The following is a 576,716-nucleotide window of genomic DNA, read 5'->3' as shown; positions in this document are numbered from 1 at the left end:
CACAAGAAAATAGCTGTCTGTCAAACTTTGTAAATGTTATATCTTTGTCTGAAATGTTCCACAGTAGGGCATTAAATGTATTTATCTTGCATTTAATAAATGATAGGATTTTATTGCTAAAATAACATGAAAAGCATTCATTATTCATGTGACCGGGCTTGTCTGTCCACAGATCTGACATGTAGCTTGGCTTGGTGCCATCTCCTGCCTGCCTCCATGGTGATAGATAAGATTAATGTCATACAATGGAACATTCCAGGCCAAAAAATATAGTCTCAGTGATAACATGTGTACTCCTCAGTTCAACTGAACACAGAAGACACTGAACTTTGTGCCATTGTGTTTCATGTGGATATTTCCAAAATAGTTTTGTACTAAACAAGCAGCTTCTTCAGGGCGTAAACTGTTGAATCCGTTTTCCTTCTCAAAGTTATAAGGTGGTCTCTGCCAAACTCTGACTCAAATATATATTTAGCAGTGGTGTAAGAAGTACTTTATTTTATTACCTAATTAAAAGTACAGATACCAGGGCAAAAAATACTCAAGTAAATTTATTACGTAAAAGTATTAAAGTACCCTTTTAAAAATGTATTTAAAGAGTAAAAAAAATTCTCAGATTTTGAGATTGGACTGAACTGAATTGATCTTATTTTTTATTTTTTTTTAGCTGTTTTTAGTATATTTTTCTTTGCTTTTTCTTTCTTTTATGAACATAAAAATAAACCCTTCAGACTCAGCAGGTTTAAAAAGATAAGTATTAAGTCTTGTTAAAAAAAAAAAATATTGGAGTAAAAAGAACAGATACCCTCAGATATAGTGAAGTAAAAGTAAAAAGCATCCACATTAATATCTCAAGCTCAAACTCAAGTAAAGTATAGATACGTATCATTTACAGTACTTTACTACTTGTACTTCATTACAGTCCACCGCTTATATTTAGATACAGTCTACTTTGATATAGTTCTCTTCTGGATTTCTTATTAACTAAATAATACATTTCATTTTTACTCACACTGTCTTCTTGGTTTCACTGAGATGAAAAATTTGCAAGGTTGCCATGGTGACTAACAATTCAAAAATAAAATATTAAGGTGAAATGTTCTCGCCTTTAAACAGGAACCAGAGAGCCGTGAGCAGAAGTGGTGCTGAAAGGAGCTGTCCACAGTCTGGTGCTGAAACAGGACGGTAGCTTTGCCCTTGTTGTGAGCGTCCCGGAGCGTGTGGGGCTTTTACCTGACTCAGGTGATCATTACTAAGTGAGTTATCTGCACGGCCAAGGGCATAAGTGGGATAAATACCTGTGTGCTGAATGCAGATCCACTTATGGAATGGGCCCGGCTGCTTATTGATTTTGGAGGTGACTCGTGAAGCTTTCATCACGGCTCTGCTCTACATTACACTGATGAGTTTTCGATGGGCCTGTTTACATGAGGCTGTCATCAGGTAGATCCATGCACGCTTCACTCTTTGGCTCTTCTGAACCTTGAAAACAAAACATGTATCTTTTTTCTCTTCCGCAAACACTAAATAATAAGCGTATTATTTATTGATTTGTGTGTTTGTTTACTTTTCATTTATTTGGTTATTTAATTTGAAGATGTGAAGACGTTACTCATCTGGTGTGAACGGTTTTGCATTGCCTCAAATGTTTCACTGTGTGGCATCACCTGCTTGTCTCCATGACGACATGCAAATTTAGTACCACACTATAGAACATTCAAACCATTCAAAACAGTCTGCGAATAGAGCAAATTTAATTTACATCTGCTGTGTTTATTTGTTGTTTGGCTCATTCTTAGCTACTTTATTACTGACTGTTTTTGATCATTCGGCCAATTTTATTGACTTAACATGTTGAAGGTCGTCAATATGTGGTCGTTCAGTTTTTTAATCTAATTCAGTATCATCATAAGAAGCATGAGGCTAAGCACATCACTCTGGGGGTGTTCTACATGCATACACCTCTAGTGGTGGGATGTTCAGTGGTTAGTAGCAAATGCAGATAAAAAATTAAAAAAAAAAGATTACTACACTATAGAGGCACAGAAGAGCTCATTCGCCAACAGGCTCCTACAGCTCCGCTCAAACAGTGAGAGATACAGGACTACATTCATACTATAATACTCCCTACAACTGTACAACAACGCACTCTTATGTATCGGATATTATTCCCTACAACTGTACAACAACTCACCTTTATGTGACAGTTAATACTCCCTACAGCTGTATAACAACTCACCCTTATGTAACATATAATACTCCCTACAACTCTACAACAACAACTCACCTTTATGCAACAGATAATACTCCCTACAACTCTACAACAACAACTCACCTTTATGCAACAGATAATACTCCCTACACCTGTACAACAACTCACCCTTATGTTACAGATAATACTCCCTATAACTGTACAACAACTCACTCTTATGTTACAGATAATACTCCCTACTCTTGTACTACAACTCACCCTTATGTAACAGATAATACTCCCTACAACTGTACAACAACCCACCTTTATGTAACAGATAATACTCCCTACCACTGTACAACAACTTACCCTTATGTTACAGATAATACTCCCTACAACTGTACAACAACTCACTCTTATGTTACAGATAATACTCCCTACAACTGTACAACAACTCACTCTAATGTTACAGATAATACTCCCTACAACTGTACAACAACTCAACCTTATGGAACATATAATACTCCCTACAACCTGTGACCTCTTGTATAAAGCTGTGATTTTTATATTTTATTTCTTATCTTTCTAGTTTATTTTTTTTTTATATATTTTTTTTAAATACATTTACATTTATATAATTATGTCTTATTTGATACATGCTATCTTTTTTTGCTACTTATTTTGAATTTATTTTACTTATTTTTGCTCTTTGTTATTATATTATTGTGACGTGTGAGCTACTGTGTCCAAATAATTTCCCTTGTGGATCAATAAAGTTTGTCTAAGTTAAAGATTATCTGAAAACTCAAGAAAGAATACAAAATGGACCTAAACAATTTATTTTCAGGATCAATACGAGTTTGTGACTGTAATTTTATGCGCGAGAGAGACTTGTTTAAGCTCACCTGTTTTGTTTTCATGATCAGATTGTGCTCAAATAAAACTCATATTAAATCTAACTTGAGTAACTTGAGATTTAAGACGGAGTAGTGCTTTCGGTTAGCTTCACGTAGCCCCCATGACATCTGCTGCAAAGTATCGATACAAAAACAAAAAGGTTAAGAAGCTGACAGTAAACAAAAAAAAAAAAAATCACCACTCAACAGCCACCGCCTATACGTATGTGATGTAACTCTATCTTTCAAAACAAATGAACGTACATGTAATTTTCAGACTTGAACGCCTCCTGTGTTATTGATTTGCGACTCTACATTTCACCCACCTGCATCCCCTGCTCCATCACAGCGCCTGCTTTTCCATCTGGCACCTGTTTACCTGAACGCATCATCAATTACAGCCGCGCTCATTTCGGATGTTGTGCTATTTCTCTTAGCGTGCCGACTGTCCACATTCAAATCACCCCAGTTTTGTGCATTTGTAACGAAAATAAACGCCGATGTTGATTCCCTTTCATTTTTCCTGCGCTGTCACCTCCATTATAACGTTGTTATGTTAACTAAACTGCCGCTTCATGACATCACAAGGTGGAGCTGAGCATTTTGAGCTTTGGAGATGTAGACAGACTAATGTGTGTGAATGAAACAAAACACAACTCCGGGTATGTTTTTGATGAGATAACAACATTTTAACATTGCTTAAAGATCACAAGAGTTGATTTCACATAATATAGACTTTAAACTAGCCAAATGCATTTGTACTGCACATAGGTTTTATAATTAACGCTGCTTTCTGATCTATGTTATAATGTTTCCTCATCACAAACATACCTGGAGTTGTGTTTTGTTTCATTCCCACACGTTTAACACATAAATCTTGCATATGTAATTCAGACTGCAGCCTGAAGTGACCCAAATCCAATTTTTTCACCCCCATGCGAACCTGTATCTGGTCTTTTAATGACAGTCCGAACGACACAGAGACGATTTTTTCAAATGCGACCCAGGCCACTTGGATATGTGCTCCTAAAATCGATACATATCCGATTTTTTGACATGTGACTTCAGTCTGAACAGCCAGGTCACTTTCCTCCGACCGGCTATTGTGCAATAACAAGCACCTGTTGCGAGCCAGTACAGCCCAACAATGAGGCGTTCGCTCTCTGAAATAGACCACCAAAGACGTGCTTCCTCCTGTGAGAGGGGTACAAGTAGGTGCTCACAAATGTACACAAACGTTCTTCTCATCATACGAAAATTGTGTATGAACTCTGTGTCACTGAAGCAGTGAAGCACATTGCAATAACACCACTCTTGGCTGCGACTCCGCAACCACACAGCCCTAAACTTTCTACAGACGTTGCGGCTTCTGCCCCACAAAATGCTATAGCCAAAAACCTTGTCCTTCTCCTTCTCAACCTCCTCCTTAAAACAAATAAGCTGTATATGTTCTGCCTCTGGTACGACAGCAACTTTAAAATCTCCAGGTGTTCAATGTTTGCGTCCATGTTTAGGCGACTTCCATAAACACTGAGCACGCTCGATGAGTGTGATGTTGTCGTGTCCTCCTATGCGCATGCAAGACACTTTTGGGGTGTTTAAAGTTCACACTGGAGGTCATATACGAGCCGCATTTAAGTGGAAATGTGAAAGAATTTCAGATTTCACAATAAAATCCAAATTAAGCATTAAACTCTGCAGTCTGAACGTAGCCATAGAGTTCATCTCTCAAACACAAAACACTCTACACTCTACTAAATAAAAGGTAAAAGGCAGTTGTAAACTTGAAAAATACCACTTCGTGACATCACAAGGTGGAAGAGAGCATTTTGAGCTTTGGAGACTAATTATAAAGGATTGCTCAAACATGGGTGAATAAAACTCCAGCATCCAGCTCATTCAGTGCTTTTTTCTATTTGTTTACTACTTTCTACATTTGATAGACATACAGAAAACATCAAATATTTGAAGTAAGATGTATGGAATTATGTAGCAAAGAAAAAAAGGTAAATAGCAAAAAAATAACCAAATGCTCAAATTACCCACCTTTTTTAAACAATTACTTCATTTTTTCCTTTACAAAATAACTCAATGTATCTTCCTTCATATATTGTATGTCTTCGGCATGTATCTAAAATGAAAGAAAATGAAAGAAAGTAGTAAGAAAAAAATAAACCATCCATCCATTTTCTTCCGCTTATGTGGGGCCGGGTCGCGGGGGCAGTAGTCTAAGCAGGGACTCCCAGACTTTCTTCACACCAGACACGTCCTCCAGCTCCTCCAGTTTCTGCCCTTCCCACCCCCAACCAACAATACATATTATACATCCATATATATGTATACATACAAAAAAAGTATTATTATTATTATTATTATTATTATTATTATTATTATTATTATTATTATTGAACTGAACAAAACTTTTGACTGGTAGTGTATAACGAAACTACTATGTTGATTTCCTTTCATTTTTCCTCACCGCCCGCATGCTAATCACCATTATAATCAGAAATGTCATAATTAGCTGCGCCGTATGGAACAATCACTTCTATTGTGTTGATGGAGAGGCGGGGCGGCGGGCTGGTTGGCTGGGGCCGGTTGCTTGGTTGGTTGGTTAGGTTGTGGGTGCGGCGGCAGATGGAGCGTGTTAGGGGCGCATGTCTGAAGTGTAGCCCAGGCGAGTGCAGCAGCTGTGGGCATAGGCTCTTCAATAATTCACCCTTTCCAGATGTCTCTTCTGGAGGTCTAGAGACAGGAGCACAAACATAGGCTCTGGCCCCGGTCACTGGAGCTGGGAAGGACAACAGTGAGAGAGATTGGACGGACTTGTAAAGGAACACTTGGCCATTTGAAGGTGGTTGTTTATTTATCTATGCAAACAGAGTAACTTTTAAAGGGCCCATACCGTGCTGTTTGCTGATTTATGTTATAATGTTGAAACATTACAAAACATTTACAGTTACATTATCTTACTGGTTTTGCAGTGACATTTAGCAGCCACTGCACATTTACCGGCTGTTATGAAATATGATCACACTCGTCGAGTCTCAGACCTCAAGACCGACACAAGACCGAGACAAGACCGAGACCAAATGTACTCCAGTCTGAGACTGGAGACCAAGACCATAAAAAAGTGGTCTCAAGGCCGGTTTCGAGACAAAGACCAGTCTTGAATACACTATTAAACCACGACAATTAACTAAACATGTTTTTCTTTAACATTTTCTTTAACATTACCTTTTATTTTGATACAATCACAAATGATACATTTTGTGCCTTCTTTGTCATTATTATTAGTTTGTATGACTATCAACGAAAAAAAAAATCCCCCAACCCTGGGGTCTTGTTCACGAGTGGAGGATGGAGCATGAGATTGAGAGGTGGATCGGTGGAGCGTCTGCAGTGATGCCGTCGCTGTATCGGACCGTTGTGGTGAAGAGGGAGCTGAACCGAAAGGCAAAGCTTTCGATTTACCAGTCAGTTTTCACTCCTCCCCTCATCTATGGTCATGAGCTTCGGGTAATAATAGAAAGGACAAGATCGCGGACACAAGCGGTCGAAATGAGTTTCCTCCCCAGGGTGGCTGGGCGCTCTCTTAGAGATAGGGTGAGGAGCTCAGTCACACGGGAGGAGCTCAGACTAGAGCCAGTGCTCCTCCACACTGAGAGGAGCTAGTTGAGGTGGCTCGGACATCTGTTCCAGATGCCTCCTGTTCTGGGCATGTCCCACCGGAAGGAGCAACCGGGGAAGACCCAGGACACACTGGAGGGACTAAGTCTCTCGACTGGCCTGGGAGCGCCTCCGGGTTCCCCTGGAGGAGCTGGAGGACGTGTCTGAGGTGAAGGAAGTCTGGGAGTACCTGCTTAGACTGCTGCCCCCATGACCCGGCCCCAGATAAGAGGAAGAAAATGAAGGGATGAAAAAAAAAAATCCTTAAATTTTTCTCTTTTCTCTCTCATTTTGCTTATTCTGATACGATTATAAATGATAATCTTCTTGATTTTTTAAACTAAGTCATCAACTGGTGGATGCATGTACATTTTTTATTCTTCCCAATCCTTTTCGAGAAATGTGTTTTTCTGATGTTTACAATGTATATGTAGTATGATTATTGTTTCTCTCTTGGCTCAAACTCGAAATAAAAAATTAATCAATCAAAAAAGTCATTACAGCGAATATTTAGGATCCTCAAAATGCATAAGATAAGTGAGAGAGAGTGCGAACCATGTAAAATGAACTAGTTGTGTTTTTCACATGCTTTAAGAAATCAGGTCCAGTGGCTTTAATTAATACCATAAATCCTAATTCTAATCCAATGAAATCTGACGGTGTGCATGCTCGCCTCTCCACAGATCTGACCTAACTTTGCTTTTTTTCGGGCTGATTGAAGTTTAATACCACACAGTAGAACATTCCAGGCAGAGCAACATTATCTCCTTCATGAAAAGCAGGCGGAAATCTTTCTCCATCAGAAAGGTTACATAGTGCAGCTTTAAAGGCCTTGTACGTGCTTTTGAACCACTTTTCTCAATTCTGAAGACGGGAAATGGTGGAAAAACAACTGTCTGGGATGGAAAAATATGAGGCGTCACACCTGGCTGTCGCGTTATAGTTCTCATCCAATTAAGTGCTTATAGGAAAATGCATAGGCGACATATATTCTCTCCCTCTTTTCTCTTTTTTTTTTTCACAAATAGCTAGGTGCTTGTGTGACTCACTGCATGTTGCAACGGCTGTTTATCTGAACAAGAAAAAATAATAGGCAGGAGGTACCAGCTCTGTTCACCAAATAATCAATTATCAGATAATTGTTTCTGAAAATACAAGAAATTAAGGTAACAATTCACTTGTTATTAAAGCTTCATCAACTCACTGAACCTGGAAATGCACTTCTGAAGAGAGACTTTTAAACTTTTACGTCACACCAAAGGGGATGTCAATAGTGTAACAAAAAATCTAAGGGTGCGTAATATGGGAATGCAACACAATGGGAAACAACATTGCAAAATACTACAACTTCTGTTCTCCAACCACTCAACGTTATCTACAACAGTCTGTGCAGATTCATTCTCCGCTGTCCCTTCAGAAGTCAGAACTGTCCTGGTTTACTCCCGACTTCAACTTCACTGGTTATTATTTATCTTTAAATGTATTAATCTCAGTTCTCCTGAATATCTCAAACAGTATTTAATTCCATGCAGATCCTCTTACAGTTTACGTCACGCTGATCAGATATTTTTTGTTGTCCCAAGAGTCAAAAAACAAATAGGAAAACACTCATTTAAATATGATTAAATACAATCTTCCCTCATCGATTTGTGCTTTAACTTCTGTCCCTTCATTTAAAAATGCTCTGGTTCAATATTTACAGAACCCATGTAATTGTTTTTGATTATTTTGTTGAATTTTGTTGTTCATCTTGTTGTATTCTGTGATTATCTTTGAACTCTGTTTTATTTGTATTTATTATTATTATTATTATTATTATTATTATTATTATTATTATTATTATTATTATTATTATTATTATTATTATTATATTATTACTATTATTATTATTATTATTATTATTATTATTATTATTATTATTATTATTATTATCAAATTTGTTTTATTATGTGTCAAACAGTCAAGCATGAGTGAGTGTGTGACTGTGTGTGTTTGTTTTGATTTTGTTGTTTTGATGCTTATGTGAATTTATGTATTCTACTGTCTGCCCTACTGTATCTATCTTTTGTCGTTGTATTTATGAGGACCCCCTCGAAAACGAGATGGTGAGACATCGCAAGGGGCTTATCCTCCAAACAAACAAATAAATTCAAATTCAGAACAAAAGTGCACTAAAATTTCTAAATGTGTAAGACATAAAATTATGAAGCTCAAATTATTACATCGAGTTTATATAACAGAAATGAATTATGAATTATCTAAAGTTTGTTGGCATGGTTGTGGGGCAGAGGGCACACTCATATACACGCCGTGGCATTGCCCTCAAGTGAAACTATTTTGGAAAGTTGTAACTGATAGTTTGATGTGCAGATCTTTCTATGCCCATTGCTGTGCCTGCTTGGAATAAGAAAGCAAAACTGGACCATATATTATCAAAATATCTAAATATCAGTATCGTTTAATGTGATGATACAGTATCAGTATTGTAGGCTGCTGTATCAATATATCGCCAAGAGTATTCTTTGGTGTATTTCACTGAATTATGTTGTTATAGCTACAGTTTTGTTGCTTGTTTAGGGGAAGGAAACAACACATTTGACATTTTCACTGTTTTAATGAGTAAAATGGGTGTTTCATATGAATTTTGCAGAAGAATTTTAGTATCACAGCCATGATTTAGCCTTTATTTTTTATTGAACCGTATCAAATCGATTTGAAATATAGCATATCGAATCAAAAGTGCACTGTATCGAGAAATGTATCATATCTGCAACTTCTTAATGATACCCAGCCCTAATTATCACGGGGTTTTTTTTATCAGCTAAACATATTATTATGATGAATTGGAAGGAACATAAACAGAATTGGAAAGAACATAAAAGTGCTTTGACAAAGACTTTTTGGATTTAATTTCTATGGAGCAGGCTGCTCAGCTGTTGAACACAAAAAATAAACACAGTCGGCCCATGAACTGTGGCAAAACTCCATTTGGACAAAGCACAGTAAAGCAGAATATACTGTTGGAAAATGTCAGAATGTACGTGTATGTTTATGCTTTTATAATGTACCTTATGTGTTAGCACGTTTTGGGGTTGCTAAACAAAACCAAAAAAATCAATAAATAGATTAATAAAGGGAAAGAAAATATGTAAATTCAAATTAGATTTAACAGCCCTAAAATGTAAATACACACATGCAAACACTGCATTAAGAAACTCTATACGACACACAACCCTCACCCCCTCTTTTTATTAACATATTGCTCTTTTGTTGTTGTTGCATGTATGTATGTATGTATGTATGTATGTTTGATTTTTATTTATTTTTGTAGTATGTGTTATAATCTTATATTTTATATTTCTTTAGTCTTATAATTTGTTATGTCTATGTTGTAATTAATGTGCTGATAATCCATTCCCTCAAAATGACAAAATAATATATATTTAAAAAAAAAAAAAAAAAAGAAACCAATACTATAACATACAAAGATGTAATTGGAGTTGTATTTATCTTATTTCACAGGTCTCTAAAAAGTCCTTGAAAGAGGAGGTTTTGAAATGTCTCAGGATTGTTGCGTCATAATTAAAAGCCCTGTGCAGTCTTTAAGCCAATAAATCATTGCCAAATCATTGCTGTCATCAAATCGGGTTCAGTGCTACTCCATTCTTACGCCAACATGTCAGGGCATGTTCATTATTAAGTAAGATCAGTTTTATTGTTTCCCCTTGGTAATTTCCTCTGTTACCTGTTTCTAATATGCTTCAGAGCTTCCAAAATCACACCTGGTTCAATATGGTCATTATTTTAAGTTGTATACCAAATAATGCATGTATTCTTTATTTTCTGATCTGTTATAATGTTGTTTCCTTATCACAAATAAACCCTTTGTTTCATTCACACTACATTGTTAAACTCTGTACACCTTCACTAGAATTATTTGGATAATTTCTACCCTTAAATTACTAATCTCCACTGAAGAAAAGGTAAAAGGTCACTTGAAAACTACCATTATATGAGATAGAACAGAGCATTGTGAGCTTTGGAGATGTAGATGTGTGTGTGAAAGAAACAAAACACAACTCCAGGAAGCTCATAAGAGTCAATTTTGCGTAATATAGGACCTTTAAACCTCCTCATATTTAACGCTTTTTCTATAGGCTTACAAAACTCATAACGCAGTAACACACAAATGCTTCTTATGCTAATTATAGTCTTCATCACTTTATGCAGATTAGCTCCTGTTTTAGCATAATTTAATCAATGCCTGTACATAAACCAAACTTCTTTATTAATAAATTATACATACGACGCAAGATGCTGTGATTTGAGAATATAGACTGAGTTCTGCTATTTAGGTCACCTCACAACCTACTTACTATACAGAGTGCATCACCTAATGTAACCCTAGTGTTGTAGCCAAGTCCGCATGAATCGAGACCAGACCAGTCCAAGACCACAGGGTCCTGAGACTAGGACAAGACCAACACCTCTGACAGTCGAGGCCTAGATAAGACCAAGACTTTTATAGGTCGAGATCGAGACAAGGCCCAGACCGAACACCTTTTAAGACCGAGGCAAGACCGAGACCAAGCACCTTCAAGACCGAAGCAGGTCCGAGACCAAGTGCCATCAAGATCAAGACAAGACAGAGTCAGAGCACCTTTAAGACCGAGACCAAGCTACATCAAGACCGAGACAAGACTGAGTCCAAGCGCTATCAAGATTGAGACAAGACAGAGACCAAGCGCCTTTAAGACCAAGACAAGATCGAGACCAATCGCCATCAAGACCGAGTCCGAGCACCTTCAAGACCGAGACAAGATCGAGACCAAGCACCTTCACGACCAAGACAGGACTGAGTCCAAGCGCCTTCAAGACCGAGACAAGACCGAGACCAAGCACCATCAAGACCAAGACAAGATCGAGACGAAGTGCCTTCAAGACCGAGACAAGACCGAGTCCAAGCGCCTTCAATATTGAGACAAGACCGAGACCAAGCGCCTTTAAGACCAAGACAAGACCAAGACCAAATGACATCAAGACTGAGACAAGACCGAGACCAAGCACCTTCACGACCATGACAAGACCGAGACCAAGTGCCATCAAGACTGAGAAAAGACCGAGACCAAGTACCTTCAAGACCAAGACAAGACCGAGATCAAGAGTCTTCAAGACTGAGACAAGGCCGAGACCAAGCGACATCAAGACTGAGACAAGACCGAGACCAAGCACCATCAAGACCAATACAAGACCAAGTCTAAGCGCCTTCAAGATCGAAGATAAGACATAAGACCAAGTGCCTTCAAGACCAAGACAAGAGTCCAAGTACCTTAAAGTAATTCAAAGTGCTTCTTTAAAATCACAATGAAAGGAATTAAAATTAAAAAATTAAACCATAACAACAAATTTAAGCAAAGAGACTTATAATGGGATATATGTTGTATTATTGTGAGACTTTTGACAATACAATTTCAATATTTCGATTATTGTTACATCCCTACACTTAAGCTTTTATTTCACACAATTTTTTTGTAAACATTTAAATTTCGCGAAAATGATAACAATTGGAAAAGCTAGATCCTTTGTAAAATCTTAAATATAATGATGTTAACTATGTTTTTGTGAAATTAAGAGTCTGACCTTTTTTTGTTTTTGTAAAATTTGAAATATAATGATTAGAAAAGCCTAACCTACATCTAACCTATGCACTTTAACCTTTATTTCACACAAGTCTGCTATAATCACACCCACTTACTGTCTCTTATTAGCCCCGTCTTTTGCCCTGCTAAAGGACTTTCTCTCTAACAAAAGATATCTTTAATTATTGACTGGTGCCCGGGAGGAGAGCAGTTAAAGACCCCACGCCGAATGTATTCTTCCTTCTATAGGCTTCCTGGAGGAGAATGGATCTATGGCCGCGGCATCCTGGTGAGATGAAAGTCTAATTATCGTTGAGGAAAACGAGTGGAGGGGCTTTTTAATTAGGAGCCGGGCGAATCTGCGCGTTGAGAATTTGTGCATTGTGATGGATGGTGTGCGCGTCTCCTTAGTGATTGCAGAACAGACCATAATAATCTGATGGAGTGTAGAGAGGGGGTAGGTTCAAGGGGAGTGGGACAGTTGGGTTTTTTTAAGATTGGTGGAGGTGTAAAAATTGGTATTCTTGTTTGAGACGTTTGTGCGTTTAATAGTACGGCTGATTCCATGTCTTGGTCTGAATCATAGATTGTAAACATAATTGGACATAACTAACCCTTAAGTCATTGCATTTCAAATAGGAAGTGACCATGGCAGCCTTTCCCGATTTCATGGACTCTGGCTCCAGTTTACTCTCTCTGTTACTGCTACAGTGAGCCTCGCAGACTCCTGCAGTGGGTCGGGTACTCGCAGGTACTCAATGGGTACCCACAGATAGTTGCTGAAACGGGCGGGTTTTAACATTCTGGAATTTTAAGGGCAAGTAGTGATTACATACGAGCGGGTCAGGTGAATCAAATGAACAACAAAACAATGAGAAAAAATACTTGACACGTGTCCAGTACGTCCATTGCCCTGGAAACAAGTGCCATTTTCCAGTCTTTTTCTGGAATGATGGCAGACCAGGCGGAGAGAGGCTTTAGTGTATTTATTACACTTTACATGATCCTGACATTTTTACTTTGCTTTTTGTCCATAAATAAATTATTTCTAATATGGAACTCAGCTCCACATTCGAGCTCCAACTCCAGACTCTGGAAACACTTTGGAAACACTTCGCTCACTTCCTATTTGGAACACAATTGCATGTATGTCCATTTGTCTATCGGTCTACGGTTTTAATGTCTCTTTATTCTTATATAAAGAATATTATTCTTAAGAATATTATTCTTATCTCTTTATTCTATATTCTTGGGTTTGGCAAATGTTAAACGCATTCACAGAAATACATAGAAGCCGAGCTATTGTTTTGTTTGATAGAATTGCCGCTCTATTGACTCTATTCACGCTTACATCACAAACTAGGAAGACGTTTGGAAAGATGTGATGACAACTTCCGGTGGGCTCTGTTCGCGGTAGTAAGTCTAACAAAATCTCGATAAAATGAGAAATGTTTATTTCATCTACATGTCATTGTAGTGTCCCATTATGTTCAGCTAATCAACAATTACAACCATACCTCAGTTTTCATCATTTCCCCACTGACCCCCCAACATTAAAGAGATGAGGCACCAAATTCAAGATGATTCCAAGGAGCACATACGTATACAGTCTTCATTTTACTGCTAATCACATTTACTTCAATGGGTTTGATCACAGTCGGTTGGCGAGCCCAGTGTCGGGAACCACACCAGAAGTTGTAAGGGCATCTTTCCCAACATCTTCTTGGTTTGTCACGTGAACAGAACCTATTGGGACAGGACACTTGAGCACTCTACTATAAGAAATTATAAATTAAAAAATTCATCAAAAGTCATGTTTCACAGATTTTTCTACATATTTTAGAGTTTGGACCAAATACAGAAAGCTAAATCTCTGGTTTTGTGTCCGTCTGAAGCCATCTTGGAACGACATCCGTTGCTGTTGCTCAAGTCACATTTATCCAGCCTTTATGCAGCTTCTATGATATTTATGAACTACATTATCCACTGGAAATATAATATCAGAGCCAGTGTCTTGGATGGATAAACAGGGAACAGATGTTGCTAACATGTGCTGGTGTGTGTCAGCTCAACATTTAAAGAGAGGGGATTTTACTGTAGTATTAATTGCAACACATACCATATTTTGATTACCACGTTACCTTTTATTGTTTTGAAAATGCTAAAAGAAAGTATTAACATGCCTTATAAGTTTCACTTTCGTTTCACGTCAGGTTTGTAAAGCTGAACTGTATTATTTTGTATCATGTGTGATGGAAATTTATATTGTGGAAAGATTTTTCTCAGTCTGTGTAAATAAATGTGATTTCTAACTTAGATTAGACCCATCATGTGTAAGGACTCAGCAGACACAACTCTCCCCAACCCACAAGAAATTGAGTATGCTTGATTACCATATTTTTCGGACTATAAGTCACACTTTTTTTCATGGTTTGGGTGGTCCTGTGACTTTAACTTCAGTGTGACTTATATATTAAAATTTTCACACTGACAGCCGTGAGAGGCTCTAGGCTTGTGTGTCAGTATCTGCCACTCCTCTTACTCCTGTGCCACTGTCACTCCACGCTCTACTGTGCATGTGTCCTGCAGAAAGAGCAGCTGTCCTGTCTGGGATCAGGTCAGTAAATCCACCATTAGTTCTGTACCCATTTAAACAAACTTATTATTACGACGAATGAGAAGACTGAACACAAATGCCTCCAAGAAGAAAATCATAGTTTGCAGATTTCAAGCTGCAAGTAGCGAAATATGCAGCCGAAAATGATAATCAAGCAACAGAAAGAAAGTTTGGAGTGAGCGAGAGACTTGTGACAACCGGGAGGGTACCCATACAACTTTCCTGGAAGTCACTGGATGAATCAATAAAGCCTGGACTTCAGTGACACCGAAACCATCCTGTCGGGAGTCAGAAAGGCCGAAATAAATCTAACTGGAACTGATGCTGAATCTGACGACATCTACACAGAAGAGGAAGCAGCACTACGTTTACCTCAGGAGGTCTTGGAGTTGCGCAGAAGTGACACAGAGGATGGAGAATTCAGTTTAGTGATTTGGAGTGAAATGGAGAGTTTGGTAAACTTGTTATGTAATGTTGTTTATGCTATATTTGAATATGGATGTAAATCAGATCAAACACATCTGCCCACACCTCAGAAGGAGTCATCACCTTCTCACTTTGAAATGTGTGTGTCCTCCGGTCATCTCCGTGGATAAAAAACTGCTTTGTAAAACGTGCTTTGTAACATTTGGGGGTAAAGGTGGTATAGGGACATACTGCTGGTTAAGAGAGGCTGTAACAAGAATAAACCTTTGTCTGTATTCCAAAAACTCATCTGGCTTCGCAAATGGATAAATATTTTTTTCTTCAAGAACTATTCATTTTTTCCACAACACATGCAATTATATATTTATGGAGAATTCCTGCGTGGATGACTTAGGCTTGTGGGCTGAGCTTTGGACGGAATCTTACAGAGACTAACCCAAATTGAAACCAGTGCAACTTCAATGAAGAACCATCGAAGAATGAAAAATGCCGTTTCTCAAGACATTCCACAGTAAATTAACCTTCGCTAGCAGCTTCAAATGAACTATCCACCAAGGTCACATCTGCACAGTACCTCCAGTTTGAATCGATGCTATATAGCCTCTTCGTTAGCTGACTATCTTCCATTTTTGTACGCATTGCTTGACATTTTCTCTGAAGCGCTTAAACAAAGGAGGCTGGAGTTGTGGTTAGGCAAAGATGGCAATGAAAGAAAAAAAAAAGGAAAATTCTAACCAAAAGACAAGAAAAAAACCTGCCTGGATTGTTCGGGCTGCTGTGATTGGTCATGCTCCCTGCCAGCTCGCGTCTGATTGGTCGGCTCTTTCCTTCTCATCTCAGCAGGGGGTCCCGCGGTCGCCAACCCCCTTAATACGCCCCATCCAGTAAACGCTATGTGACCGGCATGTACAACGCATAATAAGTCATAAGAAATGTGTAGGAGAGGTAATGCGGATTTGAGATTATAGCACTATTTTTGATGTAATATTTTTATTTTCAGATAATTCAATAGAGTGAAATTTTCTGTATAAGGTGTGTGGACTTAAATTATAAAATCTCATAAACGCCCCGGTTAAAAGGGAGCACTGTGAAACGCGATTATGAGGTTTCAAAGTCAATTAGGAAAGCTTTGACATAAAGTCTCAAATGTTGCAGCATGTTGGGAAAAACACTGTGTACTCAGAACACTGGGCAGAAGTAACAAAACAGAAGTACTCTCACTTTTCTTACACATATATTGCAAACAATGTAATACATGTTTTTTTTTATTTATTTTTTTTTTTATTACATTTTACAATCTATGTGAAATATTCAAATTATGTTTTTGATAGAACTTCTGTATTCACATTTATTTATTTATTTATTTATTTATTTATTTATTTATTTATTTACTTCCTTATTTATTAATTTTATTTTCCACATATATAACATAAAAATAAAATAAAAAAATAAATAAAAATTTTAAAAAAGTAGGAGCTGGAAGAGGCAAAAAACTCAAAAGAGCTCATATTAAAGCCTCCACCTTCTGAATATAATAAAAATCAGACATTATCGCTGTGCATAAAAAAAATAATTCAAAGAATACATTTACACACCTTGGATTAAATTAATTCGATTCAAACATGGATTAAAATACAATGAAACATCCACAAATGAATGATTATTAAACATTGTTATGAAATATCAAACATTTCCTCAAACTCTTTTTAAACAACATTTTTGGTCTGCCATCACTAACCAGATGTAAAAATATTTAAGAAAAATATTTAAGAAAATATATTATAATATGGGAAATGGAACACAAAATGTAAATAATTGTACCACAAAAGATCTAAAACAGGGGTGTCAGACTCAAATTCAAAATTAAAAACTGTGACTAAGTCGTGAGCCAAACTAAATATTTATTGAAAAATTCCAACAACTTCTGCGTGTTTTCTCTTCTTGTAATATGGAATATGATATGTAATGTTAAACCTTTTCTTATTAAAATAAATAGTTTAGCTAAAACATTGGATCCAGAACAAGTATAATGTAAAATAATAACAAAATGTTAAATAATGTCTCTATAGCCTATCTGTAGCTGGTGGGTTAGCCCTAATATATATTTGATATGATCTCGCGGGAGAAATATAATTATATCGTGGGCCAAATTTGGTTCCCAGGCCTGAGTTTGACATGTCTGATCTAAAATGTCCCCCGTCTGTATTGACCACTAGCCAGGCTGGCGCTGCCTATTGCCTCCGCTCAATAGCTGAGTTTCATGTGACGTCACAGGGCTAAGTTTGTCAGCACGCAAAATCAGATGGAGGGCAGGAAGTGAACTGACTGGAGGAAAATGCCTGTGTGTTGTGTAGTTTACAGCTGTGCCAATTGTTCTAACCGAGAGAAGGAAAAGCGATTTTTTTAGAGTACCGAATATAGTCGTCCACAAAGGTCAGAAATGGGAAAAGCTGACAGAACAAAGCCATAAAAAGTGGATTACAAACCTGTATGCGGTCAGGAGGAGCAGAATCCACAAATGCTCATGTCTGCAGTGACCACTTCAACAAAGGTTTGTTACAAAGCTAAATTGTTTTTTGTGGTTTACCTAAACATAAACGAATCATTAACGACTAACGATGTTTGTTGACATTAAATAGTTGGGATAGATCGGTTACCGATACACTGCAGTTTTTCCATAACAGTCTATACACGTAAAATAAGAGAAACACACACCCTGGCCAAGACCAAACGATAATCATCATTTAGGCGTTTTGCACCAAGATCGAGGAACCATCCACTCACAAAAAAGTTACATGCCTCCAAACTTTTCTACGCCTTCATCTGTTGTCTGGTGTAGAACGATGTCTGGAGAACTAGATAGTTCGTGATATCCACTGTCTCAATTGTCGGCAAATCTTTTACTTCAGTCGAAAATTCTCTCATTTTCAATAAGATGGGGTCACGTCCAATATATCTGTAAACTAACTTCTTGTACTTTTGCCTTGCTACTGGCTCTAAATCCTTACAATAAGAACTCTTCTCCATATCTGTGTTCTCCAGAGCCGTGTTTGTCGTGTTTGTCTTCACTTCCTGCCCTCCACCTGAAATTCACGCGTCATCGTGATCACGTGACTGAAACCCTCCTACACTAGAAGGTTCGCAAAAACCCCAAAAGTGCGAGTTTGCATACCTGCCCTTAAAATTCCAGAACAATAAAACCCGCCCGTTTCAGCTTCTATTTGCGAGTACAGGACTCTGATCTGTGGACAAAGCAAAGACAACTCCATGGAAACAGGCAGGTGGCAGCTCCTCCACCCGAAAAGTTACATAGTGCACCTTTAAGAAATGCATTACTTTGACCACCTCTGAACAGCAGGTCAGCGAGAGACCAAAATAAACTTCCCTATAGCCTCTCCTTAATTATCCACCCATTTGGGCTGAGTATAAAGTCCTCCAAAGGCCCCACCTGATCTGTTATGGCTGAGTGATAATTGACCAAAAGAGCGTGGATCCATGGCCCATCATTTAGCGGGCACGGATCAGGCGGATAAGCTAACACCTGGGTTAGCTCACGTGGATACAGCTGCGGCGGTAATGAAAAGGCCAAGACATGTCCGCACAAATGCCAGGATCAACAAGACGCTAAATTACAATGTGCAAATGAGAATATGAGGGAGGAAGAGAAAACATAACGGCTGTTGATACTCTGCAGCTGATGCCGTCAACATTCCCGGGGGGTGTGAGGCCAACTAGAAGCACTGCTCTGTCTGAAGCTCTGTTAACACAATCTGAACAAAAAGAAATGACTTAGTTGGATTTACAGATGAGCTGATTACTGAACAGGTCTCTCTCTCAAATAAAGTTGCAGTCGCTCTCACTCTCTTTTTGTCGAAAATCAAACATCTAAACAGCGTCGATCAAAGACTCCTGAAAATGTGTAGTTTAAATAAATTTTGCCTTTTATTTCTCGAGTTTTCAGATTATCTTAAAACTTTTTGGGTGATGTTTGCTAATGTGTGCATTGTGTCTCCATGGTAACATCTTTTTTTTTTTTTTAAGCCATTTCTTTTCATAATTTTCAGAAAACCAAACAAAATGTAACAAAACTTAGAAAACAAAACAAAACAACAAAAAGTAGTAGTATATAAAAGAAAAAAGATATATATAATAATAATAATGAATAATACATATATACATAGGTTATATACACACATACACATATATACGCATAAATACATATATACACCGTAAAAAACAATATCTAGGTAAGTTAAAATGACTTAAATTAAGAAATTTTTTCTTTATTTGAGTAGATTCAACTTGACACATAAAATGATCTACCAGTGGAGTGTGTTTTTCTTAACTCAAGCAACATTTGATTTTGTTTCTTATTTTAAGTGCAAAAAGTAGTTGTTTTTCTTATTTTAAGTGTAGCAAGATGCATTTTCATATTTTACAGGGTTCATTTCATGCAAAATCAACTTTTCAGAGCTTTCTACCTTCTAAAAGTGATGTATGGGCCTTGTATTTGTCGCTGAAGTGGTTTTTAGATTGAGTCAGCGTTTTTTTTAACAAATTGCAGCGCATTTCTGCCACCCTCCCACGAGACAACGAACTAAAGCTGCTACAGTGATGACGCAGCCAGCTACACCTATGACGCATTTGATGCAGCAGAAGCACGTAGCACCGCCTCCACCCCGCATCAGCTGACAATTCCCACATGAACACCTAAACAAAAACGACAGCATAAGCTCATTGTTAAACACTGCAGTGTACACGATATAATAAGTTTATCTACTAGCGTTTATTAGATGATAGAGATGACCAATAGCCTTTCATAGTTCCTGGTCTGTAACTGCCTCCAAGAAATTAGTAAGATTTCATAAATATTGTAATGTGTAGTGGATGTTCCAAAACCCAAATTGTGCTTGTATATGTGCAGAAGATACAAAGTGAAAAGAGTTATTTTGTATGAGATGGGCCCTTTAAAATACAAAAAGTCTTATTCCACTGGCAGATAATTTTACTTGTCAAGTGAAATTTACTCAAATCATGATAAAACTTTCTTAATTCAAGTCATTTTAACTTGACAAGATTTAGTTTTTTGCAGTGCACATACACACACATATATATAAATGTGTACATCTATATGTCTGTCGATCTCTACATCTATATCTACGTCTATATCTATCTACCTATCTATACAGTAGATAGATAGATAGATAAGTATATTGCATGCATGTATGTGTGCACATATACAGTTTATAAATTATATATTGCTTTTTTTTTTGGTTTGTTTGTTTCCTTTCCATGAAAGAGAGCATCACATGGAACATTTAGTCTACATGATAAAAAAAAAAAAAAAAACCAACAACTTTATATTTCTTTTCAGTTCATACCGTTTATGGTCTGCCATTCAGAGCCAAGAAAGTCTTAAAAGGTCTTAAAAGATTAAAGGTAGCCAGTCCTAACAAAATAGTCCAAGGTTCCTTCCAATACATGATACAGTCTCTCACAAGGCAAAATTTATAATATTATTTCACACCAGAGTAACATCTAAACATTACGCCATAAACGTACATGTAGAACACCCCCCCCCAATTCTACATCTGCAATAGATTTTTTTTAAATCTATTGCAGATGTAGAATAAAGTTTATAGAATAAAATGTAATCACTAATACACATTATACTTTGATTAGTTACTTTGATGTCCAATTAGACAAGAGTATCAATTACTGAAGTTTTGTGTGGTTACAAAAATTCTGCTACTACAAGCTACGAGAAAAAATGAAAGTAGTTATTTTCTAGTTGTACAAATGATGATAAACCAAAGAACTGTCCTACCTTAGTAATTATAGTCATTATCATAATCATATTTAGTTCTGTTCTTTCTATTAGTTCTTCTATTATTTCTATGTTATTGTATTACAAATTTAAAAAAAAACTTGATCGAAATGAGCGTTTAAGATAATTAGCATGGAAGCTCTATTGTACAAAACTGAACAATTACAATTAGCATCTGCAAATTATTATCACAGAGAATTGGCCGGATATAATTTAGTGTAAGTTTGGAGCTGTGGAAGACTGTTTCTGTGACTAAAAACTTTTCAGAATTACCTTTTCAGTTTCAGTTTTTGAGCTCTCCTCCTCCTCATCTCAGCAGCAGAATGACGACCACCTCAGCCTCTCTCTTACTCATAGAAAATCATTTAAAAATCTTGAGACAAATGTGCAAATATTATAGTCATTTTGAATCAAACTCTGATAATATTGTGTATTATCTTGGCTAGGTCTCACCAATGCTTTTATTAGTGGGATGCTCGCTGATTGTGTTGTGATGCCTCTCTGAAGGGGCAGTGACTTAGCATGGAGAGAAAATGCAAACATGATGATCTAAATATGTTAAAATACCCCACAGAAGTAAAATACCCCTCTTTAAGTGATTTATGCTTTCATTTTCCTGTGTTGTCTTGCATTTGATACCTACACTGCTCTGTTCTTTGATTTTGATCTGTTTGATTATTATTATTTACAAAAATGGTGATACCGTGAAGTTATTTTGGCATAAAAAATTCACTGTTCTATAGCATGAACTGCCTGTTACGTTACCTTTGCTACGGGAGAAGGGAAGCAACAATAAAAAAAAAATGTAGTGGTGAAATAAATTTAAACAAAAGGAATTACCAAACTATAAAGCCCTAAACTAAGTACAACAAAAAAAGAACCTAACTACCGTATTTTCTGGACTATAAGTTGCTCCGGAGTATCAGTCGCACCAGCCAAAAAATGCACAATGAAGAAGAAAAAAACATATATAAGTCACACGGGACTATAAGTTGCACTTTTTGGGGAAATGTATTTTGTAAAATCAGAGACCCGACATTTCATTTTGAAAGTCAAGTTGTAGTAATAATGTTAACGTAACATATGAACAGTTATTCAGATAATTATAGCATAAACAACAGAACATAAGTTTACCAAACTCACGATCTCACTCCAAATCACTAAATGCATTAAATTCTTCGTCCTCGGTGTCACTTCTGCGCGACCTCCGGAGATAAACTATAGATCCATGAGGTTAATTGAGCGCTGCTTCCTCTTCTGTGCAGCTGTTGTCAGACTCAGCATCAGTTCCAGTTAGAATTATTCTTTCTGAATCCCGACAGGATGGTTTCGGTGTCACTGAAGTCCAGGCTTTGTCGCTTCATCCAGTGACTTCCAGGAAAGTTGCATGGTGCACCCTCCCGGTTGCCATGAAGCTGTGTTCTCCATCCCCGCTTTCCGCCAGTCCCTCCCAAATTTCTCACTCACTCCAAGCTTTCTTTCTGCTGCTCGATTACCATTTTTGGTTGAATATTTCACTATTTGCAGTGAGATAGCGGCTTTTTCTACAGGAGGCATGCGTAGTGACAGTGGTACAGGGGTAACAGGAGTAGCAGATACTGACACACAAGCATAGAGCGCCCTCTCGTAGCTGTCAGTCTGAAAATTTTAATATACAAGTTGCACCAGAATATAAGTCGCAGGTCCACCCAAACCATGAAAAAAAGTGCAACTTATAGTCTGAAAAATATGGTAAACTTGTACTACGCGTAACCAAAGTGTCAGTCTCAAATTAAATAACAAAAGGCACCAGCCGGCATAATCGACGAAAAATGAGATACAACAGAATTAAACAACTAAAAAAAATGGCGAGCCTTAACAAACGGAAGTCCCTTTTGTAGTCCGCTCCCCTACAGGTGGCCTCTGTGGATCGGTGGGAGTGGAAGGGTGCCTGGCCAATGCGACGGTCTCAGCTCTTGCGAATCTGAGTCCAGAGCTCGCGGACCAGATTTGCATAAACACACAAAAAAACAAAAGAAGCAACAAGAGCACGGATTATCAATTCCCAAAAGGGCTGTAACACTGCTGTTGTCCATAGTAAAGCCATCAGCTTCATCCAGCAGTGTGGCACAGTTGTGATAATGTTAACTATTTGGAGAGGCAGGTGGAATTTAGCTTCAGTAGACCGTTTTCTAATAGGCTGTTTTAGATCAAGAATGCAATTTAAAACGAACAAAAAGAAAAAATGTAATATGGTAAGTGAGGTTAGAGCAGCGTATGTGTGAAGTGTGTTCTGTCTCAAAGGGAGCAGCGGTGTGACTGATCCTCTGGTCTCACACGAGCCTCAGCGTTCTCATGCATCTCAAAGTACAGAGGATGTACTATGGAAGGAACAATATAATACAAGAATAAGGATGTGCTGATGTTCACAACTGGGCTGGTCAGGCAAAAATGACTATCTAAATGATCTAAAATGACTTAAAATGACTAGGTGGAAATCAAATCTAGTGCTACAACCTGGAAAAATGCATCTCTCCTGTTAAAGTTAATGTATATTGTGGACTGTCCCTGTCTCATAAATAAACTAACTTATTATTTTATTTATTTATTTAGGAAAATCTCTGATCAGTTAGTACATTTTGTTATCTCTTTTTTCAAATGCTATCTCCACAGGCAGACCAGTTTGATTATAAAACTGTATCATAGTTCTTTCTGCCATACAGACTATTATGTTGTTATTTCTTGTTTGTTTGTTTTTTTTCACCCTATTTTCGAAGCATTTTTTTTCCCTTTTGATTGCAATTTTCATTGCACCTGGTCCACCTGTTGATTTTATTTAGCGAAATTAAAACGCGCAAAAGTGACTTCTCAAACAAAATGTAGGCATTTTGATTGTTTTTTACCAATGAAAAAGAAAAAAAAAAAGATAAAAAATGTGTTATGAGATGCAGCAAAATAACACATTGGAAAACAAATATATACTGAACTCTTCACTCTTTAACAAATATTACCGCACAAATATCTTCGACATCACCAGAATTCTTTGTCAGATTTGGCTGTCTTCATTTAATTACTTGATGGAGAATGCCTCTGGCTCGATAGCGTTCATTAGCGGAGAATAAAAATCTACAGAACGCGGTGATAAAGTATAGCTGATTAGATTACAGCAGATTTCATGTTCCATTAACTGTGCGTGCCCCTGGAGGAGACCGTCGCCCGCAGTTCTCCTGCAGGGATCTGGTGGTACTACACACTGCAGAGGATCTTTGAAATACTGCTTTGATCGCTGGGACTCACTGCCTTGGTGAGCCAACACAGTCAGAACATTCAGCTTCTACAGAAAGTACTACAAAGTCTTATTGACCAAAAGAGCAGAGTGTTACGGGAAGGTTCGATTACCTTCAACAACCTCGCTCCTGATTGACTCTTTGGTTCTGCATTACTGTTTCCAAATATGGTCTCTGGTGTAACTGCTTCCCTCGACTGAATTCATTTGGCTGCAACCAAATCCTACAGGCGACATCACACGCGCTCAAGTCTTATATACATTCTTTAGTAGGGATGTAACAGTAACCAAAATATCATGATATTGTATCATAAAATGTCTCACAATAATATCATGGGCTGTCACAATATATCTAATTACAAGTTCCTTTGCTTAAATGCATGGTTTTACAGTAGAAACGGTTTCTAAACATCAAGAACTACATATCCCATGATTCATTTCAGTGCAGACAACATGAAGAGATATGTTTATTTACTTGAATTCTTGGGATTATGACAGAAATAATTCACACCAAAATCTTGTCAAGTTATTTTCAAAGCAAAAAAGTATCCTATCTACAATTATATTAGGCTCTTTAAAATACCTCAATAAATATCGTACTATGAGATGCATATCGTGATAATATTGTACCGTGAGATTTGGATTACATCGTTTAGTCTTTAGGATAAACCCAAAAATAAGTGATTATGAGAACCTGCACATCTTTGGAATCATGAAGGACCACACTGAACTCAGTTTGACCTACTCAGTATAAAAACATGAATGCATGTGTTTTTTTGTTTTTTTGTTTTTTCTTTTTGCTTATGGGGAAATGTTGCCTATTGCAGTTAAGTTAAAATTAATTCAAAGTGCTTTACAGAATAAGAAATACATTAAAATCACAATACAAACTAATGAAAACATAAATAATCTTCATAAAATTAAAAAGAGAGAGAGAGACATTAAATTAGAAAGAAGAGTGCAGAATGAAAAATGAAAACCTTTCAGTCATATGTAAAGCTGAACTGTTTTGAGCCTGGATTTAAACAGCGTCAAAGTACAGTCCTGTCTCACATCACAACACTGGTCCCCATGTCGTCCATCACGCCTCCAGCCTGACCAAATGTGATCATGCAATCAGATTAGTTTACTTCAGTGAAGCATGTGAAATGAAGGAGCTCATTGGTCACCCATCAACATGAACAAAATCAAATTTTCAGATTAAGCGAGTTTAGTGCTTCATTAATTGATTATGTAGAAATCTGCAATTTTTTTCAGTCCTGTGTCATATTTTTATAATTTATTTTTTTTTTTTAAGCAGCCATATTTGTTTTAAACAGACATATCATGGTTTTCCCTGACTGGCTAATCCACCTGTCAATCACATCCATCTGAACTTGGAAATTCAACAGTGATCAGAGTCATTATTTATTGTATTGGATTTTGAAGAAAAGTGGATCTCAGACACACGTACACTTGATAGAAACATTGAGGCATCATCAAGTTGTATATCTTCTTTTTTTTTTTTTTAACCTTTAAAAATACAAAGAACCCATCAAGCTCTAATTCTTTTTTGTTTTTTCCACAAATATTTGTATTGAAATTTTACATTTAACAAAGATATAGAACCAACCAAGCAGTATTTCTGACTATTCTCTCATGTGTCAGATTAAGTTTTTTCCACAACATCTTCACTTTGCTGTGAATTTGGGACTCCCTAAAATGTTGCCGAGCATGCACAACTTTTGAGACTCTCGATTGAAATAGTAACCAATGGCCAAGTGAATTGCGCCCGCACTGACCAATCAAATGGTTGAGTGGCGTTCAACAGTGGAGCTCCGTAAACGTGTGGTCAGGGAGATGTTTTCATTCAGGTCCTCCCGCAGATTTTGGGAGCACTTTCTCTTATCTGTACGACACATTCCCCCGGAAGGCTATTCCGCGTTTGGACAGCCGCTGGATTAAGCCTTTGTCCGACAAAGTTTGCCCCAAGAGTGGAGAGGGACAGGCGGGTCGAGAGGGACGGGAGGGTGGAGAGGTTGATGCTGGAAGTATAACACACGAGTTAGTTGAGACGTTTTTTATTATATCCATAATATTATTTTATATCTTATTTATTTATTTTTTAACACATATTGTGCTTGAGCCTGCTATATAGTTATAATCAACGACACCCTTGGATCATTATGTTATTATTTGCGTATTTTGAATAGCAATAGTCATGTAAAACAGCTTAATAAAACTCTGCAACTCAGATCGTACTAGTGAGTAGCAGATTCTTTTTCATTTGTATCAAAATGACTATGTAACTCTGCACAATCCTATGTTTATCCACAATTATGAAAATAAAATTGGACAAAAAAGTACAGAGCAGTAGGCGTACGCTGGTGGCGGGGAAAACAAGGATTGATCAACAATATGGTATCTTGCAAATAAGCAATTACAGATTGCTCCAACATGCACAAATCACTCCAAACACAACTCCGGGTGACTAAATGAGAAGGGGAAACTGTAAAATGGTTAAAAGTTCTGAATAGTCAGTTTTGCATAATAGGTCTGCTTTAACAGATCAAATTTCAAAACCCAAAGTGTCAAAAGCCTTATTTATTTAACTAAAAGGACTGTGCACAGCTTTAACTCTGAGTGTACTGTTATTCTTTGTATTAAAGGAACATGATGTAACTTTCTGGAGGTGGCACAGAACGTTAAAAACACACCTCAGAACATTCTCATAACTTCTGGAAAAGACACTAATGAGCCAAAGGGTTTGTGTTGTGTTGATTATGTTAAGAAAAAGCTATAAACTAACATGCCAGGTTACACTGTGTACAGATAAAAGTCCTATGTTCTACTCATAGGCTACGTTCAGACTGCAGGGCTTAATGCTCTATTTTATTTTATTTTATTTTTTTTTGCGAGCTCCTTCACATTTTCAATGAAATGTGACTTGTATATGATATCCAGTGTGAACTTAAAACGCTTCAAAAGTGTCTCGTATGCTCATTGGAGGACATGATGCCGTCACACTCATCGATCATGCTCATTGTTTATGGAAGTCGCCTAAACATGGACGCCGGCACTGAACACCTGGAGATTTTAAAGTTGCTGTCGTACCAGAGCCAGAACATGTACAGCTTATTTGTTTTAAGGAGGAGATTGAGAAGGAGAAGGACAAGATTTTTGGCCATGGCATTTTGTGGGGCAGTGGCAGCAACGTCCATAGAAAGTGTAGGAACATGTGGGTGCAGAGTTGCAGCCAAGAGTGGTGCGATTGGTATGTGCTTCACTGCTTCACTGACACAGAGTTCATACACAATTTTCGTATGACGAGAAGAATGTTTGTGTACATTTTTGAGCGCCTACTTGCACCACTCTCACGGGAGGAAACACATCTTTGGTGGTCTATTTCAGTGAGCAAACGCATGTAGGTGGGATGAATGTGACCTGGCCGTTCAGACTGAAATCACATGTCAAAAGATCGGATATGTATCAGTTTTAGGACCACATATCCAAGTGGGCTGGGTCACATTTGAAAAAAAATCGTATCTGTGTTGTTCAGACTGTCATTGAAAGATCAGGTCGCATAGGGGTGAAAAAATCTGATTTGGGTCACTTCAGGCTGCAGTATGAAGGTAGCTAAATATTCTACTCATGTAAGAAACAGAAGTGGTGCAAAGTACTTCTAGGCGGCACATGGACACAGCGAGGAATACTTCACCTACTGGCTGACTAACTCAAACACTGATGGTTCAGACCTCTCCCAGACCCGTGCATGACGAGTGGTTCGTTGCGACGTTGGCTTCAGTCAGACATTCCCAAAGGTGAGGAGACACATGCAATTACATACACACAAAATAAGTAACTAGAATAATAGCCATAGTCTCTTGAGTGTGATTGGAAGTAATAAAAGGGAAAATATATTGGATACTGCTATATTTATGAACCATATGGGCACATAAATCAATGTTCCAAAAAGCACTGAGTACTTTTTGTTCTGCCTGAATCCACTTTTCCACTACTCCCTCTCCGCGTGCTTTTCTTTGAGGTCCTCCGCTGACAGACGCCTCGCTCAAATCAGGTATGCGCCCCATCATATATAGCTTCTATGTACGGCACATGTGGTCGCCATGGAAACTAAATGAAAGGTAAAAGCTGAATTTAAAAATAGGCAAAAGAAAGCAGGTGCAGAACAGAAGGCAGAGGAGCGAGTTTACACCTGCTAATATCATCATTACTGGGGCGACGCAACTGTTCATTTCTGTGTAATTGTGGTGCAAAGTTGAGCTCACTTAAGTCAGACTTAAGGTAATGGTTTTAATGAACGGAGTAAATGGTCCTGTTTGACACTATTAGCTGCTGTGGCATTATGGATTAAGGTGATTAGCGCGGATGCTAATGACGCTTATCCGGACGCCCCTACCTACAGAGCTCAGACCTGATCAGCCACTGTGACAGAGATGGAGAGCTGGCGGTGATCATTCTGTTCACATAAAGCAAAGTAGTGGTTCAGCTTCATTTGGTCTTTGAAAAGCATATGGCAGGTTCTATATTACACAAAATTTACTCTAATGAACTTGTTGAACTTGCCATGTTATAATTCTTTTACCTCATCAAAACGATACCTTCATTATTAGGCTGTCAGCATTTCCAAACTAAGTAAGTTTTTATTTATATAGCACTTTCCACAGATATATGTCACAAAGATGCTTTACAGATCATTATTCATTCACTCCATACCCAGTGGTGGTAAGATACTATTCTAGCCACAGCCGCGCTGGAGCAGACTGACGGAAGTTAGGCAGTCAAACTGTGCCATCGGCCCCTCCAACCACCACCATCACTCACACTAATTTCATACTAGGCAATGTGGGTGAAGTGCCTTGCCTAAGGACATAACAACTGGCGCCCCCTGTGGTACCTGATTTTTCCAATGGTCTCCCATCCAAGTATTAACCAGGCCCAGCCTTGCTTAACTTGTCGGGATCAGGTTTTGACAGTCTGGTTTGGCCACTTATGGCAAAGCTCAAAATGCTCTCTTTCAACTTGTGTTTTTAACTTAAAGGGACAGTCTGGAATTTTGGACATAGGACCTCATTTCTTACTGAGCCAGAGTGTTGGAGACGTGTGGAGACACTTTTTTAAATATTCCATCCATCCTTGTATTTGCAGAGGTCACTGGTGCTAGGCTAGTGCATGTCAATGGCCATAGTTAGGCTGACACTAAAAACAGTCTTACCCACTCCACAAAACACCTGAAGAAAATCTATTATTACACCAGACTGTCAATATAAATGTCTGTGTCAATAAATCCTTTTAGAATTAAAACCAAAATTGCATTTGAAGGATTTATGTCTGAGCAGCAGCAGCGAGTTGTACTTCCTGATAGAAAGCTTGGCAGCGGCGGACTGATATCACCTAGCACCTATCTTACCAGCAAAGTAAAATTCCGCTGCTGCTGAGAAAATAGTCCCTCAACATGCGACGAATTCATGTGATGCAAGTTTAGTTTTATTAACATTATTCTGTCAGCACAAACATTTACATCGACAGTCTGGTTTAAAAATAGATTTGCTTCAGGTGCTTTGTGGAGTGGGTAAGACTGTTTTTCGTGAGACAATTTGATTGTTGACTGAGTGATCGTGTCTCTCTGAACAATTAGTATTGCTCAAGTTTTAAACAATGAAAAACAGTAATTTAACCAGTAATAAAAGGATCCATAAGTCGCCTATTTGGACATTTTAATGTAGCCCATTTCTTTTTCTTTTCAACATTCAATTGAACCAGCAATATTGGAACAAAATAGTCAATAAAATAATTACTAAAAGATTAAAAATTATAGAAAACATGTCTTAACATTTCAACATGTCTCAGAACTGTATATTGCAGATCGTGACAAGGCAACCCAAAAAAAACCTCTCTTGTGATCCACCTGAGGGTCACGACCCAGTCTTTGAGAAGCAATGTTGTAGATGACCCCACTCACAGTAAAGGCTCATTTACTACATTTACTTTCAAACTTTTCTATAACATTTTATTTTCTCTTCAACAACCATCAGGGGGCGCACAGAGTCAGCAGATCAAAAGGAAGGAAGAAAAAGTGCAACAACAAAACAAACATGGAGGCGCCTACAGCAGTTTTTAGATCACATTTGTTAGAAAAGAGCAAGAAATATGAGGTGAAAGAAGCATGTATTTGTTTTGCAGTTTGTAACTTTTTTTTTTTTTTTTTAAGTTTAGCCTCCACTGCTGCTCTGTGTTCACTGTTGTCACCGGTGGTCAGCACACGTACAGCTCAGTTGGACCTAATGACAGACAGACAAACAAACAAGACTGACTGAAGCCTCCGTGTGCATCCCTGTGCATCTCAAATGTACAGCATAAAGGAGCCTTAAAGGTGCACTGTGTAACATTTCTGGTAGGAGGGTCTGCCATCTGCTTGTCTCCATGGAGATGTTGTTGCTTTGTCAGGAATGTCCCAGTATGGCAATAAACATAGCCATCTTGCATTTACTCTTCTTACTGTGTGTGGGCTCGCCTCACCACAGATCTGACTTATAACCTGGCTCTGTGGCATCACCTATTGTCTCCTTAGAGATAAATGAGTGTAACACCATATTGTGGAACATTCCAGGCAACATCTTCATGGAGAAAAGCTGGCGATGAACCCTCCATGTAGAGCATTTGCCCACTGATCTGAAGGTTGGTGGTTTGATTCCAGCTCTCGACATAAAACATCACAGGTTGAGCGGTCAGATCCACTGACCCACAGGTTGGCTGGTGTGATTCCAGCTCCCACAGATGAATGTTGTCGTTGTGTCCTTGTGCAAGACACTTAACCCACCTTGCCCACAATGTCTGTGTACACTGTTGTATGAATGTGTGTGTGAATGGGTGAGTGGTTCCTTGATGTAAAGCGCTTTGAGTGCCTTGAAGGTGGAAAAGCGCTATAGAAAAATGTGACCATTTACCATTTACCATGAATGTCTGCCTATCATACATCATTTGTGCTGGATATTTTATTAGGCATTAATCAAAACATTTTAAGCAGCCCAAACTTGTGGATGTGGTCTAATCTCGCGCACATTTTAGACAATTCCTTTCCGCTTCTCCGTGTTTGATAGATCTTATGAAAGTGAACGTCCTCATCTTCCGGGATTAGCAGGCAGGAGTGGGACTGAAAATTACAATTCTTTGCGGGAGTAGGAGGGACCGGGACTGAAAATTCTGTCCCACGCAGACCTCTAGTCAGCTTCCACTGGGCGCTGCAGTTTTCTAACGCACAAATCAGCACATGTGTTTATTTAATCAAGTCGTTTTAGATGAATATTGCAATTTAAAATGTGCAAATTATAACATAATGATCAATGGGTGTCATAGATTATAACTATATTGCAGACACAAGCACTGTAGGCTTACATTTTGGGATTATTAATTTCTTTGTGTCCAGTGTTGTTCGTAACTATTATTTCTGAATATACTCTGTGTGTTGCATCTGTAGCAGCATCTATCTTAGATTCGTATAAGTCTAATCAGTATGCTAATCACTCAGTGCCAGTGGATAAGCAATGTGGATATTATTATTACATGCATTAATATTTCATTCACTCATTGTCTTCCAATTACTCCCCCGAGAGTCACCGGTGGCATAAGGGGCACTAGCAGACTACTATTCACTCTCGTGTATTCACTCTGAGGAAAGAACATTGACTGCGATCTGGTTACACAGAGGGGACCTGAGAAGTGCTGTGGGAGCTCAACGTAATTCTCTTCTTATCATGCGCTATTTAAAACTGCACTACATTACTTTTCTGTTGGAGGGTGCCAGATCTGTGGAGAGGAGGTACACGCCAGCGAATAATGGATTTTCTTTTTTTTCTTTTATAACAAAATGACTGCACAACACTAAGAACAATTGATCAGAGCAATGATGTTTTGAATACGGGAATATAAAGTCAAACATGAATCATTCTAATTGCAACTTCGAGAGGGGAAATGAGAAGGGGAAGCAACAATAACATGGTTAAAAGCTCTGAAAAGTGGATTTTGCTTGAGGTCCAGTATTATATTTTTGGCTTTATACTTTTAAATACACAGTAGTTTATATTTTATAACTTCTTAATACATGGAACAGCAGTAAAAATTGTTAATTTGATTGATTTCTGGACAAACAAAATATAGTGAGGCATGAAATGTATGTGAAAGGTGTGAAAAAGATATTAAAAAACACTAGATGCATTGGAACATGTGCTTTAAAATTATTAGCAACATATTGTGGCCAACTTGAGCCCTGAATAGATTGAGTCCAGTGAACATTGGGAAAAACTTATGCAAAATAAATGAATATGTTGTTATCAAAACCAGAGAACACAGATATTTAAATTATGCACAAAAGGCTCTGTCTCATTCAAGGATTCTATGCTTTATTAGAAACCCACAAAACATCATAGTTGAATTTGTAAGATACAACTTAGGCAGGAATATCTTAAATGTGAACTGTGTTACTTTTCTGTTGAAGAGTAGTTCAGTGACTTGTCTCCATGGAGATGTTACGGCCAGTCAGAACCACACACTTTGACAAAACTACACCAGCAATATCATACACACGTCCAACAGATGATATTGAGCTACACATCGCTCAAATTAGTTTGGAGTTAAAATTACAGAACGTAGACGGGACTCATTATTTTACCTTATTTTTCGGACAATATGTTGCTCCAGAGTATAAGTCGCACCAGCCAAAAAATGCATAATGAAGAAGAAAAAACATATAAGTCGCACCAGACTATAAGTCACACTTGTTGGGGGAAATTTATTTTATAAAATCAGAGACCAGGAACCAGCATTTCATCTTGAAAGGCAAGTTATAGTAATAACAATAGAACAGAGAACAACAGACTGTTAACGTCACATATGAACAGTTCTTCAGACAACTATAACATAAACAACAGAACAGAACTCTCGATCTCACTCCAAATCATAAAATTAAATTCTTCATTTTCCGTGTCATGTATGAGCAACTATGAGCCAAGTGACAGTGGTACAGGAGTAATAGGAGCAGATTCTGACTCACAAGCCTAGAATTTTAATATATAAGTTGCACTGGAGCATAAGTCGCAGGAAACACCCAAACCATGAAAAAAAATGTGACTTATAGTCCGAAAAATACGCTTATACATGTAACTCCATGGAGACAAGCAAGTGATTCCAGTTCATCACTTCACATCTGTATAGAGGGAGGCCTGCTCTTTTAATGCCATACTGTGGGACTTTCCTGGCAAAGCAATTCCATGAGCTTGGAGGCTAGCAGGTTAGCCTTTAAAAAAATATTTTTGCCATGTAAATGTGACCGGTGAACTTCTGCGCTGTGTTGTTTTGTGAAGCTTGTGGGGCATTAAGAGTTTGCATCTCCTCACAAATCTTGACATGAATAAATTAAAACTACAGAACAACATCGGATCTCAATATGAATTTAAAAGTCCTGTATTAACCAAAATGGATTCATGTTTTCATTGTGTTTCATTCACATGTTTGAGTAACCCTGCATCATTAGTTTGTCTACGTCTCCAAAGCTCCAGATGCTCTTTTCCGTCTCGTAATGTCACAAAGCAGTAGTTTTCAAGTTAACCGCTACCATTTATCATTAGCTCAGTAGAAATTGGCAATTCCAGGGCTGAAATAATCCAAATGTAAAGGTGTATGGAGTTTAAAAACACAGTGGAGCAGAGTCTTTCCTGTTGCTGTGAAAGAAGAACTCAGCCTAAATATACAGGATCTGTGTGTTAAACATGTGTGAATGAAACAAAACGCAACTCAAGGTCTGTTTGTGATGAACATTGTAACACAGATCAGAAAATAGTGTAATATGGGTCCTTTAAATAAAACAAAATATAATTACGGATGTGAATAATGTAAAAATATTAACAAAATGAAGCATAAATCATGAGATTATAATAGATGACTAACCTCTTTCCAGCAATGGATTTACAAAGAAAAGAGGCAGCAGTTAAACCGTGGATTTACACCAGAGGCAAAGCAGAAGTCACACAAAGAAGAAACAAAAACACAAAAGAAGAGGCTGGAGGACCAAGGCTGTACAGTAAATCAAAGGCCAGTTATAAACAAAACTAATACATTTTTGTGTTACGTCACTTCTGAGCAACTCCACAACCTTCGGAGATAAAGGGAGCGCCACTTCATCTTCTGTGTAGCTGTCGTCAGATTCAGCATCAGTTCCAGTTAGAATTATTCCGGCCTTTCTGAATCCCAACAGGATGGTTTTGGTGTCACTGAAGTCCAGGCTTTGTTGATCCATACAGTGACTTCCAGGAAAGTTGCAGGTGTCACAAGTTTCTCGCTCACTCCAAACTTTCTTTCTGCAGCTCGATTATAATTTTCGGCTGCATATTTCACTACCTGCAGATTGTAATCTGCAAAATATGATTTTCTTTTTGGGGGCATTTGTGTTCAGTCTTCTCAATTGTCTTTATAAGTTTCTTTACATTTTAAATTCCCAGTGGTACAATAGTAATGGGGCGATCGGGTCCTTGTATGGGTCCTTTAAATAAAACTAAATATAATTACGGATGTGAATAACGTCAAAATATTAACAAAATGAAGCATAAATCATGAGATTATAATAGATGACTAACCTCTTTCCAGCAGTTAAACCGTGAATTTATACCAGAGGCAACACAGGACAGTAAGTCAAAGGCCAGGTATGAACAAAATTAAGACATTTTTGCGTTATTATATAGTTATTATATAGTTATTATATGAACCGGTTACCAGGCCTGTCACGATGACTTTATTGACTTATCTTAGTGGAGAGATTTGGGGTATTTTTTGTTGTATGCAATAAGATTTTAGCTGTAGACAGTTTAATAATTAACTTATATGGCTAATTATTGGTTCTTTGAGCAATTTTTTTGTTGCAGCCCATGCCTTTTAATGATACTGTCTCTTTAAAAATGATTTACTGGGATTATTTTTGCATTATTGTTTTTGTATCAGTGGCATAAAGTTCTTTTATATATTATTGTATATTGAATATCTCAACATAAAAGAGGACAAGGGCAATGTGGTATAAAAAGTTACACATCTTTATTTAATATTCAAGACATTTAAAAGTGATTTCGTTTACTTTTAGGTACACAATTAACTACTAACAACTCAACTCTTGTAAATGCAGGATTCAACCCACCCGTAACTAAACACAACAAATCAAAGTTAGTCATTTCAAACCTTAATGAAAAACAAAACAAACTAATTAAACTCTACATTTACAATAAGTTAACGTGCTAGTGCTGTGTAAACTTGAAATGCTGTGCTAATTGGTACGTAGTGTGTGTGCAAAGGTGTTTGAGGTAGGCTTTGTTAAGTTAAAGTGGATTGTGCTGATGGGGCCTATCTGGGCTAAAGCCACTTGTGTGACCCACAGGCCTGACCTTCCATTGCACTTCGAACCCAGTCAGATATTGTACTCCCCTCAAAGACCTCAGCTACTGTCCCACAACATTCATCACATAAAGAAACAACACTAAGAATAAAACTAAAGAGCAAGAATCAAGCAGCAGTGTCAATTTGTTACACAGTGAACGATGGATTAATTTCAATTAGGCCATTAACGATCACCACCCCAGGTACACAACAGAAAAAGGCATTTATCTAGAATTTAGACAGGGGAAGGGGGGCACTCTACACGGGGCTCGGAGTGCGTTAGGAGTGACAGCCTTCACCACCAACTCCAGCACCTTGAATCCAGATTCCACAAACAACACATTAGGGCAGGGTTTTAACAGCGGACATTCTCAGGAAAAACAGCTTCACTACTTGCATGTGCCACATACAGCAAGGAGCCGAAAGCCCCGACAACCACACTGAGGCGTGCACACCTATTTATAGTCACTAATCAGTGATGCCGGGAATTACGCACGGCAACGCATTGGCGGATGGATTCACAGATGCCTTACGGTGGGAAAAAATCTAGTCCCTATGACCACCTGGTTACACCGTATTTTTCAGACTATAAGTCACACTTTTTTTCATGATTTGGGTGGTCCTATGACTTACACTCCTGTGCGACTTATATATTAAATTTCTCAGATTGACAGCCACAAGAGGGCACTCTAGGCGTGTGTGTCAGTTTTCTACACATGTCTTATGCAGAAAAAGCCACTGTCCTGCTGCAAGTAGTGAAATATGCAGCCAAAAACGGTAATCGAGCAGCAGAAAGACAGTTTGGCGTGAGCGAGAAACTTGTGAGGGACCTGGCGGAAAGTGGGGTTGGACAACACAGCTTCATGGCAACCAGGAGGGTGCACCATGCCTGGACTTCAGTGACAACCGAAGTTGGGCAGTTGCTCAGAAGTGACACCGAGGATAAAGGATTCAATGGATTCAATGGATTTAGTGATTTGGAGTGAAATGGAGAGTTTGGTAAACTTATGTTATGCTGTTTATGCTATACTAACGCCTTTTCAGCCTGTTATTCTCTATTCTGTTGTTATTATTATAACTTGCCTTTCAAGGTAAAATATCGGTTCCTGGTCCCTGATTTTATTTAAAAAATTTCCCCCAAAAAGTGCGACTTATAGTCCGGTGTGACTTATATATGTTTTTTCTTGTTCATTATGCATTTTTTGGCTGGTGCGACTTATACACTGGAGCAACTTATAGTCCGAAAAATATGGTACATACATTACATACATTTATATGGTTCAGATTTACCCCATGTAAGATTTATTTAGTCTTCAACCCTCTATGTAATCATGTGCACCTTCGTAATCAATAGGTCTTTAGCAAGTGCCAGGACCTGTCAGTAGCAATTTGTCTTATCCGGTGAAAACCACTGCTGTCCTCGTTCAAAAGAAAAGAAGAAAAAAAAAAAAAAACTGAAAATGCCAATTAAAATTCTCATCAAAGTCTTCACACACACTGAGCCAATCCTGCTTCATGTGTGCGCAAATATTCCCCCAATTCAAAAACAGATCCCACCAAAACACATTTATTTTGCATAATGGACTCGTTTATTGGTGGCTCTTTCATAATTAGAGTGTGTACTGTACTGTACAGTGGGAGCCATAATGGAGTTTTAATTGGAATATGTAAAAAAAAAATAAAAAGGTCTGATTTATTTGTATTTACAGACTGGTTGAGAATCTGAAATATGGCTGTTATTTAGACTGGGTAAACAGTGCAATTAAAGTCCAAGAATTAAGTGTTTGTAAACGACATAAGCTGCAGCATTTTGATTTTAAGCCCAATACAATATTTTTTTTTTAGAGATGGATTAGCAGTAGCTACCCAGAAGTGAAAATAACTGCATAAATAACAAGATTTTAGCAATGGAGTAACAATGGACTACACATGTAATATTATGATGTGGGCCCAAAAACAGTTATTTAATATTTTTTCTGTTTCTATAGTAACATTCATTGTGAAAATGTCAACTTTTGTGCATGATTCAATACATAATTTGGACCACAGTAGTACTGATGAATATGCAAGTTATATATTATCTCCACTCACTCATGCACCACATTCATCCAGAAGCAAGGCGGGTGAAGTGTTTTGCCCAGAGGCACAACTACAGTGGGCATTTATTTATTTAAAATGGGTGAAAACACTTTGGGCTGGTGGACAAATGCTGAGGTGCACTGTAAAAATTTTCTGGTGGAGGTTACGCCATCTGCTTGTCTTCACAGCGATGTTATTTCTTTACCTGGAATGTTCCACAGTACGCCATTACATGTACCGTATTTTTCGGACTATAAGGTGCACCAGATTATAAGGTGCAATATCAATAATGTTGAATTTGCTCGTCTATTTTCATACATAAGGTGCACTGGATTATAAGGCGCATTAAGCAAAACAAACCGATGACACTTGAGACTGATCCTTTAGCTCGGGCATCTTGGTGAATATGTATTATGAATGTGAATGTGAGTGGATAATTTAAGTTTAGATTTTTATTTCGTACAAGAAGGACTCAAATATACATTGAGTAATAATGAGTTTAATGCAGCTTTGCGTACATTTCTTTATGTTTTAAAGAAACAAAACTTAAATCCACATGGCTAATTTGCATAAACTATAAGCTAAAAACGGCTTATGTCGGGGTAAAGGACACAACTCAGTGGAATATGTGTGTTCTTTCTGCGACAAGGCGACGGCAGCAGTGTGTGTTGAGTTGACACAGAACTATATTTTGCCCTTTACTTTGCGAGGCTCCTGACTACAGTAGCTGTAATGCTCCTTAAAGCGGTGCAGCTTTGTAGCTTACCAAAGTTGTACTGAAACAGCGCCGTGTACCACATAAAATTGATTTGAAGTCAGTAAGAACAACTAGATTTAATACATAAGGTGGATTATAAGGTGCACTGTCGATGATAAGTTTGAGAAAATTAAAAGATTTTAAGAGTACCTGATAGTCTGAAAAATAGGGTATGTATCACATTCAAAATTTGTTTTTGTATTCTTTCCTTGGACAATTTACTTACCATTTTGTATCTATTTTCGAATACAAAACATCAAAAACACAGAGTCAGCATTGTCTAATGTCCCACACGAACCCAGTTTTTGGGTTGAAGTTTAAAATAATCTCCCACCAACACGAGGATTCAGTCTCAGCTCTGATCACTTTAGGATGCTGTTGTACCCTTGTGCAAAAGGCTTTACCCACCTTGCCTGAGTATGAGTGTTTTTTTAGTGACTGATTGTTAGTGGTCATAGTGGATGAACTGACTGTATTGGCAGTCATGGTTTCTCCAGTCTACCCCAGGGCAGTGGTGACTATAAAATAACTTACCACCATTGTGCAAGGGATGAGTACCATTAAAGAGGAGGTATTTAGCAAAATCTAATTTTTGGAGCTTTTTACCATGTTACAACGTTGTTTTCCTCATCAAAAACAACTGAAGAGATTTTAGATCCATGTATGTTTGGGTAATTTAGCGATCTTTCCTGTTTACAGTTAGCATTATGATTCTGTCCAAAACTCCTTTGTCACCCATGCTCCTACACAGCAATTTTTCATAAATATATACAAGCAAGATACAAAACAAAACACTACAACTTCACAAATCTTGTGTAATGTGCAGTAGTTTCATTAGCAAAATTGAGGGAGAACTCAGAGCATCAAAAGCAAAAATTAAACTTATCAAACATGTTGAGTCCGTGTATCATTGTTCTTCTGAATTTCAATTAAGAACGAAAAACAATAAAATTGGAAAACAGTTTTTATTTCATTATTCCATTTTAGTGTCAAACAAAAAGAAAAAAGAAAAAAAACAGAGTTCGAACTCTATTTCCAATATTTAATTTGAAGTTTATTTCAAATAACACGAATCAAAAAATAGTTTCGGTGCCAATTTTAATTTTAATATTTTATTCTCTCTGGTTTATTTGCTCCAGGCGTTCTGCTGCAGTGTCAACCATGGATCTATAATAAAAACTATCTTATTATAGTTCTGTTGTGTGACGGAGTGATGGAGCGCCCCTGTTGCCCCGTCATCACCTGACCGGCGCGTCTTCCTCTGGATAGGTTAATTTGGCCAAATAATTTAAACTAAATAACTTAAACGCTTTTTTAAGTTTAAGTTTAAGTTATTTAGTTGAATTTCAGATAACCATATAAGGGGTTCTTTAAGTCATTTTTATTATGGTTATTTCCAAGTTGATTTGTGTTCATCAGTACAGTTTTGCTTATGTTAATTCCTTAAAACCCCATTTTTTGTTAATTGGTTAGCCCAAGGGGAGGGGCTAAGGGGTATATAAGGAGGGAACGCAAGTCATTTGGTCTGTCTGTTTTTGTCCTGACCATGTGGGCACTGGCTACTGTAAGTGCTATTATGATAAATATTGTTGTAAATACTTCTTCCTTTTTTGGACTCTACCACATCATTTCCACTGTAAATATTCCACTCTGCACATTGAGACTGTGGTGTGAATAAAAACGCACTTAAGTGAAGTTTTTTTTTGACTGAGCCATCATCATTCTTCACATTTATTTCGGACGAACCCGTGACGTGTGGTGTGTGTTTACTGAACAAAGGAGAGTTTATCACTGCTTCCTGTTTGTCAAGGAGTTCAGCAAAGACTTTCTGAAGTCACTGTAAAAGAAGACGACATGTTTGTCCACAAAACTGCAACGATTTTTCAGTTAAGTCCTTCTAGCAGCAGAACTTCCAGGGCAAATAAACCAGACAGATTAAAATATCCAAATTGAAATAGGCACCGAGACTGTTTTTTCACTGGTGTTACTTGAAATAAACAAATTAAATATAGGAAATAGAGGTCGAAATCAGATTTTTTTTGTCACTAAAACAGAATAATGAAATAACAAACAGTTTCTTCCATTTGATTGTTTTTCGTTCTTAATTGAAATTGAAAAGAACAAATGGTACACGGACCTTGTTGAATATAGCAGTTTCAAGCCAGTAAAAGGTAACACAGTGATCTAAATATATTACGTGATATAAATAAATACCCCAAAAGTAATACCCCCTCTTTCAAGTGCAGTACAAACATAAGGACAAGATAGCCATTCTCACAGCAATAGCAGCTCTGGCTTTTTTCCATGAACAAAGACAGGACAAACACGTAGCTGACATCAATCTTGTCTTCAGGTGAAAGTAGTTTATGATGGACTTGAACTGTCAATGAGGCAAGTGGGGCGTAGCGTGCACTTGTGTCCAAAAAAGCCAGACATTTCACGGCCTATTTCCCTCCCCTCTACGCACCGCTAGCATCCCACTCTGTTATGGAGCCTGCTGTGTTTGGGTCTCCTGACACAACAACCCACACCCTCCATCAATTCACGTTCGATTATTTGGAGAAAAAAAAAAAAGTACTAAAGAAACAGTACTGGTATAATACACGTTTTTAAGAGAGGAACCATCTTCAAAGTTGATCTACAATCTGAAAAACCCAAATTGTGAACCTGATCATTTGTAAAGAAGTAATAAATTGTTTTTCCTTTTTCTGCTGACAGAGAATTTATATCAATTCTTGTAATAATGTGAGTGAAAGCCTTGAAATTGCACTTCTACAATCTCATCAAGCCTCTCTAAAAATCTGTGGCAATGGCCTAAGGATATAAAGATAGTATGCGCAGTTAAAGCTGGGACCGCCAAACTGGATATAAGACAAGTCGTTTCTGTGGAATGGTTCAGGAATTACTGGCCTATTCATCATAAATCAAGTTCAAAGATGTGCATTTTGACAGGTTAGCAGCACATACAGAACTAATACAGTCTCAGTTGTCCTCCATCTCTATTTTAAACTATAACTCAGTATATGGTGCACTATGTCTATGGCAAGAATCAAGTTATAATACTCCCTACAAGTGAAGCATAGCTAGGCTTGAATGCACAGCACATTGTACGTCCAAGCCTTCACATAATCACTACTGATGACAAGGCAACCACTGGAGAATACTAGGAACCTGAGCTGTAACATTTTCGTCCATTTCCTGTACTCTGCTTTCATTTTGTATACACAAACACAACGAAGGCGATCCTAGCCTCCTATCGTTGTGGCGGTGAATTACTTTGCGACACATAGATCTCGATGCAGATACACGAATCAAAAACGACGAGGGCGTAGGTCTGCAAAGGGACGGTGGGGACATGTCACAACCAATATTTGGGAAAGACAAAATAGTCCAAAAAAAAAAAAAAAAAAAAAAAAAAAAAAAAAAAAATAAAAAAAAAAAAAAAAAAAAAAAAAAAAAAAAAAAAAACCAATATTTTTAATAAAACAAAAATATAAAAATATAAATTTACTCTGATATTTCTCCAAACTCAATAGTATTAATTTAACACATTTTAGTTTACATTACTCCTGCTGCTATTTCATTGGCTGCAACAGAGTGATGTCATTAGTGGAGCCGGGAGCCTAAACTGGGGAAGCGGCAGGACAGAGCCAGCACCTGAAGATGGCGGCTTGAGCAGGCGTGAGTGAAGACGTTGCGCACCAAACTTTGAAAATCTTTTCAAAAGGAACTTACTCGGCTTCATCTTCAGTTAAACTTGCCTTATAATGAGTCGCCGCGGACAAAGAGCGACTATCCCCATAAGTGCACCTCCCAAACGGAACCCTCTCGTGCGTCGTGAGCAGCCCGACTCTACTGACAATATTCCATGGAAAAATGTTTGGACATGACCTCACAAATATCTCATCACCAACAAGCAAAGAGAAATCTACTACAAACTTCTACATCACTGTTATCTGCTAAAGAATCATCTTAGAAGGGCAATGGACACAAACTGTACATTTTGCAAACTGAGAATTGAAACCACCTCTGCCTAGACTCTGTGTGTTTTTGGAAAGAATTCATAAAACATATAGCCAACTTCTTATCCCATTTTACAGTTTCTTTTAAAGATGTGCTGTTTGGCTTTTGCAGTGTGCATCATATAAAAAGTAAACAATATTATGTAATGAATCTGTTAATCAAGTAACCTCTCAGACGAAACCTACGCCCTTGAAAAACTGCGACGACAAGGCGACAGCAGCAGTGTGCGCTGAGTCGAAGCAGAACTATAATTCGCCCTTTAGACCATCAGCGCAGGACTAGAATGCTCAACACATTGTCATATTGTCTATTTAAGTCTGACTATGCTTCTGGTGTTGTTCAGTTTTATAACCTTTGATGGGGGCCAGAAACAAGAACTGAGCTGGTAATGTCCTTGGCACAGCACTGTAATTTCTCGATCACAGGTCAGATCTGGAGAGAGGCAACCCCAAGCTCTGTGTAAGAATGCATATTTTTCAATGTATTTATTGAAATACAAACACCTGTATGCAAGACAAACCCGCTTTAAGGCCCTGTACCCAATTTTTCCCATGAACAAAATGCGTCTTGCCCCAGTGAAGTTAATTATAAAGTGTTTTATTGTCCAATAATCAGGACTGCATGGTTAGTATAGAAGTGTAGTTAGCTTTACCGTAGCTGCAAACCTCCACTGTGATCCCTAAAAGTTATAAAAAGTGCTTACATGAATAATTAGGATCCTTGAAATACATAAGGTAAGTGAGAAATAATTTTGGACCACTGCAAACTGTTTACAACAAACTAGTTCTGTTTTTCTTGTTTTAAAGGCATTCTTGGAAATACATTAACATCTTCAATGGAGACAAGCAGGTGGCGAACACCTTCAAAACATCCGTAGGCATTTTCTTCTCTGTAGCATTTTACTGCACGCTGCTCTATCCTTCCATCAAAGTGTAAACACCATACATAATTCTGCAGCCTAATTGCGCTGTTTCCTGGTGTAGCGTCCTGCTCCATCTGCTCGTGCTCTTGTTTGCATACGGTGCGTTGAGGAAAAGTTGAAGCACAGCTGGAGAATGACTTGTTGCCCTCCTCCACGGATAGTTTCTCCAAATCGCTATATTTTTCTTATTTTATGCATAAATATCAACAGTGAATGAACTTAGATTCCCCATTCAGCTATAGTTCTCAGTTTGAACTTGTGCAACCTGTGTTTTGTGGTGCATCTGCCAGGCCCATAGGCAGTGTCTGTGCGGGTTAGCTCAGTGCATGCCTTCAAATCTGTTTTCTTGGGTTTACAGGGTCCAGCTGAGATGAGATTTTTCTTTCTTGTTCCTGGCCAAATATCTGTTTTACATCGCACAGTCGGAGTTACAGTTACCTTGCAAATACTTTCCTTTTTATGTTTTTTGTAACATATTTCAGTGATTATCTAACTTTTCCAGAGCCACTTCAGAAAATGTTTTGCAATTACATTCATAAAGGTGGACTAAAGAAGAGTTAATTTACAGTGTGCACAGATCATGAACTCAGCACAGATCTCCTTGTGTCAGCCTATACTGCGTCCACCATTTAGCCCACTCAGTGAAGAAAACATGACATGAAAACTCTCGATCCTCTGCTGGGACAGTGTGGAGTTAGTTTGGATCAGAAACTATTGGAGTTTATTTCTGTCTTGTTTGTTTTTCTCATCGCTGTGTAATGGGTCAGGGCACTGGATGCAAACATGTTGTTGTGCTGAGTGAAAGACATGGACGGACAACACGGAGCAGTAGGGTCTTTGCTATCTAATACTTTATGTCTTTCTGTCTATACTATTACTATCTTGGACACACGGGTGAAGAGAGGGGCAGGGCTGTCGACTGATCAGTATCTGGTGGTGAGTTGGATCCGCTGGCAGGGGAGGAAGACGGAAAGACCCGACACACCCAAGCGTATTATGAGGGTCTGTTTGGAACATCTGGCGAAGCTCTCTGTCAGGGAAACCTTCAACTCAAACTTTCTAGGAAAGCCTCGGGACAATGAGTCAGAGTGGATCATGTTCTCAGCCTTTATTGCCATATCTTGAGCCTCTGGATGTTGTGTGGGGGTTAGGAACAGTACTTTTGGATTGGTAGACGGTGGGGGTGTCTCTCTCTCTGTTCTCACTACAGAGGAATCACAGTTGGGTCCAGTCAAGTGGTAACGGAGGGAAACAGGGGCAGATTTTTTACATTCAAATAGCTCTTATTCAGAAACTAGAGGGACTATTGAAATAAGTAAGATATTAGAATGTAGGAAAGAGTTCACTCCAACAGGGTAAAGTTAAACCTGTGATATTCATTCAAGTTGTTGACAAAAAATTTAAAAACTCATGTCGGTAACGGAGGGAATGAAATATGCAGCATTTTTTGGGCAACAAATACAAACAGTGATAACCAGCAGTTCTCACTTACATATCCTTAACAAACTGGTTTGAATATTTGCTTCATACAGTTTTCTACCATATGGTACAAGATTAGGTTGAAAAACCTCCTACTTTTTGAGTCATGAGATTTTTTATTAAGAAAGGTCATGGTAACGGAGGGAAAAGTAACGGAGGGAAAATTGTGCAAGCAAGTAGAAGGTGCATGATTTTGTATAATTTGTCAGCTTTTTTCTTCTGAATACTTTAATATTACTTCAAAATGAAAGGAAACTATTTCTATAAAATATGTCAGTCCTTCCAAGCTAATTTTCATAATTTTAAATAAAATTTTTTGGAAAAAATCATGTACCTTCATCAACAGTTCAAAGATCAAATAACACAAGATATGATGAAATACATCAGTTTATTTACATGATTTGCAGGTCTTTGAAATCTGGGAAATAATTTTTGTTCCATGTTTCATACATGGTCTGTTTAAAACTTATGTAACTTTAGAACCAAAAATGGTACAGAAAAAAGGTAAACAGTTTCATAAACTAGAGTACATTTGCTGTCTGTTCAATACATTTTTATATCAGATGTATTAACTTGAATTTTTGGCCTTGCTGTTTACTTCTGCTTGACCGGGCCCAGTTGCACTTGCAGTACAATTTGTGCGCACTGTGCATTCATGTCATTTTTGATAAATCCCACAATAAATGTCAAACAATAAATATACGCACCAATTCTGACGTACAGCAATTTCATGAATGAACATCACTGTGAAGAGTTTAATCAGACAGGAAAAGCTCAGAGTAGAGTCGCTGGAGGGACTATTTCTCTCAGGTGGCCTGGGAACACCTTTTGGTCCCACCGGAAGAGGAAGAAAATGAATCGATGAAACGTTCAGCTAATACCAGTATGACTCTTTGCTCGTCTTCTTCTTCTTTTTTCTTGATTACTGTATTTATTAGCACCATTTTATGTTTTGGAAAAAAGATTCAGAACCTTTCTTGACACTTACTTGTGAGACCTACAGGGCAAACCAAGAGGCGACTAGACGATAAAATCAGCAGCAGCATTTATAATAACCACTTTAATTAGCCTTAAAACCATCTATAAATCTTGTTTTGATTTTTGTTATCAGTCGATGGCAGATGTTAAACCTGTTCCCCCTCCCCTCCTCTCACCTGGCCTTTGTTCAGACTCACCTTTACTCTTTGCTCTTCTTCTGTGCTTCTAGTGGTGAAGTGTGAGAATATCTAATCAAACCATGAACCATTATGATTTAACTTCATAATGAACAAATAGTTTATTAAGAACCATTCACGCATAGTAAATACTTAATTAAGGCGTTAGGAGTTAGGAATAGAATATTAATTATGTAATAAGTCTTTATTAAGGCTAATGTAAAGGGTAGTGTTACTAGTTGACATGGACGGACTGTAGACCTGATCCAAATAGTAAAAAGTACTTTTGTGGTAATAAAACTGCATTTATAAAGCAGCGATTACACGTGTGTTTTAAGACTTCTAATCAAAGGACTGCAACCATGTTAGGTTCCTCCTTATCACTTGCACAAATAGACCCTGCTCCACTCATAATGGGCTCATTAATACTACCCCTGTCTCCTACAAAGGCTGATAAAAGCTTAAACCCAGATTAAACTTCACAATGCATTCCCTCGTATACGGCTCTTGGATAAACCTCCTTACATTGACAGGAATAGCAGGCAGGGTTGGAGGCACTTCTGTCAGAATCATTCTGTGTACGCACCGCGACACAGGGGCTTATGCGGCGTGCGTTTGCCGTCTGAACCTACGCTACGCTGCTACACAAAGCAGTGGCAGCAAAGATCATAGCTTTATTTAGCCGGATCATCTCCTGTGGATGCCTCCCCGGTGTGCTCATATCCCTCATGAATGCCTCCAAAAGTGATAGAATTTGTTCCCAGATAAAATATACAAAATAAAGAAAATATATTTGTTTTGCGGTATTTTCAACTAACAGTACTACTATTTCAAAATAATAAAGCAGATGTACCAAGTATTGGTCCAAGAAGTGACTGAAGTAAGAGTAACTGAGTTTATTGTTTTAAGAAAGTGGAAAATCGGATTAGTTATTTTGCAGCTGTCCAGTTGTTCTTCTTTTCTAATGCATTCAAAGCTTTGTAATTATTCACTATGATGCGTTTGTTTGCATGTTTCACAACTTTGCCGCCACTGCTAGTAATAACTTGCATTTTAACCACATACTTTCTGGTTCACAGAGGATAAAAACACACATTATGACCCTTAGAGTTGCTTTTACAATGTCTGCACTGGGGCAAAACAATTAATAAATGAAAATTACGTACAAACCCTTCTCAAAGTTTTCTGAGTAAATGTAACAGATCAATTTCACCCTGTGTTTATAAAACTTTTAAAACATTGGTAATAATTGAAAAAAGGGAGCACAATGGTTATAATTATGAAATTATTGTACATTTTGTTTTAGAACTACACAATAAAATCCATTCTGTTGTCCTTGTACAATAAAACAGATGAATAAAAGTACATATCTCAAAGATGAAATGAGGACATTTACTGAACATTGATAAAAGAACTGTACTAAAACAAACATTTAAGTGTCTGGGATATTTCCCACTGCTCAAACTGGTAATCAGCACTTGGACTGGGGTGAGGTAAACACTGTAAATATATGTACAAATATTATACAATCATTTAGGCTAGGTCACAAAAAAGCAGTTTTCAAATCTGCTTTTTAGGAGTTGGTATCTGAACTGTGTCAGACTTGGACCTCAAAGTCTCTGAATGAAAGTGTGATTCAGATGTTTTCAGGTTTTCACTGCAGAAGTCTTGCACATTGGGTTTTTAGTGCTTTTGTGTCTTTCTGTAGAATTTCTTCCTATTGTGATTCCTGTGTGTTCAGTTTTGTACTTTGTGTCTTTGGACTTTGTTAAGAGTGTGCAGTGTTTACAGTAGGTGCACACACTAGAGCACGTGCAGAGACAGAATGCTGCATTTGCTTTTACATTTGTTTTAATAGTTGATTGTTATGTTTTAGGTTCTATAAAAAGTGTTTGGTAGTTTGGATATTAGAGTTAAAGCTGAGAATGGATATAAGGTTGTACCAACATGAACTGAGCGGCAAGTTTTGGAATTACTGTCGAAATTTAAATGAACTTTCAGATGTTAACGTCAGGATTGGGCCTTACATCATACTGAAGATATGTGGGGTTGTTGTGCTCTTCAGTGCTCTGCTCCTCATTGAGTGGTGAGACTCTTTTCCATCTTTGTTAAAGCATTTCTTCAGGTGACACGTGATAATGATAAAGTTAATATTATTTATGTTACAGTTTGGCAAAGGAAAGAGTGACCCAGAGCCAACAGATAATTCTGAAATATAACCAGTGTTGAGGAGTAACAGATTACATGTACCGGAGTTACGTAATCAGAGTACAAATTATGAGTAACTGTATTCAGTTACAGTTACTGTTTAAATGAGTAGTAATTGGATTACAGTTACTTTGTTGAAATAAATGAATGATTACGCGGCGGTATTTTCCTGTTTTCACATTTTGGGCTACATTCCTTTTTTTTTTTTTTTTTTTTTTGGTAATTCCACTCATTGCCGGACACTAAACCAGGTCCAAAGCAGGTCTAAAACAGGTCTAAGACAGGATTTAACAGGACTAAATAAGGACTAAAACCAGGTCTAAACCAGGACTAAACCAGGACTAAACCAGGACTAAAACCAGGTCTAAACCAGGACTAAAACAGGTCTAAAACCAGGTCTAAACCAGGTCTAAACCAGGTAAAACCAGGACTAAAACCAGGACTAAAACCAGGTCTAAACCAGGTCTAAACCAGGACTAAAACCAGGACTAAACCAGGACTAAAACAGGTCTAAAACCAGGTCTAAACCAGGTCTAAACCAGGACTAAAACCAGGACTAAACCAGGTCTAAAACCAGGTCTAAACCAGGTCTAAACCAGGACTAAAACCAGGACTAAACCAGGACTAAAACCAGGTCTAAAACCAGGTCTAAACCAGATCTAAACCAGGACTAAAACCAGGTCTCAAACCAGGTCTAAACCAGGTCTAAACTAGGTGTAATCCAGGACTAAAACCAGGTCTAAACTAGGTCTAAACCAGGTCTAAACTAGATGTAAATCAGGACTAAACCAGATCTAAACCAGGACTAAAACAGGATGTAACTAAACCATGCTGCGTGGACCATGTCTCCTCCTCTTCCATCAATGATATTTTTTAATAAAGACTTTTTTTATTTTCTTTTAGCAGACAAAACATCTTATGTGAAGATTTCCTTGTCTTTGCTTCTCTACAGCAAATCAAGTAATCCAAAGTATTCAGATTACTTTACTCACTTTAAGTAATTTAATGGATTATGTTACAAACTACATTTTGCAGTATGTAATCCGTAATCTGTAGGGAATACATTTTAAAAGTCACCTTCCCAACACTGAATAGAACTTCATCATTTATATTGTTTGTCAGGATCATTTCTATCACTGCACACCAACATCTGCTGTCTCATGTGCTGTCTCAGTTTATTATTGCAGGGTGTATACATGTTTTCAATACTTCAATACTTCAATACATCACAAATAATTAGAATTTCATGAAAATGTTGTGATTCTTTTTAATGAAAGGAAATAATATGGCATAGTCAAAATTAGTGTTTGTGAATTTATTTACAGAAGTGCGCAAAAACAGTGAAAAATTGGAAAAATGTATATATTTATAGGTTGTAGTAGTCTTTGAATAGCTTCTGCGCTGGTCCTTGCGTTGCACACAACTCTCACACTGCCTCTGTGCAGATGGGAGTCATGTTTTATAGTATGAGACTCCTCCCCCAAATCAATGAACAAACAAAAACGGCTAAATAGACTCTCCTTTTAATACTAAAAAATCAAGAACATTACCAGAAACAAAAATATCCTAGCAATAAACTTTAAGCACAGATAGGAGAAAAAATATATATTATTCAAGTACAAAAAACGGAAAGTCACCTGACGTTCTTCGTGACGTCAAACGTGCGCGCCCTACGTAAAATAACGCAGAAGCTAATGAAGCTCACGTTGGCCGACGGACACACACGCTGACATGGAGGAAAGTTTGAAAGTGCAAAAGGGCTATGGAGAAATGAATGTTTGTGCAGCAATCAAGTGTGCACCCATGACTGTTGCAATGGAGATGTGTGGAAACCTCGGGGATAGCGGTAAACGGCCAGGGAAGTGAAACATCGGTGAGTGTGTATGTATATCGACAGGTCTACTCCGTCACAAAAAAGTTTAATATTTTTTGTTACTCATTTCAGAACATCAGCCCCATATATTGTACAGACTCATGACACATAGAGTGAAATATTTTAATAGTTTATTTCTTGATTTTTTTATGATTTAGGCTTACAGATAATGAAATTCTGTGTCTCAGGGTTTTGGACCATGTGCGGTTCTGAGGTGGTGAAGATCCCATCAGAGTTTTTGACCATTCTGTGTAGAGAACAAGGACAGGGAGCAGAGCAGGTTATAGTCACAAACATGTAATAGTTACACTTAGTTCTTTACTCAATCACACACGTACACACACACAAAAATACACACACAGACCCCCATGCTTTGACTTACATACACTGACTTATACATATTACAGATAATTTGTAAAAGAGCTCTTGGGGAGAAATAAGTATAGCACATCATATCACCAACAAAGATGACATTTGAACAAGGTTGCATGTGTTTAATAGCAAATAAAACAAGTAAAAAAAAAAAAAAAACATCCTAAAATACCGCAGTAGCACAAAAAAAAATCTATGCGTTTTCATCCAGCTCTCACTTTTTAAAATGACAAACAGAAAGATGAGACTTAAGGCTATGTCATGTTTCCTTGAAAACAAAGATTATTTTAATCGTTGAGCTTCCTCTTCAAGTGGGAGTAAGTGCTGAGGTCATCTTCCAGCATGTTTAATTTTCAGAGATGGTATGAGATCTTTTTCACAGTAATGGAAAGGGAATGTACGTATGAATCTTTACTAATAAGGACAGAGACCCACTGCTCTGTATTTACATGGGATCATTTAAACATTTCAGACTCTGGGTTATACATGTAAAATGAAAATGTGCTGACTGACACAAAATGTGCTGACTGACACCACAATGAAGAGGCGGGGCTTCTCAGTTCTGCAGTTTTGAACAAGAAGTCAGTAGATATGTTTCTATTCTTATAATATTAATACTGTGATTTAGAATGGGGAAAAATTGAAAAACAATGTATGTTATAGTGATACAAAAATAAGTCTTTTTTAAAATTAACTTTCCTCCATACGGTTCACATAGTCTTCCTCTGGCGTCTGTGAAAAAGACAAAATCTCACATACAGGTACTCTAAGTATGTACCATATTTTCCAGACTATAAGTCGCTCCGGACTATAAATCGCACCAGCCAAAAAATGTGCAAGGAAGAAGAAAGAAAACATATATAAGACTATAAGTCGCACTTTTTGGGTAAATGTATTTTATAAAATCAGAGACCAGGAACCGACATTTCATCTTGAAAGGCAAGTTATAGTAATAAGAATAGTACAGAGAACAACAGACTGAATAGGTGTTAATATGTTAGCGTAACATATTAACAGTTATTCAGATAATTATAGTATAAACAACAGAACATAAGTTTACCAAACTCACAATCTCACTCCAAATCACTAAATCCATTGAATTCTTCCTCGGTGTCACTTCTGCACGACCTCCAGAGATAAACCATAGATCCATGACGTAAACGGAGCGCCGCTTCCTCTTCTGTGTCACTGTCGTCAGACTCAGCATCAGTTCCAGTTAGAATTATTCCGGCCTTTCTGAATCCAGACAGGATGGTTTCAGTTGTTATTGTAGTCCAGGCTTTGTCGATTCATCCAGTGACTTCCAGGAAAGTTACATGGTGCACCCTCCCGTTAGGAGTGAAGCTGTGTTCTCCATCCCTGTTTTCTGCCAGTCCCTCACAAGTTTTTCGCTCACTCCAAACTTTCTTTCTGCTGCTCACTTACTTGCTTTTCAGATGAATATTTCACTATTTGCAGCGAGACAGCATCTTTTTCTACAGGAGACATGCGCAGTAGAGTGTGAAGTGACAGTGGTACAGGAGTAATAGTAGTACTAGATACTGACACACAAGCCTAGAGCGCCCCGTCACAGCTGTCAGTCTGAAAATTTGAATATATAAGTCACACCAGAGTATAAGTCGCAGGACCACCCAAACCATGAAAAAAAGTGCGACTTATAGTCTGAAAAATAAAATATTTACTGTAAAGAGCAAACACGTTTACATCCTGCAATAATAAACTGAGACAGCACATGAGACAGCAGATGTTGGTGTGCAGTGATAGAAATGATCCTGACAAACAATATAAATGATGAAGTTCTATTTCAGAATTACCTGTTGGCTCTGGGTCACTCTTTTCTTTGCCAAACTGTAACATAAATAATATTAACTTTATCATTATCACGTGTCACCTGAAGAAATGCTTTAACAAAGATGGAAAAGAGTCTCACCACTCAATGAGGAGCAGAGCACTGAAGAGCACAACAATCCCACATATCTTCAGTATGGTGTAAGGCCCAATCCTGACGTTAACATCTGAAAGTTCAAATGCAGTTGTTTAAAAGCAAGACATTTGACACAGCTGAGCCTCCTCACCCTGGACACAGACTTTCTGAGTCTCTCTGCTCAAGCAGGGTAACTTGAAAATCTTTTTTTTTTTTTTTTATCCCAACTATAAATTTGCTTTCTGATACTTCTGAGTACAGGTACGCTAAGAATTTTTTGAGTTACTTTGCGAACTTTACTAAATTAGCAGCATCATTACAGAGGATATACAATACACAATACAACATAATTATACTATATTATACTATATTAAGTGCATTGTACTGTCTTATGTAACACATTATTTAAATCACTATGTTACCATTTATTGTTTTGCTGAATTAAAATATTAAAATGCTGAGTAAGTTTCATCTTTGTTTTTGACGCTCTGAGTACCCCCTCTTTTTGCTCCCTGTTCTAAGTCACTCCCCCTTCAGACCACTATCACAACACAATCAGCAAGCTCATGAAACTACTGCACATCACATCAATTTTGTGAAGTTGTAGTGTATTGTGTTCTGAATCATGCTTTTGTATATTTATAGACAATTGTCGTCCAGGAGCATGTGTGGCGTAGGCTTGTGGATTAGATTTTCAACAGTATAAATAATCTGAAATGACATGGCGTACCTTCACTCTGCAGGTTGATGGTTGGAGAGTTTTGTTCCCCGACTTGATTCTTGGCTTGACAGAAGTATTCTCCTTGGGTTGTATGGTTGAAGATGAGGCTGTAGACGTTTCCTTCATGAACTCTTTGTGGACCCTGTGAGGTGACCCTGAACCAGCTGAAGCTCTGGACTGGAGGCCAGGCTCTGCTGGAGCAGCTCAGATTCACAGACCCTCCCACAGATAGAGGAAAAGTGTTCGTGCTGAGCCACACAGACGTGTTTTTAGGAGAATCTGAGGAGACACACATGATAGATGTTTGTGGATGACTTGTGCTGGAACTATTATAGTGATTTTCAGTATCACTACAGGCAAACACTCTTAATAGTGACATGATTTGATTATAATAAACTATAACAAAGCTTATACACAGAGCATTGTTCAACATCAGGGGTCTCCAGGCTGTAGCTCTAGAGCTACCAGTAGCTCTCCCCCTTCTTCTAAGTAACTCACCAGGAGCTTTATGTATAAGTATTGGCTGAATAATATTTAAAATGTTATTTAATCAAACGTATCAGTTTGCTGTCTGACTTTGCACACAAATAAATGGATAATGGTTTATATTTTATAGACATTCAACTGTGTCTCTTATATTTACTCAATTTCTTTTAAACGTTAACATTAGTAGTTTTCTGGTATTTTCATTTTTCTAAAGGTTGGAAACTCCTGTTTTACATTTTGTTCTGTGTAAACCTTAACACTGATCTAAAACAACTATTAAAGAAACAGGACCTTTGGCTTCCTGTTCAAAACTACATAACTAATATGGCCTGTTTTTCATAGTGCAATTTCCTTATTTTTAATCCCTATATATAATATATAATATATAATTGTCTTAAAATTGTTGACACGAAACATCATGTACAAACTGGACATTATCACAGACATTTCCAAAACTCAGTGAGGCTGAACACTTACACTCCACACTCAGAGAGATGGTCTTGTCTGCACTCTTCTGTCCTCCCTTCACAGGATACACAGCAGAACAGCGCACCTTCAGTCCTTGGTGCTGCTCAGATAATCTCATCTGGAGTTGTACTGAAGTGGAGAAGGTCCCATCAGAGTTTTGGACCATGTGTTGTTCTGAGGTGGTGAAGGTCCCATCAGAGTTTTGGAGCATGCTGTGTGGAGGCTCTGGTTGGAGGCTCCATGTGAGTTTAGGAGGAGCTTCAGGACAGGGAGAGGGAGCAGAGCAGGTTATAGTCACTGTCTCCTGCTTCCTCTGTGACACGTGAACTGACGGGGTCCATGGAGACTCTGCACAACAATACAAACATTTAATAGTTACACTTAATACTCTTAATATTCTACTGGACCACCAACACACACGCATGCACACGCAAAAATCAAACAGGAAAGAATTTCACCACATAAATAATTTTGATCAAATACTGCAAAATCTATTTTTCAATTGTTTGTCAAATCAATTGAAAAAACGACAAGATTTATACATCATTTCTAATAAATACATAGTGCAAGTCAGTTCTTCACTACTTCACTATTATTATTTATTTTATGTAATAACCTACTTTAGTGGTCATTGTAGTATTACTTTTTGGAAATACATCTTCAGATTTTTTGACTTTTTTTTTTCTTTTGTTTTTTGTAAATTCTGAGGGAAGTTATCTCACATTTACATAATCTTGTGGTATGTTGTTCTTGTGAGATCTTCTGGCACTATATCTTGTCCCATCCCCAGTCCACAGATGTGATGAAAACCTATCCACTGGTCAATATTTATTAGACAAATCTTGCAGAAGCTTCTCTTTTTATACAAATGTCTTACAACAAAACTATATAAAAGAATTAGTTTGTCTACATAAATACATGCCTTATTCATCTATGAAATACATAAAATAAAAGAATACATCTTACCTTGGACCGTTATACGAAGTGGGTCACAAGCTGCTGTTCCCATAAAGTAGTTGTTCTCTATTCTGAAGTAATACTGGTCAGAATGAATTGTGTTTATATCAGAGAACAAAGTGGTGCAGTTTTTCTGATGCAGGTCTCCAATAATTTTCATAAGAGATGTGAGGCCGGTTGTAGCTCTGTGAAAAAGTACTGAATCTATACGTTTGCCTAAGTTGGGGTGTGTCTTACTCCAAATGGCTAACACAGGGTTAGTCAGGTCTAATTTATATTTAATGGGAAAATTGAATGTGCAGGGGATCAGCAAACAGGTGCCACTCAGAGCCTCCAGGTTTGGTACAGAGATGTTCAAATTCCGAGGATATTTACATCCTAAAGCCCCTGAAACATACCATACAATAAAGAAGACATCTGAACAATCCATTTAATAGCATTTAAAACATTTTTTTAAAAATCAAAACTCACCAGAACACAGCAGTAACACAAGGAACCCATGCGTTTCCATTTTTATACCTCCTCCTCTCACTGACAGTTTTAAAATCACAAACTTTTAATGTGGTTGCGTTTCCTCTTTAAGGTGAAGTAAGTGTTGAAATCAACTTCTGTTTTTCTAATCAAGATGTCCGGTTTGATTTTGAGAGATATGACGTCAAAGGGAGATTACTCGTGCACCTTTACTACAGTTTTTATTTTTATTATTATTCATTTAGCACATTTTTTATAAAGATCTTTTAATAAATTTTGCACACATTCACACAAAACACAAAATGATCCAGAACATTTGTGAACAAAACATAACACACTCTTATAAAAACGGACATTCTGTGGTTTAAATACACAGTCATCAGATTTATAAACTGATGTAATCATCATCCAGACACTGTCCCACACTTTTAGACGTGTAGTGTGAGGAGTTAGAGATATGTAGGACCTGTGTCACGCTGTTTCTGAGGTAAATGCTCTAAATATGCATACAATATTACACAATCATTTACGTTCACAAAAAAGCTCTTTTTTTTCTAAAATCTATGTTTTTAGCTCAGTTGGCATCTTAACTGTGTCAGATTTGGACCTCAAAGTCTCACACAGGTTTTCACTACAGAAGTCTTGTATGTTGTGTTTCTAGTGTCTCTGTGTCTGTCTATAGAGTCTCTTCATATTGTGTGATTCCTGAGTGTTCAGTTTTGTCTTTGTTCTACAGTGTGTGCAGTTTTTAGGTACGCAGATTACAGCATGTGCAGAGAGAGAGAGAGTTATAATAGCAATCTGAGTTTAAAAACACTACTCAAAAACATTAACACATCAGATCTCAATGTGAAAAAAAAATGTGTTGGATATCTATACAAATATGAACAAGTCAATGTCTTAGGAACAAAAGGTGCCACCTCTTTCTCTTTTAGGTGTGCTAAAGTACTGGCAACGATGGGACAACTCCTCTAAAACAGGACTGCTTTTACATGTTGTCAGAATAATTTTATTATCCCATATTTGCTAAATACTTGTGTGATATTCTAGGCCTATGAGTTAACCATTTATGTACTACAATTCTTTGATTTATAATGTACCAATCACTTGTCACTTGTTGAATAACCTCTCTGTGTTTGACAACTGTGTGCAGTGTCCTATCCTATCGCTCTTGTGTGAACCTCGAGATGATTCCTCACATGAAGCCAACTCCCACTGTCACACATGCAAGAGTTATGATGGAGTCTGACCATACCTAAGGCACCTCCTGATTGTTAATCATGTTTTATGTGTTTATACTATGCTTAGCTGCATCAGTTTCTTATTATGTCTTTGCTGGTTTCCCCTTCCCCTTGAGAATTATCATTCTGTAACTAGGGCCTCCTAATGAAATAAAAAGAGGAGAGCGGCCTTGAGTCATCAGAACGTGTGGAGACTGTTGGTTTTGATGCCCACTCTCTGCCCGTTCTCCTCATGAGTAAAACTGAATTAATCTCTTGTCTTTCTTCTTGTTTTTAATGTTTAGATAAACCTAACACATGTGGAGGTCATTTCAAGTTTCTCCCTCATGGTCTTTTTTGGCTTGTTTTCCACTAGTGCTGCTTTGGTTAGAGTGATTATAATTACTGGGAGTATGAGGCCATTCTTTAACCCTTCAGAAGTTGCACAGATTGTCCAACTTTTCCAAGATGGCGCATCCCTCAGCAAGGAGGTATGGGTCCCTTAGCAGGATCAGGTTGGAAGAGGCTGAACACTGCTCGTGCTCTACAGAATGACCTCCAGCAGGCCACTGGTGTGAAATGTGGTACAGTGTTTTTGTCTGTTTGAGAGAAAAAACATATGAAATATAGGATTAATGTGGTAAACGTGTGAATGAATCAAGACACAACCACAGGTATGTTTGTGATGAGGAAACAACATTATAACATAGATAGAAACAGAAAATAGCTTGAAACGGCTACACTGATGGCAAAAGTCTGTTCTGGTCTTTGAAAGTTATCAAACACACATATTATTGGTTTCTGCTTCCTGTTATATTTTTGAGAAGACATTTTAAATGATGTTCCTAATTTATGTTCCTCGGAGCTATGTTGAGGTTGGGAGCATCATCTCTATTGCTGAAGCAGTCACTCATAGCTGTGGTCCTAACCCCTAAACCCAGTGATGGACTGTGGAAGTACAGGAGGGTGCCAGGCTTAAGAAGGAGTCCTATCGAGCCTTGTTGGCTTGTGGGACTCCTGAGGCAGCTGACCGGTACTGACAGTCAAAGAGTGTCTCAGCTCATGCTCATGCTGTGACAGAGGCAAAAACTCTCTTGGGAGGAGTTCGGGGAGGCCATGGAAGAAGACTATCAGTTGGCCTCAAAGAAATCCTGGCAAATGGTCCAAGGCCTCATGAGGGGGAAACAGTACTTAACCAACACTGTTACTGTCTATAATGCAAATCACGGTGAAGTTACTGTTTATTTTACAGTAATTTGCAGTAATTTATTTCTTTTTATCTTAGTTTAAAAAAACACATTTGCCATGTTTTTTCTCTTTATTGAATACAGAAGATCAAACTCAGGTGATACAATACAATTAAACATGGATCCATCTCAAATGTGGTCCACAGCTCATACAAACATATTCATCATATGTACATCATTTATACAGTAAATTGCCAGGTACAAAATGCCTGAACACTCAGAAGTGACCTGCATTCACTTCCGGATCTACACTGTTCACACATACCCTGCATTTGTCTCTCTGCACCTTCTCACAGAGCAACTGCTGACTGTTACAATGAAATGTCATTTAGATTTTTTTGCAGTTTTGAACAGGAAGTCAATAAACCTGTTTCTATTATTACAAATTTATATCAATATTAATATTGTGGTTTTCAATGGGAAAAATGGAAAAGCAATGAGCAATGTATGCTACAGTGATACAAGAAAAGAGGCAATAACGTCTTTAAAATGAACTTTCCTCCACACAGTTCACATAGTCTTCCTCTGGCCTCTGTGAAAAAGACAAAAACACACATACAAATACTCTGAGTATGTATTTACTGTAAAGAGTAAACACGTTTACATCCTGCAATAATAAACTGAGACAGCACATGAGACAGCAGATGTTGGTGTGCAGTGATAGAAATGATCCTGACAAACAATATAAATGATGAAGTTCTATTTCAGAATTACCTGTTGGCTCTGGGTCACTCTTTTCTTTGCCAAACTGTAACATAAATAATATTAACTTTATCATTATCACGTGTCACCTGAAGAAATGCTTTAACAAAGATGGAAAAGAGTCTCACCACTCAATGAGGAGCAGAGCACTGAAGAGCACAACAACCCCACATATCTTCAGTATGATGTAAGGCCCAATCCTGACGTTAACATCTGAAAGTTCAAATGCAGTTGTTTAAAAGCAAGACATTTGACACAGCTGAGCCTCCTCACCCTGGACACAGACTTTCTGAGTCTCTCTGCTCGAGCAGGGTTTCTTGAAATGTTTTTTTTTTTTTTCAATCCAAACTATAAATTTGCTTTCTGATACTTCTGAGTACAGGTACTTTTTGAGTTACTTTGCAACTTTACTAAATTAGCACCGTCATTACAGAGGATATGCAATAGACAACACAACATAATTATAATGTGTTATACTATATTAAGTACATTGTACTGTCTTATGTAACACATTATTTAAATCGCTATGTTACCATTTATTGTTTTGCTGAAAATAGGATATTAAAATGATGAATAAGTTTCATATTTGTTTTTGATGCTCTGAGTACCCCTCCCTTTGCTCCCTGTTCTAAGTCACTCCCCCTTCAGTCCGCTATCACAACACAATCATTAAGCTCATGAAACTACATGCTTTTGTATATTTATAGACAATTGTCGTCCAGGAGCATGTGTGGCGTAGGCTTGTGGATTAGATTTTCAGCAGTATAAATAATCTGAAATGACATGGCGTACCTTCACTCTGCAGGTTGATGGTTGGAGAGTTTTGTTCCCCGACTTGATTCTTGGCTTGACAGAAGTATTCTCCTTGGGTTGTATGGTTGAAGATGAGGCTGTAGACGTTTCCTTCATGAACTCTTTGTGGACCCTGTGAGGTGAGCCTGAACCAGCTGAAGCTCTGGACTGGAGGCCAGGCTCTGCTGGAGCAGCTCAGATTCACAGACCCTCCCACAGATAGAGGAAAAGTGTTCGTGCTGAGCCACACAGACGTGTTTTTAGGAGAATCTGAGGAGACACACATGATAGATGTTTGTGGATGACTTGTGCTGGAACTATTATAGTGATTTTCAGTATCACTACAGGCAAACACTCTTAATAGTGACATGATTTGATTATAATAAACTATAACAAAGCTTATACACAGAGCATTGTTCAACATCAGGGGTCTCCAGGCTGTAGCTCTAGAGCTACCAGTAGCTCTCCCCCTTCTTCTAAGTAACTCACCAGGAGATTTATGTATAAGTATTGGCTGAATAATATTTAAAATGTTATTTAATCAAACATATCAGTTTGCTGTCTGACTTTGCACACAAATAAATGGATAATGGTTTATATTTTATAGACATTCAACTGTGTCTTTTATATTTACTAAATTTCTTGTAAACGTTAACATTAGTAGTTTTCTGGTATTTTCATTTTTCTAAAGGTTGGAAACTCCTGTTTTACATTTTGTTCTTTGTAAACCTTAACACTGACCTAAAACAACTATTAAAGAAACAGGACCTTTGGCTTCCTGTTCAAAACTACATAACTAATATGGCCTGTTTTTCATAGTGCAATTTCCCAATATATAATCCCTATATATAATATATAATATATAATTGTCTTAAAATTGTTGACACGAAACATCATGTACAAACTGGACATTATCAGAGACATTTCCAAAACTCAGTGAGGCTGAACACTTACACTCCACACTCAGAGAGATGGTCTCGTCTGCACTCTTCTGTCCTCTCTTCACAGGATACACAGCAGAACAGTGCACCTTCAGTCCTTGGTGCTGCTCAGATAATCTCATCTGGAGTTGTACTGAAGTGGTGAAGGTCCCATCAGAGTTTTGGACCATGTGTTGTTCTGAGGTGGTGAAGGTGCCATTAGAGTTTTGGAGTGTGTGTGGAGGCTCTGGTTGGAGGCTCCATGTGAGTTTAGGAGGAGCTTCAGGACAGGGAGAGGGAGCAGAGCAGGTTATAGTCACTGTCTCCTGCTCCCTCTGTGACCATGACACCTGCACTGACGGGGTCCATGGAGACTCTGCACAACAATACAAACATTTAATAGTTACACTTGATACTCTACTGGACCACACGCACACATGCACACACAAAAAAAATAAATCAAACTTTGTGAGGAAAAATCAAACGGGAAAGAATTTCACCGCATAAATATTTTATATCAAATACTACAATCTACTTTTCAATTGTTTGTCAAATCAATTGAAAAAACAGACAAGATTTTTACATCATTTATAATAAATAAATAGTGCGATTCAGTTCACAACTGTGGCTTCACTATTATGATTCATTTTATGTAATAGTCTACTTTAGTGGTCATTGTAGTATTAATTTATGGAACTACAGCTTCTGACTTTTTTTTTTTTTCTTTTTTTGTAAATTCTGAGGGAAGTTATTGCACATTTATACAATCTTGTGGCATATTTGTCTTGCGAGATCTTGTAGCACCAGATCTGGTCCTATCTCCGGTCCACACATGTCAAACCCACAATGTGATAAAAACCTATCCACTGGTCAATAATGAGACAAATCCTGCAGAAGCTTCTGTTTTATACAAATGTCAAACAACAATACTATATAAAAGGAGATTATAGTCATTGTTTTGTCTACATAGGTACAAACCTTGTTCATCTATGAAATACATGAAATAAAAGAATATATCTTACCTTGGACCGTTATATTAAGTGGATCACAAAGTGCAGTCGTTATAAACTTGTGGTTTTGTATTCTGAGGTAATACTTGTCAGAATGACTTGTGTTTATATCAGAGAACAGAGTGGTGCAGTTTTTCTGATGCAGGTCTCCAATCATTGCCATAGGAGATGAGAGGGTGGGCCTATCACTGTGAAAAAATATTGGATCTCCAGGTTTGCCTAAGTTGGGATGTGTCTTGCTCCAAATGGCTACAACAGGTTTAGTCAGGTCTACTTTGTCTTTATGTTGAACAGCAATACTGAATGTGCAGGGGGTCAGCAAACAGGATCCACTCAGAGCCTCCAGGTTTGGTACAGAGATGTTCAAATTTCTAGGATATTTACATCCTAAAGCCCCTGAAACATACCACCAATAAAGAAGACATTTGAACAATCCTTTTAATAGCGTTTAAAACATTTTTAAATCAAAACTTACCAGAACACAGCAGTAGCACAAGGAACCCATGTGTTTCCATTTTCACACATCCACTTCTCACTGAAAAAACTTTTAAAACGCCAAGTAGAAAAATTAGAGTGAGGTTGACTCAGGTTCACATGTATATAAAGACTATTTTAATGTGGGTGAGCTTCTGCTTTAAGTAAGTGTTAAAAAACAACTTCTCTTTTTCTAACCAAGATGTTCGGTTTGATATGAAGTCAAAGGGAGAGTACTTGTGACTGTAAACCCGAATAAGTTCAGTAAACTTAAAACTTACTATGTAATCAGTTTCCACAAAGCTAATAAGTTAAGTTACTGAAATGTTATAACATATCTCAACTTATATTGTGTGATTAAATGAAGAGAACTGAATTAGTGTAATGAACTTAGATCGTATTAGTCTTCTTGTCTTATCTTAGTTACTTAACATAAAACATATTTATTTACACTGACAGTTATATTTTCTGTATTATATTTTCTGAAAAGTCTGAAAACTACATTTAGTAGTACATGTTTGTTAAAGATGTAGTGTTTTTATTGTTTTTAAAAAGTGAATAAACAAAATAGGCTGGAATTTTGATGAATCTGTACAATTTATTTTAATAGCACACTAACCACACACTTCTGGTTTGCAGAAAAATTATAAATGATAAAAATGCAAAAGAACAGTCATTTTGACCCTTGCAGCTGCTTTTACAATATCTGCACTCGGGGAAAACAATTAATAGATGACAAATATCAGGTACAGCTTTTTTTCAAAGTTTCCTGAGTAAATGTAACAGATTATTACCAACCTCAATCATTAGTGTTTATAAAACATTTGAAGAATACCAAAATATTGATGTAATAATTGAAAAAAGAGAACACAATATGATTATACATTTTATTTTAAAACAAAACATTTAAAAATTAGAAATATACACTGCATGAGAGCAGAAGAAATTACAATGGGACTGCCTTGCATTCGAGGCTCAAGTGCTCAGAAAATTCCCCGTCTCCACCCACTGCTCTGTATTTTGGATCATTCAAACATTTCAGACTCTGTGTCATACACATAAAATGGAAATGTGCTGACTGATGCAATGAAAGGCCACAATGATGAGGCGGGGCTTATCAGCTCTGAAGTTTTGAACAAGTCAACAGACGTGTTTCTGTCAGTAAGCCATTTTAGACTCATGCTAATATTGAGGTTTAGAATGGGAAAAATGGAATAACAATGATCGATGTATGCCATAGTAATACTTTTCCTCCACACACACTCTTCCTCTGGTCTCTGTGAATTGTTAACAGTAAAATCTAGATCAGAGTAGGACATTTCTTACTCAGATCTAGAGACAACAGTGAGACAACAGCACACAGACCTTTAATTTCATTGCACAAGATTGTACATTTCTTGTCCACAGCTAAAAGCAGAAGTGCACACTTTTAATCACTGTTCTGAGATCAGTTGAAACAAACAAAAACAAAAAGTTCTTCACAATAACATCCCTTAGTGTTTTTGACATTTGTACATTTAGTTTTAAAGGAGCTGTAACACTCTTGACCGCAAAAGTCTGTTCCGGTCTCTGAAAGTTGTGAAAAGCATCTATTCGTTGGTTTCAGCTTCCTGTTATTTGCAACACTCCTTCTATTTTAAGAGATGTTTTCAAGCAAGGCAAGGCAAGTTTATTTATACAGCACAATTCATACCCAAAGTAATTCAAAGTGTTTTACAGAATAAGAAATACATTAAAGTCACAATACAAACAAATCAAAACATAAATAATCATAATAAAATTAAAAAGAAAGAGAGATTAAATGAGAGACAAGACTGCAGAATGAAAACCTTTCAGTCATATGCAGCTAAACAGAACCGTTTTGAGCCTGGATGCACCTGCATGAACCTGAAACGCTGACTCCCTATGTTTAGTCCTGACTCTGGACACCAGCAGGAGGCCGGCCCCTGAGGTCCTTATAGTGCGAGATGGCACTTAAACCAGCAACTTTTCTAGATTTTCATCATTCTGAAACCCATTGATAAACTTTGCTTATAATTACAAAAAAAACAAAAAAAACAATAGATCATTGCAACAATTGAACTACATTTTTTTTCTTTTTCACAGTTTTACAACAGTAAAAACCTGGTACAGCATCTTTAACTGTATGTATGTTAATCTCATAAAGCAGGAGTGTCAAATTCAAATTCACAGAGGGCCAAAATTAAAAACTTGGACTAAGTCGTGGGCCAAACTAAATATTTATTGAAAATTTCAACAATATCTGCATGTTTTCTCTTTTTTTGAGATATATAATGTTAAAACTTTTCTTATTAAAATGAATGTTTAATAATAGTTTGCTTAAATATTTGAACATTTTAAATAAATAATGTTTCTATAGCCGGCAGGCAACTCTAATACATATTTGATATGATCTCGCGAGCCAAATATGGCCCCCGGGCCTGAGTTTGACGTCATAAAGAAAATGAGATAAACATGTTCAAATCAAATTTAGCTTTTAATAATAACAACTGTAATGTTGATTTATTTATAATTACAGAAACACTAGATATGATGGCCAAGTTGTTAATGTTAGAATTTGTAGTTTTTTTATCCAGTCAGAAAGTACAATGAGCCTCACATGAGTCTTTCATTTGGGTTGCCAGTTTCAGTGCTGAAATCCAGTTATTTTAAACCTAAAAGAACTTTGTCTGATCTGAGTTCTTGTTACAAACCGTTCCGAGGGATGAGAGGAAGTAAACAACTCAGGTCGCCACAGGTAATTATTAGGTGGCACTTTTATTTAATAGGCAAACAGAGAACATAGTGTAATACAAGAGTTAAAGTAAAATATACAATAAACTCAAAAGTAAACTAAAGGCTGAATCAGACTCAATTACAAATGGCAAGTCAGTTACAATCCTTATTACCTGAAATCCCAGAACTTGTAGTCAATCATTAATCAATGTGTGTGCTGATGTCCATATGCTGAGAATGAGAAAAACGTCTATATATTATTTATCTGCAGGTTTAGACACTGGCAACCCAGGTTCAGTTGTGATAAGAGTACAGTTTTTTAAAGCGGTAAGAGCCCAGGCTATATACAGTTCCTTTAAGTTTTAAATATTCCAGTAACATGTTTTTGACTGATGCTCACACCGCCCCTTTAAGTGATTTCTGATTGCCCCTGTTGGCCTCCTGACCGCAGCAGACCATCTCTAAAGCCCAGGTCTGCTTTGTGTCTGCCAGATAAAAAACATCTTGTTATCCCTTAAGGCAAGAATAATGTCTTCTATCAAAAAGTGGATGGTAGGCCACCTAATAGACGGGGCCTTCTTTGAGGGCAGGGAACAAGAGGGATCCGACGAGCCAATCAGAGCACGGCGTTAGATTGAACAGAGTATCATTGCCATGGGAGACCAATTCCAGCGCAATTATACCCACTCCCCGCTGCTCTGCCCTCTGCACACGGCACCAAGGTCTCCTCATCAACAAAGTTCGACCGCGGAGATCACATGCTCTCACTTCATTTCTGTGTAAGCTTGCTGCTGTTTTTCATAACCCTGTATAGATCTAAGCATGCAGGAATGGCCTCAGATTAGAATGTTATGGAGACTTGTCTAAAGGTCAGTTGTACTTGTTTTAGCTTCGTACTCACACTAATGAACTGTAATAATACTCAAATAGACCACTGAGCCGCTAATGTTGTTGTGTTGTGCTCATCATTAAAAACCCTGTACATGATTTTTCCAGTGTATTTGAGCCTTGGACTGAAGTGAAAGTGCGATGTCTAGGGCTGGGAATCATTCAGAAATTGCAGATGCAATACATACATCGATACAATATGTTTTTCAGTGCACTTTTGATTCAATGCGTTTCAATATGATATACCATATTTTTCGGACTATATGTCACACTTTTTTCATGGTTTGGGTGGTCCTGGGACTTATACTCCAGTGCGACTTATTTATTAAAATTTTCAGACTGACAGCCGCGAGACGGCGCTCTAGGCTTGTGTGTCAGTATCTAGTACTACTATTACTCCTGTATCACTGTCACTTCGCATTCTACTGTACATGTCTTCTGTAGAAATAGCCGCTATCCTGCTGCAAATAGTGAAATATTCAGCTGAAAATGGTAATCGAGCAGCAGAAACAAAGTTTGGAGTGAGCGAGAAACTTGTGAGGGACTGGCGGAAAACCAGGATGGAGAACACAGCTTCATGGGAACTGGGAGGGTGCACCTGGAAGTCACTGGATGAATCCACAAAGCCTGAACTTCAATGACAACCAAAACCATCCTGTCGGGATTCAGAACGGTTGGATCTATAGTTTATCGCTGGAGGTTGCGCACAGAGGATGAAGAACTCAATAGATTTAGTGATTTGGAGTGAATTCGTGAGTTTGGTAAACTTATCTTTTGTGGTTTATGCTATAATTATCTGAATAACTGTTAATATGTTACGTTAACATATTAACGCCTATTCAGTCTGTTGTTCTCTGTTCTGTTATTATTACTATAACTTGCCTTTCAAAATGAAATGTCAGTTCCTGGTCTCTGATTTTACAAAATACATTTCCCCAAAAAGTGTGACTTATAGTCTGGTGCAGCTTATATATGTTTTTTCTTCTTCATTGCGCATTTTTTGGCTGGTGCAATTTATACTCCGGAACGACTTATAGTCCAAAAAATACGGTACTGTATTTTAAATCGATTCAATACGGTTCAGTGAAAAATCATAGCTGCAATACTAAGTCCTCTAAGTGTGTGCAAAGTTAATATGACAAACACCCACTTCACTCATCAAAATTGTGAAAATGTCAACACAATTGTAGCTATTACACAAAATAATTTAGCAAAATATACCAAAACTGACTCTTGGCGATATATCGATACAGCAGCCCGTGATATCGATACTGGGCCCGGTCAAGCAGAAGTATACAGCAAGGCCAAAAATTCAAGTTAATGCATCTGATACAAAAATGTATTCAACAGATAGCATATGTACTCTAGTTTATGAAACTGCTTACCTTTTTTCTGTACCATTTTTGGTTCTAAAGTTACATACGTTTTAAACAGACCATGTATGAAACATGGAACAAAAATTATTTCCCAAATTTCAAAGACCTGCAAATCATGTAAATAAATTGATGTATTTCATCATATCTTGTGTTATTCAATCTTTGAACTGTTGATGAAGGAACATGATTTTTTTTTTTTTCAAAAAAAAAATTTTTTAAATGATAAAAATTTGCTTGGAAGGACTGACATATTTTATAGAAATAGTTAACTTTCATTTTGAAGTAATATTAAAGTATTCAGAAAAAAAAAGCTGACAAATTATGCAAAATCATGCACCTTCTACTTGCTTGTACAATTTCCATCCGTTACTTTTCCCTCCGTTACCATGACCTTTCTTAATAAAAAATCTCATTACTCAAAAAGTAAGAGGTTTTTCAACCTAATCTTGTACCATATGGTAGAAAACTGTATGAAGCAAATATTCAAACCAGTTTGTTAAGGATATGTAAGTGAGAACCACTAGTTATCACTGTTTGTATTTATTACCCAAAAAGTGCTGCATATTTCATTCCCTCTGTTACTGACATGAGTTTATTTATGTTTTTGTCAACAACTTGAAAGAATATCACAGGTTTAACTTTACCCTGTTGGAGTGTTAACTCTTTCCTACATTCTAATATCTTACTTATTTCAATAGTCCCTCTAGTTTCTGAATAAGAGCTATTTGAATGTAAAAAATCTGCCCCCGTTTCCCTCCGTTACCGCTTGATCGGACCCCTCTGTATCATCACATTAAAAAGCCATATCAGTTTGTCAAAGCCTGATCTCATAAGCTAAGCAAGAGTCTGGTTAGTACTTGGATGGGAGAGCGCTGGGAAAGTCAGGTGCCACAGTGGGGCGCCAGTCGCAAAAACTGTCATTGCGTCCTTAGGAAAGGCACTTCACCCACATTGCCTTGTATAAAAGTGGAGTGTGCGTGAGTGATGGTGGTGGTCGGAGGGGCTGATGGCGCAGTTTGGCCAGTAGTAGTTTACCACCTCCGGAGTGTATGGAGTGAATGAATAATGCTCTGTAAAGAGTCTTTGAGTGTCCAGAAAAACGCTGTATAAAACTAATGCGTTATTATTATTATTATTATTAAATTAAAAGACGTGATATATCGATATTCAATATTTTTGCGCACCCTTAGCAATGTCACCCATAGTGTTCGGCTCCAGTCAAATGAAGCTCATCAAGAGTGGCAGTTATGGGGTAAATTTGGAGCCAAGTTCCATATTTGAAATTCTGACCTTGAGTATCATAGCAACCAAAGAGCCAATCCAGAGGGAGGCTGTTGAAGGTAACGCATCTTCCCAACGCTTAGTAAAGCTGTCAATCAAACCTGTTGCTAACGCTAGTGGGAGCGACCTCGGGGAAAGAAGGCATCTCACTTATCTGTTATTAATGTTTATATCTTGATTCATGGACAAAACACTAAAATAAAATCCCCAGGATCATGTAGAGCAGTTTAATACAAACATTTTAACAACTAAGTTTAATGATTTATATATAAGGGAAGACCCTTGAGATGTAGCAACTCGTTTGCAAGGGGGTCCTAAAAACATTAAGAAAAATACCATTTACAGAAAAGAAAGAAAAAAATCAAAACAGGACAAAAGATAAACACAACACAAAACTAAAACATTCACCCAACACACAAACAGCATTCATACTGTACAATACAGGATCCTAAGATACACATCTCTCTGATTTTATCATCACCACACCTATATTTGTAAATTAATGAAGAAAAAAGCACCTCTATGTACAACAGAAAGTTTGCAAGTATCTGAAGACTGACGCCTTAAAAAGGTGGATCGATGTGATTGATCAGATTGAGGAGGGTAAGTTGTTTGATTCATTTGGAGCTTTGAGGTTAAATGCTCTGTGGCCAATTTCTTTTTTTTATCATAGGAAAATTAAAAAATAGTTGTTCAGTGTGACGTAAATTATATGCTGATCTAAATGGAATCAAAAACTCTTTTAAGTAAAAGGAAACATTGAGTAATAACATTTAAACACAAATTGTAAAAAGTGTAACTGTCTTGTGGATGTAAGAGGGAGCCAGGTGAGTGATGAATACATTTGCATACATACAGTGGTGTGTTCTACAGGGACATCTTAATACAAACTTACATATACTATTATGAATGACATCAAACAATCGAAGGTTAGACGCTGAGGTGTTCTGGTAAATCGTGTCTGCGTAGTAAAGTATTGGTAGAAATAATTGTGAGGCAATTCTTTTTCTGACAGATAAAGTGAAACGGTTAAAGTTTCAGTATAGTATCCTCAGCTGTTTGCAAAAATGATGACGCAGTTACCAAGGGAGGGGTTAGCTAGAATCAGGAAGTGTGTGGTTAGCATGCTAGTTGCGCTCTATGCTCGTTATGCATAAGGTAACTGAGGACTAACGTTTGACCATTGCACTGTTTTTGCATGAACTACTTTTGTTGTTGTTGTTTTTTTCAACTTGTATGACAGTAAAAATCAGGTAGAGCTCCATGAAGCAGCTCTGGAGTGCATTAGTGAGTGTATTATGCTGTAGTCCCAGCCTGTCACTGCACAGACATGTGTATTGACAGTTTGTCTTGGGATTTGGACAGAGCCATCAATACTGTCACTCAAGTGTGGAGTCCAGAGAGCATCAGCCGAGCGCACAAACCAGCCTTTTTCAATAGGTTGGGTTCACGTGACATCGCAACTTTCAGGATTCCCTATAGTTTAAACTGAGCTGGTCCCAATTATTAACAACGTTTGACTGTAAGATTGCAGAATTGTTGTCCTGGTTTATGGTTACAGGCACTGAACCTTATTATTACAGTGTTAAAAACGTAGTTCATTATAAACAGCTTGTAGTGGTTCTGAGCATCCTAATTACTCGCCGCAATGAGTTTATAAGGGCTTCTCACAACTTTCAGAGGGCAGAGCAGAGTTTACCATGGCAGTAAAGTGACCAAAAATTTGCATGCTAGCAGTACACTTACTGTTTATCGAACAATAAAACAGTTTATTATAATTACATGTAATCAGAACACAGTGGGCTTATTTAGACCTCAAGAGCTGCTTATAGAATATATCGGTATTTGAGCAAGACACATTTTGCTCAGATACATGCAAACAAATCGGGTACAGGTTCTTTTAAAGGGCCCATCTCATGCAAAATCAACTTTTCAGAGCTTTCTACCTTCTAAGAGTGATGTGTGGGCCTTGTATATGTCGCCAAAGTGTTTTTTAGATTGATTCGGCTTTTTTTTTTAAACAAATTGCAGCAGATTTCTGCCACCCTCAAACTAAGGTCTGCTACAACGATGACGTGGCAGCTACACCTAAGCGGCATTTGACGTAGCAGACAGCAATTCGCACCCGCCCCCCTTCCCCGCTCCACCATCTACACCCCGCATTGGCAGACAATTCCCACATGAATACCTAAACAAAAGCGACAGCATAAGTTAATTGTTATACACTGCTGTGTACACGATATAATAAGTTTGTCTACTAGCGTTTATTAATACTTTACCAATCAGTAATGTTCAGCTGATGTCGACGCGGTGCTTGCGCTTCGTGCACCTCAAAGTCCTCCTCCGATTCCGGATCCAACACATAAGACTGAACGCGATGTATCGCCATGATGAATAAAAATTTATTCCTACCGCTATCAGGGTGCACACCCCTCTACCCCTCCCTCCCTGAAATGGGCGGAGGAAGGGCGGCTCACTCAGAGCCTATGTCACGTTTGGAGGACGTAGTCTGTGCTTTCTCAGGACAGGTGGGGGGGATGAGCAATAGCCGGCCTTTCATAGTTCCTGGTCTGTGACTGTCTCCAAGAAATCAGTAAGATTTCATAACTATTGTGTAATGAATGTTCCAAAACCCAAATTGTGCTTGTTTATGTGCAGAAGATACAATGTGAAAAGAGTTATTTTGCATGAGACAGGCCCTTTAATATCTCTGTAATTACAGGCAGTATCCTTGTGAAACAAAAACTGGCACAAAGTTCAACGTTTTTTTCTGTCAGTATAAATAAACAAAAGTGAAATGATATTGTCACAGTAGCTTCAGAAAGTGGTGCTATTACTTAACTCCAAAAGCATGTGTCAGTTTAAAGGACATTAGGCCATGATGCTGGTTCAGATCACGGCGTCAGGGGACTTTGGGTTCACAGGCAAGTCTATAGGGGACACATGTCTAGGCTGGTCCAACGTTTCCAGGCTGCGTTGCAATCGTTCACACAGCGCCTCTTGAGCGTTCACAGGGGCATTTGAGTGTCAGCGCTACAGACATCAAACGCCAGAGTTGAAAAATATGAACTTTCAGTGAGATTTGCCTAGGAGTGCTTTAGTGACTTTATCAAAAACTGGGACGCTCTCGGTTTGTCGTGGTTGGTAATAATAAAATTGTGAAACGAGTGCGTAATTAAACAAAATTGTTATGCACTCGGCCCATTCATGACTAACATGTGAGTGAGCATAGCCACATTTTCTTTGTGTTTTGGTGATTTTTAAGCATATAATGCATATAAATCTTGTATAAATCTGGGTTTTGTATAAATCTGCTGGGACAGGGGACACAGGGCTCAAAACTGGGACTGTGCCAGGTAAATAAGAACGCCTCATCACCCTAGATTTGCCACGTATCAAAGAGTTTCAAGGGTCTGCCTCCTAATCTAAAGGCTTTCAACTTGAGGCGTTTGGTGCGATTTTGATGCTGATGTTAATATTGCAGGTTTGTGCAGTCAATCCCCAACAAACAATGATACGTCTCAATATTTTTCGAAAACAGTGAGTCTCCCAGAGTTATATTGGCCCCTGCCCTTCATCTGAAATTATGATTATCATCAAATTCTACAGCATGAATGCAACTTAGTGACCTCATTTAAAGTGCCCATGACAGATTTTCATGTTTTTATAATTATGGTGGACATGGTTTGGCGAGATAGTAGGTCTACATGTGGTAAATATTTGTCATAGTTTTACATCAATTAAGTGCCAGTTTGTGGGGAAAAAATACTGTAATTTTTGTATGAGTGTTAGTCTGATCATAACTATTGTGTAATTTAGACAAGCTTTGACCTGTGTTAATATCATGGTTGCTGGTAACAGTTATGGAATTACCTCTATGTATGTCACATCTGCTGTCCGTGTCCAACCAGGAAGAGAAATAAGAAACATTACTTTAAAAACTGAAAGAACTAGCCAACATTTTTAGTTAAATCTTGAATATGACTTTGTTTTCTATATTTTAGTGAAATGAGCAGTCTAACCTGTTATATGCTCTTTAACTGTATTCTGTATTGAGGAAAAAATTATATTACGGACATTTTAAATACAGTTCAGTCTGCTATCCTCGAGCAACCATTCATACCTCTCGCCTCCTCTGCCTCCCCATCTCCCCCTCCACTCTGTTCAATAGGGTAAAGATATTAGTTTTGATCAAATTATTCTCTCCGGGTTTACTGTATTTTTTGGACTATAAGGCACACTTAAAATCCTTTATAATCCAGTGCGCCTTGTGTATTAATTGTGATTGTGCTTACTGGGTGGCAGTAGTTCAGTTGGTAGAGCATTCGCCCACTGATCTGAAGGCTGGCGGTTCAAATCCCGCTCTCAACATAAACATCACAGGTTGAGCGGTCAGATCCACTGACCCACAGGTTGGCTGGTGTGATTCCAGCTCCCACAGATGAATGCTGCCGTTGTGTCCTTGGGCAAGACACTTAACCCACCTTGCCCACAGTGTCTGTGTACACTGGTGTGTGAATGGGTGAGTGGTTCCTTGTTGTAAAGCACTTTGAGTGCCTTGAAGGTGGAAAAGCGCTATAGAAAAATGTGACCATTTACCATTTTACTGACCTTCACTGAGTCGTGTCCTTTAGTCTGACAGAAGCTGACCGCATGGTGTGGCCATACCAGCTTATCAAAGCAGATCCCGTCAGATCTTAGAAGCTAAGCAAGGCTGGGCCTGGTTAGTACATGGATGAGAGACCACTGGAAAAATCAGGTGCCACAGGGGGACACCAGTCACAAAACTGTCGTTGTGTCCTCAAGCAAGGCATTTCACCCTCATTGCCTAGTATGAAAGTGGAGTGTGTGTGAGGGTTGGTGGTGATCGGAGGGGACCAATGGCGCAGATTTGCAGCCTTGCTGCTGTCAGTCAGCCCCAGGGCAGCTGTGGCTACAATAGTAGTTTACCACCACTGGGTATGAAGTGAATGAATAATGCTCTGTAAAGCCTGTCTGAGTGTCCAAAAAAGAGCTATATAAAACTGATGCATTATTAGTATTATTTATTATCAGCGCACAAGGAGCAAGCTGTTTTTTCAGCGCTTATAGTTTACGCAAATGAGCTATATGGCTTTAAGTTTTGTTTTTGTAAAACATAAACAAATGTGCGCAAAGCTGCATTAAACACATTATTACTCAATGTATATATGAGTCATCCTCATGGGAAATTAAAAAAAACAAACTTATAATAAACCTTATAATCCTGTGCACCTTATAGTCTGAAAAATACGGTAGTTTATTAATTCTGAACGATTCCTTTTAGAAGCCTAATGCAACCACAGCATCTGCGTCTTTAATGTTCTGTAGTTTAGTTCATCTGGTGGCCGAATGGAGACCTTTTCAAAGCGCTGACCTTTGTGAAATAATGATGAATATGATAGCATAATGTACTCTGTCCTTACTGTCCTGTCCTCTGCTCTTATTATGATGAATTGGACTTGTTGCTATGGATACCGTGAACACGCACATAAATGCTTTCAAATGACTACCTAGGCTTCTCAAAATACTGTCGCCTATAAATTTATCTTTGACTTAAAAGACTGAGAGTTTCGGTTTTGTTTCTGTTTTTTTTGTTCTGTTTTGTTTTGTGTTGATTGATTCACTGACCACTTAAACCTGTGTGTGTTAATGGTGATGACATAACGTCGATTGGCTTATGGCTTATAATTTTAAATCGGGGGCAGGTAAAATTACTATTTATTTGCTAATATGTGTTATATAGCGAGTTAAATTGCTACAAATTGCCAGATTCAAGCAGAGATGTATAATTTGTAGACGGAATGTTTGAAAAATAGTAAAGTGCTGCTACTCCAACAATTTTTTTTTTTAAGTCAAAGTAGTGGCACGCTTGAAAAATGTTTTTGCTGCTACCGTCAATTAGACATCCATACCTAAATGCCGGAATAGCAGCAAGTAACCCTTTAATTTTTTAACTTGTGTGCATCTGGTGAACATCTAGTGACACTAAACCTCCTCTTTTACATATCACTGTAAGGAGATCAGACACAGGACAGAAATATGAAATAAACATGCAAAGGAACATTCAATTTGACATAACTCCAGGTAGCATCGCGCCAAGAAAAGATGCAGAGTGGTCTCTCGAGCTGAATCACTGAGCCTCAAGGAACACATTTCATTCTGTCATGTGTTTCTCTTGTATGTTTGAATAACAAATAAAGAACCTTGAACCTTGAAGTGATTTATGACTATCTATGGATTCAGCATTTTTGGATTTTCTTAAACAACTAAATAAAGTCTTGGGAATACTGGCTCTTGACCCCATCTGAAAGAGTGAGGTGTTTGATTATGAATTTGATTAGCTTTGCATGTAAAGTTGACATAAGATGCCTTACAGCCTGCTCCACTTTAGCCTGATTCATCAACCAATTTCACTTTGTGGAAACCGTCTGACCTTGCAGCATTACGATTTGTTAGCTGGACAGTAGGTGGGTACTTTTTTAATTTAACCAATCACTGCTGTTTGGTTGGGACGTATGTAATGCACCAAATCTAGTAGGAAGAAGGGCAATAATGTCTTTCCCCTTGATAAAATTCACCAAACAGGCTCTTTGTTGTGGCTTTAAATCCTCGATTTCAGGAATCATTGCCAGCACAGAATGTATGTCTTCGCCTACATCCATTTCGGCCGCTTTGTTTACTGTTGTGCTGTACCACAAAAGGGACCTGTCAATGGCCTCACAGCTCTTCACTGATTGGCCGGTGCGCAGTCTACAACTTCTAGGGTTCTTGCAAACCGTCTAATGTATTTTGATTCTTGACCTAGTCGCTGGAGAGAAATGAAAGTGAGCGGAGGCACTAGGTGGCGCCAGCCTGACTAACTTACGTTTAGGACTTTCATAATAGTGCTTTACTTGTGTAACTTGCTTTACAGGCTTCTCAGAGCTTCAGTAGCACTAAACTTTTATTCATTCACTCCACTCACTGGTGGTGGTAAGATACTTCTGTAGTCACAGTTGCCCTGGGGCTGACCGAACAAAGGCAAGACTAGCAATCTACACCATTGGTCGCTTGATCACTAAACACAAGGGATGTAACAATATCCAACTCTCTCGGTACGATATTATCACAATATCATCTCACTGTGTGATATTTACTGCAATATTTTGGAGACGCTAATATAATTGTAGATGGGACAGTTTTTTCCTTTTAAAATACCTTGACAATCTTTTGGTGTGAATTATTTCCGTCATAATCCCAAGAATTCAAGTAAAAAGCATTTCTCTTCATGTTGTCTGCACTGAAATGAATCATGGGATATGTAGTTTCCGATGTTCTTCAGTTGTTGCTACTAAAAAAACATGCATTTAAGCAAAGAAACTTGTAATTCAAGACTTTTGACAATACGATATATCAATTTATTGGTTACTGTTACATCCCTACTAAACACTCTCTCAGTCTCATACACACAAAATCAACAATGCATTCTAAAATGAAATCAAATCAGTTTACAATTCCTTACCTTATTTGTGTTATTGAACATCAATTCTTAAAAATGTCTTTCTTATTCATTTCAGTTTTAAATATGACAGCCTGTATTTTTTCTCCAGTTCGGTCTCTTTAATTGAATACAAACCTTTTAAACATTAGGACTTGCACACATATCAAACATTCAGTGTAGTCAATGCCATATCTCCCTTCTGCCGCGCGTATAATTGAATCACAGCGGTCCATTCAAAGTGCCATCATTTGCCAATAATGACGAATAATTGTGACTGGGGGAAAAGTGCGCGCGTGATGAGAGGAGGGAGCCAGAATGGAGCTCGTACTGATGACCCTCGATGTGTCGCGCACAACAGAACAGAGCCGTAATGGCCGCCACCGCTGAATCAGATTGCCTGCATTGTTATTTTTGGTCAAATAACACATTGCTCTTCCAGTGGTCTCGCGAGCGGCTGGTGCGTAATCAATCTTGCCGCGTGTGCAAGTCAGTGGGGGGGCCGCGCAAAATGGAATAAATGCGACATTAGGGACGCGCCTATCATTACCTTGATGAATTACGGAAGGTATAACCATTATGGAAATTGTCATCGACCGATCGTTTGTCTCAATTTATCGCCGCTCAGTGCCACAGAGGCCATGCGCGCTCACAATGTTATCATGTCAATAGTAGAATCTTATCAGCACGGGGGGGGAGGGAGGGCATGTGGTGTAAATGTGGGGTTGGAGTGTAGGTTTGAGAGTTCAGAGGGGGAATATCATAGGGCTAATTGAAAGAACGACTGGGCGGAGAGCAGGAGCGGTCGAGCGAGAGGGCGTGCACGGCTATCGGTGAATGGGGCGGTATCGATTTCATATGGGAAGCTACAGGATCCATCTAGAAAGTACTATGTCAGTCAGGTCGCTGTTTACAAGTGAGGAACTACAGTGAACATGAGTCGCAAAACAAGAGCAAGTTTTATTTTAAAGGTCCTGTATTACGCAAAATTTTATCTTGTGAGTTTTAAGCCGGGTTAGAATGTTGTTACCTCTTCAGAAATTCAGGATTTGTGTTTTATTCCATTCACACATCATCATCATAATAATAATAATACATCTTTATTTGTAAAGCACTTTAAAAACAAGGTTTACAAAGTGCTGTACAAGCAGCAATGAACAATACAAAAAGCATGAAAACAGCGTACAAAAAAGCATACAAAAACAGACAATGATGCAACAATCCAACTAATTATAATAAATACATAAAAAATAAGGCATTCATATTTTTTTTTAAAGGAATAAAATCAGGCTAAAACCTGTTAAAGGAAGGCCAGCTGATAAAAATTTGTCTTAAGAGGTGATTTAAAAGATGTTACTGATGGTGCGAGCCTTATCTCCTCAGGCAGGTCGTTCCAAAGCCGAGGTGCCTGAAGTGAAAAGGCTCCATCATCTTCGTCCGGAGCCTGGACTTTGGAACAGCCACAGGGACCTGCCTGGGGATCTAAGGCTGCAGGAGGCACGTATGGGGTTAAAGTTTTGAAACGTAACTTGGTGCAAGGCTTAAACGAGCTTTAAAAGTGATCAGTAAAACCTCTAAAATCGATTCTAAAACACACAGGCAGCCAGTGAAGTAAAACAGGCTGCTGCTGCTACATGTTTGTCTGAGTAATCCTTTATTATTAGTCTGTCTACATTTCTAAAGCTCAAAATGCTCTGTTCCACCTTGTGATGTCATGAAGCAGCAGTAGCTACCTTTTGCCTTAAGCACCTTTAGCTTATATGGTGGTTTTCAGATTCTTGAATGTGATGATGGGGCAAAAGACAGATTTCCTTATTGACGATATTGTACTTTATCATGAAATATTTTAAGTGTAAACCCACAAATGTTGAACCTGATCATTTCTATTAGTGACTAGACCCAAGAACGAACTGTATAACAACACAAATCAACAACACAAGCTTTTCAACCACATCCATTTTAGCTGCACCCATCTGTACTAAAAAGTATTAGCCTAAAGAACCCAGCACTTCACTTTCTTACTTTAAATTCTGCAAAAAAAATAAATCCAGTATAGTCCAATGAGGTTTATTTGGTCTTCCGATAACTTGTTATTAGGTTATTTTTTTCAGATCAAGACTTTGTTTTCATACACAGCAGCATCACGTGACCACTCTGAAGAACACCGCTAGTGGAAGTTGAAACTGTCAGGTATGAAAACAAAGTCTTGGTCTGAAAAAAGAACCTAATAAAACAAATCAGATATATTAACAAAGTAAAACAAATCTCAAGCTTTTAGTGGACTTCCTAGCTCTTAATACCCTTCTTCTTCTTCCTCTCCTTCTTTCTTACTACTTCAGATGAAAGTTATTACCTGCGGACTATCAAGATCAAATTAATTAAAAGTATTGCTGACTTCTCTGCTGGCGTTCTCACAATGGTTGCTAAGTATCGTTAGCAGCACTTTGAGTCTGTTGGCACACTCATCACCAGGTGTTTCTCCACTACAGCAACACATGAGTCGCTGTTTGTTGTTAAGCTTAAAGGTTGTATAGAGGATTTTCCAAGGAACGAGAAATCCAGCGACTGTTTGTCATTTTTCAAATGTTGCGCATGCGTGAAACCACCCCCCCTCCCCTACAGCTCCCTACGTAGAAACGCCTCCTCCCGCCTCCTCCTTACGCCAGAAACACGTTTGTTTCTAGAAAACAAGTACTCATCGCTGCACATGACTTGTAAACAACTAACTACACTGTTGGTTAAGCAAGGTGGAGAAGTGAGGAGCGGGGGGAGGGGGTGCGCGGACATTTCGTGCGCGGAAAAGAAGTGAGGAGCAGAGGGAAGAGCGGAGCGGGAAGCGAGGAGAGGAGAGAGGAGAGGGGAGCGGTGCGCGGAGAAGTGATGAGCAGGGAGAGGAGAAAAATGGGGAGCGGGGAGAGGAGCAGTAAGGGGTGCAGAGAAGGGTGCGTGGAGATTCAGTGCGAATGAAGCTACTACTACAACACGCAGCAGCAAGCGGACTCTTTCTTTGCATTGAAAATTACGTTTTCAGACATAGGATATCACATTCGTGTCTTGAAAAACGTTTGTCTAGCTCTTGGAAATAAAGTACGTTTTCATAATAAGCAGAAGTTTCCTGTCCAGAAGTAATTTGGCAACCAATGTGTCAGTCTTTATTTAGACTCTTCGTCTGCTTCAGTCGCGCTATTGCTGGAATGAATCTCCAAGAATCACCTTAGTTTGGCTTTGCTGCTTTTCCCCTTTTCTTCTTCTTTCAGCGACCTCAAAAATGGACTTTCTTTTGGGGCTAACTGCTCCATTGCAACAAACTTTGTGCTAACTGCGAGGAAGATATAGGTCAAAAAAGCCGCTAAGAACTGTTGCGTTGGTGGAGTAAACAGCGTCTGTGTGGCTTGCGTCTGTGGACTGCGTGACAGGCGTACGTAAACCACGTAACGGCAGCGCGCAGGCAAGTCAGTTACGCTAGAAACGTAGGGAGTTTGATTGACAGCCTGTCAGCTCACAGATAACGAGGCAGTGTCGTTATCTATTGGCAAATGTTTAGCTGGCGCTACCACGATCAGAGTTGATGAATTTTTATTCTCTTTTTTTTGGTCATCATAATTACAAGGCTACTGCATCTCTATAATGCTATCATTGACAATTTGAAACAAAAAAAATCCATACAACCTTTAAGCTAGCAACACAATTACCATTAAAAAAAACAACCAAAAAACAAAACAATGCATCATATTGTAGCATCTTACGGTAATGAAGGGACGAATATTTCACAAAATGTCGCTTTATTGCCAGAACTGAATCCATTACTGTCGTCCGTAACCACGCCAATACAATTATTACAATAAACCCCTCTTCTTAACACAAGCCCAGCACCCTCCCAACTTTCATCCAGTCACTTAGGCCATGAACTTAACACATAAATAACATTATATAACATAATAACATTCACATTAACATAAAGACAGGAACGTGTTTTTCACAACTGTATTATTGTGTAATGTAATTAGGTAGTGTATACAATCTCTCAGTCATCCAGGTAGAATCCTAGCCAGGCTGGCACCACCTAGTGCCTCTGCTCAGTTTCATGTCTCTTTGGTGACTAAGACAAGAACTGGAACGCACTACAAGGTTCGCAAAAATCTCAGAAGTGCAAGTTCGGACACCAGCCAATCAGTGAAGAGCCATACATTCTGTGTTGGCAACGATTCACGAGATCAAGGATTTAAAGCCGGAACAAAGAGAATGTTTGGTGAATTTTATCAAGGAGAAAGATGTTCTTGTGCTTCTTCCTACGGGATTTGGGAAAAGCTTAATATACCAGTTAGCCTCGTTAACATTATATACGTCATGCCAAATAAAATAAAATAAATAATAAAAAAAGCATCCACCTACCATCAAGCAAACGAATCCTAAGACGGTTTCCAGGAAGTGAAACCAGCTGATGAATCAGGCTAGTAGAATCCATGGCAAAAAAAGAAATTGTTAGTTTCAGTAGTTTCAGTGTAGTTAGCTCCTCCCTTCAGGCAGATATAAGGCAGTGTCCACCAGCATCTGACCAGAACTGAAAAAGCAGCTTGGATGAGCTGAGAAACGCATTCAGCCAAATACATTTTTGTCCAGTTGACAAATTTAATTTGTTCTTTTGCAGTATTTTTAGGTATTTGAGCAATTGTGGTTTTGAAGATACTTTTCGATGATGTGATTCTGTTCACTGGTGAAGCTCCCGTTTTCTAATGCTCGTGATTGACAGGTGGATTAGCCAATCAGGGACATGCGTGGTCTGCCTGTATCAAAACAAATATGGATACTGACAAGGAAAAAAGGAAGACATCACAAATTTCTGCACAATCAGTGAGCGAAGCACTAAACTCTGACAAATGAGCTCCTTTGTTTTTGATTGGAAAATCCAGAATGACATCTCTCTCTCTCTTATTTTATACAGATATCAGTCTGGTCTGTTGCGCTTCAAGCCCTGTCAAACATGATCATGCAAACAGATTCTTTTTTTTTTTCAATGATGCATATGAAACAGAGGAACTCATTGGTCACATATCATTTACAAATAAAATCCAATTTCTCTCACCTCAGATTGACAGAGTTCAGCACCTCACTCACTGATTCTGCAGAAACCAGGGAGGTTTTTCAGTGTCCTGTGATCATTTTATCTTAATTTTTTACTTTTTTGACACAGATGGATCATGTAATTTGATTGGCTAATTCACCTGTCAATCACACACATCTGAAAATGGGGAGATTCACCAGTGACCAGACTTAACATCTTCGTAAAGTATTGAAAAAGTCTGGATCCCACGCAACCTTTGTTTCACGTGTCACTGTAAAAAACGATTTTGACTGATTGAAATGTATACTGCTATATTTTTCATGTAATAATTATGTTATTTGTTGTCTTATATTTCCAATTCATTATTTTTTGTTGATACATAGCCTACAAAAAATTAAATATGAAAGAATCTGACAGAGAAGAGGAGACTATGGATTATTATAACAGGAAACTCAAGTCTTTACAACACGCTGTTTATTATTAACTGCAACGTCATTATATTTCACCTGAAGCCAAGTGAGTTATTAAACAACATGTACAAAGAATATTTCCGTGTACACTTACTCAGTCCTCCCAGACTAGCCACTACACGAGGGAAATTTAAAAATAATGGACCTAATATCCGTGTCAATAGCAGAGTTCAAATGATGTGCGCCTTCTGAATGATATTGTTATGATAATGATGTGTTTAAATGGGGGGATATTGCGGCCGCTGCTGCCCCGTGTAGCCCTCGCCTGGGAGACCCCCTCTTATTGCTGTGTGCTTCTCGACAGTACCATCACAGCACCTGGGGGAGCTTGTTAGCGCAGCATGGATCGTGGATTACCATAACACACCTACAATCAACCCCAATACGGCATTCAGACCACTCCGTCACGTGACAATGCGTAAAGCATTGTCTGCTCATCTTACACTGGAAAAAAATCTAAAAATAATGAGAATATTTTTGATTAATGCCTTCACACTCTAAAAATGTATAAATAAATGAAATGTTGACTTTAAAAGGTCAGATATTACCATATTTTTTGGAATATAAATCGCTCTGGAGTATAAGTCGCACCAGCCAAAAATGCATAATGAAGAAGAAAAAACATATATAAGTCGTGCCAGACTAAGCCACACTTTATGGGGGAAATTTATTTTATAAAATCAGAGACCATCTTGAAAAGCAAGTTATAGTAATAACAACAGAACAGAGAACAGGCTGTTAATGTCACATATGAACAGTTATTCAGATAACTATAGCATAAACAACAGAATAGCATAAGTTTACCAAACTCTCCATCTCACTCTAAATCAATAAATCCACTGAATTCTTCATCCTCGGTGTCACTTCTGAGCAACTCTGCGACCTCTGGACGTAAAAGGAGCGTCACTTCCGCTTCTGCGTAGCTGTCGTCAGACTCAGCATCAGTTCCAGTGAGAATTATTCTGGCCTTTCTGAATCCTTTCTGATGGTTTCAGTTGTCACTGAAGTCCAGGCATTGTAGATCCATCCAAATACTTCCAGGAAAGTTGTATGGCATGCCCTCCTGGTTAACATGAAGCTGTGTTCTCCATCCCCACTTTTTGCCAGTCCCTCACAAGTTTCTCGCTCACTCCAGACTTTCTTTTTGCTGCTTAATTACCGTTTTCGGCTGCATATTTTGCTGCTTGCAGCAGGACAGCAGCTCTTTCTGCAGAAGACATGCACAGTAGAGCCATGTGACAGTGGTACAGGAATAATAGGAGTAGATTCTGACACACAAGCATATGTACACAGACACACACAAGCATCTATATATATATATATATATCTATATATATATATATATATATATATATATATATATATATATATATATATATATATATAGGCACTATATAAGACACAACAGAATATAAGTCACAGGACTACCCAAATGAGGAAATATTACAACATACATCAGAGAATAGTGTAATATGGGCCTTTTAAATAACTTTTAAAGGGCATTTCTTTTAACTTTTTTCTATTCAATTAATTTATTTACAAAGCAAATATTGGGATTTTAGAATTGAATAAATATCAAAATTACACTCAAATTTTTGAAAGCAATATGCAGGATTACAATTTGAATGCTCAAAGTAAAATCTGCCCCATCAAAAAAAAAAAAAAAGAAAAAGAAACAAAAAAATATGAATTTAAGGATAAGAAAAAAATGTCTTAAGTATACTGAACACAATTATATTCTTACTTCATGCATTCATTGATCTGCTTAACATACATAAATAAATGAAAAAAAAAATTAATTAAGAAATAATTATAATAAACAAAATACCTATTCCACAGTCAGATTTTATATAAAAAATAATAATAATGAAATCATAAAACCTGTGGAATGATTAATGGCTTATTTTATTTCATTTATTATTATTATTATTTATATTTTTTGCAGTGTAAGAATCTGATTAAACCCATGACGTCCATAATTCTCCCACGCACCGGTGAAATTGGTAAGCCTCGCGGACGATAAATCACCACCGTGTCACGCTCGCTCATTAGACTGGAATTTATGAAAAGCGCGGCGGGATACGAAGATTTGCGATGAGGTCTTCAGTTAGTTTTCCTCCTTCACCGTTGCCCGGCCCCTCGGAGACTTTTCTAATCGCTTCGGCGCGAGGATGGCCCCATAATGGCCGACATATCTCTTCATTAGCCTCCCAGTCGCACTACAGTAGCAGCCCATGATAAACGCACTGCTGCTTTGTTGCCTCTGGACCAAAAAAAAAAAGTAGTTCCTTACGTTTAAGCGAGTGGGAGTGCAGAGAATGGGATTGCTTATTGCAGAGGCAGCCTGGGAGGACATAATGGCATACTTAGGCTACATTAGATTCTCAAACTTTACATGCAGCGCACAGGGCAGTCACCAGTGCAGCGTGAAGTGCGTTTAAGTGCGTTTGTGTGGGGTGATTGTGCATTTGATTAAAGTGGGGACTGTACGACTGCTGATCGATCCGTGTGTGTGTGTTATGACTCAGGGAAACAGAGAATAACGCTGGAATTTCAGGTTAAAGGATTGTTTACATTACGCAATTGACTTTCTGTTGGTTGGTGTGTGTGATATGGCTCTATAGGTAACCCGAGGAACGGCGTAGACTGGACAGTAGAGTGCAGCTTCCGAGAGCTCCTTTGAAAAGCAAGTTTTCTTCTTTAACCCTTCCAGACCTAAGGGCAATTTTAGTACATTTGTCCTCGCCTGGATTTTTTTCTTAATTTTGCGTTTAAAACTCCCCCTTTTACCCCTAATGAAGTGTTATACATCCTTTTTATTTTCAGTACAACCTGTTATTTCACAGTCTGCATGCTGTAGTTGTGTCATATGGCTGTAATAAAAGCTATAGGACCAGAAATACAAATTTAAAAAAACAGAAATTAAAATGTATTCTTTCATACAACACACAGCAAACATGTATAGACAACTTTTTGGACATAAAAAATGCTTAATTTTGGACCTTAACTACAAAAGTGTAAAACATCAAGTCTGTAAGTAAACTCAAAATATCCTTATTGCCTGAAAACAAAACAAAAAAAAGTGCAATGGCCCCATGACTTTCCTGGTGCCAGTCATGGAAACAGCTCGTGTCAGGTCCAGGGCACAGAGCCACATCACTTCTTGCATTTCCATGGTGTTTATTACATTTGGATTTGTACATTTTGACTCAAATAAACCTTTCAAATAAAAAATAGCATGGGATGCGCAGACCAAGATGCGTAAGTTACATTTATTTGAGAAATAACTGCAGTTAGAGCGGCTTTTTCAATTGTTATGAACACAGACGCTCAGAACAGTCAACCATTTTGATTCGCCACACTCTTTGGCAAAGTTTGGGCCAATCAAAATGGATGGAGCGCATGAGTTTGGCGGAAAACAAGTTCCTATTAGACACTAATTTTCCCTACATCATCACATGTATGACGTAGGAAACGGCCCCAACTCTTAGCTTTTCAAGGGGAAAAAAGTAAGTTTCTGTTTTTTATGGTTGTGAAGTTATGCACGGTTATATAAAACATATTCCCAGGTATCGTATATGATACCATCGGTCTGAAAGGAGCTGTACTGATTCTTGTGACCGGCACAGTGGGATGGTTTAGTTGTGTTTTTTTCCAGTTGCATGTTTTGACTGTTGTGTTTTATTGGTGGACCTTACTTTTAGTTCAACTTTCCTGCCTGTAGCTGTGGAACGGATCACATGACCATCTTCTCCTGTTGGGCAGCTAATTAACACACTTATGTCAAGGAGAGCGTGTGGTATAAAAGGCACGCTGATTTCTGTCTATAGCCTCATTTCCACTGGCACAGTTCGCTTGGGGCCACCTTGGTGTGGGTCAGTCAGGAGGGGCTGCCCCACCTGGGAGTGTTTCCATTACAATGGGCCCAGGCCACTTTGGGCATGACACAGGTCTATAAGGCTTATGCAGGGCTTAATGCTCAATCACGTTTTTTTTGTGAAATCCGATGTTTTTGTGAGGTTGTTCACATTTCCAATTAAATGCGACTTGTATGCGATCCGCTGTGTGAAAGTTAAACGGCCCGAAAGTGTCCCGCATGTGCACTGGAGGACACGATGATGTCAACCGCAGCGAGCGTGCTCTGTGTTTACTGAAGTTGTCCAAACATGGATGCAAGCATTGAGCACCGGGAGATTTTGAAGTTCCTCTCGTACCGGAGCCAGAACATGAACAACTTACTTGTTTTAAGGTGGCGATTGAGAAGGAGAAGGACAAGGTTTTTGGCCATGGCGTTTTGTGGGACAGCGGCAGCGACGTCCATTGAAAGGAACATATGGATGCGGAGATACGTTTGTGGCTTGTTGATAATGTGTAGGTCGGATGAATGCGCTTTGGCTGTTCAGACTGAAGCTGCATGTCAAAAGATCGGATATGTATCGGTTTCAGGACCACATATCCAAGTGGCCTGGGTCGCATTTGAAAAAATCGGACTGTCATTAAAAGATCGGATACAGGTCACATCGAAGCCAAAAAATCAGATTTGGGTCACTTCAGGCTTCAGTCTGAACGCAGCCTAAGACACACCCAGTAGCGTGACATAGGCCTACACCACTGACAGCTCTCAAAAGGCAGCTCGTGGACTGACAGTTGCTTATGTTTCACTTTTATTTGCTCCCTAAATGGCACTTTTTTTTAGCTGCGGTACACATGCTCTTCGTTTTGATAAATAACTTTACTTTCAGATACCTGGCTGGAAGAGGATTATACTTGTTTACGTGGACTTTATGTGGACTCGTTTGGCTGCATCTTCACTCACACACGCTCCACATTGGATATAAATGTATATAAATATATACAGTATATTTACTACACCACATTTGCGAATTACACTTTTATCGGAACCAAGGAAGAGGAGGATTTTGGTGGAGTTTGGCTCATGTTTGGCTGTATCTTTATGCCGACACAGGCTCCACACTGGATATTTACTACATCACATTTATTTGAATTATGCTTTTACTGGGACTGAGGAGGAGGAGGATTTTGCAGACTGTGAGTAGATGTGATTTATTATCAGGCACAACACATTGACTTTGAGACACTGTAAAGGCCGCTCTGTACCGCCCCCAAAGGCTCCAGGGTCGTGGGTGGTGCTGGCCTCTTGTGTTTTGTGCTGGATGGCTCGGTGGCATGTGACTGGTGGCTATTTCTACTGTCTTTTTTTTTTTTAAGTAATTTTGAACTTTTATCATAGTTTTATTCTCTCTGTGCTTTCTTGTTTTAATGGAATTGATTGTAATACATTTATATATTTTATAGTTCTTTGTTTTTATTGGTCACACAAACACTTCACCTCAATTTTTTATCAGGTTTTATTCTAATTCAGCCATGACATTGTAAATCTCTACTTACCCAAAATAAATACATAAATAAAAATAAAATAATAATAATTCATCCCTAATAACCCACAACCCTGTGACTTTTTTTTACTGTCTTAAAAATATGAAAAACACATTTTCTCACTTACCTTGTGCATTCTGATCATCCTAATTATTCACATTAATGAGTTTATAAATGTTTTTTACAACTCTTAGAGACCAATGCTGAATTTTGCTGTGATGGTAACGCTAACAACAGCCACCACGTTAAAAAGCTTTTCCATATTATTGGACAATACAACGTTTTCTCATTTTATGCAGCTGACTTATTTTGACCTCAAGAGCTGCTTATCTGTATTGAGGCAAGACATATTTTTGCTCAAGTACAAGAGATTGGGTACAGGACCGTTAAAGGTGCACTATGTAACTTTTCTGTTGGGGGCTTGTCTCCATGGAGATGTTATTTCCTTGACTGGAATGTCCCACAGTATTCAACTTGTAGTTTCATGGAGACAAATAGATGGTGCCATCAGGCCAAGTTACAAATCAGAGCTCTCAAAAATGTACATACATAACTTTTTAGGTTACGTTAAAAACATTTTTTACACAAAAATAAGCGGAGCAGTCCAAAAGCTCAGAACTATATGTGCGCTGGGACTTTTGGAGATGAAGCAGAATCTGCACTCTCAGAGATAAGAGATGAGCAAGTCTGTGGACGTTTGTGTTTTGTCCATATTCATTTTTAGAAAGAATTCTACATAAAGTTTTCAAAATGGGACCCCAGATCTGTGGAGAGGAGAACTTGCAAGTAACAATGTGTGTTTTTGCAACAATATCTAAATAAAAACAAATGTATAATTGCACTGGTCATTCTGGTTTTTTATTTTATTGACCAAAGATGGCTTTGTTGATCTGTTTGTTTCTGTTTGTTAAATCAACAGTTTTCTGAAGCCCTGCAAGGTGACTGCCCTTGTGATTTTGGAATAAACAAAAATAAATTGAATTGAATGCTTATTACTTTTCTCTTTTTTGCCAACCCTGTGACTAATTGAAATGATAATAAGCAAATCTTTCAACAAAGAAAGTCCTGACCATGAACCTAGCTCAAGATTTGGAGATGGATCTCAAGTTTGAAATGAGTTTTTTTGAGCTTTTTTATTTAATAAGAACACTTATTACTTTATTAAAGCTTCTTCATTGGCTGAAATGTTGCAGAGTGAGGCTTTAACAACATGATATCAGTAGATTTTAGAAACAGGTCCATTAATGGATTTTTATTATTAAAGAGGGGGTATATTACTTGTATGAGGTAATAACTGCTTAGAGTTTATGCGTATCATGCTTCTGTTCATGAACATGCTCCAACAGAAGACACTCCTCTCTGTCATTGAGCGCCAGACAAAGTGACAACTACAAAGACACGAGCAAATGAACAGAATGTTCCTGCAGAGCATCGATATACAGACAATGCATAGACTGTATATATAAATGGACAAAGTCAGCCTTCAAGCTGCTGTGATATAAATAGGAAGTTCACATGCAGTTCTTGCAGCTCTTCTGACCCTGGCTCCCGTTGACTTACACTAGAATATCATCATCTCGCTCTGTAACTGCTGCTGTGACCCTTGTCACTTTGCTATTCAAATGTTCATATTAACCAGCTCTACATGATCCTGATGTTTCTTTCTGTTATTTTGTACACAAAAAAATCCTATTCATAATATAGAGCCTGGCTTCAAATTTGCCCCTGTAACAGTTAGCATCACAAGTTTCATTTGAGTGGAGCCAAATTCTGTGGGTCATACTCACTTAATCCACTTCATTATACAGCCTAGAAGACACTTTCGCTGCTGTTACTGGAGAAATGTAGCAGCCCGAGAGCTTGGTGTACACCGTACGTGATGGTGGGATGTGACAATCCCGATCATGTGACATCCCAAGCCAATGCCCCTTGGAAGATAGTACCTGGGAAACAAGGCTTTACAGTTAAACAGGGGGAGGACTCAAATAGGGCCCGGGAGAGATTGCTAGATTACTCAAACATGAATGGATGACATCTAAAACCTCTTCATGCATGTTTTTTTTTTTATTTCACTTTTAGCATTCACTTTATTCCAGAAGTTGCTGTGGGCCCTGCCAGTATCATTCGGGTTGTTTTATTTTGTATGAAGCTGCCAATCTTTTTTTTTTTTTTTTTCTAATTAAAGCAAAATAATAAGTTGTCTTTGTCCTCATGCATGTTTTTGATGAGGAAACATTATAACATGGTAGAAAGCTAAAAATGTTTATATTTTAAACCATTTTAGATTCATAAAAAAAAAATTAAATAAAAATAAATTATAAAATAATAAAAGTATGATCTGTGTTATACAGTTTAATAAGAGATTGACATTTTCTGGTCTGTTAAGTGATTGAAACAAATGAATACCCCGCTTATTTGGTATTTTACAATATGTATACTACTCTACTAACACACTGGTCCCTGGTACTAAATGTGGATGAAGATCGTGATTTTCGTGGGCTCCTAAAACTCAGCTGAAGAGAGAGGAGAGAGAGTTTCGGCACAAGAAGGGCCTGCTACAGAGGAACAGGCTGGCCACTGCTCCATGCGTTCTGAGGGGGGCACTTCAGAACATCATGGAGGTACGGGTTCATACTGAAGATCGGCTTTTACTCGTAAAGGACAGTTCCACAGGTGTCGCCTACTTCGGTGTGCAGAGCTCTTTTTGTAACATAAATACCTCTATATGATTGGGTAATTGGGATGGTAATTCATCGTAACTACTCGATGAATCTACAGAAGCCCGGTAGGATCAATCGCAGAGTTAAGAGCGTTCTCCCAAGTGCTCAGGCCCTCCCACTCTGTTTCAAAGTGTGTGCTGAGATTTGGGGCCCGCACACCCATCCATCTCTGTCCTCCTCTCCCTCTGCCACAGCTCCAAAAGAATCCGCCCTGTGAATAACTAGTGCTCTTATAGCGTCTTCAACATTTCTAAACCGGCTCAAACTTTTATGATTGCACCACACACGGCCTCTGTGGCACACTTCCTACAGAGCTGTGAGTGAGAACGAGTTTAAAGGTGCATTGTGTAACTTTTTCTAGGAGAGGAATCCGTGTATCATTCGTTTTTCAATGTAAAACCAAAACTAAGAAAACGAAACAACAATTTTCTTCATTATTTGTCCCCAAAACCAAAATTAAAAAACAGATAATGATTATTTTTTTCAGCTTCTGATTTTGTGTTTAAATGAATAATGAGAAAAACGGAAAACAATAATTTCCTGTTTTGGTGATTTAAACTGCGATGTCGGACTTTTGCGTTGTGTAAGGACTGACCCAGGACTAAACCAAGAGTAAACCAGGACTAAAACAGGTCTAAACCAGCTCTAAAGCAGAACTAAACCAGGTCTCAGTCCTGGTCTCAGTCCCAATCTGGTCATGATCTCAGTCCTAGTCTGGTCCTGGTCTGAGTCCCGGTCTCAATCTCAGTCCCCGGTCTGGTCCCAGTTTCCTGATCACCCGACAGTCTGCACCTCCGGGCCGGTCCCGACACTCCTGTTTCAGTCCTGGTTTAGTCCTGGTTCAGTTCTGGTTTAGTCCTGGTTTAGTTCTGGTTCAGTCCTGGCTCAGTTCTGGTTTAGTCCTGGTTCAGTCTGTATGTGGCACAAAAGTCCAACATCACACGGAAAAGGGAAACAGCCATTATCCTTCCCCCCCCCCCTCCTTATTAATTAAAACACAAAATCGAAAAGTGAAAAAAAAAAAAAAAAATCATTATCAGTTTTTTCATTTTGGTTTTGGAAACAAATAATGAAAAATATTATAATATTTTTTTTTCATTTTCTTATTTTTTGTTTTATATTCAAAAACAAATGAACAAATGATTCACAGATTGAGAGGGTCCATCTAAAGCTTTTCTCCCTTTCGATGTTAATTGCTTCGACCAGAATGTTTCACAGTATGGCATTAAACCTTTGTATTTTCATGGAGACCAAATCAGACCAAGTTACAGGTCAGATCTGTGGAGAGCGCCTGTTTTTCTAGATAGTTTTTGAGCTACAACACAACCTGTAATTGAATAAATGTAAGGTAGATCTGTTTAATGTCACACTGTGGAACATTCCAGGCAGAAAAATGACATCTATAGACACAGAAAGTGACAGACCCTCTACCAAAAAGTTACACAGTGCACCTTTTAAAGTTATATATTATACTAAATTGACTTCAGTGAGCATTAAGTGATGTTATAATGTTTCCTCATCAAAAACAGAGTTGTTCAGATAAGTTATGTGTGCAACATATCGCTAAACAAATTGATATCTTCCTCGGAGCAAATTTGACCCCTGGTGTAAATTACAGTACAATTTGGGAAAGTTTACAGGCATTCTTCCGGAGCCATATTAGATCAGATTATTTCTATAACAAAAAGCAGAAACAAAACCGTATTCCTGAACTGACAAGCTTAATATCTCAGCTGGATAATCAACATTCAATAGCCCCTACTTGTATAGACAGCGATTGGTCTTGCAAACTGAATTCAATTTGATTTCAAGCTGAGCGAATGATTTACAAATCTAAAAACAGAGTTGTGTTTTGTTTCAGTCACACATGTTTGAGTAACTCTGCATTACATTATTAGTCTGTCTACATTAGGGGTGTGCAGAAATATTGAAATATCGATATATCATATCATTTAATGTGATGATACAGTATCGATGTCGTGGGCTGCTGTATCAATATATTGCATATTTTTTGGGATAATTTACAAAAGAATGAGAACTTCGCACATCATTTACTTGAGGTGCGTTGGAGGAGAGGAAGCAGCCCAAGAACATACAGAAAAATCCCGCACACCGCCATCTACTTACATTAATTGCAAAATGTGAGATTTAAGTAAGACGGTGTGTTTAAATATTTTACAATAATTTTGTTACAGAGCTTAATTTTTTTTTGCTTGTTTAGTGGAACACATTTGACATATTCAGTGTTTTGATGATTAAAATTTGCATGTTTCATACAAATTTTGCACAAGAAGTGGTTTAACAAAGACTTTTAGTATCACAGCCATGATTTAGCCGTTATTTTCACTGAACTGTATCGAATCGATTTGAAACATATTTTATTGTATTGAACCGAAACGGCTATGTATCGATGTATGTATTATATCGTGGCCTATGTATCGAGGTATGTATCGTATCGGCAACTTCTTAATGATACCCAGCCCTAGTCTACATCACCAAAACTCTAAATGCTCTGCTCCACTGTGATGTTATGAAGTGGTAGTTTTCAAGTTAAGTAGTAGTTTCCTTTTACCTTCAGTAGAAATTGGAAATTCCAAAGCTAAAATTATTCAAATGATTCTAGTGAAGGTGTATGGAGTTTAAAAACACAGTAGAGCACTTTCTGTATTACCACCTGACATCACAAGCGGGAACAGAGCGTTTTCTGTTTGAGACCAGAACTCCCTCTTCTCTCCAATTTATGTCTCTCTTTTTTTTTATTTTAATCTTCATGATTATTTATGTTTTGATTTGTTTTTATTATGATTTTAATGTATTTCTTATTCTGTAAAGCACTTTGAATTACTTGGTGTACGAATTGTGCTATACAAATAAACTTGCCTTGCCTTGCCTTGCCTTGCCTTGCCTTACGGCTAAATATGCAGGATTTGTGTGTTGAACAATTGAATGAAACAAAACACAACTCCAAGTCTGTTTGTGATGAGGAAACAACGTTATAACAGATCAGAAAATAGCATGGGCCCTTTAAAGTGCAGCACGTAGGACACTGAAGGAGGCAGTAGACGTAATGTGTTTATTAGCGTGGTTATTTGTGCATGAAAATGAACTGACTCCGTAACTTGCTTTTGATTTTCATAGTGTTCACCCCATTCCTGTTATTCTATTCTACTTTTTGACAACGTGACAATATGATGGACCTTATTCTTTGCTTGCTCTCTCTCTCTCTGTCAGTTTTTGGATAGAACTGATTATGTTCCCTCATTATTTGTTTATACTCAAAGTTGTATTTTGATTGATTCATGTTTGAGTAAAACAGCCCCAGTCCTTCATTTGAGGCTTAAGCTCCCAGAAAAGGTCAGTGGACTTTTCTTTTATTGTGCAATTTTTGATCAGTATTCTGTTTTATGATTAACAAATTGTGAAATATTAATCATAATCTTGTGTTTTAATATTAAATACCAGAAAAAAGCATGTCTTCTTTAAATAAGCATGCACGCTTGCTGTGATCTAACTTTATTTTATCTGGCTGCATTAAAATGTGCTATGTTTATTAATCATTATACCTATTCTGATTTTCAAAATAACATTGTTTATTACATTATTCTATGGCATATAATTTGTTTCATCTAATTCTGAATTTTAAATACAGTTACAAGATCCAAGATGCCAAGGCACGACCAATCGATCATGTGTGACTGCGGAGGACAGAGGCGGCTGTTTCCCATTGGCCTTTCTCTTCTGTGAGCGGAGTTTATAGTTAAGGAAGGTTTTTAATAGGCTGATTCTGACCAATCAGACTGATTCCCTGCAGCTTCTCCTGGTTCTTACTAAGTTCGATAGACTCACTCAGGATCGATTTCTTATGCCTTGGCATTTGGATCTGTGCAGCGAAATTTTTAACTGTGGATTTTACACTGAATTTTAAAGGTGATTTTTTTTTTTTATTGAATTTTTTAAACACACTGAAAATGTATACTTCAAATTTCATCAACTGAATTTCAGAATTAAATAAAGTCAAACATGTTTTTTTTTTTTTTTTTTCCCAGGATAAAAAAATTTAAAGTGAGAAATTCAACGGCATTTAAAAACATTCTAAATCTGAAGAGACAAATTATCTCCCGTATTATTCAAGATCATTTTATCTCATAAATGAAGGCAAGAAATAAAAATAAAAAAGTTTAATTTATTTCAACGTTACTAGTTAAGACTAACATAATGTTCAAAACAAACTGTGCATATGAGGCTCCTCCAGTGTCTCGATCAGGATCGCGGCTCAGATCTGCGAAGGCCCCAGGGTGCTGCACTGCACTTGTAAATGACAAATCCCCACTATATGAACACAATAAATATCTTACTTACATTGTGACTCATGTATTACAAAAATATAACTTCAGAAGAAACTGTACTAAATAGTTGTAATTTTTAGTACTGGTATTTTTTTTGTTTGTTTAAGTAATAGTACTCAAGAGAAGGTTTTGGTTCTTCCTCATCTAAAAATGACAAAATGTAATGTTGCCTGTGATAAATTATATGTGCATTTGTGTTTCTTGTAATAATTCAGTTTTTCAGATATTTCTGGTATAGGCACTATTTCAAGTTCTGACTGAATTACACTGAGACTTAAAAGAGATGTTGTGTCCAGCCAGTTACTCTATACTCAGACTGTCTGTACGTGTAATTGTGCGAGAACAAAGCACTCACTCCATTCCCGGGCAGTCATCGTTGCCATTGGTTGCGTTATGTTGATACGTTTTTGAAGATCAAAAACAAGAACTGGAAGCCTGAAACGGCCCATAATGATGTGCGCTAGTAAACAAGAGCAGTTTCGCTCTAAAACTCCTCCCTTTGGGGCTGAACTGAACTCAGAGTGTCCCAAGTCGGTACCATTTATTTAAAACAGAGTCCAGATGAGCACCACACTGACCCTGCATTGACATTACACCATTACCTCATATGTCTTGGATTTAGGTCACTACTTTTCACTTCTACTTGAGTAATAATATTTTTAAGTAACTCAGTTCTTAGTCCAAAATTTGGCTCCTCTTCCATAGATATTATAAATGGACATACAGTATAACCTGCTAGCCACGTCCCAAATAGGAAGTGAGCATGGGTACTAAGTGGGTCCTTCGAGCTCTGGTTCCAGTTTAGTTCTAGCCCTATTAAAATGGTGGCCCCTCTCTCTCTCTGACTGCTGCTGTCAGGCTTGTCATTTTGAGCTTGAGAGGCATTTATGTGCATAACCTCGCAAAACCACAGCCATGTGACAATGCGATCCCAGCCATACCAGCATCTCCAGCAGGATATATGTGTGCGGCCCTGGCTCCTGGGAATTATGGTCAAACTTGAACAGGAGTGTTTAGCCACTTGTATCCAGTCTACAGTGAAACTAACCAGCTGAATAGGCTTGTATTTGTATTTACAGTCTGTACAGGCTGACCGTGGCAAACGCGAGGATTTCAAAAATAAATTTCAAAGCAAAAATTTACAGTCTCTCTGAACCTGGGCTCCTTCAAACGACACAGAACTGCCCCAGGAACACGTTATGGCAATAATAAATGCACAAAATCAGCAGTAGATGCATGCTCTCTGTATATTCTGACGGGGAAACGCACCCCACGCTCGTGTCAAGCATCAAAAAATAGGTAGGATTCTATTTTCTGAAATCTAAGCACGCAGGATGTACTGCCACATACACCCGCTTAGCACAGGCAGTGTGGCCCTTCACATTCACTTTTAATGAATTCTAAAAAAACACGTCCAAATGGTGCTGTTTTTATGCTTGTGTATGGTGAAATACGCGTGCAGTGTGTCCCTGGCCTTACGCCTCGCTCACACTGCACCCCGTCCCGCTGTGACTCCAGTGTCTAGTTGTGGTGTGGTGCTCAGAGCGGCGCTCTGCTGGGCTGTTCTGTCTCCGCCTTTGAAGCTGCATGTGTGAAACCAAGTGTTCACAGCGTAACTAACTATTTGTTAAGGGAAAAGGCTGTGGTCGGCTCTGGTGCCCAGCAAAAATACACTTCCAAATATTCCATGTATTTTTATTTCACAGAATACTCGCGGCTACCGGACCGGAGCAGCACTGCACGCAGTCTGAGCCCAGGGTTAAAATGTTTAACTGGCTTTACGTCATTCTGGTGTTTTTATTAATCTCTTAAACATAAATAACAGATCAATCAGGTGCTCTTTCCCAAAGGTTTCTCCCGTTAGTGTTAGCAACATGTTTGATTGACAGCATTGCTATGTGCACTCCACCTGCCAAAACAATGGTCGGTACATGAAAAGGCGAGTACTTTCACCAATCTTGCTTGGATCTTTGGATTATATGATACACACACTCAGATTTCATATATGGGCCCTGGTTGCAGCTTGTCTCTATAACTGTACGCCCATGGATCTAATAAAATAACTGTAAAGCATATTGTTGGCATAGAACTGTCTGGAGTTGGCTTAGTGGTCACAGATTGGTACTACGGTGAAAAAATCCCACCTGATCAGAAAAGATTTTTTTATTATTGAGTTCATGTAATCACAAACTGCTCATGTTCGGCTGACAGAGACCTACAGCTTTCAAAAAGGTCAACGTTTGTGGTGATTTTTATATATTTTCAGAGTCTAAACATTTTCTCAGCTCAAATTCCTTCAGTTGTTTTTGCTTTTTAATCGTGAGCTTCAGCTATGCTCTGGAGCCGCTCCAGCTCCTCTCGTCGTGATTGGTCAGAGTGCTGGCGGTACAGAAGAGCACGCTCCTTGTTCTGTGCTCGTGCTCAAGCATTGGCGTGTGCCTGCATGGGAGAGGAACAGTGTACTGCGCATGGCCGGTAGGCGGGTCAGCCTCTAGACATACCTAAAGACTATAGTCGAGTGCCATTGAACTCAGCCGACTGACCTGAAATGGGCGGCCATTTTTCCTCCCCGGTGCTTGTGCTAGTCTCAACGGGCTTCATTTGGGTGGTGCTAAACGCCAAGGGTGAAGTCACACTCCTTCAAGCTTATATACAATCTACACTACCATGCATGTTGAACAAAACAGACTTTAATTTCTTTGCCAGCACATATTAACTATTCTGTGCAAACCTGTAACCAGTGACATAACTCTTACATGAGATCTGAATGTTTGGGATCTGGTCAGTTCAAAAAAGCTGCTGAAAATAATCACTTTTTAAAATTTTATTTATATGACATAATCCAGTGTGAGAACTAATTTATGTGCAAACTAATCACATGGAAAATTAACAAAGGCTCAGATTTGATTCACTTGTTCAAACTAAATATGGAAGTGTCTAAAAAAACATTGAACTGTAATAATATTTTTTTTTTGTAAGTGTAAAAGATATGGCTCTATTTTAGTCTATTTTCTGTCTTAAAAGTTACATATTGTGGCAATTTAAGGAGCCTTTAAAAACAGACAACTTGATCACATCACAAAAAAATATTTGTTTGTTTTCCTTCATTTTTTTTTTTGTTTTTTTTTTTTCTTCACAGAAACCTACGCCCTCTCAACCTCCAGACTGTGTAACGCGCTCTGAAGGCTGTTTTTGTCCCGTTTGGAAGCCATTCATTTCCACATGAAAAGACAAGTTGGGTCCAATCCCTTTCTACACGTCCGTTCAGTTTGGGGAGCACAATGGTGGAGGAACAAAAGGCAGTGGCCCTTACAGTGTACCCATAATGCCGTGCACATAGCCACAGTGCAGCGCTATTGTTCGTTCACTCGGTCCCAGACACAGGACAAGACGCACTTCCCCAAACCCAGTCTCCGTTTGACCCGGGACACCCGCCTCCTCCGTGCAGGCTCAGCTCGCTCCGGGATTCGAGGCTGTCTGCTCATTTTGGTAGCACCTAGAATTGCATCGGTAACTTGGGACTTATAGGGACTTTCGGATGCCAAAACGGAGCTGATGTAATATTTCCAGCATGGTCCCCAATATTGTAGGTCGGCAGGAGCTGGATTTTTGACAGTGCATTGAGACAAATTTTTTTTTTTTTTTTTTTTCCCAAAACAAATTCATTTATTTTAAGGAGACTGTGCAAAAATACTGTTTTAGTTTATTGCTATTAGTGTTGTAATGACAAATTTGAATTATAAAGCACTTTATATTTCACATTTTTTGCTTTTCACCCATTTTTTAAAAATTTTTTCTTTACGTTGTGAGTTGATCCAAAAAATATTACAGATACAATTCAAAGCTACTCAAATCCATTCTAAAACTGCAGTACGGGCCCCAAACTCCTCTTAGACATATTCCTTTTCATTTCCAGTTCTGTAGAGCCAATTGTATTCACATATTTGGTTAAATTTTTGGTTTGGTTATTTGTTTTTTTGGTTATTTTGGTTTGTTTGGATGCAGAAAGTCTTATTCTACACTTGGTTTAGATCTAGTGCTACTTGAAAGACCAAATATTCTTGAGTGATTTTTGGACTAGAAACTACACTAGAACTTCGCAGTGTCCTGTTTTGACTGACTCAAATTAAATAAGAATAGAAATCAGCTGTAATTGCTTTCACTTTTTTCCCTTCTGAATTCAAAACAGTGCTATTATTTGAGTTACAAAGACTTTCCAAAATAACTTTATTATTATGATTATTATTATTTTTTTCAATAACAATACAAGAATAATAATGAGATTATAGTTTTTTGGAACTTTAAAACTTTATTGTTTATTATTCCTGGAAGCCAATATGAATACACAGTAGGATATCTGTCCTGTCTGTAATGAATGCAAGTGATTGAGCTGCAGGGCTGGTTTATAAAATACCGAGTTAACACTATAGGATAAGTACTAATTCACTACTGCAGTATATTTTATGGCGCGATAAATAAGAAAGTACATATAAAACATGATCTAAGTACAAGTTCTTAATGACATGTGTCCTTCTCTGACCTTACTTGGGCTGCTTCTGTTCCTTCCAGTCTATTTTTTATGTTTGCTTCGAAAAACAAATTATTTTAGCTTCCTATTTTCGGCATCCCGCGTTTTCAATTCTGCAGTTACAATATTTTGTTGAGCACAGATCCTTTTTTGTTTTGGAGAGAGCGTAATAAGTGATAATACGGTGATAAAAAGGGCTACAGTAATGGTTGCGTGCATGGTGTTCTGTTTTCAAATCATCTCTTCGATTGTGATAAAAACATACTTCTCGAGGAAAAAAAAGATAATAATAATGAAATGCCATATTATTTTACATGTAAAAATATGGTTTTAATAAAATAAAGCCATGGTATACAGAAAGCTGATAATAATGAGGTAGTAAAATGTCCTGTTTAGTTTTAGGGGCTATTACTACACTGGCACTAACCGCTGTGTTTTTATGGCCCATTAAACCAAAATGCAAATGGGCTGATACAATGTAATTTACAAACATTATTAGTGTCTTTATTAACACACATAAACCTATGCAGCTTTTAAGTTTATTTTCTTGGTGTAATTTTATTTATTTTTAGGCATTAGAGGGTTTTTAATGTTTTTTTTTGTTTTTTGGTCCATCAAATTTTTACACTGCAAAAAACAACATTAAGAATTTTTTTTTCAAAGTTTTTTTCATAATCCCAGCTCAAGAAGTCTGAAGACGTCTTTGCAAAATAAATAAATAAATAGCAAAAATAAATAAAATATCTACACTGGAAAAGAAGAATATCTAGGTAAGTTAAAATGACTTAAATTAAAAATATCTTCAAAATATCTTCAACTCTACCAATGGAATAAGACTTTTTGTACTTAAAATATGAAAATACATCTTGCTACACTTAAAAAAAAGAAAAACAACAACTTTTTGCACTTAAAAGAAAAGAAACAAAATCAAATGTTGCTTGAATTAAGAAAAACACATTTTACTTGTCAAGTTGAATCGACTCAAATAAAGTAAAATGTTCTTAATTTAAATCGTTTTAACTTACCTAGATATTGTTTTTTTCCAGTGTATATATTTAATTAATTTATTTGTTTTTGTTATTTATTTAATTTGCAAAGACGTCTTTAGATATTTTAACTGTTCTTGAGTTACCGAAAACGTGAGGCTTTTTTCTCAACTAAACAATTTTTAGCCCCGCCTTCCGCATCACTTTAATTCATAATTTTAAATTTAAAAAAAGAAAAAAAAAAAAAAGCAAGTGCAAAAAAATAAATAAATACAAATAAATAAATACATAAATAAATGAAAAGAAAAAACACACAAACAAAAACGGAAAATAAAAAAGAAATTCCAAAACTAAAAACGTTCCCATATATATTGTGTGCTCTCTTAGCTCCATACAGGGCTGCGTGCGCGAGCTTGTCCCACTTTGGCGTTGTGACCCGACAGTTGCGATGCACAGCACGACTCTTTTGATGATGCCATACTTCGCTTTTATGTTAGCTTCAGTTAACGCTGAGATCTGGAACGTTATATATCTGTGCCGTGTTATGGTAGCCTAAATGGAACAAAAATAGGTTCTCACACTTGAAAAGTTTTCGTTAAAAATAATATAAACTTTTTTTTTCTTTCTTTTCTCTCTGTTTTTTTGTTTTTTATTTTCTGAATTACGATTATTTTTTTTTTAGTTTAAGTTGAATTACTTTTTATCTATTTTATTATCTCTTAAGAAATTTTATATACACTTTTTTTGTTTTTATCTCTATGTCCATTAGAGGTAAATGTAACTAAAATGTATTTGCAATTGTTATGTTAATTTATCCACATTTTATTCATATCTGACAAGATATATTTTGCGTTTTCGATTCTTAAAACCACAGTAAGCGACATTTTAGCCAGAACATAGATCAACATTAAATTGACTTTTTTCTTTCTTTTCTTTCTTTTGGTTTTTGTTTTGCACGGTTAAAACATGCATCCTTATTCTTCAGTTATTCACAAACCTGACTCTTTTGTGGCTCGAAGGAGGGCCTCTTTGATTGATTGATTGATTAATTTATTTTGGTCACAGGTTTATTCTGACATTGTTCCACAGACAGTCACGAAAAGGTGTCGGCTGAAGCTTTAGTTTTATTCCGCCTTTACCCTTTATTCCTTTATCAGAGCGTCGTCTTGACACCAGTTCATCTTCGTAAATACAGCAAGAGGAAACAAACAAATCAGTAACAGTACCACAAAGTACTACAGCACAAACTAAGTATCATAATTCATGTATCGGTGCAGAGTTTAACATTTAACCTAAATATAAAAAATTAAATAGAAGTTTAAATGCCGGAAATGCTGATCACAAGTTCCTCAATATGGAATAAAACTCACCTATGTTCGTGGAAAATGTCTCAAAGTATGGTTTGAACTTTCTATTTCATGGAGTCATACAACTGCAAAGAAGAAAGTTGCATGTTGTACCTTTAAACTTACTATTCTGTCAGAAAGGATATGAGCTGTTTATCTTTGGGTTGCCAGATCACTGGGTTAAAACAACTAAACAGGTAGCAGCATTTTCATTCTTTATTAGTAGGAGCATATATGCGTCAAACTATTCATTCTGATCAATAATTATGTTCATATAACACTCCTTCTGTCTTCTAACCTAACGAGGTCTGCTTTTACAGGAACTTCCATTCGCTTCCTCCCCGTAATGACTCACCCGCCTGCGCACATTCATGTTTTATTTGAACCAAAATAAAATAAATAAATCAAATGTTGTTTTTTTTTTTTCTAAATTCCCCTTTTCTTTCTCCTCTCGGTTTTCCTCGCACAGCGTCTTCCAAAGCTGAGGCGTGCTCCGTGTGTACAGGCCTGGCACACGCAGTTCAAAGTGACTGATCTCCAATAGAGGGCACAGTTGGCTGCGTGCGCACACAGACAGACACGAGCTGAAACCACTGTCGCCAAACACCACCTCGCCGCCGCACACCCCGAGCCTCCCTCCTCCAATCGAACCGCCGAATATGTTGCTAAGTAACTAACTTTCACGTCCCACCGAGTGCATTAGAGAAGAGGACAGATTAGTAGAGCTATAATAAAAATATTGCATCGCTACCGAAAAATATTAAAGGGCTCATATTGTGATGTTATGTTATAATGTTGTTTTCCTCATTAAAAACAGATCTGGAGTTGTGATTTGTTTCATTCACACATGTTTAACACGCAAATCCTGCACGGGCTGAGTCATAAAACACTCTCTTCCACCTTGTGATGTCACGTGGTAATACGGGAAGTGCTCCAGTGTGTTTTTAAACCCCACGCGCCCTCACTAGAATCATTTGGATGATTTCAGACCTGGAATTGCCGATTTCTTCTAAACAAAAAGTAAAAGGTAACTCTTAAATTCAAATCTACCACTACATGACATCACAAGTTGGAACAGAGCATTTTGAGCTTTGGAGACACACTGGGGGAAAAAAAAAATCTAGGTAAGTTAAAATGACTTAAATTGAGATGATTTTACTTTATTTGAGAAGATTCACCTTGGCAAGTAAAATTATAAATAAGTGTGTTTTTCTCAATTCAAGCAACATTCAATTTTCTTATTTCTATTTCTATTCCTTATTTTAAGTGCAAAAAGTTGTTGTTTTTCTTATTTTAAGTGTAGCAAGATGTATTTTCATATTTTGTCTTGTTCCACTGGCAGATCATTTTACTTGTCAAGTGAAATTTACTCAAATCATGATAAAACTTTCTTAAGTCAGGTCATCTTAACTTGACGAGCTTTTGTTTTTTGCAGTGTGTAGACAGACTAATAATAAAGTCTTACTCATACACGTGTAAATAAAACAAAACACAACTTTAGTCATGTTTTTGATTAAGTAACAACAATCTAACATGGCTTAAAGCTCTCAAGAGTCAATTTTGCATAAAGTAGGACCTTTGATTACGAAGACGAGTACAATACTGCTGAATTATTTTAGAATTATTTTGATTGTACTTAAATTTTCTTTTTAAATTTATTATTAAAACCCCTGACCATGGGAGATGATTTACTTAATACGCTTAATTAGAATGACTCCCAATTCAAAGTGAATCTGTTTCTGAACACTCTGCAGCACAAAAAAAAGTCTGGACGACTCTTTGTGGAGCTGAGGAACTTGCTTTCAAACACTGCCTAGATTGTTTTTGAGAAATATGAGGAAAGGTATGGTCATGGTGTTTGGAGGGATGATGTGATAGGACAGCAGACCGAGCATTCGTTGGGACTTGACAATTCCCATATCGAGGTCAAACATGGAATACAGTGCCTGCTCATTTCAGCAACGGCAGCATTTTCTAAAGCTTTAAAACAGTGGTTGTTTAATCGTCAAATATGTCACCATGTTTAACCAAATTACATTTTTTTTAACTATATTGAGATGTTGCTGGTTTAACTCTTTAACTTTTGACTTCGAATTTCAAATGAACTGTTTGAAATTAATTGTATGTACAGTGAGTGTGCTGGTGTTATGTACTTTTGTGTGATTGTTGCTGTACTTTTCTGTCCTGTAGATGATTTCACAGCAACCTGCCAATGGACTGAGGCTATGTTTAGTTTATATGAAGACGGTCTGAACAGAAGATGCAAAAGTGGCATCGCGCCGTCCGTTTTTAGATGAGCGTTTTCAGGAGGAAATCTGTGTGCATACGGTGACGCAAAAGGGTGTGGAATTCGATTGGGTATACAAGCCCGGTTTCTGTGAACTGTATGTATGTGACGTAAACGCGTACGCGATATGAGCAGATCTGACCAGAGTTTTGCATCTTGGGCAGTGTAGACGGAAACGCTACCGCGAAGCGCGTTCAGCTTTTCCACTCTGGAGGGTGGTTTCAGATTTTTGCTTTTTGAAGCCCCAAAAAACGCCGTCACCATCTAAACAAAAAGCACTTCTGATCAAATATTTTGTGGTTTTCATGTAAACAGGCACTGACGATGGAAATTCGCCACGCTGGCTATAATCTTTACATATTTATATTTTAAGAATAAGAAGAAATCAAATCGGAAGCTCAAACCACTAGAGTCCAGGCGGAATTTCTTAAAAAAAAAAGTCCTATTGTGAATTTTAGGCTTATCTTTGTTATTTGTGGGTATGGAGTTTAAACAGATCCTGACTTACTCCGCGTTGGTCGATTTGCCTGAAAACAAGTGGGTCACAGCTTTTTCTTTTACGAGTCTTATGTTTTACTTTGAAGAGATACAATTCTGTATAGAGCACATTTTAAAGACGTGCAGCCAATAATCATTTGAGACAAGACTGAATTATACAACTGCAAAAATCATAAAGGATTCATTCATTTCAGAACATGTTTGTAGAAGTCTAAACTACAGGGTTACGCTCAGGTTATGGAATACAATTGTGTTTTTTATTAATTATTTTACAAAGAAAACTGGCAGCCTTTGCAATTTGCTGATTGAGACATTTAGATTTGAACGTGATTAATCTCGCATCCCTAAGTATTATTGATGAAATGCTTTGAAACGAGTAGCAATGTCTGATGTATTTTAGCGACATAGAGAAACTCAAGAAATTAAAAACAAGCAAATTAAATATACTGACAATAGAAGATAGAAGAAAAATAATAAAAATAGAAAAAAAAAGAAAAATACCCTCCACAATAAATAAATAAATACATAAATAGTGGAATTGTTCCACAGACAAAGTAGGCCTATGTATAAAATATCACATATAGGTTTTTAATAATGGATGTATAGGGGAAATAAATCTTCATATAGTATCGTTCAATAACACAAGCCCTTGGGAACTAAATGCATAGACGTGGGCTGAACACCATCTACAAGATAATATATACTTTTTTTAAATATGGAAAATAAGAATATGATGTTGTCTGTAATGAGAAAACGCTAAAAGGCACTGATGAAAAATAAAACTTAAACATTTTAAATTGAAATTGTGATTTATCTGTTATTTTCAGTACTTTTTTTGTGCATCAACCAAGACATTTATGTTACGTTCCAGATTGTAGAATTAACATGATTATAATTTATGCCCAAGTTAAAAAAGAGGGAGATTCTTTAAAGCAAACCTATTATGCAAAATCAACCTTTCAGAGCTTTTAACCATTTTAAAGTTGTTTCCCCTCACCATTTACTCACCTGAATTTGTATTTGATTCGTGCTCAATCTTTAGTCGCTTATTTTTAAGAAGCCATATTGCTAATCAACCTCCGTATTTATCGCCTGCTCTGTACTTTTACAATTAAATTTTCTTTATCAGCGATATTCGTAGGATTCGTGTAGTCTTTTTTGCTACAAATGAAAAAAAAAATCCACTCCTTACCGGTGTGATGTGCAGCTATCCATCGAAGGTGCCGACAGCTGCGAGGCTCTTTGTTGTTATGGCGTTTACAGCGACGTCAGTTCCCATCGGGCAGTTGTTTCTTCTGTTTTAGATGAATATTGCAATTTAAAAAGTCCAAATTACAGCATTATAATCCACAGGTGTCATAGATTATAACTATGCAGCAAACACAAGCATAATATGTCTTCTTTAAGTCAATATCACCGTTCTTACTCTAAGGACAAATGGACACATAATTTGATGCTTACCTCAATAAAACGCAAACTTCTCATCAGAAAGTACCGCACAAAAGTATTGCTAAATGTCACAGTGATTTTCTCCGTTCTAAGATAGATTCTCCCTATTTTTTCCCTTCTCTCCTCTCTTCGCTGCGTCCTTGACTGAAGATTGGACTTGCGCATTGGAGTTAGATTGTGGAGCATTTGCCTTTCATGCAGATAATACCGTTTGATGGAGGCGTGTTTTTGATGTGCGGGGCTGTGGTAGAAGAATCTGAGAATTCCAAGGCCGCGTGCAGCTGGCTGATGGGAGAAAGGCTTGTCCTCACTGATAACTTCATCCCCGCATGTGGTCGGACTGGGGGGATTTTTGAAAAGTGCCCAGTCAGAGGTTCAACGTGCGTGGGGCCCCCCGCGGAGAGCTGGGGCCAATCCTCGGAGCTCTGTGATCTGGAACCACTATTGTTGGATTCGTCTGTTCCTCTGCCTGCAAAACCAAGAAGAAAGGACAAAATAAATAAATGTGCGAGCTTAGAGGGATAACAGAGCGGGGTAGTTTTGGAATTGGAAGTTTGCATTTTGGTTTCATGAGAATTGTGCAATTTAGAACATTGCATAGAGGTTTCTAATGTAATATTTTTTAATACAATTGAGGCATGCGTGACGAGGGGGCGATTTGAGAAAAATATCTAATTGCGATTTTTCTGATAAGTTGTGAGTGCGATCAGGTTTGTGATTTATGTTTTAGTAAAAGAAATCTGTTCAAAGCTTACACGTTCAGAAGAAAATAAAAAGAAACTAATACAAGAATCTACATTTCAGTCATGTTTTTGCAGATCTAAACTGCAGGGTTAACAGTTTTTTATGCAAAATAATGCTACGTTTATATGACGATGGTCTGAACAGAAAATGCTTTTTATTCCGTGTTTAGACAAGTGTTTTTGGGAGAAAATCTGCATGCATATGGTGACGCAAAAGTGTGTGGAATAAGATTGAATATACATGCCATCCCACATGTTTGTTTGTGTGTGTATGTGACGTAAAGGCGTACACGACGTGAGCAGATCTGACCAGAGTTCTGCGTCTTGGGCAGTGTAGACGGAAACGCTACAGCGGAGCGTACTCAACTTTTCCACTCTGGAGAATAGTTTCAGATTTTCCGTCCGTGTACCCAAGGCAGCTGTGGCAAGAAGAGCAGCTTACTAAGTGTGTAATTCAATGTGAAGTGTTTTTTGAGTGTCCAAAAAAAACACAATATAAATCAAATGTATCTAAGTGTACAACAAGTTAAACAATTACTTGAGAGCAGATTAAAGGTCCCATTTTACGTTGATGTTAAATTCTGATCTGTTAAAATGTTGTTTCCTCACCAAAAACAGACCTGGAGTTGTGTTATGTTTCATTCACACATGTTTAACACACAGATCTTGCATATTTAGGCTGAGTTCTCAGTCAATTTTGCATAATATAGGACCTTTAATCAATTAAACAGAGAACAGATTTATAGCTTTTCTAAAACAAACAAGAACATTTAAAATTTCTTTTATCTGAAATATTTTCAAAGTTATTACTATTCTAACATGACTATATAACAATATTCAACAGTTTGTATAGCCCATTAATTCCAATTTCCAGGACATATTTTTCTGTAATTATCTTTTGGACATGGATAGCTCTCTAAATCTGTTTTCAGAAAATAATTTATTGTGATTCCTCATCAAAAACATACTTGGAATTGTGTTTTGTTTCATTCACACATGTTTAACACATAGATATTTAGGCTGAGTTCGTCTCTCAAACAGAAAACATCTTCACGTGGTGTTACGGCCCCAGGTCTCCAGTTTTGACTTGTTTTGTGTTTTAATTGATTTTGCTGGCATGCCTTGATTCCTGCTGTGGGAGCCCTTGTCTGTGATTGGTGGAGTACTTTTACACCTGGCCAATCCTGTCTCACCTCCAGCCTCCTCCCCCTATTTAAGGAGATTGCTAGACATGTTCGAGGCTGCTGGCCTGGTCTGCCATTTTGTGTCTCTTTCGTGTCAGTCACTTGTTTTTGTAATAGTACGTGTCTGACTTTGTGTTTTGTTAAGATATTTGTTTAGTTCTGTTTTGTGCCTTTTTAAATTTGTCATTTGATTGTGGGTTTATGTGGTTTACTTTGGGGCACTTGTGTTTAGTTTTGTGTTTGTCTCTTAGTTTAATCACTTGTTTCTGTGTAAGCCTGCGTGACCAGTTTTGTGGCACAAAACTCGTTGTATCTTAATTCTGTTGTTTTGTTTCTTAGTTTAGGTTATTTTCTGTATATATTTTAGTCTGTTTTGTTAATTTACCTTATACATCCCTGTTGATTAAATGTTATTTAATTTATTCCATTATCCATCTTGGTTATTTTGTTACTTCCCTGACCCCAACGAGCTGGGTCTTAACACATGGTAATACTGGAAGTGCTCCACTGTGTTTATAAACCTAAAATCATTTGGATGATGTCAGCTCTGGAAGTGCCAATTTCTATTGAACTAAAGGTAAAATCAAACTGTTTAACTATCGTTTCCTGACATCACAAGGTGGAACAGAGCATTTTGAGCTTTGGAGATGTACACAGATGAATAATAAAGGATTACTCAAACATGTGGGAATAAAACAAAACACAACTCCTGGTATGTTTTTGAGGAGGTAACAGTATTTTAACACAACTTAAAGCTCACAAGAGTCAGTTTTGCATAATATAAGACCTTAAATCAATTAACAAAATAATGATTAGTTGCAGCCCTAAGTGCATATTAAAGGGAAATGGATGACTGATTTATAGTTAGGCTCTTCTAAAACAAACAAGAACATTTCGAATTCTTTTTTTGGATATATTTTCAAAGGTATTACTATTCTAACATGACTATATAACAACATTCAGGGTTTTGTATAGCCCATTAATTCCAATTTCCAGGACATATTTTTCTGTAATTATCTTTTGGACGTGGATAGCTCTCTAAATACGTTTTCAGAAAATAATTTATTGTGAAGGCGGGCACTGTTTGCAAATACAAGGCACTGCAGCGTATAGAATTCCATATTATTCCGTTGAAGTCTTCTGTATGTATGTATGTATTTCATGCCCCCAATCCACAAGCTCTCATACAATTGGCAGCATTTTCCGTTCCTGTTAGTTTCTCACCTTCGCTCTGACAAAAGGATGAGAATAGCAGATGCAGCCTAAATAAATGTGTGATTTCTTGAAGAAGAATCACCATTAGGTTATTGGAGCTGTTAATAACCTTAGGGGCGGCAGTAGCTCAGTTGGTAGAGCATTCGCCCACTGATCTGAAGGTTGGCGGTTCGAATCCAGCTCTCGACATAAAACATCACAGGTTGAGCGGTCAGATCCACTGACCCACAGGTTGGCTGGTGTGATTCCAGCTCCCACAGATGAATGCTGCTGTTGTGTCCTTGGGCAAGACACTTAACCCACCTTGCCCACAGTGTCTGCGTACACTGGTGTATGAATGTGTGTGTGAATGGGTGAATGGTTCCTTGTTGTAAAGCGCTTTGAGTGCCTTGAAGGTGGAAAAGCGCTATAGAAAAATGTGACCATTTACCATTTACCATTTAATTAAACTGTTAGAAAAACAATAGGAGGCATGGAGAGATGTTTAGGCCTATTCAAAATATCACTTACATCTTTGGTGACATCTTTGTATTTGTAGAATAAAAAGATAAGACAATGTGTAGTGTTATTTACGTTACTGGCCAATAATATTTAAAGGTGGATCATTTTTCTCGCGGAAGGGTCCGACAGTATGACATGAAATAGCTTTGCATTACATTGATTACATTTTGTAGATTTTTTTTAGCTCAAAAATACACAGAAAAACAGTACAGATGTAACAATAACCAAAATATCCTGAAATTGTATCATCAAAAGTTTCACAATAATATCGTGGGCTGTCACAATATATCGAATCACAAGTTTCTTTGCTTAAATACATGGTTTTATAGAAGTAACAGTTTATAAATATAGGCAACTACATATCCCATGATTCATTTCAGCACAGACAACACGAAGAGATATGTTTTTAATTGAATTCTTGGGTCAAGGTATTTTAAAAGCAAAAAAAGTGTCCTATCTATCATTTAAAATATAACAATAAATATCGTACCGTGAGATTTGGATATCGTTACATCCCTAAAAAACAGGTATTCTGACTGTGAGTGGGGTTGCCTCTCCTCACATTTAACCTATAACTTGGTCTGTTTTGGTCTCCATGAAGATAAACACACTGTGAAACTTTCCAGACAAAGCAAAAAGAAGAGAGAAAGAAGAGAAATGGATTTGACGGAACCTCCAACAGAAAGGTTATGCAGCTTTAACACAGATGTGGGCAGCTAAAAATAATATTGTTAAAATGTTTATTGTAATACAGTGAGTTTAAAGGTCTAGCCCCTGACAGAAATGATCAGGTTCCACATTTGTGTATTCGCCTTTTGGATATTACACGGTAAAATACAGTGCAATCAATAGTTAAATCTATCTCCTGCCCCCATTTGGGAGTATGATATCATCACATTATAGCATCTGAAAAAAAAAACAGTTGGTGATGTAAGACCCATTTTTGTCTATTTAACATTCATTTGCCTGACCAGCCGGCCAGTCCCTCCTAAATTCTATTTAAAACTCGAAATTGGATCATGAAGAAAGTCAAACAACCATCTTAACTTGGAACAAAATCAATCAAAGCCGCTAATTTGTAGTACGCAAATCTCTCAAATATGTTACCTTGGAAAATTCTCTTATCATTCATCATCCAAAATATTTAGCTTCTTTTACTGGAGACACACAAGAGTTTTTGCTTTGATAGCTGATTCTGCAGAAATCCATTCTATGCTCTATCATTTTAGTTATTTTATTATTTATTTTTATTTTTTACTTGTAAGCCAGCATGTTTCTTTTGCCACAAATGGACCGTGTGTTTCTCTGATTGGTTTATCCGCCTGTCAGTCATGCCCACTGGAAACTGGCAGTGGTGGAAAGTAACAAAGTAAAAGTAGTAAAGTACTGCACTTAGGTTAAAAAAAAAAAGTAGGTATCTGTGCTTTACTTTTACAGTAGATACTTTTACTTGACTACATTTTAGAGCAGGTATCTGTACTTTCTATTCCAGTACATTTTTAACTGGACTGAAAAGTAAAAGTATTCCTTATGATAATTTATTTTGAACACATTTGTAATTTGAGCAAACACAAATATACAAATCAAAACAGTTACAAGAAAACAACACCTTAGCATTCAATCCTTTCTGTTTAACACAATTCAGCACAAATCTTTATCAAAATCTCTATATATGAAATTTGATCAGATCTCCAACTCTGTGCAAAATACTTTTACTTTTTACTATTTAAGTACATTTTAAAACTAGAACGTTAATAGTTTTACTTAAGTAGATTTGTTCATGTGATACTTTTACTCTTACTTGAGTATTTTTTTTGCTCTGCTAGATGTACTTTTACCTTAAGTATCAAACTTGAGTACTTCTTCCACCACTGGAAATTGGGAAAACAGGATTGTCAAAATGTGTGGTTTTGGCTGTCCCGGCAAGGTATTCACAAGAAATATCTGAAATGTAAATTAGCAGAAGTTAAACCTGATCATTTCATATTGCAACTAAATTACAGCTGCTATATAACAACAGAAACCTAGCCTACATTTTAACATTTAACATCAAATCAAGTCTGTCTGTCCCTGTATGTATCATAAATTATTAGGCTGGAGAATGTTGTCGTGTCATCTGAAACCTATAAAACACGCAAGCAGATAATTAGAGCTACAACTAAAGATTACTCCGCTAATAGATTAATCTTGTTATTATTCTTTTGATTAATCAAACTTGTTTCAGCCCTGCACATTATCATATTGTTCCATGGTGTGAGTTATCCAGCTGTCCTTGGCTGGCCTTTCATAACTTAATTAGCCTAATACAAGTCCGTCTGAGGCGTTAAGTGTGAAAACTTGATTAGGCTCTATAAGTACATTTTCCTCCGGGTCATTTTCTGCCTGTCTCAAACGAAGCCACAATTACTTTGAGAGCATTAGGCCCGTCTGGTAAAACTCAACCTGCAGCCGTCTTATCCCACCCAGAGAAATCAACAACACATACTGTACATACATTACACTAAATAAATGTACAGAAAATCGTTAATTATCTTCCTAAAATAGGCATATAGGCTACACAGAAAAACAAATAATGTTTTTGGTGTTGGGTAAACATGGTAAGTTGACACGAAGAGTAATGGATTGTCCCTGCCCTCGGAAGTCTAGAGGCCTTGAACCCTATTTTTCTATTAGAGGGGGCCTGTGAGCATCAATGCCCCAGGCCCAACATGTGGATGGAGCTGCTTGCAAATAAATGCTCATACATATTCAATAACTTATTTTCCTTCCTGTTACTTTGATGCAGGAGGCTCAGAGACTGGCCTGGGACCTAGAAAACACACTTCTCCCATGAGTCTGGTCACCGTTGAATATCCCTGCGTTCAGATGGGTGTGATTGACGGGTGGATCTGCGACACACATGGTCTGTCTGTATATAAACAAATATGGCTGCTTAGGGACTTACAAGGGACTGAAAAACACTGTGGATTTCTGTAGAATCAATGAGAAAAGCACTGAACACTAAACTTTTTGCAAAATAAACTTTTTGCAGAATAATAGATGACCACATTTCACATGAGTCACTGGAAAAAAAAAATAAATAAATAAATAATAAAATAAATTGCAGTGCTGTGTTTGAGGGACTAGGAGCAGGGGTCAGACTAATATCCCCCTATATAAAAAATACATAGATATATAATTCTGGACTATCTATGGATCTATAATTAGCCTACAGCATTACATTTAGGACCACATAATTTTTGACTAATAATTTCTGTTAAAAATGTTAGGCCAATTTTTTTTTCCCTGGGAGTCACTGTGATATTTTGGTCTAAAAGTATGTGAAAGACCAGTCACATGCTTAGCCAGATAAGGCCCACTGGGGTGCGGGTGTCCTGACCCGGGGTGTCCACTAGGTTCACTGGCATCTTATAATCAGTCTTGTTATTACTGGGTGACCAGATTTTCAGAATCAAAAACTGGGACACATCCAGTTTGGAGTGGTCAGTAATATATAAAATTGTGAAACGAGGTAATTAAGGAAAATTGTTCTTCACTCGGTACATTCATGACTAACGTGTGAGTCAGTATAGTGACGTTTTCTTTGTGCTTTGGTGATTTTAAGCAGCTTTTTTTTCCTGTATTTTACCTGAACAAGTGACAATTTATGTCTCTCTTTACTGTTGGCAGGCATCAAATTGATCAAAAATAGGGACACCTTGTATAAAACTGGGACTAATCAGTGGTTTTGTATAAATCTACATCTTACTCGATAATACTCCCTACAACTACACAACACAAACTGATGTACCAAAGCTGTGATTCATATTTTATTACTATTTCAGTTTTATTTTGACTTCTACATTTACATTTATAATAATAAAACTTATTTCACAATTGTCTCTTGCTATCTTTTTAGCTACTTACTTAGAATTTTTTACCATTTATATTTTCACTCTTTGTTATTATATTATATTGTGATGTGTGAGCTACTGTGTCATAATGAATTTCGCTTGCGGATCAATAAAGTTTGTCAAAGTCGAAGTCAAAGTCTAAATTTGTTGGGACAGGGGACACAGGGGACAAAACTGGGACTGTCCCGGGTAAATAGGGGCCATGTCACCCTAAGTAATTACTTTGCCTAATATAAATTCAGTTAGTTTATGCCCCACAGTGAAGACAAAGAACTTCATAGACTTCTTACCTGGTCTCCACCTCCATTTGCGCAGAAAGATCTTGAAAATCCTAGCTCCCAACATCACCTGAACGCGCCTGTGAAATGCATGAACACACCGGCGCTCGCGCTGCCTCGTGCTCCGCTTTTTAGGGGAGCTGAAGGATAAAGAACGAACTACAGACTGGTTGGACGTGGTAGACTTATACTTTAATGTCTGTGCTTTCTGTGGAGAGGCAATCATTCGCCTTTAGCTTTATAAATTCAACATAATACAGCAGGAGCCAGAGGTTTCCAGATGTGCGCCATTAGCCTTAAATCTATATATTAGCCTGTCTAGCCACGTGCCATTAAGTGCTCGACCTGATGTAGCTAGGCTTGTTGGGCTGGTGGTCATACTGTTCAACATGTAAGCTAAATATCTAAATTGTCCATAGGTTTAATTGAATGTGAGAAGTACTTTTTTCCACCAAAACACAGCCTTAGTTTAGATAGATACGCACGAGCACCAAGTGAAATGCTAAAACACTTTTGCTCCATATTCGCTCTTGGTTTGAGTAAGGGACTGAACCAATTATAGATGTGGATTCTAACTTGTTTCGTTTTTTTTGCATAGTTGTGCCCCCAGACTTAAAAAAAATGATTCAACTAAAAACTTGGAGAGGGAGTCGAGCACGTTTTGTTCAGCTGGGTTCTAGTTAATTATGTCCTTACGCAGTGGTGGCGGTGACATGTTGCTCACCGGCGCTAGGTCGTATCCATTCATGCCTCTCTTCTTTTTGGCCTAGACCACGGAGGCTGACAGAGCTGATAGGCAGAGAGAGACCAGGAGAAACGCCGAGCGAAGCCACGGGATCCATGCGCAGTATCTCCCCTCACCAGCGCAGCGCGGACACGAGAGGAGCAGCAGAGGCAGAGCGGCTGTGGAGCTGCTGCTGGTACATCTTTCCACGCACACTTTGAAGCGCACATCCAGCCGACAGCATCTCCGTTTTACCTCCACAAAAGGACCACTGACTGCAGCGGCGGTGGATGTATTCGCGCCGGAGCTCTCTGGGTAGGTTTGGAGCGTGACGCGGAGCAGGCAGCTGGAGAAGGCATCCGTGCACGTTTACAACAGTGAATGCTCGGGATTGTGGGTCTTTCTTTGGATATTTTCGTAAAACTCTCCGGACTAATTGCGCCGAATTGAGTAACGCCACGGTGATTGTACTCGTGAGCTTTCCAAGTTTGGATACGCGCACTGCTGGAAGTTTATGCACGCTGCCTCGGACAAGACCGCGACAGCTACTAGCAGGTCAGTATTTTGATTAAATAATCTTTACTCACACTATGTATCCATCTGTTTTACTTCATATGCTGAGGATATGGCGTTGGAGTTTAATGTGGTGCACATCGTTGTTCCATACACATCCAGTGTCATTTTGTGAAAGCGTATTGGGTTATCATTAAACGACAGATATTGAGAACTGCATTACAGTTAAATTTACTTTTCCTTGCCCATGCCACGCTTTCTTCTTATATTTCAATGCGTAAGGAAAATCGTGATTTATTATCATAAGGACTAGGCTATCTATAGGTTTGAGGCGATGCGAGATTTGAGTAACACATTATAACGTGTAGTTGGGTTGTTTTACGTACAAATAGTGTCACTATTGTAGTTTGTATACAAAGCATACTTGTTGTAATCCACATAATGTTATTGCAGGTAAATTACCAGTCAGCTCACCATTGCATGCTGGTAATATTTACCTCCAGTGAGTGTGGGAACTTAACCTTTCTCAGCGTGTATCACCTCTCACCTCATCAGGACATTATCCCTCAAAGGTAGTGTCATGGCCATTGTCCACATTGTGAAAGTAACTCATACAATGCTTTATGTCCATCCTTTTTATTTACTGTTAGAATCGCCTACCAGCTAAGTGTACGCTTCTATGTGGTGCTGTACAGCTCCACTGAGCCTCCGTGGGACATGTGCCCTCACATCTTTAAGGCTGTATTTATGACATCAGTATGAAGTCCCAGTATGACAACTGCAAGATAGATGTGTACTCTGCAATTTTGTAAAATCAGATTTAGTCTTTTTTCTATACTACTGAAAACCCCTGATTGAAAAATTAGCTTTGACTCATCTCCTTTATATTAATTATATCATAACCCACTCATGCGACTTGTGTCAGTGACTTAACTCAAAGACGAGAGCGATAGGATTTCAGTGTCGCATCACCCAGGCTACACACAATCTGCAAATACACACACTGCACGTCCATATGATAGCCCAGAAGGACAAGTCTATCTGTCGGCATAAATTGATTCATGCATTTGGTGCTGAGTGCTTTGAGGAACTGGAGAAGTTGAGTCCATTGTCTCTTTCTTACTCTGTGTCTGCCCCCTTGTATCTCAATGTTTAATCTAAAGGAAATTCTTCTGCTTGTGACATGAAGGATGTAGTTTAAATAGTTATAATGTATAAGTTGTTAATGTATCACTATTATTGATCCTGAGAATCTTTCTGAGGAACAGTCTTATCCCACTTTCATTTAAACTGTCCATTCAACTAGTCAACAACAGATGTTCAAGCAAACTCAGAAATGTGTTATTTTTTTGTTATTTTGTGTTCCAGGCTTCGTGTTTGGGGGTTGCACTATATACAGAGAATTTTGTGTAATTTGGTGATAATGTTGCATAGCTTTGACTATGCTGTGCTTCATTAGTAATGCCAAATTACTGATCACTACCAGTGAAATCAGGAGCTAATGAGCTGAAAATATAAAAGTGCATACAATTAACTATAAGGGTAAATGAAACAACAAAAACAAAAGCTCCAGAAGGTCGATGTGCAAATGTCCTTTTATAGTATTTATATTTCTGTTGCTGGAGAGGAATTCATTGCAAATTCTGTTATTATGCTCCTCTACTATGGGGGCTAATAGGAAGGGCATCGGACTCAGTAAAAGGCTACCGGGTCAGTATGGGACTGGCTTCCGGGGTGACACCTGACGACAAAGAGTAGCAGGCAAATGTGATTCTATGAAACATGCATGTATACCACAAAGACTCACGTAGCTGTTCGAGGAAAGCTCTGAGTGACTACACCACAATCTTTGATAAATGCCGCGTGTTTTTAGTGGAAAAAGCTCTATGATAACAGTGCTCTGGTGAATAATAGCCTGTCCACACATTTGCACAGTGGTATCCTGAAAAGGTGTACTTAAGTATTCACTCTGTAACTCTGTGACTTTTTTTCTTATCTTGTTTCTTAAACTAGACTGCTCAATTTTTGCGATGATAATGTTTTGAATGCTTTGTTATATGTTGCTGACTTTATTTTTCTTGAAATAATTTAATTGAATCTGAATGTTAATAAACTTTGTACCCAACAACGTAATCCCATGATTTATACACTTTAATCTTTTCCCTTTTTACTATTCCAGTGGTGATTTTAATAACGACATGTTTCCTTTAGGGATCAATCTTGCCTTAAACACTTGTACATATTGTAATCATAATGACTCCTCTTCTTATATCAAAACGACTTGTTCTGAAGCACTGGGAGATGCACTAAAATATACTCGCTTATTACTGTCCCACTGTGGCTGCCGGTGACCTTATAAATTATAACATTTGATATGGATATCAGAGCGGTCCAGGCAAACACGTGAAGGTTAATGCAGCCCGACAAACTCTGCACAGTTCCCACGGCTCGGCGGATGGCTCGCGTGTCATATTTGCTTTACATAATTGCTGCCCTCTAATCTGTTACTATTAGCACGTACACACACAAGCCTGCATAGCTATTGTCGACACACTCCCTTGTCTGTGACCTGTGCTACATTTTCCTTCAGCTCCCTTGCGTACTGGCAGACATCATGATAAATAGTCTGTGTGGAAACCTAAGCCTCGCCGTGGCCCGTGAAGCTTTGAAGGTCTTTAAAATGCAAAAGAACAACGGCTGGAACTCCAATCGCCAAATGTCCGTTTGTTCAGCCATGAGTACGTGATAATAAAGAAGTGATATGATACATAGATAGCAGAAATTCAGCACCATGCCAAATTATTGTTGAAAGTCACCCTAAGGTTTTAGGAGGAGGAGAATGCGTGCTCTTGAAATGTGCTTAGAGAAGGGATATTTAGTGACAGCATGTGATGCATTACCGCTGGGGTCCTTAACTACATTGTATGCGGCACCAAAAGGAGAAAAAAAAAAAAGAAGTAAAATGCCATAAAGAAGGAGAAATGGAAGTATAGCGGCTATGTACAGTTATTTTTTTACATGACGCTTCGAACTGAATGTAGTACTTCTGTGATTTTAAATGAGAAGAATAATGGATTAATGATTGCAATCTTTTTTAGAGCAACTAACATGAGAGAGGTAATTTTATTAAGCACTTTTATCCTTTTATCCTTCACAGGCAGACAATAAAGGTTTGCATTAAAGGAAGTCAAGGCAATAAGTACTTATAATCAACTTCATATATTTAATGTGTTATCAGCGATTTGAATTGGCTTGATAAAATAATATTAATTAAAACCTCACTTGTTTTTTGTTGTTTGTTATGGAGTTCTGGCTTCCCTACTCCACTAAAGACATAACCACAAGAGCACCAAATCTTGAGTAAAGGACCCTTAAAGCCATAATTATCTGATTAAGAAAAATTTGCAAAATTGGGCTACCTTGACTTGACTGAAAATGTCAGTATTTTGTTATTTAGCATTATTTTTTAAACATATTTTTATTGTTAATGACTTTAAACGTCACTACATACAGGATGTTTGACCCACTTTTGTGCAGAATACATTTGATCTCTATAGGCTGCTGTGCTTTCCAAATTCTCCTATGAAAATACAGTCTGTGATAATACAGGTGATGTTGATGATAGACTCTCCTCCACCATCTGTGGGTGAATTTGGATTGAACTTAGAGATGGAAATTAGAGAAGAAGTGTTCTCAGTAGAGCGTCAATATAGCACACCTTATGGCTGCTACTCTGCATGACCTAATGTGTTGTGTAGAACATAAGGAGATTTCTGTACCTCATTGCATTTGCCCTGTGTTGATATGTTGTTTGTAATATCATGTTTGCGTCTTCACAAGACTAAAAGTAACCCAAACCAGTACTGAACCAGTAGCTAGTAGTTTTTGGTGCAATTTTGACTGCTGTAGTTAAAGCGTGTTGAGATGAAAGCCGGCTGCCATTCTCCACAGCATTCTGTCCTGCTGGTTCGGCTAGGCCAGGGAACCGCAACACTCCGCTCCGTTGTAACCCACAGATTAACATTTATGACCCTACATGCTCCACTGGACTTTGTGGGTCATGACCAAGTGGCAAGAGTGAGGTGTGGGCACTGGGCAACACTCTGGAGCTATTCAAGGTTTTTCTGCTAGCTTTGCCTGTTGGTGGAAAGTCAAAAAGACATATGTTGAGCTGTGTCGTAATAAGAACAGAATAAAAATATTCCTGCAATATTTTTAAAGGTGACATATTGTAAAAATCATTTTTATGAGCTTTAAATCTATGTTCCCCCATTATTATCATAGTTAAGTTGTATTTCTGATTGATATATGCATGTTTAGAAAAATTCTGCTTTCACATAACCCCTATTCCTGTCCAGTTTCTGGTGCTTACTTGTGACTCTGAGTTATACATGTAGGGCTTGAATATACCACGTAACCCTTTGTTAATAATAAAAACACAATGCCATTCTGAAGAGGCGGGACCTCTCAGTTCTGTAGAAGTTATTAGACCTTTTACAATTAACTTACTGTAAAATTATGGTTATTTCTTCTCATAGCATGTTAAGATAGGAATAATTGATTCTAGGCTACATGCCATTTAAACAGTTACTTTAGTGTATTTAATTTTTGTAAGGCAAATTAGAATATATTAGGTACTTTCAGATCATTTGGCAACCTTACTGCACTTATACAATATTGTGTAATTGTGTAATGCATTTACAAAATGATAAAACCACAGCAAAAAGAGAATAATATGAAAATGCTTTGCAAACATTTTTGAACACAAAATTTGTGTCTGTCGTGCTGTCTTGTTAAAAGCTCACAAAAGCAATATTAGAGCCTGATGGATTGGGAGAATGGCTTGGACCTGCCATGTGCCTCAGGTCAGCTCTTTTGTGGCCTGTAGACAGCCCAGTGGGGAGCAGGGCGTCAGCTATGCTTGTCGATGGACTTGGTTGACGGCCTCAATAATTCAGTTGACGCAACCTCTGATACCCAGCGCCACAGGGTTGCAGCGAAGAGGCCAGTGCTCCGGTTCGTGTGGGAAGCTAGTCAGCAACACTTCTCCTCGCAGTTATTGTCAGATGGGAAAAATATTGAATACCGGGACAGGCTGGAGAATGTAAAACCTTCGCATTCCAAATCAATGCGCTGGTAGGTCAGCAGTTGACTCGGCGGTGCTCTGACAAATTGGTCACAACTAAAAGCTATAGAACGCTCACTCCACTTCGATTCCGTCAGGAGAGGGAGCTGTGTGGTGTTGGTGAATTTGGGATTGATGTTTCTTTAATAAGGCCCGCAGTCTCTCAGTATTCAGTTAGTGTGCCATCATGACCTACATACATTTAGATACTTTAAAACGCTGACAACTGGAGAATAAAACCAACTATTTTCTCTATACATGATTGCTATGTGCCTAAAGACAAACTTATGTTGATATATTATTCTATATAATGTGCACATGCTTATATATGCATGCAGTTTCAGTTTGTGGGTCTATTTCTAATCCCTTTATTGTTTGACTCACATTACATTAATATTAAAATTGGTGTAGATAATACTGCATCAAATAGCAGTTTTATTCTCATATGTGTTTGTAGATTTTTCTTGACACCAGTGAAGTATCCCATTGTAGTATCAGGCCTCTCCATATACCAGTACTGCTATTATGATTGTTGTGTTTATGACATCTCTGCATGCACAGAAAATAGGGGAGGGTTAGTTTGCCGAACAGTATACTGTGAAATACGTTTGAATGACACTCAATATCAGCATTTTAGAACCATTCCCTGTGTTAGAATTTTTATCTGGTTGTATGCTCCCTGCATTTCAAATGTAGTAATGATTTTCAGCAGCCTTTCTGTTTGCTTTGTTGACAGACTCTCTACACTAGTGCAACAATAAAGTGAGCAGATTACAACGTCAGCAGCACTTACGTCTGAACCCGCGCTTGTAATTAAAAGCTGCTCTTTTGAACTTAAATCGTGTCATTTTAACAATATAATTCAGCCAACATTTTATGAAAATGTGGAATCCCATTCCCATTCACCTGCAGTGTGCTGTGATTGCTCTGTATCTTCATTACAATGCAGCAGTGCCTTTGCTACAATTTAATTCATTTCCGTAACAATGGGTCGATCATGGATTTGTGTGTGAATTGCCAAAGGTCTGCGCAGGTTGATTTTATTTTTCGCTCAGCATGGAGTGTATTCATTATGAGTAAGCGGCACTGGGTGACAGTTGTTGATTCTGTATTGCAGAATTTGTATTCTCAATTAACAGACTATACATAAAGAACAAAGATTATTACATCCTCGGACACCCCAGTGTAAAATAACACAGTTGCGATTCCAATTTGAGCAAACGGCTTCCACTGAGTTAAGACTGCCTTGTGTAATTGGGAGTTTTATGGGAGGGAGCGCTTGTTCTGATAGTACTGCTAGTCTTGGATACAGATGAAGGCTGCAACCATATGAAGGCTGTTATTAACCTTCTATTGCTGTTTCAGATTGTGGTAGAAAGATTACGGAATCTTTTAGTTGCATACTACCTTAGTATGGCCACATCTTGAAATGACACAGGCTTCAACTGCCACACCAAACTCTGATTACTATCTGATTTCTGGACTTTTTAGATTATTTAAATGACCAGCAAATAGAAAAATATGGTGTAAGTAATCTCAGGGGCCATGATCAGAAAGAAATCAGGTTACATGTATCAGATTTAGCAATTTACTTGCCCTTTTAACAATCTTATAACTCCAAAAATCTGGTAATAATCCGATTTTGAGTGTGCCTCAAACTACTGCCACTGTTAGACCATTTGAGTTATTTGTAAACTTCCCTGTTCAGCCTATTATGTTGTACTCAGGAGCGAAAGTCATTTTGTTATTGTTACATGTGCAATAAAAGAGAAAATAGTACAAGACATTGCTTTTGCACAAGAACACATGACAGCTTGGCAGTAAAACAGATGTGGGCTTCCCGACGTTTGGTTATGTGCGCACACTGACTTTGTTTGACTAAATGTGCTGTGACGATGAGGGATGGAGATTGGAGCGCCATGTGCAGAGGATAATCTGAAGTGGCTCTATCACAGATTTGCATCACTTAGCCCACTTGTGCATATTCTGAGGCGAACGTCAGGACCAGACACTTAGCAAGGAGAGGGGTTTCATCATCTGAGGGCTGCAACTTTCTCTCTGCCAAATATATACGTACGCAGGTGCTATTAAAGTGGAGCATCAGGTAGAAATGAATGGACCGTAAAATTAACCACAAAAGGGCAGGCACATCACTTTATACACTTTAAACTCGTTTGGAAGATTACACTAGACGTTTCAGTTTTTTTTGCTTGCTTTTTTTTTTGCTGTCATTTTTAATACTCTATAGATTATACTCCAGTATTCTGATTTTGCATAAATAGAATAATAAGTGTAATATTATACATTTTTGATATATCTCCTACGTCTCAAGCAGCTTTTGAGGTCAAAACAAGTTTACATCGTGCTGTTTGCATCTAATTTGAAAGTGTTTTATTATCAAGAAGTGCATCTCGGCATACTAGCTTGAACATGGCAAAATTCGGAGGGGTTATAAAAAGAGCTAAAAGAGCTAAACTCATGGTGAATAATTAGGATGCTCGAAATGTATGAACAAGTAAGAAACTACTGCAAACTCTTTAAATTGAACTTGACAGTAGAAATTAGATACAACACCTTTAAATCCACATTATAAGGATTTGCCATAGCTTTTTTTTACTCTATTACAAAACTGTTTTTATTAAGATTTACTTGTGAATCATTAGTTTAATCTTAATTTTTAATGTTTTCCCATGTAAACCTTTATAATTTAAATTGACTAAGATACCATAAACCAATCAGCCCTAAACAGAAGTTTGACATTTAAACAATTTGAGCCAAAACGTGTACAGGTATAAATTCTTACTTACCTGATTACTTAATAACAATCAAAAAGAATATTTAAAAAACATGATAGTTCATTATTCCTTTGTAGGATGTTGTGTATTTTTAGCTAATGGTTTTGCGCTCGCTTGTTGCAGCCTGGAGATTTGAGTCATGAGCCCAGGATAAAGAAGGGACACAATCTGGTTCAGATGGCATCCAGGACTGTGAGTCTGGGCACCATGCTGTAGACAAACACTGGTGTGTCTGTGGAATCACTGGTGACAGGGAGAAAACAGGCAGTATCTGATGGAACTCAGCCCTGTCTCTCCCTTCCTCTCTGTTCTTCCAACTGCCGCTGGAGGGAACTGAAAGAGGAGAGGAAGATTTTCTCAAATTCTATTGTGAAACCAGACCTATTCATTTTATCTGCAAAATGATGTGCTTTTCAAATTTCTATCCATCAAATTTGGTCTTAATTGAATGGAAGTATGCAGGGATTTATCTAGGCTTTGTTTTCCAAATGGTTAGTTCAGAGATATTTTGTCTGGTCAATATTTATCCATTTGCCTTGTAAGTAAATTGCTATTCCTTCATAAGTATCTTTTGTTTTTCAGTCTTCTGTGATATTTTTCTTTTTACTTCCTTCACGGACCGGGCATGTCCCTGATTGGCAGCTGCCCATCTGAACTTGGAGAGCTACAGTCGGTGGCCAGACTCACATCTTTATAAAGTATTGGAGAAGAATGTATTCAGGATCCTGGGCAATTACAACAGGGGAACAAAATGTCATATGAAATGCAGGTTACCATGCTGTTAAAACAAATCACACTGCAATAATTGATATATGTAAAGATTGCTAGTTTGATTCCGAAGTAAGAGGAGCGGCAGTGAGGAGAGGGAGAGAGCGGGCAGAATGAATTATGCAAAGCTGTCAGAGGAGGGGGGGGGGCTATTGTTGGCGGTGCCGGCTGTGTTAAAGGGAGCAGCAGCGGATCTCCACCAGCTCCATCCACCACTCTCACCGCTCCCTTTGGCTGAGAGACGCCTGATCCCTGCTCCGGCAAATAGCCAACAACAAGAAGACGAGACGAAGGGGGAACCCAGTGGAGGCGGGGGTACTTAAAGGAGACATACTATGCAAATGGGTCTTTATGAGCTTCAACCCATGTTTTGATTTGTTTTCCCAGGCAAAAGCAGAGTTTATTTTACTCATGTCTAAAGAAAGTTTTTCAAAGTTGACTTTTTGGAGCTTTCTAACATGTTATAATCTTATTCCCTTATCAAAAATATGCCTGAAGAGGTTTTATGTCATCCATTCATCTCTTCCGGGCCCTGTTCATACCCTTCTCCTTACAGTTAGCAGTGCGATTCTGAGAGCGACGGCCCCATATGGATTTTTTTGGTTAGTCGACTAACTTGTATTTGCAGAAATGACCAAATTTATATTGACGAGGTATTATGAAAAATTTACTCTTTGTAGCTTTCTACCATGTTACGTTCTCTCATCTAAAACATGCCAGAAGACGTTTGATGTGTGATCCAAGCATCCAGCGAACTCTCCTGGGTCCTACTTGAACCTTCCTTATGGTTAGCAGTGCAATTCTGTCCAATACTTACAGAGCAAACTATAAAAGGTAACGTGGTGATCAAAATGTATGTAATATGTTGGCCATTAATACCCCATAGAAGTTTGATAGCCTCTCTTTTAATAATCCTCGTCTCCTTCTTGAAAACTAGTCTATTGCCCCAGCCTACCTGAGCTCCAGACCCCCTACACCTTCACCCGAGGACCCAGCACGGACAGTCACTGCCTCCGTTCACCCGAAACCAGGCTCCGCACCATGGGAGACCGGGCTTTCTCTGCGGCAGCCCCCTGGCTCTGGAACCCCCTCCCTGAACACCTTAGGGCTCCACTGAGAGTGTACTCCTAAAAAACAGTTTAAGACATTTTTATTCAATCAGCCTTGTGGCTGAATAGCTGACTATTTTATCCATCTGTTTTAACTCTGCTTTTAGGAATGGTTCACTATTCACTCTGAGATTTGCAAGGATAATGTTACGTGCATTATGAATAAAATTAATTATTATTACCTTAACATTTTCAAACTTGATATCAATACTATGAAAAAGACATGATACTACAGTGAAGATAAAATAGAATGTCATTTTCAAGAGAAAATCACTTTTTATGTGGTTGTGGAAAAGAATAGGGTTTTCTGTCTATTCACCTTTGTTTATATATTTGTTGGAACTTTTATTTATGTAATTTTTGTGTTAAATTAGACCTAATAAAATGAAGTGACATTGGCAATAAATACATAAATATATATTATGATAAAGACTGCATTTTAAAACATTTTAGGACAGGCCCAAGTTTGTCCCATTTTGTTGTTTCAACTGAGTATATAGTTTCAATTTTTGTTTTATAGATTAGTATCAGCACGAGGCATAGAACTCAGAAGTTCTCCTGCCCATTTCTAAAGCATCTGCAGCCTCTCTGGTCTCACTGTAATAATTTCTGTACTTATAATTTCTTCCTTTTTTAAAAACATTTTAATATTATTTTATCTTATACACCTATAGCAGACTTTATATTCATTTCATCTACAATTGCTTACACAAGAAAACATAGTGTGTTAGGGGAGACTATGGTGAATAAAAACAAATTATACCTAATGCTTGTTGTATTGTCATAAATATACAAAAATAACCATGTTTAATATTGAATCAATCCCTTTTATCAGCAGAGTCAGTAAGTGACATTTTACTTCAAAGATCATATTAAATAAAATGATTCAAATATGGATTGCCTATGCCATCACTCTCTGTATAATCCATATTGTTATGCTGCATCTGTTGTTAAAATTACTTCCTTTCTTGTTTATTTTCTCCAACAAGTTATATTTGCAGTATCTGTTATTTTAAGATTAACTGAGAAATGCGTGAGACTTCTATGTCCAAAAGTATTATGAAAAATACAAAATAAAACATAATTCCTCCTCTACAGCAAAGGGTGGCTACCATTCGTGACAGGTGGGAATGTCTTGGAGGGACACAAGTGCGCTCTTTATTACTTTTATTTACAGAGGTCACTGACAGAGAGATCCGAGCCGGTATTTACAAAAGCCCCATGGAAATATAATTACTCGACAAAGACTTAGAGGAGAGTTGCCATTTCAGCATTCTGGTCTGCAGTGGCTACCTCTGTTGCTGCAGAAATGCTTTGTGGGCTTTGTGTAAGCCACCCTGTGCCAGATTTGTTAGGCTCCTGTTTTTCTGTTGTGAAGGCCAGTGTCATTATCAATTACAATTATTCCGAGTAGCTTTCAGGAAGTAATTTGAATTTGCCTGAGAAAAAGTTCTTAAATGTTGATTATATAAGTGTTTAAGTATTTTTAAATCAAATCAAAATTAATTCATAATACATGGCTGAGAATGTAGCCTCAACTTTTGACTATATGTTCTTATTATGTCCTGTACAGTTTTTCTTTTGTATCAGTTGAGTTCTGATAAATCTTGTTCACCAAACAGCCTAAAATAAGCTATACAAAATAATGAAACCCCAGGCAAGAACAGACTCCAAGCCATTTCTTCTCGAAGTTTTATTGCTCTGCTGTGTACAGATTCTGTGTCCCAATTATTGCTATTGCTGTACAAATATATACTGGCATCTATAAAACCCTATGTCCATTTGCTGAACTACTGAGCAATCAAAAGAGCTCATTTAGTTTTGGTGCATTCAAGTATCATCTGAACATATTTGATCATAAACAAATGCAATGCTGTTTGCTTGTTTAATTAGCTCTGAAAAATAAAAGACTTGTCAAGACATCTTGAAAGGATGCTCATCTTTTTGGTCATAACCTCCAGTGCTTGAAACTCATGTCTTTCATCTCAGATGAAAAAACAGTGACAAGCGCATGTCTGACATGAAAGTAAAGTAAATCTCATTTCCCTGAAACCCATGCATCTGCACTGAAGGGACTGTTGACTTGGACACATTCCGTGTGCACTGTATTAGACAGATGGTTTATGTGTTTTTGGCTGAGAGATGTGCAGAGGTGTAGGACAGTGTGTATCTGGGGGACTATGGAGGTGCAGACTGGGAATCGTTGGAATGAGTGTGAAGCCTCGCGGCGTAGATCATGAACTGTCTGTTACACTGGCTGAGTGGCTCGCCAGAGGACCTTTGGGTGACACTCAGTTTGCAGAGTCAACTGTTCTTCTCACTGGTCATGGGTGACTGACTGTCACAAATCAGTCTAGCAATCAAAGGTAAAAAGAGAACATTGAAGCAAATGATGCCAGAAAACAGTACATGGAACAAACACCCCTCTAAATCATCCACGGTCTCTCCCCTCCCATTTTTAAACATCATTACTTGGCCTGTCTTGTGTCTGTGTCACTTTGTAGACACTAGGCTGCTCTCAGTGGAGTAACTAAAGGGAGACTGAGCCTAATCAAGGCATGACAGGCTGGCTGTTCTCACAGCTCCAAACACTTTTGTTTGTGCAGTACTTAAACCTTTTGAAACTTAAAACCTTGCCTACCCACATGAGAATATGCCCCAAGAGCCCGGCTGACCTTTTGTGCATAATTTAAAGTAGCATGCTCATATGCTACTGCTGGTGTCGCCTTGTGCTACTACTGTGCTCCAGCAAAAGGCTTTGATGAGCTACCAAAAAGACGACATCTCGGTCCGTAGAGTAAACTTTATGGGGACATGCCTGGCCACTGGAGGGATCACAGTCGACACAAATCTAATTCCTCTTATAGCAGGGGGTTACAGCGTGGTTGAGGAGATGACGTGTAGTGTTAGCTTAGTTTTGGATAGTTGATCATTTTACAATAGTGCTGCGCGGTTTTGGATTACAATTGAATTGCAATAGTGATTAAATTTGCGATGAATGTCGAAAAAGTAAGATTTTGTTCACAGTGCACATTGTAAACAACTCCAGGAGCATTAACATTTGAAAGAAGACTGACATGAACTGATAAACCAGTTCAAGAATATCATGAATTTCATGAATGGATTTGTTTCTAGAGGTTTAAACTCTGATTTACAAATACAGGATATTTTGTTTTTTTGGACATTCTATTATCTCACATTTCTAAGTAAATGCAGCCTTTATGATTTGAAAATAGCAGCAACTCAAATTGCTCTATAGATTGCGGTATGTTGTGCAGCACTATTTTACAAGTCAATAAAGGAACAGAATTGTAATCAAGGAGGTTCCAGAGTCTGACGTCCGCACTAATCCTGTACATATATCTGCCAATTGTAACAAATGTGTACAATTTCTGGAGAGGGACGAGATGCGACTAAGATGTCCTATGGCATTGTAAACAAGTGCGAGGAGTTACAGGAGTCTTCTGCGCTGATTGCATCTCAACCCATTGGGGAAACAAAATAGTATCCAGCCACTCACAGGGAACAGGGCCAAATAAGTTGAAGAGGCCTAGAACAGTTTTTACAATTTTCATTATCTCTGCATCCTACCAGCTCCAGCGCCATTTTTTGGGGGGAAGTTTCCCTCGGGCCAGTGCTATCTTGCTGTGCGACATCCTGGATTCATTGGAAGGTTTTGATGCTAGACGTGAAACCAAGTAGATATCATTTGGGGGAGAGAAAGATTCTGATACTCTAGTCTTAGAGCTGAGCCAAGAGACTAATCAAAGTGTACTGGCTGTCTATGGAGCTAGCGGAAAATAGGTTGTAATAAACACTGACACACCAGGGCCCCTATCCATACTCCACCAAATATATATGTTATGTGGATTACTCATTTTACTCATATGGTCCATACTTAGAACGTTGTTTGAAGTATCTAAATGCTAAGGATTAAGGATGATGAGTGCAGAACAAATTTAGCCCTGGGATTTTTTGGTCTGTCTTAATTGGTCTTAATTTACGGAATTATTGTGATAGCTAGTTATACAATGACAGCCAAGAAGCAGCTAATTCTTGTAAGTGAAGTTACAGTTGATGATACGTTGAACTGCAATGCGTGAGACTGAACGTGCGATACAATACTTCAAGATAGGGACGCGTGATGTAGATAAAAATGATTATGTCAATTTTTTTTTTTTATTATCTTCATAATATTTAGACTATATTTTCACAACGCATGAGGAATGTGTTGAAACAAGTCTGCAAATGTTTTAAGTCTAGCACAAAACATGAATAGACCATCAAATTAACCAGAATAGGACAGAAATATCACTTGATGGCATTGTTTGGAAGATTACCCTAGACGTTTCGTTCATTTTATTTGTAATTTTTATTGTTTTAATTATGCAAGATTATGTCTATCATCTATATCAGCAAAACTGCAATTGCGATATTATCCATTGTTTAGTATACTTCCCACCTCTATTTTAGAACAATTACAGTTTTGTGAGAACCATATCACTGCATTTGCATAATGTTTTGTGTTTCTTCACTACCACTTTGAAACTAGCCTTTTTATCTAACACCCCTTTACTGCTATGATTGCTATGTAGTATTTTCTGAAAATAGACTAATAACAGCATCAATATATGTTAATTTTATGTCTTCATACCACCTATATATATATTTTTTATAATATACACATTTTTAATTCAGTGAAATAATGCTATAGTATATTTATTTTATTTATTTAGTATTTTTTACATGCCCAAATACTTTTCGTCAGCCTAAAACTTATAACAGGTGAAAGTCTCTCTACTTTTGTCAGCTGTTTAACATTGAAACTTTTAACACCACTCACTCGGTTGAACTCGATTGTGAATAGCACCCGAGCCTGAATGGGGACGTGCCTATCTTTAACTATCTTTAAAGAGAGGAAGTCATGTGTGGCGGGAGTTCACGGGTGATGTTTCAGGGCGGGGGAGGCGGGGAAGGCGGGGGACGGAGGTGAGTCTTTGAGAAAGGGATAAGTGTGTGCTTTTGAAGATGAAGCCTGTGGATTAGTGTTATCTGACCTGCTTCTTTTGCCTTTCCCCTGTCTCTATGCGTCTAGGTAGAGCGCGTGGAGAGGCAGCCGGCCCCGAAACACACCCATAAGCTCAGATTCACGCGAGAACCAACGCAAATCCATCCGGAGGGAGAGAGCGGAGCGTCGGTTACCCAGCATGCACGCAGTATGGAACGGGTGAGGGAGCAGCGGCCTTTCTGCTCGCTGTCAAAGAACCAGAGAGAGGAGAGGGAGAGAGCCGGTGAGAGGGAGCAGGAGAGGGAGAGGCGCTACACCACCTCCTCGGCCGACCGGGGGGAGGCTTCAGAGGGGCCTTGTCGCGTCCCCACCCAGAAGTCCTACAGCTCCAGCGAGACCCTCCAGGCCTTCGACCATGACCCCACGCGTATGCTATTTGGAGGCAGAGCCAAAGAGATGGTCCACAAGGAGAACGCGGAATACAGCCGACCAGGTGAGCAGGAGCAAATATTCACTCTGTAGGAGATGTAAGTGAGGGTACAACTGCTGTAAATATCTGAATAAATGTAATATAATAAAATATAATCAAGCATTCCATTATCTGTCTAGCCTGCTCAACTGCTGCTGGGTTTAATTTTACAATACAATATTCAATCTCTTGGAATTATTACTTTTTTTTTTTTCCTTTTTCACCTCCTAGAATACCCTGCAGACAGAAAAAAACTGCTTCAAAAATGCCCTAAGGACAGTATTTCAAGTGACATTTTGTGGTATTTTAAAACAAAATTAAGTGTATAATATTTTTTGAAAGCTCATTTTAAAATCATTGCTGCCAATTAATAATAATATTGCTTTTAAAATTATAATTAGAATTATAATAAGTTATTAGCAAGTCATGAGCCGGGTCTCTTATTTACATAGCTCTCAAAATAATTTACTTTTTATATTATTTTACTGAAGCATACGTATGATTATGGCACTTGATTAAACAAAAAATAATAATAATACAAATATAGAAAGTTATATATACTGTATCCGTAATAATTCGATTAAAATGCATCTATAATTGTAGCTTTGTTTCATGGTTACATCGAAATGACTAAAATTGTCTACTGTCTGCCTACTGTTGTTGATTTTGACAGCCCAGTTTCATTTGGAATTAAATCCCCCCCACCCCCTCATAGCCATGTTTGTTTCCTGAAAAATACCACTCTCGTACATCCCCAAGTCAATAAACATGAAAGCCAGGATTTTCTTGCTGGTGTTCACTAAATGTTAGCATTTCCCACTTTTAGCCTTTCCCTATTTACACATGAAATATCTGCAGTCAGAGCACAGATTTGATTATTTTTTACAAATTGACTAAACAGGCAAGTTATATTCATACAGCATAACTAGACTCTTACAAAAATTGATAAATTATATATTTTGTTCAGTTTAATGATAGTCGAGTGGCACGCAATTAAACAAATCTGCGCTCCTTAATGTGCTCTTAAACCTAATTGGGGTCTCTTTACTATGAATGTAGCATTGTGGTGAAGTCAGAAATATTTAATTTATTTTAAATTCTGCATGCTATAGTGTACAGATAATCTATGTAATTATGATATTTTTGTGGCTCAGTGAGTTGAAGTGCATATGCATAGAATCTCAAGGAAGCACCTTTCTTTTTAAAATTGTTGACAAGAATGCTCATCGAACCATAATAATGTTAATATTTTAATTTAACATTGTATTAACAAATGTATTCTCTTATGTTTTATTTTTGTTTTGCACTGTCAACTTTCACACAAGCTTAACTTTTTGTATCCAAGCTGAGATGTTAAGAAATTAGATAAAAGATACTCATCAAATAGTTCCCCATATTTAGTTAGTCTATTTTAATTTCTCTTTGAACATGGTCCCTGACAAATAAAGAATAAACTAAACTAAATGAATAGAGAAACGTAAATATGTGTTTTAGGGACCCTTTTTTGATGTTTGCTTATAAAATATAGGTTTAATTTGTAACATCTTAAGTTTACATTGAGGTTCGTCACTTGGAATCCATCAGGCTCTCAGTGTCACCTGGACCAGCTGGCTGACAGTAATATGTGCCTCCATGTTTTTGAATGACACGTCGGAGGAAAAGGAGCCCAATATTTTGTTGTTGTTTGGTGTGCTACTTAATGTGACAGACAGGGCTTACTTTTGTTGGCCAACTGCCCGAGTGTGTTTACTCTGCTATGATACCATCGTGTGAAGCCTGGCGCACTATTCTTATTCCATTTCCATAGAGAAATCCTAAAAGGCAGGAGACTTTTGATTTTTCTTTTGTGTATAAACAGTTGAACAAACTGAAAGTACATGGATTGTATTACATGATATTTAGTTAATGTGATGCCCAGTGGAAAATGTGTTCTCATTTATCTTGAATTTTAAGCTCTTGGTTAATGGTCAGTCGACAGTTTTATCTCTTAGTGCTGCAACAAACTATATTTTCAGTAGTCAAGTCAATAATTACTAGAGAAGTCAAGAATTATTTCTATTGTACATTTAAACCTATTAAATTTGGAAATCTACTGACTAAAAGCTTCTACAAATATTACATTTCAAGAGTATTATCAAAATAGTTTATTCTATTTTTGAACATTTTATGCCAGTTTAATAATGACACCATCTTTGTTATAGTTTTTTTCTTTCGGCGTGTGTTTTAGAGTCTGTGTAGATGACGACTAATCACAACCATTCTGATAAATTGGCACAGCCCTACTATCTCACTTGTGTTTAGGAATAGCTGTAGATGTAATTTACCTCTTATCTATCCGATATTTCTCTTTCTTGTTGTGTTCCCTTAGAAACAAACCTAATTTGACTTTAATGGTGGTGGTTTTTAGCATCTTGATCAGTTGTGTGGCGCTAAGTAGATTGGGAGGATGCTGTTAAGACTCCCCAATTACCCCCTCCCTCCCTCTGCTGCTCTTAGGTTAAGTGTTTTTTGAAGTGCCCCCCGCTCTCCACCATTAAGCACGCTGTTGCTCGCTTTGTTAACTTTACAACTGGTGTCATTGACAGGGCAGACCTTCTCTCTGAGGCAGCTTGGGTTCTGCGAGCGCTCGGCCGCAGCTCGGAGGGGCCTGGCTCTATGCCCCGAGACCGGATTGTCCCACCCCCTCGGCAACTACAGGGAGAACCATGAGCCCGTGTCCCCTGAACGCACCATGGCTCTGTGGGGATCGGGGCCAAAGTCCGGTCAGAACTCGTCATGCCTGTCCAGCCGCTCCAACTCGGCGCTCACGCTCACCGATACCGAAATGGACAATAAATCGGACAATGAAATGGGTGAGTGCTGCATGCTCTTTTCTTTATTTTTTGAGGATTTAAAAGACTTATGTGAGCAAGTTCTTTTGCAAAAACAAATAAGTGACATTTTAAAAAGTCATTTGGGGCTTGCAGTTTACGCTCGGGGTGGGCGCACACTTACACAATCACCAGATCATTATTGGGACTAAACTGGGATTAAACCAGAAACTAGACTTGCACTAAACAAGGATTAGAAACTGACCAAATTAGGGATGGGCATGATTAGTCGACTAAATGATAACTGATCTTTCAGAATTTCGTTGATCATGTTAATTTTTAATCAATAAACCGAATGTAGGTTGCTGTGCGTAGCGTAAGGAGACGAGGCTGTGTCTGACAGGCGCAAACACTGGAGTTGCTTCCTCACAGTCCCACGTTTCGGCTCTGGAACCGCCTTGGAGATCACTGTACCACTCAATGAGTGTGTTTACATGCACATCAGTATCCTGGTTATGATCGGGTTTTTTGAGTATCCCGGTTTCGTCATGGTGCATGTATACGCAGTACTTCCGATGCACATTCATCCAAAAGACAAACATGTTTTAGTCTTTTCATCACAACAGTAGCCAAAATAAATAAAGTGACCAAAATAAATAAAGTGAGTGAAATGATGTTAAATAAAGAGCTGCGCTAAACCAGCACATGTCTGATCTCTGGAAACATGAACCATCTCCAATTCAACATACGCACAGAACAGACTCACCATCTTCATCATCAACATTCCTCTGTCACAGAAAGAACACTCATATTCCATTGAGTTGTGTCCTTTAGTCTGACAGAAGCTGACCGCATCAGTGCACAAGGAAAGAGCTGTTTTTTTTTCAGCACTTAGTTTTAGTTTCTGTAAAACATAAACTAATGTGCGCAAAGCTGCATTAAACACATTATAATCTGAAACGGGCTGATGTGGCTCTATAGTGGTTTTTGTTTATATGTTGTTAAAGTTTAGTTTATTTATGCAGATTAGTAATAGTAATAATAAAACGTTAACGATTAATCAAAATGAATCATTAAGTCTCCCAACGATGGATTATCAAAATTTAATCGATTGCCCATCCCTAAGTCAACTCTACATCTACTCAGACTGGGTCCCAACCATTACCATACCAGGACAAAAGTAGTAATATTCTCAAAAAGCATATATATTTTACTGTAATCAAAATGTCATTCCATCCTTCCTTGATAAAATCACTAGATGTTATTTTCATGGGTCATATCTGTAGAACATGGTAACAAACAAAAAAATCTAAATGGAAATGCATATCTGTTTTTGCAAATGAACTCTCCATGTATGAAGAGTACAATAGCATAATTTGTAATAATAAATTATGCTAACCATTTATGTTACTGATAGGCAAACGGCTTACTGTAAAACCATTTTAGTGTTTTGACCTTTGAGAAAATAGAATTCTAAGTACGGACGTTTTTTGCCTCTCCTGTAAAATGACTGGACCGTCTTGAAGATTCTTAGCGCTTGTGCCATTTTTCTTTCTTGAAAAACCTCCCCTGCTTGGATTTCCCCAGCAGCAGTTTGGATCATGCCAAGCGTTGGAAACAAGAATGTGATTGGGTGACAGGAGTGGCAGCACGTTTGGTATACCCAGAGAAGCGCTTGCATCTGGATCAAAGACATGCTTTCTTGACTGCAATGAAATTTGGCCTTGCGATGGAATAGTCAGTCCCTTCTTCTCTCTGGCCGTTCCGTAGGTAGTGAGAGCAGTTTGATAAAGTTTCCCCATGGGCCGGCGTATAATCAAAGATAGCTTTGTGCGCTTCATGGTGAGATTTGGCTCAGAGTGTCTGCAGTGGTTGACTGGGCATGCACAATAGCTGATTAAAAGGATACAATGTTTTGAAGTGCAAATTTGATCATGCTGGAACCTGAGATGGAGGATTGAGGTTCTCTGTTTGAAGAGGGAAAAAGGCTTTGTTGTGTCAAATGGAGGCAGTACATACAAGATGGTTGCATGTCAGGTTTTCTTGTGTTATTTTAAAGACGACATGCTTTTTCAAGGTACTTAGCGTTATGATAAGAATAAGTAGTAAACTGAACTATAACAAAAATATATATCAACATTTTAATATTTTTTCATTGTAAACAGTAAATTTATCTAAAGTTGCTTAATAGAAGCAGATGCGGGTATCCTCCTCCTCTTATATTATATATTAATGTGTGATTTTAGAACCCTACATGTAAGACTCATAATTCTAAATAATACAGAAAAAAAATACAGAAATGTTGCATGGCACTCAAGGCTTAAATGCCAGAGAACATAAAATTACTCTACTTACATGCATGAGTCAACCAATTATAACTCTTAGTAAGTGAACAAGGACAGAACAGTGCTATAACATGGTTCAAACTCATCAAAATTGATTTTTCGTATCCTTTAAGATGTAGTGGTGTGTATTGGAGCTAAACAGTTGTGTGAAAAAATATAATTGAATTCAGTTTAACATTGACATTTTGAACATGCCTTGGAGCATCTCATGAAAAAATGACATTTTTTTTATTGCAAGCCTGATGTAACACGAGAATTACATGCAATTGAGATTTCAAAAAGTCTTGATACAGCTGATACAAATTAAAATTGGAACAAATTTCCAGTCTTCAAAATGCACTTTTGTTAACAATTTAATAGTCACAATTGTCTGATACTTAAACCTGAACTAATGCATTTAAAGACACATATTGACACATTTTGGATTGCCAAAACATCTGATTATTGTTTTTGGGATACAGCTGACCCTGAACCAAATCACTTCATACACACACTAGATCTTAAAATAACTAGTGGTACACAAAAGAGAATTTTCAGAATTTAAATATAGAAGAAATGCAATAAACATGCAAAAGCATACTTACTGATAATTCATTTCTGTTGAAATATGTGGATTTTTAGTTTGATGGGCTAATCAAAACTTTTCTTGACATGCTGATACGATATCTATTTAAACTATTTTCAGACTTGTATAATTTGATTCTTGGTAGAAGTTGCTGACAGTCCGGATAAACTAAGTGAACCATGTCCATAACACATTCAGTGTAAATGATTTTAAGAAAAGTGATGATGGGAGAGAGTGACAGGCAGTTAAAATAATGAGGCTTGATTACACTTTCCCGGCAAGAACATTAAAGCCAGTAAAAAGGGAAATGTCTTGTGTTCATGTGCTATCAGTTCATATTCCAACAACATTGGCTCTAGCCTGACATTTGAGACAAGTCATTTTCTTAATGGCAGTATTCATCATATGAGCTTGTCTCCGCCGGGCAAGAGCTGAGTAAGTCTTTTACCTTTTCAAATGCGTTACTTTTCAAACATGTGTGTTAAAATATTTTTGTGGCAAAAAACAACTAAAATGCTACAAAAAACAAACAAAAAAAACAAAATTTGATACTAAAACTAAAAGATACAATTTTGACCAGCAACATTTACCATTACTAAATGAACAAATGAGAATGAATTCAACGTGTTGGCATTTTATTTCTTTTAATACTATGAACTTTTTGGGTGTCTCCGTTTTTTTTTTTTTTTTTTTTACTTTTTTTAAAATCTGAAACTGATCCCTGCACTGAAAAGCACCATAAGTATATATATGTATACATTCAAGTAGCATTCCTACCTGCTAAAATTCTAAAAGTTAATTATATTCAATAATCAATTGTCAACCCAGAATTAAAATATATGCTATTTCAAACTGCAGCATAAGTATGTATGCATATATGCATGTGTGTATGTGTATGTATATATAGTGGTCATTGTCATATAGTACACTTCTGTTGAAACCTCATAATGTTGATGTTGAAGTGAAAATCCTTACTAAAGAGATGTATTGATACTTAGCAGTAATGTGATACAAAAAAGGAAGAGTACATCTTGTGAGCATGTGGAGCCTGCACTGTTGTATCCCTGTATTGAGCTGTGATTTTACCTGGCCTCTTGAGTCAGCTGTGTGTGTGTGTGTATTTACAAACACATGTCCGGGCGGTAAGCGAGCCCTCCGACTTCGGCCCTCTGGACTCTCTCTGCTCCACATCTCACCGAGCCACTGCTGCTGATTGGTTCTTGTTAGTGCAGCACCCCACCGAGACTTTATCCATGCTCACGATTGTCTCAATTAGTCTCAGTACAACCGGATAAACAACACCTGCTGGACCCTTAGACCAAATGTGATGTTTTACAGATAATAATAAAAGGCTCCCATTTCCAAATATCAGCTCGGATGGCTCTGAGTGTTTATGGCATTTTAATATACTGGACGCTTCCCCAGAGTGTTGAATGTTAAGTCATTTGAAATGTTGAGTCTAGAAAACCCCAAAGTAATCACGTTTGTACATTAGTTACTAAATCTATGTGACAAGCAGTTTAGCAGGGGGTGACACGGTGGGATACTGCAGCCACTGCTGCAGACGGTTGCAGGTTCGATTCTCGGACTGCGTATTGTCTTTTCATGTAGAGTCTGCATGTTTCCTCCCAACCACTGAAACATTTGCAATACATTTCTGGAACCAGTACATCTACTGAAATGAGCTTTCGGTTGTATTTACAGGTAGATTACATTATTAAAATGAATGTGTGGTTTATGTAATATTGCCCTCAAAATGGAAAGAATTATAACACATCTGTTGTATCCTAAGCTATTTAAAAATGTATTACAGTCCGTAAACACATTTTCTGTAACTAAAACATTTTCTTCTAGACATTGAGCAAAGAAAATCTGTGTCATTGTTCCGTCTTTATAGATCCTGGCCCGTATGTCAGGAAGCTCTGCACTTTTGACTTTCACTATTTAATGAAGCAGCTAAGAGAAATGACCCATCCCGAGGTTTCCATCAACTGAATATGCATGCAGGAGCTGCGACAAGGGGCCGTTCAGCCCCACTTATTCATAAATGAACTCAATATTTCATTCTAATTTGCTCTCTTCTACAGAGTGTTCGACAAAGGCTCGCTACATTCACCGAGCAAAGCATCTGCAAATGTTAACCTCCATGAGTCACAAGAAAGATGTCTACCTTTAAAGATGAAAGCTACATTTTGTAAAAGGTCCAGTGAGCAGGCAAGAGGTGTTTTTACTGTAATGCAAAACAACATTAACTCAACAACCTCTTCTCCTCACTCATGGGGATTTGCAATATTACCATTTCTTATCCAAACCACTTCACCCATATGCTCTGTTAGAAAGTATGAGCATAGCATTAGCATCTGAATTTCCAAAGGCATTTAAGTCTTTTGGCTCCCTGTGACATGTTGTGCACACGCTAATGAAATATGTAAAAACAAATGGCGCACTCTGGGTCTTTGTCTTCACCAAGGAAGTGCTAATCTCTGAACTTGACAGTAATAGCTTGTCATACACAAACAGTCTCCCACACACACATGCTCACTTAGCGTCTCATGTTGCATTAGGAGCGTGACATGTAGCAGCTGTACACGGGTGAAACTTCATGTCTGTGGGGTTTTTAGCACCATAAGTGGCTTCCTTTATAGAAGTGAGACAAAAGAGCACAAAAGTGTAAGATTCTGCACCCTCCACCTCTTTCACAAGAGGTTTCACTCTTAGGAATGAGAGAAAAACATGATCACATGTACCTCTATTGACTTTCCAAGACAACCATTCTATAAGAAAACATTATTGCATTGAAGGCTACATGCATGCAAAGGCCAATACCTGGCAACCCCTCCTAATTTTGAAAATCTTCTGTTCATTTCAATGTCACTTTCATTAGGTTAGGGTGCAAGATGAATCTGAATCTAATCAAAATGGCAGTTTGAATGGACACAATTGGCAAATCGCATAGGCTGCAATTTGTACCATAATTTCTTCAACATTCAACTAAATATCCTGTCTTATGCATAAACAGCTGCTGAACCTGTACTTTAGATCTATACAAACATGTTTTGAAATGTGATTGTTTTGAAATGTGATTTTTGTATTATTTTGTCAGTTTATATTTTCTTTTTTCTCAATTTTTCTGAAAGCGATAAAATTTATACTTTGAACAAAATCCTATCCTAAAATATGGAAAGCAAATCTAATCACAGTATTTGTCAGAACAATCACAATTAGATATTTTTTCTCATATTGTTCAGCCCTAATGTCAGTTTCTATTAACATTTACTATAAAAAACTGAATCCTTGTGTATTTCAATGGGAGAGCTACACAATGCAATGAAACCAGTGTTGTGTCGTGCATTAACTTAGCTGGGGTCTGTCGTTGAACATGACGTGGTGGTGGGCAAGGATGAAGAATTCACTGCAGTTGTGTTGTAATTCACCTCAGTCAATTTGTAGTGTTACTATAATTGTGAGAAACAATGAAACGTGTAAGATTGTCCTAAATATAGCCACAAAATGACTAAAATGTCAATCATACTTTTCTGGAGGAAGGTCCGCCTGCCTGTCCACAGGCTCTATGAAAAATAAATTATTTACATCATGATTATTTGTTTTGTGTATTACATGAAATACTGATTGTAAAATTCTTACAATTCTCATTTAATTGCAACTAAACCCAGTTAACATAAACATATATATAGTGTCTTGAAGTTCTGCATCTAAAGGGCCAGCCTCACAGTACGCTGGCTATGTTTGAAAGAACATGTCTCCCTGAGTTCTGAAATGAATTTTCGGAACCACAAGAAGGGTCAGGAGATCTGAGATATACTGGGGCACAGTAGCACTAAAAAAAGTTCAAATAAATTCTGGACTTTACAGGTAGCCAGTGCAGTGATGATAAAACTGCGGTGAGCGGGCGGTTCAGGAGGTCCCTGTTGAATCTTGGCAGCAGTATTTTAAACAACCATCTGTATTCACTTCAGAGATGACTTATGGCAGTAGACCAATTGTTTTTTTTCATAAGAAATGAATTTATTTATAAAATAAACCCACTGTATACCTATTTAAGTCAACAATAAATATTTATAATACAATATATTCTCATAATGTCATGTTCACTCCTTTTTCTAAACAAATCCAATCTGTTAGTCCTTACTTGCCATTATATGCAATGACTCATACCTGATTTATTTATAATACTTTTAACATTTCATTGTTTAGGATTGTGTGACATAAATATTCATCCCAGCTTGACTTTAAGATCAAGCTTCAGTTGCTGCAAAGTCGTGCATTCACACCTGACGCGTCCTTCCTCTCCTTTAGCCTGATGTTGACTGACCCAGCTTCCAAATCAATATTATATCTCTCATAAAACATTAAATGAGCTTGCGGAACAGAAACGTGAAACATAGCATGGCCCAGTTGAGTTGTATTCCTAATAGGGTGTGAAAATGCTGGGTTGTGAGGTCATGCCGCACCTGGTGACAGCTCTCGGCGGCGTATTAGGAGCATCACCAGGGCTTGTTATGTGAGGAAGTGCCCTGGTGCCCCCTGACCCTGGGTACGGCCCTGTCAGTGACAATTACCTGGACTGACCTGTGAATCTTTTGTGGCGATAGAGAACAGTGTCTGTAGGTTTACTGGGATTGCACTATATAGTAATACTTTTTCAGAAACGTTTTAACTGAGACGAGAGAGAACATGACGAGAGACATGAGATTAGATACACAAAAATGAGACAGTTTGGCCCATACGTTTTTTGATTTATTTTACTGAATACTTTTGCTGTCATTATAGTGCTTCTTTTTGGAACTACTACTCAAAATGTTAAGTGAGAAGCGTTCAACCATTTTTCAAGGCAAATGTAAAACACAGAGGGAAAAAATCTCATGAGATAATTTTTCTCATGCGTGCACAATCTTGTGGCACTAAATCTTGTCCCCTCCCTACAGGGCAATAAAAACAAACTAACACTAACACACACAGACCCTCCCTTTTCCCAAAACTCAGTGTTCACTCACTTAGCATATTAGTTTAAATTCTTTACAAGTGTTAAAATTCTTTACAAGGTGCAAAAAGGGCAGTCAAGATGCTGGTCATTAGTTTAATCCACTCTTTTACTTTGGGTTTCTTGGTTTCTTTCCAGTTCAAAACAGCAACACATTTGGCCTGTAATAAACAAAAATTTACAAGTTTCTTAGAAGATATGCAATATAGAGAGTTTGCAATCCATTGATATCTCACTGTAACACACAGTTAATATTAGGGATGGGCATTTGATTCAATTTTCTTCATCGATCGTCGGGAGAATTAACAATCGGTTTTCGATTAATCATTAACGTTTTTATATTAAAATGATCATCATTATTTTTACTATTACTAATCTGCATAAATAAACTCAACTTTACAACAAATAAATTATAACCACTATAGAGCCACATCAGCCCATTTGAGATTATAATGTGTTTAATGCAGCTTTGCGCACATTTGTTTACGTCTTCCAGAAACGAACCGCATGGCTCATTTGCATAAACTAATAGCGCTGCTCTTAGCTCGTTGCAAAGCTCTTTTTCTAAGTAATTTCACTCACTTTGTTTATTTTGGTTACGGTTGTGATGAAAAGACTGAAAAGTGTTTGTCTTTTGGACGCATGCGCACTCAGCTTTATGCTGCATAACCGGGATACTGTGTATACATGCACCATGTACCACATCAGTGACCCGGGTATGATTGAGTTTTTTGAGTATCTCGGTTTCTGGGATACTCAAAAAACCCGATTATACCCGGGACACTGATGTGCATGTAAACACACTCAGTGATCTCCAAGGAGTTGCCAGAGCCGAACTATGGGACTGTGAGGCCGCACTGTCAGCTGCAGCCTCGTCTCCTTACGTTACGCACAGCAACTGTTCGGTTTGTCGATTAAAAATGAACGTGATCAACGAAATTCTTAACGATCAGTTATCGATTAGTCGATTAATCATGCCCATCCCTACTTAATATCATTGCAATATCAGCTAACTTATATAAATCCATATTGCAAAAAGAAAGATTGACAACAAGAAACAAAGATTGCAATACCAATAATCAGTTGGGTTCATGTGACATCACAACACTGAGCGATAGGGCCGGTCTGAATTCTCTGGTGGGATTTACCGTTTAACTGTCAAAATGCAGATTAGGTGTCCTGGTTTATGGTAATAATCAATAACCACTGGGCATGGCCAATCCATTTGAAACAGAAAATAGCATAAAGACAAATTATCTGTCTGTGCTAATGAACATGCATTGAACAACAGTAAATTGTCCATAGTGTTCCATAAGCCCTGCCCTCTGAAATGATCAAAGTATAGAATATTGTGAATGAAATCTCTCTCGTAAAGTTTTCTTTAAAAATGAGCTATATTTTCCTTGATGATTTACAGAACTGACTTGTAAATGTGGACGTCTAAGATTTGTTGACTCAAGTACACTAAAGCAGTAATATGCATCAACATCATTGCTTATAACAGTTTAAAGCCCATATTATTAATGTTCCTTCATCAAAAACATACCTGGAGTTGTTTTTTGTTGTTTTTGTTGCATCAAACATGTTTAACACACCTGAGTATTTAGGCGGAGTTCTTCTCTCAAATGTAAGACACTCTGTTCTACCGTGTGATGTCAGGTGGTAATACAAAAAAACAAACAAAACAAAAAAAACCTGAGCACCTTCACTAGATTCATTTGGATAATTTCAGCCCTGGATTTGCCTATACTAAACAAAAGGTAAAAGGTAGCTGTTAACATGAAAAATAACCCTTCATGACATCACAAGGTGGAGCAGAGTGTTTTGAGCTTTGGAGATGTAGACAGACTGATAATAAAGGGTTACTGAATCATGTGTGAATGAAACAAAACACAACTTCAGGTCTGTTCTGTAGGCTGTTAACATTCTTACATGGCTAAAAGCTCACAAGTGTAACTTTTGCGTAATGTAGGACCTTTAAAGACTTATTTTTTTTTTTTAAGAGATATGTGAGTAGGTTGTTGAAACCCATAGCACTTTTTATTAAAGCTGTGCAATTAATCAAATTTTAATCAAGATGGTGATTCAGTCATTTGTAATGGGCAATGATCAGCCTGGGTCTTTTTAATCAAGAGGTCTCTCTGTTAGTAAAAGCATGTGGTTTGGAGCAGAGTTCAGACACTGAAGGAAGAAATTGAACTATTTTTTCATTTTAAATGACAATTGTGTCTTGTTTAAGTTCGTGAAATTATTATTAAAACCCCCCCTTTTTTTTTAATAAGTCAAAAATAAAGAGGATAAAAATTGAGGAACAAAAGGGTAATTATTTTGTCACATCACCCAGTCCTAGTTTATATGCACATCAGAGAGTAACACACAGAAAAGGCTATAAGCATATAATCAGGGCTATAATGATTATTTTGATAACAAAACAATTGTATTTTCATTCAAAACACACATTCTTATGTCTTTTTGGGGTGGTTATGGCCCATAAAAGCTTCTCTCAGCACATGGCATGTTTCTAAGTCTATGTATTATTACAAAACATACTTTAGTTCAATAATCAATTAGTTACAATTAACGGAATGTTCAAAATATTCCTCACCTACATTTGCAGGGTGTGAATTTGACTTATTTTGTAAAAAAAAAACACCTTTAGAAGGTTAATGAAGCAGTAGTGCATTGTAGCACGTTGAGCTCCGAAGGCTTTTGGGTGGGAGTATGAAAGCCTCCGACACCTCTCAGTGTGCGGACGTGTGCGCATGTGCCAGTGTTCCCTTCTGTTCTCCGCACACATGCTCCACACAGTTGCATCTCTCACCATGTTTTTCACACTCTATCGCTCTAAGATTAGACAAACCCCGCACAAGTACAGACATTTTCTCCCGTGCACAGAGGCGCGTGCACGTGAGACGAAGGTGACACGCCATCTGTCAAACCGCTCTCTCAGATCTGCACTTCGTATTGTGACAGTGGGATTGGCCTATTGATCGTCCTCCCTCGCCACTTTCATAATTCAATATGGCACGCGACGACCACAAAAAGAATAAATAACATCATACAAGTTTTTTTTGTTGTTGTCAAAAGGCCCAGCTGTCTGTGTTGTGTGTTGTAGATTCCAGAATAGACAGGAAAGCAGTTTGATCATTTGTCAATAAGAGTGCTAAAGGTATCCGGGCTTTATCTTACATCTCGAATGAGCAGGTGTTGTTACCACTTGCTACTTGCTATCTCTGACTTTACTCGGGGCTCACACTGTCACTGGTGGAGGTGGTGAGATGGTGGTGTTGTGGATGGTGTGATGGTTGTTAGTTCAGAGTTTAGCAGTCAACTGTGCAGTGCTACTGTTGTTTACTCGAAGTTAGTGGTTATTTTCTTGAAGACTCACTATGTAACTTTTTGGTCGAGGACATGCATCTGCTTATCTCGAAGGATGTTATTGCTTGGATTGTTCCACAGTATGGATGTTGTTCTGTCCATCCTGTACATTTTGTAAAATGTCAAAGTAAAAAAATTATTTATTTTATTTGAATACATTTAATGCTGTTATTTTCATTTTGTCACAGTTTACATTATTATTATTATTATTATTATTATTTGTTTAATGTTGCACCGTACTGCTGAAGCAAGTTCATATTTTCTGAATTAACCAAAACACAATGAAGACAGAACTCTCAAGAGGAGAAGACAGCTCATACATGCAATAAACATGTAATGAGAAAATCTAAATCATGATCTTGCTTTAAGAAAATCATATTATTTTCCATGGAGACAAGCAGATAAAGGACCCTCAACCAAAAAGTTACATAGATCATTGTTTCACAAAGACTGGGTCACAAGAGATTTTTTTGGGGGTCGCCTTGTCACGATCTGCATGTAGGTTGAAATGTTAAGACATGTTTTGTATAATTTCTAATCTTTTTGTAATTATTTTCTTGAATGTTTGTTCCAATATTGCTGGTTCAATTGAATGTTGAAAGAAAAAAATTATGAGCTACATTTCATGTCCAAATAGGCGACTTATGGAGACTTTTTATTGCTGGTTCATTTACTGTTTTTCATCGTTTAAAACTTGAGTAATGATAATTGTTCAGAGAGATGTGATCGCTTAGTCAACAATAAAATATCCTGATTAATGTTCAATAATGGTCAGATCCATCTTTATTTTCTGATTTACAAATAATATCTGTTGACTTGGGTTGCGAAGGTTGGTAAGTTTTAAAATATGGGTCCCCAGAAAAAAAGTTTGTGAAACACTGACATAGACAATCTTTATCATAAATATTTGCCTTGGCTTAGTTTTTCTTCTTGCTTCTTTCTGAAAAATGAACACTAAAATTTGAAATCTAGATCATATTGGACAAATGAATTCTGCCACATTACCTCAACAGCAACTAATGGTGAAAAACTTTGCGCTCACACCACTGCTACCCCCTGCAGAGTGGATGATGTGATTAGATTTTGGATTGCCTTGCTGCATAAATTTACATATTAATCTGGTAACACATTTTTAAGGCGTCTTCCGTGCCACTGCGGTTTTGTCCATGTGTGGATGTAATGGAAATCGACTGCATCAATTGTGTTTATTATAAAATGTTGTCTCTATTGTATTGTATTGTATTTCATAGGTGTTTAGATTATATCTAGCTTTACTCAAATATCATATCAGTTCAGATTTAGGGAAGGCTCAGGGAAGGTGACGATGTAAAATCTAAATGTGAAATGATCCTGTGACTTACTGTTTCTGTCCAAATGCTGTGTTTTGGGGAATCTACACAGCTTTAAAAGAGGTTTTCAGACTGCACAATGAATCCAAGATGGACCACCCAAGCGCAGCCAATCAGAACGCTGCTTTTACTGCTTTTTGTTGATGAGAAATAAAAATACTGAGTTATCAGCTGCAGACAGTGTGCAGCAGTCTTATTTTGTCATAAAGTGCTGCTTTTTACAGAATTGACACATTTACCTAAAGAGTAATAGCAATATTAACCTACTAAACATACATGAATTGTGATAAAATTGTGAAACTAGACCAGCACAGGGCCAGTGTTTTTGTCTTACTCCTCTCATCTTCTTTAATCCTTTGCTTAGCTTTTGTTTTCTCCTTGTAATGCAATTTCATCTACCATTTGAAGTTGGTAGCAGTTATTGCAAAACTGATTTATCCACCCAGGGACAGAAACCGTTCAAGGTAAAAAGTTGAATTAAATAATTTTGTGTTTACTGCAAGATCACAAACCCCACACACAATTTGAGGTAATTTAAATGTCTATAGTATTGACAAGCTTTTGAGCTCCAAGGACAAAAGGACCAAGTCATAAAATATAATTTAAAAGCTAACTGACTTTGCAGGGATGGTAATTATCCACGGCATCTATTTTGTGTCACTTCGAACCAGCTAACATGAGGCGCTGCAGTCCAGAGTAACATGGTATGTCAATGAAAACGCTGTCTTACCCATACTCAGCTTGTAGCACTCACTCACGGTGCCAGACTGGTGGACAGGCTTGCTACTTTATTTCAAATTACACTGCAGTTGTCAATTACCAGGGCCACTATTTACCATCCTCAAGAGAAAACGACTCATTTCATTTCATCACACAGTCTAATTGAGCGATTGTGTTACCACGCCACACGGAAATAGCCAGGATACAATTTTATACCCTATGAATATCAATGAAAGGCTCCGCGGATTAGCATGGAGGTCCGGTTCTGTTGTTCATAATTACATGTGTGTCTCCCCAATCAAATAGCAACATGTTTCTCGAGATTCTTGTGAGGAGCGACAGGCGTATATAGGAAAACAGTATTAACACTTGTGCAGCGATGTATTGGCCTGATATCTTTACTGATTGCGCTCAAGATGACTTTGCATGTCATAAAACAACGTCAAGTGTAAACATTATTTTTCGAGGAAACGCAGATATATAAAAAAAGGTAAGCTGAAGGGTAGTGTTGGCTATTTTCGTTAAAAATGGATGCCCTCTCCTCTCCTTGAGTGTAGTTACTGTTTTGTGCTCCCCAGACAAAGCAGTAAGCCACCCATTGATTCAGGCTCATGTCGTCTTTCTTTTACACTGCCGTTCCTCTCTCTATCGTGGGACTCGGGGATATTTGTTTTATCTGTTGTCATGGTGCTGTGCCGCTGACCTTTGTGATCCTCAACTTTGGAACCGGCAATCAAAAAGTTAGGAGTCTCCTTGGAATATAAATCATGCTTACCTGTTTAACTTATTTTCACACAGACTCAATACAGGAACGGAATTATTTCTTTGGTATATTACATGTTATTAAAATACTCACCTGATTTTTATATTATAGAAAAGGTAGATTTTTTAAAATGCCTATTTCAATTCCACAATGCTGATAAAAGCATTCTTTGTTAGAGAATAGAATGTAAATTTCAACACAAATGAAATGATTTTGTTTTTTTCTATTACCCTGTGGTCTTTTTCTAGTTCTGATATAAATCAAGATAATTCTAAAACGATTCAGGAAAGATCTAATTTTGTCTTATTTATGTGATTTGTTACAGATGATACTTAAGTTTTAGTTAGTTTTAGTATCTGGATTTTAAAACTTGACCACCCTATTTCAGTGTAATGTACATTTACGTTAATCAACAAAGTCACTGACATCTGAAATATCAACTTATTTTACCTACTTGTAGTATGGACGGCTCATTCTGCAGGTTGTATCTAAATGTACTGTGCAGACATGATTGTCATTATCATCATGGACGATTTTCCTCACCCATAAAACACACATAATGTAATTTCTGTAATTGTTGGGTATAATAATCATACCTGAAATTGAAAATAGATTACCTGCACATCCCCATGACAGTAACTACATTTCCCTGACTATCTAATCCTTTCATTCTCGTCATTCTCGAGCATTATTCAGCCTTGTTTTGAAACCTTTTTACTCATTGTATAGTCAGTAGCATGTCACTCCTGCACCAGCCTCGAAAGCCATTTGAACATGCGAGAGGCAGCCCACTTTGTTTTTCTCCTTAAAAAGCAGATCTTCACACAAAGCAGAACAGTCTAATTACGAGAACGAACCTAATTGTGATATTGTTAAATGCTAAAACGTGTTGTTAATTGTGTTGTGCTGGCCTAATTTTCCTTTTTGACATGTGCAATTAAAAGAACATTGGAGTTCCAAATTAGACCAGTGTATCTTTGTGCCAGCAACGGGAACGTGCATGTCTTTAATATACGCCAATAAATGTTTCATTCACGGCCTTGATGTCAGTTAGAATTTCACTTAGTTTTCGTCATGTGAATCTTTCATCTCGTCCTAACAATGCTGTAAATAAAAGACGTTCTTTTTCACAGCTTCAGATAGTCTCTTTTGGAAGCTGCAGTTAATAAGATGAACATGTGAACTTGTGCAAACATTCGTATGTATGTCAGTACTGTCTTTATTCTTATGCAACCAAATAAAAGTTTGTCCCTCTGGCAGAACACTATTTGCTGCCCTATAGATTTACTTTCTCATTACAGTCTTATTACACACCTTTGACTTGCCAGTGTTGGAAGCATCATTATTATGAATACATTGAAAACATCTATAACAGGTTATGCCTATTTGTTTCCTGCAGAGGACATTATAGTAAATAGTAAAGTATAGTACATTTACTGATTGGAAAATACACTACCAGTCTAATTCAAAGATTTGATTGATTTATTTATTTTTTACTGCTTTTTATATACACACAAAAGGCATCAAATATATGAAGACAGATATATGGAATTATGTAGCAAAGAAAAAAGTAAATAACTATAAAATATTTTTATTCAAATCCTCAAAGTTGCCACCTGTAGAATTATGTAATTTTTTTTTTTTTTACTACTTAATTTCATATATCTGGCTTCATATATTTGATGTTTTCATATGTATATAAAATGTAAAAAGTAGTAAACATATGATGTTATGTTGCTGATGTCATGGTGAATATACCTGGTTCTCTTTGTGATCTGATTTCAAGTGTACATTGGGGTATTGCTGTGCCAAAAATCTAAAGATCAATAGATCACGATCTCTTCTTTGGTCGATGATGAGGCATGCACATATTAATCGACAGGTCCACAGCCATGTCATGTCTCAGTAAGAGTACGTGGTGCTGACGAGGATTTATGCTCATGTTTAGAAAAAAGCAGCCTGCGCGACAGCACGTCTCTTTATGTCTCCTCATATGTATGAGTTTGAACTTAAATCTATGTGTGGAGCCGTCTGCCTCCTCTCACCCTCCCTCTCTCTGATCCAGCCACAGCTCCTCACTTTTTCTCCTTTTTCTCTCCTCTGGTGCTTCTCATCTTTATAATCCAAGTTAAGAAAAGTAAACGACTATTTTCTCACCGTTTGAGTGAAACTTAAGACCTAGTTTAATGCAAGGACATTGTACGTGTTTCTATTGATAGCAATATCTCTCGTATGCATTAGGTTTAAAATATTGTACAAACGCATTCCAAACTTTAAATGTGAATTTCTCCAGAATTATTAGTCCTACCAACATGAAATAAAAACTGTAGTGATCTTGACCCTGATGACCCTGATTTTTCCCCATATTGCCCAGCCCTACAATGGTGTCTTTCCCCTAAAGGACACTACGATGGCTTTGTGCAGTCAGCTGACGGGCTGATTGGAATGAAGCTAATGGCCACATGAAACCTGGAGGAGCGCACACACCCACACACCTTTGCCTTTCCTTAAGGGAGAAAGGTCAGAATCCAGAGGAGGAAATGGTGAGCCATTGTTATGATTGATCACACAGCAAGGTCCAGAGAGGACACAGTGTCACTTTCATTGTCAAACTCATTATACCAGTGAAGAAGCCTCCCCTCTGCCGCCTTGCCTGTCCTCTTCCTCTCCGCAGAAGCATGTGCCCCTGTATGCACTGAGTGGGTTGAGCACATTGAAGTAGAGGAGCCAAGGAAATATGCTGAACACACAATATAGTTCCAGTCACTTCACTATATGCTATAGAGGGAAATGCATAATTCGGCAATAAAGAAAGAGCTGCTAAAATATAGAGAGTGAAAACGTATAATATTCAGTGAGCAGTGAAGTGCTACAATGATTAGAAATTATTCAATTATAAACACAGCTTTGTAGTTGACAAACTAAACTGCACTGTCGCAAGCAAAATGTTTGTAAGGGCATAGAAGCTGATAGTTCTTTATGAGAAGAAGATTGAAGTAATATGCTTTATAGCGCTGTGATGAAACATGGAACACCCATACTGTATTGTTTTCCAGCTTGTTTATGGCTTGTGTCAACATGAAGTGCATACATACAACGTCCCACACACTTCCACATTAATATTTTGTTCAGTTTTGGAGATACACTGTATGTGAAATGTAAGCATATGTATGTTGTGTTTGCAAAGAAATCTGTGCTATTGACAGTGAGGACAGTGACATAAAACATAATAAAATATATCTGTATAGTAGGAAGCCAAGCCTTGAGGATATTCTGGTCCTGATTAAAAATGAATGGTATCAGAATACATAAAGCTTTCTGGCCAAGTGCCCAGAGCCAAACATCCTGAAACTGTGGTCACTTCAGAGGCAGGGGGAAAGCATTAGGTATCCGCGCCATGCAGGGATGCTCAAGTAACACACTCTTCTCAGTTCAATTCATCTAATCACCAATGCAAACCTAAGCACTTTGCAGATATAGATTTGAGGCCAACGATTGATATAGTATCCCATGTAAACTGATTCAAAGACAGACGGCATATCTCCTAGCATCCAATTCCTGCCTTGTCCCCAACCCAGTCAGTCCTTTTATCTCCGCTGAACACAGCCCAACACCAACAAGCACAACATGAAACAGAATCCTTAATTTGGTCCACAAAATCTCATTCCCACATAAAAAACACAAAAAAAAAACCTGTTTTCCATATAACTACTCCCTCCTTGGATAGCTTTCCTTGTGGTTTGCATAATAAAGTTAGCCATGACTTCGTTGATCTTACACGTTCTCTTTTTCCTGTTGCCTTATATTTCATTAGTCGCATGTGATATGAGACTTTGTGATTGCATTAAGACTGATTTCAGGTCCCAGTTGCTATGTAAATATTTGAGGTAATAAAAAACCCTTCAATCAGGAATCCCATAATGGATGTTGTTTTAAGCTACCCTCACCGGATTAGTGTATAAATTAAAATTACAAAAAAACGCCTTGTTATAATATCTCATCTTCTGTTGCAAATTACCATGAAACAAGAAAACTTCCAAACAGGATCAAACGCTCTAACTAGGAGAGTCCCCAACCGCATAGTCTCTACAGGGTTGGTGTATCGTGAATTTAATAGCGTGTTCACAGGGGACGGTTTGAGCCCTAACACAGCCATTTATTTGTGTTATTGATGTTGCAGTGTTGTACATGGAAACGTGTGTCCGCTGAACTCTATAAATACATGTCATAAATACCTGCAGTACTTAGCATGCCTTCCAACATCAATTATTAAAAAGGTTTGTCCCGATGCAACCACAATATTGCAGCCCTTTTAACTCTGCAGTTCAGGCGTTTGTCTAAAGTCAGATCAATAAAGAAGCATACACATTTCCTTTTATCATCCAGGAAAACATTTTTTTTTTTTTTAGATTTAGTTCAAGAAATTTAGTTTCTGAGTTAATTTTAACTTAAAAGGGAAAAAAAAGTATAATACCTTGTGAAAGTGAAAATGCATCATTCTGTCCTTGCTAATTTTAGCTTTACAGGTTGTGAAAAAAACCTTACAAAATGAGTCTTTTGTCATGGTTAAACTTGTACATCCTTGTAAGTGCTGTGAAGTGTTAGCTATTGTGCAGCTCCAGTCCTGTTCTTAAAGCATAAAAACTGAAAATGTGTAGTTGTTTGGGTAGTCCTTTGAAGATAAAATCTTTTTTTTTTTTTATTTCTTGTCAATCTGACACAAAAGTAACAGTAGGGCTGGGTATCATTAAGAACTTGTCGATACGATACATACTTAATACATAGACCATGATACGATAGGTTTTTCGATACAGCACACTTTCGATTAAATACGATTTGATACGATATATTTCAAATCGATGTGATACAGTTCAGTGAAAAACAATGGCTAAATCATGGCTGTGATCCTAAAAGTGTACCAAGTTTGTGCAAAGTTAATATGGCAAATGCTTATTTTACACATCAAAACAGTTAAAATGTCAATACTGTTGTAGACGTTGCACAAAATAATTTTGTAAAATACACCTAAAAATACTCTTGGTGAAATATCGATACAGCAGCCCACGATATCGATACTGTATCATCAAATTAAACAATACGATATATTAATATTTCAATATTTTTAACAGTCCAGATTAATCTGAACATGTCCTAGGCCAAACTACAGCCGGGTGGTTAAGAAGCCTACGCCAGACTAATAAAGAACACACCCTACCTAACCTTAAGTCATAGATTGCCTAATGTCCAAGGAAATGTTGCCTTGCTGCTTGCTTACACGGTGTCTTTAAAACTGGACATTTGAAACATGTCTCATTTTCAAACATACACTTGGGGCACAGAGCTAATCCACAGTGTAAGTGTCACTTCTTATCACGTTTGTTAAAAGACACCAGAAACACTCCGACTATACATCACTTTGCAGGAGCGGTTTTAGACCTTTGGGGAGAGATGAAATTTGTATTAGTGTATAAGATCCTAGACATATGTGTTGAATTAAGACACGGATGCTGGTTTTTTGGCTTGTTGTGCTTCTTCACTATCGATCCTGCCTGAAGGGTTTTCCAGCTGAGATGAGGGCCGTCCAAGCCAGGAGTAGAGGTCACTCAGATAAATTGGCCAGGTTGGCTTTTAGCAGCTCCAGGGTCAAAGCCCATTCATCTTATTAGGCCCACGGATCCTTTTAGAGGCCTCAGCAGTCGGATTAGACAATAGAGCAGCGGCGGGGCATTAGATGACAGACCATTTGGCAAATAGGTTAGAGCAGTTTCCACCTATTGTCTTTTTCAATATGGCCCGCAGGAGCTGTCCGACCGCATGGCAGCTCCAAAGGTTGTCAGGAGCTGAAGGAGAGATTTGCTACGAATAGAAAAAGGGGTTTTGATTGTCAGTACATCGACTTTACCATTCAACGGCAGCAAAGAAACATTATACCATACTGTGTGCTATCTATCGTATCTATTGTCTAAGTCCACTCAGCATCCTTTGTTTGTTCTTTGTTCGATATTAAAGATGCATTCTACCTGCAGCTACAAATCAATTGGGAAAGTAAAAGCATTCTGCCAGCTCAACTTGTGCTTTAAGATGAGGCCCATATCTGAGTGAAATCCCATTATTAGAACGTGCATGTTTCATGTTTTTCTAGTTGCTATTTGGCACAGGGTTTTCTACAATACAGCAATTAGTCAGTCATCTTCTCTGTGTAGTCTGACAGTTTCAGAAAACAAATGATGGGTGTTGGCAATTGCTATTCTGTCATTGTTGAAAATTCACTACAAAAATGTTCTCCCAGTGAACTTGTTTTTCTCTCATCTACTAAATATTCTTTTTTTGTGCTGTGTAAAGTTTATGTTAATCAACTTTTTGAGCTTTTAGCCTTGTAATGATGCAGATTGTTTCTTATTTTGTCCTGCAGAGGGCATCAGACGCCCTATTCAAGTGTTGTAAGTGAAAATGATAAACTGTTATCAAATATGTTTCTAACTGGGCTGGGCACGTAATGCGTAAATTTTGTATTAACTAATGAATTCATTATCACTGACAATTATTTTTTTCCCCTTAATGCAGTTTTTATTATATATATTTTTTTATTGTTAACGTCCATAGCTTTTATTTTGAAATCCATCGTGAGCCAGCCTAGAATGTTGCTTACTGCTGCGGCACTCACAGTAAAGGAAAAGGAAAAAGAGAAAGAAAGCGGGATAAACAAACATGGAGAAGGGTAAGGAACTTGTACGTGGCCATTTTCATTTTAAAGTTCTTCCAGTGAGGCTTCGGCCGACCACGTGAGATTACACATTACGCACAGCACATAGGGCACCAAGTGCTTGCTGGGGCACTACCGTGCGGTCAATCGCACTTCATCAAAACCCCCCACCCCCGGTCTCACTTTTCTTCTGCGAAAAGCTGATGCCAACGACCGAGGAACTGCTTTCTGGTGAGATTTTCATTTTTATATCAAATAGGAAACATTAATGCCCTGGTAGTGGCAATACATTTCAGTTTTATATTTGATTAGATTAGTTTTTTTCAGTTGAGATTTACACTGAATACTTTATTTTACTGCTGCTGATCACATGCACTTTACTTTTGAATTCATTTCAATAAGTCAAATTCTAGGAGTTAACAAATTGCACTGAAAGTGGTTCTTTTTTGAGTGAGATTCTCCAAAGGAAAAAGTATAAACACTAGAAAAGCACTCAGAGCGCAGACCTTCGCCAAGGACTACCCCCATTTTTTATATAAATTGCGATAAAATCAGTCTTCTGGATCAGATCCGGATCAGCCTTTGGAATATGAAAGCGGATCCCATTGTCCATCCCTGAGTCAAATTTCATGGGGTTTGGTCAATAATTAACCGAGATATTGAGAAACAACATTTTTGGCCCCATTTACCACAATGTTAACTAAAATTTCAAAGTGATCCAGAATCCAGGATTTCTTCCGGATCACCCCCAAAATGAAATCAGTTCTTCTTTTTCACATTTCCAACAAATCCTGAAAATTTCATCAAAATCGGTCCATAACTTTTTGAGTTATGTTGCTAACAGACAAACAAACAAACAAACAGACAGACAAACGCCGGCAAAAACATAACCTCCTTGGCGGAGGTAATGAACTTTACAAACTAGTTCCCTGCTACTGTATAAAGAAATGCTGTTTGCACAACATATGTATGGTACTTTCATTTCCAATAAAAGTGTCCTAAATGCTACTTTTTAATTCATTATTGGGTTTTGTGTATAACATGCGATTAATCATGATTAATCACAGGAACTTATGCAATTAATGTGATTTGAGATTTTTTTTTTTTTTTTGCCCAGCCCTAGTTTTTAATGTTATTGTTTAAAGTTGCATTGCGCAACTTTTGTAGTTGTGGGTCAGTCATCTGCTTGTCTTCATGGAGTTGTTATTGCTTTGTCTTGAATGTCCCACAGTAGAGATTAAACATATCACAATGGAGACAACTATAGGTTACATTACAGGTTAGATCTGTGGAGAGGCAACCCTGTTCAGAGAGAATTTGTATTTTTGAGCAACAGAAACTCCTCTAATGGATACATGTGTTTAATGTCATATCATGGAACATTCTGGGCAAGGCAATGACATCTCCATGGAGACAAGTGACGGACCGCCTACCAGGAAAGTTGCATGTTTAAGTTTTCTAATGTGAAATATACATAGGTGTCCAAAAACTTAATAAGTCACAATTGGGGGTGAATTGTGGTGTCACTGTGGCAGAGTGGTTAATATTTGCTTCATAATAACTCTGGTAGACTTACTTATTTTAGTGGAGTCTCAACAAAACTGTCTAATCTAATCTAAGGCCTCTAATCTCGTCGTCATAGTTCATGGAATGCCTCTTTCGGTTGTGTGGATGCACTGAACATAATCATTTCCCATTATGCTGCATCACAACTTTCGTCGCTATCTTGCTGATGCTAATGTGAATGGCTTTGATGAGCACATACTTCTTGATGACATTGCCGCTTCACAGAAACACTCAGACCAAATATAAGTGTTTCTCAATGTGAATTTCATCAGTTTTTACATTCAACAGAGGGCATCCCAAAAGCTTTCAAAAATCGCCTCCACATTCGACATTTACCACATTTAACACACTAGGGCTGCACAGTATATCGCAATCTCATCAAATTATCAACTCAATTATCAAATAGAATGCCCAGTTCATCAGTTCATATTCCAGTCTTTGCTCAAATGATAAAGCACTTTGGCCTGTTTGATATTAACATTATGAATGAAAGCCAATGATGTTCATTTTGTCTTCTTATATACTTTAGCTTCTTAGGTTCTTTTTAAAGACAATGCAGTAAAGTGTATTTACCTTGTTGACATATTTCGGCTGCTAGCTGCAAATTCTGAGGATGGCTTGCAGCTAGCAGCCGAAACATGTCAACAAGGTAAATACACTTTACTGCATTGTCTTTAAAATGAACCTAAGAAGTTATATTATGAATGAAAGTTATACTTACTTATATATACAGTATTTTTCAGACTATAAGGCACACTTAAAATCCTTTAATTTTCTCAAAAATCGACAGTGCGCCTTATAATCCGGTGCGCCTTATATATTAATTCTGGTTGTGCTTACTGACCTTGAACTGATTTTATGTGGTACACAGAGCTAAAAAATCTGTCAAAATGTTTTAGTACGACTTTGGTAAGCTATGAAGCCACACCGCTTGATAGATTGTTGGAGCATTACGGCCACCATAGTGGATCTTATAATTTATGCAAATTAGCCATGTGGTTTTAAGTTTCGTTTCTCTAAAATGTAAACAAATGTGCGCAAAGCTGCTTTAAACACATTATTACTCAATGTATATTTAAGTCCCCCTTGTTGGAAATAAAAAACAAAATAAACTTAAATTATCCACCTACATTCACATTCATAATATACATTCACCAAGACAGGGAGGCAACCCAGGCGGATCGTGGATGCCTGGGCTAAGAGGCCAGTGTCTCAAGAGCAAGAGGTCTCAAGTGTCGTCCGTTTGTTTTACAAAATGCGCCTTATAATCCAGAGCGCCTTATGTATGAATATAGATGAGAGAATTCAACATTATTCATAGTGCGCCTTACAATTCGGTGCGCCTTATAGTCCGACAAATATGGTAATTTGCAGATTTAACCTTTACATGACACTAGCAACTGAGGAACTGAAGGTAATTCTTTTGACTTTGAATTTCTTGGTGCTGTGAAGCCTGTAATTCTCTCATCAATAAAATAAATTGATGTACTAACGGGAATGTCAGGAACAATTTGTCCCTATGTTTTTATGTTCATATCATAGTGTTGTTGATACTAAAGAAAATGCAAATGTTTTAGTATTGATTAGTATGTGGGTGTCATATTTCTAAAACTGTCTAACTGTCTAAACTTCATAAATCTATTTGTCTGTAAGCAAAATCATTGATCCATCCAAGCTTGAAATGTTACAGTTTGTAAATTTTTGTAGTTGCCCCCTAAAGTAGAAAAGTAGCAGCGTTTGACAGGTAGTTGTGGACATAAAGACAGTGGACTAACTTGTCAAATATGTGTTCTCTAATAACAATTACTGCACACCATCCAAATCTTTCACTCTTCTCTACGCCGCTTCTTTTACCTCAGCCAAAGTTAATACAACGTTGAAGAAAACCAAACATTGCTTCAAAATGACACACTCCCAGAACTTCAGTAATTGGCTGCCCACCCTCCCCCTCTGCTCCTTAGACTATTGTTGAAAGAAAAGTGGCTCAGCTCTAATTTAAACCCAGCCTTTGACGCTCTCACTGCACTTACCAAAATCACTGAATTACATTGACATTTTTCACTATAATGGTTATATAGTCATTTTTCTTCCATCCCGCCTTCTTGTGTCGCTGTATAGGTAATTGCAAATGAATTATAATGTCTGCGATTTAAGTCAATTTGGTTAACTGTTCCCCACCTTTATCAGTCTTCCTACACAATAGACTTTTTCTTTTGTAGCCAATCAGAACTCATCCAGTCTTTATCAAATATTTTCTGTCACATAGATGGACTTTAATGATCCCAACTACCTGCCCATTTACGGCCCGCAGCTGACCCTCTCCCAGTAGTCCTTTGTTTTCGTTCTTCTGAAGCTGCTTGTTTTCCAATCACTCCAATCCGCACTAAGGGACAGTCGGCGTCTCCGGGACTTTTTCGCGGAGTTCTGCCATCGAAAGAAGTATGAGGATGACATTTGGGACTTCATTAAAACAGCTTGAGAGAGAATTTTTCTTCCACCCTCCGCTGCATGACACAATATATTTACTAGCGCAAAAGAATATTACTCACAAATAATCCACCGCCTCGCGCAAGAGCCATTTTGCATCTTGGATAAAGTGCTCTCTACGTGACTGATGATTTGCCATACTACATATTAAATCATCTTGTCATGCTGTCCGGGTATATCGCCTTCCCCTAGCACATGCCATTCATTGTCATTTATGTTGGCGTGTCGTGTATTAAGCCATGTAGCATGCTTGGATTACATGGAAATCGCTGGGATGACGGCTATATGGAATATGATAAGGTTATCTGTGGTCAGGATGAAAATGTAAAGGGATACGGAATCAAGACAATTTGTTCTCCTTTTTTGGGCACGTCTTCCTCTTTAATGTTTCATCAAACTCATTTATTTTGGATGACGAGACGGTCCCTTTGCTAGCGCAGCATTTAGTCGCAACACTTGTGCTTCGAGATAAAAGAAGTTCAGTGTGCACCTTAGCCAAGTGAAGTGGAAACTGCCTTTGTGCATTTCACACTCACCCCCATTGTTGTGCTTCTGGTCTCATTTCTCAAAAGTTTGCAAATTGAAATAGAGCAGCTACTTACCAGGAGTCATTAAATATGCTGATAAGTGGAGTGGAAGAGGTGGGCAACTTTCTTTGGTCGGACTATAAAAGTCAATGAATGTTAGCGCAGGCAAGATAAAGTAACACATGAGGTAACTAAACTGTATGCCTTGTCTATCTGCATTCTCAGTTGGTGAATTGTTGCACCATAATCTGGGTCTTTCTCTTCAGGTGTTGCTTGTTCTTAAAGGGCCAGTGAACTTGCAATTCACTGAAAACAAATCATCTCATGTTCACGTACCAGCGTTAAAGGGACAGACTGGAATTTTGGACATAGGACCTCATTTCCTAGAGTGTTGCAGATGTGTGGAGTAGGGATGGACATGATTAATCGATTAATCGATAATTGATCATTAAGAATTTCATCGATTACCTTCATTTTAATCGACAAACCGAATGTAGGTTGCTGTGCGTAGCGTGACCAAACAGGGGTCCGTACATGTAGCTCTCTGCCCTCAGAAGGAGCGAGCAAACACAAACGGTCAGTCTGCAACGCAAATGCGTATTTAATGATGATTTGTACAAGAAATTCCATGCTTTCCGTTGCGTTCGGGACAAGTGTGAGTCCATGTGCACAGTGTACAAAGCAGCACATATGTTTCGGTGTCCAGTGGGAAAAAGTTTTGCCAGGTGAGAGTCGCGCAATGTCGATTGACGAGTCCCCACCTTCCACCTCCCGAACGGTGTCCTGGTTTTGACAAACGCAAATATGGTCACACTAACCTGTATTCCACTGAGTCATGTCTTTTAATCCAACAGAAGTTGACCGCATCAGCGACACAAGAGCTGTATTTTTATCTTCGCTTAGTTTCTGCAAATTAGCGATGCGGTTTTAAGTTTCGTTTCTGTGAGAGTTGCACAAAACTGAATTAAACACATTATAATCTCAAACGGATTGATGTGGCTCTGGAGTTGTTACGGTTTATATGTCGTAAAGTTGAATTTATTTATGCAGATTAGGAGTGCAGATAGTAATAATAATGATGATCATTTTTAATATAAACACGTTAATGATTAATCGATAATCGATCGTTAATTCTTCCGACGATCGATTAAGAAAATTTCATCGAATGCCCATCCCTAGTGTGGAGGCACTTTTTAAAAAAATATTCCATCCAGTCCTTGTATTTGCAGAGGTCGCTGGTGCAAGGCTAAAGCATGTCAATGGCCACAGTTAGCCTGCCACTAAAAACAGTCTTACCTACTCCACAAAGCACCCAAAACAAATCTATTATTATGCCCGACTGTCAATGTAAATGTCATTGTTTATAGAATAATTTTTGAAATAAAATAAAAATAAATTGCAGGTAAGATAGGTGTTCTATCAGAAAGTACAACTCGCTGCTGCTGCTCAGACATAAATCCTTCAAATGCAATGTTGGTTTTACTTCTAAAATTATTCTATTCGACAGTCTGGCATAATAATAGATTTGCTTTGGGTGCTTTGTGGAGTGGGAAAGACTGTTTTTAATGGCAGGGTAACTATGGCCACTGCCATGCACTAGCCTAGCACCAGCGACCTCTGCAAATACAAGGACTGGATGGAATATTTAAAACAGTGTTTCCACATGTCTCCAACACTCTGGCTCACTAGGAAATGAGGTCCTATGTTAAAAATTTTAGAGTCCATGTCCCGTACAGTTAAAGGGACAGTCTATGCAGGACAATTTGAGCTTGTAATTGTAATTTGAGCATCTTTGATTTACATATTACATTTCTTTTTATACAATTTACTGCTTGAAATTTATTGAGAGAAGACTTTACATTTAGGCACAATATACCACAAGGAGTAACCGGTTCAGTATGGTAACCACTCAGCCAATCATATCCCTTCATCTGCACTGGCACATGGTTAGTGCAATGTCACATTGATGCGGACGTGGGGTCAAGGTGCCTTATTCAAAACAATCAACAAGTCATTCAGGACTAACACGGTCTTCACTGCTGCTCTAATACAAATGAGCAGGTAAATATTAGGTCAGATTGTTTGCCCTCGCATATCACAGAACCAAGAATAATAACTCAACCTAGTATTTCCGTACTGAGGTCACATCTGTCTGCCTTATTGGTTTACTTCATTCCTGTTCACTCTGCCGGAGAACAAATTCAATTGATACAAAGTGCTAGCGATAGCGAGCAGTCTGGCAGTTCAGGCTACTACTGACGCATGGGCTATATTTACTTGTTTATTGGAAGCTCTACCAAAGCTTCCAATAAACCCTTGACTTGAGTAGGTTGTGTCTCATTTTATCATCTACTCTCTTCTCTCCCACATATGTGTGGACCTACAGGGAGGTCTGTATACATTTGGTTTGTAGATGTTAGCGTTACATGCACCAGGTGGTGGCTGACACCTAAATGAGTAATGTGTGTGGTGGAGGGAAACTCAGTCAGGGGAGAGCCGTTCCCTGGACTCTCCATTAATATCACAGTCCAGTCTTTCAGGGGATGCTGCTGACATTTTGCTCTCTGTGTAATAGAGACCTAACCTTTAAGCACTGCAATGGAGAAGTCATTTTTCATAATCCGTTGTCCATTTTGGGCCTATTTCCCAACTAGTGCTCTTCTTTGCATTTGTCCTCATTTCCCTTTTTTTGGGTGACTGTCGATCGATGTGCAGTAATCAGGTTAGCTACTGAGAACAAAACTCCATGTGCAGGAAATAAAAAATATCACCTCAAAATGTTCATATAAAGTTCATATAAACAATTTGGTGTCATAAATTGTGAAATTAAGCTCTGTAATTCAGGATTTGCTTATTTTTATTATTTCACTATAAAAATCCTCTCTAGTAAAGTCATGTTTATCCATATTTTTGTTTTAATATCAGCCTGGTATTTACATCTGTTTTGCATGTTTGCAAAATTGCTAGTCAATAGAAGGATTTAGCATAATGATGACTGAACCATATCTTGTAACTGTTGTCAAAGGAAAAATGGATTGATGTTGTTGGAAATATTTTTGATTTGCTTGTATCAAGGTATTGCTTCAGTATTTTAAATATCTATCCCAGTGAATCTAACATGATTAGTTAGCCAATGATGAGACATTGGGGTCCACTACATAGTACAGAACCTGGATTTTATTGGGAATTAAAAGGCATTTAAAATAGTCTAGTTGTTAAATGCAACCACCACTGCGTTGGAATTAGAATGCTGCTTGTTCCTATGTTGTGTCCTCTACATTTGACCCATCCTTCAATACCAGCAGCTGATCAGTAGGTGTGACAGTGCAGCACCCAGGGGTTCATCTCCAGACCTTGAGCTATCTTAGGTAAGTGATTTTATCTATTGTGCATATTTTGGGTTTCATGTTGTTGAATGTAGTAGAATCATGCAGCAGTGAGGATACAAAATCCAGAAGAGATTTGAGTATTGGTGCACCAGAGCTCCTTATGCATTGGAGTGCCACAAGGTTGTTTGCAGACACACCCTGGCACGCGCCGCATGGTTAAATCCATTTCAAAACAATTCAAAACCAAAGTTACACATTCTCCAGTCCACCCAAGTGCCCCCCAAATTGAATACGCGCTCAGATGTGGGTGCATGCCAGGCCAGGGCTGATGACTTGGATGGACGATCAGAGTGCACATTTTGTTGTGTCCAAGTCCGGCCTTAATTCCTCAAATCCTGACTCAAGTCTTAAGCCGCCATAAGAAAAGAAGCAGATCCCCGGTGGCCCCCTTGAAGCAGAGCAGGCTGAAGGAAAGTCATTGTTTCAGCAGCCGGTAATGATGATTAGCCACAATCTGGGGGATCGAGCGTCCATCGGTCAAACGCGCCGACACCCTCAAAGGCGAGAGATGGCCCACTGTCCCGGTCGCGCATACTGAGCAGATTGATTGTTTTTTCTAAAGAGACTTAGCCTGGATCTTTGAAGTGTGCGCAGTAATAATGTGGACATGCAATTGAATGCAAGCCACTCCAAAGTTCAAAAGCAACAACTTGTACATATTTGATTAAAAATGACGTAAAGTCAGTTTATTGTTTGATGTAGTCCAGTGCTATGTAAATTATCTTTCTAATCTTATTAGCAGCTTCTTTGATACTGTGTTTCAATGTGTTTAAAGTACTTATTGGGATAAAACATAATTGATATATTTTCGATTGATTGACAGTAGATAGATAGGACAATATTTAGTTTTGAAGAACCTTAGACTTATACGAATAGGTGATCTCACTAAAATCATCTAGCAACTAGAAAGAGGTAGACTTATCTAGTTCAGTGTTGACCTTTTGTTCTTTCTTTTTTTTTGGTGGCAATATCTGTTCACCAGAGATAAGTAAAATTGCCATCAGCACAATATTTATAGTTTTTTTAGTGTGTATTTTTCCTGTCGCTGTTGTCAAAATTTCTGGCTATAGGACTGTATAATGATAAGCCTCTGATATGATAAACACTACTGACAGAAAAAAAAAGAATATTCTATCATTCCTAAAAAAAAACTGTGCAGTTAACTTTTTAAAAAGCTGTGGCTGAAGTATTCCCATTTTACCAGAGGCTATGTATGATCATAATGTTATAATTGGATAGCTCATTTATTTCACTTATGTCTAACTGGAGGTCTCCACGCTCAAAATGAATTTTGCATGCAAAGCTACCTTTCGCGTGACTGATGATTCTCACGGAGCTCTCAGGTTGCTGTGTCTCCACGCTTTGACCATCGGCTACAGAAAAGTCCTATTTGAGACAGACAATATTACATTAGATTTGTGTAATTAAAGCCAAATCTAAATGATTCGAATGCGAGGGGGACCTACTGGCACCACACTATGAGAGCATTCCACTCATTTGCACCGACTTTACTGGAAATAGCATTTATTATAGAAACAATGATAGAATCCAGTAAATCAGGGAAAAGTATAGGGTGTAGTGTTGCCATCAATAATAGATTGGAAACAAGTCGGCACTGATGGAACCTGAGGCCCTTGCTTTGTGGAGGTCTTAGTGCCGTAGCGGTGCGTGTGAATAATGCATGGTCCCAGATAGACCGCGGCTCCCTCTCCGGCCCTGCTCGGCTGGCAGGGCAGTGATTGGCTGTGCCTGGAGGGCAGTGCAGGAGATGGGAAATCACCTGCCCCATTTAGCCATGCTGTGCTAGCTGCTCCAACGCCCCACTGCGCAGACCTTTGTGTCTGCTCTGCCACTTCACATTAGGACCCCCCCTAACTTTAGCTTAGGATGCGGCGGCACACGGCTGTCATTTGGACATGTATTATCACCCCAGACCTGCTCCAGAGGTAGAGCCGCTGCACAGCTGCACCCCGTACAATTGTGATTTTTATACTTTTTATGGAGAACAATTTTGGAGTTAACACAACATGAGGCAAGTATGAGTGAGAGAAAATGGTCCTGTAAATTTAATGTTGGTTTCACCTGATGGCACACAAATCAACCTGTTACTTTCATACAGTCTATGCAAAATATTTAATCTCTGAAATATTTACATAATACATTTTTGCCCCTCACTGTATTACTATAGTTCTAACTCAAAAAAGATTACTTTAAAAATTATACAAGTATCAGTATCCAAAAGATTACATCTAGGTGTAGACTGCTTACCTTGCACAGCCAGATGAATTCCTGTGATATTTATGAGTTTACAAACTCACTAGAATCCATCTTATAGTCAACCGCTCCTGCTGTTGTATTTTACACCAAAATTGGACCAATCACAGTGAAGCATTGTGGTTTGGGCAGAAGCCAAAGGCAAAGCTACCTACATTGGCCTTTTTTAGTAGAACAACAGACTATATTGTTTCTGAAAAACGCTTTTATTATTAGATGTGATTTTATCTCAAATGGATTTAGCAAAAATTTGATTTCATGACAAAATGAAATATTTTCTCAGCCCTGTGGATCACACAGCAGTGTTTCCAAAATGTCGGAATGCGGTTGCATGTCCAATTGAACTGAACAAGTGTGTCTTCATGCTTCTCACCATTCTCTCTTCAGCAGCGGGCATTGTGATTGGCAGTCATGTGCTTTTGCATATCTGCCACCAATCTGCTTGCTGTTCCTTCCTCGATGTTCCCCACCTCCCCTCTCCGAGCCACCACCTCCGCCTTTTCTCTGCCTTTGAAATATTGTTTTCTTCTCCTTGCTATTTTTCATTCGCACCCTACCGTATGCCGCTGATGTGGCAAGTGTCCGCCACATTGTGAATGAAGCAACCCTGAGAACCGACAGTGCTCTCAGCGTCCTCTCACCCAGGGGTCTCGGTGGGGAGTCCATGGAAAGCTAGGCACCCAGTCCGGCCCCCCTGTGGAGCAAGAGCCTGGATGCACCACTGCATAATCCATATTCTAAAGGCCAGCTGGACTGAGACCATGGAGCACAAGGCAAAAGACCTGCTGCCCCCGCCCACCTCCGATTCTCAAGTACTCCAGACAGCTCTGGCATGTCACAACTCAAAGCACGCTCAATAACCGTCATTAAGCAACAGCTCTTTACTTGAAATAGGAGTCCATTTTCCTGTTAGGCTGAAGAATTAACTATATTATGTGGAGAAGATCTTGGCCCGCTTCCCATATTGTTTACTGGAGTGAAATTTACTACAGCGCTTTTGCCAGTGTGGAAGCCATTTTCCCTCTGCCTTGCCTCCCGCCTTCTTTGTTTGTTCGAGTGGAAATGAGCTACTTGGCTCTAGGTGGCTTTTGGGGTAATCCTTCTTCCTTCTTTGACAGTGGATGGATAAACATAGACGGGTGACTGTCAAAAGGCAGGTATTCAGATGGATATTTGTTCCCCAAGCCAAACCTAACCCATCTATTCATTTTCTACGGCTTTCACTGGTCCAATTCATTTGCATTTCTAACCAGCACATTCGGTATTGCATATTGTCCTGCTTTTTAGACAAATACACTGTTTTGAGCTCGCAAAGTAGTATTTATTGTTGTAATTTTACTAGCTAACGAGCAAGTAATATCTTTTAAAAGTGTTATAGAGCACCCTAATTATAAATGACCTAAAAAGAAAGCATTTGCTTACGTACTAACTGTTGTGTACCATGGAAAAATAAGAAGTCTTGTGAATAATATGATATGGTTTCTACTGTCACTATTTAATGTTTATTGCACTGCATTTATTGACGAAAGTTCCTTAATTATTACTGACATTTGTACCAGTTAACCCATACTTGACTATTGATTACAGTATTTATCAAAACGTGCATTTCAATATCATGTTTGAGGTTCACGTATTGCATATAATGTGATTGGACTTTAGTGATTGGATTTTATTATTATTTGGACTGAAAGATTACACTACAATTTTATTTTATTTTTAGCATTGTATTTTAGACAATACACATCTCCAAAACAACAATTACAAATACAATTTTTTGTCCATGTGTCACCTCTTATCCTTTTTGAGTTTTGAAGCAATTTATTCACAAAATTTGATGGTAAACTCTCTTGTGTAGGCTCAGCTCTAGTTTTATTTCTATCACCTGACTGTGGAGTACCCCAGGGAACTGTAATGAGGCCGTTTGCTGTTCCCCAAAGAAAAGGAATGGGCATCTCCAAGAGTGCTCTAAACTAGCTAATGTAGATATGCTTCTATGTGAAAATAGCATATTATAAGTGGCTGTTTCTTGAAGATGGATGATGAATGTAATAATATGGGCCACTCCATTTAGTTTTCAGTCAAAGCCCCATGCAGATTGCATAGAACTGGGGCATTCTTGGATTACAGACACTGTCCAAACTTGTAACATATTCCCGCACTTGAACCTTCGGCGTGACCAAGCTCTTTGAGTCAATGCGAGTTTGAACGGGGAAAATGTCAGAGAAGCGCTGCCTTGTTCTCAGCCCCAAAGGCAGCACGTTTGATGTCCACCTTCAAAGAATCCTTATCAGTGCTTTGCTGTTTTACTTGTTGGTCATTAATAAAAGCAGCGTGCTACGGACAACTGGCCTCTGAAGATAATTTACAAGAATTAACAGTTTTGTTTTATAAAAGGTGCAGTATAATATTATGCATTTATAGTTATGGTGCAAAATGTATGATATCTAATAATTTTCCACGGATGACCGATGTTTTAGACATTTATTAAGATAAAAATGCAGCATAGCATTGAGCGCCCTAAAAATGTTTGGCACATCGCTAGAATTAATACGCATTAATTAGAACGGCTTCTTCAGACGGAGAGGTGAAGACAGGGGTGGACCACAACAGTCCCAGTGACACTTATAGCTTATTTCCATTTGTTTGCGATCAATGAAATGCTTAATTATTAGTTGCAGTGACAGTGCTCAATGGTCTTATGTTGTCAGAAAGTGCTCGTACCCATTTAGCGGAGAGTTGGGTACCTCGCCTATATTACTATAACTATATATTCAAAAATATGTACATGTTTAGTGACAGAACTGTTCTAGTAAATGTATATCTTTGAATAATCACATTGAACACACTGCTGTGGATGTTCACTAAAAAACATAACATTTGAATGCATGTTGTAATTAATTCAAGGTTTCTAAACACAAATAATGCACATGAAAATAATATGATTCACTTTCATTTTTTGTTTTTATAATGATATTTGAACAATCATACATTATCTTTATTTATATTGGAAGTATCTCAATTTTGATCATGTGAAAACCGCAGACTTTTGGTGCTTGGGTATCCAGGAAGTTGGATTCCAGTTAGCATTTATTTTTTTTTTTACCAAAATGGTTGTGCACTGCAGGTTATTGATTGGAGTGGTTTTGTTTTACATTTGCAATGTCTGGACCACAAGGAAAGTGTGGAATTGGACAAAATGTAAAATATGCTCAGTTTTAAGTGGTGAAAATGCTATTGAGTTTCAAATCAACAATTGACCCTGGGCATGTGATCCATAGTCTTGCCTGGAAGCTACATTGACTTAATATTTTTGTCAGAGCCACATATAGAAAGATATGGAGGATGGCTTACATAAACACAACCTACACTGTAAGAAAGGCTTCTGGTTATTTATATAAGAAAATATCACTCATCAGAAGCTATGTCCCAGTAGCAGTGGGCTTTGTTATCATATAAAAATGAACATCTTGCTATTCCTTATCATCCCGATGGCAATATTCAGAAGATGTTCTGGTAATCCATCAGAAATATAAATATAATATAAATGGCTTGAGGTTATCGCACAAAGTGAAATGACTGCAAAATTAATCACAAATGTACAGAAATGCCATTGTTAGTAAGACTGCTCTGCTATTGCCTTTAAAAATAATGTTCATCAGCTCCTTTTCAGCCTTTTCAGATTGTTTTTTTTTATTTTTTTTTGGAGGACGGCGTGCTCATTTATCAAATTTTGCATATTTCCAAAACAACAACTGTGATATAATCATTTTTAAAAATCTTGCTTACCTCTATATACAAGTTGTACCTTTTTGTTTTGTTATTGATTTAATCCAACTCATAAATCACCTTATGTTATCACGCTTGTTTTAAAGTGCTGTCAAAAGCGAACAAGCAAGTGCGAAGAAGACAGAGTCCAAACCCAGACTGCAGCTGTGGTTTTAACTCATCTGATCTGTGACAGCGGCGGTGGGAAAGTGTGCCATTATGAATTATTTTTGGTGTCCTCATTGTTTTGATGCTCAGATGAAGCTTTCATCCAAATATACTGTGGATAATGAAATTTTCAAATGATAGACAGCTTTCATTTTGTACCAACCAGTTGAGCAACATGATGTGAAATTCAAGTATATTATTTATATATTGATTAGAATTTGCACTGACATTTATTTAACAATTTACAATAGGGCTTCACAATTTTGGAAAATCATTGGATATTGTTCTGACAAGCAATACTAATCAGAGTCACAATTTATATTTTCAAATCTGGAATGAGTTCATAGTGTACATCTTAAAAACACCCAGAAGAGTCAACATTTGCGAGAATAAAATATAAACTGCTAAATTAATACAAGGATCACATGCATTCCAGTGTTTGTGGAAATGTTTTGTTTGCAGATAAAATTCCATTAAAATTTGATCATTGTGACCGCACAAATTGTGATTTTAATTTTGATGAATTCCACGTCTCTATTTAAACTATGAAATTATGCTTTGTGTGTCTTTGTATGAATCAATTTAAAAAAAAAAAACAAATGATAATGAAGGATTGTTTCTGTGTTTACATATTGTGGTTCTGTATTGAATGAATTTTAGATTTTTTTTGTTGTTCTTGATTTAAAAATATATATTTAATAGATAACAAATGGATAGTGCAGCTTTAAATTTAATAAGAGGACAGATTTTTTATTTTTTTTATTTTTGTTTCATAATTGGCCATGAGTGGAGCCTCTTTGTGCTGTGCTGCATGTCTGTAAAGCTAAGATCAATGACTGAATATGAATCCATCCATTTAAGCGAAGTCATTTCTCTAATGCCATCTTGACTGAACTGGTCCTAAATAATTTTGGTCAGCATTCCAGATTGCACCGCCGCGACGGTAGTACACCCCCCCTCCCTCTTCCTCCCTCCCTTCTTTTTCCCCTCTTGTCTTCTCTCGACCGCTACTTCTTTTTGAGGGGTAAACACACAGGCACGCAAGCGCTCCTCAGCCTATCATCTGTGACCGCCGCTACCAGCCAGACAGCGTAACACGATCCATGATAGAGTGGTGCAAATCGCCTCGCGCGCTTGTCTACCATCTACCATCTCGGCACGCGGAGGGGGGATAAGGAAACCCGCCAGATAGGTTGACTTAAAAAAAAAAAAAAAGGAAGAGAAAAAAAAAGAAGTCAAGAAGAGGAGGTCGAGAGGAGGTAGTGCTGGTGAGGTGCGGAGTGCGGCAGCGTCCAACTCGAAACAGCGCTCCGTGTGACTTCTCGGTCCACTAGGTTTTAACCCTTTTGACATCGCCGTAGCTCCATGTGCCACTAGCGGTAGTCTGCTAGGGTAGCGGCAAAGAGCCAGCCGGTGAAGAGAAGCAAGAGAAGAGAAGGAGGAGGAGGAGGAGGGATCCCGGGTACCAGTACAAAGCATCGTCTCTGCCTTCACACAAGTGGACCCTGAGATAGTGGAGAATCTTTATTCAAGGTAACTTCTTCTCACAATGCGCATTTCTTTTCTATCTCGTCGCCAAGTGTTCCGAATGCTTGTGCCGGACGTGCGTGCTGCTGACAGATGCGGAGTTGGAGATGTACCGCACATGTCAACAATTGTGGAAATAAAGTCTTACATAATGCATTAGGTTAGCTGGCTATATACCGGCAATGGTCTGTTAGCCATATTGTTACTGCAGAAAGCTTTACTCTATTGTACTCCCCACATGGGTCTCTTTTTTCTTTTTTTTTTTTTCTTTTTTTTTACGAGTGGGCGGCGTGTGTGCTCAATATGAGACCCAACACGTGTAAATTAACATACCCCTGCTGCATGGTTTTACCCCGTAACTAGTCTGTAAGGTTGAGAACAGTTGTGATGATAAGCTTAATTCACTGCTGGTAAGTTGGTGATTGGCGGTTTTTAGATGCATTTTAATGAAGTCATATGTCAAGTAATGCAGGTATAGAATATGGTCGCTTATATGCACTAATGAGACTTAAATAATGCATGAACTGAATATTAAAATCGCAGTATAGCGCGTTCCGTACCAACATAACTAGATGTTCCGTTCTTTACACATAGGTTGACATTGTACAGCTAATGCATGCAAACTGGATACCCAAGGTGTTGCTGCTTGGGGTGTTGACTTCCCTTTGATTAATCATTCGGACTTGACGTCACAGTTCCCCGGGACAGAGATGGATTGAAGTGCTTAGCAGACCAATAGCCACACAGACAAGGAGTAATCGGTGGCTAGCGACTGGTGGCCAATGTAAGCACAGCGAATGCATCAGCTGCGGAATAAGTCGAAGCGCAGGGAAGGGTCACACGTTGGCGGCACCCACATATTTTTCGCAGGTGACAGGTAAATGCTAGGGAGGTACTAGGTGTAAGTGGCCTCTCCTGCATGTGCAACCTTATGAGGCATCGCCGAGAAATAGTCCCTGGGTTATGAGGTGAGTGGTGAGGTGCGGCGGGTGTATTTTTAGTTGGAAATGATTAATTGCTTTGTAAACGTATTCGTTCGCTTAAAACATCCATCAGCGGAGTAATGTTGGCGTGCTTTATTTTTGACGGGCGCAGGGGGTGTTTGGCCGTGTCAGAGGCCTGTAGAGCAGTGTGCAGTGGAGGGGGTAATGGAGGAGGAGTGGCACGGCGCTGAGAAGGTGGGTATATTGTGATCCAGCCATCTTTATATGTGTCAGGGGTAATTACATTGACAGAGTGGGTCAAGTCCCAAGAGAAGCTGGGAAATGCACGCTCCATTCAGAGAGAACTTTTGATTGGGTTGTGAGGTAGCCCTGAGGTCATACTTTATTAAAAAATATTAAACGGAAGCAAATTAGGAGATGATATAGCCTTAAATCTCACTGCCCTATTTTCACGTGTCATATCAGGACAGAAAAAAATCAAGTGAAATATTCTTAGAAAAATCATAAAATATGTTTAATCTAGTTTGAAACATTATAAATTAATTAAAAACTTCTCTAATTTATTTAAAAAAATATTCTAAAATCAGCCTTTTTTGTTGTCCATAGTTCGCTTTTGATTTTAGTTGACATTTTTACCTCCAAAGATTAAATATGAAAATGATTGATGAACTACAATTTTAATATCGTTGATGTCTCCTCATTGGCTTCTGTTCATTTGTTCCAATTTGGGATCCCATGGGTGCTCATATGAGGGGTGTGACTCTCACTGCTGCTATTAGCTTAACCCATAATGGCTGATGCTGTGCGGGGGCTTTCTTACCTGTTTGCCGCATATCCTGTTCTTGATTTGCATGAACTGCCAAGTCTGTGCCATATTTGTTTTAGTTTCTTATCGCGTGCTTACAGAGTTCCCCCTACACCGCACGTTGCTGGCAGGGGCATGTCACAACTCCTTGGCCCAACAAAGCCTTTTGTGCATCATGAGGTGATTTCTGGATGAACTGTTCCATTATTTATGCAATGAAAGCATGACCTGCTGTTTAATTTATGAAATGCCTGAATGAGAGCTGTTAGTGTTTTTATAGGGCTGCTGGGAGAAATATGGGAATATGCATCTTGTTCGACGCAGCGATCAGCTTAGTCGACAGCTTTAGCCAGTGCAGCACAGGTGGCGTGGGTTTTCCTCCTCGTAATTCGCCATGTTTGGGCTGTCGACCTTTGTGCTGTAGTTCCAGACATCCACAGAAGGGGCGGGACTTAAACATGGAGGATCTTGTCTGCCTCATGGTCTCATAAAGAAAAGCTCTAAAACTAACTGTTTTTATTTCTCCTGTGCTCTTTGGCACTTCAGACAGGAGAGGATCAATTGTATTTGACAATGCATAAATTAACTTTAAAAAGTCTATACAAGTATACATACGTTGCTTACTTATATATACTTGTATATATAAGTATACAGTTTTTGTTCTTGAATGTGTAGTTTTATCAATTTTTCATACTAACTCAAGATATATGACTTTGAAACAGTGCTTGATTGCTTGCAAGCAATATATCTTAAGTGCATTTCCTATTATGTTTAGCTTTTTTTCTTTCTCTATGCAAACAAACTGAAATAGTCACTTTAACCTTTTATTTTGGTTGCCAGTATTTGAAGTAACAAGAAATTAATAACTTGGCGTATGGCATATATGCCAGACCTAAACCTTTCACTGATCTACCTATACATACTTAATTATTTCAAAGATGGATAACTGAACAAAAAAATGACACAACATTATTTATATTTCTGTTTACATGCAGCAGTCTCTCCCTTTGATTATCCTGAAGCTGAGATTGTGTATCATATTCATATATTCTTTTCATCATGACCCAATTTAAAATTACTTACAGAATATGCATCTTGTGATATTACTGCATACAGCGCTAATATATTTTCACCATTTTATAGCACTGAATAGTAAACACTGTTTTTGGACAGTCTGTCAATTACTTCCATGAAGATGTTATTGCTTTGCCAAAAATGTTTCATCTTACACTATTAAATGAATCTCTAACAGGTGCTTGTGTTAGTCAGAATATACCGTGAAAAACATGCATGCGTCTCCACAGATCTGACCTGTTACTTGACCTGGTGGTTTGTCTTCATCAAGATGGGTTAGTTTAATATCATACTGTGAAATAGTAGGTAAAGCAGGTAAAGCAATGAAATCTCCATGGTGACCAGCAGGTGGCATACCCTACACCAGAAAGGTTACATAGTGCCTCTTTAAGACTTTAAACCAGCAACTAACTGACTGATTGCGACAGACTATTTTGACTTCCTTAGGAAAAAAAAGAGTTATATCTCCAGCCCCAAATCGGATATAATCTTAATAAGGTTTTTGGGGAAGCATGTGAGTGTGAAATTGTCCACGCAGTGATGTCACCTGGGAGACAACCAACTCTTGTTTTTTAATTAAAACTCAGCCAAATAATGTGGATAAGAAAAGACACACCTGAAAGCTTCAGCAAGAGTCTCGTGGGAATTGTTAATTGAATTGTGAAATATAATTACAATTCAAAAATTATTCATGATAATTATTTAAAATCAGCAAGTATAATATTTAACTGTTGCACCTTTAATAAAACACAACACATATTTTTTTTTTATGTGGACATTTAGTTTAATACTGTCAAGCCTCCAGTTTAAATCAGTTGGTTAATCCTCCAGTCAGGTACTTCTGATTGGGCTCAATTAACAGTGTTGGTGTTAGTCATAATACTGTATACCTTGTTGTTACTTTTTACATTGCCCCTTACAGTTTGCTGTAGTGACATTGCAGGCTGGGTCAAATGCAGAGACCCATATGAGGTTCACACCAAAAATATTTGAACTTATGAAGTCCATTTCGTCAACAGATTTCATCAAAAACTGAAAAAGTTAAAGTTTTTCACTATGGTTATACATCTTACAAAATTTCTGGCAGATTTACTTGAACTTAAAGGGGACATATTATGCAAAAGTAACCTTTATTTTCGTGCTATCAAGACAGTATTGCTCCAAAATTTCCAGTTTTCACCAATCCCCATACACTGCTCTGTAATTACTTTATGCTCCAGTATTTTTCCTCAATCGGGGATATGGTTTTACAACAATAATATGAATTAAAATGTCCATGGGGGTCACAGATTATTATTTCAAAGTAGTTTTCTTTGACCATTAAATTAATTAAATCATCAACAGCCTCTACACAGCAACATCTGTAAATTTACTGTAAGGCACTGAGAACCACAGCTAACAAATAACAGACAGAACTACATGCTCACTCCCACCCACACAAAACATGTGGAGCCATAAATTTTGTTAGATCAGATATAAAAAGAAAATGTTATTATCAGTGAAAATGATGTCAAGCCCAAGTTTGCAGACCACATTTGCTTTTCCATCTTCACAAATCATTACAGCTATCTGGCATAAATGGCTTCTAAACGTATTTTAAAACCCATATTTCTTGCACTATTATATTGTAGCATATGATATGAGATTATTAGATATTTGGGCTTGGCGGACACATTATTGAAAAGTCTCATTATAGGTGCAGAATTTAGCCGGGCTAGCTGCACTAATGACAGCTGTGGACACCCCGTGCTGATGTAGCCTCCATTTGTGAGATGGAATAGATTAGATCAGTGCGTCTGCTCCGCTGACCAGACTTGTTGAGGTAATAATCTTATGTACAGTAATAGTGACTGGGGCCCTGTTCCTCAGCTGTTTACGCCGCACATTTACGGGTATCATTATCCAAACAGAGATACCGGTGGGTGGCTGGCGGAGCTGGAGGTGAAATAACCCATTTAAGCTCTTTATGATAGCAATCCCCCGTCCTCACTGTGTTTTTTTCCACATTCAGGGTCAAAGCTTAGGAGCAATCTAATCTCCCTTAGTCTTCCAGCTTTCATTAGCCGGGCACTTGATCAATCACCAGAGCTGCCAGTGCCAAACTTTGACACACATTTAGATCAAATACATAACCACACACCTGCTTAGATGTTCATTACTGCTGCAGATCCCATTTGGAAATTATGTAATTGACATTTGACTTGTAGTTTGATAATTCGCTGCAGTGCTCACGGTCTCTGTGATTGCAATATCAGTTTGCAAACACATTTTATGAACATAGATTTCCCAATGCAGTCTTTTTTTTTTTTTTTTTTTTTTTTTAAGCAGAACATCTAATAATATTGGGTGCATAATTGTGGACTTGAAATGAGGTTGGTTTCAAGACTTGCTTAACCATCACAGAGTAATAATGGAAGATCTGATTTTCTTAGAGTAGGGTAACATATGGCCAGGGATTACTGGTCTTTTTTGCTAACGCTAGCATATTTTCCACTTATTAATTACACTGTTGTTGAAAAATATGCTGCTCAAGCCAAATATTATGTGAGGTAACAAATGCAGTTATGCCTATGGAATTTTAAATGCATAAACCACCACTCTAAAATGCAAATATAAAATGTCTTCACAAATTCAGATTTCTGTAATTCCAAATATTTACATTGTTTTGTTTTTTGTTTTTTTGCTGCATTATCTGTAGGCCTGGGTATCATTAAGAATTGCTGATACAATACATAACACGATACATAGGCCACAATATGATACGTATCTCGATACAGTGCACTTTCGGTTTGATACAATGTATTTCAAATCAATTTGATATATTTCAATAAAAAATAAAGGCTAAATCATGGCTGTGATGCTAAAAGTCTTTGTTAAACCACTTCTTGGACAAAGTTAATATGAAACACACATATTTTAATTCTCAAAACACTGAATAGGTCAAATGAGTTGAATAAATGAGTTTCCTTCCTCTGAACAAGCAACAAAACTGTAGCTCTGTAACACAATAATGGAGTAAAATATACCAAAAAATACTCAATATTGATATTTTGATATTTTTGCACACCCCTAATTATGTACTGTTCCTAGTCATTTTGAAAATTTTAATGCAAACTAGGTCAATTTGCAGCTATTTGAATTGAAGTGTGTGCTGCCTTCAGTGGCCACTTCGATTTCAAGTAGTTGGTGACATCACTTAAGACTGTCCTGATTACAACATTATTATAAAAAGACATGCAACATCCCACTAAATTCAGAGTTTCAGCTGCTTCCCTCTGGTCAGAGACTTTTGGTCCCAAGATCTAGAACGAACCGTTTTAAAAAGAGCGTCATTCCAGCTGCTATCGTACTTATGAATAAATTATAATCTATTTATCCATCAATTTTAATACGTTTGTCTTGGAAAAATTGTGTGTTTTTTGTATATATATTAAATATTTATTGTGATTTTAGTCAAGCGTAATGAATGAATTTAACTAATTGTTGATGGAACAAACCATTCTGCACTGGAGCACTGTAAACATTTTATTTTGGAACTGTGTTTTATACGTGTGTATTGACGATGATGTGGATGAGTGAAATGTGAAATGTGGGACCTGCCTCTTCAAATCTGCGAAACAAATTTACCTACGGGTACAAATAAAGCATCCTAACATAACCTAACCAGATGTTTCTGATACAAACACTTGGCTGCAGGGGCGGAGTTTAAAATGTGGATACTTGTTCGACCAATCACACTGTTTGTTATAAGTCCAAACCCCGCCCCTCCTCCCCCTGCAGGGTTCTGGTTGGTTTTGGGTGGAGTTTGTTTTTAGTCTCACTTTAAATACTGCTTTCTTCTTTCAGTTTCACAGAAAATCAGGTATCCCAGCTTTATTTCAAAATGCAATATGACTGCACAGCAATTTTACAAAATACATACACAATAATCTTATGTTTTATTGTACACCTGACCCTTTTTGCTAGTCTTGACTTCTATATAATATACATAAAAGTATTTTGAAGGATTCTGGTGGTGTTCTATTTCACCTTTATAATTGGCCCGGGCGTCTCAGAGCATTTCATGGGTTTGCCAAATGCCAGGCGTCTCATCACACCACTGTTACAATAGGACACATCCAAAATACCCTGTCTCCGCCATAATCAGGGGACAGTGGCTGGGGAGGGCAGTAAAGAGCAGCGTTTTTATCCCTCAATAAAAGGCCACTTAGGCAGATAATTCTCCCCAGACTCGTCGGATTTGGCAACGCATGAAGGCAACCGTGCAAGAGGGCAAACAGTCCGTCTAATTAAAACTAAACCTTTTCATTTATTCTCTCCTCATTCTTAGAGAATTTTGAATGATTATGTACCTGTACCAACCTCACATTCTGATTTATTCAGATACATCAGAGCAAGACTAAAGTTGCCCTCTGTGGTTTCAGTAAATTCTCTGACAATGTCATATTAGAATTTCTGTATAAAGAGTGAAGCACTGTTGAACATTACAGTAACACAGGGTGATGTCATTTGGACTAGATTGTTTCAGATAATGAAATGTGAAACTGTGCCACAATAAAAAACAACAATTAAATGTACATGTTGCTGTATGGACATTGCATTAGCAGAGTTTGATCAAATCAGATCATTATTTTTTTTTTGTTTTAGCCATGGTGAGGCAATTTTATTTGCACAGCACCATTTTTTTTAAGACGTGTCTAACCTATACTGCCAGCACACAAAATGGGCTCAAAATTATTGTAATTGTGTATTGTAAATATAATAATGAAATTAAAACATTCAATTAGAATATTCAATTAGATTTTCCGTTTTCATGCTTATAGATAAATGAACACCAGTAACAATCATGTACCTCATCTGAAAAGGATAATTTAGATATTAAGTGTGATGTGTGTGATGTTGAAGAGCCTTGTTTAATTGTTGAATTGAAACACGTAACTATGAGATTCTAGACACGTGATTGGCCTCATTCTGCCTTCTCTCCACCTATCTTGACTTTCTTATCAAACATCATAGTAGGCTTGATGCCCTCTGCGGAGACTGTACCTTTTAGGTCAGCTCTCAATGCCTTTCGAAATCTGCGGCTTACACCACACTTTGATGTTGCCTTCAAATAGAGCCTTAGCAAAACTTTGAAGTTGACTTGTGGCCCAGAATACGAAATAACGACCAGCTAATGTCAGTAAACTAATAAGTCACAGGACATAATTAGTAAACTGCATAATAGGAATAGCAGTGAATTTGAATGGCTTTCCCCGAATCAGCGTTATTTGTTTTGGAAGTGAGTTGGAGAGAGAAGGAATGCTCCGACTGACTTTGTTCTATTTCTGGGCTTGGCTGCTGGAGGATTACTGCAAGTGGCAGAGTATTCATTATTTAGATGGCAGTGGCGGAGTAGAGGGAACGGCTGGTTTCATAAAACACTTGACTGTGACATGTGTGCTGCTACTAGACAGACCAAAAAAAAGTTTCTCAAAATCTTCCTCCTATGCAAGGTGGTGCACTTGTCGCAGCTCTTCGCTACAGACTGCAGATAGTCTGCACTAACTGAAACTGATGGAGCGCACTCGGATTGATGGAGCTAATGGATAAAATGGTGGCAGTTCTCCGGGATAGCTCTACGCAGAGGCAGTCAAAGTCATGATGTGTTCTCTCCTGTTTCATGGTGCATAGCAGATGTGGTATTATAATTCTGAAAAGAGCATTTGTGCTGCTTGTTATGGCTGTGTACACCTAATGACTGAGCTCAGAGTCTGTAGCACAGTCCCTGTTGAGCATGGTTGATTATAAAATAATACAAGTTTGGTGTTTGAAACAATGCTTAAAGACAGTCAGGGACATTTAGGGGTGGTTTTAAAAATGCCTACAGGCATGTGTAAACTATTCTTCAGAACATTCTCCATGGAGAAAGATAAGCTTTATGCTATACTGTGGAAGATTATAGTCAAAGGAACAAAGTGTCCATGGAGACACAAGCAGAGGGAGGCCAACCTCCAGGTCAAATAAGAATCAGGTTTGTGGAGATGCAAGCCCACATAGTACGGATGCATGTTTTTCCTAAAGTTTTCACTGCAATAAAAAGAACCAAAATGGAAAAAAAAACATGCTATTATTTTATTCAATTTTGTGTTTAAACATTGCATACTATGGTTTTAATCAACCAGAAACCTCTCTTGATGTCAATTAATTCATATACTTGGGAACTTACAATACACTAAAATATTACTATCACATAAATATTATTTATTTTAATTGCCCAGACTTTCATGGAGAGTTTTCATTTTGAGTAAGCCCTTCATTTGCATCAAAACAACAGTTGTTTTTTCAGTCTCAAATAAGACTCTCTTAACACACCAGTTTTATATTATTCTGTCTTTAATAAAACTTTAATTCTTAATATGCACTTTGTATTCTCCAACTGGTTTCAGTTCCAGCATTCTATGTACTGTACATTTTGCATTCTTACATTAACCTTTGGTCATGTGTCATAATATCAGCAATATTGTATTTATGAATTAAAATGTCAGGCGTTAATAGTTTAGTGGTTGAAAGATTAAGGGAAGTTCATTTTTGGAGGGGATTAGGTTACTAATTAGGAAAGCCTCTATATTTATTTTAAACTATTTCTAGAGTGTTATTTCAAATGCGTTTGCTTCACGGAAATGTGATGTTAGCATTTCCATTTTGGTCAGGACTTTACTCAGACAGTGTTAGCCCAGAGACACAGAAATGGCGGTTTATTGTGATTGATGCTCGACTGGGCTGCTGTGCTGGAGGATGTCTCTCCACAACCTCCTTCCCCTTTTCCACTTCTCCCGCCTGATCTTTCTCTAATGTGATTGGACAATGGAGAGATTGATAGGGATCATTATACTGCTATAGAAGAGTAATGTTTCTCCGCGGCATGATCCAGCCCGCTCCTAATTCAGGCAGTGCTGGTGGAGCATATCTCTACTGTACATGCAATAGCTTTTGGATGTTTTACTGACAAATTTCTTTCATTACATATGGTGTCTAGTAATTTAAAGGGGAATGTTATGCAAATAAAGACTGTAATTAGTTTTTAACCATGTTATAATAGTGTTCCCTCATCATTATCTTGCTCAGAGTTGTATTTTGATTGATTCATGCCTGTTTGCGTAATCTTGTATTCTGCATTTGAGGCTTGAGTGGGCGGAAATTCACCTTTTTCACCTCCCACCTATCCCCGCCCACTACTTCGTATTTCCTCATCTTATACATATTGTGTTCAGAAACGTCATGACATTTTTCAATAATGTGGTTTACAATGAACAAAATGATGATCTACATAATTAGGTGTGTGCAAAAATATCGAAATATCAATATGTCATATAGTTTAATGTGATGATACAGTATCAATATCATGGGCTGCTGTATCGATATATATCACCAAGGTACTTTTTGGTATATTTTACAAAATTATTTTGTTACAGTGCTACAGTTTTGATGTTTATTTAGTGGAAGGAAATTCATTTATGCGACACATTTGACATTTTCACTGTTTTGAGGATTAAAATGGGTGTGTTTTATATGAACTTTGCACAAGAAATGGTTTAACAAAGACTTTTAGTATCACAGCCATGATTTAGTCTTTTTTATTGAACTGTATCAAGTCGATTTGAAATATATCGTATCAAATAGAAAGCTCACTGTATCAAGATATGTATCGTACCATGGCCTATGTATCAAGGTATGTATTGTATCGGCATCTTCTTAATGATACACAGCCCTATACGTACTATGTTTAATATTAAATAACTAAGCGATAACATGTTTTCTTTAAGGATGTCAGTCAATAGCCTTAGGATGCTACTTAGAAAACAGATAAGAAGTTATAAGAAGCAGCCTCTCACCTCGCCATTGAGCAATGTCTCCTTTCCCCTTACAGAAGAAGGGTGAGGGTCACTTGCTGTTTTTTTCTTGTTTTTAACTTTCCTTACAGCTCACTTGTTTGTTTATCTGTACGTGTTTAGCCCCTGGCCCCAATCTTCTGAAGCTAGAAAAAAGGTTTAGCATTTAAATTGGTTGATCCAGCGCACGTTTGCTAAAGCTGTTTTTAAAGCATTACATTGATGAAAAGTAGACGCTAATCCCTGAGGGTGTGCGACCTTATCTGCCTAAACACCTGACAATGAGATCCTATTGGCACTCGGGGAGCACAAAGACCCTGTAAACGCGCCTCCGTGTAGTTACTGACCTCTGCTGAGAGCTGTTGTCGGAGCTTAGCACAATACAATATCACTTACAAGCCCTTACAACTAAAGCCGCTATATTTTTTACAGCGCAGTCGACAGGTAACTTAAGTCAAGGTTAGCCGCCACACATCAGTTACCCCAAACGCTTGGACATGGCACGCTTTACAAGGGCAGCAACTGATACGTCCCGTGTTTCCATCGCAGGTGATGTAGCCTGTGAGTTTGAGTCAGGCTTATAAAGAAGTGACATGACAAACATCAACTTGAACAACTTTATTTTAGCTGTCCATATATTTTTATTCACTGCAGTGCATTGGGTTTCAGGATTTGGCCAAAGTAGGTCGACCTGAGTAGGATCTGGACAATAATAGGCATTTAAATATACGGTATTGAAATGGGACCTGTAAATACTATGAGAGTGGGCTTCCTGAGTATTGACTGAGCTCATGTATTTCACGGGATCTGAGGAGAAAGCAGCATTTTTTACAGCCTTGACTTCATGAATTTTTGTGCATCTATCACACCACAAATAAGGTGAATTTCATTTTTTATACCATCCCATTCCCTTACCAGACGCAGACAGAACGTGTAATCTCTACACAGAAAGGCCACACACATAAATCAAACCCATCTTTTAATCTGATTCTTTATCTTTTAATAGTGACCAATAAAGGTAATGTTTATGTAATGTGCTAGAATACGGCATACTAAGTTATGTGTAACTTAGCAGTGTAACAAATTACTCTGAAAATACTTAATACTTAATTACATTACAGTTACTAACATAATACTTCAGGTCAGGTCACCACCTCAGAGTAGAGAGAAGTAGCTTGTAGCAGCATTGTGGAGATGTTACACATTTCTATAGTTGCTGTTATGCCATTTAAGCCAGTTTAAACATTCAGTGTGTTGTTTACCTCTATTTAAATGTTCATTCATTTACAAACTATTGCAAAAAAGTAACGCCAAAGTAATCTAACTAGGTTTTTGAAGCACTGTAATATATTAGACAAGTCATAAGTGCCATAGCAACAACTTTATTTCTGTTCATTTTGGTTTCAAACTGACTCAGTGACTCTTAAAGCGATGCAACATTGCATTAGTATCCAACACTGAGTCAGGAATTTATCTTGTGTTAGTGCGCCATCCGCTAGACATAATCCTCCATTCTCCTGTATGCATTTCCCTCCTGCTTATAGCGCGCAGAATGATCCTCTAGTCCTCACTTTCCTTTGCATACTTATCCAGACAAGACGTTTAGTCAATATCTTTACTTATGAATATGTACAAGCCCAAGTGGCCTTCACCTGAAAGTGGCAGGTGTGATTTCAAACTAAATCATGGGGATTACATTATCGACAGTGTCTTGAACAAACATTAGGATGAGGTCAAAATTCATTTTCCTTCCTTATTAACCCAGGCTGAATAATTATTTGATGGCTTATCTTAATTCAGAGGATCTTGATGGAATTTGAGAGTGGACAGGAGATGTTTGGCGTTTGGTTTATGAATATGTAAATATAGTTAGGTTAACAGAATTTGATATCACTTTCATTTTGTGGGCAGGGATGCTTGAGGCTCATATTTTAAAGAACTAACTAAAATGCTGAACTTGATTATTTTTTGTTATTGTTAGTTCCACAGACTTCTCTACTTAAATGATTAATATCCCCAGTTTTATTCACTTTAGTTTCTTCTTAAAATTGTGTATGCAAAGGTTTACTAAATAAGAGTGTTTTATTCACGTAGATTTGCCCTAATTGTATGTAACACACATTAACTGTAAACCAGGTTCAACATTTAAGCATTTAAGTAGGCTACATGAACAGCTATCTGCGCCATAACTTTGACCTGCCATCCAGTTTCACAATATGGACCTTTCAAATCGTTAACCCAAGTCATTAGGTCCAAGGAGCCCTGTCCACTTTGTACTCTCACTGAAAGATGATACAGACACCGTGTGTGACAAGAGACTACACGGCCAACTGTGGCTCTCTGCTGTATCAATGCACTTTGTATGGTTTAATCAGGTAAGGACTCTTCCCTGTGGTCATTAAATATTAAAAAGAAACAGCAGCTCTATAGGAACTTCAACTTTTTAATTTATATTTATATGTGGAAGTCTTTATGACCTCGAGTACCAGTTATCAGTAATAGAGATGGGAAAATTTGTACTCAGTGTAGTACCAGTTAGGGGTCTGCAAAAATATTGAAATATTGATATATCGTATAGTTTAATGTGATGATACAGTATCGATATTGTGGGCTGCTGTATCGATTTGTATTTTTTGGTAGATTTTACTAATTATTTTGTTACAGCGCTACAGTTTTGTTATTTGTTCAGAGGAAGGAAACTCATTTATGCAACACATTTGACATATCCTCAGTTTTGAAGAGTAAAGTGGGTGTGTTTTATATTCATTTTGCACAAGAATTGTTTTTATCAAAGACTTTTAATATCACAGCCATGATTTAGCCATTACTTTTTTAATTGAACTGTATCGAATCGATTTGAAATATATCATCTCAAATTGAAAGGGCACTGTATTGAGATATGCATCGCCTATGTATCGAGGCATGTATCGTATCGGCAACTTCTTAATGATACCCAGCCCTAGTAGCAGTAACACTTGTTAATGATGTTCTTTTGTGTCTAATTAAATTTCCAATATTCATTCATTGCTAAAGGTGCACTGTGTAATTCAGTAAAGGTGGAGGGTTTTTTTCACCTGCTTGTTTGTTATTACTTTAAAATTTACTTCTGATATTCCAGAGTATGACATTGAATTAACCAATCCATGGAGACACACTGGTGAGGCCAAGGTACAGGTCAGAGTTGTGGAGAGATCAGGTTTATTTCAGTAAACAATGGGAAACGACCAAGCTCATTGGTTTGCCTCATTTAGTACAAAATCAAACTTCTATCACCTCGGAGGAACAGAGTTTAGTGCTTTGCTCATTGATTCTAAGAGAGGTTGTCATAGTAGCAAGTGTCTGCTCAAATGTTTGGCCCTATTATTCTCCTTCTTATGGTTTCAGTGCAGCCATATGTGCCTCCTCTCACATTTCCCTTCTCAGCTTCCATTGTCAGCCTGGTCTTGAACTTAATTGTGATGGATGTATTCCAGCGTGAAATGACTGGGCTATGTGTGAACACGGAGCGCACTCGGCCACCTACGGCTGCCATTTGGTGAGGACAGCAAGGAGAAGTGTTGACGACGCACCTCCCTTTATCTAATTGGAGCAGTGCAAACATGATTAGGCCCAATTTGAAGGACGATCTCGTGTGTACCACGAGGAGGAGTGTCGCAGTCACCTCGACGTCTGCTCAGAGGCGGAACGGACAGGTTTGATGGGACCGTCAAAACGCTGGTTCAACAAAACTCCGCGCATGATTCAAATTGAGATGTGTCCTTTGAGTTTATTATCAAAGAATACTAATTATGATTTTGTACAGGTTGCGTTCATGTGACAACCCAATAGAGACAGTCACCATCCGAGGGAACACCCACTAACAGAAGGTTAAATCCCTTCCGTAGGGTAAACAAGCAATTCATTTTAATGTAGAAAAGCTCCTCTATGCCCCACCAATGACCCACATTTGAATAAATATCAACCATGGGAGCTGTGTGCTACATGCTACTGCAATACTAGTGCCGCCTGCTGTATTTTAACATCAGTGTTTTTATTTTTCTACAGACACGACGTCCACAATATCTGCTAAGAGTCCATTACTACTCAGTCTGAATTAGCTGTGCTTAAAATACACATAGTCCACCAGTTTTATTGACTGTTTGACTCCAAAGCCAGACCGTGCCCCCCACTATTACATGCAGACTGTATCTATAAACTTATTTAAAAATGTGATCGAGCTGTTGTCCTATAACAAAAACTACTCTGCTTTGTATTAATTGACTAACAACTAAAAAAAGGAAAGCAATTACTGTATTTTTTGGACTATAAGGCACACTTAAAATCCTGTAATTTTCTCAAAAATTGACAGTGCGCCTTGTGTATTCATTCTGGTTGTGCTTACGGACCTCGATCTGATTTTGTGGTACATGGTGCTCAAAAATCTGTCAAAATGCTTTAGTACGACACAGAAAGAAGACATATTCCACTGAGTTGTGTCCTTTAGTCCGACAAACTGACCGCATCAGCGCACAAGGAAAGTGTTTTTTCAGCGCTTATAGTTTATGCAAATTAGCCATGTGGTTTTAAGATTTGTTTCTGTAAAATGTAAACAAATGTGCGCAAAGCTGCATTAAACACATTATAATCCTTGTAATCTGATGCACTAGTTTGTCCTCTTGAAAAAAACGTTGCTGTATTTGCTTATGCTCTGTTGTGTTCACATATGTTATAACAATATATAAATTAAAAATACTAACACTGAATTGGATGACAGGACAGAATTCTGTGGTCTTTAAATGTTTGATTGGTTTATTTAATTTGATTTTACGTAATAGCTTTGTCTTCTTTCTAGGTTACATCAAACAAAAAAGAAAAGACGCACAAAGTTCAATGTCTTCCCTGTCTGCACAAATGAACAAAGATTCTAAAAAGTGGTGGCATTAGTCAAACATAGTCATGGCACTTTTTTTTTTTTTAACACTTGCTCTGAATGCCTGTTATTAAATAGCTTAAAACTGCACACCTACCCACTAAGTTCTAATATAGAGGTTGAAGAAACAGCTTGTGTGAATTTTCATCTACACCGTTCATGATTTTTAAAAACTTTTAGCTACCGACCACTAAACCAGAAGGTGCATAACTCTAATACGTTGACCTTTGGACATCATCTCCATCTGTTATTCATGAAGAAAAATGTGTTCCTACGTCTATTTATTCCATTGCTATACAAATATAAAAATACTATCCTCTCTGTGGTGTTGGATAATGAAAAAATCTAGGTTCCAAATACCTTTTCCTACTTTTCTCTGCACTGCAACATTTGCCGATAATCCAGTTCGAGCGATGAATACCATGTTTTATCTGTAATCACTACACACAATATCAGATCTTCATTTTCCGTTTACAAAAGCCCAAGGTGAGCCACAAGCGAACTCTACAGTCAAACATTCTGCTGCTTTCACTCGCGTCATGACAAATTCGCTTCGTGTTCAGCTCAGAAGACCAAATTTGATGCAGTTCAGAAGTAGAGGCGTGAGAGAAGTGCTAATTGATGCCTGCTGCGGCGTAAAAGGCAAATTGCATAGTTTACAAGTATAGGAAGCAGACTTGCAAGGCCCTGTGGAGTTGTATGAAGAGGCTAAATGGAAAGAAGCGTGATGAATGATGTCGAGGCACTCTCAGCTTTAGCAGGTTAGCACCATCTGCCCACTTACTCTTTAAAATGTCACTTGCCCGGCCACACACATCCATCCAAACATCCATTTTAGGAAGAGACCTTCATCATATTGAAAAGCTGACATCACAGATAGATGCTCCAGAGATGGATTTCGGAAGTTTCCTCATCAAGGGCTTTAGTACATTATACATATACTCATCAAAGCCATTAAACAGCAATGATTGCCTGTGCAACCATTAGCCCTAATGACATTTTTGTTATGCTATTAGCTGCTGTAAAAGATATACATATTATGCATTTAGTTGATGGGACGCTGTGTAGGATGTTGTAATGATCAAGTGTTTTTGACATGAAGGTAATGTGGTGAGTGAACTTGTGACCTTTTCTTGGTCAGTATTGGCGGTACATTTGAATCTGGTAATCGTTTGAGGAAATTTGACTTTTTAGAGGAGTTTTCTGATATGCTTTTTCTTGCTTGATATATTTTTTTGAAGTAACAGCACGCTTACTTGAATAAAAGAGCTGCTTCTCCCACTGTGAATAAGTCTACAAGTGACAACATTGTCTGTAATAAGTTGTAATTATTGTGTCTATTTTTTAGGAACATCAGAATCTGTGTGTTATTTAATGTCTTGGTTGTCTGATTACATTAATTCTGAAATCAGATTTGAACTCACTCAAGTAGTAGTTTTTCCAATTACTTTTTTGCTTTGGATCACGTCTGTTTGAGTAAGATAATATATGTTGATGATAGTGACTGAGATATTGTAGTAACATTAATCTTTGTTGAGAACACATTTTGGCTTCTCTACGATCCAAAACTGCAAGGGCATACTGTTTTGTGGAGAAAGTTTGATCTGTAATCAGGTGGAGAAATTGTTTGATTAAAAAAACACTAATCCAAGCTGAAATTGATGGGGAACTATTTGAAGGATGCAAGGATTGATGTCAAAGAGTTTCGTTTAAATAAAGAGCACTCCAGACTTTCTGTTTAATTGTTGGGCCTGAAGTGTTTTCTAAGTGGGTAGTTCTAATAGTCATTGCTTTATGGTTTAGCAACTGCTTCAAGTGTCATAATCACAACTGTCAGTCTTGAATTGTTGTAATAGAATACCGCACAAATCCAGGTATGTTAATGAGAAAAAAAGGAAAGGAGAGATAGAGAGTCCAAAAAGTTGACTTCACTTAATTTAGGCTGTGATCAATTGCTTTAACCTATATCCTCATTAAGTTATTCCTAGGTAGTCCAAGGAATATGTGAAAACGACTGGAACGCAGGGCCGCAGAGGTGACAAAAAAATCTGTAGTGTTTTTTGGATTTTGTTGAAATCAGGAGAAAATTGACACTAAGTTAAAATATATAATCCTAAATATATAAGCCCAATACATAAATGTATGTATGTTTTCCAAGCTAGATTTAACCAGACTTCCTTTTAACTTTAGTTTAGTACATTATGCACCAATAGAATAATTCAGCCCCTCATAAATATTATTAATGGAATCTGTTTGTGCACCTCCCATAATAAGTTGTTGTTGGTCAAGATGTAAGCTTCAAATCAGGGCAGTCCATTTGAACTGGATTCAAGCCTGCACTTTCATAACCATACAAAGTTGTCGGGGTCTTTTTATCTTGTTGATGAAAGTGTCATGCAAATGTAGTGCATTCTAATTAGCACTCCTGCTGACATTTTTATAGAGTGCAGTTGTTCCCTTCAAGGCTATCTCCAAGATAATTTCTCTTTTGATTTCAAATAACTCTTAAACAAGATATAGTGTTGCTCTTTTAGGCGAGCTATTTGTTACTTCATTTGACACTTTATGAATATAAAGTGTTGCTCAACTGCACTGCGAGTGTGTGTGTTCAGGGAGGGAGGAGAGCAGAGGGCCGTGCTGAGACAAACTTTGATAAATTGTTGTTATTTGACTTGCTCTGGTGGAAAACAGCCTTAACATATGTTTGGGGGATTGGATGGATCTTGTGAAGCAGCAGTGAGGTATGTGGTGTCCCAGTAGCATTTGACTGAGAGCACTAGTGCGGACACGGCTCTCAGTACTGCAGTCAGCTCTGATGTCTCACCTCATTGACACCAGAATTCATCATCCTAGCACCTATTAGTCACTTAGAATACATTATCTGTTTATAGATGCTCAGTAATATGATCATATACAGGGAATTTGTTATTTTTGCTGCACTTTCCAGAGACTCTCCAGGGGGTCTGATTTGGCCTGTGAGCGGGAGCTGAGAAGAAGTGCAAGTGATGAAAGATGAAAGAAAGCCCATAGCAGTCTATATCCTGAAAAAGCACAATATTTTGAGACAATTTAATCATGAATATGTTTGCAAAAAACTTTTTACATGGAAAACATTAATAGTCCTGGCTCTCGGCACTCTAGTACATGGCCCGCCAAGGAAAAAAAAATTCAGTGCCCCTAATTTACGGTATAAGACTTTTAAAAATAATGTAAGGTCCAATGAATCCAGTAGGATTGAATGTTCTGGGTTTAGTCTTGTTGTTAGGGAACATCAAGTATTACTGTTTTTCCAGAGGTATATTGATTTCTTTATATTATTATGTTTTCACCACTTTTTTCTAACAACTGTTTGTTTGTTTCTTGGCAACTAAGGGATACCGATATTGTATTTTTGTTTCTACAGAAACTGAAAGTTATCTAAAAAGTTCACTCTTGCATGTATTAAAAAAACCTTTCCTGCCTCCATGCATTTTGTGAGTCTAAATCAGAAAACCTGTTCTATTACTGCACAAACCACCAATACACGACATGAATAGGCAGCTTTTATACTGCGCTGCTTTTCGCCCACGCGTTCCATCCTTCGTCGGTGTCCGCATTCAGCCGCTTTGGCAAGAATTTAGGCGACCTCACCGCCCATTCATCTGCGCGCTTGGCTTTGTGTACGTGCGCCTCTGATTCCCTTTTTAAAACAGCCTTGGTGGTATGCGCGAGCCGGATGCCTCCTTGACAACACCTTGGAGGTAAAAAATCAATGTCTGCCAAACAAAGTGAAATGTTAGGCCGGAGCCGATACATGACAGATGAGGCTTACACTGGTACATTTTATTTTATTTTTTTTTCTCCGAGGCGTGAATGAGGAGCTGTTTGTGTTGTCAGGTGCAAAGGCATTAGAAGCTTTCTGAAGGACACTGCTTGTGAATACTTTTATTATTCACATCAGGCAGGGTACAGTAAAGTGAAAGCGGTTTAAAAATTAAGAAGGATGGCACGGCACCGGCCAAGTAAAAAGCGGGTCGGCTAATACGTAGTGATGTAGGAGCACTCCGGAGACTTGGCTATACAGTCGGGGTTAAGCAGAGGTGCACTGCAACATTAGGGCTGATTGGACGCTAAATACAAGCATTTGTCTTTAGAAACAAGCATCGGAATTTAGATTTACTGACGGGACATCAACTATTTCCAAGAGTTAAAAGGAAAGCATGGAAAGAATACAACTGACAGATTTTTATAATGTAATAAAGTTAAATTAGTTTTGCTCCAGATAAATTGTAAAAGCAGCTCCGAGGGTCAAAATGAGACTGTTGAGTGTTGTCAGCATCTAATTATAACCGTTTTCAGCATCCGCAGACCAGTTAGCATGTTGGTTGTTATTTGCATTACTGTGACTCTGCCCTAGCCTCAAATAAACTCATTATGGAGAGTAATTAGTTTGGAAAGTGAAAAATTACTCTGAACTGCTGCAGACTGTTTAAAATTAAGTAGCTCTGTTTTGCATGTTTTTAGACAATAAAAAAAACTTGCAGCATCCTTACTAATTTATTATGGCTTCATATTAGTTCACTTGATAGAGAAGTTCACCCATTAACCTAAAAATTGGTGGTTTAATCTCCACTCGTGTACTACATCATGCTGTTCTGTTTTTAGTTTTAAAAAAAGACATCTAGTATACATCTTGTATTTATGTCTAGGAAAGTGTCAGTGTTTGATGTGGTTAGGGGGGCTTTTTTATTACTATTCTTATGTAGATGTCACTCATCCAGGTTAGGTACAATGGCATGTCAATATTCGTGTTGAATATATACTTAGTTTTGACTCTTTTGGCATAATAAAAATGAGATATGTGACTTGATGACTGCCTCTTGATAGACAGCTGACAGACATTTGGGATACATTAGTATACAGTGTTAGCTAAATAGTCATTTTATTTTGGCAATACTAAAACCCTGTTGTTGACTGCTGTTCTTTGAAATGCCACTCAAGTTGACACACATTGATACGGGCTGTCGAACTGTCTGACATGTAGTAATCTCACATGGTTTTAATAAAAATCCACCCGTGTGACAAGGACTTGGGACTTTCTATGTGGAAATTGATTTTAGAATATTTCTGTTAAAATACTGGGTAGAATAAAAAGAAAAAAAAAAATACATATAATCTTTTAACGAAGTGAGAAGAGTAACCAATCCTTTACTCAAGTAAGATGCACTTGTTCTCATTAAGTACAAGTAAAAGTATGACATAGGGCTGCTCAATTATGGAAAAAATCATTATCACGATTATTTTGGTCAATATTGAATGATTATTTTTTAGTTTCATGATGCATTTATTCAGTAAAAACACTTTGTTATTGATAATTTACTCAAAACTTGAAAATAAATATAGGCTACAAATATGTACCTTAGAGCAGTTTTGCGATGAATAAAACATAAAATCAATAAAATGTACTTGAACATGAAATAAGGCATAGATAAACATAAATGTATCCAAAATAAACTGTATATCCAGCTGTTCTAGAATGTCTATATTTAAAAAAAAATAAAATAAACATAGTATATGAGTTTGGAGATTGTTTGACGCACAAATCAAAATCGTGATCGAAATTTAATTAATTTGCACAGCCTTAGTGCGGTGCCTTAAAACTATTTGTAAAGTACAATTTTATTAATATGTTAACTAAATGTACTTGAGTAAATGTAACAACTTCTACCAAACTCTGAGTAAGATTCATCCGAATTTTCTTACTGCGTATCAACAAAGAAGAAACCCAAATGTAATAGATCTTGACTTCTATTATACATACTGTTGGCACTGCAAACTTCAACTATTCTCAAATTTTGACCACACACTGGAAGCACGAGCAGAATCCAACAAACAATTTTATTCAAATGTAGTTATTAAAATTCCGTCCAGTAGCCCGAAAATTCAACTCCGGATAAAGTATGAAATTTTGGTAGTGGAAATCATGTCGTTTCCGTTTGGATGCGCAGAACACAGGTCAGACGGATGGGCCCATTTCCTCGCGGTGGTGCTGGGGATGTTGGCTGTCCGATTGTAGCATGATGGCTAGCTTTGCACCACAGTTGAATCACGGGGAAAACACTGTTGCTAGCCCATGCGTGATCGCCGTGTAGGAGTCTCCGGCTGTGACCTCAGCTCTGCGCCGTGGGCCATATCATGTTGCCGACTGAGCATTCACCTAGCCTGGAAGGATATACGCAGGTTGCACATCTCACTCCCTGCTTGCTTCCCAGACAAAATCAGAGGGAGTCCGCACGGAAAATTCCCCCAACATCAGTTGCGCCAGAAGGCTTTTTAAGGCGAGACACTACAGGCAAAACAACTTTTTTTTTTTTTTCAAATTTTCAAGTTTTTGGGTGAGTTAGCTCTCAGCATATAAGCTTTCACCTGCGAACAGTTAAGATATGATAAGAGGACCTTTATTTGGCCCACCATGGGGAAATTCCAGTGTTGCAATCTACAGATCAAGAAGAGCAAGTAAATAGAAATAGGCACTCAAAAATCAAGAATAAATATTAGACAAAAAAGAAATATTAGAAACCATGATGAACTATAAGTAAACACTTCTTAAAGGGGCACCTACATACACCAAACTTTTCAATCTTCAATACATCGGCTGACCAGATGAGACTGTCTGAAATTCGGGATGGTGTGTTTTCTTGTTTTGTTTTTTTTGGGAATTGCTGATGATACATTGACAATAATAAAATATGAATTTTCAAACTTGTCACAAACATATTTTTGTTTAAAGATCAAGTCCTTCATTAATATTTCTGCCACAAGAAAACAACATCAAAATCATGAACTCAAAATGTCATTGTGCAATCCACGGGTACTTCCCCGCCCACTCGTCCCCTCCTGGTACCTGCATTGCCACTTTTGCTTTTTGGCGTGTTGGGGTTTTGGTACACCATTCATGTTGAATTAATGAAAATTTGTTTACTGTCAGTGCATATTCGTGTCTAATTGTAGAAAGTCAAAAAATAAACAAAATGGCTCCATTGTAGCCAGGGCTGCACGAAGCCACTTAGAAGGGGCTACATGCAGCCTATCAGCGGCAGTCAGGGCTACATGCAGTCGACTCAACCTCTCTATGAACAGTTTTGAATGTTTATCAGAAAATAACTACTCAGTATTCTGTTTGAGTATAATTTTTGGGACATTTAGGGCTGGATTCAGGACAACAGCTTAGATTTCAGTCCCGTCCCGAGTTTTTCGGGACATCTGGTCACCCTATCAAGACTAGATGATGGATTTGATGGATTGTATGGAAGGATTTGTTGATCTCAGTTTCTAAGCCTGGTTTATCACAAATTCATCTACAAAACTGAGGGTTTTTATTTATATTACATTTTTTGTAACATCTAATTTTCTCAAATATTGAAAGATATAAGATCAGAAGTCTCTTCTGTAAATGTTTTGGCATCCAATATGTCAACAAAATGAAAGGCCCTGTACTTATATTGTCTATATATTTGAGCTAAATTGGTACAGATATATTGTATAAGCATCTCTTGAGATCAAAACAAGTCAGCTGTGTAGTGTCTGCACCTAATCATGAAGCGTTGTATTGTCTGATAATCAGAAAGTGCACGTTAGCATGCTAGTTGCTTACTGTGACTGCAGAACTCCACATTGGTCTCTGAACGTTGTGAAAAGGACATATAAATGTGACATGGTGAATAATCAGGATGCTGTGTTTTACATTTTCAAGACAGTAAAAAAGGTCTCTATCAATTTTTCAGATTTATATTTCGCAAATATGTACAATTTTGACCATTTAAAAAACATTAAATATAAAACATTACATGACAAAAAAGCACCTTGCCTTAAACCTCACAAGCGTGCGTCTGTGGTTATCCATGCTTCGTCTGCTTGAACATACTGTAGGCTTGTTGATTCCTATTGAGAATATTGACCAGCCCTGGCAACACACATAAACAAGAAGGTGGATAATGCAGTGGTTTGTGATCACTGTAAGTATAAGCCAACGATTTCTTCCTATTATTATTCCGGGCCCATGCTCTGCTCTGTGGCCAGGAGTAATGCAACAGTGGGGTATCAATTCATAGCCGTGGCCTCAGGAAAGCTCTTTGGAAAGCCCAGGGATTTTGAACCTGTGTGCAGCCACGGCTAGACACCTACAGCTACAGTGCCATTGGAGTCACTATGTGGGAACACTGCATTGAATATGTGGCCCTAGAACTCCATCTTATAAAGGAGGCTTTTTATGACAATGCCCCTATAAATCATGTATGTGCAACTATTACCCACGGTAGATGGGGCTTTTTATTTGCTTGAGGGGGCAGTGGTTAGTGAGTGTAATATATAGCTCTTGATGGAATGACCCAAAGCTTTCCATAAGATTCATTTTTTATGGTACTTCATATGTATACTTCATGCGTGATTTTAGGTTGGACAGTACTTGATGTTCAAGGAATTCTTTGTTGCTAATTTTTCTCTGTATCCTCTGAATTTATTAACATTTCAAGCAGATTTTAAGCAGATTTTAATCAAAATTTCTGTAGGGATGGGTGATACACCAAAAAAATATGATTGTCTTGGAGTCAGAGCATGATTTAGATTTTATCATGATTCATGCAAACTTATTATCTTTATATTGCCTTGAAGTGGTAACTAAAGTCACCTGCTTCTTCTGGAAGTTCACATTTCATTGCAATTGATACAAACTCCTTGTCACATGACTGGGGCTGTCCAATAGGAGGAGTGGGTGGGAAAAATAATCTTTGTTTGGGCATAGAGCTGCTTTCAAAAAAAAAAAAAAGGGAATTTGACGATTTACCTAAAAAAAAAAAAAAAAAAACCTATAGCCAATCCGGACTAGACTTAAGAGGATTTTTTTTATTTAATTACTTGATGGAAAGCCTATTTGTTTTTAATAAGACAAAAAAAATTAGTATTGAAAAACACAAGATTTTTTTTCTACATATTATATTTTTGTCTTGTATTAAGAAAGCTGCACTATACTGATTTGTTTCCATGATCTAAAATTAGATCTGCTTTGATGATCCTCTGATGGTTCATATGACACAGATCATTAGAACAACAAAACAGTGTGTACTCACATACTCTTAACCCTCACATCGATTGTATGAGCTAGATACTGTATGCAGGTTATATTACATACACACATATTATATACACACATATTCTACACTTTATGAATTGTTGACTGAACCTGTAACACAATACAGTGTTTCTAGCAGCCACAGAGCATGATTATATGTATAGGTCACATATGTTATCCATTTGGAAGATACTGGGTTCCTAATACAAATGCTCATTTCATTTAAAAACAATTTGTATTACATAATATTTATAGCTTTTCTACTGTTGTTGCAAAATATGTTATTGTTCTAAAGATATGCCATTTCTTTACAATTAGTTTCATATATCAAACACTGCTGATATGAAAGACCGTAGCACAAAATCATCTGAGTGTCTTGTATCTGGCTCTCTGATCAGCTCATTCTGCTGTAGTCTGCTGCCAACGCTTTAGGAAGCTTTTATCTGCTAATATGCAATCAGTCTCTATCTGTCTACAATCTATATCATCAATTATACAGTGCTCATTGTTGCTCCAATTTGGCAAGTGATATATAAAGTTTATAAATCCCCTGTTTCCCCATTGTCCTCACATCTGAGGTGAGCATTAGTCATCTGTTCTAGTGGAGTGGATCCATTTGAGTGCAATATGCCAACAATTCATCAGGAATAGATAGACTTTCGCATCTTTTCTATGAATACCAAATCCTTTGTCTAGCGGATGCCTCACAAATGAAGCATTTTTGCTCAGGAAATGCAATTATAGCAGCCGCTGCAAAAGACTCTGCCACTACAGCCATGGAGTGGTTGTTTTTTTTCCTGCCACCATTTTCTCAAGTGATTGGGGAAGCAAGCTGTAAATGAATGGGAAGGCACATGAATACTGTTCCACATGTCACATCGGCTGAACTCCAGGGTGATGTAGGCATCACTTACTTGGAATTACTCATCTAAATCTATATGATTTAGTCAGGCAAAGGACTTGTTTACCCATACTTTTTTATTTAGATTTTTTTCATGACCCAAAAGCTCACCAGTACAATATGCTGAGGTTTCTTAATCCAAAGGGTTTAGTTAGTTCAGACACATTGTCTTCTCTTTCTCTGTACTGTATAAGTGATCTGATCAATATGTTCCGGTACTTTTATTAGTGCTGTACAAAATGCAAGCAGAGAGTGCTAAGACTGCATCTGCTAGTGCATTATAAAGTAGTAATAGACTATAGTCAAAAATGCTAACCTGCAGTGGAAGCACTGGCATGATCACAACAGGTCTGGTGAAGGTGTATGAACTGTAAAAGCATAGAGGAACTTCAGGAATGCAGACACATACCAGAGAATTGTTGGTACATTTTGATCAGAATACAACACAAAGCTAGAAAAAGCATAGCCCCCAATGATGAAGTTAGGATTTCATCTCAAGGTGTTATTTTTACAGGTTTTCCAACTTACTGTCTGGAATCTCAAAAGGTCTTTCTGTCCCTGTAAAAAACGCCAGACCATACGCCCTCAACTAACACTATCACTGCTGTGTGTTGAAGTCTCCAGCCACTCACCTCCTCCTCAGTGGCGAATCACAACAATCAAGGCCAGTGTAAATATCGTTTCAAACTGTCAGCTCCCTTTGTGAGAGAATACGTTTTGGAAGTCAAGTTGCTAAGCACAGACACTTTCTCCACTAATTTGTTTACCAGATACAGTTTGAAATGGGTTCTTCCACTAAGGGGCTTGTTGCATGTGGTTATTGCGAGGATAACCACAAATCAAACATTCAAACAAGCTGGCAAATGAAAAATCTGTGAAAGCTGCCTAGTGCAGGGAGGAGTGCAGAGTAGGAGTGCTTTTGCAGCCTCTCCCATATTATATGTTAATGTGCAAATGTTCTGCTAAAGCATACTAAAACAGTTCAGCTAAACAGTGTCCATTGTATTAGGTTTTTTTTTTTCATTAGTCATCCTTCTACAAAACACAACTCCGCAGTAATGTGAAAGCAGTTCTTTGGAAATGTTAATACAAAAAAGCTTGATTTGTTGTATAATCCCTGACATCTAGTGACTGGGATGCTTATTGTTAGTAATTGTGCCACACACATTATACAAAAAATAATTTGTGGTAAACACTGCAGCCATTTTCTTTTTGCCTGTTCGATCGTACTGCCTAATGGACCCTCTTAAGATTCAGAGAGCTCATTTAAACCTTCTATACCCACTTCCTTCTTCTGGACTAATTAAAATCTAATTCTGATTATTAATATCCAATTTCTGCAAATGTTTTTCCATAAACCCCACACAGGGCACCTTAAATCAATTTCTCGTTGGGTGGAGAAAATGAACTGATGATGGCTGTGTGATTAACTTAATGGCTGTGTAAACACAAATCAAACACAAAGAGTATAGTTTGTGGAGGGCTCTGGCAGCGTGCCTGGTGAAGTGTTCCAGGACTGCTGCAACTTTGACAAATGATCTGCTCTCAGGCTGTGCACGGCTCAAAGTGCATGCGTCTAGTCAGGTATGAGCTGGATCATTCAGGATGGAAAAGGTGTCCGCACATAAATAAGCCCCGCTAAGTGTTTTGTCAGCAGGCTAATTGTCAAAGCAGCATCGGAGAAGCAACATAATTGCCATGTAATCGGAGAGCTGTCAGAAAGAAGTGCTAAGGACTCATCATCTGTATGATGATCTGCCATCTGTAGACATGTCTGGAGAGAAAGGGAGTGAGAGGGCTGGCAGGGACACAGAGGAGAGAGAGGCACAGAGTGGAGTGGATCAGTCTACATGCACAGTAACTGCAGCTAGTGGTTGCACACACCTCCTGATGGTTACCCTTAGGGGCTCTGATGGGCGGGTCAAATGCAGAGGAAAACTGTCTCTATAGGGACAATAAAACTTACATTAACCTCACATTTCAGCTCTGTAGAATAGCTCTTTAGAATAGAAACTCCTCATCTGCCCTGTTTCCACTGCAGAAATACTTGCATCATACAAGCCTTAGGTACATGCTCTATATCTTTGTAGCAGACTTTCAAAGTGGGGGAGGCTGCTTTTAGGTGAGTCTTTTTATGGATTTCATACATCATGCAAATCCAGGGCAAAATTATATATATTTTAGTTTGTATTACTTGTATTTTACCAACATTTTCCACCTCAAAGTTACTATAGCTTAAAACAGCACGTTCCTGTTTAGGTTGAGATTGAGATATTCTGTTTTCAGAGAGGTGATGTAAGAGTAAGAGCCAATGTGGACCTTTTGTCGTTTGCATCATTGGGCGATGTGTATTGAAAGGCCAAATCCATGCAGTGCTGTGATTTTGTTCTGACTCACAACTGGCTGTAACTTCTTAAATTCTTATGTCTTCTTTATATTGATGTTGGTAACCATGTCATAATTAACAATAACCAACATGGAGCTGCTAAACTCTGCAGTACGTAGAGCACTGAAGGGGAGAGCGAGTAGAAAGGAGGGCGTTGTCTGGAGGTATCGATAACAGTGTGATTGATTTAACAAGTATTGACATTTCAAACTCTGCCCATTCAACCAGTTGGTAATCAGAAACACCTGGCTGTAATCACATGAGTCTTGTAGTACTTGAAACTGCAGTCGCCACCCGAAGAAAACAGCACATAGTTTTTGAACACAAAGCCACAAATTTATAGCTTGATTCATCAGCCAGTTTCACTTCTGACCGTCTGACCTCGCAGCATAAGATTTTGTTCGCTCGACGGTAGACGGGTACTTTTTTCTTTAACCAATCACTGCTATTTGGTCGTGAAGTATGTAATGCGCTGCTATTGGGGCTAACTAGTATATTAAGCCTTTCCCAAATCCCATAGGAAGAAGGGCAATAACGACTTTCCCTTTGATAATATTCACCAAACATTCTTTTTGTTCTGGCTTTAAATCCTCAACACAGAATGTATGGCTCTTCGCTGATTGACTGGTGCACAAACTCGTACTATCGGAGTTCTTCGTCTAGTGTATCCAATTCCTGACCTGGTCGCTGAAGAGAAATGAAATGAGCAGAGGCACAGGTTAAACAAATTTAACCAAAAAAGACAAAAATCTGATTCTTTAAACAACCTACACTTTCTTTAGCTCAACCTTTTTGTTCCAACACCCCAAACACTGATGCTGCCTTCGAAACACAACAGTACTAGCCAGTTTTTCATGAATATCCCTAGTGAATCTTACCTAAAGTACTTTACCTTCCTTTCATGTCAGACATTTCATCTCTCTTCTACCTGAAAGGACCACACATCTCCAAAGCTACTCCTATATAATCCAGTTTCCATTATGCTATAGGTAAATAGAGTGATGTCTTCCTCTATATCGCAATCATTATGTAATCCCTGAAAATATTGGTTACATCCTGTTTCTCTGGGAGAGAAACGTCTTAAAAGAAAATGCACTCTTTGATCAGATCAGAAAAAGTGAGAAGGGAAAATGGGCACGTCGGCACTGAGGGAAGGTACTCTGGCAGCCAATATGATGGAATTCTCACAGCTTCTCCTACAGACCTCAAGCCGCTGAAAATTGCCAACTCTCTTTGCTGAGTAAATCCCCCAAACTCACCTAGGGCAAGGTTGTTCTAATGGTGCTTCATTCCAGCAGTGCAGCCCTCCCCACACGCCTCCCCCACAACAGCAGTCTACCCTCAGGGGCCCCGGACTGGTCTCAACACTGCCGTCTTAATGGTATCTGAGTGGAATACAAATCTGCCCATTGATAACAACAGGCCACATGTCAATACCATTTATCATTGTGAGTGGACCGGCAACACTCATGCACATGCGGATTTGCGGATTGAGGGTTAGAGGTGAACGATTTGGGAAAAATATCTAATTGAGATTTTTCGGACAAGCGCTGCGATTTATGTTTTAGTAAGAGGATTCTGTTCCAAGTGTAAAAACATTCAGCAGAATTGGAAAAAAGACGAAAATACAAACGGAAACTAAAATGTAATATACTAAGAATCAGAATATGGTTACACAGATGTAAACTACATGTTAAGCAGTTTATGTGCAGAAAAAGGAAATAATAGTACTTAAAAAAATGTGTTAGTTGTGATTTCTATTCAGTTGTGATGCTGATTACTACTACTACTAATTAGAGATGGGCATTCAATTAAATTTTCAGGAGAATTAACGATTGATTTTCAATTAATCATTAACGTTTTTATATTTAAATTACCATCATTATTATTACTATTACTAATCTTCATAAATAAACTCAACATTACAACATATAAACCATAACCACTATAGAGCCACGTCAGCCTGTTTTAGATTATAATGTGTTTAATGCAGCTTTGTCACATTTGTTTATGTTTTACAGAAACAAAACTTAAAACTGCATGGCTCATTTGCATAAACTAAAAAAACAGCTCTTTCCTTGTGCACTGATGCAGTTCAGCTTCTGTCAGACTAAAGGACACGAATCTATGGAATATGTAGTGTTATATGTTGATGATGCAGGTCTAGCGCAGCTCTTTATTTAAACGTCGTTTCACTCACTTTATTTATGTTTGTCACTTTATTTATTTTGGCTACTGTTGTGATAAAAAGACTGAAAAGTGTTTGTTTTTTGGATGCATGCACACTCAACTTTATGTTACAGTAACCAGTGTATACTGTGTATACATGCACCATGACGAAACCGGGACACTCAAAAAACCTGATCATACCCCGGACACTGATGTGCATGTAAACACACTCTGAGTGATACAGTGATCTCCAAGAAGGTGCCAGAGCCGAAACGTGGCACTGTTAGGCCACAGACGCAGGCTCATCTCCTTACGTTACGCTACGCAACTTACATTCGGTTTGTTGATTAAAAATTAACGTGATTGATGAAATTCTTAACAATTAGTTATAGAGTAGTCGACTAATCATGCCCATCCATACTACTAATACTCGTTAAGATTTTGCATGAATGATTAAGGATGTGTGATATATTTGTTTCAGTATCAGCCAATATCAACGGATTTTTCTGTTATCGGTATCATCCAATATTGTTATTTAATGCTGATATGTTTTCACCGTTGCCCCAGTCGCTGTGTGTTTATTTTATTTGCAGTTCGTGCTCAGTGCATCAGAGTTGTCTTTTTGAGCACAGAACAAACTAATTAGTACAAATGGAAATAGAAGACCAATTAGACTAAAAATGAGGCTGCATGTTTACACAAACATGTAACAAATTATGTTATATCCCAGATAAATACATTTTATTATTTTAACAAAAGTGAAAAATTCATTTGTGATCTTTACTTGAGATACGTTTGTGGGCCCTGCTATGGGTTTTAAAAGCTAAATATCGGTATCTGCAAATATTGGCATCGGCTCATCCCTAAATGTTAATCTGTTATGTTGAGTCTTTTTTGAGATTTAGTGGTGTCATAGGGCTTTGCAATTAATCACACTTGAAGATGATGATCATTAATAATCTTGAATGATCTGCTTGGGACTGAGATCTACAGCCAAAGCATGTCTTTTGGAGCTGAGTTCAGATTTTGGAAGGCCAAATATGACTTTATTTGTTTAATGGCAATAATTTAAAATCTGTAAGTTCAGGAAATTTACTTTTTTTTTTTTTTTTTTTTTGACTGAAACAAGATAAAATTTAATAAAAAATCATGCTCAATCAAAAAAAGAAAGAAAAAAAAAAGCGTTTTCATTTCACCCAGTCCTGCCTTAGAAAGAAAGATTTGGTGTTCCTTTCTCTTAACTACCAAAAGGAAAGGAATGAAGAATTCTGAAAACCCTTTTTCCCCAACACAATTCTGCCAAATAACAGCCACTTAGGCTTGGTGCAATTCTAGAAAATTCTTACGTTGAACAATTGCTTATTTCACAAATGGGTTAAAGTTAGAGGAGTTAGAGGTTAAGGTTTGGTTTAGGAAAAAACGGTTTGGTTATGGGGCTTTGGGTTAAGTTTGAAAACAGTCTTAGCACACTTTTTTCCCAGTTACTTAGTTCTGGTAACAAAAATATGAAGCTAACAGATGGTTGCTTTGTAGTGAAGGCAGTATAAGGGTTAAATGAGGAACGGTGGTGTTAGGACTTGGACGAGAACTCTGGTATAGAGAGTTTTAACTTTTCATCGCTCAAGGAGGATGTGACCTCAACGTAGAGGATTACACAAGTGTGCGTTTGTCAGTAAAATACTCAAACAACACAACTGAGCTCTTAGAATGTGTTTGTCCCTTTCAATTTCTTCTTAACGTCACAACACTGTAAAGCAATTCATGTTGCTGTCTAGTTTTATACTGTAAGTTGTAATAGAGTCACTGCAGTATTTATTTTTATGCAATAGTTAAAATGCACCCAAACTGCAATTTTCCTATTGGTGAAGGGCGAGCCAGTCAATGCAAATGCCCTTTCAATTCCATTAGCAGTTGCATCACTCTCTTAATGGAGAGTAAAATGGCACAGGACCTTTAGCAGTACTTACACAATGAATATGAAAAGGCTTTCATGGGGCTTGCCAAGCTTAGCGAGCGCAAAATGCCTTTTAATTGTGTCCAAGCTCAATATTGGAACATTATGTGCAGTATTCAAGGCTTGTCGCTGCTTTCATCAAAAAAGGATATTTTCAGAGAGTCAGGATCATAGAAACTAATGGCCCGGTGTCACATAGAGGCGTTGAGTGTTTGGGGGAAAGTGCTGAAATGTGAACAGGGTTGTAGACAGTGATAGCCTGTGACACACTTATTCAAAATGGATCGCCTCAGTCCAAACCATTTTAGATATCATTCATGAGGTCCAAATGTGCATGGAGCTCAACAGTCAAGCAAAAGCTTGTGCCCGACGTTGCATTGCACATGTTAAATGTTATAACCAACACATAATTGTAGAACTTAAAGTAAGGCTGCATTGGACTTTGAAATGTAGTGATGGGTTGATTGATAACAAATATCTATATATCAGTGCTGTAGAGTAAGGCTGCAACAAGTTTTAATCTCAACTAATGGATTATTGAAATGGTTATCAGCTATTTCAATAATCGAGTAATCATTAACTGGCTTATACATAGGCTCCAAAAAATTTCATGAGCTAAGAAAAGAGGTTTTATGGCTTAGGCACATTTTAAATTTTGTGTTTTTGATGAAAAACTATTTTCTCTGTAAATATGTTCAGTCAGGATTTCTTCAGGCAGCTTCACTTCAGCTTTATCTGGGTACAGTTTAGTAAAAATCTCATATTCAGTTACAGCTAATTGATTAACCAAAAGAATAATCGCTAGATTAACTGATTACCAAAATAATTGTTAGTTGCAGTCCTAGTAGAGAGTAAGGTTTTTGAGAACAGTTTTTAAAATACATTGTTTATATATTCTTTTAGATCCGTTCGAACTTCGGTGGTACAAAGATTTGGCTCCTTTCAGTGCATTTTAATACAGAATGCACTGGTATCAGTATCTGATCAACATTGCCATAGTATTAGTTTGTATTAAAAAAATTACAATTTTTCCAAAATTGAGCAGCCCTACTCTAAACAGTTTTTCAAATAATGTAAGAATACCTGTAAATATATTGTATGCAATAAATTTTGCTCAATATAATTTTAGAATTTGTGTTAGTGTTATGCCTTATTTGTAAATTTCTACAATGCAGAATAAACTGACCGATAATTTCGTTCCAAAGGGAAAAGAAAATGTAGTCTGTAATCAATACTAAAGTATTGATATTCTTCTAGATCAAATTCACTTTCACCAGTAACCCTAAATGATCATTAAGTCAGGAGTGGAATTTATTATTTCATTGGTCAAATCAATTCTGACACATTTACTTGGCTGAATATGAAGTTACAAAACGACGTGAATATTATTTGATAAAATTTATTGGCATAATAATCTACTTGCGTTGTCATGGAAAACTCCACGAGGCAGGGCTTATAACTGCTGTTATACAATCAAACTGTTCTAGATAAAAAATGGCTCATGTTGCAAAACTGACTTATACAGTATTAAATAAATATTACACACTTTCTATTCTTCTCTTCGCCCAAGACTTTCAGAAGTGACTAAACAATAAGGCTGCTCACGGAAAGCAGAAAAACAAAAAATAAATAATAAATCATCATAACACATACATTTAATAAGATACATGTACAATAACTCTACAATAAGGTTTTTATTGAAAAGCCTTGAGCACCTGTGACGTAAATGTAGAAGGTCATTCCTATTTACATTGCTACAATGATACAAATGAAAATAATTAATTCATATTTTATGTTGTTCATTAGTCATACCTGATCATCTTATGCAGTTATACTGTATATTTTACTGTCATCACCTTCAACTTGGTTGTATTATTGAACTGATCTTATGTATGTAATTCACAACTTGTAATTCACAATTGACTGAAACAATTGATATTTGGTCTTACAGGTTAATCTTGTGCTGCAAGCTGGATTGTTGAGGTTTCAATCTTCAAACTCATGAGAATCCATCTTGTCTTGCTCCTGCTGATCTGTTCATCTCCACAAAACTTTTAGTGCAGTGCAAAAGGCCCAATAAAACCATTTTGTTAATAATTGCTAACAGTCATTCGTTTAACCAAAAACAATTTAGTTTCATTATTGTAGAACATCAGCTGGGTGCTATTATTGGCTAAAACTCCACTGAAAGTCCTTCCTAAGAGCTTCTCTGCCTAATAATACGTTTTCTACCATTTTGGCAAAAATTGTCAACACACAAGTCCTTATTTCCGTATACCCTCGTCTGCACAAACTTTAACCTCTCCAGCAGTGTTTTTTCCCTCTCAAATGGCGGGGCTTCATAAAACACATTTGATATATGGCGCGGGCGTGGTTAAGAGGGGAATGAGTCTGTCGTTGGAGCGTCTGCATGCAATATTCATCACAGAAGTCCTTTTAAAGCGAGCCGCTGATGGGGCTGATGACAAGCCGACGGTGAGGAATTATGTAAAGGAGCATGGCGGGTTTGATCTGGTTTCAAAGCATGGCAGCTGTTTCATGTGCCTTCACAGTGACTCAGGCTAGGTCCCCCCGCGTCCCCACGGAAGACAATGCCAAGACTTCTTAAAGCGGGACTCCTGGTTCAACATCCGGCCCTGCATATGCCAAGGTAGTGCAACAGCGAGAAATGCACACTTTTCCACAAAACCTCTCTAAGTGATGTCAGACTTTGAACTTTGTCAACCCACACCAAACCTATATCAAGAATTATGGAAACAGAAAAGGCAAAATGTAAAATTATTGCCTTGTGATATCAGTGACATGAATAAAATGTAGAAGAGAAAAGTGCTAACACAAATCAAATAACGTGAAGGGAGCAAAAATTACATTTGTCAAAATTGCTGAATAATATACACAGATCAATATGGTTTTAACAAAGGTTTATAACTAGATAGATATACAGTAGGCGTGTTGCAATGTTTTGAAGTTTGCATGTGATTTGTATGCAAGTTTATTTCCATGAAAAAAAAAATGTTTCATGAAGAGCTGATATGGACTAAAAGTACAAATCAAGGCAAATTACAACTTTTCTACCATGTTGCGTTTTGAGCATAATTAATAATTCCACAGGGAGCAGTCTTTGACTTGGATACATAAAAGGGAATAACATGCTTTCATATGGCTGTATCTCAAAGGAAGTTTTCTGTTCATCTGGTGTTTCCACAGTGATTAGACAGAGTTTTACAGTGGATTCATGTCTTGTTACAGCCATCCACTTTACTGTATGTAAGGGCAGTATTTTGTGGTTTCCCCATCAACACCCAAAGCAGGCAAAGCTCATCCTCCAGCTAAGCTCATACTCAAAGCTCACCCACTGCTCCAACAATGCACAAATGTAGACAAGAAATTACCCTTCTGTATCCACAGAAGCCTTTTCTTACAGGTGCACTTTTTTTTCTTTTCTGATGTGGTGTTCATGACTTGCTTGTTTCCTTGTTTCCTTTGTTATATTCCACTGTATAGCAGTAAACATTTATCTAGTATTTATTCAATTATGAGTGTTGTATTTGCTTGCCATATTGTGAGATGCGCATCTTTCTTCTCCATACATGTTGGTTATTTTATGATGATATTTTATGTGTAATACACTTTATTATACAAAACTAAATGAAAATGCATTTTAGATATACCAAAGCAATGTAAAACAGGTTTTTAAAACAGTGACAGATCCTACAATGAACTTTCACTGTCTGCATGAAGGCTGGGCTGAAGAGGATCGTTTGGACATATAGAGGGATGTATTGACTGCATTTGAGTAAAACATACACGCTCCGCACACGCACATTAGCGCATAGGGCTTGTGGGGGCACCACCAAAAAAATCAGGCTCGTGAATTCTTGCAAAACTATCCATCCAAAGTGCGTGGAGAGAGGCGAGAAGCCAGTGTCAGCTCGAACAGAATCCTCCGAAATCTCTTTCCCTGTCTCTCTTCCTCCCTTATTTTCTCTCTCCCTCTATCTCTCTCTCCCTCGGTGTCCGGACCTCCGCCCATGCCAGCGGAGAGAGTCTGAGAAATTTTCACATTCAAATTCATATTTAAAGTTCCTTGATTGAGTAAATTCTATTCTAAATTGTTCAGTTAAATATTCACTCTGACTTTCATGTTGGTGTGTATATATATATATATATATATATATATATATATATATATATATATATATATATATCCTAAACATATTAGACAGTAGTTTACCAATGGGTGTATTTTAAATATGCAGTGCCAAGAAGTTAAAAAGTCCATATTATTCGTGAGTGGAAGATGATGTCAAGGGAAATGTGCTTGGGTAAATCTTAATGTCAATACTATAATACATTAGAAAGCTTTTTCAGTCTTGAGAATCTGCGAGGGTCGGTGATACCATGTATTGAACGTACCTTCTACCATTTGCAGTTTTAGTCAAAAGTATGATGTCTTTTTGTTGGCAGCAGGCATGCACTGTTCTCTCTTTTGTGTTCCATTCAAACACAGAAACACTCTTGCCTCACCACCTCATGCTTTTACTGCTTGTGAAAACACCACATTTCTAATATGGAACTTATTCATACCCCACTGCAAGGAGGGAGAGGGCTTTTTTGCATACAGTAGCTTTCTCTCACTTCATGAAGTCTAATGTTTCTGAATTGTGGGATTATGCAGTCAGATTTGCAGTTCCCTACTCCTTTGAAGATTTTGGATTTCGCTCACAATATTTCAAAAGACAGAGCGTCTCCACCTTCATTTCACATTTTATCTTGAAATATCTGAAGTTTGATTCTGCGGCAAACTAATTCAGCAATGTCCAAAAAGTTATTCTAATCGTGAAAGTATTGTTCCCGGAAAAACTCATTTCTGTGCCTCCAGGCTTGGCGCCTTTCCCACCAAAAGCAATGCCCTGCCTCATACATATATTCGGCATATATTGGAGATTTCTGTAAGGTTAGTATATTGTATTTTTTAGATTGAAGATACACAGAGCAGAGCAAAGGCCAGGGTAACCAGCAAGGACAACGAAGATGACATGTTGTACTGGTGGTCGATCGATGCGTAGATATGGGGGCAGATGGATAGGGACACAAACCACATCTGTCTCCATTTATTATGTGTAACTGGATAGCAGCTTATGTGCACAGGGAAGTTTAACAAGGCTAACCCATAGGACATTCAAGAGACGCTTCGTAACACTTGTTTTCCTTGCATATTTATCATATTTTGACATTAGTCGATTGGCATGTTTTTAGGTTTCATTATAGCAGATTGGGTTGAAAAGTGGAGTCAGATAATCAGATACTACGTGATGCTCAAACTGCATTTGAGCCAGTATTGATACAAAACTAAAAGTCACATAGGACCAAACTTGATCTTTCTTCAACATGTTGAGATTCATCAGAACTAGTAAGACCACACACTAACATAAGGAAAGTATTATTATTATTTAGTGTTGTCCATTCTATTATCTATTGCCTAAAAAGAGAGGTGTGATTGTGGTATCGAAATTGGCATTGAGAGTATAGAAATTGAGTTTAAAATGTTAGTACTGAGATAGCACTAATAGCAGGTAGTAAATATATACAGATTGTAACAAAGGGCTGGACAATACTGATCATTGTAAAGTTTTGATTTGATGTTTAAAATAATAATAAGGCTATAGCTTTGGCTTTTAAAGTCAATGTACCATAGTTTTTGGACACCCTTAATTTTCTCAAAAATCGACAGTGCATCTTATAATCCGATGCGCCTTATGTATTAATTCTGGTTGTGCTTACTGACCTCGAACCAATTTTATGTGTTACACGGCGCTCAAAAATCTGTCAAAAATGTTTTAGTACAACTTTGGTAAGCCACAAAGCTGCACAGTTTTAAGGATTGTCGGTGCATTAGGGCTACTGTAGTTAGGAGCCTTGCGGACTTGTGTCCTTTAGTCTGACAGAAGCTGATCAATAGCGCAAGGAGCGAGCTGTTTTTTAGAGCGTTGATATCTTAGGCAAATTATCCATGTGGCTTTTGTTTCTGTAAAACATAAACAAATGTGTGCAAAGCTGCATTAAACACATTATTACTCAATGTATATTTGAGTCCTCATGTAGGAAATAAAAAAACAAACTTAAAATTATCCACCCACATTCACATTCATAGTACACATTCACCAAGACGAGAGAATTACACCACGATTTGCCAATGGATCGTGGATGTCTGGGCTAAGGGATCAGTCATCGTCTGTTTATTTTGCACCTTATAATCCGGTGCACCTTATGTATGAAAATAGACGAGAGAATTCAGCATTATTGATATTGTGCCTTAAAATCCGGTGCGCCTTATAGTCCGAAAAATGCGGTACATTAAATTAGATGTTACATACTTTTTGTCAGTGCCACATAACATATAAATAAATATGAATTCTCAGCCCCGTTACGAACAATATGATTTTAACTAGATTTCAGTTTCCATGGATCACACAGCCCTACTTACAGCCTTTAATGTTTCTTTATAAATGTACCTAACATGCTTCCAAAACACTTCACATTACATTATGAACAAAGCATGGCTGTGTCTCAGTGGTAGAGCTTCTAACTAGGTTATTTTTTTACATGATCTAAAATATCTTTCAAAGTATTGAAGAAAATGTAATAAAATACAAGAAAAACAGTTTTTTGAAAATACATACACCGAATTTGCAAGACTAACCTTTCTTCCAACATGTAGAGCGTGTCTTGGGTTGCTGCATTCACTGAGCTGTCTTCACACCACTTGGATTTTAAAAGCACAGACGAAATGTATGTTGAACGCTTGTATGGTAATTTGAAATTCTGTAACTGCTCATTGTGATTATATGTGATTGTTGAATATGAATATGAGCCCTCGCAATCACAGAAGATTATTCCGGAAGATGAGCTGTGATGGGCTATAACAACCTGCAAATCTAAAATAGTGGAATGCAAAATAATAACTACAGAACTACAGAAAATTGGTCTTTGCTTATATTTTCAACATGACAAATAAAATACTAAAATCTCATTAGTTGTATTTTGTACTGAAAACCTGCCTGTGGACCAAAACATCACTCTAACCTTGTATAATCCCAAGTGTACACAAACCATCATGCTAATTTTCTTATTTGAAAGATTACTGACCTGAAATTAGATATGGGGCATCCATTTTCTTACTGAATTTTCTAGCGTCTGGTGTGGCTATTTACTATGCATTGTGGCATTTAGATATTTCTCTTACGATTATTTAAGCATGGTTGCAGAGGCGCTCCATTTTATTTTCTCCTGGAGCCCTGGCTTAAGTGACATTTAAACCACACACTTGCATGTATTTTCTAAAGCTAGCACCAGTTGCTCTTAGCCGCATGTCAATACATCAAACTAGCACATAAAATTGGTAAAAATGGGCTGGTTATCATTAACAGGTTGCTGATACGATACATACCTCGATACATAGGCCACAATACAATACGCATCTCAATCCAGTGAGCTTTCAGTTCGATACGGTTCAATAAAAAATGTCATGGCTGTGATTCTAAAAGTCTTTGTTAAATCACTTCTTGTGCAAAGTTAACATGAAACATCCATTTTAATCATCAAAACAGTAAAAATGTCAAATGTGTTGCATAAACAAGTTTTCTTCCACTTAACAAGCAACAAAACTGTAGCGCTGTAACAAAACAATTCAGTAAAATATACTAAAAAAATACTCTTGGTGAAATATCGAAACAGCAGCCCGCGATGTTGATACTGTATCATCACATTAAACGATACGATATATCAATATTTCTATATTTTTGCACACCCCTACCTAGAATGCTACTGTAAAGGCTGAAAAAATCTCATCTGACCATAGAATTTCTAGCTTTTTCAGTTTGCACTTTGCTAAACCGTAGCACTAAGAGCAATTAGCATGAGGCCAAAGGGTGAAGTGTTGGTAAATAATCCACACTTCTAATGGTCTACTAATAGTCTAGCCTGGGAAATTAATGTGCTTTATTCTGTTCATTATCGTACATACAAAAGTATAATACCAATATTGCAATTGATCATAGTGTAAACTGTACAGCATGGGACAGAATTGGCTACATATTTACGGAAAATATTATTGTATATGTATAGCCTACTGCCATTGTTCAAGTTAAGTGAATTAAAATAAATCATCAATAATAAAGTTTGAGATCATCCATAGCATTCGGCTCCAGTCAAATGAAGCTTGTCGAGGCCTACCTGTCTCTATGGGGATAGGTAGGTTTAATGCCAGACTGTGGAACATTCCAGACAAAGCACTAACTTCCCTGCAGAGACAAATATTACATATACTGCACATTTAATTATTGAGAGACAAGCAATGATTGTTTTAAAACACTATCAGATTTTTTTTTTATTTACACTATTGACTTGAGCAGTGGTTCAACTGCTCAAGCATTTGCCCATAAGGTGCCCAGAGTTTCAAAATCTGGGACATCCATAGTTTGGGGCAGTTGGTAATAATAAAATTGTGAAATTGGTGAGTGTATATGTATAGCCTACTGCCATTGTTCAAGTTAAGTGAATTAAAATAAATCATCAATAATAAAGACACTGTATAAACAAGTTTGAGATTACCCATAGCATTCGGCTCCAGTCAAATGAAGCTTGTCAAGGCCAGCAGTTTGGATTTGGAGTCCAATTCCATATTTGGAATTCCAACCACAAGTTTAGTAGTAAGGCTACTAAGTGGTGCTGTCAATCATACCCTTTGCTAATGCTAGTGGGGGTGACCTTGGCGAAAGAAGACGCCTGATTTGTCTGTTATTAATGTCTGTATCTTGATTGACGGACAACATTGTAAAATAAAAACATCAGAATCACGTAGAGCCGGTTAATACAAACATTTTAAGACCAAAATGATGAGAGAGGGGCATCGGTTTTTTAACTTCTGTTATGAAGTCGGGTCAGTGGAGCCTGAAGTACGCCCATGCTCACTTCCTATTTGGAACACAGTTGCTAGCTCATGGATCTATTAAAATAACTGGATAGGGTATTGTTAGCTTGTAGCTGCCTCCAGTTGATGTAGTGGCCACTCATTGGTACTTCAGCGGAAAAAATCTCCTGGGCCGAGAGAGGATTTCTCTCATAGAAAGCAATGTAATCACAAATGTCTCGTACTCGACTGACAGTCCTCGTCACCTACAACTTTCAAGAATGCTGGATTTTGTGGCGATTTTTACCTATTTTTATATCATAAACTTTTTCTCAGCTCAAAATCCTTCTGTCTTAAAAAGCACTTTACGGCTTCGCTTTGCTCCGCTCTAGCTCCTCTCGCTCTGATTGGTCAAAGCGATCACGTGATACACAAGACCATGCTCCGTGCTTGCGCTAGCGTGCATTCACTTGTGCCCGCATGAGAAAAGAGCGCTACTGCACATGCTCAATTGGCCCACAGCCACCGGAAGTACCTCGCTGGGCTAAAGGCTAATCTGGAGTCATGCACCATTGAGCTCGGCCCATTGACTTGAATGGGCGGCCATTTTAAAACCCCAGAGCTTGAGCTAGCGAGTTACCTAAGTTCATTATACAGTTTATGGTTACACCACATTATGGGTGGGGCAAAGCATCTGTGTATAGAGCTACTTTAAACAGAGAAGCAATTAATTATAGTAATTTTACCAAATTGCATAGCATTGTCACAGGGATCAGATCACAATCCCATTAGTATAAAGAAGTGTTCATTCTTAGTAAATAATTGTTTTTGGCACAGTATGTTTATTATGTTGAACAGTTGGTTTACTGTGGTGGAGCCTCTTACCACTTAAGCAGAGCATCATTTGCAGTTTGCTCTACTTTCATCACCTTCATTTACAGTAAAAGGTCCCAGCAGTGCCATATGGATGAGCACGTTACACACAACACAGCACCGACTTTGCAGTTTGGGAAAAGGCTTGTAGTCTAAAATGTCACAAAGAATAAATTAAAGAACAGTGCAACTAATGTTTTACAATTCCCAAAAAACTACGAATCCCGGAATGGGACAATATTTGAAGAATTTACAATATCACAAGCAAATGTATACATTATAAAAGAAGGAAAAAATCCACTTTAAATGTGCATGTGTAGTGGATGTAAAGTAAATACTTGGGTATAAAGAGGGCTACAAGAAGACAAAAATGGAGATTCTTGGATGTAGTGAATTCGAATTTTGGTACAGAAGATATAGGCTTACATGGAGGCTGATGATCATTACCAGTATAAACTACCTGCTCAAGACATACTGTAATTCACTATAATTTAACTGAATAAAATATGTTTTCGTACAAGTCCTGTCGGCTTCAAATTCACATTGATTTACAACCTTGTTAGCTGATGCAATCATGCAACATTTCCTGGTGATTGTTAGGCTCGCTTTTATACCGTGTAAGCAAGAATTTATTGACAATTTTCTTGAACTTTAGCACACTCACGGTACAAATAACACACTGCATAATTAAGTATTACTAGAATAGAAAACTTGGAATGGAAAATATTGTGTCGTTGTTCTGTTTTTTCAATTCTTCCAGTTTATCAGAAACGTCCACAAGGGTAATCCACAAATGTTGAAACTAATCATGTATTTTACTAAACAAAAAGCAAAAAAACAAAGAAACTATACAATAATAGTAGCAATAATCTCCAAGAAATATATATTCTATAGAATTTTATATCATCTGAAACCCAGCCGGTGTAGTTCTCTGTTGATTGAATTGACTTTGAAAACCCGGGTCACATAAGGAGCAGATCAATCCGTCAAATGCAACTTTCATCTGGGGTTATTTTTTCTCTCTGGGATTTACGGTTACATGCTGCCGCTGTGTTACACCACTCATGAATTCATTAACATTATACTTTCCAGGCCAAAACCAAAGCATAACTTATTTTTATTTGACTGTCAGGTGAACCAGATGTCTCTTGTAACCGCAATCAATCTACGTCTCTCTTCTGGTCGAACTTTATGGCAAATGTCGTTGTAAGTTACAACTAGTTCTTCTTGCATTACCCTGGCTGTGGTATTTCCCAGTAGTAGCATCATGTAGGGCCATTATAGTTATCTTGCCCTGAATAGCGTACATTTGCGTTAAGCACCGTGAAAGCAATGCAAGGCTCATTTGTCTGCAGCTTGTGTTACGCAAAGAAGGACACAGAGAACAGGGAAAAGCTTATAAGCAAGGGCAAAACGGAACAGCCATTAGAGTCTGCAAAAACAATGACTACAGTCCTTTTAAATGAACTTCTAAAAGACATATACTTAATGTATTTGGTAATAAAATATCAAATACACTTCCAGTCAGAGGTTTGGACACACTTTCAATTAGAGTTCTTCTTCATTTTCGTCACTATTTACATTGTATTCTCACTGAGTGCATCAAAACTATGAATTGAGACATGGAATATATTAAACAAACAAACAAAAACTCAATATGACTCAAAACTTGCATTGCAAATTTTGCATTGTTAATAGGGGTGTAACAATAGGCAAGGCAAGGCAAGGCAAGTTTATTTGTATAGCACAATTCGTACACAAAGTAATTCAAAGTGCTTTACAGAGAAATACATTAAAATCATAATAAAAACAAATCAAAACATAAATAATCATGAAGATTACAATTAAAAAAGAGAGACATAAATTGGAGAGAAGAGTGCGGAATGAAAACCTTTCAGTTATATGCACAATTAAACAGAAATGTTTTGAGCCTGGATTTAAACAGCGTCACAGAAGAGTCTGTCTCACATGTTCAGGAAGACTGTTCCAGGTTTTAGCTGCATGAACCTGAAACGCTGACTCTCCTTGTTTAGTCCTGACTCTGGGCACCAGCAGGAGGCCGGTCCCTGAGGTCCTCAGAGTGCGAGATGGTTCCAATATCCAAGTCTTGTCACGGTATGAACCTCACAGTATGATATTTATTGCGATATCGTGGGAAAGCTCACGATATGGTGGGGAGGCTCACAATTAGGGATCCAAATCTCTAGGTACAATATTTTCACGATAAGGTATTTACTGCGATATTATGTGGAGGGCAACAAAACTGTCAGTACACTACTTTTTCCTCTTTAAAATGCCTTGACAAGACTTAATCCAAAGAACTAAGACTTAAAAGTGCTTAGAACTGTTATTTCTTCTTGTAGTCTACACTAACATGGAACAAAGGATCATGGTCTATGCAGTTCTCTTTCTCTTTTTAGCTATCGATGCACCATAACTCTTAGTTTAAGCAAAAAGACTTGTAATTTGATATATTGTGATGGTTCACGATATTATTGTGAGAACTTTGACGATACGATATCACAATATTTTGGTTATTGCTCCATCCGTAATTGTTCATAATAGACTCCCTTTGCTTTTAACTCTGATTTTGGCATTTCTTGACCCTGAAAACCATTTCAAGAGACTTCATCAGAAAGCTTATTTAGAGAAGACCAAACATTTGCAGCACTGTCCACAAAGCAAACGGTGGCTACTTTGAGCATTTGAATATAAAATACAAAAAAATTTTATGTAATTTAATTTTTATTTATATACATACAGAAGACATCAAATATATGTAGCAAAGTGTAAAATGTCGTAAACATAAAGGAAAAGCCACAATGAATGAATGAGAAGGTGTGTCCAAACTACTAGTAGTATATAGATAATTATTTTGCATTATGTATATTGCAATGTTGATCTTAAATAATGTAATAATAGGTATAGAATTCCTGTTCAGAACACATCCTCTGTTGCTGGCCCAGACTCTTCCTAATGGTATTTCACTGCAGCAGACAGTGGATTTTCATTTAGTGTTGTTATTTTTGAAAAAATGGCTAAACCACATTTTGTATCCTTATGTGTATAGCCCGGAGTCTAAATTTTTTAAAGAATTACAAGTAAGTACAGAGCCGTGGGTGGACGGAATTTTTTTGGAACACTCAGGCCTCAGATTCAAGACAATACAGTTACTCAAACGTGGATGAATCACACAAAATGGAAGTCTGAGTAAGATAATGAGGGGACATCATTAAAACATGGTTCAAAGCTTTTAAAAGTCGATTTTGCATAATACGTTTCCTTTAAAGCTACAATACAGGAACTGCAGTTGAAGCCAATATCCTCAAGGTCCTCATGCATAAGGTAAAGGTTAAGTCATGCATCAGAACTGACCTCTTCTTGCTATGTGTAAATTTGCTTTATAAAAATTCATGCTGGAACAACACCCATACTTGGAAGTCCATTTTTTCCCCTTGCAAGATCCATTCAGAGCTCATTGGAGCAAATCAAAATTGTCAGCGCTGTGGGTTTTTACCTTTTAAACAGGGAAGATGGATAGATAATCACCACATGCCATTCCGGGGGCCAATTACACAGCTTTGTGCGGAATTAGAAAACCTGTTCGCTCGCGGCTCTAATGGATGTTCTGGTCATTAGTTATTTGAGAGCCTTGTGCGGCTGTAATCAAACGTGAAACGCAGGCCGTAAAAGAACAGCTGTCTCTCTAAGTGACCTTCTGCTTAAGAGAAGCCCACTGTCACAATTATTATGAAAGTGGACCGTAAAAAAAGTGCTTATATCTGTGCTTTCTGTGGGGCTAGCATGTGGAAATATATCGTATTTACTTTACCTCAGGGCTGGTGAGTTTTTTGTTTTGTTATTTCTTACCTTTTCACTTTCTTCCTTGTTTTTATCCATATTCTGCTTTGGGGTTGGTTAAATTTGGTTTGTTTGGTGGAGATGTTGTTTTAAAGATGCAACTTTTCTGTTGGAGAGTCCAACACCTGTAAGGCTTAACCTTAACCCTAACCCTGTCTCCTGGGTGATATTGGCTTGCCAGAAATGTTCCACAGTATGATGTTCAGCTTATTTATCTTCATTCAATTTCAGGTTTATTATACCTTAAAAATTTTACTTTTTTTTTTTACTGTGATCTGACCTAAAACTTGGCCATAACATGGACCCTTACTAAACTGAACGCCTTTCGTTATTGCTTTAGGTGACCATCTGTCCAGTCCACAAGGTCCACCCCCTCTGCCTCCAGCCCCGCCCCCGCACAAGCAGCACCCGTCCATCACGTCCCTGAGTCGCAGCTCACTGGCCAATCAGAGGAGCCCGAGCCCGCCGCCCTCAGCCGGCCTGGCCCACCTGCAGAGCACGGCGGAATGTGTCCAGCTGCAGGACAGCTGGGTCCTGGGCAGCAATGTGGCCCTGGAGAGCAGGTAAGCAGCTACAGTATGTCCCATTAAATGTACTCTGCACCTGGAGAGAAGCCAGGTAACCACAGCACCTTTGCATGCACGACATTTATTTAGGGGATTTGAATATACAAAAATGAATGTCTTTTTTTTTTTTCTCCATTATTTCTATTGCCTCTAAATGTATCTGTTGAAGATCAAGTACCACACTAAAAGTGAATGGACCATGAAATTAACCACAAAAGTACAGAAATATCACCTTATAGCCTAGTTTTGGGAAATTACACTAGATGTTTTTGTTCATTTTATTCTTAATTGTCTCTTTGTGCTGTAATTTTAACACATTTTAACCATGGACGATATATTTGATGTTCAAATTATGCACACTCCATAACTCCAGAACAACATTTGCAATATTATCAGTTTGTCAAAATATCTGTCGTCCATATACTACATATCCATTACACTGATGTCTTGGAGATTGGTTGACCGCCTCAAATGTAGTTAAAGTCAAAAAGTTGCGAGTTGCTGGAGAAAGGGCAAATGTTTTAATATTTATGTCTGTCTGGACTGAGATCGAGATAACAATAGCTCACAATATGTTCCCAACCACTTAGTACCATGAAATTGTTCAAGTCCATATCTGGTCATCAAAGCAGGTAAGCAACAACAACTCTTCTTTACAGGTTTATTCCCACACTATAATTCTCCAAGGTTGGCAGTTCAATCACAGCTCACATCACTGCATACTGCCATTGTGTCCCAGGGCAGGACGCTTAACCTGCCGTGCCTCCGGTCTAAGTGTGACACTGATGTATGAATGTGTGGTTGACAGGCTGACTGGTTACTTGATGTAAAATGTAAAAAAGTGTTGTTAATGAAAATTGAGATTATAATTAGGACAGCGTGATATATCACATTATAAAAGAGAACACTTGTGATAATGGTAAAAATCTCTATTTCCTCCCGCATAAAGGTGGCTTTTAGAATATTTGTACTTTGTTCTGACTAGGTTCTGCTTCCAATTTTTGCATCATCTCTTTCATTCTCTCTGTCTGCCCCCCTGTGCAACGTAGAGGAAAATCATCTGCAGTGCACGTACGACTGTATTGTAATATTCCAAATTCATATAATCCCCATATATGACTATTTATGACTTCTTTTCTTTCACTATAACAGAATCTTGTTAAAATGTACCAATTTATTTTATGCCTCTTCCTGTAGTTTTTTGAAAAGAGTCTTTAAAGGGTCCATATTAGGCTATTTTCTGCGCTGTTACAATGTTATTTCCACATCAAAAATATACCAGGAGTTGTGTTTTGTTTCATTCCCATATGTTTAACACACGAATCCTACATATTTAGGGTGAGTTTGTTTCTCAAGCAGAAAACACTCCACCTTGTGATGTCATGCAGTAATACAGGAAGTGCTCAATTGTGTTTTTAAACCCCATACACCTTCACTAGAATCATTTGGATCATTTTATCCCTAGAATTTAAAATCTCTACTCAACTAAAGGTGAAAGGTAGCTGTTAACTTGAAAACTACCACTACATGACACAAATCCAGGTATGTTTTTGAGGAGGTAACAGTAATTTTACTTGGCGTAAACCTCATTTTGTCCATTTTGCTTAATATAGGACTTTTAATCAGAAGTGCTCAAATAGCATTGTGTGCTCTATAATACCTCCCTGCTGCGATAAAAAGTAAGTTCAAAGCATTTTCAATTAAAGTTAAAATCAACCTTGTGATTACAGGCGCTTGTTAGACTGAATTCCAGCCGCCTTACCTCCACACTTAAGTTTGTGTTAGAATAAAAAGCATCGCACATGAACATGAACTACTCTGTCACCAAGGCCCAGTGCCAAGTGTTCCTCCTGAAAACATCACTTCCATTTTTCTAATCAGCGAGCCTAAAATACCCCGCTTAATGAAGTGTACCACAGCGCGCAGTCACTCGCAAATGGCCCCAAGTAGATAATTGCAATCCACTCTGATATTTCCTTTGCTAAGTCTCCCCTTAGCAGGCAAACACATGTTCATATATATTTAGGTTTTGGGTAACTTGACTTTCTTAACATGTACTCACAATAATTTCACAGAATCACTTATCGTCGCACCATTTATTTGCTTTTACTTAACTATAATTTGAAAGTTTTAATTTAAAGGTTTGTTATCTTATCTATACAGTCTTTCTCCCCCTGTGACTTGACCTAGTGGCGTCGCCTGCTTTTCTGCATGGAGATAGGCAAGTTTAAGGCCGTACTGTGGAACTTTCTAGACCAGGGGTTTTCAAATTGGGTGAATGTGAGACTCCCCTTAGAGGGCATGGTTTAGTCCTGGTTCAATCCTTGTTTTGACCTGGTTTAGACCTGGTTTTAGTCCAGATTTTAGACCTGGTTTAGTCGTGATTGAGACCTGGTTTAGACCTGTTTTTAGTCCTGGTTTTAGATCTGGTTTAGAACTGGTTCAATCCTGGTTTTGACCTGGTTTTAGTCCTGATTTTAGACCTGCTTTAGACCTGCTTTAGACCTGGTTTAGACCTGGTTTAGACCTGGTTTAGTACTGGTTTAGTCCTGGTTAAATCCTGGATTTACCTGGTTTGGATCTGGTTTAGTCCTAGTTTTATTCCTGGTTTTAGTCCTCTTTGGGTGTAGTCTTGGTTATAGTTCTGGTTTAGATGCGCAGTCCACGCAGCGTACGCAAGAAGACACGGCATATGGGAGGAGACGGTCCATGCCTCATATAAGGCAAAAAAGGTTACATTCCAAACTATGAAAAGGCTGTCAAAATGGCGAAAAAAACACAAACAATTACCAGTATCAATATTGCTGCAGATGTGTACAGATGTGGACCATTATTTTTCCTTTGCGTGTGTGTCACGCCTCCCCATTGACTCTTTGGCGTCCCCCAGGGCAGGTGGACCTCACGTATTGAAAACCACTGTTCTAGACAAACCAATAACATTTCCATGGAAATGATAATTGGTAGTTACATATTGCACCTTTAATTAGTTTTTTTAACACACTATAGTTTATTTCATTGGCTCTAGCTATTGTTTGGAGTCATTGTATGTTGCATTGTATGTCTTTGTAATGTACATTTTTGCACTTGGTTTCCATTCAGTTATTTTTATTATATGCACCAATGCCATTATAAGTATTTAAAGTTTTAAATAATCTTCAGAAAAATGTTGTAATTATAATTATTTGTCCAGTTTAACCAAGCAGCTGCCTTTAAGCCTCAATGTGCAGGGGCAGACTTCCTGACAGTTTTGCTTTCTTTGGGCAGACGCGGTGATGGAATACTAACCGTGCGGTGACCTTGAGCCGTCGCAGCTGTATCGACAAAACAATATGTGCACACCTATCATCAGCAGAGGCATAAATCAGCCACTCTGAATCAAGTGCTCGGCCGTGGGTGGGAGCGCACGGGCGGCTCGCGGAACCAGCGGGGCCAAAGGGAGAGCCCGGTTCAGCCGATAATTGCACATGTCAAGAAAAGCACCAGGTTGGGAAATGTAAACAGAAGCTCCACTGTGTATTTATTAGGCTGCCTCCGGGGAGGTTAGGGCCACTGAGCATGGCGGAAGTGTCTTATTCTACAGTCAAGGAGGATACATTTCCATACATTTACATACGGGTTGGTTCCAAATACGTGGACGATTTTTGTTATTAGGCTGATTAATAATATAATAATTATATAATAAATCAGACAATAATTATTGCATTATATTTAAATGAATATCAATGAGAAATCTATTTGCATTGTAATCAGTTTGTAGTGACTATTTAGAAAACATGTATTACACTGTTGACCTAATTGCTACTTCCAACCTGGAGCTGTGTTTAGTATTATTAATTTATATATTTTGATTGACATGGCAAATATGCACTCCTTAACTTGATCTAGATAAAAAGTTAATAAAGTTGCTATTTTGTATTAGGCTATATGTTTCATATCTTGCTTAAAACTGAACATGTATCTGCACAGATGTATTTTTTTCATATTAAATGTGTTTGCCCTTTGAGTTCGCTGGGCCGAAGCAACCTCCATGGAGTTCTATGGGAGAGCCTGAAGTTTGGAGAAAATTTGACATAAAATCTGGTACTTCTGCCCATTAATTTACATTGCAGCCCTTAAGTACGTTTTGGGGGTGCAGGGTGGGGGTGAACTCGGATCAGTGATTCGTCCTCATACACATTATCACACATCTGACCTCTTGTGATTTAGCATACTCTGTCTTTTCCGCTCAGCCCCAACTCTCCATTGGTGCCATGTTACTGCTATAGGCTCATGAAAGGGTAACAACAGTGCTATGTGCTATATGAGTTATTGTGGCAAGTTCAACTTCAATTCAAAGTGTGTTTGAGGAACAGTTTTTAGGGAGTAATATGTCTTCTCTTCAGTGGAACCCATCTGCCAAGCAAGAAAAGAAGTATTAAGCTGGAATGAGTGCATCTGGATGCTTTGTGTATCCTAAAACTCTTATTTTGATTCACACATTGGCTAGTGGCACTAGTTACTTTTGCCTTCACACAGCAGAAGCTGGGCGACTCGGTGCCACCACCAGGTTCGCCATTACCCGGTGCACTCGCTAACTTCGCCAGGACATGTGGCAATCACTCGTTGCTCTATCAGCCTCTTCCTGCTTGTTTTTAGGCAGAAAGGTTTCACCTGGGTGTAGCACGCAGAGGGCGTAAGTCTGTGCACCAGTTGTAATATGGACTTTCAGGAATAAGTGGGATGTAGGATTAAGACTAATTTTACGACCAACAGGTCTGGACCTAGACTTGGACCATTTTTATCTCCTCATATTGGACAATACATTTTTGGAGACAGAGCCAACAGGACAGCGGATAGAGGCTTCAGTCCGCTGGAGAAGGTAGGATGCTTGTTTTCGTTAGTTTGGGGCAAATCTGAGGACAGACCCTCATAGGTAAATAGTGTTTAAATTAACTTGTGTGTGCGACAGAGCTGCTCCGGTGTTCTGCTGTGTGCTGTAGGAGCGGCACTGATACCATGTGTCCATGCTGTGACGGTAGCGTCTCATTGCAGTTTTGATGATGTTGTTGTGGCTGGTTGCGAGTGGTGGATCAGGTTGTGCTGCTGCGTAAACTTTGTGTTTGTCTGTGCTTTGTGCTCTGATTGTGATAACCGAACACAGTGCAGGTGTAGGACAGGGGACTGATGAAATATAAGACAAATGATTTATTTTTTCAAGATATAGCTCAACTATTCCAAACCATTCCTCAGTTTCCTTAATGCATTCCAAGCTTTGTTTATAAGATTTTAAAGGTGCTCTTCACAACTTTCAGTGACCTGAGCAGAGTTTTGCCATCAAAGTAATGGGAACAGCAACTAGCATGCTAACAGTGTTCTTCCTGGTTCTCAGATGATAAAAAAAAAAAAACACTGCTGACGGCACACAGTGATCCTTGACCCAAAGAGCTGATTTTAAAATGTATACCGTATATATTGGGCCAATGCAATTTCTGCTTTATAACATGAAAAAATACTCATTAAACATTTAAAAAAAGAATACAGTATAATACAATCCTTTTTAACATCTCTCCTATTGAAATAGTAAAATAGACTGTAAATTTCTCATTAATTCAGATCCCAGTTTATTAAGCAACTATTAATCACCATGTTAGAATCTTTCTCAATATATTCCAAGTGACAGCAGCACAGTCCTCCTCTGACAGCACCAGCTACTTTTGCAGCAATTACCACTCATGAATTATGTGTGTGTAACCTTGCAGAAAAACGTTGGCTCTTCCCACTGCTAATTTGACTCAGTACCAACTAGCCTTCTCTGCCAATGGTGCGCTCCCGTTCCTATTATATTGTGAGGAGGGGTGTCATTGACCACAATTCATAAAGCTGACGCTGTCTCATTCAAAGACATATTTCTGTATTCTATTGCTGCATTACTCATATCCCTAGTGTTATCAATTGAAAAGAACTTTAACATGAATATATTGAAATAGAAAATAAACATAGCGTGCCCATTCTTTAACATTGAGGTGCATGGCAAATCAGAACTCTATTATATAATTTGCTTATAATATACTGTACTTCCTGTTAGCACTTTTCTACCTTCAAGGCGCTCAAAGGACTTTACATCAAGGAACCACTCACCCACACCTTTAAGTTGTCCTACCCAAGGACACAATGACTGTATTCACCTGTGGATCAGTGGCCCTGACCACACTATCAATGATGTTTATGTCTAGAGTGGGATTTGAACTGCTAACCTTCAGATCAGTGGATGAACACTGAGCTACAGCCGCCCAGTCTGTTATTTAATCCCTGGGTATATAATGCATCAGTATGTTCTATTACAGTGTTTCCCAAAGTCTGCCTCAGGTGGGTCACAAGAGATTTTTTTTTGGGTCGCCTTGTCACGATCTGCATGTAGGTCTGTAATATACAGGGCTACATTTAATGTCCAAATAGGCTATACATGGAAACCTTTTTTTGCTGGTCCACTTACTGTTTTTCATTGTTTAAAACTTGAGTAATAGACAGACACAATCACTCGGTCAACAATAAAATATCCTCATGGATCTTCAATAATGGTCAAATCCACCTTTATTTTGTGATTTGTGAATAATGTCTGTTGACTTGGCTTAAAAAGGTTTGTGACTTTTAAAATATGGGTCCCCAGAAACAAGTTTGTGAAACACTGTTCTGTTATGTAGGAGCAGCTCATAGTGGTGTTATGCTAGACTTACTCCATGTTCTTCCTGTGTATTTATTAGTATTAAATTATGATAGATTATCATTTTACATCGTTCAGTCTAAGATGTAATATTAATCTAAAATTGCTTAGTAATAGAAACATGTCCATTGACTTGATAACCTGTTTGAAACTGCAGAACTGATGGATACCACCTTTTTATAGTGGCATTTGACTGTAGCAAGCAGCAAATGATCAATTACATGTTTTTATTGTTGCAAATATGTGAGTGGCCTTTTTTTAACCCCGCATGTATGACCAGTAATGTGAACTTTTTTGTATAATCTGTGGGCAGGGGTTAGCCTAATTCATCAGCCAGTTTCACTTTGTGGAAACCGTCTGACCTCGCAGCATGATGATTCGTTCGCTTGATAGTAGGCGGGGGTTTTTTATTTAATAATCGCTGCTATTTGGTTGTGACATATGTAATGTGCCGCTGTTGGGGCTAACTGGTTTATTAAGCTTATCCCAAATCCTTAACTTTCCTTTAACTTTCCCCTTGATAAAATTCACCAAACATTCTCTTTGTTCCGGCTTTAAATCCTTGATCTGGGGAGTTGTTGCCAACACAGAATGTATGGCTCTTTGCTGATTGACTGGTGTCCGAACTCACACTTCCGGGGTTTTTGCAAACTGTTTATTGTATTCCGATTCTTGACCTAGTTGCTGGAGAGAAATGAAATTGAGCGGAGGCACTAGGTGGCACCAGCCTGGCTAGGCAAGAAGAGCAGGGTAGGTAAAAACTTACATTTTCTGAGCACTTAAGCCTCAAATGCAGGATTATTGAAACACGCATGAATCAAGTGAAACATAACTGAGTAAGATATAATTTTGTTAAAAGCTTGTCAAAGTCAATGTTATACAATCTGACCACGCACTTTACAACTTATTATAGCCTCATCTTTTTTTGGTCAAGCCTTATCTTTGCTGGAAACAAGATATTGTTTTAAAAGAGCCATAATAGAGAGCAACTGAAACGAGCAATACATCCATTTGAAACCAAGCAATTTAGAAAGTTGCCAACCTCAATAAGAGAACAGCAAATTCAGCCCAAGGTCAGACTAACACGCTCCACATCAGAGCTCAAGCAACACCGTAGCAATCACAAAAGAACTGTTGTGCTGTTGATTATAGTAATTAGGGAACCATTAAAAACACTGTTGCCATGGTTATGAATCAAAAATGAAAGAAAATGACAAGTAAATTTCAAGTGCACAAATGTTTCTTGTATGCACATGTGTTACACACGGCACATTTAGGATGGAGGCATGAGCATTGCTTCTTCCAAGTGAATAAATCATACTCAAGGCTAATAAAAGTACTTATGAAGTTAGTCTCATTAAAAACTTGAACAAAATATTCATCATTTAAAGTCATTCAAATGCTAGTCAAAGGTCATGATTTAAAAATGTTAAATATGGCCAGATCCAAGGTGAACCAAATCAATAATTTATCTACATTATGCTAACTTCATTTGCATATCAGTGAGAAATGAGTGATGTGAGGCAAATACTGCAGTGCTTTTCATTTCGTAAAGGCCCCATGAATATGAGAGATGTACTAAATTTGAACCAGTTGGAATTCTTTTTAGATTAAACTACCAAGTCACACTTTTTTCAATGGTTTTGGTTCTCCTGCAACTTATACTCCAGTGTGACTTATATATTAAAATTTTCACACTGACAGCCATGAGAGGGCGTTCTAAACTTGTGTATCAGTATCTGCTGACACACAAGCCTGTACCAATCACTTCGCTCCTTACTGCACATGTCACCTGCAGAAAAAGCTGCTGTCCTGCTACAAGTAGTGAAATATGCAGCCGAAAACGGTAACCGACCAGCAGAAAGAAAGTGTGGAGTGAGTGAGAAACTTCAGAGGGATTGGCGAAAAGCGGGGATGGCGAACACATCTTCACGGGAACCGGGAGGGTGCACCATGCAACTTTCCTGAAAGTCACTGGATGGATCGACAAAGCCTGGACTTCAGTGACAACTGAAACCATCCTGTTGGGATTCAGAAAGGCTGGAATAATTCTAACTGGACCTGATGCTGAGTTTGACGACAGCTATGCAGAAGAGGAAGCAGCGCTCCGTTTACTTCTGGAGATCACGGAGTTACTCAGAAGTGACACCGAGGATGAAGAATTCAACGGATTTAGTGATTTGCAGTGTGATCCAGGGTTTTTTTGTTTATGCTATAATTATCTGAATAACTATTGTGTTACGTGGCGTTCACAGCCTGTTGTTCTCTGTTCTATTGTTATTAACTTGTCTTTCAAGATGAAATGTCGGTTCATGGTTTCTGATTTTATAAAATAAATTTCCCCCAAATAGAGCGACTTATAGTCCGGTGCAACTTATATGTTTTTTTTCTTCTTCATTATGCACTTTTTGGCTGGAGCGACTTACAGTTCGAAAAACAGAAAAAAAAATTTCATCAAATATTACAATTTCATATGTCATTTTGATGTAATTTCTGCTTATCTGAATCTGTTCTCTAGGACACTGGATCTTCTGTCATTTGTCTATAGCCCTGATTAAGGATGTCAAAATTATTCAGTTAATCAATAATGGTAATTTTTCAGGTTACAATAAAACTGTAAAAAAGTAGTATTATGTGCTAATTTTTGAAGTTATTTTCATTCCTAACTATACCCTTAACCCTAAAACTTGATATTGCAACATCTCAACATCAGATAACAGTTATTTGATTAGTTAATAAAAGAATACGCATGGAAAACCAAAGAAGACATTTTATTCACTTGTTGTACAATGTTAAATCCAAGTTTGAAAGGAACGCGCAACAAGATAACACAAAGACAGTATGAATAAACTTGATGTGAATTTTCTGCTCCAAAAAGAGAATAGCCAAACTAAAGCGACAGATGCAGGCTCAGAACATTGCTGTGTTCTGTGTGTAAAAATAAACAACCAACATTTGAACAATTGGCCATTATGCAATCTGTTAAAGTGCAGAAAATTCCCACTTCGTTCCCTTATTTACTTTTCTATCCTTTGCCGTGTTTACAGCCTCAACAAATTATCAGATATCTTCAGACTCCAACAAGCATGACTAGATATTTGTTTACACACCTCCAGCTGAGTGACAGTGATGTTTCTCTTTTTGCAGCTCGATCTGACAAATTATTCAAATCCTCATCTTACGGACAGCGTTTGTGTGATCTCTCCACCTCTCCACTTATCTATTATTTACTTTGGTAGTGTCCCCTGCGATTTGGATCTACCTGCACGGCTGAGTCTGTTTACTGCAGCTCTTGGCTCGTGTAATAAATGTTAAAGGAGCTCCTGACTGGTATGAAGTGTGAGGAGGACAAATCCCGAATGTAGTTATAGGGAATAGGACAGTGTGTCTCTAGCAGGCGCCGCTTGTGGGTAATGCAGTTCTGCTGGATTTTAAATGGCGTAACGTCAGTCTGTACACAGGTTATTGGGGGCCAGTCCTGGGTTGGTTGGTGTAGTTATGTTCCAAACAATGTAAGAAATCCTGTTTCATACTGAGCTTTTGTGGTCTGATTGAATACTCAAAACATGCACAAAAGGGAATGTCCTCCAGCTATGTGGTTCTGATCAGAAATGCGAAAAATAAAATTCCCTATGGAGACAATATGGTGTACCTTAACCTTAACTTATAGCAGGACAATAAACCTTGTAATAGTCTGGATTTTTCTATTATACAGTAGAATAGATACAATAGAATAAATAATTAAAATACTGTCCCACTTTCACTGTATGCTTTTAACTGTATGTTTTAATATTATTTAACATGTTTATGTTGTTGTAAGGTGACCTTGAGTGTCCACAAAACCATCTAATAAATAAAATGTTGTATTATCATCATTTCTATTATTATTATTATTTACTATTTCTGAAAATACAATGCACAATGCAACAAGTTCTCATTAAACCAGCTTATCTGAGAGTCAGACAGCACCATTTGGAATCTAAAACAACACGTAGTACTTGTCAGATTGTCCTACTCAAACAACTGTCAAACAAACTTTCATAAAAAAAAACAAACAACATTTTTGGTTGTATATTCTATTATGTAAGTTTGATAATGACTAGGCTTGTATGTAACCATGAGAGTGAATGAGAGGTTTGGATTTGAGGGTCATGATTTTCATTCAAGTCACACATCACAATCACATCACAGAGTCCTGCACCAGGTCGGGTACCCACAAACAGTTGCTGAAATGGGTGGGTTTTAATGGGTTTTTTTACGGGCGGGTGGGGATGACACATTGACAGATGAATCAAATGAACGAACAATGGGAGAAAAATACTTGACACCCGTCCAGAAAGTCCATTGCCCTGGAAACAAGTGCCATTTCCCGGTCTTTTCCTGGAACGATGGACCAGACAGAGAGAGTGACTTTAGTGTATTTATTACATAAAACCATCATTGGAGGAAGCTCAGCAGCTGCGCTCCTGGTTTAGTCCTGGTTTAGACCTGGTTAAGTCCTGGTTTAGTCTTGGTGATCGGCTCGGCAGTTGCAGCGTGTATATATTTATGCTAATAACACTGGTTCTGCGGTTGATGTGTGTATATATTTGTAATCAGCCAATGACACCGCGTAGGTTCACTCCTGATTTAGTCCTGGTTTAGTCCTGGACTATTGGGCTGTCGGACTATGGCTTGACCCTGATTTAGCACAGGCACAGGCGGGTAATGGGTGAAATGAGTCCGGGTGGGTGCGGATTTAACTTTGATATAATCACGGGTTAACGGGCGGGTGTGGTGCTGTACTGTGCGAGTGCGGGTGGGTGCGGGTCTCCAAAAATGGACCCGTGCAGGACTCTGTCACATCCTGACACTCTTTCTGAAACTTATTTATGTTGTTACGCCCAGAGAAGTCAAGTTCTGCGTACCATACTGTTTATTTCTCTACATCTATCTGCTTGTATTACTGCATGTCCTCACTTAGACACACTTTGTGAAAAAGGTATGGATAGCTTGTCAACGTACCATTTAGAACTTTAAATCTGACAAACCAACGCATAGCCCGCATACAGAAATAGTGTTCCTGTCAAAAGTTTGAACATTATTGTAAATTGTTTGGGAAGGCATGTCTACATTTTTACTGTAGGAGCTATGATACAAGTGACAACGTAAATAAGAAAAAATGACAATTGAACTGAACTGAACCATGCTTCACTACTAGAAACTTTTCTCCTCACTTTCCCCACTTCTCTTCCCTTACATGTCACGTTGTGCAGTATCCCCTGTCCTGAATGCTAATAGTATTGTAAGTACTTTGGCGCTGAAGTGCTGAGAAGACATTCAGATGTTTCAAATGTGTGCCGCTCTTTTCATAAAACCACCAGATTTCCCTTATAAACCGCCGCTCAGAAATAGACTTTCTCCAGCTGGGTGCGAGCGCAGATGAAATTTTCAATTAACCACATAGAAAGGATCTATTGAAATCCTGCGTAAAATGGAGTGTCTTTCGAATCCATTGCACCTTGATAATTATTCCCTAGTGCTGCGAAATAGCATCTGAGGAGGACAGCTTTGTTTAAATTCTACTTAGAGCCACGCATTATATGGCATTAGCTATAGGGTCTGTGCGTGCTCCAGTGGGTAGGATACAGGTAGTTGTCTGCACTTAAACGACGCATATGCCAATGCTCCGGAGCCCACTTCTGTCCGATTGAGCGCGAACAGCCATTATGACATTTCCCAAAGAGTCTTTTGAAGTCCGGCCCTGGCGCGCATCGCACTTCTAAATGTGCTGCCAATCCTCATCGCAGCCACGTGTCAGGAGAGTCCTTTGGTGAAATGAAATTATGTCTCGACAGTCTCGCACACGCTACATTTCCCAGATGGAGAAAGTGGAAGAAATGTACTTGGAAGGTGGGAAAGAATAGTGGAGGCAGACTCAGGTAGAATTCACACTATAGTTGGGTGGCTGTGTGAATGTAAATGAGTGCGAAAGTCATGCTACACTGGACTGTCCTGGAGCTTGTCACAGCTACATAACCAGAGCAGCTCTCAGTATATTTCCATGAAGAGCTGAGTCAGGCTTTGCTTTAACTGGATTTCGGTGACAGTGAGAGGGAGCTATTGAGTATGCAACACTGCTCCCCACACTGTTTAGCTTTTTAGCATTTAACTGGCTAATCCCCTTTTGACATTTATTGTGGATTTTGTAAATCATACTGCACGATTATATTCTGTTTGTATTGTAATTTGACATGTAGTTGGCTAGCTTAAAGGCAAACGGCATCTCGGTCAAACTGTCAAAAGGGGGCAGTAGGACCTGGTCATTTTTTAATACTACTACTTTTTTTTTTTAAGGTTACCATATTTTTCAGACTATAATGTACAATAATGTTGAATTCTCTCATCTATTTTCATACATAAAGCGCACTGGATTCTAAAGCGCATTAAGCGAAACAAATGGACGACACTTGAGACTGATCCCTTAGCCCAGGCGTCCACGATTCATTGGCAGATTGTGGTGTATTTCACCTGGCGTTGCCTCCCTGTCTTGGTGAATGTGTATTGTGAATGTGGAAAATTTTTTATTTATTTTTTTCCTACAAGGAGGACTCAAATATACATTGAGTAATAATGTGTTTAATGCAGCTTTGCGCACATTTGTTTACAATTTACAGAAATGAAACTTATAACCACATGGCTAATTTGCATAAACTATAAGCGCTTAAAAAAAACAGCTCGCTCCTTGTGCGCTGAGGCGGACCTGACTACGGTAGCTGTAATGCTCTGGTAATCCATCAAGCTGTGCTGCTTTGTAGTTTACCAAAGTCGTACTAAAACAAACTATCCACAGATCTGAGCTCTTACGTGGCCTTGTGATACCTGCTTTTCTGCGTGGAGGAAATATGTTAAATGCTATATTGTGGAACATTTCAGACAATGTCCGTAGAGGCAAGCTGGTGATCCACAGGTGATACTTAACCTTGAATGTCACACAGTGCACATTTAATGAAGATGATTAAAAGCAGGGATGTAGTGGGCGTGGTACATCGTCCACCCACTTCTTCCGACATGAGGTATAAAAAAAATAACAAATGTAAAATAGCTACAACTTAAATGTCAAACCGGAGCTATAGGCAATGGTGAAATCAACCTGCATAGGCTCATGATATCTGCAATACTGTCCTATAGAGATCTGAGACATGAGGGACCAGGACTGAACCAGGACTGAACCAGGACTGAACCACGACTGAACCACGACTGAACCAGGCCTAAAACTAAACCAGGACTAAACCAGGACTAAACCAGGTCTAATCCAGGACTAAACCAGGACTGAGTGTCGGGTCAGTAGACCGTCGGGTGACCGCAGGTGAAAGAATCAGCGCCGAGCTCTGCACGCTAGACACCCTGCTCCACGGGCTCGGAGTTCTCCCTCTTGCTCTCAAGTCCTGGTTTAGTCCTGGTTTAGTCCTGGTTTAGTCCTGGTTTAGTCCTGATTTAGACCTAGTTTAGTCCTGGTTTGGTCTTGGTACCGTCTTGGTTCTGGTTCAGTCCTGGTTCAGTTCTGGTTTAGTCCTGTTTTAGTCCTGTTTTAGTCCTGGTTTAGTTCTGGTTTAGTACTGGATAAGTCCTGGTTTAGTACTGGTTCAGTCCTGGTTTAGTCCTGGTTCATGTGTTGTAGCCTATGATTTCTGTTCTGTAGGTGATTATCAACGGTTAATAACATTAATAACATGATTCCGCATCATTTTGAGTAAAAAAAAAAAAATCAAATATACAGATTTTTATGGGGTTGGCACCTTTAAGTTTGTACTGAAAGTGTTTTTTTTATTTTTTTTTTTTTTAAATAAACTAACATTCTATATGCCACCTGTGTGTATTTTGGCATGTCAAGTTGAGTGTATGGTTCAACTTGAACAAAGAAAACAAACCGCTCCAGATATATTATAGACTTGGATTCAATCTAACATTTTTCAATTTTACATAACATGGATCTTTAAATGAATAACTGTGTCATACTTCACATCCACTAAGACTGGACTTCCCCAAACAACATTACATCAGCAACACATCACCACACATTAGTCACTGTAGCCCTCGGCCAACTGGCCCCTCATAATGGATCTGCAATGGAGCTTGGTCACCTGCCAATATGGACGGGACTGTAGAAAAAGTGGTAATCCTCCATATGATTATTTTTAGCTTATTTTGCCAGCAGCTTCAGTTCCAAAGCCGTCCTCTGAAATACTTCCAGCATTCTGATATTACAAGATATTTCAAGAATAGTACAGTGCTGTTCCATTTACAGTACGACCAACATAAACATTTGAATCAATATCCGTAGCTCCATAAACAGCAGCTATCTCTTTATAAATGCACCGCTTGAAACTGATAATAGCCAGAGAGTTGTCTGCCAGAAGCAAATGACCCCGCATGTTTGAGGGAGATAGAGATAAGGATGATAAAACGTGCACTATGCAACTTGTCTTTTTTGTCTCCATCGAGTCGTGCATTGCCAGGAATGTTCCACTGTATAGCATTCAACATATCTAACTGAGCATTTATACTAATACAGTTGTTTTCATGCAATAACATAACTTGAAAAACATGGATTCCACAGATCTGACCTGTAATTTCTTATTTATCAATCTCTATGTGTGTAAACTAGGGATGGGCATGATTAGTCGATTAATCAATAATTCGACATCAATAAAAAAACGAATGTAGGTTGCTGTGTGTAGCGCAGGGTGACCAAACGTCTGTTTTCCACGTCTTGTTTTGGCCGTTTTTTATAAAGTGATGGAAATGTTTGGGTTTTCATTACCTTTCATTGGGCAATTAAACTGAGTGTCTCTCGTAGCTCTCTGTACACTCAGAAGGAGCGAGCAGACACAAACAGTCGGTCAGCCTGCAACACGCCGAAGCACAAATGTGCATTTAACGATGACTTATATAAGAAATTCCCCACTTTCTGTCCCGGTTGAGACAAGTGGGAGGCCATGTGCACAGTGTACAAAGCAGCACATGTGTTTCGATGGCCAGTGGGGGTGCCAGGGACCTCAAAACTCACTAAGACACAGAAAAACATTAAAAAGCTTTGCCAGGTGAGAGTAGCTCACCCCCTCGTATGATGTCCTGGCAAATATGGTCACCCTAGCCTATATTCCACTGAGTCGTGTCCTTTAGTCTGACAGAAGTTGACCGCATCAGCGCACAAGAGCTGTTTTTTTCTTCGCTTAGTTTATGCAAATTAGCCATGCGGTATAAAGAGTCGTTTCTGTGAGACTTGCGCAAAGCTGCATTAAACACATTCTAATCTCTAACGGGCTGATGTGCTTCTGTAGTGGTTATGGTTTATATGTCGTAAACTTTAATTTATTTATGCAGATTAGTAGTGCAGATAGTAATAATAATGATGATAATTTTAATATAAATACTGTAATGATTAATCAAAAATCGTTCATTCTCCCGACGATCGATTAAAAAAATTTAATCGAATGCCCATCCCTAGTGTAAACATTACATATTGACAGCTCTACTAGTATGTGCACGTATATGGATACTTGAAGCTGTATGTACATGTATATGGTGGTGAATGACTACATCTTTAACTAGAATTATTAGTTTTTATTTTTAAAAGTACAGAACAGTAACTTCAATGTTGTCATGTTTGACTACATCTATAATGGTCTCCTTGTAAGAGACAATTTTTTATTTGATGAGATGCAAACGTCTAACATTTATCCGCATTTGAACTTGCAGCATGACAAAATTCTTTGAGTCAATGTGTGTTTGAACTTGGAAAATGTCAAAGAGGCAGCATTTAATCAAAATGTGGCGTGACCAAATAGAGATAAGAGGAGCAAACTTGACCTTTAAAAGTCCATAGCTTTGTACATCTTCATAAATTTATTCCAAATGTTATTACGCTAAAGAATGCAATCTATGGTGTTCATCTTTGTTAAATATTCTGTCTATATATTATATTTTCCTCTGATTTTGTAGCCTTTACTTTAAAAACTACAAATCTGCATTTAATTTACTTAAAACATTGCTACAGATTAATGCCAAGAGTGTGAACATTTTAACTGGATAGAAACATGCCACATGCAAACAATTCTCAAGATGGCACCATGCTGATCTCTGCAAAACATGGCTGCATAAATTGACTGAAATTCTAGCACAGAAGCTAGCTTTACCTGAACAGCACCTGCTAGCGGTCTCCTGTGGAGAGGGCAGGTGCCATGTGAACACAAACGGAAACAAGCGCCTGCAATGTCTCTCCGCATCTGTAGCTTGTCTCCTTTCAGCTGCGTTTCAAAGCAGGCCTGATTATTCCCGCTCTCACCTTGAAATGCTAATGCTAACCATAACAGCGGCTAATAGGCAGATTACATATTCCAAGGACTTCGGATGGCATTGTTTTTGGCTTTGCTCTCTCGCCTCCCCCTTTTTTAGCGCCAGCTCAGACAAATCCACCCACTCGCTCTTTAGTCTTTTGTCCCACCGCGAGGATGTTTTCAAATGTCACTCCGATGACAAGCAGCGTTGTGAAAACTGAACGGACCAGGGCTGGCTGCAGCTTTTGTGCGGGGGGCTCGTCCAGGGGACCGACACACCGACACAGCCATTCATTCAGTCCATTTCTCAGCCCTGGTCTCGCCGCTATCGCCCGGGATTAGCATAGTAATGGTCCTTGTTGCATCACACTGGCTGTAATCAATTACGGCCGGTCATCCAAGAGCGTACAGTGGCAGACATTTACACCGCCCGGCTGTTTGTTAATCATGTCCAACAGCATTTCATCTGCGGACCTCGACAGTCAGCGCTTTAGGGAGACGTGAAAAATATCAACAGCAAAATGGCTACGAGAGAGCGGTAATTGTCCACGAGTTTGTCCATTAAATGAGATTTGTAGTACATTTTCTGATTATTACCAGAGTTTAAAATGACAATTGTCAGAAGTCACATAACATGATTTACAGTATGCAAGCAAACAAACTGCATTCCTAGCATCCTAATCGCAACACTGAGTTTATAAACACTTTTTACAACTTTCAGGGACCAGAGCTAACAGCAACACTATTGTTCCAAATCTGTTTCAGCCACTTTATCACACTAAAATATATATTAAACCCAGTAACGTTCTAATCTAGACTTATTTGTGCAGTACAGATTCCATTTAGATCAACTTTGACATCTCTTCACTGTTAATTGTAAACTTGATTAACCATGACATCCCTAATTCCCTGTCAGACTACTGTTGCTATTGCCTGTGTGATGAAGATGGAAGAGCAGCACTGTTCGTAAGGATCCACCAATAAGTTATAGAAATGTTAAATTTAGAATTTGTTGTGTCATGTTGAAAGTAATCGTGTTTGTATATATTATGAACAGACCTTTTTACTTACCTTAGATCTGAGCCTGTCCAATTTTATATTTCTCACTGATTTCAACATGTTATTTCCACATTCAAATCAAATTTATCTGCTAACAAAATTTGCAATTTTCTTATTTAAACTGTAATTTCCTTTTCCTTTGGCAAATAATAGAACACAAAATAACCAAGACCAAGAAATCTCAACAAGACAAATAGTAATATTAAAATTAATGGTGCATTCAAGTCATCCTCGAAGGTTGGATTTTCAGTGTTCAGACTTGGACATGACAAGTGGAACATTCAGAACATTTAACTACCAACGTGTTGTTAATGTACTCAAAGCTAATGTCATCAAAAGCAGAAATCACTCATAAATGTTGCTTTTTTAAACTGTTCATGCTATAATAATGTCTGAGTTACTAAATACTATATAGATACTCATTTGGCTCCTCATCATTTCCTCCTTTTTATTACTTACCGTATTTTTCGGGGTATAAGGCGCACTTAAAATCCTTAAATTTTCTCAAAAATCTTCATTGCTCCTTATGTATTCATTCTGGTTGTGCTTACTGACCTCGAAACAATTTTATGTGGTACATGGGACACAAAAATCTGTCAAAATGTTTTAGTACGAGTGGTAAGCTACGAAGTCACACCTCTTGATGGATTGTTAGAGTATTACGGCTACCGTAGTAGAGGAAGTCCAACAGAAGCTGACCGCATCAGCGCACAAGGACCGAGCTGTTTTTCCAGCGCTTATAGTTTATGCAAATGAGCCATGTGGTTTTAAGTTTTGTTTCTGTAAAATGTGAACAAATGTGTGCATAGCTGCATCAAACACATTATTACTTAATGTTTATTTAAAACAAACTAAACTTCCACCCACATTCACATTCATAATACACATTCACCAAGAGGCAACGCCAGCCGAATTACTCCACCAGCTGCCAATGGATCGTGGACGCCTGGGCTAAGGATCAGTCTCAAGTGTCATTCGTTTGTTTCGCTTAATGCACCTTATAATCCAGTGCGCCTTATGTATGAAAATAGACAAGTGTATTCAACATTACTGATATTGCACCTTATAATCCGGTGCGCCTTATAGTCTGAAAAATACGGTAATTAAGTCTTCACTGTAATATACTGGTCATTATTTTTCCAACTTGACAACTGGAAGGTGCATCCTATGTTTATCTTGGACATTACATAATTTCGAGATCCAAGTTCCGATGTCCGAGGGCAACTCAAAGTAAATCAAAGTCATTTAACTATATTACACTTTTTGCAGACAGCAGTTTTTTCCCTTTTCTGCTTGTAACCTCCCGGCCGTGCGTGCTTAATCAGGCTGCAGAGCTGAAGTATATTTTGCATGTAAACATACAGCAGTACCTCTCGTTTCCACTCCCAAACCAAATGGGACAGACCTGGCTTGGCACATGACTGGAATAAAGTCTCACACGGCATCACAGCTCCTACGGCGAGCCATATGTTTAGTGCTATTTTATGTGCATTGACACGGTTCATTCAGCCAGTTTGCCCTGCTAAAGAGTTTAAGTAACACTCTTCAAAGTACATCTGTTGGCTTTAAATACTGACTACTGCTGCGTTGACAGTTGAACATGTTAATTGACAAAGCTGTTCCATGCAGAAACACTAACTCCGAAGTTTTCACAGCCTGCAGACATTCAGTTGGAATTACTTTTTCATGGTCAAATATGGCGTAGCTTTCTTTTTATTCATGATAATTTTGCTGTTTAGCTACCATATTGCTGTTGAAATTTTGCTAGATTCTTTTCTTGCTGGGGAATAAAAATGTCTGAAAGCAGAATTAAAATTTTATATCCAAGCATCAGAACATGTAGTAAAAATATGCTAGTCGTCTAAGCATGTTAAACAAAATCATGTAACTCTTCTGTGTTCAAATACATGTGCAAAAAGAATGGCATGCTTTGTGAAAAAACAATACCCATTATTATGTTTCATGGTATTTTTCAATTACAGAGACGCTGTTGTTGATTGTTCTCGACTGAAAAGGGTTTTAGCCGTGAAATTTATAAAGCATGTTTTTGGACTTAATCCTGAATGAATAATGTGAAAATTAGTCAGTTGGATGTTTCTTTCTTTTCAGCTTATAACATCAATGTAATTTTAATTAATGTCATGAACAAAACCTGGTGTGACGATATACAATTCAAACTTACTGAAAAAGCTTAATTCGCAATACCTGCTTAAATAAATGCTATTTTTTGTAAACAACATAACGTAATTTGGTGTCTTTAATCTTTCTTTGAGGTCTTGTTCTGACATAGATGAGGACTTTCTAAAACTATTCAGGAAAAGTCCAAATTAGTAAGTGGGGGTACACGATTTGTGACGTCAAAAACCAAAAGCCATACACTCAGCTTGACATGCCGAAATACACACAGGTGGCATATAGACTGATAGTTTATTTTTAAAAAATCACTTTCAGTACAAACAAAAAGGCACCAGCCCAGTAAAAATCAGTAATATTAGATTTTTTTTTACTCAAAATGATGCGGAATGTTATTAACATTAACACTATTTATGATCATCTACACAACATACGTCATAGACTAAATCATAACACGTGTCCAGGACTGAACCAGGAGGACTAAACCAGGTCTAAACCAGCTCTAAACCAGAACTGTACCAGGACTGAACCAGGAATAAGCCAGGTCTAAACCAAGTCTAAACCAGAACTAAATCAGGTCTAAACCAGGACTGAACCAGGACTGAACCAGGTCTAAACCAGGACTAATCTTGGACTTGAGAGAGCGAATCACAAGCCAGCGGAGCAGTGGTGTCCACTTCGCTTAGCCTTGTGGGGCTGTGCTGGTCCTTTCTCCTGCGGTCACCTAATAGTCTACAAGAGCGCACCTCCAGGCCCGTCCCAACACTCAGTCCTGGTTTCGACCTGATTGAGTCCTGTTTTAGTCCTGGTTTAGTTCTCCTGGTTCAGTCCTGGGATCAGTCCTGGTCCCTGATGTCTCAGATCTCTATAGGACAGTACTGCAGATATCGTGAGCCTATGCAGTTTGTTTTCACCATTGCCTGTAGCTCCGGTTTGACATTTAAGTTGTAGTCTATTTTATATTTTTTTTGTTGTTGTTTTTTTTTATGTCTCTTGTTGGGAGAAGTGGGTGGACGGCATACCCCCTCGTACCACGCCCACTACACCCCTGGTCATATTGATGTGATGTAGTTTAAGTACTACATTTAGTATTTATTAGTATCTGAGCGTGACTTTTAGACAGCGCTACATGCCTTCCGCCTTCCCCTATATTGAACTCATCACCCAATAAATATTCAAACACGCTCAAATCACAATAGTTGGATTAAACTCATTGTTTAACTTTGTGAGTGACATTATATTCATCACACTATTAGCACCGAATCCTTACATAACAAACTACAGCACCAGAACTCATTTACAGTCAAACCATCCATTCACCCGCTCAAATAAAGCACGTTTATTTTCCCATACGTGCACCCATCCCTTTGTGACTAGCGCTCTTCGTCAGATCGCATCTCCTTACACTTAACTCCCCAGATGATAGCTCAGTCTATTTTCCTCTGCGTCTTTTCTTACTACAACATGTCTGCCGCCGGCGCGAGTTTTTGACCTCAATTCATATCCAACTAAGTCTGCCGCAGCTCTGGTACAGACTGTTCCAGACATGCAGAGAGAGGAGGAAGAGGAGGAGGAATCTGAACTTCTCCAGGTTGCTCAAGCATTGTCATTCTCACGGTGACACTCGGTAACCTTTAAAGGAGTCCCTGGCTGTCCGCGGTCGCACGTGTCAGCCGGGCCGTGAGGGAGGCAGGCTATCGGAATCTGACATTTGTTCTTTCACCGGAGGATTGATCCGAGTAGATACCCTCACAGGAGACGGGGCATCTGAAGTAACAGCAGCCGGGCTTAAATGGAACAAATGCATCACGGAGATCAGTCGCGGTCCCTGTAGAGAAAAGGAAGCTTGGGTAAAACATCAGTCAGTGGGGAGGGCTGCAAGATTAATCGCAATCGAATCGAAATCGCAGTTAGAATGGGCGGAGAATGCAAATCAGAAAGCCAGTAATTTTTTAAGTATCATAATTTCCAACAACAAAATAAAACTAGCTGTACTTTAGATCTGTTCTGAAATCTGATTCTTGCTTGTTAGAAAAATCACAATTAAATATTTTTCCCAAATCTTTCAGCCTCGGTGGCAGGTGTACGTCAGTGTGTATGCGTTGCCATTTTGGGATTTGCAATATCGTGAATCCATTCTTTCATGTGAATTGTTGTTTATTGTTAGTTTTGGGATAGACTTGTCACGACCAGGGTGTAGTGGGCGTGGTACGCTAGGGTACGCCGTCTACCCACTTCTACCGATGTGAGATATAAAAAAAAATAAAATCACTTACAAATTAAATGTCAAACTGGAGCTACTGGAAATGGTGAAAACAACCTGCATAGGCTCATGATATCTCCAGTACTGTCCTATAGGGACCTGAGACATGAGGGACCAGGACTGAACCAGGAGGACTGAACCAGGAGGACTGAACCAGGAGGACTGAACCAGGAGGACTGAACCAGGAGGACTGAACCAGGAGGACTGAACCAGATCTAAACCAGGTCTAAACTAGAACTAAACCAGAACTGAACTAGGACCGACCGCAGGCGAAAGGACCGACACAGAGCTCCGCCCCCACAGGGATAAGTGCAGCCGTTGCCCGATCGCGCTTTGCGGACACCCTGCTCCACGGGTTCTCTGTCTCGCTCTCAAGTCCAAGATTAGTCCTGGTTTAGACCTGGTTTAGACCTGGTTCAGTCTCTGTTTAGTCTTGGTTCAGTCCTGGTTTAGTCCTGGTTCAGTCCTGGTTTAGTCCTGGGCACAGGTGTTGTAGCCCATGATTTATGTTCTGTAGGTGATTATGAATGCCTTTAATGTTAACAAGATCATTCTGCATCATTTTGAGTAAATATGGCCTGGTGCCTTTATGTTTGTACTGAAAAGTGAGGGGGGTCACATCACAAATCACGTATCCCCACTTTAAAAAAAAGTTTTTGAAGTGTGATGAATAGCTGAAGAAAATATAGACAATAATCAACAATACTGAAAGAAACTGAGACAATAAGCCCAAAGCAGGATTATCCCTCCAAAGACTCCTCATGAACAATACCATTAAAAACATTTGCTGTAATAAATTCATAGCAGAATAAGGTAGTTATGTTTATATAGTTAATTTGTATCTATAATGAGACAAGGAAGTTTTTATTTGTTCAACTTTCACAGCTCAAATTTAGAAGTACAGAAAAATAATCAAAAGTTCCCCAGTATTACAAAGAAGTCATGAAAAATATTGACAGTAAAATCTTCCATCTTTCTTATTGAACGGTAAGTCAATATAGTAATTATCGTGACAGATGGGACTACCTAAATGAATTAATTTACTTGTGCTATAAACTGGTTATACGGTAATTGGGTGGTTTGAGGATTTTAGATGCCATTATGTTACACTCTCACAGGGCAGGAGTCATCATTACAGTTGCAAATTGAATATATAGAAGTAATCTAACTAAACTCCACAAAAGTTTAACCTTGTCATTTACCATTTTAGTTTTTGTAATTAAAGTAGAACAGAATCCTATTAAGGGCAGGGCAGTGTACGATTGAGTTCACGGAATTTGTGTGTGTTTACATTCTGCCACTACATGTGCAGCTACACGGAAAGCTCGGCTCTTTAATATTCATGAGGGAACTCGTCCGTGATTGGAAAGGCAGCATTTCCCGCAGCGCTTTATAGTTAGGGTAGCCGCTTTGACAGTAATTGCCCCCCCCCGCCTTGACCACGTCCCTCCGAACCACGTGAATCCTTGCAAAACTACAGTTATCGCGACCCGGTCCTCACTTTCTCCTTTCGCCGGCACAGAATTTCCACCCCCACCTCCCCTTCCTGCCAACAGATCTGCATTTACTTCAGACAATGTGGACAAGCTGTTTTTCTGGCCAAAAATATGGAGAGTAAAACTTCATGCTGGAACTATTAGTGCTGTGCTTTACTTTTTGAAAAGTTTTGTTTACTGTTTAAAAGGAATTAATTTTTTATAATGTTTCATACATGTGCTGCTTATTTGAGAATATTTTATTTATAACTTATTAGAATTACCAAGCAGCACTTTGCATTTATTTTATTTTCCCGTTTGTATAATGTTAAAACAAATTGTTAAAACTGCACATAGGCTTAGGGAATGTGCAATTATTAATAGAATACAAGAATGCAAAGAGCTGTAAAGAATGATTTAAAAGTCCTGTTGGTGCATCATTCGTGGTCCTACTTGGTCTCGTATCTATTTGTATTGTATGGTGGTGTTTATGTGGTGCTTTGTGTTGTGTTACCCCCTGTCCCAAGACAAATTTATCCCATGGGAGACAATAAAGGATTATCTTATCTTATCATAATAAACACAAATAAACAACAAACAAATGGTTCTGCATTTTGTTCCCAACTGTACTGAAAATGAACCAAACCGTGACCTCAAAACCGAAGTACATTAAGAACCGTGATTTTTGTGTACCGCTACACCTCTAATAATTTGCAAATCTGATTGTTATGCTTGTCATAAATCGCAATTAGATATTTTCCCCAAATTGTTCAGCCCATTTGGCGGTGTAATAACTTGTTTATACCACAACACAGTCTTATTTAAGTTGAAGCCAGAATGAGACTTGTTTCATAGATGATTAAAGAGTGGCTATTATGCAAAATTGTTAGTTTTCCGTGTTATTACGCTCCCTGATCAAAACATGTGCATATTCGGTTGATCTCACAATCTCTAACGAGCACTTTTCAAACACCCGATTAGGTTTACAAGACCACATCACTTGTCTAAGGCTCTGCCCACAATCGTACGTAACCAGGAAGCTCTCTGCAGTGCTCCCCTTGCTCCCACCACACGACCTCTCCCTATTCAGCAGTCTTGCAGAAACTAATAAAACTTTTTAATACTTTGTTTTCTGTGAATATAGCATTTTCAAACTGACAAAAGGTAAAATGGTGATCTAAATATGTTATGCCCATAATACCTCCATTTTAAATCCCTGAGTTGCCACTAAACATGACAATTCTAAAGTTGATATAGACTGACAGACAAAACAACAGCCTAAACTAGGACAAACCAGAAAGTTAAAGTTGGCTATTTATGAATCCAAACTGGATAGTAAAAGCTCAAGATGCACAAAAACAGGAGAAATTGAGGTGGCACATTTTAATTTCCCATGACTCACTGGTACAATCACTAGTATTGTCTACTAAAGTTTACTTGTGATGTAGGGCTTCAAGAGTATTCACAATCGAGTCAAAATCACAGTTTGAAAGGATGCAGAGAGCAAATCACAAAGGCTACCATGGGCTCTATTTACACTTACGTCACAAAACCAGTAGATGTTTGGAAACATGTGGATGATAACTTCCTTTGGGCTCTGTTGGCATTAGTAATTTACAAAATCTGAAGACAAAAATGAGAAAATGGTCCTCCTTGCTTCATCTAGATGTCATTGTATTCTTTCTTTTTTCCTTTTATTAACTGCCTCTTAATTTGCGTATTATAATTTATCTAACTTAATAAAAACACACACAGGCTGTGAAGAGCGCTGCTGCTGAATCCATGGTTTTATCACATGCCCAGTATGTAGACTGTATATATAAATATTCTTTACATAGTCTGTGGTCCAGTATCGGTAAGTACAAGTTGTCAGAAGTTGTCAGTCGCATGTTTCCATACTTTTTCCGGTAAGCGTGAATAGAGCCTGTTTTTGAAGTACCATTATTTCCTCCACAAAAAAACAAACAAAACTGCTAACCCTGTATTTCAGATCTGAATAAATATGCTCTGAAATTTGATTCTTGTGTTAGTTTGTTCATATTTAATTTATATTAATTTTTTTTTTTTGTTAAATCTTCTAGAGGCGTTTAAAATGTCAACTTTTGAACAGAACAGTACTATCAATACATACATTGAAAATCTGATTGCTGTGCTTGTTAGAGTAATCCCAATTATATATATTTAGTGGTGTAATAACCTGTTTATAATTTAGACTACCTGATTCCCACCTACGTAAAATGTAACTTAATTTGAGCAAGTGAAACATTTTCCTTTGAAATGTTCAGCACGCGCCTGTCGACTTTCTGATTATGCATCCAATTAGCAGTGGTGGGCCTTTTAGAGCAGTATCACACTCCAGATTAGAGCAGCCTTTAAAACTTACATGGCGACTTCACACTGGCTGCACTAATAATTGATGAGCCCGCTCGCCGTTATCGGTTTATTGGTGTGTTTAAATGACTGGTTTCCATGGAAACCGCTCCAGGGATCCAGACTCCATAAAAACAAATCTTGTTGTAAAATGTTGAGTAAGGCATTTACCCCACAAGCTAAAAGAAAAGCTGAAATGATGAATACGCTTTCAATTTATCTGGGGTAGTGAATGCCGCTATTTATGTAACCAAGTCTGCAAACCTGTTCTGTTGCTCTTACTGGAAATATTTTTTCATCGTATCACATCTGTTTTTATATTAGTATTAGGGCTGGGTATCACTTAAAAGTTGCCGATACGATACATACCTTAATACATAGAAAACTATATGATATATCCTTCGATACAGTGCACTTTTGATTCGATATATATTTCAAATCAGTTTAATGTGCTTCAGTAAAAAATAATGGTTAAATCATGGCTGTGATACTTAACGTAAACCACTTCTTTGGAAAGTTAATATGAAACACACCTTTTTAATAATCAAAATGTGTCGCATAAACAAGCTTTCTTCCTCTAAACAAGCAACAAAATTGTAGCACTGTAACAAAATAATTTAGAAAAATATACCAAAAAAATAGTCTATATTGATACAGCAGCCCATGATTTAACGATACGATATATCAATATTTCAGTATTTTTGCACACCACTAATTAGTATTTAACAGGCATTTTTGTAAGGATGTTACAACAATATCTAGGAATGGACAACTAGTGCTTAAAGGCACTCGCTGTACCTGATTTTTAATGTCTTAAAAATGTGAAAAACAAAACTAGTCAATTTTATAATGATTTGCAGTGGTCAAGTTATTACTCACTTGCCTTGTGCATTCCGAACATCCTAATTATTCACAGCAGTGTTTTACAGAATTGAGCTTTTCTGTGACTGTAAAGCTAACAACATGCTAACACACACTTCCTCATTATTGGATATATATTTATATGCAGACAGAACACACTGGACTTATTTTAACATCGAGAGATGCTTATACAGTCTCTGTACTGGGGCAAGAGAAATTTAGCTCACACGCATGGGAAAATCTGGGACAGAACTGGAAATATGCCAAGTCAGGGCAAACATGAGCTGCAGTTGAACTGGCAATATTCTTGTTTAGGGCAATATTCAAATTCCAGCAGTCTAATGTTCAAGGGCCTAAGGACACTAATTTACATGGTTTTGAATGTTCCCCAAAAGTTTCAAATGTAAATATATTCTCTTAAGTCCTTATTTAGCCTTGTTTTGGTTCCAGCTTAGGCTTTAAGTTTTGACATAGACTAATGAAGTATACGTTTTTGTTTTAATTCAGTTTAACTACTGCCAAAATGATGAATCAACAAAATATTTTTTACAAGATTCAACAAAGTTATCTTTCCTTTCATGATTTTTGTAATTAGTCCAATCCTCTTTTCTTTTTGTATTGCATTTCCCAACTTTAATTAGCTATACATCAGACATTAATCTTTGTGCTAATTCCTCTTTCATTCCTTTATGATTTCACTTTATGGTTTATTAATGCTCCTGGATGGACATTCCCAGTGCATGGTCAATCAGTTCATTTTCCGTGGCCATACTCAGAATGCCGCGGGCCATTGGGGTATTCGACTCTAAGTAGTGGCAGGAGTGGCAACAAGGCTTAATTCATTTACTTAAGAGCTTTCCACGTGGGGTTTAGGAGTTAATAGGACCATCACTCTGTAGTGCATTTGATTAAAGTCTCTTAATTACCCCAGGTATAATGGGCTATTAGCACAGGCCCAGTAGTAAAAGGGCAAGTGGGAGATGATTGTTTTTATGAGCTACTTTTTGTTCACCTTTCCCAATGTCAGGATTATCTAGGCTTATAGCGTTTGAACTCAGCCCCTCTCCAAACCCTGATCCACATCGCACTCCTCAAACTGCTGATTTACTCTAGTGCATTCAGGAGACGATCCACTTCCTCTTATGGAGCTACATTATAATAAATTATGGATGTGCTGCCTATTGCCTATTCAATAATGTTTTAGCATTCCAAATTCCCCATAGGTAAACTGAAGCTCTGACTAGCGCATTTTCAGCTGTGGCATTTTGAAAGTTCCTAAACTCTTATTCATGACAGTACAGGTTTGACTGCACAAAGTTGGTTCTTGTTGTGAGCCCTGACTGTGCCAAATGTATTTTCCCCAAATGCATTTCTTACTGTACCCTTAAAACTTGAGTCATAGTATTAAAAAGAAAAAGGGACTGAGAGTATATGATTACTCACTGGCTAAATAATGACATCTCAGAAAGTCCAGGATTAGTTTTTGGTTTAGTTTTTTCACTGATTGTGTTGTGATAGTGCTTTGAAGGGGGAGTGACTTAACACGGAGTGAAAAGGGAGGGGAGACTCAGAGTGTCAAAAACGAAAGTGAAACTTATACTATATAATATAATATAATTTGTACTGGCAAATATAGCATTTTTTGGTGATCTAATATGTTTTGTGTTCGCAGTTAATACCCCATAGAAGTAAAATTCCCCCTCTTTAAAAGTCCTGCCCACTTTGAAGCCTGCTTGGGTTTTGGAAGTAAATTTGTTTTTTTCACAAACCTTATGACAAATTTAAAAAAATTAAGTGTTTGAAGCCACAGTTGTAGCTAACAAGCTTTGTGGTAACTAATATCCAAGGCACAATTATTTTTAGTCCTTAAAATTTACCTTTTTGTATTTTCAACCTTACAATTTATAAAGTTTCAGAAATATATTATAAATAAAATGATCTGCCTTGTGCTCATTAGTTACCACATAGTTGAGTAGACCCAAACAAGCTTTCAAACTTTTAATATTATTTCTTTCAAAAGTTTATGATAGGAGCGATATAAATGCATAACTAATCTAATTTCAAAATGTAACACACGTTTACACTAGGGATGTAACGATAGCTAAAATGATCGTGATATCATATCGTCAAAAGTCTCACAATAATACCGTGGGCTGTCACAATTTATCGAATTACAAAATCCTTTGCTTAAACGCATTGTTTTATAGTAGCAATAGCGAATAAACATCAGGAACTACATATCCCATGATTCATTTCAGTGCAGACTGGAACAGCATGAAGAAATATGTTTTTACTTGAATTCTTGCAATTATGATGGAAATAATTCACACTGAAATTTTGTCAAGGTATTTTAAAAGCAAAAAAATACCCTATCTACAATTATATTAGCCTCTCCAAAATATCGCAATAAATCATACCATGATAATATCGTACAGAGAGATTTGGATATTGTTACATCCCTAGTTTACACGTTATTACATCTATGAATACATCTTTACAGCTTTGAGCTATTTTGAAATCATTCCTTTCTTCTAAAAATTCTTCCCTCTCTCCACAGGCACTTTCTATTTAAAACAGGCACTGGATCCACACCTTTCTTTGGCGCTGCGGCACCCGGTTACACCATGGCAACGGGCACAGTGTACTCCACCCCGGCCCGCCCCCTGCCCAGGAACACCCTGTCCAGAGGGGCCTTCAAGTTCAAGAAGTCCCCCAAGCACTGCTCCTGGAAGTGTACTGCCCTGATCGCTGTGGCCGTGGCCGTGCTGCTGTCAATCATCCTGTGCTACTGCATAGGTAAGTCTGGATTAGGCATCTGGTACACCAATTACCGTAAATTCTGGACTACAAGCAGCTACTTTTTTCTCACACTTTGAACCCTGCGGCTAATAAAACGATGCGGCTAATAGATGGACGAATTCTTTGTTTGGCACATTGTCCATTCATATATACAGTCTATGTTTTGGCAATACAGCAGATGCGAGCGCAGTCTGAATGCAGAAAGCACAACTGAAATAATTTATTGTCGTGTGGTAAAATAAGTTATGATGTTAAATTAACATTAGTGAGGGGGATACGTCTTACCTGTATGTGTAAATGACGAGAAGAAACGTCTCAAGCCTCAGTAGCTGGACATTCACTCATACCTGATTGACTGAACTAGCCCCGTCCCAGAGAGAGTCTAAAATCTGCTGAAATCCTCCGAGACACTGATTCTAGGTTGATTGTGTTTTGAACGATTATTTTGTGCTTCACACACCCTCCTCTTGGAAAATACATGGAAAAATGCAGGTGATGCAGCTTTTAAGTTAACAGCAATTGATGTGGCGTTCAAAGAAGGAAAGAAAGCTGCTGCAGGTGAGCTCGTCATCAGTGAGTCGATGGTGAGATTTTGGTGACGGCAGTGTGACGAAATGACTCAATGCAAAAAGACGACAAAAACTTTCAGAGGCGATAAAAGGAAACGGACCGAACTTGAAAACGTTCTTGAAGACGTGAACACCTGTAGCTTATATTCAGGGGCAGCCTATATATGTACAATTTTAAAATGTTAAAATGTTGTTGTTGCGGCTTATATTCAGGTGCACTCAATAGTCTGGAAAATACGGTACATTAAAGTGCATATAACAGGTATTCATGTTATTTAATTACTAACTTGGTTTGGTGGAATAGTACACGTGTTAAGTGTGCGGATGCGGGAACACTGCCGAAAAGTTACATACACAAATACAGAAAGTAGTGTTGAGTCCTAAAAGGGAATACTGCTACCTATGTCATCAACACTGAAAATTCCATCCAGAATTGCGGGACATTTGGTGCAATAAAAACATTTTTCTGACAGATTAAACATTGTTGATAGACAAAATTAGTTGATGTAATACATAATCTTAATGTATAAATTAGACAAGTTTGGCCCTTGTGAACATTACGGTTGCTAGGTAACAGAAATTGCCACTGCACATACACACATATATACACATGCCCTGATGAAGGCTCAGTATAAGACTGAAATGTGTTGGCGGTTTTAAAATCATTGCCATGAAATAAAGGCTTTTCATTTTTTTGTAAATCTCTTTGAGTGCCTCAGCCTTTATTTCATTATTACAATACCTGTCATATCTGCTGCTCGTGCTCAACCAGGAAGGAAAATTATAATTATTATAATTAATTATAAACTTAACACCAGAATTTAAAAAGGCAAGATTTGTGGTAAAAAAAAAAAAAAAATGAACAATGTTTTCATGAAATGAGTAGTCTAACCTGTTCTATGCACTTTGAGGAAGTATCTCTGTTCTGAAACATTTATGAGTAACATCATTATCCAGCATATTACACTCCTACCACTTAGAAATCAATAACTGGACAAAGAATATTGATTTGGGTTTATTTCGTTTGGTGGATTGAAATGGGTAAAGTGGTGTGTACCCATAGCAACCCTTACCACATGAAAATAACAGGAGTATAATGCTGAAACCAGCCAATGAGGAGACAGAATTTCCACAAAGCTGCACTAGCAGGAGTACCCTTGGGTTATTATTCATTATTCCAATGTCCTGGTGGCTATGTTGAAAAAAAGCACAGATTGTGTATTTTAACAGTCTTTACCTTGACCCTCACTGGCACTGGCAATTTACATATCAAATTTTGACCTGCAATTGTTTATTAGACTAATGAATATGTAAAACATAGATTGTTTAGGGTGTTTAGTGGTCACACTGCAGCCAGCACCTAGCCAAACAGTTGTTATTGTGTAGTCTGCCAGTGTCCAAAGATATTCCTGTAAAGGTCAGCTGGAGCATCTAAATAGGCCACAATAGATATCCAAAGCATGGAAGAAAATAAATGATTGACGTGAACTATCCACTATTTCTGACTGGTATTGACTCTGGCAGAGATGTAGGCCAGGGTACATGTTTTTTCTCATATAAAGAATAATGATCTTGAATACTGAAGAAGATTGAGCTACAATGACAGTGGCTGTTGCCCTTATTCACCAACACAACCAGACTGGTCAGATTTCACTATGCAATTAGGCCTGTAACGATAACAGACTTTGCTGGATGATTAACTGACCAAGAAATTATTGCGATAAACAATAATATAGACATTTTGAGATAATTTTCAACTAATATAATGACAATGGAATAAAAATGCAAATACACTCTCTCAAATATCAAAACTTAGACTTTCTCGATTGTCTAAGTTTAGATAGACTAGATAAACTTTCTAAAGAACATTTAACACAGGAACTGCAAGACAACCAAAAACAATAAGCCTAAATAAAATAGACCTGTTAACATAAGAATAGCCTAATGTAGTCAAGGACAAAAAATGCACTTGAATAAACCATTGTTGGACCAAACACAATAAAAACAATAAATAAAATGGATTATTAAGTCTCTGTAACAAAATTGCCCTCTAAAGTTATTTTAGTCATTGATTTACATTGGAATATTGTGTCTCCTCTCTCTGTGGCTGCTGCTGTGAGCCTCGTCATTTTGGTCTTAAAATGTTTGTATTAACCCGTGACATATGATCCTATTTCGCTATTTTGTCCATCATAAAATTAAATTCATAATATAAAGTCCGGTTCCTCGCTTCGTCCATTTTTTTGTACAGGGATTCCAGCGCAGTCTCCTGCAGAAAGAGCCATTGTCCTGTCTGGTGTCGTGTCGGTGTCTTGTGGGATTTCAGTGGATTTCGGGCCCTCCCGGGGGTGGGGCTAGTCCTGTCGCTTGGGTATGGGTGTTTGTCGGCTGCTGGGGTTTGAGCCATTTCCTCTTGTCGTTTGCATTCGTCTGCACATGTGACGCATGTGGCCGCTGAGACGTGTCCTACTCACTAGTTTTGGCACCCTGACTTGTTTTGTCACATGGCCATGAACTGTTTTGGTGCTCTGATGGCGACGTTAGCGCTGACAGTGGCTGCGCATGCATCCGCTGTGTTGATAAACAAATAATCCGTTCATACAGTCCATGGGATACAGTCCATGCCCCATGGTCTATGCTGACACATTCGTTTGAGGGTCTTTACACTAAGGAAACGAGTAGAGAGCGATAGAAGTCCTTTGACATTCATTCTCTTTGGTAAAGGGAGCAAGAGAGACGTGGAAAACAAGCATGCAAATAGAAATTATGGCGGCTGGAAAAGTTGTCGAGCTCCTTAAAAGCTACCGTACAATTAATTGATTTATTATTTATCGTTACAGGCTTATATGCAATCAATTAATTTAAGAATATATGTAATACTATTGTTAAGAAAACATGTTTAATTACAATAAAGACTGTATGTATAATGGTGGATTTTGAAATAGAATATATTAACTTTTTAGAAAATGGTTTTGACATTTGCCAAATCTAAAGCTCAGATAAGATGAAACATTAAAAAAAGACCCATTACCATTTTCAGTGCCGTCTACATTTTTATTCAAAATTATTTCTTTTTCACAGTTTAAATAGGATAGAATAGATAACCCAGTGCATATAACCACCAAATACAAGGAAATCACGTGAAATAACCTGATTGATAGTGAACTTTTTGGCTCTCAGATCACTGAGTTTTTGGGTTGAAATTTCACCAACAGAAATTAAAGTCAGACTATTATTCATTTGGTTTGAAGGCTGTCCTTGTGGGCCCAATCCATTATTAGCTTCCAACATTTGTTTTGCACATCTACCTTTTATCCAAACACAGAGTTTCTGTTCCAAGTGTAAAACAGTCCCCACCTTTGCAGATCTAGTTGGCTGGACATGAGTAGCAGCGGGGACTGAACAGTGCTCTCCTCTCTGGCCCTGGAGGCACAGACCCATCCACGCGGCTACGGAGATATCATCTAATTGTAACTTGGCATTCAACAGCTTAACCCTCTAGCCACTTAGAATTAACTAAACAGCACGTGCTGGCAGTCATCATACCAGCGCATATTTATTATTGTCTCTTGTGGAAACACTAGCTGTCACCTGCGTTTGTGGAAAGCTGTAGTTTGGCTGCCAGAAGCAATGCATTTGAATCAGTTCTTTGAAAAGACACAGGGAATCCATTGGAAGTGACATTAGACGAGCTTTGGACGCGTCGGTCAAATGGAACAAATGATAGACAGGCCGCTGCCGAATAGAGCTGTCTGTAAAGCACTGTTCAACTGTCTCCCCTTTGGTGATGGATTGATACAATTTGGCCATGTCTTTTACCCCATGGTTGTTGGGAAACAAAGGACAAAAATTGATTCTGAAAAAAGGTTTGCTTGTCTCCATGGAGATATTGGAGTTGTTGCTTTGCCTGGAATGTCCCACAGTATGGCATTAAGCTGATCTGTTTCAGGGTTCCCACGGTCATGGAAATCCTGGAAAAGTCATGGAAATTTAAAATGTAACTTTCCAAGCCTGGAAAAGTCATGGAATTTTGCAAATTCAATGAAAGTTTTGGAAAAGTCATGGAATTTTAGTATCTCTGTCACACAAATACAACTTTCTGCTAAGTTATCATTAGGCTATTATGATTATTTCCAAATGTATGCGCCTTTTGTTTAAAAGAGATGACAATAAATGCACTGACATTATTTTGAATGTTAAAAAAACTATAATCCCAAATCATAAGGTGAGTGGAAAGGGTTAACATTTCATGTTTAGCCCTAAAAGTCTGATAAATTCTACACATGTAGGGTGCTGTAAAGTCATGGAAAATTCACTTTAGGTTATGAAAAATTCATGGAAAAGTTTTGAAATTTTGTCAGTGAAAAAGAGTGGGAACCCTGCTATTTCCATGGAGACAAGTAGGTGAAGTTACAAGTTAGTTCTGTGGAGAGGTGACACAGCTCTCAGAAAAAATCCATGTTTTTCAATTTTTCAATTATTATTTTTTTTTCAGTAAAAGCACCTGTAATCAGTTAAGCTACGTAGTGCACCTGTAATAGACTATGTATTGGTAAAAAAAGAAATAACATTACAGTAGCGTATCATCTGATTCTTTCAGAACAGCTATGGTTTGTGAGAAAATCAAGGACTCTATAGTTTAAAGATGAGTTAAAGAGTTTTGTTTACACTTTGTATCCATATAGATTTTAAAATTAATGTGTTTTTCAATATCATGTGTTTGAGTATTTTCGTACTACAACTACAAACAGCTTAATTGATTGTCAAAGATGTATGAAAAATGCAGTCAGAGTTACGTAGCTGGCCTATTCACTCAGCACTTAATCAGTCACATGTCAGTATTAGGTGATTACTAGTATTAAATAATTTTCTATTTTGTGATTAACTACTAGTTTTAGGCTTATTCTGATATATACTTGGCCATCAACAGTGTTGAGTTGATGAACAATTGTGTAATTTTGATTTAATATGTATAATAATATGGGTATTCATTATTCCAAAAAGTGCCGCCAGCATCATTTGTGTTTTATCGTGTATTATTTTACATGGGGCTGCTGACCTTGACAGCAAATACATTTTATTTGGACTTCAAAGCTGTATTAAAGCCTCCCAGATATTCGGTCCACTGTGACTCTTTGGTGCACATGAACATTGAACATTTTACATGAATGAACCTATTTTTTATCATATTTTTTATTTAAATGAATGGAATTTCCTTCACCACAACATGCAGTTTAGCAGTTTCTTTGTTACATGGAAATACAGCTTTTTAATTCAGTAACAGTTTCTTTTCTTTTGCCCCCACACTTAATAAACTAACACATTCAGCTCCAACCTCTTACTGTCACTCCTACACTCCTGTCTTCCCTTGGACACACATCCAGCTCTAGTCCAGATTGATTCCCCTGTGTGTTCCTCTGACAGGGGCCTCTCGCGCTGCCTGCTTCAGTGGCCCCTCCATCTCCTCGGGGGCCTCTTTTAAAACACACACACAAGACAGCGCAGTTTCAAGTGACCAGTCCAGATGGCGCCATCAAACTCTGCTGCGAAGACACGCTCACTTCTAACAACACAACACATCCGCTGCCCGCCTGCCTCTCCGAGTATAAAGTGCCTCCTCTGTTGCACCATAACCTAAATTCTCTCATTCTGTCAAACAAGAAGCGCTTTTATCATCAAGAGCAAGATAAACTGCTTATCCGCCGCTCCCTTCTGGGCATTATTTCCTATGAGAATGTGTTTTTTTACTACATGTCAAAGCTGACTTCTTGCTAACCTTTGGAATCTTGACCACAGCCATAAAATGCTAGCAGATTCATCTCTTCCCTATGCCCCGGCGCGTCAGACTGGCCCTTCATCTCCGCACACAGCTCTCCCCATGCGGATATAGCAGCACTGGCCCAGCTTGGAGGCAGCGTAAAAATGACACAGTAGTATAAGGAGAAATACGATATTGTCGGGGAGATCCTATAACCAGGGCTTTATTGGGGAGTACAGATGGGAGCGCAGTCGTCCGCAGAGGCCATAAATGCACTACATCAATATCAATATTCACGTTGCCTTTATTGACTGAACTGTTTGGAAAATTCAAACCATTCATGATCTGAAAGCGTAAAATGGATATGGGTGTAATTTCTTCAGTTTATCTTACATAGTCTTATGGCCTCTTTAGAACAAGCTATTTATTCAGGGAAGTAGCTGTAGATGAAGTGCTAGTATAGTCTACAGTATTCACTTCGAAATTAATGTACCATTGTTTGCCAAACAGGGGTACAAGGACCAATGGGGGGTACATGACCACTTGGCAGGAAGTACTTGAGATTTTAAATTTAGATGATGAAATTGAATAGTATTTGAATAATGTACCTTATTTTTCAGACTATAAGGAGCACTTAAAATCCTTTCATTTTCTCAAAAATCGACAGTGTGCCTTATAATCCGGTGCTTGTGTCTTAATTATGGTTATGCTTATTGACCCCGAACTGATTTTATGTGGCACACGGAGCTCAAAAATCTGTCAAAATGTTTTAGTATGACTTTGGTAAGCTATGAAGCCACACCGCATGATGGATTGTCAGAGCATTACAGCTACCGTAGTCAGGAACCTTGCGAAGTAAAGGGCGAAGTATAATTAGCAAAGTATACCATGTGGTTTTAAGTTTAGTTTCTGTAAAATGTAAATACATGAGCGCAAAGCTGCATTAAACACATTATTACTCAATGTATATTTGAGTCGTCCTCATAGGAAATAAAAAAAAAAAAAACTTAAATTATCCACCCACATTCACATTCATAATACACATTCACCAAGATAGGGAGGCAACGCCGGGTAAATTACACAACAATCTGCCAATGGATCATGGACGCCTGGGCTAAGGTATCAGTCTCAAACGTCGTCCGTTTGTTTAGCTTAATGCGCCTTATAATCTGGTGCGCATTATCTATGAAAATAGACGAGAGAATTCAACATAAATGATATTACACCATATAATCTGGTGCGCCTTTTTGTCCTAAAAATACAGTATTTAATCAAACACCAGTACACAATAAAGGGGCTTCTCAAGGTGTGACCCAACATTTAGAGTATTCTAGACAAATAAAGTCGAGAACTGAACTCTAGATGTCCCTCCAGCATTGTTAGTTTATTGATAATGCTGTATAATAAGTAGTAGTAGCAATTTTAATAGTTAATAGATTAATAGCCTTCCAGAGAGGCCATGCATTATATCAGTTATTTAATTAACATTCAGTACTTAACTGCTCAGAATTTAGTTATTTCTTCCTCTCACATTGGCTTTTAAATTCTTAGAACAAGTAGTTAATTAATTTATTGTTTATTCTATGAAACAACTTGTACTAAATCATTGTACCGGATGTTTTCTGTCTTAAAATGAGAAAAAGACAACTAGTTCCCAGCACAGATGCTTTTCAGAAGAGACCAGAGCTGAGTTTTGTTGTTATAGTTAAGCTAAAAACAACTTGCATGCTAACACTCACTTTTTGATTATTGGACAATAAAAGGCTTTCTAATTAAGATGCAGACAGCACGCAGGGGACTTATGGACTTTGACTTTGACCTTAATCTAATCTACTCCTACAACTGCAGCTTCCAACTTACAGTTTCAACATACTCTGAGTAGGTTGACATGATTTGTGAATAATAAATAATTCTCAGTCATTTTGAACTGAAGAAAAATCCATAGCTACTTGTGTCCATATGTTTCTGATAAGGTGCTTTTATTGCTTTTATTACTAATACAAAGTGGTCTGGCTTAGTCTGCCATTACGTTCTGTGCCTGAGGGCCGCATACAGTAGTGACGATATGCACAAGTACGTCCATTGTATTGGTTCTCATCACTCAGTAGTTCTATATTCCAATAAGCTCAAGTCACTTTCACTTGATCACAGAATCGAGCCGGCGTTAGTGTATTGAAGTCCGCTTTTGTTCTAATGGGACAGTAGAGCAGCGCTAAAAGTATGAGAGCCCACTGTCACTGTGTGAGGCATTGCAGCTGGCAGGTAAATTGGCGTTGGATGAAAGAGTGGAAGAAGAAGACACCTGAGGCTAGGCACCCCCCCCCTTCCTCTCTCACTCCCCACAACAACAGGCTCAGAGGCTGGAGACGAGCCAAGGCACAAGTCCCCCAACAACCAACGGGCCGCAATTAAACAAGCGAAAATGTTGTAAATGAAGCCAGTCTGCTACAAATGTGCAAATTGTTTTGTGCACAGCTTTTCCCTGTAAATCTAGCAGATATACAGTTACCAAGGACTCAAATAAAATAGAACTTTGACCTTATATATTTTACAGACTTGACTCCTAAGTCAAGTGGAAGAGCTTTAGTTGTGCAGACAATGCAGAAATACACTTAATTATAAATTGGCTGTATCGGTTTCTGGGAATATAGGTGAGTTAGGTCAACAAAAAGTTAGATTTCTGTGCACTCACTCAAAATTCTTGGTTGCTATAATAATGCAGAGTCTAAGTTTGTTTTCTTGTTAACGTGTCATTTTTTGTTTCCCTTAAAATGTGTCTTACAAAAGCAGGATTTTGTGACAAATATCAGATTGCTACACACTTTCTTTTCTTTTCTTTTTTTTAAGGTGATAGCATTTCATTGCTATACTTTTGTAATAAAACTGCAATTTATGTAGCCACAAAGCCTGAGAGCCATTTCATTTAGTTAGTGTTCAATAGTCTTATAGCCAGTGAACTGCAGCTGTTGCAAAACCTGGTTCTTCTGCTCATCACACTGCGATACCTCCTCGCTGAGTTCAGCAGAGAGAAGAGTCCATGGTGCACGTGTGAGCGCATGTACAGCAACTTTAAGGAGGATTATTATTAGCTATCCATAGAACAACTTCTAGCCACCTTCTCAAAGTCTTCTTATTTTGCCCAAGGCCTTGAATGTTCCAGAAGTTGTATGGCACACTGCACTTTTTGCTTCAAACTGATGATCCTATAGGTCCATTGTATACCAGGATCAAAGACTGGCAGCCGGTCTCAGTCATTCTAGCCTAAACTACTTCTGAAAAATCCCGCTGATTACCACACTACTACTCCTCTACTCTCTCATAAGAACTTTCATACTCTTTGCTTTTTTGAATGACACTTAAGTTCATAGAAGCTGACAGCACATGTGTTTTTATATGAAACATGATATAAACTATAATGCACAGTTTGTCAAAACACAGCATTATTCAAGACGCATTTATAGCCACTTTAAGTCATTCGTTTTACTAAGAAAAGCTCAAAACGTGACAAGCAGTCTTTCATCATCTTAAATTTCTGTATAAACAATGGAAAGACCTGTTATTTTAGACTGAAACACTGTGGTTGTCTACATGTCTACTATCTGTGACATAACTGCAGCCTGACAGCCACTCTTGCAATTCAAATGAGCGTGACCTGCTGAGGTGAAGCTATTCTGCTCCCACTCGGCAAACTGGACTGATTGGGAAGGCTTTCCGTGATTGTTCTGATATGGAGGAGCCAATCAGGAGCCGGTCCAAATGTGATCCTGTGATTGGACCCCAAAACCGGCTTGTGGATTTGGAAAATGTGGTTTGAATTGAACGAATGGCACCAACAGTCTTTTCACTGACTATGTTTGATCATAATCTTTGAACTGTCAGGTTTAATGACTGCTTTGCAGAGAGGAAGATTTTAGTTGGCAATAAAAAAAAATCCATAGCCTGTTCAGAATGAATGGGTAATACTATAATAACTACACTACTATTTACAGCCTTAATAAAGCATGGAGAAAGACTTAATTCCTAATGAAGACATAGTTAAATGAAGATGTTTTGAGGTTAGTAACTACTTAAAGGTGCTCTATGTAACTTTTCTTGTGGACGGGATGTTATTTTCTTGCTATAGCTTTGAACTTAATTTCTCCATGGAGACAGCACCAGGCCAAGTAACAGGTCATATCTGTGGAACCCAGTCTTAGTAAAATTTAATTGAATACTATAAATGCAAGATGGATGAAGTTAATATCACACCATAGGACTTTCTATGCAAAGCAAAGCAAAGAATTGTCATCTACACATACACAAACATATAGCTGACCCTTCATAAAACTTTTGCACATTTAATTAAGGGGTTAGGATTAGAATTTGGGGTTAGGATAATAATTTAAGTCTGAATTATTCTCAGTCCAATGAGGGTCATTTGGTCTTCCTATAATTTATGTTATTAGGTTCTTTTTTTAGACCAAGAGTTTGTTTTCATACCTGACAGTTTCATCTGCTCACGAGTGGTCTTCCTTAAACTCTTGGTCTGAATTATTCTTAATACACTATTATGAATTAAGTCTCACTTTATGCTTTGTTAGGGCTAATTAAGGTCTAGTCATTATAAAGTGTTATCAACAAAGGAAAGAAAGCTATCTTTTTTACCCAGGTGTACCTGTGTGTGAAAACTGAAGCAAAGTGGCTACTTGTGCAGCACTGAGCAAGGCCACCTACCGACCACAGCATAGTTGAAGAGTGCCTGTGATTCAAAAGCCCTCTCCGAGCAATAGAAAAACACTATATAGAAAAGGAATATAGAAATTCCGTTGGGGTTTACACTGTGAGACACTGATCTGTTTCAATTGTCACAAAGAACACGCCTTATCCTGGTCGATCTGGCGCTGGAGATATTGTCATTCCATCGGAGCCCCATCACTGAAAACACTGCGTTTCTTGGAAAGGCTAGGAGCGCCGCGGCCTGTTTCAAGGAGCGTCCCCGGGGGAAGCTTGTGCAGAGATGTACAGACAGATCCCAAGTTTAAGACAATGTTTATCTCCCTCTTCTTAAAGGAGACGTATTATGGTAAATTGACCTTTTTGAGCGTTTAACTATGTTACAGTATTCCCTCATGTTGTTGTATATTGATTGGTTCATTGGTTGATTGGTCCATGCATGTTTGAGTAATCCTGGATTTGAGGCTTTAGTGTTTAGAAACTCTCTCGTTTTTACCTACCCCTTATCCCCGCCCACTGCTCTACTTATTTGCAATCGGTCAAAAAATTCTGATTCCAGGTTATACTTATATATATGGTTCAAAAATGTCACCTAGCCATTGTTGGGATCCAGAATACACTCTCCAATAAAGACAGGGTAGAGAAGGTTTCAACAGAGGTCAGCTGAACACTGTCACTTTGATGGTTCTTGTTTGATTTGACTTGATCCTAGCGATCCAAGCCAATTCTATCAAACTGAAAATGGCTTCTGAATCAGAGTCTTGATTGCAAAAACAGTGTCCAGATGACCACAGTTGAAACCTTCTCTAATTCTCCAATACTCTACGAAGATTTTTAGCCACCAATCACCAGTTTTTCGTCACCAGTCTCTAGTACATCTCCTAGAATTCAAATGAACATGATGGAGAAGTGGATTAGCCAATCAGGGACATGCATGGTCTGTCCATATCAAAATAAATATGACCAAAAGGAGAATAGTCAAAAAGTGAGCTCCCTCATGTGCATCACTGAAATAAACAAATCTGATATCTGCATAGTTCTGTCTGATTCTGACTCGAGGTGTGATGGCGCAAAAATAATGATCTTCATATACAGTTCAATACTAAATACTCAAAAGAGCACAATAGGACTTCTTTAAGGTGTGCCGCCCCAGCACTAAGCACGTCCAGCTGGGGCCACCTCGCGCCGCAGTAAATGGACTAATTACTCTCGGTGACGATGGCTATCAGAAGCATGGCACCTGCATACATTAGCCGAGCGCACTTAGGAATGCCCCACTTAGGAGTGATTTATTCAGCCGGATGCGGGAGAGAAGTGGTGCTATCATTTCATTACAGATAAAAAATGTTTGAAAAATTATCTGCTACATGATCACCTCTGTAATGGCCCGATATCAATGCTTTTTATGTCATGAATTATGCTAACAAAGGGTGAGAACATACAGTTACAAAGAGGATATGTAGAGCTCATTTTCTCGTGTACTTGGTGCCTACAATTTGAGCAGCCATTTTAAAATATATTGCTGCTGATTTTGTATTAGATTAAAAGGTAACATCCATCCATCCATCCATTTTCGTCCGCTTATCCGGGGCCGGGTCACGGGGGGAGCAGCCTAAGCAGGGACTCCCAGACTTCCTTCACCCCAGACACGTCCTCCAGCTCCTCCGGGGGGACCCCGAGGCGTTCCCAGGCCAGCCGAGAGACATAGTCCCTCCAGCGTGTCCTGGGTCTTCCCCGGGGCCTCCTCCCGGCGGGACATGCCCGGAACACCTCCCGAGGGAGGCGCCCAGGAGGCATCCGGAACAGATGCCCGAGCCACCTCAACTGGCTCCTCTCGACGTGGAGGAGCAGCGGCTCTACTCCGAGCTCCTCCCGTGTGACTGAGCTCCTCACCCTATCTCTAAGGGAGCGCCCAGCCACCCTGCGGAGGAAACTCATTTCGAGCGCTTGTATCCGCGATCTCGTCCTTTCGGTCACTACCCAGAGCTCATGACCATAGGTGAGAGTAGGAACGAAGACTGACCGGTAAATCGAGAGCTTCGCCTTTCGACTCAGCTCCCTCTTCACCACACAACGGTCCGATACAGCGACCGCATCACTGCCGAAGCTGCACCGATCCGCCTGTCAATCTCACGTTCCGTCCTTCCCTCACTCGTGAACAAGACCCCGAGATACTTGAACTCCTCCACTTGAGGCAAAGACTCCCCACCCACCCGGAGAGGGCAAGCCACCTTTTTCCGGTCGAGAACCATGGCCTCGGACTTGGAAGAGCTGATCTTCATCCCAGCCGCTTCACACTCGGCTGCAAACCGCCCCAGTGCACATTGCAGGTCCTGGTTCGATGAAGCCAACAGGACAACATCGTCCGCAAACAGCAGAGATGAAATCCTGTGGTCCCCAAACCGGACCCCCTCCGGCCCCTGACTGCGCCTAGAAATTCTGTCCATAAATACAATGAACAGAACCGGTGACAAAGGGCAGCCCTGGCGGAGTCCAACATGCACCGGGAACAGGTCTGACTTACTGCCGGCAATGCGAACACAGCTCCTGCTCCGGTCATACAGGGACCGGACAGCCCTTAGCAAAGGGCCCCGGACCCCATACTCCCAGAGCACCCCCCACAGGACGCCACGAGGGACACGGTCGAATGCCTTCTCCAGATCCACAAAACACATGTGGACTGGTTGGGCAAACTCCCATGAACCCTCGAGCACCCGATGGAGAGTGTAGAGCTGGTCCAGTGTTCCACGGCCAGGACGAAAACCACACTGCTCCTCCTGAATCCGAGGTTCGACTATCGGCCGGATTCTCCTCTCCAGTACCCTGGCATAGACCTTACCGGGAAGGCTGAGAAGTGTGATCCCCCTATAGTTGGAACACACCCCTCCGGTCCCCCTTCTTATACAGAGGGACCACCACCCCGGTTTGCCAGTCCAGAGGTACTGTCCCCGACCGCCACGCGATGTTGAAGAGGCGTGTCAGCCAAGACAGCCCCACAACATCCAGAGACTTCAGGTACTCAGGACGGATCTCATCCAACCCCGGAGCCTTGCCACCAAGGAGCTTGCCAACCACCTCAGTGACTTCGGCCAGGGTGATGGATGAGTCCGCCTCTGAGTCCCCAGCCTCGGCCTCCTCCTCGGAGGACGTGACGGTGGGATTGAGGAGATCCTCAAAGTATTCCTTCCACCGCCGGACAACGTCCCCAGTCGAGGTCAACAGCTCTCCCCCCGCACTGTAAACAGTGTTGGTGAAGAACTGCTTTCCCCTCCTGAGGCGCCGGACGGTTTGCCAGAATCTCTTTGAGGCCGTCCGATAGTCCTTCTCCATGGCCTCCCCGAACTCCTCCCAGCTCCGAGTTTTTGCCTCCGCGACCACACGGGCTGCAGCACGCTTGGCCCGCCGGTACCTGTCAGCTGCCTCAGGAGTCCCCCGAGCCAGCAAGGCCCGATAGGACTCCTTCTTCAGCTTGACAGCATCCCTTACTTCCGGTGTCCACCACCGGGTTCTGGGGTTGCCGCCGCGACAGGCACCACAGACCTTACGCCCACAGCTCCGAGCAGCTGCATTGACAATAGAGGCCGAGAATGAAGCCCACTCGGACTCCATATCTCCAGCCTCCCCCGGAATCCGGGAGAAGTCCTCCCGGAGGTGCGAGTTGAAGGTCCCTCTGACAGAGGGCTCCGCCAGACGTTCCCAACAGACCCTCACTACACGCTTGGGCCTGCCAGGTCTTTCCGGCTTCCTCCTCCGCCAGCGAACCCAACTCACGACCAGGTGGTGATCAGTTGACAGCTCAGCCCCTCTCTTCACCCGAGTGTCCAAGACACGCGGCCGGAGATCAGATGACACGACGACAAAGTCGATCATCGACCTCCGGCCTAGGGTGTCCTGGTGCCACGTGCACTTATGGACACCCTTGTGCTCGAACATGGTGTTTGTTATGGACAAACTGTGACTAGCACAGAAGTCCAATAACAAAACACCACTCGGGTTCAGATCGGGGAGGCCGTTCCTCCCAATCACCCCTCTCCAAGTGTCACTGTCGTTGCCCACGTGGGCGTTGAAGTCCCCCAGGAGAACAACGGAGTCCCCGGTCGGTGCACTGTCTAGTACCCCTCCCAAGGACTCCAAGAAGGCCGGGTACTCAGCACTGCTGTTCGGCCCGTAGGCCGACACCACACAGTGAGAGACCTGTCCCCGACCCGAAGGCGCAGGGACGCGACCCTCTCGTTCACCGGGGTGAACTCCAACACACAGCGGCTGAGCTGTGGGGCAATGAGCAGGCCCACACCAGCCCGCCGCCGCTCCCCGCGGCCAACGCCAGAGAAATGGAGAGTCCAGCCCCTCTCAAGGAGTTGGGTTCCAGAGCCCAAACTGTGCGTGGAGGTGAGGCCGACTATATCTAGTCGGTAACGCTCAACCTCCCGCACAAGCTCAGGCTCCTTCCCCCCCAGCGAGGTGACATTCCATGTCCCCAGAGCTAGTCTCCATGTCCGGAGATCTGGTCGCCGAGGCCCCCGCCGTCGACTGCTGCCCAGATCTCTCTGCACCGGCCCCATATGGATCCTCCTGCGGGTGGTGGGCCCACGTGAGGACGGCCCCACGTCGCTCCTTCGGGCTGAGCCCGGCCGAGCCCCGTGGGGGGAGGCTCGGCCACCAGGCGCTCGCTGGCGAGCACCCACCCCAGGCCTGGCTCCAGGGTGAGGCCCCGGTGACGCCAATCCGGGCGACGTAACTGGCCTTGCTCGTACACTCATCATAGGGGCTTCTGAACCGTTCTTCGTCTGACCCGTCCCCCCGGACCTGTTTGCCTTGGGTGACCCTACCAGGGGCATGAAGCCCCCGACAACATAGCTCCCGGGATCATTCGGGCACTCAAACCCCTCCACCACGATAAGGTGACGGTTCAAGGAGGGGTAACACTTTATAATAACTGCACAGAGTAAAGCATGAGGAAAATTCATAAAGGACAATAGTTTAACATTGAAGCTTAGTAACTTTTTTTCTTCATTCTTCAGTCTTCTTTCATTTTAATTGTAATTAGTATCCATGTTCTGCTAAATGTATATAGCTGGAGTGACCATTGTTTGGCAGTCGATTTTTTTGTCTAGTCACCTGGTGAAAGTTGCTGTTCAAATGGATCATGCAGAATACAATTTTCAAAACATTTTAAGTTGAAAATGTTGCGTTTCAAAGACTAGTGTTCATTAAGATTTTAATTGGTCGTATTTGCCATAATTCTACCAACTGTCTGAAATCTAAAAGGTTGTAAAAGTGATGCTAGTTACCCTCATTTGTTACAACAAATGCCCAAAATTGTGATATTAGTATCAATGTGTATTTCATCTTTCCAGGGGCTCAACATTAAAATGCACAGTAGGCTAATCCTGCAACAAGGTACTCCTGACCATGATCTGTGCTTAATAACTAGATAAAAGTTACTAAAATATGCAACTCTATTCAGAAGATCTGGAGACTGTTTTGAAGGATGGGAGGAATACACAGACTTCCCAACGGGGACAATAATGTCCATTTTAACAATAGCTAAAATTACCATAAATACAATTTCTGACTGACCCTGTACATTATATAAAGAGAGGGTATTATGCAAAATCAAAAGCTTTTAGAGCTTTCTACCATGTTATAACATTCACCTTCATCAAAAACATGCCTGAAGAGGGTTTATATGTCATCCATGCATGTTTGAGTAGTCTTTTAATCTCTCCCAGGGTCCCATTCAAGGCCTCGATTGTGTCCAGTGCTCAGCCCACAAGCCTACATCACCATAAATACCATAGATTTTCCATAATTATACAAAAGCATAATACACTACAACTTCACAAACCTGATGCAGTGTGCAGTAGTTTCATCAGCAGGAGGGGGAGAGCAAAAGCAAGAGTGTCTCAGAGTGTCAAAAACAAAAGTCAGACTTATTAATTATACATTGTTTTCGGCTAATATATAAGTTTCCAAACAATAAAAGGTAACATGGTGATCTTGGTCTAACATGGTGTTTGTTAGCAGTTAATACCTCACAGAAGTGTAATGTCCACTCTTTTTAATTTAGTGCGCTGTTACCAAAGACATGCATCTCATAATGGGCAAGAATTTACTATTTTATCAAGTGTGACTATGAGCACAAGTTTATGTATGAGCACACACCGGATCTCATACATCGTGAGTAGAGGTGTTCCACTGGGCACATTTTACATGGGAGATTAGTTGTGAGCTTTGCCCGCTTCTTGCACAGTTTGAGAATTGCTCATGGCCCATAAATATTAATTGAACGAGACTAGGCAGCAGGAATAACTTATGCAAATTCCAAAATTGAGGGCTTTTTACCTCAAAGCAATTTGTTGATGAGGTAAGTGGGGATTCGGGGCCTTGGCGTTGTAGAGAGCCGCGCGAGAGAGGTTCAGTGCCACTCTAGGTTTTTCTTTTCTATTGGAAGTTAGGATAATACAAGATAAGAGTGAACCATATTAAAGTCCCACATGGCCAAAATGAAGAAACGAAAAGCCCGAATTGGAAAATGCACTGCTTTCTCCCGAGGCATTCATCTCTCTGTCCCGCGCCGTGACTGTAAAAAGATGGATGACAGGACAGAGCTCGCCGCCGCCGGGGAGTCGGAATCCAAAACTCTTAGCGTTTGAGGAGTTTGGGAAAGGCAGGGCACCAGACACACCGCTGGAAAAAAAGCTTTGACAGCAATCGGTCATTATAGCTGTCTCAAGCCCTGGCAAAAAAAAGAAAAATCCAATTTCAGCAATATAGTCATAAGGCCGGGTCTATTTTTCTCTCTGGCCACATTAGTTACAGTAAGCCAAAGGGTACTGAACAACTTTCTCCACAAAACTTCCCATACTTGTAACACTATGACAGGTTACAAGACTTCTTATTTAACATATCAAGGAGCCAAGCAGAAATAGAAGTGTGAGTACTGCGTCTTTTTACTTTGTCGTCTTTGATAGAGCAAGTATTCCGTCTTTCACCTGTCAGCTTAGGCGACGATATTCCCCCAACGTTAAAAGGTGTCATTTTCAAAAGTTTGAATGCAGCACTTAATGCCTGTCTCGAGAACATCGCTGCATTCTATTATTTAGCCTGCTTTGTAGGGCTGGAAGACTAATCGCAATCAAACCGATTTCGCAATTTCAATGGACGCAGTTCGCAAATCACAAAGGCTGCAATTTTTTGAAGTTATTATATATTTCAGTCTTTTTGTCAACTCTTCAGGACACATTTAAAATTTGAACAGAATCCTATTATTAAAACATAAATAGCAAATCCCAGTTGCAAGGCTTGTGAGAAAAATAACAATTCAGTGTTTTTCCTTTCCGTACTGCCCTGCTGCTTTGACTGCAGGTGTATGGATGTCGTAGTGTCTAAATTGTCCTGGGTTGATCTTTGAAACGAGGATTACCAGGCAGTGTCTCCGGGGCTTGTTTGCAGGTCTAGGGCGTCTGTGCGCAACATTGAGAAGTTATTTACTCTGTCTGCTGAAAAATGTATCAGTGGAGTAGTTTAAACAAGGCCAAGTGAGATGTTCTATCTAGTATATATATAAGCAGGTTCACCGATAAGGCCTGGCAGGAGCGATGCGTAGAAGTCATCTGGGTAAATAACAGGTGGGATAGCTAGATCTAAGATTGTGGGTAAGAATGGTTCGATTTGAAATGTTTGTGTTTGTATTAGAACTAATGGTGAAGGTGAATCTAGACGACTGCAGTTAGGAATTCATAACCATAAAATCTTGTTTACGATAATAATAATTGTAGAGATTTTTGCTAAGTTAAGTTACAGTCATCTTACACTTGTTTGAAATTTTGAAGACTGGCAGTGTTATTAATTATTAATACTTATGGTAATAGTCAGCTGAAACTAGGGGTAAGGGTTCATTATCGTGACAAACACTGACACTATTTGGCAAATGCTCACATTTTTATACAGCTCTTTTTCACCTTCATGAACTCAAAGTGCTTTACATCAATGAACCACTCACCTGTTCCTACACACACTCATACATCAGTGGACGCAGACACTGGGGGCAAGGTGGGTTTAGTGGCTTGCCCAAGGACACAACAACAGAATTCATCTGTGGATTCTGGAATTGCACCTGTAACCTGTGGGTTGGTGTTTCTGACTGCTCTACCAATTATGTTTATTTTGAAAGTGGGATTCAAACCACCAACTTTTGGATTAGTGGACAAACACTCAAATGAGTTACTGTCACCCAGTTTGGTATCTTCATTCGTCAGTTACTTGCTTATGTGTATTACAGTGTTTTGACCCTTTGGTACTAATGGAAAAAAACAGTTTTTTGTCCTCTACTGAAATAAGAAGCCTCATACTTACACTGAAGCAGTTATGAAAACAGGTACGTGATATTAACTAAAATGTGCCTCTAAGTTGTTTCTCAATATGAATATGACCGCTTACATTCTTTTAAATATTTTTAGTTTCAAGTCATAGCTTTTTTCTTATTATAGATGAAAAAAATAACTGTATTTGAACTTGGTGCTTCACGCTGTGTGTTTAAAGCACTCTCCTGACCACTCAGAACACACATTTTTTAAAGTAGCACCTTTATGCACTATGGAGATCACAGCGGCAAGCTTGTCCCTGACTTAACACCCTGCCTTTCATTCCGCCTTCAAGGACCTGACTTCAATCCAAGGCCAGAACATGCTCCAAGGACAGCCCCACGCGACTCTCTCTAAACCTGGCCAAATGTATTCATCAGCTTTTAAACAAGAGACGTCCTATCTGCTAACAAAGTCCCGTTTGATACCCGTTCCTCTGCGCATCCTCCTCTCTGCTCCTCTTCACATCTGATATTCTCCCTGGCCTACCTCTCCAGTTCAGTCAATATCCATCTGGGCGAGTGGCGGCGTCGGAGAGAAGTTGCTCTTGCAGATCAAATGGTCGGAAATCAAGATGCCTCCTCAGCATGTTCCCCGGCTGGTGACTTTGAAGGAGATTGGGCCTCTCGCTGAGCTCACAGAAGCACCTCCGATTTCTCCCAAAACAACAAGCCCGCGGCATGATTGCGTCCAATACAGTGACAATGCGGCAGGTTGGCTCAGTAGAAGGCACGGTTTGGTTATGTAAGAAAAACTAGTCCTCACTTCCCCCTCCTGCTGCGACCGACTGTCTCCAGAAACTCACCGGAACTACTTTAACTGCCGCCCCTGCCGCCTGTGTCCCACCACTTTTCACACCATAGTTGTTTTTGTGTCACTCTATGTACTATTTACACAGCACAATGGGCGTATAGGAATACAGAGCGTTTGGGTTGTTTTATTGACAGCAAACACTTGTTTTCAGACAAATCTTTAGAGGACATTTCTCTTTCTGATATGTTCTCCTGGTAGACTTTTTGTTTTTATTTGCGTTTAAGAGAGATTTTCACAGGGAAAATCTCTCTTAAGGGTAGAGATGAATGATATTGCATAACATTAATATGTTTTATATACACATATTCTCAATTGTGTTATATCAAAGCAGAACTATTTATACTTGTTAAAATCTACTATACTTGTTATACTTGTTTTCTGTTTTCATTTATCCTCTCAAATTTGTATTTGAAGTGATTCATGCATGTTGTGCAATCTTTAATTGCTTATTTTCAAGACTCCATCACCTTCACTTGCATGCGCCCACTGCTCTGTACTTCGTTCTGCAATTTTATTATTTTAATCGAAGATACACCTTAGGATATGGCGGTGGCGCATAGTCATTTTGGTACAAATGAAAAAAAAAAAGCTGCTAGTAAGCTCTTTATTTATAGTTATATGTTGTGATCACTGATGATGCTTACGGCGATGTCTGCTCCCACTGGACACTGTAGTTTTCTAACTCAGTGGACTCATAAAAAACTAGAAAACTTTAACTTAGAATAAGTTTCTTTAAATTAATATTGAGATTTACAATGTGCACAATATAGCACAATATAATGATCCATGGGTTTGGTACATTATTACTATCTAGCAGTTTGTGTTCTTTAAATGACACATAAAATTTATGCTAATAGTGATGAATAAATTGAAATCTTGTACATAATTTATTAATAGACTAACAAAAATTTTTTGCATTTTAAAGTTTTTGGTTTGGCTTTTTCTGACTTTTCGTGGAAGTCCTTGAAAGGTAGAGACCCTTCTGTTGCTACATTGAAAATGAATGTGGATATATTTTGAAGGTTGAAAGTTGAAAATAACAAGTTAATTCTTGGAGAAATTGTTCCCTATTAGCAGCCACAAAATTATGCTTTCAGGAATCAATATAATTTCTAATAAACTAAAGTGCAGTGTGCAAATTTGGCTGTGGTACTTCATGAAATTCAAGAAAGGAAGTCATCTGGACAAGGTTTTCAGCAGAATATGTGCTCAATTTTTATTCAGCTTCTCTTCCCCTGTAATATTGCTGAATTTCAGATGCCACAATGCTATTTTACGCTTTTTAACCATACTCTTTACAACCTCAACATCTCCCTGTAAAACACAAGATGAAAACAAAGCAGCTAGCAAAACAAACCAGTTTCTTACAACTTTTTGTTGTCATGTAAACGGGCCCATGAACTTGTAGTGTTTTTGACCAGCTGTCTGCGTCACTCCTCCTGCTGGTCTCTTCAATACAGTAGCTGTTTGTGCGGCGCGTTAATGAACATCTCCCCCAAGGAAACACGGTGAAGCCACGGGGGTTCCTGGGTATCGACTAAAATGACTTTGTCTGCTTTCCATTGGTGTACTGTTTATACAAAATCCACCATGGCATTGAGCGCTTTAAAAGAAGTGAAAAAAATAGTGCCCGTTATGCTGTTGATTTTTCGGCTTGCCTGAGATTCATCCGTCCCTGCTCCCCAGTGGTCCTTTGTACCTAAGTGGCTTGATTGTTTCCGTGTTCCTATTTGTTTATGCGTTTCGCCAGCCCACATGCTTTCTTTTCTTTGTGTGTTTTATAGCCATGCACCTTTTCGGCCTCAACTGGCAGCTTCGGGAGTTGGACAACCAGCCGGCGTTTGAGAACGGAGGAGCGGGGAAGACGGGAGGGCCGACTCAGACGAGCATTGTGACGGCTCTGGCTGTGGATAATGGTGAGGAAACAAAGGCACTGCACTCATTAGCATGTTCAGACCTTACAGGAGTACAAGTGGATTTATTGTTATAACACATTAACACATCTCAGAGGAAATATAAGACATGGTTTGGGAAAGTAGAAACGCCATTGCAGTTACCTTGTAAAAAGAGTGTTGGTTGTTGCTACTGTCGGGCTGTATATGAATAGAATTCTGATTGAAATTGAGATTTAGGAGTTTTTGAAAGGTACTCACCTCTTCACAGATGCAACCTGTAACTTCACAGATCTGACCCTGGTGGTGTCATTTGCTTGTCTCCATGGAGATAGATGTGTAAAGCCATACAGTGGAACATTCCAGACAACACCCCTACCCTCACTTCTTTTTTTTTTTTTTTTTTCAAGACATTGTTTATTTGGTTTCTATTTTTTTTATTAAAAACACATGCATCTTCACAGATGCAACCTCTAACTTCACAGATCTGACCCTGATGGTGTCATCTGCTTCTCTCCATAGAGATAGATCTGTAAAGCCATACAGTGGAACATTCCAGGCAATGTAATAACACCACTGCCCTCACTTCTATTTTTTTTTTTTTTTTCACAATATATTGTTTATTTGGTTTCCATGTTTTCAATTAAAACACACACAAACACTACAAGTGCACATATGTACAAAAAATAAATAAACAAATAAACACATACAGCCTGTACAGTAATGTGTAGAGAGTTGAAGAGAGAAATCAGTCCTTTGAAGTTTGACGTCGAGTCCTCTGTTTAATATGATCTATAAAAAGTCCTCAAATTTTCGTAAATTTATCTCGCTGGTCCAACAGATTGTACTGAATCTCTTGGAAACAGGGAGGTGCTGTGGTCTTCCATTCCCTCAGAATAGTCCTCTTTGCGATAATCAGTCCAAACATAATGGTTTGAAGTGCCTGGGAGTGTGTCAATGTTTGATCTGAATACCCACCCTCACTTCTTCACTTCACTTTTTAACTTCATTTCTGGTCATATCACGCAGCCTTAGTTCCTTCTCTCCACAGATCTGACCTGTAACTTGCCCAAGTGGTGTTATTTGCTTGTCTCAATGGAGATGAATATTTCAGGCAATGTAATATCATCCCCATCCCCAGTCTGGAAAAATAAAATTGTATTTGATTGATCTGTAGAGAAAAACATGATTCACTTAACCCTAGTTCCTACTCCTTGATGTGTTTTCGAACATGCAGACCTGTTCATTTATTTTTTATGAAGTAACACATTATGTCCATGTCTTAGGATGAAGGTTCAATGAGGATAACAGTCAGCCAGTACGATGGGTTTGTAAAAACACTTGGTTGTTCCTACTAGAGCAGTGCAATGAATAGAATTTTTATTAAATTGGAGATTAGATAGAGTTTTGAAAAGTTGCTTGTCTCCTAACAGATCTGCAACTTTCACTAGTGGCATCATCTGCGTGTCTCCATGGAAATAGATGCGTTTAATGCCATATATTCTGGGCAACACAAATAACACCCACACCAATATTTTATAAGAAAAAATAAAATTGTGTTTGATCAATACGAGGAGAAAAACATGATTCACTTTTTGCCGTATTGCCCAGCCCTTGTTCCTACTCCATGAAATGATTCAGAGACCAGCTCATTTATTATTTATTAAGTAACAAATTTCATCCATTTCTAAGGATGTAGAGTCAAAATGGAAAACACTGATTCACAGTCAAGAAGTTTTTCCACATGATTTTTACCACACTACTAGTCTATTCTGTTTTACTCAGTCACTTGAATAAAAGTCTCTTGTCCCTTGCTGGTTCAATTTTGTAGCATTCTGTAAAAAAAAATATTCTAGGTAAAACCAAACAAAGCACTGACAAACGTATCAGCATTTGAATGTTCTCCATTTGTAAACCGTCATTGTCACCAAACCCAGTGCTAATTCGAGCATTACCCCACCAGTGGTCTGAGTCTGAACACATGTTGTATCAGTGAAGAAAAGACTGATCTGTGAGAGTTTGTCTGTAATGAGAATCCAGCTGCTGTTCAGAGCAGGAGGACGATCTGTTTTTGTAAATGAGCCCTTTCTTATTTGAATCAACACCAAACAAAAACAGCTGCTTCTGCTGTTAGCGTGGATTCAAAACATCCATTGTGTGCACTGCATTAAACATGAGCACAGCCAACTTTTAGTGAGATTTATCTTTTTAGATTTTAAAGTTTTAAATACTCTGAACCGGTGAACTTTAATAAAAATATAGTTCTTCTGTAAAATATTTTAAAAGCAACAACTGTCACGTAACTAATTAACAAAGTTTATAAGTGTCGCAGGAAAAGAAAGAAAATACCTCCTAAAACTTTATTATACCATTTTGCAGTATGTATTGTAGTGTATTATCTCCACACACCAGATTAACCAAATAAAAAAATATTTAGAATTAACTGTGAAACTAATTCAATATGTGATTAGCTGCAATAATCAAGGAGAGGTTTGGAATCTGGAAGACAGTGGCAGTAATTACCATATTTTTTGGACTTTAAGTCGCTCCAGCCAAAAAATGTGTAATAAACAAAAAAAAAATAAATAAATAATACAAGTCGCACCAGACTATAAGTTGCACTTTTAGGGGGAATATGTTTTATAAAATCAGAGACCAGGAACCGACATTTCATCTTGAAAAACAAGTTATAGTAATAACAATAGAAAAGAGAACAACAGGCTGTTAACGTCACATATGAACAGTTCTTCAGAAAACTATAACATAAACAACAGAACACAACAAGTTGACCAAACTCTCCATCTCACTTCAAATCACTAAACCCTAAAACCTAAAACCTTGGTGTCACTTCTGAGCAACTCTGCGACCTCCAGAGGTAAACTGTTACTTCCTCTTCTGCTTAGCTGTTGTCAGACTTGGCATTGGTTCCAGTTAGAATTATTTCAGCCTTTCTGAATCCTGACAGGATGGTTTCGGTTGTCACTGAAATCAGTTAAATTTAAAATTTTCAGTGGTACAAAAATAATGGTGTGATCGACTGACATGATCCAGACAGGACAGAGGCTCTTTCTGCAGGAGACATGTGCAGGAGCAATAGTTGTAGCAGATACTGACACACAAGCCTAGAGCGCCCTCTCATATCTGTCAGTGTGAAAATTGTAATATATAAGTCGCAGGAAACACCCAATCCATTAAAAAAAGTGCAACTTGCGACCATGTTGTAAAAATATAATACCTGGAGATGTGTTTTGTTTTATTCCTTGGACATACTATGCATTACTTGCATTGTAAACATGCTCTTGAACACCTTTGCTTTTGTATTTCATGTTTCGGAACAATACTTATGTTTAGAAAATGGCAGCAGGGCATTGAACCATGAAACAAATAAAAACTAGTCATTTAAGCTATGTTATAATATGACCCTTCAGTTGCAATGAACCAGCATGGTGATCATTTATGGAACTGCAAAGCCAGGTATGTTTTTGATAAGCTAACACCCTTACAACATCGAAAATACATTTTGCATGATATGTGTCCTCTAAAGATGCTCTATGAAAATAAATAATTGATACATATAATCCTAAATTAATTTCTTCAATCCATTAGTTCTGACAAGACCAAAGTAAAGCTCCAAGGATCCTTTAAGCTCTAAAACACTAGTTAATTAAATCACACAAAAGTTCAAACCATTATTAAAAATGACAGATTGGCACAGCCCCACATTTAGTCTTCTGAATGACAAAAAACGTAGCTCAACACATTCTGAATATTAATTAACTGATTCTGGCTTATAAGGTTGAACAATATTGGAAACAAAATATCAAATTACAATCTTCTCTTTTCTCAATTGTGATTTGGGTTGCAAAATTTGTTCCAAAATTTCCAGTTTTCACACCACGCGCATTTCAAACGTGTCCAGGAGCATTCACTTTCGAAAGAAGACTGGAATATTAACTCGTAAACTAATAAAAGAATCCTGTGCATTTCACCAGTCTAAATGGTTAGCAGGATTTCAGACCCACAATGCAATTTTGATGTAATTATAACTTTAATCTCGCAGCCCTATTTGTTTGATTAGCGCGGTAAAAATATAATCTTGGACTGTTTTGTATTCACCACCTGCTTCTCGCTTTACAACAGCAGCCACCAAATGAATCTCCAATGCAGAACTGACACACAACATAAACAAAACTGGGCTAGATTTAAATGCAGTCCTTCTTTTATGCATGTACCTGTCTACAGAGTCGCTCTAAAGGCAGCTTCCAAATCATTTCCTAAACACAAGAACACAAGGTCAAAGCTTTTGAGCTGTTTTCAAGATGCGTGGTCTGGGTGGCGTTGAAGTGTCTCTTCTCGCAGTAGACATTTAAAAATAGTCTTCCAGTCATTTTAACATTTTATTGGACAACTTGTGAGATCCTGAATGCAATCTTAAAATATTATACCATTTGGCAGAAAGCTAAATTCTGTAAATAGATTTCAAGCCAGTATATAAATAAGTTAGATGCATTGAACAGCAGAAACACACGCATTGCAGTGAAAGATTATAATGAAGGATTTGCTGACGTTGATGAAAAGAGTGGTGAAAAGAACATGAAGAGGCTGAGGGGGCTGACGGTTCTGCTGCTGCCGCGGTGAAGACACATATATAGCACATACAGCAGGCTGTGATTTGCTGCAGCCACATACGGTTTTCAGTCGTAAGCCCCAGTTCCAGTATGCTATGTTCAAATAGCTGTGCCAATTTGAAACATTTTAGGATCACATTAGCATATTTTCAAAAGCAGAGCACACAGAAAGCCCAGAGCAGCAGAGCACTACCACTGGCTGAGACCCGACCTGTAATGCACTGCTCCAGTTCAAATGCTATTCAAAAGAAATGGGACAGACAATATTTGTTTAGTCTATCTGAAAAGTAAATATATGAGCAGAATAGTTTTGTGCATGTTGTATATGGCACTTTATTGAATAACATCCCTTATGCTCAGATTTTAATTAAAATTCACTACAATAAAAATAATTCACCATTCATATTGTACATAAATGGAGAATGATGGAATGAATGGAAAGAAAAAACTGTCTCAATAAAAAAACTGTCTCAATAAAAAAGGCAATATCAGACTTTTATGCAATTATGCAATATCTTTTCAACTATTTGTCTCTCTATCTATCTGTCTATCTATTTATCTATCTTTCTATCCATCTATGTGTCTGTCTGTCCATCTAGACTACCTAAATCTTTGAATAAAACATATTTTCTTATAATGTCCAATCCAAAATGATGGAGGAACTTGCTTAGTTATACTTTTCTAGTGCCACCTATTTGTCTCCATGGAGGTGTTATTGCTTTGCTTAGAACAATGTGGCCACACCGGCTCATCAAAGTCTGATCCCGTCAGATCTCAGAAGCGCCAGTCACAAAAAAAAGAAAAGAAACTGTTGTTGTATCCATAGGCAAGGCACATCACTCACATTGCCTAGTATGAAAGTGGTGTGTGCCAGAGTGATGGTGGTGGTCGGAGGGACCGATGGCACAGATTGGCATGGCAGCTGCGCTTTCCATCAGTCTGTCCCAGGGCAGCTCTGGCTACAATAGAAGCTTACCACCCCCAAGTATGGAGTGAATGAATAATGCTGAATAATGCTCTGTAAAGCATCTTTGTGACATACGTCTGCGAAAAACACAATAAGAATGGATATTTCTTCAACAGTAAACACCCCTAATGAAATAAATGCTAGAAAGATCAATATAACGCTATTTTATTTTCCAGGCAAATAAATAGCATCTGAAGAATAGCAGGTCACCATGATTTAAAGGTGCACTATCATTAAAGGGACAGTTTGGAATTTTGGACGTAGAACCTCATTTCCTAGTGAGCCAGTGTGTTGTAGACATGTGGAGACACTTTTTGAAATATTCCATCCAGTTCTTGTATTTGCAGAGGTCGCTGATGCTAGGCTAGTGCATGTCAATGGCCATAGTTATCCTGCCTCTAAAAACAGTCTTACCCACTCCACAAAACACCCGAAACAAATCTGTTATTACACCAGACTGTTGATGTAAATGTCTGTGTTGATAGAATAATGTTTGAAATAAAACTAACTTTGCTTCGCATGAATTGGCGCATGTTGAGGGACTATTTTCTCATATATCAGTCCGCCGCTGCCAAGCTTTCTATCAGGAAGTACAACTCGCTGCTGCTGCTGAGATATAAATCCTTCAAATACAAGGACTGGATGGAATATTTAAAAAAGTGTCTCCACACATCTCCAACACTCTGGCTCACTAGGAAATGAGGTCCCATGTCCAAAATTCCAAACTGTCCCTTTAATGATAGTGCACCTTTAAATCATGCTTAGTCATATTATTGTGAGGCAAACCTATTTACAGGGAGGGCATCTTGTCTCAAAACTCTAAAAAAAAGATAGGAGAAATTCATCAGAAAATAAAGTGTGGACCCGCTCAAGATTCTCTGTCACTCTCAAACTTGTATAAGAATGTCAGAAATGTGCCTGTACAGTGTTCATATTTGTGTCCTCCTGTAACTCCTCAGGACATGGGCAGTGGAACTAAAAATGGAAGCTACCGCGTTGAACTGTACATGCTGCCTGTACCCACTGCTGAGAGAGAATTACTCCGCTGCATCATCCTCCTCTAAGAGAAAAGTTATTGCCTCTGAAAATTAAACAGTTCCATCTTTTCTTGAGCAGAGATTTAGCAGCGCGAAGCTTGAAAACACTTTTCCGATTTGTCTTCTTAACAATAGAATCTGTTCTGGTAATAGGGTATTTGCCCGTTTGCCAGTTTTTCATTTGGATCACATTAAAAACCACCATCTTCCCATCTCTGAGCAACATTTACGGACATCATTCTCCAAATTGTTTTGATTTGTCGCCATTTTCTTTCTGCAAGGCCACTACATCTGACAGATTCCATTTAGACCTTATCTGATATGAGGCCTTACAAGTCACCGGGAAAAGAAAAATATGTTAGCGTTGGAGTTTTATATAAAAAGCCAATTATATCTGATCTTATTTCTTTTAAAGCCTGCGTCAGAGGACAGTGGGGAGCCATTATTTTAATCCTGTAGAGTCTGGCCAACGCTCATTTAGCCCAGATATGACTATGGTGTTGTTAAATCTCTGCTGGAATATCGTCTGCAATCTCAGCATGGCGCCGAAAAGATAGAACGTAACATTTACTACAACCAAAAGATCAAAGTAGCGCACACAAGCAGGAGTCATACTTTAGCTGTCTGAAAATTTTATCCACAGAGATAATGAAGGTTTTGGGACTCGTTTGAGTTGGCTAATTCGTGACATATCAGAGTAGAGTTGTCAAAAGTTAAGTTGTATTGAGAATCGATACTAAATCTAGTTTTATATCAGTCTGGTCACCTCTCCCTCCATTATGCCTCGAGCAAAAACACCTCTGTGGACATTTGTTTATTTCAGGGATGCATTTGAAACTAAAGGAGCTCACTGGTCATCTATCTTTTACAACCTCACCTCAGACTTCAGTGCTTTGCTCATTGATTCTGCAAAAATCCAGTGTTTTTCAGTCCTTTGCGATACTCTTTTTACCTTCTTATTTCCTCGTAAGCAGCCGTATTTGTTTCGACAAGAACCGGCTATAGGTTTCCCTGATTGGCTAAGGAGATTCAATCAATCAGGCGTACATCTTTATAAAATATTTGGACTCATATAAGACCACATGGCATAATAAAGAAAGTACTAAACCAGGGCGGGCATGTGCTTTTGTCTGTTGGCAGGACGCGGCGGCGTGATGCACCAGGAAAACAACTCCATTGACACGGGGCAGGTGGAGGTGGGGAAGAGGGCGGGTCAGAGCCTTCCCCCGGGCGTGTTCTGGCGCTCACAGCTCAACATAGAACAACCACGCTTCATAAAGTTCAACATCTCAGTGCAGAAGAACGCCCTGATCGGAGTGTACGGACGGAAGGGCCTGGCACCATCCCACACACAGGTAAACAACGGGAGATTTGCTGCTTGAGGATTTCCACACTCGTTTATATTAATTTCGTGGAGACTGATCCAAACCTTATTCATAGTACTGCTTATGCCTAACCTAAGCACTAACCAAAACCTATTTTAACCCATATTTGAACTTTAAACCCTGCTAATAATATAGGATTTATATCATGGGGACCTGATTTTTGACCCCATAAAGGCAGCAGGTCTGTATAATGTGAAGTGTCTGTCGAGATTTTAATCCACACAAAGTGATACAGTAGATGTTACTTGCCCAATTTGTACACACAGTGAAGGGGGGTACACATAGTAAAAAATCTCATATTATTATGGGTTTTTATAGAATATTCAGGGTTCCCACAGTAATGGAAATCCTGGAAAAGTCATGGAAATTGAAAATGTCATTTTCCAGGCCTTTAAAAGTCATGGAATTTTGTAAATTCAATGAAAGTTTTGGAAAAGGCATGGAATTTTTGTATCTCTGTCACTCAACGACAGCGTTCTGTTAGGTTATCGTTAGGCTATTATGATTTTTTCCGAAAGTATGAGCCTTAAATGTGAACGTATGTTTAAAAGAGACGACAATAAATGCACTGACAGTATTTTGAATGTTAAAAACTATAATACCAAACCATAAGGTGAGTGGAAAGGGTTAACATATCATATTTATCCCTAAAAGTATGATCAGCTCTGCACATGTTGGGGGCCGTAAAGTCATGGAAAATTAACTTTAAGTCATGAAAAAATCGTGGAAAAGTTTTGAAATTTTGTCAGTGAAAAAGAGTGGAAACCCTGAATATTGGCGCATTTCTGCTGCTGAGTCAAAGATGCATTGTTGTTTGCAGTGGACGACATTGACCACAATATCTTTGGTCTGTTTTTATGCAACCCGCATGGAGAAATTACTGTTATTAAAGTCTTCAACATGTCAATAATGATTGCACCAGAGACACACCAGGGAGTCTTCAGAAGTTGCGATGCAGCTTGAAAGCTAATCTCCTTTACATAATAGTGGGTTCAATACACAGGCTGGACTAACCTCTACAGCCAGACTCCTCGCTGTGTCAGCAAGTAGTCTGGAAACCATATAATTACAATAAAGTCAAACAAACATATTGATAATCTGCTCATTTTCAACAGAAGTGAACAACCTCACAGTAGCCACAGGATCTCGACCAATAAGGCAGTCTGCTTCAGTGTGATGCATCGCACAAGCCATGCACCACTGCAGATAAACACGACTGCACAGTTCTGTTTGTCCAGACAGGAGCGCCAGGGGAAGTGGGGTATCTGCACGGAACAGGACAGCCCACTTAGATTGTGTGAGCACGCGGTCACACTCAAAATTCAGATTATGTGTGAAAGTTGTGCTTTGTGTTAGCCCAAACAAACAGGCCATTGAGCTCGGTGTACATCATGGTACATCATAGCACACGAGTTACACCAGGTCCCATTTGCAAAAAGGAAATCAAAACAGTTAAAGGTGCTGTACTTTTTAAAACTAAATGTATAAAAATATGAAAACAGAGCTAGCCTATTTTGCATGGTTTGCATTAGTCTAGTTATTCCTCATTTACGTTATGCATTCTGAACATCCATATTATTCACCATGATGAGTTTATAAGAGCAGCTGAGAACTGAGCTTGAGCGTGAGTTTTGAGTAAATATATAAACGAACTGAAAACGTTACAACGGGTAGGTGTCATAAGCTTGTTTCTGCCTATTCCTTTTCACTGTCTTGTTTTACTTTAGCCTTTGTGAAATGTCTGAATGAATAAATACAATTTTTAATAAAGTTTTTGTCATGGTAATGCTAACAACAGTTAAACAATAAAACTTTCTAATAAGAGGTAGACAGTTCAAAGCTTGCTCAAAGGCATGGGAAAAAAATGGGTACAGGGTCTTTAATACTGAAGTTACTGACCTGTAGTTATTCCCCTGTGAATGTGACCAAAACACGAAGAGTGACAGTCCCAGTTTTCTTACAGTCGTGTTCTAAAGCTGTATGTGCACTTCTGAATCGAGACCTATTTGTTCTGTGGAGACTTAAGCTTCTTTTCTGCTCCTTCTCATGTTGTTGCTCTTTTGAACGTGACATGTTCACTGTATGAGCAGTCATCTGCCACAGCTGGGCTTAATGAATTATGCAAAAAGTGACATTTCATTTCAAAAACGTGACTCATTTGTTCAGAGAAAAAAAAGCAAACCCAAAATTGGCATTTTATTTAGCTACAAATGAACGTCAAAAGTAATGTCAACACGCATTTTATGTACTGATCTAATTAAATGAGCATGCATTTTAGTATTCATTGCCTTTTTCTGTTTCTGTGTGGCACCTGACCAAAACAGAACTAGTTCATTTTAAAGGATTTGCACTGGTCCAAAGTTATTCCTCACTTATGCATTCTTTGCATCCTAATTATTCACTGTGTTGAGGTTCTAAGTGCTTTGCACAAGAGACCAGTGCAGAGTTTTGTCATGTCAATGAAGCTAACAGCAACTATTATGCTAATGTACACTTCCTGCGCAATAACTTTATGCTTTATAATTAGATGCAGACAGTACACAGCAGACGTCTTTTCTTCTTTTGACCTTAAGAGCTGCTCACAATATATTTGCACTGAAGCAAGACTAATTTTGCTCAACTGCATGAGGGAAAAAAGCAGGTACAGGCTTTTCACTTTAAAAAATGAACAAAATAACAAATGACAAATAGGATCTTACACAGATATTTTACCTAATTATTGGTACACTTTTCTGTTTTTGTTCGCATGGTCATTTCTGTTGTTTTATTTCTGTTACAAGCTAACAATTCTTTTACCTGGCTGATAGTGTTTACTCAAGGCTCTGCTTAGTAGAAAAGTGTTCCAAATGTACTCTTCCTCAATATTACCGCGCTCCAGTGTTACAAGAACTGGCATTACATCTAAATAGAGAAGCTGCAAAAAACATACTGATGTAGTTTTTGCTTTTGTAGAACCATAAACACAATCCAAAATGCATTATTACTTGTTACAACATAGCCATTAGCTCCCCAAAATAAACTGTCCCTTGTCCCCTGATGGAACCCAACTACTTTGAAAAGAGCTTCACAAATCCACTCTCCCTTCCACTCAATAAATTGTTGCAGAAATGTCTAAAAAGCTTTTCTACAATATGAGATTTTATTTGATCAAACAGTAACATTGGCACTGATTTTTAGATGGACTTTCGTGTACAAACTGTTTGCTTTCACTACTTTTCACCAAACATAAAGGCGCTGCACCTGATTTTCACCATCTTAAAAGTGTGGGAGAAAAAAGATGTAGTTAATTTGAAACTATTTGTAGTCTACCATTAATAGCATCAACATGATTCACCGTGATGAGTTTATCAGCACTTTTCCTAGCTCTTAGAGACCAGTTTTGCCATGATGGTAAATATCATGACACAACTAGCATGCTGACTCCTACTCCCTGATTATCGGACAATCAAATGCTTTCTAATTAGCACGTAGAAGACGTATTTTGACCTCAAGAGCTGCTTATGCAATATATCTGAACTAGAGCAAGACAAATTTGCTCAAATACATGTGAATAAATCTGGTACATCACCTTTTAAGGGCCCACATTGCGCTGTTTTCTGATCTCCCTCGTCACAATCATACTTAAAGTTGTTTTGTTTCATTAACACGTGCTTAACACACAAAAGCTGCAAGTGGCTGAGTTGTTCTCTAAAATGAAAAACAGTCTGGTCCACCGTCATGTGGTAATAATAATAATAATAATAAGGCAAGGCAAGTTTATTTGTATAGCACAAGTCATACACAAAGTAATTCAAAGTGCTTTACAGAATAAGAAATACATTAAAATTATAATAAAAACAAATCAAGACATAAATAATCATCATAAAATTAAAAAGTGAGAGAGACATTAAATTAGAGAGAAAAAAGTGGAATGAAAAATGAAAACCTTTCAGTCATATGCAGCTAAACAGAACCGTTTTGAGCCTGGATTTAAACGGCGTCAAAGTAAAGGCCTGTCTCACATCTTCAGGAAGACTGTTCCAGGTTTTAGCTGCATGAATATGAAACGCTGACTTCCCGTGTTTAGTGCCAGATAATAATGCATCAGTTTTATACAGTGCTTTTCTGGACACTCAAAGACACTTTACAGATCATTATTCATTTACTCCACACTCGGTGATGGTAAAATACTGCTGCCAATCTATGCAGTCGGCCCCTCCTCTACCACTATCACTCACGGACACACCACATTCATACTAGGCAATGTAGGTGAAGTGTCTTGCCTAAGGACACAAAGACAGTTTTTGTGACTGGCACCCTCCTGTGGCACCTGATTTTCACAGCGGTCTCCCATCCAAGTACTAACCAGGCCCGGCCTTGCTCAACTTCTGAGATCTGACGGGATTAGGCTTTGGCAAGTCTTTTGAAGGATTTCAGCCTTGGAATTGTCAATTTCTACTGAACTAAAGGTAAAAGGTAGCTTCATGACATCATAATGTGGAACAGAGCATTTTGAGCTTTGGAGATGTAGAGTGATTAATAATAAAGGGTTACTCAAACATGTGTGAATGAAACAAAGCACAACTCCAGGTTTGTTTTTGAGGAGGTAACAACATTCTGACATGCTTAAATCTCACAAGAGTCAACTTTCTGTAGTATAGATTTAAAATTTGTGAAAAAACAAAACGCGATTGGACCTATTTGATGGTAGATAATAATGTTTTTCAAGAAATAGACTCTGTTTTTTGTTACTTGGTTTGACGTGGACAACATTCACATTCATTGATTTTGTGCCATTTGCAAATTGCAATGTTTCTAAAATGTCTGTGTCACTTGAATGGCGTTTGTGGGCATGTGGACTGTCCAAAGTGTGGCGCGCTGATGGAAGCACTCAGACATGCCTTATTTTCCAGCACACTTGACTGTGAAAGCTCTTAGCCTCACCTTCTTGACATTCTCTGCTTGTAAAGATGGGCTTCATTCAAGAGGAGACAGTTAGGGACACTTTGTGAGGGTACAAAGTCCTAAGTGAGTGACACAGTGCCGGGCAGGGTGCACTTCAGGGTTTTCAGCAGTGTTATGCAAAATTTGTATTATAATATGAATGGTATGCATTTATGATCTTAAGACGAACCTTTTCGGTGAGTACATCATTTTAGTATTTTTGTTAGCATGGTGGATATTCTTACTATTGCTTCAACAGCTAACTTAAATTTACTTTTTGCTATAGTGCATACATCGCCAGCTTGTCTCTATGGCGATGGTGTTGCATTACCTTGAATGTTCCTCAGTATAGCATTAAACTTATATCTTGCATGTGTTAAATAACAGATAAAAATTAATATAAATAAATAAATAAAATAAATGTACCTTGAAAAATATCCTCACCTGTCACTTGGCCTGTTAGTGCCACCCGCTTGTCTCCATTAATTCACACTTTTTTCATGTTTTGGGTGTTTCCTGCGACTTATACTGTGTGGCTTATATATTAAAATTTTCACACTGACAGCCGTGAAAGGGCACTTTAGGCTTGTGTGTCAGTATCTGCTGCTCCTATTACTCCTGTACCACTGTCACTTGGCTCTACTGTGCATGTCTCCTGCAGAAAGAGCCTCTGTCCTGTGTGTATCATGTCAGTCGATCGCACCATTACTTCTATACCACTGAAAATTTAAAACTCAAACAAATTTATAAAGACAACTGAGAAGACTGAACACAAATGCCCTCAAAAAGAAAATCATATTTTGCAGATTACAAGATGCAAGTAGTGAAATATGCAGCTGAAAATGATAATTGAGCAGTAGAAAGAAAGTTTGGAGTGAGCGAGAAACTTGTGACACCAGGAGGGTGCAACATACAACTTTCCTGGAAGTCACTGGATGGATAGACAAAGCCTGGATTTCAGTGACAACCAAAACTATCCTGTCGGGATTCAGAAAGGCCGGAGTAATTCTAACTGGAACTGATGCTGAGTCTGATGACAGCAGCGCAGAAGAGGAAATGGTTAGTTTAGTTCCAGAGGTCGCAGAGTTGCTCAAAAGTGACACCGAGGATGAAGAATTCAATGGATTTAGTGATTTGGAGTGAGATACAGAGTTTGGTAAACTTGTTCTGTTGTTTATGTTATAGTTATCTGAAGAACTGTTCATATGTGACGTGAACAGTCTGTTGTTCTCTGTTCTATTGTAACTGTAACTTGCTTTTCAAGATAAAATGTCTTTTACAAAATATATTTCCCCCAAAAAGTGCTACTTATAGTCTAGTGCGACTTATGTTTTTTTCTTCATTATGCATTTTTTGGCTGCTGCAACTTATACTCCTGAACGATTTATAGTCCAAAAAATACGGTATGTATGTACTTTCCAGGCAAAGCAATAACGTCTCCATGGAAACTACCAGGTTGTAGCTTATAAAAGTAGCATAGTATTTGTGCAGTATTTCGCTTTGAGTGCACTTTTTACTCCACTGGCAGATGACAAGAACAAATATTCTCTACTGTCACATATTATACCTTAGTTTTGCTGTTTATTCATCATCAATCCAAATAGAACACTTCAAAATATGAACAAGATGGATCCATTTTACTCAGGACTATTTTGTTAGCAAAAAATAAAACAAACATTCACAGGACTCACTGGAGTAAGGGAGTGGCTGTGCACTTTCAACACAAAGAGAGGAGGTAAAATCAAAGTGAAAGGTTGACTAATTAACAACACTACTTTTGTGTCCGAGCCAATTGCGGCATGGACACTCAAGCTTGTCAATGCCAGACACGTTGCCCGTTGTGACCTGCTCTAAATGAGATTCTCTTCAGGTACTGGAGGGGGAGGTGGGGAAGGAGGGGGGCTGCCGATCGATGCATTTACTTAACTGAGCATGAAAGACGCCAATAAGAGATATTGACTACTCATCGCCTTCGCTTTTCAGTAGACAAGACAACATTTAAGTGAAACAGCCTCTCTAGTCTTTCTCAAACGCACTTCCTCCATTTTCTGTCGAGTGTCCAACAGCTTTGGACAAACTAACTTTTTCCTCATCTCTGCTTGGAGATGTTCTTTGTCTCCACAGATCTGATCTGTATCTTGCCCTAGTGGGTTTGATTGATTGAATAAACGTAATTGTCCTCGAGAGGCAATTTGTCTTGGACAGGGGGCTACAGAAATACACCAGACAAAACATTAAAGGATACATACAAGACAATAATTAAACACACTCTACAACATTTAAAAGAGACAACATTGCAAGCAAAAGCAATAAAGCAGGCAACATGACCTCCACCAGAAAGGTTACATTGTGCATCTTAAAAATTATATTTTTTCTTGTTTTGAGTAATTTTGACTTGTTTTTAGTTTGCATGATTTATATACAATTCTTATTGTTTCAATATTGTTGTAATAAGTGTATTATTTTTATTTTTAAGTGTATAAGTGTATAAACTACTTTCTCAACTGTCATAATTTAGCACACATTACACTTTAACCTTGTTTTTTGCTGTTTATTTATCATTAATCAAATAGAGTTTTTCCATTAAATATATTTGCTGAACATTTGAAAACAAAATGTAAAAATGGAGCTCACCAGAAGTGAACTTATCTTAAAAAAGGGCCTCAGACAAAACAACCAGAGGCAGTGCTACCATTAGGCAAAAGTAGGCGGCTGCTTAGGGCCCCCAAACCTGGAGGGGCCCCCAACCAATTTACTCTCAGTGCCACTAATGGCCGAGGCCTCAGAGCAATTAGATTTTCTCTCAGTATGACATTAAATGAGAGTAGTTTACTTTTAAGCAATAATCATATGAGAAATAATAATAATTATATGTAATGGATGTAAACAAAAATTTAACAAGCAAAAAAATAAAACTACTTTCAGTTCTAGTTATCGAGTAGGCGACCTAACTAAATAAGACCATAATTCAAATAAACAGATGTGTGTGTCTCAAAAACAATGGGGAAAAACAGACAATAAATATATTTTTTTTTTAAAACAGAAAAATGGCGCATTATAGTGAGGGCCCCAAACTCAAGTTCACATGGGGCTAATTGCTAACTCCACCACTGACAACAACAATAAAATGCATCAACACAATTTACAATTTAATCTCAAAAAGTATAATCCCATATCTAATATCACCATACAGGTCCCATCATAAAGAGCTGCCTTTACAAATACATTTTTCTTGTCTCTACTCTTTGGAGATGTTTTGTGTCCGATGCTTGGCAATCCTCTGAATCTTACCAAATATTTCGCAGGCTCCGAGCGTCCCCTCCACCCTCTCCTCTCTGCAGTCTGTTATTGGGCCTTATTGTTGGATGGAGATGAGTCGGGCTCCTTCACAGCAGCTAATCGTGATGTGTGCAGTTGGCCAGCAGGGTTGGAGCTTGTGGAGTGACCCGTTTTATTGCTTCTTCCCTGGGCCAAGAACACAAAGGAGTGCACTTCCGCTAGGTTAATATCCCGCCCGCTGGTTTAAATAACACTGTTGACTTGGCCTGGCCCTTCCCTAATGTGAGCTTTCCTGATGTTAGCACTTCTGTTCAAAAGGTTTCCTGGATCTGTGTTACAATTCAACACAACTTCATCTTGATTTAATGGGTTTTCTGAACTTGTAGTGCTTTTTTTCCCAACTATTTCTGTGATTTTTAATCACAGATTAACAACTGGATAAAAAACATAAATTCAATTTTCCAAAAATAATGTGATCTAGACTAGTAGGAATCCCAGAGCTTATATGAGTATCGACCTATATAGAATTTTCATATGTTATATCCATGGTGTTAATATTGATAGAAGAGCAATTACGGTAATGATGTGGCTATGTTTACACAACTGTATCAAATCAAAAAAGACCACATTATATGCTAGATAACTTTTATGAACGTGAAACATTCATTTATTTAAATTTTTTTATTAATGATGATTTGAATGGTTACGTGCAGACTTAGCAGCCTCTTGCTCTCCCAATCGACGTCTCCGCATTACATAGAAACGTAATTTCGATTCCTCTGTATGTCTAGTACATGTGAAGAAATTGACAATAAAGCTAACTTTAACTTTCATTTGTGAACTTTTCTACAACTATATCTGTAGGACTTGCAAGATTTTTATTTTTTTTTACACACAAATACATATTGGTAATGGAAAATGCTCAACAGAAAGCATTTATTGGATAACAATTTCGGCTGAAAAAAATATATATTTAGGGTTAGGGTTAATTTATTCTCAGTGATCTGACTTTGTGTAATAGCAAAATGCAGTTTAAATTCTCCACTTATGTTCTTCCTTCTATCCGTGCTTTTAGACTGAATGCATGGAATTAGAATAGTTTAGAAACAATTCAATAAAATGTTTATAATTTAAAAAGTTGCACCACAAGTTTGAATATAAAACTGTATTAATCCACAGGGGAAATTAGTTGGCCACAGTTGCTTGGCTGAGCTCAAAACACAATTATACCAAGATAATAAATGATTTGCATTGTAAGAACAAACATTATTTATTGAGCGATTGGTGCCAACAAGCTATCATCTTGTCATAAGCTGGCAAATTAGCTAGAAAACACCATGTGGGTGCCGTAATTTTTCATATGTAATTGTGATATAATAACAGAAAACTTCATTAATCAGTGCTCATGCTCAAGTTGTGCTTATGTGGGTAATTTGTGGTAAGAATGTTCACACATCAGCTTGCTTTTAAGAATGCCAAACTGCACCACTTTAACAAACACCATAAACAAATGCCATATCACTAGAATTTTTTTTTTTTTTTTTTTTGTCATTTCTCTTAAAAAAAAAAAAAAAAGGGTAGGTCTAAATTTAATTATTCCCTTGTATCTGAGCAAACTTTGTCCTGCCGCTTTACAGACATATTGTATAAGCAGCTCAAAATCCACTGTGTACTGCCTGCATCTCATAATAATATCTGGATCTAATAAAATATCTAATATATAAATAAAGTGGTTTATTGTCTGATAATCATGAGGTGCGCTTTAGCATGTTAGTTGTTGTTAACTAACATTCTGTTGTAGATTAATTTGTGAATTTTACTAAAAACCAGGGTTAGCCTGATTCATCAGCCGTCAGTCTGACCTCGCAGCATTAGGATTCGCTCGACGGTAGGCGGGTACTTTTTTTTATTTAACCAATTGCTGATATTTGGTCGTGATGTATGTAATGCGCCACTAACGGGGTTAACTGGTATATTAAGCTTTTCCCAAATCCCGTAGGAAGAAGGACAATAACATTTTTCCCCTTGATAAAATTAATTCTCTTTGTTCTGGCTTTAAATTCTCAATCTTGGGTATTGTTGCCAACACAGAATATATATATATATATATATATATATATATATATATATATATATATATATATGGCTCTTCGCTGATTGGCTGGTGCCCACACTCGCACTTCGTTTCACTTTTTTCTGAACACCGATTCCTGACCTAATCTCTGGAGAGAAAAGTCACTGAAATGAAATTGAGCGGAGGCACTAGGTGGTGCAAACCTGGCTAACTCAGGATTCCCACGATCATGGAAATCCTGGAAAAGTCATGGAAATTGAAAATGTCATTTTCCAGGCGTGGAAAAGTCATGGAATTCTGTAAATTCAATGAAAGTTTTGGAAAAGTTATGAAATTTTAGTATCTCTTTCATGCAACTACAGCGTTCTGTGACTGATTAAGGCTATGATTATTTCCATACGTATTCGCCTTTTGTTTAAAAGAGACGACAATAAATGCACTGACAGGATTTTGAATGTTAAAAAACTATAATACCAAACCATAAGATGAGGGGAAAGGGTTAACATTTCATATTTAGCCCTAAAATATGCTCAATTCGACACATGTAGGCTGCTGTAAAGTCATGAAAAATTCACTTTAGGTCATGACAGAAATCACAGAAAAGTTTTGAAATTTGTCAGTGAAAAAGAGTGGGAACCCTGACAACTTGACTATAATATTAGGCCTTTCTACTGGTGGTTTTCAGATTGTACTTCCAGATGGGGTTCAAGGGCCAGATTTCCCCGTAGGTTAAGATAAATTCACAGATGTTTAAGCTGATTATTTCTATTAGTGACTAGACCCATTAACAACAAAACACTAAAATATCATCAATCCTTTCCTGCTCTTAAGATGTGCTAAAGTTGGCTAATGGTGGTAGGAACGCTCCACTGTCTGCACATAGGTCTGGGCTCTCCCTGGGCTTTTCTGGCGGCTCTGTGCCCTTGAATCGGTGCATTGTTGATATGTTTACATGTCCTGGAGTGTACTTTCTGGCTTCATGGCTGATTGGTGCGAGAATACCATTACAGCGTGCCCTCAGAGCTCCCGGTCCGCAGGGATAAGGATACTGAGGCGAAAATGAGTTTCCAAAACAAGAGCTGCTTCACCACAAGAATTTAAAGTACTGCACTGTAGGGTTGTTTAGATTCAACTTATAAACTTACAAGGTGGGTTATGTTAGGAGTAGAATGTTTCGTAATCTTTTTCTTTGACAAGTAAGTTATCGTTTCTCCCAAGCAAATAGGCAACATTCAAATAGAGAAAAATTGCCTCTGAAAATGTGACTAATGATGAAAAATTTGAACCGTTGCCATAGCAATAACTATTTTAAACAAATTATCCTAAATTGTCATTGATGAAAAGTCCTCATTTTGCTAAACTATGAATATACAGTTGAAAACATTTTGATTAAACATTAAGTAACATCTTAAAACAGAGGAGCACTCATTTCCTAACATTTTCTTTTTTATATCTAATAGAATGTAATAAAAATATCAACACCATTGTACCTAAAGGGGCTACTTTTCACAGCAAGTACCACCTCATCTAATGCAGGTCTTAAGTGGGTTAAACCATGTCTAAACTAGAACAATTTCCAATATCTACTAAGTGAATGAACCCTTTGTGGGTAATCTTATTTTAAGGAGCCAAAATAACAACATAAAAATAGTAGAATAATTTAAGCATATGTGTGTTGTGTGTGGAGCCACGTATAAAAATAGGACCAAACATTGTTATGGAGGACTAAATAAGGCCAAAATGGTGAATAAAGTTTAACAAAATCCTGCTTAATGCTCCACTTACCTCTAGAGAAAGGTTGCATACCACAGTTTGAAAATCTCTGGCACTAATGACTCACAAAGTCCACCAAGTGTATGCAGTTTTTCCTTTATCCTTATGTTTTGGTATATTTTATTTGAATGTAGTCCACTGAAAACATTAGTCCAGTCCAACTACATTTTTGGATGAATCATTTTGAAGTGTACCTTTGCAGTGCAGAGCGGCTCCCGGTGAAACAAAGGCCGGCTGTGTCCAGTTCCCCGGCAGGTACACGCTGGCTGAACTTTCCTCTGTAGCCAGCTGCCATCTTTGTTTGTGTGCAGTTTGACAGGCACAGCTCTGCAGGGTCACTGTGGAGCTCTGTGCTGTAAACAGCTGCTGCTGCAAGGCGAGAGCAAGCCAAGGTAATGTGCACGCCCTCCAGCAACAATACGCTGTAAAAAGCTTTGAAACGCTTGCTAAGGCGCAGATGTGAGGAGAATTTGATCTGCAAGCACTCATGTTATAGGCAGACGACATCAGATGAGATTGATGAAGTTGTTTTATAGGGAGTTCAATATGGAAACATTATTTGGGCATATTGTATGTAGTTTGTCTATGCCGTGATGAGTTTAGGGTTTGAAATGTCTACTCAATGGCTTCTGCTGTGTATTAGGACATGAAAGTAAGCACAATGTATACTTGAAGATTCATCATATGTGTCCAAATCAGTTCCAATGCACCAAAGCTTATAATGAACATAAAACATAAAGTAATTTATGTACTTCAGTAAAGGAATTCTGACACATATCTATAATTTTAATGACATAATTCTCATGTTCAAGTCATTGTTTCCCAAAGACTGGATCACAAGTGTTTATTTTTGGGGTTGCCTTGTCACCATCTGCATGTCGGTCTGCAATATTCATTTCTACAGGCTATTTTATTCCAGTATTGCTGGTTCAATTGAATGTTGAAAAGAAAAAGAAATGGGCTAGATTTGAATGTCCAAATAGACGACTTATGGATCCTTTTATTGCTGATTCAGTTACTGTTTTTCATTGTTTAAAACTTGAGTACTACTAATTGTTCAGAGAGACACAATCACTCAGTCAACAATAAATATCCTAATTAATGTTCAATAATGGTCAAATCCACCTTTATTTTGTGATTTACAGATAATGTCTATTGACTTGTGTCACAAAGGTTTGGAAAACACTGGTCTAAGTCATCTCTGCTGACCAATACAGTGTTACATTCAAAATTGACCTTTTTGTCACATTAAATTCACACCTGTTCTTACTGTTCATTTTTGTCATATTCACATGATATGTGTACATTTAGTTGATGCTCATGAATTATCCTTTATCTTTAACTATCGCCAAGTTTTGGTGCAATAATATTATGCTTACAAAAATTTTAAAAATACATTAGTAGACAAAAAAAAAAAAAAAAAAAACAACATATTCCTTATCCAACTAGAAGTGTTTTAATGTGGATGTTTATTAATACAGCATATCCAGTGGTGGCAAAATGACAAAGCATATTGTTTGGATGGATAATTACGCACTCCATTCCTTATAAACCTTTCTTTGTTTTGTTTTGTTTTTGCTGTGACTAATTGAGGTGGAGTGGCTACAACTGGGACACTGCAGTATATGGCGATCATTTTGAGACATTTTGAGAAATTGTATCGTTTTTGTCCCAATAGCGCTGATTTCCATTGCACGTGAAAACCCTTTAATCCTGAGTTTGTAATTGTGGCGTGTATGGTAAAAGTGAGTCTTGCGCAAACACATTTAAATCACAGTTAAGAGAGCGTGCTGCTGCCAGTGAGTGCATCCACTCTACACAACGATGCAGTGGGGATCAGTACATCTGCTCCTGTGTCTGTCTGAGGCCTCGTGTTGGGGAGGCTGTTTTGTTATAGGCCCTCTGCTCCAGGCACACACAGGCTCACACACAGGCACAGACACACACACAGGCTCACACACAAGCTCATATACAGGATCACACACAGGCACAGACACACACACACAGGCACAGACACACACACAGGCACAGACACACACACAGGCTCACACACAGGCACAGACACACACACAGGCTCACACACAAGCTCATATACAGGATCACACACACACATACACTCACACAGGCTCCTACACAGGCTCAGGTGTGGAGCAGGTGCACTAACAACGCTCACTATAGTCACGGTTTATCATCTTTATGCTCTTTGGTTAGTTACAAGAAGTGATACAACCTTTCAAACTACCCTGTTCGCAGTTGTTAAAAATAGATGGGTCAGGATTGAACGTGGAAAAGTTAACGTTACCCGTTAGATTGAATGTGAAAAACTCTGTGTTACTGTTAGTGTTAGATGTGTCAAACAGAAAAAGAACCGTGGGACAAGTCGATAAGCTGCTGGGGCATGACTGGTAAATATATTTATCACACTAGAGCGTTCAATACCTATGAAGGAACTCTATATTTTACTTCTAGAAACCTCTGTTGGTTTAACATCAGTCTAAAATGTCAAGCTCTTGGATTTGGATATGAACTTGAATTTAAAATTTAAATTCAGGGTGGAAATTAGCTCTGCACAATGAAGCTGTTCATTCTTATTATTCTCTGACTTAAAATACTGTACATAATTTAAAAGAGTATAGTTTTTTCCTCACATAGATTGTAGCCATTATGTTACAAATGTAGTATTACAGCGACAATGTAGGCATCATACATGCATATTTGCATGAACCAGTGGCTCACGCTAACCAAACATGACACAGTCTGACTCTGAACATACATCTTCTGTTCACCATGGGGACTTTTCACACCAAACACAGCAAAGGATTAGCTACCAAGGATATCTCAGCACTAGTAAGCAAAACAAATGTTATATGTAACAAAAATGTCATATGTCAAATGACATATTTTAGTAAACTTTTGTTTGAGACTGAGGGGTGAGGATATACCAATGTGTCTGTGGGCATTAGGCACAAAAATTAAACATCTCTATCTCTTTCCGGGTGAATCAGGTCTTTTTTGCATTTGGAGAAGTATTAAAGTAGCCTGATTCATCAGCCGGTTTCACTTCGTAGAAACTGTCTGACCTCGCAGTGTTTAGAATTTGTTCACTCAACAGTAGGCGGGTACTTTTTATCATGTAACCAATTGCTGCTATTTGGTAGTCACGTATGTAATGTGCCGCTAATGGGGCTAACTGGTATATTAAGCTTTTCAAAAATCCCGTAGGAAGAAGGGCAATAACATCTTTCCCCTTGATGAAATTCACCAAACATTCTCTTGTCTCTCTTATTCTGACTTTAAATCCTCGATCTCAGGAATCATTAACAACACTGAATATATGGCTTTTCGCTGATTGGCTGGTGTCCAAACTTGCACTTTCAGGGTTTTTACAAACCGTCTATTGTATTTTGATTCCTGACCTAGTTGCTGGAGAGAAATGAAATTGACCGGAGGCACTAGGTGATGCCAGTCTGGCTAGTATTAAAGTCCACATCATTCTCAACTTAAAACTTAAGAACTTAAAAAATGTAACAAACTCAACAGAGACTGATAACAAAGTTTGTGTATGTCATTACTCTTGCCTGACACATGCCAAGATCTGCTATGAAATAAACCTTCTCATACTTGTTACTTTCATATGCTTTCCTGTATCTGTATACTGCCCCAGCAATACACACTCCTTCACTTTTTATGTAAAACAAGATGTCATTGTTAGTTGTGACATGACTGCCAATTTTTTTCTATTTCCTAAACTTGAGACTTGTATTGAAATTTCATGCAGGTATCCAAACATTTAAATATATGCATTTACACAGTGTTATCCAAGTTCATTTACAAGATTACACAGCGCGCACCGCCCAAGTGCGTCTGCCATCACAGTTAACATTATCTATTTTTTGAAACATTTTAGAGAAATTGCCCCAGAGCCATATCGGCTTCATCAGCATACAAACAGCTCTCCAAACAGCGTCTACAAGTCAAATAACTGACAGTGAAAAATCAACATTTATCATAGTGCAATATTTACTGTGAACACAGACCTGCTCCGACAGAGGCTTGCATTAAGACTTCTCAGGAGTTCTGCTCTCATTACCTCTGAAATGAGTTTTGGAGTGGCATGTAAAGTGTTCAATACGCAGGAGAATAGAGAGTTGTACGGCTTTTCAGGTTTTACATTATTTTACTTAAAAATCTGTGTGCACAATGTAGTTTGTAAACACCCATCATACTTTGGGTCGGTGGCTCAAAACTAATCAATATATTCTGTCTTGATACGAAAGCCGGGAGGGCTCATAACAAACACAAACGCCGCAACAAATACAAACACAACAACACAAATGCAAACAACTCAACACAACAAAAAGCCTCAACTAGGGGTGTGACGATATCCAAGTCTCACGATACAATATCATCACGGTATGAACCTCACGGTACGATATTTATTGCGATATCTTGGGAAAGCTCACGATATGGTGGGGAGGCTCATGATTAGGGATGTAACAATGTCCAGATCTCTCGGTACAATATTTTCACGATATACATCTCACGGTACGACATATATTGTGATATTTTGTGTGGCTAAACAGCTAAAACTGTTAACATGCTACTTTTTCCTCTTAAAATGCCTTGACAAGACTAAATCCAAAGAACTAAGACATAAAAGTGCTTAGAACTGTTATTTCTTCTTGTAGTCTACACTGAAATGGAGCAAAGGATCATGGTCTATGTAGTTCCCTCTGTCTTTTTTAGCTATTGCTGCACCATAACTCTTAATTTAAGCAAAGAGACTTGTAATTCGATATATTGTGATGGTCCACGATATTATTGTATATTTACGATTTTTCGGTTATTATGACATCCCTAGCCTCAACACAACAAAAAGCCACGACAGAAGTGACCACGGGACTCTATTTTCCAATGGACCAACCAATGGTCAGGCAGTGACATCGATCCTGGCCACAAAACAATAAATTACTTTTACTTATGTTTCCAAGTTTGTTCACTTCTCCATTCCTTTACTTTTCACATTCTTGTTCTTCTTCAACTTTCCCATTCACTTCCCGCTTGACCCTTTAACGCTTCGCTTGGTCCGTCGGAAAATAGAGTCCCGCGATCACTTCTGTTCTGTCTTTTTTTTTGGTTTGTTGTGTCTTTTTGTCGTGTTGTCGCGTTTATATTTGTTCCGGAGTTTGCGTTTGTTATGAGTCCTCCTGGCTTCCGTACCTTGAGCATCCACCATCCACACCGCAAAATCCAGTCACATTTTAGCAGGTTGCATTTGACTCAGAATCAGCCAGTATTTCTACAGTTTGTATTATTGATTTATTTCAGGGACAGTGCATGCTAAAGCCACAGTATGTAACATTTTTGCATCTCAAAAGTTAATGTTGCCATCAAAAATCTAGAGCTAATCATACAAATAACTGGAATCTTCAATAATAAGTACCATAAGAGTTACTTAACCTCATCTCTATCTGTGTTTTCCAGTATGACTTTGTGGAGCTCCTAGACGGCAGCCGGCTCATCGCTAAAGAACATCGGTCTGCCAGCGAGCCGGATACAAGGGCACGACTGGAGCACCCGGTCAGCGTGCACCAGGCCGGCTTCATTCAATACATGGACTCAGGGGTGTGGCATCTGGCCTTTTATAACGACGGCAAGAGCTCGGAGGCTGTGTCCTACAACACCATCATCCAGGGTAAGACAGAGCCTAAATTAACTGTCAAGAACTGTTTAAACTTTATCTGACCTCAAAGACTGGAGGCTATGGTGTTATTTCGGATTAGTCAGACAGAAATTAATATAGCATCCCCCCAAAGTTTTAAGTCAGCGATTTGTAAAGCTCTTGTAAGTTTTTATGCATGCGTATTTTCTTGTAATTTGGCCGTAAAGATAAAGAGACAGGAAGGCAAATACCTAACTGCAGTCACATATAGCAATCTAGCAGAAGGGCAAATAAGACAAATGGCAATTCTAGACAAATACAGTCATTAGATGCTTAAGGAGCATATATTTAAATTATGGGAAAAAGTAGAGGAAGCTATGCTAAAGGCTTTAGTGAACAGCAGTAAAGTTTCTTACCACAAAAATATAAATATTTGCCTTGGGGTGCTGGTAGAGCGGCACACTGCACAAACAGACGATGTATAATATATGAGTTAAAGATACTTGGATTCAGAATATTTATTTTGAGTATCTTTGACTCATGTTGATTTATTTTGTAAGTGTGCATATGTCTTTACCTGTTTCTGACGGCTTTGTTTTTTGTTCTGTAAGGTTCGACTTTTCAGTCAAAAGCCCAATATTGTGCTAAATTTACTCTTGTGAGCTCTAAGTCATGTTATAGTTTTATTATCTCCTCAAAAACATACCAGGAGTTGTGTTTTGTTTGTTTTAGTCTGGCTACATCTCCAAAGGTCAAAATGCTCTTCTCCAGCTTGTGAAATCATATAGTGGGTAGGTTTCAAGTTAACATCTACCTTTTAATGTTTTGTTTCATAGAGATGGGCAACTCCAGGGCTGAAATTGTCCAAATGATTCTAGTGAAGGTGTATGGAGTTTAAAAACACAGTACAGCACTTCCTGTATTACCACATGTGAGAGAAGAATTCAAGAAACCCCTAAATATGCAGGGTTTATCAATGTCTCTAGCCGTATTTGACAAGTTAGTTTTGTGGTTTCACACTGCTAAAACAGCATGTTCACCAACATTAAGTAAGTAAGTAAATCTTTATTTATATAGCACTTTTCACAGACATTTTTGTCACAAAGACGCTTTACAGATCATTATTCAACATTACCCATTCACTCTATACCTGGCGATGGTAAGCTTCTATTGTAGCCACAGCTGCCCTGGGACAGGCTGACAGAGGCGTGGTTGCCATGCCAATCGGCGCCATCGGTCCCTTCAACCACCACCATCACTCACGCACACACCACTTTCATACTAGGCAATGTGGGTGAAGTGTCTTGCCTAAGGACACAATGACAGTTATTCCCTCTGGTGCCCCACTGTGTCACTTGATTTTCCCAGTGGTTTCCCATCCAAGTACTAACCAGGCCAGGCCTTGCTGAGCTTCAGAGATCTGACGGGATCAGGCTTTTACAAGCCAGTATGGCCACAGTGTTAGCTATACCAGTGTCCCCAACCTTTTTTGCGCCACGGACCGGTTTTATATCCTGTCCTGTTTTAGTCCTGGTGTTAGACCGGGTTTAGTCCTGGTTTTAGACCTGGTTTAGACCTGGTTTAGTCCAGGTTCTAGTTCTGTTTTACACCTGGTTTAGACCTGGTTTATTCCTGGTTTAGTCCTGGTTTTAGTTCTGTTTTAGTTCTGGTTTAGAGGCGTGGACCGGGAGACATACGGGAGGAGGGACAGTCCATGCGGTCTGTGATGTGTAAAAAAGACTTTATAATTTGATGCAGGCTGCACATAGTGGTCTCATATACAACATATGTTTTGCAATGTAGCCTAATCTACTGTACTGGGGCAAAAGATTTTACATGAAAATCAGGTTATCTCACTCCATTGACAAATTATTATTGAAACAAGACCAAAAGGTCTACACAGACTAACTAAATAAACAGTGAAAACAAGATTAGTAATCTGAAAAAGTTATTTTAAATGCAGTGTTGCTGTCTATGTTGTGTCTTTGTGGATTTAGTAAAGTATAGGAGCAGAAGCCAAAGAGGAGCGGAATTATTGTCTGGGAGAATGGACCAAGTTTGTTGACAGAGGAGTCCAAGGTGCAGGTGGGACTGCATCAAGGTCCGGCCCTGAGCACTGTCTTGTTTGCTTTGGTGATGCACCGCGTGACAGATAAGGCCAAACAGGAATCTCCATGCAATATCCAGACAGGAAGGACAGGCTAGAGCTGCCTCATAATTGAGTATTAGAAAGAGAAAGAAGAATGTAGAAGCAGTGTATAGACTCACATTATTACATACTAAACACTGTAATTGCTTTAGAGGTCAAACTTACTTAAATTGGCTAATTATACTGAAGTACGTTGGACTAGTACTAATTGCAATCATGCAAAAATTGCAGTTTGAATGTTCCCGGTTAGCAAATCACAATGACTGTTGCTAGTTAGTTTATATAATGTCTGTAGTAAGTAGACTGTGGACCTACTTGGCTGACTGAAGGATTACACACACAGTGATATAAGGACCTCTACAAAGAACAAAATGTCTTGCCTTCATACAGTCCTATTTAAAAAGAACATTAAAAACCTTTAGTAAAGAGTTCACCTCTCCAAAGATGCGAACAACTTAAAGGTGCACTATGTAACTTTTTGGTTGTAGCTTGATTTATCAGCTGGTTTCACTTTGTGGCAACTGTCTGACCTTGCAGCATTAGGATCCGTTCGCTCGATGGTAGGCGGATACTTTTTTATTTAACCAATCGCTGCTATACAGTCGTGATGTATGTAATGCGCTAAATCCAGTAGGAAGAAGGGCAATAATGTCTTTCCCCTTGATAAAATTCATCAAACATTCTCTTTGTTCCGGCTTTAAATCCTCGGTCTTGAGAATCGTTGCCAACACAGAATGTATGGCTTCGTCTACGTCCATCTCAACGCTTTATTTACTGTTGTGCTGTATCACAAAAGGGACCCAGTCACGGCTTCACAGCTCTTTGCTGATTGGCTGTTGCGTGGTCTACAACTTCTGGGGTGCTTGCAAACTGTCTAGTGCATTCCGATAACTGACCTAGTCGCTGGAGAAAAATAAAATTGAGAGGAGGCACTAGGTGGCGCCAGCCTGGCTAATAAGGCTGTGCAATTAATTGAATTTTGATTGCGAATTAGATTTACGTGTCAAACGATCTCCAAACTCATATAATTGAGTTGAAACGATAAAGCTTATTTATATATAAGAACATAAGTTTATTTTGGGAAAAATTTTGTGTAAATAAGTCTATTTATTTAGTTTTTTAAATGTAGAGGTTGTAGAACAGCTGGATATATATCTTGTTTTGGGTACATTTATGTCTTTCTATGCCTTATTTCAAGTTCGAAGAATATTTTATTCATTTTATCTTTTATACATCACAAAACTGCTCTAAGTTTCACATTTGTAGCCTGTATTTATTTTCAGTGTGAAAGTTTGGCGTAAATTATTAATAAGAAAGTGGGAGTTTTTTTGAGAAAGAAATGCTGAATAAATGCATTGTGTAACTAAAAAATAAAAACTTGAATAATCGTGGTTTCAGTATTGACCAAAATAATCATGATAATGATTTTTTTTTTTTTTTTTTTTTTTTCCGTAATCGAGCAGCCCTAGGGTCCATCACCTGCTTGTGATACTTTATGGATACATCATTGCTCTGCCTGGAATATTCCACAGTATGACATTAAACAACTGTACTTTACATTTGTCAAATTACAGTTGTTGTTTATAGCTCAATAGTACCTAGAAAAACAGACATTCTGAGTGTGAGCAGGGTCACCTTGGTCTAGTTTGGTCTCCATGAAAATAGAAAGGATTAATCCCATACTGTGAAACATGATAAAACAATAACATCTCCATGGAGAAAAGCATTTGAGGGACCCTCCACCAGAAAAGTTATACAAATGTGTTGCCTCAAGTGAACCTATAAAATTAAAACACTGATATTTAAACTGTCCAATTATAATCTGGAACATAATTCAGCCTAGTTAAATTAGAAGTTTACATAAATTCCCTAATTAAAGGAGGAATCGATTTTATGTTAGTTCACTTAAAGAAGGAGTATTTAACTTCGATGGGGTATTAATTGCTAACATATAACATATTTAGATCATCATTTTACCTTTTGTTAGTATGAAAATGCTAAAATAACATATTAAAAATGTTTAATTAGGTCCAGTTTAGTTTTTGGTGAGTTGCCAGAGGAGAATGCTAGATCTCTCAAACATCCATGGATGACATATAATGATCAGAGAACAATGTTATAACTCAGTAGAAATTTCCCAAAAAGTTTGTTTTACAATTCTCTGTAGGATAAGAAAAAAAGTTTGGAAACTATAGATGTGTCTATAGGTAACATGCAGTACATGCTCTTTCATCTTTGGATAGAATGAAAAAAAAAAAAAACCTTACTTCTATGACAGTGTAACAAACTCCAGCACATCAAACTTTTATGCCAAATCTGCAGAGAGTCTCCAAAATTGAAAGTGAGCTGATTTCATAAACAGTTTGTAACATAACATTCAGGCATCGAGGAACAAGGATGTGGTGGGAATAAATGTATTGAGTGTTTGTTAGAAAACTGCAGCTTCTCGAAGTGTGCGCCTGGCAGCAGATATAGTGGATTATTGTGCTGAGCGTCAGAACACAGCCCATACCGCTCATTGATCCCACTTTTCCTCTTCTCCATTGGTCAAAAGTCTGTGAAATTTCTCACACTTTAATGTTTTTTCCTTTCCTATTTCCTTTGGGGGGTTCCATTGATCCTGGCCTACAAATATGAAGCTATTGACGCGGGAGGCCAAAATTGCCCTAGCTCGATGAACATTCCGTACAAGCCACGCGATTCTCCAAAAAATAAAAAAAAAAGTTTAACTGCGCATTGAAAAAAATAGAACTAGCCAGTAGTAACTAGTTAAAATTATTTGAATTTAGAACATTTGCTCATTTATTGTTGGATCATTGTTGGACTTAGCCTTTTTTAGTCCTTATTCTCTATAGGATTTTTCAATGAGAGAAGTAAATTACACTTACCTAACTGGCCTTGTATTTTTTTAAGTTAAATATTGTAGGCAGAGGTGGGTATTCACAATTGGGATCTCAGTTGTTGTTTTATTGCTATGTTAAATTAGAATATCTAGTCTAGTGGTTTCTGAAGTGAGGGGCTTTAGAGGTGTTGCTGGAGGATCACCCAAAGGTTTTTCCACACAGTAAGCAAGAAAGAAAACAGAGTTTTAAATCAAGATATTTCTTATTTCTTTATGTTACTATAAAGCTCACAAGATTTTAACATATATATACATCTAATCTGAAACATTACCGTATTTTCCACATTATTAGGCGCTCTGTCATAGAATGGTCTATTTTCGAACTTTTTTCACATATAAACCGTACCGGACTTTAAACAAAACACAACAGTTCGATGGGTCAGTCGGACTTTGTTTGTCGCATTCACGGTGACTCTGGGCTTTGTTCAATTGTGGCGTAGGGAGGGTGCTGTCTGGGACCGCTGGATTGTTGGCGTGTTCACAGTGACTCAGTTGTTCAGTTGTGGATCGAATTGGCACATTGCACTCGCTTTTCGTTCCTCTGTTCCGTTCCTCATCCGTGTGGAGTGATGAGTGTGGCTGTGAGTGTGTTTTACTGCGCAGTCGCTGTCTGCTCCGTGTGTGTTTGCGTGCGCTGCGAATGGTGCGGCTTTGTTGTTTACTGAAGTTGTGCTGGGACCCCCGAGTGGATTTGTGTATAGGGCACCCTAGATTTTGGGAATTGCAGTCGTTTTTTGATGGGGTTGACTTAAGAGCGCGTCCTATGGTGCGGAAAATACGGTACACTTTCTTTTATATGTAGTGTAAACAGTTTATAAGGGCCCTGTGTGATCGTCACTTTGATGGGGGCCACTGCACAGGAGACACTGGAACTGCTGGTGTAGTCTATTGCCTATACACACACAAACACACACACAAAAAAACACGATTCATACAAAATGAAAAAAAGAACAAAAAAACCCCTCAATTCAATATTTTCCCTTAATCATTCAGACCTACCCCTAATTGTATATCATATAATAAATTAAACCTAATTCATCAAATCTTGACTAATATTCTGATATATTTCAACTCATTTTAATCACGTTCAGATATGACATTTTTACTGTAAGGGCGTTTTCCCCTTTATGAGCGATGGTCTGCTGAACAAAACTTTGCGATGTCTGCTTCGGATATGTCAGATTAACTTCAGCTCCGGGAGGATTGCTGCAGTAAACACTTGGCCTATTGCGTGGCTTTGGAGGGCAGTCATTCACAAGCTAAGGAGACAGGATCGCAGCCGAATGTGTCAAGGAAACGGAATTATTTGGTCTGGTTTCAAATGCTTGTGTGGTTTTTACTTAGCGAGGCTTAGCAGAGCGTCAGGGATGCTACGCAGGCTTAGACCTTAGTGGGACATGGACAAATAGTTGTAAATGTATGCCTGCGCAGATAAGGGGTGCTCAGAAAGCCCCGATTCTTGTCAGCAGGGAAAAGAAACTTGTCTCTAGTGCGTGCAGTATTTTTAAAGCGCACACTTGTCAGACCTTATGAAACAGGAGTTGTTGCATGTTGGGTCTAATGTGACAATGGGAGGTATTAATAGTTTGCTTTTCTCTGTCTTTTCGCAGAATCTGTCACCGAGTGCACTCACAACTGTTATGGGAACGGAGAGTGCGTCGCCGGATCATGTCACTGCTTTCCGGGATTCATAGGGCCGTACTGTTCCAGAGGTATATCCACGCTTTGTTAAAGGGATGTGAAAGTTTATCCATTTTAAAGTCAAATTAAAATCACTTTAGTTCTTTGTTTGCCAATACAGTTCCATCACAAACAGAGGAACACAACACGTCTGTCCGTAAAAGATAGATGGACAGATGCTTTATTGATCCTGAAGGAAATTCAAAGTTAGGTAGCAGCAACATAAAAATTATATATAAGTTAATAGTTTAATAGATAGCATTTGCAGTTTGAGTTAGTCTGGGATGTGTTGTATAGACAAAATCTCAAAATCAGATTTAAAAATTGTGTTAATATTTCTTCACACAATAATCATGCACAGTCATATAACATCCGTAGGCCAATATAAGCCTTTTGTGACTTGCATGTATGTAGCAGTACAACTTTAATCCACACTGAATATTGAAAACCTTCAAAAATATAAAATATCATTATAAAACTGACAAAATATAATTCTTCTCAAAAGTGTGAAAAACAGTAGTCCCAGGACATATGAACATTATTTTCCTGTCAACTTTCCTTGCACCTGACTCACTTTCCAGTGAACTGAAAACTCCTCACAGATGTTGTCTCTGGTGTCTTCTGAAAAGTTGCAACTAAAAAGCTATAAGGCAGCGCTGGAAAAAAAAAAAAAAAAGATTTGGTAAGTAGTAAAAATACAATTTTGCCTGAAAAAAGCATCAAGTATGCACACCTCAACTAACCAAAACAACTTAAAAAGAAGTCTTGAGCAGATCTTTGCAGAATTTAAACCATTTCCACTATACAGAGCATAGATTATTATTTTTAAAAATGTCACTGTTTATGCTCTGACAAAAGCTTCCTCTCCTTGTTTCGGCGCGGGCTCCTCTGCGCAGAAGGCCTGTCCCCGGGGTCCGTGGGTATGAGGAGGTTCAGATGGCACCAGCTGTCACACATGGATCTGTTTGGTGATCCGTTAACACATTTATACACAAGCCGTGCGCTCAAAGTCAACTCGCCGACAGGAAGCGAAAAGCTGTTATTTTTAGCACGTTTTAGCCCATCAATGAACCATGTGCCCATACATTCAGAGAACAAAACGGACACAACCGGCTGTAATTGCTATCACACACAGAGTTGACAGTGTTGTCTTGGGACTGGATTCTATGAGGCACAAAATAGAGAAATGGTGGTACAGTATTATAAGAGAATACGGTTGCTTTTCATAGGATAGACCACAAAAATTTGCAGCACAAAAAACAAATGTTCAAATGAAATACTAGGTTAAGGTTAAGGTTTGATTAAAGTACACACAACTTGTACTTTTGGCAGGGAAAAAAGTTATCACTAAGAAATGAATGACAGAATGAACCAACTTTCAAGGATAACAATAGATATATAAAATGCAGGGGGGGGAAAAAAAAACTTTGTATTAGATTTTTTTCCCCTTTTTCTGTGTTGTGTTTTCTGAAAATTGAAAAACAAATAATGTCTGACACATTTTGTTTATTTTATAGCCGCCTGTCCGATCCTGTGCAGCGGTAATGGCCAGTACACTAGGGGGCGCTGTCAGTGCTACAGCGGCTGGAAGGGCACAGAGTGTGACGTGCCCCTGTCCCAGTGCGTCGACCCTCTGTGCTCGGGCCACGGACTTTGTGTGTCCGGCAACTGTGTGTGCAACACCGGCCACAAGGGGATCAACTGTGACCAAGGTAACCACCATCACAAACGTAGTTAGAATAGAAAATAGGCATGGCTGCGATTTGGCTCCATTTACTCTGACTCTAATTTACTTTCTATTGAAAATCGGCGCTACTCTCTCTACTAACTGCTGCTGTCAGGCTTGTCATTCTGACCTAAAAATGTTCTTTTTAAACCACTAGTGTTTTTTTATTTTGCTCTTTTGTCTGTAAATCAAAGTATGAACTATAATAACACTTTGATTGACAGCTATTGAGCCTTTGCTGAGCGCCCTTTGCCAAACCAATGATACAAGCAGGAAATGGCAAGTGTCTTTAAGAACCTAGCTCCGGATTGACTCTTTGATTGTCATGAAACACGCACTCTGCTCCAAATTAGCCGCTATAACTTATGTTATTAGGTTCTTTATTCAGACCGAGTTTGTTTTCATACCAGACAGTTTCGACTGTTCATCAGTGGTCTTCCTCAGAGTGGTCAAGACTATAAACCAGGACAAGGGGATTTTTTACTCTCACACACCTGGGATACTGTCCTGAGGAAGTCGGACTGCAGATGGCGCTGTCATCCTGCCTCCACCGGTAGAAAGACAGTGCAAAAACCTTTTAAAATCAGCTGACCAGATGCGTCACAGCAGCATCACGTGACCACTCTGAGGAAGACCACTAGTAAGCGGTGACTCAGGTATGAAAACAAATTCTTGGTCTGAAAAAAGAACCTAATAACATAAATTATCAGAAGACCAAATGAACCTCATGGGACTAGCCGCTATAACTACAAGCCTTGATTAGCTTCAGTGGCTGGAGCCGAACAGTACTGTGTCCCTTAGTCCACTTTTAAATATACTGGCTATGATCACAACACACAAGTCCCAATGCACCAGAGCACAACATTCTGTTCTACCCTCAGGGGGACAGGCAGTCTAATGCTGAAACAATAGCGGTTTTCAACTCCACCAAGCGGATAATGCAGCCGATGTGGTATTGATACGTGTATATATTAGCTGTGCGTGTGAAGGTGGAACAGATTGTGTGAAAGTTCATTCAAACGCTTACAGATGAGGACACCTGTACAATCAATGAGTCAATAACACGGCTTTGTCTTTACTGAAAGCGCACAGAACACTTCCCCTCGGGATCTGCTGGCCCTCCCCCTCCACTTTACTATGTTTAACTTTATCGATCTGCACCATGACAAAAGGCAATTATCAGCTCACATTTGCATGCTCGGGTCAGCGGACTCCTATGTAAAGACTATTGAGCTCGCAGAATAAATATGTTGTGGTTTTCCTTTATGTGAAGTGATATGGTGGAAACACAAACAGGAGGAGGCCGCGTGTTTGATGAAGTGGCCCAGGTGAAGAATCAATACCATTTTCAGCAGATATGGAAATACAACAATCAGCTCCATAGGAAACTGCAAATGATGCCCTGTTAGTAATGGCTTGATTATGTTGTCCATAATTGGCAATTACTAACCTGGAGCAACAAGTGGGTCCAAATAGTTAATGGTAATTGATTCTATCTATCCCGACACTAATTGTGCTCCTTTTGTGGGGCCTGTAATGTGCATAATTATGCTGTCAGTATATTGCCATAGCCTATAATGTACTCCAGAGGAGGAGGTGCCACGTGGGTGGGAAATAACTACCAGTGTACAGGGAAAACTTACAGATAGATTTGTTTTTTGTCAAATATAGAACAGAGTTGTTTTGAAAGTATATAGATTGTTAGTAATTAGAAAGTACATACGGTACTTATTGGAGGAGCACTCTTTTTCTGCACAGGCATACCTGGTTGTACCACTACAGTCTTGCATTAATCACAATGACATTGATGGTCAGCCATTACAAAGGAAATTAAATTTTGTGGCATTAAATAAATCATCATCATTAAGTTCTCATACAATTTAGTACCAAGCTACCTGTTTGTTTGTTTTTTTACTTTTGGCCTATCATTTTATTTAGTCAGAATTGCCACGTCAATTCAATTTCCTTTTTGCAACAAACACACTAAACTAAATAAACGATAATGCCTTAAAGTTATATTGTCTTTTACAAGCTTGGCATAAGCCCACACTCTATGGCCTAGCTACTAAGTCAGGTTGCCAGTCTGCACAAATACTTCGTCCAACAACCACCAACGTATATGCCCTGGTGAGAGAGAGGATTGAACACTGGTCATTCGATAGTTGGTGGACTAACACTGAGCCATGGCTGACATTCTGCCTACATAGCTCAGAAAATAAAGTTGCTTTAAGGTTCAGGAAAAGGAAGAGTCTGAGTGCACTATAAGATGAAAACTCCACTCCACCTTTGCTGAGGTGAATGATAGGGTTGTGTAAAAGGATCGATAGACTGTAGTGGTGAAGCATTTATAGTTTACAGAGTTTATAGAGCTGCACTCCTGATGTGTGTGACTGTGGCTGTCTGCTGCAGCGGAGTGTTCCCTGCTCCCTCTTGTTCATGTCAGAGTATTTAAAGTGCTCTCATCTCTCCTCAGTGGACTGTGTGGACCCCACCTGCTCTGGGCACGGGGCCTGTCATCACGGGGAGTGCCACTGTAACCCGGGCTGGGGCGGAGTCAATTGTGAGATCCTGAAGAGCACGTGTCCTGAGCAGTGCTCCAGCCACGGCACCTTCAGCACAGAGACCGGCACGTGTGTGTGTGAGGCCAACTGGACCGGGGCTGACTGCTCTATAGGTGAGGACACACACTTTGATTTATTCTTAGCTTGTGGAAAAATAAATTTGTGTTACACCTGACTTCAATTTTTAAAGGAAATAGCTTGTTACGCATTTCAATGCCACAATAAAAATACATCCTTTTAACAAACAAATGTACAATCTTATACAGCGAGCTCCTTTTACCATCTCCATATTGAGATTGTGATACTAAATTTCTGAAATAGTTTGGGCTCCTCCTCTTGTCATTATGGTAACGTGTTTAAAGGGGACATTTGATACAAACACTGTGTATATTTCTGTATATTTCAAAAACATAAAAGGAATATTTTTGATTTATTCATAGTTGATGATAAATTTTAAAGCTACGTCATGTTGATAAAAGCCATTCTGCTAATTTGTCCACTGTCCTAAATCAAGTAATTTCTGTGTATGTAAAAAAAACAACAACAACAACATCTTGTTATTATTTTCAATTGTAAAGTGCAGTGAAAATGTTTCTGTAACTATTTTAAAAAATCCAGAAAACTGAAAAAATGCATTACACATCAGCTTAACAATATATCTTTTAGCTGTTCTCTTCTGTGCTTTTCAAAATGTTCACTTATTTTATTCCCCTTGGCAATTTTTTTGCATGGTTAAAAAAAAAATCTCTATTGACTTTATTTAAAAAAACAAACAAATCAGTCATGCTGCTGTGTAGTCATTTCCTGAGTCCACATCATGGAGCTTTTTATTAATCCTGTCACGTTTTACAGTGAGTTTCTCTTTAGGGCTCAGACATTTCTCATCCTCCCCCACGTGAAGCAAACAAATGGATTCATCTTGAGTCGCCCTGATTCATAATCTGAAGTTACTCCTGCCATGATGAATAGATACAAACTGACAGCACTTTTTCATCCCTGAGTTATGCGCCGCTTCCGTCAGCACTTTTATTTCCCCTAAGCTTCTCAGGGACTGTTTTTCAGCAACACCAAAATGCCTAATTAAATACTGGTCTGAAAGTCAATACATTTACAAAGCGTACTATGACTACGGTTATACGTGTGTGATTATAGTTCGATTATCGTCACTTGTTTCTTGTCAGGTCAAAAAGGTACGTTTGTAGAATCATAAGATCAGAATGTTCAGGGCGTGTGGGGATTAAGGATTAAATGCTAATCATTTTGGCAAATGCAAATATAATCACGTTTTTTCCTAATACATCAACAGGAATCCTTATTTTAAGAAATTGCTTTAGAACAGGCGTGTCCAAACTATGGCCCGGGGGCCAAATGTGGCCCTCAGACAAATTTTTCTTGGCCCTCAAGCTTCCAGGTGAATTGGCCCAAATTAACTGCATCAATTAAAAAATCTTTTTTTACTGCAAGTTTTTGAAAATCTACCTAGATAAAGCAAATATTTAATACTTAGTGTGTGGTTTTAAGGATCTTAGCATGAATAAAGACTGATAGCTCATTCTAATGTGTTAAACATGCACATATTTCAATTATTCACTGTACTGAGCATCAGTTTATGGCCCTCAATCAGCCCTCTGCTTGGTCTGTGTTTAGATATGTGGCCCTTGATGAAAAAAGTTTGGACACCCCTGCTTTAGAATATGTGATTTTCATAGGTTAAGTCAGTGCTTCTCAATTATTTCCTGTCAAGCCCCCCACATTTTGCGCCCCTCCACTCCACAGAACCACTACCAAACGTGGACAAATCGCACCCTCGCCGTCAGTAGCCTGCAGACGTTTTAGTCGCGTCTCCAAAGTGACTCCTGGGACAAACGCAGCATGTGTCCGTCCATATTCCGCGTTGTGCTCACCTGCGTCATGAGGCGGTCCACTCCCGTGTCCTCCTTGTCTTTAAAGATGATGTCCGTGTTATAGTTTGGGGCACTCGTGTCATCCAGCATGACAGACACCATGTCTAATGCTGCAGCAGTATCAGCTCCTCTGCTGTTTGTTATGCCACCTTATATGATCCTAACAGTGCTTGCTGGTTTACTGAAGTAGCATTCACAAAGCGGGATGATTGTTGGCAATATTCGGCACGTTTTTGCTGAAAAAACTGAAGCGGCTTATCAGCGTGATCAGGGTGTAATGTCTTTAAGCGACGCTGTCATTTATTTGGCTTCATGCTGTCTGCTGCCAACATTTTCAGACACAGGTATTTCCTTGTTTCACAGTGAAGCCGAGTGCATACAGTGAGCGCGATAGTGTTGAGCTTCTTTGCACTGAGTATACGCACAAATACTCCCTGCGCACACTCTGACAATGAGAACATCATTGCCAACTACTGTAGTGGATGTGCTATTACACTTTATTCTAGTACGACAAAAAAAATGCATATTCTCCAAGGTCACATGCCCCATTATGTGAGAAGAACTGGGTTAACTGGACCAAAAAAATGAAACACCTTGGTCAGTGGTGAAAGGTACATTGTTACTTCTCTGCCATCTGCCTGTTTCCATAAAGATGTTATTGGTTTGCCTGAAATGCCCCACAGTATAGCATTAAACCCTACCGTATATCTTGAAATACATGTGTAACGTGAGTGGGCTTGCCTCTCTACAGACGTGACCATCTGCTTTGTGTGGGGTGTTACACTGTGTGGCATTAAACTTGTCTCCACAAAGACAAGCAAGTGACACCACCCTCCATCAGAAATGTTACATAGTGCACCTTTAAGGGTTCACATTTGGAGTCTTCTGTAATAAGTAGCTTCACTTAAAGGTCCTATATTTCACAAAAATAAGATTTAAGCCATGTTATGATTTTGTTACCTCCTCAAAAATAGACCTGGAGTTGTGTTTTGCTGCTTTCACATATGTTTGAGTAATGCTGCATCTATTAACATATTCCACCTTGTGATGCCTTGAAGCTGTAGTTTTCAAGTTAACTACTACATTTTACCTTTAGTTTAACATGGATTCACTAACAAGAACCGCACCACAACTGGACGAGAGAACTGACACAGGCGGTGATGTCAAGATGGCCATATAAATAGGGCTTCTGGGTAATTAAAGGTTGATATAGGCTGTGGTTGGCTGTAAGAAGGCTGAGGCGTGGTCCAGCTCCTGAATCTCAGTCAGTCAGGTTAACTCCACTTGGCAATTCCAGGGCTGAAATTATCCAAATGATGAAGGTGAAAGTAGTTTAAAGTGGAGCATTTATTAACTGTATTACGACATGGCATCACAAGCTGGAACAGTGTTTTCCATTTGAGAGAAGGACACAACCTAAATATGCAGGATTAGTGTGTGTAATTAATGTGTGAATGAAACAAAACACAACCCCAAGTACGTTTGTGATTAGGGAACATTAGATATCTAAGTCTCACGATACGATATCGTCACAGTATGAACCTCATGGCCCAATATTTATTGCGATATCGTGGGAAAGCTCACGATATGGTGGGGAGGCTCACGATTAGGGATGTAACAATATCCAAATCTTTCAGTATGATATTTTCATGATGGACATCTCACAGTACAATATTTATTGCGATATTTTGTGGAGGCTAGCAACTGTCAATATGGTACTTTTTCCTCTTAAAATACCTTGGCAAGACTTCATCCAAAGAACTAAGACTTAAAAGTGCTTAGAGCTGTTATTTCTTCTTGTCTGCATTGAAATGGAGCAAAGGATCATGGTCTATGTAGTTCCCTCTGTCTTTTTTTTAACTATTGCTGCACCATATCTCTTAATTTAAGCAAAGAGGCTTGTAATTCGACATATTATATTGTGATGATCATTGATATTATTGTGAGAACTTTGATGACAGGGTAGCTGTGGGGTCTTTAAAGTCTTAAAAAGGTCTTAAATTTCATGTTTCTAAATTAAGGCCTTAAAAATTCTTAAATTATGTTGTCCAAGTCTTATTTTTTTCACAAAGATCTTAAATTTCATTAGCCTTTTTTTTTTTTTTTTTGTATACTTAACCGTGCTGCAGTGCACAAACAATACTTAGTTTGTCTTATTAGAATGTTATAAATGATTTTGGCCATTTTACAAGCAATTCATACTGCTATAAATGAGTTCTGAAGGAGATTTTATAATAAAAGTATTTTTTGCTATTTAAAGCAGTGAGTAATGGTCATTGTTAGAATTGAATGTGGTGTTTTTTGCTTGCATAATGGTGTGATGTTGGTCTTAATTTTAATTTAAGTGGTCTTAAAAAGGTCTTTAAAAAGTCTTAAATTTGGGGTAGTCAGACCTGGGGATACCCTGGATGATACGATATAACGATATTTTGGTTATTGTTACACCCCTAGGAAACATTATAACATAGATCAGAAAATAACATAATGCAGGCCCTTTAACAAATTATCAGCCTTTTCTTCAACACTGGAGTACGCTATTTATATGCAGCAGTACTCTAGATATTATCCATGTTATCCAGTTGTATTAGAGAGATTGGCACACCGCTGGCATGTGTATCTCATATGTACTTGTGGGAGATGACTCTGGTGTGGTGCCGGTCAGGTTGCATGTGCAGCTCACTTTGTCAGAGCAGAGTAACAGGATCCAGAGAAACCAGACCCAGTGTGAAGGAGAAGACGGGAGGAAATCTAAGGGAGCGTTCACTCAATTAGACATTATTAGAAAGCACGTCCAAGTCTTTAAAATTTCAATATGTGATGTAGAGGAGCACAATTTGGGAAAAAAAAATTGTTCTGTTTTGGCATCGAAAAAGGTAAAGAACTACTTAAAGCTGCACTGGTTGAGGGTCCGTCACCTGCTTGTTTCTTTTAGATGTCACTGCTCTGCCTGGAATGTTCCACAGTATGACATTAAACATCTCTACCTTACATTTATGCAATCACAGGTGTTTTTATAGCTCAAAAATTGCAAGAAAAACAAGCATTCTGACCATGAGTGGGGCTGCCTCTCCACAGATCTGACCTGTAACTTGGTCTGGTTTGGTCTCCATGAAGATAGGAAAGTTTAATGTCATACTGCGAAACATTCCAGACAAAGCAATGACATCTCCCTGAAGAAAAGCAATACAGTGCAGTTATAATTACATTTTCAAAATATTCATTGTGTAATAAAAAAGATCATGGAATACAGTTAGGCGATATAAAAGAGTAAAAGTATACTGTGCCACTATTTCATATTTTCCCCCACACAATATATTTTAAAAGCAGCACCTTGTGACAAAATCAGACCACTGTGCACTGTCTTCATCTAATAATAAAGTATTGTATTTATCGCAAAGCCAGAAGAAAGAGCCTTAAGCGTTGCCGAAAGGGTTTGTGAAAGCTACGAACTAGTTAGATAGATTGTCTTACATTTTCTTTTGCGGTTTGAATACAACTACATCATATTTTTTTATCTAATGTGAATAAAACAGAGATGTATGTTTATCCGAAATTGACTGTTGCGATCAGATGTGCGAGAAGTATGCAGCGCTGCTCTCATGTGAACACAATGTGCACATGATGGATGGGCTCTGGTGAGACTGTCATGTCAGCTGATGTGTTCAGCAGATGTCTGTTTGTCGAGTACAGGCTGTAGCTCTCCACGGTCATTTCATTTATCCTCCTCTGTGTATGCCGGCTCTGCTGCTGCTTGGCACACTGTAAAAACATGATGACTTACAATGACTTGAATTTTGAATGATAAAAATGAATTATTTTGTGGTATTACACATTTGTTGACTTGATTGACGTAGATTATTTGACCTGTTTCAATATACGTTATAGTTGTTTTAAAAAAAAATTAAAATGAATGCACTCTAATTTAAAGTTAGATTCCCGTAGAGTTATTACATTTTATAAAAGCAAAAATATAGATTAACATTCTGAATTTAAGTTATGAAAGCTGCACTATGCAACGTTTTTTGGGTGGGGTCAGACCACCAGCTAGTTTTCATTGAGATGTTTTTGGTCTGACCTGGATTGTTCCACAGTTGCAACATTTACATGAGAGCTTTAATTCTGAATCAAAATCATTTAATTCTGAATAAAAATGTATTACTTTAAAAATTACTTTAAAAAGGCCATGTAAACATAAACACATAAATCCTAATGAAAATGATTATTCAGAATTAAACTTAATTCCGAATTAAGTGTGTGGTTTATTCCGATTTTAAAGACGAATTAATTTATTCCTCGATCATGTAAACGTTTATTCTTCTTTATAACAGTGACTTTGTCTGCACCTGTAAATAGTTTATATAGTTTAATTGAAAATGTCTGAAAAACACAAGAGATAGCTCATTGCCTTAGATTATGAAAAGTGGGGGTGGGATTAAATACATTTTCTTCTTCCCACTCCTTTTTGGGCAAAAAACTTTTTTTTTTTTTTTTTTTTTTTTTTTTGGTCGTTTCTATTGTGATTTCACCTTTGTTATATGTTCCATTGTATAAGAATGTAAATCTTTACTTGCCCAAAATAAATACATAAAATCAAAATGATAAATTCTTTAAAATAATCCCGGTCATTCAGCGTATGCTCGTTGGGTCGCTCCACCAGTCCTGGCTTCGGACTTTCATCCACTGCTCTTTGGATTTGCGAGCGGGATGTGGGAGTGGGCTGAGGTAGAGCAGCCGTTGACGCAGATTGTCTTCTTCCTCCCTTCTCCAATACTCTTCCCTTCTCCTCCTTAGCCGACAGAAGTAAAGCATAATGAGAGAATTCTTGAGGTGCTGCTTCATTATCATCGGAACCACTGAAAAGATTTTGATCATGTTTGTGTCCATGGCGTAACAATAAAAAAGCCGGTAGCAGCTGAAGTGCGTGTTTTCTTCTGGTAGACAGAAATAGGTTTGTGTCTCTGTCCAATCAGAAGCCTTCCCGACCCCCAGACCTTAAGCCACAGGTGTCAAACATACAGCCCGGGGGGCCAGATGCGGCCCTCCAAGACCTTTAATCTGGCCCTCGGCTTATTTTCTACTAAAATATTTTCATTATATTTTCTATTAAAATCTTGTTAATTTTCTGTGGTGTTTATCAGAGCAGCGTTCCAGCGTCTCTGTACGTGGCCCCTCCCACCAGAGCAGCACAAATGAAGACTTGTCTCTTTCCAAACGCTCTTAAAGGACGATCGTTTTGACTGTTGACCGTGACACCCTCATCAGAAAAATGTCCAACATGAGAAAAGTGGAGCCGAGTGCAGGATTTTACAACAAAAATTGACTTATTCCTGTTTACATACAAGTTCATGTTAAAACATTGTGTTGAAATTGGATTTTTCTTAAAGTTTCAGTTTGTTCATAATATTATAATATTTTGTAAAAGAAAGAGTTCATCAATTAAAAAAAGATTTCTGTAATAAATTTGTGTTTCTCTGCACAAATATTTGAACTTATTGTTATTTTTGGGCTTTATATGACATGAGTTTTCTGATCCGGCCCCTTTGGATCAAAGTCGGTTGAATACGGCCCCCGGACCAAAATGAGTTTGACACCCCTGCCTTAAGCGTAATTAAATAAAGGTGATTTAACGTGTTTTCCATGTAAACCTCAATTCAGAATTATCATTTCCATCCAAACTTAAAGGAGAATATTTGAATTCTGAACTATTTAATTCAGGTACAAAAAGGAGACTTTCCATCTTTCTTTTTCTATAGTGCACAGGTAGGACACGTAGCCCCTCCCACCTGTCACTCGGACTGACACACTGCTGATGTATGCACTGCCTCCACTTTCTGAATAGACTCACAGAACACAAGGGGCATGCAAAGTCAAACAATTAAAAACAGCAGAGCTTCGCACGCGCTCCATTCTGAATGTGAATGAAAAGTGAGGCATACGGGGATTGGACGCTGCGCTAGACATGAGCGATGTGCTGACCTTTCGCCACAGCGGGGGCCTGTTGGACTGGTGAGCAAACACATAAGTCAGTGTTCACTTAGGAAACAAATAACGCCACGGTATTGGTATTGTTACAAGCGAGACACGCGGTTCACTTAACCAATATATGAAAATAAAGCGTACTACAATCGGGGTTGGTCATTAATCATACTTGAATCGAGGATGAGATTCTGTCATTCCAAATCATCGATGATCTGCTTGGGACTTTTTAAAGGCGCTGGAGCTGATTTTTGCGCTCTTAAAAACATGAATATTTTATTGGTTTTGTAGTGGTCCAAAGTTATTCCTCATTTACCTTATGCACTCCGAACATCCTAATTATTCACCATGATGAGTTTATCAGCCCACTGTGATGCTAACAACAACTAGCATGTTATTGCGCACTTCCTGAGTAGGCTATTGCACAATAAAACGTTTTATAATTAGACACAGACAGCGCACAGCTCACTTACTTGACCTCAAGAGCTGCTTATAAAGTATATCTGTTCTGGGGCAAGACAAATTGTGACCAAATACCTGTACAGGGATCAAGCCTAATTCTGAATAATAAACTATGTGTTCATTATGAATTAAGTCTTTCTTCATGCTTTATCAAGACTAATTAAGTTGTAGTTATTATGAAGTGTAACCAATGCTTTTACATGCACTTTATTTTATTTTTATTTGTTTATTTATTTCATTCATAAAGTATAAAAAGACATCAACAGCGTCACAACATCAAACACACAAGAAATTAATGAAAAGGAGCAGAAAGAAGAGTAATCTTATGTTATCTGCCCCTTTTTTCCTTTTCAAGACAATCCATCTTCACCGATGGTTACGAAACATTTCAAATCTGTACATTTCTACTGTAGACTTATTGTTTAATGCAGTTGTGAGCAATAAGTTTTTCCATGGGGCCACATGAGAAACAGAGAATATTGTGGAGGGCTGAGCCAGAACACTTAACTCAATTCTGCATAATATGAATTGTATTTGTTTATAAAAAGCAGTAAATATCATTGTTTTGACGAGCTGGTAAGACTGGTAAGAGTTTATGTTATGACTAAGCAATGAAAAAGTGAGGCTGCCTTACAAAAAATGTAATTTAGAACAACGCCTCTAAAATAAAAACAATGCACCTTTAGTCCATGCATGAAGTAAAATTATAAAATATGTTTATTTTGTAATTCCAAATGATCTTAAACAGGGCGGTCAGAGTCAACCAAAGGGTCGTATATGGCCAGGAGCTGTACAATGCCCAGATCTGGTCTAATGTATTGTTCTTGGATAAACTATTTGTGCTATTTTTTGCTTAATTTGACTAATTATATCTTAAGGATGACTCAACAATACTGAATACATCTGAATGCCATTATTACTTGGTTTTATTCAATTACTTGTAAGTAGACATACCGGTACTTTAAAGGACCCATATTACTTTATTTTTTGATCTATGTTATAATGTTTCCTCATCAAAAACACACCTGGAGTTTTGCTTTGCTTCATTCACACATGTTTAACACACAGTTCTTCTCAAACAGTAAACACTCTGTTCCACCTTGTGATGTCATGTGGTAAAAGAGGAAATACTGTGCTGTACTTTTTTTTTTTTTTTGTCAAAACACCTTCACTAGAGTCATTTGGATAATTTCAGCCCTGGAATTGCCAATAATAGATAAAGGGCAGCTGTTAACTTGAAAACTTCCACTGCGTGACATCATAAGGTGTGACAGAACAGTTTGAGCTTTGGAGACGTGGACAGACTAATAATAAAGAGTTACTCAAACATGTGTGAATGAAATAAAAAACAACTCCAGGTATGTTTTTTATCAGGCAGCATCATTCTAATAGAGTCACTTTGTCGTAATATAAGACATTTAAGAAAGAAATAACTTCTATCATTAAAATAACAGCTTAAAATTTTCTCCTCCGATCATAGTAATTACGCTCTGAGAAAGTTTAAAATTGTACAGAATAAAAGTGTAGTGAAACAGAGTTGAGAAACTCTAAAACACACTTAGCCAATTAGTTGCTAAAGACCATGAAAAAAACAATGTTAGTAGTGCTCTTTAGTGCTTCCACAAACCTGTCAAATTTATATTTTCTCTCAACTTGTGGAGTTTTCGCACCTTGGCAAACATGTGGGCGACTCCTCTTAATTAATGCTGCAGCTCTTCTTCAATTAAATAAACTTTAATTAACAAGCGTGTAGCATGGATCGACCGCCCACCCGCCCATCCAGCTCTCCCAGCCCAAGTCCGGGGCATGTTAAAGGCAGATAAACACTTTTGCACTAATGAAAAATTGATTGCATAGATTCTTTGGGAAGGAGGGGTCTCTCTTTGGAACAGACGGACTCCCCTCCAGAGGCACGCTTAATATTCTACAGTGTTGACTTGACTTAATCACAAGCATCCAAGGTCTTGCAATCGAAGAAAAAGTGTGCAAACAGCCTTTTAAAGAGATGGGAGTGGACAGAGGAGTACATGGCACAGCTTTAAAAGGCCATACGCGTGAGAAGATCTGGTTCTGAATTTCGTATCCGTTTGTTTTTTACACAACTTTCAAACTGCAGTACATCTAACTAGTTTGTAACTTTTCACAAACACTGTGGAACATCACCAGTACCCATTCACATGTGTTTTTTTTTTTTTTTTTGGCTTTTGAACAGCTTTTTTCAGAATACAAAATGAAACCACTGTCCATTCTAGCAGCGTTTTGTCTCAAAGTGCAGTAGGTAAAATATATAATTATTTACCTGGGTAGCCAAAACCATATACTTTGGTAATACTCTATGATTTAAGATGGGCATGGTTGACAAATGGATTAGGCATAATTTGTTTGTGGCGGAAGGAAGGCAGAGGACTGAGAAACGGCGCTGATTTCTGCAGAATCAACACAAAACAAGTCACTAAACTCTTATTTATTTCAGGTAAAAGAAGTTATGCATTTTGTTCTGAATTTCTGAGAGATGTCTAATGCATTTGAGAGACAGGCGCTACAAAAGGCTGTGGTTGGACTGTCCCAAGTATTACAGTTTGACACGCTCTGATTCCAGATCCTTCTGCATTAAAATAGAATGTAAGAGAGACTGGATGATCAGGAAACGACTTTGATTTTGTCGCATAGTGCTGCTTTTACAATATACTCAGTGGGGGAAAACCGAAATTTACTCATGAACAAGTAATGAGATCTATGTTATTAGGTTCTTTTTACGGACCAAGAGTTTGTTTTCATACCTGACAGTTTCGACTGCTCACTAGAAGTCTTCACGTCACATGATGTTGCTGTGAGGTCTCCGGTCAGCTGATTTAAACAGGTTTTGGCGCTGTCTTCCTACCGGAGGAAGCAGGAAGACAGCGCCATCTGCAGTTCGACTTCCTCAGGACAGTATCCCAGGTGTGTGAAAGTAAAAAAGCCCCCTCGTCCCAGTTTATAGTCCTGTGAGCACGTGTTTTGATTGCCTCTTTAATCCAGTGATGATGTTTCCTCTGTCCCAGTCCATAATGTGGTTCTCTTTTACAGTGGTCAGAGATGGCCGATTTGAGTTGTTCCTGTTCTGCTTTGTGTTTTGTTGCTCGTGTGCGTGTGTTTTTACTCCCACACACCTGGTATACTGTCCTGAGGAAGTCGGACTGCAGATGGCGCTGTCCTCCTGCCTCCTCCAGTAGGAAGACAGCGCCAATACCTGTATAAATCAGCTGAACGGACTCGTCACAGCAACATCGTGTGATGTGAAGACCACAAGTGAGCAGTCAAAACTGTCAGGCATGAAAACAAACTCTTGGTCTGAAAAAAGAACCTAATAAGATAAATTATCGGACCACCAAATGAACCTCATTGGACAAGTAATGAGATCTTTGTAGTGGTAAGCTATATATAGAGCTGCCGTGACATGGACTGCCATAAACTCCCAACCACGCCCTCATCACTCACTTATACACGATATTTACTAGGTCAAAGTGAAAGTGTCTTACCCAAGGAGACAATGACAGTATGCACTTTGTTTAGGCTGGAATCGAACTGTGAGTAGGCAAATGTTACAAGCACTGAGGCACTATTGCCCTAAAAGCATTTTCAACAGTAGCAGTGTGTTTATACAAATCCATGCAAGAAAAATATGACTTGTTTTTTTATGTATAAAGATTATTTACTGTTGTGGTCTCGTAAGTACAAATACTTCTAAGCGTCTGAAAATAATAATAGAATAAGACAATCCCCCTCTGACAAAGTTAACCTTGCTTTGCTATTGCCGTGATAAACACCAAGGTTGTTAGCAGCGTTGTCTCACAGCCAGAACAGGTTCAATATTCACTCTGGATGCAAACGCCAGGCCATTTGCATACTGTCTTTGTGCCCGCATAGATAGGGATGTCAATTTACCCTTCCAGCGAGCCCTGAGAGCCCTTTGTACTTAAACCAAAATATGTTACAACCAACTTCTGAGTAGTTTAGAAAGAGGACTCTGATCTTACTGAATGTGAATACAGTTCTATTATTTGTCTGTCTGTTATTATTGGGTGTACAAAATTATAATAAAATAATGGACCAAACTGTAGAGATCATTCTGTCTTGCATTCATGGCGAGTACAGTTTCGACTATCACAAAGACAATACGTGTTATAATTGATACAGTATATTGCACGTGATATTCTAATATGTATATGCTTTTTTGTTTTGTTTAACGTGATAATTTTAATTTTAGTATTTCTGTGCTTTACCGTGTTTCTTTGTTAAACAACTACCTACGCATTATGTTTATAAAATAGACTTAATAAATCATATCTGTCCGTATCCCAACTGTATTCCATAACTGTATTCTGCTGTTTCAGTGTATAAAGTAATATTGTGTTTCTTGAGACATGTTATGTGCAACTTCCATGGAAATAGAAAGAAAAGATCAACTTTGGACATTCTCCATGCCTTATACACTTTATATACATACATATACACATATTTTATCCCATATTATGTTATATTATAGCCAAAGGAACATTATTTCCATGGAGACCAACAAAGTCATTTTCAGTTTTTAGCTCAATAAAAACATCCCCAAAAAAAAGCTTTCATGTTAGTCTATTTTTTGGGTAAAAGGTTACACTGTGGTGCTTTAAATAACCCACCCACATTAAACACAGAACACTCTTTGGTTTGCGGTGGAAAAAAGTTAGTTTAAAATAGCCTTTGTTTAATGTTGATGTAAGTTTTCTCAATATGATTCACCGTTTTTTAACTTTACTGCACTATTTGCTTTGACTGTTTTAATATGTGTCCTGTAAAACATCTTTGAGTGTCCTGAAAAGATATTTAAAATGTATTATTTATTATTATTATTATTATTGTATTTTATTTAATTTTATTTATTTATTTTTTGCATTGAGCTACATAAAAGTTACTCTACTGTTCTAATCTGAACCATTTTGCGCTGCTTAGTGAAGCCAAGAATTCCAAATGAACTATTCAGTAGTATTTCTCCCTCACATAATTATCAAAAACCCTCTCCTGTAGTCTGCGCCTCTACCATGCAAACCCCTATGGCTTGTTTTGCATTAGCTGTACCTTGATACTGACTGATTATCTTCACCACCCGTGGATCCGTTGAATATTCTTTTGGAACATGCGTGCGTGCGTTCTTCTGAAGCTACCTTCTTAGAGACAACACGCTGATCAGATGTGCTGGAGAGGCCGGACATAAGACCCTCTTCAGATCTATTGCCCCGCTTCACTCTGCCAAAATGCTAATCAGCTTTATGTAACTCTTCACTCTACTTGTGAGCTGGATAAACTGAGGAACGTAAGGGCGCACCCACACGAGGTCTTTAGAACCACGCCATGCTCAGGCACGATTGTGTTGTGTTCTACGGCTCGCACTCACACCTGCGCAACCCAGCCGAGCCACAGCCAATGACGTCGACACAGTGCTGTTTGTTTACATGTTGCGCAGTAGTGCTATCGCTTTAGAGGAGAAAAAAGTCCAGCAACATGAAATATCTCGTAAAACAATCCAACAGATATGAGTCCTCCTCCCTCCTCCCCTAAATATCAGTCTTCTGCTGGTATTTAGCCTTAGCCTTAGAAGTAAAGTAAGGGATTACTTTTTTAAAGAAGTAACGAGTAACAAGCAAACACTACTTTTTTAAAATAACTTTCCCAGCACTGATTATCACTGCAGTACTAATAATAATGCATTGGATTTATACAGGACCATTCAAGACACCTAAGGAGCTTTACAGTGCATTTTTCATTCGCTCCATACTCAGTGGCTTAAGCTACTACTGAAGCCATAGCTGCCCTGGCTGCCAATCATCAATGCCATCATCACTCACACACACCACATTCATATGGGCAATGTGGGTAAAGTGACATGATTGGGTTTGAGGGACCACAGTAGCTTGATATAATACAGTAGTGCAATACTCCCACAATGTTATTTTATTATTTTTTTTTCCTAAAGATTAAAGTAACGAAGTTAACTGTAACTGATTAATCTCAACTAATCGATTATTAACATGGTTGTCAGCAAATTGTTTTCTGAAATCATGCCATGTGTTGAGAGACAAGGTTTTATGATGCAGACAGAGCTGTAATTACCCTCAAATGGCACAGAAGACATGTAAAACTAACTAAATTAATTAAAATATGATTAATCTAATTGTAATCATTTTTGATATTGTGTAATCACAATATACAATACCAGTATAAAACTTTTATTTGTGGTTTAACTACTGTAACTTTCAGTAGCTGTCTGAAGGACCCACTGGGCATGAAAAAAATATTTAAAAAATCCACTGCCCGTGATTGGTACCAAACATTTTTGTTTTACCAGGAAAACATTAACTTTTTTTTTTCCCCCAAAATTACAGAAGAACCTTTTAACAGTGCCCAGCCCAACAACTCTACTGATATACAGGTGGCTTCATCCCTGCAAAGCTTTAACACTGCTCCCTCTTTCTAATGGCAGGTCCTTGTTTATTGTAAGCTTTAGTAAAGATGAATTGTAGTCTGGCAGCAGCAGTGACAATGATACTGTGCGATTGTTTGCACAGAAAAAAATATAGCTTATTATTTCAGCGCAATTATAAGAAAAATACAACAATACGTAAGAGTGAAGCTTTGTTACTATTTTGGATATGCCTGGTTGGCCTGCTTGTCTGATGAGATAATTAAAGTTGTTAAGAACGTTGTGCCAAAACAGATGAACAGATGCAGATAATACACATCGAACAAACAGATTTAGTGTTTCCCATGGTGCGTGTTGAGTGAATGTGTGACTTAGTGGATCTATAGAGTAGGGCTGGGAAATCAAATCAAATCTGGGAGGAAGAAACTGGGCTATATTTCTGTTAAAGGACCGTATGCAAGATTTTGATTTTAAATTTCATAAACCTGACCTATCTGTGTCCCCAGATATGTTGAGATCAAATACAGCTCCTCTGGTTCTCCAAATGGTGATCCAATAAGGAAGCAGAATGCACCTCACATGAATCTCACTTAGTTTCAACGCTGAAATCCATGGTTTAAAGCTAAAATGCTCCTCTCTCATCTGAATGGTCAGTACCTAAACCCCAGCATTTGCAGCCAATTCTGAATCAGTGGCAGTGCAGCCTCTACAGCTCAGTAAGTGAATTCTGGAGGTTCTGAGCTTTCACATGAAGCATGGCCTGTGCATATACTGATAATGAAAAAAAAGAAAAAAAGAGAAAATAGAAAATATAAATAAAATCTGTCTAATCAATCAATCCAATCAATGTCAGAAAAAAATAATAATAATAATAAAAAAAATATATATATATATATATATATATATATATATATATTTTTTTTTTTTTTTTTTTTTTTTTTTTTTAACCATATTGCACTACATAAACATGGCTTTGGAATCAGACCCCATAGTCCAGGGGTCTCCATCCTTTTTTCTCTGGTGAGCTACCCTTAATACAAAATGAAAATGCCAAAGAGCTCCTCATTTTAGCGGCCTCAAAAAAACTGAGGTGAAGCATAAGTCTTGGGGTACAGTTAGATGTCTGTAAAACATAAACCATTGTCCATTTATTAGTGCACAAAGTTTGCCTTCAAAATTATACATTTACAATGATAATAGTCATATAATAAAGGATTTTTTTGTAATTGAGCACAGTGGTATAATTCTGAAAGCCCTTGGTGTGCTACTTGGAAGGAGGTGGAGAGCTACTGGTTGCTCCCGAGCTACAGGTTGGAGAACTGTGCCATAGTATATTTTGTATACCAAATAAATATCTCAGGATTTTAGATTATCCCAACATCTTTGCAACATCATTATTTTGCAATCCATCAGAAAGCTAAATGGACTGTAAGACTAACTGAGGCTTAAACAAGTGAACTGATTAATCTCAACTAATCGATTATTAAAATGGCTGTCAGCTAATTGTTTTCTGAAACCATGCCATGCAGACAGAGCAGTAATTACCCCCAAATGGCACAGAAAACATGTAAAATGTATGTTTGTTTAAATGAACAATCAATTTTGCTGCATATTGTAAATATACACTGTGTAGATGTTCTGTAGTGGCATTTCTTTAGGTCCATCTTAGTCGAATTTATTAAAAATCTAACAGGCTTTTCACGATCTAAACAACGTATTGATTAATCTAAAGAATGATCTCCAGATTAATCAAAATAATTGTTAGTTGCAGCTCCAGAAATATCACATTACACCATATGGAAAGAGTCCACTATGTTTCTGATGTTTTTCAATATTTTAGGGGGTATTTTTTTAATTAACAAAGATGCTCTGTTTGTTTTTTCTCATACAACAGAAACACGTTTGCTGATAAAAGTAATTTCTCAGCAAATGTTAGATCTTTTCTGCATCCATGTCAATATCTTTTCATGATTCACGAAGGGCGTCCAATCAACTGTGAATATAAAACAGACCAGAGCGTGTGTTTGCTAACTAACCATATGGCGGCTCTGCTCAATAAGCAATCTTCCATGTAATATTAACAATGTTTGCACAACCATGTCTGTTATCCAGCCAGACTTTACAACAAATCGCTGTACAATAAAAAAAATAATACTGCTACAAGTGTTGTTTACTGTTAAACTTTCTGGCCTTTCATATCCACGGGAGACACTGCTTCTCAACAAAGATCCAAGCAATTGTGGCTCCTTTCATATCCATCTTACAGAATAGAGAAACGCAGCATCAACAACAAGGCTTTTCACAGACTACAAAGCCTCTGCCCCCGCAGTTCTGTTTGGCTGTGAGTGGGGGAGTGCGGGGGCGTGGGTGTGGCACTGCCTCCCCTGGTGGATAAAGTATGTCACTACATTGTTTGACACGTACTTTGACTATTAAACGGTATTCAGTGTTTCACCTATGTTTACGTGAAAACGATTTGGTATTTACAATGTTGACTTGGGCATAATCATAATCATTAGGGATGTGAAAAAAATATTGAAATATCGATATATCTTATTGTTTAAAGTGATGATACAGTATTGACATCATGGGCTGCTGTATTGATATATCACCAACAGTATTTTTTGGTATATTTTACTAAATTATTTTGTTACAGCACTACAGTTTTGTTGCTTGTTTAGAGCAGGGGTCACCGAACTTTTTTCTCTGGGGACCACATTATCTCTCCTGACAGTAATGGGGGTCCGGGGTTGGGTAGGCGGTATAACAGAATTGTAAGACCCTGACGATGCAGATTATATTCTTTGAAAACAGCCACACTTTCTTTGCATATCAGGCAAACTGCAGGTCCTTACACTGAACAAAAATAATCGGTCGTCCACTGTTTTTCGGCTCTCTCTGTCAAGTTTTCGTATTTTAACACTCGGCATTTTGCTGTCCTTAACAGCACTACAGAACTCTGCACATGCGTTGACTGAAACTGTTTGACCTCGAGCTTGTCAAGAGATGAAAATTTGGAAGCAAACGTAAATGCATCCTATAATAATTTAAATATAAATATAAATACTTCATATAAATATAATTTTTATTGAAAAAATCTACAAAATATAAGATGCAGACGTGTTATTATTTGCCATGACAACTTTTGAGGATTGAATAATAGGATCAGCTCAAGTGGTGGGGGGCAGAGGGGCTCAGGAGCTGGGGGGCAGGTTAAACCTTGCATCGCATGTTGAGGGACTATTTTCTCATATATCACTCGGCCACTGCCATGCTTTCTATCAGGAAGTACAATTCACTGCTGCTGCTCCACTGCAAATCCTTCAAATGCAAGATTGGTTTTACTTCTAAAATTATTCTATCAACACAGACATTCACATCGTCAGTCTGACGTAATAATAGATTTGTTTCGGGTGTTTTGTGGAGTGGGTAAGACTGTTTTTAGCAGCAGGATAACTATGGCCATTGACATGCTCTAGCCGAGCACCAGCGACCTCTGCAAATGCAAGGACTGGATGGAATATTTAAAAAAGTGTCTCCACATGTCTCCAACACTCTGGCTCACTTGGAAATGAGGTTCTACGTCCAAAATTCCCGACTGTCCCTTTAATTACAAAAACAATGGACATGGTGGCCTGTCCATATACTGACAATGAGACAAACTTGTATGTGCCTTCTATAAGCAGGTTGTAAGATTACTAAACTGCACTACAGCAGTGTAACATTTTGACTTTTTTACTGTGCTTTATGTAGTTCAATTTTTAGTTTCACTTACAGTTAAAACCAAAAAATGTAACGATAGCAGGACGCATAATCCATTTTAACCAACAACGTTATATAACATCATATCTTTCCCTGAGCGTTTTAGTGCTGGGCCGATTGACAGGCAGGTTAACCAGAGAAGATAACAACTTATTTCTCATCAGAGCAATCTTGATTCACTTGACACTTAAAAACATTTTTACAGAACTGTATCAAAACCCAGGTGTGCATTATCTTAGGAGACGAGTTTTAAAGTTTGTTTTTTTTTTGTTTTATTTCAAATGTCAGATGTCAAATAGATAAATGCTTTTAAAATGGCAAATGGATTAGAAAAATCTCAGAGAAAACTGAGCAGCGGCACCTACTCAACAGGTGACTCAGATGTGCGGTAAACGTTGTTAATCAGAGGTGAGAAGGTTGGCTCTTATGGGAGGAGATGTCTTCCACATTTGAATGACACACTGCAGCTATAAATGGCTGTAATTGGCTCATCTTACCTGAAAAATGATTAGATGTGAGAAAGACACATTATGAAGAACATAGGAGGCGTATGAAATTGTAGCTGAAACAATGCTATGCAAACCAAATAAGTCTGACCTTTATCTGATTTCTGGAGTTATCAAGTTATTTAAATGTCATGTAAACAGTTACATCTGATGTGAATAATCTTATTTCTTTGTAATTGTTCACATGTAAATGTTCCCACTGATGTATCTTCTATCAGTATCCTCCTACATTAAACTTCGGCTTCTAACTAGTTAGACATCTGTATAAAGTCCAAAGAAGAGTACCAGTAAGACAATGTAAATCCATCTTAACCATTCAAAAATAGTGATCTTAAAGGTGTACTACCTGCTTGTTTCTGTTGAAATGCTAGGGCTATACCTGGAATGTTCCACAGTATGGCATTAAAACTATTTATATTTTGCATATTCAACTACACACTAATCGAGACCACAGTGTCCTGAGACCGAAACAAGACTGAGACCTCTGAGGGTCAAGACTGAGACAAGACCAAGACCTTTTAAGCCCAAGACCGAGACAAGACCAAAACCACAGCCCATCAACACCAAATCAAGACCCTCACCCACAGTTTGAGAACCCCTCCTTTAATTAATATAATTTCCACTGGTACTTTACAGAAAACTGTAAAGAAAGTGAAGAAAGTGGATAGGATTTTTAAACCTGTTTTGTCAAGTTCCTAACTGGAATTAGACTACAAGTCTGTGACTAGACCAAGTCTAAGCACCTTCAAGACCGAGGCCAGTCTCGAGACCAAGATGAGTTTCAAGTATTACAACACTAGTATTTACTGCCCCAACATACCTGGAACAACAGGCATTCTCACTGCGAATGAAGTCACATCTCCACTGATCTGACTTTTAACTTTCCATATTTCCATGGAGTCATAGAGGTGACATGCAACCTCCAGAAAGTTACATACTGTGCGCCTTTAACTAATGTAGATTTTAGTTTTCTCAGTTAGAGTAATGTTTGTGTAAACCCAGCACAACCCCATGCTTTTGCTCATTTCAGAGGTGTGCGTGGTGGACTGCGGCCCCCATGGCTCGTGCATAGGAGGGGTGTGCCAGTGCGAGGAGGGCTGGGCGGGGCCGGAGTGTGAGCAGAGGGACTGTCACCCGCGCTGCATCGACCACGGGGTGTGCCGCGAGGGCAAGTGTGACTGCCACCAGGGCTGGACCGGAGAGCACTGTACCATTGGTGAGAACATAAGACCGACACACTGTCAACTCCAAACACTGTGTTAATGCTGCGCTTCAGAAGACATCACAATCTATGGTTTTTAGAACTATGAAAATTTAAATGATTAAAATGTCAATAGTGATTAACAATTCAAAACTGAATATTTTACAAACAAGATACTTAAACTCATGAAAAGGTTGCATTCACATTACATTTGAACATTTTAGAATCTCTATAGTTTTACATTGAGCTGAAGAAACAATCAGCCTTTACTTAGATTAGTTGTCCTGGTTTATGTTTAATATTTTTGCAATTACTGGGGCTATTCATATGAATCAAAAACTGGCACAAAAACAAAATTATATCTTCAGAAAGAGGTGTCATTATTATTGTTGTCAACTGAAGTGACTTTAAAACATGCAATTAAAATGGCATCTTTGTGTTTCTGTTGTTAAGAATCGACTTTTGTGAATCTTTCTTTCAGTAACAGTAAATCTCTCGTAGACGAGCTGTGACACCAGACATCAGATTTTAGAACGTGAATGCAAGCTGTTGGCCTGCAGTGATTAATTGCAATAATAACAATATTTACATAAATCATAAGTCATGAAAAATAGTCATCTTGACAAATGATACAACAGCAAAATATGTAGCTTGAACAGGGTTTGAACCATCAAACAACCAATAATTAGACATTATGATGAGAAGTTGTGATGTCTTCTGAAACTTGTCCATAGTCAGAAATTGTCCTTATTTATATTATTTATAGTATTAAATTAATTTTCAAGAAAAGCAAGCATAGGTATTGCAATAATGATCAGTAAATAAGGCTACTCAGTGAGAAAGATACCCACAAAGTAATGTAATGATGTTTTATGCTCCAAAAATATGTTTTCATTTTGAAGTTGTCCAAATTGTTTCTCTCTTTTCTGTCTCATGTCTGTTCTACTTTACAGGTAATGCAAAACTGAAAGAAGCATAAGCCAAAAACACTGTAAAAGCACTTTAAATTCACATTTCTTTTTAAGGACTGGGCCAGAGTGAAGTAAACCTTACATTAACCTTTTTTGTTTTCCTAAAATGCACTGTGACAGCTTTAATACAACATACAGAAAATAGCGCTTCCAACAGCCATAACAGGAGTAATTGCTTGCGGTGCTTTCTAGTTTACCACTTAGCTACTGACGCAAGCAAACATTTTATATTGCAATCTAATTAGTTTTGTTTTTGCCACTTTGTCTGAAGCATTAAACTAATATACACTGAATGTGGCATAAAACTAGACATCTACACTAGAGTACAGATTGTAATCCCTTGGTATATTTAGTGGCAGTTACTTGTACTTGTTAGGTGCGTATCATTACTTACACCAATAATTCCTTGGCACTTCCTTGATGCTATGCAGTGATTACTGTTAAAGCCACAGTATGTAACTTTTTGCTAAAAGCAGACAAAAATAAAAGCAGTTTTTAAATTGTATTGCACTGAAAAACATAGAAAAACATGCATCTTTACTGTCAGCAGGCTTGCATCTTTATAAACCGGACTGCTCCTGTCTTATGCCATACATCAATGTTTCCCAATTTTTTTTTCTGGGAACCCATATTTTAAAAGTGACAAACCTTCGCGGCCCAGGTCAATAGACATTATTCGTAAATCATAAAATAAAAGTGGATTTGACCATTATTGAACATTAATAAGGATGTTTTATTGTTGACTGAGTGATCATGTCTATCTGAACAATTAGTATTACTCAAGTTTTAAGCAATGAAAAACAGTCATCCATAAGTCGCCTATTTGGACATTAAGTGTAGCCCATTTCTTTTTTTCTATTCAACATTCGAGTGAACCAGCAATATTGGAACAAAATAGTCAATAAAATAATTACAAAAAGATTAGAAATTATACAAAACATGTCAACATTTCTAATGAGATAGGTGGGCCTGTCTGCATTTTTGTAGCACATTCCAGTCCGGCGTGCAGGAGTGTCGTGACCTAGGCCTTGGGGAACAATGATGTAGATAAGATGCCAGCTCCAGAAAGTTACATACTGTATCTTTAAGTAAAGTTTGTGGAAGGAAAAACTATTTAAATGACTAAATGTCTAAAGGAGTTGCTGCTTTATGTATCTAATTATAACTGTCACTGAAAGTACAAATTACCATAGTGATAATATCTAGGATTTAGCATAGTAAGTACCTTTTACAAATGTGTAATATAAATAAATGTAACAGGTATGCATTTTCAGATTGCACAAAATATATACCACCAGTTAGACATAGTTCTTCAGGGTGAATACGTTTTGTGTTAACTTGTAAATAGCAAGATTACATAATTATTAAAGAAGCCAGCAAAACATGAGGAAAGTTTTAATGAAAAAAGTTCTAAATACAAGATTTGTGATGAACCTTTTTGTTTCTTGTTTTTAATGACAAGTTTGGACCTATTCATGAAGTCACAAATGAGGTTCTAAATTGTAGTACCCAACAAAAACAAATTGCAAAAGCGCAGTAGTCCGAATCCCCATAACATTTTCTGTGTTCTCTTGCAGCTCCAGCCTCTCCTCTCTTCTCCTCCTTTTCTCTCTCCCCCTCTTCTCTCCGTTTAGATATTCCACCTCTCTGCCTGCCGAAGTGACGCTCCGGTATTAGCCAGTCAAGGGCAGGCATTTAGGGAGCGGAGGAGGAATATCATTGCGGCGAAATGGCACGGCTCGAGCGGCCATTAACGAGCGTAACGAGTTCGGGGGGTGTCACTTCCCATTGACCTCTGACCCCTCAGCCCTCCCCACGCCCCCTCTGTGCCCTCCCTCCGCTTCTGTCATAGGTCCCGTAGTTTAACCCGCCGTCAAATCCCATTCCCCAAGTGTCGCATGTGCCCAGCGGTGACGCCACGTCCCTCCCGAGAGAAGCGCGGATCTCCAAACCGCCAGAGCTAATGATGTATTTACAGGTCCTATCATCCGAGTGTGGCTGGGGGTCACTTCATCCCTCTCTCCTCTCCTCCTTTTCGCTCTTTCTCCGCTCTTGTTTCAAACTCCCTACAGCCGAGGAGCTCTGTGTAGGCCTGTCACGATAATTACTATACCTTCTCAGTTCAGTAAATGATATATTGTGTACTTTTTCTTTGTATTAGTGGGGACCTTTCTGAAAAAACTTCTGCACTGCAAGAAGATTTGGTTGAATAAATAACTATTATGACTTATTATAGATATAAACCAACCACTGAAGTGTTTCATTCTGCTATTTATTTATTCCCAGATATTTAGTTACACTCCGAAACGTCTCTGTGATATTGCATAGGGATGAACCGTATATCAGTGCAAATATTTATGTCAGGTTTATGTAATGCACTGGGACAATTTTTTGGAAACAGATGAAGTTTAAGAAGAGGTTGTATACACAATCATCATAGAAATTATATATTATATCTATCTATTTATTTATTTATTTTTGGGTCTGGCTATTGATTTTACCCTATCAATTTTGTTTATTTACAATATTTTTGAGGGGGATAATTCTGCTATTTATTGAGTCATACATTTAATTTGTGTCATTTATTGTCTATTACTATTTTCTTCTGCAATATATCGCACTTCAAAATGTGTTATCGTGACAGGCCTAACTCTGTGAATAGTCCACCTTTTTCCTGCAGGAACCAGGGGCCTATTTCAGTCTCCCGCAGTCTGCCTTTGGCACAAAGCGGATCTTAATCACATTACATGGACGCAGAGTGAATGGAGGACTTCCTTGGACATTCTTTTGTGGCACGCACCTAGATCCTGTTTGAAATGCAAGGCTTACACCACTGTCAGGCTTTTCTCAGCTGCGCTACCGCTGTTTGATTTGTACGCCGCTCCGAGATGTGCAAAACAAACGTGCACTGCAAAAAGGGATGTCTAGATGAGGGAAAATTGCTTCATTTGAGCAGTTGTGTTTGAGTTATACTTGATGGACCTAGATTGCTGTAATTGCCTTGTAATTGTCAAAGATGTTTCTGACAATATAATGCATTTTTTTTAAAGATAAATGTTATGAAATTAGATAAATCCTACGTCATTTAAGCCAACTAAATTAAGTCGGAACTATTCAAACTGCTATTTTGAATTTAATTAATCATTTTAATTAAGACTATTATATTACTTAAGACTTTAGATATTCACTTTTTGCAGTGTACACGCAGCAAACAAACAGTTACAGAACCTAAAATTTATATTACATAATACATTTGTACAAAACAACACATTTAAATTGATAAAAATTTATACCAAGAACCAAGAAAATTATATAATTTTTTTTCTCCTCGCTGAAATCAATAATAGTTTCATGGAGGAGAAATAAGTATTACAGCACATAATACAAAATTTAAATACCAAAACATATTGATTAAACAAATATATTTTAAAGGTGCACTTCTAATTGTGTGGATGGTCTGCCGCCTGCTTATCTCCATGATGTTAATGCTTTGCCTGAAATAATCCACAGTATGGTACTAAATTTATCTATGCTGTGTAAATACCTCGAAAAACACGAGTCAGTCACCTCAGATCTGACCGGTCACCTGCTTGACGTAATGTGCAAGATTAATTGTAATATGTATTGATGTTTTTGTGCAAAGCAGTAACATCCAAGGAGACAAACAGGTATCTGATCCTCTACTAGAAAAGTTACACGGTGAACCTTTAACTTGAAGCGGTAGGCTAACAGAAAAGTCACAATGTCAAATTAGGACAAGTAATGATGCATTCAGTCAAAGTAATTACATTTCTAACTGCTTGGATTAGTCTTCACATTCCGATGCGCTCCCATTAGATTGAAGGAGGAGTGGACAGACAGACACTACACTTAGCATGGGGCCAGCACAAGTGTTACAACACTGGGGTATCAAGAGAAACAGTGCTTTTCTCTTAGTGTTAGCCTGTTAGCTTTGTGCTTTTCTAAGTACAGCAGATGGAGGGTGTTAACAGGGAAGATTCCACTCCACCACTGACGCAGGCTCATGTTATGTCTCCTTGATGCCACCGTATCTCATTTTATTGGCTGTAAAATGTGTTATTCACTAGACATTATTATTGATATTTTAAGTTCATACTTTCACTATGTTTATACAACTATATAATCTCATAAACAACATTTTTATAAGCAAATGGCAGGGTTCCCACTCTTTTTCAATGACAACATTTTCAAACTTCTCCATGACTTTTTCATGACCTGAAGTGAATTTTCCATGACTGTACAGCACCTTACATGTGTAGAATTGGTTATACCTTTAGGGCTAAATATGAAATGTTAACCCTTTCCACTCACCTTATGGTTTGGTATTATAGTTTAACATTCAAAATATTGTCACTGCATTTATTGGTGTCTCTTTTAAACAAAAGGTGCGTACGTTCGGAAATAATCATAAAAGCCTAATGATAACTTAACAGAACACTGTAAAGATACTAAAATTCCTTGACCTTTCCAGTCCTGGAAGATGACATTTTCAATTTCCATGACCGTGGGAACCCTGAAATGGCTAGACATGTACGTGGAATTTTATTATCTAAAATTTTTAGACTTAAAGCCATAGGATGAAGTGTTTCAACTGAAAAATTGACTAATATAAAAGCATGTTCTTTTTTTTGTTTGTTTGTTTTTGGTTGTGTTTATTACATTGAAAAATAGAAAAACATGAGTCCTTACTGTGAGCGAGCTTGTATTTCCACAAACTTGACTCTGACTTGGCCTGGAGGAGGGCTTCTTCTTGTTTGTTTCCATGGCAATGTGGTTAATTTGGCTGTAATCTTCTACACCATTGACTTCTCTATAAAACATCTATCTCTCTGGAGAATATTTAAAAGTATGGTGTTACCTTTCTATTTCCATGCAGGTGATACACCTCCTTCAGAAAATTCTATACTGTACCTTTTTTAAATGAGAAACAACATTCACATGACCTTTTCCTTAATGTTGTTTATCCACAAGGGAAGTTACCTAACACATTATATAATAACAAAGAGGAAAAGAAAATGGTAATATATTTTATGCTCCTCCATCAAATATGTTGAGCCTACGCTGCAATATTATTGACACAAAGTTGGCCCAAATATTAAGAAAAAAATGGAAAAAAACATTCACAAATGACTTGCAATGTGTTACATTTGTATAAAGCGACAGACAATCACTCACCAACCACACTGAAAGATGAAAACAAACCATTCCTCACTAGTAATAACATTGCTAACTGTAATATTTTCCCCAATTGCCAAAAAATGAATTCGACACATCTTTTGAATTGCTTCCCACTGTACCCTTAATTAGCTTCTCTTATTTCCAGCGCGTGAATCCCTGTGCAGTCTGTCTCTTTTGTCTTCCCTCACAAACAGAATCTCTCCTTGTTGTTTCCATTTGCCTAACACCTCCTTGTATCTCCCATGTCTTATGCCTGTCTGCCTCCCATCTCTCTCTCTCTCTCTCCCCGGCTCCCTTTCGGCTTACATGTATAGCCCTGGATTCCCGAGTATCAGGTAAAAAACACTATTCGTTTTGCTTGAGAATGTTTTGTCTTGATCCGACATTTATTACAGGAATGCACTGATCCATGTTCTCTCTCCCGTGCTTTTACGCCAGTTTCGCAGCTCAGATTAAATGTAGTCCATGTTTATTAAAATCAAACAGTTGCACAAAGGCAGTCCCAGTATGTGCCGGTGTGTGTGTGCGGGCTTCGTGAGTCCAAGAAAATTGCGTATTCTGCTTCTTCTTGGTGCAGATGTGCGGGCTGTAGTGGATTCAGGAGTTGGTGAATGTAGAAGTAGTGTTCATCAACTTGCACTCTGAAATATATTTATTGAGGGTTTGATTAAATTGCTATCTGATCTGTCAAGTTGGATTTAAACCTGGAGTTTCACACTGGCGGTCGATACACGGCGTGAGTAAAGGTTGGAGCGTAAATTTTAGGTATGTATCCCAATGCAGTGATTCTTAGTGAGGTTTCGAATGGAGACGTACTTAAACTTGCTGCCAAAAGTACTGCCTAGGATAATTTGGGCCCGTTCAGCAAGAGATCTGAGGGCTGCCATTGGCCCCTGAGTTAAATCCTTAGACGAGGTGGTTGTGGGATCCAAAACGGTCGTCTCACAGCTTTAAAAAGCATAACATATGTCAATGGCAGTTCACAAAGACAAGAATTCATACAATTTAAGTCAAAAATGCAAACCTACGGGTAGTGGTTTTGCCCACCAGGTTGGCTCTTCCGGTTTGTGTCCAGAATCCATGTATCATTCGCTCATTCTTTTTTCAAAATAAAACCAAAAATAAGAAAACAAAAAAAAATATTATTTTCTTCATTATTTGTCTCCAAAACCAAAATTTAAAAATGGATAATGCTTCGTTTTCTTAGTTTTCGATTTTGTGTTTAAATGAATAATGAAAAAACAGATAATGGTTGTTTCCCGTTTCCATGGCTTAAACTGCATTGCCAGACTGAGCCAGGCCTGAACCAGGACTGAACCAGGACTAAACCAGGTCTAAAACAGGACTAAACAGGACTAAACCAGGACTGAATGTCGGGACTGGCTCGGAGGTGCGCCCGTGTAGATTGTTGGGTGGTCAGGCCTAAAACCGGACTAACAAAGACCGGGACCACACTGGGACTGAGACTGGGACCAGATCGGGACCAAACCAAGACTGAGACGGGGACCAGACTGGGACCAGACCGGGACTGAGACCGGGACTGAGACCAGGACCAGACTGGGACTGAGACCAGAACTACTTTTTTTTTCAAATTTTGGTTTTGGAGACAAGTAATGAAAAAAAAAAAAAAAGTTGATTTTTTCGTTTTCCTATTTTTGGTTTTATATTGAAAAATGAATGAACGAATGATACACTGATTTGTCTATTGGCAAGACTCTTCACTCACCTCGACTCCAGTGTCAATATACATTCATGTTAGATAATGTAATTTTTCTGAGTATGAGTAATATCAAGATAACTTCTCTCAAACTAGTTCTTCAGTGCAGAATCAAATCGCTCAAAGTGACAGAAACTTTACACATCCAGTTTGAGAAGATGAGAAGGTATAGGAAACTAAAGCCAAGACCTTATCGCGCTTGTACGCCCATGTGATTCTGTGAAGGCTCAGCATGGGCTCTACTGGATCAGTGCATCCCTGCATTATTCTGAAGGTACCACAAACTGCAAGTAGTCAGACGCAAGCGGGTGAGCTCTAAACGCCTCTCTCTAATCTCAGCCACATCCTGTCACTCACGCTTAGCAGTAGGACCTGTCGTACACACGCGCAGACCTACATCGTCTCCGGAGCTTTAACTGTCTTCTACCTCCACTTCAGGACAAGTAATACTCTTTTAAACCATGTCGGCAGGTGCATTAGCTTTGACGGCAGCAGACCTTTCTTCCACTTATTTTTTTTGTTCTCCCTGTAAGTCAATGTGTTTGTCAGTCTTAGCACCGCAAGAGATAAGTAATTTTCTTTTCCAAATGTTTCCCTTCCCGCGATTGTGTAAAAGGAGCAGTCAAGATAGGATATAAAGGTAAATCGAACCACTATACTATACTATACACCCAAGGGAGATTGTCACCAACAATCCCCCCCTGCTCTCTGTCTCCCTAGCACGGCGTTTATACACTTGTCCGTCCCAGTCGCCCATGATGTTGTTCCCCTGTCTGAATCCTCTGTGTCTGCCAGATTAAACGCCCCCTACTGGTGTGGTTTAGTCGTTGTTTTTGCGGCTCCCTGTCTTCACCCTCCACTATACAAGGAATGCCAACCCAGCAGCGATTGCTCTGTTCTTTGTAAATGTATAAACTCGAGAACCCCCTTTTCCCTATTTACATACAGACTTCCCTGGTCCTTTGATGTTACTTCACATGAGTGCTTCCTATATACGTGCGCCGTCCAGGCTATGTATAGAACTAAACGTGTTCTCTGGTGAAAAGGCTATATGTCCTTGAAGGCACACTGTGGGAGAATTGCATTAACACTAGAAAGGGCCTGCCATGATCAGAGCGGCGGTTTATTACAGTGGATGTTACAGCAAAACTTTAAAATAAGGCAAAGAAAGGCAGACCAGCCCACTGTCGATGTACGTAGAGATTTGTTGAATGTAAATTGTGCTCATGCATGACAGATTTAGCCATTTTTTTTTCTTTTAGTTCACAATAGTACGCAATAAGCATAGCATTCTTCAGCCTTCTAGTATTTAATAAAGATGGGGCAGGTACAGTTGTGTAAACATAGCTTTTGATATGATAATGTAAATTTGTGGATTTATAATGACTCCAGTGTTTCCTCTTAGCGTGGCGTTTTTGATATTTGAATGACTGGTGGGAGGGAAAGGACGACTCTGTTATGCACAACTGTATTTACTTCACAAATATTGTTATTAAGATAATATACACTACTGTCAAATGTTTTAGAACCCCACACTTTTTCCTGTTTTTGATGGAAAATTATTCAGTTTATTATGTCATTGCACTCTGAAGTGAAAGCGAAGAAAAAGAAATCATGGAATCAATTTACAGACCAAAATGTATTCTAAACTTTTGATTCATGATATATAGCCACCTTTGGCAGATATAAGAGCTGAACTCATTCTTCTTTCTACAATAGAAATCAAATATTCTTCAGAAAGTTCTTCCCAAGTCTGTTGCAGAAGTTCCCATAAATGTGTGGCACTTGTAGGTTGCTTCACCCTTCTGTTCAGTTCATCCCAAACCAGTTCAGTGGGTTTTAAAGTCTGGAGACCTCTGGCTGTTCAGTATTTACGTTTGTACCCATTTCAAGCTCTTCATTGGACTTGCACGACTTGAATTGCAATTACGGTGTTCTAAAACTTTTGACCGGAAGTGTACACGCTCGCTGTGTCATTATCTAGCCCCAGTTAATGCCACATTGCTTTGATTAATCTTACATATGTTTTCTGTAAGATATGTAACTCAGTCCTACCCCCTACAGACTATGAAACCACAACAGTCATAAGCATTTCATGAGCAGAATCCAATTATTGCTTTTTGAGCTGATAACTTAGAAATCAGTAATTAGATGTGCAACAACCTGTATAAACAATAGGATGCTTTTAAGATTAGATCAAACTTTCAGACCAGCTTTAAATTCTTCATAGTGTGCCTTTAGGACTTGATGCAGATATGGCACCATTTGTAATGCATAAAACTGATCACATTACTATCAGCGTGTACTTTTCTCCTTGCGCACCTGAAACTCATGTGAAACAACAACACCCGCTCCCTCACCCCTCACCCCCGTCAGAGCTGTACTGTATGTCCTCCTATCATCTCTAATTGTCCCCCTCTGAAAGCCCCTCCACTTATGTCTCCCTCCCTTTCCTTTTCCCCTCTATCTCCTCATGTTGATTCCTTCCACTTCCACGTCCTCCTGTTTGACACGTACATGATGTGTTGACAGACGGCTGCCCGGGGCTGTGCAACAACAACGGGAGGTGCGTCCTGGATCAGAATGTGTGGCACTGCATCTGTCAGTCCGGGTGGAGAGGCCTGGGCTGCGACGTGGCTACTGAGACGCTCTGCTCTGACGGCAAGGATAACGAGGGAGGTGAGAAGGAGAGAGAGAGACACTATGTTTACATGCTCACCAGGAAATCCGGATAACTGGCCAAGATTGACTGAAATCAGATGTTCAAAATGCATGAACTACAATTGTGGTTCAGATCTCCCACATTTCAGTTACACACCCAGAGAATGCTGTCACAATGTTTACATCATACACATTATAAAGAACTGGACTAAGGGAGTGACGTCACCCATTATGTTCAGCTCCAGTCAAATCGAGCTTATTGAGGGTAGCAAGCCGAGTTCCATATTAAGAATAGGAATTAATTTATGGACAAAATAGCAAAATAAAAACACCAGGATTGTTTAAAGTTGGTTAATATGAACTAGGGCCCGACCGATGTATCAGTTGGCCAATATTATCAGATGATATGGGCACCTGGAAACATCTTGCTCATATGGGCTGATATTTCACACGGGCATGTTATACATCGTTATAAAGCTTAGACTCTCTACATTATGTTCATTTAATCCAATTTACAGACAGATAAATGTCCTTATATGTGGCTCCGCATCACTATTTATTTGCGGTGTAATTTGTCTGTGTCTCTGGCCGTACTTTCCCTGAACACTCCCCCAGAGTCACGTCACTCACGTGTGCTTGTTTACACCCGCAGCCATAAATCCATGTGCGCCACACTTAGATTATATTCTTTTTATGGACAATCAGTTTGAGTCTGGATTAAAAGGACATTTATTAGTGCAGACTTGTGGTCTGAGAGGATCCTGTGTGAGTGATGAGTGTTGGAATTGTCGATTTTGAAGCTAGTTTTGGTTAGCTGCTTTAGCTCCCACACATGAACAGCTTGTTTTCCCTTTTATTGGCCTATTGTAAAGTGACTATATTGGCCGTATATATGTTACTGGACCAGCATTGATATGTAAATGAGCTGTGAATAGAATTGTGAACGATCGACATTTACACATATAATTAATTACAGTGGCTAATAACGGTAGTTTACTTTCTTTACAGGATAGAATGTCAAGGAAAAATGCCATTAGGCCGACCTACTGTCTGTAAATATGAAGTAAAGAGGCAGAATAACAATAAATGTAACCTAAATAAACCTAATTTAAAATCCACAAGAGACAAACCTAAGTTTTTTAAACAATTCAAGATTTACAGTGAATTTTTACATCACTAAATATATCGTTGATTATTTCGGCTATCGGCAGCTCCAACTCCCATTTTGTCGGTATTATATCGGCCACAACAAAATCCATATCGGTTGCTCCCTAATGTGAACATTTTAAGACCAAAATGAGGAGACTGACAGCAGAAGTTGCGGAGAGAGGGGCGATGTTTTTTTTTTCTATAGAAAGGGAATTGGAGTCGGAGTCGATGAAGCTGGAAGCAAATTCTGGAAGAAATTCGAAAGTGGTAAACAATCAAATTCACATTACTTTTGCTCCATGTCAGACCACTCCTGGCCCAGTCTACATGTAGGTTGTAGGTTATACCAAATATGTGCCAGCCAAGTGGGTTTAGTAATTTAGCATTTACAGTAAAACTTTTCAACTATAATTGCAAATAAAGACCGATATCATTTCAGGCATGCTAGAAACTGGGTCACTCTACTGCATAAATAAACACTTTGAAGCCCTGGTACTGTTTCACAGGTTAGCTTTAATTTTTACGTATCAGACCAAAACACTGAAACAACGTGGTCCTCTGCAGTGTAGAGACTGTAGTTTAACGTAGCTGAACTGCGTGCCTTGTTTTCCCGGTCGAGAGAGTAGCTTTAGTGTCTTTATTACATAAAACCAGCGGAGGCAATCTGTTTGGCGGCTGCAGCATGTATATATTCATACTCCGCTAATGACACGGCATAGATTTCTTGTTATGGTGTTTGTGGCTTCCGGGGCTTTCTTTTTCTTCTCCTTCCGCATAATAACCTCACTACGTTACTGGATAGTCGTCCCTGATTGGTTTACGTGGCGCGTCTGACGGCAAAAGTTAAGCTATTTCAACTTCTGGCATCTGACGCATCTGACGCCAGATGCTCAAGATGCGTAGCAACGACACCAGATTCTTGCTGCACTGACACCTGAAGACGCGCCACATAGACTTTGCATGCAAACTAGACGTCTTGACGCACCTTTCTGATCATAGCTTTAGAGATGTGTTTGGATGTTTACTGACTTATTTTAAATCATTTTTATAAGCAACAAATTTTTATTGCTAATACTAAATTACTAGACTCCTCTTAAAACCCATTTCCTTCTTTGTAGACTTGGACAACAGTGGTTTGACAGGTTTAGAGGCACAGACTCGCTCAGATTTCACTGTGCATGTAAATGTATTGAGAGAGAGTGAGTGAGAGAGAGAGAACGCTGGCTACAAATAGGTCCTCTTAGCCTTTTCTGCCGCACAACGCTTAGCTCTGGAAAAAAGAAGGGAAATGGGCTTTGATGTGGCTCCTCCGTGACAGCGCAAACAAACAAAACAAATCAATCATACATAATACATCAGTAGGAAGGATATTCAAATGTGGCCGCAGCAGATTGTTAAACAGCATGCACCGGAATGTACTGGAGATCAATTATAAAGCACTTAAAGCTGCACGGGATGTGAGCTTTTTGTTCAAGGGCTGCTAGCGCCATTTCAAAGTTCACTCGAGGTCAAACAGTTAACGTAAATAGGTATTACCATTAAGGTTGTCAATATTACATCATTAATTGAAATTATTTAAGTCACAATATAATAATTAGAACTTTAAATGAATGATAATCTTGACAGTTTTAGAAGCATTTATTCTCAAATAACTTTATATATGGTATACTATGTAAGGTGGGTTCACTACTTACTTGTCTCCATGGAGTTGTTTCATTTGTGTCTGGAATGTGCCACAGCAAAGCATTAAACTGTTGCTGGGCAGTTTTTATTGCTTTCGAAGTGGTTGCCTTTCCACAGATCTTACTTGTGATTTGGTGTGGAGGTGTCACCTGACTATTGAAAGAGATAAGTTTAAAGGTGCGTTTGTTTATCCATCAGACTCAGAGATCCGAGGACGTTGTCTAGCGACACGCACTGACACAACCCTTTTCCTCGGATGGCGGAACTCGGAAGAGCTCTGAGGAGACCGAGCAAAGATTCCGAGATAGAATGATAGAAAGATAGAAAGATGGCTGTGCCCAGTGTCACTTGTAGTATGAACTGTTTTCATTGTGTTTGGAGCTTTGGTGGTTTAAATAATGATTTCAGTCACTCGTATTACTGCTTATGTATGACTGCCTATGGGTGTGTTAGTAATACTGCAATATCTTATTGCAGGCATGTTCAAACTATGGCCCGGGGGCTAAATGCGGCCCTCAGACAAATTTTTCTTGGCCCTCAGACTTCCAGGTGAATTGGCCCAAATTACCTTGCATCAATAAAAAAAAAAATTACTGCAAGTTTTTTTTTTAAATCTACCTTAATAAAACGAATATTTAATATTTAGTGTGTGGTTTTAAGGATCTTAGCATGAATAAAGACCGGTGGTTCATTCTAACGTGTTAAACACACACATTTAAATTATTCACTGTATTGAGCAGCAGTCTGTGGCCCTCGATCAGCCCTCTGCTTCGTCTGTGTTTAGATATGTGGCCCTTGATGAAAAATGTTTGGACACCCCTGCCTTACTGGGTCCATATCACAGCCTGTGGGTGTCATCATGTGACACCAACACTTTCACTTCACTAATATACTGAATTATACTACTTATACTGAATTCTTCCTTGAGGTTGTGGAGTTGAAGCACAGACTTATTTTGGAGTGTCTGGTACTCGACCAATGCCAAAACAACAGCATATTTCCGGTTAGTGTCCATGTTTTTCACCGAGTTGGACTAAAGAAACAAAATAAAACGGGTGAAGCGTGGACATGACATCATAGCCGAGATCCAAGTGGCAGACGGATGGATAAACAAACGCAACATAATGCTACTGTAGAATATTGTAGAACATTTAAAGCAATAACATCTTCATGGAGACAGACGTTTGATTTTTAATCTGGCTGTTTATGTCACATTAACTATGTTTACATAAAGCTGGTCACAGACTAGAGTAATGGTGATCTATTAGACACTGCGAATGAAAGCAATTTAAGAATTGTGTTCCTGGTGTCACAAATTATGAATAATCATTTAATTGTGATGTTTCTCCTCATAATAATTGTAACACTAATTATTATAATTAATAATAATTAATATGTTTGTGCCTAAACATTAATTTCTGTTTAAAATGTCAGTAATGTAATTCTTTATTGTATAGTAGTTTTAAATGGAAACACAATACAATGCAGTGTTTCACTTTAAAAAACAAACAAAAAACAGTCTAAAACAGTTGGCTGTTTTCATTTTCATTTATTCTGGACAATGCATATTAATGAACATCTGCAACAGTCGCAGTTGTAAATATGTCAAATTAGAGCAAACGTGCTAGTATCCATCTGTCGTCCCGAGACATTTAACAAAGATTGACGATAAATAAATAATCAAATCAAATAAACAACCTGGTACCTCTTAAGAAATGTGACCAAAACAGCAGGAAATAGGTCTGTACTACTTAACAAGACAACTAAGTAGATCTACAACTAACAGCACTCAAGAAGTACTAATAGATATTTAAACAAAAAACAGAAAAATGAATGTGTTTAACGTATAGATAAAATGACTGTGGAAGATATTGTGAAGTTGGAAGGACATTCTGGAGGAGATCAGCTCTCAGGCTTTGCTGCAAACTTGCTGCAAAACCTTATCTATCTTTATGGACACAAGCAACAACATCAGGGCAATTTACAGATCAGATCTGTGGAGAGGCAATCCCACTCACAAGAAGAATACACCAAGGTATTTTAGCAACGAAGGACTAAGATAGATACAGTATGTTTAATGTCATCATCAGAAAGTTGCACTACTTGACTTATCTTAACATTTATCTTTGTTAAAATAAATGTAATCAAGGCAAGTTGGCAAATCACAACTACTCACTAAAAAGGACATCTGATAGTTTTTACTGAACTCGGTGATATGATGATTTTGGGACACTTCTACTTTGCTGAGCCAGTGAAAAAGCCATCTTACGGAATAAATGTGGTATATTTGACATTATTAGGAGCTTGAAGCCTTGAGCATTATGATAATCTTTGGCCCTTGATACACTTTTCATTTAGCGGAGTAGCCCTTGGTCAAATCAGGTCTGACACCTGGAGCTGCAGTCATCTTAAGAGCCGTGCCTTCAGCTCCCATTAGTGCTGCCTTGTACCGTTGGGGACCGCTGGCTCTGGACCTGGAGCTCTCAGGCTCAATCAGTGATACAGATACATGATAGAGTGTGCCACGGCGTGGGCTCACTGTCTCCTGTTGATTTAGTGAAGAAAAAATGCCCTTGAAATACCTTCAATATAAGTTCTTTTTAAACATGACTTTACCTGACAAAAGAGGATGACTATGACGCCGGGGGTTAAGTGTGGTTAAGCCTTAAACCTAGTGGGGGGTCCATCACCTGCTGGTCTTCAAGGATACATTATTGCTTTGCCTGTAAAGTTTCACAGTAAAGTCATTTCCATGGAGACACGTGAGCAGGGCCGTCTCTCATAACATTTGAACTGTAACTTAGCCTGGTGGTGTCACTTGCTTGTCTCCACATTTCATTTTTGGGTTTATTTAGTATTGCGTAACATAACAAATTCAACAAACTGAATTAGAACTTTTATTGCTTCCTCTGTAAAAAGCAAACAAACATCGAAACTCCAAATAATAAGACGGCGAGACAGTATTTATATTTGGTTCTTTGTCCTCTGTAGTTACCAGTCAAAGCTTGTGCCCCTGTGTCAGCTCTGTCCTGTCCCCTACTCTCCAGATGGACTGGTGGACTGCATGGACCCGGACTGCTGCTCTCAGATGGCCTGTCAGGGTCAGAGCTACTGCCGCGGCTCCCCTGACCCCGCCGTCATGGCCGCCCAGCTCCAGAACTCCGCCTCCCTGCCCACCTCCAAGGGCTTCTTCGAGCGCGTGAGCTTCCTGATTGGCCCCGGCGGCAGTCACGTCATCACCTCGGATAACCCCTTCAATAGCAGGTAAGCGGGGAGAAGTGACAGGAGCTTAATTATGGCGGCGGCGCTGGATGTTTGCTGTCTCATTACCAGTGGGAAAGAGGCACCTGTGTTTGTGCGTCCTCTTCAGAACGTCACAAGAATCACTTTGTCTTTGGGAGAAGAGTAGACAAGTGCATGCACAGGGCCCCAGCAGCTAATAAACAGGGGATCAACTGCCTGCTAAATCACTTCAATCTCCAAACATTAAACCAAAGATGCATTTTCATTGCACAAGAAAATTTAGTCTTATAGTTAAGACTTTAGTTAATAATTTAAAGGACTTTTTTTCCATGTTTCGAGCAAATCACGTCTTGCTCCAGTAGCTATTTTGTATAAGCAGCTCTTGAGGTCAAAATATGTCTGCTGCATGCTCTAATTAGAAAGTGTTTTATTTATTATTGTTGATGGTCAATAATCAGGATGTGTGTGTGTTAGCATGCTTTACCGTCTCAGCAGATTTCTGCGCTGGTCTCTGAGAGAAAAAGCGAATGAATACTGAATGCTCTGAATGCATAAGGTAAATGAGGAATGACTTTGGTCCAGTACCACTGCAGACTGTTTCAAATGAACTATTTCTGTTTTTCACTTTTTTAATCAAAGGTGTATTGAAGCAGATTTTGCATTGGAGGATTATTCAGTGTTTTACAGCCATATCACAGCGATTTGATTAGCACAGTGTTTTTAAATAGGCCCATATGTGAAATGACATGGTTCAAGGTAGAGCACTTGCATTTGTCAAAGAAAATACGCTTATACAGAGACTGCTTTAGTTCAGAATTTAATTTAACATGTAGGATTAACATTCAGAAATGTCTGTGTCCATAAGTTTCAGGGTGATGAAAAACTACTCAGTGGACAGTACATTTTTGGTTAATCTGATCATCTTTTACTGACCAATATTTAATGCTCCATCCATCCATTTTCTTCTGCTTATCCGGGGGGGCAGCAGTCTAAGCAGGGACTCCCAGACTTCCTTCACCCCAGATATTTAATGTTTGATTTTCCAATTCTTTCTGTTAATGAAATCAACAATTTTGTGATTTGGGTCTCTACAGAATTATAAAAGAATGATGAAGGCCTAGTGCCGAAACATTGCACCTTTTGTCCTAACAAATCTCACATTTTGCAAGTAAGACAGTGTGCGGGATTTTTCTCTATGGGCTCTACAAAATTAAAATGAATTGAAATAAACAATAATATATTCTAGTTTTTGAATAGTAAACAGCACTTAAAATTACATTTATAACTGAGAAAAATTACTAAAACCAACAAATTCACAAATACTAAACACTCCCTCCAACCAACTGACAAATTTAGTTGATTGCAAAAATGACATTTGATTTTTGAACTGTAATTGTCTGTCTGCTATATTGCATTTTAACTCCCACTCTTCACCCAAACTCTGAATACACAGTATGAATAAATCAATGGTTATACTCCATCATCACCTCGTGCTCTCCACATCTGCTCGGAGCCATCAGAGCGCCGTTTGTTTTGCCGTTGATGGAGAGAGGAGTGATTGCCGGCTGTGTGCACAGGGTTTGGGGAATATTTCCTCCAATAGTTTAAAGTAATCCCGATGTAAATAGCGTGCTTTAGTGAAAATATAGAATGAGGCAGTCCCACCCCAGCCCGCTCCTCCATAATCCCCTGCTCATTGTCTTCAGCTTACTGTCGATTTCATGTCTGGCTCTGGCATTAGCTCCACGGCTCAGAATAGTCATTTGCCTTTTTATCTTTGTGTAGAAGTTAGTTTTATATTCAGAAACATGTTATAAGTCTCTGCAAACATGTGCAACTGTACTTTGGACTGAATTGATTAAGCCTTTTTAAGCCCGCTCGGTTTTCTATTTCCTCTATGGACTAGAAGTGTTCAGACTACCATTCATTGTTTCTAATTTCAGCATAATACATGTAGAGAAAAATGTCAGAGCACTCAGGCAGCCATTTTGACATAGTTGTCATAGTAACACAAGTGAAGACTGGCTGTATTTACATGCACTGATCTGAGTACATCTTGATAGTGGTGAAATCAAGTCCTCATTGCATCATTTAACGCGTAGTGCATATTTCATGCACCGTATACAGCCACAGGGATAAATAGTGCGTACTCTGGATAATTGTCTTGATAGATAGAGGATGTTGTCTTAATGGTGCACTGTGTGACGTTTCTGTGGGAGAGCCCAAAGCTTTCTTGTCTCCATGCAGATGTTATCACTTTGACTGAAATGTTCCATAGTATGAGTCTGTTTCAATCTCACAGAGACAAGCAGGTGATGCCACAAGGTTGTTTGTTTATTTATTTATTTATTTTACAGCACCCTTTAATTGAATAAATGCAAGATATATACGTTGTAATGCCATACAGTGGAACATTCTAGGCAAAGCAGAAACATCACTATGAAACGTGCAGGTGGCAGAGTGCAGCTTTGCAGTATATTTTAACAAATGCTTTATTTCTTACAGCCAACCTATACAGATTCCTTGATGAATGCCATCTTCTAAAATATTAAATCAAAGTGATACTGTTAAAAAGACACAAAAAGCACATGTGTTACCAGTCTAACTTTACATCACATGAAAGTTATGAACGTACTTGTGTAAAAAAGTCACCAAAGAAGGGTGAAACATTTATTTCGTAGACCCAAATCTATCAAAAGTTCTATTTCAGGTGTGTAGGCTGAATAAATCATAGACGCGGGGTGTATGTAAAAAAAGTAAAATAAAATATTGCGAGAAGCTAGCAAACCAGAAGCAAGATTACTTCTAAACTGCATCCATGTGATATCTGAGACGGGAACTGTTACAGGTCATTCTGCCACTCTTTTTTTCTTACCCTCTATGAAACCATTGTGTTCACGAAAAGAATAGGCAGCCCATTTCACGGTGCGCTCCCGTTTCTGAAGACGACGCTAAACTTGTCCCTTCTACACCGCCGAGAATAAAACACGTGTTGTGGTTATAGTTTGATTTTTCTTTTTCACTTCCATCTCCCCGTGGCCCGCCAGCCGTATCGCATGTCCGCACACGAGCTCCCCCATCGGGCTTCCTGATCTCTCCTCAGCCTACGACGGTGAAAAATGCATAAATTTGGTGATTCATTTTTGGCCTTCCAGCAGGTGGTGTGGCTCGGACTCGGCTAGCATCCGTCTGCCTCTTCAAAGATGAATAGACAGGCCCGGGTGAGAGGGGGAGAACTGCCAGTGCGCTCTTAAGTGGCCTTGTTTGGCGAGTGGGTAAATAAAGAATCGAAGAGGGCCGTGCCAAGCGTGTAAGAAGCTAAAGTTGTTGATCATTCCTGTCTCATATACGTAATGACCCGGAGATAAAGAGAGGCGAAATAGGACACCCCTGCCGCACCCGCTGACAAATGTGCAGGAGGTGCGTTTAAGATTCAAGCCCTGTGCTCCGTAAGCGGCCATGATTAAATGTTGATGGAGAAATATAGCCCTGTCGTCTCCTCTCAAACAAAGACCTCATTTAACATAAGAGACACTATAGCACGTATTTCTTCAGTATGGTGCTAGGTAACCTAAAGTGTTTTAGACTTGATTAGAATTCATGGAGAGGTATAAAGAACAGGATGCTCTCCAATAGTGGCCACATTTGGTACTTCTGCAAAAATGATATGGTATTTTCCCTTATGTTATAATAAAATAGTGAAAACAATAGTTAAAAAACTGATTATGACCTTCATCTAATTGTCAAGTCATTAACACGTTTTAAATTAGTCATGATGAAAAGTCAATTGAAAATTTTGTGTATCCAGTACCGTATTTTTTGGACCATAAGTCACGCTTTTTTCATGGTTTGGGTGGTTCTAAGACTCTGGTGCGACTTATGTATTAAAATGTTCACACACGAGAGGGCTCTCTAGGCTTGTGTGTCAGTATCTGCTGCTCCTGTTACTCCTGTACCACTGTCACTGTCACTGTGCATGTCTCCTGCAAAAAGAGCCTCTGTCCTGTCTGTATTATGTCAGTCAATCGCATTACTTCTGAACCACTGAAAATTTTTAATTAGTGACTTCAGTGACAACCAAAACCATCCTGTTGGGATTCAGAAAGGCCGGAATGATTCTAACTGGAACTGATGCTGAGTCTGACGACAGCTACGCAGAAAAGGAAGCGGCGCACCGTTTACCTCCAGAGGTCGCGGAATTGCTCCGAATTGCTCAGATGTGACAAGGATGAAGAATTCAGTGTCAGAATTAGTGATTTGGAGTGAGATGGAGAGTTTGGTAAACTTGTTCTGTTGTTTATGCTATAGTTATCTGAAGTTCATATGTTAAGTCTGTTGTTCTCTGTTCTATTGTTATTACTATAACTTGCCTTTCAAAATGAAATGTCGGTTCCTGGTCCTTTTATATACATTTATATTAATATATAAACATAAATATAATAAATTTCCCTCAAAAGTGCGACTTATAGTCCGATGCAACTTGATCTATGTTATATTGTTGTTCCCTCATCACAAACATACCTGGAGTTGTGTTTTGTTTCATTCATGTTTAACACACAAGCCCTGCATATTGAGGCAGAGCTTTTCTCTCAAACAGAAAACACTTTGCTCTACCTTGTGATGTCATGTGGTTATACAGGAAATGTCCCACTGTATTTTAGAAATCCATCCACCTTCAATAGAATCATTTGGATAAATTGCCAATCTCTACTGGACAAAAGGTAAAGTGGTAGCAGTTATCTAGAAAATTACAGCTTCATGACATCATAAGGTGGAACAGAGCATTTTGAGCTTTATAGATGTAGACAGTCTAATAAGGCAGTGTTACTCAAACATATGTGAATGAAACAAAGCATGTTTCTTATGAGGCAACAGCATTATAATATGGCCAAAAGTTGACAAGATTCAATTTTGTGTAAGGCCAAACCCTTGATCAGTGACAAATAATAAGTTAATGTAGGTCAATATCCAGAAAGTTCAGCGTGAATTTCCCATTTAGTGAAGCGTTATCGCAGTCGGCATAGTACAAAAGTTTTATTTTCTACGAAGGATTTGAAAATGCGAATATGGTACATATAAAAAGCTTTACCCGCAGGCCCTGTCGCTATTATAAATAATCATGCTTTTAGGCCATAATGTTACTATGTATGAGGCTTGCTTTGGTGTGATTCATAACGTCAGGTGTCGACTTGAGAACACTTTTGTGCACAGGAAACCGCGAAGGCAGCCCTGGAGGTGGACAACCTTTGGACCAGCGGCCGATCCATTAGCCAGCAGGGACATTGGGGTAGAGAGAGTGAATGAGTAATGCTCCTCCATGCAGGACTAACTACCACAGAGATGCCCCTAAGAAACCCATTTAACCCAGCCGCTCCACTGCCACTGCTCTTTGCTGGCTAACAGGGGAGCTATATTAGACCGCTGCCAGGTGAGAGAAAGACGTTTTGTTCAACCTTCAATTTCATCATTCAGACCAAGCAAATCTCCTACATATCTTGGACTTGGATAATTCGAACTTTAAATTCGTTTGAACTTATGACACTTCTCTCTAAAGTACAATTCCGTTTATGTCGAGGCGTGGTGATACTTTCTTTCTGAGGCTTTTCAAATTTGTTTCCCCTTTGAGTCGGGTTGCCTGCGGCGTTGGATTCTATTGTTGTGAATCCTCGACAAAGTGCGTCTCCTTGACACATCAGCCTTTTTTGCAGTTCTGCAGAGCTTTGCAATGGCTCTCATCAACTGTCAAACGAGTTCTGATGTGATTCCACTTGATGTGCCTTCTTTCTATTATTGCAGACATGTATTATGTTACAGTTATAGCTTTTCTTCAAGTTTTTACAGGGCTATTTTGCACTAACTTCTACTGTCAGAAATATTACAAATAAGTTGAACTGTGAGGCTTTGGTGTAAGTCCCAATATTAAATCAAAAAGTAGTGTAACACACATGTGACAAATTAAAGCAAAAATTAGTACATTTTGTGTATAGTATTTTGTGTATAGTATTGTGTATTTCCCACATAGCCGCAATTGGTGACAAAATCAGACTGCTGACTGAGACTGCACAATTAATATAATGTATAGTATAATATTTAAGGGTGATTTTTCTGATAAGCAAGAATCAAATTCTTTCACAGATAGAGCTCAACTACAGGGTTACCAGCTTTTACACAAAATAAGACAAGATATCCTGCCATTTGTGGAGGAAATTGTGGTACTTCAAAAACTGCAGCCTTTCCAATTTGCCTATTGCGTCCATTCAAATTGCAATTTTGATTTGATTGCAGAAAAGCATACTATCACTCTACAATCCAGAAGAAAGAGTCTTAGACCTGCAGTCCATCCCTGCTTTGCCATCGGACAAAGCTGAATTTCAAGCGTGTGAACACTTCTTTTGTCCCTTTAGGGTTTGAAAATGAGCTTTCCCCAGTTTTGATACTATGTGAAATCTTAAAGCTTGTGTGTGCCTCAATTGGTTTTCTGTTAAAGAAGAACACAAACAGACCCACATTGTGGGTATAAAACTATTTTTGAAACTTGCTTTTTGAGATGCACCTGTCTATGGTCCATAGTTTGTGAACTGCTATTTTGAAAATGAATCTGAATTATGGATGTCTCTTTGTGAGAGGATGGCAACGAAGGTGCATGATTGTTTGTCATGACCCCTGAAATGAAACGACAAGCTAAAGGGAGAATATGATAATTTATATGACCTTATTATTTCATAGATAAACCATAGATAAAAAGCCCTGCGTTTTTACCCAGGCTGATACAAAGCCCTCTATTTTGTGCGAGTTTTATTCCTCCCGGCATCATAAATTACATTGCCTTAAAAGCTAAACTTGGCTTTGTACGCCACGTCTTGTCTTTGCATAATAGCTTACATAACAGCATTTTTATTAGAAATGGGGCTCAAGCCTGAATTCAGCACATCCATTTATATTTCCTGGAGGAATAAAAAAAACTCTGCAATAAATGCGCAAGATGGTGCAAAAGATACTGTAGACGGCCCTGTGTTTCCTGTGGCTCATTTGGTTGAATTATGGGCTTTTAAATGGAGTAAATAGAGACAGAGAGGAGCTGTGTTAGGCAGATGTTTTCATGACTAACTGCTACTGACGAGAGCGCTTCTATACGTGGGTAAATTACAAGTCCGTGCTAGCGCTGCAGGCGAAGAGATGGCAGTTGGTAAAAAGTGGCACCACGTTGCTTTCCGGCAGCTGGCATTGTTTCTTTGTCTACTGTGTTACATTACTTTATAAACGGTTAAAAACTGTGTTGAGGTCAGGTCAGAACTTAGTGGTAGTTTTCTTTTTAAAGGTGTAGTTTGTAATTTTTCTGGTGTCCTTCTCCCCATGGAGATATTATTCTCAACTCCATTGATCCAAAGGCTGGGGGTTCAAATCCCGCTCTTGACGTGATTCCAGCTCCTGCACATGAATGCTGTTGTTGTGTCCTAGGGCAAGACACTTCACCTCCAGTGTCTGTGTAAACTGGTGTATGAATGTATGTGTGAATGGATGAGCGCTTGATGTTAAGTGCTTTGATTGCTTTGAAAGTGGAAAAGCACTGTATAAAAATGTGACCATTTACCATTTATTCAATTGCAGATATTTCTATATTTCATTCATACCTCTCTGAGAATGTCTGAACTGGTTAGTACTTGGATGGGAGACCGGCTGGGAATACCTGAGGCTGCAGTGGGGCAGCAGTGGCTCTAGTGTTGTTGTGTCCTTAGGCAAGATACTGCAAATTTCTCTAATCTGGCCAAGATTTTAAATCTTATATCAGGTTATTCATCTCGTTTTCAGGTTTATTATCTACTCACTAGTTCTGAGATTGCTTAATTCTAGTCCAGAGGTAGTTTATTTTTAAATAATTTGCTGCTGCATGGACAGATAATTTCACTATATTAAACACAACAGAATCCAAGTACTCCAAAGAAGTAAAAATAAGGAGGAATATAGTTAAAAGACCTTTATATGGCCAAAGCCAACATGTTTTGGCCAAACTGGTCTTCATCAGGGCTTAAGCTTAGGTCTTAGATAATTTCATTACTTTTACATCATTTTCTGATAGATTTAAGTGTTTATCTTTTAAATTTTGGCCAAGCTTTTTTGCCATGTACATTAAACAAACTCCAGTGAGTGAGTGATGGGTGGCGGTTGGAGGGGTTGATGGTGCAGATTTTCAAGACAACTGTGGCTACAATAGAAGCTTACCACCATATGGATATAGGTAAATGAATGATTCAATGGAAAGCACTTAGGGTGTTAAATGCCATACTTTGGAATATTCCAAGCAAATCTATAACATTTAACATGAGGTGACAAAACAAAAAAATAAAGTTCAACAAGTAAGTTTTCTGTTTTTATATCTTTCAAAAACTGTTATTCCCCAGAGAGTTGTACAGACCGCTGCCTCCCGTCTGAAATTATGACATCAAACTCGCAAACACCTTGATCACAGTCTCTTGTTTGTTTACCCTGTCTGTCTGTGTTTGCTTGTACGTGCAGCTTGGCATCCGTCATCAGGGGTCAGGTGCTCACAGGAGATGGGACGCCGCTGATCGGAGTCAACGTGTCCTTCCCTCACTACCCCGAGTACGGCTACACCATCACCCGCCAGGACGGCATGTAAGGCCCACACCACAGCCACTGCGCCTGTCAACAGGCATTAGCATGTGCAAACAAACAGGAGCCGTATGTACACCGGAGCTTGCCCCTGGGTTAATCCATGCACTTTACACTATCCATGAGCATCGATTGGAGTGGCACATGCTATATTTGGAAAAACTATACATCAGTTAGAAAATCCTAATTGCAAATATTGATTTTTGTTCAGTACTAAAAGATAAGTGTAACATGTCATAATCTTGGGCTACGCTCAGACTGTAGCCAAAAATGACCCAAATCCAATTTTTTCGCCCGTATGTGGCCTGTATCTGATCTTTTAATGACAGTCTGAACAATACAGATCCGATTTTTTCAAATGCGATCCAGGCCACTTGGATATGTGGTCCTAAAACCGATACATATCCAATCTTTGACATGCGACTTTAGTCTGAATGGCCAGATCACATTCATCAGGTTCGGAGTCTAATCAATGGAGGGAAAGCGAGGTTAGCGAGTTTATTAATATTTGGGGGGATCGCTGTATTCAGGCCAAATTGGAGGGGTCTTATTGGAACTGGGCGGTTTCTGAAATGATTGGCAAAGAAATGGCAGAGCACGGCTACAGACGGTCCTGGCTCCAATGTCAACAACAAATCAAGAGGCTGCGAGCCAAATACAAGGAGGCTAAAGTCTCAAACAAACAAGGCGGCCGTGGACTTGTCACCTGTCCATTTTACGAAGAACTGGTCCATATTTGGGGGACAAGCCCAGCATTTAGGCGACTTCCTTAAATACTCAGCACTCTCGCTGCGTGTGACATTGTCGTGTCATCCACTGCACATGCGGGACACTTTTGAGGTATTTAAAATTCACACTGGAGATCACATACAAGTTGCATTTAATTGTAAATGTGAACAACCTTGCAAAAAAAATGGATTTCTCAAAAAAATCTGATTTGAGCATTAAGCCCTGCAGTCTGAACGGAGCCTTAGAGTGAAATACTTTTATAAAATGTACAGAACAAGCCTAACCAGCCAGAACCACAAGCTTTTACAAAACTGTACAAGGAAAGTACATCTAAATAATAATAATAATAATAATACTTTCCATTAATATAGCACATTTCAAGACACCCAAAGCGCTTTACAATAACATCTAAAGCCATATCATGTCTTCCCGATTTCAGAGGGCATGATTGACAGGCGGATCTCAGGTAAAAGAAGTGATATATTTAGTTTTAAAGGGTACACACATTTTTGAGGAGAGTGTCTTCTGCTTTTGGGAGGCATGCAAGACAAATCATCCTTTGTAGTTGGATTGTCTCAAATTAGGATGAAGAATTTTCACTCACTATTGTCCAGTTCTTGGCTTTCTGAATTCGAACTGATTGTAGAAGAGACTTTGAAGGAAGGAAGCATTGTAGGACATCACTTTTGTTTGAGGTTGCTCTTAATAACAAGGCCATAAACTACTAAAAAATAAACCACATAACATATAAAGTGTAGAGTATATTGCCTAAGGGTTGCTTATGACTGACTCATACATTCTTATTATTTCAGAGTGACCATTTTGAAATGTTTTATTTACCACAGTTAGAAAGAACAAACATGCACGATCACATCAAGTCACAGCAAAGTATTCATTATGTTTCTGATTTGCGTTTTAGCTAATTACATTCTCCCAGCGTTTCCTGTGACATACTTTGTGTTGTAAAGAGCAGCAGGAGACTGAATGTCTAAAACAAAGCAAGTTAATTTACCACCGGTTATTATTATTATTAGTTTATTTAAATGGGACAAAACAGAGAGCACTGTTACATTTAAAATGATGAAATTAAATGAAAACTGATGCCAAGTCCATCGAGCCAAAGGCGAATTTGCAGACATGGTCCCTAACATAAATCAGGCAAAGGCAGTGAAGATGAACAGTAGGGCTGGGTATCATCAGAAGTTGCCAATATGGTACATACCTCAATACATAGGCCACGATATGATACATATCTCGATACAGTGAGCTTTTGATTCGATATGATATATTTCAAATCAATTCAATACAGTTCAATAAAAAATAAAGGCTAAATCATGGCTGTGATATTAAAAGTGTTTGTTAAACCACTTCTCAGCAAAGTTAATATGAAACACACCCATTTAAATCCTCAAAACAGTGAAAATGTCAAATGTGCTGCATAAAAGAGTTTCCTTCTTCTGAAAAAGCAACACTGTAACACTGTAACAAAATAATTAAGCAAAATATACCAAAAAATACTCTTGGTGATATATCGATACAGCAGCCCCCATATCGATACTGTTTCATCACATTTAACAATACAATATACCAATATTTTTGCACACCCTGATCAACAGTCAGTTATCCACACAAGTTTGTTCATGTGTCCATTGTAAGTAGTTTTGTACATAAATTGACACAGATCATAAATATCCTATCCTATCCACAAAGAAATCTCAAGACGTACCGAGCTGGAGGTGGCCAATCATAATCCCTGCAACAATAGTGCAATAAAATGCTGTACCATGATGTGACTACTGTAATAATATGATACAGAGAGTTAAGTTTGAGAAATGAATAGATCCCTCAATAGTAAATACCAGTTGCCCGCTGCCCTTACAATGCCCACTTACTCAGACAATGAATAATCTGCCCATCTAACAATGCAAGACTTGTACTGGTGCTTATCCCAAACAAAACAAATGAAAAGCACAGCACAATGTTCCCCAGAACAATTCCTCATGCAAATGTCAGCTTGGTGGAGAGGCTGTTTAAAATGCATTGAATCAGCACGGCTAGAATCAATCTGCCGCTGGTGTAGTAAAACATGGGATTACTGTCTGACCTTCTCCAGCTATTACTGTGCACGCCTCTTCAGTAATGGGAGCAAAAGTACAGAGCAGATGTACACATGTCATGTATTATACAAGAGCAGTTCATCTCAGGTGCAAGCTTCAATCCAGACATGTAAGGTGTTCAATCGGTACATGCAATTGTTATCATTTAGCACTTTAAAATACAACTCATTCATCAGTTCTTGGTGTAATTTTACTGCATGTTTATCATCAACCAATCAGAATTTTTGGGAAGTAATTATAGGTAAATGGGCGGAGATGGTGGTAGATGAAAACATTTTCTTTCTGAGCATTCAAGTCGCAAATGCAGGACAATACAGGATTACTCAAACGTGCATGAATCACTCATAATGTAACTCTGTAAACTAATGGTGAGGACAGACCGTTACAAAGTTAAAGCTCATACAAGTTGATTTTGTAATTGCAATTCATTTACTGTAGATGTAGTAATGTTAGCGGAATATAGCATCTTGCAGAAGTTACCAAAACCCAAAAGTCATGAACAGTAGTTGTGAAATATGTCAGCTTTCTGCAGTGTCCCAGAAAGAAACTCTTTAAATAGCAGGATAATAAAATATTAAAGAGTGTAGGTAAAAATGTTTTGGAGGTTGTGCTTATGCGCTGTCAGCATGGAAGAAGAGACAGAGGCAGTGCACAGCTGGGACGACTCTCCAAGCATGGGCCACATATTCAGGGATTAGCTGATTCTTTCTCGCCGATAGTCTTCCTGTAACACTAGTGAGGAGAGCGTGATAACTGGGCGGGGATCATCTCACTTGGTTAGCCAACAGATCGCTGGTAAGAAGGCTCAGTCACAGCTGCCCAGACAGAGAAGAGAAAGGAAAGAGAGCAGGCAAAATGATACTTGTTACATTTTTGGGACTAAAATCTGTATACACACTTAATTAATGTGGACCTGCTTTCCTCTTCGGGACAAAAAATAACGTAAATCCTTTTTTTATTATGACATCCAGGGCATTATTTAAAAACTTTACTATATTATATTACTGTCCCATCATCAAAATACATACCTGGAGTTGTATTTTGCATGTTTTTCACACTTCCATTAATCCCTTGATCCAAAGTTGTCTCTCAGAACTCAAAAATGCTCTGTTCATGTTTCCCCAAATTGTTGCGTCACAGATAAAAATCCAAACTTCTCCCGTTTTAAGCCCATAAACTATCATCATACTTGTTCAGTGCTGAAAGTGTTCAAAACAGATGCATGGCTCTATTAGCATAACAGATTCATTTGTTTTTTTTCTCATTGTTCAATCTTGTTAACAGCACAGCGAGCTCCAACGCCTTCATGCCTCATTGGAAACGAAATGGACTTTTTAAAGCCTGTTTCCCAAATGTTTAAGATATTTTAAGTTAGAAAATGTGAAACACTGATACCAAGGTGATCTTTAAGATACAGGTTGAAATAGATGATGATTGGGGTTTAGGTTAAAGGTCCTATATTGCGCAAAATTTACTTTATTGTGAGCTTTAAGCCATGTTAGAATGTTGTTACCTCTTAAAAACGAACCTGGAGTTGTCTTTTTTTCATTTATATGTTTTATATAATCCTCCATTTGTCACGTGGAAACAAAGGGAGGACCCAAAATGCAAGACTGCTTTAAAGTTCTTTAATAACAAACAAAAAATGCTCCAAAAAAATCCATAAATCCAAAAATCCAAAAATTGAAACTAAACTGCCGTGACAAAAGAGAAGACGAGACACTGGCAGTGACAATGACAAATACAATGGACCAACAAAGGGCAGAGGAGAACACAGGGTATAAATGCACAGACAATCAAACAATCAAGACGGGAAGTAAAGCTCAAAACTACAAGAAGACAGGAAAATTTCTAAGTAAAAGGCAAAAACAACCACTACAGAACAATGAACCATGACAGCATTAGTAGTCTATCCACATCTCCAAAGCTTAAAATGCTCTCTTCAACTTTGTGATGTCATGAAACTGTAGTTTTCAAGTTAACAGCTTACCTTTACCATTTGTTTGTATGCATATGGAGTTTAAAAACACAGTGGTGCACTTCCTGTACTATCAGATTACATTACAAGGTGTCAAATGTGTGAATGAAATAAAACACAACTCCAGGTAATATTTGTGATGATGAAACAACATTATGACAGCGCTTAGAAAATGGTGTAATATTTAAAGTTAGGCATAGGTCAGTGAAAATAAAGCAAACCAAACCAAAAAGCATGGAAGTCTAAAATGAGTGTGTGTCTGTGTGTGTCCATGCAGTGTCACCGCGCACATGCCGTACCCTCTGGTGCCACTTGTGCTGAATATATAGAGCAGCACTTCAAAGACTCGCCCTTCATTTCCAAAGCACAGACTTTTCCCTGAGTAATGGGCCACTAATTAAAAGCAGTTCACTGGTGAGAGCTGGCAGGACCGCAGACCAAATGTGACCAGAAAGCCTGCACACAGTACGCCCGCTTTAACTACGGTCATGCACGAGACACACAGAATAATAATGTGATAATAATAAACACTAGGGCTGTGCAGGAGGAGCACTTTACTTCTGACAGAACTCATTGGTCCAGAAGTCAATGTTTATTTTATCAGGCTTAAAACCATCATACATGATCAGACAAAGGGCTTAAAATACATTGTTTTAGACCATGAAGTGTGCAAGATTTACTCTGTATTTTGAGCTTAAAGGTGCACTATGCGACTTATCTTGTCTCTATTGACTTATTATTTATTGCTTTGCCTGGAATGTACTACAGCCTGGCTTTAAACTTACCAATTTATTGCTATAATATGAAAATATATTGTACAAAACATAATATATCCATGGAGACGAGCAGGTAGTAGAACCTCAACCAGAAATGTGACATCATACGCTTTTAAAGTAGAGCTAGACACTAGGGATGTAACAATAATGAAATATTGTGATATTGTATTGTCAAAAGTCTCACAATAATATCAAATTACAAGTACCTTTGCTTAAATACATGGTTTTATATTAGCAACAGATTATAAACTTAGGGAACTACATATCCCATGATTCATTTCAATGCAGACAACATGAAGCGAAATGTTTTATTTACTTGAATTCTTGGGATTATGATGGAAATAATTCACACCAAAATCTTGTCAAGGTATTTTAAAAGCAAAAAAGTCTCTTATCTACAATTATATTTGCCTCTCCAAAGTATCGCAGTAAATATCATACCGTGAGATGCATATCGTGTTCGTAATTCTTTATTTTTCCAGACTTTGTCCCTCTTCCCCCTCACTCTTTTCCTCCAGGTACTGTCCAAGTTAGCAAGTCTATTTGAAATGTGGTTTTAACCAGAGTTTAGGCGTTTAGTCACACTTACTCTTTATTCACTTGTGTTAAAAATAATAATAGTAAATTGGTTATTGGTGTTATCTTAAGGAAAATAGAACTTAATACTCACATCAGAATCAGTATTCTACCTGCATGACTATCCTTAATATTTGCTGTAGCTAAAAGAGAAATAGCTTTCTCAGCGCTGGCACATCTAATCTAGGTAAACATACAAACAAAGCCAGATTGCAGTTAGAAAAAATACAATAAGAATCCTCAAGTATGTGATCTGCATATATAGTACAGTACAGTGATGCATGTAGCAGTTGCCTAAGTGCACCGTCTCATACTGTGTTCAGGTTTGACCTTGTGGCCAATGGCGGCGCTTCCCTGACCCTGAGTTATGAGCGCGCTCCATTCCCCAGCGTGCAGAGGACAGTGTGGCTGCCCTGGAGCGTCTTTCATGTGATGGATACTGTGGTGATGAAGAGAGAGGCCAACGACATCCCCAGCTGTTACCTCACGGGTCTGCTCCGGCCGAACCCGCTCATCCTGGCCACGCCCCTGTCCACGCTGTACAAGACGTCAGAGGAGGACAGCCCTATCATCCCAGAGACACAGGTAGACTCCAGCACACGCTTCTATGCATCTGTGCCAATTGGTACGTTTATTTTAAAGGTGGCACCTGTCACTTTTTGTTGGAGATAGTCAAGCTTTGCCTAGAATTTTCCACAGTATGACACTAAAGTATTAGCCTGATTTATCAGTCAGTTTCACTTCATGGAAACAGTCTCACCTTGCAGCTTTAGAATTTGTTTCCTTGACGGTAGGAAGGAACGTCTTTCATTTAACCAATCACTGCTATTTGGTCGTGATGTATGTAATGTGCCACTATCGGGGCTAACTGGTATAAGCCTTTACCAAATCCGATAGAAAGAAGGGCAATAACGTCTTTCCCCTTGATAATTCACCAAACACTCTCTTTGTTCCGGCTTTAAATCTTTGATCTCGGGAATTGTTGCCAACACAGAATGTCTGTCTTCATCTACATCCATCTTGACCGCTTTGTTTACTGTTGTGTTGTACCACAAAAGGGACCCAGACAGAAGCTGGAGTTTGACGTCATGGCTTCACAGCTCTTCACTGATTGGCCGGTGTGTGGTCTACAACTTCCGGAGGTCTTGCAAACCGTCTAGTGTATTCTGATTCCTGACCTAGTCTCTGGAGAGAAATGAAATTGAGAGTAGGCACTAGGTGGCGCCGGCCTGGCTACTAAAGTAGAACTGTCATTGAAGAATGGGTTTTAAGGAAAATCATTTTACCACAATGTAACATTTCCTCTATGTTTTTAGGTTTTATCTATTATCTATGCTCCGTGTTAACAAGTAAGGCCACATCCCCTCTTTAAAGGTGTTTTATTGCTCAAAAAGACCTTGGACAAAAAAAAACGTTCTTACTGTGGATGGGGTCGCCTCACCACCGATCTGACCTGTAGCTTAGATATATCTTCGAGTGATTTATTCTGTAATTATAAAATACTGTCCCTTGTCCATTGACACAGAATGGATAACTTTAACATTAATGCCATGACTATTCAATAACAGCACCATGGAAACAAACAGGTAGAACTTTGAAGAACTAATCTAGTTTATTCCTTTAAGAATGTATGAATGATTGGAAACAATTTAAGGAAAATAACTGGGAAATGCCTGTTGATATTAGAGACAAAAAGACAAAAGGTCTAGTAAAAATCAGTTCAACAGAAGTGATGTATTTATCTTTGAATCTCCATAACCTTTTTTGATTCATGATATCTAATAATTCATCCTACTAATACTAATACTAATACTACAAATACTAATAGTAATACTAATAGCTATGTAGATTTAAAAAATCCCAGTCATACTAAAATGTCAGAGGCTACGTGCAGATAAGTCTGACTGCATCACATTACACTGCCTTTTATGGTCACTTCCAGGCTGGTCGGCCTATCAGATTCTTTTAAATGACTTCAATTTGACCCACATTTCTCAGGCATCAGACGAGCGACCGCTTTGTTGGAAATACACAGACAGCGGCTAATGATAACGCAGCTTTATCTCCCTTCTCCACTGCATCGCCCACTTATTTTAAACAGTCAAATTTGCCCTTGCCTTTGAGCTGTGATTGAATTGCATAGACTCCCCAAATGTTAAGCCATAAATTGTCTTTGATAAATTCTGACAGCTGGTTTCACGGAGGTCACTGATTTTCTGTTTTGGGTGGAAATCGTTGTTTGAAATCCCCAAAATAATAAGCGTGGTGCTGAGCAAACAGTAAAGCTTTCTGTTTTTGAAAAGCTTAAAGAACACACATTGTGCTTCTGTCTGCTATATAGTTATAATCTATGACAACCATGGATCATTTGCAATCTCTTAGCAATAATTGCAATATTCATCTAAAATGACTTAATAAAAGAAATAGGTTCACTGACTTCTGCATTAGAAACTGTGGTGCACATTGCGAGTTGGCATTGCAGTGTCACAACAAAGAGCCATACAGCTGTCGGCACCTCTGATGGATAGTTGCACATCACCATAGTGAGTAGCAGATTTGTTTTCATTTGTACCAAATTGACTATGCAATGCTGCCAAATCCTAGGCACCACCTAGTTCCTCCACTCAGTTTACTTTCTCTCCAGCGACTAGGTCACGAATCGGAATACACTAGACGGTTTGCAAGAACTCCAGAAGTTGTAGACCACGTACCGACCAATCAGCAATGAGCTGTGAAGCCATGACGTCAAACTCAAGCGCCTGTCTGGGTCTCTTTTGTGGTACAGCACAACAGTAAACAAAGCGGTCGAGATGGATGTAGACGAAGCCATGTTGGCAACAATTCCCGAGATCGAGGATTTAAAGCCAGAACAAAGAGAATGTTTGGTGAATTTTATCAAGGGGAAAGACATTATTGCCCTTCTTCCTACAGGATTTGGTGCATTATATACGTTACAACCAAATAGCAGTGATTGGTTAAATTAAAAAAGTGCCCGCCTATCATCGAGCGAACAAATCTTAATGCTGCGAGGTCAGATGGTTTCCATGAAGTGAAACCAGCTGATGAATCAGGCCAGCCAATTAAAAAAACAAAACTGGAGAATGAATGAAGTGCAGAGCAGTGGGTGTGGACCGGTGATGGTGAAAATAGGGGTCAATCTGCAAAATGGCTTCTTGAAAATTAAGAGATTAAAATTAAAGATTGCTCAAACATGAATGACTTCAAATAGAACTTCGAGAGGGTAAATGTTCATTTTGCAAATTGGACATTCTTTATAGTGGAAAGTTTGAGAGAATTCAAGAGTTGTCATTTATAAACTTGTAGATGTAGACGTTTTGGTTCATTCCTTACACTCTTAAGTGTGCATTTACACAGAAGCACAATGTCCTTGAAGTCATTTAGGGAAATATTTGTTTTTAAATTAAGTCTTCTAATCCTGACAAAAGCCTAATTTATTTTGCCTGACTATGAGGATTGAGCTAAACAAAAAAACAAACAGTATCACCAATGTGAAAATCCACCTAAGCAAAAACCTAAACATTGTAGATATATACACTGAGTACATTTATGATTCTCATACATTTGAATCAGAGTCAGACTTTCCACAAGCTTAATTTGTTACATAAATCAAAATAACATTGTGTTAGAGTGAACTGTACGTGAGGTTTTGATTTTAACCTGATAAAATTGACCTACATATATGTGTCTCCAAATATGAGGTAGACATGTTCAAATCAAATATAGCCTTTACTGAGAACAACTGGAATACTGTTTAATTATTCATTTTAAAAACACTGGACATTTATTTATGGTTTTATTTTGTGTTTTAGGATATTATTCAGTATAGTATCTCATAAATTATATATAATATATATAATATATATATATATATATATATATATATATATATATATATATATATATATATATATATATATATTATATATATTTTTTTTTTTTTTTTTTTTTTTAATTTTTTTTAATTTTTTTTTTGCTACTAAATGGTTCAGGTTAGTATACTCTTGACAATAAAAGGATCACTTTTTAAATGGCATCCAACATTGTTCTGGTCACTGGTCAGTTCAGTAGCTGATGAGTTGAGTTTCATTTGTCTTGGTTACTGAAATAAACAGGTGAACTATAGTGGCAACAATGAGTTAACCCCCAAAATATGAATGATTTTGGGAGTCGTTTTTCTCTCCTTTTGTATTCAGGTGGGCTCAGTATGGGCACAGTAACTGCCTTTATTTTTTGTGAATATTTTTGAGTGTATTTCTTGCACCTCTGGTAATGATCAGTTGGAGAGGGCCACACAGCCTGGGGGTATATACAAAAAGCATAATATAAGAAAGAAAGTAGAGATTTTTCCTTTCCTTCCTGTTCACTTCCTAACATAAATCACTGTTAATGAACTGACCTCCAGGTCCTCCATGAGCAAGTGGCCATCCCGGGCTGTGACCTGAACCTGGTGTACCTGAGCTCCAGAGCAGCTGGCTACAAGCCCATCCTGAAGGTGCTGCTGACCCAGGAGCGGCTGCCCTTCGGCCTGATGAAGGTGCACCTGATGGTGGCCGTCATGGGCCGACAGTTCCAGAAGTCTTTCCCGGCCTTCCCTGACCTCTCCTACACTTTCATCTGGGACAAGACCGACGCTTACGGCCAGAAGGTGTACGGGCTGGCCCAGGCTGTGGGTGAGTGGACCTGCTGGGGAGCATCTACAGGGCACGTGGAACATTTTTATATTACAAATTAATTCAGGGACGGGTAGTATTAAAGAAGAATATTAGGCTCCAGTCTGCTATACAGCTATAATTTATGGCACTCCTGAAGCATTATTTTACATTTTGGATGTTTTAAACTGTAATATTGATCTAAATCAACTTAATGAAAGATGCAAGTCTGCAGACACTGCAGAAACCTATGTGTATCACAAAATTAAGACAAAAACTCTCTTGTCTTGATTGCAGGAAAAAGAAGACTGCATAAATGACACTAAATACAGCTTCTGGGTGGGTAAAAGGGAAGGGGAAACAATTGTAACATGGTTCAAAGCTCCTCCAAAGTTACGTCCACAATTTTTAACAAATTGTCCTTTTATTAAGAGTAGTTTTGTAATTATTTTCCCTTTTCCCCTTATTTTTTACTTAACAGCACTCTTAAATGTAAAAAAAAAAAAAAAAAACTTTTGTAGGTGTGGTTCGTCAGTTCCGAACCTTTACTTCTAGACTTAGACTTCTAAATCTAGTCTAGTCTTCAAAATGTTTAAAAGTAGGATTTTATATAATGTGTTTATCTATCTTTATATCAATAATAAATCAATGCACCCACACTTAATGGATAGTAGTTTCTGAGTACTATTACTTGAGTACTATTTTTTATTTGCTTATAATAAACCATATCTGTCAATAAAAAACTCACAACCTTAATGATCCCAAACAGCATATCTTTGCACCCTGAGTTTCAAACGGACCTTTTCCTCCTCCCCTGTACAGTTATCAGAGTATCACTTATGCCCTTTAGATTCCCAGCCCCCGTGTTCCATCAGATCCTCCACGGGCCTCCAGGCGTTCAGCTCAGTGTGAAGCACAGAACAGAGGACGGGAGCAAGAGCACGGCCCAAAACTATCTTTGTCTAACCCTGAGTCCTCTGTGAAGTCTGCCCTCCACACCTCTGATATAGAACCACTGTGTACCGCTCACTCATTCAGACAGCCAGCTCCCATTTGTCCCAATAATCCTGTTTGTGCTGAATAAGCAGTTTGCCCGGATAATGGCCCTTTGTCCATTAACACTGAATTGATGCATCACATTATAACGGGTTTTATTCTGCTCGTTATTAGTCTGCTGACAAACAAGTCACAGCTCAATGGGACCTGTGCACAAGAGAATGGGCAATACACTACACGGACAAAATGAAATCTGATTACACATTTGAAATATACTACCAGTCAAAAGCTTGGACCCCCTCTCACTCAGTGCTTTTTTTCCTTATCTTTACAACTTCCTACAGTATATATAGACAGAAGACCACAAATATATGACGTAAGAAGTCGTGACTTGGACTCGAGTCACAATTTTTAGGACTTGACTTGATAAAATGGACTAAGACTTGGGACTCAACATGGACTTGAAGGTCAGTGACTTGGGAAGCACTTTTAAATCTGAATTCTTTCTATTCTGACCATAATGATTCACACTAAGATCTTGTCAAGACATTTAAAAAGGAAAAATTAGCTACATTAAATTCTACAACTCTTATATACTCTATAAATACTCTTATATAAATATACAATGATTTTTTTTAAGTACAGTTTATCTTAAAATTCATAAAAGGACCCCTAACCAAAAAGTTACATAGTGCACCTTTAAAGATGTACTATTATACATAATATTTAAAGTTACAGGCTCAACTTGCCACCTTGCCTTCATGACCGATAATGCTTCTCTTATAATGATCTACAGTACTTGTAATTTAAAACATTTATACCTAAAATCTTTTCATCCCTATAGTTTTATTTCCAACACACCTTTTGTAATTACCGTATTTTCCGGACTATGAGTTGCTCTGGAGAATAAATCGTACCAGCCAAAAAATGCGCAATGAAGAAGATAGAAACATATATAAGTCGCACTTTTTGGGGAAATTTATTCTATAAAATCAGAGACCAGGAACCGACATTTCATTTTGAAAGGCAAGTTATAGTAATAACAATAGAACAGACAACAACAGGCTGAATAGGTGTTAATATGTTAACGCAACATATTAACAGTTATTCAGATAATTATAGCATAAACAACTTAACATAAGTTTACCAAACTCACGATCTCACTCCATATCACTAAATCCATAGAATTCTTCCTCGGTGTCACTTCTGCACGACCTCCAGAGATAAACCATAGATCCATGAGGTAAACGGAGCGCCGCTTCCTCTTCTCCATCGCTGTCGTCAGACTCAGCATCAGTTCCAGTTAAAATTACTCTGGCCTTTTTAAATCCCGACAGGATGGTTTCGGTTGTCATTCAAGTTCAGACTTTGTCGATTCATCCAGTGACTTCCAGGAAAGTTGCATGGCGCACCCGCCCGGTTGCCATGAAGCTGTGTTCTCTCCATCCCCCCTTTCCGCCAGTCCCTCACAAGTTTCTCGCTCACTCCAAACTTTCTTTCTGCTGCTCGATTACAGTTTTCAGCTGGATATTTTACTATATGCAGCAGAACAGCGGCTTTTTCTACAGGACTCATGCGCAGTAGAATGCGAAGTGGTACAGGAGTAGTACATAGTCAGTCTGAAAATTTTAATATATAAGTCGCACCAGAGTATAAGTCGCAGGACCACCACCAAACCATGAAAAAAAGCGTGACTTATAATCCGAAAAATAAGTCTTATAGTTAAAATATATATGGCTCTTTTTGTCCTGCTTTCATGAGACATCCACAATATACTTCCCCAGTAAATTTATTCCACTTTTTACTGCTCATGAAATGGGTTCATGGGTTTCAGAAAAATTATGCCTTCCTCATTTTAAGTAATTTGTGAGGACATATTTCCGTTCTTAAGTTATAACATTTTCATTTGAATTGTGTTATTGCTACAACGGAGGCACATTTTCTTGCCAAATTCTTCAAATCAGGGAGGAATTCTTATGCTTGAAACCCATGAATACATCACAAATTTGGATGCAATGTGAAAGAAACAAAAACAACAAGCCCAGCCTGTGTATTATCACATTATCATAAACTAACAATACATATATATACACTACGCTGTATACTGTCCACATAGGTTCAATCAGAATCCATCCAACTCTCCTGGCAATAAACCCTACTTCAACTCCCAGATTCTGTTTATTTGTGAACTCCGTGTCTCTGTAACCACGTGGCGTTATCTTAGCAGGTGTGTGAATCCCCCGGTGGTGCGTTTTCTGAGGGCCACTGTTCTTCTGCTGACTGCTTTGTTTTGCATGTGTGACTTTTCAGCTTCCCTTCGCTGACTACATTATTGCTTAAGGGAAAACTGCCTGGAAAAAAGTCCTTCAGAGGAGCGCTGTGGCAACAATAGAAAACTCGTGATAAATGATCCCAGAATTTCAGCTTTGAGTTGTACATCGCAAAGTATCTTAATTACGTTCTTTAGTGTGGATTACGATGTCTACGCAGCAGCGGCGTCGCGTTATGAAGATATGTAAAGGTATTAAAATTCCTCCCGCTCTCAAATGCGATCAAGGTAATCAGCTGCCACATCACGGCTTTTATGATATTACAATAATGCATCCTATATGGGGGTTTTATAGCTTAAATATTTCATCTGATTCTACATGCGATTTTTATGTTGCATTTGCATTTACAGTGGAGGAAAACAGACGCTTGGTTCGATATGCGCAGTCCCCCGTGGGTTTGCTGAAATCATCCCAGCTGGAGGGGATTATACTGTCAAAGAGAGCGCAGGCAGGGTAGCACACGTGTTGTGAATGGTCCATGCACAATAGGTTCAATTGATACTGTTAATATGTGCGTTTTTTGTGTGCCATAGTACAAGCTTAATCATTAATATAATGATTTTTTTTTTTTTTTCTTTATAGATATTGACTGATGAGCTTTGCTGATGCAGCTCAAACAAAATATTGGTCTATGGCTGGTTGATATGGTGATAAAGTCAAGGAATCAGATCAAATCATGACCTGATTCCTGTGGTGAATTTGGTGTTTCTCTGTTTAAAGGTGCACTATGTAGCTATGTCGTTTCCACGGAGATGGCAATAAACTTAAAGTACCGTATATTTCGGACTATAAGGCCCACTTAAATTCCTTTAATTTTCTCAAAAGTCAACATTGCGCCTTATCATCCGGTGCGCGTTATGTATTCATTCTGGTTGTGCTTAATGACCTTGAACCAATTTTATGTGGTACACGGCCCTCAAAAATCTGTCAAAATGTTATAGTACGACTTTGCAGCTGCACTGCTTGATAGACTGTCAGAGCATTACCGCTACCGTAGTCAGGAGTCTCGCGGAGTCATGTCCTTCAGTCCGACAGATGCTGACCACATCAGTGCACAAGGAGTGAGCTGTTTTTCTCAGCGTTTATAGTTTATGCAAATGAGCCATGTGGTCTTCAGTTTTGTTTTTTAAAACGTAAACAAATGTGCACAAAGCTGCATTAAACATATTATTACTCAATGTGTTTTTGAGTCCTCCTCGTAGGAAATTAAAAAAAAAAACTTAAATTATCCACCTACATTCACATTCATAATACACATTCACCAAGACAGGGAAACAATGCTGGGCAAATTATGCCAATAGATCTTGGATGCCTGGGCTAAGGGATCAGTCTCAAGTGTCGTTGGTTCGTTTTGCTTAATGCGCCTTATAATACGATGCACCTTATGTATGAAGATAGTCGAGAGTATTCAACATTATTGATACTTATAGTCGGTAGCTGTTTTCGAGCTAGTTTGTTTGATGCAAAAGCGTCTCCACCCCCCACCTGAAAAGTTACGTAATGAACTTTTAAAGCAGCTCTACACTTACACACTTTTCACTATTCACTCCTCCGATTTGTCCCCCTCAGGCAAGCCTGCATAAAGATACAAAGAGTACATGTATCGGAATAGAAATGAAAATTTAATCTGGCTCCAAAAAATGTATGTATTTACATATACAGTATATTACCACTATTCTGACCAGTGCAGACACTTTAACATTGATAATCTCTACGTTTAAAGGTACATACATTATGTTAGTATTGTGAATTCAGTTGGGGATTTTCCTTTTTTAATGAAGCTGTATATAATGAAGTCAGGCAATTCTTTTGAAAGTAGGACCGTATTTTAACGTCCGGCAATCGCCCTCCATTGCTATTGTAATGAAGCAATTCATTTCTAAATATTGTGTCTTTTTGGATGGGAGAACGTCCTCACAGAAGCCTTCTAATCAGGAAGGAATCAGAAATCCAGTACTTATGCTTGTATTTTTACTGTAATGTAGTTAGTACTGTGTTGTTTTTCATCAAACAGGCAGGTAGATGACATTTTGTGTATATATATAATGTTTTGTGTATATAAATAATTCCCCTTGTGGATCAATAAAGTTTTTGTCTAAGCCTACAAAGTATACCAGTGTAAAGTTTGATTTCATTAGATTTTTAGATTTATTCCAGATTTACTCAAATAATTCGTTTTAGCTTTGGTCTGGTTTTAGTCAAAGAAACTTGAATCTACTCTAGTCTCCACTTGCCCCTTTCTCTCATTCATGTTTAGTTTTATTATTCAACAAAAATATTAGTAGTTTTATTTATCTAAAAGTAAATATCTTTTAGTCACAGTTTTAATCAACTAACATCATTTGTGATTACTTTGATTTAGTTTTAGTCTACAAAAATATAACACTGACAAAAACTCTGAGGAAAATATTTTAGTCAACAAAATAAACTAGTGCTGTCACGATCCGAAACTTTCAAACTCAATTTCAATAGCAACAAAAGACTTGATAAACAGTAACGATTCCGACCCTGGTGAATGCTCCTTGGTATTTGTACCCTGACTAACCCTGCCTTTGCCCTGCTCCCCTCAGTGTCCGTGGGCTACGAGTACGAGTCATGCCTGGATGTGGTGCTGTGGGAGAAGAGGACGGCCGTGCTGCAGGGATATGAGCTGGACGCGGCCAACATGGGAGGGTGGATGTTAGACAAGCATCATATTCTGGATATTCAGAATGGTAAGGATATTACAACTATTACTTCTACAACTGCTGTTACTAAAACTTTTGATATTGTATAATATAGAGGCTGGGCTTAGGCACATCAAGCCTGTAACTCAAAAACATTGACTTTCGGGGCCTGTTTACATGAGAACACTTGTGGGTAAAGTGTCTTTCGTTTAGACGGTGATGGCGCTTTTAGGGCTTAAAAACACAAAAATGTGAAACTACCCTCCAGAGTTGAAAAGGTGAATACACTCCACTGTAGCATTTCCATCTACACTGCACACGACACAAAACTCTGGTCAGATTTGCTCACGTCCAGTATGCGTTTACGTCACATACATACAGTACACAGAAACCTGGCCCGCATACCCAATTGAATTCCACACCCTTTTGCGTTACCGTATGCACACAGATTTCCTCCCAAAAACGGTCATCTAAACGCGAAATAAAAAGGGAAGACGCAACGCCACTTTTGCGTCTTCTGTTCAGACCGTCATCATATAAACGTAGTAGAGATGCGCGGATGGCGGTTACAGCCGCGGGTCGGGCGGATGACGTGATGAAAAATTATGTTTTAATTAAATTCGGGTGGGTGGCGGTTTCACTACTCAAATAAAAAACTCTGAACTGAGCGGATGGCGGGCGGGTGCGGTTTTGAAAACTGGTCAAAAACTGTGGTTGCAAATGGATAGCGGGCGGATGATGAGTTTTGCGATGCGGTTGCGGATGAAAACGTAGCCCATCCGCACACCTCTAAAACGTAGCCTTATTTTATTTTTTCATAGTTTGTTGTAAAAAAAAATATGTAAATAATTTTTTTATGACATTATATTATTGTTTTAAAAAGACAAATATCCAGTGTAGAAAACCTAATAAAAGTACAGAAAATACATAGTTAGAATAATAATTTTGACGCTGTATCCCCATTACAGTTCCTTTTGTTTGTGGTATTCAGAACACAGTTACTTTTTTTTTTACTAGTAAATTAGGCTTCAAACTGAACTGTATTGTGTATTTTAGAAAAATAGAAGTCACATGCCATGCTTAACAAGCTATTTTAACCCTCTTTCACGTTTTGACACTATAATATAATGCAACTCAGCCCCCATTCACACTAGTACGTATTCGAGTCGTTTTCGTCCACACTAATCCGGTATAAAACGACTCCAAAGACAGAACGATCTGGTGCTGCCAGCTCCCATGAATTCATCTGATCTGGCACTGTGTGTACGCCTGAAAACGTTGAGACGCTGATGTAGATCTATGCGTTGCGAAGTAATTCACCTCCAACACGCTAAGAGGCTAGAATATATGTCCATTCATATAAATGGTCAATGCATATGACCTGCAGACGTATAATCTCTGAAAAGTTTAACATGAACAGACTCACCATCAGCAGAACACCCCTGTGTCACAGAAAGAACACTCATATTCCACTGAGTCGTGTCCTTTAGTCTGACAGAAGCTGAACCGTATTAGTGCACAAAAGTGAGCTGTTTTTTGAGCTCTCAGTTTATACAAATTAGCCATGTAATTTTAAATTTTGATTCTGTAAAACGTAAACAAATATGCTCAAAGCTGTGTGGATAGGGAAGGCTTGCAGACACAGAAACAACGTGTCTGGACGCAGATCGTTTCCGATACGGTGATTCGTTTCAGTGTAAATGTAACCTCAAAGTCTTACAACACAATAAAATACTCTTATTGAACCATGTAACACAATACATTATGAAATACACTTTGTTGCAGGTATTCAGTATTCTTCCCAACACTGCAAATATCTCATTTCCATCTTTGAAGTATCAGTTGGAAAAAAAATTGGTGCGACTCTAAAGTAGATACAAGTTTGTTTAGTAACGCCTCTAAAAACTGTTCCCACGCACTATATACTCAATGCCAGAAGATATGAAGATAAAAACAGCCTCAATAAACAGAACATTTTCAGATATAAAGAAAAATATATGTAATAAATTGCAAATCAGGCTTCAGCGCAGCAAAATCAAGCAGCAGATCTAAGTTGAAAAGTAAATGTAACTTTATAACTTACGATGTGCGATAACATGACTATTCCCTCGGTATATAAAAATGACATAGTGGCGAAGACTTTGTTAACTTTCTGCTCCCTCGAAAGTCCAGATTAGATGGACTTTGTGATGTATAGAATTAGAAGCTGACAAAGTGGCGCTCTTATTGAAGTTTACTCAGTGGCCACAGCAGTAAAAAGAATAATCTAATTGGCTAAAGCTATAGGAGACACGCTTGTAATATTGGATCTTGTTTGCAGTGTTTTTATTGAGTTATTGTTTCCTTTTAACGCACATCTCCACATTAGTTTTCAATATAGTTCTGCATGAGATATTTCAGTCCCTTAGGCGTTTCTTACGGATAGTGTATACATCTGTGTTCTCTCGGAATAATTAAGAACTTTTTCATGCCACTTTTCCACTTAATATGTTATGTGATATTTATACTCAGACCACTGTCAAGGTCTCTATAGAGTTAAGTAAGAAATGCATGTATTAAACTTGTCTGCAAAGTTGAGCTCACTTCCATTTGGTTTACGGTGATATCACATCACAGCAGAGGCGCGCTAAAGTCAATTTAATGGAGATGTAAAGGGAGATTAGATTAATATTGTTACCATGCAGAATTTTGAGTGGTATGGAGAGATTATGTGCATAATCACCCATCTAACTGATGTGCTTCATAACTTGTAAAATGACAAAATAATAGATTCAGAAACAATTGGCTCATGTCCCAATCCCCAGATTGTTGAATATGAAAACAACCAACCACATTCACATTCTCACATTGTTTGGGGGAGTGATGCTAACTGAGGGCACTGCTCCATCTGAAGCTCTGTTACCCAAGTTAGACTTTAATTTGAACTTTTAACACAATCTGACCATAATTATCTGATTTCACTGGAACTACAACAGCTGATCTGATGTGTACTGTTAAACATGTCCCTCTCAAATTACATTACAGTCACAAGCTTGTTAGCATTAAGCCGGGCATACACTGCATGATTTTTAGCACTTTTTGAGCTGATTTTTCACTCGTGCAACTGTTTTGTAGCCAGGCTGGTGCACCTAGTGCCTCCACTCAATTTCATTTCTCTCCAGGGAGTAGGTCAGGAATCAGAATACACTAGACGGTTTGCAAGAACCCCAGAAGTTGTAGACCGTGCATCGGCCAATCAACGATGAGCTGTGAAAACATGACGTCAAACCCAAGCACCTGTCTGTGTCCCTTTTGTGGTACAGCACAACAGTAAACAAAGCGGTCGAGATGGATGGAGACGAAGCCATACATTCTGTGTTGGCAACGATTCCCGAGATCGAGGATTTAAAGCCAAAACAAAGAGAATGTTTGGTGAATTTTATCAAGGGGAAAGGCATTATTGCCCTTCTTCCTATCGGATTTGGCACATTACATACGTCACAACCAAATAGCAACGATTGGTTAAATAAAAAAGTGCCCACCTACCGTCGAGCAAACGAATCCTAAAGCTGCGAGGTCAGACGATTTCCACAAAGTGAAACCAGCTGATGAATCAGGCTAACTGTTTTTGGGATCGGGAGTTTTCACTTAATCATGTGTCGTGCTTTGTGTGGTAAACATGGGGTAACAAGAACCGATTAATACCTCACGACAAGCTGCCCATTGGCAATTGTAGGTCGCAAGAATATCAAACCTGTTTCAAATCCAGTCACCTCTTGTGAGGGTTTCTCACTGTTGCAAGTCATTCATACAGTGTGAGACATGAATCGTGAGCTGTGAACTTTTAAACCTGAAGATTTAGTTGTACAATTTAAGCTGGGGCTGAGTGAAATGATTGAAAATATTGCACAGTGTATGTCCGGCATTAGTCAACAGTTTTTCAGTCACTCTCACCTTTTTGTTGAAAATGAAACTTATAAACAAGACCATGAACACTTGTACTTATCACAAACGCCTGAAAATATATCATATAAATCCTTTATTTTTTTTTATTTTTTTTGGGGGGGGCTTTTTTGGCTGTTCTTGCTATATGTACATTGTGTCACTGAGGTAACTGCTGAAAGTTTTTCCATAAAAATACACGTAGAACTAGGGCTGGGTATCATTAAGAAGTTGCCGAAACGATACATACCTCGATATACAGGCCACGATACGATACATATCTCGATACAGTGCACTTTCGATTCGATATATATTTCAAATCGATTCGATATGGTTCAATAAAAGATAAAGTCTAAATCATGGCTGTGATACTAAAAGTCTTTGTTAAACCACTTCTTGTGCAAAGTTCATATGAAACACAAACATTTTAATCATCAAAACAGTGAAAATGTCAAATGTGTTGCATAAATGAGTTTCCTTTCACTCCACAAGTCACAAAACTGTAGCACTGTAACAAAATAATTTAGTAAAACACACCTAAAAATACTCTTGCTGATATATCGATACAATAGCCCACGATATCGATACTGTATCATCACATTAAACGATACGATATATCGATATTCCGATATTTTTGCACACCCCTACGTAGAACACCCCAAAATGATGTCAATGCAATGTATCAATAGGATAATAATATAGGGGGCAACTAAAATTAATATTGTTACATGCCAATTTTCATTGCGAGTGAGTTCTAGGGTCCAGTCGTTGATAGAAATGATCAGGCTCAACATTTGTGCTTTTATTTTTGTTTATTCCATTGGCAAGTGCAGTGCAGTCAATAAGAAAAACGGTCTCTTGCCCACCATCACCTCATTCTAAAATCTGGAAACAACCACCAATGTAATTTCTATGAACACTTATGGACTTTTTCATTTAGTTTTTTTCCATATCTCCTTGCAAGTGGTAAAAAAATCTGACTAATTTCAATGGGAGAATTATACCAATATACTTAACCATTAACCTAAATATTCTGGTGTCTCATAAATGTATAACATACTGTATATAAATAGATTTTGAAGGAATATTTTTAGTAATACCTTTTCTATTTTACTCCTCAAAGCCCAAACTATAATTCTAAAGTACAAAATAGAAATGGAGCTGGAGCTGACCGGACATCGGACGTGCTTGTCGGACGGATCGTGTCCCTCCGAGGACCCATCCTGGCGGGTGGTCTTTAGCCTGAATCACAGCCATAAATACTGCAATCACAATGAAATATGGTTGGTCATCTCATCCTCATAATAGAGGAGAGTTTTGAAGGGCCGATCTTTCATGGTAATAGCAGAATAAATCAGAGGCTAAGTCACGAGGGTGCCGCGTCTGCAACCATCGCACTCTACTCAGCTGTTTTAGCACTACACTGCTACCTAAGCTTTTTGATGAGCAGGCGTCATGTTTAATTCTTGCTGTAATTCAATGAACGCAGTGGATTTCTCATTCAGCTATCACTCACTAGCATTTATTTAAATCAGTGAGTAGATGAAATGAAGGGAAGTTCGCAGATGGCTGTTCTTTTCACAGACAACAATATATGGTTAGATAAGGTTTTGTGCAATAGAGCAGGTATTTGCTTTTTCCATTTCTTGCTTTTACGAGCTGCAAAAGCACATTCCAAGACAGTTAATCTTAGCTTTTCTTTAATGTACTGTAAAAAAAAAAAGCCACGTCATATTTTTACTGATATTAAAAAGAAGTAAAAAAAAAAAAAAATCCAGACACAATTTAACTAGATATAGCTACCATATTTTTTGGACTATAAGTCACACTTTTGGGGGGAAATTTATTTTATAAAATCAGAGACCAGGAACCGACATTTTATCTCGAAAGGCAAATTATAGTAATAACAATAGAACAGAGAACAACAGACTGTTAACGTCACATATGAACAGTTCTTCAGATAACTGTAGCATAAACAACAGAACAGAACAAGTTTACCAAACTCTCCATCTCCCTCCAAATCTCTAAATTCATTGAATTCTTCATCCTAGGTGTCACTTCTGAACAACTCCTCGACCTCTGGAGGTAAACGTAGTGCCGCTTCCTCTTCTGCTGTCGTCAAATTCAGCATCAGTTCCAGTTAGAATTATTTTGGCCTTTCTGAAGCCCAACAGGATGGTTTTGGTTGTCACTGAAGTCCAGGCTTTGTTCATCCATCCTTCCAGGAGCATTGCATGTCGCACCCTCCTGGTTGTCACAAGTTTCTCGTTCACTCTAAACTTTCTTTCTGTTGCTCGATTACGTTTTTGGCTGCATATTTTGCTACTTGCAGCTTGTAATCTGCAAAATATGATTTTCTTTTTGGGAGCATTTATGTTCAATCTTCTCAGTTGTCTTTATAAGAATGTTTAAATTTAAAATTTCCAGTGGTACAGAAGTAATGGTGCGATCGACTGACATGATACACAGAGGACAGAGGCTCTTTCTGCAGGAGACATGAGCAGTAGAGTGAAGTGATAGTGGTACAGGAGTAATAGGAGTAGCAGATACTGACACACAAGCCTAGAGCACCCTCTCATGGCTGTCAGTGTGAAAATTTTAATATGTGTCGCACCAGAGTATCAGTCATGGGACTACCCAAACCATGAAAAAAGTGTAACTTATCCGAAAAATATGGTACATGTATTTTAATTAGTAGTAATATTTATTTGTTAATTTATTTTGCAGTTACAAACTCTTTCTTTCCTTTTTGTTTCTTTTCTTTTTCCTTTTTGAATCTTTTCAGAGTTAAAAAAAAAAATAAAATCAAACACATAATTTCCTATACTGGCCCACATACACCTGGTAGGACACTTATGTAGTCAGCCAGAACAGGTCACAGGCTCAAATGGAGAAGTGTTTTGGGAGTCATTTAACTGCACATTTAAAGCTCAGACCTGGGGCTAGTGTCACTTCCCTGCGCTGCTGTTGTGACATAAACCCACTCTGGCTCACTGTAGTTGTTCCACTTGTCCTCAACAATTAGTTTCCCTTTTATCTGTAAAACGGCCGGGGTTAGACTGGCCTTCAGCTCCTAACTGTGCCGTCCTAACACTGATGTCTGTTGTGATTAGCTCTGTAGACATTTATCTCGGCCGGGTCCTGATATGATCTTGGTTTAGTCCTGATGCAGAGCGTAGGTTTGGTGCTGATCCAGTCCTGTTTTATTCCCAATTTGATGTGCAAGGTGTGAACACAGCCTTATGGGCATTTCAACAAGAAGCAGGTGCTGTGATTTTTACAGTCTTAAAAATGTGACAACCCAAACTAGTTCAATCCGTGTATAGAGAAAGAAAACAAAAAAAACAACAATTTTCTTCCTTATTTGTTTCCAAAACGCATTTCCGTGACTTAAACTGCAACACTGGACTTTTGCGCCGCATACGAACTGATCCACGAGTGTACCAGGACTAAAACAGGTCTAAACCAGGTCTAAACTAGAACTGAACCAGGACTGAACCAGGTCTAAACCAGGACTAAATCGGTCTCAGCCCTGGTCTGGCCCTGGTCTGGCCCTGGTCTCAGTCCTGGTCTCAGTTCTGGTCTGGTCCCCGTCTCAGTCCCAGTCTCAGTCCTTGTCTAAGTCCTGGTCTCAGTCCCGGTCTTGGTCTGGTCCTGGTGTGGTCTCGGTCTTAGTCATCTTAGTCCTGGTCTCAGTCCTGGTCCTGGTCCCGGTCTCAGTCCTGGTCGCAGTTCTGGTCTGGTCCCAGTCTCAGTTCCGGTCTCAGTCCTGGTCTGATCCCGGTCTGGTCCCGGTCTCCTGATTACCCGACAGTACACGGGGGTTCCTCCGGGTCTGTCTCAACACTCGGTCCTGGTTTAGACCTGGTTTAGTCTTGGTTCAGTCCTGGTTTAGTCCTGGTTCAGTCCGTATGCCGTATACATGTCCAGCATCGCAGTTTAAGTCACGGAAATGGGATAACGTCGTTATCCGTTTTTTCCATTATTAATTTAAACACAAAATCGAAAACTGAAAAAACTAATTGTTATCAGTTTTTTCATTCAAGAAAATTGTTGTTTTTTCATTTTCTTATTTTTGGTTTTATTTTGAAAAATGAATAATACACGAATTTGGTTCACTTCATATTTGCATCCTAATTATTTGTGGGTTTCTGAACTTTTGATGGCCAGAGCAGTTTCACAGTCACCCCACTGCTAACCACAACTAGCATGCTAACAGCACACCAGCATTACTTTCTGGTTAAGATACAAATATTTTATAATGAGATGCAAACAGCAGAGTGCACACAGGGATCTTATTTTGACCTCAAGAGCTGGAAAAACAAATTAAATTTACATTACATGAAAATATCTGGTACAGCCCCTTGGATAAACTCTGGTGTTTAGACATTAGAAAATTGGAAAGATTGAGTATGGCAATTAGAGGATTTTTGTGTAGGACATAGACAGCGGTGGTGAAGAGGAGGAGATGGCTGATTGTTCTGCTGCTGCAGTTGAAATTTGGCAAAGTTTAGTTCTGGCACTGATTCAAAGCCGCAGGAAGGAGGAGGAGAGAGAATGTATTAATATGAATATCTTAACAGGTAAAGGTGAGAGAAAGGTAGCGCTTTAATTGGTTACAGAAATGCTTATAAACTACAATCTGAATTCACTGCAAGTAAAACTCAAACTGTTAGCTTGTCTTTTCATAACTGTGCCCATAAGTCATCTGCTGGCTTTACTCTAATGTTCTTTCAGCTGAACTTATTACTGTTGAACTAAGTGTATGTTCTGCTATGATCGACTGATCTTGGGCTAAAACTTTATTTCCACTGAGGAAAGCTGAAAGAGTACGGCAGCTCAAATGATTCATCTAGTGCCGTTTTAAAACTGTAAGAACAGAGTCTTCTAAGCCCAACAAGTACAGATTAGAGTGAACTGAACTTTCTCTAAAACCAGTAACTCATTTTGAACTCAACTCACTTGCTAGCAGATATTCAGTACTTAAACTTATTATAATTATTTGGGCTGTGGTCGACTGAAGAACTTCTTGGTCGACTAAAGACGTCCTGCCAGGCGATTGGTTGATGGAAAAAAAGAAGTGTGGCAAAAGGTGTCACAAGGTCTCAACTGCATGGGAGTTCATGCAAACTCTATTTATAATAATAATAATAATGATAATAATAATGTAGTCAGTATCAATCAATCAGTTTTATATAGCGCTTTTCTGGACACTCAAAGAGCATTATTCAATCTGCGCCATTGGCCCCTCTTTCATTCTAGGTAATGTGGGTGAAGTGTCTTGCCTAAGGACATAACGACAGTTTTTTGACTGGCACCCCCCTGTGGCACCTGATTTTCCCAGCGGTCTCCCATCCAAGTACTAACCAGGCCTGGCCCTGCTGAGCTTATGAGATCTGACGGGATCAGGCTTTGACAAGCTGGTATGGCCACATGGCCATATTTATGCAGAAAAAAGTTTTAGGAAACAGATTCAACTTGTGAATCATGAATTTAGTCTGCTACATATGCATACCAAAAAATACCAAATCTTCAGCTAACTCACTCACTAAAACCAAATTGTTGAGACTAAAACTAATAACAATTAGTGAATTATCTTTTACTTTGCTACAAGAAAGACTTCAACAAATAACACCAATGTTACTGACCTGTATGTGCTAAGATTGTATTTTTGGCTAAAGTGCTTTGTAACTTTTCTAATGGAGGATCTACCACCTGCATGTAGATTTTATTGCTTTGCCTGGAGTGTTCCACAGTATGGCATGCAATTTATCAATCTCCATGATGGCGGCGCACACAGACGCAGCGGCTCGGAGCTCTTACATATGGGATCGTGTACCTGCGCTATTGCACTTCAAAACTTTGCAATGTTTGAAGCTCAAAATGTAATGTTATTGTGCCAAGTTTCAGCTCAGATGTGAGAGGCGAGCGCACTCACGGTAAGAATGAATACATGCAACGTATTTTTACTACAGTGCACTTTTCTTAATCTTAACCAACTATATGCTGTCCTTGGATTCATTCATTCAAGGTGTTAGGCAATATCACCTTATCATTCTTCAGTTTGAAAAGTAAATATTTTCACTGCAGAGGAGTTAGTAGTACAGAGCAGATATCTCACCATCCACTGCCTTTAAAGGCGGCAAAAGTATATCCCAAGACAAGATCACTTTCAATTATTTTTCTTCAACAAACAGAAAGATTTAAACTTGAGTGCGAAGTTCATTAAAACGTAGGGATAACACTCTCTCCACTCTTACTACTGTTGTACCTTGTATACTGACATGATATAATTAGCCTTTTCTCATCCCAACCAAACATGTGTCATTAGCAAGCATAGCTAGCCGAGGCTGGGTGCACTTTAAACACCTACACGCCTGGAGAGGTTGCTCTGTGCACAGAGCAGGTAGGCGTCTCCTTTCTCCTCTGATGTTTTCCCTTTGTTACAGCCAAATAAAAGTCAGCTCTTGCAGTTACACAAGCGCTCTGACTTTAACAATGCAATTGTGTATGTCTCTGGGTAATCTTCAAAGCAGAGTCATAAAGATGTCTGAAATTATACTTTTTATAAGACTTACATTTTTAATAAAAATGGGGCCTATTCGTACTGTACTTTGGTATTTTGTGTTGCTAGAAGTTTGTTCCTCAGACTGTTGTTTGTGGGTTTGTTAGTATGTTAGTTACAATTAGGGGTGTGCAAAAATATTGACATCGATATATCGTTTAATGTGATGATACAGTATCGAAATCGTGGACTGCTGTATCGATATACAGTATATTTAGTATATTTTACTAAATTATTTTGTTACAACGCTACAGTTTTGTTGCTTATTTAGAGGAAGCAAACTCATTTATGGGACACATTTTCACAGTTTTGATGATTAAAATGGGTGTGTTTCATATTCACGTTGCACAAAAAGTGGCTTAACAAAGACTTTTAGTATCACAGCCATGATTTAGCCATTATTTTTTATTGAAGCAATTTGAAATATATCGCATCGAATCGAAAGTGCACTGTATCAAGATATGTATCATGGCCTATGCATCGAGGTATGTGTCATATTGGCAACTTCTTAATGATACCCAGCCCTAGTTACAATTATTTATCTTATTGTTGTTTAGAACTAGATCATAAAAACAAATCATTCATATTCACAAACTGAAGAGATTTAGTCATTTGACAAGGGACAAGAATTGCCATGCAGTTTTATTATAAGACATTTGTATTATTCAGGTTTTTGTCCAGATGCCCAAAGTCACTTCGCACTTTCATGCATCATTCGTTCACGTTCCATAACCAGTGGTTGAAAGCTACTTCTGCACAGCGGCCCTGGTGACTGACAGAAGAAGGGCTGCCAGTCTGCGCCATCTGTCCCTTGCATCACTACCACTCACGCACATTTACTGGTAGATGAAGTTTCTTGCTCTTATAACAACTGCCAACGCTCTGGTTGGTCAGACATAATAAATAACTACTGAGCCGCTTCGACCACCAGTTATACAGCCACATGAACACTGAATAGTTATCTTGCCAAAGGACACAATGGAATTCTGCTCTGACTGGAGGATTATTGTTATTGTCTCTGTGTGATCTGTCCTATTTGTTACCACTTCCCATTCTTTAAAATTAAGAAATTTTGGCAGCCATCTGAATCAGTAGTTTAACAAGACTTGGTTATTATTTTGTATATATAATTTTCCTAGAAGATCTCTATGTCTTGTCTTAGTCATCGGTGGGGGTGTGCAGAAATATTGAAATATTGTATTATTTAATATAATGATACAGTATTGATATCGTGGGCTACTGTATTGATATATTGCCAAGTGTATTTTTGGTATATTTTACAAAATTATTTTGTTACAGTGTTAGTTTTGTTGCTTGTTTAGAAGAAGGAAACTCGTTTATGCAACACATTTGTCATTTTCACAGTTTTGATTATTTAAATGGGCGTGTGTCATATTAACTTTGCTAAAGACTTTTCAAATTGCAGCCATCATTTAGCCATTATTCTTTATTGAACCGTATTGAATCAATTTGAAATATATCCTATCGAACTGAAAGTGCACTGTATCAAGATATGTATCATATTGTGGCCTATGTATCAAAACATGTATCACGTCGTGGCTTATGTGTCGAGATATGTATTGTATTGTGGCCTATGTATCGAGATATGTAGAGTATCATGACCTATGTATCAAGGTATGTATTGTATCATGGCCTTTGTATCAAGATATGCATCATCTCGTGACCTGTGTATGAAGATATGCATCGTATCGTGGCCTATGTATCGAGATATGTATCATATGGTGACCTGTGTATCAAGATATATATCGTATCGTGGCCTATGTATCGAGATATATATTGTATTGTGGCCTATGTATTGAGGTATGTATCGTATCGCCAACTTCTTAACGATACCCAACCCTAGTCACAGAAAATACAAGACTGTAGTTTTAGCTTGTGCTGGATGCATTTATTGTCTTCCTGCATCTAACGCTGCATTTTTCACGTTAGAAACCATCAGACGCTTCTGTAACCACATAAATGCTGTCTGGATTCTGTTTCCCAGGCGGACTGCTAGCATGACGGCGTTCTTTGTGCTTTCTCATCCAGCTTTTCATCTCCGGTACACACCTACAATTAGCTGGGACATCAGTCACCTTCCCACTATTCTCATCGGGCTGGGTCTGCACTTTCTTCCACATCTTCCTCACGCATAAACCTCTGCTCACATCATCCAGATTGCACCGCGTGTCTTTTGTTGGATGCGGTTGGAGAAAACATGTCAGTGACGCAGTTGGAAGAACCGGAGCCTTTGTGGAACTTTTAAAAGAACTGACATAAGGGCCATTGCCGAACCCAATCTGTCAAGCCATCGAGAACGTGCAAGTTTGTGAAGCAGAAAGTGCCTCTAGCTTGACTGCTGTTGGCGTTTCATCCCACCTGTCTGGAAAAGTAGCGTTTCTCCAAAGCTCCTAGTGTGGCGGCATCACAGCAGGGAGGGGCGCTTGTTTTGTGATCCACAGATAGGTGCCATGGCATATGATGTGCAAATGCAGACAGCGACTTTTATTAACACCGCGTCGTTTTGTCCTTTATGACAAAGTGTGATGTTAGCGTTCATGAAATATCCTTGTGCCGGAACGTACACGGAAATGGCAGTGACAGGACCAAAACAAGCAGATGGCATTGGCTTTTCTAATGCAGTAAATGCTATTCCATGCCCCGGGCGCCTCACACTTCTCACCCATTCTGTCAAAAAGTAGTTACCATGTCTGGATAAATTTAATACATTCGAGAGAAGTTTGTCTGGTTTTAATTTAGTCCTTGATAGGTGTTTTTCAATCACATTTTAATTTAAAGTTCGCTAAAAATCCATTGAGAGCAGGTTTAAAGTTTGAGGAGACTTGCATGGCGCTATATAAAATTAATGCAGGTTTAATTATGAATTTTTAGTGAAACTGCTGAGGTTTAATTAGTTGGGAACTGCTGTAGAAATTATATCAAATTTAGAACTGTAAACTTTTATTATAATATAAATTATCACTATAAAAGAAATGCTTCCTCAAAATCATATAATCACACGCACTACTTAGAGCTAGAATTGCTTAAACATTAAATTTTATCATACAAGTAACACATACTTTGGTATACACTTGAAGCTCTGTTATTCTTAAACTATGTAACATGTAGTTTCCCTCAATGCTTCAAAACACATTTAATAACCATGCCTCATGCTGCAGAAAATAAATGGCTCATCTGGTGTAGTATGTATGTAGGTGTTACTTATTTTGGTGAAACACTTTTTTGGGGGAGTTTCATGGTCAAATACACACACTTTTCTCCAATCAGTCCTTTTGTTCAACCTCAAGAAAATCACCAATGAAGTGTGGCCAAAGGAGAGATTCAATTTGTCAACTGGACAAAAGTTTATTTGGTCAAATAAGTTTCACTGCTCATCCAAGCTGCTTCTTCAGTTCTGGTCAGACGCTGATGGACACTTCCTTACGTTTGCCTGAAGGGAGAAGCTAACTACACTGAAACTACTCTGAAACTAACACAGCTACTTGTTTACAGTTTGGGTTTGTTAGTTAGGCCTATTGAACTTGCACTGAGTGTGGGGTCTTATTAGCAGAATCATTCAGAGCAATAAGGGGTGCTTTCACACCTCTAGGCTTGACCTGGCTATCACTATTCACTACTCACTATGCTCCTTTTGCCATGAATTCTACCTGGACGATTGAGGGGTTTTACACATAACTTAAGAACAATGAAGTGTGAACTATCAGAAGTATACATTAAGATACTAACTGTATGCATCGTGATGAAATCAAAACTGTTATCTAGCCACAATAAAGTACACAATAGGGCCATAACAACAATTCATGATGTTATTGAGTAAAAAAAGGCGGGGCAGTTTCATTCTAAAATCCTCCCGTTGCGGCTGGACTTAACGTAGAATAAATCAAAGTATCTCAAGTCAGGACCATTAAATTGAAAAGGGTTTCTGGATGAGACTTGAAATGTTTTGATTGCAAAAACTGTCCAGGTGACAGTTTGATCTCGGTTCTAAAAAACAAACTGTGATTTTTTTTTTTTTTTTTCTTTGCACATTGCCCACTCCCCCATGATTCATGATGATTCATTTGATTTTGAGTCATGCTAATAGAAAAACTTTTAAAGGTAGTCATCTGGGCAATGTTTTTGAAATTGAGACATTTTGACTCCCGTACAGAAGTCATTTCCAAACTGAAGGAACTGAGCATCTACAATTGAATCATTTATTGTACTCTGAATTGTTTAATAGTGACGGTACTAGCCCATGGCTTCTCAGGCCTGCACCTTCAAATTGAAAATGACTTCAGTATGGCAGCCAAAATATCTCAGTTTCACAAACATTGGCCAGATGACTACCTCTGAAACCTTTTCTATCATCAGCCACTGTAGGCACTGCTCTGTCTGAAGCTCTATTACTCAAGTTAGACTTCTTTGTTTAACACAATCTGGCCATACAGAACTGACTTAAAACTATTACAGTTGAGCTGATTTGTGCTGTTAAACAATTCCCTTGCACATAAAATTATCTCACAGTAAAAAGGTGAGTCATTAAAAAGGTTAGTCACCTTTTTTATTAGCAATCAAACATCTAAACAGGACCATGAATGCTTGTATTGATCTTGAAAAATGTATTTTGCTTGTATTGATCTTGAAATTTTATTTTTTTTTTAAATCCATTTTACTTTTTCTTGAGATCTAAAAACTAATCAGGCTGTGTTTGCTAATGTGTGCATTGACCTAGACTTAGACAAACTTTATTGATCCACAAGGGAAATTATTTGGACACAGCAGCTCACACATCACAATAAAATATAATAACAAAGAGCAAAAATATAAATGGTTATGATTAATAAGTAGCAAAAAAGATAGCAAGAGACGGGTGTGAAATAAGACATAATTATGTAAGTGTAATTGTACAGGTCAAAATAAAATAGAAAGATAAGTAATAAAATATAAAATCACAGCTTTATCCAAGAGATCAGAGGAAGACAGCGCAACAATGATATGATTGACAGTAAACACTGAACATCCCAACATAGACATAGACGTAGACCTCCCCCAGATGATGAGCACTGCAAAGTTGTGTAATATATATGGCAATATGAAAAGGTACTTAAGTGTTACTCTTGGCAAACTTTCTTGGTACAGTGCGTTTATGGTATTATCTTAATCAAGTCACTATTTCCTTGTGGATGCTCGTAGGCCCCCAAAGACGCCGTGCTGTATTTAAGTGTATAATGTTTTCACTGTTGCGACCTTGGCGAGCTCCTGTGTAATCCATTCACATCTGCAGCGTGTATTAAAGCCCCATCTGTAATGCTATCTGTCTGCGCGCTCTCACATTTCATTTCGACCTGAGAGGCGGCACGCGCTCAGTCTTTGCATTCTCCCAATCCAAACTGAATTATTCAAACTCGAATTTAACCACTTTTTGACATTTGAGATTTACGACCCACGTGGGTGTTTCGCGTTCGATATCTTCGGTCAGCATAAAGATGAATCCAAATATCACCGTCTGGCTCTCCGCGGTATTGATTCTTTAATGCCGTAAACCTTGACTAATGTCCGCGCCCGACGTGTTAGCCAGCCAGCGTTTAGTGTCTATCTCTTCTTGTTGCTTGTAGCTTGTTTTTTTTTTTTTTTTTTTTCCCTTTCGTCGGGCTCCTTTTCCCTGACATCTGAGGACTCTTTCTCTCATGGTCGGTGGCTATGGCGCTCTCTCTCGCCTCCACTCCAGAGCCTGTCAGTGCAGATAAGGCAAATTGCTGGTGTGTGTGCGTTAGTCATGTCCTGGAGCAGCCTCTCTTCTTCATTACGAGTGGATATGGCTCCCCTCTCAGTCTGCTGCGGCTGCTGCTGCTGTAACACGGATGACTTTTATTGGGCAAAGGTTTCGGCAGCTCTGTAGTGGAGTGTTCTGCTGGAAGTTGTCTAGAGACGTTTCCATGAGTTGTCTAAGAAAGAAAGTTTGGCTGGTTCACATTTATAGAAGTCGGAAAGCGAAAGACACAAATCAGATAGTTTGGGAATGGTAATTAAGTTTGAAATAGTCAACTAAATAACTTCAGAAGGGACCTCGATAGTGGTGAGGTTCAGAGGTGCTTGGTCAGGACTACCTTATCTTTGGGCTGATGGCGGAAAACCAGCCAGACACAGAAAGATGTATACAAAGCCCACACAGAAGCCCATGAGTTAAACAAGGAATCTTCTTCAGTTACTTTATACCGTCTTAAAATGGTATAACAGTGAAAAAGAAGATTGAGCGAATGTCTATCGATGGTTTTAATCTCAACAGGCACATTTTTGCTGTTTTATTTATTTGAGCGCGCAAAGTCTAGTCTTCCTGAGGTTCTGTTCTCGGGTAAGATGGGCTTATTGTAATGTGGTTGTGAGATTGGTGGTGGTCGAGCATCGCAGCTGCATAATTTCCTTGCTCTGTTCTGTTCTATGTTTCAGTATGCTCTAGGGCTGTACTCAAAATAATAATACAGAGCTGTGTATTGTGATACTTTTAAGCAGCAAGAGTTAGACACTGCATTAAGGTTGAATCTGCTGGGCTGAAAAGGTGACTTATTCAAAGGACAGTTGTATTCTGATATTAAGGACATTGTGCACATCAAATTCAAAGGTGTTTTGTTATTCGACATGATCAAAATATTGATTTTTGTCAACTTGTCAACACCTTTCTTAAGGGATCTTCATATATCAGGACAGGCTTTGGATAATGGCCAGCATATTGGAATATATAGTATCATAGGTATGTATTGTATCTTGAAGTACTTGGCAATACACAATCCAGGTATGCTCAATTTATTTATTTAATCACTGTTTATGTGTGTTACTATATGTGAAAACATCTCCAGTCTTGCCATTCTTCTGACTAAGGCTGCGTTGAGACAGCAGCCTGAAGTGACCCAAATCCGATTTTTTCACCTATGCGACCTGTGTCTGATTTTTAATGACACAGATCCAATTTTTTTCAAATGCAACCCAGGCCACTTGGATATGTGCTCCTAAAACCGATACATATCTGATCTTTTGACTTCAGTCTGAACGGCCAGGTCACATTCATCCGACCTACACATCATCAACAAGCATCAAGCGTCACTATTCTGCTCGGAAATAGGTGGAAACTGTTAGAAAGAAACAAGAAACGCATTGGCCAAAAACCTTGTCCTTCTCCTTCTCAATCACCCTCCTTAAAAACAAATAAACTGTACATGTTCGACAGCAACTTTAAAATCACCAGGTGCTCAATGCTCGTGTCCATGTTTAGGCGACTTCCGTAAACACTGAGCACACTTGCTGCCTGTGACGTTGTCCTGTCCTCTGATGCACATGCGGGACATTTTTGGGGCATTTAAAGTTCACACTGGAGGTCACACACAAGTCGCATTTAATTGGAAATGTGAACAACCTCGCAATAGCCTTGAACGGTTCGATCTGATACTTGCTTCCAGTGGCTTTTGAAATCAATAACCTCACCTCATTTCACTTTGGTAGGTTCGGTAGGTTCCTTTATTGTTGCCAAAGGGAAATATATTCTGCATTTGACCCATCATTTCTTTCTGAATGTTGAGCTAGTCTTGGTCTGGACTGGAGGATTTTTACTTACTGTAGAGTGGCCAATCAAAAAACTACCACAGCTTTTGGAACTTCTATTAAGAGACAGTATTAGTCTGTATTGTTGAGGAACTCCGTAGGAAATTGCTCCCTGTACTCTCTCTTCTATCAGAGAGTATCGGAAAAGGCCTGGGTGGTATCTAAGAGAATGACACAGTACAAGAGGGAACAAAGGAGGACAGGCTGCAATTAAGACCCCCTCTCTCCTCCCGCAGCCATCTCCGTGCTCCCATCTCCAAGGTGACATTGCCCTGGGCTCCGGTGTGCGCGACTGGGCCTGGCCCGCGTGCCATTAATCATCTCCGGAGCTGTGATGTCTGCATTAAAGCCCGCTCTTCCTCTACATGAGTCAGATTACCGCTTTATCAAAGACACTTTTTCCCCCGCAATTACGTGACGATCGAAATCAAATGGACAAAAACGTGCTAATGAATGGATGGTGCTGTAGCTTCAAGGGTAGACCTGTACGTTTAGCAATGTTATAGATTTCCGTGCGTAAATAATGACTTGCAACCGTATTAAGGTGAAATAATAGTGGAAATGTTGTGATTTTTATTTTTAAAACTGTGAGCTCCTGGTTCTTTTTGTCACTGCTAATCAAATCTTTAGTTAAATTATAGCAATTACCAATTTGCAAAGACTGGAAAACATAATGTAATTTGCAAAGAAACACATTATTTCAACATGGCGTCTTATATAAACTTTTCTCACATTTTTATGCTCCTGGATGATTAAATTTAATTACAATCACAAAATAATTTGAGCGTTCCCTGAAATTACCATTAGTAGCATTTAATTAATAAATTGTAATAACTTTTTGTGCTGTTTATGTTGGCATAAAATGAATTGACACTCTCAGAGCCAGAGTCAGGATGCTACATGCTTTAAGGACAGCAAGTGTTAACTGGGACAAAACCAGGACTAAATTAAGACTAGAACAGAACCAAATCCTCCTGACTAAATTGGACAAGTCTGAATAATTCCCTTCTTTGTCCTTTCGTCTATGGCTACTCCCAAATATGTTTTACTATGTCTAGACTGTGACCGTTTAAAGCCATTGTCTAATGAAATGCATCAGCTATATTTATCTGCTCTTCCTTATTTTCCAATAAAAGGCCAATGTCCAAAAGTAAAATATTAACGTTATACTTTTTTCTTAGAAATCTATCATGCAAATAATGCTTTTTTCTGAGCTGAGGTTAATAGAAACTTCTGCCTTTCTCTCATAAGCTGAAACGGCTGTTGACAGAGAAGGGTAATAGAAGTGCTTCACTATTGGTCCATCCAGGATTACTAATGTTAGCTTTAATGAAGTGTTCCTCACAAAACCTCCAGCGAAATGAGAACTGGCCTGCTTCCAGCTCCTTCCAACGAGACAAACTGTGAATTATGGAAGTAGCTCTCATCGCGGAACACGCTGCCAGCAGTATTGTTCTGCAGGTGTGCCTTCACTACAGATCAGCAGCCCTCTTCACTGACTCGGTTCTGGGTTTAGTTTCTCCTAATTTGAGTAAAAATCTATTTTAGTACTAGAGTTTAGTCATCATCATTTTTTGTAGTGCTTGGAAATGTTTAATCGCCAAATCGCATCAGGCTGAGTTGTTGTGCATTGTAAACATTATAATGTACTCCCTGCCGTTTTTTCTTACAAATACTTGTGTGTGAAGTAGGGCTGTGCAAATCATTGTTTTTATAGAGATCCAATAATGTCAAAGTGCCGTTTTAATGGAGAGGTCTACAGCCAGTGTTCTGTCAATAAAAGCATGTGGTTTATATGATTTTCTTTTATCTGTAGATGTTAGTAGTGAAACCTATACAACCCTACCCCTTTCTCTTCCCTCCTGTGGTCTTTGTGCAGACTCATCTGTGCTCTCTGGTCTTCTTCTGTCAGGTCAAAGCTGGCTCACTATCAGACAACAGTAACGCAGATATCATTAGGGGTGTGCAAAAATATTGAAATATCGATATATTATATTGTTTAATGTGATGATACAGTATCAATATCAAGGGCTGCTGTATCGATATATCACCAAAAGTATTTTTTGGTATATTTTATAAGTTATTTTGTTACAGTGCTTCAGTTTTGTTGCTTGTTTAGAGGAAGGAAACTCTTTTATGCAACTGTTACAGCCACATCTCAAAGGACCGCAACAGGTGAGGGAGGACATGACAACAGCAACGTTTTAACCTGTGAATGGGCATTTGTTATACACAACATGAATAGACAATGGTGCTGGCAGCGTGGCAACATGGCAGTGTGGTGGCACTGGTAGCATGGCAGGCCTGGAGGATGGGGGCGGAGCAGGAGGAAGAGAGAGAGAGCACATGCCCAACCCTGGCTTTATAGCCCCGTGGTGACTGGGGGGCGGAGCCAGCAGGCAGGGCAGCGGAGGGATGCAAAGACACCTGGAGACAAAGGGAGAGCATCAGGAAGGGGCAGGGCAGAGCCTGGGCTGTCACAGTGACACATTTGACATTTTTACTGTTTTGAGGATTAAAATGTTTGTGTTTCATATTAACTTTGCACAAGAAGTGGTTTAACAAAGACTTTGACTATAACAGGCATGATTTAGCCTTTTTTTTTTTTTTTTTTCTGAATTAAACTGTATCAGATTGATTTGAAATATATTGCATTGAACCGAAAGCTCGCTTTATCGAGATATGTATCGAATCGTGGCCTATCTATCGAGTTATGTATCGTATCGGCAGCTTCTGAATGATACCCAGCCCTAGTGGTGATATTTGAGAATATTACAGGTCTGCCAATCAAATTACAAATGGCGTTTGAAATGGCACTGATTACAGTCTGTATTGAAAGACACTTTTAATAAGACAAAATACAATTGAAATGAAAATTGAAAATGGATTTGATCAAGCAGGGATAACTTTTTATTGTGATGGTACTACAGAGTTGGCTGTTGAAAACCGTGCCGTACAAAAAAGACATTTACAAGCCTCAGCTGTCGTTTCATGGCTCTTATCTGTGTTTGCAAATTGACACTCAAGTTATTTCTTGTTTTTCTTTTTGTTTTTTTTTCTTAAGCAGCACTTCAGTCGCCACTTGGTTTGGCTTGGTTTGTTCACAGACAACAGATGTTCAAAAGCTCTCAAAAGTATTGCAATAAATATTTTGCATTGGTAATTTACTCGCTGTCTGATGGAAAGGGTTCAGGTCATTCAAGTCAGAAAAAAAACACAATGAATCAGAGTAATTTAGTAAAGGCCCATGTTTGACTCCATAGAGATATTATTGCTTTGCCTGGAAGGTTCAACAGTATGACATTAAACAAATCTTTCTCCATGGAGTTACTGTTCAGATCTGTTGATAGGCAAGCCCACTCACAGTGAGAAATCATGTTTTTCCAAGGTATTTTTGAGCAATAAAACACCTGTAATTGAACAACTGCAAGATGGATAGAGAGATAGATTGACACACTGGATTATAAGGTGCAATATCAGTAATGTTGAATTCTCTCATCTAGTTTCATACATAAGGTGCACCGGATTATAAGGCGCATTAGGCAAAACAAACAGACGACACTTGAAACTGATCCCTTAGCCCAAGCATCCATGATCCATTGGCAGATCGTGGTGTAACCCGGCGTTGCCTCCCTGTCTTGGTGAATGTGTATTACTCTGCGAGGCTCCTGATTACAGTAGTTGTACAGTTCCGACAATCCATCAAGCGGTGCGGCTTCGGAGTAGATTCCCTGCACTCACAAAACTGCGCGGCACAGGATACATTTTGAAAGCTCATTGTGGGCATGGGCGGGAGCGGGACTACACAATGCGGGAGCGGGCGGGTGAGATGATCAACTGCAGTCCTGCAAAATTAATATGAGTGTAAGTAAAATAACAAATGATGAACATATTCCTATCATACATTATTTGTGCTGGATATTTTATTTGGCATTAATAAAAATATTTTAAGCAGCCTAAACTTGCGGATGTGGTCTAACCTTGTACACATTTTAGACAATTCCTTTCCACATCTCTGTGTTTGAGCTTAAGAAAGTGAACATCCTCATCTAGCGGGACTTGCAGGTGGGAGCAAGACAAAATATCGCCGAATGCGGGCAGGAGCGGGACTAAAAATTGTGTTCCGTGCAGACCTCAGGGTCTAAATCGAAGCTTATCAAAGTCGTACTAAAACATTTTGACAGATTTTTAAGCACCGTGTACCGCATAAAATCGGTTCGAGGTCAGTGAGCACAACCAGAAATGACACATAAGGTGCACCGGATTATAAGGAGCACTGCCAATCTTTGAGAAAATTAAAGGAAAAATACGGTAGTTAGTTAGTTCAATATCATACTGTGGAACATTCCAGGCAAAGTTACAACATCTCCATGAAGACAAGTAGATAGAAGATCACCGCCCCCAGTGCACCTGTAAGCTCTTTACAACATTAATGTACAATCTGTCTGTTCAGATGAAACAACTTAAACTGGATTTATTGAAATTGCTTGCATGAAAAAACAAAAAAATATGCTGTGGAACCATTTTATAAAATGTATGAAGACACTGCTTTACTGTTGAAATATCACAGTTGGATTACTTCATATAGCTCTCCTATGGGAACTTAAGTTTCATTATTGGGCTGTTTGCCCGCTGAACGGAGCTTTGTCTTGGACTCATGTTGGAAGGAGAAAAACGACAGATTCTGAGCATTTTTAAAAAGCCTTTTTGCACAGCGCCAAGTAAAGCTGTGAAGTCTCTCCTCCAGCCCCCCCTCCCCGTCTAAAACACGCCCCCGTCCTTGTCCACGGCACTCATCAATGAGAGACATGTCCCCGACGCTAGGTCCATTCACACTCACACGCGCTGCCTTCAAGTCTCCTCTGCAAAGTCTGTCCACAGAGGGATACGCGGTGTTTGTGTCTCGGCTCAAACGCTATCGCTGCCAAATTGTAGAGATCAGTTTGCTTCTGTTAATGACTGAATTTTGTTGTTGACACAGAGACAGAGAATAAGAAGTGTGCTAAGGAGAAAAATAAGAGAAAAGATGAGAGAGCCTTTGTTTGTCCCACAATTGGAAAATTACAATGTTGCAACACAAAGTACAAGAACAGCACTTAAAAGAAAGAAAAATCCAAAAAATAATAGTTAATAAAAGAAGTCAAGGGGACAAAATTAATTGATTATTGTTAAGGATTAAGAAATATTTTTATCATAGGATTTACAATATGATAAATTTACTTACTTTAAAAACTAAATCCAGGCACTCCAGAAAAGTACAAGTCGCATTAGGAAATGTATAGTTAAAAGGCCTTTATTTATGTTTCGACCGCACAGTTTTCATTAAGGCTTACTTAGAATCATTACTTATTTATGGGGAAAAGCTCAGAACAGAAAATCCACAAATGTTGAATATATTTGTGTATTTATTTATTTATATTAAAATCAGTCAGTGCCTGAATGTTTGACTATCGCCACAGGTAAAAGTGATTATCTAAAGTAATTAATGAAAACATATTTAATTACTTCATTACTTATGGTGACAGAGAAAGATATTGATCTGAGTGAGTTTTGTTTCATGTGGCCCAGTAATTAGAAGTATTATAAACCAGGACAAAACATCTGCATTTTGACAATTTTTTATTGTGTATTAATAGTAATTAATCCACTACTCAAATCAGAGATCTACAGTGTTAGACTTTGGATTACTTTGAAAGACCATTTACTCTGCTCTCGAAAAAGTCCTGTCCCGGATTGGCCTTTTGGTTACACAAGGCTAAAGTGGAAACTCTATGGAAACATTTGAGTATGGCCTAGTTTTTGTTTAACTGTGTCTTCTGCTCTTCAGCCGTGAAGTCTGCTTGGACCTGTAAAGACAAAAACTGTAAAGAGCATTTTCTAAGTACACAAATGTCCAGTTGACTACGGTGTGATCACTGACTTCTATCCGTACACTGTGTTTTTCATCAATGCTGTTCTTCTTTGGCTAAAATCTTGAAATAAAACCAGGTTGTAGTATGATAACAGCAATTTACATCTGATGGTTATGCCTACAGAAGCAATCCAAGTACTGTATTTTTCAGATTATAAATTGCTCCGGAGTATAAATTGCACCAGCCAGAAAATGCGCAATGAAGAAGAAAAGTCACACCAGATTATAATAAAACCAGACTATCACACTTTTTGGGAAAAGTGAAATTTATTTTATAAAATCAGGGACCAGGAACCGATATTTTATCTGGAAAGACAAGTTATAGTAATAACAACAGAATAAGGAACAACAGGCTTAATAGGCTTTAATGTGTTAACGTAACATATGAACAGTTATTCAGATAACATAAACAACAGAACATAAGTTTACAAAACTCTCCATCTCACTTCAAATGACTAAATCCATTGAATCCACTGAATTCTTCATCCTCATCCTCCTTCCGAGCAACTGCGCAATTTCGGTTGTCACTGAAGTCCATGCTTTTTCATCCAGTGACTCCTTTCCCACTTTCTGCCAGTTCCTCACAAGTTTCTCACTCACTCCAAACTTTCTTTCTGCTGCTTGATTACCATTTTCTGCTGCATATTTCACAAATTGCAGCAGGACAGTGGCTTTTTCTGCAGAAGATATGCGTAGGAAACTGATACTCAAACCTATAGTGCCCTTTTGTGGCTGTCAGTCTGAAAATTTGAATATATAAGTCGCACTGGGGTATACGTCACAGGACCACCCAAACCATGAAAAAAAGTGCGAATTATAGTTCCAAAAAATACAGTACTCATTTTGCCATTTAGCTATTTAGTTCATTTGGTTGAATATTTTTGACAATACTTTTAGTCAGTGCCTGACTATCATATGGAAATCCACCTGGTTGTGTCAGGATGAATTGAAAGCAAAGTAGAGGAGGAGTGATAATGTTGTTGTGTCCTTGGGCAAGACATTTCACCCAAATTGCCGCTGGATGTGACTGATGGTGACAGGAAGAGCATTTGACATAAATAATCTGCTAAATCACTGTCAGAGGTTTGCCGTATCTATGTGTAGCATTCTTGATTCCAGTTCTGGGACGGCTGCTGTGGTCAATAAAAGGGGAAACGTTCAGAGGACTCCTTCAGGCTGATCGGGCGAAGCATCAGAACAGAGGTGCAAAGGTCTAAGCAGAGAAATCTAACTTTTGCTGAATCCAGATGAGAGAAAAGCACAGACATCACCTTTGGCTTCCAAGCAACACTGCCCTGGGATAGGAACCTAAAGGTAGAGGCAAGAGTGGTACAAGATGGAAATATTGCAGAAATTTATCTTGCTGTGTCATGTCCATGGGTTTCAGCATATTCAAAACTACAATAGTAATGAACAATTTAAAACGTAACGTCATTAAATTAAATATGCCAATAATGGGACAAAATTCTGACCAAAACCAATGGATAAGTGGAGTTGAATTGCCTGGAAGTCCAAAATGCTTTCTGTATATTGATATCAGTCTGGTCACCGCTCCCTCCCTCACGTCTCAAGCCAGAATCAAACATGATCATGCAATCAGATTTGTTTATTTTCTCATTACTCATTTACTCATTGGCCACCATAATTTACAAACAAAATCAAATCTCTCCCACCTGATATTAACAGAGTTTAGTGCTTCGCTTATTGATTCTGCAGGAATCCGCAATGTTTTTCAGTCCTTTGTGATTTTTTTTTTTCCGTTCTTTGTTCCTCACAAGCATCCACATATGTTTTGATACGGATGGACCATGTGTTCCCCTGCTTAGTATTGGAGAAGTGTGTGTTCTGGATTTCAGAAATTGAGTTGAATAAGAGAATAAGGCCAAAAGAAAAAAAGTTTTATATGGGGATGGGTTATATTTATTTCCATTGTGGTCCGGTCTGCAGAAGCCCGTAGGTGTGGCTCGTCACTAGCCTCTGCTCCACAGTCATCAGCAGTAATATGTCAGGGCCCAGTGTCCTTGAGGGAGAAAAGCTTAATCTGCTCACTCACTCACCCCCATACCCCCTCAGCCACCCCCACTGCCCATACAGATACACACGCACACACACACATATACCCCGCTTACCCCCCACAGCAGAGCGGCAGCAGTCATGTGAGCGAAATGACAAGTGGGCCCGGCGTCATGCCAGGACCAGCGCGTCGCGGGGGGCGCCCATGATTGATTAGTGTGTTTAACTCATTCCATTACACTGGCTAATAGCCTACGGTACGCTACTGTAAACTAGAATGGAGAGAAGCACAGCAGCATGCACGTTGACCTCAGCACTAAATGTTTTTGAAGTGTGAACGCAAGCGGCATGACAGAAATGCCCCAATGCATCGACGCACACGAACCCTTCAACGCCAATATGAACCACATTTTACTGTGCTGATCTGCTCATAGAGGCTTTAGTATAACAACATGATAGGTATGTTGACTAAGAGTTCTACTTTATCAGATGGAAGGGAAAATATCATTTTCAAGCGTTTGCTATGTATGTTTTAATAGGATCTGTTCAAAGTTGACATTTTACACTTGGCTAGGTACATTCACATTTGAGAAAAATCTTAGAAGAGTTCAGTGATCTTAACTAATAACAAATACTTTTTATAAACTGCCCGTGTGTTACTTTCAGTGTAGTTAGCTCCTCCCTTTTGGCAGTGACTTTCAGAACCCTGTCAGAACTGAACACAACGGATTCACTCTTAAAAACTTGTCCAGTCAATAGAATAGATTTTTAGTGCCTCCACTCAGTTTCATTTCTCTCGAGCAGCTAGGTCAGGAATCGGAATACACTAGACGGTTCGCAAAAACACCAGAAGTGCGAGTTCAGGCACCAGCCAATCAGCGAAGAGCCATACATTGTGTTGGCAACGATTCCCGAGATTGAGGATTTAAAGCCGGAACAAAGAGATTGTTCGGTGAATTTTATCAAGGGGAAAGCCTTTATTGCCCTTCTTCCTACGGGATTTGGGAAAAGCTTAATATACCAGTTAGCCCCGTTAGCGGCGCATTACATATGTCACGACCAAATAGCAGCGATTTGTTAAATTTTAAAAAAGTACCCACCTACTGTCGAGCGAATGAACTCTAATGCTGAGAGGTCAGATGGTTTCCACGAAGTGAAACCAGCTGATGAATCAGGCTAGGACTGAGAAATTACACCCCCCTGAGAAAAGACTAAAATGTGAACTACTAAACTAATACAAAAATCTCATACATTTTCGGCATAAACGACAGGATTAGCTGGTGTTATGCAAATGTAGATGTTTTAAACTTAGAGCTTCATTCTCATCTAAATCAATTTGTTACTGAAATCGTGTACTACGATTAGAATAGTTTATATGGCTCATCAGACGATCAGACACATTTGTGTGGCATTGGCATCACATCTGGATGGCATTGAGGTAGCAAGCTGTCATTGAGTGCAGTGTGCCAATCCTGTTTATGTAACCGTAGGTCATGTCTGTGTGTTCAGCCTCTCTCCCTCTGTTCAAATAGCCACGTTCAGGTGAGCTGCTCGTGAAGTTTAGAGGCTATGGTGCAGGCACATGACATCTGTATGACCGTAAGGACTGTCTAAAAACAACTGAACATTTACTCTGCATTGGTAACACTTTCTTTTAGCTCTTATTTAAAGAGGTAACAAAAGTTTGATTTTATTTAGACTGAACAAACTAGGAAGGTGCTTAAGTAAAGTGCTCATACCATGGAATGAAGCAGTTTTCTATAACAATAATCATTAGCTTCAAAGTTAAGAAGTGACCAGAAGGATTCTAGTAAATGTGGGCTTTAAAAACTCATCAAAGCACTCTCAGAAGGATTACCACATTATGCCACAAAGTGAATCCGAGCATTGTCAACTCTGGGGAGAAAGAGCCTAATATGCATCACTTCAACATGCATGAATTAAAGAAAATAACGCCGCAAGTGTGTATCTGAAATATTAATTATTACTATAGACTAAATGAAAAGGTGAAGTGGCAGACATACAGCCATTCTTCAACCAAATCAGATTTACCATTGTGTTTTGTTACACTGGTGTGCCTACCTTTTTCATTTAGATGCATTAGCAGCTCATTTTGATGCATCAAAAAAGTATTTATTTCACACTAAATTTCTATTTCCGCAACTGCTCCGTTTCCTCTAAACTGTACTCTTCTTTCCCCCCGTGTTCGACATATTCTCACTGCTCCTGCCTGTACCGGAATGCCACCTCCCTCGCTCCGTGTGTCCAGTGACTGCTTCATCACTGCACGTTTGATCCAATGAGCAGACACATGGATCACAGTTCAATTACAGTCCCAAGGTCGCGTGTTTGATGGCAGCACGCCGCCCGCCCGGACCTATTTGTCTTTGTTAGGGCCTCGTGTATTAATGGTGTGTGTTACAAAAGGAGGATTGGTCAGATTGTCCTGTTGAGTGTCTGCTTTGAATTTGCCCTTCCGTCAATTAGATCAATGTGAGGGACAGGCCTGGAAGCACGCCCCATTACACACACGCTGCATGTGGAGTTACTCGCTACTGTTATTGATTTCCTTAAGAACATGTTTACAAACAGCTGTTCAGTATTTCACGTGTGGTTTTGCCTGGTCAGTCAAAATGACATGCTTTGACAATACTTTACAAAGATGTGTGGGTCTGGAACATGTTTCCTATTTGACAACATGGTCCATTTGTGTCAAAATAAACATGTCTGCTTACTAGGAAAAAAGAAATTGTTGATTTTGCAGAAATCTATGCAGTTTCCCAATCGAACTCTCATGTATCTGAGGTAAAAGAAGTTATATATTAGTTAATTAGAAGTTATGTATTTGTATTTGTATAATGCATGTTAAAAGACAAGAGACAAACATGTACTTGCAAATGTGCAGGACTGTAGCCAAAGCTAATTTCCATCCTTAGTCCCCGACTGGACCAAAGCCACATCATCGCACAATTCATAAAACATGACAAAAGCCTACAATACCCGCTCCCACATACAGCTGTCACTCATACACTGTAAAACACACTCATCTGACATTAGTATTCAAATGTACAGGTCAGACATACTGTGTACTCTCCTTACTTACACAGCACAGCATTAACATCTATTACAGATCTATATACAAATACAAGTTGTATGTTAAGTTATTATATTAATTTTGTTCTGAATGATTAGGAGAGATGCCTCTTACCAGTCCTAGCTCTTTCAAGATCTTTAGGCTAGGGATGGGCATTCAGTTAAATTATCTTAATCATTCATGGTTTTATATTAAAATTATCATCATTATTACTATTACTAATCTGCATAAATAAATATTACAACATATAAACCATAACCACTACAGAGCCACATCAGCCCATTTGAGATTATAATGTGTTTAATGCAGCTTTGACACATTTGTTTACGTCTTACAGAAACGAAACTTAAAACTGCATGTCTCATTTGCATAAATTGTAAATGCTGTAAAAAAGCAGCTCTTTCCTTGTGTGCTGATGTGTCAGCTTCTGTCAGACCAAAGGACACGACTCAATGGAATATGAGTGTTCTTTCTGTGACAGAGGGATGTTGATAATGATGGTGAGTCTGGTCTATGTGTATGTTGCGTCGGAGATGGTTCATATTTTCAGAGATCGTACATGTGCAGGTTTAGCGCAGCTCTTTATTTAACTTTATTTATGTTGGTCACTTTATTTATTTTGGCTACTGTTGTGATAAAAGACTGAAAAGTGTTGGACTTCATGGACGCATGCACACTCAACTTTATGTTGCAGCAGTAAACGCACTCCTTGCGGGATATAGTGATTTAGTGCCAGAGCCAAAACGTGGGACTGTCGCACTGTCAGAAGCAGCTTCATCTCATTATGCTACGCTACACACAGCAACCTCCATTCGGTTTGTCATTTAAAAATGAACGTGATCGCCGAAATTATTAACAATCAATTATCAATTAGTCGACTAATCATGCCCATCCCTGCTTTAGGCGCTGGGTTGTTGTGATCCACTGCTTCTGAAAAAGAAATGGACCAGATTGGCTGCTTTGAAGTGATATTACAATGTGTTTTAACCTCCCAACAATTCAAATGACTCTCCTTTTACTGATTTCCAGTAGTTTGAAAATGCATAATTACATCCCAGTACTAGAGCTGCAAGATTAATCACAATCAAAACAAAATTTTAATCACAACAAAGACTATGATTAATTAAAGATGCATCATGTAACTTTTCTGTTGAAGGGTCCGTCAAATGCTTTTCTCCGTGGAGATGTCATTGCTTTGTCTGGAATGTTTCACACTGTGGTATTAAACCTTTCTATCTACATGGAGACCTAAACATACCAAGTTACAGGTCAGATCTGTGGAGAGGTGACCCCTCTCACAGTCAGAATGTGTGTTTTTCTAGATATTTTAGATCTATAATATAATTAACGTCAGATAGAGCTGTTTAATGTCACACTGTGGAATATTCCAGGCAGAGCATGGACAGAAACAAAGAGGTGAAAAGTTACACAGTGCACCTTTATGTAACATCATTTCATCTGCAAACAAAAAAATATCTCTTATTATGTAAAGAAAGCTACTAACCCTGCAGTTTAGAAATTGTTCTAAACTAAAAATGTTCTGAAATGCTTTGACTTTGTTTTAGCAGTTCAAATTTCCAGGGTTTCCACGGGCCATGGAAATTCTGTAAAAGTCATAGAAATTAAAAATGTTATTTTCCAGGCTTGGAAAAGTCATGATATTTTGTAAATTCATTTAAAGTTTTGGAAAAGTTATGGAATTTTAGTATCTCTTTCATGCAACTACAGTATTCTGTTAAGTTCTCATTAGGCTCTTATGCTTTTGTTTAAAAGAGACGACAATAAATACACTGACAGTATTTTGAATGTTAAAAAACTATAATATCAAACCAGAAAGGGTTAACATTTCATATTTAGCCCTAAAAATATAATCAATTCTACACATGTAGGTGCGGTAAAGTCATGGAAAATTCACTTTAGGTCATGGAAAAGTTTTGAAATTTTGCCAGTGAAAAAGAGTGGGAACACTGAGATTTCAGTCTTCTCTCAAATACTTCTGGACATGTTTAAAAGGTGAACTTTGAACACAATCCTGGCATCTAAACATAAATCGCAAATGGAAACGTAATTGCAGTGCTTATTAGAAATATCACATCTACATATTTTGCCAAAATTGTGCAGCACTACTCAATACATCCATTTTTCAATCCTGTTTAGAAGCACCAGTACACAGTCTGTTGGAGTACATCATACCCTGAGCTTGGGGACAGTACTGGGGCCTGGGTGGTGTTGTGGTGTCGTAGACTGTCTAATTAGGGCAGAGCTGAGTGAACTGTGTGTGTGTGTCTGTGTGCGTGTGTGAATAATGAAGAGCTGGCAGTGCGCATGGCCCTCTTTGATGTTCCCCCTTTGAACAGAGTAACCCCCAAAATCCTGCTCTGTCTGCGGCCGCGCGCAATCCTTATCTGCAATGACTCACCACATTTGTTCTACGCATCCTATTAGAAGCGCCATGGAAGGCATAGTCTTCTCCCAGGCTCTGATGTAAATAGAATTAAAATAGAAAGGTTGTTTTGAATGTAGAAATAGTCTGGTGGGTTATGCTTCTGCCCATGAACCACAGGATAGCTAGTTTTGGTCTCAATGCATTGTCCACGCTAATGACAAAATGGTGGAAATAATAACTAGGGGTGTAACAGTACTCAAAAATCACAGTTCGGTATGTACCTTGGGTTTGAAGTCATGCTTCGGTGCATTTTCAGTACAGAGTGGGAACAGAATGTAAAACTATTTACTTGTTGTTTGTTTGTGTGTTTATTAAACCAACAATTTGTTTTAACATTATACAAACACGAAAATAAAATAAATGCAAAGTGCTGCTTGGTAATACTAATAAGTTAAATAAAGTATTCTCAAATAAGCAATAAATGTATTAAATATTATAAAAAATCAATTCCTTGTAAACTGTAAACAAAAATTTTCAAAAAGTAAAGTGCAGCCCTAACAGTTCCAGCATGAAATTTTACTCTCCATATTTCTGGTCAGAAAAAACAACTTGTCCACATTGTCTGCAGTAAGTGCAGATCTGCTGCAGTTATAATGTCCCCAGCGGTTGAGAATAAACTTTCGCTAAGGACAGAGGTTGCGGGTATGGGCGGGGGGGCATAGATTCTGTGCCGACAAAAGGCAAAAGTGAGGATCAGGGCGCGACAACTGTAATTTTGCCAAGATTCACGTGGTTCAAAGGGACGTAGTCAAGTCGGGGGTCAAATGTTGTCAAGGTGGGCGCTCTAACTATAAAGCGCTGCGGGAAACACTGCCACCCCAATCACAGACGAGTTCCCTTGTGAATATTAAAGAGCCGAGCCTTCCGTGTAGCTGCACATGTAGTGGCAGAATGTAAAGACACACAAATTGAGTGAATTCACTCGTTCACAGCCCTGCACCGAAAAGGTTCGGCACAAATACACGTACCATTACACCCCTACTGATAACAGCATAGTATAACAAAACTAGCATTGTGATTGAGGTTAGATTTGCAATTACTTTTCAATAATACGATTTTGTTTAAAGGTGCACTGCGTAACTTTTCTGATGGAGGGTCCACTATCTGCTTGTCTTCATGGAGATGTTATTGATTTCCCTTGAATGTTCCATTCTTTTATACCTGTGTTTCTGTTACCCAAAAATGCAATAATTCCTTCTGTGAATAGGAACGACTCTTCACAGACCTGAACTGTAAAGTATCTTCGGGATTTGCTGGGACTAAACTTGGACTAGAAAAGGACTAAACCAGGACTAGAATGGGAACAAGCCAAGTCTATATCAGGACTAAACCAGGATCAAACCAGGATTAATCAGACACTTTCACATCTGCTAAAACAACTTTATTGATTTGATAGACCTACTGTATGTTTTTTGATTGAAAATAGTTACTTTTTCCATTGCTACATAATATAAAACCTCATATTAAATTAACTTTTGAACAGTGTTTTAAACTTGTCAGTGCCCCCGCTGACTTGTAAACTATACAGCTGTCAATCATCTCATAGTTGAATCCATAATTATTGAGATGAACGAGTCATACCTGATAATATCATGACAAGTGATGATTTTGTATGTGTTCATTCTGATTTTGTTGACAGACATCTTACACCTTGCTGTCAAAGTTTCAAAGTTAGTGTACTATAGGGGGCGTATTTTTGTGACAAATTGTTACTGGCATTACCTGACATGATAATTGTGTTTAGTTCATTTAGTTAAATCTTTTGTTGTTTTTTCAGTGTGTGGGTGAAGATTGACTTTTAATGCTGCAGCAGTGGGCATCATCCGAGGATCTAATCCAGGGATGGGCAAACTACGGCCCGGGGGCTGTATGCGGCCCTTTAAACCTTTTAATCCGGCCCGCCGAACTTGAATTAATTATAATAATAAACCTTGTTAATGTTTTATTTTTCCTGCATTTCCGGCATTTCCCAGTAGATGGCGCACTATATATACATTGAGGTGCGGCGTCTTCTGTTGGTCGCAATGCTTTATGGGAAAGTATTGACAGGAGTCATTTTCAGGCATTGTATTCAGACCATGAATGAGGTAGAAGTGTTCAAGACATAAGGCTGCACTGTTTCCACTTTAAATCTGTGTTAAACAAACTCATAAAATTCATATGTACTGTATTAGAAAGTCTTAAAGGTTTGGTTTTTCTACGCGTTAACATGGGCTGAATGATGTGTAGGCGCTCTGTCTACGTGCTCGGGACACATGCTTGCCTTTGGTGACCAGTGGGTCAGACCTCATTTCACTTTTCATGAGTTCTGGAACTTACATGTCTAAAAGTTGCAGCGCGTAGTGCAGAATACGTCCTACATGAGCGTAAATAGGAGTGCAATGGAGCCGGGCTCTGAACACGTCATGTCCCGTCTTCTGTCCGGCCCTTCAATCAAATTTTAGAACCCTATGTGGCCCCCGAGCCAAAAAGTTTGCCCACCCCTGATCTAATCTATGCCTGTACATTTAATCAATCATTTAAAACGTTATTATAATTATAACTCTACTCAATTGCAAAACAGTGCAATTAGACAAAAATGTTAATAGAATTCTGTTGTGAAATATGTGGCCGCTCATTTAGCTTTTCAAAAGCACTTGTTGAATCGACAGTGGCTTTTAAAACATGATTTACAAAACATTACAAATAATGCTGATATAAGATTGGAAACTTTATAGCAGTATTAATAAATGTACGTAAAGTTTTAAGTTCAAAAATGTACTTAAAAGTTAAAATAAAAATAATCTATGCATGTGATTATTTGAGTCAGTGAACTGTTAAATGTGATAATTTATTAGTAAAGATATAGGGGAAACACCCTCTGATATTGCTAATACCGATATTAGAACCGATGCATCGCCCATTGCTACTAATAAATTATGTTTAAAAGTGCATAAATAGTAGTTTCAAGTAGTCAGGATTTCTATAACTGAGCTGCTTTAATTGAAAATCGCCAAAGCTCCATACGTGATTGCTCAAAAATACAAGCCAAGATTTATTAGTTATTACACTTATTATTATTGTGTAATTCTTCTGCCTTTTGTCTGTGCTGCAGGTATTCTGTACAAAGGCAGCGGGGAGAACCAGTTCATCTCTCTGCAGCCCCCGGTCATCTCCACAGTGATGGGGAACGGACGTCGCCGGAGCATCTCGTGCCCCAGCTGTAACGGCCAGGCTCTGGGCAACAAGCTGCTGGCCCCCGTGGCTCTGGCCTGGGGCATCGACGGCAGCCTCTACGTGGGAGACTTCAACTACATCCGCCGCATCTACCCGTCCGGCAATGTGACCAGCATCATGGAGCTCAGGTATGAAGGAGGACAGAAAAAACAGCTGGTTTATGGTGTTATATATGGCTGAATTTACACTACCAGTCAAAAGTTTGGACACACCTCCCCATTTAATGCTTGTTTTATGTATATTTACTACTTTCGACATTTTAGATACATACAGAAGACATCAAATATATGAAAAAAATATCTATATAATTATGTAGCAAAGAAAAACGTTAAATATCTCGCAGACACCTTTTGCTTTGTTTACAGTGATGCAAACCTTTGGCCTCTCACTTTACTTCACTGTAAATAATCATGGAAATCTAGAAGAAACATAAACAAATAAATGAATAAGTGTGTCCAAACATCTGACTGGCAGTGGAATTAGGCTTGCCATAATAATTACTTGTAAAATAGAAGTACAAAACTGAGCTTCTAAAAAGGTTTACTGATATTATCAATGTTTAGGATTATTGTGTCAGTGGTATCAAGTAGTCTTGATGTAGCGCTATTTTCTGTGGCAATATATCACACTTCAATATGTGTTTTTGTTACAGGAAATTGTTAGAATATAGACAGACAAACAGACACTGGCTTATACCACTTGTAAAAAACAAATGAAAGCATGTCAATATCAGAGAAAAGTGAGCGCATGATAATGATGATAAAATTACACTTTGCACTTTTGCCTTGATTGGTAATACAAAAACAAGTGTATCCCTTTAAATGTATTTGTGTTATGTATCCTGCTGGACTGTTGAGAAAATAACTTTGGTCCAATAAAAACTCTTCACTTGCACACATACACATCAAGATAAGGACTAAAACCAGAACTAAACCTGGACCAAACCTGAAATGTGTGAACATGGCCATTGTAAAACACAGACAATTGATGTTCTGAGCAGGTACATAACTTGAGTCAGTTTATGGGGAATAATAAAAATAAATCCTCCACATTTTGCGTTGATAATCTAAACGTAATTATTTAAACTGTGAGTGATGAGCAAAGTAAAATGTTTGAGTGTTGAGGCGTGTAGTGACATCAGTGTGTCCTCGAGCCATTGAAATGTGAAATCTTTTTCCTCTCTGTCTCCATAATGAGGACAGACATCCTGTCTTCAGCTGTAATTGGGATGATTTATGCCCTTGTGCCAAGCTGGCACCTCTCAGAATGGCTCCGTTTAGGCCGCTTGGCTCTTTGCAGAGTGGCAGATGTTGACTGCATGTACATCGGGTCACAGTCCACTGCAGATGCATACACTGGCTCAGGAAAAATTACTTAACAGCTACTTACTTATGAAATAATAAATAAAATGTGACATTTCTTTTTTAATATAATTAGAGATATGTTTAACCTAAAGAGCATCATTAATCAGCTTGTGAAAAAGAAGTTATTTGGGTCTTTAGGTCTGAAAGCAGCAGCCATAAAATGTATTCAGTTAATCAGAGGTTCATAGTATTGTTCTAGCATTAAACAAAAAATATTCATTATAGTGTACATGAAATATATAGAACTTAAAAGTGGACTATTATGTAATTTCTCATGTGTGGCTGGAATATTTCACAGTATGGCATTAAATGTATTTGCATTTATGAAATTTTATTGCTAAACAATGACTTGGTCCTGTGGTTTCACCTGCTTGTTCCTGCAAAGATGGATCGATTAATTCCATATTGTAGAACATTTGAACATTTGACTAAGCAAAACATCTCCATTTACACCCTTGACCTGACAGGTTACAAAGTGCCCCTTTAATTTGTTCTACTTTATTAAGAATCAAATCTAATTTACAGAGAATTGGCGTGAAAGCAGAAATGTTGTGAAGGAGCACTAGAGATACAAGTGTAGTAGTGAAGAGGCCGTGCTAAATAATGCTTTAAGGAGGACTTGTTTCCCAGCAGCTCTTTTACTGCAATTACACAAGAACAAAACAAAAGAGCACCATGAGAGCTACTGTCAGCTACATTAAATATACTATAGTCCGCACTGATGTATGCAGAGCTATGCACGTATGCAAACAGATTTAAACTAGCACAAGTCCAAGAGGAAGTCCATCTCGCTTTGCTCCACATTTGTTTTGCTTATGTGGTAAAATAGAGGATATTTAAGTCCTTTGCTCTTAAATAGGACAGCCATAATTCTCTGCCCTGTCCTGGTTTATTGAAAATTCAGATATTGAAATGTAGGAAGTGACAAAATATCCATTTGCCGATGGATAGTCAATCACATCACATTTGAAATTATGGTAATATAATAATGTAAAGTGAAATAAAAAAATGTTATTATACTTTAGAACCTGAAAGTAAATGGCAAAAAAATGTCTCTGCCCTCAGTTGTTAATGGCCCTGGGTGGCAATGGCTTACTTTGCACAGCATTTGCCCACTGACCTGACGGCTGCCGGTTCAAACTTTGTAACCACTGGTTTTGCCAGCCTACGCTGGTGTATGAATGGGCGTGAATGGGTGAGTGCTTCTCTGATGTAACACCTCTTTGTGTGCCCAACGGCGAGGTAGAAATGGCTGTGTAAATGTAACCATTAGTGATGCTGCTGTACACCAACTTCAGTTCAGCACTTTTCACTTTGCCCCTTTTACACTCCCCAAGCTCATTCATACAAACTCCCATTCACTCAAACAAAATCAACTGTACTTTGATCTTCTCTAATGTAGGCAGGCTTCTTATGAAAACACATTTTTAGCGCAATATATTGTTACAAAGAATGTAATGATCAATTATCTTATTAAAGCTACTTCAGTGTTTCAGCTTCCTGTTTTAGAAGCCATTTTAGGACTTTAATAAATCAAATTATAGAGTTATTTTTATGGCATTTTTCATAACTCTGACACAGACAGCATATGCTCTAAACTTCATATGATATTACATGACATATGGCCACATTTATCATGGGCGTATCTGGTCAGGGCTTTGGTGGCCAGTGCAACAAGTGTGTGAATCAATATTTCAATAGCAGCGGTCAAACAGAGAGGGTGTATGGAGATGTGAGCTGGTATAGTCTTCCCTGTGGCGTGGGCAGTCCGGTCACAGCCACAGCTCCCCGTTCCCCTCCTCTCCCTCCTCTCACTCTGCTCTGTCTATCTGTGCATGTGCCTTCAAGGGGATACTCTGCTGTCACTTCTCCATTCTGATGTCTGGACTCTGGGCAGGAGAGCAGTGATTGTCTGAGAGCTGCTTTGGCCCAGACGTTGTTTATTCTCCATGCTTTTCTGATGGGAATAAGCAGCTCGGATTATGAAAAAAATAAATAAATAACACAAAACAAACAAAATATGAATGGAATAAGGAAAGTCTATGGTTATGGTTTGGTGGTTCTAACTCATTTTCTCTTTCTCTTTTCCCTCTGCATCTCTCCATAGAAATAAAGACTTTAGACACAGGTACGTCTTCTTCGATCACTGCATGCTTTTTCCATTTGTGTTGTACATATCATAGTTTATGTTACAGACATGCATGTTGTTACACTGTCAATATTTTCAAGAAACTTTTGAGGCGTGTAGAAACTGTGGGGGGAGCTGTATTTGAGTTCATAAATTAACTTTGTATTTAATATAAAGAACATTAATACGCTACTGCTTGACAAATAAGATTTTTCACTTTGAGCATATAAAGCATTATGCATAAATTCCCCCAAAATTCAAAGGACTTTGGATCACTGATCTTTAATGAGATCATAGTGGTCAAAACTGCAAAAACTGCAAATATGTGAGCTCTTAATCCAATCCAATCCAACTTTATTTGTATAGCACATTTTATAAACAAGACAGTTTCCAAAGTGCTTTACATAGCAATGTAAACCAAAAAAAAAAAAAAGCAGAATTATTTTCCAACCAAGAGGAAACTAATAGAATAAATAAATAAAATAATAATAATAAAATTAATGAACAAAAATAATAAAATCAATACCTAAATGCACAAAAAAAACAACAATAAATAAATACAATAAATAAAGTAAAGACACAGGATCACACAACTCATACAGTATTAAAAGCCACAGAAAAAACTGTGGGGGGCGCAGTGTGTTCCAGAGTTTGAGGCTTCCAAATAATAGCAAATAGACAGTTGTGTTAGTAAGAAAAGAGTCTTCATCATTGTCACCATGCAATGTGCCACACTAGCTTAGTTGATGAAACAAAAGTAATAATGCAAAGGTGCTTCATGATTGGCTGCAGGCGCTGGGGTTCAGGTAGCGAGGCATCAGAACAGAGAGAGTCCTTTTAGATTTAAACCGACTGGAGTTCAACAATGAAATGGGCAACTCTCATTCTGCTTTCTGACTGGATAATCATCTTGAGACCAAAACACACAATAGGCTTTATTCACGTTACGCCACAAAACAGGAAGATGTTTGGAAAAATGCGACTACAACTTCATCAGCGGTAAAATGAAGACTGCATATGTTTGTGCTGTTTGGAATCATCTTGAAATTGTCGCCCTTATCTCTTCTATTCGCATGTACCGAGTGTGCTTGGAGTTGTGCGTCAGTGGGGAAATGATGAAAACTGAGGTATGGTTGGAATTGCTGATTAGCCGAACATAATGGAACGCTACAATGACATGAAGATGAAGAAAACTGGGCCTGGGAAGTTGTAATCGCATCTTTCCAAACATCTTCCTGGTTTGTGACGCAAGCGTGAATAGAGCCTATTATAACTAGGGATGGGCATGATTAATCGATTAATCGATAATTGATCATTAAGAATTTCATCGATTACGTAAATTTTAATCGATAAACCGAATGTAGGTTGCTGTGCGTAGTGTGACCAAACAGGGGTCTGTACATGTGTCTCTCTGCATCAGAAGGAGCGAGCAAACACAAACAGTCGGTCCACCTGCAACACGCTGAAGCGCAAATGCGTATTTAACGATGACTTGTGCAAGAAATTCCACGCTTTCCGTTCCAGTCAGGACAAGTGGGAGGCCATGTGCACAGTGTACAAAGCAGCACATATGTTTCGGTGTCCAGTGGGAAAAAGCTTTGCCAGGTGAGAGTCGCGCAATGTCGATGACGAGTCCCCACCTCCCAACCCCCGTACGGTGTCCTGGTTTTGACAAACGCAAATATGGTCACACTAACCTGTATTCCACTGAATCAAGTCTTTTAATCTGACAGAAATGGACCACATCAGCGACACAAGAGCTGTAGTTTTATCTTCGCTGAGTTTATGCAAATTAGCGAAGCGGTTTTAAGTTTCGTTTCTGTGAGAGTTGCGCAAAAATTAATTAAACACATTATAATGTCAAATGGATTGATGTGGCTCTAGAGTCGTTACGGTTTATATGTCGTAAAGTTGAATTTATTTATGCAGATTAGTAGTGCAGATAGTAATGATAATGATGATCATTTTAATATAAAAACATTAATGATTAATCGATAATCGATCGTTAATTCTTCCGACGATCGATTAAGAAAATTTCATCGAATGCCCATCCCTAATTATAACATAAACAACGTGTCCATCATGTCCAGTGTTTTTGTAATCAAGAATAAAGACTACAGTTGTTATCTGCAAAACCCGTATTTGATTTGTGCATGTTATTCATATCTAGGTCGTGTTTATGGAATTTAAAATCTAAATCTTATATACAGTTTCTTTTAAGTATAAGCAAAAATGGGTAGGCTGGTATCTTGCATTCGCATTGTTCTGCAAAAATAATGCAATGTTTTATTCAGAGCTGCCTATATTAATATGATCTCTAAAAACAAAAAGTGTAAAGTAAATGGTGCATAGCCTGTGCTGTAATCCAGTCCAGTAAAACAGCGCAGCGTACAGGGCCATCGTGGAGAACATAATCACATCTCCATTATGACGCTTGGCAGATGTGCTGTCCCTCAGGTGCTTACTCAGTTGTTCTGTATTCATGAATAAGGCACCATTAGATCAGCCAAAGATAAACTGACAATCCAGGAGACACTAAATCAGTGGGGTACACGGGGCGGCATTTAATGCGGAATATTAAGTAACTGATGATTCAATTATCAACTGCGGAGGCATAAAGAGCTGTTGTAGTTGATCTATTGTCGCACCTGCATCACTGCAGGAGACAAACTGTGAATGAGGTCAGACAGAAAGAACAAGCAGGTCGTCCACTGTCGACTTGTGTTTCAGGCAGTTCAATACAAGCTCCATAGCACCACTGGCAACCACTTAAACTGTGATTCTAGGGCACATAATGTACCACTCACACTGCACTATACACATTATATATATGCTGTCTAAAATACATTATACATTTTTGCATTATAAGTATTTTAGACCAGCAGAAAGTCATTTAAACATGGACTTGAGTATCTTTCCATCATTCAGGTGTTGCCTCATCTGGATTTGGGCGTCTACTGGCAGCAGTGGGAATTAACCATGACAAAAAGCTAGCTATTTAAGCAACATGTCTGGCATGCTAAAACAAGAATGCAGTAATGAACATGATTTGACGGCAGAAATTACTCTTGCAAGATTAAACACAATCTAATCGAAATCATAATTTACATGGACGCAATTAGCAAATCTCAAAGGCTGCATTTTTTAAAGTATTATAATTTCCTCCACAAACAAAATAATTCTTATTCCACATAAAAACTGCTAACAGGGTAATACAGAGTTCGAACTCTTTTTCACTGACAAAATTTCAAAACTTTTCTGTCTTTTTCATGACCTAAAGTGAATTTTCCATGACTTTACGGCACCCTATATGTGTAGAATTTTGCATAATTTTAGGGCTAAATATGAAATGTTAACCCTTTCCACTCATCTTATGGTTTGGTATTATATTTTTTTACATTCAAAATACTGTCAGTGCATTTATTGTCGTCTCTTTTATTAAACAAAAGGCGCATACATTCGGAAATAATCATAATAGCCTAATGATAACTTAACAGAACGCTGTAGTTGCATGAAAGAGATACCTTATTTTCCGCACTATTGGGTTCGCTCTTAAGCCTCCAACCCCGTAAAAAAAAAAGACTGCACACCCCGCAATCCAGAGCACCCTGTACACAAATCCACTCGGGTATCTCAGTACGACTTCAGTAAACTACAAAGCCGCACCACCCGCAGCGCACGCAAACACACACGGAGCAGACAGCGACCACATAGCGAAACACACTCACAGTCACACTCATCACTCCACGAGGAATGGAATGGTGGAATGAACTGAAAAAGTGAGTGCAATGTGCCACTTCTAGCCACAACTGAACAACTGAGTCACTGCGAACACGTCGACAATCCAGCGGTCCCAGACAGCACCCTCCCTACACGCCACAACTGAACAAAGCCCAGAGTCACTGTGAACGCGCCAAACAAAGTCTGACTGACCCATCCAACTGTTGTGTTTCGTTTAAAGTCTGGTGCGGTTTAGTTATGAAAAAAGTTCGAAAATAGACCATTCAATGACAGTGCGCCTTATAATTCAGAGCGCCTAATAGTGCGAAAAATATGGTACTAAAATTCCATAACTTTTTGAAAACGTTCATTGAATTTACAAAACTCTATGACATTTCCAGGCCTGGAAAATGACATTTTCATTTTCAGTGACACTGCCAGGTAATATCTGTATAAATATGTTCTTGTATTAATATGTGAATTCATATTTTAGTCTGTGTGTCACTTTTTTGTGTGTTTAAAATTGAATAGAACACAATTATTCAAACATAAAATTGCAAATCTAAACTCAATCGCTATTTGATATTTGTCGAAAATCGTTCTGCCCCACTGTAATTGGCTGATGAATGAGGAAATATAGTCCACTTTACTTGAACTTTGCCTCCAGGACATGTATTTACTCCTATCAGTTTTAAATGACACAGCCAGACGCATCTATTGTACAAAGCTGTATGCTAATCTCCCCAGATGGTATGCCCCATAATGGCTGCCGCTGTCTGGATCAGCTGGCAGTAAGCGTCTGTGAGCGGATGCCGGCTGTGATCTCTTGTAATGGTTTAATGTATAGATGGAGCGGACACCTGCGCCAACACCTGCTCGCGGGTCACATCAGGGTACATCAGAGTGAAAAATAAACAGCACGGGAAATTCTATTGATGTGTCCTGATCAAAGCGGCCGCATGCTAATCTGCCCCTAGCATGTTTAGCCCTCTGACATTATTTCATACTGACAACACTCGCACCATTTGAGTCACCAATAGTTCTCGCAACAAAAAAAGTACCCTAAATGGACATCTCTGGGTACTGTGGTTTCATCAAACTAAAAATGTATTTATTTGATCATAATATGTCTTGCTCGAGTGTAGATATATTGTAAAAGCAGCTCTTAGGGTGAAATTGAGACTGCTGTGCACTGTCTGCCTCTAATTTTAAAACATTTTATATAATTTTAAAACATTTTATATTCAGAGAGCCAGGAAGTATGCTGTTAGCATGCTGGTTCACACTAGTTAGCTTTAGGATACGTTTATATGGTGACGGTGTGAACAGAAGATTCAAAATTTGCCTCGTGTATTCACTTTTTATTCCGGGTTTAGACGAGCGTTTTCAGGAGGAAATCTGCGTGCCTACGGTGACGCAAAAGTGTGTGGAATTCGATTGGTGATTAGGGGATGACGCTAGGTGGTGGTGTATGCGACGTAAACACGTATGCGACGTGAGCAGATCTGACCAGAGTTGTTTGCGTCTTGGGCAGTGTAGACGGAAACAGTACGGCAACTTTTCCACTCTGGAGGGTGGTTTCAGATTTTTGTGTTTTTAAGCCCCAAAAACACCGTCACCATCTAAACGAAAGGCACTTCCGATAAAATATTTTGTCCTTTTTACCCGCAAGTGTTCTCGTTAGTGCGACAACAAAACTCTACACAGACCTCTGAAATTTGTGAATACTTTGGACCACTACAAACTGTTTACTATTACAGTTTTTCACATTTTAAGACATTAAAAATCTGGTACAATGCCTTTAACCTAATTAACCTGCTCAAGTTTTGGAGATGGGTTCCCCACTGCTCCTAACAGGTCCCCCGCGTGACATTGAAAGATGGGTCAAAAGTTCCAAACTTTTAAAAACCTCTATCACTCATATCCAGAACTTAATGGGTTTCAGGCAAATGACTTCTTCCTGATTTGTTATTTTATGAAGTTATTTTGAGGACATTTTCACATTCAAAGTTATGTGCATTCCTTCAAATCAGGAAAGAACCCTTTGTCTGAAACCCATGAATGTAAATGATGATATGCTCAAATAGAAAATGCAAGTAAATAAGACATTTGCATTTACATGGAGCTGTTGAAGTTATCATTTTTAAATTGGTCCAAAACAGCATGTGCGTCTAATAATGTTGTTATAAAAACAGAAATCTGACCATAATAAAAATTAAAGCCACCCTCGCCCTGACGCACATTCCCCTCCCACGCAACCGCCCTATTGTCTATTGTCCCTTCACGGCAGCTGCCCAGGCCCACAGATCCTCCATCAGAAGAATACACAATGCACCGTTAATTTTATTATTTTTTTTAAACTTTGCACCCCTCCTGATCGACCATGAAAAATGCTCCATGTCCGTAATACATTGTTTTGCTTGTAACCATGCATAGAATTTAATCCCTAAATTTGGTACGATAATGTTGATGTTTCATGTCTGTGGTAGGGAACACTACAGTTTACACTTACGCGCTTTATAGTGTATTATATTCAGGCCAAGATCATGCATTAGTGATTCAAATTTCAGCATGATCGGGCTAAGCATTTGCGTGTAAGAGTCTTTGCGCCCCTGCTGGCCAACCGTGGAAAATTCCCCATGTCTATAACATTATATACATATATATATATATATATGTTTGCCTGTGTCCATGAGAAGTCACCAATGAAACAGGAAATTAAGGTGTTTTCGCCGGTGTGCTACAGGCAGACCGTAAGGAATATCTAAAAAAGCATATAATTACTTGCAAACCCATGTCTCTAGATGTGACGTGCCAAATGTGAGCTCATTTGGACCAAAAAAACAAGTTCTAGTAGCGTTTTACAAACACGCAGTAAAAAACTATGGTGAATTTTTGATCCAATTTGGCCAACTTTCTGTTTTAGAGGTATTCGCCAATTCATTTTTTGGTATGTCTTATTGTTCACTATCACTGTTCCGAACTTTGTTTGCCTGTGACAAACTTTGCTTGTCCTCACTCCCATAGAGTCCACTTCTAGATGGCGCTGTTGAGTCGGGTCACTTTGTCGCAGTATCTGTTTTATCAAATTTTTTACCGGACCGGTCAATCCCGCATCCGGTTTGGGAACTTTTTGTCGACATTTAGACCCTCTTCATTTGCAAAGAAAAATAATAATAGAGAAGAACAAATGGGTGAGGAACAATAGCCCTCGCCAGTTACTCTGTTACTGGCTCTGGCCAATAAAAATGTCATTGTCAGAGCAGCCTCTAAACTTTTTACGTTGGACCAAATTACAAACCGGTGTCATCCCCAGCTACTACAGGTTGCTTTAACACTAGTGCAACTAAACAAATCCTTATATTGGCCATCAAGTTTATGGCTCCTTCATCATTTTATAAAGACATTTCACTGCCACGTTTATTTTATTTTATTTATTATCCACTTACAGGTGATCACCATTGACTGAGTGCAAGCAGAGCAGCCACACTTACGAGAAGAGTTTGAAAGAAAGACAATTTGTTTTGAGCATTTTTTCGCTCAAAGTTAAAGACTATGAATTAACATATAAAGTAGTTTAAGAATGTACCAGGTTGATTTACATTTTTGGAAATTTCAGTTATTTCTCGTAACTGATTTATTAGCATATCCCTCATTTAATCTATAAAAGTCATACAAATATGCTACCACTTACTGTGACATTTCTTATTATGCAGACTGATATACTATCTTTGGCTGAAAATGAAAACAGCACGACGGCATTTTAGGAGAACAAAGTTACGTGGGATTGAAATGGGATTGTCATCAGAATTTTCAGTGTCAATTTTGCCCAACTCCCAGAAACATGTTGGATTTTCATGGCAACGTTACTTCTTTTAATGTTCCATTCTATGTAAACTGTGGACCTCAACATTGACAGAAGAAAAATTTCCATTCATTATTTCAATAGACTTTCAGAAAAGTTTCAACTTGCTAATGTGGTAATTAGACGATTTAATTTATTATGTGTTTTGATACTTTATAAACCTCAAAAATTTCAACAAATTGTAAGTTTTAAATGTGCTTATGCCCTAAAACCAACCGCCTAACCACATAGCTGGTGAACCTCTGTTGTGCCTTTTAAATATTAAATATTGAAAACCCTGCAAAACAAATGGGAAATTTACTTCCAAAGCTGCAGTTGGCTTCACAGTGGTTGGGACTGTTGAGAGTCCATACCAAGCCACAGCCAACCACACTAAAATAGATGAGCTAGTGAGACAATTGGTTTAATATTAGGCTAATTGAAACCCAATGAACTGTGTTGACAATCCCCCTCTATTAGTCATTGTAACCTTGCGGCAATAGTCATTCATTAATAGCATCCAATGTGTTTACTTATGCAATTTTCTTTCCCACAGTCTTCTGAAAGATTTTTGTTTGCAGCTATATGCAAAAATCTTCAGTTTCTCACTCCTAAGTATAAATAGACTCCATCTGCATGCTCAGGCTTCTCTTCTTAAGCCCATAATAAGGTTTAGGCTGTATATTAAACCAGGCCATGCTCTGAGAAACAAGAGTCTGTTAATAATTTAAGGTTGTTTTTGAAAATTATGCTTTAATGACTGCAATTAGCCACAAGTGTTAATGAGACAGCTCCAATTATTTACAGATAAGAAAAGAAAGCAGGGTGAAGTTATTAGTATATCAGAGCACCTTACATAATATGTGACTTTATATTTTCCCTATTCAAATATCTTCTAAACATGATGACAAATAAATTCACTGTTAATATATTAACATGTGATGTAAACCAAAAAAATGTTGCCTTCCAGTAGGTGTAAGGCTGTGCAATTAATCATATTTTGATCGCGATTTCGTTTTGTGTGTCAAACGATCTCCACACTCATATAATCAAGTGGAAATGATTTAAAGTTTATTTTGGGATATTTTTTTATAAATAAGTATATTTATTTTATTTTTTTTAAATATAGAGATTGTAGAATAGCTGGATATACAGTTTATTTTGGATACAATTATGTTTTTCTATGCCTTATTTTATGTTCAAAGTATATTTTATTCAATTTATGTTTTATACATGGCAATACTGCTCTAAGGTACATATTTGTAGACTATATTTATTTTCAATGTGAATGTTTTGCATAAATTATCAATAACAAAGTGTTTAGGTTTTTTTTTTTGAGAGAGAGAAATGCTGAATAAATGCATCGTGTAACTAAAATAGAATCGCATGAATAATCATGATTTAAATATTGTCCAAAATAATCGTGATAATGATTTTTTTTTCATAATTGAGCAGCTCTAAGTGGGAGTACGGTTACTTTAAAATAAAATAAAATAAAAATGTATTGTTTTTATACATACAAATATATTTGCATACAGTACTTTATGATAACTACATGAACTAATAATTTATTAATCATTTAAGCTTTGTAACTAACTTAATACCCTAACCCTGACTTCTAATCATAACCTCGTAATTCTGTAGTTACTAAGGCTGAATTAATCTTAATAAACTATTTGTTTATTATGAATTAAGTCTTTATTTTTCATGTTTTATTAAGGCGGTAAATAGTGCAGTTATTATATAGCTATATTTCATGCAATTAGTTAAAATAAGTTATGTGTAAAAATGCTCAAAAGCCTAGAAGAGCTGTGTATTGAATCAGCCTTCTCTGTTTTCATGTTCTTGGCTTAGAAATGCTGTATGAAAACCACTGCTATAACCATAACCTGCTCTATGTCCTGACTGCAGTAACAACCCGGCCCACCGGTACTACCTGGCCACTGACCCGGTGAGCGGTCAACTGTACGTGTCCGACACCAACTCCCGGAGGATCTACAGGCCTAAGACCCTGAGCATCACCAAGGACATCCAGTCGAACGCGGAGGTGGTGGCCGGTACGGGAGAGCATTGCCTGCCCTTCGATGAGAACCACTGCGGAGATGGCGGCAAAGCTCCGGAGGCCCCCCTCACCGGCCCCAAAGGTACGGCTGCACGTAATGAAGATGTCCTGCTATAGTGAGGGGGCGGGACGGGCACGGGGCGTTCTGACATGAGTGGCAGGCAGAGGAAAGGCAGATTTATGGGGACAATAGGTAATGAATACATGGGATGTGTTTGGGCTGTGGGTCAAGGTTAGAAGAAGTATGTCTGCTCTCGAAATACAGCCAAATAGGCAGCTGTTATGGAAGATGTTTCGCGTTCACATTGGGCATGGACAATCAATTAAAAGTGTCCTTTAATGTGCCAGGCTTCTTCAGACTGCTTTTCAGAAAGTAGCCAGGCGTCACACTGAGTTACAAGAGCTCTACAACCTGCCTGCAAACATATGGGCCTGTGCGGTTGGACTGCTCACTTGCCCACAAAATCTGGGGATGAAAAAGACTACGATGAATTGTTTTGCACTAGTTTTTGGCCAGTGCGAATGCCAACTGCACTAGCTGAGCTTCAGATGGTGATAAAGGCTTGAGTGAAGGCAATCTGAGGGAGAGACTCTAATGATGGAGTGGGTGGAAGCGCAGACCAGAGAAGAAACAGCAGATGGCTCCATTTTTCCCTCCTCACAGACATTTGGTGAACTCTGCTCAAATGTGACACTTTTCATCTGTCGGAGATTCTCAGACTGTCAAATAGCCAGCTCCAAGGATTCACCGCAGGCTCCCTCGGCTCGTCAATGTTTTAGCAGAAAGCAATCTTGTGCGGACCTAGCCACAGGTCAAACCAAACCACTCACCTTCTATAGAGGCTTTTAAAGTCTTCATTGAAAAATGAAACCCTACTTGAGCGATAAGAGCAGAGCCAGAGCTGACTCAGACACAGTGGATTCACAAAGGCAAGAGATATTTGATCATATCCAGCCTGTATCTGTCTGTGCTTTTGTTTTACTTAAATGCATCATCCTTTTCATGTAGATTGTGTTTGTTACATCACAACATTTTAATTGGCCTAAGCTTAATAAATTGTTGTCTCACACATTTCCTATGCATATAGTGAAGATCCATATGCTGTCTTCTCAAATTGCAATCTGACAAACGTTTGTGTCAAAACAAAAATGTTGGCAAAAAAAATACACAGACTGAAAGGAATCAATGAAAGCAATAAAATAAAATGTTTAAAAAAAGGGAGGAAAAAAAATTCCAGATTAATACAAAGATATCTGACCACAGATTTTATCATTTGGTATTCTGTGTATCTGGTCTCAAAAATCTGGTGAGACTGTTTCGTCAGGCTATTGAAACTAAGCTAAAGACAGGTCAGAATATGGTAGAGTTTGAGTAGAACTGTCAAAATGCTGTTTTGTCCTGGATTATAGTTAGTAACTCTGCAATTTGTGGAATTATCCAGAGGAAACAACATCATTAAGTTCACTGCACATCTGTCCTCCATATGACTTGATGATGACAAATTTAAAATCTAGAGAGTAGAAAATTTATCATCTTTTTTTACACAAACTAACTTTTACAACAGCATCATAAGCATCCTTGAAGACTCCTGATTATGTTTGAATTGGCACGTATTTCTGAGTGATGTGTTGACAGCCTCGTCAGTTTGGGACAAATGGCTGCAGCGACTTGACTGTCTGACTTCCAACTTCCATGGCCGCGCCGACACTCAATCACAGACACAATTTGGACCCCGTTGTCACCATGGAAACCACCCGTCTTTCACCCCTTTCAAACCCAAATTGTCCGAAGCTGTCATTTCCACTCGGCCGCCCATTTCGTATCTCAAATTGTGTGCAGATTGTTGGCGATTGTTGTTGGGGAAAAAAAAATAAAACTGAAAACACAAGTGAAACCACCCATTGACCCCTCACCTCTGAGGCCTGGATTTGAAAGCACATATACCGTTTGAATACAGCCTTTGCCACTCCTGCTCGAGAAATTATTTAATACCAGAAAAGCAGCGTTTGAATAATTGATGGATATGCTTTTTGCAGTGACCTGAATAATGGGGAGGCAAGCTTGACACATGTATCCTTCGTGTTCTGTCGACTGAGTCATGCAAGCAGAGAGACCAGAAAACCTCCATAATATATAGTATATTTTCTCTTTTCTCCAGGCATCGCGGTGGATAAGAACGGCCTCATCTACTTTGTGGACGGCACTACCATTCGTAAGGTGGACCAGAACGGGATCATCTCCACCTTCCTGGGCTCAAACGATCTGACTTCTGCACGGCCTCTGACCTGCGACAACAGCATGGACATCAGTCAGGTGAGTTATGTGTGGCGAGGAGCCAGGGCAGTGCCACAGTGTGTAAGCCTATTCATCCAGCCATGACAGGAGATAGGAAACACAGCTGCACTCCAGAAACAATAACCCTGTAAACTATAAATGGCTGATTTGTTAACTGGACACATGAAAGGAAAAAAAAAAGAAACTGACAACATTTCTGAACTTTAATGTCGTATTTTTCAGATTATAAGGTACAATATTAATAATGTTGAATTCTCTTATCTCTTTTCATACAGAAGATGCACCGGATTATAAAGCGCATTAAGTGAAACAAATGGACGACACTTGAGACTGATCCCTTAGACAAGGCGTCCATGATCCATTGGCAGATCGTAGCGTAACTCGCTACTCGCTACTCAATACTCAAAACTACATGGCTCATTTGCATAAACTATAAGCACTGAAAAAAAAAAAAAACAGCTCGCTCCTTGTGCGCTGATGCGGTCAGCTTCTGTTGGGTTCTGCGAGACTCCTGACTACGATAGCAGTAATGCTTCAACAAACCATCAAACGGAGCGGCTTTGTAACTTACCAAAGTCGTACTAAAACATTTTGACAGATTTTTGAGCGCCGTGTACCACATAAAATCGATTCAAGGTCAGTAAGCACAACTAGAAAGGTACATAAGGTGCACTGGATTATAAGGCGCACTGTTGATTTATGAGAAAATTAAAGGATTTTAAGTGTGCCTTATAGTCCGAAAAATATGATCATTTGAAATTTCCCAATCATTATGGGGCGGGGGGAAATGCGTGCTTTCTTTAAAAGCACTTTCCTAATGCATAATACCAGTGTTCACCATGATGAGTTTATAAGAGCTTTTCCCAACTTTCAGAGGTCACTGCGGACTTTTGCCCTTGCAGTAAAGCTAAAAGCAACACATCCTGAATCTGGTTTATAAATGGTTTATAATTACATACAGGCAACACACAACAGTCTCATTTTGGCTGCTTATACAATATATCTGTGCTAGGGCAAAACAAAATGTGATCAACTACAGGGACAGGTTGGAGGTTGTGTTTAGCTGGGCTTACAGTTCATTTCCAGCGCCGATATAAAGTCTCATTAATTCAGGTCATTTCAGGGCGTATTTCAGTTGTGCCCTGTTGATGAATTGTGTAAAGTTTGTAAAGTTTCGTGCCCTTTTAAGTGAATTCATACACTGAAGCTTCAAAGACTAGTGTCCCGATTTTCCTCCCCTTTTGAACTGCTGCCTCTTTTCTGCACTTCTCCATCTGGTAAACATCAAAACTGACATCACAGAGGAATATCACCCCACTGTCTGTTTTATTGTGAACTAAAGGAGTTACATAAGGAAGTGATGCCTTCCCAATCTCTTTTACCCTGGACATAACCCTATTCATGCTCTTTCAACTCAATTAAAGTGCGTGTGACAGTTTTTCATGTTTTTCTCATTAGGCCCTGGTTTTGTGGGATTGTACGTGTGGTAAAGAAAAGATTTATCATAGTTTTACATCATTTTACATCACATAATTAGCCTGTTTGCTGTGGTTACGCAGACTTGTGCCAAAAGGACAATAATTAATTAGCTGTGGGTTTATCCACTTTAATGCACTTAATTTTTTTTTTTGGAATTGCTGTTTTGTTTGAAAACCTAGGCTAATATGAATTTTAAAAAAACTTAGCGGTATACTGGAAAGGCTACTGTAATATTTAAAGAAAGAAATAAACATTTACTTTTCATTTAAAAACATGTCTACAAATTTATTCTAGGCTTTTTATGCCATATTTAAAAAATAGTGAAAAACGTTAACCGCGTTTTGATATTCAGTTTCAGTATTTGGCCAAGCATTTCATTTTTATTCAGTTTCGGCCACAAATTTTCATTTCGGTGCATCCCTAGTTAAGAGTCAGATTGTGGAAACAAAAGTTGAGAAGAAAAGTATAAAAATACAAGAAGTACTGCATAGTTTTAAAACAGAATACCTTTACCTGTGTCATCAAGCCAAAAATTCCATAAAGAAGAATTTTTCTGTCCATTTACCCCTTCATATAATAAAATGAAAGTGTGTAACAAAATAAAAGTGACTTATTACTGATTATCAACAGTGTTGGGGAGTAACAGATTACATGTACCGGAGTTACGTAATCAAAGTACAAATTATGAGTAACTGTATTCAGTTACAGTTACTGTTTCAGTGAGTGGTAATTGGATTACAGTTACTTTGTTGAAATAAATGGAATACACAGAGGTATTTTCCTGTTTTCACTTTTTTTAAAATTCTTTTTTCGGTAATTCCACTCATTGCCGGACACTAAACCAGGTCTAAATCAGGTCTAAACTAGGTCTAAAACCAGATCTATACCAGGTCCAAATCAGGCCTTAACCAGGTCTAAAACCAGGTCTAAACCAGGTCTAAAACCAGGTCTACACTAGGTCTAAACTAGGACTAAACCAGGACTAAAACCAGGACTAAAACCAGGACTCTAATACCAGGTCTAAACTAGGTCTACACTAGGACTAAACCAGGACTAAACCAGTACTAAACCAGGACTAAAACCAGGTCTAAAACCAGGTCTAAAACCAGGTCTAAACCAGGTCTAAACCAGGTCTAAACTATGTCTCAAACAGGATTTAACAGGACTAAATCATGCTACGTGGACTGTGTCTCCTCGTCTTCTATCAATAATATTTTTAATATGGTTAAGTAAAGACTGGACTTTTTATTGTCTTTTAACAAAAAAAAAAAAAAATCGTATGTTACAATATCCTTGTCTTTGCTTCTCTACAGCTAACCAAGTAATCCAAAGTATTCAGATTACGTTACTCACTTTAAGTAATTTAATGGATTACGTTACCAACTACATTTTGGGGTATGTAATCTGTGATCTGTAGGGGAATACATTTGAAAAGTAACCTTCCCAACACTGATTATCAAATTATAAGTACTTCGTAAATAAAGCAAGTTTTGGCCCTTGTTTTTATCATTGCAAGTAAAGTGAATAAAGTAACTAAAAACTTGACAAAATAGGCAAGATATTTTGTAAAAGCTTAAATATAATATAATGTTGAGTATGTTTTAGTGAAATTAAGAGTCTAACTTGTCTTATGCACTTTTAGGTTAAGAAGGCAGCCCAACTTTCAACACCATAGCAACAGAACACCCACTGAATGTTATATAAGTGCTTGAATATTAGACATGCAATAACCTTATCTTCAATAAATTATGCTAAAATTTGTTTCAGAGAGAGTAGGTCAGACAGAAGCACAGACGTTCCCCACACATTTCCCGTTTTTGCATTCAGCGCCTTGTACCTGGAAACCAACAATAATTAAATTTCAAATTGGAGAAAAGTCTCTTCTTATGAATTTTGATTATGGCGGCAGTGGTGAGAGCAGTGCTGCATGGTTCTGCAAGTCACGGCTACATTAGGCTTTTGATTAATACTTCAGTTCAGTCAGATTTGTTGTAATTAGTTATTCGAACTTAGAAAAATCATTGGCAAAGCTGGGTAGCACTCAAAAGTTTTATTATGTACTGCCAGAACACAACATCCACTTGAGTTAAATACAATGAATGCCATATTTATTTTGGTTGGAGTAGTTCGATCAGATTAGAATTGTGCATTGTATGGCTTCCAAAACACTTCAGTTCAGAAAAATAAATATACAATGTGTTTATCACGCAAAAAAGTGAATTCCTGTATACATTGTTGTGATTCTTTCTCTCTCTCTTCAGTCCAAATATTTACCGTAGTCTGAAGAAGAGCATTTAAGGAAACGTACTTTACTCCGCTGGCATTTAGGACATTTAGGACCCGTCCACACTAGTACGTATTTGAGTCGTTTTCGTTGTGGATGCAGTGTTCACCCATACTAATCCAACTGAAAACGGCTCCAGAGACGGAACGATCTGGTGCCGCCAGCTCCCACGAATTCATTTGAGTACAGATCTGATCCGGCACTGTGTGGACGCCTGAAAACGCTGATACGCTGATGTAGGTCTATGCGCTGCGAAGTAGCTAATTCACCGCCAAAGCACTAAGAGGCTAGCATATATTCATATATACGGTCTATGCGTATGACCTGCAGATGTATAATCTCTGAAAAGTTTAACATGAACCATCTCCAACGCGATAGAAGCACAGAACAGACTCATCATCAGCAGAACACCCCTCTGTCACAGAACAAACACATATAATCCACTTGAGCCGTGTCCTTTAATCCAATAGAAGCTGAACCACATCAGCGCACAATAGCCAGCTGTTTTGAGTTCTCAGTTTATGTAAAAAACAAGTACAACAGAGTCCTGTGCCAGGGTACCCACAAATAGTTGCCAAAACGGGCGGATTTTCACGTTCTGGAATTTTACAGGCGGGTATGCGGGCTGGTAGTGATTACACACGGGCGGGTCAGGTGAATCAGATGAACGGTACAAGCGATAGAAAAATACTTGACGTGCGTCCAGGACGTCCAATGCCCTGGAAACAAGTGCCCAGTCCCGGTCTTTTCCTGAAACGATGGTAGACTAGGCTGAGAGAGTCATTTTAGGGTATTTATTACATAAAACCATCAGAAGCACAGAACAGACTCACCATCAGCAGAACACCCCTCTGTCACAGAACAAACACATAATCCATTGAGCCGTGTCCTTTAATCCAATAGAAGCTGAACCACATCAGCGCACAATAGCCAGCTGTTTTGAGTTCTCAGTTTATGTAAATTAGCCATGTGGTTTTAAGTTTCGTTTCTGTAAAACGTAAACACACAGACTCAAAGCTGTGTGGATAAGAAAGGCTTGCAGACACAGAAACGATGTGTGTGGATGCAGATCATTTCCGATACGGTGATACGCAGAGTTGTTTCAGTGTAAACAGGGTCTTAGATTAACATCAAGATAATTGTTAATTGCCATGGCAACAGTTCCAGATTTTCATCACTGTGAAGCCCACTAATAGTTAAAAAATACTAGTAATAATAAGTTTTTTTGAATTCATTGTTTTTGCTGTGTACAAAGTTGCCTCCAGGCGACAGGTTATAGAATTACAATGCATGACACTTTTGCAACAGCTCTTTGCTTAAATATTAATAGCGCCCCAAACCTGACTGCTTAAAAGTCACAACGAAACCTAAAAAAATGTAGAAAAGAAAGATGCATTCTGACAACAGGAGTTCAACACTGAAACAAGCTCAGCTCATTACTTTTTTATGTGGTTTAATCATAAAAACATAGTTATTGATATATTTAAAACAGAAAAAAAGAATAAAGATTAGCTGGGATTGTGTTGTTTAAATATTGAAATGTGTCGGGACCTTCTTTGTGGGGGCAAAAATGTAATTGCAATAGTCATCCTTTATTTTAAGATAGCTGCACAGTTCATTTTCAGATGTTGAAATATTCTGTATTGTAATATTAGTTTATTTCAATGTTGGGTTTATTGTCTATCGCTATCTGCTAAAGAAGTGACTGCAAATATGGCTTGGGCTCAGCTGTTCAGCATGTTAAGTGAAAACTTGAGTGAAGTTGTGGAGTTGTTAATATAATGGCAGTCTACTCTAAATTGCAGTGAGGACAGAGCCTGCTGTGTCCCTGCTGTTAAACTACATACATAAATGCTCTTATATGGAGTGAGCCTTGAGACTGTAAAAGCGCTGGGGTTCTGCTTTCCAGACTGGGCCACTGTGACGGACAGCTGTGAGGAAAGTGCTGTCAGTCACAGACGCTTACCCTGACAGCTCTCTGACGGAGATTAGGAAACTCAGTATTCATGTTTGTATGAGCGCCATTTTAATCTTGTTAAGGCTTAGAGCTGGACTGTTGGAGACTATGACTGTGATTTCACTAAATATGAAGCAATCGAATAAGTGTATCATTTTTATATTCACATTAACAAATGCTCTCATTTAGAAATCACTGTATTCTGGAAGTTTGCTTCTCAAATTAAATTAAATGACTGATTGCATCCAAAACCAATAGTTATCTACAGTTATAGGCAACTGTAGATCAGATCTTCAGTGATGTTCTGCTCTAATTAATCCTTCTGTGTCCTCCACCATCCTGGGCTCTCCTCCAGGTGACCCAGCTGAGGTGATGAGACTCAGACTCAAGTTGTGACCAGATGGGTGCTTAGCTCCCTTGTCCCAGTGGTTCTCTTCTGTTTGACACGGCCATCTTGAGGCTTTCTCTGCGGCTCCTGTGGTTTTAGAGAACAAACTATGGATGGTGACTTGGCTTCTATGCCTGTGCACCCATCTCCTCTATCAGGAATCATCTGGCTCTCCACCATGTCGGCTGGCAGCTCCTGACAAGTCCTTGTACTTAGTGGTCCTCCTATAGGACGATAAGCTTCAGTATAAGTACCAGCTTTTTGGACTATGAACTCCATGTGGGCCCAGGAAGGCGTTTGTTTTTGTCTTGGGAACTTCAGCTGTTGCTGCAGTACCTACAACATCTGCCTGTAATCTGCTGGGTACCAGAACATCTGCACAAGTTATCCTGGATAATTTATAATAACATAAAATGACAGTCATAGCAATAAGCAATAGAAAATGTCCATAAAGAGTGGGTGTAGACATTCAGAGGTGGATCTAAAAAAAAAATTTAAATAAAGACTAAAGACTCAAGATTCAAAGCTTCTTACTGTAGGTAGCAGAGGTAGGGACTTGTAAGTCGTGACTTGGACTCGAGTCAGACTTGAGTCACTATATTTAGGACTTGAGACTTGACTAAATAAAATAGACAAAGACTTGGGACTTGACTTGAACTTAAAGGTCAATGACTTGGGACTTGACTCAGACTTGAGCCCTGTGACTTGAGAAGACTTGATTCTTCACCTAAAAAATATGTTTTTTTTTGTTTTTTTTTTGTTTTTTTTATCCCTCCCACCTCTCTATTTTTTTTAATTTGGGAGTAACAGTAACGGAAGTACTGTGATGTGGTATCCTCAAATGTACTACAGTAATACACAGTACAATACAGTAAAACAGAGGGAACTACAAAGACTATGATCCATCCATTTCAGTGCAGACTACTTGACAAAATAACTGTGCTCTTAAAGCGCTCTTAAATCTTAATTCTTTCTATTCTGACTGTAATAATTTGCACTCTTCTCAAGACATTTTAAAAGGAAAAATCAGCATTTCAACAACTCTTATATAAATACTCATATACCGTAACTATTTAAGTACAATTTAGTTTAAAAGTCTTATAAATCGCATAAATCTAAGTTATTTGGCACTTTTTTGGTTTAAAGACTTGAAATAACTTGAAGCTCAAAGCAGAGGACTTGGACTTGACTTAGACTTATGGGCCAGTGACTCGAGACTCGACTTGGAGCTGCCTGTCTTTGACTTGGGACTTGACTCGGACTTGAGGTAAAAGATTTGAGACTTACTTGAGACATGCAAAACAACAACTTGGTCCCACCTGTGGTAAATAGTCAAATGTCGAGCTACTGACTCTCATAGTTAACAGTTGTGTCCATATTGAAGCATTTTGAAGTCAGCAGTAAACAGTCTATTTGGTTGTGTGGGTTGCAAACACGCAGGAGAGGAGATGAAAGCAGACAGGAACAAGGGATTAACATTGTCATTTTAAGCTAACGAAGCAAGTGAATTACCGGAAGCCCGTGAAGACCCACATTTGGCGAGACAGAGCGGCCCTGGTTCACTGCAGTGAGCCTTAAAGGGATGCTCCAAATGACTAATCAGCCTGCAGGAAAAGGCTTATGAGCTTCTGACACCTTTATATTTTTGTATATAGATATAAACCAGTCATCTGAAATACCATAAATAACAGGTGTCATGAATAGGTCCACGTTACAAAGGCCAAAGCACTTTTACAATGCCCAGTTTTCTCCTGTTCACAGAAGCAAAGAATTTCACTTTAGCAAGTTCAAAAATGCAAGTCACTGTTTTTTGTAAAAGTACAACGGCATACATTTAACCATTTTAGGAAAGAAATTTCAACGTGTAAGGAAACTGTGACTCATATTTGAATAATGAGTAAAGTTAACGTTATTATGTCATTTGTAACATGTTAATAAGCATATGTTAATAATCATTCAAATCAGGGTGAATTATTTTAGAAAAGTAGGTAATTTTTTTATTATTACAACACATTAACAATATATTGATCTGCTGCCACCAACTTATTTGTTTTTATAAAATACTACAGCTGGAGAATATCCTCAAGCTGTTGCAGACAAACTCTCAGAGCATGCAATACAATCGGGAAACTGAAATGCAAGTAAATCTAAGAGCAAATATGTCAAAATGTGTATGTACATCCTATGTATTATGAGTAAAATTTCTCTTGCCCTGTAGGGATAAGTAGCTCTTGAGGTAGATATAAGTCTGCTGTGTTCAGTCTGCATCTCATTAGAAAGTGCTTTATGTTGATGATAGAGCACGTTAGTTGTTGTTAGTTTTACCATCAGAGTAAAACTTCACTCTTTGAGAGTTGTGAAAAGCACTTACTGTATAAACTCATCGTGGTGAATAATTAGGATGCTTTTATTGTTTACTTGTTCATGTTTTAAGACTGTAAAAAACAAGTACAACAGAGTCCTGTGCCGGGTACCCACAAATAGTTGCCAAAACGGGCGGGTTTTCACGTTCTGGAGTTTTACAGGCGGGTATGCGGGCTGGTAGTGATTACACACGGGCGGGTCAGGTGAATCAGATGAACGGTACAAGCGATAGAAAAATACTTGATGTGCGTCCAGGACGTCCAATGCCCTGGAAACAAGTGCCCAGTCCTGGTCTTTTCCTGAAACGATGGCAGACTAGGCTGAGAGAGTCATTTTAGGGTATTTATTACATAAAACCATCAGCAGAGGCGATCGGCTCGGCGGCTGCGCTCCTGGTTCAGTCCTGGTTCAGTCCTGGTTCAGTCCTGGTTTAGTCCTGGCGATCGGCTTGGCAGTTGCAGCATGTATACATTTATGCTGATGACACTAGTTTAGACCTGGTCTAGACCTGGTTAAGTCCTGGTTTAGACCTAGTTCTGTCCTGGTGTAGTCCTGGTGTAGTCCTGGTGTAGTCCTGGTGTAGTCCTGGTGTAGTCCTGGCGTAGTCCTGGCGATCAGCTCTGTGGTTGTGGTGTGTGTATATTTATAATCCGCTAATGACATGACGTAGGTTCAGTCCTGGTTTAATCCTAGTTCAGTCCTAGTTTAGTTCTGGTTTAGACCCGGTGTAGTCCTGGTGTAGTCCTGGTTAAGTCCTGGTTCACTAATGGTGTACTCCTGGTCCAGTCCTGGTCCAGTTCTGGTGTAATGCTTGGCAATCCGTTCTGCAGTTGCGGCGTGTATTTATTTATAATCCACTATATACACAGCGCAGGTTCAGTCCTGGTTTAGTCCTGGTTCAGTCCTGGTTTAGTCCTGGTTTAGTCCTGGTTTAGTCCTGGTTTAGTCCTGGACTATTGGGCTGTCAGACTAATGGGCTGACCCTGATTTATCACGGGTGTGGTGCTGTACTGTGCGGGTGTGGGAGTGTGCGGGTCTTGATAAATGGCCCCATGCAGGGCTCTGAGGTACAGCACCTTTAGTGTTAATAGTTTTTTTTTTAAATGTGATAAAATAATTGCTGTTCCTTTTGCATCTTTCTTATGTTCACTATTTATGACCTCGTTTCAGGTGATCTTGGAGTGGCCCACAGATTTGGCCGTGAGCCCGATGGACAACTCTCTGTATGTTCTGGACAACAACATCGTCCTGCGTATCACAGAAACCGGACAGGTCAGCATCGCCGCCGGCCGCCCCACCCACTGCCCGCTCGCCGCCTTCGAGAGGGGTGTGGCTGGGGGTCAGAGGGCACTGCTCACCCCTCTGGAATCCGCCGTCTCCATTGCCATCTCGTACCACGGCGCCATTTACATCTCTGAGACAGACGAGCGCAAAATGAGCCGCATCCGGATGGTTTCTGTGGACGGGGAGATCACTCATCTGGCCGGGGCTCTCTCTGAGTGCGACTGTAAGAACGATGCGAACTGTGACTGCTACCAGACAGGCGACGGCTACGCTAAAGACGCCCGGCTTAACGCTCCGTCCTCGCTGGTGGCCGCTCCGGACGGGACACTCTACGTGGCAGACCTGGGCAACATCAGGATCAGAGCGATCTCCAGGAACGGGCCAACATTCAGCGGTGGCACTTATGAGGTGAGATGGCAAGGTTTCCCCTGGTGAGGTGTTCTGGTAAACGTGAAGAATTCAACTTAACTAAAACATTTTGTAGATCAAGAGGGTCAACAAGGCACAAATCACAGACATTGGATGCAAAATCTGTTTTATTTTTCAGTATGGATCTAGTTAAACAGATACAAAAAGTACTGACATTGAATTATTTACAGTATTCTTTTATGTAACTGTAGCCTTTTACAACTCTTAACCACATTACAAGGAGGTGAGGTGTTTTCTCAAGTTGTAATAAAACACTGGGTTGTTAATTGACTTGACCGTAAATTCCGAACTATAAGCCACTACTTTTTTCTCAAACCTTGAACCCTGCAGCTAACAAAACGATGCGGAGAATATATGGACAGATTATTTGTTTGGCACATTGTCCATTCGTATATACGGTCTGTGGTTTAGCAACACAGCGGATGCGCGCAGCCTGAGTGCAGAGAACTCTGCTGTGTGTGTGCGATTACACATGAATCTTGGGTTAACATGAAGTTGCTCAGTTACTCAAATAGTTTATCGCTGTGTGATAAAATAAGATGATGCTAAATGAACATTAGTGAGGGGGATACGTCTTACCCGTATGTGTAAATGACGAGAAGAAACGTGTCAAACTTCAGTAGCCGAACACCCCATTATATATTATATTCTATCAATCATACCTGATTGATAGAACTTGCCCCACCCCCGAGAGAATCTGAACTCTGCTGAAATCCTACATGAAGACAAGACAGCAGCTCTTGCAGGAGTCATGTGCGGTAGAGTACAGGAGAGAGATGGGGGTGATGCGCCGAGGAGGTTTTGAACAGTTATTTTGCGCTTCATACACACACCCTCCTCATGGAAAACACATGAAGAAATCCAGATGATGCAGCTTTTAAGTTAAAGGCAATCGATGTGACTGTCGAAGAAGGAAAGAGAGTTGCAGCATGTGAGCTTGGCATCAATGAGTCGATGGTGAGACGTTGGCAATGGCGCATGATGAACTGACTCAATGCAAAAAGACGACAAAAGCTTTCAGTGGCGATAAAAGCAGATGGTCTGAACTTGAAAACGTTCTTGAAGACGTGGACACCTGCGGCTTATATTCAGGTGCAGCCTGTATGTGTACAATTTTAAAATTTTGTTAAAATTTAGTTGATGTGGCTTATATTTAGGTGCGCTCAATAGTCCGGAAAATATGGTATTTACATTTACAGTATTAACTTATAGTAATAATTATTGTATAATTATCATTTGCATACAAAATGTGTATATGTGAATAAACTTAGATAGAATAAATTCTATCAGATGCTCTCCTAAATGTCACACTCCAACCTGACTCCTAGTTTATTTCAAATCTGAAACAATATAATATTAAGCACATGCAAAAAATAGTTGTATTAAGAAATCAAACAATGACTTGGCTAAACACATGCTAAAATGTGATGTCATACAGATAAATATTTTTTTTCATCGTAACATTTTGGTCACGGCAGAGATAAGAATCCAGAGAACATGAGATAAGAGCTGGGCCAATGAGCTGCTAACTCTAATCAGTAGTTTGTTTTTTTTCCTGACCATGACCATGGATAAATCTTTATTCTCATCTAATCTAAGCTGCAGTAATTGCTCTGTCCACACTGACCATTGGCTATCGGTAAGCAACGCCACAACAGCAGCTGTGAGCAACAGTTTGGCAAAATTAGCACTAATTACATTTAATTGTGAAATTGCTTCCATTTATAAGAGATCTTATATTGAGTGTTTGTAGTGGTGCCATGTGGTGTAGTCTGTTTGCCAAATGCTTTTCTGTGGACAGAGCTTTTATGCAAATGAATGGACATTGGACATAATATTTGTTCAGAGAAAAATGTCTGTGTATATGTAACCAGGCCAAAGACAGTAGCAGTGTGGTGAGGCTGTACAATTTCTATAATGGTACATTTTCTATGGTATGGATGCAATAATGGAGGCATAAAATCATGTGTTTTTTACATCAGCACAACTGTTGGCAATAAAATCAACATATAATTTTTACATATTTGAAATGTACGCATTTTTGAAAGTGAATATGAATGTGCTTTTCTAATCTCTCTGTGGGACAGGTGGCTTCTCCGGACGCCCAGGAGCTCTACGTGTTTGACACTAACGGCACGCACCAGCACACCGCCAACCTGCTCACGGGAGACCTCAAGTACACCTTTGGCTATAGCACAGAGAACGACGTCACCGCGGTAACAGACAGCAGCGGGAACACCCTGAGGATCCGCCGCGACGCCAACAGGATGCCTGTGAGGATCGTTGCCCCTGACAACCAGGTCATCTGGCTGTCCATGGGAACCAACGGAGGGCTGAAGACTCTGACAGCGCAGGGGCAGGAGTTGGTGTTGCTCACCTACCACGGAAACAACGGGCTGCTGGCAACCAAGACCTCCGAGATCGGCTGGACCACATTTTTTGAGTGAGTCCCATTATGTACATAAACTTTGCATTTAGGTAAACTAACATAGCATTTAGGTATGCTGCCATTGATATTGGTAATGCAAACACAACCAGTAGGGATGTAACAATAACCTAAATATCATGATATCCTTTCACCAGAACTCTCACAATAATATCGTGGTCCATCACAATATATCAAATTGCAAGGTTTTTCACTTTAAAGTATTATAAAAGAGCGAACTGCATAGGCCATGATCCTTTACTTAGTGTACTGCCTAATAAAATAACTGTTCTAAGCACTTGTAATATTATTTCTTTGGAATATGGCAGTAATGATCCACGCTGAAGACTGATCAAGGTATTTAAGAAGGAAAAAAAGTAGAGTATGTATAATTGTGTTAACTTCTCCAAAATATCGCAATAATTATTATACCATGAGAGGGATATCGTGATAATATCGTACCATGAGCTTTGGATATCGTTACATCCCTAACTACCAGTAAAAATATACTTTCTCATTTTTGGTTTTGCTTTCTTTTCATTACTAATCCTACTATAGTTATGAGTACAACTACTATTACTATTACTACTTTTTTTGTGTTGATTTTCACTGAAGGTATCACAATTATGAATGAACACGTGGAATATAGTAAACAAAACAAACTAAACATGCTTCGATCACTGCTTTGCACTCTTGCCATTCCACTAATGAACCCTGGAAAGGCACCAGTGACGTGAAAACCATTTCAGCTCATTGAGAGAACGCCAAGAGTTTGCGCCACTGTTGAAAACTCAATGTACTCCAAATACTTTGAGGAGTTATTTCAGTTATGTTTTTTTTTTTTTTTTTTGCTAAAAAATGGACGAATATATTACATCATATATTTGCCGTCTTGCATATGGATCTAAAAATTGGACAAAGTAGTAAATCTAAAGAAAAAAAAACTGTGAATGAGCGTGTGTAATATTTTTTTTTACTTGTGTGGCGCAGTGTTTTTGAATGTTTATATGAATGTCTTTGCTGACAGCCTTTTCTCCTTTGTTTAATGTGTTGCTATACTTACTTTTTAATTTGCATGGAATAATATTTTTGATAATCTAGACTATGTGGGCACACGCCGGGAATCTTCTGACAAGGAAGCCCCCTCTCCCTATGTTGGGAACGCTGCAGCACATAAGTATGGATTTCATAGTGCACAGTACTAAAGTTACAGTACATCTGTGCTGTTTTACAAAGCCTAAGGACCAAATAAATATTCAGAAAAAAGTTGATTTAACTTGTTTCCTGTATCACAGCTGTGTTTCCCTCAAGCTATCAGAAAAGACAATATCACAGACTAGACGACTGTAATCAGGAATCTAAAATGAGACTAAAGTTGGAAGAGTAAAAACAACAATGGAAGAAACATAAATCAAAATCTTTATCTATAAAGGTCCGTGTACCATTTGTTCTTTTGAATTTCAATTAAGAATGAAAAACAATAAAATGGGAAAACAGTTATTTAATTTTTCCGTTTTAGTGTCAAACAAAAAAATACCTTTGTTTCTAATATTTAATTTCAAGTTTATTTCAAATTACACCAATCAAAAAACTGTTTCTGTGCCTATTTTAATTTAGATATTTTATTCTCTCTGGTTTATTTCACCCGGAAGTTTTGCTGCTTAGCACGCCGTGTGTGAATTCGCTGCTTCATGTTTCTCATCATGGAGTTTAACAATGACTTTCTAAGACGCAAAAGTAAAAGCATCACGATAAAAGAAGAGAACATATTTGCCCATAAAATAGCAAAGATTTTTCAGGTAAGTCTTTCTAGCAGCAGAACTTCTGGGGCAAAAAAAACAGAGAGAATAAAATATCAAATTTGAAATGGGCACGATGACTGTTTTTAGATCGGTGTTATTTGAAATAAACTTTAAATTAAATGTTGGAAATAGAGGTTGAAATGTTATTTAAATCTGAATAATGAAATAAAAAACAGTTTTCCCATTTTACTGTTTTTCGTTCTTAATTGAAATTCAAAAGAACGATTGGTACATGGACCCTGTAAGAATAGTATACTTTCATTTGAAGTTTGCTGAATCATATAGAGCCCATTGTGTGATCTGACAGTGGAGACAGTGGTCAAACGTTTGAATCCTCCATTATCAGACTTGATAATAGCAAGAGGCTTCAGTGTCTGTACAGTGTGGCACCTGAAACACAGGCTGGTGTCATGTAGAATCCTAATGGCCCTGCCTCAGCTCCTCTGTGTGATCCTCTGTCATGTCACATTACCACCGAACGGCACGCTCGCAGAAATAAAAGCACCGCCTTCAATGAAAATTACACTGACACATCAATCATCCAAATAATTCACTTCATTACAAGTCTGGCTTTTATGCAAACCCCAAAAGATGACGAGACGTGCCACTTACCCTTATCAAATATTTGGACTTTTTCACTTCGGGCTGATAGAAGACGGCCCTTAAAACAGCGGAATGATAAAATGACGTTTTAATTACAATAATGTTGATGGTGGTACTCAGAGTGGATAAAAGAGCTGATAATTAGAGGCACTATGGCACAGAGGGCTCTCACACATATCAACGTGCTGACATTTCACCGGCGGCAGAGTTTGACAAAAATGCTGTCGTGTCCTGCCTGAAAAGTAATATGAAAAAGAAAATAATCCTGTACATTCATTATCAGTGAGACTTTTTCTTAAATGGCGAGAAAAAGCCCACATGCTTTTTAAGTATATTGGACTTTTTCTCAGTGGTTTATATTGTTAGTCGAGAAGATTATTTTCTAAGACTTAAACCAAGACCACAGACAAGAAACCAGGACTATACTAAGCCTATAGGTGGAATAAATAATGCTTTACAGGTTTGACAAGCATCTCAAAGCGCTGCACTGTAATCATCATGCATCTACTTTACCATCAAAGTGCATCGACATTTTGCACACACCCTCTCATTCAGTGTTTTTTTTTTTTCTTCATAATTACTACTGTCTACAAAATGGCAAATATATGACGCAAGATATTGATAAATTTCTTAGCAAAAAGAGTAAAATAACTCTAAACTACTTTTTTTTTTTTTTTTTTTTTTTACAATTTGACATCCAAACTCCAAATTTTAGCCATTCTTTGCCTTGTCGACAGTGCTGCTTTGGCCTTCTCTCTGTGAGCTTCTTGATGAATTCACCTAAAACGGTTTTCACTTCACTGGTGCAGGGTTCACGAATGGAATGGCAAGAGTGCAAAGAAGTGATCAAAGCAAAGGGTGGCTATTTTTAAAAGCTAAAATGTTATTTTTGAGTTTATTTTTTGTTTACTCCAGTCCATCTGAGTCCATTCATAATTTTGATGCCTTCAGTAAGAATCTAAAATGTAAATAGTAATGAAAATAAAGCAAAAACAAAAATGAAGAATTGTGTCCAAACTTTTGACTGGTAGTGTAAGTCTGACTAAACCGTGGTTAGACCATTACTAAACCAGGATTTAGGCAAACCCAAGTCCACATCAGGACTACACTGTGTTTATACCAGAACCAAACCAGAATAAGTATGTACACTGAAAAGAACTCGACTTAGCATCCATCCATTTTCTTCCGCTTATCCGGGGCCGGGTAACGGGGGCAGGGACTCCCAGACTTCCTTCACCCCAGACACTTCCTCCAGCTCCTCCAAAGTTGTTAGACCAGCGTGTCCTAGACACCCTCCAGCGTGTCCTGGGTCTTCCCCGAAGCCTCCTTCCAGTCTGATATACCTGGAACACCTTCCGAGGGAGGCGCACAGGAAGTATCCAGAACAGATGCCCGAGCCACCTCAACTGGCTCCTCTCAATGTGGAGGAGCAGCGGCTGTACTCCGAGCTCCTCCCGTGTGACTGAGCTCCTCACCCTGTCTCTCATTTCGAACGCTTATATCCGTGATCTTGTTCTTTCGGTCATTACTCAAAGCTAAAAAACTTAGAAACTTTTCTAAACCAATTCTAAACCTGGAGTTAAGCCTGGATGAAACCAAATTTAGTTTGATAATGTTCTGATAACGTCTCCTCCACTGTACATTTGTGTGCTGCAGCTACGACAGCGAGGGCCGGCTCATGAATGTGACGTTCCCCACGGGCATGGTGAATAACCTGTACGCAGACCTGCACAGCGCCCTGACCGTGGACGTGGAGAGCTCCATGTCTGATGAGGAGATCAGCCTGACCACCAACGCCTCCACCATCAGGGCCTTCTACACTCTGGCTCAGGGTAAGGCTCAGGGCTCTACAGGCTGGTTCTTCACACTGACTCATGGTTCTACAAGCTGACTCAGGGTAAGGCTCAGGGTTCTACAGGCTGGCCTAATACAAGTATAAGGTATTTGTCATAGGTTGGAGGTCACAGGGCCAGAGATGAGTATGCTTTGGTCGTGTATCATTACAACGCCTACAGCTGACAGATGACAGTGTAAATGATGACTCGCTCCGTGTGGGGCTCTAGTGTCATACACTTCCACCTGGATCCACAGCCAGATGGCCAGCATCATTTTGTGTGTTTAATTTACTTGTTTCAACCTTTGATTATCAGTTTGTGCCCAGTAGTGTGAGGCCTACATACCTTGAGCCCTACCCTGAATTCAGACTGGTGTGTAGAAACCCAGAAATGAGTCAGTGTGAAAATACCGCAGACGTAATGATAGGCTTTGGTAGCACTGAGCCTTTTTTACACGTATCTAGTTTTACCATATCGCACGTAAACCCAGGAACGGATAGGTTAGGATATAGGACCCTAGATGTTAAGGATTGGATAGGCGAGGCTTGGTGGTCAGGCCTCGCATCTCTCTCAGTGGATGGGAGCTATTCGTGAGAGGCTCGTCCACTTGTCACACACTTCACCCATGGCATCACGTCCAGCACGCGCTCAGCGCAGGATCAGAGTGGGCTCAGTTCGCACTCCAGTTACAGTTGTTATTTGTTGCCATCTGATTGTACCTCCTTGTTCTCTTGTTGGTCTCGCTCCACACATTGCAGTGAGGTATGCAAAAGAGTCTTCAGTCGAGACCACATACGCGTATTTGTCTCAGATACACGGAGGATTCAGATTGTACATAAGCCAAAGTGTATTCAGTTAGGAAGGAGTATAATTCCAGACCATAATAAATCATTTTACAGTCACAAAAAATCATAAAATATCTACGCGTTTGTCTCCCTCACTTTCGCCTAATCACTCCTCAGTGTTTAATGAGATTCTGTGTTTTAAAAGTATTACTCTGAAAAGTAGTTTGTTTTTTAGCTTTGAGAGTTCAAAACATAGAGGATGAACATTGGAAGTTGAAGGAGCAACTCAGTCCATACATGGCCACACGCTTTCAGAGTTACAGTCGAGCTGCTCTCTCACATTGAAGGGACAGTCCATGTTTATGAGGTGGCTATTTCGGCAGACACTGTATCTGGATAACTATACACTGCTGGCTCACACGTCTGTGGTCGCAAATTACAGTCCGATTCTCTATAGCTATAAAACCAAGTTTGCTCCAGCCGATGAAACAGATCTCGTGAATTGTATAAATAGGATAGGTGGGGTTAATTGAAAGGGCTAAGAGAACAATATTTTACGAATTGTTGTTTGTCAGGGAGGCATGTTTTGTTTACGGAGACGGTTGTTATTTTTCACCGTTTCCAGCTTGGCTTGTGTATGCCCCTTTTGTTTTCTTGGTAAATATGACGGTCTCTTTCTCAGTGGGAGAGGGTTATCCCATGGTAACACTCGCACCGAGATGAGGTTGTGCTTAGGAACATCGCGCATAGCGTTACATAAAGACAGGAGAATACCTATCGGACGAAGGTGGGAGGACAAGATTGTCTGGAGAGGATGTAGGAAGGTACGTAGGAGTAAAGTAGCTCCTGCCGTTAGCTGAGCACAACGGGGGAGAAAATGCAATAATGTACTTGACTACTGGCATTGGCTTATCTGTTTTACTCACACTTTATGTTCCTCCCCAACCCTGAGTACACAGGCCGGTGAAAGAGACATAGGAATAGGCAATGGCTTAAGTCGACTCGCTCATATGCTTTTTCAAGTGTAAGACTTTGATACTTATCATTCTACCTGCTTGGATTTATAAGGTATTCGCCTGGTTAGACAGGTAATGGGATAGCCCAGACCTGATCCACCCAAACAGAGCCGCCAACATCCTGGCCGAGGGAGCGCTGCCAATGTTAAACCCCACCCACAAGTGTAAGTCCTGATGTGGACCTTGGGGTTTGCCTATCCTGGTTTGTACATGGTCCTAGAACACACGGTTTAGTTCAGACTTAACCACAGTACCAAGTCAAAAGTCTTTGGACACAATTCTCAACGTGTGCTGACCTACGTTCGATTGTTCGACGAGAGAGCATTGAGTATAGGTTCATGACACCACTAATAGCTGATTTGGAGCACAGTTGCTGAGGCACTCGCATTACCCTGAGAGACATCAGTAGTGCGCTTTAAGAATCCGGCCACAATCACAGAGACCATCGAGCACGGGAAGCTTTATGTGTGTTTGGGAGACGACAGCTTGAGAGGATGCGTAATTTTTTATAAAAATCTTTTCAAATATTTAAACATTTTTTTAAGCTCTAGTGTAACAATACATGTAGATGCCACACGCGAAAAGTGGAGATTTTACAGTTTTGGTTTGCCTCTTATGGTTCACCTGAGGTGAGGCTTATCTGTCTGACGAGAACCTTCCATCTGCATAACCGCCATAAATATCAGCGAAGTAGAGAAAGAACATGGACACTCCCACGCACGCATTCTCGCGTGCAACGAACCGCCTCTTTCCAAGGGTATGAATTCATTCTAGAATGCGCACGCTGATCACACCAATGAATGGGTTTAAATGTGTCTCAAAGCAGATGAGAAGATTTTTTGTTTACCTTGTACAGCTTTGATCTTAGGGTATAGGAGACAAAAGCATCGCCACAGCTTGAATTTCTCTTGTGAATTCTGCACGTCGATACTACGCGATAAGTACGAGAGTACATAAGAGAGGAGAAATTAAGTTAGTATATCATATAGTATGTTATCATTTACGTTCTTTTGAGAAAGTATTGTACGAAGTGAGTTTTGAGCAGTCTCACCAGCATTATTACAAGCGTTCAACCGCACATGAATTTGCCGCATTCTTGTTGAGGAACCAGCGTATGAGTTCAAATATAGATAGAATAATAATACCATCATGATTTGAGTTAGGCGTGTGTGGTCCAGTTGTTCCCATCTACAAGATGCAACTTTGATGAGTTATAACATTGGCTATGAATGAGTGAAGAAAAAGAGCATGTATGATACTAGACTAAGTGCGCATACTTGTCGCTATTATCGAGATAGCCTGAGAAACCTGTAATTAGCTATTTTCAAGTACTACCAACCTAATCAGGGACTATCTAGATATACTGTAATTCTTTGTAATTTTCGAAAAATGCGATTTCTCAGTGGTTTCTCTAGCTGGTCTATTGAGAGTGATTTAATAGTCTTAGAAAATAATGCTTCTCCGACGAACAAGTTTGATAACAATTGAGAGCCTTAATGTAAAAGTCCAAATATTACACTTAAAAGCATGTGGGCTCTTGTTCCGTCGTGGGCTCCCTATATCTTGAAAAAAGCTCTCACCTGAAAATCGAATGTTAGGACACTGGATATTTTTTATTTTTGTCCGCGTATTAAATCTCAACTCTTAATTCAACAGTGCAGAGACATCTGCACCAGGAGTACAATTATTTGTCAACTCTGCCGCCGCACCCTGGCGCTCAGGAATGAGGTCATCATAGTTCATGTCAGCCACATGGTTGTTTATATGAGTATGTGTTGAGAGCCTCTGTTGGTCTAACAGAGTTATGCGCACATGTCGAGACATTCATATGCTGTTCTTATATTGTGATTTCTCCGTACCTCTGACACTACGATACATATATGGCCTAAACTCTATTGGTTAAGTAATCATAGAAGAGCATGAGACAATCTTGTGATTCGTCTGAAACACTCACATTTCCGCCGTATTTTAAAGGGGTACGCGTTTTATAGACCTCAGGCAACCCGACGTGAGCAGACAGCACACAGAGAAGGGAGTGCTAGTATTGGGTTTATTCGCGCCACAGTCGCATTCTGTATGTCAGTTTTTTGAGTATTTTGGAGAGGGAGATTTATGATTATCGATTAACCATATGAGGTGTGCTCATGTTAATCATTGTATATAAGTATGAATATTGTGAATATTTTGGTTAGATATATGTAGGATAATTAGATGTTGTATACAGTGTGAATTGTACAACTATATATGAACGGGACCTTTATAATTTATTTCAAGAGCGCGAAGCACTTATTGAGTCTTCATATTGATATATATTAGACGTATGCACTGTCCGGGCCGCGCTAGGAAGTGAGTAAAACAACACTTCATGGATAATGTTGATGTTAGCGCGCCACACACATAATCAAGAGGAGCGTATTGAGCGCATAATACGGCCAATCATAGTGTATATCCTCACTAAGAAGAGCGAGGCCACATGAGAACAGAAGTCAAGTATTGCACCAACACTGTACATCGCACCCACCAAGGGTGAGAGCAATTAAAGTACTTCTTGTCTAAAATTATCAAGTGGTCTGCATTAATGGATGGATTCAGAGACGTTGACCACCAGATCGTCTCCCAACTGTCAGGATCGCATCGGCCAACTCTGGGGCGCTTATATTAATGAATTCAGCAAACATTGCAGGAATTCAGAAAGTTATACTCATAGATTGCTTTCCCAGACGTGCTATTTGTGATTCCTCGCATATTAACGTGAAGCTCTTATATTGAAATATTCTACACTATGTAGTATGCGCATCTACAGTCACGGAACACAGATACAAGTAAATGAGGTATAACTACGATATATTGTTTGTGATGTTTCATTATTCACGAGATACTATAATGATAAATGAAATATACAACTTCTAACCCGCCCCTCTCACTATTTCCAAACAATACTGCATATTTAACCCTTTAAAATTTAAAGTTTGCACTAATGAATCTGAGAACTAACTTATACTAACACCATGTTGTTTTCCATAACATGACGCGACACAGATAATCGCTAAACATAAACATGGTCTAGCTCCCCGTGTGTGCGGGGTGCTCTGAGATCTCTTGAAGTCTATCACAATTGTAGAATATTGTTATATATTAATCTTGGTTCTTAATACTGAACCTGGGCTGACTAAGACTCTATCCTCGCACAGTCTCTTATTGCTAATTTTATCTATATTGCACTCAATTTCATATGCTTGCACTCCTTTCATTGCTTCACAAAGTGAATTTCCTTCGACATATTCATACTTGTGTGCAGTGATTGATAGTATTAAAATGCTGATAAAGTCATAATTGTTGAGACATAATCATCTAATGAAGAGTAGAGAACACATATATCTAATAGGTCGCCAGCACAATGTCACATCCAACGGCTTGTTGACCGAAAGTCGATGCTAAACAACATTATCTTTTACCGAGGATTGAGATATATCACAGCGCACTATGATGTAGATACTACATAACCTAGAGAGTAAAATCAGTGCGCACACGAAAACAGTTTAATATCCTGGACCTGGTGTAAATATACAGGTAATATCCTTTAATGACTGATGGGTTAAGAATATTAATTAGCACACACCATGAGGTAAACTATTTTTTGTCTTGTTTTGAACTGTGACTTGTCTTAAATTATCATGATTAAATTAGCGATACCACTGTTTTCCCCCATTCGAGAACAGATGTAGTTGTTATATTTCATGTGAAACGTACTTCTTGAGATAGTAAGTGATACAAGATAGATAGAACTAAACCAGTCACACTACAGCAGCCTGCCACAGCATGACCTTCTATACGGCATTAAAGCTCATATGAACTACGGATTTTAGAGGAGTCATTTATTTGATATTTTCTTCACATTTTATTTGGTTTAGATTATTTTTTTGCTCTCCATATTCATCTATTCATTTAATCTTCCAATCATGGCAAATATCACTGATTTACTGGTCTGGATTTAATTAAAGTACCTGTGTATTATGTAAACTTATATTACACTGAAATGAGTTGGTTCTTGTGATAAAGTGCCCATTCAGTCCGAGACACACATCACGGAAACAGATTATACACATTCTTTATCTTTCTGTTAATGTACTATTTTTGAGTTCCTTTAGGCACTATACTTGTTAAACGAGCATAACAGATGTACTTCTTGGAGTAAACCTAGCTATAGTAAGGTGCACGCTAACTTGAGAAATCACATGTACGCCACTTGAGTCGTGTCCGGCAACGAACTGCAGACGTCTTTGTGTCATTAACATAGGGAGAGGGGCTCCCATGTCAAGGTGGATAGCCCGATTATCCTCATGGCAAGTCTGCCCACATGAGGTCTAGTTACTCGATCTAAACGGATATCATTCATTATATTAGCTCTCACACAACAAAAAGATACAAGTCAGTATTAAGAAAGGTAAGGTAGTAATATGGTTCAATACACTTTAACAAAGTAAAAATTAGGTAAGTAGGCTTGTACTAAGTCTAAAAAGATACAAGTTCACCTTGAATACATGCAGTAATACAAAAGATGAATCATCTAGACTCCAGAAAAAGACATCAACGTAATTTTGTGCAAGGTTTCGCATCAAAATTTTTGTCTGAATATGTTCTAAATAAAATGGTTTTATTTTAAAGCTTATTAAAATTAAATAAGTAATAGTATACACGACTCCAGTATGAATTTCATAACATAAAGTTTCTTTTTTGCATATTATCAATGTTTATGCATTATTAACCTACTTTTTAGATTACTATTCTATGTTTAAGGATATCCATATCGCCAGAATCGGGTACAAAGGTGAGTAAATATTATTTTGATCTTGTTTTACGCATGTTTATGTTTATTTACTATGGCATAGATAAATAACAGACAACAGACATAACTTGAGATACACTCTCCCGAGATGTATGTGGAAGATAACTTTCTTTGGTTTTACAGTTTGGCGCGCAATACTCTTGGTGTTCATCTTTCTGTAACATTATTGCTTAATATCGTAAAAAGTGGAGTGATTGGTTTTTTCACGTCAAACTGGTTGCCTTTTCCAGGGTCTCATTAAGTGGGATGGCCACGAGCTGAGGCAATAAGCAGCTGATGTCGGAACTAGACATGTTTATTTGTTTGTGACTAAATACATAAATTCCACGTGTTCATACTAATCTGAACCAGAGATTTATTGCCAAAAAAAAATTAGTATTAGCATATAGTCAACATCATAACTAAAAACATCAGAAGATAAAAAAATGATATGTAAAAGGTAATAGGAGTTGTACTCATACCTATAGTTCGGAATTGTATGGAAGAAGCCAAACCAAAATTGAAAGTATATTTTTATCACTATGGCAATTAGTTATAGAGCGAGATGTTACAATCGAGAAATTTAGGTTTTATATATTATGCTTTCCCCTTTTTTACATTATACTCCAGGGAGATCATTGGTAACCGGAGTATATTTTAACAATCAACGCGTATTGCTCGCCGTCATTTTGTAATATAAATTTATATTGATATTAATCATTGGGGCATATACTTACTGTATTATTTATTGGCAGAGAGTGTTTGAGACCACAAATTGGATTTACTTATAACAAATGTCTACTTTATTTCACCCTTCTCTTAAAATCAGCATCTTTCGAAGATTTTCATACCCCAATACATTGTAGCAGCGTGTGATCTAATATACTCGCCCAAATATGCAACTTAAGTTGAGTACCAGATAGATTAATCTGATATACAAAGTGACTATTAGAATTATGTGTGACCTGTAATTAATTAGGCCAGTACAGTAATCGAATGTACACGTGTTTTTAATAGGCACCTTAACATGCATGATTCGACACTCTTTTATAATACTTTAAAGTGATGGCGAATTTTGATTAATGACAACCTAGCTGAATGCGCAGACCAAAATTCTATATGTAATTTTTGAGTATCGATGCTTTCAGTATGAATGGATGAGGTCATGATATTTTGAGGTGAGTTTGCCCATACGATCTCCATGAATAGGTAACTGTTTGCTGTATCCCTACTGGGTCTGTGTTTGCATATACCAGTAGTCCCAATATTGTGTTCTAGGCAAGTGACCTAAATAATGCTCTATGTATTAGTTTACCTAATGACCAATAAAAGTAGTAATGTACTATTTAGTCATTGGGCTAACATCACTCCAAGAACAAATAGTGGTACAAACACGACCACTCTTCTTACTTTCCACCGGAGGTCTTGGGGTATGAGCCTCTCAAGTATAAACACCCAATAAGAGTTATTTCCTGACGAGGGAGAAAAGTGCTTGAGTGCATTTAACCACTCACCACTGCCGCACTGCTCGCGCATCGTTCGCACTGAGGCTTCTTCCAAGCACCTCCGGTGGTTTAATCACCTTTATGTCTAGCACCACGTACCAGATGACCTGGTTGTCAGGGCACAAATCCGCTCTCACGTGTGTCATCAGGCATTTGCTTTTTATGGAGGCGTCCCTGGTCGGTTTCTCTACAACCTGGGTTGAGAAGTTGGTTCTCCTAGTGTGCTGCTGGCTTTGTTCTAGTTTTAACCTCTGGTTTAGTCCTGGGTGGAGCTGTGTTGAACGTCCTGTCGTTTTATTGACTCTGCGTTGTTGTCATGATACTCTGGTTTAGACCGGCGCAAATCGGTGGTAGGTTCCTCTCGGACTCTTGTTCATGGTTTGTCGTGATGGTCCTCTTGGGTTGCATTAATTGTTCAAGTTTATGGCCTTAAGACCACGTCTAGGTTTATCGCTTTCTGGGCATGTTACGCTCGCTGGGTTGAAGGTCTCATCTATGTCCTTCGGCTACGGTTAATGGGAAGGTTACGCTAAGAAATATGCTCCAGTTCGTCTCGGTTATTCTTAAGTTTCCTGGCTCTAAAAAAGTTCCCGGTGTATCATTTTCAAGAATATCCATGTGTTTATAATTAATAGGTATCCTAGTGGTTTTTAGGAATCTCTTGGTTATTATATGGTCCACACCAGTTGGTTTTGTGGCTTGCAATATGGTCTAAACTGGTAAATCTACGAGGATCCTGGTATAGTCCTACTAGTTACCTTTGCGAGTCTCCCTAAAAACCTGCGAATTTAGAAACTTGGGTATCCATTTTTAGTTCCTGGAAAATTTGTTTAACAGTCCACTTCCTAACACTAGTTTCATGTGGTCTCTTTTGAGGTCCTCCGGGTTTGGTTAGTCTCACTCATTAGGTCACATTGTAACGTATTTTCTGTGTTTACGTTCCTGGGTAATACGAACCTATACTGTTGTTTTGAGGTCCACCTTGTGTTTCCATTTAGGGTCCTTGGACTATTAGTGCCTGAGTTAAATTTAACTCTGTGTCGCTGGAAAGAATAAAAGCGATTTTGGCCACTAGAGCTCAGACTTAACAGACACACATTGGTCTTAAGTCTCTACGTACAAACATCTTACATTCCTGAGTTATAGTATCTTATTATGTAACTGGACTAGGCAAATTTCACAATTATGTATTATGTGTATGAATTTTTGCCATTAACTGTTTTGCCTCACAGTTCAGTGCTCCTGTGTTTTGTGTGAGTGTGCTTCCTGTACGCTGATACCAATTTGGTCATGTGGACAGTAGTAATGTTCAGCTGCACGCTTTAGAGTTAATGATGATGAATAAAGATTTTAACCTCAAGTGGTGTCCCATTGGGTCAGGTAAAAAAACTTACTGATTAAGTCCTGCTTAGATTGGTTAGTTCTTATTAATTGTTTCGTGGAATTAGTCCTGGTTTTAGTCCTGGTTTTAGTCCTGGTTTAGTCCTGGTTTTAGTCCTGGTTTTAGTCCTGGTTTTAGTCCTGGTTTTAAAGTCCTGGTTTAGTCCTGTTTTAGTCCTGGTTTTAGTCCTGGTTTTAGTTCTGGTTTAGTCCTGGGTTTAGTCCTGGTTTAGATCTGGTTTAGATCTGGTTTAGACCTGGTTTAGACCTGGTTTTAGTCCTGGATTTAGTCCTGGTTTTAGTCCTGGATTAGTCCTGGTTTAAAACTGGTTTAGTTCTGGATTAGTCCTGGTTTTAGTCCTGTTTTAGTCCTGGTTTTAGTCCTGGTTTTAGTCCTGGTTTTAGTCCTGGTTTTAGTCCTGGTTTTAGTCCTGGTTTTAGTCCTGGTTTAGTCCTGGTTTAGTCCTGGTTTTAGTCCTGGTTTTAGTCCTGGTTTTAGTCCTGGTTTTAGTCCTGGTTTAGTCCTGGTTTTAGTCCTGGTTTTAGTCCTGGTTTTAGTCCTGGTTTAGTCCTGGTTTTAGTCCTGGTTTTAGTCCTGGTTTTAGTCCTGGTTTTAGTCCTGGTTTTAGTCCTGGTTTTAGTCCTGGTTTTAGTCCTGGTTTAGTCCTGGTTTAGTCCTGGTTTAGAACTGGTTTAGTTCTGGATTAGTCCTGGTTTTAGTCCTGGTTTTAGTCCTGGTTTAGTCCTGGTTTTAGTCCTGGTTTAGCACAAAACTGGAAAATACCGCCATGTAATCCATTTATTTCAACAAAAACAGATATCAAACTTGTTAAATAAGGCATTTCCCTTTTCCTTGTCACCAGGTGAACGGGCGCAACATCCTGTCAGTAGATTACGACCGCACCCTGAGGACGGAGAAGATTTACGACGACCACCGAAAGTTCCTCCTGAAGATCATCTACGACACGGCGGGGCATCCGGTGCTGTGGGTGCCCAGCAGTAAGCTCCTACCGGTGAACGTGAGCCGCACCAGCACAGGGCAGATCAGCGCTCTGCAGAGGGGCCCTACCACCGAGAGGCTGGAGTACGACACGCTGGGTCGCCTGGTGTCACGAGTGTTCGCCGACGGAAAAATCTGGAGCTACACCTACCTCGAGCAGGTGACAAGGAAACGCAGTCAGAAAAGGCCATAAACCATGTGAATCTGAAGGGCATTTTAAGTGACATGTCTGGCAAGTTCTGTAATTCAATATGATAAAACAGGGAAAAATAGGCCACAATAATTATTATACGCTACTTCTGGTTCAGTAAATTAAATATTCATATATGTTGGGTCAAATAGTTAACATATCCAAGACTTGAATGCAGATACTGACTAATATGTGCACTATGTAGCTTCTCTATGGAGATGTGATTGCTTGCCTGGGATGTTCCACAGTATGGCATTAATTAACGCTGCTCGATTATTAAAAGATCATTATCAAGATTATTTTGGCCAATACTGAAATCACAATTATTCAAATGATTGTTTTTTTAACTACATGATGCATCTATTCAGCGTTTCACTCTCTCATGAAAACCCAAAACATTTTGTTACTGATAATTGACGGAAAACTTTTGAACTGAAAATTAATATAGGCTACAAATATGAACCTTAGAGCAGTTTTGTGATGTATAAAACATAAAATGAATAAAATATACTTTGAAATAAGGCACAGAAAACCATAAATGTATCCAAAATAAACTCTATATCCAGCTGTTCTGCAATCTCTACATTTAAAAAATGATCATATCAAAAAATATCCCAAAATAAAGCTAAATCGTTTCAACAGTTTGGAGATCGTTTGACACACAAATCGAAATTGCAATCAAAATTCAATTGCAGCCAATTACAGCCTTAGCATTAATCGTATCTATCACCTTGAAGATAATCAAGTGACGCCAGCGGCCCGAGTTAAAGGTCTGGTGTGTGGAAAGACGACTAAAGAATTAAGCAATAAATATGTCTGTAATTTAATGTAGACATTAAATGCCAGACTGTGGAACATGTCAGTCAAAGACATTACACCTCCATGGGGACAAGCAAGTGCCGAACGCCCAATAGAAAAGCCTCCTAGTACACCTTTCAGTGTTATTGTTTTCAAAATTATTTCTGCAGCGGAATTTTGGAGACAGATTAGTTAGTTGAAATTTGTAGCTTGTTAAATGTAAAAACTTTGGAGCTTTGACCCCAGCAGATGGAGATATCAGTGAGGAGAAGAACGGAGAGTATGATGGAAAACGTCCTCTGTGGCTTAGACTCTGGAGGTGGTGAAGAAGAGAACATTCTGGGGAGGCTGATGATTCTGCTGCTGTAGGGCAGATAGAGCAGAGGTTTTTGAGACTGTAGCTGAAATGGCAGAAAGTGGTGGGGAGATTGTATTTATATGAGAGGTGATTGAGAGCTCTATATATAGTCAAATATACCGTATTTTCCACACTATTAGGCGCTCTGGATTATAAGATGCACTCGTCATAGAATGGTCTATTGTCGAACTTTTTTCACAAATAAAAAACACCGGACTTTAAATGAAACACAACAGTTCGATGGCTCAGTGGGAATTTGTTGGTCGCGTTCACGGTGACTCTGGGCTTTGTTCAATTGTGGCGTGTAGGGAGGGTGCTGTCTGGGACCGCTGGATTGTCGGCGTGTTTGCAGTGACTCAGTTGTTCATTTGTGTCTAGAAGTGGCACATTGCACTCGCTTTTTCAGTTCGTTCCTCCGTTCCATTCTTCATCGGCGTGGAGTGATGAGTGTAGCTGCGAGTGTTTTTTGCTGCCCGGTCGCTGTTTGCTCCGTGCGTGTTTGTGTGCGGCTTTGTAGTTCACTGAAGTCGTGCTGTGACACCTGAGTGGATTCATGTATAGGTTGCTCTGGATTGCGGGACGCGCAGTCGTTTTTTGATGGAGTTGAAGGCTTAAGAGCGCGCCCAATAGCCCGGAAAATACGGTAACAAGAATGCTCTCAATAAATGAAAATTATAAGTTACTATTAATAAGTTCATATTAAAAATGTAGAACAGTGAGATCAAATGGTGAATCTGTTTTGTAAAGTTGCCAGAATGTCACTAAAGCTTTTCAGTTTCCCAAGCCTCAAAATATTCATTAATAGCTGCGTGTGTGATGGGAATTTCCTGTAGCCAAAACGTGTCTCAGAGGTGACATAAAAAGTATAAAAACCTTAAAATCCATCAGATACGTTCAGTGGTTAGTGAAGGGTGGAAATTCAGCAAGGTCAGACTCCTCGTAGCATTCAAACAGAATAAGTGGAAGACAACAAAGGGACATTTATCATCTTGATCATTTGGATTGTTGTAGTGTCGAAGAATAAGCGTAAATGCAGGAGACTGAGATATCCCACAAAAAACAAGAATCTCAATAAAGGATCAGTATTACTAGAAACTGAATGTAGCTAGATGTATGCTTAGCTTTCCACTTGTATTTCTGGCAGACAGCAGTGATACAGTATTGCAGTGTATACCCAGAGCAAATAAACTTTTTATGATCAGGGTTTTACAGACTTTGGTTATAAAATGATAAGACTTGTTCTACATCAACAGCTGTAGTAAGTGTCCACAGTTGAACACAATATTAAATTAGATGAGCTCAGCAGGGACAAGGCCATACAAACTCAGCCAAGTTATATTAAAGTGGAAGACAAAACATTAAAAACACTAACGATTATAGTTTCACTTTGAAATAGGGGTGGGCAATATATATTTATATTCTACCGATAGTCATAATTAGATCATATTTTTGCAATACGAGGCTGTACATTTCTTGGTTACGGTTCAATGAATGTACAAAAAATGAATAAGCGTTAAAATGAAAACCAAAAGTGCATTAATATAATCTTATATCCTGGTTTGAAAGAGAACACTGTGAGTTTCCCTTTCTTTTGTGCAGCCTTTTGACATATTTTTCTTCTTTTTCACTAATCTTGTATTATCTTGTACACTATATACATTGCCCACATCTCATAGAAGTGACCTTTTGGTAACATTACCGCTGGTGTCAAAACAAAATCCACACAAAATGTCTTCTTTATCGCCCACCTACCTGCATTTGTAGTCTATTACATCGCCGTGCCTCTACGGTTTATACTTGACCCCTCGCTCCGTTCCGGCGCAGAGTGGGGAGTGGAGCCAGATGAAGGCTGTAGCATCATGCAGAGATTGTGCTGCCACTCCCGGCCTATGCCTTTGATTGCGTGACCTGCAGAGGCCATGTCAACACTCTGACATAAGGAACACAAGGAGCCCAGGGAGCGCAGGGAAGCTCAGAGCAGCCACGCATGACTGGGCCTGACACTCCGACAGAAAGGGTGGGGAACTTTAGCCAGGCTGACACCACTCCAGACTGTGCGCTATGTAAATTAATTAAAGCCATTCCCTGAAGGCGAATGGAATTTAGAATAAGCATCCAGTTATGTACAAACACGTCGGAAAATACAAGCGTAGCACTAGCTCGTCTGTGTGAAGAAAATAAATAAAATGATGTGTCTAGGCTAGGGCGGGGTGGACTATAATATAAATCAATATTCATCCACTTATCCATAGATTTTGAAATGATGAAAACATGTGAAACAATTAAAAACAATTTAAAACAAATATTTAATGTGAGAAGTCCTCAAAATGTCACTAACAGTGATGTTCATATTTCTCACATGGGAGCAGCAGCAAGTTTCTTCTTTATTTAAAAGAAAAGTTATATTAGTGACATGGTTTATCCTGCCACATCACATTAGAGCCTTGCACCCATGGGACCCAACGCAAAACACTGCGGCGTGAAACACATTTTGAAAGCTTATTGCAGACTCGGGCGGGAGTGGGACTGCACAATGTGGGATAAACTGCAGTCCCACAAACTAAATATGAGTGTAAAGTAAAATATACAAATGATGAATGTAAGTCTGTCATACATCATTTGTGCTGGATATTTTATTTGGCATTAATAAAAACATTTCAAGCAGCCTGAACTTGCGGATGTGCACATTTTAGACAGTTCATTTCCGCTTCTCCGTGTTTGCTAGAGCTTAAGAAAGCGAACGTCCCCATCTTGCGGGATTTGTGGGCGGGGTGGGAATGAAAATTATAATTCTTTGTGGGCGCGGGTGGGAGCGGGACTGAAAATTCTGTCCCGCGTAGACCTCTACATCACAACACAAAATAAGCATTTTAACAACAATCCTTTTACTTTCCTCCCATTGCAATAGAAAACACTGCAGGCCTATCTCACCTAACCAAGAGTTTTAGGGGATAAGATGAAAAGCTGTATACACTTAAACAGCACTCTGGCACAACAGCATACTCCTGAACAGATTAAAATATAATAATGCTCTTATCATTTTGTCTATCTGTACATTAGCATCTGCTCTGAGACCTTCGGCAAAGCAACTATCTGCCGCACTAGAGTGATATAGCTGCTGCATTTTTCATACCGTCTGCTTCTCCCTTTCTCAAACAGGAAATTCCTATTCACCACACCAGGCCTTACACGTATATATTATGCATAAATATTACGCAACCCCAACAAACACTTGCCACTTTGCTCTTTCTCCCCACAGTCCATGGTTCTGCTCCTCCACAGTCAGCGCCAGTACATATTTGACTTCGACTCGCTGGACCGCCTCTCCGCTGTGACCATGCCCAGTGTCGCTCGCTACACCATGCAGACCATCCGCTCCGTGGGCTACTACCGAAACCTCTACCACCCCCCCGGAGAGCAACGCGTCGGTGGCAGTGGACTACACGGAAGATGGCCTCCTCCTCAGGGTGGCGCATTTTGGCACCGGCCGCAGGGTGCTGTACAACTATCGCCGGCAGAACAAACTGTCGGAGGTCTTGTACGACAGCACCAGGGTTAGCTTCACCTACGATGAAACGGCGGGCGTGCTCAAAACTGTAAACCTCCAAAACGAAGGCTTCATCTGCTCCATACGTTACAGACAAATAGGGCCTCTGATAGACCGGCAGATATTTAGGTTTAGCGAGGATGGAATGGTCAACGCACGCTTCGACTACACCTACGACAGCAACTTGCGCGTCACCAGCGTGCAAGGGGTCATCAATGAAACGCCGTTACCCATTGACCTCTATCAGTTTGATGATATCTCAGGAAAGATTGAACAGTTTGGCAAGTTTGGAGTCATATATTACGACATAAATCAAATCATCTCCACAGCGGTCATGACGTACACTAAGCACTTTGACGCACATGGAAGAATCAAAGAAATCCAGTATGAGATCTTCCGCTCGTTGATGTACTGGATCACGTTTCAGTACGATGACGTGGGGAGGCTCACCAAACGGGAGCTCAAGATCGGGCCTTTTGCAAACACTACTAAATACAGTTACGAGTACGATGTGGACGGGCAGCTTATGACCGTGTACCTGAACGAAAAGGTCATGTGGCGTTACACGTACGACCTCAACGGAAACCTGCACCTGCTCAACACCGGGACGAGCGCCCGTCTCCTCCCTCTGAGATACGACTTACGCGACCGCATCACTCGCCTGGGAGACGTCCAGTACCGAATGGACGAGGACGGTTACCTGCGGCAAAGGGGGGCCGAAATCTTTGAGTACAACTCCAAAGGACTCCTGGTAAGGGTGTACAGCAAGAGCACGGGATGGACCATTCAGTATCGCTACGACGGACTGGGGCGCAGAGTCTCCACCAAATCTAGTTTAGGTCAACATCTGCAGTACTTCTACGCAGATCTGAGCTACCCCGCACGGATAACGCACGTCTACAACCACTCCAGCTCCGAGATCACGTCCTTCTACTACGACCTTCAAGGGCATCTGTTTGCCATGGAGATAAGCAGCGGGGAGGAGTTCTACATCGCCTGTGACAACACGGGCACTCCGCTGGCTGTGTTCACCAGTAACGGCCTGCTGGTCAAACAACTCCAGTACACGGCGTACGGAGAGATCTACTTTGACTCCAATCCAGACTTCCAGCTGGTGTTGGGCTTTCACGGAGGCCTCTATGATCCGCTGACCAAGCTGCTGCACTTCGGAGAGAGGGATTATGATATCATGTCTGGCAGGTGGACCGCCCCAGACATCTCCACATGGAAGAGAATTGGCAAAGAGCCGGCTCCTTTTAACTTGTACATGTTCAGAAATAACAACCCCATCAGTAAAGTCCATGAAGTCAGAGAATATGTGGCGGGTAAGACATACTGCTCAAACATGCTTCGATTAAGTTGTGTAAAATTGCTTAGATAAATAATAATAATAATTCAAAATAGCGTTACAGAATACACAACTGGACTTAGCATTAACCATTTTTGACAATACTTTATTCTATTGCTACTGTATGCATAATGTACATAGTAACCTGGTACTAGCAAGTGTTGTTTTATGATTGAGATGTGTCACTTTTGTTAAATACATACTTCTTTCCCTATAGATGTCAACAGCTGGCTTGTGACTTTCGGCTTTCATCTTCACAACACTATTCCTGGGTTCCCGGTCCCCAAGTTTGATATCGGCACAGCATCTTATGAACTGATCAAGAGCCAGCTTTGGGACGACCTGCCGGTTTGTATACTATTATTTGTTGTATTCATGCAGAATTTGACATGAAATATGGTTTGGTAGAGAAAAGTTCAGATAAAGTTCTTGCAAGTACTTTAAAGCCGCTTGTTTAATTGGACTGCTATGCCTTTGATAAAATGCATTTTAATTGGGCTGGATTTGTATAAGAAGTTGCATAACATTTCTGTGCCTTGTTGTTCAAGCCAACAGTTCAACGCCCTCTGCAGATAACATTGTATTATGATATGCTGCCAATGTTAAAAAAGAGCCTTTGAAGCTATAAACGTTGGGCTTTTTCAGATGGAGGCATTAACACAAGAAGTATTGCTAAAAATGTCAAAAGGATTTCTGTACTTTTGGCTTGAAAACACGATTATCTGAGGGCAGAGAGTCTGTGAAGCAGAGCAGCGGCTGCTTCTAAGTGGCCTGGAGAGTCGAGCTGTGCCATGTTCAGATGTTAACGTTTCATTGCACTTTTCCTACAGTCCATCTCTGGGGTCCAGCAGGAAGTAACCAGACAAGCACACTCGCTCCTGTCTTTTGAGCGGCTGCCAGAGGTCCATCTGAGTCGAGGGCGCAGAGGTGAGAAGTCCTGGCTGTGGTTTTCTGCCGCTTTGTCTCCCATTGGAAGGGCCGTGATGTTTGCCATCTACAAAGGCAGCGTCCACACTCACTCACTCAACGTGGCCAGTGAGGACTGTGTGAAGGTGGCCACCATCCTCAACAATGCCTTTTATTTGGAGCACCTGCACTTCACTATAGAGGGCAGGGACACACACTACTTTGTGAAGCCGGGTCTTCCCGACTCAGACCTGGCGGCGCTGCACCTCACCAGCGGACACAAAACGCTGGACAATGGCATCAATGTGACTGTCTCCCAGTCCACCACAGTCATGGACAGTAGGACGCGCCGCTTCGCAGACGTGGAGATCCGAGCGGGCGCCTTGGCTCTGCACATCCGCTACGGCTCCACGGTGGACGAGGAGAAGGCACGGGTGGTGGAGCTGGCCCGGCAGCGTGCTCTGGCTGGGGCCTGGGCCAGAGAACAGCAGAGGGTCAGAGACGGGGAGGAGGGTGTGAGGCCCTGGACAGAGGGGGAGAAGAGGCAGCTTCTGAGCGGCGGAAAGGTGCTAGGCTATGACGGCTATTATGTGCTCTCTATTGAGCAGTATCCAGAACTGGCTGACTGCGCCAATAACATCCATTTTCTTCGCCAAAGTGAAATTGGCAAAAGGTAACAATACGAGGTGCACTTTCTGCCAAAGAGACTCCGTTTGGTAGAATTCTAACAGCAGTCAGAATCAGCAACTGTCACGTTGCTCCCTGTTCCCCAATGATAATGTGTTTTGTAAAAAAAAAAAAAAAAAGTATAAAGGGGTCATAGCAATGCTGTGCATTGTGCCCTGGGTCCTACAGAGTCGTTCTCCAGCAGGCCTTCACTCGGCAGTACAGGTCAGGTCCTCTGTAGCACAAGCCTTTGGACTCTGGACTTTACACAGAGGAATTCTACAAGGTACTTTGGGTGTTTTCTCTTTTGTCCATTCTCTGTTTTCACTGAAAAAAGTCTGGCTCAACGTAAAATAGAACAAGAGCAAATGTTTACATACTGCATATGTGCACTTCTGAAGGTGGTGGCGCACAGGGAGCAGAGGTGGAGACCTCAGTATCAGCCTAGCACTGTAAACATACTCATCGTCTTATCCTATGCTTTCTGACTCTCTCCTTCTCAGTATTCATTGCGTGAGCGACAGTGAGTATTCTGAACTCTGTTGGGGCACACACGTGTCTTGAAGCACAGGGACACCATGTTTTGTAAATTATGCAAGAGTTTTATGGTGTTTTTAATTCATTTGTTTGATTTTTATGAACTAAATCTGTCTGTATTAGTCATACTGTATCAACAGCTATTTATGTTGTGTTTCTACAACAATAAAGTGTGAATGGTTTAGATTTTTTTCAGACTAGTTGAGTTTCAGCTAAATGGTTCACAATGCTCTGTCAAAGTGAGAGTTCAGATCTGTGCATGTAGTGACAAGTATTTACATGTGGTGATGTATCTATAACATGCAGTCAACTATTATTTCCACTCGATTGACTGTTTATTGGGCATCATGCCTTTTGACCTGGCTCCCTGTCCAATGAATCTTTCATCCACACAAATATTTCATGAGCCCATCTCACATAAACAAGCTTACAGTGGGTCTAAACTAGATCACCTCCATGTTCTTGGTAGGTATCTTTTCTTTTGAATGTTCAATGCACTCATGGATTAAAACTATTATGGGGTTCTTTTTGGTGTGTGGTTTCTTTACAAACTTCACTTTTTGCTTTGTCGTAATTTGTTTTATAAGGTGTAATTTATTGAAAACATATTGTACATAAAGATGCCATGTGTTCAGTGCCACTATTCATTAACATAACTTCTACAACCATAAAACAGAAATGATTCCATAATTCTTCAAGTTTGGTTTGTTTGTGTTTTTGTTTGTTTTTTTGCCAAACCAGGATCTATTTTTTTGTACCAGTAGAACATTCACTTTTCACTAATGCACTAAGCCCAGGGACCCAGAGGTCATGCATACATGTTTGGGGTTCATATTTTCCCACACATAGTAAATTATAGGCACCAGAGACCTTGTTACGTCTGACAAGGTTACCTGACAAAGTTAGAGACTTTGACAATCCATTTTTAATATGGTATCATAGTTGGCCGTACTTCCGACTGCTAGAATCACATGATGGAACAAAAGGGCTTAACATGGGGATATAACAACTTCCTCTTCTTACAGTGAAATATTTTGCGAATGCTCCAACTATAGTAAAAGGTAAAAATGCCCTGATGAACTGTTACTTTTGACCTCTGTTACATTTTGAGTGTGTATCATAAAACCAAATCCTTCAGTCTGCAAAGGGTAACATAGAAGTTCCCACAAACAAAGCAAGCTTGCCATTAATGTAAGATTAAAGAGCAGGTATAATGCAAAATGCATTTTTTTAGCTTTCTATATTTCTGTTTCATGTTATAACATTGTTCACTCATCAAAACCTGCCTGATAAAGCTTTAGATGTCATCCATGCATATTTGAGTAATTGTGCAGTTTCTCCTGGGCCCTATTCAAAACCTCTTTATGGTTAGCTGTAAGATTTTATGCGCAAGCTGGTGTCATCCATGATCACACACAATTCTCCATAAATGTACAAAAACATGACACAACAACTTCATAAACCAATGTGCAACAGTTTCATTAGCGGGAGGCCGTTTTAATTTCTTTTTCACTTATTTCTAGGCCATATGACAACTTCCTCGCTTCCTTCACAACCATCCCAAACAACAACAGGACTTTACCGGCAGACGTCACATAAAAGACACTCTCCAGTCTACACACTTCACCTGTTAAGCATTTTAGCCGGAAAATGAGCCTAATCAAGACCTTTCCAATCAACTCCACATTAAAGTCCTCCAACACAAACATAAGACGTTACTGAATTATTGAAACTCATCTCGTCAGCTACAAAGCCCGAGCAGACAAACGCTGTTTTCCTTTGATGTAAGCGCCTCAAAGCTTTCTGAAATCCTATTTGAAGTCATTTACGTGTGCCATTCACCTGAAACAAGCCCCCCAAAAATACTAAATATATATATAATTTTCTTTTTTAATCACAATTGGCTTGACTGTTAGCATGCTAATCAGAGTGTGCACGCATTTGACATTTACTGGTGTGTTTTTCGAAAAGTACATTTGGGTTTGTGATCTTTTTGCACATCCACGATAACGGCTCGTCATCAAAGCGCCTCAATGGTTCTGATGATTCCCCATGCATAATTCTGAAAACAGGCCCTTGCGTTTCAAAGTGCTTCTTTTTTCAAGCGCAAACTTCAAACGGCATTTCAAACCCGGACGGGAGGAGACTTCTCTCTCTTTGCTCAAAGCCTGTTTTATGCTGTTGTTTTGACCCCGTCTCGTGTCCCGGCATCCCACTGATCCCTTCGTATGATTTCTTACACTTAAAGATGTTTTTTGTAGCGTGGAGAACAACAGAAGCTGAGAGCAAGAAGTCTGAGTTTTCAAAGATGTCGCCGCGCACCCCCCAAGGCTAAAGACGCACTTTACCATCGACTTATAATGAAACGCTGCCTTATCGCTCCCCCCTTATTCAAATGACACTGAACTTTCATAACCTCCTCCTTTTGTTTTGCTATGTCCTTACTAAAAGTTTCAAACCAGTGTGAACTTCAGTCTATGATGCAAATGTGAAGCAGCCTCCTAAAAGTCCTCTGATGCTCCCTAGTGGTGCAAAGGGTACACTTCAGTTGACATTCAGAGTTCAAAGGGAGGATTGTAATATGGTTCAATTTTAGATTATAGAAGGATTTGTAGATTGTGACATATGCTTTTGCAGTGATGGATGAGTTACATTTAGACATTCACTTTTTAAACATCGTTGCTTGTGCTTGAGTCATTAGATTAATCTTGGCAACCAGATTATATGTCACGATGCAATCAAGTATATATATTATTATAATTGTTATATTTAACCTAATGCTTTTGAACATGTCTCTTATTTGGATAACTTTTTTTTTTTTTTTTTTTTTGAGAAGTTTGGTAGGATAAGGTTACTTTTATTTGAGTCACTTAAGTAGCCAGACCAGCTTGTCAAAGTCTGATCAAGAGCTCAGAAGCCTCAGAAACTCAGCAAGGCCAGGCCTGGTTAGTTCTTGGATGGGAGATCGCTGGGCAAACAGGTGCCACAACTATCGTTGTGTCCTTAGGCAAGGCACTTTACCCTTCACCTAGTATGAAAGTGGTGTGTGTGTGAGTGATGGTGGTGGTTGGACGGGCTGATGGTGCAGATTGGCAGCCTCACTTCCGTCAGTCTGCCCCAGGGCAGCTGTAATAGTAGGTGGTGTATGGAGTGATTGAATAATGCTCTGTAAAGTGTGTGACACATGTCTGTGAAACATGCTCTATAAATAAAAACTTACTCAAGTTACTCACTTTTGACTAGTTTTTAGGCACTATACTTTTGCTTCAGCTTAAGTAATTTATTGTATTGACCTGGCTCCCTGTCCAATGAATCTTTCATCCACACAAATATTTCATGAGCCCATCTCACATAAACAAGCTTACAGTGGGTCTAAACTAGATCACCTCCATGTTCTTGGTAAGTATCTTTTCTTTTGAATGTTCAATGCACTCATGGATTAAAACTATTACGGGGTTCTTCTTGGTGTGTGGTTTATTTACAAACTTCACATCTTGCTTGGTTGCTTTATAAGGGGTAATTTATTGAATCATATTGCACATATGCAGATGCCATGTGTCCAGTGCCACTGTTCATTAACATAACTTAAAAAGTGACTTGGTTTACAATCACCAAGACCAAAGGTCAAGAGTATATGTTTGGGGTCTATATTTAGCTTGACTCTGATTTACTGAATGACGAGAACTAACAGTCCAGTTATAATAAGTCATATTTGGCCAAACTTTTGTCTGCTAGAATCACATGATGAAACAGAAAGGCTTTAGGGCTGTAACAGCATCCACATCTCAAAGTTACACTGTTAACTTTGCACTTTGCAGCATTTTTTACTGAAATGTTTTGCAAATGCTCAAACTATTGTTGAAAAGTAAAAATGCCCTGATGAACTGTTCTGACCAATGTTAGATTTGATCATAAATCCTTCAAACTGCAAAGGGTAATTCAGAAGTTCCAGCAAGCAAAGAAAGCATGTTATTGATGTAAGATTAAAGAGGGAATATAAAGCAAAAGACATTTTTTGAGCTTTCTATATTTCTATCTTTCATGTTATAATGTTGTTCTCTCATGAAAAACATGCCTAATAAGGTTTTAGATGTCATTCATGCATGTTGGAGTAATTCTGCAATATCCTCTGGGCCCTATTCGATGCCTCTTCACGGTTAGCTAAAGATTCTACGTACGAGCCTGTCATCAATGATCCCACTTGACAATTCTCCATAAACATACAAAAGGATGATACAAACATGTGACGTGATGTGCAGTAGTTTCATTAGTGAGATGCAAACTGATTGTGTTGTGATAGCGCTCTGAAGGGGGAGTGAGTGCGCGGGGAGCAAAGAAAGCTTGGACTCAAAAATGTCACAAACAAAAGTGAAACTTACATAACATGTTAACGTTGTTTTCGGTGCATATAGACCTGAGCATGCAGAGGACATGCAGCTCTCCGGCGCTGTGGCTGCAGAACGCACAGGCACAGGGTAGAGCCACGCGCCGCACTTCAAAGCCCAGACGAAGAATAAGGAGTTGGCACGACTTTGTATGAACATCAAAGCTCCGCAGGCATCATGCAATAAGCACATCAGAGAGAAGAAGAGACAGAAAAAATGGTTTCATAATTCTGACATGAATTCTATGCGACGTATGCCAAGGTAGCTCTGCGGGATGACTGAGGAAAGTGAAAGTGGGGGAAAGTTCTGATGAAATGTTGTCCAAGAAATAACAATGTCACAGTCTATGTTTTTATTGTGATTTGAAGATTTCAGGAAACTGGAAAAAGGGTGAGTAAACGAAAGAGGTAAGAAGTTATAAAGTACAATGTTAAAAAAATTACATTTCAATGTGAAAAAGGTGTTGTCAAATTAGATTTAGGCGAAGATTTTATTTGCATTTTTGGTGTATGTATCCACATGAACCAAAAATAGCACAAAACATGTAGTTTGATTGTACAAGGAAAAGTTTGTAGATCTAATGAAAACATTTTTTGATTGTGGTATGTTTAAAGATCACTTTTAAAATCAGTGTTTTTTTTTTTTTTTTGTTTTTTTATTACACTCCATTTAAAATTTTGGCAACACAATTAAAGTTTAACATCATTATTATTATTATTATTATTATTTGAAATTATGAGCAGCATTGTAACAAGTGTTTCTAAAAAGGCTTCATGTTTTAGTTTTCCCTTGCTCTAAAAATATAGAAAGAAACAAAATGTTTTCTTCTAAAAATATTTTCTGAATAAATGAATTTGGTCATTTAGGTTTAGCTGAAATTACACTGTAGACCAGTTTATTGGAGTCTGGATTTACAGCAGGAACCATATCCGCTGTATCAGACATGCGGGATCAGAAGCCTGAGAATCTGATTAGGTAATTATGAACATGAAATAGGCAACAGATTGAGCTCTCTAATGAGCCACTGTAAATACAAGAGCAGTGCGGCTGATTGCTTTGCTACGCTGCACATTTTTTCTATAGAAATTGTACTGCTCTGAGAGACACTGCCTTGTCTATGCAAATGTTCACACACATACTAGTTTCTATAGTCTTCTCCACTCTTATTGGAACCTGCGGCTCTTTGTGCAAAAAAATCAACATAACAGATCTAATAAACATACATGGAGTTGTATTTAGCTTTACTCACAGTGTTTTTGTAATCCCTGTGCACCGGACTATAAGTCACACTTTTTGGGGGAAATTTACTTGGACCAGGAACTGACATTTCATCTTGAAAGGCAAGTTACAGTAAAAACAATAGAACAGAGAACAACAGACTGTTAACGTCACATATGAACAGTACTTCAGATAACTATAACATAAACAACAGAACAGATTAAGTTTACCAAACTCTCCATCTCACTCCAAAGCATTAAATCCATTGAATTCTTCATCCTCAGTGTCACTTCTGAGCAACTCTGCAACCTCCAGAGGTAAACAGGGCGCCGCTTCCTCTTTTGCGTAGCTGTCATCAGATTCAACATCAGTTCCAGTTAGAATTCCAGGTCCAGACTTTGTGGATCCATCCAGTGACTTCCAGGAGAGTTGCATGTTGCACCCTCCAGGTGTCACAAGTTTCTCGCTCACTCCAAACTTTTTTTCTGCTGCTTGATTACCGTTTTCGGCTGCATATTTCACTACTTGCAGCTTGTAATTTTCTTTTTGGGGCCATTTGTGTTCAGTCTTCGCAGTTGTCTTTATAAGTTTGTTTAGATTTTTAATTTTCAGAGGTACACAAGTAATGGTGTGGTCGACTGACATGATACACAGAGGACAGAGGCTCTTTCTGCGGGAGACTTGCGCAGTAGAGCCAAGTGACAGTGGTACAGGAGTAATAGGAGTATAGGAGAATAGTAGCAGATACTGACACACAAGCCTAGAGCGCCCTCTCGAGGCTGTCAGTGTGAACATTTTAATATATAAGTCAGACTGGAGTATAAGTCGCAGGACCACCCAAACCATGTAAAAAAAAAGTGTGACTTATAGTTAGAAAAATATGGTAGTTATCATCTTCACCAGTTTGCAGTTTGTTTTTATCTTATTACAAATAGCTTCTTACTCACTGCTTCCAAAATGCAGGTCTAGCGCTCACTGCTGAGTTTTCTGTACAACATTCATGATAACTAGGTATTCTACACACATAAATAAATAAAGGACGCATACAGGAAGTCAAAAGTAATGAATCAGAAGGCAACCGCTTCACCAAATAGGATTTCTATAGGACTATTATATGCTGGATTTGCCTAACAGATTTCATAACACTCATCTATTTATGCTCTGAGATATGAATGAATTGTGTGTTTTGGTTCTGAAGTTGATTATCCTAAACAAAAGTATTGGGGATACCTGTATGTGACAACAGCTTCAACTGTGATCACTGTATTTTTATTTTTTAACAGCTGGAGCACATGTTCTGCTTTTACCGTGTGAATCAAACTAAAAACATCTCCAGGCATGTTGAGAATAGCATGAGCAACCGTAAATAGCGTCGCATAAATAATCAAAAGAGTAAGCTGATTAAATGCCGTAGTATAACTTTTATCTTTCATGATCCTTTGGTTTACAGAGGCTTTAACTAAACATGATAAGAGCCGGAAGAATGTGTTTGTCTGATACGTGGTGCACACACCTCAGGCTCAAATCTTCAGTGCTGAGTTCAAGGCCTTGTGCTTGAAAACAGTTTAACTTTTACAGCCTGTGCAATGTTTCCGCTCTCAAACGCGTAGAGAACACTGCATGTCTAATGATGCACACGGACCTGGGTGCACAGGGCTGAGAGTTCGCTCTGTTAACCATCATCTTCGTCAGCCATCGTCAACTGCGTCACTGAAAAAGACGCAGCTAGATAAATATGTGATTATTGTTTGATCTTGTTATTGTTTAATGCCATTTATAGGGCACAGAGTTACTCTTTACTTATTGTCCGAAAGTAGTCAAAGGTTTGATGCCCACCAACCTCGATTTGATGATGAAAGATTTTTTTTTTTTTTTTTTTATTTAAGTGTATTTTGATTTTTATCTTGTTTTATTTTATTCCTTAGCAACTCTTTGTTCAGTCCAGATTAAAGGTGCAATGTGTAACTTTTTTCTGCTTGCAGAGTAGGGTTGTGCAAAAAATACTGAAACATTGCTCTATCATATCGTTTAATTTGATGACAGAATTGATATCCTGGGCTTGTTAGGCGTGTTCAATCAAAAATTACTAGAGTCAATCAATTTAAATTCCAAAAATTTATTCCCCTGACAATACGATTCTAATACAGAGCTCTGGGTCAGATCGTTGTCCCTAACTGCCTACAAAGTTACATAGGGCTCACATCAGGCATCTGACCCCTTGTCTGTCCCTCAGCCCAGTTTTTATAACACAATAGTATGAATATGCAAATAATATGTTGAGCAGGTTCCCGCCTTGAATCGTCGCCTTGAAGTGTCAGCATTTCTTCTTTGGGGGAAGTGGCAACCCCCTCCAAACCATTGTAAATCACACCAAGTCTGTTTAAATAAGCCAGTTGGTTATCTCCACAGTCCCACTTCTGCAAAGGAATTTGCTTAGAAGCAGGTTACCCATTATGTAGTAAACACAATGGTACTGTTTAACAGATAAGATCTCAGTGTTTAAGCTTCAACTCAATGTGTAACTTCATTAAACAATATTCAAACCACCACTTGATACAGCCTTCAGGCTGCTGTATCGATATATTGTTTATTTATTATTATTATTATTATTATTATTCATGCTATCATTTTGTTGGCATCGAATTAAAGAGAACAACGACAACAAAAAATCTAAAAATGAACATAAATCCATACATATTTCTATGATTCTTTGACTTGTCTTTGCTGCATGAACAAAAGGAACAGGAAGAAGATAAATCTTATAAAACTTTTTTTTTTTTTTAATAATCGTTCCCCACCCCAAAAACCAAACCAAGTCACCAATCAATCAATATCTCTTGTGCTTTCATTCACTTTAAACATTTTCCTTAGTCACATAGTCCCTCATTAATTCATCCTTGTACATTTTCTTGAATTTAGAAACACTAGTGCAACTGTTTAAATCATGATTTAACAAGGTCCATATCTTGACTCTATACGCAGATGCATTTCTTGAGAATACAGTTTGGAAAAAAATATTGTCTTCTATGGTCACAGTCCTCTGAGACAAACGTAAAAAGATTTTGTAGAGCTTTGGGTACTTGTCTTTGTTTGGCTCTCCACAGAACTAATAAAATCTTAAGATCAACTCTATATACTAATATATCGTCAGTTCATCTTCTTTCTGGACACTGAAACTGTGTTATATTGCAGAGAAATGTCTCAACGGATGCTTTTCTGAGTAAAACGCACTAGAGAAGAGTCTAAGGCTACGTTTATACGATGACGGTTTGAACAGAAGACGCAAAAGTAGCGCCGCATCTCCACTTTTTATTCCGCGTAGAGACGAGCGTTTTCAGGAGGAAATCTGTGTGCATACGTTGACAAAAGTGTGTGAAATTTGATTGTGTATGCACGCCAGGCGGCTCGGTGGTGGCGCTAGGTGGTGATGTATGTGACATAAACGTGTACGCGACGTGAGCAAATCTGACCAGAGTTTTGCGTCTTGGGCAGTGTAGACAGAAACGTTACGGTGGCATGTATTCAACTTTTCCACTCTGGAGGGTGGTTTCAGATTTTTGAGTTTTTAATCCCCCCAAAAACGGCATCACCGTCTAAACGAAAGGCACATCCAATAAAATATTTTGTTGTTTTTACCCGCAAGCGTTCTCATGTAAACAAGCCCTAAAGAGTGTGAATATCACGAGTTGTGTTTCAGCTTCATATTTTTGTCATTCCTGGATCTATCAACACAAAATAAAAAAATGACTGAAAGAACAAACCCACCTCTGTTAGAATATTTCAACAGAGAGCTTCTTTGGAGCCGTTTGCTCAGAAACAACATCATAGTTAAGAGTTTTAGAGTCCTGCTCCCAAAAAAGTGAACAGTTTGGTCTGTTATGTTGTTTGGTTTGGTGTGTTCTTCCACTCATAACGTCTTAGGTACAAACAGTGTGTTCAGGTGTACCTCTGCAGGATCAACTGACTCCATGGTACAGTTTTTTGTTTGTGACACCCACCGTATCAAACGATTCGATATTATGGTGAATATCATTGAACCCTACTTTCTGTATATGTGAACTTCTGAGTATTTTTTGGTTTATTTTACCTAATTATTTTGTGAAAGAGCTACAGTTGTGTTGCTTATTTGGAGAAAGTTAACTTGTTTATGCATTACACGTGACATTTTCACTGTTTTGGGTGTTTTTCAGATGAACTTAGTGGTTTAATAAAGACATTTATTATCACGGCCATTTGTTTTTACTGAACTGTATCGAATCGTTTTGAAATACAGTATATCGTATTGAATCATATTGAATCAAAAGAGCACTGTATCGAAAACCGTATCGTATCATGGCCTATCGTATCGGCAAATTCTTAATGATACCCAGCTCTACTGTGGAGGTATTATTGTCCCATAGTTTAGCATAAACGCATCTACCTTGTATTTCATTCGGGTGTTTTTATTGCTTGTAGATATATCTCAAGAACACATCTATTCTGATTGTGGAATGTGCTCACCATTCCACAGATCTGACCTTGAGCTTGGCTTGATGGCATCACCTACATGTCTCTGAGGAGAGTTAAATATGGAGGCAAGAAAGTGACAGACCTTAAACCAGAAAAGTTACACAGAGCACCTTTAAGTCCAGGTTCAGTCTTGGTTCAGTCCCAGTTTAGTGCCAGTTTCCACCTGTTTTTAGATCGCGTTCACAGAGCCCTGATTTGGTCTTGGTTTGACTCCATAGTAGTCCGGATTAGGGATGGGCATGATTAGTCGATTAATCCATAATTGATCATTAAGAATTTCATCGATTATGTTTATTTTAATCGAGAAACCAAATGTAAGTTGCTGTGCGTAGCGTGACCAAACAGGGGTCTGTACATGTGTCTCTCTGCACTCAGAAGGAGCGAGCAAACACAAACAGTCGGTCAGCCTACAACGTGCTGAAGCGCAAATGCGTATTTAACGATGACTTGTACAAGAAATTTCCCATGTTCCGTTCCGGTCGGGACAAGTGTGAGTCCATGTGCACAGTGTACAAAGCAGCACATATGTTTCTGTGTCCAGTGGGAAAAAGTTTTACCAGGTCAGAGTAGCGCAACGTCGATGGCGAGTCCCCACCTCCCTCCCCCCGTACGGTGTCCTGGTTTTGACAAACGCAAATACATATATGGTCACACTAACCTGTATTCCACTGAGTCGTGTCGCATCAGCGCACAAGAGCTGTTTTGTTTTTTTACTTCGCTTAGTTCATGCAAATTAGCCATGTGTTTTAAAGTTTTGTTTCTGTGAGACTTGCATATTAAACACATTATATTGTCAAACTGGCTGATGTGGCTCTAGAGTGGTGATGGTTTATATGTCATGAAGTTGAATTTATTTATGCAGATTAGTAGTGCAGATAGTAATAATAATGATAATTTTAATATAAAAATGTTAATGATTAATCGATAATCGATTGTTAATTCTCCCGACGATCGATTAAGAAAATTTAATCGAATGCCCATCCCTAGTCCCGACGCTGGTTTGGTTCTGTTCTAGTCCTGGTTTAGCCTTGGTTTAGTGCAAGTTTAGTTAAGGATTTTGTTCCAGTTCTGTCCCAATTTTGATGTAGTTTGAACGCACCCTTAGTCCATAAATTACTTCTGCTGAACTCTAAGATAGCTGGTTCTCAAAAATTTCCCAAATCTCTGTGACCGCAGTTACTAATCAGAGGTACTATATTATCATCCTCCTCAGTTTTTTAAATGGGAGCCAGTACAAAGAGGCAGACTTACTGTGTGTGGTGGTGCTTGTTATCAGCAAGGCTCTGATCTTGTGAGGAGGAGAGTGGTCCGGGCGCTGGAGAGGCCTGGAAAGAGACCAAAACAAGGCCGATAATGATGCTGCCACGGCTCACACGTTTACAGACATGATTGAAGACTGTGGAACTGGGTTATGTGTGGATGGACTTTATGGATCTCAAAAATCTAACTCAGATTTTGTTAGAAAATGTTGGAATAGTTTGGTTTTACATAGATGGAGTAATATTGGTGATGACGAAGTGCCAGCAATCAAAGTTAAATGTTGATGGTCATTATTATATCATTGTCTATTACAGAAATTGGGGGAATGAACTATTATATTCAGTTGTTAATAATATGAAGTACTCATTCTGCCCTTAAGAACATGGAGCAAAGCTTTTGAAGACCCATTGCGCTCGTGTCTGATAAATATTTAGAAAGTATGACACCTGTGGATCATTATGTTTTTAATTTAAAATCTCAATAGTGATCTAAAATCCATCCATCCATTTTCTTCCGCTTATCCGGGGTCGGGTCGCAGGGACAGCAGTCTAAGCAGGGACTCCCAGACTTCATTCACCACAGACACTTCCTCCAGCTGAGAGCCACAGTTCCTCCAGCTTGTCCTGGGTTTCCCTGTGGTCTCCTTCCGGTGGGACATGCCCGGAAAACATCCCGAGGGAAGCATCCAGGAGGCATCCGGAACAGATGCCCGACCCACCTCAACTGCTGCTCTCAACGTGGAAGAGCAGCAGCTCTACTCTGAGCTCCTCCCATGTGACTGAACTCCTCACCCTATCTCTAAGGGTCATTTTGGCCACTTGTATTTGCGATCTTGTTCTTTCGGTCATTACCCAGAGCTCATGACCCCAGGTGAGAGGAGGAACATAGACTAACTGGTAAATTGAGAGCTTCGCCTTTCGGTTCAGCTCCCTCTTCACTACAACGGTCCGATACAGCGACTGCATCACTGCAGAAGCTGCACCGATCCGCCTGTCAATCTCACGCTCCATCCTCCCCTCACTCACGAACATGACCCCAAGATACTTAAACTCCTCCACATGAATGAAGTAATATTGGTGATGGCAAAGTACAAGCAAACATAAATACTAATCACATCACATTTTAACACACTACAGCACAACTAATGTAAAGTATTCTATATTTGAAGTGTTTTAGTTCATTTGGTTCAATCATCATAATTTTTATTCAGTGAAAATAAGAATTGTGCTAAGGAGAAAATTTTTTATTACATACTCTTAATATAGACTGCTAGAAGAATTACACTAACAGATTTCCTTTTTTTGATGATGATTTGGTTATTTATTTTTCATAATTTATTTTCTTTTCCTCCTGAGTTTGCCTCTCCTCTCACTGCGTTCATATACCTGTGTTCATGCTCTTCTCGTGTCCAAATGCTCTTACAGACTCACAGCATCTTTTTTCTGAATACTGAAACTATGTTACATTACAGAGAAATGTCTCAGCGGATGCTTTTCTGAGTAAAACACATAAGAGACTAAAAGTATGTGAATATCGCAAGTTACGTTTCAGCTTCATATTTTTGTCATTCCTGGGTCTATCTAAGTGACTGAAAGATCAAACCCACCTCTGTTAAAATATTTCAGCTGAAAGCCTCTTTGGAGCCTTTACTCAAACAACGTCATAGTTAAGAGTTTTAGAGTCCTGTTCCCAAAAAAGTAAACAGTTTGGTCACTACCCACTGTTATATTCCTCCATGCATAACGTCTTAGGTACAAACAGTGTGTTCAGGCGAGTTATTTTTCTATTCATGGGTTTTTGTGCCCTGTATTATGCAATTCTTTGAGGTCTTTTTCCAATTCAAAAGAGGTAATATTTTGTTTTTATGGCAATGGTCCAATATTTTCATCATTCTGTGGATACACAGATGCAATACATATCATATTAAATACACACTGACAGAGAATCTTATAAATAAAAATGTATAATCATTAGAACATTACAACTGTAATAAATAAGCCATTAACTGGAAGCAAATATTTGAGTCCATTGAGCAGACATGCGAGCTTCTTTTATGAGCGCGGTCGTGTGATGCGAAAATGACAACACATTTGTTTAGTTTGGCTGTTCCATTCAATTCTATCGAGGTTTGAAATTTGTAACTACTATCTATCTACATAGTTGTCTCAGTATTTTGTACATTTCACTTATTAGATATTTTAGAGATATTTTCAAAATTGCACTAAATTAAGATCTTAATCTTTAAATGAATTTGAAAATGTTTTCAAATCATTTTTCCTCATCTTTTTCATCGGGCATGTTTGCTTCCCTCGATTACTTTATCACACTATGCAAATCAATATGATGTGGGTTCAAACATAAAACTTAGCTAATCTTTATGATTTTTGGGACATTTTCAAGGAACCCAAATTGGTTTTGTTTTTATTGCTTTGTTTACAAATAGGCTGTTTTTACAGAGGGACAGAGCACTTCAGATTTTAATTAATTAAATTAAAATTAAATGCATTAAAATTAAATTTATTAAATTTTATAAAAAAAACATTCAGAATTGTGGTCAAAATTTTCCATTTTTGGTGACTTTCTTTGTTTTCATCTGGTTTTCCAGGCACAAATTAATAACATTGGAGGTCATGGGGGAGGGGATAAAAGTAAGCAAACTTTTGAAAAGCCTGTTTTTTCTAAAATGCATTGCTTTACTGCAGAGAAATGAAAAAATATGTCAAAATTATTTCATTTTGAGAGGGAGAGTCAAAAAATGAGTTTATAATGAAAGTCAAAGGATACACAAATTTCTGAAACATCCTGACACGCATGCAGAATTTTCATGGCAATTGCACAACCACAGTCAAAGTTATCACGATAAATCTACCTTCAGATATTCAGATATTTCTATATAAGGCCTCTGATTTAAATACCTGCAGAAACACTATTTGAAATATTTTTTTCACTTTAACACTTTAGACTTGAAGACTTACTCACTACCAACACATCCAAGCCATTTTAGTGAAAAAAAATATTCTCCTGGTTTCTAGGCACCAATTGCTTAAAGGTGACTATTTTTCATATAGGTTCACGATAGAAGCAAATGGGGAAGGAGCTAAAAGTAAGTACATTTTGAAAAAACAACAACATCATTTTAACTAAATTCATTGGTTTTGCTCCAGAAAAAATAAAACTTGCACCAAAAAATGTTCTTACCTTGCTTTTGAGAGGGGGGTCAAAAAATTTGTTTATAATGGTCAAAGTCAGGATGGATACACAAATTTCTGAAACACGTTGAGTGTCTATAAAACGTCTCGCATCGCCAAAATTGGTCAGATTGGGATGAAACTCGCATATGTGTAAAATGCTGTTAAACACATCTGTGTGAATTTTCATGGCAATTGAACAACCACAGCCAAAGTTGTTATGATAAATGTGCCTTTAGATGCACAAATTTCCCTTAACAAGGCACAAGTGTTCTTTCTACTGTTTTATGTTTTGTGACATTTGACAAATTTATTAAGTTTCAGAAAATGTGTCAAAGTAATTGAAAACAATGGTATATAGATGTAAAATTATAACTCTATGATTATACTACTCAAAAGATAATTAGAAATTTAGAATTTTCTTTTGTTTATGTCTAGAAGCGTTGAGATATTTTCAGGACAGGACTCAATCACAGCTTCTTTTCGATCGCTACATCAGTTGTACAGACGTTATATAATTGACTATGTACACAGTGAGAGTAAATATGGTGACCCTCCTCACTGTTAAGTCTAATAAAGAATATTTATGTATGTGAATTATATTGAAAATCCCTTCATTTATTTACAGTTATGTAGTTTCACAAAGTTTCATTCATTTTCTATGTCTTTTATCTCATCATAATATTTAATGTTCATTTCACAGCACGTGGGTCAAAGGTGGATTTCATGTAAACAGGGAGGCAGGGGCAAACATAGGCGGGCCGGTCGGATACAGATTTCCTCTCGTCTGATTGGCTAACAACTTGCTTTAAAAATCAAGCTCTAGACTTCTTTAGTAAATAATATCTTCCACCTCAGCGCAACAACACTAACAACCACTACTCCAGCTGGTTTCGTCATGAGCGGATGTCCCTACTTTGAGAAGAGGCATTTGTACGTTCACATGCATGGATATATATATATATATGTGTAAAAAAAGGGGGGATTTTTTTTTTTTTTTTATTAGCTGAAGTCACTTACCTTTTGAGCTCTTTTTGATCTCCAGGTTGTTCAAAAACAGACCTCCCAAAAGTGAAGAAGAGGATGATGAGGCGCAGGCAGGAGACAACAAGGCCAGCAAGGGAGGGATCATCTATGGAGAATATCTGCAGGTATAAAATATTTATGATACAAAATATATACAAACAATGTACACTTACTACATTTTTACAAATATACTTACAAAAAACATACGACGTATTTACAAAAGAACTTTAAAAAATGCATAGTTCATAAATATATTTTAGACTAGAATTGGGCTACAAAACACCTTTTTTTGAGTAAATTATCAATAATATCAGCAGTTTACTGACCAGTATTAACTGGCCAAACCCTGAAATGATACTCAGTCCAGTACTTTTTGCTGACACCCACTACCCGCTACCAGTATTGTGATTCATTTTACAGTACAGTTATTTCTATACCACCACATCCAAGACATTTATCTACTATTTATCCATCTATTATCTATCTATCCATTTATCTATTTACTCTGACTACCTTTAGCAATCAAGATAATTTCTCCCCCCTACTTCAGACAAGGCCAGATTTAAGCCCTTTTAAACTCACAGTAAAATATTGTTCTTTCTTGCAGCTGGACAAAGTTCTGAGTGCACAGGTCCTCCAGAGTGAACTGAAGGCAAACAAAATCCACGACGAGCACCTCTTCATCGTTACTCACCAAGGTAATTTGATTTGTACGGAAATTCTGAAGATGGAATACAATTTTAAAAATAAAATAAAATGGTATTCAAAATAACAAAGTAGAAAGTAATATTAAAGTCTAAACTGAAAAAGTCCAAACCCATTATTGTAAAATGTAATCGGGTCAACTTAGGTCAACTAGAGTACACTATGTGGATAATTATTAGGCAAGTCGTATTTTTGAGGATTCATTTTATAATTGAACAACTATAGTGTATTTAAGAAAGTAAAAGTTAGGACTGTTGTAGTAGCAAAATTCATTTTATTATGTCCTTAAACATATTTACTGTTATAATTATCTGGCCCCAGAAGCTGGCCCCTTCTCTTGCAGAAGAATGAACCCAACAAAGTTAATTGTTTGACTCAAGTTCTCTATTTCGTTCTCACACAAATATTTCCACAACACCGTTGCGCATTAAGAATTTACTTGACATGCCTCTGTACCGTAGTGTGTGGTGTGTGCGGTACAGCACACAGGCCCAGAGTAATACACGTACAATGGGGATGTATTTGAAAAATATTTACATAAAACCAGAGCCAGGCCTAAGTGACAGACACGCTCATGTGCTCATGTAGTGTAATATAGTTTTACAGATGAGTGAGTTAGTTATTATAACCCCCACAGAAGCACCTGCAGGGGGCGCCTGTACGCACTGTGTGTACCTTGAATGTCCCCATTAAATCTAAATGAATCTCCCAAGTTAGGCATGGAGGAGCACCACAGTGATTATTGACCAAACTATTCACTACAAACCCGCGGTTAAGCGGCTTAACCATTAACTTTTGTATGCGAATGTGTTACTTACACAAAGAGGATAACTTTAGTCCTTATGCAATTATCACTAAATGAAAACAGTGAGAGATGATGAAGAGGCGCACGGTGTCCTGTGCGCATGGAGCAGACACGTTCTGAATAGTTTTATAGCTATGAATTGAAACTACACAAACAACGCTCCAGTGTGAATGACACAGGTCACGAATCGTACAGACTAACACAACACAAAAACAAAGCTCCTCACATGGTGAGACAGTGAAGACAATACAGTAAAGTGTATTTACCTTGTTGACATGTTTCTGCTGCTATCTGCAAGTCATTTTCAGAACTGTCCCCGGTGTTGCTGGTGACGTGTCGTATATCAGATGTTGTTCCTTCCTGTCAGCGTGGTCAGCCTGATTGACCTGGCAGGTTAGTCAGACTGACCTGCCAGCCTGACCTGATTGGGACGGGGCACAGGTCATTGGATCGGAAAACAAGTTCAAACTCAGGGAGGCCAAGTTCAAAATCAGGGAGGCCATTGCATTCAGGAAACGAGGCATGGGCAGTATGATGACAGAGCGTTCCTCCTTTCACACACCTGGGACACCCTCCTCCAGAGAACACCGGGCGATGGGAGGCGTGGTCAGTCTGAGCGACCTGCAGGTCAATAGGGTTGACCACAACTGACTCCAGGAAGTAACAACAGCTAATATACGACACCAGCACCGGTGACAGTTCTGAAAATGCAGCAGCAGCTGAAGCATGTGAACAAGGTAAATACACTTTACAGTATTGTCTTTAAAAAGAACCCAAAACGTTAATGTATCATTTTGATGCCTAACTTAGTGTACTGATAAATGGACAATGGTTTATGTTTTATAAGTGTCTAACTAAGGTTCGCCATAGCTTTTATATTTACTCAGTTTCTTTGCGACTGCTGAAATTGGTAGCTCGCTGGCATTTTCATTTTGTAAAGGTAGCTCACTGGAGAAAAAAGGTTGGAGACCCCTGTTTTAACGTATATGCAGGTTTGGGTCAGGTTTCAGTATTTTAACCCATTTGCTCAGAGTTACATAAACATGAAATAGTTCAAGGTAGAATAGTAAAATTCTGCTGGGCATGTGCATGGAGCCTCATTAAAATGCAAACTGTAGTTACCACGGTCACCTAATCCCTCTGGCGGTGTGATTGATCATACCGGGGTATTGCAAAATTGTGGTTAAAGCAACAGCCCTAGGAAAATTGAAGTTTTGAATTTCTTAGGAGAAAATCTATGTGTGCACAATTATCACGCAACTAAATGACAATTGTAAACAACTCAAAATTTATAAATAAACTTTTCTGACATAAAAAATATAAATAAATAAAAAATCAGTGACCCAGTGACCAATACAGCCACCCTTCTTCTCAATACTGGTCATAAGCTTTCCATTCAAGGAGTCTGTCTGTTTCTTCTCAACTTTTTGTGCAGCAGCAACCACAGCCTCCAAGACACTGTTCAGAGAGGTGGACTGTTTTTCTTCACTGAAAATCTCCAGTTTAAAAAGGGCCCACAAGTTCTCTACAAGGTTTAGGTCAGGTGAGGAAGACCATTACTGGTTAGCCACACAGTGAAGTATTTTGATACATGCAATGGAGCACTGTCCTGCATAAAAAACATGGTCTTTTTGAAAGTGCTGGAGGATAATGGGTTCCTGGTAGCTTCATGTTTGATTCTTCTCAAATCTGTTGCAATTAATTTGCATCTTTTATTCTCAACAAGTTTCTCAACAGCAACACTGTTGACTGTTCTGTGATTACGCCCCAATATCTTGGCAATTTCATTGAGTGCAGCATCCCCCTGAAAGACTTTTCACAATTTGACTTCTCAGAGTCTGTTAAAATCAGTTTGGCCCATTTTGCCTGAGAACCTGCCTAATAATTCTGCAAACCTTGATATAGAACTGATCTCCTTAGACCACACCCCCCTTCGTTATACAAATACACATCATTGGATATGCTTAAATCCAATAATAATTCAAGTTTATACAGCTTGGAGTTGGAGAATCTGCACAAAAATCCTGGCATGGTCAAAATACCAACTTGCCTAATAATTGTGCACACAGTGTAGAAGAACACAGGGTTGAACCAAGGACATCCAGGCTGCTACAGTGATAGAACTCTCATAATCAATTTAGTTTTGTCAGGATACAAAAATTTTATTCTTGATTTTGATCCTAAGGAATAGACTCGATATTCAATACTCATTCCATCAATACGATGATATTAAAGGGACAGTCGGGAATTTTGGACATAGAGTCTCATTTCCTAGTGAGCCAGAGTGTTGGAGACGTGTGGAGACACTTTTTTAAATATTCCATCCAGTCCTTGTATTTGCAGAGGTCGCTGGTGCTAGGCTAGTGCATGTCAATGGCCAAAGTTATCCTGCCACTAAAAACAGTCTTACCCACTCCACAAAACACCCGAAGCAAATGTATTATTACACCAGACCGTTGATGTGAATGTCTGTGTTGATAAAATAATTTTAGAAGTAAAACCAACCTTGCATTTGAAGGATTTATGTCTGAGCAGCAGCAGCGAGTTGTACTTCCTGATAGAAAGCTTGGCAGCGGCGGACTGATATCACCTACGACCTATCTTACCGGCAAAGTAAAATTCCACTGCTGCTGAGAAAATAGTCCCTCAACATGCAGCGATTCATGCGATGCAAGGTTAATTTTATTTCAAACATTATTCTTTCAACAGTCTGGTGTAATAATAGATTTGCTTCGAGTGTTTTGTGGAGTGGGTAAGATCGTTTTTAGTGGCAGGATAACTAAAACCACTGACATGCTCTAGTCTAGCACCAGCGACCTCTGCAAATACAAGGACAGGATGGAATGTTTAAAAAAGTGTCTCCACACATCCCCAACACTCTGGAGAACTAGGTAATGAGGTCCTATGTCCAAAAATTTCTTCTGTCTCTTTAATCATAATAAAATACACTCATTCTTCAGACATTAGAATGTCATTTTCAACATTAAATCATAGTACTGTCTTTTATATTACCATGTGGCCTTATATCTGTGTAATACCTCCCCTACGTAGGTTAGATTATTGTCTGACTTTGATACTTTTGATAGCTCTAAATCAAATACACATAGCACCTTTACAGTGAATCTGGGACACTGGCTTATTGAGTGTAACTGCGCACAGACCTAACTTGTCCACATCTTAAGTAGAAAAAGTAAACTTGGAATGATTCTTAACTAAAGTGTGTGGAGTCAAATGGAAATGAAACGTCCCTGTATAATTATCCTGGAGCCTCTCAGTGCCGTGGGCTTAATGAGAGCTGCAATCTGATCCTGTCTTTGCTCTTGCAGCCTATGAACTGTGGTTTAAACAGATCCTCTACGAGCTGGACTCAGTGAGGGACATCTTCATCAGTGGACATGTAAGTCATCACTCCTGGACTATTCTTTTAAAGTGGGGGTATTAGGAAAAATCTACTTTTCTGAGTTTTCTGCCATGTTATAACATTGTTCCATCATCAAAAACATTGCCCAAAGAAGCCTTAGTATTTTATATTTTAGCAATCTCCCCCAGGTCCGATATGAACCCTCCTTATGGTTAACTGTGAGATTTTGTGCAACGCTCAACCCACAAGCCAACGTCATCCCTGCTCCCACTTGAAGAATCTGACACAATGTGCAGGAGTTTATATCAGTGGGATACACTCTGATTGTGTTGCGATACCATTCTGAAGGGAGAGTGACTTAGCGTGGGGAGCAAAAGGAGAGAAGACTCAAAAACGAAAACTGAAAACTTCTGAAACACGTTAAGACATTTTTGGCACATATAATCTAAGATAAAATTAACAAGGTGAGCTTAATATGTTATGAATATGCAAAAAAAAGTTGTTGCATCCTTAATGTCTATTATTGCTCATATTGTAAACGTTGAGTTTTATTCATCAGATTAACATAAAAGCTTTACATTAGATCATTGCACATTTTACTCACATTTATTACACTGTGACCTTTGGACAATTACTTTAACAATGGGGGGTTAATGCCTGCCTTGTTATTGTGAGTCCAATCTAATCACAGTTCCTGTCTGAAAATGACAAGATCTACTTTAGATATATGAGTGATACACAGTCGAATAGTGTGGCTGTGTATTAGCATGGGCGCAGGATATATATATTTTTTTAAATTATATTGTCTGTTCAGGTCCGCGATGAGCGTAACATGCTAAAAGTGAACACTCGGATTCACCGCATCGTGATGATCCTCAGACTGCTGGTGGACCAGTTTGCAGTACTCGAGACTATGACGGCTCTGGACTTCTTTGACTTCAGGTGCCTGCATTTCACTAAAACATAATTAATGTCATTATATTTAAGAGGTTACTAATATTGATTAGTTTTTCTAGTGTTTTTTTTTTTTTTTTTTGGTTGGTTAAAGAAGTATTTTTTCCATGACACTGCAGCGGTCATGACACAGTGCAGGCCAAGTACTTAAAGTGGATTTACTTGCAGATTCCATGTTACACCAAGTACAACTACTGTAGTGAAGTGTATTTGATCAAAGCAATGCAGTTTCACGTGTGTTCACATGATAACACATGTCTAATGACCCGAAAAACCACACTGGACCTCTTGCTTTGTCTGGTCTGATCTCAGAGAGTTTTAAAAAGCACTTTTAAAGTCATCATGGGGACTAATTATGATACTTGGAATGCATAAAGTAAGTGAGGAATAACTTTGGACCACTACAAACCATTAAAAAAAAGTTTTCACATTTTTAAAGACAGTAAAAACCAAGTACAGCACCTTTAATGCTGGTAGTTGTAAACTTGTGAACTTTTTGATGTATGAGATGTACCTGGCTGTCCTGCGTAGATTTGTTCCTTCCTCCTCCTCTTCCTCAGTATGGGCTGCGTCTCAGCTTCTCACCGCTAGCTCTGTGCTCTGAACAGGGAATACTTGTCTCCTGCCTCGGGCTTCCAGAGTCTGCAGTTCCGTGTGCTGGAGAACCGAATCGGCGTTCCGGATAACCTGAGGGTGCCATACAACAGACGCCATTACAGAGACAACTTTAAAGGGCACGACAGTGAGCTGCTGCAGGCGACCGAGCGGGAGCCCTCTCTGCTCAAACTGGTGGAGGTGAGGCAGGAACAAGCATCTCGCACAATACATGAAGTACCCCGCTGACAATAGGACTTACATTTAAAGAGCAGCTAAAGGTGCACTGTGTCACTTTTGTATTGTGGGCACGTATATTGTATTACTATTACATATGCTTGACTCCAGGGAGATGTAGTTATTTCACCTGGAATGTTCCACAATATGTCATTAAACCTAAATTTATCTAGTATTTATACAGTATCTAGTAAAAATATGCTCAGTGGTGTTACCAGTCCACCTGAGCGCTATATAATGCAACTTTAAGTTTTTTTTGTTTTTTAACTCCCCACTTTTGCCTACTGAGTCAGTTTATGTCACAACCATTTTTTAATCCAGTATTTTAATTTCTCTGAGCCCCCTAGTGGCTGCTTAGAGCCTATGCACAGCCTTCTTATGATTACTAAACTCATAATGCTGTTACATGGTGATAGCGCTGGATGGCAGGTTCCGCATTGCAAACTGCGGCCTATATCACTGCAACCCTACAAAGACATTTCAAAACATTTTCTTCAAAAGTAAAGGCCAAATGTCTGTGCTAACCGTTGCTCTTGTCAGGAATGGCTGGAGAGGACGCCGGGCTTGGAGGTGGAAGGATTCAACTTTTGGGAGAGACTGGAAATCAATATCTTTGAAGGTTTGAAGGGCGAGAAGGAAAAGATCGAGGTGAGAAATAATAGCAGTTTTTAGCACAAAAAGTTTCTGAGGTTTAGACAGGACTGGAAGGAAAGAACTGATTTTGTGTTGTGTCCGGAGCAGAAAATGGCAGATGGCGAGGAGAAGGTGGAGATGATGGAGGAACTGGTCAAACAAAAGGAGCTTTTCACTTTGCTGTTTGATGAGAAGCGCCACGATCACTTAGTCAGCAAAGGTACGACAATGCAGCAGATAACTTGTTAAAGGTGAACTATGTAATATTTCTTATTGAGGGGCCGTAACATCCTTGTTTATGTATAATTTAATTATTGTCATGTTACGCAAAAATGACTTCTTGGAGCTTTCTACCATGTCATAATGTTGTTCATACATTCATGTCTGAAAGGGGAGTGATTAGGCTACGTTCAGACTGCAGCCTGACGTGTCCCAAATCTGATTTTTTCGCCCCTACGCGACCTGTATTTGATCTTTTAATGACAGTCTGAACAACACAGATCTGATTTTTTCAAATGTGACCCAGGACACTTGGATATGTGCTCCTAAAACCAATTCATATCCAATCTTTTGACATGCGACGTCAGTCTAAATTTCCAGGTCACATTCATCCCACCTGCACGTCAGGCTCGGAGTCTAGTCAATGGAGGGAAAGCGAGGCTAGTGAGTTAATTAATATTTGGGGGGATCACTGTATTCAGGCCAAATTGGAGGGGTCTTATCAGAATCCGTCAGTTTCTGAAATCATTGCCAAAGAAATGGCCGGTTCTGGCTCCAATGTCAGTGAAAAATAAAGAGACTGTGAGCCGAATACAAGGAGGCTAAAGACTCCAACAAACAAAGCAGCCGTGGATGTGTAACCTGTCCATTTTACGAAGAACTGGACTGTATTTTGAGAGACAAGCCCAGCGTTTAGGCGACTTCTGTAAAGACTGAGCACGCTCGCTGTGTGTGAAGTTGTCGTGTCCTCCAATGTGCATGCAGGACACTTTAGATGTGTTTAAAGTTCACACTGGAGATCATACACAAGTTGCATTTAATTGGAAATATGAATGACCTTGCAAAAAAATTGGATTTCAAAAAAATTAAATTAAGCTTTAAGCCCTGCAGTCTGAATGTAGCCTTAGAGTGAGGAGCATGATGGGGAACTCAGACCCAAATTTGCCCTATAATTGCTAGCCTCTGTGAGCTTCATTCGACTGGAGCCGAACAATGTGGGTGACGTCAAACTCCCTTAGTCCACTTCTTCATACAGTCTATGCTCTTCACAGATCTGTAACTTGGTCTGGTGGCATCATCTGCTTGTCTCCATTGCGATAGACACAATTAGCGCTACTGATACTGTGAAACATTCCAGATAAAGTGTAAATTATTTCTCACTCCACTCTTCCTCTTCCTCTTCCTTGTGAAAGCATGCCTTCGTGACTTCATTAATCCTTCTAAATGTAATTCCCTCCTGTTGTGTATTGCTTTGTAACAAGGTGAGAGGCGGCTGTCCTACAAGGCTCTCCAAGGCGCGTTGATGATCTACTTCTACAGGTACGCAGCTTTCTTCACCTTTAATTGTCTTTGCTGGGTAAAATTGCAGGGGAATTATGTTTCATTAAGATCATTATGCATGCTCTTGCCTCCATTCTACCTGTCAGCGTGAACAGATTGTGAAAAGTGTGCACGATTCAGAACCAAGGTACTTTTATGAGTTTGGGACCTGTGTGGTTAGAGGGGATCAGAGGAGCACATGTGACGTTCATGGCCAAATGAGATTGCCTCAACATGTTTTTAAAGGAGACATGTTATGAAAAATTTACTTATGAGACTGTAATAGTGTTTTGCTTCATTATTAGCTTAGTAGTGTCTGTGTCCATTTTTGCACACACACTACATGAAAATTTGGACTAAAGCTACTAGTGGAAGTAAACAAGGACCAGAGGTGGGAAGAGTTTTCAAACAATGTCCTCAACATTGTAACATTACTGTATTTTTCAGACTATAAGGCGCACTGGATTATTAGGAGCAATATCAATAATGTTGAATACTCTTGTTTATTTTCACACATAAGGCGCACCAGACTAGGTGCATTAAGCGAAACAAATGGACGACACTTGAGACTGATCCCTTAGTCCAGGCATCCCCGATCCACATGGCTAATTTGCATAAACTATAAGTGCTGAAAAGACAGCACACGGCTTGTGCGCTGATGCGGTCACCTCCTGTTGGACTCCATGAGGCTCCTGACTACAGTAGCTGTAATGCTCCGACAATCCATTCAAGCGGTGTGACATTTTGACAGATTTTTGAGCACCGTGTACCACATAAAATCGGTTTGAGGTCAATAAACACAACCAGAATTAATACATAAGGTGCACCGGATTAAAAGGTGCATTCTTGATTTTTGAGAAAATTTAAGAATTTAAAGTACGCCTTACAGTCTGTAAAATATTTTTTTACTCAAGAAGAAGTACAATGTAATGGTCCACATAATTACTCAACAAGTAAGAGTGAAGAAATATTGTTAAAAGTACTTCTCAAGTAAGAGTAACTTAAAGAATAACTGTTCAGACATTGGACAATACAATTAAATGCATCACTGTGTGCTGCATGCATCCTATAATAAAATGCTTTATCGGTAGCAAACCACACTGTAAATAACAATATCTTCAGTAAGTTAAAATGGCTTAAATTTTACTTTATTTGAGCAGATTTAACTTGGATTTTGTTTCTAATTTTAAGTGCACAGACTTGTTGTTTTTCTTATAGTATAACAAGACGTATTTTCATATTTTAAGTACAAAAAGTCATGTTCCACTGGCAGATTATTTTACTTGTCAAGTGAAATTTACTGAAATCATAATAAAATGTTCTTAAATCAAGTGATCTTAACTTGGCTAGATTTTAGTTTTTGAGGTGTAGGAACTAGCACTGGTGGCTAGAACTTGAGCAATATGTTTGGACCACTATAAACTTTAAAATGAACTAGTTTTGTTTTTCATGTTTTTGAGGCAGTAAAAATCAAGTTCAGCAATCTTGAGTTTTAGTTTTTCAGAAATAAACATTCAGGGTTAGGGGGCAGGTGAGAAACATGAGAAATGCTGCGGTTTTGAACCCAGAAGTCAATGGACCTATGTATTTAGATCAATGTTTTCTTTTACTATGAATGAAATGTAAAAATATATATATACAGCAGCTCCTATTATAGAACCAAAAATCCGATGGCTCCTGTACGTGCATGCAGAAGAAAGCGATAATGATCTGACACCGCGGATGCTACCGTGAGGTGCGATGCTTGGCTGGAAGCATCTGAACTTTGTGTTTTTGTGGTACCTGCAGAGAGGAGCCGCGCTTCCAGGTCCCATTCCAGCTGCTCACCTTCCTCATGGACATTGACACGCTCATGACCAAGTGGAGATGTGAGTGCAACTTGAGTGCCATTTCTGTCACAAAAATCAAAAAAAAAAGTTTGTAAAAGTGAATGGTAATTGATAATAAACTATAAATAAATGCATTTAGAGTATATATAATAAGAAGAGATCAAGAAACATCGGCCTTTAGTCGCAAATATTTTAGGAAGACAGTAGCATTTTACTTCACTATTGTAAGAGCATGGTAGTAAGACGGATATAATTAAAAAGTTATTTTGGTAATTACTCGTGGAAAAAAAAGACATGACATACTTTATTTCAATCCTCTTAATGTTTTTATAAATTTTTACAAGGTCATCAGACTCAAATTTTTAGGTGCTCAAGCTGCCATTAATACTCAGCCAATCAACTAAAAACTAGCACCTCCAAATCTGATTATTAAGAGATTTTTTTTTTTTTTTTTGAGTTTTAACAGCAAAATCGTTTCATTTCTTTCTGATTATGATCCCTTCCTATTGTCCCTCATTTAAATCTTCTTAAAAAGTCCAGAAATCAGATAATAACCAATATCAGCACTTCTTTCTTTCTTCATTGCGGTGTGACGAAATGACTCAGATGTGAAATGATCTGCTGGTGGGATTTACTCCGTGCCTTTTCACACAGATAACCACGTGTGCATGGTCCATCGGATGATCGGCAGTAAGGCTGGAACAGGCGGATCCTCGGGTTATCACTACCTCAGATCCACTGTCAGGTATTACTATTTTATAACAATACTAAAGTAGCATTTTTTTATCTATTTGTTATGATTGGGTTCTATTTGCTTGCACTTTGTGTCCAAGTTCTTTTCAGGTATAGACTAATATTGGTCTGGTTTATAATTGCACTTTTTTAAGCTGTACTTTAACACTTTACTCCAGAATTAGCTTCAGCTCAATAGACTTAGACTTTAGACTAGACTTAGACAAATTGTAATATCTAATGAGAAACATGGCTGTAGTGCACTGTATGTAAATAACAGTCTTTTCACAGTAAAATCAGCCATACATATTGACAAAATATTGTATAATTAAATATTCAGTGAGTATTCAAAACTAATATGGGAAAAAACATAGTGGCTATTGAATTAAAATGTTGAGGAAAAAAATAATGATATAATTTTATGTAGATCCAAAGCAAAAATAAAATATTGAAATGAAAAAAAAATTGACAAAAGCTACCATTTGTAAATAAAATGGTTGACCCAGCCTACTGTATTCTCACATATCAAAACTAGATGGTATCTATGTTACTACTGTCTTATAATGTGGCAGCTTTGGCCTCACATAAGAGCAGAGAGCACAGGTGAGTCTGAACAAAGGCCATGCAAGGGGGGGGGAGCAGGTTTCACGTCTGGTAAAAACATAAATACCGTATTTTTTTGACTAAAAGGCGCACTTAAAATCCTTTAATTTACTCAAAAATCGACAATGCTTACTGATTGTGCTGACTGACCTTGAACTGATTCTATGTGGTGCACAGCGCTCAAGAATCTGTTAAAATGTTTTAGTACGACTTTGATAAGCTACGAAGCCACACCACTATATACGGTCTATGTGTATGACCTGCAGACACATAATCTCTCAAAAGTTTAACATGAACCATCTCCAGCGTGATAGAAGCACAGAACAGACTCGCCATCAGTCTCATCAGTCACAGAAAGAACACACATATTCCACTGAGTTTGAGCTGAACCACATCAGTGCACAAGGAGCAAGCTGTTTTTTTCAGTGCTTATAGTTTATGCAAATGAGCCATGCGGTTTTAAGTTTTGTTTCTGTAAAACGTAAACAAATGTGCGCAAAGCTGCATTGAACACATTATTACTCAATATATATTTGAGTCCTCCTTGTAGGAAATAAAAAAAAACAAAATTATCCACCCACATTCACATTCATAATACACATTCACCAAGACAGGGAAGCAACACTGGGTGAATTACGCCAATGGCTATGGCTATGCCAATGGATCATGGATGCCTGGGCTAAGGTATCAGTCTCAAATGTTAAGTTATTAGGTTCTTTTTTTCAGACCTAGAGTGTTATTTCATACCTGACACTTTCGACTGCTCACTAGCATCTTCCTCAGAGTGGTCACGTGATGATTTGAGTTGTTCCTGTTCTGCTTTGTGTTTTGTTGCTCGTGAAACACAAAGCAGAACAGGAACAACTCAAATCGGCCATTTCTGACCATTGTAAAAGAGAGAACCACGTTATGGATTGGGATGGAGCAAACATCATTGGGACAGAGGAAAACAAACTTCGCCACTGGATTAAAGAAGCAATCGAAATACGGAAACGTGCCCACAGGACTGTAAACCGGGACGAGGGGGCTTTTTTACTCTCACACACCTGGGATACTGTCCTGAGGAAGTCGGACTGCAGATGGAGCTGTCATCCTGCCTCCACCGGTAGGAAGGCAGCGCCAAAACCTGTTTAAATCAGCTGACCAGACACGTCACAGCAACATCACGTGACCACTCTGAGGAAGACGCTAGTGAGCAGTCGAAACTGTCAGGTATGAAATAACACTCTAGGTCTGAAAAAAAGAACCTAATAACATAGAATATCGGAAGACCAAATTAATCTCATTGGACCAGTCTCAAGTGCTGTCTGTTTGTTTCACTTAAAGCGCCTTATAATCCAGTGCTCCTTATGTATGAAAACAGAAGAGTGAATTCAACCATATTGATATTGCTCCTTATAATCCTTGTGTACCTTATAGTCCTAAAAATATGGTAAATTGGTAGTTTTAAGGTCAACTTTTTATTTCCTTTTTTTGGGCATGTATGAACCAGTAGAAAAACTAACCCTTGGCTCTCCCTCCCGGCAGTGACCGCTACAAAGTGTTTGTGGACCTGTTTAACCTGGCCACGTTCCTGGTGCCGCGTCACTGGGTTCCAAAGCTCAACCCAAACATCCACACATTCCTGTACACCGCCGAGTGCTGCGACAGCTCCTACTGCAGCAGTGAGGACTCCGACTGACTAGACTGCACCACCATCAGACACCAGATAATCAGCGTTACCATCTAACAAGACAACCAGGCCTACCAGACAACCAGACCCGCCATAAAACCAGACCCGCCATATAACTAGGGTTGCTATACATACAACCAGGCCCACTATACATACAACCAAGCCCACGACACATACAACCAGGCCTACTACACATACAACCAGGCCCACCATGGATGACAAATACATTTTGCAAAGGTGAAAGTGAATTTGTGAATTTTACTGTAATGTGGGCCTTGCCATAGATTCCAAATGTTGATATTGGCATTAGCAGATATCGTTCATCAGCCACAACAGCAATACAATAATTGAATATCGACACAAATCATTGAAACTTTCAGATTTTTTTTTACCATTCACAACATTTCCGCCCATGACAAAATATTCATTACATTTCCACTACGGTGCCATTTCTATTGTGGGATGCTGGCGCTGACTGTTTTTGGGGCATTGTTAGTCTGACATGTAAACACCAAAAATGACATAGAATTTTAGCAAGCTCGAGCCAAAATATATTTTTCATTTCAAAGTGACACTAAAAGCATGCCACAAATCCTGTAATTATTCCAGCATAGAGAAGAAAAGGATACGACTGGTTAATCTGAATTTGTGCTTTAGAGCCAAGAAATACAAATGTGACAGTTTTTTTGTAATTTAAAACAATAAGATTTTAAGTGTTTACTTGACTGAACCTTATTTTTATAATGCGGCATGGATTTTTCTCAGATATAAACTGTAACTGTGTATATATTGTTAATAGTCTAGTTGCCATTTTGTATAGTATTCTTATTAAGGATTTAAATTAACTTTGATATATATTTATAAAATTATGAATCTGTGTATAGTTAACATAACCATCTTGTATCAACTATTATGTATTTGTGTTGATGTTGTATTTACATGTACACATTATATATATGTACATTATATAGTACTATAGAGGATGGACTGCTATATTATTATGTTTGTTTCATTGTTGCTGCTGAAAACTGAATTTCCTTGAGGATCAATAAAGTATCTATCTAAGTAACTAAGTTTAAAGGGCCCATATTACACTATATTCTAATCTATGTTATAATGTTGACATGGAGTTGTGTTTTGTTTCATTCGCACATGTTTAACACACAAATCCTCCTGCGTTTTCTTATTTTCTTACTTTTCCCACCTTATGATGTCATGTCACACACTTGCCGCTGTAACCATTAGTATCGGGAGTTTCATTTGATTGGAGCCGAACACTATGGGTGACGTCACACTCGCTTAGTCCACTTTTTTATACAGTTTATGATTCAAGAGTCAGTTTATATAGGACCTTTAAATACATTGGTATCTGCTGAAAAGGCAAATCCAAAAAGAAAGATGCTCTATAGGCCCTTCTGCCCTCCATTTGAATTTTCATTGCCATTTTGCTCCCAGCTGAAAAGGGCTGATTTTGCTGCTACATTCTGCCAGGAGCCACAGCTGGAGCCACCAGCGCAGGGTCAAACAGGGACAGGTGGAAATTCACTGTGGATTGTGAATCAAAATGATTTGCAGTATTTGGGGCAACAGTGGTGCACAGGGTAAGCGGTCGCCTTCTAACCTGAAGGTAATTAGTCTGATTCATCAGGCAGTTTCACTTCATAGAAACTGCCTGACGTCGCAGTGTTAGGATTTGTTCACTCGACGGTAGGCGGATACTTTTTATCATTTAACCAATTGCTGCTATTGGGTAGTCACGTATGTAATGTGCCTCTAATGGGGCTAACTGGTATATTAAGCTTTTCCCAAATCCCGTAGGAAGAAAGGCAATAACATCTTTCCCCTTGATAAAATTCACCAAACAATCTCTTAATTCTGGCTTTAAATCCTCAAACTCGGGAATCGTTGACATCACTGAATATATGGCTCTTCGCTGACTGGCTGGTGCCCCAACTTGCACTCCTGGAGTTTTTGCAAACCGTCTAGTGTATTCTGATTCCTGACCTAGTTGCTGGAGAGAAATTAAATTGAGCGGAGGCACTAGGTGGCGCCAGCCTGGGTAGACGGCAATAGGATTAAACCTCACACTACCTGTTTTAGGCTCCCTGTTGAGGACTTTTGATTATCCTAATAGAATATTTTGTGAAAACCATGGATACACATTCAAAAAAATAGAGTGAAATCTAAAAGCTTTATTTGACCAAAAAAAAAACAACAACCTCTAAACTCCTAGTGGCTATCAGGAAATAAATGCAATTAGTTATTAAATTAACATTAATTTGGATTAATTGATTTAGTGGAGATAGAAAGCATAACTTGGAGCCATTCCAAATGAAGTAATAACAATTCCAAGATAAGCAGGCGGTGTACCTCCCTTCAGGCCGAGTTACAGGTCAGATCTGTGGAGATCTGAGGCAAGTACACATGCATCTACCTTAGCCTATTAGTCTGAAATTCACGCGGTGGAGCTTTAAAGAAAAAAGCAGAAAACAGAATCTCTGCATCCACCAAGAATTACCTTGAGACGCAACATCACACATCACAATAAAGAATATATAAAAACAACCGCCCACAGATACCAGGGTCATGCTCCCCATAACGCATGTCTCCTCTGCTCTTTATATAAACATATCCACTATCTCCCTGTAAGCGCCCCCTTGAGGCCTGCATCATCCAGTACAGAATCTCCCTAAAGACAGAGCCCATATACTCAGGTCTGAATTATTGACAACAAAGCCAAAGGTACAAGCACTCCTCCTCACAGTTACATAACCGGCCCGGTCCTCCTGCAATATGCACACGGCACTAGAGTGGGGTGAGCATACATAATACTGACATGTTACCAATGATTTTATTTATATAATCATTGGTAATATGTCGGTATTGCAGAGCTTCTGGGACATGTTTTAAGACACCGATACGATCCTTAACATGCTCACTAACAATAATTTGAGATACTGCTTCATGGAATTTAAAGTGGAGCTAAACACACACACTTAGATTTAGATGTTTTCAGATGTGGCGTTTCGTAATTGTCCCAGAAAGTCTCAAATTTGTATTTATATAAGGCTGTTCTGTAGTTACTTGAGGGCTAAATAACAGCTACACAACACATTTGGAGAGACAGGGTTGCTCAAACATGCGTGAATGAAACAAAACAGAAATTCAGGTATGTTTTTGATAAGCTAACAACATTATAAAATGACATAAAGCTCACAAGATTCAATTTTGCGTAATAAAGGACTTTTATGCGTTTACACGTTTACACTCGCTCTAGTTTCATTGCTGTTTAGTGCTGAAAGATATTCTAGGGAAATTATATTAAAATCAGATATATATAGATGTGGACTGAGGGTTTGGTTAATTTGCAACCAAGATGCTGTCAATCAAACCGAATGTTAATGCTAATGGGAGTTGACCTTGGGAAACCTGACTGTTATGTTATTAATGTACATATCTTGATTAGCGAAATAAAAAAAACAGAGCAGTTTAATACAACAATGTTAAGGTCAGAATGGCGAGCCTGACAGCAGCAGTTGCAGAGAGAGCAATAAAAGTTCATTGGAGCCAGAGTCAGATGGAACCAATTCACGTCCATGCTCTCTTCCTATTTGGAACGCTTTGGATTTGTTGTCATAACCCGTTAGCCTGGCTGGCGCCATCTAGTGCCTCCGCTCAATTTACTTTCTCTCCAGTGACTAGGTCAAGAATCGGAATACACTAGACCAGGGGTGTCAAACTCATTTTGGTCCGGGGGCCGTATCCAACCTACTTTGATCCCAAAGGGGCCGGATCAGAAAAACACATGGCATATAAACCCCAAAAATAACAATAAGTTCAAATATTTGTGCAGAGAAACACAAATCTATTACAGAAATCTTTTTTAATTGATGAACTCTTTCTTATTATAATATTATAATATTATGAACCTGAAACTTTAAGAAAAATTCAATTTCAACACAATGTTTTAACATGAACTTGTATGTAAACAGGAATAAGTCAATTTTTCTTGGAAAATCCTGCACTCGCCTCCACTTTTCTCATGTTGGACATTTTTCTGATGAGGGTGTCACGGTCAACAGTCAAAACGATCGTCCTTTAAGAGCGTTTGGAAAGAGACAAGTCTTCATTTGTGCTGCTCTGGTGGGAGGGGCCACGTACAGAGACGCTGGAGACGCTGCTGTGATAAACACCACAGAAAATTAACAATATTTTAATAGAAAATATAATTAAAATATTTTAGTAGAAAATCACCCAAGGGCCACATTAAAGGTCTTGGAGGGCCGGATCTGGCCCCCGGGCCTTATGTTTGACACCTGTGCACTAGACAGTTTCCAAGAATCCTGGAAGTACGAGTTTGGGCACCAGCCAATCGGCAAGAAGCAATACAGTCTGTGTTGGCAATGATTCCTGAGATCGAGGATTTAAAGCCGGAACAAAGAGAATGTTTGGTGAATTTTATCAAAGGGAAAGACGTTATTGCCCTTTTTCCTACTGGATTTGGGAAAAGCTTAATATACCAGTTAGCTCCGTTAGCGGCGCATTACGTATGTCCCAACCAAATTGCAGCGATCAGTTAAATGAAAAAAAGTACACCCCAACCGTTAAGTGAAGGAATTCGAGACTAAGAACCAGTAAGCCATTCAATTGTATCTCTCCGTTTTGTTCTGTATTACTAAGACAGTCCATGTTTCCAGACATAGCATTTCATAACTGTACCAGAAATTCTCAAATTTTCATTTATATAAGGCTGTTCTGTAGTTACTTGAGGGATAAATAACACCTACATAACACATGTGGATCAGTTTTGTCTTATTTTATTTAGCTGAAAGAGAAACAAAATGCTATTAATAGTCGGAATAGGTATCGAAACTGAAAAAGCTGGATCGGTGTATCCCTAATATCTCCACACTGTAACACCTGTGTGCTCTTTCTCCCCACTTATATAGGGCAGCTAACTGCACGATACAATACATGGCCAAAATGTCTCCAACATCTAATATTAGGCGTACAAAAAAACATTAGCAACAGTACATAATACTATACTATGCCCTATATGCAGTGTGTAGCGGAACAAGTACATTTATTCAATCAATCAATCAAACAACAACTTTATTAATCTCAAAGGCCAATTTAGTTTGCACATCTCTGGTCGTGCATAGTCCATAAATAAAATAAAGAAAATCAAATGCAGCACACGCCGTACATTCAAACCTCAGTGCATCAGGACCACAATGGCAAATTTATTTCCATTTATAAAAGCTTTATGGCAGAAGGAATAAAAGATTTAGCGTAGCGGTTTGTCTTTTATTGTGGCATGACATATTTAGTGTTTAGATCCACTTTGATTACGCAGTACTACCCCTAAACAGTGTGTACAGTATCGTATAAAGGCAGTATAAAGTGAAAAGGCCATGCACTGATTGGTTTTCAGCATTTTTATACTAACTTTGAAGAGTGAATGAATAAAGAAAAGAAAAAAAGAAACTATTTAATCAAAAGAAAAAAGTATTTTGGCATAATTTTAAGGTTTTTACTTTGCAGTGCATAGAAAACAAGTGTGTATAATATAGAAAATATTTGTACTACATAGAATATATCCGTACTGCAGACATTTGTACAACATATCTACAAGATATCTATACCACAGAGTACTGTACAGAAGATATTTATATATAGAAAATATTCAAATTTCAAATTGGGTGAATGTGAGCCTGGTTAATCCTGGTTTAGACCTGACTTTAGTTCTGATTTTAGTCCTGGTTTAGACCTGGTTTAGTCCTGATGCAATGCTGGTTTAGAGCTGTTTTAGACCTGGTTTAGATTTGGTTTAGATCTGGTCCTGATTTTAGTCCTGGTTTGGTCTTGGTTTTAGTTATGGTTTAGTCCTGATTTTAGTCCTGGTTTAGTCCTGATTTTAGTCCTGGTTTAGTCCTAGTTTGGTCCTGATTTTAGTTATGGTTTAGTCCTGGTTTTAGTGCTTGTTTAGTCCTGGTTTAGACCTGCTTTTAGTCCTGGTTTAGACCTGCATTTAGTCCTGGTTTAGACCTGCTTTTAGTCCTGGTTTAGACCTGCTTTTTAGTCCTGGTTTTAGTCCTGGTCTAGACCTGATTTTAGTCCTGGTTTAGACCTGCTTTTAGTCCTGGTTTAGACCTGTTTTAGTCCTGGTCTAGTCCTGGTTTTAGTTCTGGTTTAGTCCTGGTTTAGACCTGGTTTAGTCCTTGTTTTAGTCCTGGTGTAGACCCGGTTAAGTCCTGGTTTAGTCCTGTTTTAGTCCTGGTTTAAGTCCTGATTTTAGCCTGGTTTAGTCCTGGTTTAGTCCTGGTTTAGGACCTGGTTTAGGACCTGATTTTAGTCCTGGTTTAGACCTGCTTTTAGTCCTGGTTTAGACCTGTTTTAGTCCTGGTCTAGTCCTGGTTTTAGTTCTGGTTTAGTCCTGGTTTAGACCTGGTTTAGTCCTTGTTTTAGTCCTGGTGTAGACCCAGTTAAGTCCTGGTTTAGTCCTGGTTTTAGTCCTGGTTTAAGTCCTGATTTTAGCCCTGGTTTAGCCCTGGTTTAGTCCTGGTTTAGTCCTGGTTTAGGACCTGGTTTAGGACCTGATTTTAGTCCTGGTTTAGTCCTGGTTTAGTCCTGGTTTTACTTCTCGTTTAGCCTTGGTTTTAGTCCTGATTTTAGTCCTGGTTTAGACGTGACATATTTTATCTTTCGTTAGAAAATATTAGTAGGGTTTAGAAAATATTTGTAAGGCATAGAAGATATTTGTACTACATGGAAGATAACTATACTGCCGTGAATACATTTGTACTGCATAGAAGACATTGGTACTGCGTAGAATATCGTAATTTGAGCGGTATAGAAATGCCAGTGCGGCGAATGCTCTGCTGTGTGTGTCGGGCCTGTTCTGTGGCTGTGTGCAGAGACAGCATGTACCGCGGAGTCAGACTGGAACAATGGTGGTTATGATCCCTGTAGATAATCCTGCCAGCTGACAGCCGGCTCCAGCTCTGCCAGGGTCCAGACACCTCGGGATCCAACATGGCCGCCTCCTGACCACTGCTGAGCACACCACAACCACAACACGGAGTCACTATCTGCACATCTTACTACGGTTATGTCAAACTTGTAAAGTATTGGAAGTGCTCTGATGTGTTTAAAACTCCACAAACCTTCACTAGAATCATTGGGATAATTTCAACCCAAACTCTACTGAACAAAAGGTCAAAAGGTAGAGTTACTCAAACATTCGCGAATCAACACAACAAATCCAGGTTTGTTTTTGATAAGCTATAACAACATTATAACATGGCTTATTTGGACCTTTAATGTTTGCTAATCCGTGCATCATTCGTTCATTTATTTTTCAAAATAAACCCAAAAATAAGAAAATGAAAAAACAACTATTTTCTTCATTATTTGTCTCCAAACCGAAAATGTAAAAACAGGTAATGGTTCATTTTTTCAGTTTTCAATTTTGTGTTTAAATGAATAATGGAAAAAATGGATAAAGGCCGTTCCCCATTTCAGTGACTTAGGTCGTTTTCACACCGCTAGTTCGATTATTTGGTCCGCACCAGGCAATAAAATTGTTATTATGTAGCAAATACACTCCAGTGTGGTCCGCGTTCACACCGGCAAACGAACCAAAACTGGTTCGATTGACGTGTCTCTGTTTCCCCGGTAAAACAGCGATACTCCAGTTATCAACACCGATGTTCCTGTTAATACCACGGGCCGTCCTCATCTCAAATTATCACCATGAACTCATAAAACAGCAACATGTAGAACTTTGTACAAACTCACCGCATCAGCCCAGAGTTCAGGTAACAGCAGCAGCCAACAGCTCCTCAGGACGGGGCTGGGGTCTGGTCCTTCTGTTACAAGCTCGTTGGTCAGATGGTCCGGAGGCTCTGTCCTCCATGTGCTGGTTCCAAACGGTGGCGAGCAAGACCAGTGCTTGATGGACTAAGTCCGAGCGGGTACGTTCAGTCGTCTGCGCGCTGTTTCCGTGCGGGAAAAGCAAGAATGCGCTGTGGACTACAGGTCCGGGCGCGCTGCTCCGGTTCTCCGCGCTCAAGAACCGCGGCTGGTTCCGAGGTGGTGCAGCATCCGGACAGAAGCATGAGTCCAGTTTGGTTTGTTATATGTTGTTCTGAGTGTCCGTCCTCCGCGCATTTGGTTCTTCCCGGGGAAAGCACTTCCTCAGGTCGAGGCTCCCCGCTCCAGCTCCTCTGAGCCCGGCCTGAACTGGAGCTGCCCCCGCTGGTTCAGGACTCTGGTTTGGATCTAGTCCGACTGTATTTCTCACTCTAGGCTAAAAACAGGGACTTTTTTAAGTTGTATCAATTGAATGGACGATTGCCTATTGCCATGAAATTATTTGGTTAATTAAAGCCTAAAATAACAAATGTTGGTTGCTGCGTGATCACGGGGAACACCGGGTCGTCTCTGTGCGTGTAGGTCCCGAACAGGGGTACGCACCCCCAATTTTGACTCACTCTGGAGCCACACGTTCGCACACTGATACTTGCTCTGATCTTCGTGTATTACATTCTCTGTATTGGCCATTGTTGGTAAAATAATTCGAAAATGAATCGCGTCAGCGTCTGGACAACAATCTGTTACTGCGCTGGAGTCGTACAGCGTCATTTCAGGCAGAGGAGACGCGTGTCCCTCCCATGATGCATTTCGAATAGTCCGTTTGTCCATACTGTCTATGGTTTGGACCCGGGTTCGCTTTCACACCAGAGGAACCGCACCAAAGTTGGTCATTTGGTGCGGATTCAAGCGAACCGAGACCACCTCTTTTTTGCGGTCTCAGTCCGCTTGATTTGGTTCGGGTCCGAGTCCGATTGACGCTTTCACACCAACGCAAACGAACCGAACTAACCACTTTTGGTTCGAATGGACCGTTTGGTGCGCACCAAATACTGTCGGTGTGAAAACACCCTTAGGGTGTTTTCACACCGACAGTATTTGCCCCGTCCTGAGGAGCTGCGCGCTACTGTGAGCGCTGTTGGCTGCTGCTGTTACCCGAACTCTGGGCTGATGCGGTGAGTTTGTACAAAGTTCTACATGTTGCTGTTTTATGAGTTCATGGTGATAATTTGAGATGAGGACGGCCCGTGGTATTAACAGGAACATCGGTGTTGATAACTGGAGTATCGCTGTTTTACCGGGGAAACAGAGACACGTGAATCGAACCAGTTTTGGTTCGTTTGCCGTGTGAACGCGGACCACACTGGAGTGTATTTGCTACATAATAACAATTTTATTGCCTGGTGCGAACCAAATAATCGAACTAGCGGTGTGAAAACGACCTTAAACTACGATGCCAGACTTTTGCGCCGCATTTCAGTCCTGGTCTGGTTCCGGTCTGGTCCTGATGTTAGTCCCGGTCTGGTCCCGATCTCAGTCCCAGTCTCAGTCCTGGTCCTGTTCCTGGTCTCGGTCCCAGTCTGGTTCTGGTCTGGTCCTGGTCTTAGTCCGGGTTTGGTTTCGGACTGGTCCCAGTTTCAGTCCTGGTCCCGTTCCTGGTCTCAGTCCCAGTCTCAGTCCTGGTCCTGTTCCTTGTCTCAGTCTCTGTTTCAGTTCCGGTCTTGTTCCTGGTCTTAGTCCCGGTCTGGTTCCGGACTGGTCCCAGTCTGGTTCTGGTCTCAGTCCTGGTTTCAGTCCTGTTCCTGGTCTCAGTCCCGTTCTGGTTCCGGTCTCAGTCCCAGTCTCAGTCCTGGTCCTGTTCCTTGTCTCAGTCTCTGTCTCAGTCCTGGTCATGTTTCTGGTCTCAGTCCCGGTGTGGTTCTGGTCTGGTCCTGGTCTGGTCCCAGTTTCAGTCACGGTGTGGTTCCGGTCTCTGTCCTGGTCCTGTTCCTGGTCTTAGTCCCGGTCTGGTTTCAGTCTGGTCCCGAGCTTAGTTCCGGTATGGTCCTGGTCTCAGTCCCAGTCCTGCTCCTGTTCCTGATCTCAGTCCCGGTCTAGTTCCGAACCTGGTTTAGTCCCGGTTCAGTCCGTATGCGGAGAAAAAGTTCGGCATCACAGTTTAAGTCACGTAAAAGGGAAACGGCCGTTATCCATTTTTTCCATCATTCATTTAAACACAAAATCGAAAACTGAAAAACTGAATCATTATCGTTTTTTACATTTTGGTTTTGGAGACACATAATGAAGAAAATAGTTATTTATTTTCTTATTTTTTGTTTCATTTTGAAAAACGAATGAACGAATGATACACGGATTTTCGCCGACTATCAATTGTTGTTTAGGTCGTTTAGGTGTTTATACTCATCCTGGTTTCATCGCTGTTCAGTCCTGAAAGAGATTCGAGACAAATTATATTAAAATCAGATGTTTACAGAAGTGGACTGGAGGTTTAGTTGCAGCCAAATGAAGCTGAACTCAGACTAGCAGTTGTAGCGGCTAATTTGCAACAGAGATGCTGTCAATCAAAACAAATGTAATTAATGGGAGTTGACCTCGGGGAAGCCTGACTGTTCCGTTATTAATGTACATATCTTGATTAGTGAAATAAAATGTTGTTAAGGGCCCATATTACACTATTTTCTGATCTATGTAATAATATGTTATAATCAAAAAGATACCCAGAGTTGAGTTTTGTTTGCTTAACACACAAACCGTGCATATAGAGACTGAGTTCTTCTCTCAGACTGAATATACTCTGTTCCACCTTGTGATGTCATGTGGTAATAAAGGTAATGCTTTGCTGTGTACCTTCACTAGAATCAGTTGGATAATTTCAGCCCTTGATTTGGCAATTTCTACTGAACAGAAGGTCAGGGTTGCTCAAACATGCGTGAATGAAAGAAAACACAACTCCAGGTTTGTTTTTTGTAAGCCAACAACATTACAACATGGCATAAACCTCACAAGAGTCAGTTTTAGGTAATATAGGACTCAAAATACATTTTTAGGGTGCATGGCAAAGAAGAAGTTCAATTTGTCACCTGGACAAACATTTATTTAGGTTGAAGATGTTTCGCAGCTCATCCAAGATGCTTTTTCAGTTCTGGGTAGACACTACTGGACACTTCTTTATATTTGCCTGCAGGGAGGAGCTAACTACACTGAAACTACTCTGAAACTAACACCCTACTTGTTTACAGTTTCTATTTGTTGGCTAGGTTTATTCATCTGTACTGAGTTAGGGGACATGTAGCATAATCATTCAGGCACATAATGAGTCTTTACATACCTCTGGCCCTGACCTGACTAACCCTATTTTTCTCTTTGTTTTAGGTTTGAGGATGGAGTTGTAGATGGGAGACAGATGATGTCTGAGGCCTCCATTTCTGTTCAAGGACCTATTGTCTTTCCTAACAAAAACTGCCTCTTTAACTCCCCTCTCAACCAATTCTTTTCTCTGAGATCTGTGGCCCATGGATTTTAGATGGTGATGTACAGCAGACTGAAGTCCTGTGTTGCTCTCTCGTCTGTGTTGGTACATCCTCTTGTGAAGTGGCTGTTTCTTTCTCCAGTGTAGCGCTCAATATGGTCTTCTTCACTACACTGAATGGAGTAGACCACATGGCTTTGTTTGTGGGTTGGTGTTTTGTCCTTTGGGTGGACCAGTTTCTGTCTTAAAGTGTTTCTAGTTTTGAAATAGACTGGGATTTGTCTGAAAATCCTCTGTAGTTTTTCAGAAACACCAGCCATGTAAGGAATAGTGACACCCTTTCCCTTGGGTTCTGATTCTCTTTTGTCTTGTTTTTGTTTGTTTGTTTTTTAGCTCTCTTTGTTCTATTGAAGGTCCATTTAGGATTTTCGCTAACAGAGAGACTGAGAGACTGAGTTCTTCTCTCAGACTGAATATATTCTGTGCCACCTTGTGATGTCATGTGGTAATAAAGGAAGTGTTCAGGTGTGTTTTAAACTCCATAGACACTACCGGTCAAAAGTTTTAAAACGCCCTATTTTTTCTAGTTATTTATTGCAATTCAAGTCACGCAAGTCCAACGAAGAGCTTGAAATGGTACAAAGGTAAGATGAGGCAGAGCGGCATATTTGTAAGTGTACTTCAAGGTAGTAAAGTTGCCAACAACGCCACCTGGTAATGCCAGGACACAGTGTTTTTCCCCACTCACTATAGATACACAGGTTCGTTGACTGAATATGGCATGAGACTTGAATATACTTTACACTGAATTTATTATCCATTTTTGCAAAGGGTTAATCACATACATCCTCATTGTCCATTGGGTCACATGGCCTCGTTGCTTGGAATTACCTTTGGACCATTTTCACAGTCAATATCGCGCCTCGCAGTAGCGCTTCCCACAAGACGAAGACTTCAGAGAGCGAGTCCTTTCACCAAGGGCCACGACCACCGAACAGACCAGGTACACGGAGAAAGAAAAAGAGAAAAGGGGAGGCTTCCCGCCAGCAGGAGCCTAAATATAAACATGTTACATGTAACATACAATACACACGACAAAGAGGAACACAAAATAAACCATAGCGACATACCGTGTAGAATTCACCGCGGCAGCCACCCAAACACGCAGAGGACCGCCCAGCGCCGAGACACAAACGCTAAAAAACACAACCCGCGTTAACGTCACGCACGGCGTTACTGAGCCAACAAGACGATTTCCCCACTTACCCCCACGATGCCCGCACACTCTCCGCAATTACTGCGCCGAACACCTTGCAACAGTAAACTAAGTTCACCTAAACGTGGTCCACTCGGGGCCTCGCGTCTTGCGGCCATGACAGCTTTCCGCCAGCGTGCGAGGTCAGCGGTCAGAGTTCAGGACGGAGGGCGAGCGCAGCGCTTAGCGCCCCTTTTATAGGCGGGTTTGTGACCCATAAACCCGACACTATCACAGTAAGAACTGAACAGACAGAGGTTAAAAAAAAAACATAATGACCCAAAACACAAGTCCAAGCTCTGCCAAAACTACTTCAGGAAAAAAGATGGCACACATTTATGGAAACTTCTGCAACAGACTTGGGAAGAACTTTCTGAACACTATTTTATTTCTATTGTAAAAAGAACAAGCCACGAGTGTGTTCAGCTGTTATATCTGCCAAAGGTGGACATTTTGATGACTCAAAAGTTTAGAATACATTTTGTCTATAAATTGATTCCATGATTTATTTTTCATCTCAAATTGATTATTTGTTCTACGCTTTCATTTCATTGTGCAATGACACAATAAACTGAATAATTTTCCGTCAAAAACTAGAAAAAGTGTGGGGTTCTAAAACTTTTGACTGGTAGTGTACCTTCACTAGACTCATTTGGATCATTTCTGCCCTGGAATTGCCAATCTCTACTGAACAAAAGGTCAAAAGGTAGGGTTGCTCAAACATGTGTGAATGAGAGAAAACAACTCCAGGATTGTTTCTGATAAGCTAACAACCAAACAACTTAAACCTCACGATGGTTGCAGCCAAATGAAGCCAACCGAGGCTAGGAGTTACAGCGGCTAATTTGCAACCAAGATTCTGTCAGTCAAATCAAATGTTAATGCTAATGGCTGTTGACCTCGAGGAAAGCTGACTGTTCTGTTATTAATGTACATATCTTGATTAGCAAAATAAAAACGCCAGGATCATGTAGAGCAGTTTAATACAACGTTAAGGTCATAATGACACTAGCAATAGAAGCCAACTGGAGCCAGAGTCAGATGGAACCAGTTCACGCCCATGCTCAATTCCTATTTGGAACATTTTGGATTTGTTGTCGGCACCAGTAAACCTTTCAATAGTAACTCCCCATTTTGTTCTGTATTACCAAAGTCCAGCTTAAAATATGAGTTCATGCTAGTGCGGCGGCCGGTGACCTCTGGACCTGATGTCTTTCCAATACCCTTTGCGCTAGTCACAAGCTGCATGTTTGTTGACAGAGTAAACATTACAAAGTGCTCTGTTCTGGATAATTCTGATCTTTTGACTCCTATCGTTTGTCTAATAGGTTGTTAGGTTTCATTCCGTATTATAGTATGGTTAATGTTTCATGTGAGGGGAAGCTGGCGTGGTTGTGTGGTGGGGAGGCAGTGGCATCACATTGTTTTTATTTGCTTTTTTTAACTGGTGAGTTTGTTTTTGTTTTTTTTTAAGTTCTCACTGTTGTTGTTTTATTTTTGCTTTAATGCATTTTTTTTTTGTTAAGTAAAAAAGTAATAATAATAATAAATAAAGCTGAGGGCCAGGCCAGAATGTATTTATATTGCAGATATTTTGTCCTGGTTTAATGGTTAATACAGGGTTCTCAAAGTTATGGAAATCTTGGAAAATTCATGGAAATAGAAAATGCAATTTTCCAGGCCTGGAAAAGTCATGGAATTTTGTAAATTCAATGAAAGTTTTGGAAAAGTCATGGAAATTTAGTATCTCTCTCAACAAGTGGCCCCTGCCTTGACTACGTCCCTCCAAAACACGTGAATCCTCACAAAACCACAGTCCCCCGCTCCTCACTTCCTCTCCATGGACTCACCTTTTCGGCAGCACCGCCTTGCCTAACCAGTTTTCTGTGGGAAACACTAAGGTGAGTGGAAAGGGTTAACATTTCATATTTAGCCCTAAAAGTATGCTCAGTTCTATACATGTAAGGTGCCATAAAGTCAAGGAAAATTCACTTTAAATCATGAAATTAGTTTAGTTTTGAAATTTTGTCAGTGAAAAAGAGTGGGAACCCTGTTAATATATGTATAATTATTTTGTCTAAAAAAACTAAATCTGGCATAAAGTTCAATTTCTTGTCAGCAAGCCTGGTTAGTACTTGGATAGGAGACCAGTAGGAGTAGCAGGTTCCACACTGACTGGGGCAGCTGTGGCTCTAGTGCACTTATTGTCCTTAGGCAAGACACTTCACCCACACTGTCTAGTGTGAAAGGGGTGTGTGAGTGTGTGTTTTAGTGATTGGTGGTCAGAAAGTTCGATGGCACAGATTGGCTTCACTCGTACCCCACAGGGCAGCTGTGGCTATATTAGCAGCTTAACCCCACCAAGTGTGGAGTGAATGAACGCACTGTAAAGCATCTTTGAGTGTTATAATAATAATACAATCATCATCATCAGCTTTATTATCATTAGGTCAATCAGGTCCAATAAATGAATGTGTGGATTTTAAGTTCGATTGCCAAGAGTTAAATAGGATCAATAGGACCTTGATCAGAACTTGATGCAATCCAATGCAATGTTGTGAATGTGAACACAGCCTTTTCACTGCCTTTGCTGTCTTTAGCCAAGGCTGTGTGTGTTATGTAACTGTGTATATTTTCAGAGGCCTCTGACACAGGTTTATCAACGGTTTACAGAATGCTCAGAGGTCCATCATCAAAGCAGCTAGTGTAAAAGTGCATGACGAATACCAAATATTAACTTAACAAATGCACTGTCTTACAATATGTGCACGTTTTAAGAGCAAATGGCAAAATGTTACTCAGTCCTGAGAAAGTGCTTACCAAAACATAGGCAACATGTTCCACACAGTGTCTGAATGCCACAGTGTGATATTTGTGTCTCAACTGTTGTGGTTTCGAACATCCTTAAATATCCTAAATGATTCTAAAACTTCAAGGTTTCAAAGGTTCAGACCACACTGCAAAAGGGAATCCTCAAAAGCACTCGAGGATATGGTTAATAGGTCTTAATATAACCCTTTTGATCAGTTTCTTTTATTTTTTAACATTCCAGAAATTCAAGAGCTAAAGATCCCATGGGAATTCTTCTGTAATGTTTTCGGAAAATGTCTGTTTTTCCGCTCCTTTACACCCCTTGCTATAATACAGTGTTCATTTCTTCAGTAAATAAGAGATACCTTGTTAGGCACTGGAGATCCTTAGTCACAGTCTGGGCTCTGACAGTCCATTGCCTCCTCACTCCGCTGCTGTATCCACACTGTCCAAACAAAAGAATCATTCCCTTTCATTACTTATTCAACACAATGTAAGTGCAAAATGTTCCAAGGTTTCTACTTCTGTTCATTTCCACGTGTTAAATTTAAAGCATTAACCTTTATATACATTTTTATTACTGTTACCAACTTTATAAATATATGATGCTGCCTGGTTTGTAAATGTAGTAATTTAATTATAACACAAATCATCCGACTGTCTTTGTGAATCTGCAAAGGAGGAATAGTAGTCGAACTAATTGTTTTCTGCTGCCATCTACTGTCCGGAATGAGGTTTGTATTAGCTAAAAACTGACTCACGATGTCAAAGTTTTAACATAACCTTTTAAACTGTCCAAATAAGATATAATTCCCACTGTATTTAGCATTATTCATTCTTTTACAAGTGGCATATCTTTATTGGAGACACAAAGAACACATTTTAAGTTAAGTGGAGCTTATTGGTTCATATTCTGGAAATATGATTTAAAAAAAAGGCCCTAAAATTGAACTGAATGATGACCATTTGATAAATCAGTCTTGTGGCTTATGTGGTTAATAGGAAACCATTTTAAAAGAGTTTATTTACATGTGAGTAGCTCCAGTAAGTATACATCTAACAATACACTAACACTGCATTTGACTCTTTAGCCACAGATTCAATTATAAAATCATCAACTACACATGAAACTTCCTAAACTTTTTTTCTGCAAACCCATATTTTAAAACTCACAAACATTTGTGACCCAAGTCAACAGACATTATTCCTGAATCACAAAATAAAGGTGGATTTGACTATATTTTGACCATATTTTATTGTTGACTGTGTGATTGTGTCTCTCTGAATAATTAGTATTACTCAAGTTTTAAACAATGAAAAACAGTCATTGAACCAGCAATAAAAGGATCCATAAGGAGCCTATTTGGACATTAAATGTAGCCCATTTCTTATGTCAGTATTGGAACAAAATAGTCTGTAGTCCTGTATATTACAGACCTACATGCAGATCGTGACAACAGGCGACCCGAAAAAAATCTCTTGCGACCCAACTGAGGGCTGCGACCCCGTCTTTGGGAAACAATGCTTTATAATGTTGTGGTCGCATATGCAGCACCCTACTCATTGACAAACTACAAAACTATTAGCGATTGTTTTTAGCCTACTTTAGACTATTCTGCATGCTCTGTTTGTTGTTTGCATGGAAAATGGAGTTGATTAACTTAGCTTAATTCATAACGAACGGATTATTTACTAAGAATGATTCAGGCTTAGTTACTTAATTAAAAGTCTTAAAAACCTTAAAAACAGAGCTGGGTAATTTGAAACACTTTGCTGTGGTCCAAAGTTATTCCCCAGTGCAATCCGATCTTCCTAATTATTTCCAGTGATGAGTTTATAAGTTCTTTTCACAACTTTCAGAGACGAGGCAGCGGAGTTTAACGTAACAGCAAAGTTAACAACAATTCACATGCTAACAGTGCACTTCCTGATTATCGGACAGTGAAATGCTTTCTAATTAGATACAGAGGGGTCCGGTCAAGCGGTAATGGAGGGAAACAGGGGCAGATCTTTGACATTCAAATAGCTCTTATTCAGAAATTAGAGGGACTGTTGAAATAAGTAAGATATTAGAATGTAGGAAAGAGTTAACACTCCAACAGGGTAAAGTTAAACCTGTGACATTCTTTGAAGTTGTTGACAAAAAATTAAAAAACTCATGTCTGTAACGGAGGGAATGAAATATGCAGCACTTTTTGGGCAATAAATATAAACAGCGATAACTACTGGTTCTCACTTACATATCCTTAACAAACTGGTTTGAATATTTGCTTCATATAGTTTTCTACCATATGGTACAAGATTAGGTTGAAAAACCTCTTACTTTTTGAGTAATGAGATTTTTTATTAAGAAAGGTCATGGTAACGGAGGGAAAAGTAACAGAGGGAAAATTTTGCAAGCAAGTAGAAGGTGCATGATTTTGCATAATTTGTCAGTTTTTTTCTTCCGAATACTTTAATATTACTTCAAAATAAAAGGTAACTATTTCTGTAAAATATGTCAGTCCTTCCAAGCTAATTTTTATCATTTTAAATATTTTTTTTTGGAAAAATCATGTACCTTCATCAACAGTTCAAAGATTGAATAACACAGGATATGATGAAATACATCAGTTTATTTACATGATTTGCAGGTCTTTGAAATTTGGGAAATAATTTTTGTTCCATGTTTCATACATGGTCTGTTTAAAACATATGTAACTTTAGAACCAAAAATGGTACAGAAAAAAGGTAAACAGTTTTCATAAACTAGAGTACATTTGCTGTCTGTTCAATACATTTTTATATCAGATGCATTAACTTGAATTTTTGGCCTTGCTGTATACTTCTGCTTGACTGAGCCCAGAGAGAATACGGTGGTCTTATATCGACCTCAAGAGCTGCTTATACAAAATATCTGTATTGACTGTACTGCATTTTGCTCAAATACATGGAGAAAACCCATGTACAGGCTCAACCATTAATAGTTACTGAGCCTGAATTATTCTTAATAATTTATTTGTTCAATATTATTTAAGTCTCTGTTCATGTTTCATTAAGGTGTGGTTATAACAAAGAGTCTAAAAGTATTTGAAAAAGGCTTGATAACACAGGGCCTTTTATCTCCTTTCTGTCCCAAAGTTGATCCTAGACAGACCCAGAGACAGATAAAAATGCAGGCAGAATGAATGCAATGCGGCCTGTAGCAGCAGATAAATGTAGTCTGTCCACTGTCCCCGGGGGGCGCCCTTACACTCACTGTATTTCACTATAATAGTCCATGTACTGTGCTCATGTCTCTCCCGGAGGAGCCAGGCTTTAAAGTGAGAATACGATCACCCCGGCAGCAAAACCACCAGATACAAGTAAGACTGAAAAAAGATACAACTTCTGTTCTCCCAGATCACATTTCAAATACAGCTCATCAAATGCAGCCCTGTTCCGGAGAGACTTGGTGAAGGAGGAGGAGATGGGGAGGCGGAGGAGGCTGGTGGTTCTGCTGCTGTGGTGGAGAAAGCGCTCCCCATAGCTGAAATAACAGGGGGAAAGTGTGTAGCGCTGCAAGATTAGTTGCAATTTGAATGGATGCGATTGGTAAATTGCAATTGCTCCAATCTTTAAGTACTATAATTTCATCCAGAAACAAAATATCATGTCTCATTCTGCATAAAAGCTGCAAACCCTCTAGTTTAGATCTGTACAAACATGCTCTGAAATGTGATTGTTGGATTAGTTTTTCATTTTACGTTCCAGTCTTTTTGTAATTTTTTCTGGAATTTTCAAAATGTGATCTTTTAACAGAATCCTATTATTAAAATGTGAATCTTAATCAGGGTATCCCCAGGTTTGACTACCCCAAATTTAAGACTTTTTAAAGACCTTTTTAAGACCACTTAAATGAAAATTAAGACAAACATCGCACCCATTATGTGGGCAAAAAACCCCAGATACAATTCTAATAACAACCAACCAAATAGTATATCTAGAATCTAAGAGCCAGTGTGGATTAAACCGACACTTCCCCATGATCCATCCAGCGTCTTCCTCCACTCTACTGATTGTTTACTCATTGTCGCCGGCGCTAGAAACCAAAGCGTAGTTTGCGCAAACTCCAAATTAGACATTCATTCATGCTACTTGATTTCACGTTGTTGTTATTGTTGTTTTTTTTTCCTCCCTCCTTTTTCACATTGCGCTGCAGCTCGGAATACAAAAAATAGGTTAATGAAATTTAAGACCTTTGTGAAAAAAATAAGATTTGGACAAGATAATTAAAAACTTTTTAAGGCCTTAATTTAGGAACATGAAATTTAAGACCTTTATAAGACTTTTAAGACTCCACAGCCACAATGTTAAAACTAATCGTGATCGCAGTTCTTGTCAGAAAACTCACAATTAGAAATTATTCTCAGATGGTGCAGCCTTAAATGAAATTTTATTTTAGATTCGTAAAATAATTTGGAGCTAAGTGTAACAGCAATACTTGTAATGCAATGTTGAGAGTATTACTATAGAAGTCCAAATTTGAAGTCTGCAGTTTGATGCATAATACATTTGTTTTGATGGTAATGTTGTTGATGAATTGTAATTTAGAGGATAATTACCCTGATAAATTTGATAAATGTGCATTTTAGAGGATACTGATGACCATGAATTTGAGTATTTTTAGAGTGTAAATAGTTTTTAATGTGTAAATAGTTTTCTTTGTGTATTTTGTACCTGCTCAAGGACTGCAGATGGAAAGTAGCCTGTAGCTAAATCTGGCACAGAGCATCTTTTCTCTATGCGTCTAATGTTTTCTGTGCAGTGTCCTTGTTTTAAATAAATAAATAAAACTGTTACTGCATTGTTCCAATTGATGAAGCTAAAATACAGAGGGTTTTTGCCAATACTAGAAGTCATGTTCACGCTTTTAATGCCAGTTTAAGCTCCCCCAAAACAATTACACATGACAAGCAAGGGACTGAATGGATGTTAGGTGTAACTTTTTAGTAAGTAGATAATACATCTGAAAACAAGATGAATAACCTGATATAAGTTTTAATATCTTGGCCAGAAAAGTTACATAGTGCACCTTTAACACAAATAATTATCCAATGTCATCCGTCTGAACTCTGCTCCAAAAAACAAATTAGAAGCAAGTATTGTGAACAAACAACAAATAACAAACAAAATAGTGCAAAAAACACCAGAACCATGTAATGAATTAATACAAACATTTAAGGCCAAAATGACGAGGCTTACAGCAGCAGTTACAGAGAGAGGGACCCCAATAATCCAATGTAAATCAATGGGAGTTAGGGTTAGTAGCAGCCGAAATACTTAGAATGCAGCACCTAGAGTGTTAGCTATGTTAATTTATATATGCAGTCTATGCTGTGTCTTCATATGTGTTTTGCAATGAGAGTTTACAGCAAACACCTTCTTACAGACTGAGCAGCTGAATGGTTTCTCCCCTGTGTGTGTCCTCATGTGTTTTTTTTTATTCAATCTTACAGAAAACACTTTCTTACAGACTGAACATCTGAATGGTTCTTTTCCCATGTGAACTCTCTTATGGCTTTGCAGTTTATATGTAAAGCCAAATCTCTCTTTACAAATGGAGTACTTGTGTTTCCTGCTCTCAGCTCCTTCGCCAGTTCCTGACATGTCTCCATTGTTCACAATGGCTCTGGTCTCTGGTGTAGACTTGGATTTGGGGGGCAGACGTGGGTTTTGTGCAGTGGTGCTTCTGCCTCTGGTCTGGACTTGGTTGTGGTGGTCTTCATCAGCCCCTGTGTCCATGTGTGAAGGTGAACCGTTGAGTGGAGCTCTCCAGTCTTCATCACTGTCAGTGTCAGAGGAGTGATCTGTTTCCCCCTCTGTCTCTGAGTGGATGTGTGTCTCTGCACTGATGTCCTCTTCCTGTGTGTCCTCTCTCTGCTCAGTTTATCTTTGTTGAAGCAGTGAGGACTCTTTTGTCTTCACAGTCACAGCGCTAAACTCTGGGAAAGACCTGAAAAACAGAAGATACATTTGTATATTTCAATCTGAATATTTGTAATAGACATGAATAAGAATGAATAACAAATTAAAGAACTGCAGTTTGAAAGTCACTGAGACTCACACTTGCAGCTGATTGTCCTCTTGTTTGATGCTGGGTTCTTCTTTAATTTGTGGAGTCAGACCAGGACTTTGAGAGGGGAGTTGAACAGCTGCAGGAGACAAATGAATACACATTTACACAAACATATGCAGTCTTGTGACATGAACACTCTGTGAGCTTGTCTGTAGTTTTTTACTCAGGGTGACAGGATTTTCAAAATCAAAAACTGGGATTGGTGGTTGGTAATAATAAAACTGTGAAATAAGTGCGTTATTAAGGAGTAATTAAGGTTCTGCACTTGGCCCATTCATGACTAAATGAGTCAGTATGGTCAGATTTTCTTTGTGTTTTGGTCATTTGTAAGCAGCTTTTCTGTATTTTATCTAAGCAAATGGCAATGAATGCCTCTCTTTACTGTTAGCAGGGATCAGATTGGTCAAAAATAGGGACACCCGTGACATTTCTTGTATAAAAATGGGACAAATCAGTAGTTTTGTATATATGTAGCAGTGCGCGCCTGCTGCCTTCTGCCACCAGGTGGCGCCTGGGCTTATAAAAGGGCACTCCCCGTAGCGTCTCGTTTTCTGACCTCGGCGCACTTTCGGGATAGGGCTCCGCCTTGTCGCGTACAGGTAAACAACCGCTGTTCTTTAATTACAATTGCAATTTTATAATTTAATGTGTGGCTTTATTGTAGTGCCACCGCTCCTAGAGTCCCGATGTGCCCGATCGAAGTTATGGCTCGTGAGTAAAGCTCCTGTGTGTATTTGCCGTTGATCGCCACAAGCGTCACTGTTCGCCGCTGTTCACGGTTGGGTCGGTGTTGCTGTCAGATGCCCCGGCCGCTCGGCGTCAAGCCTCGTGGATGTAGAAGCGTGTGTTTTGTGGTACGTTGGCCGGTCACTGGTTTAGGTTCATGTATGGGGCTACTACCATGTGAAGGATAAAATATAATGTTCATTTTAGGGTCAAAGGTGGTCTTCGGCACGTCATCTGGTGAAGCGGTGTTTTACTAGTCCAGTTCCTTATATACTTTTGTGGGAATTTTTGGGGGATTTGCTAACCTATATATTTTTGGAAAGGTTATAGTATATGGAGTCAGAAAATCAATGTTTGCATTTGCCCGCATGTCTTTATGGCAGCCATATAGATTTTTTTGTTTAAAATGGCCGCCAAAAAACCCTGCCCCAGTGCTGCAGGTCCTGGTTTGATGAAGACAACAGGACAACATCATCTGTGAACAGCAGAGATCATCCTGTGGTCCACAAACCAGACCCTCCGGCCCCTGACTGCACCAAGAAATGCACCAAGAACCGGTGACAGGGGCGGCCCTGGGGAGTCCAACATGCACCAGGAACAGGTCTGATTTACTGCCGGCAATGAACACAGCTCCTGCTCCGGTCATACAGGGACCGGACAACCCTTAGCAAAGGACCCTGGACCCCAGACTCCCAGAGCACCCCACACAGGACACCACGAGGGACACGGTCGAATGCCTTCTCCAGATCCACAAAGCACATGTGGACTGGTTAGGCAAACTCCCATGAACCCTCGAGCACCCGATGGAGAGTGTAGAGCTGGTCCAGTGTTCCACGACTGGGATGAAAACCACAGTCGGATTCTCCTCTCCAGTCCCTGGCACAGACCGGGGAGGCTGAGGAGTGTGATTCCCCTGTAGTTGGAACACACCCTCGGGTCCTCCTTCTTATACAGAGGGACCACCACCCCGGTTTGCCAGTCCAGAGGTACTGTCCCCGACCGCCACGCAATGTTGAAGAGGCGTGTCAGCCAAGACCCATAACATCCAGAGACTTAAGATCCTCAGGACGGATCATTCATCCACAGGCTATGAATAGGATTTTTTTTTGACAGACAAAATAGCAAAAAAAAAATTCAGGATCATGTAGAGCAGGTTCATACAAACATTTTAAGACCAAAATGTCAAGGCTCACTGCAGCAGGTATAGAGAGAGGAGCCACAAGATCCTAATGTAAGTCCATTGAAGCCAGAGTCAGAAGGAGCTGGAAGAGCCTCCTAGAGAACTTCCTGTTTGGCACATGGTGGCTACAGTGTTAGATCTGTCTACTCATATATACAGTCCATGGTTGTATGAAAGTGATGATGATAATGATGATGTATAGAAAATATCTAATAAAAAAGGTTGCATAATCATATTGTGTCTAAATGTGTATGTTGACATCCAACATACACATTTTATGTATTTACTTTTAAACTCTTTGAGTTTTCTGACCAACTGCATGTGATGTTTATAATTGGTTTTACCCATATTGTTGATGTATTTCAGCAGGATAATAATAAAAAAAAGAAAAACATATTTTTGGAGGAACATGGAGTATTGCATGCAAATATTACAATAAAATTGCAAGAAAACAACCAAACCCGGTCATTTTTGACCCACTTATGCATTTAAGGGTTAATGTGGGTAGGTCTTACAGCTTTGTAACTAGCACCGTTTGATTCCCTGACCCTGAAAATGTGGGTTTAGCAGTTAAAATAAACATTTCAACTTATTCAGAGGCTGAGATATTCCCAAAAGGTTTTTTTTGGCGGCCATTTTTTACAAATCCAATATGGCTGCCATAAAGACATGTGGGCAAATCGGGGCAAATGCAAACATTGATTTTCTGACTCCATATACTATAACCTTTCCAAAAAATATATAGGTTAGCAAATCCCCAAATAATTCCCACCAAGGTCAAAAAATGACAATAAGGAACCGGACTATACTGTGTTTTTATATTTTAAGGACAAAGTCATCGAACAGCTGCTTTTGTGAAGCCTGTAATCGGCAGTTATGTCAACAGTGAATAGTCTACTCTTAAAGTTAATCTAACAAAAAGGAAACAAATGAATAATGGTAACAATAAATAATTTCATGTTTTGTAAGTCACTTGTCTCTGTCTATCAATTAACGGACCCGTGAGCCTTATTTTAGTTTAGCAAATTTAGTTTTAGGTTCTGGGCTATGCCCAGTGGCGTTGTTGGTTTTGTTAATTATATTACGTTGGGTTTCTCTTACACCCCCTCCCATATACCCCACTCTCCCCACATATCTGAAGGGACAGGGGACACAGGCCTCAAAACTGGGACTGACTGGTGAATAGTCACCCTACTTTTACTTTAAGGGTGATGGGGTGTCTTTTCTGTCCATGAAGTTGTAAATACGTTTGAGTCAGTATCTGAAGATTTGGAGTCATACAGGTTCTTTGTAACGAGCTGGTTTCTGCGCTCTTGATACTTTTTTAAAAACATCCATAGGCTAATAATAGGATTGGAAAGGATCCAGAAGACTTACCGGCTCTGACTAGCACGACTCTCGGGCTCAGAGCCCTAAGAGCCGAGTCCAGGAGCCGCTGGATCTTCTGGTTGTCGAGTTGGGAGCGGCGCAGTTCCTCTTCATAGCTCGCTACAGTGTTCTCAAAGAGCACACATATGCTCTCAGAATCCTCACTCAGCCTCTCCTCCAAAAAAGCTCTAAAGCCTTCGGACATATTTGCCCTTTTGTTTTGTGTACGCCTCTGCTCTAGCGTTAGCGGCGGTGCTAGTCAAACCCAAAACAAAAGGTTGGCCAACCATGAGGAACATATAAGTGATCATTTTAAATAATATCTGAAGTCTTGGGCTCATTAGTTACAGAGATTAGCCCTGAGCTTTCAAAATTTATATATTTATATATAATCTAGTATAATATAGTATATTATATATATATTTACGTTTTTCAAACTGTCTGTGGGGAAAATAAGTCATTTAGTTCTGAAACCAGGGAACTGGCGCTCACTGTTGATCTCCATGTTACTTCAGGTCTTGAGAACCAAAACATAAAATTCAGATCCAGTGTTTTTTGTAACTAATTTTTAAAAATCTACATTATAACAGCTATCAGTAAAAGCTAAGCCAATAGAAACATTGTATAAACGAGCAATAAAAATCCATGACAAAAAGTCTCGCCTGCATCGCCACAGTTAAATACTTGTCAAATATAAATTGCAAAATTTTGAAAACTTGCTTAAATTTAATCAAATGTTAACATTATTTAAATCTTTCATAACTCAGCTGCACCCCCATTGAGAGTTTGTGGTGCTCACTTCAGAGAAGACCTGCAGAGCCAGAGGAGAGTGTAGTGTTCCAAGATGCAGAACCTCATTTGGTCAATCATCATTCTCATATAGAGCCATAAACCTCTGGAACAGCCTCCCACATGAAATTATATCATGTACTAATTATGAAATTTTTGCACGCCTGGCCAAACAATGGCTTTTAACCAAACAAACCTGTACACATTAATCTGTCCTGTATGAATGCAGCAACATGAACTGTAAATGTGTAAATCCTGTATGGATGTCGTGACTGAGACTGAATGGGACTATAGTTTTACTTATTGACTGGATGAATGATTGCGTCACTATCAGAGACTGAATGTGGAAATTAGCAATTTGTCTATAATCTAGCACAAGCATATAAATTCTTTGTTTAGCTCAATGTTTTTATGTGCATTGTCCCTGATAAATAAACAAATAAAATAAACTATATTTGATTTGAACATGTCTACACTGTATCTGCCAACACAGATCATGTTTATGTTAACTTAAAATAAAAATCTTAGACACTTCCTAAAGTAACATAACATTTACAATTAGAGACGTAACGATATTCAAATCTCTCTGATATTTATTGCGATATTTTGGTGAGGCTGATAATTGTAGATGGGACACTTTTTTGCTTTTAATACCCTGACAAGATTTTGATGCAATTTGTTGTCATAATCCCAAGAATTCAAGTAAAAACATATTTCTTCATGTTGTCTGCGCTGAAATGAATCATGGGATATGTAGTTCCTGATGTTTAAAAGCTATTGGTACGATAAAACTATGCATTTATGCAAAGGATTTTGTAATTTGATATACTGTGACAGCCCAATGGTATTATTGCAAGACTTTTAACGATATGATATCATGATATTTTGGTTATCGTTACATCCCTATTTACAAAGCAACTAGCGGTTCTGCAGAGACCTTCTGTGTCTCGTAATGTGACATTAGCCATAACTTTAATTATATCTATCTATAATTGCTCATAAAAGCTGCACACCAAACAATGGCACAACCTAGCCAACTTGCTCCATATTCTATTTTTACATCGAGTAGTAGGGTGAGCAGACATCCCTATTTACCCAGGACAGTCCCAGTTTTGAGCTCTGTGTCCCCTGTCCCAGCAGATTTATAGAAAACCATTGATTTTGTCCCAGTTTTACACATGAAATATCCCAGGTGTCCCCATTTTTGACTAATCTGATACAGGGTTCCCACTCTTTTTCACTGACAAAATTTCTAAAGTTTTCCATGACATTTTCATGACCTACAGTGAATTTTCCAAGACTTTACCACACCTACATGTGTAGAATTGATCATACATTTAGGGCTAAATATGAAATGTTAACCCTATCCACTCACCTTATGATTTGGGATTATAGTTTTTTAACATTCAAAATCATGTCAGTGCATTTATTGTCGTCTCTTTTAAACAAAACGCACATACGTTCAGAAATAATCTAATGATAACAGAATGCTGTAGTTGCGTGAAAAAGACCCTAAAATTCCGATGTCTATGACCTGCTAATAGTAAAAAGAGGGTTAAATTGTCATTTGTTTAGGTGAAATACAGAAAAGCTGCTTAAAAGTGACCAAAACACAAAGAAAATATGACTATATTGACTCACGTTTTAGTCATGAAGTGCCAAGTGCAGAACAATTTTAATTAATTACGCACTCGTTTCACAGTTTTATTATTACCAACCCCTCCTAACCAGGGATTCCCAGTTTTTTTTATTTTATTTATTTTGAAATTAGCCTACAAGTCACGCACAAACAGTTTTGCACATAGGCCAACTTTTAAAACGATTCTCTTTCCATAGGCCAACAGTGGGACGTTTAGCTCCTCCCTGCAGTAGAACATGCATCAGTAAAGCAAATTCACAAAAAAGCAATGAAACACAAATGTACGATAACCAAAATAAACCGATGAGTGGCGCAGTAGGGCTTGCCTCCACAGCCCCGTGAGGAGAGCTCCAAAGCGGGCAGCAGCACCTCTCTATCCACGGTGGGTGACTGGAGCTTCACCTAGATATAAACACGGGAATTCCTCGCTGTTTTCCCGCTTTGCACGGAGGCAAAGCCCATTCTGCCCGTGTTCTGTCGAGTTGGTATGACTTTCGGTGAAGTTATTGTTTAAAAGTTAAGTGTTTAAAGGTTGTATGGAGGATTTTTTTTGTTTCAAATTGTCAATGATAGAATTATAGAGGTGCAGTAGCCTTGTAATTATGATGACCAAAAAAAAGAGAATAAAAATTAATCAACTCTGGACGTGGTGGGGCCAACTAAACATTTGCCAATAGATAACGACACTGCCTCGTTATCTGTTAGCTGATAGGCTGTCAATCAAACTCCCTACGTTTCTAGCCTAACTGACTTGCCTGCTCGCTGCCGTTACGTGGTTTACGTACGCCTGTCACGCAGTCCACAGACGCACAGACGCAAGACGCACAGACGCTGTTTACTCCACCAACGCAACAGTTCTTAGCGGCTTTTTTTTACCTATATCTTCCTCGCAGTTAGCACAAAGTTTGTTGCAATGGCGACAAGAATCCAGGAGCAGTTGGCCGCAAAAGAAAGTCAGTTTTTGAGGTCGCTGAAAGAAGAAGAGAAGGGGAAAAGCAGCGAAGCCAAACTAAGGTGATTCTTGGAGATTCATTCCAGCGATGGCGCGACTGAAGCAGACGCAGGGTCTAAAGACTGACGCATTGGTCGCCAAATTACTCCTGGACAGGAAACTTCTGCTTATTATGAAAACGTACTTTATTTCCAAGAGCTAGACAAACGTTTTTCAAGACACGAATGCGATATCCTATGTCTGAAAATGTAATTTTCAAGGCAAAGAAAGAGTCCGCTTGCTGCTGCGTGTTGTAGCTAGTTCATTCACACTGGAATCTTCCGTGCACCCTTCTCTGCACCCTTTCCTGCTCCTCTCCCCGCTGCCCGTTCCGCTCTTCCCCCTGCTCCTCACTTCTCCGGGCACGGAATCTTCGCGCACCGCTCCCCTCTCCTCTCTCCTCTCTCCTCTCCTCTCCTCTCCCTGCTCCGCTCTTCTCCCTGCTCCTCACTTCTCGTCCGCGCACGAAATGTCCGCGCACCCCCTGCCCCCGCTCCTCACTTCTCCACCTTGCCTAACCAACACTGTAGTTAGTTGTCAAGTCATGTGCAGCGCACCGGCTGTAAACAAACCTGTTTCTGGCGTAAGGAGGAGGAGGGAGGAGCCGTTTCTACGTAGGGAGCTGTAGGGGAGGGGGGGCGGTTTCACGCATGCGCAACATTTGAAAAAGGACAAACAGTCTCTGGATTTCTCGTTCCTTGGAAAATCCTCTATACAACCTTTAATTGCTGCACGTTTGGCGGAGTTTACGTGCAGGTGAGTGGTCACGCATGCGCAGAGCTTTGTTATTATGTGAACATATTCTAAATATTCAGAATACTCTTATATTTTTATGCAACTAAATACATTTAATACTGTTCTAATATTTTAACACAGGCCTAGCTGACACTTAAAGTAATGTTTTGTTCATAATTTATCAGTGGTGATTGTGATTTTTATTTTTTTAATACAGCTAGCCTATAAAAGACCCATATTATGCTATTTTCTCATCTCTGCTATGTTGTTTCCTCATCAAAACCATACCTGCAGTTGAGTTTTGTTTAAGACACAAGTCCTGCGTATTTAGACCTAGACTGAGTTCATCTCTCAAACAGAAAACACTCTGTTCCACCTTGTGATGTCATGTGACAGGAAGTGCGTCACTGTTTTTAAACTGCATACACCTTCACTAGAATCGTTTGGATAATTTTAGATCTGGAAATGCTAATCTTTACTTAACAAAAATGAAAAGGTAGTTGTTGATTTGAAAACTATCGCACCGTTTTTAGGATTACTGAAACATGCAGGAATGAAACTAAATACAACTCCATGTATCTCTGATGAGGAATCAACATGGCATAAAGTAAGGCTGTGCAAATAATTAAATTCTGATCACGATTTCGATTTTGTGTGTCAAACGATCTCCAAACTCATATAATCGAGTTGAAACAATAAAGCTTAACAAAGATTATTTTGGGATATTTTTTATTTAAATTAGTATATTTATTTATTTACTTTTTAATATAGAGATTGTAGAGCAGCTGGATATATAGTTTATTTTGGATACTTTTATGTTTTATGACTTATTTCATGTTCAAAGTATATTTTATTCATTTCATTTTTTTATAGCCTAATTCATCAGCCAGTTTCATTTCGTAGAAACTGTCTGACCTCACAGCATTAGAATTGGTTCGCTCAAAGGTAGGTGGGTACTTTTTTTAATTTAACCAATCGCTGCTATTTGGTTGTGATGTTTGTAATGCGTGGCTAACGGGGCTAACTGGTATATTAAGCTTTTCCTAAATCCCGTAGAAAGAGCAATAACGTCTTTCCCCTTGATAAAATTCACCAAACATTCACTTTGTTCTGGCTTTAAATCCTCGATCTCGGGAATCGTTGCCAACACAGAATGTATGGCTCTTTGCTGACTGGCTGGTGCCCGGACTCGCACTTCCGGAGTTTTTGCGAACTGTCTAGTGTATTCCAATTCCTGACCTTTTTTTGAGAGAGAGAAATACTGAATAAATGCATCGTGTAACTGAACAATAATCATTTGAATAAGCGTGATTTCAGTATTGGCCAAAATAATCATGATTCTTATTTTTTTCCATAATCAAGCTCTAACATAAAGTCAGTTTTGTGTAATATACGACCTTTAAGAAAATAAGCCTAATGTAAGCAAGATGGTAACTCCTCATTCATAATCATTTATAAAGGCTATCATCAGTTATCTCCACAATGTAGCCTGTGTTATGATATGAATAGACTACGATGACATTGCAGCTTAGTAGCCTATTGTACTATAAGCTACTATGTGATTATTAGTCTTAGTATGAGTAGTAATTTTGTCACTTGTACAGAATCTTTTAATGAACCACTATATTTTTATATTTTCGCCTGTCACCGGAATATATTAATGTACATTCTGACCATTCCATAATACTACGTGTTCCTCCTCTCCCCCCTGTCCCCCACTACTCTGCTGTTGTTTCTCTCCCCACAGTAGCAGCTGCCGTGCATTTTTTCCACGGTTTACCCTGACAGGACCGCAGCCAGCCCTGTCAGCCCGGCCTCCTCCACTTGACAGAGAAACACTTCACAGTGTTCGGCGTTTTCGACCGTCACCTGACCCCTCGTCTTCGCCGTGACCCCAGTCTCCGGTGCGCAGCGTGCCAAAGGACATGACAGAACCACCAGAAGAGCTCACCAACCGGCCCTTCGCGGTCCAACTCAGCAATGTTTACCTCAGCATCTTGGCCCTGTTCTGCTTCAAGCTCTTTGTTAAAATCTCCCTCAACTTGCTCACGTACTTCTACATCGTACGGGGCAACCGCAAGGAGGCGGCCAGGATATCTGCCGAGTTTTATGACTACGGACAGCAGCACCGTGAGTAGCAGTGTGCAGCCGAAACAAACATGGAAAACCTTAGCAAGATTTGGCATAGAATGAGTGCTTGCATTGTAGTGAAGTCAACAAAACAAGTCAGTTTCATCTGCAAAGATCAAAATATGTGATCTTTTTATATACAAATCTAGCTGTTTCTTTAGTTTAGATCTCTACAAACTTGTTCTGTAATTAAGTATTGAGTTATCAGTTCATATTTCAGTCTTCTCTCAAATGTTAATGCTCTAAGATACAATGTGCACTCTGAACAGAATCCAAGTTTTTAAACATAAATTGCAAATCGTAGTATTTTTCAGAAAAAAATACTTTAAATTCTTTCAAATATTTCTTTAAAAAAACATTGCATTTCTTTTATTTTTATTTTCAAAGTTGTTCAGCCCTGCAATGACAATAATAATTTATATTTTTATTATAATATTTAATAATTTTATTAATATAATAATCATTTTAACCCACATTATGCCTTTATTAGACTACTCCAGAGTAAATATACATGTTTACAAATACGCCATTCTGAACTTAACCACATAAACCTCATATCATGTAAAAGTAAGTATGTAGGTAGGTTTTCATGATAGTCAATGTAACTTAAGATTTCCATAATAGTAACTGAGAAACACCACATTCAGTATTAAATGTACAAATACAGACTTGACGCTAGCGAGCAGCTCTTTTTCCTCTGATGTATATTAATAGAACATAGTCACGGTACCCTCCCCGCCACTCACCACCCCCTTCTTGCCCTACTTTCCATTCGCAGAGCTATGCACCCGCTCACACTATCAACCAGACAGGCACCAAAACATATGCAACCAGATGTTCTGAAGGAGCCGGGGAGACGAGTTGACAACATAATCTGCAGCTATAATTCGAAAGAGATATTACATTTAAAGTGGACCGTCTCCACAGAATAGTAATTAGACTAACTTGGAGTATCTGTCACGGTGGTTAGAGGCTTGCAAATTGAAAAACTGAAAACGTTTTTGAAGTGTGATGAATGAAATTGACCAGGAAGATAATGATGCGAATGTGTGGAACGCCTTAGCAGTGATTTTTGATATAGACTCAGGTGTGTAGGTGAAACAGTTGGATTATAACTTTATTTATTTATAACTTATTAAGTTTTGTTGGAAAAAAGACAAATGTGTGTCTGTTTTGCAGGCTCGTGGGCAGACCGCTCACCGCTCCACGATGCAGCAGCTCAAGGCCGTCTGCTTGCACTCAAAACTTTAATTGTCCAGGTAAAGTAAGTGAGCGTTTCCACAGAAACTTTTTTTTTTTTTTAAGATTGCCACTATTGTGAATAGTGTATTGTTAGTTGGGTATTCCTCCAAAAAGCGTTTCCTTCCTCTATTATCATACTCTAGTATTACTGAAATGAACTGCAATTTGACATTTATTTTTTTTTAATTAGTTTAAAATAAACCTTTTAGTTAGTGCTTTACCCTTGTGTGAATATTAACTGCCCTTTGAACCTTTCTTATTTTTCTGGGGCTTATGCCTCCTGCATGTCTCCATGGAGATGTTATGGCTTTGCCTGGAATGTTCCACAGTATGGAATTTAACTTATCTATCTTCAGCAGGTGACACCATCTGATTAAGTTACAGGTCAGACATTTCAGAGGCAACTCCTTTAAAAACAAGATAATAAACAGCTTTTACTTTATAAAACAACGACATGTGCAATATTTTATCAGGAAATACACCCACATTACACACATTAGTATAATTACACATTAGCACATAAGTTTAATTACATAATTTAAGATTCAGAATGTGAATACCTCAACTGTATTTAATATAAATAGCCTAATATAAGTATGTTTTGTGAATGCAAAAAACAATATTTATATCAGTCTGCAATATCAACAATTAAAGAATTAGTATTATGATATGTTTTAGTTTTTGTTTGTTTAGCGAAGCAGCTTAAGGGTTCTAGTAACATATTATATTATCCTGACCAAATTTTCATAACTTAGATATTGTAGGCAAGACTAATGATGGAAAAAATCTGACAATATAATGTGAACCACCTCCCCACTGTGTCACCTGTCTGAGCTTTATCAGTACAGCCAAACTAAAAATAAACACTTTGTTTTTCAGGGCCACAATGTAAATGTCCTGACCATAGACCATGTGACCCCACTACATGAAGCCTGTCTGGGAGACCATGTGGCCTGTGCAAGAGCTCTTATAGATGCCGGGGCCAATGTAAGTACCACTTCTGGTTCAAGTCATTTTATCAACAAATATTAATTTACTCTTTGAAAAATGTTGAACTGCTTCATGGACCCTCTACAACAAAGCTCACTGATCACAGGTGAATGCGTCCACGATGGATGGGGTCACGCCCTTGTTTAACGCCTGCTCCGTGGGCAGCGTGACGTGTGCAGAGCTACTGTTAGAGAACGGAGCCAGACCACAGACACTGGTGTACCAGCCCTCACCCATACACGAGGCCACTAGTAAAGGTACATCTGTGTACAGAGACCACATGCCTATGTGAAAGGATGGGGTGTGTGTGAGTGATTTTTGGTTCTGGCTGGATGGGCTGATAGCACAGACTGGCAGCCTCACTTCAGTCAGTCTGCCCCAGATCAGCTATTGTGACAGTAGTTTACTACCTTTAAGGGTAGACTGATTGTTTTCAGTTTTGATACTGAAAATATAATATTCCCTGAGACTAAACCTAGCTGTTACGTATCTGTACAATAACCTCAGAACAGCTTTGCATAAATAGTGTATAAAAAGTTGAAACATTTTGCCTCTTTGTGTTTTAACTTTCTGCATCCAATTTTGAATGGCTATGGCAGCAGTCCTAATTTTTCATCACTCTGAAACTTGTGTATTCGAGCCAGAATTTATAGTACTATAATGTATTCATCATGATCATTTTAACATTGTTACATTATTAATCTACAGCAAAGACATCTATCAATGTTATTATGTAGTGGACATTATATAATAGTTAAAGCCCATAACACACTTCAGTTAGCATTATCTCCTGTGGTCTACGTTGCCTGTGTGATTATGGTCACATTTTTCTATAGCGCTTTTCCACCTTCAAGGCACTCAAAGCGCTTTACAACAAGGAACCACTCACCCATTCACACACCAGTGTACGCAGACACTGTGGGCAAGGTGGGTTAAGTGTCTTGCCCAAGGACACAATGACAGCATTCATCTGTGGGAGCTGGAATCACACCTGTGATGTTTATTTTGAGAGCTGGAATCGAACCGCCACCTTCAGATCAGTGGGCGAATGCTCTACCAACTGAGCTACTGCCTCCTTGACTTTGAGTTCACTGAGTGTGGATCCTCACTAATCCTGTATGACCTCAGACTGCAGCTCTCTCAGTACTCTCTGCTGTGATTGGCTCATCAGTTTCATTCCTCAGGACATTACGGCTGTGTGGAGGCTCTGGTGACGTGGGGGGCGGACGTGGACATGGACATCCCTCACTTGGGCACAGCACTGTACACGGCCTGCATGTGCCAGGAGCTGGAGTGTGCCCGCAAACTGCTCAGGGAAGGTCAGACCACTGCACACAAACACAAGAAACCATATGTTAATGGTACACAAAAATGGAACACAAGGTGTTTAGAACAACTTTTTTTTTTTTTTTTTTTTTAACAACGTAGTGTAGGTATTTTCATTATATTAAGAGTATTATGCAAAATTGACTTTTTGGCACTTTCTACCACATTATATCATAGTTCCCTCATCAAAAACATGCCTGAGGAGGGGTAATGTTATCCATGCTTGTTTCAGTAATCTAGCAATCTCTCCCGGCCCATATTCAGACCCTCCTTTTGGTTAGCAGTACAATCCTATTCAAATCTGAGCCCACAAACCTACATGCTCACCCATGCTCCCACACTGTAATTTTCCATAAATATACAAGAGCAATACACTACAAACGTGATGCGATGTGCAGTAGTTTCATTTGTGGGATGCACACTGATTGGTTGTGCTATTATTATTATTATTATCATTATTATTATTATTATAGCACTTTGAAGAGTGAATGTCTTAGCAGCCCTTCCCTCACTGAAAAAGTGAACAGTTTGGTCAGTAATCACTGTTGCGCTGCTCCATGCGTAAGTTAGGCGATCCATTTAAATTCAATGGGGAAATTCAAGGCACACACCGCGTGTACTGCAGGCTGCCACTACTTATTGCCTCTAGAAAAAAAAGGTTTGTTTTAGACTGTGGGGAATGTGGGGACCATGACAGAATGGTTTAATAATAAGAAACATGTCATGAATTGTAGATATGTTTATTATTTGGCCTTCTATAGGTGCGGATATTTGTAAGCCACTCATAGAGGGTGAGGAAGAGGTTTTTATATTTATATAGATATATGATAATGTACATCAAAATAGCAATGAACAAAGAATGCAAAACTCTGCTGCTGTAATTTTGTTTAACTCTGTTTTTGCATTTATTTGTCAGGGTGTTCAAGGTTACCAAATACTTCCACCCTGATGGAAAAATAACATTTGCAATAACAGTCTACAGGGCATGTCCTTATTATGGATGTCACTGCTCTACGAACAGGAATGGCAATCAAATTACAAATTCCAGACTGTATTGTATTGGTTTTTGTAAGAATAATTGTGTCCGGTCTCTTGGAATCCAAATACCAAATAGAAAATCTGCAGAGTCAGACACTGAATGAATATACATAATATATAATGTAATCGAAAAAACACCCAGCACACATAGTGTCCTAAAATTTAATTTGATATCAATACTAAAGAAGAGGCTCAATACTGATTCCAATAACACAATCATAATACATTTTTAGACAGTTGTTTTCAACATAAAATAAAAAAAAATTTTAATGTGTGGATTTTCTTCTAAAATATTCTGGAGAGGTCAGATTTTGTCAAATTTATGTGTTGTTGTTTTTGTGTTTTTGTTTTTATAAGTATCAACACTTGTTCAAAATTGTGTGTAGTTTGTTTTGATTATTAGTGTTAGTATTGATTAGCATCTGGATATTGACACTTTCGACAACCGGACATATCCATGCAGACGACACATGATGTGGGTCTTCCTGACAGGTGCAAACGTGCAGAAGGGCAGGTCCCAGGACTCGCCCTTACACGCGGCTGCAGAGAAAGACTGCACTCCGGTGGTCAAACTGCTGCTGGACTTTGGGGCTGATATAAATGCCAGGAACACAGAGTACCAGAGGCCTGTGGATGTGGCCCCGCCCAGTAGCCTGACTGAGGGCTTTCTACTGCTCTATGAAGGTAAACAGACAATACTTTTACTGTATTTTCCGGGCTATTAGACACGTTCTTAAGCCTCTAACCCTATCAAAAAACGACGCCTTGCCCTATACATAAATCCACTCAGGTGTCCCAGCATGACTTCATTAAACTACAAAGCCGCACCACCAGCAGCACACGCAAACACACACGGAGCAGACAGTGACCGCGCAGCAAAACACACCCGCAGCCACACATCACTCCACGCGGATGAGGAATGGAACGGCACCGTCCCTACGCGTCACAATTGAACAAAGCCCGGAGTCACCATGAACGTGCCAAACAAAGTCCGACTGACCCATCTAACTGCTGTGTTTTAAAGTCCGGTGCGGTTTATTTGTGAAAAAGTTTGAAAATAGACAAGTCATAATCCAGAGCGCCTAATAGCCCGGAAAATACGGTATTTCAGTTTTTTGTACTTAACCCTTGGGAGTGGTGGGGCACAGGAAGTGAGATTGAGAGAACTAAGATTCCATGCGCGTTTCAGGGTAGTTTGACTGAGTTTGACTGAGGACGGTAACAGTTCGCAGGATAAAAGTGACCGTCCTCCTCTGAAACCTGCAGTCTGGTCATCGCAGCTGACGTCCAAACAGAAGCCGGATGAATTGTGGGAACATGGGTGTGATGGGCCCTGGAGGATCTTGGTGCCTCTCCTCACACCAGAGGACAGAGCTCTTAAGCCCAATTTATGGTCGTGTGTCAAATCATCTGCGCCTTGAACCCCGACCAATGTGCACCTACAAATTTTGTAACTACGCGTCAAACCAATACATGCATCCTGAATTTCGGCCTTCTGGTCATCACACAATGCATACTGGGAAGGATCCTCCGAAAAAGTGAGCATCAACCCGCCATGTTAGATTTCCCAGTGGGATGCGTCTATTGCCAAAGTCGATCTTTTCAAGTCTTTTGAAACATATTGCTTTTGTTTCTGGTTCTGATATGGTCATATTTTAGTTATGGGATTTGGACATTGTAATTGTGTGGTCATTGGATGTCTTAACAGTGGAAAATGGCTCGAGAAATGGGCTTTGGAAGTTTGCAAATAAATGCACAAGGGAATCAGATCTGTGCGACTGCAAACCTCCATTCAAACTGTTTCTCTTCCCAACGAAATAGAAAAATAGTGAAAGGCGAAGGCAATGGGCAGTACTGATACACAGGAACCCGTTTGTTAAGCGAGAGGTACAGAAGACAAACAGACAAAGCTTGCACTTTCTAGTTCTTGTGGCTTTACAGCAACATCACGTCTTGGTCGCTTTACAGTGGAAGTTGTTTCTTGACAGCTGGTGCCTTTCGCTTTGACACTGACTTTTTAAATTCGTAACCAAGGTTGAGCGAGGGATCGGGATTTTTCTTTGTTGGTGCCCCACATATAAAATGTTCGCTGCAAACTCGGGATGATTTCTTAGGCAGCCAAAGGTTTCCTTTTTGGTTCTTCCTGTGGATCAATACTGCCCATTGCCTTCGCCTTTCACTATTTTTCTATTGCGTTGGGAAGGGAAATGGAGGTTTGCAGTCACACAGATCTGATTCTCTTTTGCATTTATGGAGTTCTTGAGTCGTTTTCTGGCATTAGGACATCCAACAACCACACAATTACAATGTCCGAGTCGCATAAATAAAATATGACAATATCAGAACCAGAAACAAAATCGTTATGGTTCAAAAAACTTGAACAGATCGGCTTGGTCAATAAAGGCATCCCACTGGGAAAACAAACATGGTGGTTTGATGCTCACTTTTTCGGAGGACTCTTCCCAGTATGCATTGTGTGATGACCGGAAGTCCAAAATTCAGGATGCATGTAGGCAGACGATAAGAGCTGTGATCGGTCCTCTCTACCATCGCTCTACAAACATTTCGGTACTCCACTTTCTCGCTTCATTTTGTATACACGAACGGCATTTTTAAATCCTAAACTCCTAGCATTGTGGTGGTGAATTACTTTGCGGCGCATAGACCTCGACGCAGATCCATAAATCAAAAACTACAGTGACACAGAACTATAATTTGGCCTTTATAGGGAGTAGGGTGATTTTGGAAGAGACTTACGTTCTGCAGCCTCTTTTGATTTTGTACAGACATGGAGTCGTATCAGAGCTGTGAAATGTAAACATAATATAATGAATCACTTTGAAGTAGTTAACCTTCCAGTTTCAGTTCCACAACAATAATAGTAATAAAGATCATACAGTATCATTTTCAACACAAAATAAAAGTAGTTTCAGTATTACCTTGTGGTCTCTTTACAAGTGAATGTCTGTGTCATTATTATTCTTTCTCTGTGTCTCCAGCGACTCCACGCCTGCTGAGTCAGATGTGCCGTCAGTGTATCCGGGGCTGTGTGGGGCGGGACCGGCTGCACCTCCTGTCTCACCTGCCCCTCCCCAGCAGACTGCAGCGGTACCTGCAGTACCAGTGACACCCCCACAGCCTCCTGCACCGCTCCTCCATACTGTCCTGCTAACGTGTTTTAACAAAAGTCCACTCTGATGTCACTTTTAATGTAGTAGCACTGTCCAGGTTACTAAATGAACTTAATTGGATCCTCATTTTGGCTGATTTTGAGCACTTTCCTACTTTTTATTACTTTATTGAATCTTTACTGTTATAGTCTGGTTATTTTTTTATTACTTGACACTTGGAATGTCCGATGTTTATCTCGGAGATTACGTCAGTCCGAGTTCTGACTTCCGAGTTGCGACTGGAATGCAGCATAAATAAGACTGTTGTTCAAAGTGTGGCTGCAAAAGAATCCGTGTATCATTTGTTTATTTGTTTTCAATATAAAACCAAAAATAAGAAAAATGAAAAAAACAACTATTTTCTTCATTATTTGTCTCCAAAATCAAAATGAAAAAACTGATATTCAGTTTTCGATTTTGTTTTTCAATGAATAATGGAAAAAAAAGAGATAATGGCCATTTCCCGTTTCCATGACTTAAACTGTGATGCTGCATACGGACTGAACCAGGACTGAACCAGGACTGAACCAGATCGGAACCAGACCGAGACTGAGACTAGGACTAGGACCAGATCAGGACCAGACCAAGACTGAGACCAGGACTTAGACCGGGACCAGGCCAGGACTGTGACCAGGACTGAAAACGGTTTAGTCCTGATTCAGTCCATATGCGGCGCAAAAGTCCGGCTTGGCAGTTTAAGTCACGGAAACGGGAAACAGCCGTTATCCATTTTTTCCTTTATTCACTGAAACGCAAAATCGAAAACTGAAAAAACAATCGCTATCTGTTTTTTTTTTCATTTTGGTTTTGGAAACAGATAATGAAGAAAACTGTTGTTTTTTTCATTTTCTTATTTTTGGTTTTATATATAAAAACAAATGAATGAATGATACATGGATGCAAAAAGATTATTTATCTGTAAAAACAAATGAAATTTGTTTTAACTAGTGAAGATTTAACACTTATTTACCGCCCTTATGGTTAGACTTGATTCAAACTGGTTTTCTTAAACATATGTTGAAGTAAATGTACTACTTTATCGCATATACATATCACTATCAAAAGGTGCACTATGGCTTTTTTCTGGTTGGGGTTAGTCACCTGCCTGTCTCATGGAAATGTTATCACTTTGCCTGAAATGCTGCACAGTATGGCTGTAAACTCGTATATTTTTGTATTTATTCAAGTGTTTTTATTGCCAAAATACAGAAATATCAGAGCAATCCCATCTCCATGCAAGTACTTAGTCCACAATTAAAGTTACAAAGTGTGCCTTTAAGTCATTTTAAGTCATGTAAATATAAATTTTTTTGCTGTGTATCGAGGTTATTTAAAATATGAGGTTATGTAAAAAGATTTGAGCACTTAGATAAATGTCTATAATTATGCACTTCGACACTACAGGTTATAGTACAGCGTATCTGCACTGTAATACATTGTTTTGTTAGAAACTAATTGTGAATGTATATATGTTACGGCCACAGGCCTCCAGATCCTCCTCTGGCCATATCTGGTTAGATCTGTGTGTGTGCAAACCTCCATATACAGACCCCCTGCTGTGATGCTGTGATTGGAGGATTCAATTTAAGATGGCATCTGGAGCCCCTCCCGCTGATTGGTGGAACCCGAAACACCTGACCAATCCTGGGCCTACACCTGGAGCTCTGGCCCTATAAAAGGACCCGCCCCCTGCTACTCATGGCTGCTGTTCTGCTGTGGACTGCATGCCACTTTTGCTGTGTCTCTTTGTCTGTGCTGTGGCGCTCTAATTAGTTTTGTGAACCTAGAGACACTAGTAGTCCTTTAGGCTTTGTGAGTTTGTTTTGAGACTGGCTTGTTTTTCTGTTATTGTCATTTACTGTATATACTCTGTTTTTGTTACCCTACTTTTAGTTATACATTTAGCCACTCTATTTAGAGCCGCTTTTTGTTAAGTTTTGTAAATATCCTCCTTTTGTTAGCTTCACCTTAACAGTTCTTTTAAATAAAACACAACTTTAGTTTTACCATTTTACAATCTTGGTTATTTTGTTGTTTCCCCCTGTCCCTAGCAGAGCTGGGTCGTAACAATATAAAATAAAACAATGTTATTATCAGCAACTTTTGTGTCTTCATTTGTCAAAATAGTTGTTCCAAGAGGTCTAGCCAGTTTAGTGGAATCTGGTTATTACTATTCTGCCCTACAAAGATAGAACGCCGTAATATCATGTTTGGTCAAAAATGAATAAATAATAATACATCGGACTTATCCAACGCTTTTTTGGACACTCAAAAATGCTTTGCAAACAAATGATTAGGATTTTGATTATCTTATTTTATTTTACTGGTTTTATTATTTTAAGACTAGTATGGTTATTTTAGTAGTGTATTTTATCATTTCATAATTGTTGTTATTATTATGTATTTGTGCAGCACTTTGGAAACTGTTTCTATAGTACATTTCACAAACAAACAAAGTGGATTGGACTGAAATCAAAAGTGACACTGTAGAAAACGGGGGAATCATGGAGGGAATGCCAGTTTTAACAGGTGAGTTTCTGTGGGAGTGAGGTCCAGAGGGAGGGGTAATGAATGTCATTTTGTTTGTATTTGAGACCTCCTTTATCATGTGAGTAAATATTGTGAAAAATATTGAGCTCAAAATTGACCTTTGACCCTTATTTGGCAGTTCCTGTACTCTGTATCATGAGCCAAAAATAAGGAGTCGTGCAAAGACAAAAGGCAGAAACAGTGTAAGTTTTGTTTGTGATTTAGTTTATAAATATTTTTTATTTTAAAATCCAACCTCTCACCTCCTTCTTTTTGTTGCAGCCTTGGCACAGGGTCTTAACACATTAAACTTTACTTAAATTATCTGTAATGTGAAAGTATTTTGAGTATTTATTCATACTATACATAATATACTGCAAAGTCACTTGTCTGTCAAATCCTGATCAGCACTAAACAAGAAATCCAAAGCTCTTCTAGATCATTTCAAACAAACTTGTGATGTAGGTTGACCGTGAAGCGGATTGGGTTCAGTGAGTCAGGTTAAAAAATCCAGACATAGACAGGAAGCAATGGTCCACAGTTTACTTTTTGTTTCAGTAATGAAGGCTGTACCAAATGGTGAAGTTTCTCGAGTGCATCACATGTGCATTGAATTTGTTTGACTATTACACATTGAGTTGTTTAACCACTGAAATCTTATGTATGTTTAAAGGTACCACTGTGTGAAACATGTATGCTTTTGAGGTAATCCTTTGCAGATACAGGTTGTGTCCTTTTAAGGAATTTCATTGTAAAGCAGCAGCAGTGGAGATGGTTTGGTCTGGTGTGAAACTAAACAAACTGGTGATTTACATTGGGCTGCTGTCAACTCCCTAAACCTAAAGGAATGCAGAGATACTCCAGGGAAGATTCAAGGCGTTACCTGTTCAACATATTATTTGCATATTCATGTCTATAAAACCTGGGTTAATTTAGTTCAGAGGCAGTCAGATTGCCTGATCGTAAGACCTCTGTAGCCATAGGCAGTTAGGGACAACAATCTGACCCAGAGCTCTGTATTAGAATTGTATTGTATAGGGAATTCTTCTCTAAATTCTTTTTGTTTTTAATCGATCGATTCCAGTGGTTATTTTTAAGAGAACACGCTGAATGATTTTTTGAGGATACCTAACAATAATTACAAGAAGTGCAAGTGCAAAAAAAGTGCAGGGTGCAAAATGGAGGCAGGCGGCAGTTTCCTCTCCAGCAGCAGAACCCAGACTGATGTTTTGAGGCGCCTTTTATGCTGGTCTCACTGATTGGATAAAACTACTATAGCTAAAATAGGGATGGTAAAATTATCTTAAAATCTTAATCTAAACCTCCATATAAATGCAATCAATCAATCCATAAAATAACCAAAAACCAGATAACTATTAAAACCATCAACTATATGCATAAAAACCCTAAAACCATACACCAATTAAATTTTAAAACCAGTAAACCAATAAAACACCTAACCTAAAACCTCTGTACAAAATAATATACATAGTCCAGCCCGGAACCTTAAAAGAGGGAGCTTGGTTCTGGTGGACTCTTTTAGCACCTGGACAGAAGATTAAAAAAGGAGGTAAGTAAAAGCAGAATCACACCATTCATTAAAACACAATAAAACACACTACTAAACACATCAACATTTAAAACATTTCAGAAACAGATATTGCACCATGTATTGCACTAATTGAATTTAAAATGTAATTGGTTAATTGTCTCCTTTCCCTCCAGGGACCAGCAGCTTCCAATTAAAATGCCACTGTGCCTCAGGATTAAAAAGTAGTAAAAAGGAAAGACAATAAATATTTTTTAAAGCAACTGTGTGCAATTTCTTTTTGTCATGTGCAAATATGTTGAAAGTGCTGTGTGCTATCAAAGTGCAGTGTTTTAAAGTGTCCTAGTGAAGGGTGAAGGGAACCAGCCTGTTTGTTACAAAACTCCATGATTACTAGAGCTTGGTGAGATGTTTTTCTTATCATGGATGGAAGTCTGGGCAAAATCAAGTAAATAAAGATCATGTAAATTGCCTTGTTCCTCTGCTCAACTCCTTATTTTTTGGCTCATGAAGGCAGAGAACAGGAACTGACAAATAAAGGCCAAAGGTCAATTTTGAGCTCAGTATTTTTCACTTACAAATACTTCTTAATTATAGCAACTAGTTATCAAATTTTGGCAGCCCTACTTATTATACTGTTGTCTGGGAAAAAAAATAAACTTTGAAGGTCTTTTGCCTTTGTAGGGCAGTATAGATCTACTAAAATTAAAAGAACTGAAAGAAATGGCAGATTATAAAGTTTAACCTCGACTAAACCACGTTAATCAGCTCAGTATTTCGTGGATGCTGTGCTCCACTTCCGCCTCTAGATGGCGCCACATCACTTTCTGATTGGTGACACGCTGTTGCCATGGAAGCCTGCAACACTGAGCAAACTAGCGCTCAAAACCGTGCACAAAACACCGCTGTATCTGCCGTCTAATTGCAATCCCAGGACATATTAAGTGAGTGAAGTGATATTTATTTGTCTGTCTTAAACTGCAGCTCAGAATGGCGTTGTCCCTCGTGTCCCCGGTGAGGTCAGACCTGCCCAGAGAAGTGCTCCAGTGGATCCTGAACCTCCAGCTGTCCTTCTACCCCAGGAATGTGCGCAGGTAACAGGCTAACTTTAGGACAATGACTTTACATAAACAGACTCTAATCTAATCTAATCCTGGCCTCACATGTATCGTTGGTATAAATAAATACAGGCCCATAAACAGTGTTGGGAAGTTTACTTTTAAATGTATTCCCCTACAGATTACAGATTACATACCCCAAAATGTAGTTTGTAACATAATCCATTAAATGACTTAAAGTGAGTAATGTAATCTGAATACTTTGGATTACTTGATTTGCTGTAGAGAAACAAAGACGAGGAAATCTTTACATAAGAAGTTTTGTCTGATAAAAGAAAATTTTAAAAAGTCCAGACTTTACTGAACCAAATTAAAAATATTATTGATAGAAGCGGAGGAGACACGGTCCATGCAGCATGATTTAGACCTGGTTTAGACCTGGTTTTAGACCTGGTTTAGACCTGGTTTTAGTCCTGGTTTAGTCCCGATTTAGTCTTGGTTTAGACCTGGTTTAGACCTGGTTTTAGTCCTGGTTTAGACCTGGTTTTAGTCCTGGTTTAGTCCCGATTTAGTCTTGGTTTAGACCTGGTTTAGACCTGGTTTAGACCTGGTTTTAGTCCTGGTTTAGTCCCGATTTAGTCTTGGTTTAGACCTGGTTTAGACCTGGTTTTAGTCCTGGTTTAGACCTGGTTTTAGTCCTGGTTTAGTCCCGATTTAGTCTTGGTTTAGACCTGGTTTAGACCTGGTTTAGACCTGGTTTTGGTCCTGGTTTAGTCCCGATTTAGTCTTGGTTTAGACCTGGTTTTAGACCTGGTTTAGACCTGGTTTTAGTCCTGGTTTAGTCCCGATTTAGTCTTGGTTTAGACCTGGTTTTAGTCCTGGTTTAGTCCCGATTTAGTCTTGGTTTAGACCTGGTTTAGACCTGGTTTAGACCTGGTTTAGTCCCAGTTTAGTCCCAGTTTTGACCCGTTCTAGACCTGGTTTAGACCTGGTTTAGTCCCAGTTTAGACCCATTCTAGACCTGGTTTAGTCCCAGTTTAGACCCGTTCTAGACCTGGTTTAGTCCCAGTTTAGACCCGTTCTAGACCTGGTTTAGGCCTGGTTTAGTCCCAGTTTAGACCCGTTCTAGACCTGGTTTAGACCTGGTTTAGACCTGGTTTTAGTCCTGGTTTAGTCCTGGTTTGGAACTTGTTTTTGACCTGTTTTTTGTCCTGGTTTAGTCCCGATTTAGTCTTGGTTTAGACCTAGTTTAGACCTGGTTTAGACCTGGTTTAGTCTTGGTTAAAATCTAGTTTAGACCTGGTTTAGTCTTGGTTTAGACCTAGTTTAGACCTGGTTTAGTCCCAGTTTAGACCCATTCTAGACCTGGTTTAGACCTGGTTTAGTCCCAGTTTAGACTTGGTTTTAGTCCTGGTTTAGTCCTGGTTTAGTCCCAGTTTAGACTTGGTTTTAGTCCTGGTTTAGTCCTGGTTTGGACCTGGTTTAGACCTGAGTGGAATTACCGGAAAAAAAATAAAAAATTAAAGGGATTTAGCCCAAAATGTGAAAACAGGAAAATCCCGCCGTGTAATCCATTTACTTCAACCAGGTAACTGTAATCCACTGAAACAGTAACTGTTACAGTTACTCATAATTTGTACTCTGATTACATAACTCCGGTACATGTAATCTGTTACTCCCCAACACTGCCCATAAATTCTATAGGTCTAGACCAGGCTGTGCAGTCAGTGAGTGCGTTTACATGCGCATCAGTGTCCAGTTTATGAGCCTTGTCCTGATTCTGGATATGGTGAAACCAGGATACTCATGTCCCTGTGCACATGAGGAGTCAGAGTGTCCTGGATTTTTACACTGATTGCAACAGTAACTGGTAAAGATAAGGCAAGGAGCTAAACTGCCCTACAAAGTCAAAAGACCTTAACAAAAGTATAATAGGTAGAGCTACCAAAATTTGACAGCTAGTTGCTATAATGAAGAAATATTTGTATGTGAAAAATATTGAGCTCAAAATTGACCCTTCCTGTTCCTGTGCTCTGCCTTTATATCATGAGCCAAAACTAAGGAGTCATGCAAACGCAAAAGGAAGAAACTGACATGATCATTATTTGCTTGATTTTCCACAGACTTCCATCCATGATAAGAAAAACACCTCACCGAGCTCCAGTCATCATGGAGTTTGTTTGAAATGATCTAGAAGAGGTTTGGATTTCCTGTTTAGTGCTGATCAGGATCGTGCAACGACACTTACACAGTTAAACAGTTTGACAGACGAGTTACTTTGCTTCATAGTATGTAAAGTATGAATAAATACACCAAATACTTTCACATTACAGATAATTTAAGTATAACTGAACACAAAGGTATATTTATTTAATGTGTTACATCCCTGTGCCAAGGCCGCAACAAAAAGAAGGAGGCGACAGATTGGATTTTAAAATAAAATGTATTTATGAACTAAATCACTAACAAAACTTACACTGTTACTTCCTTTTGTCTTTGCACGACTCCTTATTTTTGGCTCTTGATACAAAGGCAGAGTGACAAATAATGGTCAATTTTGAGCTCAATATTTTTCACAATATTTATTCACATGTTCTCAAACACAAACAAAATTACATGAACCCATTTTTGACCATACATGATGTTACGGTGTTCTGCCTTTTTAAACATGGAACAACTTTTCTAACTTTTCAAAAATTTTAACGGGTTTTTAACAACAAAAAAGAAAACATACATACAATTAAGAACCTGAGACTGTGAAGCTCTGTCACAACTTCAGTAAAAGGTGTTTTTAACAGTTGAAAAATACAGCACAGTGTCACAGAGCCAGTTTGGTCCAAGAGCAGCACAAACCACCACAGAACTGAGCCTGATGTTAAAATCTGGCTGTATTAAACAGTACACTGCTTAATTTTGTTCATAAGTATCAAATAAGTTTAAAAAGTCCTGTTAGGAGTTTGAGTCCTTTTGGGCAAGTAAAAGCGTGTCCTGGGTCTTGAAAATGTGTTATTTATACCAATTTTATACACTGTATTTTCCGCACTATAGGGTGCACTAAAAAGCCTTTAATTTAATCAAAAACGACTGCGCATCTTATAATCCAGAGCGTTTTATATATGAATTTATTTGGGTGTCTTAGTACGACTTTAGTAAACTACAAAGCCGCACCACTTGCAGCATTACGGCTACAGTAGTCAGGAGCATCGACGAGTAATACGTACTGTGATTCCTTTTAATATCAAAATACACCTGTCAAGAGACACACTTACAACGCCCACTTTAAACTCAAGGCTGTTATAACGTTAAAGTGCGAACTGCGTGGGAGCAGTGGATGAGAGAAGGAAAACACACATTCACCAAGACAGGGAGACCGCGCCGAGCGACTTACGCCACGATCTGCCAATGGATCGTGGACACCTGGGCTAAGGATCAGTATCAACTGTGGTCCGAGCTTTCACCAAGACCAGAATCATCACTGAACTGCCAGGTGAAAAGTAATGACACTGACTCGGATAATGACGAGAGGCATGCGGGCGTGCTGGACGCCGTAATCGCCCAGCTGTTTGAACAATTATGAGTTATTGTAAATACGCTAACAATTTAGTGATCTCAGACTTTTTTTTTTACGCGTTACAATTGAACAAAGTTGAGAGTTATTGTGAACCCGTTAAATAAAGTTTGACTGACTTATTTAACTGTTGTGTTTTGTTTAATGCGCCTTATAATCCAGTGCCGTTTATATGTGAAAAAAGTTCAAAAATTCACCATTCAACGACAGAGCGTCTTATAATCCAGAGCGCCCTATAGTGCTGAAAATACGGGATTTTTTGAGTATTCTGACCATCTTAAAACATATTTGAAAGTATTTGCTAATCTGTGCATCATGTCACTGTGGTAACTGCTGAATATCTCACTACAGACACACATGCAGTATATGTACTTTTCCATTTCCAGAGATTTCTCCAATGGTTACCTAGTTGCAGACATCTTCTCCCGGTATTACCCCAAAGTCTTTCTGCTGTATTCATATAAGAATGGAGCAGCGCTGTCCATCAAACAGGACAACTGGAGACACATACAGAAGGTGGCCACAGAAATATAGTACGTGCTTTATTAAATACGACAAAGAAATTTATTTTAACTTACTTTTTATTTCTCAGTTCTTACAGAAACTCAACATAAACTTGTCTCAGGATTTGATAAATGGCACAATGCACTTGGAAAAGGGAGCTGCTGAGAGGCTGTTGACAGAAATATACGGCATTCTGACTCAACAAAAGTAAGTAATTTAAATCAAGCAGTCATTTTTGTTTTTTCACAAATTACGTTGCATGTTTCTGAAAATCTCACAAATTCTCTCGTCTAAAGCAGAAAAGGGTTGTACTTTCACTTCAGTAACGTTTTAAAGAAATTGTAATTTTCAAAGTACTTTTCTAGCAGCAGACTTTTACTCTTATTTGAATAATGTTTTTATTTTAGTGGCAGTATTCTTACTTGAGTAAATGTTGTGGTTCCTCTTCCCACTGTGAGTAAGACTACAAGTGACATTTGTGTTTCTGGCACTGCTCCTTTAAATATGATTTAGTTTTTCTCATTTTTATGTCTGTTTGTTTTGGCTTTCAAGTTAAATTCACTTCATATTATAAATCAAATGTTATGTCCCAGCTCTTACTTTAGTAGTAATTTAACAAAATACTTTTTGCTCTTAATTGAGTAATTTCTTGGACTACTTTGTACTTGAGTAATTTATTAAGTATTATTCTGAAGTAACATTGCTCACACTTGAGTACAAGTTTTGGCTACTCTACGCACCCCTAGTCTGGAGTTATATTTTCAGGCAGAGGGCAGGGTACCACTAGCCTGATTCATCAGCCGGTTTCACTTTGTGGAAACCGTCTGACCTCGCAGGATTAGAATTTGTTCGCTTGATGGTAGGTGGGTACTTTTTTATTTATTTGGTTGTGATGTATGTAATGTGCCACTAACGGGGCTAACTGCTATATTAAGCTTTTCCCAAATCCCATAGGAAGAAGAGCAATAACGTATTTCCCCTTGATAAAATTCACCAAACATTCTCTTTGTTCCGACTTTAAATCCTTGGTCTTGGGAATCGTTGCCAACACTGAATGTATGGCTCTTCGCTGATTGGCCAGTGCACGGTCTACAACATCTGGGGTTCTTGCAAACCGTCCAGTGTATTCCGATTCCTGACCTAGTCGCTGGAGAGCATTGAAATTGAGCGGAGGCACTAGGTGGCGCCAGCAGGGCCACCAACTCTAACCAAAATGAATGATTCCTTTGCAGCCCTGACGTTGGGAGTAGCCTGAACGCTGCCGAGTCTGACCTGAGCTCAGACACAGAGAGGAGAGAGGAGCTGCTCTCGTACAAGCCCAAGGAGAGGACACACAGCACCGGTGAGACACAACCTGGACCAAGAGACTTTTAAAATAAATGTTCAGTAGTATGTTTAAGTTCAGTTGTAGAGCACAAGTCAAGTACAAGGGTCTGTACCTGACGTGTTTCTTTGTGTTTGAGCTAAACTTGTCTTACCCCAGTACAGATATAGTGTATAAGCACCTCTTGAGGGCAAATTAAGTCAACTGTATACTGTCTGCATCTAATTAGAAAAAGTTGTATTGGATGAGAATCAGGAACTGAGCTATTAGCCTCCTAGTTGTTCTTCTAAACTCTGCTATAGCCTCTGAAAGTTGAGAAAAGCGCTCCTAAACTTACCACAGTGAATTAGGATGCGCTGAATAAATAAGGTAAGGGAGGAATAACTTTGGACCACTGCAAACCGTAAGACAATAAAATCAGGCACAGTGTCTTTAGGGAATAAGAAAAAATATCTTGTTTTGAGCCTGGATTTGAACATTGTAGTGGAGTGGAGTAGAGGTCTGTCTCCTTTTATGTTCAGGGTAAAAAATAAATGATATAGTCACAAAAAACTGTTAGATTTGTTACATTAGTTGTTCATTCCCTGACCTTTAATTTACACATATTTTTCTTGTTTTCACAGAGCAGTTTTCATCACCATTTCCAGCTTCTGTTCCCTTTAAGGAAATCAAAGTGCACCAACCCATCAGACGCCACATACAGCAGTAAAACCACGACTACCTGATGCGGCCGGCCTTTGTTAGTCACTTGTTATGCTCCAAACAGACACAAGGGGGCGCCATTGTAGAGTTCTGTGTGATGAGGCATACTGCAGAGAGATAGGGTGACCAGATTTTCAAATAATAATAAAATAATAATAAAAGTGAGTGTGTAATTAAGGAGATTTTTTTTCAGCATTCAGCCCATTCATGATTAACATGAGTCAGAAAAGTCACATTTTCTTTGTGTTTTGGTGATTTTTAAGTAGCTTTTCTGTATTTTACCTAAACAAATGACAATTTATGCCTCTCTTTACTTGGCAGATATCAAATTGGACAAAAATAGGGACACCTAGGATTTTTCTTAGACTTGGACAAACTTTTTTGATCCACAAGGGAAATTATTTACACGGAGCAGCTCACACATCACAAGATAATGAAAAGAAAAATTTAAATGGTAATAATGAAATCTAAATAAGTAGCAAAAAAGATAGCAAGAGAAAGTACATAGATGGTGACAGGCTCCACTGGTATCCTCTTCCTCCTGAAGTCAATCACCAGTTCCTTGGTCTCGTCAACGTTCAGGAGCAGATGGTTTGCCTGGAACCACTCCACAAAGTTTGCAGTAAGTCTCCTGTCCGTCTCTGATACACCCAACCGCTCCAGAGTTATCAGAGAACTTCTGTAGATGGCTCAAACTAGGACCTGTACTGGAAATCAGAGGTGTAAAGAGTGAACAAAAATGGAGACAGGACTGTACCCTGGGGGACTCACACATTACTGACCACTGTATACGAGAGGGTTGTCTCCAGTCGCACGCACTGAGGCCTGTAATCTAAGACACAATGGAGGAGCTGACACTCATTCTGAGCAGCTTCTCACTCATCAGAAAGGAAATTTCTTGTACCGTATTTTCCAGACTATAAGTCGCTTTGGAGTATAAGTCGCACCAGCCAAAAAATGCGCAATGAACAAGAAAAAACATATATAAGTCACACTTTCTGGGGAAATGTATTTTGTAAAATCAGTGACCAGGTAACCAACATTTCATCTTGAAAGGCAAGAAGTTACAGTAATAACAACAGAATATGTTAACTGTTAATATGTCAACGTAACATATTAACAGTTATTCAGATAATTATAGCATAAACATAAGTTTACCAAGCTCTCCATCTCAGTCCACGTCACTAAATACATTGAATTTTTCATCCTCGGTGTCACTTCTGCGCGACCTCTGGAGATATAAACCATAGATGATGTAAAAGCAGCGCCGCTTCCTCTTCTGTGTAGCTGTTGACAGACTCAGCATCAGTTTCAGTTAGAATTTTTCTGGCCTTTCTGAGTCTCGACAGGATGGTTTCGGTTGTCATTGAAGTCCAGGCTTTGTCGATTCATCCAGTGACTTCCAGGAAAGTTGCATGGTGCACGCTCCCGGTTACCGTGAAGCTGTGTTCTCCATCCCCGCTTTCCACCAGTCAAATACAAGTTTCTCGCTCACTCCAAACTTTCTTTCTGCTGCTCTATTACTGTTTTCGGCTGAATATTTCACTATTTGCAGCGAGACAGTGGCTATTTCTACATGAGACGTGCGCAGTAGAGTGCGAAGTGACAGTGGTACAGGAATAACAGGAGTAGCAGATATTGACACACAAGACTAGAGCGCTCTCTGTCATTGTGAAAATTTTAATACATAAGTTGCACCGGAGTATAATTCGCAGGACCACCCAAACCATGAAAAAAATGCGATTTATAGTCCGAAAAATATGGTATAAAACTGGGACAAATCACCGTTGGGACAGGGGACGCAGGGTTCAAAACTGGGACTGTCCCGGGTAAATAGGGATGTCTGGTTTCCCTACCAAATCATGAACTGCTAATACTGACAGAGCTCTTTTCTGTTCACACACAGACATAGATAAGAGACCAGCTGTGGTAACGCAGCATATCAAACTGAAAAATATGATAAATTCTATTCGCTATGTCAAAAATATCTACATTATAACATCTACTGAGACATGGCACAGTGTTTCTGGATCGATCAGTACGAGTTATGGCATTACTGAATCGACGTATCGACCTGTTAATGTAAAGAATTGATTGCAGTATTTAACGCGCCTCATGTGGCCTAAATGTGCTCTACTGGTGTTTGATTTCTTTGACAGAAATCGTTAGCGCTAAGAGAGTGAATTGAAACTTGGTACATTTTCTCTCTATATTGATACTTTGCAGCAAATGTCATTAACATTCCCTGGAGTTGCGATGCAAACTGAGACTCTGCTCTGTCTGAAGCTTTGTGACTCAAGTTCAACTTTAATCTAAGCTTTATTTTAACATGAGCTGAGCATAAAGAACTGACTTTGTTGGAACAGGTGAAATGATTAAAAATAAAAAGCCTGTCCTCAGTAATATTACAGCCTAAGCAGGACTGTAAACACTCTTATTGATCACAGGCTCATGAAAATATATGCTGTTTAAATCCATTTTGTATTTTTTTCTTCAGTTTCTGCTTTTATGGCTATGTTTGATCATGTGTGCATTGTGTCACTGTGGTAACTGCAGAAACATTCCACCATAGACATACATGTAGAACATCCCCAATGTCGTGACATTGAGACGCACCAGTTGTCATTCTTATTACTTAAGTTCAGACTCCACCTCTGCTCAATAGCTTTAACTTTCTTTTGCGTCCTGCTTCACACAGGTTCAGATAGTGAGGACATACACAAGCACAGTGTCCAATGAGGTTTATTTTGGTCTTTCGATAATTTATGTTATTAGGTTCTTTTTTTAGACAAAGAGTTTGTTTTCATACCTGACAGTTTCGACTGCTCACTGCTCACATGGTCATGTGATGTTGGTGTGACGTGTCCAGTCAGCTGATTTATACATGTTTTGGCGCTGTCTTCCTCCCGGTGGAAGAGGCACACTGAGGAAGACCGCTAGTGAGCAGCTGAAACTATCAGATATGAAAACAAACTCTTGGTCTGAAAAAATAAACTAATAACACAAATACAGTGTGACAGGTTAAATACAGTGTGACAGGTTAAATACAGTGTGACAGGTTAAATACAGTGTGACAGGTTAAATACAGTGTGACAGGTTAAATACAGTGTGACAGGTTAAATACAGTGTGACAGGTTATCCTACATGATAAAGACAATCATTAGCATTAGCTGTGTGGGCGGCAGTAGCTCAGTTGGTAGAGCATTCGCCCACTGATCTGAAGGTTGGTGGTTTGATTCCAGCTCTCGATACAAACATCACAGGTTGAGCGGTCAGATCCACTGACCCACAGGTTGGCTGGTGTGATTCCAGCTCCCACAGATGAATGCTGTTGTTGTGTCCTTGGGCAAGACACTTAACCCACCTTGCCCACAGTGTCTGCGTACACTGGTATGTGAATGTGTGTGTGAATGGGTGAGTGGTTCCTTGTTGTAAAGTGCTTTGAGTGCCTCGAAGGTGGAAAAGCGCTATAGAAAAATGTGACCATTTACCATGTGCAAATTATCAAAATATTAAGACATTCATGAATGCCTAGTATTGGTTTTAGGGTAATTTATTTGAACAGATTTTCTTTATTCATTTCACCAATTTTGATCTGAAATGTGAATGTTGTATTAGAGATATGCTCAATTTTATTATTGAGTATATTTAAAATAATAAATAAATATTTATAATAATAATAACTAACTGATTCACCCATCAACCCAAAACATGCACAACGGGTCAATTCCTCCAAGACCAGGAACAATATCTGTAGACAGGTCCCCAAATGCTGTGCTGTGATGCCCACTGATCCGGACAGTTTACCCGGTCAAATGGAACACAAAATTGACTCTTGTCAGCTTTAAGCCATGTTAAAATGCTGTTACCTCATCAGAAACACACCTGGAGTTGCGTTTTGCCTCACGTAACTCTGCAATATTACTCTCTCTTCATCCTCAAAGCTGAAAATGCTCTGTTCCACCTTGTGACATTATGTCATGGTTGTTTCCAAGTTAACAACTACCTTTTACCTTTTGTTCCATAAAGACTGGCGACTCTAGTGCTGAAATGATCCAGATGATTCAAGAGAAGGTGTAAGGAGTTGAAAAACACAGTGGAGCATTTAATTTGTTACCAGAACTCTGCCTAAATATGCCGGGTTTGTGTGGTAAATCCACAAATGAAACAACACACAACTCCAGGTATGTTTTGATAAGGAAACAACAGAATAAAATAGCTCAGAAAATAGCGTAATATGAGCCTTTAACATTGTAAAAAGTGTAAAACCGACGCTGGTGCTTCTGACTCATACAACAACATGGAACTATGTCACTCAATGTGCGATCTAAATGTATTCACTCTTCTTTTCACGGCAATATCCATTAACTCAACTCAATCACTGCCGAACACTATGGACTTGTGAGCTGTTGTAGCCATGGCAATAGACACGGCGATACCTTGGATCGTTTGGAGAGGATTACGTATGGTTTATATGTTCCCTATAAACAATATATATCTTGTGATAACAGTCTCACACCCTGACCTCCTTAATCTCCGCCTCTTCTCCCTCGTGAGCGCAGCAACAGCTCCCCCGGGTGCTCTGCTGGCTGTGGATAACCCATCACCACAGCACCCTGAGGCAGATAAGTGACCAATTACATTTCTCTGACATTTACTGCCCCCAATAGGCCCTCAAAGCACATAGCACAGGGAATTACTCACATATGCATTCGCACAATCACAGGTGGCGTGGGGTGTCTTGCCCAAGGACACAGCAGTAGTTGAATACAGGTCAATGATACTTACAGACGGGGTAATACACTGCGAACACAACATATTTAGATGACCCGGAAAATGCTATATTTGCCAAAAAAACTATAAAAAATCATAAGTTTTAATTTTGTTTTTTTAAGCTCTGAGTCCTCTTCCCCTGCCTTTGCTTTCCTTGCTAAGTCACTCCCCGTTCAGAGCGCTTTCACAACACAATTAGTGTGCGTCCTACTAATGAAACGACTGCACATCGCATCAGGTTTGTCAAGTTGTAGAGTATTGTTGTATCCTGCTTTTGCATATTTATGAAAAATAGCTGTGCAGGAGCATGGGTAATGGAAGCTTGTGGTTTTGGACAAGATTGTAGGCAAGTCAAGGCAAGTTTATTTGTAAAGCACGCTTCGTACACAAAGTAATTCAAAGTGCTTCATAAGAAATACATTAAAATCACAATTAGGGTCGTCCTGTTCCGATCACGTGACTGCGGACTCGATCCGGACTCGATGTTGCGGTGCGCGCCTCGGTGGGTTTGTGGATGTGGTGGTGGTGCAGGAGAGAGGCTGTGGGGCTTCTGTCATCTCGTTTTTATTTGGTAAGATCTCGTATTATTTGGATATCTTAGACAAGCCTAAATGTTTCAAGTGTAATGCACATGCTTCCATATAATATCAAATATACAAACTCTAGATTGTGCAGAGTCTAGTCTCAGGTCTGATCTGATTCTGGTCTGGTTCCTGTTTTGTCCAGTTCATTAAGTTTACCAAGTTACACATTCCAAGACCAGACTGAAAAGTAAAGATTTTCAACAATGATGGTTCATGGTTAGAAAAGTTAATACAATTTAAGTTTTGAACATTTGATTTTTCACAAGTTCAGCCCAAATACTACACATTGAAATCAATTATTAATCAATCAATCAATTATTATTATATTTAAATACAATCTGTTTTATAGAAGTATCGGATCGGGACTCAGTATCAGCAGATTCGGACTCAGGGGCAAAAAAATATGATCACAATGCGAACAAATCAAAACATAAATAAGACATTAAATTAGACAGAAGAGTTAGAGAAAAATGAAAACCTTTCAGTCATACACAGCTAAACAAAGCCGGTTTGAGCCTGGATTTAAACAGAGTCAAAGTAGAATCCTGTCTCACATCTTCAGGAAGACTGTTCCAGGTTTTAGCTGTGTGAATCTGAAATGCTGACTCCCCGTGTTTAGTCCTGACTCTGGGCACCAGCAGGAGGCCGGTCCCTGAGGTCCTCAGAGTGTGAGATGGTTCATGCTCGGCCACAGAGAGACACAAGCAGAGCTGCTTTAAAGTCTATTTTCTGAGCCGCAGGAGCCAGTGCAGAGACCTGAGCACAGGACTTATGTGCTCGTACTTTCTGGTTCGAGTCAGGACCCGAGCTGCGGCGTTCTGGATGTGCTGCAGCGTCTCACAGCTCGTTTGGAGAGGCCTGTGAGCAGACCATTACAGTAGTCTAACCTACTGGAGACAAACGCATGGATAAGTCTCTCCATGTCTGCTTTAGACAGTAAATCTTTGATTTTTGCTTTTTCTTTGATGTTTTTTAGATGGTAAAATTCTGCAGATGTTATTGATTTGATGTGGCTGTTAGATTTCAAGTCTGAGTCCATTATTACCCCCAGATTTCTTGCCTGATTTGAAGGTTTTAGAGAGAGAGACTGGAGGTGACTGCTGACACTGTCCCTTTGTTTCTGTGGGCCAAACACTATGACTTCAGTCTTGTCAGAGTTTAGCTGGAGAAAGTTGTTTTGCATCCACACACTGATCTGAGTCCACTGGTTGTACTGATAACCATAATGAGGGTTCGAAAAGGACCAAGGAGAGATCACTAAATTACTTAAACATACCTGGAGGACATAAGGCATGTTTTTGATTGGGGTATAAAATGGTAGAAAGCTCCAAAAAGTAGATTTTGCATACCCACTTTTCCTCATACAAATTTGCTAAAATCACCACAATATCAGCAGCGGTGAAACACGAGATGCACCCGCATAGACCGTCAGGTAACGGCGAGCGAAAGGACTGGCGCAGAACTCCACGCTCCAAGGGGCGAAGAGCAGCTGACGCACGATCCTGCCTTGTAGACACGCTGTTCCACGGGCTCGGGGTTCTCTCAGGGGCGGTCCTAGAGTCCAAGTTCTAGTCCAAAATTAGTCCTGGTTTGGTCCTGATTTAATCCTGGTTTAGACCTGGTTTATTCCTTGTTTAGACCGGGTTTAGACCTGGATGAGTTCTGGTTTAGACCTGGTTTAGTCCTGGTTCAGCTCTGATTTAGTCCTAGTTCTTGGTTCGGTCCTGGTGTAGACCAGGTTTAGTCCTGGTTCAGTTCTGGTTCAGTCCAGGTTCAGCTCTGGTTCAGTTTTGGTTTAGTTCTGGTTTAGTCCTGGTTTAGTCTATATACGGCGCAAAAGTTCAGCATCTTCACAGTTATTTTGGTGAGAGTAATTTAAAAGTGCTGCAATAGTCGTATAATATCTTACATTTTAAATGCAGTAATATTGTAAAATAATGGATTACTTTGAAATGACAGTAACAGGTCATAAATAACACATTACAGTTTTAAAGTAACTTGCCCAACAGTGTCTGGGAGTATGACAGCATTATAATCTAGAATCTGAAAACCACTTATTGTCAGTAGTGGTAACTGAACCACAAACCATTCAGTTCGAGGGCGTTGAAATCAGTTCTCTGTGGATTGATGTCATACAATGCAGCCATGTGTAGTCGACAGATAGTAGCGGGAGAGTACGAAGACATTTAAGTAATCTTGTAAAACAGAGCTAACTCACGTGTTTGTATGTTTATATTTACGACACATGATCTATGACTGAACAATATCTGGGGCTCAGTTTCCGTGGCAACAACAAGCCCATCCTGGAGCATCACCAAGAGAGACATAATAATAATCTCACAGTGAGCCTCTTGGACGAGCCTGTAGTGAGCGCGCACAGGCTAAAGGCGTCTCCCAACATACTGCACAGATTAGGAAGGAAATCTGTTTTGGCCAAGGAATTATACAACAAAGGTTTTATTTCCGTTTTTTCTATGTTTTTGTGCAAAGATTTGAGAAGTTAAAGCCTTTGGATGTGTCAATGCCAAAACAATAAGCCACAAATTTAACCTCTGCATAATTTAGATTTTGATCTTGACATAAAATTTGCTGTGATACAAAACTTAAAGCAGGAGAGTAGACAAACAAGACAGACAAGAGTAGACAGAAATTGTACTCAAGTAAGAGTAACGTTACTTCAAAATAATATTACTCAAGTAGAAGTACAAAGTAGTGGGCCAAGAAATTACTTGCTTTATAATTTTAATGTTAAAGTTAATGGAATTTGAAGGGCAAAACATTAAATAAAGCACAAAATCAGGTATTCTCAAAGGGTAGACATAAACATTTTGAAAAATACATTATATTTGATGAGCAATTTGAGAACCAAAAATGTCCAAATCATTTCAGTTTTATTGTTTCGGTTGTAAACAGATATAAAACTGTCATTCAAACCACAAATGTATATATGTCTTTTTCTTTTTTATGCAGAAAAACCTAATAAAAAAAGAAAAAAATATATATATTTTTTTTAATCACATGAACCTTGGGTAAATACAAAAAAAAAAAAAAAAAAAAACAGGCCAAAATGCTTGACTGAAGTCTGCATAATATGAATTGTATTTCTTTATCATTTTGACAAGATGGTAAGATTGGTAAGAGTTTATGTTATGACTGAGAAATGAAAAAGTGAGGTGCCTTACATAAAATGTCATAAAAAATACCTCAAATAAAAGCAATGCAGCTTTAGTCCATGCAGGAGGTAAAATTATAAAATATGTTTATTTTGTAATTCCAAATAATCTTAAACGGGCCAATCAGAGTCAGGAGCTGCACAATGCCCAGGTCTGACTTAAAGTCAAAAAAGTAAAAAATAATGAACTGTAAAGCTTTGGGTATCTTGAAAGGTGCCATATAAATGCAATGATTAGTTAGTTAGAAATAACTCAGGGTATTCAAATATAAGACAAGTAACTTATTTCAGATGAAAAGGATTTAAATGTCAAATGCCAAAAACAAAGGACAATAGAGATGTTGAGCCTGAGGACAGATATGCAAATATGAACATGAATAATTTACATATATGGGGTACAATATCATTACTAAATCAATTAATAAAACATACTCATTTGCATAACTGTACTCATAATTTAAAAATGTAATTAAAGATGACAGTGATGAGGTGCACTTACGTAGCCAAGGTAAGTTAAATATTAAAAGGTAAAAGTACTCTATTGTCATTGTCTGACAGTTATTGTTAATACTACTTCACATGTCTCCACTGTGAATGTATCAATATTAATCATAGTATCAATTATTTGATTTGGTCAATAATGCATATCAGTTCCAGGATATTGGTTTGAGGTTAAACCAATCAATTAATGCAATAAGATTATACTTGTTAGCATAGAATGAAAATATATTTGAACATCTCCATAGAAAAATTCATCCTTTGCATTTGACCCATCCTTCAGTGCTGCAGAGGATAGGATTATGCCTCTATTGTGGATTTTGTTTTAAGGAAATGTGCGAACTTTTATCAATATAACTAAAAATAAAAGAATTCATTGCTGTTACACGCTATATTTGAATGGTACTGGTGAATATTGAGTACTGGTAATTAAAGCAATAAAATAATACCAGTTTTGATATCATTAATGAAAAATCTGATTCAGTGCATCCTTTGTTGAGGCCCATTCACACAGATTCCAGTAAACTGCCTCGCACAAAATCCCAGAACGCTCAACAAGTGAGATCATAATCACCAAAACCATAACCAAGGAAAACAAGTTCATAATTTAGAAAACCAAGATCGTAACCATGAACACCAAAAAAATAATTTAGGAAACCAAACTCGTAACCACGAAAACTCAGCTCATAATTTAGGAAACCAAGATTGTAACCAAGGAAACAAAACTCGTAACCAGGCAGCCTAACTCGTAACCAAGGAACACAAGATCGTAACCAAGGAAACCAAGATCATAATTTAAGACACCAAACTTGTAACCAAGGAAACCAAACTCATCATCAAGAAAACCAAGATTGTAACCAAGAAAACAAAACTCGTAACCAGGGAAACAAAACTTGTAACCACGGAAACCAAGACTGTAACCAAGGAAACCAAATTCATAACCAGGATGCCTAATTCGTAACCAAGGAAACTAAGATCGCAACCAAGGAAACCAAACTCGTCACCAGGAAGCCAAACTCGTAACCAAGGAAACCAAACTCATAACCACGGAAACCAAAACTGTAACCACGGAAACCAAAACTGTAACCACGGAAACCAAAACTGTAACCACGGAAACCAAACTCGTAACCAGGATGCCTAACTCGTAACCAAGGAAACCGAACTCGTAACCAGGATGCCTAATCTGTAACCAAGGAAAACCAAGATTGTAAACAAGGAAACCAAACTCATAACCAAGAAACCAAAGAAACCAAGCTCATAATTTAGGAAACCAAGTGGCGGGTACTAGCACTAGAAATCAGTTTTTGGCTTTGTTCACACATGACCCTGTCCTGGCAATGTTGTTGGCGCAGCCATCGAGGTAAGTGAAAGAGTTTAGCCGGATAAATACGGAGGACAAAATCAAGCAATGACATGGAGTTAGTCTGGCCTGCACGCACTCACTCAATGGAAGTGAGCTGCTGCCAACTATTGAGATTGCACACCGGTGCGTAACCACACCCACACCCCAAAAGTGGGTCACGGAGTCAATTAAGGACATCCAAGTATTTAACAGGCAAAATGCAGGCAAATTACCAGGTCAGGCTAAAAATGTGAATGGGGCTCAGATAATCCTTTTATACACAGACTTGATACTTGCTTATGCATCAGAGTCCAAGTCCATTTCCTTTTGGGCAACATGAAATTTTAATGGTGTGGTCCATTCTCCATCTGCTCACACTGCTCCTGTCACACATAAGCACCAGAGCTAGGATTATTTCAGACAGGAGACAAAGAGAAATATATGATAGATACATAGTAGAAGTAGAAGTACAAAGTAGTGGGCCAAGAAATTACTTGATTTATAATTATAATGTTAAAATTAATGGAATTTGAAGAACAAAACATTAAATAAAGCACAAAATCTGGTATTCTCAAAGCGTAGACATAAACATTTTGAAAAATACATTATATTTGATGAGCGGTTTGAGAAACACAAATGTCCAAATCATTTCGGTTCCACTGTTTCGGTTGTAAACAGATATAAAACTGTCATTCAAACCACAAATGTATACAAGTCTTTTTCATTTTTATGCAGAAAAACATAACTTAAAAAAAACAAAAATCACATAAACCTTGAGTAAATACGAAAAAATACGAATAGAGTAACACAATACAATAATAATAAATGTACTACTACTATTTAAAATAATTTCATATTGCCTACATAAAGCTTTTGTCACTTGTAGACTAGAATAACATAAAATAAAGTAACCAATACATAAGTACTGAGTAAGAGTACTGTTACTTCAATAAAAATATTAAGCGTAAAGTATGCTGCTAATAAAGTTACTCAAGTAATGTGTAACTCTAACCTCTGATAACACGTATATTGACAGCTGTGGTTATGTTTTCCAGAATTGCCTGCTTGCTTTCATATTGCAGTATTGATTTTACATTTCAAAGCTTTACATATTGTGAGTTATGTAATTCTCAGCGAACATATCAGGACACACTCAGATGCTGCTATTAAATGCTGCAGGATGATAAGAGTGCAAATCAATATCACAATTAATTGCACTATAAATTAAATACTGCATTATTGATCTCAATGTGAAAAAGTGCATCACAACACCCATTATTCTTCAGAAACTGTTTTGATTGGAATGTTAATGATATTTTGGGTTAGTCTCGTCTGAAGTTCTCACCACATGGACATAAGCGGCACCTTTATTTTAATATTACTCAAGTAGTGAGCTAATTATTCAGGTCACTGCTTTGGTCTTCTACTTGAGTCAAATTAAGAGTGTAAAAAAAAGTATTACAGTATAACCAGTGTTGGGAAGGTTACTTTTAAAATGTATTCCCCTACAGATTACAGATTACATACGCCAAAATGTAGTTTGTAACGAAATCCATTAAATAATCTGTAATCTCTAATCCGTAATCTGAATACTTTGGATTACTTGCTTTGCTGTAGAGAAGCAAAGATGAGGATATTGTAACATAAGTCTGCTAAAAGACAATAAAAAAGCCCAGTCTTTACTTAACCATATTAAAAATATTATTGATAGAAGAGAAGGAGGAGACATGGTCCGCACAGTATGGTTTAGTCCTGTTAAATCTTGTTTTAGACCTGGTTTAATCTTGGTTTAGTTCTGGTTTAGTCCTGGTTTAATCCTGGTTTAGTCCTGGGTTTAGTCCTGGTTATCTCCGCCAAGGAGGTGATGTTTTTGCCGGCGTTTGTTTGTTTGTTTGTTTGTCTGTTAGCAACATAACTCAAAAAGTTATGGACCGATTTTGATGAAATGTTCAGGATTTGTTGGAAATGTGAAAAGGAAGAACTGATTTCATTTTGGGGGTGATCCGGAAGAAATCCTGGATTCTGGATCACTTTGAAATTTTTGTTAACATTGTGGTAAATGGGACCAAACAATTTGTTTCTCAATATCTCGGTTAATTATCGACCAAACCCCATGAAATTTGACTCAGGGATGGACAATGGGATCCTCGTTCATATTCCAAAGGCTGATCCAGATCTGATCCAGAAGACTGATTTTATCGCAATTTATATAAAAAATGGGGGTAGTCTCTGAGTGCTTTTCTAGTTTAGACCTGGTTTAGTGATGGTTTAGTCCTGGTTTTAGACCTGGTTTAGACCTGGTTTTAGTCCTGGTTTTAGTCCTGGTTTTAGTCCTGGTTTAGTCCTGGGTTTAGACCTGGTTTAGAACTGGTGTGGACCTGGTTTTAGACATGGGTTTAGACCTGGTTTTAGACCTGGTTTAGACCTGGTTTAGTGTCCGGTAATGAATGGAATTACCGGGAAAAAAAAAGCTAATACCCCGAAATGTGAAAACAGGAAAATACCGCCTTGTAAATCATTTATTTCAACAAAGTAACTGTAATCCAATTACCACTCATTGAAACAGTAACTATAACTGAATACAGTTACTCATAATTTGTACTCTGATTACGTAACTCCGGTACATGTAATCTGTTACTCCCCAACACTGAGTATAACATAGCTGCAATGGCGTCTCTAACTACCACCAGTCCCTCACACATCACCTTGATACTGATATAATTAGGGTGCTTTGTGTGTTATTTTTGTAAACTTTTTAAAAAAAATGTATTATTATACCAACATGCAAAGACAATAGGAAAAAAACGTAGGACATACATGTATACAATCATGACAAAGACAATAACAATACATTACAATTACATTACACATACACATTGTAGTGACTTTTTGTCCAAAAAAAGTAACAAAAAAGAAGCGTGGGCAAACTCAGAACTAAACATAACTCAAATAATCACCTTTGGGCACCATGGGTATGTGGTTTACGCAGTACAAATCAATGTCCATGACTAGAGATGATTTTCCAAGATTTATTTTCCAGTTTTTTGGCAAGCAACAAGGAATACATGTTTAAGGCGACTCCTGCTGCCTCTCCTCCTGACTGGTAAAAAACCATAGGCCCACCCAGGTGCACTCTGGTCCATGTGTACCACCCTCCTTTATCCCCTAGGTGACCCAAATTAAACCAAAAACAAAAAAGAGGTGCTAACGTAAATAATACCAACTTAGACTAAGAAATGAGTAAGAATAATATTAACATAGCAAAAATATATTATACAAATGAACAAAACTAAATTAGTAAACTAACTAAACAAACAAAAATAATAAACAAATTTTAGAATCAACAAAATAAGCAAATAGCTCCTACACACATATTCATACATTCACACCTGTACACACATGAATATAGTTGTGTGTGCATACATACACATACACATACACACACACACACACACACACACACACACACACACACACACACACACACACACACACACACACACACACACACACACACACATACTTGGCAAAAAAGAAATGCAAGTTTTTGTTATTATTGTGGTGATTCAAAATTGCCCCTAACAGTACATGTTGGGCCTATTACTGTATTCAAAGAAGGAACACGATCTCTGGACATTTTTTAGAAAACCACGTCACTTTATAATATACTTTTCTATGTCATACACCAAACTCTACCAAGACTTAGTTCATTAACATTTTGGTAAATACCCCTACACTTGATCTAATCCAGAAACTGCATTCCCATGATACGTATTCAATAACCGCCGCATCACCGAATCACTGTGACTAACCCGATTAGGACAATCCCATTTTACAATCAGATGCTAGCCGCCTTTTTTTTTTTTTTTTTTTTGGCTTGACTTGATGCAGTGAAGAAGGAGACGCTGCCGTGAGGAGGGGGCGTGGGTTGAACCATTTTGGCCGTGTCCGTGGGGGGTTTGCGTGGGTAATTTTCCAATAATATGCAATCTATTCAATCAATTACAAGCAAGCTTTTTTCGAGTTACAGTTTTCAGCTTCAATGTAAGATAGATTTTTTTTTTTTCTTTGCTTGCCTAGACGTACGCGACCCCTTTTGTTGAATAAATGCACTGGTCCTTGCTCCTTCCCCCCTTTCTCTCTCTGCCTCCCTCCTCCCCTTCTCTCTCCTCCTCTGTGGTTCTTTCAGCACTTGCACTCGCCAGGAGCTTTCAATGGACAGAACCACAAAGGCTTAAGGAGAGAGAGAGAGAGAGAGAGAGAGATCCATCCATCGCTTCCACTGGCTTGTCACGAAGCTACGGCGATCCATCTGAGCTACATTTGAGAGGGAATACCCAGAAAGTAGACTACTTCCTGGATTTTAAAATATAAATTTGGTTGTGTAATCGTCTAAGCACAAAATCCACAATGGAAGAAGATCTGGATGAGGGGCAAAGCCAGAAAGGTAATTTTTTTTTTTTCAGTCATAGATTTTTGAAATAATGGGAAATAAATCAACATGCAAAAATGTTAAATTTTCTATTCTGATGTTTGGGTGAACTTGGTTTTACTAAGGCTTAGACCTGCTTGTAATAGCTGCTTGTTGAAATGAACAGAGCAAAACAGAAACACAACAATGGGGGAGATATTAATTAATTATTCATTACATCTATTTAACTACAATGCACTTTTATTGATGATTTTGCATGTTAACATATTTTTAACGTCATGTGGTACATCTAAGAAACTGCTTTCTTATAATGATTTCAGCTAAATTATGATTATTATTAGCTTTTTTTTTTTTCCTTTTTACATTTTTTTGAGACAACACATCAGTTATGTCTTTTTCTGCATAATATTTCAGGTTGTTTGGTCGGAAGATTGTTCACAGCGCATTTGGCAAGCTCCGTGTTGTTTGTATGGGAGCAGCAGCTGTTGTATGGGGTCCCTTTGTCTGACACGAGGGTGTGTTTGGGTTGGGTGTGTGGGGGGGGCCGAGGGGGCTGAGAGCGGAGAGGGGGGTGCACCTTTCCGCAGACGGCCAGACGAGTCTTTGTTCGGATCTGGTGTTGTTGGTCCTGACAGCTGAGAGAGAGCGAGGGACTGTGAAGATGCGGGTGGAAGCGGAGAGGCCATTTTTAAAGGGAAAGACTGGGAGTGGTCTAGTGAGATAAAGTGAGATGAAGTGAGATGTTAAGTAGTGTTGTTGATGGAACAAGACACTACAGGTGAATGTGGAGGATTTGGGTTGCTATACCTTGAAAAACATTTTTGCTGTGGCCTCTACACAGCTTTCCCTGGTGGCCTATCTTAATGCCATACTGTGACACATTCAAGCAGGTGGTCATGAAGAAAAGTTAAAGAGTCTACCATTAACCAAACGCTTTAAACCTACCTGCAGCAATGTTTCAGCTTTGAAAACAATGCAACTTCACAGCTATTCACCCCTTCCCTATTCACCTTTGACTCAATTGCTGGATTTGCTGAAGATGAGCAGGCAGAAGTGTCCTGCTTAACCCTTTCAGACCAACAGTATCATATACGATACCTGGGAATCTGTTTTATATAGTCGTGCACAACTTTCCAATCATAAGATATACAAACTTACTTTTTTCCGGTTCGCAAAAACCCCAGAAGTGCGAGTCCGGGTACTGGCCAATCAGCGAAGAGCCATACATTCAGTGCTGGCAACGATTCCCGAGATCGAGGATTTAAAGCTGGAACAAAGAGAATCTTTAGTGAATTTTATCAAGGGGAAAGACGTTATTGCCCTTCTTCCTACACCTATACCAGTTAGCCCCATTAGCGCCTACCGTCTAGTGAACAAATTCTAATGCTGAGAGGTCAGACAGTTTCTATGAAGTGAAACTGGCTGATGAATCAGGCTAGGGACTTACGGCTTTCCAAGCATATTTCCGACATTATCCTACGTCTCACACACACGCTGCATGAGGACGTAGGGAAAACAAGTGTCCAATAGGAACTTTGTTTTCCACCAAACTTATGCGCTCCATCCATTTTGATAGGCCCAGACTTTGTCAAAGAGCGTAGTGTGTCAAAATGTTCGACTGCTCTGAGCGTCTGTGTTCGTAACAATTGAAAAAGCCATTTTAAGTGCAGTTATTTCTCAAATAAATGTCAAATTATGCATCATGGTCTGTGTAAAAAGGTCATGTCAGTCAGAATGTCCAAATCCAAATGTAATAAACACCATGGAAATGCAGGAAGTGAAGTGGCTCTGTGCCCTGGACCTGACACGAGCTGCTTCCTTGACTGGAACGAGTAAAGTAATGAGGCAATTGCACTTTTTTGTTTTTATTTTGAGGCAGTAAGGATATTTTTAGTTTACTTTCTTAGTTTACTTGATATTTTACACTTTTGTAGCTAAGGGCCTAAATGAAGCAATTTTTATGTCCAAAAAATGTTGATGCATGTTTGCCGTGTGTTTTGTGTAAAAGAGTATGGATTTTATTTTCCGTTTTTTTATTTTTTTTTATTTGTATTTCTGGTCCTATAGCTTTTATTACAGCCATATGACACAACTACAGCATGCAGATTGTGAAATAACAGGTTGTACTGAAAAAAGGATGTATAACAGTTCATTAGGGGGTAAAAGGGGGAGTTTTAAATGCAAAATATAGGAAAAAAAATCCAGGTGAGGACAAACGTATTAAAATTGCTCTTAGGTCCGGAAGGGTTATGGATTGAATGGTTGTATGAATTGCCAGTAGTGAGAATTAAACCAGCAACCTTAAAGATGATGAAGTGAAAGCACTACTAGGTTAGAAATGTGTAGACTTATGTGCTTGTGATGCCATATGAACTCCATCAGTTGCCAGTATTTACCTCTGGAGACAGGGTGGACTTCCTCTGTTTGTGTTAGCCGTAGCCGTGCTAATGCGCAGCCCACATGCACTCACGTCGTTGCCATGGCGCTGGTGAAGTGGAGTCGCTATGTTTTTGGCTCCTCCGTCCTCCGCTGTGGATGACATTTGACTAGAACAGTGTGCCCATGAGAGGGGAGGCCTGCAGTGAAGAAAGCACATAAGATTTCACAGTCATCACCTGCACTGTCTGTGTTAGGGCATCTGCATGCAACACCTACAAAATTATAGTTTATTTTGATTGAAATAGAGAAACACTGATGAACAATAGCATTTTTAGATTGAGTTAAGGTACAGGTTTCAGCAGGGAAATGAGACAATGCCAGAATAAACTGACAGTGGGTGCATTTAAATGGGTGCAACCACTTTACTCTTCCATAAAGATTCATTATTTAACAAGCCTCAAATTCTGCACCCCCTGGCCTAAGCGAGGCCCGACAGTACAGCATTTAGACATGAAGGTCACACACATAAATAGGCTTACAACATATTGCTGTATAGTGGTGTAATCCCCCATTCTTCCAGGAGTGGTCCATGGTAGAAAAGGTTTCAGAAGTTTGGACAAGATTGCTGTTTGATCTGCAAAATCTGCATTTTGTAATAATAGTTCACAAGGCCACAAAGGGCTGTGTGCTATTGGTTCTTTTGAATTTCAATGAAAAACAAAAAAATTATAAAATGGGAAAACAGTTTGTTATTTTATTATTCCATTTTAGTGTCAAACAAAAAAAAAAAGTCGGCCTCTATTTCCAGTATTTAATTTAAAGTTAATTTCAAAAAACACCAATCAAAACAGTGTCGGTGCCTATTTCAATTTTGATATTTTATTCTCTCTGGTTTATTTGTACTGGAAGTTCTGCTCCTAGAAGGACTTAAAATAAAAAATCTTTGCAGCTTTGTGCACAAACATATCCTCTTCTTTTATAGCGACGTATTTACTTTTGCGTCTTAGAAAGTGATAGTTGAACTCCATGACGAGAAACAGGAATATACAGGCTATAAACTTTGTTCATTGGCACCACAGAACTATAATAAAAAAAAGTCTTTATTATAGATCCACAGTTGACACTGAATTCACATGCGGTGCTCTAAGCAGCAGAACTTAAAATATCTAAATTAAAATAGACACTAAGATTGGTGTAATTTGAAACTTTAAATTAAATATTGGAAACAGAGGTTGAAATCTGTGTTTCGTTCTTAATTGAGATTCAAAAGAACGAATGGTACACGGACCTACAACAAATTGTCAATTTATTGTTATTGGCTGGATAACATTACAAACAAGCAGAAGGTGTTTGTGAGGGTCTTTAGGGTCGGTTTGAAAACATATTTTTGCTTAGTTATTAAAGGTCATCACATGCTTGTAATCGAAATGTTGTTTTGATTACAACAACCCGTACATGGAGAATAGAAAGCTTTGGATCCAGCACCTAAAAACTGATATTAAAAAATGTCCCATCGCTTGAAGTCCTCTGAGCAAGTCCTTTGAGCAAAGAAAAAAAATGCGATACAGAGGCTTTGACAGTGAATTATACATTATACAAATATACTCCTTGTATATAAAGAAAATGCTAGAGAATATTGCATTATATCTCCTCTCCACAGCCATTTCTAGGTGTGTACTTTTCTACCCCTTGCACTTAAATAGAGACATGAGACCAGGCCTGGCGCTAACACACATGCTCACCCAACTGAGAGAGGCAGCCATGCAAACTGGGCTCCTCCATTAGAACGCCTCTCATTCACTGCGCCTTCGGACAGGGCCCTCTTTGGTCCTGCTCAAGAAGAAGAAGAAGAAGAAGACGCCTTTCTGTAAACAAAGAAGAGAAGTATAAAGAGAAGGCTTAGATATGTATTTATAGCAGAGTATTTTTAGAGATGATGTCACTGTTTTTGTCACGTGACTTGGTAAATCTGAATATAAAAAGGGGGAGGGCATTAACTGGCTGAGTAAAAGACAAACTAAAATGGCTGCAGAGAATAGGAATGCAATTAGAGATGTCAAAATTATTTGGTTAATTGCGATTAGATAGATTTTTGATGCTTTGAACCATGTTATACTGTTGTTCCTTCATCAAAAATATACCTGGAGATGTTTTAGATGTCATCCATGCATGTCTGACTCATTTTTTGATCTCTCCTGGGCCCTATTCAAACCCTCCTTATGGTTGTAAGCTGTAAGATTCTGTGCCCACAAACCTGTCACCCATGCTCCCACACGACAATTCTCCATAAATGTACAAAAATGTTACACAAAACCGCACACGGCAACTTGACAAACCTGATGCGATGTGCAGTAGTTTCATTCGCAAGATGCAAAGAGAGGGGGGACTGGGAACTTTAAAAATGGAAGTGAAACATACAAAACATGATAATACGTTGTTTTCAGCGGACATGTGATATTCTAAAACAATAAAAGGTAATATGGTGATGTAAATATGTTACGTGTTAGCAGTTAATACCTCACACAGGGCTCCCACTCTTTTTCACTGACAAAATTTCAAAACTGTTCCATGACTTTTCCATGACCTAAAGTGAATTTTCCATGATTTTACAGCACCTACGTATAGAATTTATCAGACTTTTAGGGCTAAATATGAAATGTTAACCCTTTCCACTCACCTTATGGTTTGGTTTTATAGTTTTTTAACATTCTAAACACTGTCAGTGCATTTATTGTCGTCTCTTTAAAATAAAAGGCGATTACGTTTGGAAATAATCATAATAGCTGAATGATAACTTCACAAAACGCTGTAGTTGTGTTGCGTGAACAAAACAAAACATTCACTGAATTTACAAAATCCCATTACTTTTCCAGGCCTGGGGACATTTTCAATTTCCATTACTTTTCCAGGATTTCCATGTCCGTAGGAACCCTGCCCATAGAAGTAAAACACCCCCTCTTTAATCTACTATGTGAAGTGCTTTCATAAAGGTGTGTTAAGAATTGGCAATTGATTTGTGCAATTTTTCTTCTAACAACAATTGTAACACTCAAATTAGATAGTGTGACATATTTAATTTCAGTTTCTATTATTGGGTCAATAAAAATGAGCGATTTATATTCACATCATTGAAGAAAAGTCACTGGTCAGTATGTGTAATTATGTGTTTAACTAGTCAAGCCTAATAAGAAATAAATCGCATAGTGATAGACGAAGACATGGTCCCATTGTGTAAAACTAAAGGCTTCCAAGAAAAAATAATAATAGAGGATTGAAAAATAGCACAAGTTTCTGACAAATTAGGGAATAGAGATGCCATGTTTGAGAAGGCACGTGCTACAAATAGACTGTGATTGGTTCTTCACAAAAACTTGAATTACTTGTATCACTTTTGAGTCTCTCATGTATTCTAACAAAAAAACTAGATGGGATGGCTTGCCTGCCTATTTATACAAAGTTTCTACTAACTAGCTGTGGATAAAAAGTGGCTGCTGCTCTGCCTTTTGAGAACAGCATAGCAAATTCATGAGTAATTTGACACTGATTTGCTCATGAACTGCAGTTCAACAGCTTGTTCAAAGGCTTGCATCAGACATAGCTTGTATATTCGTATCGTCTCAGTTCCGGTGGGAGCTGTGATTCCCAGACTGTCCTCAGACCCTGACATGATATTTCATCAGATTTATGGTTAAATGAAGCATGTAGCAGAACGCTCAACTCTTTAATAGGGTCACTGATCACATAGTCCATCAGAGGACAATCTGACAGCTTGTATTGGGCACACGGGGTACAGCTGAAAGGAGTAAATATAACAAAACAATATATGATCGTGAAATAGCATGGGTCAGTTGTACAGACACTTCCTAGTTCGCATTTAAAAGCTGCTACTGTAGAAGACTGCAAACTATTTTCCACACTATATTTAGAACATTTTGCGTGCTAATTTGACCGATTTTACCGATTACCAGTCAAAAGTTTGGACCACATCTTCTCATCCAATGTTTTTTTTGTTTTTTTTTATATTTACGACTTTCTACATTTTATACACACAGAAGACATTTAATACCTGACGCAAGATATTATATATTATTTAAGTAAGAAAAATTAATACCTTTATTTTCATATTTTTAATAAATTCCTCAAACTTTTGGCCTTCTCTCAGTGAGACTTATGATGAAGCCTCCTGAAATGGTTTTCACTTCACATCTGTGCCTTGTCAGTCCAGAAATAGAACAGATTAGGAGTTATTCAGATAACTAACTTAATAACAGGAAAGTTGCACTGCGCACCCTCCCAGTTACTGTGAAGCCTGTTCTCCATCCCTGCTTTCTGCCAGTCCCTCACAAGTTTCTCGCTCACTCCAAACTTGCTTTCTGCTGCTCGATTACCATTTTTGGATGAATATTTCACTACTTGCAGCAGGACAGAGGCTCTTTCTGCAGGTGACATGCGCAGTAGAGTGAAGTGACAGTGGTACAGGAGTAATAGGAGTAGCAAATACTGACACACAAGCCTAGAGCGCCCTCTCATGGCTGTCAGTTTTAATATATAAGTTACACCGGAGTAGAAGTCGCAGGAGCACCCAAACCGTGAAAAAAAGTGTGACTTATAGTCGCTAAAAATATGCTACATATAATATGTGTTCATTTATGATTGATAATTTCAGTGAGAGTCTATCATGTAAATAGTGATGGGAAAAAATGGGAAAAGTGTGTCCATACTTTTGACTGGTAGTGATTATGCCAGATGCCCTTCCTGTCATAAACTCTCCACACATGCAAAATCATGGAAGGTGTTTTGGGAAAGAGCTGAACGTTTTATCCTACAGTCATACAGCGAATGCTTACTGATCATACAGACGGACATAAACGGAATAAAATAACAGCTTTGTCAGTTTGTCTTCATTAGGCTAATTGTTATACACAAGAAAAAGATTCATGATTCTGCAAGATAAAAGGTAGCTGTACATGAGGTTGGTTGACTGACACATCTAATGAGCTCAGTGTTTTGCCCTGCGTGTAGACTGTAAGCAGCGTCAGTGTGTCAGTGAGTACTCTAGCACACTCACTCACAGCTCTGCCCTGTAGTGAGGTGGTAACTCTGTGGTTACTCAGATGAACAGGTGGCTGCAAACGTCAAGTGTCCTCACACAAACTGGATTTGTCGTCAAGAGCACGAGGGATCTACAGATAAACAAGACAGTAACATTTCAGGGATTTAAGGGCCCATATTAAGATATTTTCTGATCGTGTTGGTTTTTGGAGTTGTATTTTGTTTCATTCGCACATCATATTTAAGACACAAACCCTGCATATTTAGACTTTCAAACGGAAAACACTCTCGTTCTCAACACTCTCAATTGTCATGCGATAATGGCGGAATTGTGATTTTAAACTCCACACACCTTCACTACAGTAGAATCATTTGGATGATTTCAGCTTTGGAATTGCCAAACCCCACTGAACAAAAGGTAAAGGGTAGCTGTTAACTTGAAAACCGCAACATCATGACATCACTAGGTGGAACAGAGCATTTTAGGCTGTAAAAAGAGTAATGCAGGATTACTCAAACATGTCTGAATGAAACAAAACACAACACAACTACAGGTTTACTTTTGAGGAGGTTACATTAAAGCATGACTTAAAGCTCACAAGAGTCAGTGTAGTGAATATCTGATCTGATCTGAGTCATCCATGTAGGTTAAGAGCAAAGAAGGATGATTTGGTTCAACAACTATTTACAATCAATACATTTAGACACTAACAAAGTAACTTATTCAGTTCTGATTCCTTACAAAGAGCTATTTGCATGATTTGAAAAAGTATTAAGTCTAAAACATTTTCGCTATGAGCAAGACTAAAGAAAATCTAGTCAAGACCAAATCAGGTGAACTAATAGAAAACCTACTGATTTGTGACATTGGTGGAGTGGGATACTTTAGCCAGGCTGGCGCCACCTAGTGCCTCCGCTAAATTTCATTTCTCTCCAGCGACGAAGTCAGGAATCGGTTTGCAAGAACATCGGAAGTTGAAGAGCTGTGAAACCATGACGTCAAACTCAAGCGCCTGTCTGGGTCCCTTTTGTGGTACAACACAACAGTAAACAAAGCGGTCGAGATGGATGTAGACGAATACAGACATTCTGTGTTGGCAACGATTCCCGAGATCGAGGATTTAAAGCCAAAACAAAGAGAATGTTTGGTGAATTTTATCAAGATGTTACTGCCCTTCATCCTACCGGGATTTTGCACATTACATACGTCACGACCAAATAGCAGCGATTGGTTAAATAAAAAAAGTCCGTGCCTACCGTCGAGCGAACAAATCCTAATGTTGAGAGGTCAGACGGTTTCCACGAAGAAATCCAAAGAAATCCCAACCAAAGAATCACCCACACTACCTACTTGGATATGCTGCACTAGTCTTTATTGTCCCTGTGAGGAGGTAATTCATACTTGCATTTGCCCCATCATTCACTGCTTTTGGAGATCTTCAAAAGGAGATCTTCAGCTAGATCTGATCTAGGTTTGGCCAGGATTATCTTTAGCTGAAGATTTACCTATTGTGTATAGTTACGGTACATTAATGTGTGAAATCGAAGCCTCAGCAGGAAATTCACCCAGTCACCCAGAGGACCAGCTCCACACTGAGAGGCCCCAAATGGTCTGGTAATTGAGTCCCAGACCTTCTTGCTGTGAAGCGAGAATACTACTCACTCAGCCACTAACATAGACTGTGTAAAGAGGTGGACTAAGGGAGCGTGATATCACCCATAGCATCCAGCTCCAGTCAAATGAAGCTTACCAAGGCTTGCAGTTATATGAGAGAATTTGGAACAAAATAAAAATAAAATATAGCAAAATAAAAACACCAGGATCACGTAGAGCAGCTTAATATTAACAATTTCGGATCAAAATGAGGAGACAGCAGTAGTTACAGAGAGAGGGATGATGATTTTTCAATACAACGTGATTCAGAGCTGATGGAGTCGATGGAGCCAGAAGAGTGCCCATGCTCACTTCCTGTTTGGAACATGTCCATTTATATTATACAGTCTGTGGTTGCTTATAAATGCTCAGGGGGAAATCCAGCAGTCCTCCAGTTCCAAAGCTTAACCTTCTAAACAACAGCTTTTTATAACACTAAGAAAAAATATTGTCTTGCAGCAGATACAGTATTTGTAAATTTAAATTAAATAACCTTAATCTAGGCATTACACTTACATCCAAGACAAAAATAAGTATGCTAAGTCATGTAAAAATGTAAAATTTACTTAAAAATTAACAATCAAAATCAACACAGAGATCACAAGATACCACATAAAAATAATTAATCAAAATCTAGCCAGTACTTTTCATGTTACCAAGTCGTGATTCAGTGATTGGGTAGTGTTATGTTTTATTCCAAACCTGCTCTTTCCAGCCCAGAAGAAGACCGGCACTTCCTCCAATTGTAGTTCTGAAAGTAGTTGGGGCTTTCAGTGGGAAACGTCAGAGGCCAGGCGTATTGTTCTCCCACAGCCCTGGAGAGATAAGAGCTGAAAATATGCATTAGCTCAACACAATCAGAATTATCCATGTGACCCTAGCACTGCATTTCAATGAACGGATTATGTAATATCCATACTGCAAGAAACCTCATATATAGGAGCACTCAGGGTCTTCAAGCCAAGTTCAAGATCAGTTTAATGCCATACTGTGGAACATTCAAGGCAAAGCAAAAGTATGGAGACAGGCAGGTGGCAGACCCTCCACTAGAGAAGTTACAAAGTGCACTATTGGTTTATTAAAGTGGGATTAAACACCTAAAATCCATCCACAACCGCATCGCTGAAGAGGGAGCGCCACCACACGCCACCCCAGACACCTGGCTTTATCAGGGAGGTCAGGCGTGATGTCACATAGCCACACCGTGACGTTACCTTTAAAAAACAAAACAAAACAAAAAAATTTTAATAAAACTCACAACTCAGTACAAACATAAATGCGCCATCCAAGTAAAAATCTGTAATATTTTATGTTTTTTTACTCAAAATGATGCGGAATCATGTTATTAACATTCATATTAACACTCAGTCCTAGTTAAGTCCTATGTTAGTCCTCCTGGTTCAGTCCTGGGACCAGACGCAGGTCACTATAGGACAGTACTGCAGATATCATGAGCCTATGCAGGTTGTTCTCACCGTTGCCAATAGCTCCGGTTTGACATTTAAGTTGTAGCTATTTCATATTTATAATTTTTTTTATATCTCACGTCGGGAGAAGTGAGTGGACGGCGTACCCCCATACACCCCTGCACCTGAAATTGCCGTGGTCACTGGAGGCAGCACACACACCGTTTTTGACTGTTTTTGACCAGGAAGCTGCAAATTGTCCTAATTTGTTCTAAAATTGACACAAAAAGGAAGAGTAGAGAGAATCCTATTACTTACTGTATATACACAAAAAAGTCTTAGAGTTAAGTTTCATTTCGCCATGTGCTGGTCCTGATTTAGTCTTTGTTAAATTTGGTAGAATGACTATATTTCTGTAAGTAAGTCAATGTAATTCTTTAAAAAAAAAATCTATCTTTCATCTTCTTTTCCAGTTTTTCATATTAAAAAAAAAAAAAAAACAGGTTGAGAAAGGTCCTCTATAAAGCGCTTTGATTGTCCCTCTTTGTCTCATGAGTAAATTTCCCGAACCTCCCCCCTCTCCTTTCTCCTGTGAACTTCTCAGAGCCAAAGGACGTCCTGGTTGTCTCATCTCCCTGCGGGGTGTTCTGACTAACTATTGTCCCAGTGAATTTGTTGACATACAGTAAAGTGGGTCAGGGCTCTCGTACCGGAGATTTGGCGCTGCTGTTGTCATGGTAACGGCGCCCGGTTGATTAAACATGTGCAGAGGAGTAGACGGGGGCTCGTCCCGGCTCCGGGGGTAAAGCGCTGCACATTAGACACAGGAGAGAGCGGAGGCATGTAAGTCGCACACTGGCACATAACCAAGACCTACCGCACCCCTCCCCTGCCCGTACGAGAGCACTCAGACTGCCCCACCCCCACAGCTCTGCAGCAGCCAGATGATTGCCACGATTATAGCGCACTTGCTGCTTGCCAAACTTAAAGCCTCACAAAGTTCGATTTCGGTCAAAAAACATAGATTAAAAAAACCCAAAACATTTATTACAGGTGCTTACTAAACACCTTCAATAATATGCATTCTTACTGGTAGAGGGGCTTGCTTCTCCACAGATCTGACCTGTGACTTGGTCTGGAGGAGGGTACACCACCTGCTCTTAGCTTCATGGAGAATGTTCCAAAGTTTTGCTTTAACTTTCCATTTCCTTGGAGTCATGCAAATTGCTTGTCAGTAGGGATGTAACGATATCCAAATCTCACGGTACGATATTATCACGATATTCATCTCACAGTACGAATATTTATTGCCATATTTTGGAGAGGCTGTAGACTTTTTTGCTTTTAAAATACCTTGACAAGATTTTGATGTGAATTATTTCCATCATAATCCCAAGAATTCAAGTAAAAAACATATATCTTCATGTTGTCTGCGCTTGAAATGAATCATGGGATATGTAGTTTCCGATGTTCCATAAGCTGTTACTACCATAAAACCATGCATTTAAGCAAAGGAACGTGTAATTTGATATATTGTGACAGTCCACAATGTTATTGTGAGACTTTTGACGATACGGTATCACGATATTTCAGTTATTGTTACATCCCCACTTGTCAGTCAGTAGATATGTGCACGGTACTGCTCTAAAGTAATTGCAAAACTCATTATAATCATTTAAATGTCTTACAGATTTTCCCTCATCCAAAATATATATACAGAATTGTGTTGTGTTTCTATCAAAATCCTGCAAATTTAGCCTGTCTCCCTCTGTAGGACCTAGAACAGTGGCAATAAGTCAATTAGTAAGCATCTGTTATGATCAATTTCTGCGCTAAACTTGCATTAACTCATTAAGATAATTTACTGCATTAACAGTATAGAACAGAAGGCCATACATTTTGTTTTATTTTAGTGGAAAACAGTGAGGGGGGAGGAAGGTGGTCTAGAGCTATGAGGAACAATGTGTTTGGTCTAACAGGTATCCACACTTCAAATTCTGCCCCTTGTAATCAGTTTTCTAATCACACCTGGCTGTAATCCAGACAGTCCTGTGTGATGTTACGTAGTACTTGGAACTGCAGTAGTCACTGGAATCAGGACACATTTATTGACACAAAGCTGCAAATTTATAGCCTGACTCAGCATTAAGATCCGTTCGCTCGACGGTAGGCGGGTACTTGTTTTATTTAACCAATCGCTGCCATTTGGTTGTGATGTATGTAATGAGCCAAACCCCGTAAGAAAAAGGGCAATAATCTTTCCCCTTGATAAAATTCACCAAACATTCTCTTTGTTCCGACTTTAAATCCTTGATCTCAGGAACTGTCAACACAGAATGTATGGGGTCTCGGGGTCGCAAACCGTCTAGTGTATTCCGATTCTTGACCTAGTCGCCGGAGAGAAATGAAATTGAGCGGAGGCACTAGGTGGCGCCAGCCTGGCTAGCAAATTTACCTGTTTGCACTAAAATTGCCAAAAAAGACTAAATTGTAAATATGTAAATGTGTTAGTGATGGTGAAGAGAAGACGGATAGACTGAGATGGTTAATGGATAGTGGAAATGGAGGAGGTTGAGGTCAGAGGATGCACTTTATAGAGAGAAGCAGGGGAGAGAAAGTGCATTTATGAATGACTTGAGATGCAGTTGGTTGAGAGACAAAGACCGACAGTGACAGACAGGAAATAAAGTTAGCAAATTTACAAATCTGTGAGTAAAAATGATACATATTAAGAGTTTTTTAGCTCTTAATCTGATTTGTCAAGCGATCACAAAGTCAGTTGGATGTGCCCTAGTGGTCCAGTGGTGCTAAATCTGCTTTGACCTGGTCTCCAGTATCAGGAGCGGTTCAGGAGAGGTTCATACTGGTTGCAGAGGAGCACATGAATAATAAAAGTGCTGTCTTGTACTGGGCTACAGTGTGCTGCTGCTGAATTATGGACCTGTTAAACTTCCATCTACAGTCACAACAGAGACGGGCAGGGGCGGGTCAGCTGGTCTCCACAATTCTGTAAACATGAAAGTTAGTTAGTCTTTTCAAAGGATCTGTTTCATTTCAATCAAGTAGTGGGCCTTTAATCCATTTGTCAGATCACAGACTTCACAGCACAGGAGCACAACACATTATTAAACATGGCGTGCTAATAATGACTGAGCTAAAGTCATTTGTAATTAGAGATAACTCAACTGGCAACTGCTACTGGAAGAAATACGGCCACATCTGGTTAAGTTCTGCTATGAGACAGACCTGATATGAACCTGCCCTTGTCCTTGTTGTCATGAAAGCTGCCTGAAGAGTAACTTCTATCAACAAGCATCAGATAGCACAGTCTCCAGGTGGCTCGAAAGTCTGACCAGACAACACATCTTACCTATTAGCAGTGTTTGGATTCTGTATTTTGTTACAGAATACTGCCTACCTGCATTAAAATGTGAAGTGCTCCACGGTATGGGCCAATCAGAGTAACTACTGTATTGTGAATACTTTATGTCACATTATATATTATAATGTCAAACTGCTACTTTTAACAGCTTTTGTTGCATAAGTTGCTTTGTATTTATTTATCACTGATTATTCATCACCCGTTTAGGTTGTGCACCAAGTTATATTTCAGAACTTTTAACCCCGTACGAGCCTCCCGCAGCCTTACATCCTCAGGCAGGTCCTTGTTCGCTGTTCCAAAGTCCAGGCTCCGGACAAAGGGTGATCAAGTCTTTTCAGTCCAGGCGCATCGGCTTTGGAACGACCTACCTGAGGAGATAAGTCTTGCACCATCAGTATCATCTTTTAAATCACTTCTTTAAGACTCATTTTTATCGGTTGGCCTTCCTTTAACTGGTTTTAGTTTGTTTTTATTCCTTATTTATTTTTATTCTATTTCTTTTTTATAATTTATTGGATTGTTTGCATCATTGTGTTTTTGTATGCTTCCTGTGTGTTATTTTTATGCTTTTTGTATGGTTTTTTGTATTGCTCTTTGCTGCTTGTACAGCACTTTGTAAACCTTGTTTTTAAAAGTGCTTTATAAATAAAGCTTTATTATTATTATTAGAGAAGGAAAAATCTCAAATGCACTCACCATAAGGGCAGTGTTTTCCATTTTTCTCACCAAGCGCTGTGCAGTTTGAAGTCTAACGTGGATGATCAAAGACCACCATGTATTCCTCAGATTTTAGGAGTAAGAGTAACTGTACCAGAATACAGCCAGGCAGCCAAAATGATTTTTTCAGTACATGCATTTAACTACTTCCCAACGCTGTCCATTTAACAAGTGATTTACCCAGGCCTAATGGAAAAAAACACTTATGGTGCCTCTTTGCTCCACTCTGTGCTCACGGACTGTGACAAAGAGTAATTTTAGCTATTTCAGTGTGTGCAGACTAGCCCGCACACAAACTCACAGTGCGCAGGCAGACAGTGTGTGCATGACATCACTGTGAATGTGGAGGATGGGGAGGGTGGGTAGCTGTTTGGTATTCCAGTCAGGAGCCCATCGGAGGAGCACCGCAGCATCAACAGCCCCATCATTATAGTGCGGTGTGCAAATGAAAGGGGTCAGATAAGAGCAGAGAGAATGGTGTTGACACATGCTGCTTAATAAACCATCAGAAACATCTCATCTGTCTTATTCGCATTAAACTCAACGCTGTTCTAAACCGCTTTGTTATGGGCACAAGTAGAACAAAGCGTGAGGTCTTCATTCTGATCAGATATACAGTGGATACAACGTTATAATGGCTGTGCATGGAGATCTCACAGATATGATTTCAATGCAGTTTTACAATTTTAGATGTAATTGCTCTGCCTGGAATGTTCCTTTGTATGGCATTAAAATTATCTAGCGCCCTTGAGATAAGCAGGTGACGCCTACAGGTCAAATTACAGGTCAAATCTGTGGAAAGGCTCGTCGCTCAAGAAGGCATCTTTTTTATGCATTTTTGGAGCAATAAAACACCTGTAATGTAGATAAGTTTAAAGTCATACTGTAACATTCTAGACAAAGTAATAAGATCCCCATAGAGGAATCAGATGGTGCATATTCCACCACATAATTTAATAATGGACTCATTTAATTTGTGCAATATGAAGAAAGGTTTTTAACAGGAGCTAACAGGCGAGCACACATTACAACAGTTTTATTTTCACTGCACTGGCTTCCTGTTAAATTCCGTGTTGATTCTAAAATCTTGGTTTTAACTTACAGAGCTTTAAATGGACAGGCGCCCCAGTACATCAGTGACTTACTGCGCCCCTACCCCTCAGGCTGCACCCTCCGGTCCTTTGGCCATGGCCTCTTGATGGTCCCAAAGACCTGATTTAAAACTCAAAGCTTCCTCTTCTGTGTAGCTGTTGTCAGACACTCAGCTTCAGTACCAGTTAGAATTATTCCGGCCTTTCTGAATCCTGCCCGGATGGTTTCGGTTGTCATTAAAGTCCAGGCTTTGTCGATTCATCCAGTGACTTCCAGGAAAGTTGTATGGTGCACCTACCCGGTTGCCGTGAAGGTGTGTTCTCTATCCCCACTTTCCCCCACAAGTTTCTCGCTCATTCCAAACTTTCTTTCTGCTGCTCGATTACTGTTTTCGGCTGCATATTTCACTATTTGCAGCAGAACCAAGGCTTATTCTACAGGATGCATGCGCAGTAGAGTGTGAAGTGACAGTGGTACAGGAGTAATAGATACTGACACACAAGCCTAGAGCGCCCTCTCGCAGCTGTCAGTCTGAAAATTTGAATATATAAGTCGCACCAGAGTATAAGTCACAGGACCACCACCAAACCATGAAAAAAGTGCAACTTATAGTCCGAAAAATACGGTATATGTTGTGTATTGCACTCTGTAAAGCACTTTGATTTTTTATCTGTGAAAGGTGCTATATAAATAAAGGCTTACTTAATGCTTCAATGGGGTGACATTAAGCCTACAGCCAAACTCAATATGTGGAGATGGGTGTTGCACTGGTTGTCGCAATCGCAGCAGCATTGAAGAGGATGGATTTTGCTATGGAGACAATAAAGTTCAACAAATCAAGGGAGTGTTAACCGACGTCAAATATTCATCTTAAAAACCACTGATTATGTCAAAATCTTGTCATGTCTCATTCTCATCGGACCACAGACTGGATCTCGATGGCCTCCCTGATCCAACAGTGGTACTTGTTGATCTCTGTGAGCATTGTCCCAATCCATGTGACGGTTTTCCCTCTTGCAGTGGTCTGAGATTGCAGACTTTAGCTGGTCTTGGTGGGTTCGGGCGCATATTTTGGTTGTTTCTTTTTAACATTCGTTGAACATCTGAATACGTATGAAGTATGAAATAAACAGAGATCTCGCCATAACCTCCTGTTTCTTCCGTGGTGTGTTTTAGGATGCCTGGAGTGCTGTCTGAAATGCCTGGGCGGTATCCCGTACCCGTCCCTGATAGCCACCATCCTGCTGTACGCCGGAGTGGCCCTGTTCTGTGGCTGCGGACACGAGGCTCTCACTGGCACTGTCACCATCCTGCAGAACTACTTCGAGGTGGTGAGGAGCCCTGTGGAGGCACTGGACGTCTTCACCATGTAAGTCCAACATCTCAAGGTGCAACCAGGTAAAAGAGGCAAAGAGAAATGTTTGGTGGTTGAGAGTCTGCCAGGTAGAAGTGTCATGTCAGCGGAAGAGAGTGACGGAGTGGTTTGGAAAACAATTTCTCAAAATCCTTGACACTGGTGGGAGGAGATGGAGAGGCTGTGGACTGGTTGGGCTGCAGCGGTAGAAATGGGCGTAAAAAAAAATTGTTATTTATACACTAGAAATGTAACATATCCAATGTACTGTACTGTACTGTGATATCTAAATCTCTCGATACGGTATTTTCACGGTATACATCCCACATTACGATATTTATTGCGATATTTTGTAGACGCCAACAAAATTGTGAAAATGCAAGACTTTTGTTCTGTCATAAACCAAAGAATTAAGATTTAAACATGCTAAAAAATTATGATTCTGATTATTGTTTGTATTACTTTTCATGTAGTCTGCATTGTAACAGAGCAAAGGATCATGGTATATGTACTTCATTCAGTTTTTTTTTTTTAGCTATTACTGCACCAAAACAATGAATTTATGCAAAGAGACTTGTAATTTGATACATATTGTGATGGTCTTTTGATGATGCAATATTTCAGTTATTGTTACACCCCTGTTATACACTGATATAAATCAGTGTGACATATCAACATCGTCATAAAAAATAATAAAATGTCATAGTGTATTGCACTAGACTTGCCTATTTTGAAACTGGTTTCAAAGATATTCTTCGCTACTTGGGGTTTTTATTTTCAAAGTGCAAGTTGTTAAATCAGCTAACATTGTTTAATTTTGATAACAGACATCGCTCTGAATCAAGATTTTTGTATTAAGATTCATGACAAAACCAGTTATTTACACCCCGACATGATTATTTGTAGCGTAGGCTTTATATAGTAAATGGTTTCCTTATGCTCCCACAGGATCGACATAATTAAGTACGTGATCTATGGCATTGCTTCTGCGTTCTTCGTCTATGGCATCCTGCTGATGGTGGAGGGCTTCTTCACTAGTGGGGCCATCAAAGACCTGTACGGAGACTTCAAGATCACCACCTGCGGACGATGTGTCAGTGCCTGGGTGAGTATTTGCTCCACATCTTCTGTATAAGAATCCATTAGCTGGTGTTTATGTAAGGACAAAACATTCTTAAGTCCGAAGTTTAAAAAATGTTGGAGGGCAAGAAATCGATGGGAGATTTTGCTTAGACTCAAAGCCCTTAAGTTTTGACTTAGTTAGCCGGGTTACATGAAACAGCAGAAAGTGTTACGTCTCATCTCAGAACAAATCAAAAGTAAGGGAGTTATGAATATAATTTATATCTGGATATTTTTGGTCATATTTCTGTAGTTACTAGATCTATCCACAAATGAAGAAGAAAACAGTGCCATTTTTGAACCCCAAAGATGTGATCGTTGTCAAGTGAAATGACATTAGGCCAACAAAATATTTGGCTTTCTGACACCACCAGATCTAAAGCAAAACTAAAACAGGATCATATCAGGTCAAAATTAGGACTAAAACTGGTATAAATTATAACATCTGAATAAATTATGCTCTATATCAGTGTTTCCCAAAGACTGGGTTGCAACCCTCAGGTGGCTCGCAAGAGATTTTTTTTTGGCTCGCCTTGTCACGAACTGCATGTCAGTCTGCAATATACAGGGCTACATTTAATGTCCAAATAGGTGACTTATGGATCCTTTTATTGCTGCTTCAATGACAGCTGTTCATTGTTTAAAACTTAAGTAATACTGATTGTTCAGAGAGACATGATCACACAGTCCACAATAAAATATCCTCATAAATGTTGAATAATGGTCAAATCCACCTTTAATTTGTGATTGACGAATAATGTCTATGGAGTTGGGTTGCGAAGGTTGGTGACTTTTAAAATATGGGTCCCTAGAAAAAAAAAAATTGGGAAACACTGTTCAATATTATGTATATATTAGAACTGCGGAGGACCTGACTCTGATGTCACTAGAAGCAGTCCGCGTACCATTTATAGTACCCATACACACTCCTTTAAGCCACAAACTTAATATGACAATTTTGTGAAGCCAATGTCTACCAAATAATGATTAGGTTCAATATTTTTGCATCATTAAACAGGAACACAACCTATTTCCTACCAACCACAGCTCAGGTTTAGCACGTATAATGTCTAAAAGTTGTTGCTGTGCTCCTGTAGTTCATCATGCTGACCTACATCTTCATGCTGGCCTGGCTCGGGGTCACAGCCTTCACCTCCATCCCCGTCTTCATCTACTTCAACATCTGGAACATCTGCCAGAACGCAACGTCTCTGGAGGGGGCCAGCCTGTGCTTAGACCCACGCCAGTATGGTGAGTGAACCTGACCTTCATGGAGATTTTATCCATGTTTTGATGTAGTATCTTCATCAAAACTTACCTGTGTGAGGGCTTTCAGTGTGGAGTTGTGTCTGGATGGTTTCCTCCTCCTGATTATCCTTTCCTGTAAATAAGAGCCAGCAGTAGAGCACTATAGAGCACTGTCTGGAATGTTCCACAGTATGGCATTTAACATTTATCTCACATTATTTGATTACAGCTGTTTTATTGCTGAAAAATAGCTTGCAAAACTTTAAAGGGCCCGTCTCATGCAAAATAACTCGTTTCACATTGAGCATTGCATATCTTCTGCACATAGACAAGCACAATTTGGGTTTTGGAACATCCATTACACAATAGTTATGAAATCTTACTGATTTCTTGGAGACAGTCACAGACCAGGAACTATGAAAGACCTGCTATTGCTGATCCCCCCCGCCCGTCCTGAGAAAACACAGGCTCCGCCCTCCAAACGTGACGTAGGCTCTGAGTGAGCCGCCCTTCCTCCGCCCATCTCAGGGAGGGAGGGGGAGACAGGCCTGCACCCTGATAGCGGTAGGAATAAACTTTTATTAATTGTGGCGATACAGCGTGTTCAGTCGCATGTGTTGGGCCCGGAATTGGACGAGGACTTTGAGGTACACGAAGCGCAAGCACCGTGTTGGTATCAGCTGAACATTACTAATTGGTAAAGTGTTAATAAACGCTAGAAGATTAACTTATTATATCATGTACACTGTAGTGTAGAACAATTAGGCGGGTGGAGGGAGGGTGGAGGCAGGGTGGAGAGGGGGAGGGGTCGGATGCGAAGTGCTTTCTGCTACATAAAATGAGTCATAGGTGTAGCTGGCCACGTCATCATTGTAGCAGGCTTTTGTTCGTTGTGATGTGGGAGGGTGGCAGAAATATGCTGCAATTTGTTAAAAAATCAATCTAAAAACCACACCGACATATACAAGGTCCACACCTCACTCTTAGAAGGTAAAAAGCTCTGAAAAGTTGATTTTGCATGAGAAGGGCCCTTTAATACTCACTGTGAGCAAACATCTTCATGCCATTAACACGAGAAACCTTTTAAACACAGGTCAAAAGGTCTCTCTTGTGAACAACCCATGAATTTTCAGGAGGCCAATCTATGTGTAAATACAACTAACCACAACGAGAATTATTAAAGTGGGACTAAACTAAACAACTAAACTCCTCCCACAACCACATTTCAAAGGACAGCGTCTGAACATACAAGGAAAAGTATGATTTTTTCAGGCATCCGTGCTTCAAACTTGCAATCAGGAACAACTAGCTTTAATCAAGGCAGTGCTGCATGATGGCACATAGTACTTGAGATTGCACTGGCCATTGGAGGCAGCACATGACCTGCAAATGTAAAACTGACAAAAAACAAACACACCAATTTGGAACAATGTCCAAATCATCGTTTATTTCGTGTTTAGTTCCACTTTCAATATATTCAATTTAATATGTTAGTATAAAGTTATTTAATAAAGCAGACAAAATTCAGTCTGTCTATGGAAGAGTCTTCATTACAGAACCCAGCAGCAGTGAATAATAATGCGTGTAGTGTTCATTAGCCCCTGTCCGTCACTCCGAGTCTCTCCTATTGCAATGCTAATCCTGACATTTGCTCTGCCACACCACACACACCAGCGCCGGTCTATTCTCCATACTCCTCCTGTGTCAGTACCTTCTAATGATGGTCTCAAAATGCCTCATCTTTCAGGTATCGTGCCCATCGCTGAGGCCAAAACTGTGTGCGCCGGCTCTGAGAAGTTTTACAGGATGTGTGAATCCAACGAGGTAAGAGCCTGCGTCAAAAGATACAGTATGAACCAAAGAAAATATAATGAAAAGCACTGTTCTTAAAATATGTTTTGCTTACATAAACAGGGTATCCCCGGGTTTGACTACCCCAAATTTAAGACTTTTTAAAGACCTTTTTAAGACCACTTAAATGAAAATTAAGACCAACTTTGCACACATTATGCAGACGAAAAACACCATGTCTAATTCTAATAATGACCAACCAACTAAAGGTACTATATCTAGAATCTAAGGCTACGTTTAAGTGATGACGGTCTGAACAGAAGAGACAAAAGTGTTGTAGCGTCTTCACTTTTTAGTCTGTGTTTAGACGAGCGTTTTCGGGAGGAAATCTGCGTGCATACAGTGATGCAAAAGTGTGTGGAATTGGATTGGGTGTGCGTGTCAGGCGGCTCGGTGATGACGCTAGGTGGTGATGTATGTGACGTAAACGCGTACGTGACGTGAGCAGATCTGACCAGAGTTTTGCGTCTTGGGCAGCATAGAGGGAATTGATTGTTTACTCATTGCCGCCGGCGCCAAAAAACAAAGTATTGTTTGTACATACTCCAAATTGGACGTTCATTCAGGTTACGTTGTTTCACGTTGTTTTTTTCCTCCCTCCATTTAACATCGCACTGATTGAGTAAACAAAAAAACAGGCAAATGAAATTTAAGATCTTTGTGAAAAAAATAAGACTTGGACAACATAATTTAAGACTTTTTAAGGCCTTAATTTAAGAACATGAAATTTAAAACCTTTTTAAGACTTTTAAGACCCTGCGGCTCCACTGATAAATATAGAGATTGGCTGTTTTTTTTTCATGGCTGATGCTGATACTGATTGTTAAGAATCTAGTGTAGGGGTCTCTGACCTTTTTTTTTTTCTGTTGAGCTACCTTTACAAAAAAAAAATGCACACAGTCACAAGAAACCGAGCATAGGAAAGTCTTAGATGAGGTACAGTTAGATCCCCATAAAACACAAACCTTTATCCATGTATTAGTGCACAAAGTTAGGCATCAAAATTTCCAATGGCAGTTCATCAAATTTTTGTCATTCAGTACAATATGTATAATTCAGAAATCCTTTAGCGAGATACTTGTGAGGAGGTGGAGAGCTACTGGTAATTCCTGAGCTACAGGTTGGAGACCTCTGATCTATAGAAACCAATGGCTGATAAACTCTGCCGATAGTTTTGGGTCGATACTTAAGGCAAATTTGAATTATTTTCCTCAAATTATGTAATTTAAATTAACTAAAAAACAGACTCTCTTAGGGAACTGTATGTTTTTATGTTATTTTTTATTTTTTCATAAACATGAGATATACATGTATGTTCAAGCTTTTACTGATAACAATTGTAATGATGATACATTGGACATGGTGGTCAAGTTATTTATGTTATAATTTGGTGTTTTGGTTCTCAAGAAAGCATAACAAGCCTCACATCAGTTTCTCATTTAGGTTTGTATTTTAACAGCACTGGCTATAGAGTTCCTTTAATAATATACACTACTGGTCAAAGATTTTAAAACACCACACTTTTTTTTCCAGTTTTTTTATGTTTACTGTTGGCCAAAACGTAGTCGTCAACTTTTGATTCATCAAAGTGTCCACCTTCGGCAGATGTAACAGCTGAACGCACTCATGGCTCGTTCTTTTTACAATAGAAATCAAATAATTCTTCAGAAAGTTCTTCCCAAGTCTGTTGCAGAACTTTCCATAAATGTGTGACCCTTGTAAGTTGCTTCTTTCACTCTTCTGTCCAGTTCCTCCAAAATCAGCTCGGTGGGGTTTAAGTCTGGAGACTGTGCTGGACACTCAAGTTGTTTTCAAGCTCACCATCTTGTTCTTTTTTCCTGAGGTAGTTTTGGCAGAACTTGGACTTGTGTTTTGTATCTTTTTTTAACCTCTGGCTTTTCATTTCTTACCTTTGTACCATTCCAAGCTCTTCACTGGACTTGCACAACTTGAATTGCAATAAATAACTGGAAAAATGAGGGTGTTCTAAAACTTTTGACCAGTAAATATTTATATTATTATATTTTGTGTACATTAACATAACACGGCATCTGTGAGAATGTATTACAACAATTACAACGTTTATCATGAACTTTATTGGATATATTTTCAGCTAATTATATGGCACTGTTTTTTTTTTTAAGGTTAAACAAACTAAAAAACATATATATTCGTCTTTTTCAGCTGGACATGACTTTTCACCTGTTCATCTGTGCACTGGCTGGAGCTGGAGCCGCTGTCATCGCTATGGTAACGCTCATTAACACTACTGTACTGTATTTACATGTCCGCACACAAGATAGCATTTTGGTGCAGTAAACAGACTAGATTTATCTCCCTTAGTTGTGTTTTTTTTTTTTTTTTTTTGGAGAAGGGGCGGGCCTGTCTCTGCATCGGTCGCCATGGAAACAGGCAGAAGAAAGCCTGGGAGTGTTGCAAAGATCACTCAGTAATTTGTGAGGAGCCATTTTCCCTGACACAGACAGCAGTTGTTCTTTATAGCAGACTCAACAGCCGCTGTATAATTCATTAGGGCGAGCTTGTCGTAAAATAACTCATCCGTCTGAGCAGATTTCAGATATTATGAGCCTAAAAAGAAGCAGTGTATTCCAGTATTGCATTCATCGCCTCCTTTATGGCGTCTAACAAACAAGATCAAATGGTAAGTGGTGTCTTAGCCTAAAGCAGAATGCATTAAGAACTGCCATTGAATTCAAGCAGACACACAGTTTGATGCTGCCACCTGCTGGACACATAAGGGTGTTACAAAGTATAAAGTAACGCCCTTATGTGTAAAATATGGAAACTTCATGTGGAGCTTTGGAAAACGTAGTAGACAATCAGATGAGACAGTGAATGGACTATTAACATTTTGGTGATAAGTGATTTCAGTGATATGCTGTGAGTTAAATAATGCTCAATAGAGATGCAAAGATAGGGCTAACAATTTTAGTTAACAGATTTAAATTTTTTATGACTGTGCTTCCGGTGTTGGGTGAATCTAAGTAGGCATTTATTTTAAGATGCATAATTTTAAAATAGTCTCTGGCTGTACCCTTAGTTAGTATGTGGGAATATGTCACTATCTTACATTTTATTGTATTTAGGGCTCAAGATTTGATTAATAAATGATGCATCCATGGATCAAATGCTCTTTTGTTATTTATTAATAACCACTGATTCAGAGTGCTTCACTCATTATTTGATCCTGGTTTGAGGCCAGTTCTAATCGTGTCTTGGCTTGGCCCTGTTCTAGTATTTGAGGTGTTTGGTGTTCGAGAGTGAGCACACAAGGAGTGGTGAAATTGCTGTTTAAAAACTAAATGAAATACAATATTTTACAATACAATATATTTTACAGTTTTTTTTTTTAAATATTAAATTTAGAAATGTTCTTTTTAGTAGCAATGTTACTTGAGTCATAGATAGACATACATAGTCTCACATGTATTTAATATGCTTACTAAAACTTGGCATTTTATTCCTAATAAGACCTGTGCTGTGTTACAGATCCACTATCTGATGGTGCTCTCTGCTAACTGGGCGTATGTCAAGGACGCGTGCCGGATGCAGAAGTACGAGGACATCAAGTCCAAAGAGGAGCAGGAGCTGCACGACATCCACTCCACGCGCTCCAAAGAACGCCTCAACGCCTACACATAAGGCCCAGGCCCCGCCCCTATCCCCTCTCTCTCTCTGTCTCTCTCTGAAGCCCCGTCCTCCTGATGGGGCCGCCTCTGCCGCCGCCCCGGGCCCCTCACTGATGATGTCACTGGTGCGTCACATGACCACGTGTTCTCGGGAGACGTAACTCAGCCCTCCGAGTCACACCTCAGCATTCAGATGACCCGCCCCTTCACCTCTCTCATGGACGCTCTGAGCTAAGAGACATATTATGCTTTATATTATGGTTTCTAAAGGTTTGGGCACAATCAATCAATCTCAATCAAGTATTCAGCATTATAGAACTTGTATGGGAAATGCCCTCTTTGAGCATTTGCTGCAAATGACTGTCTACTCTACGGTAGAAACTGTATTAACTGATTAAAAATGCTGACTTTTTACCTGGTTTATAGTTAATATGTCTAGAAATACCAGGTCTATCCACAAAAACTGATAGAAAGTTCAATGTCTCTGTCAGCAGAAATTAAACAAATATTCTTTTCTTTCTTTTAGTATTTAGGGAAAAAAAACAACCTGTAATTATTAAGTCTAAACCTTTGAATGTTGGATTAGTGAAGCAGCTTGAAACTAATTATAGAGAAGGTAATTAAGTCTAATGGATGAATTAATGGGCTGGAAGTGTTACCCCAAGTTATAAATGAGGTAACTAAATGCTAATGCTTTCATCTCAGCATAATATGTCTCTTTTAACATGGCAGTTTTTATTTAGCGGTAGTAATTCGTAGAGTCCAGACTCAAAAGTAGCAGTAATAGTCTATTCCACTTAATGATCTGTAGAATTTGAAGTTATTTTGGTCCAAACGTCTATGTAGTTTTTGCTCATTTGTGAGGGGGTCAACAGGGGCTTCAAAAGGTTTTCAAGCACATTCTGACATACCGTGTGGAGATTTATCGATGTACTGTAAAAGTGGACGAGTGGTAACTTATGAATACTGTATTTTTCATGTTCACCTTCAACGCGTCATGAGCCTCGCTACTCACTCATAACACCCAGGGACTCCGAGATTTGACTTTCTATTTATGTGTTTACAATATTGTGTCAAGCTAAAACAGTAAAGCGGCACTGAGGAGCTTTCCTGGTAGAGGGTGGACTGTCGAGTTGCCTTCATGGAGATGTTATGTATCAGTTTGCATCGCTACATGCTTGCAATTTTCTCTTTTTAAAAAAAAAAACGGTGACAAATCTCGCATCAAAAAAGGGATTGCAGAAAGTGTACGAGGGAAGCTGAGGTAAGAAGCTGAGACCGGCAGCAGTGAAAAAGCTACACTGATAATCCTTATGTTATGATAGATTATTACTAGGAATGTAACACTAACCGAAATATTGTGATATAGTATCGTCAGAAGTCTCACAGTAATATCGAACTCTGTCACAATATATAAAATTATAAGTTCCTTTGCTTAAATGTATTCTTCTTTAGTACGAACAGCTAATAAAACCTGGGAACTACATATCCCATGGTTCATTTCAGCACAGACGACATGAAGAGATATGTTTTTTATTTGAATTCTTGGGATTATGACAGTAATACTACGCACCAAAATCTTGTCAAGGTATTTTAAAAGCAAAAAAGTATCATAAATATCCTACCGAGAGATTTGGATATCGTTACATCCTTAATTATTACTATATTATTTACATATTTGTGGTTAAAATTTGGTTTTTGGAAGGAAAATATCTCTTAATTGATGAATAAGGAACTAAGGAACTACAAACCTAGAAAAAAAAATTGCTATATGGACTTCCAAGATAGACACATTTAATGCCATGCAGTGGAACATTCCAGGCAAAGCAAAAGAATCTCCATGGAGACAAGCAGGTGGACAAGCAGACCCTCCTCCAGAAAAGTTACACAGCGCAACTTTAATACATTTGCAAGATGTGCCAAGCCTGTTAAATGGAAGATGACTTTTAAGGGGATGTCCGAACGAGAAATTTTGAGTATTTTTCTAAATTATTTTACTTACCGAACATCTATTTTAAATAATACAAAGCCTTATTTTAGGCTTCAAATACGCTGAAAAAAAAAATCTCTAGGGTTTTAAGCCACCATTTGGATTTGATATTTAGATAACCACCAAATAGGTAACTTAAAGGCACGAATTAATAGATAGATAGGTTGGATTTGTGGGAAGACTGGACAAAACTGGTAGAATCTGCTCTGTGGTGCTACCGTGTCAAAAGCAATACACTCTACCATATTATCATAGAAGCCAGGGACCATAAAGGGGCAAACACAGGACACCACAACTGCCCTGGGTCACACTGTGTACATGTCTGCTTCAGGGGCAGGAGGAAATTACTATTTTTCTTCAGGATCTTTACCCCACGCTGCAAAAACTGGAAATCTACATGAGTTCAAATTGGTCTGAGTAATTTTACTAGTTTAGTTTTATTCAGTTTGTCCGTCAAATTTAGTTTATCTTGAGTAAAAAAAATGAGATTATGCTCCACGGACCATACAGAAACACATCTAAAACCATTAAATCAAATAATGGTATCGCTGATATCAGAGGGTTTTCCAGATATCGTATTGGTCCGACATTGAAATGTATTTTGTCTCTTTGAAGATACTAATGAGTAAATATGTAACTTTTTGTGAACTTAACGACAACTAAAGAAAAATAATAATACCGGTAAATAAACAGTGGATATCCTCCTGGGACCAGAAGAAAAAAAAATGTATTGCAATATATTTTTTGTGATTTTCTATCTATTTGGAGGTAAATAAATATAAATTTTATAAAATATTTTTATTTATAATTTTGTAACCTCTGCAATGGACGCCAGGGACATTTTGTTGTTGATTTCTGATAGATTTTTTGATGACCAACATCTCTGTCAAGCCTCTACAGTCACCTCAAAAAGTTTGTAAACTCCCTTTTAATAACATTTTTTTTTTATCCTAGTGCAGCCACAAACTAACTCCTGTTGCGTTTATTTTTTTTATCCTGGACATGATAGTACCCCATAATCCCCCAACCCTATTTTGGCAGAGGAACTTAACCCCCCCCCATTAAGAGTTTATCTCAAAACACCTAAAAGATCGACTGGTTAACACAATGTCCACTATAAAGGACACAAATGAATGGGTCGGGTCTCAGGAGGATATTGCGGTCGGCTCAAAAACTATACTGAATCATTCTCATACACAAACTAAATAAACTAATCAGAACTACTCTATAATATAAATTTAAAGTCATTTTAACTCCTGTAGCTTTTCCATTTTTGCAGTACAGGTCACAAACACACACAATACAATATGCTTCCGAGATGATAACCATTTGATTCCTCAGTATTTGACCTTCAGACATTCCTGTACTGTACATAGGCCAGTCTTACCTTGACATGAAGCACTTGGCGAACGGGTCTCTGCCCTCTGCGTCTGTCCCGGGAGAGAAACGATCTGTCAGACACGTTTGTGATGGTGGCACTCTATGGTGGAAGTCTGTTCTGAGTATGTGTGCTATTGAAGTGACTGTATTGATTTTCGGTGATGTACGAGGAGTTTTTAAGTACGCTTTTATGTGGTACTATATGTGCAGTGTTGGCGAGGTGAAAAGAGGAATCGTGTTGGCGCTCAGGCTTCGTTCATGCTGACAGAGACTTGGTTTGATCCTGTTCAAGTGCCAGTTTAGTCCTGGTCTAGCCTGGTTTATAAACTTGTAATCATTTTTTCTTATGGTCAAAATAAGACCACTGTATGCTGTCTGCATCTAATTATAATGCACACCAGGAATATTTGCATGCTAGTTGTAATTGGAAGTGATTGTTTTTTTAGTTTTTAGGAAAGCAAAAGTCAGATACAGTGTCTTTAAACGCAAAAATATATAGCGATAACATTTACTTTGCAATAGATTGGCACACAAATCTAGCAAAGAAAGCGCCACCTAGTGTCTCCGCTCAATTTAATTTCTCTCCAGCAACTAGGTCAAGAATCGGAACACACTAGACGGTTCGCAAAAACCCCAGAAGTGCAAGTTCGGGCACCAGCCAATCAGTGAAGAGTGATATATTCAGTGTGGTCAACGATTCCCGAGATCGAGGATTTAAAGCCGGAACAAAGAGAATGTTTGGTGAATTTGATCAAGGGGAAAGACGTTATTGTCCTTCTTCCTGCAGGGTTTGGGAAAAGCTTAACATACCAGTTTGCCCCGTTAGCGGCGCATTGCATACATCACAACCAAATAGCAGCGATTTGTTAAATGATTAAAAAGTACCCGCCTACTGTTGAGAGAACAAAATCTAAGGCTGCAAGGTCAGACGGTTTGTACGAAGTGAAACGAAGTAAAACAGGCTAATGAATCAGTCTAACACAATTCTGGCATTAGTTAGAAACCTCAAGCCACCCAGCTTCAATTTTTACAATCTACAAATACCATCGCTGCATGAGTACCACATACTACAAAGCTACTTCTAAACTCCTTCAAGTACTGCGTTAAACTGGCCAGCCGGATCATTCCATCTGTATTTCCTCTTCTCTCATGCACCATTCCCACTCTCTCTCTCTTTAATGTAAGCGCATTGGTGTGGAATAACTGTACTGTGAAGACTGTGAATCTTGGTGTTATTCTGTGGCATGGATTTGCATTTCTATAGTTAACTTGAAACAAACTCCTTTATTTTGACGAAACTGTAATTTTATCGTTTATTTTTTACTGTCTTGCTGGATAGACCCATTGTTTGTACAGTGCCGCTCCCACCGATGCTACAAATATGCTAATGCTATCTGCTTTTAGAGCTCGTAGGCTAGTCAGTTTGCTTTGTTATCGGCTCTCATGGATGTCTTAAACCCGTACCAGGATTGCTGACACTGTTACGACAGAAAAGGAAAAAAAATGCTCTCAGCGTTCTCCTCAGTCTTTTGTACTTCACTTTGAACACTATAGTAGCGGGCTTTCAATCTGATCTGTTTTGTTTTTGTACATTTATGTGCCAAAAGCTTCAAGTGGCTTATTTGACCTGTCTGATCAAATTTGCTTGCGAAATAAAATTCACTTGTGTACTTGTTACGAAATGTGTTGTGTCGTTTGTGATTTAGAAGATACTTACAAAATCCTGTACAGCACACGTCTTGTTTCTGCAGGATGCGTGAAAGTCTTTGGGCTTTCAAACTACAGACAAGGAAAGCAGAAAAGACAAACAAAGTGATACAAATCAGCACAGTATGTAAGTACCAATTTTCCAATAAGTACAATTCTTACCTTTAGAGATCTTTTAAAATAAGCAATGAAATAAAATGTATAATTACGTCAAAAACATCCATCTGGACTGGATGTCTGAGTACCGTATTTTCTGCACTATTAGGCGCTCTGGATTATAAGGCGCACTGTCAACTGTCATAGAATGGTCTATTTTCGAACTTTTTTCACGAATAAACTGCACCGGACTTTAAATGAAACAAAACAGTTCGATAGGTCAGTGGGACTTTGTTTGGCGCGTTCACGGTGACTCTGGGCTTTGTTCAGTTGTGGCGTGTAGGGAGGGTGCTGTCTGGGACCGCTGGGTTGTTGGCGTGTTCGCAG

At 38.7% G+C, this 576,716-nt stretch overlaps 7 protein-coding genes, 1 long non-coding RNA gene and 2 pseudogenes across 10 annotated transcripts; 5 read left to right on the top strand and 5 right to left on the bottom strand.

Annotated features, from left to right (window-relative positions):
• Nucleotides 1–50,554: 50,554 nt before the first annotated feature.
• On the bottom strand, nucleotides 50,555–62,350 carry LOC110153737 (sialoadhesin-like). 2 transcript variants are annotated; one of them, XM_055159425.1, is made up of 7 exons: nucleotides 62,206–62,350; nucleotides 61,743–62,126; nucleotides 60,755–61,096; nucleotides 59,801–60,070; nucleotides 59,137–59,221; nucleotides 59,021–59,054; nucleotides 50,555–50,687 (listed from the first exon to the last, which is right to left on the bottom strand). In XM_055159425.1, exons 1-7 carry the CDS (start codon nucleotides 62,243–62,245, stop codon nucleotides 50,670–50,672), a joined length of 1,173 nt encoding a protein of 390 aa, XP_055015400.1. In that variant the 5' UTR covers nucleotides 62,246–62,350; the 3' UTR covers nucleotides 50,555–50,669. The 2 variants fall into 2 exon arrangements, with proteins under 2 accessions (XP_055015400.1, XP_020773315.2); XM_020917656.2 differs by lacking the exon at nucleotides 50,555–50,687 and adding an exon at nucleotides 58,365–58,838.
• Nucleotides 51,591–55,974, bottom strand: LOC110153729 (sialoadhesin-like). Its single transcript, XM_055159424.1, has 7 exons — nucleotides 55,840–55,974; nucleotides 55,378–55,755; nucleotides 54,421–54,759; nucleotides 53,467–53,736; nucleotides 52,743–52,827; nucleotides 52,627–52,660; nucleotides 51,591–52,474 (listed from the first exon to the last, which is right to left on the bottom strand). Exons 1-7 carry the CDS (start codon nucleotides 55,877–55,879, stop codon nucleotides 52,415–52,417), a joined length of 1,206 nt encoding a protein of 401 aa, XP_055015399.1. The 5' UTR covers nucleotides 55,880–55,974; the 3' UTR covers nucleotides 51,591–52,414.
• Nucleotides 62,351–113,026: 50,676 nt separating the features above from the next.
• si:dkey-237h12.3 (teneurin-3) lies at nucleotides 113,027–451,695 on the top strand. Its single transcript, XM_055159618.1, is given in 31 exon segments — nucleotides 113,027–113,277; nucleotides 113,657–114,165; nucleotides 129,016–129,421; nucleotides 131,983–132,249; nucleotides 214,840–215,062; nucleotides 244,803–245,041; nucleotides 267,048–267,179; nucleotides 274,928–275,142; nucleotides 292,706–292,916; nucleotides 299,545–299,646; nucleotides 301,132–301,326; nucleotides 303,814–304,014; nucleotides 323,984–324,169; nucleotides 334,574–334,720; nucleotides 340,582–340,798; nucleotides 349,292–349,411; nucleotides 355,908–356,169; nucleotides 360,008–360,275; nucleotides 366,151–366,294; nucleotides 400,887–401,136; nucleotides 404,480–404,500; nucleotides 413,976–414,208; nucleotides 416,286–416,440; nucleotides 426,065–426,586; nucleotides 428,695–429,050; nucleotides 433,094–433,274; nucleotides 443,647–443,943; nucleotides 448,389–448,535; nucleotides 448,537–450,001; nucleotides 450,242–450,372; nucleotides 450,855–451,695. Coding segments are annotated over 29 exon segments (7,923 nt in total). The 5' UTR covers nucleotides 113,027–113,277; nucleotides 113,657–114,165; nucleotides 129,016–129,138; the 3' UTR covers nucleotides 451,608–451,695.
• LOC129410785 (5S ribosomal RNA) lies at nucleotides 294,227–294,344 on the bottom strand (annotated as a pseudogene).
• LOC129410768 (5S ribosomal RNA) lies at nucleotides 375,487–375,604 on the bottom strand (annotated as a pseudogene).
• Nucleotides 451,696–463,500: 11,805 nt separating the features above from the next.
• Nucleotides 463,501–469,927, bottom strand: LOC129410649 (uncharacterized). The gene is made up of 3 exons (XR_008632967.1): nucleotides 469,496–469,927; nucleotides 467,714–467,838; nucleotides 463,501–463,570 (listed from the first exon to the last, which is right to left on the bottom strand). It is a non-coding gene; the product is annotated as an uncharacterized LOC129410649 (long non-coding RNA).
• Nucleotides 467,549–482,159, top strand: tdo2a (tryptophan 2,3-dioxygenase a). Of its 2 annotated transcripts, none has more exons than XM_020917668.2 (12): nucleotides 467,549–467,626; nucleotides 467,739–467,844; nucleotides 468,327–468,417; nucleotides 472,556–472,626; nucleotides 473,405–473,532; nucleotides 474,153–474,339; nucleotides 474,916–475,023; nucleotides 475,117–475,228; nucleotides 476,490–476,547; nucleotides 478,336–478,415; nucleotides 479,031–479,121; nucleotides 481,239–482,159. In XM_020917668.2, the coding sequence occupies exons 1-12, from the start codon at nucleotides 467,592–467,594 to the stop codon at nucleotides 481,390–481,392; spliced, it is 1,221 nt and encodes a 406-aa protein (XP_020773327.1). In that variant the 5' UTR covers nucleotides 467,549–467,591; the 3' UTR covers nucleotides 481,393–482,159. The 2 variants fall into 2 exon arrangements, with proteins under 2 accessions (XP_020773327.1, XP_055015262.1); XM_055159287.1 differs by lacking the exon at nucleotides 481,239–482,159 and adding an exon at nucleotides 480,608–480,917.
• Nucleotides 482,160–512,105: 29,946 nt separating this feature from the next.
• asb5a (ankyrin repeat and SOCS box containing 5a) lies at nucleotides 512,106–520,182 on the top strand. The gene is made up of 7 exons (XM_020917663.2): nucleotides 512,106–512,448; nucleotides 513,628–513,707; nucleotides 514,570–514,677; nucleotides 514,787–514,937; nucleotides 515,865–515,999; nucleotides 517,537–517,728; nucleotides 520,044–520,182. The coding sequence occupies exons 1-7, from the start codon at nucleotides 512,244–512,246 to the stop codon at nucleotides 520,169–520,171; spliced, it is 999 nt and encodes a 332-aa protein (XP_020773322.1). The 5' UTR covers nucleotides 512,106–512,243; the 3' UTR covers nucleotides 520,172–520,182.
• Nucleotides 520,183–525,264: 5,082 nt separating this feature from the next.
• Nucleotides 525,265–531,461, top strand: spata4 (spermatogenesis associated 4). The gene is made up of 5 exons (XM_055159543.1): nucleotides 525,265–525,386; nucleotides 529,305–529,434; nucleotides 529,511–529,629; nucleotides 530,655–530,764; nucleotides 531,370–531,461. Exons 1-5 carry the CDS (start codon nucleotides 525,283–525,285, stop codon nucleotides 531,453–531,455), a joined length of 549 nt encoding a protein of 182 aa, XP_055015518.1. The 5' UTR covers nucleotides 525,265–525,282; the 3' UTR covers nucleotides 531,456–531,461.
• Nucleotides 531,462–546,195: 14,734 nt separating this feature from the next.
• On the top strand, nucleotides 546,196–571,169 carry gpm6aa (glycoprotein M6Aa). Its single transcript, XM_020917644.2, has 7 exons — nucleotides 546,196–546,264; nucleotides 563,108–563,300; nucleotides 564,234–564,390; nucleotides 565,505–565,658; nucleotides 567,403–567,479; nucleotides 569,691–569,756; nucleotides 571,017–571,169. The coding sequence occupies exons 1-7, from the start codon at nucleotides 546,228–546,230 to the stop codon at nucleotides 571,167–571,169; spliced, it is 837 nt and encodes a 278-aa protein (XP_020773303.1). The 5' UTR covers nucleotides 546,196–546,227.
• The last annotated feature ends 5,547 nt before the right edge of the window (nucleotides 571,170–576,716 follow it).

This window comes from Boleophthalmus pectinirostris, unplaced genomic scaffold (genome assembly GCF_026225935.1).
Source record: "Boleophthalmus pectinirostris isolate CB_2022bp ecotype Guang Dong unplaced genomic scaffold, ASM2622593v1 HiC_scaffold_23, whole genome shotgun sequence".
NCBI classification, from domain to species: Eukaryota; Metazoa; Chordata; class Actinopteri; order Gobiiformes; family Gobiidae; genus Boleophthalmus; species Boleophthalmus pectinirostris.
This window is presented reverse-complemented; position numbering and strand designations above follow the sequence as displayed.

Bases quoted from the DNA above. Each gene is read 5' to 3' on its own strand.
- asb5a (XM_020917663.2), top strand. From the start codon at position 512,244: ATGACAGAACCACCAGAAGAGCTCACCAACCGGCCCTTCGCGGTCCAA. The intron at 514,678-514,786 runs GTAAGTACCACT...CACTGATCACAG, and splicing joins TTATAGATGCCGGGGCCAAT to GTGAATGCGTCCACGATGGA. The intron at 517,729-520,043 runs GTAAACAGACAA...CTGTGTCTCCAG, and splicing joins CTTTCTACTGCTCTATGAAG to CGACTCCACGCCTGCTGAGT.
- gpm6aa (XM_020917644.2), top strand. From the start codon at position 546,228: ATGGAAGAAGATCTGGATGAGGGGCAAAGCCAGAAAG. The intron at 563,301-564,233 runs GTAAGTCCAACA...ATGCTCCCACAG, and splicing joins GCACTGGACGTCTTCACCAT to GATCGACATAATTAAGTACG. The intron at 564,391-565,504 runs GTGAGTATTTGC...GTGCTCCTGTAG, and splicing joins GACGATGTGTCAGTGCCTGG to TTCATCATGCTGACCTACAT.
- LOC110153737 (XM_020917656.2), bottom strand. From the start codon at position 62,245: ATGGAAACACATGGGTTCCTTGTGCTACTGCTGTGTTCTG. The intron at 62,127-62,205 runs GTAAGTTTTGAT...GGTATGTTTCAG, and splicing joins TGTGCTACTGCTGTGTTCTG to GGGCTTTAGGATGTAAATAT. The intron at 59,055-59,136 runs GTGAGACTCTTT...TTTATGTTACAG, and splicing joins GCTCTGCTCCTCATTGAGTG to TTTGGCAAAGAAAAGAGTGA.
- tdo2a (XM_055159287.1), top strand. From the start codon at position 467,592: ATGAGCGGATGTCCCTACTTTGAGAAGAGGCATTT. The intron at 467,627-467,738 runs GTACGTTCACAT...TTTGATCTCCAG, and splicing joins TACTTTGAGAAGAGGCATTT to GTTGTTCAAAAACAGACCTC. The intron at 479,122-480,607 runs GTATTACTATTT...CCATTGTAAAAG, and splicing joins TACCTCAGATCCACTGTCAG to AGAGAACCACGTTATGGATT.
- LOC110153729 (XM_055159424.1), bottom strand. From the start codon at position 55,879: ATGGAAACGCATGGGTTCCTTGTGTTACTGCTGTGTTCTG. The intron at 54,760-55,377 runs GTAAGATGTATT...ATTGTTGTGCAG, and splicing joins ACTTCGTATAACGGTCCAAG to AGTCTCCATGGACCCCGTCA. The intron at 53,737-54,420 runs GTAAGTGTTCAG...GTGTCTCCTCAG, and splicing joins CATCTCTCTGAGTGTGGAGT to ATTCTCCTAAAAACACGTCT.
- spata4 (XM_055159543.1), top strand. From the start codon at position 525,283: ATGGCGTTGTCCCTCGTGTCCCCGGTGAGGTCAGACCTGCCCAGAGAA. The intron at 529,435-529,510 runs GTGGCCACAGAA...TTTATTTCTCAG, and splicing joins ACTGGAGACACATACAGAAG to TTCTTACAGAAACTCAACAT. The intron at 530,765-531,369 runs GTGAGACACAAC...TTGTTTTCACAG, and splicing joins GGAGAGGACACACAGCACCG to AGCAGTTTTCATCACCATTT.